Source organism: Rhipicephalus microplus, unplaced genomic scaffold (genome assembly GCF_043290135.1).
Source record: "Rhipicephalus microplus isolate Deutch F79 unplaced genomic scaffold, USDA_Rmic scaffold_16, whole genome shotgun sequence".
NCBI lineage: Eukaryota > Metazoa > Arthropoda > Arachnida > Ixodida > Ixodidae > Rhipicephalus > Rhipicephalus microplus.
Window position 1 is genome coordinate 15,183,399 of NW_027464589.1, and position 576,716 is coordinate 15,760,114.

At 52.9% G+C, this 576,716-nt stretch overlaps 1 protein-coding gene across 1 annotated transcript; it reads right to left on the bottom strand.

Moving 5' to 3' along the window:
• Nucleotides 1-422,985: 422,985 nt before the first annotated feature.
• On the bottom strand, nucleotides 422,986-424,044 carry LOC142784979 (uncharacterized). The gene is made up of 3 exons (XM_075883402.1): nucleotides 423,778-424,044; nucleotides 423,406-423,608; nucleotides 422,986-423,236 (listed from the first exon to the last, which is right to left on the bottom strand). Exons 1-3 carry the CDS (start codon nucleotides 424,017-424,019, stop codon nucleotides 423,124-423,126), a joined length of 558 nt encoding a protein of 185 aa, XP_075739517.1. The 5' UTR covers nucleotides 424,020-424,044; the 3' UTR covers nucleotides 422,986-423,123.
• Between the last annotated feature and the right edge of the window lie 152,672 nt (nucleotides 424,045-576,716).

Here is a 576,716-nt window from a genome sequence, read left to right on the forward strand (position 1 = left end):
CTTCCTCAGACATCATCTTTTGTCGTTCTGGAGGAAGAGGAGTCTGAGAAACCACTACCAACTTTCAAAGTACAGGGTAGCTGCGGTATTGACTCCATAAAGCTTGGAGATGAAATCGGGGAGCGACAGCGGGTGGAGATACGGGACATCTTAAGTACCTACGAAGACGTATTCTCGGAGATCCCAGGTAAAACAAACCTTGTGGAGTGTCGGTTACAAACGACCAGTTCAGAACCAGTTAACACCCCACAATACCCATTGCCATTCTCTATGAAGGAAGTCGTTGAAAAGGAAGTGCAAGACATGTTGCAACTTGGCATTATAGAACCCTCAGAGTCACCATATAATTCTCCTTTGGCACTAGTCAAAAAGCCAGACAATGGCTACAGGGCCTGTATAGACTTTCGCCGTATAAACAATGTTCTGGTATCTGATGCAGAACCTATACCCAGAACTGATCACTTGTTTGCCGAAGTGGGAACAAAGAAATGGTTCTCGAAGTTTGATTTAACTAAAGGATATTGGCAGGTTCCTCTCGCAAAAGACTCGCAGCAAAAGACCGCCTTTTCAAGCCAATCAGGGCATTATCATTTCCTGTATATGCCTTTTGGCATCAAGACCGCATCCGCGGTCTTCACTCGTCTGATGAGAAAGTTATTGCTTGGAATACCCAACGTCGTTCATTACATAGACGACGTACTGGTGGCTACCACTACGTGGGAAGAACATCTAACAACTTTGAAGCAATTTTTTGCCAGGATACGACAAGCCGGACTAAGGATCAAGCCACAGAAATGTGAAGTGGCTATGAGCACAGTCACCTTTTTGGGACATCGATTGGGAGATGGCAACATACGGCCAGTCGAAAGCACGATACAGAAGATCACCTGTGCTTCTAAGCCTGAAACAAAGAAGCAACTCCGGTCATTCCTTGGACTGGCTGGCTATTACCGTGACCTGATACCTCGGTACGCCGAGAAAGCACAGCCGCTCACTGAGATGACGAGGAAGATGGAGAAAAACAAGATTACGTGGACCACGGATAGAGAAGAAGCGTTTGAATCACTCAAAAAGGCTTTGTCTTCTGGGCCAATCGTCAAAGCACCCGATCTGAAAAGAGAATTCGTGCTTCGGTCTGACGCCTCTGATTCTTGTATAGGCGCTATCCTTATGCAAGAGCATGATGGCATCCTCCACCCTGTGTCATATGCCAGTCGTCAACTTCAGCCTCGCGAAAAGAGATACTCAGCAATCGAGAGGGAATGCTTAGCGTTGGTCTGGGCGATAGAAAAGTATCATGTTTTTCTGTACGGAACGTCATTTGTCGTACAGACCGATCACCAACCACTGCAGTATCTCTTAAGGGCAAAACACCTGAACAGTAGGGTATTACGGTGGAGCCTCGCGTTACAAGAATATTCATTCCGAGTCGAGCACATTAGAGGCTCTGAAAATGTCGGCGCAGATTATATGAGCCGGTTGTGAATTTTTACGTTTTCTCGAGACAAGCGACTACTTCAAGTTGTTTGTTTGTTAAGGACATCTTGTGAATGGACGACGCGTGGTGACTTCTCGCGCACTGAACTGCAGTTTATTTTTCTTCACAAAAGAAACTTTTCAAAGGGGGGACTCTTGTTGTGAGTGAAGTGCGCGAGTCAAGTGACTTTCAAATTTGGCGCGTAAGATGAACTACTGACAATGTGTGCAAGATGGCGTATTGCGCCAGTGCGGCGAACACTGGCGATTGGAAAAAGAAGAAAATTCAAGGGAATGGGAGAAAAATCCAGAGCCAGGGCATCGAAGAACGAGGAAGAGGAGATTCGGGCTCGTGCTTGGAAGAAGAAGGCTGGGGTGCGGCGTGCGACCTCGTCGGGTGCGAGTACCTCCTGGGCGTCAGGGCATCCACCTAGCGGGCGACTGTTTCCACGGGGTCCTGGTGACCATTCAACCGCAGCGGCTATTGGCGAATCCTTGGCAAGACCTTGGTCTGATGTTCGAGCGGAAGACAGCGCAGCAGATGACGTCTACCGGGAGCGGGAGCAAGCCGTCGGGCTACGGGCCCGAGCTTATGCACTCTCACCACGGCAGCTTCCCCAATGGACTATTGAAGGGCGTGAACCGCTGGTGAGCCGTATCCGTCTTCTCTCGCGTCCGGACTCAAACACGAGGACTTTAACGAAAAGGACTGTTTAGACTCTTAGAGGTTTCCGCTCGAACATCAGACCAAGGTCTTGCCAAGGATTCGCCAATAGCCGCTGCGGTTGAATGGTCACCAGGACCCCGTGGAAACAGTCGCCCGCTAGGTGGATGCCCTGACGCCCAGGAGGTACTCGCACCCGACGAGGTCGCACGCCGCACCCTAGCCTTCTTCTTCCAAGCACGAGCCCGAATCTCCTCTTCCTCGTTCTTCGATGCCCTGGCTCTGGATTTTTCTCCCATTCCCTTGAATTTTCTTCTTTTTCCAATCGCCAGTGTTCGCCGCACTGGCGCAATACGCCATCTTGCACACATTGTCAGTAGTTCATCTTACGCGCCAAATTTGAAAGTCACTTGACTCGCGCACTTCACTCACAACAAGAGTCCCCCCTTTGAAAAGTTTCTTTTGTGAAGAAAAATAAACTGCAGTTCAGTGCGCGAGAAGTCACCACGCGTCGTCCATTCACAAGATGTCCTTAACAAACAAACAACTTGAAGTAGTCGCTTGTCTCGAGAAAACGTAAAAATTCACAACCGGCTCATATAATCTGCGCCGACATTTTCAGAGCCTCTAATGTGCTCGACTCGGAATGAATATTCTTGTAACGCGAGGCTCCACCGTAATACCCTACTGTTCAGGTGTTTTGCCCTTAAGAGATACTGCAGTGGTTGGTGATCGGTCTGTACGACAAATGACGTTCCGTACAGAAAAACATGATACTTTTCTATCGCCCAGACCAACGCTAAGCATTCCCTCTCGATTGCTGAGTATCTCTTTTCGCGAGGCTGAAGTTGACGACTGGCATATGACACAGGGTGGAGGATGCCATCATGCTCTTGCATAAGGATAGCGCCTATACAAGAATCAGAGGCGTCAGACCGAAGCACGAATTCTCTTTTCAGATCGGGTGCTTTGACGATTGGCCCAGAAGACAAAGCCTTTTTGAGTGATTCAAACGCTTCTTCTCTATCCGTGGTCCACGTAATCTTGTTTTTCTCCATCTTCCTCGTCATCTCAGTGAGCGGCTGTGCTTTCTCGGCGTACCGAGGTATCAGGTCACGGTAATAGCCAGCCAGTCCAAGGAATGACCGGAGTTGCTTCTTTGTTTCAGGCTTAGAAGCACAGGTGATCTTCTGTATCGTGCTTTCGACTGGCCGTATGTTGCCATCTCCCAATCGATGTCCCAAAAAGGTGACTGTGCTCATAGCCACTTCACATTTCTGTGGCTTGATCCTTAGTCCGGCTTGTCGTATCCTGGCAAAAAATTGCTTCAAAGTTGTTAGATGTTCTTCCCACGTAGTGGTAGCCACCAGTACGTCGTCTATGTAATGAACGACGTTGGGTATTCCAAGCAATAACTTTCTCATCAGACGAGTGAAGACCGCGGATGCGGTCTTGATGCCAAAAGGCATATACAGGAAATGATAATGCCCTGATTGGCTTGAAAAGGCGGTCTTTTGCTGCGAGTCTTTTGCGAGAGGAACCTGCCAATATCCTTTAGTTAAATCAAACTTCGAGAACCATTTCTTTGTTCCCACTTCGGCAAACAAGTGATCAGTTCTGGGTATAGGTTCTGCATCAGATACCAGAACATTGTTTATACGGCGAAAGTCTATACAGGCCCTGTAGCCATTGTCTGGCTTTTTGACTAGTACCAAAGGAGAATTATATGGTGACTCTGAGGGTTCTATAATGCCAAGTTGCAACATGTCTTGCACTTCCTTTTCAACGACTTCCTTCATAGAGAATGGCAATGGGTATTGTGGGGTGTTAACTGGTTCTGAACTGGTCGTTTGTAACCGACACTCCACAAGGTTTGTTTTACCTATGTGACAGGTTCAGTAAATAAAGCCAGTCGAGCTAGCTGTGAAACGTTAATCTCTCACGAGAAAAGGAAGTGAGCGTTTGATTTGCAAAAAAAATTATACTTTCACAAACACACAAAAAAAAACCACAAAAAGGAAAATACTAAGATCAGAAAAATGTTAACTAATTAGCACTGTCAGTTTCGTTAGCGAGCGGAAACCTCTAAGAGTCTAAACAGTCCTTTTCGTTAAAGTCCTCGTGTTTGAGTCCGGACGCGAGAGAAGACGGATACGGCTCACCAGCGGTTCACGCCCTTCAATAGTCCATTGGGGAAGCTGCCGTGGTGAGAGTGCATAAGCTCGGGCCCGTAGCCCGACGGCTTGCTCCCGCTCCCGGTAGACGTCATCTGCTGCGCTGTCTTCCGCTCGAACATCAGACCAAGGTCTTGCCAAGGATTCGCCAATAGCCGCTGCGGTTGAATGGTCACCAGGACCCCGTGGAAACAGTCGCCCGCTAGGTGGATGCCCTGACGCCCAGGAGGTACTCGCACCCGACGAGGTCGCACGCCGCACCCTAGCCTTCTTCTTCCAAGCACGAGCCCGAATCTCCTCTTCCTCGTACTTCGATGCCCTGGCTCTGGATTTTTCTCCCATTCCCTTGAATTTTCTTCTTTTTCCAATCGCCAGTGTTCGCCGCACTGGCGCAATACGCCATCTTGCACACATTGTCAGTAGTTCATCTTACGCGCCAAATTTGAAAGTCACTTGACTCGCGCACTTCACTCACAACAAGAGTCCCCCCTTTGAAAAGTTTCTTTTGTGAAGAAAAATAAACTGCAGTTCAGTGCGCGAGAAGTCACCACGCGTCGTCCATTCACAAGATGTCCTTAACAAACAAACAACTTGAAGTAGTCGCTTGTCTCGAGAAAACGTAAAAATTCACAACCGGCTCATATAATCTGCGCCGACATTTTCAGAGCCTCTAATGTGCTCGACTCGGAATGAATATTCTTGTAACGCGAGGCTCCACCGTAATACCCTACTGTTCAGGTGTTTTGCCCTTAAGAGATACTGCAGTGGTTGGTGATCGGTCTGTACGACAAATGACGTTCCGTACAGAAAAACATGATACTTTTCTATCGCCCAGACCAACGCTAAGCATTCCCTCTCGATTGCTGAGTATCTCTTTTCGCGAGGCTGAAGTTGACGACTGGCATATGACACAGGGTGGAGGATGCCATCATGCTCTTGCATAAGGATAGCGCCTATACAAGAATCAGAGGCGTCAGACCGAAGCACGAATTCTCTTTTCAGATCGGGTGCTTTGACGATTGGCCCAGAAGACAAAGCCTTTTTGAGTGATTCAAACGCTTCTTCTCTATCCGTGGTCCACGTAATCTTGTTTTTCTCCATCTTCCTCGTCATCTCAGTGAGCGGCTGTGCTTTCTCGGCGTACCGAGGTATCAGGTCACGGTAATAGCCAGCCAGTCCAAGGAATGACCGGAGTTGCTTCTTTGTTTCAGGCTTAGAAGCACAGGTGATCTTCTGTATCGTGCTTTCGACTGGCCGTATGTTGCCATCTCCCAATCGATGTCCCAAAAAGGTGACTGTGCTCATAGCCACTTCACATTTCTGTGGCTTGATCCTTAGTCCGGCTTGTCGTATCCTGGCAAAAAATTGCTTCAAAGTTGTTAGATGTTCTTCCCACGTAGTGGTAGCCACCAGTACGTCGTCTATGTAATGAACGACGTTGGGTATTCCAAGCAATAACTTTCTCATCAGACGAGTGAAGACCGCGGATGCGGTCTTGATGCCAAAAGGCATATACAGGAAATGATAATGCCCTGATTGGCTTGAAAAGGCGGTCTTTTGCTGCGAGTCTTTTGCGAGAGGAACCTGCCAATATCCTTTAGTTAAATCAAACTTCGAGAACCATTTCTTTGTTCCCACTTCGGCAAACAAGTGATCAGTTCTGGGTATAGGTTCTGCATCAGATACCAGAACATTGTTTATACGGCGAAAGTCTATACAGGCCCTGTAGCCATTGTCTGGCTTTTTGACTAGTACCAAAGGAGAATTATATGGTGACTCTGAGGGTTCTATAATGCCAAGTTGCAACATGTCTTGCACTTCCTTTTCAACGACTTCCTTCATAGAGAATGGCAATGGGTATTGTGGGGTGTTAACTGGTTCTGAACTGCTCGTTTGTAACCGACACTCCACAAGGTTTGTTTTACCTGGGATCTCCGAGAATACGTCTTCGTAGGTACTTAAGATGTCCCGTATCTCCACCCGCTGTCGCTCCCCGATTTCATCTCCAAGCTTTATGGAGTCAATACCGCAGCTACCCTGTACTTTGAAAGTTGGTAGTGGTTTCTCAGACTCCTCTTCCTCCAGAACGACAAAAGATGATGTCTGAGGAAGCTGTTCTTCACGGCGTTCTTCATACTTTTTCAGCATGTTTATGTGGAAAAGTTTTTTGCTGTGTCCAAGGTCCAGCCAGTAGTCATAGTCGTTTTTCTTTTCTATGACTGGAAACGGCCCTTTCCAATGCATCAATAACTTGTTGTTGCTTGTGGGAAGCAAGATCAATGCACGGTCACCAGCTTTCAGGTCCCGTTGCTTGCTGTGGCGGTCGTAATACCTTTTCTGCGACACCTGTGCTCGGCTCAGGTTTTGTCGTACCAGCTCTAGTGTCTTCTCAATTCGCTCTCTTAAATCCAGGACATATCCGTACGTCGTCTTAAGTTCTTCGTTCTCCTGATCATGAGTCCATAGCTCTTTCAGGATGCTCAGAGGTCCTCGAATATGTCGGCCATAAATAAGTTCAAATGGTGAGAACCCGGAGCTTGCTTGTGGGGCTTCACGATAAGCAAACAAAAGAGGTGCTAGCAAGCGATCCCAACATTTAGGCTGTTCTTGAACCATTTTGCGGAGCATTTGCTTGAGTGTTCCATTAAACCTCTCTACCATCCCGTTGCACATAGGATGGTATGGAGTGCAGCTAAGATGCTTGACTGCCAGTAGTTCATTCACCTCCTTCATTAGATCTGAGGTAAAGCACGATGCCTGATCAGCCAAGACTTCTCGTGGAAAACCAATGCGAGAAAACATCTCGACAAGTCCCTCGGCCACTGTAGCTGAGTCAATTGCTGTCAAAGGCACTGCATCAGGGTAGCGAGTGGCGAAATCCACAAGAGTCAAAATATACCGATGGCCTTTTGCCGAGGCTGGAGTTATCGGTCCAATGATGTCGACCGCCACACGTTCAAAAGGGGTGTCGATCAACGGCATACGCCCTAGAGGCACCTTGCCCACCTTGCCTTTCGGTAAAGTCCTTTGACAGGCGTCACATGATCGGACATATCTGCGGATATCTTCTTGTACCCCGGGCCAGTAGAAGGCGTCCAGAACTCGATCTATTGTTTTTTTTTACACCCTGATGGCCTGACATGACATTTTCATGAGCCAAACGTAACACTTGGCCTCTCAGGGACTTCGGGACTATGGCTTGTTCAATGATCTTACCAGGGGACAGGAAGTATTGTCGGTAAAGAATACCATTCTTGGCTACGAAAGAAAAAGATGTCGAGCCCTTTCTAACAAACTTCTTACCCACTCTGGCTCTGCAGATGTCAAGCGTCTGGTCTTTTTCTTGTTCTTCGCGAAACATTTTGCGAGACATCTGGCCAGGGAGCCCAACAGAGATGGCCCTTCGCGAACTATTGAGACGTGCGGCACCAACCAGTTGAGAATTTGGGTGGTTACCTTCGTCCGCAGAATGAACTTTTTTCTCAATGAATTGATCTTGAGAAAGTTTCCGCGAAACGTCGGGGTCATTGGCGTCACGGGCCCCCGGTACGTTCCCAACTATGACGTCATACAGTGGCGACGGCATACACTTGACGATGGCCATGCCGGAAAAGTATGGAGATCTGATACGTATCTCCGCCTCAGGGGTTACGATGGTGCTGCCATCAGCCAACCACAACGTCGCGGTAGTGCCAGTTAGTGCTTCATCAGGTACTAATGACCGGCGTACTACCAACGTGTTGCTTCCGGTGTCCCTTAGGACTCGAACAATCTGTCCATTCACTTCCCCTGGTAACACTGGCATGGGACGTTTCTTACATTGCGCTTGCGTCTTCACCGTGCCCATAACATTGTCGTCTCGGTCCGAGTCGTCGCCATCAATCATGGATTGTTGTGGACCGGTCTCTTCTTTGGGTAGCATTAAACAAGATGTAGTTGATTTCGAAGTGCCAGTCATTTTCTGACAGCCCTTCACATCATGCCCCCACTTACGGCAGTTTGTACAAAATACTTGTTTAGGTTTACTTCGACAGTCAGAAGCCTTGTGCCCCTTACGGCCACAAACAAAACATTGCATCTCTGCTCTTGGGCTTGAAATCAATTTAGCCTTCCCAGTTGTGTCCTCACTCTTATTCTGAACTATTAATAAGTTCTTCAATCTCTTTGCCTCTATATATATATCAGCTGCCTCTGCCATGGCTTCCAGAGTCTTGCAGTTCTTCTCCCGTAAGAAGAGCGCCAGCTGACTACTGCAGTTCGCCATGAATTGTTCGGCTACAATCAAGTCACGGACTGAATCGAAATTCCTCTCTGTCTGAGACATTTCTATCCACCTGTCAAAGAAACTTTGGAGTCTCGTGGCATACTGTTTTCCAGTTTCGCCGTCTTCAGGCTTGCTTTTCCGGAATTTCTCACGGTAGCCATCAGCCGTGAAGCGAAAACGCTGGAGCAGTGCCAATTTGACTTCGTCGTATGACAGGGAATCGTTCGGTGACAACCGTCCAAATACCTTCAGAGCCTCTCCGCCAAGGCACAAACTAAGAGCCGTGGCCCACTTTTCCCGTGGCCAATCTTGACCTGTCGCCACTCTCTCAAACCTTTTCAGGTAGGCGTCAAGGTCGTCTCTGTCCTCGTTGAAAACGGGTATAAAGTTATGCGGGTTCACTACCATAGGCGCGTTCCTTTGGTTGCCCGTGTCAGCCACCATAGGCTGACCGACACCGGCCTCAGCTACTCTCAGGCGCAGTTGCAGCGTCCTCTCTTCTACTTCCAAGTGTCGCTGGCTTGCTTCTCGGGTTTGGTTCTCCGTTTTTGCTACTTCAAGACGTAGCTGTAAATTGCGGCCTTCCAGCTCCAACTGTTCTTTCTTCGCGTCTCTCTCCGCGGCTCGTTCATCGCGCTCACGCGCTTCTCGTGCGTCAAACCAAGCCTGCAATTCTGCTCCCTCCAACCCCATGCGTTCTGCCAGCGCCATCAACTCTCGCGAGCCCATTTTACTTTTTTAGTTAGCCTTACTCAAATCTACTTTTTAGTGGCAAACACTCACGTCCTGTCGTAGCGGACGCCAATTTGTGACAGGTTCAGTAAATAAAGCCAGTCGAGCTAGCTGTGAAACGTTAATCTCTCACGAGAAAAGGAAGTGAGCGTTTGATTTGCAAAAAAAAATTATACTTTCACAAACACACAAAAAAAAAACCACAAAAAGGAAAATACTAAGATCAGAAAAATGTTAACTAATTAGCACTGTCAGTTTCGTTAGCGAGCGGAAACCTCTAAGAGTCTAAACAGTCCTTTTCGTTAAAGTCCTCGTGTTTGAGTCCGGACGCGAGAGAAGACGGATACGGCTCACCAGCGGTTCACGCCCTTCAATAGTCCATTGGGGAAGCTGCCGTGGTGAGAGTGCATAAGCTCGGGCCCGTAGCCCGACGGCTTGCTCCCGCTCCCGGTAGACGTCATCTGCTGCGCTGTCTTCCGCTCGAACATCAGACCAAGGTCTTGCCAAGGATTCGCCAATAGCCGCTGCGGTTGAATGGTCACCAGGACCCCGTGGAAACAGTCGCCCGCTAGGTGGATGCCCTGACGCCCAGGAGGTACTCGCACCCGACGAGGTCGCACGCCGCACCCTAGCCTTCTTCTTCCAAGCACGAGCCCGAATCTCCTCTTCCTCGTTCTTCGATGCCCTGGCTCTGGATTTTTCTCCCATTCCCTTGAATTTTCTTCTTTTTCCAATCGCCAGTGTTCGCCGCACTGGCGCAATACGCCATCTTGCACACATTGTCAGTAGTTCATCTTACGCGCCAAATTTGAAAGTCACTTGACTCGCGCACTTCACTCACAACAAGAGTCCCCCCTTTGAAAAGTTTCTTTTGTGAAGAAAAATAAACTGCAGTTCAGTGCGCGAGAAGTCACCACGCGTCGTCCATTCACAAGATGTCCTTAACAAACAAACAACTTGAAGTAGTCGCTTGTCTCGAGAAAACGTAAAAATTCACAACCGGCTCATATAATCTGCGCCGACATTTTCAGAGCCTCTAATGTGCTCGACTCGGAATGAATATTCTTGTAACGCGAGGCTCCACCGTAATACCCTACTGTTCAGGTGTTTTGCCCTTAAGAGATACTGCAGTGGTTGGTGATCGGTCTGTACGACAAATGACGTTCCGTACAGAAAAACATGATACTTTTCTATCGCCCAGACCAACGCTAAGCATTCCCTCTCGATTGCTGAGTATCTCTTTTCGCGAGGCTGAAGTTGACGACTGGCATATGACACAGGGTGGAGGATGCCATCATGCTCTTGCATAAGGATAGCGCCTATACAAGAATCAGAGGCGTCAGACCGAAGCACGAATTCTCTTTTCAGATCGGGTGCTTTGACGATTGGCCCAGAAGACAAAGCCTTTTTGAGTGATTCAAACGCTTCTTCTCTATCCGTGGTCCACGTAATCTTGTTTTTCTCCATCTTCCTCGTCATCTCAGTGAGCGGCTGTGCTTTCTCGGCGTACCGAGGTATCAGGTCACGGTAATAGCCAGCCAGTCCAAGGAATGACCGGAGTTGCTTCTTTGTTTCAGGCTTAGAAGCACAGGTGATCTTCTGTATCGTGCTTTCGACTGGCCGTATGTTGCCATCTCCCAATCGATGTCCCAAAAAGGTGACTGTGCTCATAGCCACTTCACATTTCTGTGGCTTGATCCTTAGTCCGGCTTGTCGTATCCTGGCAAAAAATTGCTTCAAAGTTGTTAGATGTTCTTCCCACGTAGTGGTAGCCACCAGTACGTCGTCTATGTAATGAACGACGTTGGGTATTCCAAGCAATAACTTTCTCATCAGACGAGTGAAGACCGCGGATGCGGTCTTGATGCCAAAAGGCATATACAGGAAATGATAATGCCCTGATTGGCTTGAAAAGGCGGTCTTTTGCTGCGAGTCTTTTGCGAGAGGAACCTGCCAATATCCTTTAGTTAAATCAAACTTCGAGAACCATTTCTTTGTTCCCACTTCGGCAAACAAGTGATCAGTTCTGGGTATAGGTTCTGCATCAGATACCAGAACATTGTTTATACGGCGAAAGTCTATACAGGCCCTGTAGCCATTGTCTGGCTTTTTGACTAGTACCAAAGGAGAATTATATGGTGACTCTGAGGGTTCTATAATGCCAAGTTGCAACATGTCTTGCACTTCCTTTTCAACGACTTCCTTCATAGAGAATGGCAATGGGTATTGTGGGGTGTTAACTGGTTCTGAACTGGTCGTTTGTAACCGACACTCCACAAGGTTTGTTTTACCTGGGATCTCCGAGAATACGTCTTCGTAGGTACTTAAGATGTCCCGTATCTCCACCCGCTGTCGCTCCCCGATTTCATCTCCAAGCTTTATGGAGTCAATACCGCAGCTACCCTGTACTTTGAAAGTTGGTAGTGGTTTCTCAGACTCCTCTTCCTCCAGAACGACAAAAGATGATGTCTGAGGAAGCTGTTCTTCACGGCGTTCTTCATACTTTTTCAGCATGTTTATGTGGAAAAGTTTTTTGCTGTGTCCAAGGTCCAGCCAGTAGTCATAGTCGTTTTTCTTTTCTATGACTGGAAACGGCCCTTTCCAATGCATCAATAACTTGTTGTTGCTTGTGGGAAGCAAGATCAATGCACGGTCACCAGCTTTCAGGTCCCGTTGCTTGCTGTGGCGGTCGTAATACCTTTTCTGCGACACCTGTGCTCGGCTCAGGTTTTGTCGTACCAGCTCTAGTGTCTTCTCAATTCGCTCTCTTAAATCCAGGACATATCCGTACGTCGTCTTAAGTTCTTCGTTCTCCTGATCATGAGTCCATAGCTCTTTCAGGATGCTCAGAGGTCCTCGAATATGTCGGCCATAAATAAGTTCAAATGGTGAGAACCCGGAGCTTGCTTGTGGGGCTTCACGATAAGCAAACAAAAGAGGTGCTAGCAAGCGATCCCAACATTTAGGCTGTTCTTGAACCATTTTGCGGAGCATTTGCTTGAGTGTTCCATTAAACCTCTCTACCATCCCGTTGCACATAGGATGGTATGGAGTGCAGCTAAGATGCTTGACTGCCAGTAGTTCATTCACCTCCTTCATTAGATCTGAGGTAAAGCACGATGCCTGATCAGCCAAGACTTCTCGTGGAAAACCAATGCGAGAAAACATCTCGACAAGTCCCTCGGCCACTGTAGCTGAGTCAATTGCTGTCAAAGGCACTGCATCAGGGTAGCGAGTGGCGAAATCCACAAGAGTCAAAATATACCGATGGCCTTTTGCCGAGGCTGGAGTTATCGGTCCAATGATGTCGACCGCCACACGTTCAAAAGGGGTGTCGATCAACGGCATACGCCCTAGAGGCACCTTGCCCACCTTGCCTTTCGGTAAAGTCCTTTGACAGGCGTCACATGATCGGACATATCTGCGGATATCTTCTTGTACCCCGGGCCAGTAGAAGGCGTCCAGAACTCGATCTATTGTTTTTTTTACACCCTGATGGCCTGACATGACATTTTCATGAGCCAAACGTAACACTTGGCCTCTCAGGGACTTCGGGACTATGGCTTGTTCAATGATCTTACCAGGGGACAGGAAGTATTGTCGGTAAAGAATACCATTCTTGGCTACGAAAGAAAAAGATGTCGAGCCCTTTCTAACAAACTTCTTACCCACTCTGGCTCTGCAGATGTCAAGCGTCTGGTCTTTTTCTTGTTCTTCGCGAAACATTTTGCGAGACATCTGGCCAGGGAGCCCAACAGAGATGGCCCTTCGCGAACTATTGAGACGTGCGGCACCAACCAGTTGAGAATTTGGGTGGTTACCTTCGTCCGCAGAATGAACTTTTTTCTCAATGAATTGATCTTGAGAAAGTTTCCGCGAAACGTCGGGGTCATTGGCGTCACGGGCCCCCGGTACGTTCCCAACTATGACGTCATACAGTGGCGACGGCATACACTTGACGATGGCCATGCCGGAAAAGTATGGAGATCTGATACGTATCTCCGCCTCAGGGGTTACGATGGTGCTGCCATCAGCCAACCACAACGTCGCGGTAGTGCCAGTTAGTGCTTCATCAGGTACTAATGACCGGCGTACTACCAACGTGTTGCTTCCGGTGTCCCTTAGGACTCGAACAATCTGTCCATTCACTTCCCCTGGTAACACTGGCATGGGACGTTTCTTACATTGCGCTTGCGTCTTCACCGTGCCCATAACATTGTCGTCTCGGTCCGAGTCGTCGCCATCAATCATGGATTGTTGTGGACCGGTCTCTTCTTTGGGTAGCATTAAACAAGATGTAGTTGATTTCGAAGTGCCAGTCATTTTCTGACAGCCCTTCACATCATGCCCCCACTTACGGCAGTTTGTACAAAATACTTGTTTAGGTTTACTTCGACAGTCAGAAGCCTTGTGCCCCTTACGGCCACAAACAAAACATTGCATCTCTGCTCTTGGGCTTGAAATCAATTTAGCCTTCCCAGTTGTGTCCTCACTCTTATTCTGAACTATTAATAAGTTCTTCAATCTCTTTGCCTCTATATATATATCAGCTGCCTCTGCCATGGCTTCCAGAGTCTTGCAGTTCTTCTCCCGTAAGAAGAGCGCCAGCTGACTACTGCAGTTCGCCATGAATTGTTCGGCTACAATCAAGTCACGGACTGAATCGAAATTCCTCTCTGTCTGAGACATTTCTATCCACCTGTCAAAGAAACTTTGGAGTCTCGTGGCATACTGTTTTCCAGTTTCGCCGTCTTCAGGCTTGCTTTTCCAGAATTTCTCACGGTAGCCATCAGCCGTGAAGCGAAAACGCTGGAGCAGTGCCAATTTGACTTCGTCGTATGACAGGGAATCGTTCGGTGACAACCGTCCAAATACCTTCAGAGCCTCTCCGCCAAGGCACAAACTAAGAGCCGTGGCCCACTTTTCCCGTGGCCAATCTTGACCTGTCGCCACTCTCTCAAACCTTTTCAGGTAGGCGTCAAGGTCGTCTCTGTCCTCGTTGAAAACGGGTATAAAGTTATGCGGGTTCACTACCATAGGCGCGTTCCTTTGGTTGCCCGTGTCAGCCACCATAGGCTGACCGACACCGGCCTCAGCTACTCTCAGGCGCAGTTGCAGCGTCCTCTCTTCTACTTCCAAGTGTCGCTGGCTTGCTTCTCGGGTTTGGTTCTCCGTTTTTGCTACTTCAAGACGTAGCTGTAAATTGCGGCCTTCCAGCTCCAACTGTTCTTTCTTCGCGTCTCTCTCCGCGGCTCGTTCATCGCGCTCACGCGCTTCTCGTGCGTCAAACCAAGCCTGCAATTCTGCTCCCTCCAACCCCATGCGTTCTGCCAGCGCCATCAACTCTCGCGAGCCCATTTTACTTTTTTAGTTAGCCTTACTCAAATCTACTTTTTAGTGGCAAACACTCACGTCCTGTCGTAGCGGACGCCAATTTGTGACAGGTTCAGTAAATAAAGCCAGTCGAGCTAGCTGTGAAACGTTAATCTCTCACGAGAAAAGGAAGTGAGCGTTTGATTTGCAAAAAAAAATTATACTTTCACAAACACACAAAAAAAAAACCACAAAAAGGAAAATACTAAGATCAGAAAAATGTTAACTAATTAGCACTGTCAGTTTCGTTAGCGAGCGGAAACCTCTAAGAGTCTAAACAGTCCTTTTCGTTAAAGTCCTCGTGTTTGAGTCCGGACGCGAGAGAAGACGGATACGGCTCACCAGCGGTTCACGCCCTTCAATAGTCCATTGGGGAAGCTGCCGTGGTGAGAGTGCATAAGCTCGGGCCCGTAGCCCGACGGCTTGCTCCCGCTCCCGGTAGACGTCATCTGCTGCGCTGTCTTCCGCTCGGACATCAGACCAAGGTCTTGCCAAGGATTCGCCAATAGCCGCTGCGGTTGAATGGTCACCAGGACCCCGTGGAAACAGTCGCCCGCTAGGTGGATGCCCTGACGCCCAGGAGGTACTCGCACCCGACGAGGTCGCACGCCGCACCCTAGCCTTCTTCTTCCAAGCACGAGCCCGAATCTCCTCTTCCTCGTTCTTCGATGCCCTGGCTCTGGATTTTTCTCCCATTCCCTTGAATTTTCTTCTTTTTCCAATCGCCAGTGTTCGCCGCACTGGCGCAATACGCCATCTTGCACACATTGTCAGTAGTTCATCTTACGCGCCAAATTTGAAAGTCACTTGACTCGCGCACTTCACTCACAACAGGCACATAGCCGCTTGACGCGTCCGTCTACTAGGTCCGTCTGTCTGCCACACTGTCTGTTCGTCCATGGTCCGTCCGCGCATCTATCTAGAGAACACACTGAGTACCGCCATCTCGCGCGTCGTATACCCTGTGGTACTTACCCGCTTTACGCGTCCGTCTACCTGTCTGTCTGTCTGCCAGTCTGTCAGTCTGTTCGTCCAAGCGTCCATACGTGCGTCCACTAGAGAACACTCAAAGTACCGCCATCTCGCATACCCTGTGGCACATAGCCGCTTTACACGTCCGTCTACCTGTCCGTCTGTCTGCCAGTCTGTCTGTCTGTCCGTCTATGCGTCCGTTCGTGCGTCAATCTAGAGAACACTCAAATTACCGCCATCTCGCATACCCTGTGGCACATAGCCGCTTTACGCGTCCGTCTACCTGTCCATCTGTCTGGCAGTCGGTCTGTCTTTCCGTCCATGCGTCTGTTCGTGCTTCAATCTAGAGAACACTCAAAGTACCGCCATCTCGCATACCCTGTGGCACATAGCCACTTTACGCTTCCGTCTACCTGTCCATCTGTCTGCCAGTCTGTCTGTCTGTCCGTCCATGCGTCCGTTCGTGCGTAAATCTAGAGAACACACTGAGTACCGCCATCTTGCGCGTCGTATACCCTGTGGCATATACCCGCTTTACGCGTCCGTCTACTGTCCGTCTGTCGGCCTTTCTGTCTGTCTGTTCGTCCATGCGTACATTCGTGCGTCCATCTAGAGAACACTCAAAGTACCACTATCTCGCATACCCTTTGGCACACAGCCGCTCTACACGTCCGTCTACCTGTCCGTCTGTCTGCCACATTGTCTGTCCGTCCGTGCGTCTGTCCGTGCGTCCATCTCGAGAGCACTGAAAAGTACCGCCATCTCGCATACCCTGCGACACATAGCTACTTTACACGTCCGTATACCTGTCCGTCTGTCTGCCACTCTGTCTATCTGTCCGTCCGTGCATCTGTCCGTGCGTCCAACTAGATAACACTCAAAGTACCGTAATCTCGCATACCCTGTGGCACATAGCCGCTTTACACGTCCGTCTGCCTGTCCGTCTGTCTGCCAGTCCGCCTGTCTGTCCGTCCATGCGTCCGTCCGTGCGTCCATCTAGAGAACACTTAAAGTACCGCCATCTCGCATTTCGTAAGCCCTGTAGCAAATACCGCTTTACGCGTCCGTCTACCTGCCCGTCCGTTTGCTAATCTATCTGTCTGACTGTCCGTCCGTGCGTCGATTTGAAGAGAACCTAAAGTAACACCATCTCGCATACCCTGGGGCACATAGCCGCTTTACGCGTCCATCTACCTGTCCGTCTGTCTGCCAGTATGTCTGTCTGTCCGTCTATGCGTCCATTTGTGTGTCAATCTAGAGAACACTCAAATTACCGCCATCTCGCATACCCTGTGGCACATAGCCGTTTTACGCGTTCGTCTACCTGTCCATATGTCTGCCAGTCTGTCTGTCTGTCCGTCCATGTGTCCATTCGTGCGTAAATCTAGAGAACACTCCGAGTACCGCTCTGTCGCGCGTCGTATACCCTGTGCCACAAACCCGCTTTACGCTTCCGTCTACCTGTCCGTCTGTCTGCCAGTCTGTCAGTCTGTTCGTCCATGCGTCCATCCGTGCGTCCACTAGAGAACACTCAAAGTGCCGCCATCTCACATCCCCCGCGGCATATAGCCGCTTTACGTGTCCGTCTACCTGTCCGTCTGTCTGCCAGTCTGTCTGTCTATTCGTCCGTGCGTCCGTCCATGCGTCCATCTAGAGAACACTCAAAGTACCGCCATCTCGCATACCCTGATTCACATAGCCGCTTTACGCGTCCATCTACATGTCCGTCTGGCTGCCAGTCTGTATGTCTGTCTGTCTGTCTGTCCATGCGTCCGTTCGTGCGTCAATATAGAGAACACTCGAAGTACCGCCATCTCGCATACCCTGTGGCACATAGCCGCTTTACGCGTCCGTCTACCTGTCCATCTGTCTGGCAGTCTGTCTGTCTTTCCGTCCATGCGTCTGTTCGTGCTTCAATCTAGAGAACACTCCGACTACCGCCATCTTGCATACCCTGTGGCTTATAGCCGCTTTACGTGTCCGTCTACCTGTCCGTCTGTCTGCCAGTCTGTCTGTCTATTCGTCCGTGCGTCCGTCCATGCGTCCATCTAGAGAACACTCAAAGTACCGCCATCTCGCATACCCTGATTCACATAGCCGCTTTACGCGTCCATCTACATGTCCGTCTGGCTGCCAGTCTGTATGTCTGTCTGTCTGTCTGTCCATGCGTCCGTTCGTGCGTCAATCTAGAGAACACTCAAAGTACCGCCATCTCGCGTACCCTGTGGCACATAGCCGCTTTACGTGTCCGTCTACCTGTCCATCTGTCTGGCAGTCTGTCTGTCTTTCCGTCCATGCGTCTGTTCGTGCTTCAATCTAGAGAACACTCCGAGTACCGCCATCTTGCATACCCTGTGGCACATAGCCGCTTTACGCGTCCGTCTACCGGTCCGTCTGTCTGTCTGTCCGTTCGTCCATGCGTCCAACTAGAGAACACTCAAAGTACCGTCATCTCGCATACCCTGTGGCACATAGCCACTTTACGCTTCCGTCTACCTGTCCATCTGTCTGCCAGTCTGTCTGTCTGTCCGTCCATGCGTCCGTTCGTGCGTCAATCTAGAGAACACACTGAGTACCGCCATCTTGCGCGTCGTATACCCTGTGGCATATACCCGCTTTACGCGTCCGTCTACCTGTCCGTCTGTCGGCCTTTCTGTCTGTCTGTTCGTCCATGCGTACATTCGTGCGTCCATCTAGAGAACACTCAAAGTACCACTATCTCGCATACCCTTTGGCACATAGCCGCTCTACACGTCCGTCTACCTGTCCGTCTGTCTGCCACATTGTCTGTCCGTCCGTGCGTCTGTCCGTGCGTCCATCTCGAGAGCACTGAAAAGTACCGCCATCTCGCATACCCTGCGACACATAGCCACTTTACACGTCCGTATACCTGTCCGTCTGTCTGCCACTCTGTCTATCTGTCCGTCCGTGCATCTGTCCGTGCGTCCAACTAGATAACACTCAAAGTACCGTAATCTCGCATACCCTGTGGCACATAGCCACTTTACACGTCCGTATACCTGTCCGTCTGTCTGCCAGTATGTCTGTCTGTCCGTCTATGCGTCCATTTGTGCGTCAATCTAGAGAACACTCAAATTACCGCCATCTCGCATACCCTGTGGCACAAAGCCGTTTTACGCGTTCGTCTACCTGTCCATATGTCTGCCAGTCTGTCTGTCTGTCCGTCCATGTGTCCATTCATGCGTAAATCTAGAGAACACTCCGAGAACCGCTCTGTCGCGCGTCGTATACCCTGTGCCACAAACCCGCTTTACGCTTCCGTCTACCTGTCCGTCTGTCTGCCAGTCTGTCAGTCTGTTCGTCCATGCGTCCATCCGTGCATCCACTAGAGAACACTCAAAGTGCCGCCATCTCGCATCCCCCGCGGCATATAGCCGCTTTACGTGTCCGTCTACCTGTCCGTCTGTCTGCCAGTCTGTCTGTCTGTTCGTCCATGCGTACATTCGTGCGTCCATCTAGAGAACACTCAAAGTACCACTATCTCGCATACCCTTTGGCACATAGCCGCTCTACACGTCCGTCTACCTGTCCGTCTGTCTGCCACATTGTCTGTCCGTCCGTGCGTCTGTCCGTGCGTCCATCTCGGGAGCACTGAAAAGTACCGTCATCTCGCATACCCTGCGACACATAGCCACTTTACACGTCCGTATACCTGTCCGTCTGTCTGCCACTCTGTCTATCTGTCCGTCCGTGCATCTGTCCGTGCGTCCAACTAGATAACACTCAAAGTACCGTAATCTCGCATACCCTGTGGCACATAGCCGCTTTACACGTCCGTCTGCCTGTCCGTCTGTCTGCCAGTCCGCCTGTCTGTCCGTCCATGCGTCCATCTGGAGAACACTTAAAGTACCGCCACCTCGCATTTCGTATACCCTGTAGCAAATACCGCTTTACGCGTCCGTCTACCTGCCCGTCCGTTTGCTAATCTGTCTGTCTGACTGTCCGTCCGTGCGTCGATTTGAAGAGAACTTAAAGTAACACCATCTCGCATACCCTGCGGCACATAGCTGCTTTACGCTTCCGTCTACCTGTCCATCTGTCTGCCAGTCTGTCTGTCTGTTCGTCCATGCGTCCATTCGTGCGTCCATCTAGAGAACACTCAAAGTACCGCTATCTCGCATACCCTGTGGCACATAGCCGCTCTACACGTCCGTCTACCTGTCCGTCTGTCTGCCACATTGTCTGTCCGTCCGTGCGTCCGTCCGTGCGTCCATCTCGAGAGCACTCAAAAGTACCGCCATCTCGCATACCCTGTGGCATATACCCGCTTTACGCGTCCGTCTACCTGTCCGTCTGTCGGCCAGTCTGTCTGTCTGTTCGTCCATGCGCCCATTCGTGCGTCCATCTAGAGAACACTCAAAGTGCCACTATCTCGCATACCCTGTGGCACATAGCCGCTCTCCACGTCCGTCTACTTGTCCGTCTGTCTGCCACATTGTCTGTCCGTCCGTGCGTCTGTCCGTGCGTTCATCTCGAGAGCACTCAAAAGTACCGCCATCTCGCATACCCTGCGGCACATAGCCACTTTACACGTCCGTATACCTGTCCGTCTGTCTGCCACTCTGTCTATCTGTCCGTCCGTGCATCTGTCCGTGCGTCCAACTAGAGAACACTCAAAGTACCGCCATCTCGCATACCCTGTGGCACATAGCCGCTTTACACGTCCGTCTACCTGTCCGTCTGTCTGCCAGTTCGCCTGTCTGTCCGTCCATGCGTCCGTCCGTGCGTCCATCTAGAGAACACTTAAAGTACCGCCATCTCGCATTTCGTATACCCTGTAGCAAATACCGCTTTACGCGTCCGTCTACCTGTCCGTCCGTTTGCTAATCTGTCTGTCTGACTGTCCGTCCGTGCGTCGATTTGAAGAGAACTTAAAGTAACGCCATCTCGCATACCCTGTGGCACATAGCCGCCTTACGCGTCCATCTACCTGTCCGTCTGTCTGCCAGTCTGTATGTCTGTCTGTCTGTCCATGCGTCCGTTCGTGCGTCAATCTAGAGAACACTCAAAGTACCGCCATCTCGCATACCCTGTGGCACATAGCCGCTTTACGCGTCCGTCTACCTGTACATCTGTCTGGCAGTCTGTCTGTCTTTCCGTCCATGCGTCTGTTCGTGCTTCAATCTAGAGAACACTCAAAGTACCGCCATCTCGCATACCCTGTGGCACATAGCCGCTTTACACGTCCGTCTACCTGTCCATCTCTCTGGCAGTCTGTCTGTCTTTCCGTCCATGCGTCTGTTCGTGCTTCAATCTAGAGAACACTCCGACTACCGCCATCTTGCATACCCTGTGGCACATAGCCGCTTTGCGCGTCCGTCTACCTGTCCATCTGTCTGCCAGTCTGTCTGTCGGTCCGTCCATGCATCTGTTCGTGCGTCTATCTAAGAACACTCAAAGTACCGCCATCTCGCATACCCTGTGGCTCATAGCCGCTTTACCTGTCCGTCTACCAGTCCGTCAACCTGTTCGTCTGTCTGTCTGTCCGTCCGTCGATGCGTCCATCTAGAGAACACTCAAAGTACCGCCATCTCGCATACCCTGTGGCACATAGCCACTTTACGCTTCCATCTACCTGTCCATCTGTCTGCCAGTCTGTCTGTCTGTCCGTCCATGCGTCCATCTAGAGAACAATTAAAGTACCGCCATCTCGCATCTCGTATACCCTGTAGCAAATACCGCTTTACGCGTCCGTCTACCTGTCCGTCCGTTTGCTAATCTGTCTGTCTGTCTGTCCGTGCATCCATCCGTGCGTCGATTTAAAGAGCACTTAAACTAACGCCATCTCGCATACCCTGTGGCAAATAGCCGCTTTACGCGTCCGTCTACCTGTCCATCTGAATGCCAGTCTGTCTGTCCGTCTGTCCATGCGTCCGTTCGGGCGTCAATCTAGAGAACACTCAAAGTACCGCCATCTCGCATACCCTGTGGCACATAGCCGCTTTACGCGTCCGTCTGCCTTTCCGTCTGTCTGCCAGTCTGTCTGTCTGTTCGTCCATGCGTCCGTCCATGCGTCTATCTAGAGAACACTCTGAGTACCGCCATCTTGCGCGTCGTATACCCTGTGGCACATACGCGCTTTACGCGTCCGTCTACCTGTCCGTCTGTCGGCCAGTCTGTCTGTCTGTTCGTCCATGCGTCCATTCGTGCATCCATCTAGAGAACACTCAAAGTACCGCTATCTCGCATACCTTGTGGCACATAGCCGCTCTACACGTCCGTCTACCTGTCCGTCTATCAGCCAGTCTGTATGTCTGTCTGTCTGTTCATGCGTCCGTTCGTGCGTCAATCTAGAGAACACTCAAAGTACCGCCATCTCGCATACCCTGTGGCACATAGCCGCTTTACGCGTCCGTCTACCTGTCCGTCTGTCTGTCTGTCCGTTCGTCCATGCGTCCAACTAGAGAACACTCAAATTTCTGCCATCTCGCATACCCTGTGGCACATAGCCACTTTACGCTTCCGTCTACCTGTCCATCTATCTGCCAGTCTGTCTGTCTGTTCGTCCATGCGTCCGTTCGTGCGTCAATCTAGAGAACACACTGAGTACCGCCATCTTGCGCGTCGTATACCCTGTGGCACATACGCGCTTTACGCGTCCGTCTACCTGTCCGTCTGTCGGCCAGTCTGTCTGTCTGTTCGTCCATGCGTCCATTCGTGCATCCATCTAGAGAACACTCAAAGTACCGCTATCTCGCATACCTTGTGGCACATAGCCGCTCTACACGTCCGTCTACCTGTCCGTCTGTCTGCCACATTGTCTGTCCGTCCGTGCGTCCGTCCGTGCGTCCATCTCGAGAGCACTCAAAAGTACCGCCATCTCTCATACCCTGCGGCACATAGCCGCTTTACACGTCCGTCTACCTGTCCGTCTGTCTGCCAGTCCGCCTGTCTGTCCGTCCATGCGTCCGTCCGTGCGTCCATCTAGAAAACACTTAAAGTACCGCCATCTCGCATCTCGTATACCCTGTGGCACATAGCCGCTTTACGCGTCCGTCTACCTGTCCATGTGTCTGCCAGTCTGTCTGTCTGTCCGTCCATGCGTCCATTCATGCGTAAATCTAGAGAACACTCTGAGTACGGCCATCTCGCGCGTCGTATACCCTGTGGCACATAGCCGCTTGACGCGTCCGTCTACTATGTCCGTCTGTCTGCCACACTGTCTGTTCGTCCATGGTCCGTCCGCGCATCTATCTAGAGAACACACTGAGTACCGCCATCTCGCGCGTCGTATACCCTGTGGTACTTACCCGCTTTACGCGTCCGTCTACCTGTCTGTCTGTCTGCCAGTCTGTCAGTCTGTTCGTCCAAGCGTCCATACGTGCGTCCACTAGAGAACACTCAAAGTACCGCCATCTCGCATACCCTGTGGCACATAGCCGCTTTACACGTCCGTCTACCTGTCCGTCTGTCTGCCAGTCTGTCTGTCTGTCCGTCTATGCGTCCGTTTGTGCGTCAATCTAGAGAACACTCAAATTACCGCCATCTCGCATACCCTGTGGCACATAGCCGCTTTACGCGTCCGTCTACCTGTCCATCTGTCTGGCAGTCTGTCTGTCTTTCCGTCCATGCGTCTGTTCGTGCTTCAATCTAGAGAACACTCAAAGTACCGCCATCTCGCATACCCTGTGGCACATAGCCACTTTACGCTTCCGTCTACCTGTCCATCTGTCTGCCAGTCTGTCTGTCTGTCCGTCCATGCGTCCGTTCGTGCGTAAATCTAGAGAACACACTGAGTACCGCCATCTTGCGCGTCGTATACCCTGTGGCATATACCCGCTTTACGCGTCCGTCTACTGTCCGTCTGTCGGCCTTTCTGTCTGTCTGTTCGTCCATGCGTACATTCGTGCGTCCATCTAGAGAACACTCAAAGTACCACTATCTCGCATACCCTTTGGCACACAGCCGCTCTACACGTCCGTCTACCTGTCCGTCTGTCTGCCACATTGTCTGTCCGTCCGTGCGTCTGTCCGTGCGTCCATCTCGAGAGCACTGAAAAGTACCGCCATCTCGCATACCCTGCGACACATAGCTACTTTACACGTCCGTATACCTGTCCGTCTGTCTGCCACTCTGTCTATCTGTCCGTCCGTGCATCTGTCCGTGCGTCCAACTAGATAACACTCAAAGTACCGTAATCTCGCATACCCTGTGGCACATAGCCGCTTTACACGTCCGTCTGCCTGTCCGTCTGTCTGCCAGTCCGCCTGTCTGTCCGTCCATGCGTCCGTCCGTGCGTCCATCTAGAGAACACTTAAAGTACCGCCATCTCGCATTTCGTAAGCCCTGTAGCAAATACCGCTTTACGCGTCCGTCTACCTGCCCGTCCGTTTGCTAATCTATCTGTCTGACTGTCCGTCCGTGCGTCGATTTGAAGAGAACCTAAAGTAACACCATCTCGCATACCCTGGGGCACATAGCCGCTTTACGCGTCCATCTACCTGTCCGTCTGTCTGCCAGTATGTCTGTCTGTCCGTCTATGCGTCCATTTGTGTGTCAATCTAGAGAACACTCAAATTACCGCCATCTCGCATACCCTGTGGCACATAGCCGTTTTACGCGTTCGTCTACCTGTCCATATGTCTGCCAGTCTGTCTGTCTGTCCGTCCATGTGTCCATTCGTGCGTAAATCTAGAGAACACTCCGAGTACCGCTCTGTCGCGCGTCGTATACCCTGTGCCACAAACCCGCTTTACGCTTCCGTCTACCTGTCCGTCTGTCTGCCAGTCTGTCAGTCTGTTCGTCCATGCGTCCATCCGTGCGTCCACTAGAGAACACTCAAAGTGCCGCCATCTCACATCCCCCGCGGCATATAGCCGCTTTACGTGTCCGTCTACCTGTCCGTCTGTCTGCCAGTCTGTCTGTCTATTCGTCCGTGCGTCCGTCCATGCGTCCATCTAGAGAACACTCAAAGTACCGCCATCTCGCATACCCTGATTCACATAGCCGCTTTACGCGTCCATCTACATGTCCGTCTGGCTGCCAGTCTGTATGTCTGTCTGTCTGTCTGTCCATGCGTCCGTTCGTGCGTCAATATAGAGAACACTCGAAGTACCGCCATCTCGCATACCCTGTGGCACATAGCCGCTTTACGCGTCCGTCTACCTGTCCATCTGTCTGGCAGTCTGTCTGTCTTTCCGTCCATGCGTCTGTTCGTGCTTCAATCTAGAGAACACTCCGACTACCGCCATCTTGCATACCCTGTGGCTTATAGCCGCTTTACGCGTCCGTCTACCTGTCCATCTGTCTGCCAGTCTGTCTGTCGGTCCGTCCATGCATCTGTTCGTGCGTCTATCTAAGAACACTAAAAGTACCGCCATCTCGCATACCCTGAGGCACATAGCCGCTTTACGCGTCCATCTTCCTGTCCGTCTGTCTGCCAGTCTGTATGTCTGTCTGGCTGTCCATGCGTCCGTTCGTGCGTCAATCTAGAGAACACTCAAAGTACCGCCATCTCGCGTACCCTGTGGCACATAGCCGCTTTACGTGTCCGTCTACCTGTCCATCTGTCTGGCAGTCTGTCTGTCTTTCCGTCCATGCGTCTGTTCGTGCTTCAATCTAGAGAACACTCCGAGTACCGCCATCTTGCATACCCTGTGGCACATAGCCGCTTTACGCGTCCGTCTACCGGTCCGTCTGTCTGTCTGTCCGTTCGTCCATGCGTCCAACTAGAGAACACTCAAAGTACCGTCATCTCGCATACCCTGTGGCACATAGCCACTTTACGCTTCCGTCTACCTGTCCATCTGTCTGCCAGTCTGTCTGTCTGTCCGTCCATGCGTCCGTTCGTGCGTCAATCTAGAGAACACACTGAGTACCGCCATCTTGCGCGTCGTATACCCTGTGGCATATACCCGCTTTACGCGTCCGTCTACCTGTCCGTCTGTCGGCCTTTCTGTCTGTCTGTTCGTCCATGCGTACATTCGTGCGTCCATCTAGAGAACACTCAAAGTACCACTATCTCGCATACCCTTTGGCACATAGCCGCTCTACACGTCCGTCTACCTGTCCGTCTGTCTGCCACATTGTCTGTCCGTCCGTGCGTCTGTCCGTGCGTCCATCTCGAGAGCACTGAAAAGTACCGCCATCTCGCATACCCTGCGACACATAGCCACTTTACACGTCCGTATACCTGTCCGTCTGTCTGCCACTCTGTCTATCTGTCCGTCCGTGCATCTGTCCGTGCGTCCAACTAGATAACACTCAAAGTACCGTAATCTCGCATACCCTGTGGCACATAGCCACTTTACACGTCCGTATACCTGTCCGTCTGTCTGCCAGTATGTCTGTCTGTCCGTCTATGCGTCCATTTGTGCGTCAATCTAGAGAACACTCAAATTACCGCCATCTCGCATACCCTGTGGCACAAAGCCGTTTTACGCGTTCGTCTACCTGTCCATATGTCTGCCAGTCTGTCTGTCTGTCCGTCCATGTGTCCATTCATGCGTAAATCTAGAGAACACTCCGAGAACCGCTCTGTCGCGCGTCGTATACCCTGTGCCACAAACCCGCTTTACGCTTCCGTCTACCTGTCCGTCTGTCTGCCAGTCTGTCAGTCTGTTCGTCCATGCGTCCATCCGTGCATCCACTAGAGAACACTCAAAGTGCCGCCATCTCGCATCCCCCGCGGCATATAGCCGCTTTACGTGTCCGTCTACCTGTCCGTCTGTCTGCCAGTCTGTCTGTCTGTTCGTCCATGCGTACATTCGTGCGTCCATCTAGAGAACACTCAAAGTACCACTATCTCGCATACCCTTTGGCACATAGCCGCTCTACACGTCCGTCTACCTGTCCGTCTGTCTGCCACATTGTCTGTCCGTCCGTGCGTCTGTCCGTGCGTCCATCTCGGGAGCACTGAAAAGTACCGTCATCTCGCATACCCTGCGACACATAGCCACTTTACACGTCCGTATACCTGTTCGTCTGTCTGCCACTCTGTCTATCTGTCCGTCCGTGCATCTGTCCGTGCGTCCAACTAGATAACACTCAAAGTACCGTAATCTCGCATACCCTGTGGCACATAGCCGCTTTACACGTCCGTCTACCTGTCCGTCTGTCTGCCAGTCCGCCTGTCTGTCCGTCCATGCGTCCGTTCGTGCGTCCATCTGGAGAACACTTAAAGTACCGCCACCTCGCATTTCGTATACCCTGTAGCAAATACCGCTTTACGCGTCCGTCTACCTGCCCGTCCGTTTGCTAATCTGTCTGTCTGACTGTCCGTCCGTGCGTCGATTTGAAGAGAACTTAAAGTAACACCATCTCGCATACCCTGCGGCACATAGCTGCTTTACGCGTCCATCTACCTGTCCGTCTGTCTGCCAGTATGTCTGTCTGTCCGTCTATGCGTCCATTTGTGCGTCAATCTAGAGAACACTCAAATTACCGCCATCTCGCATACCCTGTGGCACATAGCCGTTTTACGCGTTCGTCTACCTGTCCATATGTCTGCCAGTCTGTCTGTCTGTCCGTCCATGTGACCATTCGTGCGTAAATCTAGAGAACACTCCGAGTACCGCTCTGTCGCGCGTCGTATACCCTGTGCCACAAACCCGCTTTACGCTTCCGTCTACCTGTCCGTCTGTCTGCCAGTCTGTCAGTCTGTTCGTCCATGCGTCCATCCGTGCGTCCACTAGAGAACACTCAAAGTGCCGCCATCTCGCATCCCCCGCGGCATATAGCCGCTTTACGTGTCCCTCTACCTGTCCGTCTGTCTGCCAGTCTGTCTGTCTATTCGTCCGTGCGTCCGTCCATGCGTCCATCTAGAGAACACTCAAAGTACCGCCATCTCGCATACCCTGATTCACATAGCCGCTTTACGCGTCCGTCTACCTGTCCATCTGTCTGCCAGTCTGTCTGTCGGTCCGTCCATGCATCTGTTCGTGCGTCTATCTAAGAACACTCAAAGTACCGCCATCTCGCATACCCTGTGGCTCATAGCCGCTTTACCTGTCCGTCTACCTGTCCGTCTACCTGTCTGTCTGTCTGTCTGTCCGTCCGTCCATGCGTCCATCTAGAGAACACTCAAAGTACCGCCATCTCGCTCACCCTGTGGCACATAGCCACTTTACGCTTCCATCTACCTGTCCATCTGTCTGCCAGTCTGTCTGTCTGTCCGTCCATGCGTCCGTCCGTGCGTCCATCTGGAGAACAATTAGAGTACCGCCATCTCGCCTCTCGTATACCCTGTAGCAAATACCGCTTTACGCGTCCGTCTACCTGTCCGTCCGTTTGCTAATCTGTCTGTCTGTCTGTCCATGCGTCCGTCCGTGCGTCAATTTAAAGAGCACTTAAACTAACGCCATCTCGCATACCCTGTGGCACATAGCCGCTTTACGCGTCCATCTACCTGTCCGTCTGTCTGCCAGTATGTCTGTCTGTCCGTCTACGCGTCCGTTCGTGCGTCAATCTAGAGAACACTCAAATTACCGCCATCTCGCATACCCTGTGGCACATAGCCGCTTTATGCGTCCGTCTACCTATCCGTCTGTCTGCCAGTCTGTCTGTCTGTCCGTCTGTCCATGCGTCCGTTCGTGCGTCAATCTAGAGAACACTCAAAGTACCGCCATCTCACATTCCCTGTGGCACATAGCCGCTTTAGGCGTCCGTCTACCTGTCCGTCTGTCTGCCAGTCTGTCTTCCTGTTCGTCCATGCGTCCGTCCGTGCGTCTATCTAGAGAACACTCTGAGTACCGCCATCTCGCGCGTCGTATACCCTTTGATACATATCCGCTTTACTGGTCCGTGTACCTGTCCGTCTGTCTGCCAGTCTGTCAGTCTGTTCGTCCATGCGTCCATCCATGCGTCCATCTAGAGAACACTCAAAGTACCGCCATTTCGCATACCCTGAGGCACATAGCCGCTTTACGCGTCCATCTACCTGTCCCTCTGTCTGCCAGTCTGTATGTCTGTCTGTCTGTCCATGCGTCCGTTCGTGCGTCCATCTAAGAACACTCAAAGTACCGCCATCTCGCATACCCTGTGGCACATAGCCGCTTTACACGTCCGTCTACCTGTCCGTCTACCTGTCCGTCTGTCTGCCAGTCTGTCTGTCTATTCGTCCGTGCGTCCGTCCATGCGTCCATCTAGAGAACACTCAAAGTACCGCCATCTCGCATACCCTGAGGCAAACAGCCGCTTTACGCGTCCATCTACCTGTCCCTCTGTCTGCCGGTCTGTATGTCTGTCTCTCTGTCCATGCGTCCGTTCGTGCGTCCATCTGAGAACAATCAAAGTACCGCCATCTCGCATACCCTGTGGCACATAGCCGCTTTACACGTCCGTCTACCTGTCCGTCTACCTGTCCGTCTGTCTGCCAGTCTGTCTGTCTATTCGTCCGTGCGTCCGTCCATGCGTCCATCTAGAGAACACTCAAAGTACCGCCATCTCGCATACCCTGAGGCAAATAGCCGCTTTACGCGTCCATCTACCTGTCCGTCTGTCTGCCAGTCTGTATGTCTGTCTGTCGGTCCATGCGTCCGTTCATGCGTCAATCTAGAGAACACTCAAAGTACCGCCATCTCGCATACCCTGTGGCACATAGCTGCTTTACGCGTCCGTCTACCTGTCCATCTGTCTGGCAGTCTGTCTGTCGGTCCGTCCGTCCGTGCGTCCAACTAGAGAACACTCAAAGTACCGCCATCTCGCATACCCTGTGGCACAGCGCCGCTTTACGCGTCCGTCTACCTGTCCATCTGTCTGGCAGTCTGTCTGTCTTTCCGTCCATGCGTCTGTTCGTGGTTCAATCTAGAGAACACTCCGAGTACCGCCATCTTGCATACCCTGTGGCACATAGCCGCTTTACGCGTCCGTCTACCTGTCCCCCTGTCCGCCAGTCTGTCTGTCGGTCCGTCCGTCCATGCGTCCAACTTGAGAACACTCAAAGTACTGCGATCTCGCATACCCTTTGGCAAATAGCCGCTTTACACGTCCGTCTACCTGTCCGTCCGTTTGCTAATCTCTCTGTCTGTCTGTCCGTGCGTCCGTCCGTGCGTCGATTTAAAGAGCACTTGAAGTAACGCCATCTCGCATACCCTGTGGCACATAGCCGCTTTACGCGTCCATCTACCTGTCCGTCTGTCTGCCAGTATGTCTGTCTGTCCGTCTATGCGTCCGTTCGTGCGTCAATCTAGAGAACACTCAAATTACCGCCATCTCGCATACCCTGTGGCACATAGCCGCTTTACGCGTCCGTCTACCTGTCCATCTGTCTGCCAGTCTGTCTGTCTGTCCGTCTGTCCATGCGTCCGTTCGTGCGTCAATCTAGAGAACACTCAAAGTACCGCCATCTCGCATACTCTGTGGCACATAGCCGCTTTACGCGTCCGTCTACCTGTCCGTCTGTCTGCCAGTCTGTCTGTCTCTCCGTCCATGCGTCCGTCCGTGCGTCTATCTAGAGAACACTCTGAGTACCGCCATCTCGCGCGTCGTATATCCTTTGGTACATACCCGCTTTACGGGTCCGTCTACCTGTCCGTCTGTCTGCCAGTCTGTCAGTCTGTTCGTCCATGCGTCCATCCGTGCGTCCACTAGAGAACACTCAAAGTGCCGCCATCTCGCATTCCCCGCGGTACATGGCCGCTTTACGCGTCCGTCTACCTGTCCGTCTGTCTGCCAGTCTGTCTGTCTATTCGTCCGTGCGTCCTTCCAAGCGTCCATCTTGATAACACTAAAAGTACCGCCATCTCGCATACCCTGAGGCACACAGCCACTTTACACTTCCGTCTACGTGTCCATCTGTCTGCCAGTCTGTCTGTCTGTCCGTCCATGCGTCCGTTCGTGCGTCAATTTAGAGAACACACTGAGTACCGCCATCTTGCGCGTCGTATACCCTGTGACATATACCCGCTTTACGCGTCCGTCTACCTGTCCGTCTTTCGGCCAGTCTGTCTGTCTGTTCGTCCATGCGTCCATTCGTGCGTCCATCTAGAGAACACTCAAAGTACCACTATCTTGCATACCCTGTTGCACATAGCCGCTCTACACGTCTGCCTACCTGTCCGTCTGTCTGCCACATTGTCTGTCCGTCCGTCCGTGCATCTGTCCGTGCGTCCAACTAGAGAACACTCAAAGTACCGCCATCTCGCATACCCTGTGGCACATAGCCGCTTTACACGTCCGTCTACCTCTCCGTCTGTCTGCCAGTCCGCCTGTCTGTCCGTCCATGCGTCCGTCCGTGCGTGCATCTAGAGAACACTTAAAGTACCGCCATCTCGCGTTTCGTATACCGTGTAGCAAATACCGCTTTACGCGTCCGTCTACCTGTCCGTCCGTTTGCTCATCTGCCTGTATGACTGTCCGTCCGTGCGTCAATTTGAAGAGAACTTAAAGTAACGCCATCTCGCATACCCTGTGGCACATAGCCGCTTTACGCGTCCATCTACCTGTCCGTCTGTCTGCCAGTATGTCTGTCTGTCCGTCTATGCGTCCGTTCGTGCGTCAATCTAGAGAACACTCAAATTACCGCCATCTCGCATACCCTGTGGCACATAGCCGTTTTACGCGTTCGTCTACCTGTCGATATGTTTGCCAGTCTGTCTGTCTGTCCGTCCATGTGTCCATTCGTGCGTAAATCTAGAGATCACTCCGAGTACCGCTCTGTCGCGCGTCGTATACCCTGTGCCACAAACCCGCTTTACGCTTCCGTCTACCTGTCCGTCTGTCTGCCAGTCTGTCAGTCTGTTCGTCCGTGTGTCCATCCGTGCGTCCACTACAGAACACTCAAAGTGCCGCCATCTCGCATCCCCCGCGGCATATAGCCGCTTTACGCGTCCGTCTACCTGTCCGTCTGTCTGCCAGTCTGTCTGTCTATTCGTTCGTGCATCCGTCTATGCGTCCATCTAGAGAACACTCAAAGTACCGCCATCTCGCATACCCTGATTCACATAGCCGCTTTACGCGTCCATCTACCTGTCCGTCTGGCTGCCAGTCTGTATGTCTGTCTGTCTGTCTGTCCATGCGTCCGTTCATGCGTCAATATAGAGAACACTCAAAGTACCGCCATCTCGCATACCCTGTGGCACATAGCCGCTTTACGCGTCCGTCTACCTGTCCATCTGTCTGGAAGTCTGTCTGTCTTTCCGTCCATGCGTCTGTTCGTGCTTCAATCTAGAGAACACTCCGACTACCGCCATCTTGCATACCCTGTGGCACACAGCCGCTTTACGCGTCCGTCTACCTGTCCATCTGTCTGCCAGTCTTTCTGTCGGTCCGTCCATGCATCTGTTCGTGCGTCTATCTAAGAACACTCAAAGTACCGCCATCTCGCATACCCTGTGGCTCATAGCCGCTTTACCTGTCCGTCTACCTGTCCGTCTACTTGTCCGTCTGTCTGTCCGTCCGTCCATGCGTCCATCTAGAGAACACTCAAAGTACCGCCATCTCGCATACCCTGTGGCACATAGCCACTTTACGCTTCCATCTACCTGTCCATCTGTCTGCCAGTCTGTCTGTCTGTCCGTCTATGCGTCCGTTCGTGCGTCAATCTAGAGAACACTCAAATTACCGCCATGTCGCATACCCTGTGGCACATAGCCGCTTTACGCGTCCGTCTACCTGTCCATCTGTCTGCCAGTCTGTCTGTCTGTCCGTCTGTCCATGCGTCCGTTCGGGCGTGAATCTAGAGAACACTCAAAGTACCGCCATCTCGCATACCCTGTGGCACATAGCCGCTTGACGCGTCATCTACCTGTCCGTCTGTCTGCCAGTCTGTCTTTTTGTTCGTCCATGCGTCCGTCCGTGCGTCTATCTAGAGAACACTCTGAGTACCGCCATCTCGCGCGTCGTATACCCTTTGGTACATACCCGCTTTACGGGTCCGTCTACCTGTCCATCTGTCTGCCAGTCTGTCAGTCTGTTCGTACGTGCGTCCATCCATGCGTCCATCTAGAGAACACTCAAAGTACCGCCATCTCGCATACCCTGAGGCACATAGCCGCTTTACGCGTCCATCTACCTGTCCCTCTGTCTGCCAGTCTGTATGTCTGTCTGTCTGTCCATGCGTCTGTTCGTGGTTCAATCTAGAGAACACTCCTAGTACCGCCATCTTGCATACCCTGTGGCACATAGCCGCTTTACGCGTCCGTCTACCTGTCCATCTGTCTGCCAGTCTGTCTGTCGGTCCGTCCGTCCGTGCGTCCAACTAGAGAACACTCAAAGTACCGCCATCTCGCATACCCTTTGGAACATAGCCGCTTTACACGTCCGTCTACCTGTCCGTCTGTCTGCCAGTCCGCCTGTCTGTCCATCCAAGCGTCCGTCCATGCGTCCATCTAGAGAACACTTAAAGTACCGCCATCTCGCATCTCGTATACCCTGTAGCAAATACCGCTTTACGCGTCCGTCTACCTGTCCGTCCGTTTCCTAATCTGTCTGTCTGTCTGTCCGTGCGTCCGTCCGTGCGTCAATTTAAAGAGCACCAAACGTAACGCCATCTCACATACCCTGTGGCACATAGCCGCTTTACGCGTCCATCTACCTGCCCATCTGTCTGCCAGTATGTCTGTCTGTCCGTCTATGCGTCCGTTCGTGCGTCAATCTAGAGAACACTCAAATTACCGCCATCTCGCATACCCTGTGGTACATAGCCGCTTTACGCGTCCGTCTACCTGTCCGTCTGTCTGCGAGTCTGTCTGTCTATTCGTCCGTGCGTCCTTCCAAGCGTCCATCTTGATAACACTAAAAGTACCGCCATCTCGCATACCCTAAGGCACATAGCCGCTTTACGCGTCCATCTACCTGTCCGTCTGTCTGCCAGTCTGTATGTCTGTCTGTCTGTCTGTCCATGCGTCCGTTCGTGCGTCAATCTAGAGAACACTCAAAGTACCGCCATCTCGCGTACCCTGTGGCACATAGCCGCTTTACGCGTCCGTCTACCTGTCCATCTGTCTGGCAGTCTGTCTGTCTTTCCGTCCATGCGTCTGTTCGTGCTTCAATCTAGAGAACACTCCGAGTACCGCCATCTTGCATACCCTGTGGCACATAGCCGCTTTACGCGTCCGTCTACCGGTCCGTCTGTCTGTCTGTCCGTTCGTCCATGCGGCCAACTAGAGAACACTCAATGTACCGCCATCTCGCTTACCCTGTGGCACATAGCCACTTTACGCTTCCGTCTACCTGTCCATCTGTCTGCCAGTCTGTCTGTCTGTCCGTCCATGCGTCCGTTCGTGCGTCAATCTAGAGAACACACTGAGTACCGCCATCTTGCGCGTCGTATACCCTGTGGCATATACCCGCTTTACGCGTCCGTCTACCTGTCCGTCTCTCGGCCAGTCTGTCTGTCTGTTCGTCCATGCGTCCATTCGAGCGTCCATCTAGAGAACACTCAAAGTACCACTATCTCGCATACCCTGTTGCACATAGCCGCTCTACACGTCCGTCTACCTGTCCGTCTGTCTGCCACATTGTCTGTCCGTCCGTGCGTCTGTCCGTGCGTCCATCTCGAGAGCACTGAAAAGTACCGCCATCTCGCATACCCTGCGGCACCTAGCCACTTTACACGTCCGTATACCTGTCCGTCTGTCTGCCACTCTGTCTATCTGTCCGTCCGTGCATCTGTCCGTGCGTCCAACTAGAGAACACTCAAAGTTCCGCCATCTCGCATACCCTGTGGCACATAGCCACTTTACACGTCCGTCTACCTGTCCGTCTGTCTGCCAGTCCGCCTGTCTGTCCGTCCATGCGTCCGTCCGTGCATTCATCTAGAGAACACTTAAATAATACTGATTGTTGGCCTAGTTGGTATTTACTTAATGGCCTAGTTGGTATTTACTTAATTCATTAAATTTAATGAACGATGGCTTGGCGCATTTGCCTATGCACTGTAAAGCCTGTGGGTGTGTACCACGTTTTAATGAGTTTAAGATTCTGGGTAGAAGCAGGTACAAAACTGCGCGTGAGCTGATGGAAGCCTATTACATTAAAAAGAAAGGTGAAAGGTGTATCAGCGAACCGTCGGTGACGTTGTATGCTTCGGAGACAAGATTGTTTGATTGTTGGATAGCGTAAGGCTGTATGAAGACTGCGCATGTCTATATTTTCGTACTTAAGTCTGGGTCTGCACCTAGTCTGCTTTAGTTGGAAGTGCCGCCTGTGCTTGTCGTTTGAGTGTTCCTTTTCTTGTGTGTGTCTCTTTTGCGGCCAAATCATGCCATTAAGTAAATACCAACTAGGCCAACAATCAGTATTATTACAATATATTTCTAGTGCAACTGGCCTCTCTTCGTGTGTGTCTTCTCCGGACTTCCTATCAAGCGTCGACATCATTGTCAGTTCCATTGTTGCAACTACCTGCCGTGCAAGATACATCGGTTTCTGCATACGCAAAGGACTTACGCCACCTGAAGTAAGTTCCCTCTTTGGCCATGTTGCTTCTTCTAAGGGCCATAATGCCCGGCTGTGCAAAATTCTGCGTTCAGAATTGTGGAGACAAGTACGCTTACTTCACGACTGGCTACGCATTGTGCACCTGAAGAATGATGTTTCATGGGTAGCGGAAGAGAAGTTAAGAACCTCAAGACGCATCATCCATCATATGACGGAATACTGGTGGAAACAAATCATTGGACAATGTTGTAAAATTAACAAGGACAGTAAATCAACGACGAAGTCATCAAATGTGGTAATGTTAGGAAACGTGAGCCTACCGGAGGACTCGGCAACGCTTCTTTCCAAGGGACCCAAGTATTGCATCGATGCCAGTGTTCCTGTGCATGAACTAGCGGCACTTAACAGATATGTGGCTAGTAAAGCCTCAGCAGAGGATAAGGAGAGGTGTCTGTTAGATGGTGTAGATAGCCTGAAAAAATGTGTTTCTGGTACCAGGCAGAGTCATAAAACTGAGGTTATGCGAAAGACAGTAGCGTTGTGTAGGGAAAAGAATATTGTCATATTGGAAGCTGACAAAGAAGGGTGTTTTGTAGTGCTTCCACGAGAAATGTTTAATTTGAAGGCAGCAGAGGCTATAAGAAAGAATTTTGTTCAGATTAAGAAGTCTGAATCAAAGGTTAAGAGTAAGGTTTCCAAGCTATGTAAAGACCTCAAGTTGCAAAAGTTAGCAACAGATATTAGAAAAATGAAAGCTACGGCATTAAACGTATTCTTCAGCGCAAAAACACACAAAGTTGAAGTACCCTTTAGAAGTATAGTGAGTGAACGGGACACATGGCAGCTTTTACTTAGTAAGCACTTACAGAAGGTGCTGAAGTGCGTTAAGATTAAGGACCCCTTCTTCACTAGCAGTTCAAAAGACATAGTGCAGTTCTTGAGAGATAATGAGCACTCGCTCAACAATGGCTTCTCAGTAGATGTGGAAGATCTTTTTTATTCAATTCCACATGATGAACTCTTCTTTGCGGTGAGAGCCTGCATAGAAGAAAGTGGCGCCATACCCTTTCAAAATGCGGCTGGTGTAACGATAGACGACTTTTTAACTCTGTTAGAAGCCTACCTACGTAGCACTTTTATATCTTTCGACAAGCAGCTTTTTCTGCAGAAACGCGGCATTTGCATTGGATCCTGTATTGCTCCGTTGCTGTGCAACATATTTTTATCTAGTATTGACCGGTCGCTCGATGAAGCTTTTAATCTGCATAGCGCCTTGAACGTTGCCAAAGTTTTTAGGTATATGGATGACTTTTTAATTCTTTTTAACAGACAAGGCTCCTTGACGCGCTGCGATGACATTTTAAATATTTTTAGGCTTCACGGAAAAGGACTCGTTTTTACACAAGAACTGCCGCAAAGTAACACCCTGCAATTTTTAGATCTCCGCTTAACTTTCCATGACGGGCAAACGTGTTGGCAATATTTTCCTCGCGCCAAGAAAGGTGTAATGCCGTATGACTCTTGCCAATCGAAAATAGTTAAGCGTGGTATAGCTACGCTCTGCCTGGGATCTACTCTCGAGAAATCGTGCACGCACATGACGCAGGCATCATTCGGAAACCAGATCCAGCGTCTTTTAGCTGCGAATTTCCCTGACTCGCTATTGACAGCTGTCTCCGAAGCGCTTTTGCGGAAAGCTAAGGGTGATGTTACTAGAGCTGCCACGGGGGAACAAAGAACCGAAACCGTAAGACCTGCAGTGATTCCTTATGTTCATAAGGTCTCCCACAACCTGAAAAAGGTAGCAGGCCGGTATGGGGTACCTGTCGCCTTCTCTGCGCCCATAAAGCTGGCTCAGCTGTGCCCGAGAACTGCTCGGGAGGTGGAGGCGAGCCGTCAAGGGTGCGGCAAAAAACACGCCACGATGTACGGGAGATGTGCAAAAGGCGTTGTTTATGAGATTCCCTTTTCGTGTGGCAACTCGTACATCGGGATTACCGGGCGCTGCATCAATGAACGAGTTAGGGAGCACGAATTAAATCTAATGAACGATGGCTTGGCGCATTTGCCTATGCACTGTAAAGCCTGTGGGTGTGTACCACGTTTTAATGAGTTTAAGATTCTGGGTAGAAGCAGGTACAAAACTGCGCGTGAGCTGATGGAAGCCTATTACATTAAAAAGAAAGGTGAAAGGTGTATTAGCGAACCGTCGGTGACGTTGTATGCTTCGGAGACAAGATTGTTTGATTGTTGGATAGCGTAAGGCTGTATGAAGACTGCGCATGTCTATATTTTCGTACTTAAGTCTGGGTCTGCACCTAGTCTGCTTTAGTTGGAAGTGCCGCCTGTGCTTGTCGTTTGAGTGTTCCTTTTCTTGTGTGTGTCTCTTTTGCGGCCAAATCATGCCATTAAGAACACTTAAAGTACCGCCATCTCGCGTTTCGTATACCCTGTAGCAAATACCGCTTTACGCGTCCGTCTACCTGTCCGTCCATTTGCTAATCTGTCTGTCTGACTGTCCGTCCGTGCGTCGATTTGAAGAGAACTTAAAGTAACGCCATCTCGCATACCCTGTGGCACATAGCCGCTTTACGCGTCCATCTACCTGTCCGTCTGTCTGCCAGTATGTCTGTCTGTCCGTCTATGCGTCCGTTCGTGCGTCAATCTAGAGAACACTCAAATTACCGCCATCTCGCATACCCTGTGGCACATAGCCGCTTTATGCGTCCGTCTACCTATCCATCTGTCTGCCAGTCTGTCTGTCTGTCTGTCTGTCCATGCGTCCGTTCGTGCGTCAATCTAGAGAACACTCAAAGTACCGCCATCTCGCATACCCTGTGGCACATAGCCGCTTTACGCGTCCGTCTACCTGTCCGTCTGTCTGCCAGTCTGTCTTTCTGTTCGTCCATGCGTCCGTCCGTGCGTCTATTTAGAGAACACTCAAAGTACTGCCATCTCGCATACCCTGTGGCACATAGCCGCTTTACACGTCCGTCTACCTGTCCGTCTACCTGTCCGTCTGTCTGCCAGTCTGTCTGTCTATTCGTCCGTGCGTCCGTTCGTGCGTCAATCTAGAGAACACTTAAAGTACCGCCATCTCGCATACCCTGTGGCACATAGCCGCTTTACGCGTCAGTCTACCTGTCCATCTGTCTGGCAGTCTGTCTGTCTTTCCGTCCATGCGTCTGTTCGTGGTTCAATCTAGAGAACACTCCGAGTACCGCCATCTTGCATACCCTGTGGCACATAGCCGCTTTACGCGTCCGTCTACCTGTCCATCTGTCTGCCAGTCTGTCTGTCGGTCCGTCCGTCCGTGCGTCCAACTAGAGAACACTCAAAGTACCGCCATCTCGCATACCCTTTCGCACACAGCCGCTTTACACGTCCGTCTACCTGTCCGTCTGTCTGCCAGTCCGCCTGTCTGTCCATCCATGCGTCCGTCCGTGCGTCCATCTAGAGAACACTTAAAGTACCGCCATCTCGCATCTGGTATACCCTGTAGCAAATACCGCTTTACGCGTCCGGCTACCTGTCCGTCCGTTTCCTAATCTGTCTGTCTGTCTGTCCGTGCGTCCGTCCGTGTGTCAACCTAAAGAGCACCAAAAGTAACGCCATCTCGCATACCCTGTGGCACATAGCCACTTTACGCGTCCATCTACCTGCCCATCTGTCTGCCAGTATGTCTGTCTGTCCGTCTATGCGTCTGTTCGTGCTTCAATCCAGAGAACACTCCGAGTACCGCCATCTTGCATACGCTGTGGCACGTAGCCGCTTTACGCGTCCGTCTACCTGTCCGTCTGTCCGTCTGTCTGTCCGTCCATGCGTCCAACTAGAGAACACTCAAAGTACCGCCATCTCGCATACCCTGTGGCACATAGCCACTTTACGCTTCCGTCTACCTGTCCATCTGTCTGCCAGTCTGTCTGTCTGTCTGTTCTTCCGTCCGTTCGTGCGTCAATCTAGAGAACACACTGAGTACCACCATCTTGCGCGTCGTATACCCTGTGGCACATAGCCGCTTTACGCATCCGTCTACCTGTCCGTCTGTCGGCCAGTCTGTCTGTCTGTTCGTCCATGCGTCCATTCGTGCGTCCATCTAGAGAACACTCAAAGTACCGCTATCTCGCATACCCTGTGGCACATAGCCGCTCTACACGTCCGTCTACCTGTCCGTCTGTCTGCCACTTTGTCTGTCCGTCCGTGCTTCCGTCCGTGCGTCCATCCCGAGAGCACTCAAAAGTACCGCCATCTCGCATTCCCTGCGGCACATAGCCACTTTACACGTCCGTATACCTGTCCGTCTGTCTGCCAGTCCGCCTGTCTGTCCGTCCATGCGTCCGTCCATGCGTCCATCTAGAGAACACTTAAAGTACCGCCATCACGCATCTCGTATACTGTAGCAAATACCGCTTTACGCGTCCGTCTACCTGCCCGTTCGTTTGCTAATCTTTCTGTCTGACTGTCCGTCCGTGCGTCGATTTAAAGAGCACCTAAAGTAGCGCCATCTCGCATACCCTGTGGCACGTAGCCGCTTCACGCGTCCATCTACCTGTCCGTTTGTCTGCCAGTATGTCTGTCTGTCCGTCTATGCGTCCGTTCGTGCGTCAATCTAGAGACAGACAGACAGACAAAGAACTTTATTCAGGTCCTGAGGAACTGCGTAGTAACGGCCCCGTTTAGGGGGAATCCGTAGCAGTCGCGGGCCGCTCCCACGTAGGGACCGGAAGACCGTGGCCCTCCGCCCTCTCGCAGGCCCTCTGGACTGCCCGAAGTTGAACCAGGAGGTCGCCGCTGTGAAGGGCTTCCTCCCAGTCCTCTTTTTTGTTGAACTCTGCGTCACGTAACGCAGGACATTGCCAGAGCATATGAGGTAATGAGCAGTACGCCTCACCGCAGTCTGGACAATGCGGCTCGATGTTGGGCGAAAAATGGCTGAACCGGCCACGCGAAGGGAAAGACCCCGTTTGGAGCATCCTGTAGGCCGATGATTGCGGTCGCGTAAGTTTAGAATGAGGAAGTGGAAAAGTCCTCCGAGACAGATGATAATGAGTCATGATCTCGTGGAAAGTGAGTAGCGAGTCCCTGTATCTTCCGGCGTCCCCGCCTGCGAATCCGCCGGGACCGCCGCGGTGAGCGATACCTCGCGCACGGTCATGGGCAAACTCATTGGCGTTGGGGACATCAGGATGTACGTTGGCCCCCATGTGGGCCGGGAACCATGTTATGGTGTGAAACCCGGCAGCCCCCTCACAGCCGAGGATGGCCGCTGCCTCACGCGAGATCGAGCCCGAGGCGAAAGCCCTAGCTGCGGAACGTGAATCTGTAAATACATTAGGACGTGATGGGTCCTTCATTGCTATGGCGATGGCGATTTGCTCAGCCACCATTGCCGAAACCTTTCTAACCGAGGCAGAGCATAGGAGTGTGCCACTATGATCGACCGAAACCACTGCGAAGCGATCTGAACGCTCGTACTGGGCTGCATCGACAAAGGTCGCGAGATGCGGTCTGTTTGCAACTGATTTTAATAAGGAACGGGCCTGAGCTATGCGGCGCCCTACATTGTATTGTGGGTGGACATTTCTTGGAAGTGGAGCTACCGAAAACGTGCCTCTGATCGAGGGTGGTAGTGTTACATTACGCTGGTTAGTCGCCATAGGACCGCAGCCTATGGATTCCAGGATGCGCCTACCAGCCCTCGAGGACGATAGTCGCACGACCTGAGCCATCTGCTGGGCCTCTATCACCTCCGAGAGGGAGTTATGCATGCCCAATTGTAGGAGCTTCTCGGTGCTAGTGTGGATAGGCAAGCCTAGAACTCGCTTTATGCTTTTGCGCAGTAGTGTATCAATTCTTGACTCTTCACTTTTGGACCAGCGCAATGCGGAAGCGACATAATTAATGTGGCTCATGAGAAATGCATGATAGAGCCGAAGGAGATTGCTCTCGCTCAGCCCACCCCTGCGGTTCGAGACCCTGAGTATGAGCCTAAGCATGTTCTCCGTCTTGGAGGTGATGCGGGCTATAGTTCGTGAGTTGCCCCCCTTGGACTCTAGCAGGAGTCCGAGGACCCTGATGGAGTCCACCCTGGGTATTCTCTGCCCATCCCGTGTGTATAAAGCTATGGGAATCTGTTCTAAAGGAGTGAGGTTCCTCAGTCCTTGTCGGGTGGGTCTGTATAGTAGTAACTCAGACTTTGCCGATGATAGGCTCAGGCCCGAACCGACTAGAAAGTTCTCCGTGATGTCTAATGCCTCTTGGAGCGCCTGCTCTACCCCGGCGTCGGACCCTCCCATGCACCACACGGTGATATCATCCGCGTAGAGAGCATGGTTAACCCCGCGCACCGTAGCGAGTCGCTCCGAGAGGCCCTTCATGGCAATATTGAAGAGTAGAGGAGAGATAACTGCCCCCTGTGGGGTGCCTCTCGCTCCCAAGGTAAATTCCGTGGATTGGATTTGACCGATCCTAATGGTAGCCCTGCGATCCCTGAGAAAAGACCTAACGTGTGCGTGGAACCGTTGCCCTAGACCCATAACCGAAATTGCCTCAAGCACAAACTTGTGCGAGATATTATCAAAAGCTTTAGCTAGGTCTAGAGCTAGTATGCCTCTAGTATCCCTGGTGTTGTTGTCAATGATTTGTCTTTTGATAAGGAGCATCACGTCCTGTGTGGATAGTGCAGATCTGAATCCTACCATATTGTGTGGAAATAGCTCTCTGCTTTCTATGTACTCGGATACCCGATGGTGAATCGCATGTTCGGCCACCTTGCCTACGCAGGACGTAAGCGAGATGGGTCGCATGTTCTCCAAAGCCAGAGGTTTGCCTGGCTTTGGGATAAGCGCTACCGAAGCTGTCTTCCAGGATTCGGGGACGTGCCCCGTCTCCCAGATCTTGTTGACTTCCTCGGTAAGCTTCTCGATGGATTTGCCATCCAAGTTACGTAAGAGCTTATTTGAGATTCCATCCGGGCCCGGTGCAGAGCGTTCGTTGAGCTCGTGGAGGACTTTACAGATTTCTGGTTCAGTGAAAGGTGCGTCCAGCTCCGCCACCATTCCACCCCTATAATGCGGATAGTCCGCATCGTCGGAAGGGCCCAGCGGAAGATAGCTGTCCGCTAACCTCTTCTGGAGGGCCTTCTCGGACACTCCTTTCGTTTTTTGGTTGTGAACGATTCTGTCAATAGCCAATCGCTGATTTCCCTTCGACTGTGACTCATCAAGTAATTGTTTGAGGAGGTTCCATTTGGCCCCCACTCTCATCTGTCCGTCAACCGAAGAACATACTTCATTCCACTGCTGTATGGAGAGTTCAATAGAGTAGGCTTCGATCTCGCGATTGAGTTGCGCAATTTTCTTTCAAAGTCAGCGATTGAGCCTTTGCGTCCTCCACCGGGACAGGATGGAATTCTTAGCCTCTAAGAGATGCGCGAGGTGTGCATCCATCCGATCAACCTTCAGGTTCGTTTTGACAACCTTGGTCGCAGCATTAGCATCCGCCTTGAGCCTTGCAAAGAGGCTGTCTAAGCTGTCGTATTCATCCCGGTCCTCCTTCCGCAATTTACGAAAGGCATCCCAGTCCGTTACTTTAAATTCCCTGGGGGGAGCTGCATTGACTGCTAGGGTAATAGCCACTATGAAGTGGTCACTACCTAGACTCTCTTGCAAATTTTGCCACCCTGCTCCGGCGACGTTCTTGACGAACGCCAAGTCTGGAGTTGTGTCTCGGACCACCGATGTGCCAATTCTTGTCGGGTATTGCGGGTCCGTAATCAATTCAAGAGAACAGCTAGATACGGCCTTTAGGAGGTTGTTGCCTTTGGGGGACTGCCTGGCGTATCCCCAAGCGTCGTGCGGAGCATTAAAGTCTCCCGCTACCACGATGGGGGCCCCCCTGGCCAGAGCCACCGCTTTTGCCATGATCGAAGCGAACCCCTGCCGCTTGTCCGACGGCGAGCTGTACACATTCAGGAGGAATACGCTGTTCTTGAGCCAGCTGTTGGGGATTATTTCGAGGATAATGACCTCAGCCTTGCTGTTGCCAAGCTGTAGTTTGTGTTCTTGAAAGGAGCACTTTTTTGCGACCAAGGTTGCTAAACCGCGCTTCCCTTGCTCGCGCACCGAGACGACTCGATAGCCCGGGAAAGTTAGCGCATCACCGAGAGTTTCCTGTAACATAATTACGTGCGGTTTGACCGCCTGAGAAGCAATAAAGTGCAGCAGTGGAGCCCTGCGCCTTTTGAAACTTGCACAGTTCCACTGCCACACGACCAGATCATTAGTATTGCCCGCCATAATTACTGTTCTGAGACAGCCAATCTCCTGTCGGGTTGACTGTCACCGCGCCTGCAGGCGACTGTGCCCTGTTCGGGCCTATCGGAGGCGAGCTACCCGTAGCTAGCGCTGCCTGTGTACCTTCAAGAGACGACACCCTTTTCAGTAGGGTAGTCATGCTATCAGCCAGTTGTTTAATCGATTGCTGCATGCTTTCGAGAGCCTTGCTGTTGGATTCTGTCTCCATAGCATCCCACTCCCCTTGGGGGGGTGAGGCCCTACGTTTTCCCGAGCGCGCCTGCACGTCCTCTGGTGGGGGAATCTGTTGTCTCTCACCCTGCGAGGAGTAATGTTTGCGGAACGACTCAAGGTCAGCCCTCAGCTGTTGAATCTCTGCCTTAAGGCAAGCATTCTCTTGGATCAACTTAGCTACCCTGGGGTCTTCCCTATGCTCTGGCAATGGTACCCGCGTTACCTCTGGTGGCGGCGCCGCTGGCTTCGGCTTCGCTCGATCCGCCCAGGTAGGTACTTCCTGGATTCGTGCCCGGGAGCAAGAGCGCCCTTTGGTGCGAGCGCGGCCCCTGGAGCGGTAGCGCCGGCGGCCAGCCGGCGTGACGGAACGCCCCTGCCTGGGAGCGCTTGCCACGCTGGAATCCCTTGACCGGTCCTCTTCGACCAGCTGTTGCTGAGACTTTTTGACGCGCTTTCGGCGCCGTTGTCTTCTCCGTGGCACGACGTAAGGAACTTGAAAGCGTTCTCTGCACGTTCTGTCCGCCGTCGGATGTGGGCCTCCGCAAAGGGCACATTTCGGCGAGCACTGGTGATCGTCGGGTGGAGACACGAGCCCACAGCCCCTGCACACCCTCTTGTTGGGGTTGGGGCAAACATCGGCCCTGTGACCAAGTCCTCCACATGCGTAGCACACGTCGGTTTGGCGCTTGTAGAGCGTGCAGCGCAGCATGCTGACGCCGCATATGACATAGTTTGGTACCTTCATGCCGTCGAAAAGCACTACCACAGTAGTGGTGTTCTTGATCCTTTTGGCTTCTAGGGCCTTCGGATTTCGCTGGTTGACTATCATCGTTTGGAGCTGGGCCTCGCTGATGTCAGTGTCCACTCCTCGTATGACTCCTTTACAGGTGTTATCGGGGGCCGCGACATATGCCGCCACATGGTACATTCCTTCGCTTATCCGAATCTGTTGGATCGCGGCGTAGGCGTTTGCGTTCTTCTGCTCCGGTGTGGAGACTACAAGAATGTTCTGGGCGATGTTTGGGCAAACGATGTCCCCTTCCGTCTCTGCCGGGGCAAGAGCAGCCGCCATGGCAATAGCCTGTGCGAGCCTAATTTGGCTTACTTTTCTGACGTCAAGTCCGTCCCTCGGCCTGACAATAATTCGTATGTGGTCCCTCGGCAGCCGGGGGAGCCTCGATGCAGCTGCGAGGCGCTTCATTGCACCTTGCGGGGCTGCCGTGCGGCGGCCTCCCTTCGAGCCCACATGTGATGCGTTGCCCGCGGAAACTGGCGTTTCTACACGAGCTTTCTTGTTCCTGCCCAGCGCTGTCGTCCAACCCGGGCGATTGGCTTCTTCGTGAGAGATTTCCTCTCCTTCCACCATCGCTACTTCGGGCATGTTGCCCCTTTTCTCCCGCCTCTCGCCGTCGACGCTAGGCTAAGCCCGGTAGGGTTAGCCGAGCCGCGGCGCGTTCCACAAGAAAACTTCCTCAATCTAGAGAACACTCAAATTACCGCCATCTCGCATACCCTGTGGCACATAGCCCCTTTACGCGTCCGTCTACCTGTGCATCTGTCTGCCAGTCTGTCAGTCTGTTCGTCCATGCATCTATCCGTGCGTCCACTAGAGAACACTCAAAGTGCCGCCATCTCGCATCCCCCGCGGCACATAGCCACTTTACACGTCCGTATACCTGTCCGTCTGTCTGCCAGTCCGCCTGTCTGTCCGTCCATGCGTCCGTCCGTGCGTCCATCTAGAGAACACTTAAAGTACCGCCATCTCGCATCTCGTATACTGTAGCAAATACCGCTTTACGCGTCCGTCTACCTGTCCGTTCGTTTGCTAATCTGTCTGTCTGACTGTCCGTCCATGCGTCGATTTAAAGAGCACTTAAAGTAGCGCCATCTCGCATACCCTGTGGCACATAGCCGCTTTACGCGTCCGTCTACCTGTCCGTTTGTCTGCCAGTCTGTCTGTCTATTCGTCCGTGCGTCTGTCCATGCGTCCGTCCATGCGTCCATCTAGAGAACACTGAAAGTACCGCCATCTCGCATACCCTGAGGCACATAGCCGCTTTACGCGTCCATCTACCTGTCCGTCTGTCTGCCAGTCTGTATGTCTGTCTGTTTGTCCATGCGTCCGTTCGTGCGTCAATCTAGAGAACACTCAAAGTACTGCCATCTCGCATACCCTGTGGCACATAGCCGCTTTACGCGTCCGTCTACCTGTCCATCTGTCTGGCAGTCTGTCTGTCTTTCCGTCCATGCGTCTGTTCGTGCTTCAATCCAGAGAACACTCCGAGTACCGCCATCTTGCATACCCTGTGGCACATATCCGCTTTACGCGTCCGTCTACCTGTCCGTCTGTCTGTCTGTCCGTCCGTCCATGCGTCCAACTAGAGAACACTCAAAGTACCGCCATCTCGCCTACCCTGTGGCACATAGCCGCTTTACACGTCCGTCTACCTGTCCGTCTGTCGGCCAGTCCGCCTGTCTGTCCGTCCATGCGTCCGTCCGTGCGTCCATCTAGAGAACACTTAAAGTACCGCCATCTCGCATACCCTGTAGCAAATACCGCTTTACGCGTCCGTCTACCTGTCCGTCCGTTTGCTACTCTGTCTGTCTGTCTGTCTGTCCGTGCGTCCGTCCGTGCGTCGATTTAAAGAGCACCTAAACTAACGCCATCTCGCATACCCTGTGGCACATAGCCGCTTTACGCGTCCGTCTACCAGTCCGTCTGTCTGCCAGTCTGTCTTTCTGTTCGTCCATGCGTCCGTGCGTGCGTCTATCTAGAGAACACTCTGAGTACCGCAATCTCGCGCGTTGTATACACTTTGATACATATCCGCTTTACTGGTCCGTCTACCTGTCCGTCTGTCTGCCAGTCTGTCAGTCTATTCGTCTGTGCGTCCTTCCATGCGTCCATCTAGAGAACACTCAAAGTACCGCCATCTCGCATACCCTGAGGCACATAGCCTCTTTACGCGTCCATCTACCTGTCCGTCTGTCTGCCAGTCTGTATGTCTGTCTGTCTGTCAGTCCGTCCGTCCGTGCGTCCAACTAGAGAACACTCAAAGTACCGCCATCTCGAATACCCTTTGGCAAATAGCCGCTATACACGTCCGTCTACCTGTCCGTCTGTTTGCTAATCTCTCTGTCTGTCTGTCCGTGCGTCCGTCAGTGCGTCGATTTAAAGAGCACTAGAAGTAACGCCATCTCGCATACCCTGTGGGACATAGCCGCTTTACGCGTCCATCTACCTGTCCGTCTGTCTGCCAGTATGTCTGTCTGTCCGTCTATGCGTCCGTTCGTGTGTCAATCTAGAGAACACTCAAATTACCGCCATCTTGCATACCCTGTGGCACATAGCAGCTTTACGCATTCGTCTACCTGTCCATCTGTCTGCCAGTCTGTCGGTCCGTCTGTCCATGCGTCCGTTCGTGCGTCAATCTAGAGAACACTCAAAGTACCGCCATCTCGCATACCCTGTGGCACATAGCCGCTTTACGCGTTCGTCTACCTGTCCATCTGTCTGCCAGTCTGTCTCTCTGTTCATCCATGCGTCCGTCCGTGCGTCTATCTAGAGAACACTCTGAGTACCGCCATCTCGCGCGTCGTATACCCTTTGGTACATACCCGCTTTACGGGTCCGTCTACCTGTCCGTCTGTCTGCCAGTCTGTCAGTCTGTTCGTCCATGCGTCAATCCGTGCGTCCACTAGAGAACACTCAAAGTGCCGCCATCTCGCATCCCCCGCGGCACATAGCCGCTCTACACGTCCGTCTACCTGTCCGTCTGTCTGCCACATTGTCTGTCCGTCCGTGCGTCCGTCCGTGCGTCCAGCTCGAGAGCACTCAAAAGTACCGCCATTTCGCATACCCTGCAGCACATATCCACTTTACACGTCCGTATACCTGTCCGTCTGTCTGCCACTCTGTCTATCTGTCCGTCCGTGCATCCGTCCGTGCGTCCAACTAGAGAACACTCAAAGTACCGCCATCCCGCTTACCCTGTGGCACATAGCCGCTTTAAACGTCCGTGTACCTGTCCGTTTGTCTGCCAGTCCGCCTGTCTGTCCGTCCATGCGTCCGTCCGTGCGTCCATCTAGAGAACACTTAAAGTACCGCCATCTCGCATCTCGTATACCTTGTAGCAAATACCGCTTTACGCGTCCGTCTACCTGTCCGTATGTTTGCTAATCTGTCTGTCTGACTGTCCGTCCGTGCGTCGATTTAAAGAGCACTTAAAGTAACGCCATCTCGCATACCCTGTGGCACATAGCCGCTTTACGCGTCCATCTACCTGTCCGTCTGTCTGCCAGTATGTCTTTCTGTCCGTCTATGCGTCCGTTCGTGCGTCAATCTAGAGAACACTCAAATTACCGCCATCTCGCATACCCTGTGGCACATAGCCGCTTTACGCGTCCGTCTACCTGTCCATATAACTGCCAGTCTGTCTGTCTCTCCGTCCACGCGTCCATTCGTGCGTAAATCTAGAGAACACTCCGAGTACCGCCCTGTCGCGCGTCGTATACCCAGTGCCACATACCCGCTTTACGCTTCCGTCTACCTGTCCGTCTGTCTGCCAGTCTCTCAGTCTGTTCGTCCATGCGTCCATCCGTGCGTCCACTAGAGAACACTCAAAGTGCCGCCATCTCGCATCCCCCGCGGCACATAGCCGCTTTACGCGTCCGTCTACCTGTGCGTCTGTCTGCCAGTCTGTCTGTCTATTCGTCCGTGCGTCCGTCCATGCGTTCACCTAGAGAAAACTCAAAGTACCGCCATCTCGCACACCCTGAGGCACATAGCCGCTTTACGCGACCATCTACCTGTCCGTCTGGCTGCCAGTCTGTATGTCTGTCTGTCTGTCTGTCCATGCGTCCGTTCGTGCGTCAATCTAGAGAACACTCAAAGTACCGCCATCTCGCATACCCTGTGGCACATAGCCGCTTTACGCGTCCGTCTACCTGTCCATCTGTCTGGCAGTCTGCTGTCTTTCCGTCCATGCGTCCGTTCGTGCTTCAATCTAGAGAACACTCAAAGTAACGCCATCTCGCATACCCTGTGGCACATAGCCACTTTACACGTCTGTCTACCTGTCCGTCTGTCTGCCAGTCTGTCTATCTGTTCGTCCATGCATCCGTCCGTGCGTCCATCTAGAGAACACTCAAGGTACCGCCATGTCGCATACCCCGTGGCACACCCGCTTTAGGCGTCCGTCTACCTGTCCATCTGTCTGCCAGTCTGTCTCTCTGTTCATCCATGCGTCCGTCCGTGCGTCTATCTAGAGAACACTCTGAGTACCGCCATCTCGCGCGTCGTATACCATTTGGTACATACCCGCTTTACGGGTCCGTCTACCTGTCCGTCTGTCTGCCAGTCTGTCAGTCTGTTCGTCCATGCGTCAATCCGTGCGTCCACTAGAGAACACTCAAAGTGCCGCCATCTCGCATCCCCCGCGGCACATAGCCGCTCTACACGTCCGTCTACCTGTCCGTCTGTCTGCCACATTGTCTGTCCGTCCGTGCGTCCGTCCGTGCGTCCAGCTCGAGAGCACTCAAAAGTACCGCCATTTCGCATACCCTGCAGCACATATCCACTTTACACGTCCGTATACCTGTCCGTCTGTCTGCCACTCTGTCTATCTGTCCGTCCGTGCATCCGTCCGTGCGTCCAACTAGAGAACACTCAAAGTACCGCCATCCCGCTTACCCTGTGGCACATAGCCGCTTTAAACGTCCGTGTACCTGTCCGTTTGTCTGCCAGTCCGCCTGTCTGTCCGTCCATGCGTCCGTCCGTGCGTCCATCTAGAGAACACTTAAAGTACCGCCATCTCGCATCTCGTATACCTTGTAGCAAATACCGCTTTACGCGTCCGTCTACCTGTCCGTATGTTTGCTAATCTGTCTGTCTGACTGTCCGTCCGTGCGTCGATTTAAAGAGCACTTAAAGTAACGCCATCTCGCATACCCTGTGGCACATAGCCGCTTTACGCGTCCATCTACCTGTCCGTCTGTCTGCCAGTATGTCTTTCTGTCCGTCTATGCGTCCGTTCGTGCGTCAATCTAGAGAACACTCAAATTACCGCCATCTCGCATACCCTGTGGCACATAGCCGCTTTACGCGTCCGTCTACCTGTCCATATAACTGCCAGTCTGTCTGTCTCTCCGTCCACGCGTCCATTCGTGCGTAAATCTAGAGAACACTCCGAGTACCGCCCTGTCGCGCGTCGTATACCCAGTGCCACATAACCGCTTTACGCTTCTGTCTACCTGTCCGTCTGTCTGCCAGTCTGTCAGTCTGTTCGTCCATGCGTCCATCCGTGCGTCCACTAGAGAACACTCAAAGTGCCGCCATCTCGCATCCCCCGCGGCACATAGCCGCTTTACGCGTCCGTCTACCTGTGCGTCTGTCTGCCAGTCTGTCTGTCTATTCGTCCGTGCGTCCGTCCATGCGTTCACCTAGAGAAAACTCAAAGTACCGCCATCTCGCACACCCTGAGGCACATAGCCGCTTTACGCGACCATCTACCTGTCCGTCTGGCTGCCAGTCTGTATGTCTGTCTGTCTGTCTGTCCATGCGTCCGTTCGTGCGTCAATCTAGAGAACACTCAAAGTACCGCCATCTCGCATACCCTGTGGCACATAGCCGCTTTACGCGTCCGTCTACCTGTCCATCTGTCTGGCAGTCTGCTGTCTTTCCGTCCATGCGTCCGTTCGTGCTTCAATCTAGAGAACACTCAAAGTAACGCCATCTCGCATACCCTGTGGCACATAGCCACTTTACACGTCTGTCTACCTGTCCGTCTGTCTGCCAGTCTGTCTATCTGTTCGTCCATGCATCCGTCCGTGCGTCCATCTAGAGAACACTCAAGGTACCGCCATGTCGCATACCCCGTGGCACACCCGCTTTAGGCGTCCGTCTACCTGTCCGTCTGTCTGCCAGTCTGTCTGTCTGTTCGTCCATGCGTCCGTCCGTGCGTCTATCTAGAGAACACTATGAGTACCGACATCTCGCGCGTCGTATACCCTTTGGTACATACCCGCTTTACGGGTCCGTCTACCTGTCCGTCTGTCTGCCAGTCTATCAGTCTGTTCGTCCATGCGTCCATCCGAGCGTCCACTAGAACACTCAAAGTGCCGCCATCTCGCATCCCCCGCGGCACATAGACGCTTTACGCGTCCGTCTACCTGTCCGTCTGTCTGCCAGTCTGTCTGTCTATTCGTCCGTGCGTTCGTCCATACGTCCATCTAGAGAACACTCAAAGTACCACCATCTCGCATACCCTGAGGCACAAAGCTGCTTTACGCGTCCATCTACCTGTCCGTCTGTCTGCCAGTCTGTATGTCTGTCTGTCTGTCCATGCGTCCGTTCTTGCGTCAATCTAGAGAACACTCAAAGTACCGCCATCTCGCATACCCTGTGGCACATAGCCGCTTTACGCGTCCGTCTACCTGTCCATCTGTCGGGCAGTCTGTCTGTCTTTCCGTCCATGCGTCTGTTCGTGCTTCAATCTAGAGAACACTCCGAGTACCGCCATCTCGCATACCCTGTTGCACATAGCTGCTTTACGCGTCCGTCTACCTGTTCCTCTGTCTGCCACTATCTGTCTGTTCGTCCATGCGTCCGTCCGCGCATCCATCTAGAGGACACACTGATAACCGCCATCTCGCGCGTCGTATACCCTGTGGTACATAGCAACTTTACGCGTCTGTCTACCTGTCCGTCTGTCTGCCAGTCTGTCTGTCTCTCCGTCCATGCGTCCGTGCGTTCGTCAATCTAGAGAACACTCTGAGTACCGCCATCTCGCGCGTCGTATACCCTGTGGCACATAGCCGCTTTACGCGTCCGTGTACTATGTCCGTCTGTCTGCCACTCTGTTTGTCCATGCGTCCGTCCGCGCGTCCATCTAGAGAACACACTGAGTACCACCATCTCGCGCGTCGTATACTCTGTGGTACATACCCGCTTTACGCGTCCGTCTACCTGTCTGTCTGTCTGCCAGTCTGTCAGTCTGTTCGTCCAAGCGTCCATCCGTGCGTCCACTGGAGAACACTCAAAGTACCGCCATCTCGCAAACCTTGTGGCACCTATCCACTTGACACGTCCGTTTAATTGGCCGTCTGTCTGCCAGTCTGTCTGTCCGTCCGTCCGTGCGTCCGTCCTTGCGTCCATCTAGAGAACACTCAAAGTACCGCCATATCGCATACCCTGTGGCACATAGCCGCTTAACACGTCCGTCTACCTGTCCGTCCGTCTGTCTGTCCGTCCGTCCATGCGTTCGTCTAGAGAACACTCTGAGTACCGCCATCTCGCGCGTCGTATTCCCTGTGGTACACACCCGCTTTACGGGTCCGTCTACCTGTCCGTCTGTCTGCCAATCTGTCAGTCTGTTCGTCCATGCGTCCTTCCGTGCGTCCACTAGAGAACACTCAGAATGCCGCCATCTCGCATACCCTGTGGCACATAGCCGCTTTACACATCCGTCTACCTGTCCGTCTGTCTGCCAGTCTTCCTGTCTGTCCGTCTAGGCGTCCGTCCGTGCGTTCATCTAGAGAACACTCAAAGTACCGCCATCTCGCATACCCTGAGGCACATAGCCGCTTTACGCGTCCGTCTGCCTGTCCGTCTCTCTACCAGTCTGTCTGTCTGTGCATTTGTCCATGCGTCCGTTCGTGCGTTAATCTAGAGAACACTCCGAGTACCGCCATCTCGCATTCCCTGTGGCACATAGCCGCTTTACACGTCCGTCTACCTGTCCGTCTACCTGTCCGTCTGTCTGTCTGTCCGTCCGTCCATGCGTCCATCTAGAGAACACTCAAAGTACCGCCATCTCGCATACTCTGTGGTACATAGCCACTTTACGCTTCCGTCTTCCTGTCCATCTGTCTAGCAGTCTGTCTGTGTGTCCGTCCATGCGTCAGTTCGTGCGTCAATCTAGAGAACACTCCGAGTACCGCCATCTCGCGCGTCGTATATCCTTTGGCACATAACCGGTTTGCGCGTCCGTCTACCTGTCCATCTGTCTGCCAGTCTGTCTGTCTGTTCGTCCATGCGTCCATTCGTGCGTCCATCTAGAGAACACTCAAAGTACGCTATCTCGCATGCCCTGTGGCACAGCCCCTCTACACGTCCGTCTATCTGTCCGTCTGTCTGCCACTTTGTCTGTCCGTCCGTGCGTCCGTCCGTGCGTCCATCTAGAGAACACTTAAAGTACCACCATCTCGCATACCCTGTGGCACATAGCCGCTTTACACGTCCGTCTACCTGTCCGTCTGTCTGCCAGTCCGCCTGTCTGTCCGTCCATACGTTCGTCCGTACGTCCATCTAGAGAACACTTAAAGTACCGCCATCTCCCATCTCGTATACCCTGTAGCAAATACCGCTTTACGCGTACGTCTACCTGTCCATCTGTCTGGCAATCTGTCTGTCTTTCCGTCCATGCGTCTGTTCGTGCGTCAATCTAGAGAACACACTGAGTACCGCCATCTTGCGCGTCGTATACCTTGTGGCACATACCCGCTTTACGCGTCCGTCTACCTGTCCGTCTGTCGGCCAGTCTGTCTGTCTGTTCGTCCATGCGTCCATTCGTGCGTCCATCTAGAGAACACTTAAAGTACCGCCATCTCCCATCTCGTATACCCTGTAGCAAATACCGCTTTACGCGTAGGTCTACCTGTCCGTCCGTTTGCTAATCTGTCTGTCTGTCGGTCCGTGCGTCCGTCCGTGCGTCGATCTAGAGAACACTTAAAGTACCGCCATCTCGCATACCCTGTGGCACACAGCCGCTTTACGCGTCCATCTATTTGTCTGTCTGTCTTCTAGTATGTCTGTCTGTCCGTCCATGCGTCCATTCGTGCGTAAATCTAGAGAACACTGCGAATAGCGCCTTCTCGAGCGTCGTATACCCTGTGGCACATAGCCGCTTTACGCGTCCGTCTACCTGTTCCTCTGCCTGCCACTCTGTCTGTCTGTTCGTCCATGCGTCCCTCCGTGCGTCCATCTAGAGAACACTCAAAGTACCGCCATTTCGCATACCTTGTGGCACATAGCCACTTTACACGTCCGTCTAACTGTCCGTCTGTCTGCCAGTCTGTCTGTCTGTCCGTCCATGCGTCCGTCCGTGCGTCCATCTAGAGAACACTCAAAGTACCACCATATTGCATACCCTTTGGCACATAGCCGCTTTACACGTCCGCCTACCTCTATGTCTGTGTGCCAGTCTGTCTGTCTGTTCGTCCATGCGTCCCTCCGTGCGTCCATCTAGAGAACACTCACAGTACTGCCATCTCGCATACCTTGTGGCACATAGCCACTTTGCACGTCCGTCTAACTGTCCGTCTGTCTGCCAGTCTGTCTGTGTGTTTGGCTATCTGTCCGTCCATGCGTCCGTGCGTGCATCCATCTAGAGAACACTCAAAGTACCACCATATCGCATACCCTGTGGCACATAGCCGCTTTACACGTCCGTCTACCTGTCCGTCTGTCTGTCTGTTCGTCGATGCATCCGTCCTTGCGTCCATCGAGAGAACACTCTGAGTACCGCCATCTCGCATACCCTGTGGCACATAGCCGCTTTACACGTCCGCCTACCGGTCCGTTTGTCTGCCATTCTGTCTGTCTCTCCATCCATGCATCCATTCGTGCGTCAATCTAGAGAACACTCTGAGTACCGCCATCTCACGCGTCGTATACTCTGTGGCATATATTCGCTTTCCGCGTCCGTCTACCTGTCCGTCTGTCTGCCAGTCTGTCTGTCTGTTCGTCCATGCGTCCGTCCGTGCGTCTATCTAGAGAACACTTTGAGTACCGACATCTCGCGCGTCGTATACCCTTTGGTACATACCCGCTTTACGGGTCCGTCTACCTGTCTGTCTGTCTGCCAGTCTATCAGTCTGTTCGTCCATGCGTCCATCCGAGCGTCCACTAGAACACTCAAAGTGCCGCCATCTCGCATCCCCCGCGGCACATAGACGCTTTACGCGTCCGTCTACCTGTCCGTCTGTCTGCAAGTCTGTCTGTCTATTCGTCCGTGCGTTCGTCCATGCGTCCATCTAGAGAACACTCAAAGTACCGCCATCTCGCATACCCTGAGACACAAAGCTGCTTTACGCGTCCATCTACCTGTCCGTCTGTCTGCCAGTCTGTATGTCTGTCTGTCTGTCCATGCGTCCGTTCTTGCGTCAATCTCGAGAACACTCAAAGTACCGCCATCTCGCATACCCTGTGGCACATAGCCGCTTTACGCGTCCGTCTACCTGTCCATCTGTCGGGCAGTCTGTCTGTCTTTTCGTCCATGCGTCTGTTCGTGCTTCAATCTAGAGAACACTCCGAGTACCGCCATCTCGCATACCCTGTGGCACATAGCTGCTTTACGCGTCCGTCTACCTGTTCCTCTGTCTGCCACTATCTGTGTGTTCGTCCATGCGTCCGTCCGCGCGTCCATCTAGAGGACACACTGATAACCGCCATCTCGCGCGTCGTATACCCTGTGGTACATAGCAACTTTACGCGTCTGTCTACCTGTCCGTCTGTCTGCCAGTCTGTCTGTCTCTCCGTCCATGCGTCCGTGCGTTCGTCAATCTAGAGAACACTCTGAGTACCGCCATCTCGCGCGTCGTATACCCTGTGGCACATAGCCGCTTTACGCGTCCGTGTACTATGTCCGTCTGTCTGCCACTCTGTTCGTCCATGCGTCCGTCCGCGCGTCCATCTAGAGAACATTCTGAGTGCCACCATCTCGCATACCCTTTGGCACATAGCCGCTTTACACGTACGTCTACCTGTCCGTTTGTCTGCAAGCCTGTCTATCTCTTCGTCCATGCATCCGTTCGTGCGTCAATCTAGAGAACACTGTGAGTACCGCCATCTCACGCGTCGTATACTCTGTGGCACATATTCGCTTTACGCGTCCGTCTACCTGTCCGTCTGTGTGCCAGTCTGTCTGTCTGTCCATCCATGCGTCCGTTCGTGCGTCAATCTAGAGAACACTCAAAGTACCGCCATCTCGCATACCTTGTGGCACATAGCAACTTTACACGTCTGTCTACCTGTCAATCTGTCGGCCAGTCTGTCTGTCTGTCCGTCCGTGCGTCCATCTCGAGAGCACTCAAAAGTACCGGCATCTCGCATACCCTGCGGCACATAGCCACTTTACACGTCCGTATACCTGTCCGTCTGTCTGCCAGTCCACCTGTCTGTCCGTCCATGCGTCCGTCCGTGCGTCCATCTAGAGAACACTTAAAGTACCGCCATCTCGCATCTTGTATACCCTGTAGCAAATACCGCTTTACGCGTCCGTCTACCTGTCCGCCCGTTTGCTAATCTGTCTGTCTGTCTGTCCGTGCGTCCATCCGTGCGTCGATTTAAAGAGCACTTAAAGTAACGCCATCTCGCATACCCTGTGGCACATAGCCGCTTTACGCGTCCATCCACCTGTCCGTCTGTCTGCCAGTATGTCTGTCTGTCCGTCTATGCGTCCGTTCGTGCGTCAATCTAGAGAACACTCAAAGTACCGCCATCTCGCATACCCTGTGGCACATAGCCACTTTACGCGTCCATCCACCTGTCCGTCTGTCTGCCAGTCTGTCTGTCTGTCCGTCCATGCGTCCATTCATGCGTAAATCTAGAGAACACTCTGAGTACGGCCATCTCGCGCGTCGTATACCCTGTGGCCCATAGCCGCTTGACGCGTCCGTCTACTATGTCCGTCTGTCTGCCACTCTGTCTGTTCGTCCATGCGTCCGTCCACGCATCCATCTAGAGAACACACTAAGTACCGCCATCTCGCGCGTCATATACCCTGTGGTACATACCCGCTTTACGCGTCCGTCTACCTGTCTGTCTGTCTGCCAGTCTGTCAGTCTGTTCGTCCAAGCGTTCATACGTGCGTCCACTAGACAACACTCAAGGTACGGCCATCTCGCATACCCTGTGGCACGTAGCCACTTTACGCGTCCGTCTACCTGTGCGTCTGTTGGCCAGTCTGTCTTTTCGTCCATGCGTCCATTCGTGCGTCCATCTAGAGAACACTCAAAGTACCGCCATCTCGCATACCCTGCGGCACATAGCCGCTTTACACGTCCATATACCTGTCCGTCTGTCTGCCAGTCTGTCTATCTGTCCGTCCGTGCTACCATCCGTGCGTTCAACTAGAGAACACTCAAAGTACCGCCTTCTCGCATACCCTGTGGCACATACCCGCGTTACACGTCCGTCTACCTGTCCTTCTGTCTGCCAGTCTGCCTGTCTGTCCGTCCATGCGTCCGTCCGTGCATCCATCTAGAGAACACTTAAAGTACCGCCATCTCGCATCTCGTATACCCTGTAGCAAATACCGCTTTACGCGTCCGTCTACCTGTCCGTCCGTTTTCTAATCTGTCTGTCTGTCTGTCTGTCCGTGCGTCCGTCCGTGCGTCGATTTAAAGAGCTCTTCAACTAACGCCATCTCGCATACCCTGAGGCACATACCCGCTTTACGCGTCCATCTACCTGTCTGTCTGTCTGCCAGTCTGTCAGTCTGTTCGTCCAAGCTTCCATACGTGCGTCCACTAGACAACACTCAAGGTACCGCCATCTCGCATACCCTGTGGCACATAGCCACTTTACACGTCCGTCTACCTGTCCGTCTGTCTGCCTGTCTGTCTGCCTCTCCGTCCATCCGTCCGTGCGTTCGTCAATCTAGAGAACACTCTGAGTACCGCCATCTCGCGCGTCGTATACCCTGTGGCACATGCCCGCTTTACGCGTCCGTCTAATATGTGCGTCTGTCTGCCAGTCTGTTTATCTGTCCGTCCGTGCGTCCGTCCATGCGTCCATCTAGAGAACACTCAAAGTAACGCCATCTCGCATACCCTGTGGCACATAGCCACTTTACACGTCTGTCTACCTGTCCGTCTGTCTGCCAGTCTGTCTGTCTGTTCGTCCATGCATCCGTCCGTGCGTCTATCTAGAGAACACTCAAGGTACCGCCATCTCGCACACCCCGTGGCACACCCGCTTTACGCGTCCGTCTACCTGTCCGTCTGTCTGCCAGTCTGTCTGTCTGTTCGTTCATGCGTCCGTCCGTGCGTCTATCTAGAGAACACTCTGAGTACCACCATCTCGCGCGTCGTATACCCTTTGGAACATACCCGCTTTACGGGTCCGTCTACCTGTCCGTCTGTCTGCCAGCCTGTATGTCTGTCTGTCTGTCCATGCGTCCGATCGTGCGTCAATCTAGAGAACACTCAAAGTACCGCCATCTCGCATACCCAGTGGCACATAGCCGCTTTACGCGTCCGTCTACCTGTCCTTCTGTTGGGCAGTCTGTCTGTCTTTCCGTCCATGTGTCTGTTCGTGCTTCAATCTAGAGAACACTCCGAGTACCGCCATGTCGCATACCCTGTGGCACATAGCCGCTTTACGCGTATGTCTACCTGTCCATCTGTCTGCCAGTCTGTCTGTTGGTCCGTCCATGCGTCCATCTAGAGAACACTCAAAGTACCGCCATCTCGCATACCCTGTGGCACATAGCCACTTTACGCTTCCATATACCTGTCCATGTGGCTGCCAGTCTGTCTGTGTGTCCGTCCATGCGTCCGTTCGTGCGTCAATCTAGAGAACACACTGAGTACCACCATCTTGCGCGTCGTATACCCTGTGGCACATAGCCACTTTACGCGTCCGTCTACCTGTCCGTCTGTCTGCCAGTCTGTATGTCTGTCTGTCTGTCCATGCGTCCGTTCGTGCGTCAATCTAGAGAACACTCAAAGTACCGCCATCTCGCATACCCTGTGGCACATAGCCGCTTTACGCGTCCGTCTACCTGTCCATCTCTCTGGCAGTCTGTCTGTCTTTCCGTCCATGCGTCTGTTCGTGCTTCAATCTAGAGAACACTCCGAGTACCGCCATCTTGCATACCTTGTGGCACATAGCCGCTTTACGCGTTCGTCTACCTGTCCGTCTGTCTGTCTGTCCGTTCGTCCATTCGTCCAACTAGAGAACACTCAAAGTACCGCCATATCGCATACCCTGTGGCACATAGCCACTTTACGCTTCCGTCTACCTGTCCATCTGTCTGCCAGTCTGTCTGTCTGTCCGTCCATGCGTCCGTTCGTGCGTCAATCTAGAGAACACACTGAGTACCGCCATCTTGCGCGCCGTATACCCTGTGGCACATACTCGCTTTACGCGTCCGTCTACCTGTCCGTCTGTCGGCCAGTCTGTCTGTCTGTTCGTCCATGCTCCATTCGTGCGTCCATCTAGAGAACACTCAAAGTACCGCTATCTCGCATACCCTGTGGCACATAGCCGCTCTACACGTCCGTCTACTGTCCGTCTGTCTGCCACATTGTCTGTCCGTCCGCGCGTCTGTCCGTGCGTCCATCTCGAGAGCACTCAAAAGTACCGCCATCTCGCATACCCCGTGGCACACCCGCTTTACTTGTCTGTCTACCTGTCTGTCTGTCTGCCAGTCTGTCTGTCTGTTCGTCCATGCGTCCGTCCGTGCGTCTTTCTAGAGAACGCTTTGAGTACCGCCATCTCGCACGTCGTATACCCTTTGGTACATACCCGCTTTACGGGTCCGTCTACCTGTCCGTCTGTCTGCCAGTCTGTCTGTCTGTCCGTGTATCCGTCCGTGCGTCGATTTAAAGAGCACTTAAACTAACGCCATCTCGCATACCCTGTGGCAAATAGCCGCTTTACGCGTCCAGCTACCTGTCCGTCTGTCTGCCAGTATGTCTGTCTGTCCGTCTATGCGTCCGTTCGTGCGTCAATCTAGAGAACACTCAAAGTACCGCCATCTCGCATACCCTGTGCACATAGCCGCTTTACGCGTCCGTCTACCTGTCCATCTGTCTGCCAGTCTGTCTGTCTGTCCGTCTGTCCATGCATCCGTTCGTGCGTCAATCTAGAGAACACTCAAAGTACCGCCGTCTCGCATACCCTGTGGCACATAGCCGGTTTACGCGTCCGTCTACCTGTCCGTCTGTCTGCCAGTCTGTCTTTCTGTTCGTCCATGCGTCCGTCCGTGCGTCTATCTAGAGAACACTCTGAGTACCGCCATCTCGTGCGTCGTACACCCTTTGATACATATCCGCTTTACTGGTCCGTGTACCTGTCCGTCTGTCTTCCAGTCTGTCAGTCTGTTCGTCCATGCGCCCATCCGTGCGTCCACTAGAGAACACTCAAAGTGCCGCCATCTCGCATCCCCCGCGGCACATAGCCGCTTTACGCGTCCGTCTACCTGTCCGTCTGTCTGCCAGTCTGTCTGTCTATTCGTCCGTGCGTCCGTCCATGCGTCCGTCCATGCGTCCATCTGGAGAACACTCAAAGTACCGCCATCTCGCATACCCTGAGGCACATAGCCGCTTTACGCGTCCATCTACCTGTCCGTCTGTCTGCCAGTCTGTATGTCTGTCTGTCTGTCCATGCATCCGTTCGTGCGTCAATCTAGAGAACACTCAAAGTACCGCCATCTCGCATACCCTGTGGCACATAGCCGCTTTACGCGTCCGTCTACCTGTCCATCTGTCTGGCAGTCTGTCTGTCTTTCCGTCCATGCGTCTGTTCGTGCTTCAATCTAGAGAACACTCCGAGTACCGCCATCTTGCATACCCTGTGGAACAGAGCCGCTTTACGCGTCCGTCTACCTGTCCATCTGTCTGCCAGTCTGTCTGTCGGTCCGTCCATGCGTCTCTTCGTGCGTCCATTTAAGAACACTCAAAGTACCGCCATCTCGCATACCCTGTGTCACATAGCCGCTTTACACGTCCGCCTACCTGTCCGTCTACCTGTCCGTCTGTCTGCCAGTCCGTCTGTCTATTCGTCCGTGCGTCCGTCCATGCGTCCATCTAGAGAACACTCAAAGTACCACCATCTCGCATACCCTGAGGCACATAGCCGCTTTACGCGTCCATCTACCTGTCCGTCTGTCTGCCAGTTTGTATGTCTGTCTGTCTGTCCAAGCGTCCGTTCGTGCGTCAATCTAGAGAACAATCATCATCATCATCAGCCTGACTACGTCCACTGCAGGACAAAGGCCTCTCCCATGTTCCGCCAGTTAACCCGGTCCTGTGCTTGCTGCTTCCAATTTATACCCGCAAACTTCTTAATCTCATCTGCCCACCTAACCTTCTGTCTCCCCCTAACCCGCTTCCCTTCGCTGGGAATCCAGTCAGTTACCCTTAATGACCAGCAGTTATCCTGTTTACGCGCTACATGCCCTGCCCATCTACATTTCTTCTTCTTGATTTCAGCTATGATATCCTTAACCCCCGTTTGTTCCTTAATCCACTCTGCTCTCTTCTTGTCTCTTAAGGTTACACCTACCATTTTTCTTTCCATTGCTCGCTGCGTCGTCCTCAATTTAAGCTGAACCCTCTTTGTAAGTCTCCAGGTTTCTGCTCCGTAGCTAAGTACCGGCAAGATACAGCTGTTATATACCTTCCTCTTGAGGGATAGTGGCAATCTACCTGTCATAATTTGAGAGTGCTTGCCGAATGTGCTCCACCCCATTCTTATTCTTCTAGTTACTTCAATCTAGTGGTTCGGCTCTGCGGTTATTACCTGGCCTAAGTAGACATAGTCTTTTACAACTTCAAATGCACTATTACCTATCTCGAAGCGCTGCTCTTTGCCGAGGTTGTTGTACATTACTTTCGTTTTCTGCAGATTAATTTTAAGACCCTCTTTTCTGCTCTCCTTGTCTAACTCCGTAATCATGAGTTGCAATTCGTCCCCCGAGTTACTCAGCAATGCAATGTCATCGGCGAAGCGCAGGTTACTAAGGTATTCTCCATTGACTCTTATCCCTAACTGTTCCCATTCTAGGCTTCAGTAGAAATATCAGCTGTCATGCAAACACTGCGGAATCAGGCCGTAGATGAAGTATATATAAACATTCTGGAAGAAATCTACAGGGGATCAACTGCTACCTTAGTGCTTCATAGAGAAAGCAACAGAATACCAATCAAGAAGGGTGTAAGGCAGGGGGACACAATTTCCCCAATGCTGTTTACCGCGTGCTTACAGGAGGTTTTCAGAGAACAATCAAAGTACCGCTATCTCGCATACCCTGTGGCATATATCCGCTTTATGCGTCCGTCTACCTGTCCATCTGTCTGGCAGTCTGTCTGTCTTTCTGTCCATGCGTCTGTTCGTGGTTCAATCTAGAGAACACTCCGAGTACCGCCATCTTGCATACCCTGTGGCACATAGCCGCTATACGCGTCCGTCTACCTGTCCATCTGTCTGCCAGTCTGTCTGTCAGTCCGTCCGTCCGTGCGTCCAACTAGAGAACACTCAAAGTACCGCCATCTCGCATACCCTTTGGCAAATAGCCGCTTTACACGTCCGTCTACCTGTCCGTCCGTTTGCTAATCTCTCTGTCTGTCTGTCCGTACGTCCGTCCGTGCGTCGATTTAAAGAGCACTTGAAGTAACGCCATCTCGCATACCCTGTGGCACATAGCCGGTTTACGCGTCCATCTACCTGTCCGTCTGTCTGCCATTATGTCTGTCTGTCCGTCTATGCGTCCATTCGTGCGTCAATCTAGAGAACACTCAAATTACCGCCATCTCGCATACCCTGTGGCACATAGCCGCTTTACGCGTCCGTCTACCTGTCCATCTGTCTACCAGTCTGTCTGTGCGTCTGTCCATGCGTCCGTTCGTGCGTCAATCTAGAGAACACTCAAAGTACCGCCATCTCGCATACCCTGTGGCACATAGCCGGTTTACGCGTCCGTCTACCTGTCCGTCTGTCTGCCAGTCTGTCTGTCTATTCGCCCGTGCGTCCGTCCAAGCGTCCATCTTGAGAACACTCAAAGTACCGCCATCTCGCATACCCTGAGGCACATAGCCGCTTTACGCGTCCTTCTACCTGTCCGTCTGTCTGCCAGTCTGTATGTCTGTCTGTCTGTTCATGCGTCCGTTCATGCGTCAATCTAGAGAACACTCAAAGTACCGCCTTCTCGCATACCCTGTGGCACATAGCCGCTTTACATGTCCGTCTACTTGTCCGTCTGTCTGCCACTTTGTCTGTCTGTCCATCCGTGCGTCCATCTCGAGAGCTCTCAAAAGTACCGCCATCTCGCATACCCTGCGGCACATAGCCGCTTTACACGTCCGTATACCTGTCCGTCTGTCTCCATGTTCGCCTGTCTCTCCGTCCATGCGTCCGTCCGAGCGTTCATCTAGAGAACACTTAAAGTACCGCCATCTCGCATACCCTTTGGCAAATAGCCGCTTTACACGTCCGTCTACCTGTCCCTCCGTTTGCTAATCTCTCTGTCTGTCTGTCCGTACGTCCGTCCGTGCGTCGATTTAAAGAGCACTTGAAGTAACGCCATCTCGCATACCCTGTGGCAAATAGCCGCTTTACGCGTCCAGCTACCTGTCCGTCTGTCTGCCAGTATGTCTGTCTGTCCGTCTATGCGTCCGTTCGTGCGTCAATCTAAAGAACACTCAAATTACGGCCATCTCGCATACCCTGTGCACATAGCCGCTTTACGCGTCCGTCGACCTGTCCATCTGTCTGCCAGTCTGTCTGTCTGTCCGTCTGTCCATGTGTCCGTTCATGCGTCAATCTAGAGAACAATCAAAGTACCGCCATCTCGCATACCCTGTGGCACATAGCCGGTTTACGCGTCCGTCTACCTCTCCGTCTGTCTGCCAGTCTGTCTGTCTATTCGCCCGTGCGTCCGTCCAAGCGTCCATCTTGAGAACACTCAAAGTACCGCCATCTCGCATACCCTGAGGCACATAGCCGCTTTACGCGTCCTTCTACCTGTCCGTCTGTCTGCCAGTCTGTCTGTCTTTCCGTCCATGCGTCTGTTCGTGCTTCAATCTAGAGAACACTCAAAGTACCGCCATCTCGCATACCCTGTGGCACATAGCCACTTTACGCGTCCATCTACCTGTCAATCTGTCTGGCAGTCTGTCTGTCTTTCCGTCCATGCGTCTGTTCGTGCTTCAATCTAGAGAACACTCCGAGTACCGCCATCTTGCATACCCTGTGGCACATAGCCGCTTTACACGTTCGTCTACCTGTCCATCTTTCTGTCTGTCCGTTCGTCCATGCGTCCATCTAGAGAACACTCAAAGTTCCGCCATCTCGCATACCCTGTGGCACATGGCCACTTTACGCGTTTGTCTACCTGTCCGTCTGTCGGCCAGTCTGTCTGTCTGTTCGTCCATGCGTCCATACGCGCGTCCATCTAGAGAACACTCAAAGTACCGCTATCTCGCATACCCTGTGGCACATAGCCACTCTACACGTCCGTCTACCTGTCCGTCTGTCTGCCACAATGTCTGTGCGTCCGTGCATCTGTCCGTGCGTCCAACTAGAGAACACTCAAAGTACCGCCATCTCGCATACCCTGTGGCACATAGCCGCTTTACACGTCCGTCTACCTATCCGCCTGTCTGCCAGTCCGCCTGTCTGTCCGTCCATGCGTTCGTCCGTGCGTCCATCTAGAGTACACTTAAAGTACCCCCATCTCGCATCTCGTATACCCTGTAGCAAATACCGCTTTACGCGCCCGTCTACCTGTCCGTCCGTTTGCTAATCTGTCTGTCTGACTGTCAGTCCGTGCGTCGATTTGAAGAGAACTTGAAGTAACGCCATCTCGCATACCCTGTGGCACATAGGCGCTTTACGCGTTCATCTACCTGTCCGTCTGTCTGCCAGTATGTCTGTCTGTCCGTCTATGCGTCCGTTCGTGCGTCAATCTAGAGAACACTCAAATTACCGCCATCTCGCATACCCTGTGGCACATAGCCGTTTTACGCGTCCGTCTACCTGTCCATGTCTGCCAGTCTGTCTGTCTGTCCATCCATGCGTCCATTCGTGCGTAAATCTAGAGAACACTCAGAGTGCGGCCATCTCGCGCGTCGTATACCCTGTGGCACATAGCCGCTTGACGCGTCCGTCTACTATGTCCGTCTGTCTGCCACACTGTCTGTTCGTCCATGGTCCGTCCGCGCATCTATCTAGAGAACACACTGAGTACCGCCATCTCGCGCGTCGTATACCCTGTGCTACATACCCGCTTTACGCGTCCGTCTACCTGTCTGTCTGTCTGCCAGTCTGTCAGTCTGTTCGTCCAAGTGTCCATACGTGCGTCCACTAGAGAACACTCAAAGTACCGCCATCTCGCATACCCTGTGGCACATAGCCACTTTACACGTCTGTCTACCTGTCCGTCTGTCTGCCACTTTGTCTGTCTGTCCATCCGTGCGTCCATCTCGAGAGCACTCAAAAGTACCGCCATATCGCATACCCCGTGGCACACCCGCTTTACGCGTCCGTCTACCTGTCCGTCTGTCTGCCAGTCTGTCTGTCTGTTCGTCCATGCGTCCGTCCGCGCGTCTATCTAGAGAACACTCTGAGTACCGCCATCTCGCGCGTCGTATACCCTTTGGTACATACCCGCTTTACGGGTCCGTCTACCTGTCCGTCTGTCTGCCAGTCTGTATGTCTGCCTGTCTGTCCATGCGTCCGTTCGAGCGTCAATCTAGAGATCACTCAAAGTACCGCCATCTCGCATACCCTGTGGCACATAGCCGCTTTACGCGTCCGTCTACCTGTCAATCTGTCTGGCAGTCTGTCTGTCTTTCCGTCCATGCGTCTGTTCGTGCTTTAATCTAGAGAACACTCCGAGTACCGCCATCTTGCATACCCTGTGGCACATAGCCGCTTTACACGTCCGTCTACCTGTCCATCTTTCTGTCTGTCCGTTCGTCCATGCGTCCATCTAGAGAACACTCAAAGTACCGCCATCTCGCATACCCTGCGGCACATAGCCGCTTTACACGTCCGTATACCTGTCCGTCTGTCTACCAGTCTGTCTATCTGTCCGTCCGTGCTACCGTTCGTGCGTTCAACTAGAGAACACTCAAAGTACCGCCATCTCGCATACCCTGTGGCACATAGCCGCATTACGCGTCCGTCTACCTGTCCATCTGTCTCCCAGTGTGTCTGTCTGTCCGTCTGTTCATGCGTCCGTTCGTGTGTCAATCTAGAGAACACTCCGAGTACCGCCATCTTGCATACCCTGTGGCACATAGCCGCTTTACGCGTCCGTCTACCTGTCCATCTGTCTGCCAGTCTGTCTGTCGGTCCGTCCGTCCATGCGTCCAACTAGAGAACACTCAAAGTACTGCCATCTCGCATACCCTTTATCAAATAGCCGCTTTACACGTCCGTCTACCTGTCCGTCCGTTCGCTAATCTCCCTGCCTGTCTGTCCGTGCGTCCGTCCGTGCGTCGATTTAAAGAGCACTTGAAGTAACGCCATCTCGCATACCCTGTGGCACATTGCCGCTTTACGCGTCCGTCTACCTGTCCATGTGTCTGCCAGTCTGTCTGTCTGTCCGTCCATGCGTTCATTCATGCGTAAATCTAGAGAACACTCTGAGTACGGCCATCTCGCGCGTCGTATACCCTGTGGCACACAGCCGCTTGACGCGTCCGTCTGCTATGTCCGTCTGTCTGCCACACTCTCTGTTCGTCCATGGTCCGTCCGCGCATCTATTTAGAGAACACTCATAGTACCGCCATCTCGCGCGTCGTATACCCTGTGGCACATGCCCGCTTTACGCGTCCGTCTAATATGTCCGTCTGTCTGCCAGTCTGTCTGTCTGTCCGTCCGTGCGTCCGTCCATGCGTCCATCTAGAGAACACTCGATGTAACGCCATCTCGCATACCCTGTGGCACATAGCCACTTTACACGTCTGTCTACCTGTCTGTCTGTCAGTCTGTCTGTCTGTTCGTCAATGCATCCGTCCATGCGTCCATCTAGAGAACACTCAAGGTACCGCCATCTCGCATACCCCGTGGCACACCCGCTTTACGCGTCCGTCTACCTGTCCGTCTGTCTGCCAGTCTGTCTGTCTGTTCGTCCATGCGTCCGTCCGCGCGTCTATCTAGAGAACACTCTGAGTACCGCCATCTCGCGCGTCGTATACCCTTTGGTACATACCCGCTTTACGGGTCCGTCTACCTGTCCGTCTGTCTGCCAGTCTGTATGTCTGCCTGTCTGTCCATGCGTCCGTTCGTGCGTCAATCTAGAGATCACTCAAAGTACCGCCATCTCGCATACCCTGTGGCACATAGCCGCTTTACGCGTCCGTCTACCTGTCCATCTGTCGGGCAGTCTGTCTGTCTTTCCGTCCATGCGTCTGTTCGTGCTTCAATCTAGAGAACACTCCGAGCACCGCCATCTCGCATACCCTGTGGCACATAGCCGCTTTACGCGTCCGCCTACCTGTCCATCTGTGTTCCAGTCTGTCTGTCGGTCCGTCCATGCGTCCATCTAGAGAACACTCAAAGTACCGCCATCTCGCATACCCTGCGGCACATAGCCGCTTTACACGTCCGTATACCTGTCCGTCTGTCTACCAGTCTGTCTATCTGTCCGTCCGTGCTACCGTTCGTGCGTTCAACTAGAGAACACTCAAAGTACCGCCATCTCGCATACCCTGTGGAACATAGCCGCATTACGCGTCCGTCTACCTGTCCATCTGTCTCCCAGTGTGTCTGTCTGTCCGTCTGTTCATGCGTCCGTTCGTGTGTCAATCTAGAGAACACTCCGAGTACCGCCATCTTGCATACCCTGTGGCACATAGCCGCTTTACGCGTCCGTCTACCTGTCCATCTGTCTGCCAGTCTGTCTGTCGGTCCGTCCGTCCATGCGTCCAACTAGAGAACACTCAAAGTACTGCCATCTCGCATACCCTTTATCAAATAGCCGCTTTACACGTCCGTCTACCTGTCCGTCCGTTCGCTAATCTCTCTGCCTGTCTGTCCGTGCGTCCGTCCGTGCGTCGATTTAAAGAGCACTTGAAGTAACGCCATCTCGCATACCCTGTGGCACATTGCCGCTTTACGCGTCCGTCTACCTGTCCATGTGTCTGCCAGTCTGTCTGTCTGTCCGTCCATGCGTTCATTCATGCGTAAATCTAGAGAACACTCTGAGTACGGCCATCTCGCGCGTCGTATACCCTGTGGCACACAGCCGCTTGACGCGTCCGTCTGCTATGTCCGTCTGTCTGCCACACTCTCTGTTCGTCCATGGTCCGTCCGCGCATCTATTTAGAGAACACTCATAGTACCGCCATCTCGCGCGTCGTATACCCTGTGGCACATGCCCGCTTTACGCGTCCGTCTAATATGTCCGTCTGTCTGCCAGTCTGTCTGTCTGTCCGTCCGTGCGTCCGTCCATGCGTCCATCTAGAGAACAATCGAAGTAACGCCATCTCGCATACCCTGTGGCACATAGCCACTTTACACGTCTGTCTACCTGTCTGTCTGTCAGTCTGTCTGTCTGTTCGTCAATGCATCCGTCCATGCGTCCATCTAGAGAACACTCAAGGTACCGCCATCTCGCATACCCCGTGGCACACCCGCTTTACGCGTCCGTCTACCTGTCCGTCTGTCTGCCAGTCTGTCTGTCTGTTCGTCCATGCGTCCGTCCGCGCGTCTATCTAGAGAACACTCTGAGTACCGCCATCTCGCGCGTCGTATACCCTTTGGTACATACCCGCTTTACGGGTCCGTCTACCTGTCCGTCTGTCTGCCAGTCTGTATGTCTGCCTGTCTGTCCATGCGTCCGTTCGTGCGTCAATCTAGAGATCACTCAAAGTACCGCCATCTCGCATACCCTGTGGCACATAGCCGCTTTACGCGTCCGTCTACCTGTCCATCTGTCGGGCAGTCTGTCTGTCTTTCCGTCCATGCGTCTGTTCGTGCTTCAATCTAGAGAACACTCCGAGCACCGCCATCTCGCATACCCTGTGGCACATAGCCGCTTTACGCGTCCGCCTACCTGTCCATCTGTGTTCCAGTCTGTCTGTCGGTCCGTCCATGCGTCCATCTAGAGAACACTCAAAGTACCGCCATCTCGCATACCCTGCGGCACATAGCCGCTTTACACGTCCGTATACCTGTCCGTCTGTCTACCAGTCTGTCTATCTGTCCGTCCGTGCTACCGTTCGTGCGTTCAACTAGAGAACACTCAAAGTACCGCCATCTCGCATACCCTGTGGCACATAGCCGCATTACGCGTCCGTCTACCTGTCCATCTGTCTCCCAGTGTGTCTGTCTGTCCGTCTGTTCATGCGTCCGTTCGTGTGTCAATCTAGAGAACACTCCGAGTACCGCCATCTTGCATACCCTGTGGCACATAGCCGCTTTACGCGTCCGTCTACCTGTCCATCTGTCTGCCAGTCTGTCTGTCGGTCCGTCCGTCCATGCGTCCAACTAGAGAACACTCAAAGTACTGCCATCTCGCATACCCTTTATCAAATAGCCGCTTTACACGTCCGTCTGCCTGTCCGTCCGTTCGCTAATCTCTCTGCCTGTCTGTCCGTGCGTCCGTCCGTGCGTTGATTTAAAGAGCACTTGAAGTAACGCCATCTCGCATACCCTGTGGCACATAGCCGCTTTACGCGTCCGTCTACCTGTCCGTCTGTCTGCCAGTCTGTATGTCTGTCTGTCTGTCCATGCGTCCGTTCTTGCGTCAATCTAGAGAACACTCAAAGTACCGCCATCTCGCATACCCTGTGGCACATAGCCGCATTACGCGTCCGTCTACCTGTCCATCTGTCTCCCAGTGTGTCTGTCTGTCCGTCTGTTCATGCGTCCGTTCGTGTGTCAATCTAGAGAACGCTCAAAGTACCGCCATCTCGCATACCCTGTGGCACATAGCCGCTTTACGCGTCCGTCTACCTGTCCGTCTGTCTGCCAGTCTGTCTGTCTGTTCGTTCATGCGTCCGTCCGTGCGTCTATCTAGAGAACACTCTGAGTACCGCCATCTCGCGCGTCGTATACCCTTTGGTACATACCCACTTTACGGGTCCGTCTACCTGTCCGTCTGTCTGCCAGTCTGTCAGTCTGTTCGTCCATGCGTCCGTCCATGCGTCCACTAGAGAACACTCAAAGTGCCGCCATCTCGCATCCCCCGCGGTACATAGCCGCTTTACGCGTCCGTTTATCTGTCCGTCTGTCTGCCAGTCTGTCTGTCTATTCGTCCGTGCGTCCTTCCAAGCGTCCATCTTGAGAACACTAAAAGTACCGCCATCTCGCCTACCCTGAGGCACATAGCCGCTTTACGCGTCCATCTACCTGTCCGTCTGTCTGCCAGTCTGTATGTCTGTCTGTCTGTCCATGCGTCCATTCGTGCGTCAATCTAGAGAACACTCAAAGTACCGCCATCTCGCGTACCCTGTGGCACATAGCCGCTTTACGCGTCCGTCTACCTGTCCATCTGTCTGGCAGTCTGTCTTTCCGTCCATGCGTCTGTTCGTGCTTCAATCTAGAGAACACTCCGAGTACCGCCATCTTGCATTCCCTGTGGCACATAGCCGCTTTACGCGTCCGTCTACCTGTCCGTCTGTCTGTCTGTCCGTTCGTCTATGCGTCCAACTAGAGAACACTCAAAGTACCGCCATCTCGCATACCCTGTGGCACATAGCCACTTTACGCTTCCGTCTACCTGTCCATCTGTCTGCCAGTCTGTCTATCTGTCCGTCCATGCGTCCGTTCGTGCGTCAATCTAGAGAACACACTGAGTACCGCCATCTTGCGCGTCGTATACCCTGTGGCATATACCCGCTTTACGCGTCCGTCTACCTGTCCGTCTGTCGGCCAGTCTGTCTGTCTGTTCGTCCATGTGTCCATTCGTGCGTCCATCTAGAGAACACTCAAAGTGCCACTATCTCGCATACCCTGTGGCACATAGCCGCTCTCCACGTCCGTCTACTTGTCCGTCTGTCTGCCACATTGTCTGTCCGTCCGTGCGTCTCTCCGTGCGTTCATCTCGAGAGCACTCAAAAGTACCGCCATCTCGCATACCCTGCAGCACATAGCCACTTTACACGTCCGTATACCTGTCCGTCTGTCTGCCACTCTGTCTATCTGTCCGTCCGTGCATCTGTCCGTGCGCCCAACTAGAGAATACTCAAAGTACCGCCATCTCGCATACCCTGTGGCACATAGCCGCTTTACACGTCCGTCTACCTGTCCGTCTGTCTGCCAGTCCGCCAGTCTGTCCGTCCATGCGTCCGTCCGGTCGTCCATCTAGAGAACACTTAAAGTACCGCCATCTCGCATTTCGTATACCCTGTAGCAAATACCACTTTACGCGTCCGTCTACCTGTCCGTCCGTTTGCTAATCTGTCTGTCTGACTGTCCGTTCGTGCGTCGATTTGAAGAGAACTTAAAGTAACGCCATCTCGCATACCCTGTGGCACATAGCCGCTTTACGCGTCCATCTACCTGTCCGTCTGTCTGCCAGTATGTCTGTCTGTCCGTCTATGCGTCCGTTTGTGCGTCAATCTAGAGAACACTCAAATTACCGCCATCTCGCATACCCTGTGGCACATAGCCGTTTTACGCGTCCGTCTACCTGTCCATATGTCTGCCAGTCTGTCTGTCTGTCCGTCCATGCGTCCACTCGTGCGTAAATCTAGAGAACACTCCGAGTACCGCACTGTCGCGCGTCGTATACCCTGTGCCACATACCCGCTTTACGCTTCCGTCTACCTGTCCGTCTGTCTGCCAGTCTGTCAGTCTGTTCGTTCATGCGTCCATCCGTGCGTCCACTAGAGAACACTCAAAGTGGCGCCATCTCGCATCCCCCACGGCATATAGCCGCTTTACGCGTCCGTCTACCTGTCCGTCTGTCTGCCAGTCTGTCTGTCTATTCGTCCATGCGTCCGTCCATGCGTCCATCTAGAGAACACTCAAAGTACCGCCATCTTGCATACCCTGATTCACATAACCGCTTTACGCGTCCATCTACCTGTCCGTCTGGCTGCCAGTCTGTATGTCTGTCTGTCTGTCCATGCGTCCGTTCGTGCGTCAATATAGAGAACACTCAAAGTACCGCCATCTCGCATACCCTGTGGCACATAGCCGCTTTACACGTCCGTCTACCTGTCCATCTGTCTGGCAGTCTGTCTGTCTTTCTGTCCCTGCGTCTGTTCGTGCTTCAATCTAGAGAACACTCCGACTACCGCCATCTTGCATACCCTGTGGCACATAGCCGCTTTACGCGTCCGTCTACCTGTCCATCTGTCTGCCAGTCTGTCTGTCGGTCCGTCCATGCATCTGTTCGAGCGTCTATCTAAGAACACTCAAAGTACCGCCATCTCCCATACCCTGTGGCTCATAGCCGCTTTACCTGTCCGTCTACCTGTCCGTCAACCTGTCCGTCTGTCTGTCTGTCCGTCCGTCCATGCGTCCATCTAGAGAACACTCAAAGTACCGCCATCTCGCATACCCTGTGGCACATAGCCACTTTACGCTTTCATCTACCTGTCCATCTGTCTGCCAGTCTGTCTGTCTGTCCGTCCATGCGTTCGTCCATGCGTCCATCTAGAGAACAATTAAAGTACCGCCATCTCGCATCTCGTATACCCTGTAGCAAATACCGCTTTACGCGTCCGTCTACCTGTCCGTCCGTTTGCTAATCTGTCTGTCTGTCTGTCCGTGCATCCGTCCGTGCGTCGATTTAAAGAGCACTTAAACTAACGCCATCTCGCATACCCTGTGGCAAATAGCCGCTTTACGCGTCCATCTACCTGTCCGTCTGTCTGCCAGTATGTCTGTCTGTCCGTCTATGCGTCCGTTCGTGCGTCAATCTAGAGAACACTCAAATTACCGCCATCTCGCATACCCTGCGGCACATAGCCGCTTTACGCGTCCGTCTACCTGTCCATCTGTCTGCCAGTCTGTCTGTCTGTCCGTCTGTCCATGCGTCCGTTCTTGCGTCAATCTAGAGAACACTCAAAGTACCGCCATCTCGCATACCCTGAGGCACATAGCCGCTTTACGCGTCCGTCTACCTGTCCGTCTGTCTGCCAGTCTTTATGTCTGTCTGTCTGTCCATGCGTCCGTTCGTGCGTCAATCTAGAGAACACTCAAAGTACCGCCATCTCGCATACCCTGTGGCACATAGCCGCTTTACGCGTCCGTCTACCTGTACATCTGTCTGGCAGTCTGTCTGTCTTTCCGTCCATGCGTCTGTTCGTGCTTCAATCTAGAGAACACTCCGTGTACCGCCATCTTGCATACCCTGTGAAACATAGCCGCTTTACGCGTCCGTCTACCTGTCCATCTGTCTGCCGGTCTGTCTGTCGGTCCGTCCATGCGTCTCTTCGTGCGTCCATCTAAGAACACTCAAAGTACCGCCATCTCGCATACCCTGTGGCACATAGCCGCTTTACACGTCTGTCTACCTATCCGTCTACCTCTCCGTCTGTCTGCCAGTCTGTCTGTCTATTCGTCCGTGCGTCCGTCCATGCGTCCATCTAGAGAACACTCAAAGTACCACCATCTTGCATACCCTGAGGCACATAGCCGCTTTACGCGTCCATCTACCTGTCCGTCTGTCTGCCAGTTTGTATGTCTGTCTGTCTGTCCATGCGTCCGTTCGTGCGTCAATCTAGAGAACAATCAAAGTACCGCTATCTCGCATACCCTGTGGCACATAGCCGCTTTATGCGTCCGTCTACCTGTCTATCTGTCTGGCAGTCTGTCTGTCTTTCCGTCCATGCGTCTGTTCGTGGTTCAATCTAGAGAACACTCCGAGTACCGCCATCTTGCATACCCTGTGGCACATAGCCGCTTTACGCGTCCGTCTACCTGTCCATCTGTCTGCCAGTCTGTCTGTCAGTCCGTCCGTCCGTGCGTCCAACTATAGAACACTCAAAGTACCGCCATCTCGCATACCCTTTGGCAAATAGCCGCTTTACACGTCCGTCTACCTGTCCGTCCGTTTGCTAATCTCTCTGTCTGTCTGTCCGTACGTCCGTCCGTGCGTCGATTTAAAGAGCATTTGAAGTAACGCCATCTCGCATACCCTGTGGCACATAGCCGCTTTACGCGTCCATCTACCTGTCCGTCTGTCTGCAAGTATGTCTGTCTGTCCGTCTATGCGTCAATTCGTGTGTCAATCTAGAGAACACTCAAATTACCGCCATCTCGCATACCCTGTGGCACATAGCCGCTTTACGCGTCCGTCTACCTGTCCATCTGTCTGCCAGTCTGTCTGTCCGTCTGTCCATGCGTCCGTTCGGCGTCAATCTAGAGAACATTCAAAGTACCGCCATCTCGCATACCCTGTGGCACATAGCCGCTTTACGCGTCCGTCTGCCTGTCCGTCTGTCTGCCAGTCTGTCTGTCTGTTCGTCCATGCGTCCGTCCATGCGTCCACTAGAGAACACTCAAAGTGCCACCCTCTCGCATCCCCCGCGGCACATAGTCGCTTTACGCGTCCATCTACCTGTCCGTCTGTCTGCCAGACTGTCTGTCAATTCGTCCGTGCGTCCGTCCAAGCGTCCATCTTGAGAATACTCAAAGTACCGCCATCTCGCATACCCTGAGGCACATAGCCGCTTTACGCGTCCATCTACCTGTCCGTCTGTCAGCCAGTCTGTATGTCTGTCTGTCTGTTCATGCGTCCGTTCGTGCGTCAATCTAGAGAACACTCAAAGTACCGCCATCTCGCATACCCTGTGGCACATAGCCGCTTTACGCGTCCGTCTACCTGTCCATCTGTCTGGCAGTCTGTCTGTCTTTCCGTCCATGCGTCTGTTCGTGCTTCAATCTAGAGAACACTCCGAGTACCGCCATCTTGCATACCCTGTGGCACATAGCCGCTTTACGCGTCCGTCTACCTGTCCGTCTGTCTGTCTGTCCGTTCGTCCATGCGTCCAACTAGAGAACACTCAAAGTTCCGCCATCTCGCATACCCTGTGGCACATAGCCACTTTACGCTTCCGTCTACCTGTCCATCTGTCTGCCAGTCTGTCTGTCTGTTCGTCCATGCGTCCGTTCGTGCGTCAATCTAGAGAACACACTGAGTACCGCCATCTTGCGCGTCGTATACCCTGTGGCACATACCCGCTTTACGCGTCCGTCTGCCTGTCCGTCAGTCGGCCAGTCTGTCTGTCTGTTCGTCCATGCGTCCATTCGTGCGTCCATCTAGAGAACACTCAAAGTACCGCTATCTCGCATACCCTGTGGCACATAGCCGCTCTACACGTCCGTCTACCTGTCCGTCTGTCTGCCACATTGTCTATCTGTGCGTCCGTGCATCTGTCCGTGCGTCCAACTAGAGAACACTCAAAGTACCGCCATCTCGCATACCCTGTGGCACATAGCCGCTTTACGCGTCCGTCTACCTGTCCGCCTGTCTGCCAGTCCGCCTGTCTGTCCGTCCATTGGTCCGTCCGTGCGTCCATCTAGAGAACACTTGAAGTACCGCCATCTCGCATCTCGTATACCCTGTAGCAAATACCGCTTTACGCGTCCGTCTACCTGTCCGTCCGTTTGCTAATCTGTCTGTCTGACTGTCCGTCCGTGCGTCGATTTGAAGAGAACTTGAAGTAACGCCATCTCGCATACCCTGTGGCACATAGCCGCTTTACGCGTTCATCTACCTGTCCGTCTGTCTGCCAGTATGTCTGTCTGTCCGTCTATGCGTCCGTTCGTGCGTCAATCTAGAGAACAATCAAATTACCGCCATCTCCCATACCCTGTGGCACATAGCCGTTTTACGCGTCCGTCTACCTGTCCATATGTCTGCCAGTCTGTCTGTCTGTCCATCCATGCGTCCATTCGTGCGTAAATCTAGAGAACACTCCGAGTACCGCCCTGTCGCGCGTCGTATACCCTGTGCCACATACCCGCTTTACGCTTCCGTCTACCTGTCCGTCTGTCTGCCAGTCTGTCAGTCTGTTCGTCCATGCGTTCATCCGTGCGTCCACTAGAGAACACTCAAAGTGCCGCCATCTCGCATCCCCCGCGGCACATAGCCGCTTTACGCGTCCGTCTACCTGTCCGCCTGTCTGCCAGTCCGCCTGTCTGTCCGTCCATTGGTCCGTCCGTGCGTCCATGTAGAGAACACTTAAAGTACCGCCATCTCGCATCTCGTATACCCTGTAGCAAATACCGCTTTACGCGTCCGTCTACCTGTCCGTCCGTTTGCTAATCTGTCTGTCTGACTGTCCGTCCGTGCGTCGATTTGAAGATAACCTAAAGTAACGCCATCTCGCATACCCTGTGGCACATAGCCGCTTTACGCGTCCATCTACCTGTCCGTCTGTCTGCCAGTATGTCTGTCTGTCCGTCTATGCGTCCGTTTGTGCGTCAATCTAGAGAACACTCAAATTACCGCCATCTCGCATACCCTGTGGCACATAGCCGTTTTACGCGTCCGTCTACCTGTCCATATGTCTGCCAGTCTGTCTGTCTGTCCGTCCATGCGTCCACTCGTGCGTAAATCTAGAGAACACACCGAGTACCGCACTGTCGCGCGTCGTATACCCTGTGCCACATACCCGCTTTACGCTTCCGTCTACCTGTCCGTCTGTCTGCCAGTCTGTCAGTCTGTTCGTTCATGCGTCCATCCGTGCGTCCACTGGAGAACACTCAAAGTGCCGCCATCTCGCATCCCCCACGGCGTATAGCCGCTTTACGCGTCCGTCTACCTGTCCATCTGTCTGCCAGTCTGTTTGTCTGTCCGTCCATGCGTCCGTCCATGCGTCCATCTAGAGAACAATTAAAGTACCGCCATCTCGCATCTCGTATACCCTGTAGCAAATACCGCTTTACGCGTCCGTCTACCTGTCCGTCCGTTTGCTAATCTGTCTGTCTGTCTGTCCGTGCATCCGTATGTGCGTCGATTTAAAGAGCACTTAAACTAACGCCATCTCGCATACCCTGTGGCAAATAGCCGCTTTACGCGTCCATCTACCTGTCCGTCTGTCTGCCAGTCTGTCTGTCTATTTGTCCGTGCGTCCGTCCATGCGTCCATCTAGAGAACACTCAAAGTACCGCCATCTCGCATACCCTGATTCACATAGCCGCTTTACGCGTCCATCTACCTGTCCGTCTGGCTGCCAGTCTGTCTGTCTGTCTGTCTGTCTGTCCATGCGTCCGTTCGTGCGTCAATATAGAGAACACTCAAAGTACCGCCATCTCGCATACCCTGTGGCACATAACCGCTTTACACGTCCGTCTACCTGTCCATCTGTCTGGCAGTCTGTCTGTCTTTCCGTCCATGCGTCTGTTCGTGCTTCAATCTAGAGAACACTCCGACTACCGCCATCTTGCATACCCTGTGGCACATAGCCGCTTTACGCGTCCGTCTACCTGTCCATCTGTCTGCCAGTCTGTCTGTCGGTCCGTCCATGCATCTGTTCGTGCGTCTATCTAAGAACACTCAAAGTACCGCCATCTCGCATACCCTGTGGCTCATAGCCGCTTTACCTGTCCGTCTACCAGTCCGTTAACCTGTCCGTCTGTCTGTCTGTCCGTCCGTCCATGCGTCCATCTAGAGAACACTCAAAGTACCGCCATCTCGCATACCCTGTGGCACATAGCCACTTTACGCTTCCATCTACCTGTCCATCTGTCTGCCAGTCTGTTTGTCTGTCCGTCCATGCGTCCGTCCATGCGTCCATCTAGAGAACAATTAAAGTACCGCCATCTCGCATCTCGTATACCCTGTAGCAAATACCGCTTTACGCGTCCGTCTACCTGTCCGTCCGTTTGCTAATCTGTCTGTCTGTCTCTCCGTGCATCCGTCCATGCGTCTATCTAGAGAACACTCTGAGTACCGCCATCTCGCGCGTCGTATACCCTTTGGTACATACCCGCTTTACGGGTCCGTCTACCTGTCCGTCTGTCTGCCAGTCTGTCAGTCTGTTCGTCCATGCGTCCATCCGTGCGTCCACTAGAGAACACTCAAAGTGCCACCATCTCGCATCCCCCGCGGCACATAGTCGCTTTACGCGTCCATCTACCTGTCCGTCTGTCTGCCAGTCTGTCTGTCTATTCGTCCGTGCGTCCGTCCAAGCGTCCATCTTGAGAATACTCAAAGTACTGCCATCTCGCATACCCTGAGGCACATAGCCGCTTTACGCGTCCATCTACCTGTCCATCTGTCAGCCAGTCTGTATGTCTGTCTGTCTGTTCATGCGTCCGTTCGTGCGTCAATCTAGAGAACACTCAAAGTACCGCCATCTCGCATACCCTGTGGCACATAGCCGCTTTACGCGTCCGTCTACCTGTCCATCTGTCTGGCAGTCTGTCTGTCTTTCCGTCCATGCGTCTGTTCGTGCTTCAATCTAGAGAACACTCCGAGTACCGCCATCTTGCATACCCTGTGGCACATAGCCGCTTTACGCGTCCGTCTACCTGTCCGTCTGTCTGTCTGTCCGTTCGTCCATGCGTCCAACTAGAGAACACTCAAAGTTCCGCCATCTCGCATACCCTGTGGCACATAGCCACTTTACGCTTCCGTCTACCTGTCCATCTGTCTGCCAGTCTGTCTGTCTGTTCGTCCATGCGTCCGTTCGTGCGTCAATCTAGAGAACACACTGAGTACCGCCATCTTGCGCGTCGTATACCCTGTGGCACATACCCGCTTTACGCGTCCGTCTACCTGTCCGTCAGTCGGCCAGTCTGTCTGTCTGTTCGTCCATGCGTCCATTCGTGCGTCCATCTAGAGAACACTCAAAGTACCGCTATCTCGCATACCCTGTGGCACATAGCCGCTCTACACGTCCGTCTACCTGTCCGTCTGTCTGCCACATTGTCTTTCCGTCCGTGCGTCCGTCCGTGCGTCCATCTCGAGAACACTCAAAGTACCGCCATCTCGCATACCCTGTGGCACATAGCCGCTTTACGCGTCCGTCTACCTGTCCGCCTGTCTGCCAGTCCGCCTGTCTGTCCGTCCATTGGTCCGTCCGTGCGTCCATCTAGAGAACACCTAAAGTACCGCCATCTCGCATCTCGTATACCCTGTAGCAAATACCGCTTTACGCGTCCCTCTACCTGTCCGTCCGCTTGCTAATCTGTCTGTCTGACTGTTCGTCCGTGCTTCGATTTGAAGAGAACTTGAAGTAACGCCATCTCGCATACCCTGTGGCACATAGCCGCTTTACGCGTTCATCTACCTGTCCGTCTGTCTGCCAGTATGTCTGTCTGTCCGTCTATGCGTCCGTTCGTGCGTCAATCTAGAGAACAATCAAATTACCGCTATCTCCCATACCCTGTGGAACATAGCCGTTTTACGCGTCCGTCTACCTGTCCATATGTCTGCCAGTCTGTCTGTCTGTCCATCCATGCGTCCATTCGTGCGTAAATCTAGAGAACACTCCGAGTACCGCCCTGTCGCGCGTCGTATACCCTGTGCCACATACCCGCTTTACGCTTCCGTCTACCTGTCCGTCTGTCTGCCAGTCTGTCAGTCTGTTCGTCCATGCGTTCATCCGTGCGTCCACTAGAGAACACTCAAAGTGCCGCCATCTCGCATCCCCCGCGGCACATAGCCGCTTTACGCGTTCGTCTACCTGTCCGTCTGTCTGCCAGTCTGTCTGTCTATTCGTCCGTGCGTCCGTTCATGCGTCCATCTAGAGAACACTCTGAGTACCGCCATCTCGCGCGTCGTATACCCTTTGGTACATACCCGCTTTACGGGTCCGTCTACCTGTCCGTCTGTCTGCCAGTCTGTATGTCTGCCTGTCTGTCCATGCGTCCTTTCGTGCGTCAATCTAGAGATCACTCAAAGTACCGCCATCTCGCATACCCTGTGGCACATAGCCGCTTTACGCGTCCGTCTACCTGTCCATCTGTCGGGCAGTCTGTCTGTCTTTCCGTCCATGCGTCTGTTCGTGCTTCAATCTAGAGAACACTCCGAGCACCGCCATCTCGCATACCCTGTGGCACATAGCCGCTTTACGCGTCCGCCTACCTGTCCATCTGTGTTCCAGTCTGTCTGTCGGTCCGTCCATGCGTCCATCTAGAGAACACTCAAAGTACCGCCATCTCGCATACCCTGCGGCACATAGCCGCTTTACACGTCCGTATACCTGTCCGTCTGTCTACCAGTCTGTCTATCTGTCCGTCCGTGCTACCGTTCGTGCGTTCAACTAGAGAACACTCAAAGTACCGCCATCTCGCATACCCTGTGGCACATAGCCGCATTACGCGTCCGTCTACCTGTCCATCTGTCTCCCAGTGTGTCTGCCTGTCCGTCTGTTCATGCGTCCGTTCGTGTGTCAATCTAGAGAACACTCCGAGTACCGCCATCTTGCATACCCTGTGGCACATAGCCGCTTTACGCGTCCGTCTACCTGTCCATCTGTCTGCCAGTCTGTCTGTCGGTCCGTCCGTCCATGCGTCCAACTAGAGAACACTCAAAGTACTGCCATCTCGCATACCCTTTATCAAATAGCCGCTTTACACGTCCGTCTACCTGTCCGTCCGTTCGCTAATCTCTCTGCCTGTCTGTCCGTGCGTCCGTCCGTGCGTCGATTTAAAGAGCACTTGAAGTAACGCCATCTCGCATACCCTGTGGCACATAGCCGCTTTACGCGTCCGTCTACCTGTCCGTCTGTCTGCCAGTCTGTATGTCTGTCTGTCTGTCCATGCGTCCGTTCTTGCGTCAATCTAGAGAACACTCAAAGTACCGCCATCTCGCATACCCTGTGGCACATAGCCGCATTACGCGTCCGTCTACCTGTCCATCTGTCTCCCAGTGTGTCTGTCTGTCCGTCTGTTCATGCGTCCGTTCGTGTGTCAATCTAGAGAACGCTCAAAGTACCGCCATCTCGCATACCCTGTGGCACATAGCCGCTTTACGCGTCCGTCTACCTGTCCGTCTGTCTGCCAGTCTGTCTGTCTGTTCGTTCATGCGTCCGTCCGTGCGTCTATCTAGAGAACACTCTGAGTACCGCCATCTCGCGCGTCGTATACCCTTTGGTACATACCCACTTTACGGGTCCGTCTACCTGTCCGTCTGTCTGCCAGTCTGTCAGTCTGTTCGTCCATGCGTCCATCCGTGCGTCCACTAGAGAACACTCAAAGTGCCGCCATCTCGCATCCCCCGCGGTACATAGCCGCTTTACGCGTCCGTTTACCTGTCCGTCTGTCTGCCAGTCTGTCTGTCTATTCGTCCGTGCGTCCTTCCAAGCGTCCATCTTGAGAACACTAAAAGTACCGCCATCTCGCCTACCCTGAGGCACATAGCCGCTTTACGCGTCCATCTACCTGTCCGTCTGTCTGCCAGTCTGTATGTCTGTCTGTCTGTCCATGCGTCCATTCGTGCGTCAATCTAGAGAACACTCAAAGTACCGCCATCTCGCGTACCCTGTGGCACATAGCCGCTTTACGCGTCCGTCTACCTGTCCATCTGTCTGGCAGTCTGTCTTTCCGTCCATGCGTCTGTTCGTGCTTCAATCTAGAGAACACTCCGAGTACCGCCATCTTGCATTCCCTGTGGCACATAGCCGCTTTACGCGTCCGTCTACCTGTCCGTCTGTCTGTCTGTCCGTTCGTCTATGCGTCCAACTAGAGAACACTCAAAGTACCGCCATCTCGCATACCCTGTGGCACATAGCCACTTTACGCTTCCGTCTACCTGTCCATCTGTCTGCCAGTCTGTCTATCTGTCCGTCCATGCGTCCGTTCGTGCGTCAATCTAGAGAACACACTGAGTACCGCCATCTTGCGCGTCGTATACCCTGTGGCATATACCCGCTTTACGCGTCCGTCTACCTGTCCGTCTGTCGGCCAGTCTGTCTGTCTGTTCGTCCATGCGTCCATTCGTGCGTCCATCTAGAGAACACTCAAAGTGCCACTATCTCGCATACCCTGTGGCACATAGCCGCTCTCCACGTCCGTCTACTTGTCCGTCTGTCTGCCACATTGTCTGTCCGTCCGTGCGTCTGTCCGTGCGTTCATCTCGAGAGCACTCAAAAGTACCGCCATCTCGCATACCCTGCGGCACATAGCCACTTTACACGTCCGTATACCTGTCCGTCTGTCTGCCACTCTGTCTATCTGTCCGTCCGTGCATCTGTCCGTGCGCCCAACTAGAGAATACTCAAAGTACCGCCATCTCGCATACCCTGTGGCACATAGCCGCTTTACACGTCCGTCTACCTGTCCGTCTGTCTGCCAGTCCGCCTGTCTGTCCGTCCATGCGTCCGTCCGTGCGTCCATCTAGAGAACACTTAAAGTACCGCCATCTCGCATTTCGTATACCCTGTAGCAAATACCACTTTACGCGTCCGTCTACCTGTCCGTCCGTTTGCTAATCTGTCTGTCTGACTGTCCGTTCGTGCGTCGATTTGAAGAGAACACAAAGTAACGCCATCTCGCATACCCTGTGGCACATAGCCGCTTTACGCGTCCATCTACCTGTCCGTCTGTCTGCCAGTATGTCTGTCTGTCCGTCTATGCGTCCGTTTGTGCGTCAATCTAGAGAACACTCAAATTACCGCCATCTCGCATACCCTGTGGCACATAGCCGTTTTACGCGTCCGTCTACCTGTCCATATGTCTGCCAGTCTGTCTGTCTGTCCGTCCATGCGTCCACTCGTGCGTAAATCTAGAGAACACTCCGAGTACCGCACTGTCGCGCGTCGTATACCCTGTGCCACATACCCGCTTTACGCTTCCGTCTACCTGTCCGTCTGTCTGCCAGTCTGTCAGTCTGTTCGTTCATGCGTCCATCCGTGCGTCCACTAGAGAACACTCAAAGTGGCGCCATCTCGCATCCCCCACGGCATATAGCCGCTTTACGCGTCCGTCTACCTGTCCGTCTGTCTGCCAGTCTGTCTGTCTATTCGTCCATGCGTCCGTCCATGCGTCCATCTAGAGAACACTCAAAGTACCGCCATCTTGCATACCCTGATTCACATAACCGCTTTACGCGTCCATCTACCTGTCCGTCTGGCTGCCAGTCTGTCTGTCGGTCCGTCCATGCATCTGTTCGAGCGTCTATCTAAGAACACTCAAAGTACCGCCATCTCCCATACCCTGTGGCTCATAGCCGCTTTACCTGTCCGTCTACCTGTCCGTCAACCTGTCCGTCTGTCTGTCTGTCCGTCCGTCCATGCGTCCATCTAGAGAACACTCAAAGTACCGCCATCTCGCATACCCTGTGGCACATAGCCACTTTACGCTTTCATCTACCTGTCCATCTGTCTGCCAGTCTGTCTGTCTGTCCGTCCATGCGTTCGTCCATGCGTCCATCTAGAGAACAATTAAAGTACCGCCATCTCGCATCTCGTATACCCTGTAGCAAATACCGCTTTACGCGTCCGTCTACCTGTCCGTCCGTTTGCTAATCTGTCTGTCTGTCTGTCCGTGCATCCGTCCGTGCGTCGATTTAAAGAGCACTTAAACTAACGCCATCTCGCATACCCTGTGGCAAATAGCCGCTTTACGCGTCCATCTACCTGTCCGTCTGTCTGCCAGTATGTCTGTCTGTCCGTCTATGCGTCCGTTCGTGCGTCAATCTAGAGAACACTCAAATTACCGCCATCTCGCATACCCTGTGCACATAGCCGCTTTACGCGTCCGTCTACCTGTCCATCTGTCTGCCAGTCTGTCTGTCTGTCCGTCTGTCCATGCGTCCGTTCTTGCGTCAATCTAGAGAACACTCAAAGTACCGCCATCTCGCATACCCTGTGGCACATAGCCGGTTTACGCGTCCGTCTACCTGTCCGTCTGTCTGCCAGTCTGTCTTTCTGTTCGTCCATGCGTGCGTCCGTGCATCTATCTAGAGAACACTCTGAGTACCGCCATCTCGTGCGTCGTATACCATTTGATACATATCCGCTTTACTGGTCCGTGTACCTGTCCGTCTGTCTTCCAGTCTGTCAGTCTGTTCGTCCATGCGTCCATCCGTGCGTCCACTAGAGAACACTCAAAGTGCCGCCATCTCGCATCCCCCGCGGCACATAGCCTCTTTACGCGTCCGTCTACCTGTCCGTCTGTCTGCCAGTCTGTCTGTCTATTCGTCCGAGCGTCCGTCCATGCGTCCATCTAGAGAACACTCAAAGTACCGCCATCTCGCATACCCTGAGGCACATAGCCGCTTTACGCGTCCATCTACCTGTCCGTCTGTCTGCCAGTCTTTATGTCTGTCTGTCTGTCCATGCGTCCGTTCGTGCGTCAATCTAGAGAACACTCAAAGTACCGCCATCTCGCATACCCTGTGGCACATAGCCGCTTTACGCGTCCGTCTACCTGTACATCTGTCTGGCAGTCTGTCTGTCTTTCCGTCCATGCGTCTGTTCGTGCTTCAATCTAGAGAACACTCCGTGTACCGCCATCTTGCATACCCTGTGGAACATAGCCGCTTTACGCGTCCGTCTACCTGTCCATCTGTCTGCCGGTCTGTCTGTCGGTCCGTCCATGCGTCTCTTCGTGCGTCCATCTAAGAACACTCAAAGTACCGCCATCTCGCATACTCTGTGGCACATAGCCGCTTTACACGTCTGTCTACCTATCCGTCTACCTGTCCGTCTGTCTGCCAGTCTGTCTGTCTATTCGTCCGTGCGTCCGTCCATGCGTCCATCTAGAGAACACTCAAAGTACCACCATCTTGCATACCCTGAGGCACATAGCCGCTTTACGCGTCCATCTACCTGTCCGTCTGTCTGCCAGTTTGTATGTCTGTCTGTCTGTCCATGCGTCCGTTCGTGCGTCAATCTAGAGAACAATCAAAGTACCGCTATCTCGCATACCCTGTGGCACATAGCCGCTTTATGCGTCCGTCTACCTGTCTATCTGTCTGGCAGTCTGTATGTCTTTCCGTCCATGCGTCTGTTCGTGGTTCAATCTAGAGAACACTCCGAGTACCGCCATCTTGCATACCCTGTGGCACATAGCCGCTTTACGCGTCCGTCTACCTGTCCATCTGTCTGCCAGTCTGTCTGTCAGTCCGTCCGTCCGTGCGTCCAACTATAGAACACTCAAAGTACCGCCATCTCGCATACCCTTTGGCAAATAGCCGCTTTACACGTCCGTCTACCTGTCCGTCCGTTTGCTAATCTCTCTGTCTGTCTGTCCGTACGTCCGTCCGTGCGTCGATTTAAAGAGCATTTGAAGTAACGCCATCTCGCATACCCTGTGGCACATAGCCGCTTTACGCGTCCATCTACCTGTCCGTCTGTCTGCCAGTATGTCTGTCTGTCCGTCTATGCGTCAATTCGTGTGTCAATCTAGAGAACACTCAAATTACCGCCATCTCGCATACCCTGTGGCACATAGCCGCTTTACGCGTCCGTCTACCTGTCCATCTGTCTGCCAGTCTGTCTGTCCGTCTGTCCATGCGTCCGTTCGGCGTCAATCTAGAGAACATTCAAAGTACCGCCATCTCGCATACCCTGTGGCACATAGCCGCTTTACGCGTCCGTCTGCCTGTCCGTCTGTCTGCCAGTCTGTCTGTCTGTTCGTCCATGCGTCCGTCCATGCGTCCACTAGAGAACACTCAAAGTGCCACCCTCTCGCATCCCCCGCGGCACATAGTCGCTTTACGCGTCCATCTACCTGTCCGTCTGTCTGCCAGACTGTCTGTCAATTCGTCCGTGCGTCCGTCCAAGCGTCCATCTTGAGAATACTCAAAGTACCGCCATCTCGCATACCCTGAGGCACATAGCCGCTTTACGCGTCCATCTACCTGTCCGTCTGTCAGCCAGTCTGTATGTCTGTCTGTCTGTTCATGCGTCCGTTCGTGCGTCAATCTAGAGAACACTCAAAGTACCGCCATCTCGCATACCCTGTGGCACATAGCCGCTTTACGCGTCCGTCTACCTGTCCATCTGTCTGGCAGTCTGTCTGTCTTTCCGTCCATGCGTCTGTTCGTGCTTCAATCTAGAGAACACTCCGAGTACCGCCATCTTGCATACCCTGTGGCACATAGCCGCTTTACGCGTCCGTCTACCTGTCCGTCTGTCTGTCTGTCCGTTCGTCCATGCGTCCAACTAGAGAACACTCAAAGTTCCGCCATCTCGCATACCCTGTGGCACATAGCCACTTTACGCTTCCGTCTACCTGTCCATCTGTCTGCCAGTCTGTCTGTCTGTTCGTCCATGCGTCCGTTCGTGCGTCAATCTAGAGAACACACTGAGTACCGCCATCTTGCGCGTCGTATACCCTGTGGCACATACCCGCTTTACGGGTCCGTCTACCTGTCCGTCAGTCGGCCAGTCTGTCTGTCTGTTCGTCCATGCGTCCATTCGTGCGTCCATCTAGAGAACACTCAAAGTACCGCTATCTCGCATACCCTGTGGCACATAGCCGCTCTACACGTCCGTCTACCTGTCCGTCTGTCTGCCACATTGTCTATCTGTGCGTCCGTGCATCTGTCCGTGCGTCCAACTAGAGAACACTCAAAGTACCGCCATCTCGCATACCCTGTGGCACATAGCCGCTTTACGCGTCCGTCTACCTGTCCGCCTGTCTGCCAGTCCGCCTGTCTGTCCGTCCATTGGTCCGTCCGTGCGTCCATCTAGAGAACACTTGAAGTACCGCCATCTCGCATCTCGTATACCCTGTAGCAAATACCGCTTTACGCGTCCGTCTACCTGTCCGTCCGTTTGCTAATCTGTCTGTCTGACTGTCCGTCCGTGCGTCGATTTGAAGAGAACTTGAAGTAACGCCATCTCGCATACCCTGTGGCACATAGCCGCTTTACGCGTTCATCTACCTGTCCGTCTGTCTGCCAGTATGTCTGTCTGTCCGTCTATGCGTCCGTTCGTGCGTCAATCTAGAGAACAATCAAATTACCGCCATCTCCCATACCCTGTGGCACATAGCCGTTTTACGCGTCCGTCTACCTGTCCATATGTCTGCCAGTCTGTCTGTCTGTCCATCCATGCGTCCATTCGTGCGTAAATCTAGAGAACACTCCGAGTACCGCCCTGTCGCGCGTCGTATACCCTGTGCCACATACCCGCTTTACGCTTCCGTCTACCTGTCCGTCTGTCTGCCAGTCTGTCAGTCTGTTCGTCCATGCGTTCATCCGTGCGTCCACTAGAGAACACTCAAAGTGCCGCCATCTCGCATCCCCCGCGGCACATAGCCGCTTTACGCGTCCGTCTACCTGTCCGCCTGTCTGCCAGTCCGCCTGTCTGTCCGTCCATTGGTCCGTCCGTGCGTCCATGTAGAGAACACTTAAAGTACCGCCATCTCGCATCTCGTATACCCTGTAGCAAATACCGCTTTACGCGTCCGTCTACCTGTCCGTCCGTTTGCTAATCTGTCTGTCTGACTGTCCGTCCGTGCGTCGATTTGAAGATAACCTAAAGTAACGCCATCTCGCATACCCTGTGGCACATAGCCGCTTTACGCGTCCATCTACCTGTCCGTCTGTCTGCCAGTATGTCTGTCTGTCCGTCTATGCGTCCGTTTGTGCGTCAATCTAGAGAACACTCAAATTACCGCCATCTCGCATACCCTGTGGCACATAGCCGTTTTACGCGTCCGTCTACCTGTCCATATGTCTGCCAGTCTGTCTGTCTGTCCGTCCATGCGTCCACTCGTGCGTAAATCTAGAGAACACTCCGAGTACCGCACTGTCGCGCGTCGTATACCCTGTGCCACATACCCGCTTTACGCTTCCGTCTACCTGTCCGTCTGTCTGCCAGTCTGTCAGTCTGTTCGTTCATGCGTCCATCCGTGCGTCCACTGGAGAACACTCAAAGTGCCGCCATCTCGCATCCCCCACGGCATATAGCCGCTTTACGCGTCCGTCTACCTGTCCATCTGTCTGCCAGTCTGTTTGTCTGTCCGTCCATGCGTCCGTCCATGCGTCCATCTAGAGAACAATTAAAGTACCGCCATCTCGCATCTCGTATACCCTGTAGCAAATACCGCTTTACGCGTCCGTCTACCTGTCCGTCCGTTTGCTAATCTGTCTGTCTGTCTGTCCGTGCATCCGTATGTGCGTCGATTTAAAGAGCACTTAAACTAACGCCATCTCGCATACCCTGTGGCAAATAGCCGCTTTACGCGTCCATCTACCTGTCCGTCTGTCTGCCAGTCTGTCTGTCTATTTGTCCGTGCGTCCGTCCATGCGTCCATCTAGAGAACACTCAAAGTACCGCCATCTCGCATACCCTGATTCACATAGCCGCTTTACGCGTCCATCTACCTGTCCGTCTGGCTGCCAGTCTGTATGTCTGTCTGTCTGTCTGTCCATGCGTCCGTTCGTGCGTCAATATAGAGAACACTCAAAGTACCGCCATCTCGCATACCCTGTGGCACATAACCGCTTTACACGTCCGTCTACCTGTCCGTCTGTCTGCCAGTTTGCCTGTCTGTCCGTCCATGCGTCCGTCCGTGCGTCCATCTAGAGAACACTTAAAGTACCGCCATCTCGCATTTCGTATACCCTGTAGCAAATACCGCTTTACGCGTCCGTCTACCTGTCCGTCCGTTTGCTAATCTGTCTGTCTGACTGTCCGTCCGTGCGTCGATTTGAAGAGAACTTAAAGTAACGCCATCTCGCATACCCTGTGGCACATAGCCGCTTTACGCGTCCATCTACCTGTCCGTCTGTCTGCCAGTATGTCTGTCTGTCCGTCTATGCGTCCGTTTGTGCGTCAATCTAGAGAACACTCAAATTACCGCCATCTCGCATACCCTGTGGCACATAGCCGTTTTACGCGTCCGTCTACCTGTCCATATGTCTGCCAGTCTGTCTGTCTGTCCGTCCATGCGTCCACTCGTGCGTAAATCTAGAGAACACTCCGAGTACCGCACTGTCGCGCGTCGTATACCCTGTGCCCCATACCCGCTTTACGCTTCCGTCTACCTGTCCGTCTGTCTGCCAGTCTGTCAGTCTGTTCGTTCATGCGTCCATCCGTGCGTCCACTAGAGAACACTCAAAGTGCCGCCATCTCGCATCCCCCGCGGCATATAGCCGCTTTACGCGTCCGTCTACCTGTCCGTCTGTCTGCCAGTCTGTCTGTCTATTCGTCCGTGCGTCCGTCCATGCGTCCATCTAGAGAACACTCAAAGTACCGCCATCTCGCATACCCTGATTCACATAGCCGCTTTACGCGTCCATCTACCTGTCCGTCTGGCTGCCAGTCTGTATGTCTGTCTGTCTGTCTGTCCATGCGTCCGTTCGTGCGTCAATATAGAGAACACTCAAAGTACCGCCATCTCGCATACCCTGTGGCACATAGCCGCTTTACACGTCCGTCTACCTGTCCATCTCTCTGGCAGTCTGTCTGTCTTTCCGTCCATGCGTCTGTTCGTGCTTCAATCTAGAGAACACTCCGACTACCGCCATCTTGCATACCCTGTGGCACATAGCCGCTTTACGCGTCCGTCTACCTGTCCATCTGTCTGCCAGTCTGTCTGTCGGTCCGTCCATGCATCTGTTCGTGCGTCTATCTAAGAACACTCAAAGTACCGCCATCTCGCATACCCTGTGGCTCATAGCCGCTTTACCTGTCCGTCTACCAGTCCGTCAACCTATCCGTCTGTCTGTCTGTCCGTCCGTCGATGCGTCCATCTAGAGAACACTCAAAGTACCGCCATCTCGCATACCCTGTGGCACATAGCCACTTTACGCTTCCATCTACCTGTCCATCTGTCTGCCAGTCTGTCTGTCTGTCCGTCCATGCGTCCATCTAGAGAACAATTAAAGTACCGCCATCTCGCATCTCGTATACCCTGTAGCAAATACCGCTTTACGCGTCCGTCTACCTGTCCGTCCGTTTGCTAATCTGTCTGTCTGTCTGTCCGTGCATCCATCCGTGCGTCGATTTAAAGAGCACTTAAACTAACGCCATCTCGCATACCCTGTGGCAAATAGCCGCTTTACGCGTCCGTCTACCTGTCCATCTGAATGCCAGTCTGTCTGTCCGTCTGTCCATGTGTCCGTTCGGGCGTCAATCTAGAGAACACTCAAAGTACCGCCATCTCGCATACCCTGTGGCACATAGCCGCTTTACGCGTCCGTCTGCCTGTCCGTCTGTCTGCCAGTCTGTCTGTCTGTTCGTCCATGCGTCCGTCCATGCGTCTATCTAGAGAACACTCTGAGTACCGCCATCACGCGCGTCGTATACCCTTTGGTACATACCCGCTTTACGGGTCCGTCTACCTGTCCGTCTGTCTGCCAGTCTGTCAGTCTGTTCGTCCATGCGTCCATCCGTGCGTCCACTAGAGAACACTCAAAGTGCCACCATCTCGCATCCCCCGCGGCACATAGTCGCTTTACGCGTCCATCTACCTGTCCGTCTGTCTGCCAGTCTGTCTGTCTATTCGTCCGTGCGTCCGTCCAAGCGTCCATCTTGAGAATACTCAAAGTACCGCCATCTCGCACACCCTGAGGCACATAGCCGCTTTACGCGTCCATCTAACTGTCCGTCTATCAGCCAGTCTGTATGTCTGTCTGTCTGTTCATGCGTCCGTTCGTGCGTCAATCTAGAGAACACTCAAAGTACCGCCATCTCGCATACCCTGTGGCACATAGCCGCTTTACGCGTCCGTCTACCTGTCCGTCTGTCTGTCTGTCCGTTCGTCCATGCGTCCAACTAGAGAACACTCAAATTTCCGCCATCTCGCATACCCTGTGGCACATAGCCACTTTACGCTTCCGTCTACCTGTCCATCTGTCTGCCAGTCTGTCTGTCTGTTCGTCCATGCGTCCGTTCGTGCGTCAATCTAGAGAACACACTGAGTACGGCCATCTTGCGCGTCGTATACCCTGTGGCACATACGCGCTTTACGCGTCCGTCTACCTGTCCGTCTGTCGGCCAGTCTGTCTGTCTGTTCGTCCATGCGTCCATTCGTGCATCCATCTAGAGAACACTCAAAGTACCGCTATCTCGCATACCTTGTGGCACATAGCCGCTTTACACGTCCGTCTACCTGTCCGTCTGTCTGCCACATTGTCTGTCCGTCCGTGCGTCCATCCGTGCGTCCATCTCGAGAGCACTCAAAAGTACCGCCATCTCTCATACCCTGCGGCACATAGCCACTTTACACGTCCGTATACCTGTCCGTCTGTCTGCCAGTCTGTCTGTCTAATCGTCCGTGCGTCTGTCCATGCGTCCATCTAGAGAACACTCAAAGTACCGCCATCTCGCATACCCTGAGGCAAATAGCCGCTTTACGCGTCCATCTACCTGTCCGCCTGGCTGCCAGTCTGTATGTCTGTCTGTCTGTCTGTCCATGCATCCGTTCGTGCGTCAATATAGAGAACACTCAAAGTACCGCCATCTCGCATACCCTGTGGCACATAGCCGCTTTACACGTCCGTCTACCTGTCCGTCTGTCTGCCAGTCCACCTGTCTGTCCGTCCATGCGTCCGTCCGTGCGTCCATCTAGAAAACACTTAAAGTACCGCCATCTCGCATCTCGTATACCCTGTGGCACATAGCCGCTTTACGCGTCCGTCTACCTGTCCATGTGTCTGCCAGTCTGTCTGTCTGTCCGTCCATGCGACCATTCATGCGTAAATCTAGAGAACACTCTGAGTACGGCCATCTCGCGCGTCGTATACCCTGTGGCACATAGTCGCTTGACGCGTCCGTCTACTATGTCCGTCTGTCTGCCACACTGTCTGTTCGTCCATGGTCCGTCCGCGCATCTATCTAGAGAACACACTGAGTACCGCCATCTCGCGCGTCGTATACCCTGTGGTACTTACCCGCTTTACGCGTCCGTTTACCTGTCTGTCTGTCTGCCAGTCTGTCAGTCTGTTCGTCCAAGCGTCCATACGTGCGTCCACTAGAGAACACTCAAAGTACCGCCATCTCGCATACCCTGTGGCACATAGCCACTTTACACGTCTGCCTACCTGTCCGTCTGTCTGCCAGTCTGTCTGTCTGTTCGTCCATGCTACCGTCCTTGCGTCCATCTAGAGAACACTCAAGGTACCGCCATCTCGCATACCCCGTGGCACACCCGCTTTACGCGTCCGTCTACCTGTCCATCTGTCTGCCAGTCTGTCTGTCTGTTCGTCCATGCGTCCATCTAGAGAACACTCAAAGTACCGCCATCTCGCATACCCTGTGGCACATAGCCACTTTACGCTTCCATATACCTGTCCATCTGTCTGCCAGTCTGTCTGTGTGTCCGTCCATGCGTCCGTTCGTGCGTCAATCTAGAGAACACACTGAGTACCGCCATCTTGCGCGTCGTATACCCTGTGGCACATACCCGCTTTACGCGTCCGTCTACCTGTCCGTCTGTTGGCCAGTCTGTCTGTTCGTCCATGCGTTTATTCGTGCGTCCATCTAGAGAACACTCAAAGTACCGCCATCTCGCATACCCTGCGGCACATAGCCGCTTTACACGTCCGTATACCTGTCCGTCTGTCTACCAGTCTGTCTATCTGTCCGTCCGTGCTACCGTCCGTGCGTTCAACTAGAGAACACTCAAAGGACCGCCTTCTCGCATACCCTGTGGCACATAGCCGCTTTACACGTCCGTCTGCCTGTCCGTCTGTCTGCCAGTCCGCCTGTCTGTCCGTCCATGCGTCCGTCCGTGCGTCCATCTAGAGAACACTTAAAGTACCGCCATCTCGCATTTCGTATACCCTGTAGCAAATACCGCTTTACGCGTCCGTCTACCTGCCCGTCCGTTTGCTAATCTGTCTGTCTGACTGTCCGTCCGTGCGTCGATTTGAAGAGAACCTAAAGTAACACCATCTCGCATACCCTGTGGCACATAGCCGCTTTACGCGTCCATCTACCTGTCCGTCTGTCTGCCAGTCTGTCAGTCTGTTCGTCCATGCGTCCATCCGTGCGTCCACTAGAGAACACTCAAAGTGCCGCCATCTCGCATCCCCCGCGGCATATAGCCGCTTTACGTGTCCCTCTACCTGTCCGTCTGTCTGCCAGTCTGTCTGTCTATTCGTCCGTGCGTCCGTCCATACGTCCATCTAGAGAACACTCAAAGTACCGCCATCTCGCATACCCTGATTCACATAGCCGCTTTACGCGTCCATCTACCTGTCCGTCCGGCTGCCAGTCTGTATGTCTGTCTGTCTGTCTGTCTGTCCATGCGTCCGTTCGTGCGTCTATATAGAGAACACTCAAAGTACCGCCATCTCGCATACCCTGTGGCACATAGCCGCTTTACGCGTCCGTCTACCTGTCCATCTGTCTGGCAGTCTGTCTGTCTTTCCGTCCATGCGTCTGTTCGTGCTTCAATCTAGAGAACACTCCGACTACCGCCATCTTGCATACCCTGTGGCACATAGCCGCTTTACGCGTCCGTCTACCTGTCCATCTGTCTGCCAGTCTGTCTGTCGGTCCGTCCATGCATCTGTTCGTGCGTCTATCTAAGAACACTCAAAGTACCGCCATCTCGCATACCCTGTGGCTCATAGCCGCTTTACCTGTCCGTCTACCTGTCCGTCTACCTGTCCGTCTGTCTGTCTGTCCGTCCGTCCATGCGTCCATCTAGAGAACACTCAAAGTACCGCCATCTCGCTCACCCTGTGGCACATAGCCACTTTACGCTTCCATCTACCTGTCCATCTGTCTGCCAGTCTGTCTGTCTCTCCGTCCATGCGTCCGTCCGTGCGTCTATCTAGAGAACACTCTGAGTACCGCCATCTCGCGCGTCGTATATCCTTTGGTACATACCCGCTTTACGGGTCCGTCTACCTGTCCGTCTGTCTGCCAGTCTGTCAGTCTGTTCGTCCATGCGTCCATCCGTGCGTCCACTAGAGAACACTCAAAGTGCCGCCATCTCGCATTCCCCGCGGTACATAGCCGCTTTACGCGTCCGTCTACCTGTCCGTCTATCTGCCAGTCTGTCTGTCTATTCGTCCGTGCGTCCTTCCAAGCGTCCATCTTGATAACACTAAAAGTACCGCCATCTCGCATACCCTGAGGCACATAGCCGCTTTACGCGTCAATCTACCTGTCTGTCTGTCTGCCAGTCTGTATGTCTGTCTGTCTGTCCATGCGTCCATTCGTGCGTCAATCTAGAGAACACTCAAAGTACCGCCATCTCGCGTACCCTGTGGCACATAGCCGCTTTACGCGTCCGTCTACCTGTCCATCAGTCTGGCAGTCTGTCTGTCTTTCCGTTCATGCGTCTGTTCGTGCTTCAATCTAGAGAACACTCCGAGTACTGCCATCTTGCATACCCTGTGGCACATAGCCGCTTTACGCGTCCGTCTACCGGTCCGTCTGTCTGTCTGTCCGTTCGTCCATGCGTCCAACTAGAGAACACTCAAAGTACCGCCATCTCGCTTACCCTGTGGCACACAGCCACTTTACGCTTCCGTCTACGTGTCCATCTGTCTGCCAGTCTGTCTGTCTGTCCGTCCATGCGTCCGTTCGTGCGTCAATTTAGAGAACACACTGAGTACCGCCATCTTGCGCGTCGTATACCCTGTGGCATATACCCGCTTTACGCGTCCGTCTACCTGTCCGTCTTTCGGCCAGTCTGTCTGTCTGTTCGTCCATGCGTCCATTCGTGCGTCCATCTAGAGAACACTCAAAGTACCGCTATCTCGCATACCCTGTGGCACATAGCCGCTCTACACGTCCGTCTACCTGTCCGTCTGTCTGCCACTTTGTCTGTCCGTCCGTGCGTCCGTCCGTGCGTCCATCTCGAGAGCACTCAAAAGTACCGCCATCTCGCATACCCTGCGGCACATAGCCACTTTACACGTCCGTATACCTGTCCGTCTGTCTGCCACTCTGTCTATCTGTCCGTCCGTGCATCTGTCCGTGCGTCCAACTAGAGAACACTCAAAGTACCGCCATCTCGCATACCCTGTCGCACATAGCCGCTTTACACGTCCGTCTACCTGTCCGTCTGTCTGCCAGTTTGCCTGTCTGTCCGTCCATGCGTCCGTCCGTGCGTCCATCTAGAGAACACTTAAAGTACCGCCATCTCGCATTTCGTATACCCTGTAGCAAATACCGCTTTACGCGTCCGTCTACCTGTCCGTCCGTTTGCTAATCTGTCTGTCTGACTGTCCGTCCGTGCGTCGATTTGAAGAGAACTTAAAGTAACGCCATCTCGCATACCCTGTGGCACATAGCCGCTTTACGCGTCCATCTACCTGTCCGTCTGTCTGCCAGTATGTCTGTCTGTCCGTCTATGCGTCCGTTTGTGCGTCAATCTAGAGAACACTCAAATTACCGCCATCTCGCATACCCTGTGGCACATAGCCGTTTTACGCGTCCGTCTACCTGTCCATATGTCTGCCAGTCTGTCTGTCTGTCCGTCCATGCGTCCACTCGTGCGTAAATCTAGAGAACACTCCGAGTACCGCACTGTCGCGCGTCGTATACCCTGTGCCCCATACCCGCTTTACGCTTCCGTCTACCTGTCCGTCTGTCTGCCAGTCTGTCAGTCTGTTCGTTCATGCGTCCATCCGTGCGTCCACTAGAGAACACTCAAAGTGCCGCCATCTCGCATCCCCCGCGGCATATAGCCGCTTTACGCGTCCGTCTACCTGTCCGTCTGTCTGCCAGTCTGTCTGTCTATTCGTCCGTGCGTCCGTCCATGCGTCCATCTAGAGAACACTCAAAGTACCGCCATCTCGCATACCCTGATTCACATAGCCGCTTTACGCGTCCATCTACCTGTCCGTCTGGCTGCCAGTCTGTATGTCTGTCTGTCTGTCTGTCCATGCGTCCGTTCGTGCGTCAATATAGAGAACACTCAAAGTACCGCCATCTCGCATACCCTGTGGCACATAGCCGCTTTACACGTCCGTCTACCTGTCCATCTCTCTGGCAGTCTGTCTGTCTTTCCGTCCATGCGTCTGTTCGTGCTTCAATCTAGAGAACACTCCGACTACCGCCATCTTGCATACCCTGTGGCACATAGCCGCTTTACGCGTCCGTCTACCTGTCCATCTGTCTGCCAGTCTGTCTGTCGGTCCGTCCATGCATCTGTTCGTGCGTCAATCTAAGAACACTCAAAGTACCGCCATCTCGCATACCCTGTGGCTCATAGCCGCTTTACGCGTCCGTCTGCCTGTCCGTCTGTCTGCCAGTCTGTCTGTCTGTTCGTCCTTGCGTCCGTCCATGCGTCTATCTAGAGAACACTCTGAGTACCGCCATCACGCGCGTCGTATACCCTTTGGTACATACCCGCTTTACGGGTCCGTCTACCTGTCCGTCTGTCTGCCAGTCTGTCAGTCTGTTCGTCCATGCGTCCATCCGTGCGTCCACTAGAGAACACTCAAAGTGCCACCATCTCGCATCCCCCGCGGCACATAGTCGCTTTACGCGTCCATCTACCTGTCCGTCTGTCTGCCAGTCTGTCTGTCTATTCGTCCGTGCGTCCGTCCAAGCGTCCATCTTGAGAATACTCAAAGTACCGCCATCTCGCACACCCTGAGGCACATAGCCGCTTTACGCGTCCATCTAACTGTCCGTCTATCAGCCAGTCTGTATGTCTGTCTGTCTGTTCATGCGTCCGTTCGTGCGTCAATCTAGAGAACACTCAAAGTACCGCCATCTCGCATACCCTGTGGCACATAGCCGCTTTACGCGTGCGTCTACCTGTCCGTCTGTCTGTCTGTCCGTTCGTCCATGCGTCCAACTAGAGAACACTCAAATTTCCGCCATCTCGCATACCCTGTGGCACATAGCCACTTTACGCTTCCGTCTACCTGTCCATCTGTCTGCCAGTCTGTCTGTCTGTTCGTCCATGCGTCCGTTCGTGCGTCAATCTAGAGAACACACTGAGTACGGCCATCTTGCGCGTCGTATACCCTGTGGCACATACGCGCTTTACGCGTCCGTCTACCTGTCCGTCTGTCGGCCAGTCTGTCTGTCTGTTCGTCCATGCGTCCATTCGTGCATCCATCTAGAGAACACTCAAAGTACCGCTATCTCGCATACCTTGTGGCACATAGCCGCTCTACACGTCCGTCTACCTGTCCGTCTGTCTGCCACATTGTCTGTCCGTCCGTGCGTCCATCCGTGCGTCCATCTCGAGAGCACTCAAAAGTACCGCCATCTCTCATACCCTGCGGCACATAGCCACTTTACACGTCCGTATACCTGTCCGTCTGTCTGCCAGTCTGTCTGTCTAATCGTCGGTGCGTCTGTCCATGCGTCCATCTAGAGAACACTCAAAGTACCGCCATCTCGCATACCCTGAGGCAAATAGCCGCTTTACGCGTCCATCTACCTGTCCGCCTGGCTGCCAGTCTGTATGTCTGTCTGTCTGTCTGTCCATGCATCCGTTCGTGCGTCAATATAGAGAACACTCAAAGTACCGCCATCTCGCATACCCTGTGGCACATAGCCGCTTTACACGTCCGTCTACCTGTCCGTCTGTCTGCCAGTCCGCCTGTCTGTCCGTCCATGCGTCCGTCCGTGCGTCCATCTAGAAAACACTTAAAGTACCGCCATCTCGCATCTCGTATACCCTGTGGCACATAGCCGCTTTACGCGTCCGTCTACCTGTCCATGTGTCTGCCAGTCTGTCTGTCTGTCCGTCCATGCGACCATTCATGCGTAAATCTAGAGAACACTCTGAGTACGGCCATCTCTCGCGTCGTATACCCTGTGGCACATAGTCGCTTGACGCGTCCGTCTACTATGTCCGTCTGTCTGCCACACTGTCTGTTCGTCCATGGTCCTTCCGCGCATCTATCTAGAGAACACACTGAGTACCGCCATCTCGCGCGTCGTATACCCTGTGGTACTTACCCGCTTTACGCGTCCGTCTACCTGTCTGTCTGTCTGCCAGTCTGTCAGTCTGTTCGTCCAAGCGTTCATACGTGCGTCCACTAGAGAACACTCAAAGTACCGCCATCTCGCATACCCTGTGGCACATAGCCACGTTACACGTCCGTCTACCTGTCCGTCTGTGTGCCTGTCTGTCTGCCTCTCCGTCCATCCGTCCGTATGTTCGTCAATCTAGAGAACACTCTGAGTACCGCCATCTCGCGCGTCGTATACCCTGTGGCACATGCCCGCTTTACGCGTCCGTCTACAATGTCCGTCTGTCTGCCAGTCTGTCTGTCTGTCCGTCCGTGCGTCCGTCCATGCGTCCATCTAGAGAACACTCAAAGTAACGCCATCTCGCATACCCTGTGGCACATAGCCACTTTACACGTCTGCCTACCTGTCCGTCTGTCTGCCAGTCTGTCTGTCTGTTCGTCCATGCTACCGTCCGTGCGTCCATCTAGAGAACACTCAAGGTACCGCCATCTCGCATACCCCGTGGCACACCCGCTTTACGCGTCCGTCTACCTGTCCATCTGTCTGCCAGTCTGTCTGTCTGTTCGTCCATGCGTCCATCTAGAGAACACTCAAAGTACCGCCATCTCGCATACCCTGTGGCACATAGCCACTTTACGCTTCCATATACCTGTCCATCTGTCTGCCAGTCTGTCTGTCTGTCCGTCCATGCGTCCGTTCGTGCGTCAATCTAGAGAACACACTGAGTACCGCCATCTTGCGCGTCGTATACCCTGTGGCACATACCCGCTTTACGCGTCCGTCTACCTGTCCGTCTGTTGGCCAGTCTGTCTGTTCGTCCATGCGTTTATTCGTGCGTCCATCTAGAGAACACTCAAAGTACCGCCATCTCGCATACCCTGCGGCACATAGCCGCTTTACACGTCCGTATACCTGTCCGTCTGTCTACCAGTCTGTCTATCTGTCCGTCCGTGCTACCGTCCGTGCGTTCAACTAGAGAACACTCAAAGTACCGCCTTCTCGCATACCCTGTGGCACATAGCCGCTTTACACGTCCGTCTACCTGTCCGTCTGTCTGCCAGTCCGCTGGTCTATCCGTCCATGCGTCCATTCGTGCGTCCATCTAGAGAACACTCAAAGTACCACTATCTCGCATACCCTGTTGCACATAGCCGCTTTACACGTCCGTCTATCTGTCCGTCTGTCTGCCACATTGTCTGTCCGTCCGTGCGTCTGTCCGTGCGTCCATCTCGAGAGCACTGAAAAGTACCGCCATCTCGCATACCCTGCGGCACATAGCCACTTTACACGTCCGTATACCTGTCTGTCTGTCTGCCACTCTGTCTATCTGTCCGTCCGTGCATCTGTCCGTGCGTCCAACTAGAGAACACTCAAAGTACCGCCATCTCGCATACCCTGTGGCACATAGCCGCTTTACACGTCCGTCTACCTGTCCGTTTGTCTGCCAGTCCGCCTGTCTGTCCGTCCATGCGTCCGTCCGTGCATTCATCTAGAGAACACTTAAAGTACCGCCATCTCGCGTTTCGTATACCCTGTAGCAAATACCGCTTTACGCGTCCGTCTACCTGTCCGTCCGTTCGCTAATCTGTCTGTCTGACTGTCCGTCCGTGCGTCGATTTGAAGAGAACTTAAAGTAACGCCATCTCGCATACCCTGTGGCACATAGCCGCTTTACGCGTCCATCTACCTGTCCGTCTGTCTGCCAGTATGTCTGTCTGTCCGTCTATGCGTCCGTTCGTGCGTCAATCTAGAGAACACTCAAATTACCGCCATCTCGCATACCCTGTGGCACATAGCCGCTTTATGCGTCCGTCTACCTATCCATCTGTCTGCCAGTCTGTCTGTCTGTCCGTCTGTCCATGCGTCCGTTCGTGCGTCAATCTAGAGAACACTCAAAGTACCGCCATCTCGCATACCCTGTGGCACATAGCCGCTTTACGCGTCCGTCTACCTGTCCGTCTGTCTGCCAGTCTGTCTTTCTGTTCGTCCATGCGTCCGTCCGTGCGTCTATTTCGAGAACACTCAAAGTACTGCCATCTCGCATACCCTGTGGCACATAGCCGCTTTACACGTCCGTCTACCTGTCCGTCTACCTGTCCGTTTGTCTGCCAGTCTGTCTGTCTATTCGTCCGTGCGTCCGTTCGTGCGTCAATCTAGAGAACACTTAAAGTACCGCCATCTCGCATACCCTGTGGCACATAGCCGCTTTACGCGTCCGTCTACCTGTCCATCTGTCTGGCAGTCTGTCTGTCTTTCCGTCCATGCGTCTGTTCGTGGTTTAATCTAGAGAACACTCCGAGTACCGCCATCTTGCATACCCTGTGGCACATAGCCGCTTTACGCGTCCGTCTACCTGTCCATCTGTCTGCCAGTCTGTCTGTCGGTCCGTCCGTCCGTGCGTCCAACTAGAGAACACTCAAAGTACCGCCATCTCGCATACCCTTTGGCACATAGCCGCTTTACACGTCCGTCTACCTGTCCGTCTGTCTGCCAGTCCACCTGTCTGTCCGTCCATGCGTCCGTCCGTGCGTCCATCTAGAGAACACTTAAAGTACCGCCATCTCGCATCTCGTATACCCTGTAGCAAATACCGCTTTACGTGTCCGTCTACCTGTCCGTCCGTTTGCTAATCTGTCTGTCTGTCTGTCCGTGCGTCCGTCCGTGCGTCGATTTAAAGAGCACCTAAAGTAACGCCATCTCGCATACCCTGTGGCACATAGCCGCTTTACGCGTCCATCTACCTGTCCGTCTGTCTGCAAGTATGTCTGTCTATCCGTCCATGCGTCCGTTCGTGCGTCAATCTACAGAACACTCAAATTACCGCCATCTCGCATACCCTGTGGCACATAGCCCCTTTACGCGTCCATCTACCTGTCCATCTGTCTGGCAGTCTGTCTGTCTTTCCGTCCATGCGTCTGTTCGTGCTTCAATCCAGAGAACACTCCGAGTACCGCCATCTTGCATACCCTGTGGCACATATCCGCTTTACGCGTCCGTCTACCTGTCCGTCTGTCTGTCTGTCCGTCCGTCCATGCGTCCAACTAGAGAACACTCAAAGTACCGCCATCTCGCCTACCCTGTGGCACATACCCGCTTTACGCGTCCGTCTACCTGTCCGTCTGTCGGCCAGTCTGTCTGTCTGTTCGTCCATGCGTCCATTCGTGCGTCCATCTAGAGAACACTCAAAGTACCGCTATCTCGCATACCCTGTGGCACATAGCCGCTCTACACGTCCGTCTACCTGTCCGTCTGTCTGCCACTTTGTCAGTCCGTCCGTGCTTCCGTCCGTGCGTCCATCTCGAGAGCACTCAAAAGTACCGCCATCTCGCATTCCCTGCGGCACATGGCCACTTTACACGTCCGTATACCTGTCCGTCTGTCTGCATTCTGTCTATCTGTCCGTCCGTGCATCCGTCCGTGCGTCCAACTAGAGAACACTCAAAGTACCGCCATCTCGCATACCCTGTGGCACATAGCCGCTTTACACGTCCGTCTACCTGTCCGTCTGTCTGCCAGTCCGCCTGTCTGTCCGTCTGTCTGTCCATGCATCCGTTCGTGCGTCAATATAGAGAACACTCAAAGTACCGCCATCTCGCATACCCTGTGGCACATAGCCGCTTTACACGTCCGTCTACCTGTCCGTCTGTCTGCCAGTCCGCCTGTCTGTCCGTCCATGCGTCCGTCCGTGCGTCCATCTAGAAAACACTTAAAGTACCGCCATCTCGCATCTCGTATACCCTGTGGCACATAGCCGCTTTACGCGTCCGTCTACCTGTCCATGTGTCTGCCAGTCTGTCTGTCTGTCCGTCCATGCGACCATTCATGCGTAAATCTAGAGAACACTCTGAGTACGGCCATCTCTCGCGTCGTATACCCTGTGGCACATAGTCGCTTGACGCGTCCGTCTACTATGTCCGTCTGTCTGCCACACTGTCTGTTCGTCCATGGTCCTTCCGCGCATCTATCTAGAGAACACACTGAGTACCGCCATCTCGCGCGTCGTATACCCTGTGGTACTTACCCGCTTTACGCGTCCGTCTACCTGTCTGTCTGTCTGCCAGTCTGTCAGTCTGTTCGTCCAAGCGTTCATACGTGCGTCCACTAGAGAACACTCAAAGTACCGCCATCTCGCATCCCCTATGGCACATAGCCACGTTACACGTCCGTCTACCTGTCCGTCTGTGTGCCTGTCTGTCTGCCTCTCCGTCCATCCGTCCGTATGTTCGTCAATCTAGAGAACACTCTGAGTACCGCCATCTCGCGCGTCGTATACCCTGTGGCACATGCCCGCTTTACGCGTCCGTCTACAATGTCCGTCTGTCTGCCAGTCTGTCTGTCTGTCCGTCCGTGCGTCCGTCCATGCGTCCATCTAGAGAACACTCAAAGTAACGCCATCTCGCATACCCTGTGGCACATAGCCACTTTACACGTCTGCCTACCTGTCCGTCTGTCTGCCAGTCTGTCTGTCTGTTCGTCCATGCTACCGTCCGTGCGTCCATCTAGAGAACACTCAAGGTACCGCCATCTCGCATACCCCGTGGCACACCCGCTTTACGCGTCCGTCTACCTGTCCATCTGTCTGCCAGTCTGTCTGTCTGTTCGTCCATGCGTCCATCTAGAGAACACTCAAAGTACCGCCATCTCGCATACCCTGTGGCACATAGCCACTTTACGCTTCCATATACCTGTCCATCTGTCTGCCAGTCTGTCTGTCTGTCCGTCCATGCGTCCGTTCGTGCGTCAATCTAGAGAACACACTGAGTACCGCCATCTTGCGCGTCGTATACCCTGTGGCACATACCCGCTTTACGCGTCCGTCTACCTGTCCGTCTGTTGGCCAGTCTGTCTGTTCGTCCATGCGTTTATTCGTGCGTCCATCTAGAGAACACTCAAAGTACCGCCATCTCGCATACCCTGCGGCACATAGCCGCTTTACACGTCCGTATACCTGTCCGTCTGTCTACCAGTCTGTCTATCTGTCCGTCCGTGCTACCGTCCGTGCGTTCAACTAGAGAACACTCAAAGTACCGCCTTCTCGCATACCCTGTGGCACATAGCCGCTTTACACGTCCGTCTACCTGTCCGTCTGTCTGCCAGTCCGCTGGTCTATCCGTCCATGCGTCCATTCGTGCGTCCATCTAGAGAACACTCAAAGTACCACTATCTCGCATACCCTGTTGCACATAGCCGCTTTACACGTCCGTCTATCTGTCCGTCTGTCTGCCACATTGTCTGTCCGTCCGTGCGTCTGTCCGTGCGTCCATCTCGAGAGCACTGAAAAGTACCGCCATCTCGCATACCCTGCGGCACATAGCCACTTTACACGTCCGTATACCTGTCTGTCTGTCTGCCACTCTGTCTATCTGTCCGTCCGTGCATCTGTCCGTGCGTCCAACTAGAGAACACTCAAAGTACCGCCATCTCGCATACCCTGTGGCACATAGCCGCTTTACACGTCCGTCTACCTGTCCGTCTGTCTGCCAGTCCGCCTGTCTGTCCGTCCATGCGTCCGTCCGTGCATTCATCTAGAGAACACTTAAAGTACCGCCATCTCGCGTTTCGTATACCCTGTAGCAAATACCGCTTTACGCGTCCGTCTACCTGTCCGTCCGTTCGCTAATCTGTCTGTCTGACTGTCCGTCCGTGCGTCGATTTGAAGAGAACTTAAAGTAACGCCATCTCGCATACCCTGTGGCACATAGCCGCTTTACGCGTCCATCTACCTGTCCGTCTGTCTGCCAGTATGTCTGTCTGTCCGTCTATGCGTCCGTTCGTGCGTCAATCTAGAGAACACTCAAATTACCGCCATCTCGCATACCCTGTGGCACATAGCCGCTTTATGCGTCCGTTTACCTATCCATCTGTCTGCCAGTCTGTCTGTCTGTCCGTCTGTCCATGCGTCCGTTCGTGCGTCAATCTAGAGAACACTCAAAGTACCGCCATCTCGCATACCCTGTGGCACATAGCCGCTTTACGCGTCCGTCTACCTGTCCGTCTGTCTGCCAGTCTGTCTTTCTGTTCGTCCATGCGTCCGTCCGTGCGTCTATTTCGAGAACACTCAAAGTACTGCCATCTCGCATACCCTGTGGCACATAGCCGCTTTACACGTCCGTCTACCTGTCCGTCTACCTGTCCGTTTGTCTGCCAGTCTGTCTGTCTATTCGTCCGTGCGTCCGTTCGTGCGTCAATCTAGAGAACACTTAAAGTACCGCCATCTCGCATATTCTGTGGCACATAGCCGCTTTACGCGTCCGTCTACCTGTCCATCTGTCTGGCAGTCTGTCTGTCTTTCCGTCCATGCGTCTGTTCGTGGTTTAATCTAGAGAACACTCCGAGTACCGCCATCTTGCATACCCTGTGGCACATAGCCGCTTTACGCGTCCGTCTACCTGTCCATCTGTCTGCCAGTCTGTCTGTCGGTCCGTCCGTCCGTGCGTCCAACTAGAGAACACTCAAAGTACCGCCATCTCGCATACCCTTTGGCACATAGCCGCTTTACACGTCCGTCTACCTGTCCGTCTGTCTGCCAGTCCACCTGTCTGTCCGTCCATGCGTCCGTCCGTGCGTCCATCTAGAGAACACTTAAAGTACCGCCATCTCGCATCTCGTATACCCTGTAGCAAATACCGCTTTACGTGTCCGTCTACCTGTCCGTCCGTTTGCTAATCTGTCTGTCTGTCTGTCCGTGCGTCCGTCCGTGCGTCGATTTAAAGAGCACCTAAAGTAACGCCATCTCGCATACCCTGTGGCACATAGCCGCTTTACGCGTCCATCTACCTGTCCGTCTGTCTGCAAGTATGTCTGTCTATCCGTCCATGCGTCCGTTCGTGCGTCAATCTACAGAACACTCAAATTACCGCCATCTCGCATACCCTGTGGCACATAGCCCCTTTACGCGTCCATCTACCTGTCCATCTGTCTGGCAGTCTGTCTGTCTTTCCGTCCATGCGTCTGTTCGTGCTTCAATCCAGAGAACACTCCGAGTACCGCCATCTTGCATACCCTGTGGCACATATCCGCTTTACGCGTCCGTCTACCTGTCCGTCTGTCTGTCTGTCCGTCCGTCCATGCGTCCAACTAGAGAACACTCAAAGTACCGCCATCTCGCCTACCCTGTGGCACATACCCGCTTTACGCGTCCGTCTACCTGTCCGTCTGTCGGCCAGTCTGTCTGTCTGTTCGTCCATGCGTCCATTCGTGCGTCCATCTAGAGAACACTCAAAGTACCGCTATCTCGCATACCCTGTGGCACATAGCCGCTCTACACGTCCGTCTACCTGTCCGTCTGTCTGCCACTTTGTCTGTCCGTCCGTGCTTCCGTCCGTGCGTCCATCTCGAGAGCACTCAAAAGTACCGCCATCTCGCATTCCCTGCGGCACATGGCCACTTTACACGTCCGTATACCTGTCCGTCTGTCTGCATTCTGTCTATCTGTCCGTCCGTGCATCCGTCCGTGCGTCCAACTAGAGAACACTCAAAGTACCGCCATCTCGCATACCCTGTGGCACATAGCCGCTTTACACGTCCGTCTACCTGTCCGTCTGTCTGCCAGTCCGCCTGTCTGTCCGTCCATGCGTCCGTCCGTGCGTCCATCTAGAGAACACTTAAAGTACCGCCATCTCGCATCTCGTATACCCTGTAGCAAATACCGCTCTACGCGTCCGTCTACCTGTCCGTTCGTTTGCTAATCTGTCTGTCTGACTGTCCGTCCGTGCGTCGATTTAAAGAGCACTTAAAGTAGCGCCATCTCGCATACCATGTGGCACGTAGCCGCTTTACGCGTCCATCTACCTGTCCGTTTGTCTGCCAGTATGTCTGTCTGTCCGTCTATGCGTCCGTTCGTGCGTCAATCTAGAGAACACTCAAATTACCGCCATCTCGCATACCCTGTGGCACATAGCCACTTTACGCTTCCGTCTACCTGTCCATCTGTCTGCCAGTCTGTCTATCTGTCCGTCCTTGCGTCCGTTCGTGCGCCAATTTAGAGAACACACTGAGTACCGCCATCTTGCGCGTCGTATACCCTGTGGCACATACCCGCTTTACGCGTCCGTCTACCTGTCCGTCTGTCGGCCAGTCTGTCTGGCTGTTCGTCCATGCGTCCATTCGTGCGTCCATCTAGAGAACACTCGAAGTACCGCTATCTCGCATACCCTGTGGCACATAGCCGCTCTACACGTCCGTCTACCTGTCCGTCTGTCTGCCTCTTTGTCTGTTCGTCCGTGCTTCCGTCCGTGCGTCCATCTCGAGAGCAGTCAAAAGTACCGCCACCTCGCTTTCCCTGCGGCTCATAGCCACTCTACACGTCCGTATACCTGTCCGTCTGTCTGCCAGTCTGTCTATCTGTCGGTCCGTGCATCCGTCCGTGCGTCCAACTAGAGAACACTCAAAGTACCGCCATCTCGCATACCCTGTGGCACATAGCCGCTTTACACGTCCGTCTATCTGTCCGTCTGTCTGCCAGTCCGCCTGTCTGTCTGTCCATGCGTCCGTCCGTGCGTCCATCTAGAGAACACTTGAAGTACCGCCATCTCGCATCTCGTAGACCCTGTAGCAAATACCGCTTTACGCGTCCGTCTACCTGTCCGTTCGTTTGCTAATCTGTCTGTCTGACTGTCCGTCCGTGCGTCGATTTAAAGAGCACTTAAAGTAGCGCCATCTCGCATACCCTGTGCCACATACCCGCTTTACGCTTCCGTCTACCTGTCCATCTGCCTGCCAGTATGTCTGTCTGTCCATCTATGCGTCCGTTCGTGCGTCAATCTAGAGAACACTCAAATTACCGCCATCTCGCATACCCTGTGGCACATAGCCGCTCTACACGTCCGTCTACCTGTCCGTCTGTCTGCCACTTTGTCTGTCCGTCCGTGCGTCCGTCCGTGCGTCCATCTCGAGAGCACTCAAAAGTACCGCCATGTCGCATACCCTGTGGCACATAGCCGCTTTACGCGTCCATCTACCTGTCCGTCTGTCTACCAGTATGTCTGTCTGTCCGTCATGCGTCCGTTCGTGCGTCAATCTAGAGAACACTCAAATTACCGCCATCTCGCATATCCTGTGGCACATAGCCGCTTTACGCGTCCGTCGACCTGTCCATCTGTCTGCCAGTCTGTCTGTCTGTCCGTCTGTCCATGCGTCCGTTCGTGCGTCAATCTAGAGAACACTCAAAGTACCGCCATCTCGCATGCCCTGTGGCACATAGCCGCTCTACGCGTCCGTCTACCTGTCCGTCTGTCTGCCGGTCTGTCTGTCTGTTCGACCATGCGTCCGTCCGTGCGTCTATCTAGAGAACACTCTGAGTACCGCCATCTCGCGCGTCGTATACCCTTTGTGACGACTGAAAATAGCGCTAAAAACGAGGACACAAGAAGAGGACACACAGCACAGGCGCTAACTTCCAACATAATGTTTATTACCACCGCACGCTCACCTATATCACAAAAAAAATATCACATGACATGAAATATGCGCACAAAAAATTAATTTCTTAGAAAATACAATTCTTTATCACTAAGCGTAAGAGAGGGAGTGCTGACGCACTTAGACCCCAGTGAAGCGATAGCCTCAGCCTCAATAATCTCTCTAGTAAGCTTATCGAACATTCTCTTGATAACTGTGCATGCATTGAATATCGGCACGCAGCCGCAGGATTTACAATGTATGGCCAACCAACTCCCCTGCCCGTTTTTCACATTATTACAATGTTCTCTTAATCGATCATTAAGGCAACGGCCCGTCTGTCCAATGTACTCTTTACCACAAGAAAGCGGGATGCGATAAACAACGCATATGATGCAGGGGACATAAACAGTTCGATGCTTCTTACTACACCCTTTGGGTTTTTTGTCACGGTTATGAAGGCCACAAAGGCTGACCAACTTCTTGGGAGCCGAAAAGACAACCCTAACTTCAGAGCGCTTAGCTAATTTCTTTAGGTTGTGCGATATCTTGTGAAAGTACGGTATGACGACTAGGTGCTTCGGTTTTTCGGCATCACGACTCGCTGTACATCCTGGGTTGCGAAGCGTACGAAGCATGCCTTCTGCAACTGAAGTTTGGACGTGCATAGGATAACCTGCTTTCAACAAACGGTCTGACTGATTATGAAAACTATTGGCGATTTCGTGCTCACAAGATTTGCTTAAAGCATGACGAAAACAATGACTGATGATGCCTCTTTTCACTAGTTTAGAGTGAGCTGATTGGTAAGGAAGGACCGGTTTGTTCGTACGTGGTTGGTATGCCCAACATATGCGGTTAGGATGAAAGGTGAAGAGGACATCGAGAAATTTTATGGCATTGCTCTCAGGCAGTTCGTGTGTGAGAGTCAAGGGTTTAAAACACTCCGAAAAATGTGAAATTATTTTTGCCAAACCTGCCTCGTCCGCTACCGTGTCATTAGTTAATAAAATAAGATAGTCATCGACATACCGGAACACTTTTTTTATCTTCAAATTATCAAGATGTAGGTAAATCGATCTGTAAATTCTACTTAAAAATATGTCGCTTAAAATGGGCGCAATGCAAGACCCGATACAGATTCCGTCATTTTGAATAAAAGGCTTGTCATCCCATGAAATGTAGGTCGTCTTGAGATAAAATGATAAAAGTTCTAAAAACCGACTTACAGGAACACCACACTCGGTTTGAAATCTAACAGAGCCAAACAAATCTATGCACTCTTCAACCGCAGGAAGCAACTGATCATGGGGAATAGAATAATACAAATCAGTCACGTCGACTGAAAAACCATAAACATGCTCATCAACCCAAGTTTTCGCATAATCTATGACTTGATCAGAATTTTTTACAATGAAAGGACCATCAACGTCAAGCCGGTTCAACTGTTCTTGCAAAAAAGTAGCAATCGATTTCTGCCAAGTATCACATTCTGAAACAATTACCCTAAAAGGCATATTGCTCTTGTGAGTCTTTGCATTAAAAAACACTTTTAAAAAGTCATGCTTACTATTTGTGATGCCACCGACAACTCGAGGGAGGTCAAGGTCTTTGCATAGCTTTTTTGCTTCCGATTTAACTTTTTCAATGCGGACGTCCTCGCGAGAGGAGAAAACAGAGCTTACAGCAGCGTGAGCCTTAGAACCAAACAGTCCCAGAGTCAGAATGGCGAAGCCTCCTTCCTTATCAGCGGGAAGGACGGTAAGAGAGTGCTCCTTGAGAAAAGCCTCAACTCTCCTGAGAGGAATTTTGGATCCAGCTGGTCTGTAGCGCGAAACGGTGTCGACGCCTTCCGAGACGGAGTGTGGTTGCTCTTGTTCGGGTACATGGCGCGAAACTTGTCGCACCATGGCTAGAAGTTCCGGTGGAGACGTCTTAGGTTCCACCGCAAACTTGGGCCCGAGGCTTAAAGTCCGGAGGATGTCGGGAGGCACGGTGATCTGTTCAGGCACGTGAACTGTCGGCTTTAGGTCGGTTACTTTTTTTGCGATGCCTGTGCGTAGCACCGGCAATTCTCGAGCCCAGAGGAATTCGGTGCTTTGGTCGGCGTCACAATGCACCAACAAGCCCAAATTTCGACAGTGTTGAACTTTATTTCTCGTACAACGGGCCCTTCTTTATGTTCATCGTCAAACCCATGTGCCACAGTCGCCTACATCGCTCTTGCATCCTGTCAAGCTCGATCCCTTGCTTTTTGCATTCGCCACAGGATAATGCCTCAGGAAGTCAAGCACCTTTTCGGCAACGTTGCCCCCTCAGTTGGTCATGGGCTTAGGGTGTGCAAAATCTTGAAGGCAGAATGGTATAGACAAGCACGTCTACATAAACAATACCTGTCCGCCCTTCTTTTTGATCGTCTCGAAGATACTGTGGCCGTGCAGCAGCTTCGACAATTTCAGCGCCTCGCCGACCAAAGCACCGAATTCCTCTGGGCTCGACAATTGCCGGTGCTACGCACAGGCATCGCCAAAAAAGTAACCGACCTAAAGCCGACAGTTCACGTGCCTGAACAGATCACCGTGCCTCCCGACATCCTCCGGACTTTAAGCCTCGGGCCCAAGTTTGCGGTGGAACCTAAGACGTCTCCACCGGAACTTCTATCCATGGTGCGACAAGTTTCGCGCCATGTACCCGAACAAGAGCAACCACACTCCGTCTCGGAAGGCGTCGACACCGTTTCGCGCTACAGACCAGCTGGATCCAAAATTCATCTCAGGAGAGTTCAGACTTTTCTCAAGGAGCACTCTCTTACCGTCCTTCCCGCTGATAAGGAAGGAGGCTTCGCCATCCTGACTCTGGGACTGTTTGGTTCTAAGGCTCACGCTGCTGTAAGCTCTGTTTTCTCCTCTCGCGAGGACGTCCACATTGAAAAAGTTAAATCGGAAGCAAAAAAGCTATGCAAAGACCTTGACCTCCCTCGAGTTGTCGGTGGCATCACAAATAGTAAGCATGACTTTTTAAAAGTGTTTTTTAATGCAAAGACTCACAAGAGCAATATGCCTTTTAGGGTAATTGTTTCAGAATGTGATACTTGGCAGAAATCGATTGCTACTTTTTTGCAAGAACAGTTGAACCGGCTTGACGTTGATGATCCTTTCATTGTAAAAAATTCTGATCAAGTCATAGATTATGCGAAAACTTGTGTTGATGAGCATGTTTATGGTTTTTCAGTCAACGTGACTGATTTGTATTATTCTATTCCCCATGATCAGTTGCTTCCTGCGGTTGAAGAGTGCATAGATTTTTTTGGCTCTGTTAGATTTCAAACCGAGTGTGGTGTTCCTGTAAGTCGGTTTTTAGAACTTTTATCATTTTATCTCAAGACGACCTACATTTCATGGGATGACAAGCCTTTTATTCAAAATGACGGAATCTGTATCGGGTCTTGCATTGCGCCCATTTTAAGCGACATATTTTTAAGTAGAATTGACAGATCGATTTACCTACATCTTGATAATTTGAAGATAAAAAAAAGTGTTCCGGTATGTCGATGACTATCTTATTTTATTAACTAATGACACGGTAGCGGACGAGGCAGGTTTGGCAAAAATAATTTCACATTTTTCGGAGTGTTTAAACCCTTGACTCTCACACACGAACTGCCTGAGAGCAATGCCATAAAATTCCTCGATGTCCTCTTCACCTTTCATCCTAACCGCATATGTTGGGCATACCAACCACGTACGAACAAACCGGTCCTTCCTTACCAATCAGCTCACTCTAAATTAGTGAAAAGAGGCATCATCAGTCATTGTTTTCGTCATGCTTTAAGCAAATCTCGTGAGCACGAAATCGCCAATAGTTTTCATAATCAGTCAGACCGTTTGTTGAAAGCAGGTTATCCTATGCACGTCCAAACTTCAGTTGCAGAAGGCTTGCTTCGTACGCTTCGCAAACCAGGATGTACAGTGAGTCGTGATGCCGAAAAACCGAAGCACCTAGTCGTCATACCGTACTTTCACAAGATATCGCACAACCTAAAGAAATTAGCTAAGCGCTCTGAAGTTAGGGTTGTCTTTTCGGCTCCCAAGAAGTTGGTCAGCCTTTGTGGCCTTCATAACCGTGACGAAAAACCCAAAGGGTGTAGTAAGAAGCATCGAACTGTTTATGTCCCCTGCATCATATGCGTTGTTTATCGCATCCCGCTTTCTTGTGGTAAAGAGTACATTGGACAGACGGGCCGTTGCCTTAATGATCGATTGAGAGAGCATTGTAATAATGTGAAAAACGGGCAGGGGAGTCGGTTGGCCATACATTGTAAATCCTGCGGCTGCGCGCCGATATTCAATGCATGCACAGTTATCAAGAGAATGTTCGATAAGCTTACTAGAGAGATTATTGAGGCTGAGGCTATCGCTTCACTGGGGTCTAAGTGCGTCAGCACTCCCTCTCTTACGCTTAGTGATAAAGAATTGTATTTTCTAAGAAATTAATTTTTTGTGCGCATCTTTCATGTCATGTGATATTTTTTTGTGATATAGGTGAGCGTGCGGTGGTAATAAACATTATGTTGGAAGTTAGCGCCTGTGCTGTGTGTCCTCTTCTTGTGTCCTCGTTTTTTAGCGCTATTTTCAGTCGTCACAATGCACCAACAAGCCCAAATTTCGACAGTGTATACCCTTTGGTTCACACCCGCCTTACGGGTCCGTCTACCTGTCCGTCTGTCTGCCAGTCTGTCAATCTGTTCGTTCATGCGTCCATCCGTGCGTCCACAAGAGAACACTCAAAGTGCCGCCACCTCGCATCCCGCGCGGCACATAGCCGCTTTACGCGCCCGTCTACCTGCTGTCTGTCTGCCAGTCTGTCTGTCTATTCGTCCGTGCGTCCGTCAATCTTGAGAACACTCAAAGTACCGCCATCTCGCATACCCTGAGGCACATAGCCGCTTTACGCGTCCATCTCCCTGACCGTCTGTTTGCCAGTCTGTATGTCTGTCTGTCTGTCCATGCGTCCGTACGTGCGTCAATCTAGAGAACACTCAAAGTACCGCCATCTCGCATACCCTGTGGCACATAGCTGCTTTACGCGTCCGTCTACCTGTCCGTCTGTCTGTCTGTCCGTCCGTTCATGCGTCCAACTAGAGAACACTCAAAGTACCGCCATCTCGCATACCCTGTGGCACATAGCCACTTTACACTTCCGTCTACCTGTCCATCTGTCTGCCAGTCTGTCTGTCTGTCTGTCCGTCCATGCGTCCGTTCGTGCGTCAATCTAGAGAACACACTGAGTACCGCCATCTCGCGCGTCGTATACCCTGTGGCACATACCCGCTTTACGCGACCGTCTACCTGTCCGGCCTGTTCGCCCATGCGTCCATTCGTGCGTCCATCTAGAGAACAATCAAAGTACCGCTATCTCGCATACCCTGTGGCACATAGCCGCTCTACACGTCCGTCTACCTGTCCGTCTGTCTGCCACTTTGTCTGTCCGTCCGTGTGTCCATCACCAGAGCACTCGAAAGTACCGCCATCTCGCATACCTTGTGGCACATAGCCACTTTACACATCCGTATACCTGTCCGTCTGTCTGCCAGTCTGTCTATCTGTCCGTCCGTGCATCCGTACGTGCGTCCATCTAGAGAACACTTAAAGTACCGCCATCTCGCATCTCGTATACCCTGTAGCAAATACCGCTTTACACGTCCGTCTACCTGTCCGTCTGTTTGCTAATCGGTCTGTCTGTCGGTCTGTCCGTGCGTCCGTCAGTGCGTCGATTTAAAGAGCACCTAAAAAAACGCCATCTCGCATACCCTGTGGCACATAGTCGCTTTACGCGTCCATCTACCAGTCCGTCTGTGTGCCTGTCTGTCTGTCTGTCCATCCATGCATCCATTCGTGCGTAAATCTAGAGAACACCCCGAGTACCGCCCTCTCGCGCGTCGTATACCCTGTGCCACATACCCGCTTTACGCTTCCGTCTACCTGTCCATCTCTCTGCCAGTCTGTCTGTCTGTCCGTCCATGCGTCCGTTCGTTCGTCAACTTAGAGAACACTCAAGTACCGATATCTCGCATACCCTTTGGCACATAGCCGCTCTACACGTCCGTCTACCTGTCCGTCTGTCTGCCACTTTGTCTGTCCGTCCGTGCGTCCGTCCGTGCGTCCATCTCGAGAGCACTCAAAAGTGCCGCCATGTCGCATACCCTGTGGCACATAGCCGCTTTACGCGTCCATCTACCTGTCCATCTGTCTGCCAGTCTGTCTGTCTGTATGTCCATGCGTCCATTCGTGCGTAAATCTAGAGAACACTCCGATTAGCGCCCTCTCGCGCGTCGTATACCCTGTGGCACATACCCGCTTTACAAGTCCGTCTAACTGTCCGTCTGTCTGCCAGTCTGTCTCTCTGTCCGTCCGTGCGTCCGTCCGTGCGTCCATCTAGAGAACACTCAAGGTACCGCCATATCGGATACCCTGTGGCACATACCCTCTTTACGCGTCCAGCTACCTGTCCGTCTGTCGGCCAGCCTGTGTGTCTGTTCGTCCATGCGTCCATTCGTGCGTCCATCTAGAGAACACTCTAAGTACGGCTATCTCGCATACCCTGTGGCACATAGCCACTCTACACGTCCGTCTACCTGTCCGTCTGTCTGCCACTTTGTCTTTCCGTCCATGCGTTCGTCCGTGCGTCAATCTCGAGAGCACTCATATGTACCGCCATCTCGCATACCCTGCGGCACATAGCCGCTTCACACGTCCGTATACCTGTCCGTCTGTCTGCCAGTCTGTCTATCTGTCCGTCCGTGCATCCGTCCGTGCGTACAACTAGAGAACACTCAAAGTACCGCCATCTCGCATACCCTGTGGCACATAGCCACTTTACACGTCCGTCTACCTGTCCGTCTGTCTGCCAGACCGCCTGTCTGTCCGTCCATGCGTCCGTCCGTGCGTCCTTCTAGAGAACACTTAAAGTACCACCATCTCGCATCTCGTATACCCTGTAGCAAATACCGCTTTACGCGTCCGTCTATCTGTCCGTCCGTTTGCTAATCTGTCTGTCTGACTGTCCGTGCGTCCGTCCGTGCGTCGATTTAAAGAGCACTTAAAATAATGCCATCTCGCATACCCTGTGGCACATAGCAGCTTTACGCGTCCATCTACCTGTCCGTCTGTCTGCCAGTATGTCTGTCTGTCCGTCTATGCGTCTCTTCGTGCGTCAATCTAGAGAACACTCAAATTACCGCCATCTCGCATGCCCTGTGGCACATAGCCGCTTTACGCGTCCGTCTACCTGTCCATCTGTCTGCCAGTCTGTCTGTCTGTCCGTCCATGCGTCCGTTCGTGCGTCAATCTAGAGAACACACTGAGTACCGCCATCTTGCGCGTCGTATACCCTGTGGCACATACCCGCTTTACGCGTCCGTCTATCTGTCCGTCTGTCGGCCAGTCTTTCTGTCTGTTCGGCCATGCGTCCATTCGTGCGTCCATCTAGTGAACACTCAAAATACCGCTATCTCGCATACCCTGTGGCACATAGCCGCTCTACACGTCCGTCTACCTGTCCGTCTGTCTCCCACTTTGTCTGTCCGTCCGTGCGTCCGTCCGTGCGTCCATCTCGTGAGCACTCAAAAGTACCACCATCTCGCATACCCTGCGGCACGTAGCCGCTTTACACGTCCGTATACCTGTCCGTCTGTCTGCCATTCTGCCTATTTGTCCGTCCGTGCATCCGTCCGTGCGTCCAACTAGAGAAGACTCAAAGTACCGCCATCACGCAAACCCTGTGTCACATAGCCGCGTTACACGTCCGTATACCTGTCCGTCTGTCTGCCAGTCCGCCTGTCTGTCCGTCCATGCGTCCGTCCGTGCGTCCTTCTAGAGAACACTTAAAGTACCGCCATCTCGCATCTCGTATACCCTGTAGCAAATACAGCTTTACGCGTCCGTCTACCTGTCCGTCCGTTTGCTAATCTGTCTGTGTGTCTGTCCGTGCGTCCGTCCATGCGTCGATATAAAGAGCACCTAAAGTAACGCCATCTTGCATACCCTGTGGCACATAGCCGCTTTACGTGTCCATCTAACTGTTCGTCTGTCTGCCAGTCTGTGTGTCTGTCCGTCCATGCGTCTATTCGTGCGTAAATGTAGAGAACGCTTCGAGTACCGCCCTCTCGCGCGTCGTATACCCAGTGCCACATACCCACTTTACGCTCCCGTCTACCTGTTCACCTGTCTGCCAGTCTGTCTGTCTGTCCGTCCATGCGTCCGTTCGTGCGTCAATCTAGAGAACACAATGAGTACTGCCATCTTGCGCGTCGTATACCCTGTGGCACATACCCGCTTTCCGCGTCCGTCTACCTGTCTGTCTGTCTGCCCCAGTCTGTCAGTCTGTTCGTCCAAGCGTCCATCCGTGCGTCCACTAGAGAACACTCAAAGTACCGCCATCTGGCATACCTTGTGGCACATAGCCACTTTACACGTCCGTCTAACTGTCCGTCTATCTGCCAGTCTGTCTGTCTGTCCGTCCGTGCATCCGTCCGTGCGTCCATCTAGAGAACACTCAAAGTACTGCCATATCGCATACCCTGTGGCACAAAGCCGCTTTACACGTCCGTCTACCTGTCCGTCTGTCTGCCAGTCTGTCTGTCTGTTCGTCGATGCATCCGTCCGTGCGTCCATCGAGAGAACACTCTGAGTACCGCCATCTCGCGCGTCGTATACCCTTTGGTTCATACCCGCTTTACGGGTCCGTCTACCTGTCCGTCTGTCTGCCAGTCTGTCAATCTGTTCGTCCATGCGTCCATCCGTGCGTCCACTAGAGAACACTCAAAGTGCCGCCATCTCGCATCCCCCGCGCACATAGCCGCTTTACGCTCCCGTCTACCTGCCGTCTGTCTGCCAGTCTGTCTGTCTATTCGTCCGTGCGTCCGTCCATCTTGAGAACACTCAAAGTACTGCCATCTCGCATACCCTGAGGCACATAGCCGCTTTACGCGTCCATCTACCTGTCCATCTGTCTGCCAGTCTGTATGTCTGTCTGTCTGTCCATGCGTCCGTACGTGCGTCAATCTAGAGAACAGTCAAAGTACCGCCATCTCGCATACCCTGTGGCACATAGCTGCTTTACGCGTCCGTCTACCTGTCCATCTGTCTGGCAGTCTGTCTGTCTTCCCGTCCATGCGTCTGTTCGTGCTTCAATCTAGAGAACACTCCGAGTACCGCCATCTTGCATACCTTGTGGCATATAGCCGCTTTACGCGTCCGTCTACCTGTCCGTCTGTCTGTCTGTCCGTCCGTCCATGCGTCCAACTAGAGAACACTCAAAGTACCGCCATCTCGCATACCCTGTGGCACATAGCCACTTTACGCTTCCGTCTACCTGTCCATCTGTCTGCCAGTCTGTCTGTCTGTCCGTCCATGCGTCCGTTCGTGCGTCAATCTAGAGAAGACACTGAGTACCGCCATCTCGCGCGTCGTATACCCTGTGGCACATACCCGCTTTACGCGACCGTCTACCTGTCCGGCCTGTTCGCCCATGCGTCCATTCCTGCGTCCATCTAGTGAACACTCAAAATACCGCTATCTCGCATACCCTGTGGCACATAGCCGCTCTACACGTCCGTCTACCTGTCCTTCTGTCTGCCACTTTGTCTGTCCGTCCGTTCGTCCGTCCGTGCGTCCATCTCGTGAGCACTCAAAAGTACCACCATCTCGCATACCCTGCGGCACATAGCCGCTTTACTCGTCCGTATACCTATCCGTCTGTCTGCCATTCTGTCTATTTGTTCGTCCGTGCATCCGTCCATGCGTCCAACTAGAGAAGACTCAAAGTACCGCCATCTCGCATACCCTGTGTCACATAGCCGCGTTACACGTCCGTATACCTGTCCGTCTGTCTGCCAGTCCGCCTGTCTGTCCGTCCATGCGTCCGTCCGTGCGTCCATCTAGAGAACACTTAAAGTACCGCCATCTCGCATCTCGTAAACCCTGTAGCAAATACCGCTTTACGCGTCCGTCTACCTGTCCGTCCGTTTGCTAATCTGTCTGTCTGTCTGTCTGTCTGTCCGTGCGTCCGTCCATGCTTCGATATAAAGAGCACTTAAAGTAACGCCATCTTGCATACCCTGTGGCACATAGCCGCTTTACGTGTCCATCTACCTGTCCGTCTGTCTGCCAGTCTGTCTGTCTGTCCGTCCATGCGTCCATTCGTGCGTAATTGTAAAGAACGCTTCGAGTACCGCCCTCTCGCGCGTCGTATACCCAGTGCCACATACCCACTTTACGCTCCCGTCTACCTGTTTATCTGTCTGCCAGTCTGTCTGTCTGTCCGTCCATGCGTCCGTTCGTGCGTTAATCTAGAGAAAACAATGAGTACCGCCATCTTGCGCGTCGTATACCTTGTGGCACATACCCGCTTTACGCGTCCGTCTACCTGTCTGTCTGTCTGCCCCAGTCTGTCAGTCTGTTCGTTCAAGCGTCCATCCGTGCGTCCACTAGAGAACACTCAAAGTACCGCCGTCTCGCATACCTTGTGGCACATAGCCACTTTACGCGTCCGTCTAACTGTCCGTCTATCTGCCAGTCTGTCTGTGTTCCGTCCGTGCATCCGTCCGTGCGTCCATCTAGAGAACACTCAAAGTACCGCCATATCGCATACCCTGTGGCACAAAGCCGCTTTACACGTCCGTCTACCTGTCCGTCTGTCTGCCAGTCTGTCTGTTCGTCGATGCATCCGTCCGTGCGTCCATCGAGAGAACACTCTGAGTGCCGCCATCTCGCATACCCTGTGGCACATAGCTGCTTTAGACGTCCGTCTACCTGTCCGTTTGTCTGCCAGTCTGTCTGTCTCTCCGTCCATGCGTCCGTTCGTGCGTCAATCTATAGAACACTCTGAGTACCGCCATCTCACGCGTCGTATACTCTGTGGCACATATTCGCTTTACGCGTCCATATCTGTCAGTCTGTCTGCCAGTCTGTCTGTCTGTTCGTCCATGCGTCCGTCCATGCGTCCATCTAGAGAACACTGTGAGTACCGCCATCTCTTGCGTCGTATACCCTGTGGTACACACCCACTTTACGCGTCCGTCTACCTGTTCGTCTGTGTGCCAGTCTGTCTATCTGTCCATCCATGCGTCCGTTCGTGCGTCAATCTAGAGAACACTCAAAGTACCGCCATCTCGCATACCCTGTGGCATATCCCCGCTTTGCGCGTCCGTCTACCTGTCCATCTGTCTGCCAGGCTGTCTGTTTTTCCGTCCATGCGTCTGTTCGTGCTTCAATCTAGAGAACACTCCGAGTGCCGCCATCTCGCATAGCCTGTGGCGGATAGCTGCTTTACGCGTCCGTCTACCTTTCCTTCTGTCTGCCAGTCTGTCTGTCTGTCCGTCCATGCGTCCATTCGTGCGTAAATCCAGAAAACACTCTGAGTACCGCCATCTCGCGCGTCGTATACTCTGCGGACATACCCGCTTTACAGGTTCGTCTACCTGTCCGTCTGTCTGCCAGTCCGTCTGTCTCTCCATCCATGCATCCGTCCGTTCGACCATCTAGAGAACACTCAAAGTACCACCATCTCGCATACCCTGTGGCACTTGGCTACTTTACACATCTGTCTACCAGTCCGTCTGTCTGCCAGTCTGTCTCTCCGACCATGCGTCCGTGCGTTCGTCAATCTAGAGAACACTCTGAGTACCGCCATCTCGCGCGTTGTATACCCTGTGGCACATACCCGCTTTACGCGTCCGTCTACTATGTGCGTCTGTCTGCCACTCTGTCTGTCTGTTGGTCCATGCGTCCATCCGCGCGTCCATCTAGAGAACACACTGAGTACCGCCATCCCGCGAGTCGTATACCCTGTGGCACATACCCGCTATTCCCGTCCTTCTACCTCTACCTATGTCTGCCGGCCTGTCTGTCTGTTCGTCCACGCCTCCTTCCGTGCGTCCATCCAGAGAACACTCTGACTACCGCCATCTTGCGAGTCGTATACCCTGTGGTACATACCCGCTTTACGCGTCCGTCTACCTGTCCGTCTGTCTGCCAGTCTGTCAGTCTCTTCGTCCATGCGTCCATCCGTGCGTCCACTAACCAACACTCAAAGTACCGCCATCTCGCATACCCTGTGACACATAGCCGCTTTACACGTCCGTCTACCTGTCCGTCTGTCCGTCCGTGCGTCCCTCCGTGCGTCCATCTAGAGAACACTTAAAATACCGCATCTTGCATACCTTGTGGCACATACACACTTTACACATCCGTCTATCTGTCCCTCTGTCTGCCAGTCTGTGTGTCTGTCCGTCCGTGCGTCCATCTAAAGAACACTCAAAGTACTGTCATCTCGCATACCCTGTGGCACATAGCCGCTGTACACGTCCGTCTACCTGTCCGTCTGTCTGTCTGTCCGTCCGTCCATGCGTCCATCTAGAGAACACTCAAAGTACCGCCATCTCGCATACCTTTTGGCACATAGCCACTTTATGCTTCCGTCTACCTGTCCCTCTGTCTGCCAGTCTGTCTGTCTGTTCGTCCATGCGTCCGTTCGTGCGTCAATCTAGAGAACACACTGAGTACCGCCATCTTGCACGTCGTATACCCTGTGGCACATACCCGCTTTACGCGTCCGTCTACCTGTCCGTCTGTCGGCCAGTCTGTCTGTCTGTTCGTCCATGCGTCCATTCGTGCGTCCATCTAGAGAGCACTCAAAGTACTGCTATCTCGCATACCCGATGGAACATAGCTGCTCTACACGTCCGTATACCTGTCCCTCTGTCTGCCAGTCTGTCTGTCTGTCCGTTCGTGCGTCCGTCCGTGCGTCCTTCTCGAGAGCACTCAAAAGTACCGCCATCTCGCATACCCTGCGGCACATAGCCGCTTGACACGTCCGTATACCTGTCCGTCTGTCTGCCAGTCTGTCTATCTGTCCGTCCGTGCATCCGTCCGTGCATACAACTAGAGAACACTCAAAGTACTGCCATCTCGCATAGCCTGTGGCACATAGCCGCTTTACACGTCCGTCTACCTGTCCGTCTGTCGGCCAGACCGCCTGTCTGTCCGTCCATGCGTCCGTCCGTGCGTCCTTCTAGAGAACACTTAAAGTACCGCCATCTCGCATCTCGTATACCCTGTAGCAAATACCGCTTTACGCGTCCGTCTACCTGTCCGTCCGTTTGATAATCTGTCTTTCTGACTGTCCGTTCGTCCGTCCGTGCGTCGATTTAAAGAGCACTTAAAGTAATGCAATCTCGCATACCCTGTGGCACATACCCGCTTTACGCGTCCGTCTACCCTTCCATCTGTCTGCCAGGCTGTGTGTCTGTCTGTCCATGCGTCTGTTCGTGCTTTAATCTAGAGAACACTCCGAGTACCGCCATCTCGCATACCCTGTGGCTCATAGCTGCTTTACGCGTCCGTCTACCTGTCCATCTGTCTGCCAGTCTGTCTGTCTCTCCGTCCATGCATCCGTCTGTTCGATCATCTAGAGAACACACTGAGTACCGCCTTCTCGCGCGTCGTATACCCTGTGGCCCATACCCGCATTTCCCGTCCTTCTACCTCTACCTATGTCTGCCGGCCTGTGTGTCCGTCCATGCGTCCGTCCGTGCGTCCATCTAGAGAACACTCTGAATACCGCCATCTTGCGAGTCGTATACCCTGTGGTACATACCCGCTTTACGCGTCCGTCTACCTGTCCGTCTGTCTGCCAGTCTGTTCGTCCATGCGTCCATCCGTGCGTCCACTAACGAACACTCAAAGTACCGCCATCTAGCATACCCTGTGACACATAGCCGCTTTACACGTCCGTCTACCTGTCCGTCTTTCCGTCCATGCGTCCCTCCGTGCGTCCATCTAGAGAACACTTAAAATACTGCATCTCGCATACCTTGTGGCACATCCACAGTTTACACGTCCGTCCATCTGTCCCTCTGTCTGCCAGTCTGTGTGTCTGTCAGTCCGTGCGTCCATATAAAGAACACTCAAAGTACTGCCATCTCGCATACCCTGTGGCATATAGCCGCTTTACACGTCCGTCTACCTGCCCGTCTACCTGTCCGTCTGTCTGTCTGTCTGTCCGTCCGTCCATGCGTCCATATGGAGAACACTCAAAGTACCGCCATCTCGCATACCCTTTGGCACATAGCCACTTTACGCGTCCGTCTACCTGTCCGTCTGTCGGCCAGTCTGTCTGTCTGTTCGTCCATGCGTCCATTCGTGCGTCCATCTAGAGAACACTCAAAGTACCGCTATCTCGCTTACCCGGTGGCACATAGCTGCTCTACACGTCCGTCTACCTGTCCGTCTGTCTGCAAATTTGTCTGTCTGTCCGTCCGTGCTTCCGTCCGTGCGTCCATCTCGAGAGCACTTAAAGTACCGCCATCTCGCATCTCGTATACCCTGTAGCAAATACCGCATTACTATTCCGTCTACCTGTCCGTCCGTTTGCTAATCTGTCTGTCTGACTGTCCGTCCGTGCGTCGATTTAAAGAGCACTTAAAGTAACGCCATCTCGCATACCCTGTGGCACATAGCCGCTTTACACGTCCATCTACCTGTCCGTCTGTCTGCCAGTATGTCTGTCTGTCCGTCTATGCGTCCATTCGTGCGTCAATCTAGAGAACACTCAAATTACCGCCATCTCGCATACGCTGTGGCACATACCCGCTTTACGCTTCCGTCTACCGGTCCATCTGTCTGCCAGTCTGTCTGTCTGTCCGTCCATGCGTCCGTTCGTGCGTCAATCTAGAGGACACACTGAGTACCGCCATCTTGCGCGTCGTATACCCTGTGGCACATACCCGCTTTACGCGTCCGTCTACCTGTCCGTCTGTCGGCCAGTCTGTCTGTCTGTTCGTCCATGCGTCCATTCGTGCGTCTATCTAGTGAACACTCAAAATACCGCTACTCGCATACCCTGTAGCACATAGCTGCTCTACACGTCCGTCTACCTGTCCGTATATCTGCCACTTTGTCTGTCCGTCCGTGCGTCCGTCCGTGCGTCCATCTCGTGAGCACTCAAAAGTACCGCCATCTCGCATACCCTGCGGCACATAGCCGCTTTACACGTCCATATACCTGTCCGTCTGTCTGCCAGTCTGTCTATTTCTCCGTCCGTGCATCCGTCCGTGCGTCCAACTAGAGAACACTTAAAGTACCGCCATCTCGCATCTCGTATACCCTGTAGCAAATACCGCTTTACGCGTCCGTCTACCTGTCCGTTCGTTGGCTAATCTGTCTGTCTGACTGTCCGTGCATCCGTCCGTGCGTCGATTTAAAGAGCACCTAAAGTAACGCCATCTCGCATACCCTGTGGCACATAGCCGCTTTACGCGTCCATCTAGCTGTCCGTCTGTCTGCCAGTATGTCTGTCTGTCCGTCATGCATCCGTTCGTGCGTCAATCTAGAGAACACTCAATTTACCGCCATCTCGCATACCCTGTGGCACATAGCTGCTTTACGCGTCCGTCTACCTGTCCATCTGTCTGCCAGTCTGTCTGTCTGTCCGTCCATGCGTCCATTCGTGCGTAAATCTAGAGAACACTCCGAGTACCGCCCTCTCGCGCGTCGTATACCCTGTGCCACATACCCGCTTTACGCTTCCGTCTACCTGTCCATCTATCTGCCAGTCTGTCTGTCTGTTCGTCCATGCGTCCATTCATGCGTCCATCTAGAGAACACTCAAAGTACCGCTATCTCGCATACCCTGTGGCACATAGCCGCTCTACACGTCCGTCTACCTGTCCGTCTGTCTGCCACTTTGTCTGTCCGTCCGTGCGTCCGTCCGTGCGTCCACCTCGAGAGCACTCAAAAGTACCGCCATGTCGCATACCCTGTGGCACATAGCCGCTTTACGCATCCATCTACCTGTCCATCTGTCTGCCAGTCTGTCTGTCTGTATGTCCATGCGTCCATTCGTGCGTAAATCTAGAGAACACTCCGATTAGCACCCTCTCGCGCGTCGTATACCCTGTGGCACATACCCGCTTTACAAGTCCGTCTAACTGTCCGTCTGTCTGCCAGTCTGTCTGTCTGTCCGTCCGTGCGTCCGTCCGTGCGTCCATCTAGAGAACACTCAAGGTACCGCCATATCGGATACCCTGTGGCACATACCCTCTTTACGCGTCCAACTACCTGTCCGTCTGTCGGCCAGTCTGTCTGTCTGTTCGTCCATGCGTCCATTCGTGCGTCCATGTAGAGAACACTCTAAGTACGGCTATCTCGCATACCCTGTGGCACATAGCCACTCTACACGTCCATATACCTGTCCATCTGTCTGCCAGTCTGTCTGTCTGTCCGTCCATGCATCTGTTCGTGCTTCAATCTAGAGAACACTCCGAGTACCGCCATCTCGCATACCCTGTGGCACATAGCCACTTTACACGTCCGTCTAACTGTCCGTCTGTCTGCCAGTCTGTCTGTCTGTCCGTCCGTGCGTCCATCCGTGCGTCCATCTAGAGAACACTCGAAGTACCGCCATATCGCATACCCTGCAGCACATACCCGCTTTACGCGTCCGTCTACGTGTCCGTCTGTCGGCCAGTCTGTCTGTTCGTCCATTCGTCCATTGGCGCGTCCATCTAGAGAACACTCAAAGTACCGCTATCTCGCATACCCTGTGGCACATAGCCGCTCTACACGTCCGTCTACCTGTCCGTCTGTCTGCCTTTTTGTCTGTCCGTCCGTGCGTCCGTCCGTGCGTCCATCTCGAGAGCACTCAAAAGTACCGCTATCTCGCATACCCTGCGGCACATAGCCGCTTTACACTACCGTATACCTGTCCGTCTGTCTGCCAGTCTGTCTATCTGTCCGTCCGTGCGTACAACTAGAGAACACTCAAAGTACCGCCATCTCGCATAGCCTGTGGCACATAGCGGCTTTACACGTCCGTCTACCTGTCGGTCTGTCTGCCAGACCGCCTGTCTGTCCGTCTATACGCCCGTCCGTGCGTCCATCTAGAGAACACTCAAGGTACCGCCATATCGGATACCCTGTGGCACATACCCTCTTTACGCGTCCAGCTACCTGTCCGTCTGTCGGCCAGTCTGTCTGTCTGTTCGTTCATGCGTTCATTCGTGCGTCCATCTAGAGAACACTCTAAGTACGGCTATCTCGTATACCCTGTGGCACATAGCCACTCTACACGTCCGTCTACCTGTCCGTCTGTCTGCCTGTGACAGGTTCAGTAAATAAAGCCAGTCGAGCTAGCTGTGAAACGTTAATCTCTCACGAGAAAAGGAAGTGAGCGTTTGATTTGCAAAAAAAATTATACTTTCACAAACACACAAAAAAAACCACAAAAAGGAAAATACTAAGATCAGAAAAATGTTAACTAATTAGCACTGTCAGTTTCGTTAGCGAGCGGAAACCTCTAAGAGTCTAAACAGTCCTTTTCGTTAAAGTCCTCGTGTTTGAGTCCGGACGCGAGAGAAGACGGATACGGCTCACCAGCGGTTCACGCCCTTCAATAGTCCATTGGGGAAGCTGCCGTGGTGAGAGTGCATAAGCTCGGGCCCGTAGCCCGACGGCTTGCTCCCGCTCCCGGTAGACGTCATCTGCTGCGCTGTCTTCCGCTCGAACATCAGACCAAGGTCTTGCCAAGGATTCGCCAATAGCCGCTGCGGTTGAATGGTCACCAGGACCCCGTGGAAACAGTCGCCCGCTAGGTGGATGCCCTGACGCCCAGGAGGTACTCGCACCCGACGAGGTCGCACGCCGCACCCTAGCCTTCTTCTTCCAAGCACGAGCCCGAATCTCCTCTTCCTCGTTCTTCGATGCCCTGGCTCTGGATTTTTCTCCCATTCCCTTGAATTTTCTTCTTTTTCCCATCGCCAGTGTTCGCCGCACTGGCGCAATACGCCATCTTGCACACATTGTCAGTAGTTCATCTTACGCGCCAAATTTGAAAGTCACTTGACTCGCGCACTTCACTCACAACAAGAGTCCCCCCTTTGAAAAGTTTCTTTTGCGAAGAAAAATAAACTGCAGTTCAGTGCGCGAGAAGTCACCACGCGTCGTCCATTCACAAGATGTCCTTAACAAACAAACAACTTGAAGTAGTCGCTTGTCTCGAGAAAACGTAAAAATTCACAACCGGCTCATATAATCTGCGCCGACATTTTCAGAGCCTCTAATGTGCTCGACTCGGAATGAATATTCTTGTAACGCGAGGCTCCACCGTAATACCCTACTGTTCAGGTGTTTTGCCCTTAAGAGATACTGCAGTGGTTGGTGATCGGTCTGTACGACAAATGACGTTCCGTACAGAAAAACATGATACTTTTCTATCGCCCAGACCAACGCTAAGCATTCCCTCTCGATTGCTGAGTATCTCTTTTCGCGAGGCTGAAGTTGACGACTGGCATATGACACAGGGTGGAGGATGCCATCATGCTCTTGCATAAGGATAGCGCCTATACAAGAATCAGAGGCGTCAGACCGAAGCACGAATTCTCTTTTCAGATCGGGTGCTTTGACGATTGGCCCAGAAGACAAAGCCTTTTTGAGTGATTCAAACGCTTCTTCTCTATCCGTGGTCCACGTAATCTTGTTTTTCTCCATCTTCCTCGTCATCTCAGTGAGCGGCTGTGCTTTCTCGGCGTACCGAGGTATCAGGTCACGGTAATAGCCAGCCAGTCCAAGGAATGACCGGAGTTGCTTCTTTGTTTCAGGCTTAGAAGCACAGGTGATCTTCTGTATCGTGCTTTCGACTGGCCGTATGTTGCCATCTCCCAATCGATGTCCCAAAAAGGTGACTGTGCTCATAGCCACTTCACATTTCTGTGGCTTGATCCTTAGTCCGGCTTGTCGTATCCTGGCAAAAAATTGCTTCAAAGTTGTTAGATGTTCTTCCCACGTAGTGGTAGCCACCAGTACGTCGTCTATGTAATGAACGACGTTGGGTATTCCAAGCAATAACTTTCTCATCAGACGAGTGAAGACCGCGGATGCGGTCTTGATGCCAAAAGGCATATACAGGAAATGATAATGCCCTGATTGGCTTGAAAAGGCGGTCTTTTGCTGCGAGTCTTTTGCGAGAGGAACCTGCCAATATCCTTTAGTTAAATCAAACTTCGAGAACCATTTCTTTGTTCCCACTTCGGCAAACAAGTGATCAGTTCTGGGTATAGGTTCTGCATCAGATACCAGAACATTGTTTATACGGCGAAAGTCTATACAGGCCCTGTAGCCATTGTCTGGCTTTTTGACTAGTACCAAAGGAGAATTATATGGTGACTCTGAGGGTTCTATAATGCCAAGTTGCAACATGTCTTGCACTTCCTTTTCAACGACTTCCTTCATAGAGAATGGCAATGGGTATTGTGGGGTGTTAACTGGTTCTGAACTGGTCGTTTGTAACCGACACTCCACAAGGTTTGTTTTACCTGGGATCTCCGAGAATACGTCTTCGTAGGTACTTAAGATGTCCCGTATCTCCACCCGCTGTCGCTCCCCGATTTCATCTCCAAGCTTTATGGAGTCAATACCGCAGCTACCCTGTACTTTGAAAGTTGGTAGTGGTTTCTCAGACTCCTCTTCCTCCAGAACGACAAAAGATGATGCCTGAGGAAGCTGTTCTTCACGGCGTTCTTCATACTTTTTCAGCATGTTTATGTGGAAAAGTTTTTTGCTGTGTCCAAGGTCCAGCCAGTAGTCATAGTCGTTTTTCTTTTCTATGACTGGAAACGGCCCTTTCCAATGCATCAATAACTTGTTGTTGCTTGTGGGAAGCAAGATCAATGCACGGTCACCAGCTTTCAGGTCCCGTTGCTTGCTGTGGCGGTCGTAATACCTTTTCTGCGACACCTGTGCTCGGCTCAGGTTTTGTCGTACCAGCTCTAGTGTCTTCTCAATTCGCTCTCTTAAATCCAGGACATATCCGTACGTCGTCTTAAGTTCTTCGTTCTCCTGATCATGAGTCCATAGCTCTTTCAGGATGCTCAGAGGTCCTCGAATATGTCGGCCATAAATAAGTTCAAATGGTGAGAACCCGGAGCTTGCTTGTGGGGCTTCACGATAAGCAAACAAAAGAGGTGCTAGCAAGCGATCCCAACATTTAGGCTGTTCTTGAACCATTTTGCGGAGCATTTGCTTGAGTGTTCCATTAAACCTCTCTACCATCCCGTTGCACATAGGATGGTATGGAGTGCAGCTAAGATGCTTGACTGCCAGTAGTTCATTCACCTCCTTCATTAGATCTGAGGTAAAGCACGATGCCTGATCAGCCAAGACTTCTCGTGGAAAACCAATGCGAGAAAACATCTCGACAAGTCCCTCGGCCACTGTAGCTGAGTCAATTGCTGTCAAAGGCACTGCATCAGGGTAGCGAGTGGCGAAATCCACAAGAGTCAAAATATACCGATGGCCTTTTGCCGAGGCTGGAGTTATCGGTCCAATGATGTCGACCGCCACACGTTCAAAAGGGGTGTCGATCAACGGCATACGCCCTAGAGGCACCTTGCCCACCTTGCCTTTCGGTAAAGTCCTTTGACAGGCGTCACATGATCGGACATATCTGCGGATATCTTCTTGTACCCCGGGCCAGTAGAAGGCGTCCAGAACTCGATCTATTGTTTTTTTTACACCCTGATGGCCTGACATGACATTTTCATGAGCCAAACGTAACACTTGGCCTCTCAGGGACTTCGGGACTATGGCTTGTTCAATGATCTTACCAGGGGACAGGAAGTATTGTCGGTAAAGAATACCATTCTTGGCTACGAAAGAAAAAGATGTCGAGCCCTTTCTAACAAACTTCTTACCCACTCTGGCTCTGCAGATGTCAAGCGTCTGGTCTTTTTCTTGTTCTTCGCGAAACATTTTGCGAGACATCTGGCCAGGGAGCCCAACAGAGGTGGCCCTTCGCGAACTATTGAGACGTGCGGCACCAACCAGTTGAGAATTTGGGTGGTTACCTTCGTCCGCAGAATGAACTTTTTTCTTAATGAATTGATCTTGAGAAAGTTTCCGCGAAACGTCGGGGTCATTGGCGTCACGGGCCCCCGGTACGTTCCCAACTATGACGTCATACAGTGGCGACGGCATACACTTGACGATGGCCATGCCGGAAAAGTATGGAGATCTGATACGTATCTCCGCCTCAGGGGTTACGATGGTGCTGCCATCAGCCAACCACAACGTCGCGGTAGTGCCAGTTAGTGCTTCATCAGGTACTAATGACCGACGTACTACCAACGTGTTGCTTCCGGTGTCCCTTAGGACTCGAACAATCTGTCCATTCACTTCCCCTGGTAACACTGGCATGGGACGTTTCTTACATTGCGCTTGCGTCTTCACCGTGCCCATAACATTGTCGTCTCGGTCCGAGTCGTCGCCATCAATCATGGATTGTTGTGGACCGGTCTCTTCTTTGGGTAGCATTAAACAAGATGTAGTTGATTTCGAAGTGCCAGTCATTTTCTGACAGCCCTTCACATCATGCCCCCACTTACGGCAGTTTGTACAAAATACTTGTTTAGGTTTACTTCGACAGTCAGAAGCCTTGTGCCCCTTAAGGCCACAAACAAAACATTGCATCTCTGCTCTTGGGCTTGAAATCAATTTAGCCTTCCCAGTTGTGTCCTCACTCTTATTCTGAACTATTAATAAGTTCTTCAATCTCTTTGCCTCTATATATATATCAGCTGCCTCTGCCATGGCTTCCAGAGTCTTGCAGTTCTTCTCCCGTAAGAAGAGCGCCAGCTGACTACTGCAGTTCGCCATGAATTGTTCGGCTACAATCAAGTCACGGACTGAATCGAAATTCCTCTCTGTCTGAGACATTTCTATCCACCTGTCAAAGAAACTTTGGAGTCTCGTGGCATACTGTTTTCCAGTTTCGCCGTCTTCAGGCTTGCTTTTCCGGAATTTCTCACGGTAGCCATCAGCCGTGAAGCGAAAACGCTGGAGCAGTGCCAATTTGACTTCGTCGTATGACAGGTAATCGTTCGGTGACAACCGTCCAAATACCTTCAGAGCCTCTCCGCCAAGGCACAAACTAAGAGCCGTGGCCCACTTTTCCCGTGGCCAATCTTGACCTGTCGCCACTCTCTCAAACCTTTTCAGGTAGGCGTCAAGGTCGTCTCTGTCCTCGTTGAAAACGGGTATAAAGTTATGCGGGTTCACTACCATAGGCGCGTTCCTTTGGTTGCCCGTGTCAGCCACCGTAGGCTGACCGACACCGGCCTCAGCTACTCTCAGGCGCAGTTGCAGCGTCCTCTCTTCTACTTCCAAGTGTCGCTGGCTTGCTTCTCGGGTTTGGTTCTCCGTTTTTGCTACTTCAAGACGTAGCTGTAAATTGCGGCCTTCCAGCTCCAACTGTTCTTTCTTCGCGTCTCTCTCCGCGGCTCGTTCATCGCCCTCACGCGCTTCTCGTGCGTCAAACCAAGCCTGCAATTCTGCTCCCTCCAACCCCATGCGTTCTGCCAGCGCCATCAACTCTCGTGAGCCCATTTTACTTTTTTAGTTAGCCTTACTCAAATCTACTTTTTAGTGGCAAACACTCACGTCCTGTCGTAGCGGACGCCAATTTGTGACAGGTTCAGTAAATAAAGCCAGTCGAGCTAGCTGTGAAACGTTAATCTCTCACGAGAAAAGGAAGTGAGCGTTTGATTTGCAAAAAAAAATTATACTTTCACAAACACACAAAAAAAACCACAAAAAGGAAAATACTAAGATCAGAAAAATGTTAACTAATTAGCACTGTCAGTTTCGTTAGCGAGCGGAAACCTCTAAGAGTCTAAACAGTCCTTTTCGTTAAAGTCCTCGTGTTTGAGTCCGGACGCGAGAGAAGACGGATACGGCTCACCAGCGGTTCACGCCCTTCAATAGTCCATTGGGGAAGCTGCCGTGGTGAGAGTGCATAAGCTCGGGCCCGTAGCCCGACGGCTTGCTCCCGCTCCCGGTAGACGTCATCTGCTGCGCTGTCTTCCGCTCGAACATCAGACCAAGGTCTTGCCAAGGATTCGCCAATAGCCGCTGCGGTTGAATGGTCACCAGGACCCCGTGGAAACAGTCGCCCGCTAGGTGGATGCCCTGACGCCCAGGAGGTACTCGCACCCGACGAGGTCGCACGCCGCACCCTAGCCTTCTTCTTCCAAGCACGAGCCCGAATCTCCTCTTCCTCGTTCTTCAATGCCCTGGCTCTGGATTTTTCTCCCATTCCCTTGAATTTTCTTCTTTTTCCCATCGCCAGTGTTCGCCGCACTGGCGCAATACGCCATCTTGCACACATTGTCAGTAGTTCATCTTACGCGCCAAATTTGAAAGTCACTTGACTCGCGCACTTCACTCACAACACTGCCACTTTGTCTTTCCGTCCATGCGTTGGACCGTGCGTCCATCTCGAGAGCACTCAAATGTACCGCCATCTCGCATACCCTGCGGCACATAGCCGCTTCACACGTCCGTATACCTGTCCGTCTGTCTGCCAGTCTGTCTATCTGTCCGTCCGTGCATCCGTCCGTGCGTACAACTAGAGAACACTCAAAGTACCGCCATCTCGCATACCCTGTGGCACATAGCCGCTTTACACGTCCGTCTACCTGTCCGTCTGTCTGCCAGACCGCCTGTCTGTCCGTCCATGCGTCCGTCCGTGCGTCCTTCTAGAGAACACTTAAAGTACCACCATCTCGCATCTCGTATACCCTGTAGCAAATACCGCTTTACGCGTCCGTCTATCTGTTCGTCCGTTTGCTAATCTGTCTGTCTGACTGTCCGTGCGTCCGTCCGTGCGTCGATTTAAAGAGCACTTAAAGTAATGCCATCTCGCATACCCTGTGGCACATAACAGCTTTACGCGTCCATCTACCTGTCCGTCTGTCTGCCAGTATGTCTGTCTGTCCGTCTATGCGTCTCTTCGTGCGTCAATCTAGAGAACACTCAAATTACCGCCATCTCGCATGCCCTGTGGCACATAGCCGCTTTACGCGTCCGTCTACCTGTCCATCTGTCTGCCAGTCTGTCTGTATGTCCGTCCATGCGTCCGTTCGTGCGTCAATCTAGAGAACACACTGAGTACCGCCATCTTGCGCGTCGTATACCCTGTGGCACATACCCGCTTTACGCGTCCGTCTATCTGTCCGTCTGTCGGCCAGTCTTTCTGTCTGTTCGGCCATGCGTCCATTCGTGCGTCCATCTAGTGAACACTCAAAATACCGCTATCTCGCATACCCTGTGGCACATAGCCGCTCTACACGTCCGTCTACCTGTCCATCTGTCTGCCACTTTGTCTGTCCGTCCGTGCGTCCGTCCGTGCGTCCCTCTCGTGTGCACTCAAAAGTACCACCATCTCGCATACCCTGCGGCACATAGCCGCTTTACACGTCCGTATACCTGTCCGTCTGTCTGCCATTCTGTCTATTTGTCCGTCCGTGCATCCGTCCGTGCGTCCAACTAGAGAAGGCTCAAAGTACCGCCATCACGCAAACCCTGTGTCACATAGCCGCGTTACACGTCCGTATACCTGTCCGTCTGTCTGCCAGTCCGCCTGTCTGTCCGTCCATGCGTCCGTCCGTGCGTCCATCTAGAGAACACTTAAAGTACCGCCATCTCGCATCTCGTATACTCTGTAGCAAATACCGCTTTACGCGTCCGTCTACCTGTCCGTCCGTTTGCTAATCTGTCTGACTGCCCGTGCGTCCGTCCGTGCGTCGATTTAAAGAGCACTTAAAGTAACGCCATCTCGCATACCCTTTGGCACATAGCCGCTTTACGCGTCCATCTACATGTCGACGGAGAACGACGACGAAGTGTCTCTTCATAGAACGCTTCTGCTTTCGGCTCCGAGCATTGTTATCAAGTTTTTCGCTTTCTACGGGAGACGCTGCTCCCTGCCCCAAGGCGACGGACGCGGAGTCATCCACTGGTCCGCCCAGCCAGAGGTCTGCTATGGCGAGCTCCTCGGTAAATCAGCGCGCCTGGCCCAGAACCAGTGAGGCCAACGGTGATAGTCACTGCATCATGGCTGTGGACGTGGAGCCTTCTGCGGCTATGTCCGACCATAGACCACCTTTGGCAAGCTCGTCGCGGAAACGAAGCACCTGTTCGAGCACCAGCGAGGACACGGAACTGTACTCGGCCACTGGCGACGACTCGTCGGATGACGACTTCGAGACCGTGAGAAGCAGGAAGGCCAAAAGAAGAAGTATCAAGTCGTCTTCACCAGCAGGGACATTAACGTCTCAGTCAAAAGGAGAATGCTGGCCGCACACCATCCTCTTCATGCCCGAGGACTCCACCATCAGCCTTCGAGCAGTAAACAGGCAAGCTCTCTCTATGTACTTTGAGGGGGTAGCACCAAACGACATTAAGGATATCCGGGTGAACACGCGGAAGAATATTCTAGCTGTGGACACAATGACTGCCAGCGCCATAGACAAGCTTCGCAGAGTATCAGATTTGGGAGGCATCAAAGTACGACCGGTTATTCCAATGGACGGTGCCTGCACGGCGGGAGTAATCTACGACATTGATTTGGCCATAGCAAACTCGGACCTCCCAACTCTCATAAAACCAGCGAACGAAGGAGTTCTCATCGCGAATGTACTTCGCCTCGGAAACACCCGATGTGTAAAGATAATGTTCAAAGGAGATTCCATTCCGTCGCATGTCAAAGTGGGACACTTCCGACATCCTGTTCGACCATTTGTCCCTAAACCACTCCAGTGCCATAACTGCATGAAAATTGGTCACATCAAGAGTGTATGTACAAACACCACAGTATGCCCCCGATGCGCTGAGCCGCACACTGCAGACGCATGTCGGGCAACAAGTCTGAAGTGCAGAAACTGTGATGGTCCGCATGATGCTGCATCCAAGGAATGCCCTCGGATTAAGAAGGAAATCGCCATTATCAAACAAATGGTTAGGGACAATTCAACCCACAGAGAGGCTGCTGAAAGGGTACGGCGGCGACGTAGTCGCCGACGGAGGCGTGGAGGACAGAGTGTTGCGCATAACCCATTTCCTCCGAGCACGAGTGAAGTAGTAAGCACGAAGCGAAAAGAAGTGGAGAAGCTCACAGCTGCGGATGAGTGGCCTACGCTTCCGCGTACACAGCCTGCAAAGGAGCCTCCTGCGAGGCCTCGCCGCCCTACACCTTCCACCGAGTCTACTTCCGTTGAGGATGTGTCAAGGGTCGATCGACAGATCATCCCGATGTTACGATCCCTCGTCGCTGTCATGGCAGACATACTAAGAAGCCTGGGAACTCCAACCGCTCGAAGCGGGTTACAGGTGTTGGACGCGCTGAGCCCAGTCCTCGCCTCCCTCGCGTAGAGTCATGGCAGGAGATCAACAATCGTTCCGCAAAGACGTCAGAGAAGCATCAGTCATCCAGTGGAACGCAAGAGGACTTAGATCACGGATTTCCGATTTTCGTCAGTACGTGTTTTCTAACCTTTTCCCAATCATCGTAATATGTGAACCGAAATTATCAAACCCGATCAGGCTATCTGGCTACGAATCAATCCCGTCCAAAACCCGAAACGAAAGCAGCAAGGTCATTGTGTATATTCGTCGGGAGCTTACCTACATCATTCAACCTGTGTCGCCTCACGATGAGAACCAATATGTTTGCCTGACTGTGAAGCAGAAAACCCTCACCTTCACATTAATAGGTGTCTACTTATCTCCCTCAGCCCGTTTTGATTGCCAAAGACTGGATGACATTCTTTCGAGCGTCCCGGATCCGTGGATAATTATAGGGGACTTCAACGCCCACCACCCAATCTGGGGAAGTTCAAAAGTCAATACCACGGGCCGGAGGCTGGCTTCATTTGTATCGACTCATGAACTGTCTCTACTTAATGATGGGAGCCCTACATTTCTGCGAGGATCAACGTACAGCAGCTGTTTGGACTTGACGTTCGTGTCACGTCGCTTCGCCACAAGCGTTAAGTGGTTTTTAGACATCGAGACACATGGTAGCGATCACACCCCCAGTTATCTCACCATCGAAGGCTTTGCTAGCGACCACCCGCCGAAAACCGTACGGAAGATCGATCTTTCAGCATTCACAACCAACATTGAACACGCTTGTGAAAAAGGCTTAACCTCTGGCATTGAGCAAGCGATCAAACAAGCAGCGCAGAGTGCGATGCGCACGCTGGCATATTCTTCAAGGCCCTCAGAAACGGACATGGAGTTAGAGCGACTCCGTGCGACTCGTCGGCGTGCGGAGCGTAGATATCGACGCACAAAATCCATTCAAGATCTACGGATGGCCAGGCGCATGCAAAAGAAGATCCAGCGTCGTATAGACAAACTGGAGTTTCAACGGTGGGCGAAATTTTGCGCGAGTCTAGACCCTCGCAAACCGCTTTCTCAAATATGGCGAACCGTGCGAGGCCTACGCACATTTCCCCAACAACGTTTTCCGTTTAAAGCCTTGGCCCTTTTCCAAAATAGAAGGGATATCGAGGTAGCGGAAGATTTTTGTAGGAAGATTGCGGGCCCACCAAATTGCACAGAAGCCCTTACTGCTGATTACACGCCACATTCACTTGACCCGCACCTGGACCTGCCTTTTTCAATGGAAGAACTGAATGTGGCTCTTGCTTCATGCAATCGATTGTCATCGCCTGGGCCGGATGGCATATCATACCGCCTATTATGCAATCTCGGTGATCGAGCACGAAGTGCTTTGCTGGAAGTATTCAATGAGTCTTGGAGAGATGGAACGGTCCCCAGAGAGTGGAAAACAAGCCGGTTGGTTGCACTTCTCAAACCTGGAAAATCGCCTCTAGAGCTGACATCATACCGCCCAATAGCGCAGGCTAGTTGCGTAGGGAAGCTGATGGAGCGAATGATCCTTGCCAGACTCGAGTGGTTCCTAGAACGCCATAGAATATATCCAGACGCCATGGCCGGTTTTCGTCGTCTTCGGAGCTCCATTGACAATGTCATTGACCTGGTGACCTACGTACAACACCAGAAAATGAGCAGACGGTTATCTGTCACACTATTTTTAGATGTCAAAGGAGCATATGACAATGTTTCTCACGAAGCCATACTTGACGCCCTCGAGTCAGTTGGTTTGGGTGGGCGAGTGTACCGCTGGATCCAATGCTACCTACATATGAGATCATTGTTTATGCAAACTGATGATGGGCCGACTTCTGAACATTATACACACCGTGGTGTTCCTCAAGGTGGTGTATTGAGCCCCACACTGTTCAACCTGGTTCTGATCGGTCTCGTTGAACGCCTACCAGATTCCGTGCAGATATCTCTCTATGCAGATGATATTTGTGCCTGGACATCAGGTGTAACACGTCCTCAGGTACGTGCGAGACTCCAGAAAGCAGCGAATTCAATATCGGCGTACCTTAGAGAACAAGGCCTCGAGATTTCTCCTGAGAAATCGGCGCTGGTCGCGTTCACGCGGAAGGCAATGACGTCATATCCCATCGCCATCAATGGACACAGTGTCTGCTACGCCAGGACCCACAGGTTTTTGGGGGTCACGATCGATCGAAATCTCTGCTGGAGTCCCCATGTGGCCACTCTAAAGAAGCGCCTAACGGCCATCGCACAACTTTTCAAGTTCCTCGGAGGCAAAACGTGGGGCACATCAGTGCACGCGATGTTGCATTTGTACAAAACGCTGTTTCTGGGGTACCTGCGGTATAGCTTGCCGGTTCTGACGAACGCTTGCAAAAGCAGTATACGCACAATAGAAAACGCCCAGGGCCAGGCACTCAGAGTTTGTCTTGGATTACCACGCTGTACATCAACAGCGGAAACCATCGCAATCGCCAAAGATCATCCGGCCACAGTGCACATTACTTTGGAGGTGCTTAGAGCTCATATTAGACACCTTGCTCGCGCCCCTGCCCACCACCTAGCTTCGCTTCCAGAAGATCGACCGAGTGCCTCCTTCTGTAAGAGAGTATTGACTTTCCGTGAGTGCCTTCCAACAGTCTACACACCTCCGGAACGGATACTAACACATCTACATGTCCGTCTGTCTGCCAGTATGTCTGTCTGTCCGTCTATGCGTCCATTCGTGCGTCAATCTAGAGAACACTCAAATTACCGCCATCTCGCATACGCTGTGGCACATAGCCGCTTTACGCATCCGTCTACCTGTCCATCTGTCTGCCAGTCTGTCTGTCTGTCCGTACATGCGTCCTTTCGTGCGTAAATCTAGAGAACACTCCGAGTACCGCCCTCTTGCGCGTCGTATACCCTGTGCCTTATACCCGCTTTACGCTTCCGTCTACCGGTCCATCTGTCTGCCAGTCTGTCTGTCTGTCCGTCCATGCGTCCGTTCGCGCGTCAATCTAGAGAACACACTGAGTATCGCCATCTTGCGCGTCGTATACTCTGTGGCACATACCCGCTTTACGCGTCCGTCTACCTGTCCGTCTGTCGGCCAGTCTGTCTGTCTGTTCGTCCATGCGTCCATTCGTGCGTCTATCTAGTGAACACTCAAAATACCGCTGTCTCGCATACCCTGTAGCACATAGCCGCTCTACACGTCCGTCTACCTGTCCGTCTATCTGCCACTCTGTCTGTCCGTCCGTGCGTCCGTCCGTGCGTCCATCTCGTGAGCACTCAAAAGTACCGCCATGTCGCATACCCTGCGGCACATAGCCGCTTTACACGTCCATATACCTGTCCGTCTGTCTGCCAGTCTGTCTGTCTGTATGTCCATGCGTCCATTCGTGCATAAATCTACAGAACACTCCGATTAGCGCCCTCTCGCGCGTCGTATACCATGTGGCACATACCCGCTTTACAAGTCCGTCTAACTGTCCGTCTGTCTGCCAGTCTGTCTGTCTGTCCGTCCGTGCGTCCGTCCGTGCGTCAATCTAGAGAACACTCAAGGTACCGCCATATCGGATACCCTGTGGTACATACCCTCTTTACGCGTCCAGCTACCTGTCCGTCTGTCGGCCAGTCTGTGTGTCTGTTCGTCCATGCGTCCATTCGTGCGTCCATCTAGAGAACACTCTAAGTACGGCTATCTCGCATACCCTGTGGCACATAGCCACTCTACACGTCCGTCTACCTGTCCGTCTGTCTGCCACTTTGTCTTTCCGTCTATGCGTTCGTCCGTGCGTCCATCTCGAGAGCACTCAAATGTACCGCCATCTCGCATACCCTGCGGCACATAGCCGCTTCACACGTCCGTATACCTGTCCGTCTGTCTGCCAGTCTGTCTATCTGTCCGTCCGTGCATCCGTCCGTGCGTACAACTAGAGAACACTCAAAGTACCGCCATCTCGCATACCCTGTGGCACATAGCCGCTTTACACGTCCGTCTACCTGTCCGTCTGTCTGCCAGACCGCCTGTCTGTCCGTCCGTGCGTCCTTCTAGAGAACACTTAAAGTACCACCATCTCGCATCTCGTATATCCTGTAGCAAATGCCGCTTTACGCGTCCGTCTATCTTTCCGTCCGTTTGCTAATCTGTCTGTCTGACTGTCTGTGCGTCCGTCCGTGCTTCGATTTAAAGAGCACCTAAAGTAATGCCATCTCGCATACCCTGTGGCACATAGCAGCATTACGTGTCCATCTACCTGTCCGTCTGTCGGCCAGTATGTCTGTCTGTCCGTCTATGCGTCTCTTCGTGCGTCAATCTAGAGAACACTCAAATTACCGCCATCTCGCATGCCCTGTGGCACATAGCCGCTTTACGCGTCCGTCTACCTGTCCATCTGTCTGCCAGTCTGTCTGTCTGTCCGTCAATGCGTCCGTTCGTGCGTCAATCTAGAGAACACACTGAGTACCGCCATCTTGCGCATCGTATACCCTGTGGCACATACCCGCTTTACGCGTCCGTCTATCTGTCCGTCTGTCGGCAAGTCTTTCTGTCTGTTCGTCTATGCGTCCATTCCTGCGTCCATATAGTGAACACTCAAAATACCGCTATCTCGCATACCCTGTGGCACATAGCCGCTCTACACGTCCGTCTACCTGTCCTTCTGTCTGCCACTTTGTCTGTCCGTCCGTGCGTCCGTCCGTGCGTCCATCTCGTGAGCACTCAAAAGTACCACCATCTCGCATACCCTGCGGCACATAGCAGCTTTACTCGTCCGTATACCTATCCGTCTGTCTGCCATTCTGTCTATTTGTCCGTCCGTGCATCCGTCCGTGCGTCCAACTAGAGAAGACTCAAAGTACCACCATCTCGCATACCCTGTGTCACATAGCCGCGTTACACGTCCGTATACCTGTCCGTCTGTCTGCCAGTCCGCCTGTCTGTCCGTCCATGCGTCCGTCCGTGCGTCCATCTTGAGAACACTTAAAGTACCGCCATCTCGCATCTCGTAAACCCTGTAGCAAATACCGCTTTACGCGTCCGTCTACCTGTCCGTCCGTTTGCTAATCTGTCTGTCTGTCTGTCTGTCCGTGCGTCCGTCCATGCTTCGATATAAAGAGCACTTAAAGTAACGCCATCTTGCATACCCTGTGGCACATAGCCGCTTTACGTGTCCATCTACCTGTCCGTCTGTCTGCCAGTCTGTCTGTCTGTCCGTCCATGCGTCCATTCGTGCGTAATTGTAGAGAACGCTTCGAGTACCGCCCTCTCGCACGTCGTATACCCAGTGCCACATACCCACTTTACGCTCCCGTCTACCTGTTCATCTGTCTGCCAGTCTGTCTGTCTGTCCGTCCATGCGTCCGTTCGTTCATTATTCTAGAGAACACAATGAGTACCGCCATCTTGCGCGTCGTTAACCTTGTGGCACATACCCGCTTTACGCGTCCGTCTACCTGTCTGTCTGTCTGCCCCAGTCTGTCAGTCTGTTCGTCCAAGCGTCCATCCGTGCGTCCATTAGAGAACACTCTGACTACCGCCATCTTGCGAGTCGTATACCCTGTGGTACATACCCGCTTTACGCGTCCGTCTACCTGTCCGTCTGTCTGCCAGTCTGTCAGTCTGTTCGTCCATGCGCCCATCCGTGCGTCCACTAACCAACACTCAAAGTACCGCCATCTCGCATACCCTGTGACACATAGCCGCTTTACACGTCCGTCTACCTGTCCGTCTGTCCGTCCGTGTGTCCCTCCGTGCGTCCATCTAGAGAACACTTAAAATACCGCATCTTGCATACCTTGTGGCACATACACACTTTACACGTCCGTCTATCTGTCCCTCTGTCTGCCAGTCTGTGTGTCTGTCCGTCCGTACGTCCATCCAAAGAACACTCAAAGTTCTGTCATCTCGCATACCCTGTGGCACATAGCCGCTGTACACGTCCGTCTACCTGTCCGTCTACCTGTCCGTCTCTCTGTCTGTCCGTCCGTCCATGCGTCCATCTAGAGAACACTCAAAGTACCGCCATCTCGCATACCCTTTGGCACATAGCTGCTCTACACGTCCGTATACCTGTCCCTTTGTCTGCCAGTCTATCTGTCTGTCCGTCCGTGCGTCCGTCCGTGCGTCCTTCTCGAGAGCACTCAAAAGTACCGCCATCTCGCATACCCTGCGGCACATAGCCGCTTGACACGTCCGTATACCTGTCCGTCTATCTCCCAGTCTGTCTATCTGTCCGTCCGTGCATCCGTCCGTGCGTACAACTAGAGAACACTCAAAGTACTGCCATCTCGCATACCCTGTGGCACATAGCCGCTTTACACGTCCGTCTACCTGTCCGTCTGTCGGCCAGACCGCCTGTCTGTCCGTCCATGCGTCCGTCCGTGCGTCCTTCTAGAGAACACTTAAAGTACCGCCATCTCGCATCTCGTATACCCTGTAGCAAATACCGCTTTACGCGTCCGTCTACCTGTCCGTCCGTTTGATAATCTGTCTTTCTGACTGTCCGTTCGTCCGTCCGTGCGTCGATTTAAAGAGCACTTAAAGTAATGCCATCTCGCATACCCTGTGGCACATACCCGCTTTACGCGTCCGTCTACCCTTCCACTGTCTGCCAGGCTGTGTGTCTGTCTGTCCATGCGTCTGTTCGTGCTTTAATCTAGAGAACACTCCGAGTACCGCCATCTCGCATACCCTGTGGCTCATAGCTGCTTTACGCGTCCGTCTACCTGTCCTTCTGTCTGCCAGTCTGTCTGTCTGTCCATCCATGCGTCCATTCGTGCGTAAATTCAGAGAACACTCTGAGTACCGCCATCTCGGGCGTCGTATACTCTGCGGCACATACCCGCTTTACAGGTTCGTCTACCTGTCCGTCTGTCTGCCAGTCTGTCTGTCTCTCCGTCCATGCATCCGTCTGTTCGATCATCTAGAGAACACACTGAGTACCGCCTTCTCGCGCGTCGTATACCCTGTGGCCCATACCCGCTTTTCCCGTCCTTCTACCTCTACCTATGTCTTCCGGCCTGTCTGTCCGTCCATGCGTCCGTCCGTGCGTCCATCTAGAGAACACTCTGACTACCGCCATCTTGCGAGTCGTATACCCTGTGCTACATACCCGCTTTACGCGTCCGTCTACCTGTCCGTCTGTCTGCCAGTCTGTTCGTCCATGCGTCCATCCGTGCGTCCACTAACGAACATTCAAAGTACCGCCATCTAGCATACCCTGTGACACATACCGCTTTACACGTCCGTCTACCAGTCCGTCTTTCCGTCCATGCGTCCCTCCGTGCGTCCATCTAGAGAACACCTAAAATACTGCATCTCGCATATCTTGTGGCACATACACAGTTTACACGTCCGTCCATCTGTCCCTCTGTCTGCCAGTCTGTGTGTCTGTCAGTCCGTGCGTCCATATAAAGAACACTCAAAGTACTGCCATCTCGCATACCCTGTGGCACATAGCCGCTTTACACGTCCGTCTACCTGTCCTTCTACCTGTCTGTCTGTCTGTCCGTCCGTCCATGCGTCCATCTGGAGAACACTCAAAGTACCGCCATCTCGCATACCCTTTGGCACATAGCCACTTTACGCGTCCGTCTACCTGTCCCTCTGTCGGCCAGTCTGTCTGTCTGTTCGTCCATGCGTCCATTCGTGCGTCCATCTAGAGAACACTCAAAGTACCGCTATCTCGCATACCCGGTGGCACATAGCTGCTCTACACGTCCGTCTACCTGTCCGTCTGTCGGCAAATTTGTCTGTCTGTCCGTCCGTGCGTCCGTCCGTGCGTCCATCTCGAGAGCACTCAAAAGTACCGCCATCTCGCATACCCTGCGGCACATAGCCGCTTTACACTTCTGTATACCTGTCCATCTGTCAGCCAGTCTGTCTATCTGTCCGTCCGTGCATCCGTCCGTGCGTCCACTAGAGAACACTCAAAGTACCGCTATCTCGCATACCCGGTGGCACATAGCTGCTCTACACGTCCGTCTACCTGTCCGTCTGTCGGCAAATTTGTCTGTCTGTCCGTCCGTGCGTCCGTGCGTGCGTCCATCTCGAGAGCACTCAAAAGTACCGCCATCTCGCATACCCTGCGGCACATAGCCGCTTTACACTTCTGTATACCTTTCCATCTGTCTGCCAGTCTGTCTGTCTGTTCGTCCATGCGTCCATTCATGCGTCCATCTAGAGAACACTCAAAGTACCGCTATCTCGCATACCCTGTGGCACATAGCCACTCTACACGTCCGTCTACCTGTCCGTCTGTCTGACACTTTGTCTGTCCGTCCGTGCGTCCGTCCGTGCGTTCATCTCGAGAGCACTCAAAAGTACCGCCATGTCGCATACCCTGTGGCACATAGCCGCTTTACGCGTCCATCTACCTGTCCATCTGTCTGCCAGTCTGTCTGTCTGTATGTCCATGCGTCCATTCGTGCGTAAACCTACAGAACACTCCGATTAGCGCCCTCTCGCGCGTCGTATACCATGTGGCACATACCCGCTTTACAAGTCCGTCTAACTGTCCGTCTGTCTGCCAGTCTGTCTGTCTGTCCGTCCGTGCGTCCGTCCGTGCGTCAATCTTGAGAACACTCAAGGTACCGCCATATCGGATACCCTGTGGTACATACCCTCTTTACGCGTCCAGCTACCTGTCCGTCTGTCGGCCAGTCTGTGTGTCTGTTCGTCCATGCGTCCATTCGTGCGTCCATCTAGAGAACACTCTAAGTACAGCTATCTCGCATACCCTGTGGCACATAGCCACTCTACACGTCCGTCTACCTGTCCGTCTGTCTGCCACTTTGTCTTTCCGTCTATGCGTTCGTCCGTGCGTCCATCTCGAGAGCACTCAAATGTACCGCCATCTCGCATACCCTGCGGCACATAGCCGCTTCACACGTCCGTATACCTGTCCGTCTGTCTGCCAGTCTGTCTATCTGTCCGTCCGTGCATCCGTCCGTGCGTACAACTAGAGAACACTCAAAGTACCGCCATCTCGCATACCCTGTGGCACATAGCCGCTTTACACGTCCGTCTACCTGTCCGTCTGTCTGCCAGACCGCCTGTCTGTCCGTCCGTGCGTCCTTCTAGAGAACACTTAAAGTACCACCATCTCGCATCTCGTATATCCTGTAGCAAATGCCGCTTTACGCGTCCGTCTATCTTTCCGTCCGTTTGCTAATCTGTCTGTCTGACTGTCTGTGCGTCCGTCCGTGCTTCGATTTAAAGAGCACCTAAAGTAATGCCATCTCGCATACCCTGTGGCACATAGCAGCATTACGTGTCCATCTACCTGTCCGTCTGTCGGCCAGTATGTCTGTCTGTCCGTCTATGCGTCTCTTCGTGCGTCAATCTAGAGAACACTCAAATTACCGCCATCTCGCATGCCCTGTGGCACATAGCCGCTTTACGCGTCCGTCTACCTGTCCATCTGTCTGCCAGTCTGTCTGTCTGTCCGTCAATGCGTCCGTTCGTGCGTCAATCTAGAGAACACACTGAGTACCGCCATCTTGCGCATCGTATACCCTGTGGCACATACCCGCTTTACGCGTCCGTCTATCTGTCCGTCTGTCGGCAAGTCTTTCTGTCTGTTCGTCTATGCGTCCATTCCTGCGTCCATATAGTGAACACTCAAAATACCGCTATCTCGCATACCCTGTGGCACATAGCCGCTCTACACGTCCGTCTACCTGTCCTTCTGTCTGCCACTTTGTCTGTCCGTCCGTGCGTCCGTCCGTGCGTCCATCTCGTGAGCACTCAAAAGTACCACCATCTCGCATACCCTGCGGCACATAGCAGCTTTACTCGTCCGTATACCTATCCGTCTGTCTGCCATTCTGTCTATTTGTCCGTCCGTGCATCCGTCCGTGCGTCCAACTAGAGAAGACTCAAAGTACCACCATCTCGCATACCCTGTGTCACATAGCCGCGTTACACGTCCGTATACCTGTCCGTCTGTCTGCCAGTCCGCCTGTCTGTCCGTCCATGCGTCCGTCCGTGCGTCCATCTTGAGAACACTTAAAGTACCGCCATCTCGCATCTCGTAAACCCTGTAGCAAATACCGCTTTACGCGTCCGTCTACCTGTCCGTCCGTTTGCTAATCTGTCTGTCTGTCTGTCTGTCCGTGCGTCCGTCCATGCTTCGATATAAAGAGCACTTAAAGTAACGCCATCTTGCATACCCTGTGGCACATAGCCGCTTTACGTGTCCATCTACCTGTCCGTCTGTCTGCCAGTCTGTCTGTCTGTCCGTCCATGCGTCCATTCGTGCGTAATTGTAGAGAACGCTTCGAGTACCGCCCTCTCGCACGTCGTATACCCAGTGCCACATACCCACTTTACGCTCCCGTCTACCTGTTCATCTGTCTGCCAGTCTGTCTGTCTGTCCGTCCATGCGTCCGTTCGTTCATTATTCTAGAGAACACAATGAGTACCGCCATCTTGCGCGTCGTTAACCTTGTGGCACATACCCGCTTTACGCGTCCGTCTACCTGTCTGTCTGTCTGCCCCAGTCTGTCAGTCTGTTCGTCCAAGCGTCCATCCGTGCGTCCATTAGAGAACACTCTGACTACCGCCATCTTGCGAGTCGTATACCCTGTGGTACATACCCGCTTTACGCGTCCGTCTACCTGTCCGTCTGTCTGCCAGTCTGTCAGTCTGTTCGTCCATGCGCCCATCCGTGCGTCCACTAACCAACACTCAAAGTACCGCCATCTCGCATACCCTGTGACACATAGCCGCTTTACACGTCCGTCTACCTGTCCGTCTGTCCGTCCGTGTGTCCCTCCGTGCGTCCATCTAGAGAACACTTAAAATACCGCATCTTGCATACCTTGTGGCACATACACACTTTACACGTCCGTCTATCTGTCCCTCTGTCTGCCAGTCTGTGTGTCTGTCCGTCCGTACGTCCATCCAAAGAACACTCAAAGTTCTGTCATCTCGCATACCCTGTGGCACATAGCCGCTGTACACGTCCGTCTACCTGTCCGTCTACCTGTCCGTCTCTCTGTCTGTCCGTCCGTCCATGCGTCCATCTAGAGAACACTCAAAGTACCGCCATCTCGCATACCCTTTGGCACATAGCTGCTCTACACGTCCGTATACCTGTCCCTTTGTCTGCCAGTCTATCTGTCTGTCCGTCCGTGCGTCCGTCCGTGCGTCCTTCTCGAGAGCACTCAAAAGTACCGCCATCTCGCATACCCTGCGGCACATAGCCGCTTGACACGTCCGTATACCTGTCCGTCTATCTCCCAGTCTGTCTATCTGTCCGTCCGTGCATCCGTCCGTGCGTACAACTAGAGAACACTCAAAGTACTGCCATCTCGCATACCCTGTGGCACATAGCCGCTTTACACGTCCGTCTACCTGTCCGTCTGTCGGCCAGACCGCCTGTCTGTCCGTCCATGCGTCCGTCCGTGCGTCCTTCTAGAGAACACTTAAAGTACCGCCATCTCGCATCTCGTATACCCTGTAGCAAATACCGCTTTACGCGTCCGTCTACCTGTCCGTCCGTTTGATAATCTGTCTTTCTGACTGTCCGTTCGTCCGTCCGTGCGTCGATTTAAAGAGCACTTAAAGTAATGCCATCTCGCATACCCTGTGGCACATACCCGCTTTACGCGTCCGTCTACCCTTCCACTGTCTGCCAGGCTGTGTGTCTGTCTGTCCATGCGTCTGTTCGTGCTTTAATCTAGAGAACACTCCGAGTACCGCCATCTCGCATACCCTGTGGCTCATAGCTGCTTTACGCGTCCGTCTACCTGTCCTTCTGTCTGCCAGTCTGTCTGTCTGTCCATCCATGCGTCCATTCGTGCGTAAATTCAGAGAACACTCTGAGTACCGCCATCTCGGGCGTCGTATACTCTGCGGCACATACCCGCTTTACAGGTTCGTCTACGTGTCCGTCTGTCTGCCAGTCTGTCTGTCTCTCCGTCCATGCATCCGTCTGTTCGATCATCTAGAGAACACACTGAGTACCGCCTTCTCGCGCGTCGTATACCCTGTGGCCCATACCCGCTTTTCCCGTCCTTCTACCTCTACCTATGTCTTCCGGCCTGTCTGTCCGTCCATGCGTCCGTCCGTGCGTCCATCTAGAGAACACTCTGACTACCGCCATCTTGCGAGTCGTATACCCTGTGCTACATACCCGCTTTACGCGTCCGTCTACCTGTCCGTCTGTCTGCCAGTCTGTTCGTCCATGCGTCCATCCGTGCGTCCACTAACGAACATTCAAAGTACCGCCATCTAGCATACCCTGTGACACATACCGCTTTACACGTCCGTCTACCAGTCCGTCTTTCCGTCCATGCGTCCCTCCGTGCGTCCATCTAGAGAACACCTAAAATACTGCATCTCGCATATCTTGTGGCACATACACAGTTTACACGTCCGTCCATCTGTCCCTCTGTCTGCCAGTCTGTGTGTCTGTCAGTCCGTGCGTCCATATAAAGAACACTCAAAGTACTGCCATCTCGCATACCCTGTGGCACATAGCCGCTTTACACGTCCGTCTACCTGTCCTTCTACCTGTCTGTCTGTCTGTCCGTCCGTCCATGCGTCCATCTGGAGAACACTCAAAGTACCGCCATCTCGCATACCCTTTGGCACATAGCCACTTTACGCGTCCGTCTACCTGTCCCTCTGTCGGCCAGTCTGTCTGTCTGTTCGTCCATGCGTCCATTCGTGCGTCCATCTAGAGAACACTCAAAGTACCGCTATCTCGCATACCCGGTGGCACATAGCTGCTCTACACGTCCGTCTACCTGTCCGTCTGTCGGCAAATTTGTCTGTCTGTCCGTCCGTGCGTCCGTCCGTGCGTCCATCTCGAGAGCACTCAAAAGTACCGCCATCTCGCATACCCTGCGGCACATAGCCGCTTTACACTTCTGTATACCTGTCCATCTGTCAGCCAGTCTGTCTATCTGTCCGTCCGTGCATCCGTCCGTGCGTCCACTAGAGAACACTCAAAGTACCGCTATCTCGCATACCCGGTGGCACATAGCTGCTCTACACGTCCGTCTACCTGTCCGTCTGTCGGCAAATTTGTCTGTCTGTCCGTCCGTGCGTCCGTGCGTGCGTCCATCTCGAGAGCACTCAAAAGTACCGCCATCTCGCATACCCTGCGGCACATAGCCGCTTTACACTTCTGTATACCTTTCCATCTGTCTGCCAGTCTGTCTGTCTGTTCGTCCATGCGTCCATTCATGCGTCCATCTAGAGAACACTCAAAGTACCGCTATCTCGCATACCCTGTGGCACATAGCCACTCTACACGTCCGTCTACCTGTCCGTCTGTCTGACACTTTGTCTGTCCGTCCGTGCGTCCGTCCGTGCGTTCATCTCGAGAGCACTCAAAAGTACCGCCATGTCGCATACCCTGTGGCACATAGCCGCTTTACGCGTCCATCTACCTGTCCATCTGTCTGCCAGTCTGTCTGTCTGTATGTCCATGCGTCCATTCGTGCGTAAACCTACAGAACACTCCGATTAGCGCCCTCTCGCGCGTCGTATACTATGTGGCACATACCCGCTATAAAGTCCGTCTAACTGTCCGTCTGTCTGCCAGTCTGTCTGTCTGTCCGTCCGTGCGTCCGTCCGTGCGTCAATCTAGAGAACACTCAAGGTACCGCCATATCGGATACCCTGTGGTACATACCCTCTTTACGCGTCCAGCTACCTGTCCGTCTGTCGGCCAGTCTGTCTGTCTGTTCGTCCATGCGTCCATTCGTGCGTCCATCTAGAGAACACTCTAAGTACGGCTATCTCGCATACCCTGTGGCACATAGCCACTCTACACGTCCGTCTACCTGTCCGTCTGTCTGCCACTTTGTCTTTCCGTCCATGCGTTCGTCCGTGCGTCCATCTCGAGAGCACTCAAATGTACCGCCATCTCGCATACCCTGCGGCACATAGCCGCTTCACACGTCCGTATACCTGTCCGTCTGTCTGCCAGTCTGTCTATATGTCCGTCCGTGCATCCGTCCGTGCGTACAACTAGAGAACACTCAAAGTACCGCCATCTCGCATACCCTGTGGCACATAGCCGCTTTACACGTCCGTCTACCTGTCCGTCTGTCTGCCAGACCGCCTGTCTGTCCGTCCGTGCGTCCTTCTAGAGAACACTTAAAGTACCACCATCTCGCATCTCGTATACCCTGTAGCAAATACCGCTTTACGCGTCCGTCTATCTTTCCGTCCGTTTGCTAATCTGTCTGTCTGACTGTCCGTGCGTCCGTCCGTGCTTCGATTTAAAGAGCACCTAAAGTAATGCCATCTCGCATACCCTGTGGCACATAGCAGCATTACGCGTCCATCTACCTGTCCGTCTGTCGGCCAGTATGTCTGTCTGTCCGTCGATGCGTCTCTTCGTGCGTCAATCTAGAGAACACTCAAATTACCGCCATCTCGCATGCCCTGTGGCACATAGCCGCTTTACGCGTCCGTCTACCTGTCCATCTGTCTGCCAGTCTGTCTGTCTGTCCGTCAATGCGTCCGTTCGTGCGTCAATCTAGAGAACACACTGAGTACCGCCATCTTGCGCATCGTATACCCTGTGGCACATACCCGCTTTACGCGTCCGTCTATCTGTCCGTCTGTCGGCCAGTCTTTCTGTCTGTTCGTCTATGCGTCCATTCCTGCGTCCATCTAGTGAACACTCAAAATACCGCTATCTCGCATACCCTGTGGCACATAGCCGCTCTACACGTCCGTCTACCTGTCCTTCTGTCTGCCACTTTGTCTGTCCGTCCGTGCGTCCGTCCGTGCGTCCCTCTCGTGAGCACTCAAAAGTACCACCATCTCGCATACCCTGCGGCACATAGCAGCTTTACTCGTCCGTATACCTATCCGTCTGTCTGCCATTCTGTCTATTTGTCCGTCCGTGCATCCGTCCGTGCGTCCAACTAGGGAAGACTCAAAGTACCACCATCTCGCATACCCTGTGTCACATAGCCGCGTTACACGTCCGTATACCTGTCCGTCTGTCTGCCAGTCCGCCTGTCTGTCCGTCCATGCGTCCGTCCGTGCGTCCATCTAGAGAACACTTAAAGTACCGCCATCTCGCATCTCGTATACCCTGTAGCAAATACCGCTTTACGCGTCCGTCTACCTGTCCGTCCGTTTGATAATCTGTCTTTCTGACTGTCCGATCGTCCTTCCGTGCGTCGATTTAAAGAGCACTTAAAGTAATGCCATCTCGCATACCCTGTGGCACATACCCGCTTTACGCGTCCGTCTACCCTTCCATCTGTCTGCCAGGCTGTGTGTCTGTCTGTCCATGCGTCTGTTCGTGCTTTAATCTAGAGAACACTCCGAGTACCGCCATCTCGCATACCCTGTGGCTCATAGCTGCTTTACGCGTCCGTCTACCTGTCCTTCTGTCTGCCAGTCTGTCTGTCTGTCCATCCATGCGTCCATTCGTGCGTAAATTCAGAGAACACTCTGAGTACCGCCATCTCGGGCGTCGTATACTCTGCGGCACATACCCGCTTTACAGGTTCGTCTACCTGTCCGTCTGTCTGCCAGTCTGTCTGTCTCTCCGTCCATGCATCCGTCTGTTCGATCATCTAGAGAACACACTGAGTACCGCCTTCTCGCGCGTCGTATACCCTGTGGCCCATACCCGCTTTTCCCGTCCTTCTAGCTCTACCTATGTCTTCCGGCCTGTCTGTCCGTCCATGCGTCCGTCCGTGCGTCCATCTAGAGAACACTGACTACCGCCATCTTGCGAGTCGTATACCCTGTGGTATATACCCGCTTTACGCGTCCGTCTACCTGTCCGTCTGTCTGCCAGTCTGTTCGTCCATGCGTCCATCCGTGCGTCCACTAACGAACACTCAAAGTACCGCCATCTAGCATACCCTATGACACATAGCCGCTTTACACGTCCGTCTACCTGCCCGTCTTTCCGTCCATGCGTCCCTCCGTGCGTCCATCTAGAGAACACTTAAAATACTGCATCTCGCATACCTTGTGGCACATACACAGTTTACACGTTCGTCCATCTGTCCCTATGTCTGCCAGTCTGTGTGTCTGTCAGTCCGTGCGTCCATATAAAGAACACTCAAAGTACTGCCATCTCGCATACCCTGTGGCACATAGCCGCTTTACACGTCCGTCTACCTGTCCTTCTACCTGTCTGTCTGTCTGTCTGTCTGTCTGTCCGTCCGTCCATGCGTCCATCTGGAGAATACTCAAAGTACCACCATCTCGCATACCCTTTGGCACATAGCCACTTTACGCGTCCGTCTACCTGTCCGTCTGTCGGCCAGTCTGTCTGTCTGTTCGTCCATGCGTCCATTCGTGCGTCCATCTAGAGAACACTCAAAGTACCGCTATCTCGCATACCCGGTGGCACATAGCTGCTCTACACGTCCGTCTACCTGTCCGTCTGTCGGCAAATTTGTCTGTCTGTCCGTCCGTGCGTCCGTCTGTGCGTCCATCTCGAGAGCACTCAAAAGTACCGCCATCTCGCATACCCTGTGGCACATAGCCGCTTTACACTTCTGTATACCTGTCCATCTGTCTGCCAGTCTGTCTATCTGTCCGTCTGTGCATCCGTCCGTGCGTCTACTAGAGAACACTCAAAGTACCGCCATCTCGCATACCCTGTGGCACATAGCCGCTTTACACGTCCGTCTACCTGTCCGTCTGTCTGCCAGACCGCCTGTCTGTCCGTTCATGCGTCCGTCCGTGCGTCCTTCTAGAGAACACTTAAAGTACCACCATCTCGCATCTCATATACCCTGTAGCAAATACCGCTTTACGCGTCCGTCTATCTGCTCGTCCGTTTGCTAATCTGTCTGTCTGACTGTCCGTGCGTCCGTCCGTGCGTCGATTTAGAGAGCACTTAAAGTAATGCCATCTCGCATACCCTGTGGCACATAGCAGCTTTACGCGTCCATCTACCTGTCCGTCTGTCTGCCAGTATGTCTGTCTGTCCGTCTATGCGTCTCTTCGTGCGTCAATCTAGAGAACACTCAAATTACCGCCATCTCGCATGCCCTGTGGCACATAGCCGCTTTACGCGTCCGTCTACCTGTCCATCTGTCTGCCAGTCTGTCTGTCTGTCCGTCCATGCGTCCGTTCGTGCGTCAATCTAGAGAACACACTGAGTACCGCCATCTTGCGCGTCGTATACCCTGTGGCACATACCCGCTTTACGCGTCCGTCTATCTGTCCGTCTGTCGGCCTGTCTTTCTGTCTGTTCCGCCATGCGTCCATTCGTGCGTCCATCTAGTGAACACTCAAAATACCGCTATCTCGCATACCCTGTGGCACATAGCCGCTCTACACGTCCGTCTGCCTGTCCGTCTGTCTGCCACTTTGTCTGTCCGTCCGTGCGTCCGTCCGTGCGTCCCTCTCGTGAGCACTCAAAAGTACCACCATCTCGCATACCCTGCGGCACATAGCCGCTTTACACGTCCGTATACCTGTCCGTCTGTCTGCCATTCTGTCTATTTGTCCGTCCGTGCATCCGTCCGTGCGTCCAACTAGAGAAGGCTCAAAGTACTGCCATCACGCAAACCCTGTCTCACATAGCCGCGTTACACGTCCGTATACCTGTCCGTCTGTCTGCCAGTCCGCCTGTCTGTCCGTCCATGCGTCCGTCCGTGCGTCCATCTAGAGAACACTTAAAGTACCGCCATCTCGCATCTCGTATACTCTGTAGCAAATACCGCTTTACGCGTCCGTCTACCTGTCCGTCCGTTTGCTAATCTGTCTGACTGCCCGTGCGTCCGTCCGTGCGTCGATTTAAAGAGCACCTAAAGTAACGCCATCTCGCATACCCTGTGGCACATAGCCGCTTTACGCGTCCATCTACATGTCCGTCTGTCTGCCAGTATGTCTGTCTGTCCGTCTATGCGTCCATTCGTGCGTCAATCTAGAGAACACTCAAATTACCGCCATCTCGCATACGCTGTGGCACATAGCCGCTTTACGCATCCGTCTACCTGTCCATCTGTCTGCCAGTCTGTCTGTCTGTCCGTACATGCGTCCTTTCGTGCGTAAATCTAGAGAACACTCCGAGTACCGCCCTCTTGCGCGTCGTATACCCTGTGCCTCATACCCGCTTTACGCTTCCGTCTACCGGTCCATCTGTCTGCCAGTCTGTCTGTCTGTCCATCCATGCGTCCGTTCGCGCGTCAATCTAGAGAACACACTGAGTACCGCCATCTTGCGCGTCGTATACCCTGTGGCACATACCCGCTTTACGCGTCCGTCTACCTGTCCGTCTGTCGGCCAGTCTGTCTGTCTGTTCGTCCATGCGTCCATTCGTGCGTCTATCTAGTGAACACTCAAAATACCGCTATCTCGCATACCCTGTAGCACATAGCCGCTCTACACGTCCGTCTACCTGTCCGTCTATCTGCCACTTTGTCTGTCCGTCCGTGCGTCCGTCCGTGCGTCCATCTCGTGAGCACTCAAAAGTACCGTTATCTCGCATACCCTGCGGCACATAGCCGCTTTACACGTCCATATACCTGTCCGTCTGTCTGCCAGTCTGTCTATTTGTCCGTCCGTGCATCTGTCCGTGCGTCCAACTAGAGAACACTTAAAGTACCGCCATCTCGCATCTCGTATACCCTGTAGCAAATACCGCTTTACGCGTCCGTCTACCTGTCCGTCCGTTGGCTAATCTGTCTGTCTGACTGTCCGTGCGTCCGTCCGTGCGTCGATTTAAAGAGCACCGTAAGTAACGCCATCTCGCATACCCTGAGGCACATAGCCGCTTTAACCGTCCATCTACCTGTCTGTCTGTCTGCCAGTATGTCTGTCTGTCCGTCATGCGTCCGTTCGTGCGTCAATCTAGAGAACACTCAGTTTACCGCCATCTCGCATACCCTGTGGCACATAGCCGCTTTACGCGTCCGTCTACCTGTCCATCTGTCTGCCAGTCTGTCTGTCTGTCCGTCCATGCGTCCATTCGTGCGTAAATCTAGAGAACACTCCGAGTACCACCCTCTCGCGCGTCGTATACCCTGTGCCACATACCCGCTTTACGCTTCCGTCTACCTGTCCATCTGTCTGCCAGTCTGTCTGTCTGTTCGTCCATGCGTCCATTCATGCGTCCATCTAAAGAACACTCAAAGTACCGCTATCTCGCATACCCTGTGGCACATAGCCACTCTACACGTCCGTCTACCTGTCCGTCTGTCTGACACTTTGTCTGTCCGTCCGTGCGTCCGTCCGTGCGTTCATCTCGAGAGCACTCAAAAGTACCGCCATGTCGCATACCCTGTGGCACATAGCCGCTTTACGCGTCCATCTACCTGTCCATCTGTCTGCCAGTCTGTCTGTCTGTATGTCCATGCGTCCATTCGTGCGTAAATCTACAGAACACTCCGATTAGCGCCCTCTCGCGCGTCGTATACCATGTGGCACATACCCGCTTTACAAGTCCGTCTAACTGTCCGTCTGTCTGCCAGTCTGTCTGTCTGTCCGTCCGTGCGTCCGTCCGTGCGTCAATCTAGAGAACACTCAAGGTACCGCCATATCGGATACCCTGTGGTACATACCCTCTTTACGCGTCCAGCTACCTGTCCGTCTGTCGGCCAGTCTGTCTGTCTGTTCGTCCATGCGTCCATTCGTGCGTCCATCTAGAGAACACTCTAAGTACGGCTATCTCGCATACCCTGTGGCACATAGCCGCTCTACACGTCCGTCTACTTGTCCTTCTGTCTGCCACTTTGTCTGTCCGTCCGTGCGTCCGTCCGTGCGTCCATCTCGTGAGCACTCAAAAGTACCACCATCTCGCATACCCTGCGGCACATAGCAGCTTTACTCGTCCGTATACCTATCCGTCTGTCTGCCATTCTGTCTATTTGTCCGTCCGTGCATCCGTCCATGCGTCCAACCAGAGAAGACTCAAAGTACCACCATCTCGCATACCCTGTGTCATATAGCTGCGTTACACGTCCGTATACCTGTCCGTCTGTCTGCCAGTCCGCCTGTCTGTCCATCCATGCGTCCGTCCGTGCGTCCATCTAGAGAACACTTAAAGTACCGCCATCTCGCATCTCGTAAACCCTGTAGCAAATACCGCTTTACGCGTCCGTCTACCTGTCCGTCCGTTTGCTAATCTGTCTGTCTGTCTGTCTGTCCGTGCGTCCGTCCATGCTTCGATATAAAGAGCACTTAAAGTAACGCCATCTTGCATACCCTGTGGCACATAGCCGCTTTACGTGTCCATCTACCTGTCCGTCTGTCTGCCAGTCTGTCTTTCTGTCCGTCCATGCGTCCATTTGTGCGTAATTGTAGAGAACGCTTCGAGTACCGCCCTTTCGCACGTCGTATACCCAGTGCCACATACCCACTTTACGCTCCCGTCTACCTGTTCATCTGTCTGCCAGTCTGTCTGTCTGTCCGTCCATGCGTCCGTTCGTGCGTTAATCTAGAGAACACAATGAGTACCGCCATCTTGCGCGTCGTATACCTTGTGGCACATACCCGCTTTACGCGTCCGTCTACCTGTCTGTCTGTCTGCCCCAGTCTGTCAGTCTGTTCGTCCAAGCGTCCATCCGTGCGTCCATTAGAGAACACTCAAAGTACCGCCATCTCGCATACCTTGTGGAAAATAGCCACTTTACACGTCCGTCTAACTGTCCGTCTATCTGCCAGTCTGTCTGTCTGTCCGTCCGTGCATCCGTCCGTGCGTCCATCTAGAGAACACTCAAAGTACCGCCATATCGCATACCCTGTGGCACAAAGCCGCTTTACACGTCCGTCTACCTGTCCGTCTGTCTGCCAGTCTCTCTGTCTGTTCGTCGATGCATCCGTCCGTGCGTCCATCGAGAGAACACTCTGAGTGCCGCCATCTCGCATACCCTGTGGCACATAGCTGCTTTACACGTCCGTCCACCTGTCCGTTTGTCTGCCAGTCTGTCTGTCTCTCCGTCCATGTGTACGTTCGTGCGTCAATCTATAGAACACTCTGAGTACCGCCATCTCACGCGTCGTATACTCTGTGGTACATATTCGCTTTACGCGTCCATATCTGTCAGTCTGTCTGCCAGTCTGTCTGTCTGTTCGTCCATGCGTCCGTCCATGCGTCCATCTAGAGAACACTGTGAGTACCGCCATCTCTTGCGTCGTATACCCTATGGTACACACCCGCTTTACGCGTCCGTCTACCTGTCCGTCTGTGTGCCAGTCTGTCTGTCTGTCCATCCATGCGTCCGTTCGTGCGTCAATCTAGAGAACACTCAAAGTACCGCCATCTCGCATACCCTGTGGCATATACCCGCTTTGCGCGTCCGTCTACCTGTCCATCTGTCTGCCAGGCTGTCTGTTTTTCCGTCCATGCGTCTGTTCGTGCTTCAATCTAGAGAACACTCCGAGTGCCGCCATCTCGCATACCCTGTGGCGGATAGCTGCTTTACGCGTCCGTCTACCTTTTCATCTGTCTGCCAGTCTGTCTGTCTGTCCGTCCATGCGTCCATTCGTGCGTAAATCCAGAGAACACTCTGAGTACCGCCATCTCGCGCGTCGTATACTCTGCGGACATACCCGTTTTACAGGTTCGTCTACCTGTCCGTCTGTCTGCCAGTCTGTCTGTCTCTCCGTCCATGCATCCGTCCGTTCGACCATCTAGAGAACACTCAAAGTACCACCATCTCGCATACCCTGTGGCACTTGGGTACTTTACACATCCGTCTACCAGTCCGTCTTTCTGCAAGTCTGTCTCTCCGACCTTGCGTCCGTGCGTTCGTCAATATAGAGAACACTCTGAGTACCGCCATCTCGCGCGTTGTATACCCTGGGGCACATACCCGCTTTACGCGTCCGTCTACTATGTCCGTCTGTCTGCCACTCTGTCTGTCTGTTGGTCCATGCGTCCATCCGCGCGTCCATCTAGAGAACACACTGAGTACCGCCATCTCGCGAGTCGTATACCCTGTGGCACATACCCGCTATTCCCGTCCTTCTATCTCTACCTATGTCTGCCGGCCTGTCTGTCTGTTCGTCCATGCGTCCTTCCGTGCGTCCATCTAGAGAACACTCTGACTACCGCCATCTTGCGAGTCGTATACCCTGTGGTACATACCCGCTTTACGCGTCCGTCTACCTGTCCGTCTGTCTGCCAATCTGTCAGTCTGTTCGTCCATGCGCCCATCCGTGCGTCCACTAACCAACACTCAAAGTACCGCCATCTCGCATACCCTGTGACACATAGCCGCTTTACACGTCCGTCTACCTGTCCGTCTGTCCGTCCGTGCGTCCCTCCGTGCGTCCATCTAGAGAACACTTAAAATACCACATCTTGCATACCTTGTGGCACATACACACTTTACACGTCCGTCTATCTGTCCCTCTGTCTGCCAGTCTGTGTGTCTGTCCGTCCGTACGTCCATCTAAAGAACACTCAAAGTTCTGTCATCTCGCATACCCTGTGGCACATAGCCGCTGTACACGTCCGTCTACCTGTCCGTCTACCTGTCCGTCTGTCTGTCTGTCCGTCCGTCCATGCGTCCATCTAGAGAACACTCAAAGTACCGCCATCTCGCATACCCTTTGGCACATAGCTGCTCTACACGTCCGTATACCTGTCCCTCTGTCTGCCAGTCTGTCTGTCTGTCCGTCCGTGCGTCCGTCCGTGCGTCCTTCTCGAGAGCACTCAAAAGTACCGCCATCTCGCATACCCTGCGGCACATAGCCGCTTGACACGTCCGTATACCTGTCCGTCTATCTGCCAGTCTGTCTATCTGTCCGTCCGTGCATCCGTCCGTGCGTACAACTAGAGAACACTCAAAGTACTGCCATCTCGCATACCCTGTGGCACATAGCCGCTTTACACGTCCGTCTACCTGTCCGTCTGTCGGCCAGACCGCCTGTCTGTCCGTCCATGCGTCCGTCCGTGCGTCCTTCTAGAGAACACTTAAAGTACCGCCATCTCGCATCTCGTATACCCTGTAGCAAATACCGCATTACGCGTCCGTCTACCTGTCCGTCCGTTTGATAATCTGTCTTTCTGACTGTCCGTTCGTCCGTCCGTGCGTCGATTTAAAGAGCACTTAAAGTAATGCCATCTCGCATACCCTGTGGCACATACCCGCTTTACGCGTCCGTCTACCCTTCCATCTGTCTGCCAGGCTGTGTGTCTGTCTGTCCATGCGTCTGTTCGTGCTTTAATCTAGAGAACACTCCGAGTACCGCCATCTCGCATACCCTGTGGCTCATAGCTGCTTTACGCGTCCGTCTCCCTGTCCTTCTGTCTGCCAGTCTGTCTGTCTGTCCATCCATGCGTCCATTCGTGCGTAAATTCAGAGAACACTCTGAGTACCGCCATCTCGGGCGTCGTATACTCTGCGGCACATACCCGCTTTACAAGTTCGTCTACCTGTCCGTCTGTCTGCCAGTCTGTCTGTCTCTCCGTCTATGCATCCGTCTGTTCGATCATCTAGAGAACACACTGAGTACCGCCTTCTCGCGCGTCGTATACCCTGTGGCCCATACCCGCTTTTCCCGTCCTTCTACCTCTACCTATGTCTTCCGGCCTGTCTGTCCGTCCATGCGTCCGTCCGTGCGTCCATCTAGAGAACACTCTGACTACCGCCATCTTGCGAGTCGTATACCCTGTGGTACATACCCGCTTTACGCGTCCGTCTACCTGTCCGTCTTTCCGTCCATGCGTCCCTCTGTGCGTCCATCTAGAGAACACTTAAAATACTGCATCTCGCATACCTTGTGGCACATACACAGTTCACACGTCCGTCCATCTGTCCCTCTGTCTGCCAGTCTGTGTGTCTGTCAGTCCGTGCGTCCATATAAAGAACACTCAAAGTACTGCCATCTCGCATACCCTGTGGCACATAGCCGCTTTACACGTCCGTCTACCTGTCCGTCTACCTGTCCGTCTGTCTGTCTGTCTGTTTGTCCGTCTTTCCATGCGTCCATCTGGAGAACACTCAAAGTACCGCCATCTCGCATACCCTTTGGCACATAGCCACTTTACGCGTCCGTCTACCTGTCCGTCTGTCGGCCAGTCTGTCTGTCTGTTCGTCCATGCGTCCATTCGTGCGTCCATCTAGAGAACACTCAAAGTACCGCTATCTCGCATACCCGGTGGCACATAGCTGCTCTACACGTCCGTCTACCTGTCCGTCTGTCGGCAAATTTGTCTGTCTGTCCGTCCGTGCGTCCGTCCGTGCGTCCATCTCAAGAGCACTCAAAAGTACCGCCATCTCGCATACCCTGCGGCACATAGCCGCTTTACACTTCTGTATACCTGTCCATCTGTCTGCCAGTCTGTCTATCTGTCCGTCCGTGCATCCGTCCGTGCGTCCACTAGAGAACACTCAAAGTACCGCCATCTCGCATACCCTGCGGCACATAGCCACTTTGCACGTCCGTATACCTGTCCGTCTGTCTGCCAGTCTGTCTATCTGTCCGTCCGTGCATCCGTTCGTGCGTCCAACTAGAGAACACTCAAAGTACCGCCATCTCGCATACCCTGTGGCACATAGCCGCTTTGCACGTCCGTCTACCTGTCCGTCTGTCTGCCAGTCCGCCTGTCTGTCCGTCCATGCGTCCGTCCGTGCGTCCATCTAGAGAACACTTAAAGTACCGCCATCTCGCATCTCGTATACCCTGTAGCAAATACCGCTTTACTATTCCGTCTACCTGTCCGTCCGTTTGCTAATCTGTCTGTCTGACTGTCCGTCCGTGCGTCGATTTAAAGAGCACTTAACGTAACGCCATCTCGCATACCCTGTGGCACATAGCCGCTTTACACGTCCATCTACCTGTCCGTCTGTCTGCCAGTATGTCTGTCTGTCCGTCTATGCGTCCATTCGTGCGTCAATCTAGAGAACACTCAAATTACCGCCATCTCGCATACGCTTTGGCACATAGCCGCTTTACGCATCCGTCTACCTGTCCATCTGTCTGCCAGTCTGTCTGTCTGTCCGTACATGCGTCCTTTCGTGCGTAAATCTAGAGAACACTCCGAGTACCGCCCTCTCGCGCGTCGTATACCCTGTGCCTCATACCCGCTTTACGCTTCCGTCTACCGGTCCATCTGTCTGCCAGTCTGTCTGTCTGTCCGTCCATGCGTCCGTTCGTGCGTCAATCTAGAGAACACACTGAGTACCGCCATCTTGCGCGTCGTATACCCTGTGGCACATACCCGCTTTACGCGTCCGTCTACCTGTCCGTCTGTCGGCCAGTCTGTCTGTCTGTTCGTCCATGCGTCCATTCGTGCGTCTATCTAGTGAACACTCAAAATACCGCTATCTCGCATACCCTGTAGCACATAGCCGCTCTACACGTCCGTCTACCTGTCCGTCTATCTGCCACTTTGTCTGTCCGTCCGTGCGTCCGTCCGTGCGTCCATCTCGTGAGCACTCAAAAGTACCGCCATCTCGCATACCCTGCGGCACATAGCCGCTTTACACGTCCATATACCTGTCCGTCTGTCTGCCAGTCTGTCTATTTGTCCGTCCGTGCATTCGTCCGTGCGTCCAACTAGAGAACACTTAAAGTACCGCCATCTCGCATCTCGTATACCCTGTAGCAAATACCGCTTTACGCGTCCGTCTACCTGTCCGTTTGTTGGCTAATCTGTCTGTCTGACTGTCCGTGCGTCCGTCCGTGCGTCGATTTAAAGAGCACCTAAAGTAACGCCATCTCGCATACCCTGGTGCACATAGCCGCTTTACGCGTCCATCTAGCTGTCCGTCTGTCTGCCAGTATGTCTGTCTGTCCGTCCATGCGTCCATTCGTGCGTAAATCTAGAGAACACTCCGAGTACCGCCCTCTCGCGCGTCGTATACCCTGTGCCACATACCCGCTTTACGCTTCCGTCTACCTGTCCATCTGTCTGCCAGTCTGTCTGTCTGTTCGCCCATGCGTCCATTCATGCGTTCATCTAGAGAACACTCAAAGTACCGCTATCTCGCATACCCTGTGGCACATAGCCGCTCTACACGTCCGTCTACCTGTCCGTCTGTCTGCCACTTTGTCTGTCGGTACGTGCGTCCGTCCGTGCGTCTATCTCGAGAGCACTCAAAAGTACCGCCATGTCGCATACCCTGTGGCACATAGCCGCTTTACGCGTCCATCTACCTGTCCATCTGTCTGCCAGTCTGTCTGTCTGTATGTCCATGCGTCCATTCGTGCGTAAATCTAGAGAACACTCCGATTAGCGCCCTCTCGCGCGTCGTATACCCTGTGGCACATACCCGCTTTACAAGTCCGTCTAACTGTCCGTCTGTCTGCCAGTCTGTCTGTCTGTCCGTCTATGCGTCTCTTCGTGCGTCAATCTAGAGAACACTCAAATTACCGCCATCTCGCATGCCCTGTGGCACATAGCCGCTTTACGCGTCCGTCTACCTGTCCATTTGTCTGCCAGTCTGTCTGTCTGTCCGTCCATGCGTCCGTTCGTGCGTCAATCTAGAGAACACACTGAGTACCGCCATCTTGCGCGTCGTATACCCTGTGGCACATACCCGCTTTACGCGTCCGTCTACTATGTCCGTCTGTCTGCCACTCTGTCTGTCTGTTGGTCCATGCGTCCGTCGGCGCGTCCATCTAGAGAACACACTGAGTACCGCCTTCTCGCGCGTCGTATACCCTGTGGCCCATACCCGCTTTTCCCATCCTTCTACCTCTACCTATGTCTGCCGGCCTGTCTGTCCGTCCATGCGTCCGTCCGTGCGTCCATCTAGAGAACACTCTGACTACCGCCATCTTGCGAGTCGTATACCCTGTGGTACATACCCGCTTTACGCGTCCGTCTACGTGTCCGTCTGTCTGCCAGTCTGTTCGTCCATGCGTCCATCCGTGCGTCCACTAACGAACACTCAAAGTACCGCCATCTAGCATACCCTGTGACACATAGCCGCTTTACACGTCCGTCTACCTTTCCGTCTTTCCGTCCATGCGTCCCTCCGTGCGTCCATCTAGAGAACACTTAAAATACTGCATCTCGCATACCTTGTGGCACATACAAAGTTTACACGTCCGTCCATCTGTCCCTCTGTCTGCCAGTCTGTGTGTCTGTCAGTCCGTGCGTCCATATAAAGAACACTCAAAGTACTGTCATCTCGCATACCCTGTGGCACATAGCCGCTTTACACGTCCGTCAACCTGTCCGTCTACCTGTCCGTCTGTCTGTCTGTCTGTCTGTCTGTCCGTCCGTCCATGCGTCCATCTAGAGAACACTCAAAGTACCGCCATCTCGCATACCCTTCGGCACATAGCCACTTTACGCGTCCGTCTACCTGTCCGTCTGTCGGCCAGCATGTCTGTCTGTTCGTCCATGCGTCCATTCGTGCGTCCATCTAGAGAACACTCAAAGTACCGCTATCTCGCATACCCAGTGGCACATAGCTGCTCTACACGTCCGTCTACCTGTCCGTCTGTCTGCAAATTTGTCTGTCTGTCCGTCCGTGCGTCCGTCCGTGCGTCCATCTCGAGAGCACTCAAAAGTACCGCCATCTCGCATACCCTGCGGCACATAGCCGCTCTACACGTCTGTATACCTGTCCATCTGTCTGCCAGTCTGTCTATCTGTCCGTCCGTGCATTCGTCCGTGCGTCCACTAGAGAACACTCAAAGTACCGCCATCTCGCATACCCTGTGGCACATAGCCACTTTACACATCTGCCTACCTGTCCGTCTGTCTGCCAGTCTGTCTGTCTCTCCGTCCATGCGTCCGTGCGTTCGTCAATCTAGAGAACACTCTGAGTACCGCCATCTCGCGCGTCGTATACCCTGTGGTGCATACCCGCTTTACGCGTCCGTCTACCTGTCTGTCTGCCAGTCTGTCAGTCTGTTCGTCCAAGCGTCCATCCGTGCGACCACTAGAGAACACTCAAAGTACCGCCATCTCGCATACCCTGTGGCACATAGCCGCTTTACACGTCCGTCTACCTGTCCGTCATTCTGCCAGTCTGTCTGTCTGTTCGTCCATGCATCCGTCCGTGCGTCCATCTAGAGAACACTCAAGGTACCGCCATCTGGCATACCCTGTGGCACACCCGCTTTAGGCGTCCGTCTACATGGCCGTCTGTCTGCAAGTATGTCTGTCTGTCCATCTATGCGTCCGTTCGTGCGTCAATCTAGAGAACACTCAAAGTACCGCCATATCGCATACTCTGCGGCACATACCCGCTTTACGCGTCCGTCTACGTGTCCGTCTGTCGGCCAGTCTGTCCGTCCATGCGTCCATTCGTGCGTCCATCTAGAGAACACTCAAAGTACCGCTACCTCGCATACCCTGTGGCACATAGCCGCTCTACACGTCCGTCTACCTGCCCGTCTGTCTGCCACTTTGTCTGTCCGTCCGTGCGTCCGTCCGTGCGTCCATCTCGAGAGCACTCAAAAGTACCGCCATCTCGCATACCATGCGGCACATAGCCACTTTACACGTCCGTATACCTGTCCATCTGTCTGCCAGTCTGTCTATCTGTCCGTCTGTGCAACCCTTCGTGCGTCCAACTAGAGAACACTCAAAGTACCGCCATCTCGCATACCCTGTGGCACATAGCCGCTTTACACGTCCGTCTACCTGTCCGTCTGTCTGCCAGTCCGCCTGTCTGTCCGTCCATGCGTCCGTCCGTGCGTCCATCTAGAGAACACTTAAAGTACCGCCATCTCGCATCTCGTATACCCTGTAGCAAATACCGCTTGACGCGTCCGTCTACCTGTCCGTCCGTTTGCTAATCTGTCTGTCTGACTGTCCGTCCGTGCGTCGATTTAAAGAGCACTTAAAGTAGCGCCATCTCGCATACCCTGTGGCACGTAGCCGCTTTACGCGTCCATCTACCTGTCCGTTTGTCTGCCAGTATGTCTGTCTGTCCGTCTATGCGTCCGTTCGTGCGTCAATCTAGAGAACACTCAAATTACCGCCATCTCGCATACCCTGTGGCACATAGCCGCTTTACGCGTCCGTCTACCTGTCCATCTGTCTGCCAGTCTGTCTGTCTGTCCGTCTGTCCATGCGTCCGTTCGTGCGTCAATCTAGAGAACACTCAAAGTACCGCCATCTCGCATACCCTGTGGCACATAGCCGCTCTACGCGTCCGTCTACCTGTCCGTCTGTCTGCCGGTCTGTCTGTCTGTTCGTCCATGCGTCCGTCCGTGCGTTTATCTAGAGAGTACTCTGAGTACCGCCATCTCGCGCGTCGTATACCCTTTGGTACATACCCGCTTTACGGGTTCGCCTACCTGTCCGTCTGTCTGCCAGTCTGTCAGTCTGTTCGTCCATGCGTCCATCCGTGCGTCCACTAGAGAACACTCAAAGTGCCGCCATCTCGTCCCCCGCGGCACATAGCCGCTTTACGCGCCCGTCTACCTGCCGTCTGTCTGCCAGTCTGTCTGTCTATTCGTCCGTGCGTCCGTCCATCTTGAGAACACTCAAAGTACCGCCATCTCGCATACCCTGAGGCACATAGCCGCTTTACGCGTCCATCTACCTGTCCGTCTGTCTGCCAGTCTGTATGTCTGTCTGTCTGTCCATGCGTCCGTACGTGCGTCAATCTAGAGAACACACTGAGTACCACCATCTTGCATACCTTGTGGCACATAGCCGCTTTACGCGTCCGTCTACCTGTCCGTCTGTCTGTCTGTCCGTCCGTCCATGCGTCCAATAGAGAACACTCAAAGCCCACCATCTCGCATACCCTGTGGCACATAGCCACTTTATGCTTCCGTCTACCTGTCCATCTGTCTGCCAGTCTGTCTGTCTGTCCGTCCATGCGTCCGTTCGTGCGTCAATCTAGAGAACACACTGAGTACCACCATCTCGCGCGTCGTATACCCTGTGGCACATACCCGCTTAACGCGACCGTCTACCTGTCCGGACTGTTCGCCCATGCGTCCATTCGTGCGTCCATCTAAAAAACACTCAAAGTACTGCTATCTCGCATACCCTGTGGCACATAGCCGCTCTACACGTCCGTCTACCTGTCCGTCTGTCTGCCACTTTGTCTGTCCGTCCGTGCGTCCATCTCCAGAGCACTCGAAAGTACCGCCATCTCGCATACCTTGTGGCACATAGCCACTTTACACGTCCGCATACCTGTCCGTCTGTCTGCCAGTCTGTCTATCTGTCCGTCCGTGCATCCGTCCGTGCGTCCAACTAGAGAAGACTCAAAGTACCGCCATCTCGCATACCCTGTGGCAGATAGCCGCTTTACACGTCCGTCTACCTGTCCGTCTGTCTGCCAGTCCGCCTGTCTGTCCGTCCATGCGTCCATCTAGAGAACACTTAAAGAACCGCCCTCTCGCATCTCGTATACCCTGTAGCAAATACCACTTTACACGTCCGTCTACCTGTCCGTCTGTTTGCTAATCGGTCTGTCTGTCTGTCTGTCTGTCCGTGTGTCCGTCCGTGCGTCGATTTAAAGAGCACCTAAAGTAACGCCATCTCGCATACCCTGTGGCACATAGCCGCTTTACGCGTCCATCTACCTGTCCGTCTGTCTGCCTGTCTGTCTGTCTGTCCGTCCATGCGTCCATTCGTGCGTAAATCTAGAGAACACAATGAGAACCGCCATCTTGCGCGTCGTATACCCATTGGCACATACCCGCTTTACGCGTCCGTCTACCTGTCTGTCTGTCTGCCAGTCTGTCAGTCTGTTCCTCCAAGCGTCCATCCGTGCGTCCACTAGAGAACACTCAAAGTACCGCCATCTCGCATACCCTGTGGCACATAGCCACTTTACACGTCTGTATACCTGTCCATCTGTCTGCCAGTCTGTCTGTCTGTCTGTCCGTCCGATCGTCTTTTCGTGCTTCATTCTAGAGAACACTCCGAGTACCGCCATCTCGCATACCCTGTGACAAATAGCCACTTTACACGTCTGTCTAACTGTCCGTCTGTCTGCCAGTCTGTCTGTCTGTCCGTCCGTGCGTCCATCCGTTCGTCCATCTAGAGAACACTCAAAGTACCGCCATATCGCATACCCTGCAGCACATACCCGCTTTACGCGTCCATCTACGTGTCCGTCTGTCGGCCAGTCTGTCTGTTCGTCCATGCGTCCATTGGTGGGTCCATCTAGAGAACACTCAAAGTACCGCTATCTCGCATACCCTGTGGCACATAGCCGCTCTACACGTCCGTCTACCTGTCCGTCTGTCTGCCACTTTGTCTGTCCGTCCGTGCGTCCGTCCGTGCGTCCATCTCGAGAGCACTCAAAAGTACCACTATCTCGCATACCCTGTGGCACATAGCCGCTTTACACGTCCGTATACCTGTCCGTCTGTCTGCCAGTCTGTCTATCTGTCCGTCCGTGCATCCGTCCGTGCGTACAACTAGAGAACACTCAAAGTACCGCCATCTCGCATACCCTGTGGCACATAGCTGCTTTACGCGTCCGTCTACCTGTCGGTCTGTCTGCCAGTGTGTCTGTCTGTCCGTCCGTGCGTCCCTCCGTGCGTCCATCTAGAGAACACTTAGAGTGCCGCCATCTCGCATCTCGTATACCCTGTAGCAAATACCGCTTTACGCGTCCGTCTACCTGTCCGTCCGTTGGCTAATCTGTCTGTCTGCCCGTGCGTCCGTCCGTGCGTCGATTTAAAGAGCACTTAAAGTAACGCCATATCGCATACCCTGTGGCATATAGCCGCTTTACGCGTCCATCTACCTGTCCGTCTGTCTGCCAGGATGTCTGTCTGTCCGTCTATGCGTCCGTTCGTGCGTCAATCTAGAGAACACTCAAATTACCGCCATCTCGCATACGCTGTGGCACATAGCCGCTTTACGCATCCGTCTACCTGTCCATCTGTCTGCCAGTCTGTCTGTCTGTCCGTACATGCGTCCATTCGTGCGTAAATCTAGAGAACACTCGGAGTACCGCACTCTCGCGCGTCGTATACTCTGTGCCACATACCCGCTTTACGCTTCCGTCTACCGGTCCATCTGTCTGCCAGTCTGTCTGTCTGTCCGTCCATGCGTCCGTTCGTGCGTTAATCTAGAAAACACACTGAGTACCGCCATCTTGCGCGTCGTATACCCTGTGGCACATACCCACTTTACGCGTCCGCCTACCTGTCCGTCTGTCGGCCAGTCTGTCTGTCTGTTCGTCCATGCGTCCATTCGTGCGTCCATCTAGTGAACACTCAAAATACCGCTATCTCGCATACCCTGTAGCACATAGCCACTCTACACGTCCGTCTACCTGTCCGTCTATCTGCCACTTTGTCTGTCCGTTCGTGCGTCCGTCCGTGCGTCCATCTCGTGAGCACTCAAAAGTACCGCCATCTCGCATACCCTGCGGCACATAGCCGCTTTACACGTCCATATAGCTGTCCGTCTGTTTGCCAGTCTGTCTATTTGTCCGTCCGTGCATCGGTCCGTGCGTCCAACTAGAGAACACTTAAAGTACCGCCATCTCGCATCTCGTATACCCTGTAGCAAATACCGCTTTACGCGTCCGTCTACCTGTCCGTCCGTTTGCTAATCTGTCTGTCTGACTGTCCGTGCGTCCGTCCGTGCGTCGATTTAAAGAGCACTTAAAGTAACGCCATCTCGCATACCCTGTGGCACATAGCCGCTTTACGCGTCCATCTACCTGTCCGTCTGTCTGCCAGTATATCTGTCTGTCCGTCATGCGTCCGTTCGTGCGTCAATCTAGAGAACACTCAATTTACCGCCATCTCGCATACCCTGTGGCACATAGCCGCTTTACGCGTCCGTCTACCTGTCCATCTGTCTGCCAGTCTGTCTGTCTGTCCGTCCATGCGTCCATTCGTGCGTAAATCTAGAGGACACTCCGAGTACCGCCCTCTCGCGCGTCGTATACCCTGTGCCACATACCCGCTTTACGCTTCCGTCTACCTGTCTATCTGTCTGCCAGTCTGTCTGTCTGTTCGTCCATGCGTCCATTCATGCGTCCATCTAGAGAACACTCAAAGTACCGCTATCTCGCATACCCTGTGGCACATAGCCGCTCTACACGTCCGTCTACCCTTCCGTCTGTCTGCCACTTTGTCTGTCCGTCCGTGCGTCCGTCCGTGCGTCCATCTCGAGAGCACTCAAAAGTACCGCCATGTCGCATACCCTGCGGCACATAGCCGCTTTACACGTCCGTATACCTGTCCATCTGTCTGCCAGTCGTTCTATTTGTCTGTCCGTGCATCCGTCTGTGCGTCCAACTAGAGAAGACTCAAAGTACCGCCATCTCGCATATCCTGTGGATCATAGCCGCTTTACACGTCCGTCTACCTGTCCGTCTGTCTGCCAGTCCGCCTGTCTGTCCGTCCATGCGTCCGTCCGTGCGTCCATCTAGAGAACACTCAAAGTACCGCCATCTCGCATACCCTGTGGCACAGAGCTGCTTTACGCGTCCGTCTACCTGCCCATCTTTCTGGCAGTCTGTCTGTCTTTCCGACCATGCGTCTGTTCGTGCTTCAATCTAGAGAACACTCCGAGTACCGCCATTTTGCATACCCTGTGGCACATAGCCGCTTTACGCGTCCGTCTACCTGTCCGTCTGTCTGTCTGTCCGTCCGTCCATGCATCCAACTAGAGAACACTCAAAGTAACGCCATCTCGCATACCCTGTGGCACATAGCCGCTTTACGCGTCCATCTACCTCTCCGTCTATGCGTCCGTTCGGGCGTCAATCTAGAGAACACTCAAATTACCGCCATCTCGCATACGCTGTGGCACATAGCCGCTTTACGTATCCGTCTACCTGTCCATCTGTCTGCCAGTGTGTCTGTCTGTCCGTCCATGCGTCCATTCGTGCGTAAATCTAGAGAACACTGCGAGTACCGCCCACTCGCGCGTCGTATACCCTGTGCCACATACCCGCTTTACGCTTCCGTCTACCGGTCGATCTGTCTGCCAGTCTGTCTGTCCGTCCATGCGTTCGTTCGTGCGTCAATCTAGAGAACACACTGAGTACCGCCATCTTGGGCGTCGTATACCCTGTGGCACATACCCGCTTTACGCGTCCGTCTACCTGTCCGTCTGACGGCCAGTCTGTCTGTCTGTTCGTCCATGCGTCCATTCGTGCGTCCATCTAGTGAACACTCAAAATACCGCTATCTCGCATACCCTGTGGCACTGTGATGTGTGGTGCGCGTTCAAAGTGCGCGCCTTCGAAAAGTGCGCGTCACGGAAAAAAAAAACAAAAGGAGAAATACCAGAGTGCACGTGCGGTGCTGCTTAAACAAGAATGACGACGTTAAAGAGCGTCAAGCACGAGGATGCGTGGCAGGACGTGAAGTAAACAAAAGGTAAAACATCCAATGGGCAGCGAACACGGAGATTTCAAGGCCCAATGGCTTGACACCACGAAACAGTAGTATCTCCAATGAGAACGAGACAAGTGGGCCAGAGCTGAAGCAGGAGCCTGGGGAGACCAGAGCAAGGGAAATTCGAGGCAGTAAGTGCAAGCGGAAGGTCGTCACCGGACCGGGCGCTGAAGATGGGCCGTTGGGTTCCGGACCCGAGCCTACAGGACTTCCACCGGCCGGGGCCTCCTGCTGTCGGGTTCCCGCTCCAAAGGACCGTGGCCATCCGGTCCTGAACTCCTTTCCAGAGCCTGCGGACTTCGGTTCCGGCAGGCGAGCTACAGCCGTCGGGCTCCGGGCCCGAGCTGTGCGCCCAGCTGCTTGACTAGGTCGACCCTAGTTCCCGGACGCGTCGCCACCAGCCTGCGTTCTCCCGTCTCCGACGTGTCCACGCTCCTCAAGCCGAAACCATCACGATTTGGTAGGGCTTTTCGACGTGTCGCCAGCAGCCAGCGTTCCCTCGTCCTCGTCCAGCCCACGCATTGACGCAGGAGTCACGGCGTTCCGGTTTCTCATCACCGCCGAAAACCAACTTGTGGGTGAGACTGCACCGATACTCTTGCGCTACTCCCATCACTCAGCCCCTTTCGAACGTTAGGTTTAGTTACTGACTTTGAACGTTTTTTGTTGGGTGTTTACAGATGTGTTTCGTCATGTCCAGTCAACTGTTTATTAAGTGTTTTGTTTTGTGAGGAATCTTTGCCTTTTTTTCTTTTCAATTAAACTTTTTGTGTGTTTCTTGGAAACCGAACGGCTTTGTCCTTATTAACAAAACTCTCTGAGGCTCAGCCCGGGAGAAAAACAAATCAGCAACAAGAACCTTGCATCACAAATTGGCGTCCGCGACAGGACAAAGTCGTTTGTTTTTCCAGTAGATTTTTTTGACGCGGTTAACACGATGACGAACACGTGGGAGTTAATTGAGTTGGCGGATAAAATGGGACTGACGGGAGCGGAGTTTAGAGTATGGTACGAGGAGCGGATGGAGAGGGAGCGTGAGCAACGGGCTGCAGAACGAAAGGCGGCGAAGGAAAAGCTTGAATTGGTGCTTAGAGCTAAGAAGGAGGAGCTAGAGCGCGTAACGCGTGAAAATAAAGTGTTGCTAGAGCGTCAGACACGCATACTGAAGCAGCAGCTCCAATTAGAGAGGGTGGACTTCGAGCGGCGACTCGAGCTTGCGATGGCGAAAAGGGGGCAGCTGGCGATGCAGAAGGTCGAGCAAGCGGTGAATGTTTGCTCCGATAGCAGCGTTTGCTGGAGGGAAGTCGATTCCTGCAAGGTTGGCCTCGAACCTCGCGACAGCCTTACTTCGGAGCGAGAAGCTCAGATAGAGGAAGGCAGAGAGGTGGACAGCCAAGAAGGCAGGAGTCATGAGGAGTTTGTTGAAGCGACGGAAAGCTTCTCTGGCTGGGAACATATTACTTCCGTTAGCTGCTTGGGGACCTCTGAGAGGCCAAGCACCTATGAAGAAGAGCGCCTGGATATGGGCGACCTAGAAGCTGTGGAAAATGTGGTGGAGCAAAGCTTCGATAGCAGGGAACAAAGAAGTTCCATTCAGAATGAGGTGTGTATCAGAACGTCTCAAAGGCCGAGCACATTTCGGGAAGGGGTAGGGCTACCTCTCAATAGCTCCATGGAAGGAGCGCTAGAACGTCATTGGGAAGATGGCAGCGAATGCCATGAAGGCTCTGATATAGTGGCCACTGATTGTTTTGTACCGACAGAGGTAGCAGCAGGCACCACGTCAATGGTCCTAGACCATACGTATATCTCACTCAGAGAGAGAGGGGATTCTAGTTCACAGGATAGCGTAACTGCTATTTGTCCGAGAAAACACGATGGGAGTGCTGAAGCACTCTTCAAAATAAACAGTATCGAATCGGAGGTGGGCTCGATAGTAGGTATGGAGAATGCCAGACAGGGTCTTGAACCTGAGAACGTGATTGGTTTTGAACCTATAATTAAGTCCACTCAAGATGAGCTGTATAATGACCGAGCACAACGGCATCCCTTCTCAAGAATCCAGGAACCTCACACGCTTGTCGGAGCGTTTGGGCTTGCTGAGGGCACCCCGAGCTTGTGTTCATTAGATGGTGAATTAAAAGAAAGCATTTGTGTGAGAGATTGTGGCATTTGGACATTCGTGTCTCAGTGCGTTTCGTGTCGACGCCGACGGCTCGAGACCGCGCCCTGTTCCTCTGTGACCGGTAAGCGTTCATGTGGCCGGCGGGGGCGCAGACACGCGTTTCAGCGAAAGTGCATAAAAGCATGTTTGCCACAGTTACTTTCGAAACGCGCGAGAAGGGCAGTGCGTCTGGTTTGGGACGCGATAACCTGAGTGTAGGGTTAGAAAACCGGTAGCTCTTTCTGGACTTCGACTTTTAGATGCGGACACAAGTAGCTTTGTCCATAGTCGATTTTGTAGTAAAAAGGTTTATTCCGGGTTTCAGAACTTTTAAATGCAATTGGGTGAATCTAAAGTTTAAGTGTGGACATTTGGACGATGTAGCGAACTGTAGCCCGGTGATGTGTTGAACTGCGTGGTGCAAATATGTGGTTTAATTGTGACGTAGTGCAGAACGCGCACTCATCGGCAGTTTTTTTTTCTAAAAAAAAAAAACTTGAATAAAAGGGGGGCGTATGTGATGTGTGGTGCGCGTTCAAAGTGCGCGCCTTCGAAAAGTGCGCGTCACGGAAAAAAAAAAACAAAAGGAGAAATACCAGAGTGCACGTGCGGTGCTGCTTAAACAAGAATGACGACGTTAAAGAGCGTCAAGCACGAGGATGCGTGGCAGGACGTGAAGTAAACAAAAGGTAAAACATCCAATGGGCAGCGAACACGGAGATTTCAAGGCCCAATGGCTTGACACCACGAAACAGTAGTATCTCCAATGAGAACGAGACAAGTGGGCCAGAGCTGAAGCAGGAGCCTGGGGAGACCAGAGCAAGGGAAATTCGAGGCAGTAAGTGCAAGCGGAAGGTCGTCACCGGACCGGGCGCTGAAGATGGGCCGTTGGGTTCCGGACCCGAGCCTACAGGACTTCCACCGGCCGGGGCCTCCTGCTGTCGGGTTCCCGCTCCAAAGGACCGTGGCCATCCGGTCCTGAACTCCTTTCCAGAGCCTGCGGACTTCGGTTCCGGCAGGCGAGCTACAGCCGTCGGGCTCCGGGCCCGAGCTGTGCGCCCAGCTGCTTGACTAGGTCGACCCTAGTTCCCGGACGCGTCGCCACCAGCCTGCGTTCTCCCGTCTCCGACGTGTCCACGCTCCTCAAGCCGAAACCATCACGATTTGGTAGGGCTTTTCGACGTGTCGCCAGCAGCCAGCGTTCCCTCGTCCTCGTCCAGCCCACGCATTGACGCAGGAGTCACGGCGTTCCGGTTTCTCATCACCGCCGAAAACCAACTTGTGGGTGAGACTGCACCGATACTCTTGCGCTACTCCCATCACTCAGCCCCTTTCGAACGTTAGGTTTAGTTACTGACTTTGAACGTTTTTTGTTGGGTGTTTACAGATGTGTTTCGTCATGTCCAGTCAACTGTTTATTAAGTGTTTTGTTTTGTGAGGAATCTTTGCCTTTTTTTCTTTTCAATTAAACTTTTTGTGTGTTTCTTGGAAACCGAACGGCTTTGTCCTTATTAACAAAACTCTCTGAGGCTCAGCCCGGGAGAAAAACAAATCAGCAACAAGAACCTTGCATCACAGGCACATAGCCGCTCTACACGTCCGTCTACCTGTCCGTCTATCTGCCACTTTGTGTGTCCGTCCGTGGGTCCGTCCGTGCGTCCATCTCGTGAGCACTCAAAAGTACCGCCATCTCGAATACTCTGCGGCACATAGCCGCTTTACACGTCCATATACCTGTCCGTCTGTCTGCCAGTCTGTCTATTTGTCCGTCTGTGCATCCGTCCGTGCGTCCAACTAGAGAACACTTAAAGTACCGTCATCTCGCATTTCGTATACCCTGTAGCAAATGCCGCTTTACGCGTCCGTCTACCTGTCCGTCCGTTTGCTTATCTGTCTGTCTGACTGTCCGTGCGTCCGTCCGAGCATCGATTTAAAGAGCACCTAAAGTAACGCCATCTCGCATACCCTGTGGCACATAGCCGCTTTACGCGTCCATCTACCTGTCCGTCTGTCTGCCAGCATGTCTGTCTGTCCGTCATGCGTCCGTTCGTGCGTCAATCTAGAGAACACTCAAATTACCGCCATCTCGCATATCCTGTGGCACATAGCCGCTTTACGCGTCCGTCTACCTGTCCATCTGTCTGCCGGTCTGTCTGTCTGTTCGTCCATGCGTCCGTTTGTGCGTCTATCTAAAGAACACTCTGAGTACCGCCATCTCGCGCGTCGTATACCCTTTGGTGTATACCCGCTTTGTGGGTCCGTCTACCTGTCCGTCTGTCTGCCAGTCTGTCAGTCTGTTCGTCCATGCGTCCATCCGTGCGTCCACTGGAGAACACTCAAAGTGCCGCCATCTCGCATCCCCCGAGGCACATAGCCGATTTATGCGCCCGTCTACCTGCCGTCTGTGTGCCAGTCTGTCTGTCTATTCGTCCGTGCGTCCGTCCATCTTGAGAACACTCAAAGTACTGCCATATCGCATACCCTGAGGCGCATAGCCGCTTTACGCGTCCATCTACCTGTCCGTCTGTCTGCCAGTCTGTATGTCTGTCTGTCTGTCCATGCGTCCGAACGTGCGTCAATCTAGAGAACACTCAAAGTACCGCCATCTCGCATACTCTGTCGCACATAGCTGCTTTACGCGTCCGTCTACCTGTCCATCTGTCTGGCAGTCTGTCTGTCATTCCGTCCATGCGTCTGTTCGTGCTTCAATCTAGAGAACACTCCGAGTACCGCCATCTTGCATACCCTGTGGCATATAGCCGCTTTACGCGTCCGTCTCCCTGTCCGTCTGTCTGTCTGTCCGTCCGTCCATGCGTCCAATAGAGAACACTCAAAGCACTGCCATCTCGCATACCCTGTGGCACATAGCCACTTTACGCTTCCGTCTACCTGTCCATCTGTCTGCCAGTCTGTCTGTCTGTCCGTCCATGCGTCCGTTCGTGCGTCAATCTAGAGAACACACTGAGTACCGCCATCTCGCGCGTCGTATACCCTGTGGCACATACCCGCTTTACGCGACCGTCTACCTGTCCGGCCTGTTCGCCCATGCGTCCATTCGTGCGTCCATCTAGAGAACACTCAAAGTACCGCTATCTCGCATACCCTGTGGCACATAGCCGCTCTACACGTCTGTCTACCTGTCCGTCTGTCTGCCACTTTGTCTGTCCGTCCGTGCGCCCATCTCCAGAGCACTCGAAAGTACCGCCATCTCGCATACCTTGTGGCACATAGCCACTTTACACGTCCGTATAACTGTCCGTCTGTCTGCCAGTCTGTCTATCTGTCCGTCCGTGCATCCGTCCGTGCGTCCAACTAGAGAAGACTCAAATACCGCCATCTCGCATACCCTGTGGCACATAGCCGCTTTACACGTCCGTCTACCTGTCCGTCTCTCTGCCAGTCCGCCTGTCTGTCCGTCCATGCGTCCGTCCATGCGTTCATCTAGAGAACACTTAAAGTACCGCCATCTCGCATCTGGTATACCCTGTAGCAAATACCACTTTACACGTCCGTCTACCTGTCCGTCTGTTTGCTAATCGGTCTATCTGTCTGTCTGTCCTTGCGTCCGTCCGTGCGTCGATTTAAAGAGCACCTAAAGTAACGCCATCTCGCATACCCTGTGGCACATAGCCGCTTTACGCGTCCATCTACCTGTCCGTCTGTGTGCCTGTCTGTCTGTCTGTCCGTCCATGCGTTCATTCGTGCGTAAATCTAGAGAACACTCCGAATACCGCCCTCTCGCGCGTCGTATACCCTGTGCTACATACCCGCTTTACGCTTCCGTCTACCTGTCCATCTCTCTGCCAGTCTGTCCGTCTGTCTGTCCATGCGTCCGTTCGTGCGTCAATCTAGAGAACACTCAAAGTACCGCCATCTCGCATACCCTGTGGCACATAGCCACTTTACACGTCCGTATACCTGTCCATCTGTCTGCCAGTCTGTCTGTCTGTCCGTCCATGCGTCTGTTCGTGCTTCATTCTAGAGAACACTCCGAGTACCGCCATCTCGCATACCCTGGGACAAATAGCCACTTTTACACGTCTGTCTAACTGTCCGTCTGTCTGCCAGCCTGTCTGTCTGTCCGTCCGTGCGTCCATCCGTTCGTCCATCTAGAGAACACTCAAAGTACCGCCATATCGCATACCCTGCAGTACATACCCGCTTTACGCGTCCATCTACGTGTCCGTCTGTCGGCCAGTCTGTCTGTTCGTCCATGCGCCCATTGGTGGGTCCATCTAGAGAACACTCAAAGTACCGCTATCTCGCATACCCTGTGGCACATAGCCGCTCTACACGTCCGTCTACCTGTCCGTCTGTCTGCCACTTTGTCTGTCCGTCCGTGCGTCCGTCCGTGCGTCCATCTCGAGAGCACTCAAAAGTACTGCTATCTCGCATACCCTGTGGCACATAGCCGCTTCACACGTCCGTATACCTGTCCGTCTGTCTGCCAGTCTGTCTATCTGTCCGTCCGTGCATCTGTCCGTGCGTACAACTAGAGAACACTCAAAGTACCACCATCTCGCATACCCTGTGGCACATAGCTGCTTTACGCGTCCGTCTACCTGTCGGTCTGTCTGCCAGTGTGTCTGTCTGTCCGTCCGTGCGTCCCTCCGTGCGTCCATCTAGAGAACACTTAAAGTGCCGCCATCTCGCATCTCGTATACCCTGTAGCAAATACCGCTTTACGCGTCCGTCTACCTGTCCCTCCGTTTGCTAATCTGTCTGTCTGACTGCCCGTGCGTCCGTCCGTGCGTCGATTTAAAGAGCACTTAAAGTAACGCCATCTCGCATACCCTGTGGCACATAGCCGCTTTACGCGTCCATCTACCTGTCCGTCTGTCTGCCAGGATGTCTGTCTGTCCGTCTATGCGTCCGTTCGTGCGTAAATCTAGAGAACACTCCGAGTACCGCCCTCTCGCGCGTCGTATACTCTGTGCCACATACCCGCTTTACGCTTCCGTCTACCGGTCCATCTGTCTGCCAGTCTGTCTGTCTGTCCGTCCATGCGTCCGTTCGTGCGTCAATCTAGAGAACACACTGAGTACCGCCATCTTGCGCGTCGTATACCCTGTGGCACATACCCACTTTACGCGTCCGTCTACCTGTCCGTCTGTCGGCCAGTCTGTCTGTCTGTTCGTCCATGCGTCCATTCGTGCGTCCATCTAGTGAACACTCAAAATACCGCTATCTCGCATACCCTGTAGCACATAGCCACTCTACACGTCCGTCTACCTGTCCGTCTATCTGCCACTTTGTCTGTCCGTCCGTGCGTCCGTCCGTGCGTCCATCTCGTGAGCACTCAAAAGTACCGCCATCTCGCATACCCTGCGGCACATAGCCGCTTTACACGTCCATATAGCTGTCCGTCTGTTTGCCAGTCTGTCTATTTGTCCGTCCGTGCATCTGTCCGTGCGTCCAACTAGAGAACACTTAAAGTACCGCCATCTCGCATCTCGTATACCCTGTAGCAAATACCGCTTTACGCGTCCGTCTACCTGTCCGTCCGTTTGCTAATCTGCCTGTCTGACTGTCCGTGCGTCCGTCCGTGCGTCGATTTAAAGAGCACTTAAAGTAACGCCATCTCGCATACCCTGTGGCACATAGCCGCTTTACGCGTCCATCTACCTGTCCGTCTGTCTGCCAGTATGTCTGTCTGTCCGTCATGCGTCCGTTCGTGCGTCAATCTAGAGAACACTCAATTTACCGCCATCTCGCATACCCTGTGGCACATAGCCGCTTTACGCGTCCGTCTACCTGTCCATCTGTCTGCCAGTCTGTCTGTCTGTCCGTCCATGCGTCCATTCGTGCGTAAATCTAGAGAACACTCCGAGTACCGCCCTCTCGCGCGTCGTATACCCTGTGCCACATACCCGCTTTACGCTTCCGTCTACCTGTCCATCTGTCTGCCAGTCTGTCTGTCTGTTCGTCCATGCGTCCATTCATGCGTCCATCTAGAGAACACTCAAAGTACCGCTATCTCGCATACCCTGTGGCACATAGCCGCCTTTCACGTCCGTCTACCCTTCCGTCTGTCTGCCACTTTGTCTGTCCGTCCGTGCGTCCGTCCGTGCGTCCATCTCGAGAGCACTCAAAAGTACCGCCATGTCGCATACCCTGCGGCACATAGCCGCTTTACACGTCCGTATACCTGTCCATCTGTCTGCCAGTCGTTCTATTTGTCTGTCCGTGCACCCGTCTGTGCGTCCAACTAGAGAAGACTCAAAGTACCGCCATCTCGCATATCCTGTGGATCATAGCCGCTTTACACGTCCGTCTACCTGTCCGTCTGTCTGCCAGTCCGCCTGTCTGTCCGTCCATGCGTCCGTCCGTGCATCCATCTAGAGAACACTCAAAGTACCGCCATCTCGCATACCCTGTTGCACATAGCTGCTTTACGCGTCCGTCTACCTGCCCATCTGTCTGGCAGTCTGTCTGTCTTTCCAACCATGCGTCTGTTCGTGCTTCAATCTAGAGAACACTCCGAGTACCACCACCTTGCATACCCTGTGGCACATAGCCGCTTTACGCGTCCGTCTACCTGTCCGTCTGTCTGTCTGTCCGTCCGTCCATGCGTCCAACTAGAGAACACTCAAAGTACCGCCATCTCGCATACCCTGTGGCACATAGCCACTTTACGCTTCCGTCTACCTGTCCATCTGTCTGCCAATCTGTCTGTCTGTCCGTCCATGCGTCCGTTCGTGCGTCAATCTAGAGAACACCCTGAGTACCGCCATCTCGCGCGTCGTATACCCTGTGGCACATACCCGCTTTACGCGACCGTCTACCTGTCCGGCCTGTTCGCCCATGCGTCCATTCTTGCGTCCATCTAGAAAACACTCAAAGTACCGCTATCTCGCATACCCTGTGGCACATAGCCGCTTTACACGTCCGTCTACCTGTCCGTCTGTCTGCCAGTCCTCCTGTCTGTCCGTCCATGCGTCCATCCATGCGTCCATCTAGAGAACACTTAAAGTACCGCCATCTCGCATCTCGTATACCCTGTAGCAAATACCGCTTTACACGTCCGTCTACCTGTCCGTCTGTTTGCTAATCGGTCTGTCTGTCTGTCTGTCTGTCTGTCCGTGCGTCCGTCCGTGCGTCGATTTAAAGAGCACCTAAAGTAACGCCATCTCGCATACCCTGTGGCACATAGTCGCTTTACGCGTTCATCTACCTGTCCGTCTGTCTGCCTGTCTGTCTCTCTGTCCGTCCATGCGTCCATTCGTGCGTAAATCTAGAGAACACAATGAGTACCGCCATCTTGCGCGTCGTATACCCTGTGGCACATACCCGCTTTACGCGTCCGTCTACATGTCTGTCTGTCTGCCAGTCTGTCAGTCTGTTCGTCCAAGCGTCCATCCGTGCGTCCACTAGAGAACACTCAAAGTACCGCCTTCTCGCATACCCTGTGGCACATAGCCACTTTACACGTCTGTATACCTGTCCTTCTGTCTGCCAGTCTGTCTGTCTGTCCGTCCGTGCGTCTGTTCGTGCTTCAATCTAGAGAACACTCCGAGTACCGCCATCTCGCATACCCTGTGGCACATAGCCACTTTACACGTCCGTCTAACTGCCCGTCTGTCTGCCAGTCTGTCTGTCTGTCCGTCCGTGCGTCCATCCGTGCGTCCATCTAGAGAACACTCAAGTACCGCCATATCGCATACCCTGCGGCACATACCCGCTTTACGCGTCCGTGTACGTGTCCGTCTGTCGGCCAGTCTGTCTGTTCATCCATGCGTCCATTGGTGCGTCCATCTAGAGAACACTCAAAGTACCGCTATCTCGCATACCCTGTGGCACATAGCCGCTCTACACGTCCGTCTACCTGTCCGTCTGTCTGCCACTTTGTCTGTCCGTCCGTGCGTCCGTACGTGCGTCCATCTAGAGAACACTCAAAGTACCGCCATCTCGCATCTCGTATACCCTGTAGCAAATACCGCTTTACACGTCCGTCTACCTGTCCATCTGTTTGCTAATCGGTCTGTCTGTCGGTCTGTCCGTGCGTCCGTCCGTGCGTCGATTTAAAGAGCACCTAAATTAACGCCATCTCGCATACCCTGTGGCACATAGTCGCTTTACGCGTCCATCTACCTGTCCGTCTGTGTGCCTGTCTGTCTGTCTGTCCATCCATGCATCCATTCGTGCGTAAATCTAGAGAACACTCCGAGTACCGCCCTCTCGCGCATCGTATACCCTGTGCCACATACCCGCTTTACGCTTCCGTCTACCTGTCCATCTCTCTGCCAGTCTGTCTGTCTGTCCGTCCATGCGTCCGTTCGTGTGTCAATCTAGAGAACACAATGAGTACCGCCATCTTGCGCGTCGTATACCCTGTGGCACATACCCGCTTTACGCGTCCGTCTACCTGTCTGTCTGTCTGCCAGTCTGTCAGTCTGTTCGTCCAAGCGTCCATCCGTGCGTCCACTAGAGAACACTCAAAGTACCGCCATCTCACATACCCTGTGGCACATAGCAACTTTACACGTCCGTATACCTGTCCATTTGTCTGCCAGTCTGTATGTCTGTCCGTCCATGCGTCTGTTCGTGCTTGAATCTAGAGAACACTCCGAGTACCGCCATCTTGCGAGTCGTATACCCTGTGGTACATACCCGCTTTACGCGTCCGTCTACGTGTCCGTCTGTCTGCCAGTCTGTTCGTCCATGCGTCCATCCGTGCGTCCACTAACGAACACTCAAAGTACCGCCATCTAGAATACCCTGTGACACATAGCCGCTTTACACGTCCGTCGACCTGTCCGTCTTTCCGTCCATGCGTCCCTCCATGCGTCCATCTAGAGAACACTTAAAATACTGCATCTCGCATACCTTGTGGCACATACACAGTTTACACGTCCGTCCATCTGTCCCTCTGTCTGCCAGTCTGTGTGTCTGTCAGTCCGTGCGTCCATATAAAGAACACTCAAAGTACTGCCATCTCGCATACCCTGTGGCATATAGCCGCTTTACACGTCCGTCTACCTGTCCGTCTACCTGTCCGTCTGTCTGTCTGTCCGTCCGTCCATGCGTCCATCTAGAGAACACTCAAAGTACCGCCATCTCGCATACCCTTTGGCACATAGCCACTTTACTCGTCCGTCTACCTGTCCGTCTGTCGGCCAGTCTGTCTGTCTGTTCGTTCATGCGTCCATTCGTGCGTCCATCTAGAGAACACTCAAAGTACCGCTATCTCGCATACCCGGTGGCACATAGCTGCTCTACACGTCCGTCTACCTGTCCGTCTGTCTGCAAATTTGTCTGTCTGTCCGTCCGTGCGTCCGTCCGTGCGTTCATCTCGAGAGCACTCAAAAGTACCGCCATCTCGCATACCCTGCGGCACATAGCCACTTTACACGTCCGTATACCTGTCCGTCTGTCTGCCAGTCTGTCTATCTGTCCGTCCGTGCATCCGTTCGTGCGTCCAACTAGAGAACACTCAAAGTACCGCCATCTCGCATACCCTGTGGCACATAGCCGCTTTACACGTCCGTCGACCTGTCCGCCTGTCTGCCAGTCCGCCTGTCTGTCCGTCCATGCGTCCGTCCGTGCGTCCATCTAAAGAACACTTAAAGTACCGCCATCTCGCATCTCGTATACCCTGTAGCAAATACCGCTTTACGCGTCCGTCTACCTGTCCGTCCGTTTGCTAATCTGTCTGTCTGACTGTCCGTCCGTGCGTCGATTTAAAGAGCACTTAAAGTAGCGCCATCTCGCATACCCTGTGGCACGTAGCCGCTTTACGCGTCCGTCTACCTGTCCATCTGTCTGCCAGTCTGTCTGTCTGTCCGTCCATGCGTTCATTCGTGCATAAATCTAGAGAACACTCCGAGTACCGCCCTCTCGCGCGTCGTATACCCTGTGCCACATACCCGCTTTACGCTTCCGTCTACCTGTCCATCTGTCTGCCAGTCTGTCTGTCTGTCCGTCCATGCATCCGTTCGTGCGTCAATCTAGAGAACACACTGAGTACCGCCATCTTGCGCGTCGTATACCCTGTGGCACATACCCGCTTTACGCGTCCGTCTACCTGTCCGTCTGTCGGCCAGTCTGTCTGTCTGTTCGTCCATGCGTCCATTCATGCGTCCATCTAGAGAACACTCAAAGTACCGCTATCTCGCATACCCTGTGGCACATAGCCGCTCTACCCGTCCGTCTACCTGTCCGTCCGTCTGACACTTTGTCTGTCCGTCTGTGCGTCCATCTCGAGAGCACTCAAAAGTACCGCCATCTCGCATACCCTGCGGCACATAGCCGCTTTACACGTCCGTATACCTGTCCGTCTGTCTGCTAGTCTGTCTTTTTGTCCGTCCGTGCATCCGTCCGTGAGTCCAACTAGAGAAGACTCAAAGTACCGCCATCTCGCATACCCTGTGGCACATAGCCGCTTTACACGTCCGTCTACCTGTCTGTCTGCCAGTCCGCCTGTCTGTCCGTCCATGCGTCCGTCCGTGCGTCCATCTAGAGAACAAATAAAGTGCCGCCATATCGCATCTCGTATACCCTGTAGCGAATACCGCTTTACGCGTCCGTCTACCTATCCGTCCGTTTGCTAATCTGTCTGTCTGTCTGTCTGTCCGTGCGTCCGTCCGTGCGTCGATTTAAAGAGCACCTAAAGTAACGCCATCTCGCATACCCTGTGGCACATAGCCGCTTTACGCGTCCATCTACCTGTCCATCTGTCTGCCAGTCTGTCTCTCTGTCCGCCCATGCGTCCATTCGTGCGTAAATCTAGAGAACACTCTGAGTACCGCCCTCTCGCGCGTCGTATACCCTGTGCCACATACCCGCTATACGCTTCCGTCTACCTGTCCATCTGTCTGCCAGTCTGTCTGTCTGTCCGTCCATGCGTTCGTTCGTGCGTCAATCTAGAGAACACAATGAGTACCGCCATCTTGCGCGTCGTATACCCTGTGGCACATACCCGCTTTACACGTCCGTCTACCTGTCTGTCTGTCTGCCAGTCTGTCAGTCTGTTCGTCCAAGCGTCCATCCGTGCGTCCACTAGAGAACACTCAAAGTACCGCCATCTCGCATACCCTGTGGCACATAGCCACTTTACACGTCCGTAAACCTGTCCATCTGTCTGCCAGTCTGTCTGTCTGTCTGTCCGTCAATGCGTCTCTTCGTGCTTCAATCTAGAGAACACTCCGACTACCGCCATCTCGCATACCGTGTGGCACATAGCCGCTTTACGCGTCCGTCCACCTTTCCATCTGTCTGCCAGTCTGTCTGTCTGTCCGTCCTTGCGTCCATTCGTGCGTAAATCTAGAGAACACTCCGATTAGCGCCCTCTCGCGCATCGTATACACTGTGGTACATACCCGCTTTACACGTCCGTCGACATACCCGCTTTACGCGTCCGTCGCATGGACGAACAGACAGACAGAGTGGCAGACAGAGCCACTCTGCCACTCTGTCTGTCTGTTCGTCCATGCGTCCCTCCGTGCAACCATCTAGAGAACACTCGAAGTACCGCCATCTCGCATACCTTGTGGCACATAGCCACTTTACACGTCCGTTTAACTGTCCGTCTGTCTGCCAGTATGTCTGTCTGTCCGTCCGTGCGTCCGTCCGTGCGTCCATCTAGAGAACACTCAAAGTACCACCATATCGCATACCCTGTGGCACATAGCCGCTTTACACGTCCGTCTACCTGTCCGTCTGTCTGCCAGTCTGTCTGTCTGTTCGTCGATGCATCCGTCCGTGCGTCCATCGAGAGAACACTCTGAGTGCCGCCATCTCGCATACCCTGTGGCACATAGCCGCTTTACACGTCCGTCTACCTGTCCATCTGTCTGCCAATCTGTCTGTCTGTCCGTCCATGCGTCCGTTCGTGCGTCAATCTAGAGAACACACTGAGTACCGCCATCTTGCGCGTCGTATATTCTGTGGCACATACCCGCTTTACGCGTCCGTCTACCTGTCCGTCTGTCGGCCAGTCTGTCTGTCTGTTCGTCCATGCGTCCATTCATGCGTCCATCTAGAGAACACTTAAAGTACCGCCATCTCGCTTCTCGCATACCCTGTGGCACATAGCCGCTTTATCGTCCGTCTACCTGTCCTTCTGTCTGCCAGTCTGTCTGTTCGTCCGTCTGTCCAAGCGTCCGTTCGTGCATCAATCTGAAGAACACTCAAAGTACCGCCATCTCGCATACCCTGTGGCACATACCCGCTTTACGGGTCCGTCTACCTGTCCGTCTGTCTGCCAGTTTGTCAGTCTGTTCGTCCATGCGTCCATCCGTGCGTCCACTAGAGAACACTCAAAGTGCCGCCATCTCGCATCCCCCGCGGCACATTGCCGCTTTACGCGTCCGTCTACCTGTCCTTCTGTCTGCCAGTCTGTCTGTCGGTCCATCCGTCCATGCATCCAACTTGAGAACACTCAAAGTACCGCCATCTCGCATACCCTTTGGCACATAGCCGCTTTACACGTCCGTCTACCTGTCCGTCTGTCTGCCAGTCTGCCTGTCTGTCCGTCCATGCGTCCGTCCGTGCGTCCATCTAGAGAACACTTAAAGTACCGGCATCTCGCATCTCGTACACCCTGTAGCAAATACCGCTTTACGCGTCGTCTACCTGTCCATCCGTTTGCTGATCTGTATGTATGTCTGGCCGTGCGTCCGTCCGTGCGTCGATTTAAAGAGCACCTAAACTAACGCCATCTCGAATACCCTGTGGCACATAGCCGCTTTACGCGTCCATCTACCTGTCCGTCTGTCTGCCAGTATGTCTGTCTGTCCGTCTATGCGTCCGTTCGTGCGTCAATCTAGAGAACACTCAAATTACCGCCATCTCGCATGTCCTGTGGCACATAGCCGCTTTACGCGTCCGTCTACCTGTCCATCTGTCTGCCAGTCTGTCTGTCTGTCCGTCTGTCCATGCGTCCGTTCGTGCGTCAATCTAGAGAACACTCAAAGTACCGCCATCTCGCATACCCTGTGGCACATAGCCGCTCTACGCGTCCGTCTACCTGTCCGTCTGTCTGCCGGTCTATCTGTCTGTTCGTCCATGCGTCCGTTCGTGCGTCTATCTAGAGAATACTCTGAGTACCGCCAGCTCGCGCGTCGTATACCCTTTGGTACATACCCGCTTTACGGGTTCGCCTACCTGTCCGTCTGTCTGCCAGTCTGTCAGTCTGTTCGTCCATGCGTCCATCCGTGTGTCCACTAGAGAACACTCAAAGTGCCGCCATATCGCATTCCCCGCGGCACATAGCCGCTTTACGCGCCCGTCTACCTGCCGTCTGTCTGCCAGTTTGTCTGTCTATTCGTCCGTGCGTCCGTCCATCTTGAGAACACTCAAAGTACCGCCATCTCGCATACCCTGAGGCACATAGCCGCTTTACGCGTCCATCTACCTGTCCGTCTGTCTGCCAGTCTGTATGTCTGTCTGTCTGTCCATGCGTCCGTACGTGCATCAATCTAGAGAGCACTGAAAGTACCGCCATCTCGCATACCCTGTGGCACATAGCTGCTTTACGCGTCCGTCTACCTGTCCATCTGTCTGGCAGTCTGTCTGTCTTTCCGTCCATGCGTCTGTTCGTGCTTCAATCTAGAGAACACTCCGAGTACCGCCATCTTGCATACCCTGTGGCACATAGCCGCTTTACGCGTCCGTCTACCTGTCCGTCTGTCTGTCTGTCCATCCGCCCATGCGTCCAATAGAGAACACTCAAAGCACTACCATCTCGCATACCCTGTGGCACATAGCCACTTTACGCTTCCGTCTACCTGTCCATCTGTCTGCCAGTCTGTCTGTCTGTCCGTCCATGCGTCCGTTCGTGCGTCAATCTAGAGAACACACTGAGTACCGCCATCTCGCGCGTCGTATACCCTGTGGCACATACCCGCTTAACGCGACCGTCTACCTGTCCGGCCTGTTCGCCCATGCGTCCATTCGTGCGCCCATCTAAAAAACACTCAAAGTACCGCTATCTCGCATACCCTGTGGCACATAGCCGCTCTACACGTCCGTCTACCTGTCCGTCTGTCTGCCACTTTGTGTGTCCGTCCGTGCGTCCATCTCCAGAGCACTCGAAAGTACCGCCATCTCGCATACCTTGTGGCACATAGCCACTTTACACGTCCGCATACCTGTCCGTCTGTCTGCCAGTCTGTCTATCTGTCCGTCCGTGCATCCGTCCGTGCGTCCAACTAGAGAAGACTCAAAGTACCGCCATCTCGCATACCCTGTGGCACATAGCCGCTTTACACGTCCGTCTATCTGTCCGTCTGTCTGCCAGTCCGCCTGTCTGTCCGTCCATGCGTCCATCTAGAGAACACTGAAAGAACCGCCCTTTCGCATCTCGTATACCCTCTAGCAAATACCACTTTACACGTCCGTCTACCTGTCCGTCTGTTTGCTAATCGGTCTGTCTGTCTGTCTGTCTGTCTGTCCGTGCGTCCGTCCGTGCGTCGATTTAAAGAGCACCTAAAGTAACGCCAGCTAGCATACCCTGTGGCACATAGCCGCTTTACGCGTCCATCTACCTGTCCGTCTGTCTGCCTGTCTGTCTGTCTGTCCGTCCATGCGTCCATTCGTGCGTAAATCTAGAGAACACAATGAGTACCGCCATCTTGCGCGTCGTATACCCATTGGCACATACCCGTTTTACGCGTCCGTTTTCCTGTCTGTCTGTCTGCCAGTCTGTCTGTCTGTCCGTCCGTGCGTCTTTTCGTGCTTCGATCTAGAGAACACTCCGAGTACCGCCATCTCGCATACCCTGTGGCACATAGCCACTTTACACGTCCGTCTAACTGTCCGTCTGTCTGCCAGTCTGTCTGTCTGTCCGTCCGTGCGTCCATCTAGAGAAAACTCAAAGTACCGCCATATCGCATACCCTGCGGCACATACCCGCTTTACGCGTCCGTGTACGTGTCCGTCTGTCGGCCAGTCTGTCTGTTTGTCCATGCGTCCATTGGTGCGTCCATCTAGAGAACCCTCAAAGTACCGCTATCTCGCATACCCTGTGGCACATAGCCGCTCTACACGTCCGTCTACCTGTCCGTCTGTCTGCCACTTTGTCTGTCCGTCCGTGCGTCCGTCCGTGCGTCCATCTCGAGAGCACTCAAAAGTACCGCTATCTCGCATACCCTGTGGCACATAGCCGCTTTACACGTCCGTATACCTGTCCGTCTGTCTGCCAGTATGTCTATTTGTCCGTCCGTGCATCCGTCCGTGCGTACAACTAGAGAACACTCAAAGTACCGCCATCTCGCATACCCTGTGGCACATAGCCGCTTTACACGTCCGTATACCTGTCGGTCTGTCTGCCAGACCGCCTGTCTGTCCGTCCATGCGCCCATCCGTGCGTCCATCTAGAGAACACTTTAAGTGCCGCCATCTCGCATCTCGTATACCCTGTAGCAAATACCGCTTTATGCGTCCGTCTACCTGTCCGTCCGTTTGCTAATCTGTCTGTCTGACTGCCCTTTGCGTCCGTCCGTGCGTCGATTTAAAGAGCACTTAAAGTAACGCCATCTCGCATACCCTGTGGCACATAGCCGCTTTACGCGTCCATCTACCTGTCCGTCTGTCTGCCAGGATGTCTGTCTGTCCGTCTATGCGTCCGTTCGTGCGTCAATCTAGAGAACACTCAAATTACCGCCATCTCGCATACGCTGTGGCACATAGCCGCTTTACGCATCCGTCTACCTGTCCATCTGTCTGCCAGTCTGTCAGTCTGTCCGTACATGCGTCCATTCGTGCGTAAATCTAGAGAACACTCCGAGTACCGCCCTCTCGCGCGTCGTATACTCTGTGCCACATACCCGCTTTACGCTTCCGTCTACCGGTCCATCTGTCTGCCAGTCTGTCTGTCTGTCCGTCCATGCGTCCGTTCGTGCGTCAATCTAGAAAACACACTGAGTACCGCCATCTTGCGCGTCGTATACCCTGTGGCACATACCCACTTTACGCGTCCGTCTACCTGTCCGCCTGTCGGCCAGTCTGTCTGTCTGTTCGTCCATGCGTCCATTCGTGCGTCCATCTAGTGAACACTCAAAATACCGCTGTCTCGCATACCCTGTAGCACATAGCCGCTCTACACGTCCGTCTACCTGTCCGTCTATCTGCCACTTTGTCTGTTCGTCCGTGCGTCCGTCCGTGCGTCCATCTCGTGAGCACTCAAAAGTACTGCCATCTCGCATACCCTGCGGCACATAGCCGCTTTACACGTCCATATACCTGTCCATCTGTCTGCCAGTCTGTCTATTTGTCCGTCTGTGCATCCGTCCGTGCGTCCAACTAGAGAACACTTAAAGTACCGTCATCTCGCATCTCGTATACCCTGTAGCAAATACGGCTTTACGCGTCCGTCTACCTGTCCGTCCGTTTGCTTATCTGTCTGTCTGACTGTCCGTGCATCCGTCTGTGCGTCGATTTTAAGAGCACCTAAAGTAACGCCATCTCGCATACCCTGTGGCACATAGCCGCTTTACGCGTCCATCTACCTGTCCGTCTGTCTGCCAGTATGTTTGTCTGTCCGTCATGCGTCCGTTCGTGCGTCAATCTAGAGAACACTAAAATTACCGCCATCTCGAATATCCTGTGGCACATAGCCGCTTTACGCGTCCGTCTACCTGTCCATCTGTCTGCCAGTCTGTCTGTCTGTCCGTCTGTCCATGCGTCCGTTCGTGCGCCGATCTAGAGAACACTCAAAGTACCGCCATCTCGCATGCCCTGTGGCACATAGCCGCTCTACGCGTCCGTCTACCTGTCCGTCTGTCTGCCGGTCTGTCTGTCTGTTCGTCCATGCGTCCGTCCGTGCGTCTATCTAGAGAACACTCTGAGTACCGCCATCTCGCGCGTCGTATACCCTTTGGTTCATACCCGCTTTACGGGTCCGTCTACCTGTCCGTCTGTCTGCCAGTCTGTCAATCTGTTCGTCCATGCGTCCATCCGTGCGTCCACTAGAGAACACTCAAAGTGCCGCCATCTCGCATCCCCCGCGGCACATAGCCGCTTTACGCGTCCGTCTACCTGCCGTCTGTCTGCCAGTCTGTCTGTCTATTCGTCCGTGCGTCCGTCCATCTTGAGAACACTCAAAGTACCGCATCTCGCATACCCTGAGGCACATAGCCGCTTTACGCGTCCATCTACCTGTCCGTCTGTCTGCCAGTCTGTATGTCTGTCTGTCTGTCCATGCGTCCGTACGTGCGTCAATCTAGAGAACACTCATAGTACCGCCATCTCGCATACCCTGTGGCACATAGCTGCTTTACGCGTCCATCTACCTGTCCATCTGTCTGGCAGTCTGTCTGTCTTCCCGTCCATGCGTCTGTTCGTGCTTCAATCTAGAGAACACTCCGAGTACCGCCATCTTGCATACCCTGTGGCATATAGCCGCTTTACGCGTCCGTCTACCTGTCCGTCTGTCTGTCTGTCCGTCCGTCCAAGCGTCCAACTAGAGAACACTCAAAGTACCGCCATCTCGCATACCCTGTGGCACATAGCCACTTTACGCTTCCGTCTACCTGTCCATCTGTCTGCCAGTCTGTCTGTCTGTCCGTCCATGCGTCCGTTCGTGCGTCAATCTAGAGAACACACTGAGTACCGCCATCTCGCGCGTCGTATACCCTGTGGCACATACCCGCTTTACGCGACCGTCTACCTGTCCGGCCTGTTCGCCCATGCGTCCATTCGTGCGTCCATCTAGAGAACACTCAAAGTACCGCTATCTCGCATACCCTGTGGCACGTAGCCGCTCTACACGTCCGTCTACCTGTCCATCTGTCTGCCACTTTGTCTGTCCGTCCGTGTGTCCATCTCCAGAGCACTCGAAAGTACCGCCATCTCGCATACCTTGTGGCACATAGCCACTTTACACATCCGTATACCTGTCCGTCTGTCTGCCAGTCTGTCTATCTGTCCGTCCGTGCATCCGTACGTGCGTCCATCTAGAGAACACTTAAAGTACCGCCATCTCGCATCTCGTATACCCTGTAGCAAATACCGCTTTACACGTCCGTCTACCTGTCCATCTCTTTGCTAATCGGTCTGTCTGTCGGTCTGTCCGTGCGTCCATCCGTGCGTCGATTTAAAGAGCACCTAAATTAACGCCATCTCGCATACCCTGTGGCACTTAGTCGCTTTACGCGTCCATCTACCTGTCCGTCTGTGTGCCTGTCTGTCTGTCTGTCCATCCATGCATCCATTCGTGCGTAAATCTAGAGAACACTCCGAGTACCGCCCTCTCGCACATCGTATACCCTGTGCCACATACCCGCTTTACGCTTCCGTCTACCTGTCCATCTCTCTGCCAGTCTGTCTGTCTGTCCGTCCATGCGTCCGTTCGTGCGTCAATCTAGAGAACACAATGAGTACCGCCATCTTGCGCGTCGTATACCCTGTGGCACATACCCGCTTTACGCGTCCATCTACCTGTCTGTCTGTCTGCCAGTCTGTCAGTCTGTTCGTCCAAGCGTCCATCCGTGCGTCCACTAGAGAACACTCAAAGTACCGCCATCTCGCATACCCTGTGGCGCATAGCCACTTTACACGTCCGTCTAACTGTCCGTCTGTCTGCCAGTCTGTCTGTCTGTCCGTCCGTGCGTCCATCCGTGCGTCCATCTAGAGAACACTCAAAGTACCGCCATATCGCATACCCTGCAGCACATACCCGCTTTACGCGTCCGTCTACGTGTCCGTCTGTCGGCCAGTCTGTCTGTTCGTCCATTCGTCCATTGGTGCGTCCATCTAGAGAACACTCAAAGTACCGCTATCTCGCATACCCTGTGGCACATAGCCGCTCTACACGTCCGTCTACCTGTCCGTCTGTCTGCCACTTTGTCTGTCCGTCCGTGCGTCCATCTCGAGAGCACTCAAAAGTACCGCTATCTCGCATACCCTGCGGCACATAGCCGCTTTACACTACCGTATACCTGTCCGTCTGTCTGCCAGTCTGTCTATCTGTCCGTCCGTGCATCCGTCCGTGCGTAGAACTAGAGAACACTCAAAGTACCGCCATCTCGCATACCCTGTGGCACATAGCTGCTTTACACGTCCGTCTACCTGTCGGTCTGTCTGCCAGACCGCCTGTCTGTCCGTCTATGCGCCCGTCCGTGCGTCCATCTAGAGAACACTCAAATTACCGCCATCTCGCATACGCTGTGGCACATAGCCGCTTTACGCATCCGTGTACCTGTCCATCTGTCTGCCAGTCTGTCTGTCTGTCCGTACAAGCGTCTTTTCGTGCGTAAATCTAGAGAACACTCCGAGTACCGCCCTCTCGCGCGTCGTATACCCTGTGCCACATACCCGCTTTACGCTTACGTCTACCGGTCCATCTGTCTGCCAGTCTGTCTGTCTGTCCGTCCATGCGTCCGTTCGTGCGTCTATCTAGTGAACACTCAAAATACCGCTATCTCGCATACCCTGTAGCACATAGCCGCTCTACACGTCCGTCTACCTGTCCGTCTATCTGCCACTTTGTCTGTCCGTCCGTGCGTCCATCTCGTGAGCACTCAAAAGTACCGCCATCTCGCATACCCTGCGGCACACAGCCGCTTTACACGTCCATATACCTGTCCGTCTGTCTGCCAGTCTGTCTATTTGTCCGTCCGTGCATCCGTCCGTGCGTCCAACTAGAGAACACTTAAAGTACCGCCATCTCGCATCTCGTATACCCTGTAGCAAATACCGATTTACGCGTCCGTCTACCTGTCCGTCCGTTTGCTAATCTGTCTGTCTGACTGTCCGTGCGTCCGTCCGTGCGTCGATTTAAAGAGCACTTAAAGTAACGCCATCTCGCATACCCTGTGGCACATAGCCGCTTTACGCGTCCATCTACCTGTCCGTCTTTCTGCCAGTATGTCTGTCTGTCCGTCATGCGTCCGTTCGTGCGTCAATCTAGAGAACACTCAATTTACCGCCATCTCGCATACCCTGTGGCACATAGCCGCTTTACGCGTCCGTCTACCTGTCCATCTGTCTGCCAGTCTGTCTGTCTGTCCGTCCATGCGTCCATTCGTGCGTAAATCTAGAGAACACTCCGAGTACCGCCCTCTCGCGCGTCGTATACCCTGTGCCACATACCCGCTTTACGTTTCCGTCTACCTGTTCATCTGTCTGCCAGTCTGTCTGTCTGTTCGTCCATGCGTCCATTCATGCGTCCATCTAGAGAACACTCAAAGTACCGCTATCTCGCATACCCTGTGGCACATAGCCGCTCTACACGTCCGTCGACCTGTCCGTCTGTCTGCCACTTTGTCTGTCCGTCCGTGCGTCCATCCGTGCGTCCATCTCGAGAGCACTCAAAAGTACCGCCATGTTGCATACCCTGTGGCACATAGCCGCTTTACGCGTCCATCTACCTGTCCATCTGTCTGCCAGTCTGTCTGTCTGTATGTCCATGCGTCCATTCGTGCGTAAATCTAGAGAACACTCCGATTAGCGCCCTCTCGCGCGTCGTATACCCTGTGGCACATACCCGCTTTACACGTCCGTCAAACTGTCCGTCTGTCTGCCAGTCTGTCTGTCTGTCCATCCGTGCGTCCGTCCGTGCGTCCATCTAGAGAACACTCAAGGTACCGCCATATCGGATACCCTGTGGCACATACCCTCTTTACGCGTCCAGCTACCTGTCCGTCTGTCGGCCAGTCTGTCTGTCTGTTCGTCCATGCGTCCATTCGTGCGTCCATCTAGAGAACACTCTAAGTACGGCTATCTCGCATACCCTGTGGCACATAGCCACTCTACACGTCCATCTACCTGTCCGTCTGTCTGCCACTTTGTCTTTCCGTCCATGCGTTCGTCCGTGCGTCCATCTCGAGAGCACTCAAATGTACCGCCATCTCGCATACCCTGCGGCACATAGCCGCTTCACACGTCCGTATACCTGTCCGTCTGTCTGCCAGTCTGCCTATCTGTCCGTCCGTGCATCCGTCCGTGCGTACAACTAGAGAACACTCAAAGTACCGCCATCTCGCATACCCTGTGGCACATAGCCGCTTTACACGTCCGTCTACCTGTCCGTCTGTCTGCCAGACCGCCTGTCTGTCCGTCCATGCGTCCGTCCGTGCGTCCTTCTAGAGAACACTTAAAGTACCGCCATCTCGCATCTCGTATACCCTGTAGCAAATACCGCTTTACGCGTCCGTCTACCTGTCCGTCCGTTTGCTAATCTGTCTGTCTGTCTGTCCGTGCGTCCGTCCATGCGTCGATATAAAGAGCACCTAAAGTAACGCCATCTTGCATACCCTGTGGCACATAGCCGCTTTACGTGTCCATCTACCTGTCCGTCTGTCTGCCAGTCTGTCTGTCTGTCCGTCCATGCGTCCATTCGTGCGTAAATGTAGAGAACGCTTCGAGTACCGCCCTCTCGCGCGTCGTATACCCAGTGCTTCATACCCACTTTACGCTCCCGTCTACCTGTTCATCTGTCTGCCAGTCTGTCTGTCTGTCCGTCCGTGCGTCCGTTCGTGCGTCAATCTAGAGAACACAATGAGCACCGCCATCTTGCGCGTCGTATACCCTGTGGCACATACCCGCTTTACGCGTCCGTCTACCTGTCTGTCTGTCAGCCCCAGTCTGTCTGTCTGTCCGTCCGTGCGTCCCTCCGTGCGTCAATCTAGAGAACACTCAAAGTACCACCATCTCGCATACCCTGTGGCACATAGCCATTTTACACGTCCGTCTACCTGTCCGTCTGTCTGCCAGTCTGTCTGTCTGTCCGTCCATGCGTCTGTTCGTGCTTCAATCTAGAGAACACTCCGAGTACCGCCATCTTGCATACCCTGTGACACACAGCCGCTTTACACGTCCGTCTACCTGTCCGTCTGTCCGTCCGTGCGTCCCTCCGTGCGTCCATCTAGAGAACACTTAAAATACCGCATCTCGCATACCTTGTGGCACATACACACTTTACACGTCCGTCTATCTGTCCCTCTGTCTGCCAGTCTGTGTGTCTGTCCGTTCGTGCGTCCATCTAAAGAACACTCAATGTACTGTCATCTCGCATACCCTGTGGCACATAGCCGCTTTACACGTCCGTCTACCTGTCCGTCTACCTGTCCGTCCGTCCATGCGTCCATTTAGAGAACACTCAAAGTACCGCCATCTCGCATACCCTTTGGCACATAGCCACTTTACGCTTCCGTCTACCTGTCCATCTGTCTGGCAGTCTGTCTGTCTGTTCATCCATGCGTCCGTTCGTGCGCCAATCTAGAGAACACACTGAGTACCGCCATCTTGCACGTCGTATACCCTGTGGCACATACCCGCTTTACGCGTCCGTCTACCTGTCCGTCTGTCGGCCAGTCTGTCTGTCTGTTCGTCCATGCGTCCATTCGTGCGTCCATCTAGAGAACACTCAAAGTACCGCTATCTCGCATACCCGGTGGCACATAGCTGCTATACACGTCCATTTACTTGTCCGTCTGTCTGCCAATTTTTCTGTCTGTCCGTCCGTGCGTCCGTCCGTGCGTCCATCTCGTGAGCACTCAAAAGTACCGCCATCTCGCATACCCTGTGGCACATAGCCGCTTTACACGTCCATATACCTGTCCGCCTGTCTGCCAGTCTGTCTATTTGTCCGTCCGTGCATCCGTCCGTGCGTCCAACTAGAGAAGACTCAAAGTACCGCCATCTCGCATACCCTGTGTCAAATAGCCGCGTTACACGTCCGTCTACCTGTCCGTCTGTCTGCCAGTCCGCCTGTCTGTCCGTCCATGCGTCCGTCCGTGCGTCCATCTAGAGAACACTTAAAGTACCGCCATCTCACGCGTCGTATACTCTGTGGTACACACCCGCTTTACGCGTCCGTCAACCTGTCCGTCTGTGTGCCAGTCTTTCTGTCTGTCCATCCATGCGTCCGTTCATGCGTCAATCTAGAGAACACTCAAAGTACCGCCATCTCGCATACGCTGTGGCACATACCCGCTTTACGCGTCCGTCTACCCTTCCGTCTGTCTGCCAGGCTGTCTGTCTGTCTGTCCATGCGTCTGTTCGTGCTTTAATCTGGAGAACACTCCGAGTAACGCCATCTCGCATACCCTGTGGCTCATAGCTGCTTTACGCGTCCGTCTACCTGTCCATCTGTCTGCCAGTCTGTCTGTCTCTCCATCCATGCGTCCATTCGTGCGTAAATTCAGAGAACACTCTGAGTACCGCCATCTCGGGCGTCGTATACTCTGCGGCACATACCCGCTTTCAGGTTCGACCTACCTGTCCGTCTGTCTGCCAGTCTGTCTGTCTCTCCGTCCATGCATCCGTCTGTTCGATCATCTAGAGAACACTCAAAGTACCGCCATCTCGCATACCCTGTGGCACTTGGCCACTTTACACATCCGTCTACCAGTCCATCTGTCTGCCAGTCTGTCTCTCCGTCCATGCGTCCGTGCGTTCGTCAATCTAAAGAACACTCTGAGTACCGCCATCTCGCGCGTCGTATAACCTGTGGCACATACCCGCTTTACGCGTCCGTCTACTATGTCCGTATGTCTGCCACTCTGTCTGTCTGTTGGTCCATGCGTCCGTCCGCGCGTCCATCTAGAGAACACACTGAGTACCTTCATCTCGCGCGTCGTATACCCTGTGGCCCATAACCGCTTTTCCCGTCCTTCTACCTCTACCTATGTCTGCCGGCCTGTCTGTCCGTCCATGCGTCCGTCCGTGCGTCCATCTAGAGAACACTCTGACTACCGCCATCTTGCGAGCCGTATACCATGTAATACATACCCGCTTTACGCGCCCGTCTACCTGTCCGTCTGTCTGCCAGTCTGTTCGTCCATGCGTCCATCCGTGCGTCCACTAACGAACACTCAAAGTACCGCCATCTAGCATACCCTGTGACACGTAGCCGCTGTACACGTCCGTCTACCTGTCCGTCTTTCCGTCCGTGCGTCCCTCCGTGCGTCCATCTAGAGAACACTTAAAATACTGCATCTCTCATACCTTGTGGCACATACACAGTTTACACGTCCGTCCATCTGTCCCTCTGTCTGCCAGACTGTGTGTCTGTCCGTCCGTGCGTCCATATAAAGAACACCCAAAGTACTGCCATCTCGCATACCCTGTGGCACATAGCCGCTTCACACGTCCGTCTACCTGTCCGTCTACCTGTCCGTCTGTCTGTCTGTCTGTCCGTCCGTCCATGCGTCAATCTAGAGAACACTCAAAGTACCGCTATCTCGCATACCCGGTGGCACATAGCTGCTCTACACGTCCGTCTACCTGTCCGTCTGTCTGCAAATTTGTCTGTCTGTCCGTCCGTGCGTCCGTCCGTGCGTCCATCTCTAGAGCACTCAAAAGTTCCGCCATCTCGCATACCCTGTGGCACATAGCCGCTTTACACGTCTGTATACCTGTCCATCTGTCTGCCAGTCTGTCTATCTGTCCGTCCGTGCATCCTTCCGTGCGTCCACTAGAGAACACTCAAAGTACCGCCATCTCGCATACCCTGTGGCACATAGCCACTTTACACATCTGCCTACCTGTCCGTCTGTCTGCCAGTCTGTCTGTCTCTCCGTCCATGCGTCCGTGCGTTCGTCAATCTAGAGAACACTCTGAGTGCCGCCATCTCGCGCGTCGTATACCCTGTGGCACATAGCCGTTTTACGCGTCCGTCTACTATGTCCGTCTGTCTGCCACTCTGTCTGTTCGTCCATGCGTTCGTCCGCGCGTCCCTCTAGAGAACACACTGAGTACCGCCATTTCGCGCGTCGTATACCTTGTGGTACATACCCGCTTTACGCGTCCGTCTACCTGTCGTTCTGTCTGCCAGTCTGTCAGTCTGTTCGTCCAAGCGTCCATCCGTGTGTCCACTAGAGAACACTCAAAGTACCGCCATCTCGCATACCCTGTGGCACATAGCTGCTTTACACGTCCGTCTACCTGTCCGTCTGTCTGCCAGTCTGTCTGTCTGTTCGTCCATGCATCCGTCCGTGCGTCCATCTAGAGAACACTCAAGGTACCGCCATCTCGCATACCCTGTGGCACATAACCACTTAACACGTTTGTCTACCTGTCCGTCTGTCTGCCAGTCTGTCTGTCTGTTCGTCCGTGCATCCGTCTGTGCGTCCATCTAGAGAACACTCAAGGTACCGCCATCTCGCATACCCTGTGGCACATAGCCGCTTTACGCGTCCGTCTACCTGTCCATCTGTCTGCCAGTCTGTCTACCTGTTCGTCCATGCATCCGTCCGTGCGTCCATCTAGAGAACACTCAAAGTGCCGCCATCTCGCATACCCTGTGGCACATAGCCACTTTACACGTCTGTCTACCTGTCCGTCTGTCTGCCAGTCTGTCTACCTGTTCGTCCATGCATCCATCCGTGCGTCCATCTAGAGAACACTCAAGGTACCGCCATCTCGCATACCCTGTGGCACAAAGCCGCTTTACACATCCGTCTACCTGTCCGTCTGTTCAAGTCTGTCTGTTCGTCCATGCGTGCATCCGTGCGTCTAGAGAACACTCTGAGTACCGCCATCTCGGGCGTCGTATACCCTGTGGTACAAACCCGCTTTACGGTTCCGTCTACCTGTCCGTCTGTCTGCCAGTCTGTCTGTCTGTTCATCCAAGCGTCCATCCGTGCGTCCACTAAAGAACACTCAAAGTGCCGCCATCTCGCATACCCTGTGGCACATAGCCTCTTTACACGTCTATCTACCTGTCCGTCTGTGTGCCAGTCTGCCTGTCTGTCCGTCCATGCATCCGTCCGTGCGTCCATCTAGAGAACACTTAAAGTACCGCCATCTCGCATCTCGTATACTCTGTAGCAAATACCGCTTTACGCGTCCGTCTACCTGTCCGTCCGTTTGCTAATCTGTCTGTCTGTCTGTTCGTCCATGCGTCCATTCGTGCGTCGATTTAAAGAGCACATAAAGTAATGCCATCTCGCATACCCTGTGGCACATAGCAGCTTTACGCGTCCATCTACCTGTCCGTCTTTCTGCCAGTATGTCTGTCTGTCCGCCTATGCCTCTCTTCGTGCGTCAATCTAGAGAACACTCAAATTACCGCCATCTCGCATGCCCTGTGGCACATAGCCGCTTTACGCGTCCGTCCACCTGTCCATCTGTCTGCCAGTCTGTCTGTCTGTCCATCCATGCGTCCGTTCGTGCGTCAATCTAGAGACCACACTGAGTACCGCCATCTTGCGCGTCGTATACCCTGTGGCACATACCCGCTTTATGCGTCCGTCTATCTGTCCGTCTGTCGGCCAGTCTTTCTGTCTGTTCGTCCATGCGTCCATTCGTGCGTCCATCTAGTGAACACTCAAAATACCGCTATCTCGCATACCCTTTGGCACATAGCCGCTCTACACGTCCGTCTAGCTGTCCGTCTGTCTGCCACTTTGTCTGTCCGTCCGTGCGTCCGTCCGTGCGTCCATCTCGTGAGACCTCAAATGTACCACCATCTCGCATACCCTGCGGCACATAGCCGCTTTACACGTCCGTATACCTGTCCGTTTGTCTGCCATTCTGTCTATTTGTCCGTCCGTGCATCCGTCCGTGCGTCCAACTAGAGAAGACTCAAAGTACCGCCATCTCGCATACCCTGTGTCACATAGCCGCGTTACACGTCCGTATACCTGTCCATCTGTCTGCCAGTCCGCCTGTCTGTCCGTCCATGCGTCCGTCCGTGCGTCCATCTAGAGAACACTTAAAGTACCGCCATCTCGCATCTCGTATACCCTGTAGCAAATACCGCTTTACGCGTCCGTCTACCTGTCCGTCCGTTTGCTAATCTGTCTGTCTGTCTGTCTGTCCGTGCGTCCGTCCATGCGTCGATATAAAGAAAACCTAAAGTAACGCCATCTTGCATACCCTGTGGCACATAGCCGCTTTACGTGTCCATCTACCTGTCCGTCTGTCTGCCAGTCTGTCTGTCTGTCCGTCCATGCGTCCATTCGTGCGTAAATGTAGAGAACGCTTCGAGTACCGCCCTCTCGCGCGTCGTATACCCAGTGCCACATACCCACTTTACGCTCCCGTTTACCTGTTCATCTGTCTGCCAGTCTGTCTGTCTGTCCATCCATGCGTCCGTTCGTGCGTCAATCTAGAGAACACAATGAGCACCGCCATCTTGCGCGTCGTATACCCTGTGGCACATACCCGCTTTACGCGTCCGTCTACCTGTCTGTCTGTCAGCCCCAGTCTGTCAGTCTGTTCGTCCAAGCGTCAATCCGTGCGTCCACTAGAGAACACTCTAAGTACCGCCATCTCGCATACCTTGTGGCACATAGCCACTTTACACGTCCGTCTAACTGTCCGTCTATCTGCCAGTCTGTCTGTCTGTCCGTCCATGCGTCTGTTCGTGCTTCAATCTAGAGAACACTGCGAGTACCGCCATCTTGCATACCCTGTGACACATAGCCACTTTACACGTCCGTCTACCTGTCCGTCTGTCCGTCCGTGCGTCCCTCCGTGCGTCCATCTAGAGAACACTTAAAATACCGCATCTCGCATACCTTGTGGCACATACACACTTCACACGTCCGTCTATCTGTCCCTCTGTCTGCCAGTCTGTGTGTCTGTCCGTCCGTGCGTCCATCTAAAGAACACTCAAAGTACTGTCATCTCGCATACCCTGTGGCACATAGCTGCTTTACACGTCCGTCTACCTGTCCGTCTACCTGTCCGTCTGTCTGTCTGTCCGTCCGTCCATGCGTCCATTTAGAGAACACTCAAAGTACCGCCATCTCGCATACCCTTTGGCACATAGCCACTTTACGCTTCCGTCTACCTGTCCCTCTGTCTGTCAGTCTGTCTGTCTGTTCATCCATGCGTCCGTTCGTGCGTCAATCTAGAGAACACACTGAGTACCGCCATCTTGCACGTCGTATACCCTGTGGCACATACCCGCTTTACGCGTCCGTCTACCTGTCCGTCTGTCGGCCAGTCTGTCTGTTCGTCCATGCGTCCATTCGTGCGTCCATCTAGAGAACACTCAAAGTACCGCTATCTCGCTTACCCGGTGGCACAATGCTGCTCTACACGTCCATTTACTTGTCCGTCTGTCTGCCAATTTGTCTGTCTGTCCGTCCGTGCGTCCATCCGTGCGTGTATCTGGAGAGCACTCAAAAGTACTGCCATCTCGCATAACCTGCGGCACATAGCCGCTCTACACGTCCGTCTACCTGGCCGTCTGTCTGCCACTTTGTCTGTCCGTCCGTGCGTCCGTCCGTGCGTCCATCTCGCGAGCACTCAAAAGTACCGCCATCTCGCATACCCTGTGGCACATAGCCGCTTTACACGTCCATATACCTGTCCGCCTGTCTGCCAGTCTGTCTATTTGTCCGTCCGTGCATCCGTCCGTGCGTCCAACTAGAGAAGACTCAAAGTACCGCCATCTCGCATACCCTGTGTCAAATAGCCGCGTTACACATCCGTCTACCTGTCCGTCTGTCTGCCAGTCCGCCTGTCTGTCCGTCCATGCGTCCGTCCGTGCGTCCATCTAGAGAACACTTAAAGTACCGCCATCTCACGCGTCGTATACTCTGTGGTACACACCCGCTTTACGCGTCCGTCAACCTGTCCGTCTGTGTGCCAGTCTTTCTGTCTGTCCATCCATGCGTCCGTTCATGCGTCAATCTAGAGAACACTCAAAGTACCGCCATCTCGCATACCCTGTGGCACATACCCGCTTTACGCGTCCGTCTACCCTTCCATCTGTCTGCCAGGCTGTCTGTCTGTCTGTCCATGCGTCTGTTCGTGCTTTAATGTAGAGAACACTCCGAGTACCGCCATCTCGCATACCCTGTGGCTCATAGCTGCTTTACGCGTCCGTCTACCTGTCCATCTGTCTGCCAGTCTGTCTGTCTGTCCATCCATGCGTCCATTCGTGCGTAAATTCAGAGAACACTCTGAGTACCGCCATCTCGGGCGTCGTATACTCTGCGGCACATACCCGCTTTCAGGTTCGTCTACCTGTCCGTCTGTCTGCCAGTCTGTCTGTCTCTCCGTCCATGCATCCGTCTGTTCGATCATCTAGAGATCACTCAAAGTACCGCCATCTCGCATACCCTGTGGCACTTGGCCACTTTACACATCCGTCTACCAGTCCATCTGTCTGCCAGTCTGTCTCTCCGTCCATGCGTCCGTGCGTTCGTCAATCTAAAGAACACTCTGAGTACCACCATCTCGCGCGTAGTATTACCTGTGGCACATACCCGCTTTACGCGTCCGTCTACTATGTCCGTCTGTCTGCCACTCTGTCTGTCTGTTGGTCCATGCGTCCGTCCGCGCGTCCATCTAGAGAACACACTGAGTACCGCCATCTCGCGCGTCGTATACCCTGTGGCCCATACCCGCTTTTCCCGTCCTTCTACCTCTACCTATGTCTGCCGGCCTGTCTGTCCGTCCATGCGTCCGTCCGTGCGTCCATCTAGAGAACACTCTGACTACCGCCATCTTGCGAGCCGTATACCCTGTAATACATACCCGCTTTACGCGTCCGTCTACCTGTCCGTCTGTCTGCCAGTCTGTTCGTCCATGCGTCCATCCGTGCGTCCACTAACGAACACTCAAAGTACCGCCATCTAGCATACCCTGTGACACATAGCCGCTGTACACGTCCGTCTACCTGTCCGTCTTTCCGTCCGTGCGTCCGTCCGTGCGTCCATCTAGAGAACACTTAAAATACTGCATCCCGCATACCTTGTGGCACATACAAAGTTTACACGTCCGTCCATCTGTCCCTCTGTCTGCCAGACTGTGTGTCTGTCCGTCCGTGCGTCCATATAAGGAACACCCAAAGTACTGCCATCTCGCATACCCTGTGGCACATAGCCGCTTCACACGTCCGTCTACCTGTCCGTCTACCTGTCCGTCTGTCTGTCTGTCCGTCCGTCCATGCGTCCATCTAGAGAACACTCAAAGTACCGCTATCTCGCATACCCGGTGGCACATAGCTGCTCTACACGTCCGTCTACCTGTCTGTCTGTCTGCAAATTTGTCTGTCTGTCCGTCCGTGCGTCCATCTCGAGAGCACTCAAAAGTACCGCCATCTCGCATACCCTGCGGCACATAGCCGCTTTACACGTCCGTCTACCTGTCCGTCTGTCTGCCAGTCTGTCTGTCTGTCCGTCCGTGCGTCCGTCCATGCGTCCATCTAGAGAACACTCAAAGTACCGCCATCTCGCATACCCTGTGGCACATATCCACGTTACACGTCTGTCTACCTGTCCGTCTGTCTGCCAGTCTGTCCGTCTGTCCGTCCGTCTATGCGTCCATCAAGAGTACACTCAAAGTACCGCCATGTCGCATACCCTGTGGCACACAGCCGCTTTACACGTCTGTCTACCTATCCCTCTGTCTGCCAGTCTCTCTACCTGTTCGTCCATGCATCCGTCCATGCGTCCATCTAGAGAACACTCAAGGTACCGCCATCTCGCATACCCTGTGGCACAAAGCCGCTTCACACATCCGTCTACCTGTCCGTCTGTTCCAGTCTGTCTGTTCGTCCATGCGTCCATCCGTGCGTCTAGAGAACACTCTGAGTACCGCCATCTCGCGCGTCGTATACCCTGTGGTACAAACCCGCTTTACGGGTCCGTCTACCTGTCCGTCTGCCTGCCAGTCTGTCAGTCTGTTCGTCCATGCGTCCATCCGTGCGTCCACTAGAGAACACTCAAAGTGCCGCCATCTCGCATACCCTGTGGCACATAGCCTCTTCACACGTCCATCTACCTGTCCGTCTGTATGCCAGTCTGCCTGTCTGTCCGTCCATGCATCCGTCCGTGCGTCCATCCAGAGAACACTTAAAGTACCGCCATCTCGCATCTCGTATACTCTGTGGCAAATACCGCTTTACGCCTCCGTCTACCTGTCCGTCCGTTTGCTAATCTGTCTGTCTGTCCGTGCGTCCGTCCGTGCTTCCATTTAAAGAACACTCAAAGTAACGCCATCTCGCATCTTCCGCGGCACATAGCCGCTTTACGCGTCCGTCTACTATGTCCGTCTGTCTGCCACTCTGTCTGTTCGTCCATGCGTTCGTCCGCGCGTCCATCTAGAGAACACACTGAGTACCGCCATCTCGCGCGTCGTATACCTTGTGGTACATACCCGCTTTACGCGTCCGTCTACCTGTCTGTCTGTCTGCCAGTCTGTCAGTCTGTTCGTCCAAGCGTCCATCCGTTGTCCACTAGAGAACACTCAAAGTACCGCCATCTCGCATACCCTGTGGCACATAGCCGCTTTACACGTCCGTCTACCTGTCCGTCTGTCTGCCAGTCTGTCTGTCTGTTCGTCCATGCATCCGTCCATGCGTCCATCTAGAGAACACTCAAGGTACCGCCATCTCGCATATCCTGTGGCACATAGCCACTTTACACGTCCGTCTACCTGTCCGTCTGTCTGCCAGTCTGTCTGTCTGTTCGTCCATGCATCCGTCCGTGCGTCCATCTAGAGAACACTCAAAGTGCCGCCATCTCGCATACCCTGTGGCACCAAGCCGCTTTACACATCCGTCTACCTGTCCGTCTGTCTGCCAGTCTGTCGTTTCGTCCATGCGTCCATCCGTGCGTCTAGAGAACACTCTGAGTACCGCCATCTTGCACGTCGTATACCCTGTGGCACATACCCGCTTTACGCGTCCGTCTACCTGTCCGTCTGTCGGCCAGTCTGTCTGTTCGTCCATGCGTCCATTCGTGCGTCCATCTAGAGAACACTCAAAGTACCGCTATCTCGCTTACCCGGTGGCACACAGCTGCTCTACACGTCCATTTACTTGTCCGTCTGTCTGCCAATTTGTCTGTCTGTCCGTCCGTGCGTCCATCCGTGCGTGTATCTGGAGAGCACTCAAAAGTACTGCCATCTCGCATACCCTGCGGCACATAGCCGCTCTACACGTCCGTCTACCTGGCCGTCTGTCTGCCACTTTGTCTGTCCGTCCGTGCGTCCGTCCGTGCGTCCATCTCGTGAGCACTCAAAAGTACCGCCATCTCGCATACCCTGTGGCACATAGCCGCTTTACACGTCCATATACCTGTCCGCCTGTCTGCCAGTCTGTCTATTTGTCCGTCCGTGCATCCGTCCGTGCGTCCAACTAGAGAAGACTCAAAGTACCGCCATCTCGCATACCCTGTGTCAAATAGCCGCGTTACACATCCGTCTACCTGTCCGTCTGTCTGCCAGTCCGCCTGTCTGTCCGTCCATGCGTCCGTCCGTGCGTCCATCTAGAGAACACTTAAAGTACCGCCATCTCACGCGTCGTATACTCTGTGGTACACACCCGCTTTACGCGTCCGTCAACCTGTCCGTCTGTGTGCCAGTCTTTCTGTCTGTCCATCCATGCGTCCGTTCATGCGTCAATCTAGAGAACACTCAAAGTACCGCCATCTCGCATACCCTGTGGCACATACCCGCTTTACGCGTCCGTCTACCCTTCCATCTGTCTGCCAGGCTGTCTGTCTGTCTGTCCATGCGTCTGTTCGTGCTTTAATGTAGAGAACACTCCGAGTACCGCCATCTCGCATACCCTGTGGCTCATAGCTGCTTTACGCGTCCGTCTACCTGTCCATCTGTCTGCCAGTCTGTCTGTCTGTCCATCCATGCGTCCATTCGTGCGTAAATTCAGAGAACACTCTGAGTACCGCCATCTCGGGCGTCGTATACTCTGCGGCACATACCCGCTTTCAGGTTCGTCTACCTGTCCGTCTGTCTGCCAGTCTGTCTGTCTCTCCGTCCATGCATCCGTCTGTTCGATCATCTAGAGAACACTCAAAGTACCGCCATCTCGCATACCCTGTGGCACTTGGCCACTTTACACATCCGTCTACCAGTCCATCTGTCTGCCAGTCTGTCTCTCCGTCCATGCGTCCGTGCGTTCGTCAATCTAAAGAACACTCTGAGTACCGCCATCTCGCGCGTCGTATAACCTGTGGCACATACCCGCTTTACGCGACCGTCTACTATGTCCGTCTGTCTGCCACTCTGTCTGTCTGTTGGTCCATGCGTCCGTCCGCGCGTCCATCTAGAGAACACACTGAGTACCGCCATCTCGCGCGTCGTATACCCTGTGGCCCATACCCGCTTTTCCCGTCCTTCTACCTCTACCTATGTCTGCCGGCCTGTCTGTCCGTCCATGCGTCCGTCCGTGCGTCCATCTAGAGAACACTCTGACTACCGCCATCTTGCGAGCCGTATACCCTGTAATACATACCCGCTTTACGCGTCCGTCTACCTGTCCGTCTGTCTGCCAGTCTGTTCGTCCATGCGTCCATCCGTGCGTCCACTAACGAACACTCAAAGTACCGCCATCTAGCATACCCTGTGACACATAGCCGCTGTACACGTCCGTCTACCTGTCCGTCTTTCCGTCCGTGCGTCCGTCCGTGCGTCCATCTAGAGAACACTTAAAATACTGCATCCCGCATACCTTGTGGCACATACAAAGTTTACACGTCCGTCCATCTGTCCCTCTGTCTGCCAGACTGTGTGTCTGTCCGTCCGTGCGTCCATATAAGGAACACCCAAAGTACTGCCATCTCGCATACCCTGTGGCACATAGCCGCTTCACACGTCCGTCTACCTGTCCGTCTACCTGTCCGTCTGTCTGTCTGTCCGTCCGTCCATGCGTCCATCTAGAGAACACTCAAAGTACCGCTATCTCACATACCCGGTGGCACATAGCTGCTCTACACGTCCGTCTACCTGTCCGTCTGTCTGCAAATTTGTCTGTCTGTCCGTCCGTGCGTCCATCTCGAGAGCACTCAAAAGTACCGCCATCTCGCATACCCTGCGGCACATAGCCGCTTTACACGTCCGTCTACCTGTCCGTCTGTCTGCCAGTCTGTCTGTCTGTCCGTCCGTGCGTCCGTCCATGCGTCCATCTAGAGAACACTCAAAGTACCGGCATCTCGCATACCCTGTGGCACATATCCACGTTACACGTCTGTCTACCTGTCCGTCTGTCTGCCAGTCTGTCTGTCTGTCCGTCCGTCTATGCGTCCATCAAGAGTACACTCAAAGTACCGCCATGTCGCATACCCTGTGGCACACAGCCGCTTTACACGTCTGTCTACCTGTCCCTCTGTCTGCCAGGTTCTCTACCTGTTCGTCCATGCATCCGCCCATGCGTCCATCTAGAGAACACTCAAGGTACCGCCATCTCGCATACCCTGTGGCACAAAGCCGCTTCACACATCCGTCTACCTGTCCGTCTGTTCCAGTCTGTCTGTTCGTCCATGCGTCCATCCGTGCGTCTAGAGAACACTCTGAGTACCGCCATCTCGCGCGTCGTATACCCTGTGGTACAAACCCGCTTTACGGGTCCGTCTACCTGTCCGTCTGCCTGCCAGTCTGTCAGTCTGTTCGTCCATGCGTCCATCCGTGCGTCCACTAGAGAACACTCAAAGTGCCGCCATCTCGCATACCCTGTGGCACATAGCCTCTTCACACGTCCATCTACCTGTCCGTCTGTATGCCAGTCTGCCTGTCTGTCCGTCCATGCATCCGTCCGTGCGTCCATCCAGAGAACACTTAAAGTACCGCCATCTCGCATCTCGTATACTCTGTGGCAAATACCGCTTTACGCCTCCGTCTACCTGTCCGTCCGTTTGCTAATCTGTCTGTCTGTCTGTCCGTGCGTCCGTCCGTGCTTCCATTTAAAGAACACTCAAAGTAACGCCATCTCGCATCTTCCGCGGCACATAGCCGCTTTACGCGTCCGTCTACTATGTCCGTCTGTCTGCCACTCTGTCTGTTCGTCCATGCGTTCGTCCGCGCGTCCATCTAGAGAACACACTGAGTACCGCCATCTCGCGCGTCGTATACCTTGTGGTACATACCCGCTTTACGCGTCCGTCTACCTGTCTGTCTGTCTGCCAGTCTGTCAGTCTGTTCGTCCAAGCGTCCATCCGTGTGTCCACTAGAGAACACTCAAAGTACCGCCATCTCGCATACCCTGTGGCACATAGCCGCTTTACACGTCCGTCTACCTGTCCGTCTGTCTGCCAGTCTGTCTGTCTGTTCGTCCATGCATCCGTCCGTGCGTCCATCTAGAGAACACTCAAGGTACCGCCATCTCGCATATCCTGTGGCACATAGCCACTTTACACGTCCGTCTACCTGTCCGTCTGTCTGCCAGTCTGTCTGTCTGTTCGTCCATGCATCCGTCTGTGCGTCCATCTAGAGAACACTCAAGGTACCGCCATCTCGCATACCCTGTGGCACATAGCCACTTTACGCGTCCGTCTACCTGTCCATCTGTCTGCCAGTCTGTCTGTCTGTCCGTTCGTCTATGCGTCCATCTAGAGTACACTTAAAGTACCGCCATCTCGCATACCCTGTGGCACATAGCCGCTTAACGCGTCCGTCTACCTGTCCATCTGTGTTCCAGTCGGTCTGTCTGTCCGTCCATGCGTTCGTTCGCGCTTCAATCGAGAGAACACTCCGAGTACTGCCATCTCACATACCCTGTGGCACATAGCCGCTTTACGCGTCCGTTTACCTGTCCATCTGTCTGCCAGTCTGTCTACCTGTTCGTCCATGCATCCGTCCGTGCGTCCATCTAGAGAACACTCAAAGTGCCGCCATCTCGCATACCCTGTGGCACCAAGCCGCTTTACACATCCGTCTACCTGTCCGTCTGTCTGCCAGTCTGTCGTTTCGTCCATGCGTCCATCCATGCGTCTAGAGAACACTCTGAGTACCGCCATCTCGCGCGTCGTATACCCTTTGGTACATACCCGCTTTACGTGTCCGTCTACCTGTCCAACTGTCTGCCAGTCTGTGTGCCTGTCCGTCCGTGCGTCCGTCCGTGCGTCCATCTAAAGAACACTCAAAGTACCGCCATCTCGCATACCCGGTGGCACATAGCCGCTCTACACGTCCGTCTTCCTGTCGGTGTGGCTGCCACTTTGTCTGTCTGTCTGTCCGTGCGTCCATCTCGAGAGCACTCAAAATAACCGCCATCTCGCGTACCCTGTGGCACATAGCCGCTTTACACGTCCGTATACCTGTCCGTCTGTCTGCCAGTGTGTCTATCTGTGCGTCCATGCGTCCGTTCGTGCGTCAATATAGAGAACACTCAAAGTACCGCCATCTCGCATACCCTGTGGCACATAGCCGCTTTACGCGTCCGTCTACTGGTCCATGTGTCTGCCAGTCTGTCTGTCTGTCCATCCATGCGTCCATTCATGCGTCAATCTAAAGAACACTCTGAGTACCGCCATCTCGCGCGTCGTATACCCTGTGGCACATAGCCGCTTTACGCGTCCGTCTACTATGTGCGTCTGTCTGCCACTCTGTCTGTTTGTCAATGCGTTCGTCCGCGCATCCATCTAGAGAACACACTGAGTACCGCCATCTCGCGCGTCGTATACCTTGTGGTACATACCCGCTTTACGCGTTCGTCTACCTGTCTGTCTGTCTGCCAGTCTGTCAGTCTGTTCGACCAAGCGTTCATCCGTGCGTCCACTTGAGAACACTCAAAGTACCGCCATCTCGCATACCCTGTGGCACATAGCCGCTTTACACGTCCGTCTACCTTTCCGTCTGTCTGCCAGTCTGTCTGTCTGTTCGTCCATGCATCCGTCCGTGCGTCCATCTAGAGAACACTCAAGGTACCGCCATCTCGCATACCCTGTGGCACATTGCCACTTTACACGTCCGTCTACCTGTCCGTCTGTCTGCCAGTCTGTCTGCCTCTCCGTCCATGCGTCCGTGCGTTCGTCAATCTAGAGAACACTCTGAGTGCCGCCATCTCGCGCGTCGTATACCCTGTGGCACATAGCCGCTTTACGCGTCCGTCTACTATGTCCGTCTGTCTGCCACTCTGTCTGTTCGTCCATGCGTTCGTCCGCGCGTCCATCTAGAGAACACACTGAGTACCGCCATCTCGCGCGTCGTATACCTTGTGGTACATACCCGCTTTACGCGTCCGTCTACCTGTCTGTCTGTCTGCCAGTCTGTCAGTCTGTTCGTCCAAGCGTCCATCCCTGTGTCCACTAGAGAACACTCAAAGTACCGCCATCTCGCATACCCTGTGGCACATAGCCGCTTTACACGTCCGTCTACCTGTCCGTCTGTCTGCCAGTCTGTCTGTCTGTCCGTCCATGCGTCCGTTCATGCGTCAATCTAGAGAACACTCAAAGTACCGCTATCTCGCATACCCTGTGGCACATATCCACGTTACACGTCTGTCTACCTGTCCGTCTGTCTGCCAGTCTGTCTGTCTGTCCGTCCGTCTATGCGTCCATCAAGAGTACACTCAAAGTACCGCCATGTCGCATACCCTGTGGCACACAGCCGCTTTACACGTCTGTCTACCTGTCCCTCTGTCTGCCAGTCTCTCTACCTGTTCGTCCATGCATCCGTCCGTGCGTCCATCTAGAGAACACTCAAGGTACCGCCATCTCGCATACCCTGTGCCACAAAGCCGCTTTACACTTCCGTCTACCTGTCCGTCTGTTCCAGTCTGTCTGTTCGTCCATGCGTCCATTCGTGCGTCTAGATAACACTCTGAGTACCGCCATCTCGCGCGTCGTATACCCTGTGGTACAAACCCGCTTTACGGTTCCGTCTACCTGTCCGTCTGTCTGCCAGTCTGTCTGTCTGTTCATCCATGCGTCCATCCGTGCGTCCACTAAAGAACACTCAAAGTGCCGCCATCTCGCATACCCTGTGGCACATTGCCTCTTTACACGTCTATCTACCTGTCCGTCTGTATGCCTGTCTGTCCGTCCATGCATCCGTCCGTGCGTCCATCTAGAGAACACTTAAAGTACCGCCATCTCGCATCTCGTATACTCTGTAGCAAATACCGCTTTACGCGTCCGTCTACCTGTCCGTCCATTTGCTAATCTGTCTGTCTGTCTGTCTGTCCGTGCGTCCGTCCGTGCTTCCATTTAGAGAACACTCATAGTAACGCCATCTCGCATCCTTCGCGGCACATAGCCACTTTACGCGTCCGTCTACCTGTCCGTCTGTCTGCCAGTCTGTCTTTCTGTTCGTCCGTGCGTCCATCCATGCGTCCATCTAGACAACACTCAAAGTACCGCAATCTCGCATACCCTGAGGCACATAGCCGCTTTACGCGTCAATCTACCTGTCCGTCTGTCTGCCAGTCTGTCTGTCTGTCCGTCCATGCGTCCGTTCATGCGTCAATCTAGAGAACACTCAAAATACCGCTATCTCGCATACCCTGTGGCACATAGCCGCTTTACGCGTCCGTCTACCTGTCTCTCTGTCTGCCTGTCTGTCTGTCTGTCCGTCCATGCGTCCATTCGTGCGTCCATCTAGAGAACACTAAAAGTACCACCATATCGCATACCCTGTGTTACATGGCCACTTTACACGTCCGTCTACCTGTCCGTCTGTCTGCCAGTCTGTCTGTCTGTTCGTCGATGCATCCGTCCGTGCGTCCATCGAGAGAGCACTCTGAGTGCCGCTATCTCACATACCCTGTGGCACATATTCGCTTTACGCGTCCGTATATCTGTCCGTCTGTCTGCCAGTCTGTCTGTCTGTTCGTCCATGCGTCCGTCCATGCGTCCATCTAGAGAACACTCTGAGTACCGCCATCTCGCGCGTCGTATACCTATCGTACACACCCGTTTTACGCGTCCGTCTACCTGTCCGTCTGTGTGCCAGTCTGTCAGTCTGTCCATCCATGCGTCCGTTCGTGCGTCAATCTAGAGAACACTCAAGGTACCGCCATCTCGCATACCCTGTGGCACATAGCCGCTTTACGCGTCCGTCTAGCTGTCCATCTGTTTGCCAGACTGTCTGTCTGTCCGTCCATGCGTCTGTTCGTGCTTCAATCTAGAGAACACTCCGAGTACCGCCATCTCGCATACCCTGTGGCACATAGCCGCTTTACGCGTCCGTCTAACTGTCGGTCTGTCTGTCAGTCCGCCTGTCTGTCCGTCAATGCGTCCATTCGTGCGTCCGTCTAGAGAACACTCAAAGTACCGCTATCTCGCATACCCGGTGGCACATAGCCGCTCTACACGTCCGTCTACCTGTCCGTCTGGCTGCCATTTTGTCTGTCTGTCCGTCCGTGCGTCCATCTCGAGACCACTCAAAATAACCGCCATCTCGCATACCCTGTGGCACATAGCCGCTTTACACGTCCGTATACCTGTCCGTCTGTCTGCCAGCGTGTCCATCTGTCCGCCCATGCGTCCGTTCGTGCGTCAATATAGAGAACATTCAAATTACCGCCATCTCGCATACCCTGTGGCACATAGCCGCTTTACGCGTCCGTCTAACTGTCCGTCTGTCTGTCAGTCCGCCTGTCTGTCCGTCAATGCGTCCGTCCGCGCGTCCATCTAGAGAACACTCAAACTACCGCTATCTCGCATACCCGGTGGCACATAGCCGCTTTTCACGTCTGTCTACCTGTCCGTCTGTCTGCCACTTTATCTGTCTGTCCGTCCGTGCGTCCATCACGAGAGCACTCAAAAGTACCGCCATCTCGCATACCTTGCGGCACATAGCCGCTTTACACGTCCGTATACCTGTCCGTCTACCTGTCCGTCTGTCTGTCTGTCCATCCGTCCGTGCTTCCAACTAGAGAACACTTAAAGTACCGCCATTTCGCATACCCTGCGGCACATAGCCGCTTTACACGTCCGTCTACCTGTCTGTCTGTCTGCCAGTCCGCCTGTCTGTCCGTCCATGCATCTGTCCGTGCGTCCATCTAGAGAACACTCAAGGTGCCGCCATCTCGCATACCCTGTGGCACACGCGCTTTATGCGTCCGTCTACCTGTCCGTCTGTCTGCCAGTCTGTCTGTCTCCGGTTATGTGTCGTCCGTGCGTCTATCTAGAGAACACTCTGAGTACCGCCATCTCGCGCGTCGTATACCCTTTGGTACATACCCGCTTTACGGGTCCGTCTACCTGTCCGTCTGTCTGCCAGTGTGTCAGCCTTTCTGTCCATGTGTCCGTTCGTGCGTCAATCTAGAGAACACTCAAAGTACCGCCATCTCGCATACCCTGTGGCAGATAGCCGCTTTACGTGTCCGTCTACCTGTCCATCTGTCTGCCAGTCTGTCTGCCTTTCCGTCCATGCGTCTGTTCGTGCTTCAATCTAGAGAACACACCGAGTACCGCCATCTTGCATACCCTGTGGCACATAGCCGCTTTACGCGTCCGTCCACCTGTCCATCTGTCTGCCAGTCTGTCTGTCGGTCCGTCCATGCGTCTATTCATGCGTCCATCTAAGAACACTCAAAGTACCGCCATCTCGCATACCCTGTGGCACATAGCCGCTTTACACGTCCGTCTACCTGTCCGTCTACCTGTCCGTCTGTCTGTCTGTCCGTCCGTCCATGCGTCCATCTAGAGAACAAAGTACCGCCATATCGCACACCCTGTGGCACATAGCCACTTTACGCTTCCGTCTACCATTCCATCTGTCTGCCAGTCTGTCTGTCTGTCCGTCCATGCATACGTTCGTGCGTCAATCTAGAGAACACACTGAGTACCGCCATCTTGCGCGTCGTATACCCTGTGGCACATACCCGCTTTACGCGTCCGTCTACCTGTCCGTCTGTCGGCCAGTCTGTCTGTTTGTTCGTCCATGCGTGCATTCGTGCGTCCATCTAGAGAACACTCAAACTACCGCTATCTCGCATACCCTGTGGCACATAGCCGCTCTATACGTCCGTCAACCTCTCCGTCTGTCTGCCACTCTGTCTGTCCGTCCGTGCGTCCGTCCGTGCGTCCATCTCGAGAGCACTCAAAAGTACCGCCATCTCGCATACCCTGCGGCACATAGCCGCTTTACACGTCCCTATACCTGTCCGTCTGTCTGCCAGTCTGTCTATCTGTCCGTCCGTGCATCCGTCCGTGCGTCCAACCAGAGAACACTCAAAGTACCGCCATTTCGCATACCCTGTGGCACATAGCCGCTTTACACGCCCGTCTACCTGTCCGTCTGTCTGCCAGTCCGCCTGTCTGTCCGTCCATGCGTCCGTCCGTGCGTCCATCTAGAGAACACTAAAAGTACCGCCATCTCGCATCTCGTATACCCTGTAGCAAATACCACTTTACGCGTCCGTCTACCTGTCCGTTCGTTTTCTAATCTGTCTGTCTGTCTGTCCGTGCATCCGTCCGTGCGTCGATTTAAAGAGCACCTAAAGTAACGCCATCTCGCATACCCTGTGGCACATAGCCGCTTTATGCGTCCATCTACCTGTCCGTCTGTCTGCCAGTATGTCTGTCTGTCCGTCTATGCGTCCGTGCGTGCGTCAATCTAGAGAACATTGATATTACCGCCATCTCGCATACCCTGCGGCACATAACCGCTTTACGCTTCCGTCTACCATTCCATCTGTCTGCCAGTCTGTCTGTCTGTCCGTTCATGCATACGTTCGTGCGTCAATCTAGAGAACACACTGAGTACCGCCATCTTGCGCGTCGTATACCCTGTGGCACATACCCGCTTTACGCGTCCGTCTACCTGTCCATCTGTCTGCCAGTCTGTCTGTCTGTCCGTCCATGCGTTCGTTCGTGCGTCAATCTAGAGAACACAATGAGTACTGCCATCTCGCTCGTCGTATACCCTTTGGTACATACCCGCTTTACGGCTCCGTCTACCTGTCCGTCTGTCTGCCAGTCTGTCAGTCTGTTCGTCCATGCGTCCATCCGTGCATCCATTAGAGAACACTCAAAGTGCCGCCATCTCGCATACCCTGTGGCACATAGCCGCTTTACGTGTCCGTCTACCTGTCCATCTGTCTGCCAGTCTGTCTGTCTTTCCGTCCATACGTCTGTTCGTGCTTCAATCTAGAGAACACTCCGAGTACCGCCATCTTGCATACCCTGTGGCACATAGCCGCTTTACGCGTCCGTCTACCCGTCCATCTGTCTGCCAGTCTGTCTGTTCGTCCATGCGTCCATCCGTGCGTCTAGAGAACACTCTGAGTACCGCCATCTCGCGCGTCGTATACCCATTGGTACATACCCGCTTTACGGGTCCGTCTACCTGTCCGTCTGTCTGCCAGTCTGTGTGTCGTTCCGTCCATGCGTCTGTCCGTGCGTCCATCTAGAGAACACTCAAGGTGCCGCCATCTCGCGCGTCTTATACCCCGTGGTACATACCCGCTTTACGGGTCCCTCTACCTGTCCTCTGTCTGCCAGTCTGTCAGTCTGTTCGTCCATGCGTCCGTCCGTGCGTCTATCTAGAGAACACTCTGAGTACCGCCATCTCGCGCGTCGTATACCCTGTGGTACATACCCGCTTTACGGGTCCGTCTACCTGTCCGTCTGTCTGCCAGTCTGTCAGTCTGTTCGTCCATGCGTCCATCCGTGCGTCCACTAGAGAACACTCAAAGTGCCGCCATCTCGCATACCCTGCGGCACATAGCCGCTCTACACGTCCGTCTACCTTTCCGTCTGTCTGCCAGCCTGCCTGTCTTTCCGTCCATGCGTCCGTCCGTGCATCACTCTAGAGAACACTTCAAGTACAGCCATCTCGCATCTCGTATACCCTGTAGCAACTACCGCTTTACGCGTCCGTCTACCTGTCCGTCCGTTTGCTAATCTGTCTGTCTGTCTGTCCGTGCAACCGTCCGTGCGTCCATTTAAAGAACACTCACAGTAACGCCATCTCGCATCCCCCGCGGCACATAACCGCTTTACACGTCCGTCTATCTGTCCGTCTGTCTGCCAGTCTGTCTGTCTGTTCGTCCGTGCGTCCGTCCATGCGTCCATCTAGAGAACACTCAAAGTACCACCATCTCGCATACCCTGAGGCACATAGCCGCTTTAGGCGTCCATCTACCTGTCCATCTGTCTGCCAGTCTGTCTGTCTGTCCATGCATCCGTCCGTGCGTCCATCTAGAGAACACTCAAAGTGCCGCCATCTCGCATACCCTGTGGCACCAAGCCGCTTTACACATCAGTCTACCTGTCCGTCTGTCTGCGAGTCTGTCTGTTCGTCCATGCGTCCATCCGTGCGTCTAGAGAACACTCTGAGTACCGCCATCTCGCGCGTCGTATACCCATTGGTACATACCCGCTTTACGGGTCCGTCTACCTGTCCGTCTGTCTGCCAGTCTGTGTGTCGTTCCGTCCGTGCGTCCGTCCGTGCGTCCATCTAAAGAACACTTAAAGTACCGCCATCTCGCATACCCGGTGGCACATAGCCGCTCTACACGTCCGTCTACCTGTCCGTCTGGCTGCCACTTTGTCTGTCTGTCCGTCCATGCGTCCATCTCGAGAGCACTCAAATTAACCGCCATCTCGCATACCCTGTGGCACATAGCCGCTTTACACGTCCGTATACCTGTCCGTCTGTCTGCCAGCGTGTCTATCTGTCCGTCCATGCGTCCGTTCGTGCGTCAATATAGAGAACACTCAAAGTACCGCCATCTCGCATACCCTGTGGCACATAGCCGCTTTACGCGCCCGTCTACCTGTCCGTCTGTCTGTCAGTCCGCCTGTCTGTCCGTCCATGCGTCCGTCCGTGCGTCCATCTAGAGAACACTTAAAGTACCACCATCTCGCATCTCGTATACCCTGTAGCAAATACCGCTTTTTGCGTCCGTCTACCTGTCCGTCCGTTTGCTAATCTCTCTGTCTATCTGTCCGTGCGTCCGTCCGTGCGTCGATTTAAAGAGCCTTTAAAGTAACGCCATCTCGGATACCCTGTGGCACATAGCCGCTTTACGCGTCCATCTACCCGTCCGTCTGTCTGCCAGTATGTCTGTCTGTCCGTCTATTCGTCCTTTCGTGCGTCAATCTAGAGAACACTCAAAGTACCGCCATCTCGCATACCCTGTGGCACATAGCCGCTTTACGCGTCCGTCCACCGGTCCATGTGTCTGCCAGTCTGTCTGTCTGTCCATCCATGCGTCCATTCTTGCGTCAATCTAAAGAACACTCTGAGTACCGCCATCTCGCGCGTCGTATACCCTGTGGCACATAGCCGCTTTACGCGTACGTCTACTATGTCCGTCTGTCTGCCACTCTATCTGTTTGTCCATGCGTTCGTCCGCGCATCCATCTAGAGAACACACTGAGTACCGCCATCTCGCGCGTCGTATACCTTGTGGTACATACCCGCTTTACGCGTCCGTCTACCTGTCTGTCTGTCTGCCAGTCTGTCAGTCTGTTCGACCAAGCGTTACTCCGTGCGTCCACTTGAGAACACTCAAAGTACCGCCATCTCGCATACCTTGTGGCACATAGCCGCTTTACACGTCCGTCTACCTGTCCGTCTGTCTTCCAGTCTGTCTGTCTGTTCGTCCATGCATCCGTCCGTGCGTCCATCTAGAGAACACTCAAGGTACCGCCATCTCGCATACCCTGTGGCACATAGCCACTTTATACGTCCGTCTAACTGTCCCTCTGTCTGCCAGTCTGTCTCTCCGTCCTTGCGTCCGTGCGTTCGTCAATCCAGAGAACACTCTGAGTACCGCCATCTCGCGCGTCGTATACCCTGCGGACCAAACCCGCTTTACAGGTCCGTGTACCTGTCCGTCTGTCTGCCAGTCTGTCTGTCTCTTAGTCCATGCATCCGTCCGTTCGACCATCCAGAGAACACTCAAAGCACCGCCATCTCGCATACCCTGAGGCACATAGCCACTTTACACATCCGTCTGACTGTCCGTCTGTCTGCCATTCTGTCTCTCCGTCCTTGCGTCCGTGCGTTCGTCAATCTAGAGAACACTCTGAGTACCGCCATCTCGCGCGTCGTATACCTTGTGGCACATACCCGCTTTACGCGTCCGTCTACTACGTCCGTCTGTCTGCCACTCTGTCTGTCTGTTCGTCCATGCGTCCGTCCGCGCGTCCGTCTAGAGAACACACTGAGTACCGCCATCTCGCGCGTCGTATACCCTGGGGCACATACCCGCTTTGCCCGTCCTTCTACCTCTACCTATGTCTGCCGGCCTGTCTGTCTGTTCGTCCATGCGTCCGTACGTGCGTCCATCTAGAGAACACTCTGACTACCGCCATCTTGCGAGTCGTATACCCTGTGGTACATACCCGCTTTACGAGTCCGTCTACCAGTCCGTCTGTCTGCCAGTCTGTCAGTCTGTTCGTCCATGCGTCCATCCGTGCGTCCACTAAAGAACACTCAAAGTACCGCCATCTCGCATACCCTGTGGCACATAGCCACTTTACAGGTCCGTCTAATTGTCCATCTGTCTGCCAGTGTGTCTGTCTCTCCGTCTGTGCATCCCTCCGTGCGTCCATCTAGAGAAAACTTAAAATACCGCATCTCGCATACCTTGTGGCACATAGCCACTTTACACGTCCGTCTATCTGTCTGCCAGTCTGTGTGTCTGTCTGTCCGTGCGTCCGTCCGTGCGTCCATCTAAAGAACACTCAAAGTACCGCCATCTCGCATATCCTGTGGCACATAGCCGCTTTACACGTCCGTCTACCTGTCCGTCTGTCTGTCCGTCTGTCTGTCTGTCCGTCCGTCCACGCGTCCATCTTGCGAACACTAAAATACCGCCATCTCGCATACCCTGTGGCACATAGCCACTTTACGGTTCCGTCTACCTGTCCATCTGTCTGCCAGTCTGTCTGTCTGTTCGTCCATGCGTCCGTTCGTGCGTCAGTCTAGAGAACACACTGAGTACCGCCATCCTTCGCGTCGTATACCCTGCGGCACATAGCCGCTTTACACGTCCGTCTACCTGTCCGTCTGTCTGCCAGTCTGTCTGTCTGTCCGTCCGTGCGTCCGTCCATGCGTCCATCTAGAGAACACTCAAAGTACCGCCATCTCGCATACCCTGTGGCACATATCCACGTTACACGTCTGTCTACCTGTCCGTCTGTCTGCCAGTCTGTCTGTCTGTCCGTCCGTCTATGCGTCCATCAAGAGTACACTCAAAGTACCGCCATGTCGCATACCCTGTGGCACACAGCCGCTTTACACGTCTGTCTACCTGTCCCTCTGTCTGCCAGGTTCTCTACCTGTTCGTCCATGCATCCGCCCATGCGTCCATCTAGAGAACACTCAAGGTACCGCCATCTCGCATACCCTGTGGCACAAAGCCGCTTCACACATCCGTCTACCTGTCCGTCTGTTCCAGTCTGTCTGTTCGTCCATGCGTCCATCCGTGCGTCTAGAGAACACTCTGAGTACCGCCATCTCGCGCGTCGTATACCCTGTGGTACAAACCCGCTTTACGGGTCCGTCTACCTGTCCGTCTGCCTGCCAGTCTGTCAGTCTGTTCGTCCATGCGTCCATCCGTGCGTCCACTAGAGAACACTCAAAGTGCCGCCATCTCGCATACCCTGTGGCACATAGCCTCTTCACACGTCCATCTACCTGTCCGTCTGTATGCCAGTCTGCCTGTCTGTCCGTCCATGCATCCGTCCGTGCGTCCATCCAGAGAACACTTAAAGTACCGCCATCTCGCATCTCGTATACTCTGTGGCAAATACCGCTTTACGCCTCCGTCTACCTGTCCGTCCGTTTGCTAATCTGTCTGTCTGTCTGTCCGTGCGTCCGTCCGTGCTTCCATTTAAAGAACACTCAAAGTAACGCCATCTCGCATCTTCCGCGGCACATAGCCGCTTTACGCGTCCGTCTACTATGTCCGTCTGTCTGCCACTCTGTCTGTTCGTCCATGCGTTCGTCCGCGCGTCCATCTAGAGAACACACTGAGTACCGCCATCTCGCGCGTCGTATACCTTGTGGTACATACCCGCTTTACGCGTCCGTCTACCTGTCTGTCTGTCTGCCAGTCTGTCAGTCTGTTCGTCCAAGCGTCCATCCGTGTGTCCACTAGAGAACACTCAAAGTACCGCCATCTCGCATACCCTGTGGCACATAGCCGCTTTACACGTCCGTCTACCTGTCCGTCTGTCTGCCAGTCTGTCTGTCTGTTCGTCCATGCATCCGTCCGTGCGTCCATCTAGAGAACACTCAAGGTACCGCCATCTCGCATATCCTGTGGCACATAGCCACTTTACACGTCCGTCTACCTGTCCGTCTGTCTGCCAGTCTGTCTGTCTGTTCGTCCATGCATCCGTCTGTGCGTCCATCTAGAGAACACTCAAGGTACCGCCATCTCGCATACCCTGTGGCACATAGCCACTTTACGCGTCCGTCTACCTGTCCATCTGTCTGCCAGTCTGTCTGTCTGTCCGTTCGTCTATGCGTCCATCTAGAGTACACTTAAAGTACCGCCATCTCGCATACCCTGTGGCACATAGCCGCTTAACGCGTCCGTCTACCTGTCCATCTGTGTTCCAGTCGGTCTGTCTGTCCGTCCATGCGTTCGTTCGCGCTTCAATCGAGAGAACACTCCGAGTACTGCCATCTCACATACCCTGTGGCACATAGCCGCTTTACGCGTCCGTTTACCTGTCCATCTGTCTGCCAGTCTGTCTACCTGTTCGTCCATGCATCCGTCCGTGCGTCCATCTAGAGAACACTCAAAGTGCCGCCATCTCGCATACCCTGTGGCACCAAGCCGCTTTACACATCCGTCTACCTGTCCGTCTGTCTGCCAGTCTGTCGTTTCGTCCATGCGTCCATCCATGCGTCTAGAGAACACTCTGAGTACCGCCATCTCGCGCGTCGTATACCCTTTGGTACATACCCGCTTTACGTGTCCGTCTACCTGTCCAACTGTCTGCCAGTCTGTGTGCCTGTCCGTCCGTGCGTCCGTCCGTGCGTCCATCTAAAGAACACTCAAAGTACCGCCATCTCGCATACCCGGTGGCACATAGCCGCTCTACACGTCCGTCTTCCTGTCCGTGTGGCTGCCACTTTGTCTGTCTGTCTGTCCGTGCGTCCATCTCGAGAGCACTCAAAATAACCGCCATCTCGCGTACCCTGTGGCACATAGCCGCTTTACACGTCCGTATACCTGTCCGTCTGTCTGCCAGTGTGTCTATCTGTGCGTCCATGCGTCCGTTCGTGCGTCAATATAGAGAACACTCAAAGTACCGCCATCTCGCATACCCTGTGGCACATAGCCGCTTTACGCGTCCGTCTACTGGTCCATGTGTCTGCCAGTCTGTCTGTCTGTCCATCCATGCGTCCATTCATGCGTCAATCTAAAGAACACTCTGAGTACCGCCATCTCGCGCGTCGTATACCCTGTGGCACATAGCCGCTTTACGCGTCCGTCTACTATGTGCGTCTGTCTGCCACTCTGTCTGTTTGTCAATGCGTTCGTCCGCGCATCCATCTAGAGAACACACTGAGTACCGCCATCTCGCGCGTCGTATACCTTGTGGTACATACCCGCTTTACGCGTTCGTCTACCTGTCTGTCTGTCTGCCAGTCTGTCAGTCTGTTCGACCAAGCGTTCATCCGTGCGTCCACTTGAGAACACTCAAAGTACCGCCATCTCGCATACCCTGTGGCACATAGCCGCTTTACACGTCCGTCTACCTTTCCGTCTGTCTGCCAGTCTGTCTGTCTGTTCGTCCATGCATCCGTCCGTGCGTCCATCTAGAGAACACTCAAGGTACCGCCATCTCGCATACCCTGTGGCACATTGCCACTTTACACGTCCGTCTACCTGTCCGTCTGTCTGCCAGTCTGTCTGCCTCTCCGTCCATGCGTCCGTGCGTTCGTCAATCTAGAGAACACTCTGAGTGCCGCCATCTCGCGCGTCGTATACCCTGTGGCACATAGCCGCTTTACGCGTCCGTCTACTATGTCCGTCTGTCTGCCACTCTGTCTGTTCGTCCATGCGTTCGTCCGCGCGTCCATCTAGAGAACACACTGAGTACCGCCATCTCGCGCGTCGTATACCTTGTGGTACATACCCGCTTTACGCGTCCGTCTACCTGTCTGTCTGTCTGCCAGTCTGTCAGTCTGTTCGTCCAAGCGTCCATCCCTGTGTCCACTAGAGAACACTCAAAGTACCGCCATCTCGCATACCCTGTGGCACATAGCCGCTTTACACGTCCGTCTACCTGTCCGTCTGTCTGCCAGTCTGTCTGTCTGTCCGTCCATGCGTCCGTTCATGCGTCAATCTAGAGAACACTCAAAGTACCGCTATCTCGCATACCCTGTGGCACATATCCACGTTACACGTCTGTCTACCTGTCCGTCTGTCTGCCAGTCTGTCTGTCTGTCCGTCCGTCTATGCGTCCATCAAGAGTACACTCAAAGTACCGCCATGTCGCATACCCTGTGGCACACAGCCGCTTTACACGTCTGTCTACCTGTCCCTCTGTCTGCCAGTCTCTCTACCTGTTCGTCCATGCATCCGTCCGTGCGTCCATCTAGAGAACACTCAAGGTACCGCCATCTCGCATACCCTGTGCCACAAAGCCGCTTTACACTTCCGTCTACCTGTCCGTCTGTTCCAGTCTGTCTGTTCGTCCATGCGTCCATTCGTGCGTCTAGATAACACTCTGAGTACCGCCATCTCGCGCGTCGTATACCCTGTGGTACAAACCCGCTTTACGGTTCCGTCTACCTGTCCGTCTGTCTGCCAGTCTGTCTGTCTGTTCATCCATGCGTCCATCCGTGCGTCCACTAAAGAACACTCAAAGTGCCGCCATCTCGCATACCCTGTGGCACATTGCCTCTTTACACGTCTATCTACCTGTCCGTCTGTATGCCTGTCTGTCCGTCCATGCATCCGTCCGTGCGTCCATCTAGAGAACACTTAAAGTACCGCCATCTCGCATCTCGTATACTCTGTAGAAAATACCGCTTTACGCGTCCGTCTACCTGTCCGTCCATTTGCTAATCTGTCTGTCTGTCTGTCTGTCCGTGCGTCCGTCCGTGCTTCCATTTAGAGAACACTCATAGTAACGCCATCTCGCATCCTTCGCGGCACATAGCCACTTTACGCGTCCGTCTACCTGTCCGTCTGTCTGCCAGTCTGTCTTTCTGTTCGTCCGTGCGTCCATCCATGCGTCCATCTAGACAACACTCAAAGTACCGCAATCTCGCATACCCTGAGGCACATAGCCGCTTTACGCGTCAATCTACCTGTCCGTCTGTCTGCCAGTCTGTCTGTCTGTCCGTCCATGCGTCCGTTCATGCGTCAATCTAGAGAACACTCAAAATACCGCTATCTCGCATACCCTGTGGCACATAGCCGCTTTACGCGTCCGTCTACCTGTCTCTCTGTCTGCCTGTCTGTCTGTCTGTCCGTCCATGCGTCCATTCGTGCGTCCATCTAGAGAACACTAAAAGTACCACCATATCGCATACCCTGTGTTACATGGCCACTTTACACGTCCGTCTACCTGTCCGTCTGTCTGCCAGTCTGTCTGTCTGTTCGTCGATGCATCCGTCCGTGCGTCCATCGAGAGAGCACTCTGAGTGCCGCTATCTCACATACCCTGTGGCACATATTCGCTTTACGCGTCCGTATATCTGTCCGTCTGTCTGCCAGTCTGTCTGTCTGTTCGTCCATGCGTCCGTCCATGCGTCCATCTAGAGAACACTCTGAGTACCGCCATCTCGCGCGTCGTATACCTATCGTACACACCCGTTTTACGCGTCCGTCTACCTGTCCGTCTGTGTGCCAGTCTGTCAGTCTGTCCATCCATGCGTCCGTTCGTGCGTCAATCTAGAGAACACTCAAGGTACCGCCATCTCGCATACCCTGTGGCACATAGCCGCTTTACGCGTCCGTCTAGCTGTCCATCTGTTTGCCAGACTGTCTGTCTGTCCGTCCATGCGTCTGTTCGTGCTTCAATCTAGAGAACACTCCGAGTACCGCCATCTCGCATACCCTGTGGCACATAGCCGCTTTACGCGTCCGTCTAACTGTCGGTCTGTCTGTCAGTCCGCCTGTCTGTCCGTCAATGCGTCCATTCGTGCGTCCGTCTAGAGAACACTCAAAGTACCGCTATCTCGCATACCCGGTGGCACATAGCCGCTCTACACGTCCGTCTACCTGTCCGTCTGGCTGCCATTTTGTCTGTCTGTCCGTCCGTGCGTCCATCTCGAGACCACTCAAAATAACCGCCATCTCGCATACCCTGTGGCACATAGCCGCTTTACACGTCCGTATACCTGTCCGTCTGTCTGCCAGCGTGTCCATCTGTCCGCCCATGCGTCCGTTCGTGCGTCAATATAGAGAACATTCAAATTACCGCCATCTCGCATACCCTGTGGCACATAGCCGCTTTACGCGTCCGTCTAACTGTCCGTCTGTCTGCCACTTTATCTGTCTGTCCGTCCGTGCGTCCATCACGAGAGCACTCAAAAGTACCGCCATCTCGCATACCTTGCGGCACATAGCCGCTTTACACGTCCGTATACCTGTCCGTCTGGCTGCCATTTTGTCTGTCTGTCCGTCCGTGCGTCCATCTCGAGACCACTCAAAATAACCGCCATCTCGCATACCCTGTGGCACATAGCCGCTTTACACGTCCGTATACCTGTCCGTCTGTCTGCCAGCGTGTCCATCTGTCCGTCAATGCGTCCGTCCGCGCGTCCATCTAGAGAACACTCAAACTACCGCTATCGCGCATACCCGGTGGCACATAGCCGCTTTTCACGTCTGTCTACCTGTCCGTCTGTCTGCCACTTTATCTGTCTGTCCGTCCGTGCGTCCATCACGAGAGCACTCAAAAGTACCGCCATCTCGCATACCTTGCGGCACATAGCCGCTTTACACGTCCGTATACCTGTCCGTCTACCTGTCCGTCTGTCTGTCTGTCCATCCGTCCGTGCTTCCAACTAGAGAACACTTAAAGTACCGCCATTTCGCATACCCTGCGGCACATAGCCGCTTTACACGTCCGTCTACCTGTCTGTCTGTCTGCCAGTCCGCCTGTCTGTCCGTCCATGCATCTGTCCGTGCGTCCATCTAGAGAACACTCAAGGTGCCGCCATCTCGCATACCCTGTGGCACACGCGCTTTATGCGTCCGTCTACCTGTCCGTCTGTCTGCCAGTCTGTCTGTCTCCGGTTATGTGTCGTCCGTGCGTCTATCTAGAGAACACTCTGAGTACCGCCATCTCGCGCGTCGTATACCCTTTGGTACATACCCGCTTTACGGGTCCGTCTACCTGTCCGTCTGTCTGCCAGTGTGTCAGCCTTTCTGTCCATGTGTCCGTTCGTGCGTCAATCTAGAGAACACTCAAAGTACCGCCATCTCGCATACCCTGTGGCAGATAGCCGCTTTACGTGTCCGTCTACCTGTCCATCTGTCTGCCAGTCTGTCTGCCTTTCCGTCCATGCGTCTGTTCGTGCTTCAATCTAGAGAACACACCGAGTACCGCCATCTTGCATACCCTGTGGCACATAGCCGCTTTACGCGTCCGTCCACCTGTCCATCTGTCTGCCAGTCTGTCTGTCGGTCCGTCCATGCGTCTATTCATGCGTCCATCTAAGAACACTCAAAGTACCGCCATCTCGCATACCCTGTGGCACATAGCCGCTTTACACGTCCGTCTACCTGTCCGTCTACCTGTCCGTCTGTCTGTCTGTCCGTCCGTCCATGCGTCCATCTAGAGAACAAAGTACCGCCATATCGCATACCCTGTGGCACATAGCCACTTTACGCTTCCGTCTACCATTCCATCTGTCTGCCAGTCTGTCTGTCTGTCCGTCCATGCATACGTTCGTGCGTCAATCTAGAGAACACACTGAGTACCGCCATCTTGCGCGTCGTATACCCTGTGGCACATACCCGCTTTACGCGTCCGTCTACCTGTCCGTCTGTCGGCCAGTCTGTCTGTTTGTTCGTCCATGCGTGCATTCGTGCGTCCATCTAGAGAACACTCAAACTACCGCTATCTCGCATACCCTGTGGCACATAGCCGCTCTATACGTCCGTCAACCTCTCCGTCTGTCTGCCACTCTGTCTGTCCGTCCGTGCGTCCGTCCGTGCGTCCATCTCGAGAGCACTCAAAAGTACCGCCATCTCGCATACCCTGCGGCACATAGCCGCTTTACACGTCCCTATACCTGTCCGTCTGTCTGCCAGTCTGTCTATCTGTCCGTCCGTGCATCCGTCCGTGCGTCCAACCAGAGAACACTCAAAGTACCGCCATTTCGCATACCCTGTGGCACATAGCCGCTTTACACGCCCGTCTACCTGTCCGTCTGTCTGCCAGTCCGCCTGTCTGTCCGTCCATGCGTCCGTCCGTGCGTCCATCTAGAGAACACTAAAAGTACCGCCATCTCGCATCTCGTATACCCTGTAGCAAATACCACTTTACGCGTCCGTCTACCTGTCCGTTCGTTTTCTAATCTGTCTGTCTGTCTGTCCGTGCATCCGTCCGTGCGTCGATTTAAAGAGCACCTAAAGTAACGCCATCTCGCATACCCTGTGGCACATAGCCGCTTTATGCGTCCATCTACCTGTCCGTCTGTCTGCCAGTATGTCTGTCTGTCCGTCTATGCGTCCGTTCGTGCGTCAATCTAGAGAACATTGATATTACCGCCATCTCGCATACCCTGCGGCACATAACCGCTTTACGCTTCCGTCTACCATTCCATCTGTCTGCCAGTCTGTCTGTCTGTCCGTTCATGCATACGTTCGTGCGTCAATCTAGAGAACACACTGAGTACCGCCATCTTGCGCGTCGTATACCCTGTGGCACATACCCGCTTTACGCGTCCGTCTACCTGTCCATCTGTCTGCCAGTCTGTCTGTCTGTCCGTCCATGCGTTCGTTCGTGCGTCAATCTAGAGAACACAATGAGTACTGCCATCTCGCTCGTCGTATACCCTTTGGTACATACCCGCTTTACGGCTCCGTCTACCTGTCCGTCTGTCTGCCAGTCTGTCAGTCTGTTCGTCCATGCGTCCATCCGTGCATCCATTAGAGAACACTCAAAGTGCCGCCATCTCGCATACCCTGTGGCACATAGCCGCTTTACGTGTCCGTCTACCTGTCCATCTGTCTGCCAGTCTGTCTGTCTTTCCGTCCATACGTCTGTTCGTGCTTCAATCTAGAGAACACTCCGAGTACCGCCATCTTGCATACCCTGTGGCACATAGCCGCTTTACGCGTCCGTCTACCCGTCCATCTGTCTGCCAGTCTGTCTGTTCGTCCATGCGTCCATCCGTGCGTCTAGAGAACACTCTGAGTACCGCCATCTCGCGCGTCGTATACCCATTGGTACATACCCGCTTTACGGGTCCGTCTACCTGTCCGTCTGTCTGCCAGTCTGTGTGTCGTTCCGTCCATGCGTCTGTCCGTGCGTCCATCTAGAGAACACTCAAGGTGCCGCCATCTCGCGCGTCTTATACCCCGTGGTACATACCCGCTTTACGGGTCCCTCTACCTGTCCTCTGTCTGCCAGTCTGTCAGTCTGTTCGTCCATGCGTCCGTCCGTGCGTCTATCTAGAGAACACTCTGAGTACCGCCATCTCGCGCGTCGTATACCCTGTGGTACATACCCGCTTTACGGGTCCGTCTACCTGTCCGTCTGTCTGCCAGTCTGTCAGTCTGTTCGTCCATGCGTCCATCCGTGCGTCCACTAGAGAACACTCAAAGTGCCGCCATCTCGCATACCCTGCGGCACATAGCCGCTCTACACGTCCGTCTACCTTTCCGTCTGTCTGCCAGCCTGCCTGTCTTTCCGTCCATGCGTCCGTCCGTGCATCACTCTAGAGAACACTTCAAGTACAGCCATCTCGCATCTCGTATACCCTGTAGCAACTACCGCTTTACGCGTCCGTCTACCTGTCCGTCCGTTTGCTAATCTGTCTGTCTGTCTGTCCGTGCAACCGTCCGTGCGTCCATTTAAAGAACACTCACAGTAACGCCATCTCGCATCCCCCGCGGCACATAACCGCTTTACACGTCCGTCTATCTGTCCGTCTGTCTGCCAGTCTGTCTGTCTGTTCGTCCGTGCGTCCGTCCATGCGTCCATCTAGAGAACACTCAAAGTACCACCATCTCGCATACCCTGAGGCACATAGCCGCTTTAGGCGTCCATCTACCTGTCCATCTGTCTGCCAGTCTGTCTGTCTGTCCATGCATCCGTCCGTGCGTCCATCTAGAGAACACTCAAAGTGCCGCCATCTCGCATACCCTGTGGCACCAAGCCGCTTTACACATCAGTCTACCTGTCCGTCTGTCTGCGAGTCTGTCTGTTCGTCCATGCGTCCATCCGTGCGTCTAGAGAACACTCTGAGTACCGCCATCTCGCGCGTCGTATACCCATTGGTACATACCCGCTTTACGGGTCCGTCTACCTGTCCGTCTGTCTGCCAGTCTGTGTGTCGTTCCGTCCGTGCGTCCGTCCGTGCGTCCATCTAAAGAACACTTAAAGTACCGCCATCTCGCATACCCGGTGGCACATAGCCGCTCTACACGTCCGTCTACCTGTCCGTCTGGCTGCCACTTTGTCTGTCTGTCCGTCCATGCGTCCATCTCGAGAGCACTCAAATTAACCGCCATCTCGCATACCCTGTGGCACATAGCCGCTTTACACGTCCGTATACCTGTCCGTCTGTCTGCCAGCGTGTCTATCTGTCCGTCCATGCGTCCGTTCGTGCGTCAATATAGAGAACACTCAAAGTACCGCCATCTCGCATACCCTGTGGCACATAGCCGCTTTACGCGCCCGTCTACCTGTCCGTCTGTCTGTCAGTCCGCCTGTCTGTCCGTCCATGCGTCCGTCCGTGCGTCCATCTAGAGAACACTTAAAGTACCACCATCTCGCATCTCGTATACCCTGTAGCAAATACCGCTTTTTGCGTCCGTCTACCTGTCCGTCCGTTTGCTAATCTCTCTGTCTATCTGTCCGTGCGTCCGTCCGTGCGTCGATTTAAAGAGCCTTTAAAGTAACGCCATCTCGGATACCCTGTGGCACATAGCCGCTTTACGCGTCCATCTACCCGTCCGTCTGTCTGCCAGTATGTCTGTCTGTCCGTCTATTCGTCCTTTCGTGCGTCAATCTAGAGAACACTCAAAGTACCGCCATCTCGCATACCCTGTGGCACATAGCCGCTTTACGCGTCCGTCCACCGGTCCATGTGTCTGCCAGTCTGTCTGTCTGTCCATCCATGCGTCCATTCTTGCGTCAATCTAAAGAACACTCTGAGTACCGCCATCTCGCGCGTCGTATACCCTGTGGCACATAGCCGCTTTACGCGTACGTCTACTATGTCCGTCTGTCTGCCACTCTATCTGTTTGTCCATGCGTTCGTCCGCGCATCCATCTAGAGAACACACTGAGTACCGCCATCTCGCGCGTCGTATACCTTGTGGTACATACCCGCTTTACGCGTCCGTCTACCTGTCTGTCTGTCTGCCAGTCTGTCAGTCTGTTCGACCAAGCGTTACTCCGTGCGTCCACTTGAGAACACTCAAAGTACCGCCATCTCGCATACCTTGTGGCACATAGCCGCTTTACACGTCCGTCTACCTGTCCGTCTGTCTTCCAGTCTGTCTGTCTGTTCGTCCATGCATCCGTCCGTGCGTCCATCTAGAGAACACTCAAGGTACCGCCATCTCGCATACCCTGTGGCACATAGCCACTTTATACGTCCGTCTAACTGTCCCTCTGTCTGCCAGTCTGTCTCTCCGTCCTTGCGTCCGTGCGTTCGTCAATCCAGAGAACACTCTGAGTACCGCCATCTCGCGCGTCGTATACCCTGCGGACCAAACCCGCTTTACAGGTCCGTGTACCTGTCCGTCTGTCTGCCAGTCTGTCTGTCTCTTAGTCCATGCATCCGTCCGTTCGACCATCCAGAGAACACTCAAAGCACCGCCATCTCGCATACCCTGAGGCACATAGCCACTTTACACATCCGTCTGACTGTCCGTCTGTCTGCCATTCTGTCTCTCCGTCCTTGCGTCCGTGCGTTCGTCAATCTAGAGAACACTCTGAGTACCGCCATCTCGCGCGTCGTATACCTTGTGGCACATACCCGCTTTACGCGTCCGTCTACTACGTCCGTCTGTCTGCCACTCTGTCTGTCTGTTCGTCCATGCGTCCGTCCGCGCGTCCGTCTAGAGAACACACTGAGTACCGCCATCTCGCGCGTCGTATACCCTGGGGCACATACCCGCTTTGCCCGTCCTTCTACCTCTACCTATGTCTGCCGGCCTGTCTGTCTGTTCGTCCATGCGTCCGTACGTGCGTCCATCTAGAGAACACTCTGACTACCGCCATCTTGCGAGTCGTATACCCTGTGGTACATACCCGCTTTACGAGTCCGTCTACCAGTCCGTCTGTCTGCCAGTCTGTCAGTCTGTTCGTCCATGCGTCCATCCGTGCGTCCACTAAAGAACACTCAAAGTACCGCCATCTCGCATACCCTGTGGCACATAGCCACTTTACAGGTCCGTCTAATTGTCCATCTGTCTGCCAGTGTGTCTGTCTCTCCGTCTGTGCATCCCTCCGTGCGTCCATCTAGAGAAAACTTAAAATACCGCATCTCGCATACCTTGTGGCACATAGCCACTTTACACGTCCGTCTATCTGTCTGCCAGTCTGTGTGTCTGTCTGTCCGTGCGTCCGTCCGTGCGTCCATCTAAAGAACACTCAAAGTACCGCCATCTCGCATATCCTGTGGCACATAGCCGCTTTACACGTCCGTCTACCTGTCCGTCTGTCTGTCCGTCTGTCTGTCTGTCCGTCCGTCCACGCGTCCATCTTGCGAACACTAAAATACCGCCATCTCGCATACCCTGTGGCACATAGCCACTTTACGGTTCCGTCTACCTGTCCATCTGTCTGCCAGTCTGTCTGTCTGTTCGTCCATGCGTCCGTTCGTGCGTCAGTCTAGAGAACACACTGAGTACCGCCATCCTTCGCGTCGTATACCCTGTGGCACATACCCGCTTTACGCGTCCGTCTACCTGTCCGTCTGTCGGCCAGTCTGTCTGTCTGTTCGTCCATGCGTCCATTCGTGCGTCCATCTAGAGAACACTCAAAGTACCGCTATCTCGCATACCCGGTGGCACATAGCCGCTCTATACGTCTGTCTACCTGTCCGTCTGTCTGCCACTTTGTCTGTCCGTCCGTGCGTCCATCACGAGAGCACTCAAAAGTACCGCCATCTCGCATACCTTGCGGCACATAGCCGCTTTACACGTCCGTATACCTGTCCGTCTACCTGTCCGTCTGTCTGTCTGTCCATCCGTCCGTGCTTCCAACTAGAGAACACTTAAAGTACCGCCATTTCGCATACCCTGCGGCACGTAGCCGCTTTACACGTCCGTCTACCTGTCCGTCTGTCTGCCAGTCCGCCTGTCTGTCCGTCCATGCATCTGTCCGTGCGTCCATCTAGAGAACACTCAAGGTGCCGCCATCTCGCATACCCTGTGGCACACGCGCTTTATGCGTCCGTCTACCTGTCCGTCTGTCTGCCAGTCTGTCTGTCTCCGGTTATGTGTCGTCCGTGCGTCTATCTAGAGAACACTCTGAGTACCGCCATCTCGCGCGTCGTATACCCTGTGGTACATACCCGCTTTACGGGTCCGTCTACCTGTCCGTCTGTCTGCCAGTGTGTCAGTCTGTTCGTCCATGCGTCCATCCGTGCGTCCATCTAGAAAACACTCAAAGTACCGCCATCTCGCATACCTTGTGGCACATAGCCACTTCACACGTCCGTCTAACTGTCCGTCTGTCTGCCAGTCTGTCTGTCTGTCCGTCCGTGCGTCCGTCCCTGCGTCCATCTAGAGAACACTCAAAGTACCACCATATCGCATACCCTGTGGCACATAGCCGCTTTACACGTCCGTCTACCTGTCCGTCTGTCTGCCAGTCTGTCTGTCTGTTCATCGATGCATCCGTCCGTGCGTCCATCGAGGGAACACTCTGAGTGCCGCCATCTCGCATACCCTGTGGCACATAGCCGCTTTACACGTCCGTCTACCTGTCCGTTTGTCTGTCAGTCTGTCTGTCTCTCCATCCATGCGTCCGTTCGTGCGTCAATCTAGAGAACACTCTGAGTACCGCCATCTCACGCGTCGTATACTCTGTGGCACATATTCGCTTTACGCGTCCGTATATCTGTCCGTCTGTCTGCAGTTTGTCTGTCTGTTCGTCCATGCGTCCGTCCATGCGTCCGTCTAGAGAACACTCTGAGTACCGCCGTCTCGCGCGTCGTATACCCTGTGGTACACACCCGCTTTACGCGTCCGTCTACCTGTCCGCCTGTGTGCCAGTCTGTCAGTCTGTCCATCCATGCATCCGTTCGTGCGTCAATCTAGAGAACACTCAAAGTACCGCCATCTCGCAAACCCTGTGGCACATAGCCGCTTTACGCGTCCGTCTACCTGTCCATCTGTCTGCCAGTCTGTCTGTCTTTCCGTCCAAGCGTCCATTCGTGCGTAAATCCACAGAACACTCTGAGTACTGCCATCTCGCGCGTCGTATACCCTGCGGCACATACCCGCTTTACAGGTCCGTCTACCCGTCCGTCTGTCTGCCAGTCTGTCTGTCTCTCCGTCCATGCATCCGTCCGTTCGACCATCTAGAGGACACTCAAAGTACCGCCATCTCGCATACCCTGTGGCACATAGCCACTCTACACATCCGTCTACCTGTCCGACTGTCTGCCAGTCTGTCTCTCCGTCCATGCGTCCATTTGTGCGTAAATCTAGAGAACACTATGAGTACCGCCCTCTCGCCCATCGTATACCCCGTGCCACATACCCGCTTTAAGCTTCCGTCTACCTGTTCATCTGTCTGCCAGTCTGTCTGTCTGTCCATCCATGCGTCCATTCGTGCGTCAATCTAGAGAACACACTGAGTACCGCCATCTTGCGCGTCGTATACCCTGTGGCACATACCCGCTCTACGCGTCCGTCTACCTGTCTGTCTGTCTGCCAGTCTGTCAGTCTGTTCGTCCAAGCGTCCATCCGTGCGTCCACTAGAGAACACTCAAAGTACCACCATCTCGCATACCCTGTGGCACATAGCCGCTTTACACGTCTGTCTACCTGCCGTCTGTCTGCCAGTCGGTCTGTCTGTTCGTCGATGCATCCGTCTGTGCGTCCATCGAGAGAACACTCTGCGTACCGCCATCTCGCGCGTCGTATACCCTGTTGTACACACCCGCTTCACGCGTCCGTCTACCTGTTCGTCTGTGTGCCAGTCTGTGTGTCTGTCCATTCATGCGTCCGTTCGTGCGTCAATCTAGAGAACACTCAAGATACCGCCATCTCGCATACCCTGTGGCACATAGCCACTTTACACGTCTGTCTACCTGTCCGTCTGTCTGCCAGTCAGTCTGTCTGTTCGTCCATGCATCTGTCCGTGCGTCCATCTAGAGAACACTCAAGCTGCCGCCATCTCGCATACCCTGTGGCACACGCGCTTTATGCGTCCGTCTACCTGTCCGTCTGTCTGCCAGTCTGTCTGTCTCCGGTTATGCGTCGTCCGTGCGTCTATCTAGAGAACACTCTGAGTACCGCCATCTCGCGCGTCGTATACCCTTTGGTACATACCCGCTTTACGGGTCCGTCTACCTGTCCGTCTGTCTGCCAGTGTGTCAGCCTTTCTGTCCATGTGTCCGTTCGTGCGTCAATCTAGAGAACACTCAAAGTACCGCCATCTCGCAGACCCTGTGGCACATAGCCGCTTTACGTGTCCGTCTACCTGTCCATCTGTCTGCCAGTCTGTCTGTCTTTCCGTCCATGCGTCTGTTCGTGCTTCAATCTAGAGAACACACCGAGTACCGCCATCTTGCATACCCTGTGGCACATAGCCGCTTTACGCGTCCGTCCACCTGTCCATCTGTCTGCCAGTCTGTCTGTCGGTCCGTCCATGCGTCTATTCATGCGTCCATCTAAGAACACTCAAAGTACCGCCATCTCGCATACCCTGTGGCACATAGCCGCTTTACACGTCCGTCTACCTGTCCATCTGTCTGGCAGTCTGTCTGTCTGTCCGTCCATGCATCCGTTCGTGCGTCAATCTAGAGAACACACTGAGTACCGCCATCTTGCGCGTCGTATACCCTGTGGCACATACCCGCTTTACGAGTCCGTCTACCTGTCCGTCTGTCGGCCAGTCTGTCTGTCTGTTCGTCCATGCATGCATTCGTGCGTCCATCTAGAGAACACTCAAACTACCGCTATCTCGCATACCCTGTGGCACATAGCCGCTCTACACGTCCGTCAACATCTCCGTCTGTCTGCCACTCTGTCTGTCCGTCCGTGCGTCCATCCGTGCGTCCATATCGAGAGCACTCAAAAGTACCGCCATCTCGCATACCCTGCGGCACATAGCCGCTTTACACGTCCCTATACCTGTCCGTCTGTCTGCCAGTCTGTCTATTTGTCCGTCCGTGCATCCGTCCGTGCGTCCAACCAGAGAACACTCAAAGTACCGCCATTTCGCATACCCGGTGACACATAGCCGCTTTACACATCCTTCTACCTGTCCGTCTGTCTGCCAGTCCGCCTGTCTGTCCGTCCATGCGTCCGTCCGTGCGTCCATCTAGAGAACACTTAAGGTACCGCCATCTCGCATCTCGTATACCCTGTAGCAAATACCACTTTACGCGTCCGTCTACCTGTCCGTCCGTTTTCTAATCTGTCTGTCTGTCTGTCCGTGCATCCGTCCGTGCGTCGATTTAAAGAGCACCTAAAGTAACGCCATCTCGCATACCCTGTGGCACATAGCCGCTTTATGCGTCCATCTACCTGTCCGTCTGTCTGCCAGTATGTCTGTCTGTCCGTCTATGCGTCCGTTCGTGCGTCAATCTAGAGAACATTGAAATTACCGCCATCTCGCATACCCTGTGTCACATAACCGCTTTACACGTCCGTCTACCTGTTCATCTGTCTGCCAGTCTGTCTGTCTGTCCGTCCATGCGTCCATTGGTGCGTAAATCTCGAGAACGCGCCGAGTACCGCCCTCTCGCGCGTCGTATACCCTTTCCCACATATCCGCTTTACGCTTTTGTCTGCCCGTCCATCTGTCTGCCAGTCTGTCTGTCTGTCCGTCCATGCGTTCGTTCGTGCATCAATCTAGAGAACACAATGAGTACCGCCATCTCGCGCGTCGTATACCCTTTGGTACATACCCGCTTTACGGCTCCGTCTACCTGTCCGTCTGTCTGCCAGTCTGTCAGTCTGTTCGTCCATGCGTCCATCCGTGCATCCATTAGAGAACACTCAAAGTGCCGCCATCTCGCATATCCTGAGGCACATAGCTGCTTCACGCGTCCGTCTACCTGTCCATCTGTCTGCCAGTCTGTCTGTCTTTCCGTCCATACGTCTGTTCGTGCTTCAATCTAGAGAACACTCCGAGTACCGCCATCTTGCATACCCTGTGGCACATAGCCGCTTTACGCGTCCGTCTACCCGTCCATCTGTCTGCCAGTCTGTCTGCCGGTCCGTCCATGCGTCTGTTCGTGCGTCCATCTAAGAACAGTCCTAGTACCGCCCTCTCGCGCGTCGTATACCCTGCGGCACATACCCGCTTTACGCATCCGTCCACCTGTTCCTCTGTCTGCCACTCTGTCTGTCTGTTCGTCCATGCGTCTGTCCGTGCGTCCATCTAGAGAACACTCAAAATACCGCCATATCGCATACCCTGTGGCACATAGCCACTCTACACGTCCGTCTACCTGTCCGTCTGTCTGCCAGTCTGTCTGTCTGTTCGTCCATGCGTCCGTCCGTGCGTCTATCTAGAGAACACTTTCAGCACCGCCATCTTTAGCGTCTTATACCCCGTGGTACATACCCGCTTTACGGGTCCCTCTACCTGTCCTCTGTCTGCCAGTCTGTCAGTCTGTTCGTCCATGCGTCCGTCCGTGCGTCTATCTAGAGAACACTCTGAGTACCGCCTTCTCGCGCGTCGTATACCCTGTGGTGCATACCCGCTTTACGGGTCCGTCTACCTGTCCGTCTGTCTGCCAGTCTGTCAGTCTGTTCGTCTATGCGTCCATCCGTGCGTCCACTAGAGAACACTCAAAGTGCCGCCATCTCGCATACCCTGCGGCACATAGCCGCTTTACACGTCCGTCTACCTTTCAGTCTGTCTGCCAGTCTGCCTGTCTTTCCGTCCATGCGTCCGTCCATGCGTCACTCTAGAGAACACTTCAAGTACCGCCATCTCGCATCTCGTATACCCTGTAGCAAATACCGCTTTACGCGTCCGTCTACCTGTCCGTCCGTTTGCTAATCTGTCTGTCTGTCTGTCCGTGCGTCCGTCCGTGCGTCCATTAAAAGAACACTCACAGTAACGCCATCTCGCATCCCCCGCGGCACATAACCGCTTTACACGTCCGTCTATCTGTCCGTCTGTCTGCCAGTCTGTCTGTCTGTTCGTCCGTGCGTCCGTCCATGCGTCCATTTAGAGAACACTCAAAGTACCACCATCTCGCATAACCCGAGGCACATAGCCGCTTTACGCGTCCATCTACCTTTCCGTCTGTCTGCCAGTCTGCCTGTCTTTCCGTCCATGCGTCCGTCCGTGCGTCACTATAGAGAACACTTCAAGTACCGCCATCTCGCATCTCGTATACGCTGTAGCAAATCCCGCTTTACGCGTCCGTCTACCTGTCCGTCCGTTTGCTAATCTGTCTGTCTGTCTATCCGTGCGTCCGTCCGTGCGTCCATTTAAAGAACACTCACAGTAACGCCATCTCGCATCCCCCGCGGCACATAACCGCTTTACACGTCCGTCTATCTGTCCGTCTGTCTGCCAGTCTGTCTGTCTGTTCGTCCGTGCGTCCGTCCATGCGTCCATCTAGAGAACACTCAAAGTACCACCATCTCGCATACCCCGAGGCAAATAGCCACTTTACGCGTCCATCTACCTGTCCATCTGTCTGCCAGTCTGTCTGTCTGTCCATGCGTCCGTTCGTGCGTCAATCTAGAGAACACTCAAAGTACCGCCATCTCGCATACCCTGTGGCACATAGCCGCTTTACGCGTCCGTCTACCTGTCCATCTGTCTGCCAGTCTGTCTGTCTGTTCGTCCATGCGTCTGTTCGTGCTTCAATTAGAGAACACTCCGAGTACCGCCATCTCGCATACCCTGTGGCACATAGTCGCTTTACGCGTCCGTCTACCTGTCCAACTGTCTGCCAGTCTGTCTGTCTGTTCGTCCATGCGTCTGTTCGTGCCTAAATCTAGAGAACACTCCGAGTACCGCCATCTCGCATACCCTGTGGCACATAGCCGCTTTACGCGTCCGTCTACCTGTCCATCTGTCTGCCAGTCGGTCTGTCTGTCCGTCCATGCGTTCATTCGTGCGTCCATCTGGAGAACACTCAAAGTACCGCCATATCGCATATCCTGTGGCCCATAGCCGCTTTACAAGTCCGCCTACTTGTCCGTCTGTCTGCCAGTCTGTCTGTCTGTTCGTCCATGCTTGCGTCCGTGCGTCCATCTAGAGAACACTCAAGGTACCGCAATCTCGCATACCCAGTGGCACATAGCCGCTTTACACGTCCGTCTACCTGTCCGTCTGTCTGCCAGTCTGTCTGTCTCTCCGTCCATGCGTCCGTTCGTCGGTCAATCTAGAGAACACTCTGAGTACCTCCATCTCGCGCTTCTTATACCCTGTGGCACATACCCGCTTTACGCGTCCGTCTATTATGTCCGTCTGTCTGCCAGTCTGTCTGTCTGTTCATCCATGCGTCCGTCCGTGCGTCTATCTAGAGAACACTTCAAGTAGCGCCATCTCGCATCTCGTATACCCTGTAGCAAATACCGCTTTACGCGTCCGTCTACCTGTCCGTCCGTTTGCTAATCTGTCTGTCTGTCTGTCCGTGCGTCCGTCCGTGCGTCCATTTAAAGAACACTCACAGTAACGCCATCTCGCATCCCCGCGGCACATAGCCGCTTTACACGTCCGTCTATCTGTCCCTCTGTTTGCCAGTCTGTCAGTCTGTTCGTCTATGCGTCCCTCCGTGCGTCCATCTAGAGAACACTCAAAGTACCGCCATCTCGCATACCTTGTGGCACATAGCCACTTTATACGTCCGTTTAACTGTCCGTCTGTCTGCCAGTCTGTCTGTCTGTCCGTCCATGCGTCCATCCATGCGTCCAACTAGAGAACACTCAAAGTACCGCCATATCGCATATCCTGTGGCACATGGCCGCTTTACACGTCCGTCTACCGTCTTGTGGCACATAGCCACTTTACACGTCTGTCTACCTGTCCGTCTGTCTGCCAGTCTGTCTGTCCGTCCATGCGTCCATCTAAAGAACACTCAAAGTACCGCCATCTCGCATACCCTGTGGCACATAGCCGTTTTACACGTCTGTCCATGTGTCCGTCTGTCTGCCAGTCTGTCTGTCTGTGCGTTCGTGCGTCCGTCCGTGCGTCCACTTAAAGAACACTCAAAGAACCGCCATCTCGCATACCCTGAGGCACATAGCCGCTTAACACGTCCGTCTACCTGTCCATCTGTGTTCCGGTCGGTCTGTCTGTCCGTCCATGCGTCCGTTCGTGCTTCAATCTAGAGAACACTCCGAGTACCGCCATCCCGCATACCCGGTGGCACATAGCCCCTTTACGCGTCCGTCTACCTGTCCATCTGTCTGCCAGTCTGTCTGTCTGTCCGTCCATGCTTACGTTCGTGCGTAAATCTAGAGAAAACTCCGAGTACCGCCATCTCGGGCGTCGTATACCCTATGGTATATACCCGTTTTACGCGTCCGTCTACCTGTCCGTCTGTCTGCCTGTCTGTCTGTCTGTTCGTCCACGAATCCATCCGTGCGTCCATCTAGAGAACACTCAAAGTACCACCATCTCACATACCCTGAGGCACATAGCTTTACACGTCCGTCTACCTGTACGTCTGTCTCCCAGTCTGTCTCTCGGTCCGTCCGTGCATCCGTCCGTGCGCCCATCTAGAGAACACTCAATGTACCGCCATCTCGCATACCTCTGGCACATAGCCGCTTTACATGTTTGTCTAACAGTTCCTCTGTCTGCCACTCTGTCTGTCTGTTCGTCCATGCGTCCGTCCGCGCGTTCATCTAGAGAACACTCTGAGTACCGCCATCTCGCGCGCCGTATACCCTGTGGTACAAACCCGCTTTACGGGTCCGTCTACCTGTCCGTCTGTCTGCCAATCTATCAGTCTGTTCGTCCATGCGTCCATCCGTGCGTCCACTAGAGAACACTCAAAGTACCACCATCTCGCATACCCTGTGGCATATAGCCTCTTTACACGTCCGTCTACCTGTCCGTCTGTCTGCCAGTCTGTCTGTCTGTCCGTCCGTGAGTCCCTCCGTGCGTCCATCTAGAGAACACTCAAGTACCGCCATCTCCCATACCCTGTGGCACATAGCCATTTTACACGTCCGTCTACCTGTCCGTCTGTCTGCCAGTCTGTCTGTCTGTCCGTCCGGGCGTCCGTCCGTGCGTCCATTTAGAGAACACTCAAAGTACCGCCATCTCCCTTACCCTGTGGCACATAGCCACTTTACACGTCTGTCTACCTGTCCGTCTGTCTGCCAGTCTGTCTGTCTGTTCGTCCATGCATCAGTCCGTGCGTCCATCTAGAGAACACTCAAGGTACCGCCATCTCGCATACCCTGTGGCACATAGCCACTTTACACGTCCATCTAACTATCCGTCTGTCTGGCAGTCTGTCTGTCCGTCCGTGTGTCCATTTAGAGAACACTCAAAGTACCGCCATATCGCATACCCCGTGGCACATAGCCGCTTTACACGTCCGTCTACCTGTCCGTCTGTCTGTCAGTCTGTCTGTCTGTGCGTCCGTCCATGCGTCCATCTAGAGAACACTCAAAGTACCGCCATCTCGCATATCCTGTGGCACATAGCCACTTTACACGTCTGTCTACCTGTCCGTCTGTCTGCCAGTCTGTCTGTCTGTCCGTCCGTGCGTCCGTCCGTGCGTCCATCTAGAGAACACTCAAAGTACCGCCATATCGCATACCCTGTGGCACATAGCCACTCTACACGTCCGTCTACCTGTCCGTCTGTCTGCCAGTCTGTCTGTCTGTTCGTCCATGCGTCGGTCCGTGCGTCTATCTAGAGAACACTCTGAGTACCGCCATCTCGCGCGTCTTATACCCCGTGGTACATACCCGCTTTACGGGTTCCTCTACCTCTTCTCTGTCTGCCAGTCTGTCAGTCTGTTCGTCCATGCGTCCATCCGTGCGTCCAGTAGAGAACACTCAAAGTGCCGCCATCTCGCATACCCTGTGGCACATAGCAGCTTTACACGTCCGTCTACCTGTCCGTCTGTCTGCCAGTCTGCCTGTCTGTCTGTCCATGCATCCGTCCATGCTTCCATCTAGAGAACACTTAAAGTACCGCCATTTCGCATCTCGTATACCCTGTGGTACATACCCGCTTTACGGGTGCGTCTACCTGTCCGTCTGTCTGCCAGTCTGTCTGTCTGTTCATCCGTGCGTCTGTCCGTGCGTCCATCTAGAGAACACTCAAAGTGCCGCCATCCCGCATACCCTGTGGCACATAGCCGCTTTACACGTCCATCTACCTGTCCGTCTGTATGCCAGTCTGCCTGTCTGTCCGTCCATGCATCCGTCCGTGCGTCCATCTAGAGAACACTTAAAGTACCGCCATCTCGCATCTCGTATACTCTGTAGCTAATACCGCTTTACGCGTCCGTCTACCTGTCCGTCCGTTTGCTAATCTGTCTGTCTGCCTGTCCGTGCGTCCGTCCGTGCGTCCATTTGAAGAACACCCAAAGTAACGCCATCTCGCATCCTCCGCGGCACATAGCCGCTTTACGCGTCCGTCTACCTGTCCGTCTGTTTGCCAGTCTGTCTGTCTGTCCGTTCGTGCGTCCATCCATGCGTCCATCTAGAGAACACTCAAAGTACTGCCATCTCGCATACCCTGTGGCACATAACCACTTTGCACGTCTGTCTACCTGTCCGTCTGCCTGCCAGTCTGTCTCTCTTGCTGTCCGTGCGTCCATGTAGAGAACACTCAAAGTACCGCCATCTTGCATACCCTGTGGCACACAGCCGCTTAACGCGTCCGTCTACCTGTCCATCTGTGTTCAAGTTGGTCTGTCTGTTCGTCGACGCATCCATCCGTGCGTCCATCTAGAGAATACTCAAAGTACCGTAATCTTGCATATCCTGTGGCACATAGCCACTTTACACGTCTGTCTACCTGTCCGTCTGTCTGCCAGTCTGTCTGTCTGTCCGTCCGTGCGTCCCTCCGTGCGTCCATCTAGAGAACACTCAATTACCGCCATCTCGCATACTCTGTGGCACATAGCCATTTTACACGTCCGTCTACCTGTCCGTCTGTCTGCCAGTCTGTCTGTCTGTCCGTCCGTGCGTCCGTCCGTGCGTCCATTTAGAGAACACTCAAAGTACCGCCATCTCGCATACCCTGTGGAACATAGCCACTTTACACGTCTGTCTACCTGTCCGTCAGTCTGCCAGTCTGTCTGCCTGTTCGTCCATGCATCAGTCCGTGCGTCCATCTAGAGAACACTCAAGGTACTGCCATCTCGCATACCCTGTGGCACATAGCCGCTTTACACGTCCGTCTACCAGTCCGTCTGTCTGCCAGTCTGTCTCTCTCTCCGTCCATGCGTCCGTTCGTTCGAAAATCTAGAGAACACTCTGAGTACCGCCATCTCGCGCGTCGTATACCCTGTGGCACATACCCGCTTTATGCGTCCGTCTACCTCTCCGTCTGTCTGCCAGTCTGTCTGTCTGTTCGTCCATGCGTCCGTCCGTGCGTCTATCTAGAGAACACTCTGAGTACCACCATCTCGCGCATCGTATACCCTGTGGTACATACCCGCTTTACGGGTCCGTCTACCTGTCCGTCTGTCTGCCAGTCTATCAGTCTGTTCGTCCATGCGTCCATCCGTGCGTCCACCAGAGAACACTCAAAGTACCGCCATCTCGCATACCTTGTGGCACATAGCCACTTTACACGTCCGTCTAACTGTCTCTCTGTCTGGCAATCTGTCTGTCTGTCCGTTCGTGCGTCCATCTAGAGAACACTCAAAGTACCGCCATATCGCATACCCTGTGGCACATAGCCGCTTTACACGTCCGTCTACCTGTCCGTCTGTCTGTCAGTCTGTCTGTCTGTCCGTCCGTCCATGCGTGCATCTAGAGAACACTCAATGTACCGCCATCCCGCATATCCTGTGGCACATAGCCGCTTTACACGTATGTCTACCTGTCCGTCTGTCTGCCAGTCTGTCTATCTGTCCGTTCGTGCATCCGTTCGTGCGTCCACCTAAAGAACACTCAAAATACCACCATCTCGCATACCCTGTGGCACATAGCAGCTTTACACGCCCGTCTACCTGTCCGTTTGTCTACCAGTCTGTCTCTCTGTCTGTCCGTGCGTCCATCTAGAGAACACTCATAGTACCGCATCTCGCATACCCTCTGGCATATAGCCGCATTACACGTCCGTCTACCTGTCCGTCTGTCTTCCAGTCTGTCCGTCTGTTCGTCCATGGATCCCTCCATGCATCCATCTAGAGAACACTCAAGGTACCGCCATCTCGCATAGCCAGTGGCACATAGCCACTTTACACGTCTGTCTACCTGTCCGTCTGTCTGCAAGTCTGCCTGTCTGTCTGTCCGTCCTTGCGTCCATCTAGAGAACGCTCAAAGTACCGCCATCTCGCATACCCTGTGGCACATAGCTGCTTTACTCGTCCGCCTATCTGTCCATCTGTCTGCCAGTCTGTTTGTCTGTCCGTTCGTGCGTCCGTCCATGCGTTTATCTAGAGAACACTCAAAGTACCGCCATCTCGCATACCCTGTGGCACATAGCCGTTTTACACGTCTGTCTACCTGTTCGTCTGTCTGCCAGTCTGTCTGTCTGTCCGTTCGTGCGTCCGTCCGTGCGTCAACCTAAAGAACACTCAAAGTACCGCCATCTCGCATACCCTGTGGCACATAGCAGCTTTACACGGCCGTCTACCTGTCCGTCTGTCTGCCAGTCTGTCTCTCTTGCCGTCCATGCGTCCATCTAGAGAACACTCAAAGTACCGCCATCATGCATACCCTGTGGCACATAGCCGCTTAACGCGTCCGTCTACCTGTCCATCTGTGTTCCAGTCGGTCTGTCTGTCCGTCCATGCGTCCATTCGTGATTCAATCTAAAGAACACTCCGAGTACCGCCATCTCGCATACCCTGTAGCACATAGCCGCTTTACGCGTCCGGCTACCTGTCCATATGTCTGCCAGTCTGTCTGTCTGTCCGTCCATGCGTCCGTTCGTGCGTAAATCTAGAGAACACTACGAGTACCACCATCTGGGGCGTCGTATACCCTATGGTATATACCCGCTTTACGCGTCCGTCTACCTGTCCGTCTGTCTGCCAGTCTGTCTGTCTGTTCGTCCATGCGTCCATCAGTGCGACCATATAGAGAACACTCAAAATACCGTAATCTCGCATACCCTGTGGCACATAGCCACTTTACATGTCTGTCTACCTGTCCGTCTGTCTGCAGTCTGTCTGTCTATCCGTCCAAGCGTCCGTCCGTGCGTCAATCTAGAGAACACTCAAAGTACCGCCATCTCGCATACCCTGTGGCACATAGCCGCTTCACGCGTCTGTCTACCTGTCCATTTGTCTGCCAGTCTGTCCGTCTGTCCGTCTGAACATGCGTCCGTTCGTGCGTAAATCTAGAGAACACTCTGAGTACCACCACCTCACGCGTCGTATACCCTGTGGCACATACCCGCTGAACGCGTCCGTCTACTTGTCTGTCTGTCTGTCTGTTCGTCCATGCGTCCATCCGTGCGTCCATCTAGAGAACACTCAAAGTACCGCCATCTCGCATACCCTGTGGCACATAGCCACTTTACACATCCGTCTACCTGTCTGTCTGCCTGCCTGCCTGCCTGCCTGTCTGCCTGTCTGCCTGTCTGTCTGCCTGTCTGTCTGTCCATGCGTCCGTTCGTGCATAAATCTAGAGAACACAACTAGTACCGCCATCTCGCGCGTCGTATACCCTGTGGCACATACCCGCGTTACGCGTCCGTCAACCTGTCCGTCTGTCTGCCAGTCTGTCTGTCTGTCCGCCCATGCGTCCATCTGTGCGTCCATCTAGAGAACACTCGAAGTACCACCATCTCGCATACCCTGTGGCACATAGCCACTTTACACGTTCGTCTACCTGTCCGTCTGTCTGCCAGTCTGTCTGTCTCTCCGTCCATGCGTCCGTTCGTTCGTCATTCTAGAGAACACTCAAAGTACCGCCATCTCGCATACCCTGTGGCACTTAGCTGCTTCACGCGTCCATCTACCTGTCCATCTGTCTGCCAGTCTGTCCGTCTGTCCGTCCATGCGTCCATTCGTGCGTAAATCTAGAGAACACTCCGAGTACCGCCATCTCGCGCGTCGTATACCCTGTGGCACATACCCGCTTAACGCATCCGTCTACTTGTCTGTCTGTCTGTTCGTCCATGCGTCCATCCGTGCGTCCATCTAGAGAACACTCAAAGTACTGCCAACTCGCATACCCTGTGGCACACGTCCGTCTACCTGTCCGTTTGTCTGCCAGTCGTCTGTCTGTCCGTCCGTGCGTCCCTCCGTGCGTCCATCTAGAGAACACTCAAAGTACCGCCATCTCGCTTACGCTGTGGCACACAGCCATTTTACACGTCCGTCTGTTTGCCAGTCTGCCTGTCTGTCCGTTCGTGCGTCCATCCATGCGTCCATCTAGAGAACACTCAAAGTACTGCCATCTCGCATACCCTGTGGCACATAACCACTTTGCACGTCTGTCTACCTGTCCGTCTGCCTGCCAGTCTGTCTCTCTTGCTGTTCGTGCGTCCATGTAGAGAACACTCAAAGTACCGCCATCTTGCATACCCTGTGGCACACAGCCGCTTAACGCGTCCGTCTACCTGTCCATCTGTGTTCAAGTTGGTCTGTCTGTTCGTCCACGCATCCATCCGTGCGTCCATCTAGAGAATACTCAAAGTACCGTAATCTCGCATACCCTGTGGCACATAGCCACTTTACACGTCTGTCTACCTGTCCGTCTGTCTGCCAGTCTGTCTGTCTGTCCGTCCGTGCGTCCCTCCGTGCGTCCATCTAGAGAACACTCAATTACCGCCATCTCGCATACTCTGTGGCACATAGCCATTTTACACGTCCGTCTACCTGTCCGTCTGTCTGCCAGTCTGTCTGTCTGTCCGTCCGTGCGTCCGTCCGTGCGTCTATTTAGAGAACACTCAAAGTACCGCCATCTCGCATACCCTGTGGAACATAGCCACTTTACACGTCTGTCTACCTGTCCGTCAGTCTGCCAGTCTGTCTGCCTGTTCGTCCATGCATCAGTCCGTGCGTCCATCTAGAGAACACTCAAGGTACTGCCATCTCGCATACCCTGTGGCACATAGCCGCTTTACACGTCCGTCTACCAGTCCGTCTGTCTGCCAGTCTGTCTCTCTCTCCGTCCATGCGTCCGTTCGTTCGTCAATCTAGAGAACACTCTGAGTACCGCCATCTCGCGCGTCGTATAGCCTGTGGCACATACCCGCTTTATGCGTCCGTCTACCTCTCCGTCTGTCTGCCAGTCTTTCTGTCTGTTCGTCCATGCGTCCGTCCGTGCGTCTATCTAGAGAACACTCTGAGTACCGCCATCTCGCGCTTCGTATACCCTGTGGTACATACCCGCTTTACGGGTCCGTCTACCTGTCCGTCTGTCTCCCAGTCTATCAGTCTGTTCGTCCATGCGTCCATCCGTGCGTCCACTAGAGAACACTCAAAGTACCGCCATCTCGCATACCTTGTGGCACATTGCCACTTTACACGTCCGTCTAACTGTCCGTCTGTCTGGCAATCTGTCTGTCTGTCCGTCCGTGCGTCCATCTAGAGAACACTCAAAGTACCGCCATATCGCATACCCTGTGGCACAAAGCCGCTTTACACGTCCGTCTACCTGTCCGTCCGTCCATGCGTCCATCTAGAGAACACTCGAAGTACCGCCATCTCGCATATCCTGTGGCACATAGCCGCTTTACACGTATGTCTACCTGTCCGTCTGTCTGCAGGTCTGTCTCTCTGTCTGTCCGTGCGTCCATCTAGAGAACACTCAAAGTACCGCATCTCGCATACCCTCTGGCATATAGCCGCTTTACACGTTTGGCTACCTGTCCATCTCTCTGCCAGTCTGTCTGTCTTTCCGTCCGTGCGTCCTTCTAGAGAACACTCAAGTACCGCCATATCGCATACCCTGTGGCACATAGCCGCTTTACACGTCCGTCTACCTGTCCGTCTGTCTTCCAGTCTGTCTGTCTGTTCGTCCATGGATCCGTCCATGCATCCATCTAGAGAACACTCAAAGTACCGCCAACTCGCATACCCTGTGGCACATAGCCGCTTTACTCGTCCGCCTACCTGTCCAACTGTCTGCCAGTCTGTCTGTCTGTCCGTTCGTGCGTCCATCCGTGCGTCAATCTAAAGAACACTCCGAGTACCGCCATCTCGCATACCCTGTAGCACATAGCCGCTTTACGCGTCAGTCTACCTGTCCATCTGTCTGCCAGTCTGTCTGTCTGTCTGTCCATGCGTCCGTTCGTGCGTAAATCTGGAGAACACTCCGAGTACCACCATCTGGGGCGTCGTATACACTATGGTATATACCCGCTTTACGCGTCCGTCTACCTGTCCGTCTGTCTGCCAGTCTGTCTGTCTGTTCGTCCATGCGTCCATCCGTGCGACCATCTAGAGAACACTCAAAATACCGTAATCTCGCATACCCTGTGGCACATAGCCACTTTACATGTCTGTCTACCTGTCCGTCTGTCTGCAGTCTGTCTGTCTATCCGTCCAAGCATCCGTTCGTGCGTCCATCTAGAGAACACTCAAAGTACCGCCATCTCACATATCTGTGGCACATAGCTTTACACGTCCGTCTACATGTCCGTCTGTCTGGCAGTGTCTCTCTGTCCGTCCGTGCGTCCGTCCATGCGCCCATCTAGAGAACACTCAAAGTACCGCCATCTCGCTAACCCTCTGGCACATAGCCGCTTTACACGTTTGTCTAAAATTCCTCTGTCTGCCACTCTGTCTGTCTGTTCGTCCATGCATCCGTCCACGCGTCCATCTAAAGAACACACTAAGTACCGCCATCTCGCGCGTCGTATACCCTGTGGTACATACCCCGCTTTACGCGTCCGTCTACCTGTCCGTCTGTCTGCCAGTCTGTCTCTCTCTCCGTCCATGCGTCCATTCGTTCGTCAATCTAGAGAACACTCTAAGTACCGCCTTCTCGCGCGTCGTATACCCTGTCGTACATACGCGCTTTACGGGTCCGTCTACCTGTCCGTCTGTCTGCCAGTCTGTCAGTCTGTTCGTCCATGCGTCCATCCTTGCATCCACTAGAGAACACTCAAAGTACCGCCAACTCGCATACCCTGTGGCACACCACCGTCTACCTGTCCGTCTGGCTGCCAGTCTGTCTGTCTGTCCGTCCGTGCGTCCGTCCGTGCGTCCATCTAGAGAACACTCAAAGTACCGCCATCTTGCATACCCTGTGGCACATAGCCACTTTACACGTCTGTCTACCTGTCCGTCTGTCTGCCAGTCTTTCTGTCCGTCTGTTCATGCGTCCATCTAAAGAACACTCATAGTACCACCATCTCGCATACCCTGTGGCACATAGCCGTTTTACACGTCTGTCTACCTGTCCATCTGTCTGGCAGTCAGTCTGTCTGTCTGTTCGTGCGCCCGTCAATGCGTCCACCTAAAGAACACCCAAAGTACCGCCATCTCGCATACATTGTGGCACATAGCAGCTTTACACGTCCGTCTACCTGTCCGTCTGTCTGCCAGTCTGTCTCTCTGTCCATCCATGCGTCCGTCCGTGCGCCCATCTTGAGAACAGTAAAAGTACCGCCATCTCGCATACCTTCTGGCACATAGCCGCTTTACACGTTTGTCTAACAGTTTCTCTGTCTGCCACTCTGTCTGTTCGTCCATGCGTCCGTCCATGCGTCCATCTAGAGAACACTCATAGTACCGCCATATTGCATACCCTGTGGCACATAGCCTTTTTACACGTCCGTCTACCTGTCGGTCTGTCTGTCAGTCTGTCTGTCTGTCCGTCCGTCCATGCGTCCATCTAGAGAACACTCAAAGTACCGCCATCTCGCATATCCTGTGGCACATAGCCGCTTTACACGTCTGTCTACCTGTCCGTCTGTCTGCCAGTCTGTCTGTCTGTCCATTCGTGCGTCCACCTAAAGAACACCTAAAGTACCACCATCTCGCATACCCTGTGGCACATAGCAGCTTTACACGTCCGTCTACGTGTCCGTCTGTCTGCCAGTCCGTCTCTCTGTCCGTCCATGCGTCCATCTAGAGAACACTCAAAGTACCACATCTCGCATACCCTCTGGCATATAGCCGCTTTACACGTTTGGCTACCTGTCTGTCTCTCAGCCAGTCTGTCTGTCTTTCCGTCCGTGCGTCTTTCTAGAGAACACTCAAGGTACCGCCCTCTCGCATAGCCAGTGGCACATAGCTGCTTTACACGTCCGTCTACCTGTCCGTCTGTCTGCCAGTCTGTCTGTCTCTCCGTCCATGCACCCATTCGTTCGTCAATCTAGAGAACATTCCGAGTACCGTCCTTTCGCGCGTCGTATACCCTGTGGGACATACCCGCTTTACGGGTCCCTCTACCTGTCCTCTGTCTGCCAGTCTGTCAGTCTGTTCGTCTATGCATCCATCCGTGCGTCCACTAGAGAACACTCAAAGTGCTGCCATCTCGCATACCCTATGGCACATAGCCGCTTTACACGTCCGTCTACCTGTCCGTCTGTTTGCCAGTCTGCCTGTCTGTCCGTCCATGCATCCGTCCGTGCGTCCATCTAGAGAACTCTTAAAGTACCGCCACCTCGCATCTCGTATCCCTGTGGTACATACCCACTTTACGGGTCCGTCTACCTGTCCGTCTGTCTGCCTGTCTGCTCGTCCATGCTCCTTCCGTGCGTCCATCTAGAGAACACCCAAAGTACCGCCATCTCGCATACCGTATGGCACATAGCCGCTTTACACGTCTGTCTACCTGTCCGTCTGTCGGCCAGTTTTTCTGTCTGTCCGTCCATGCATCCGTTCGTGCGTCAATCTAGAGAACACTCGAAGTACCGCCATATCACATACCCTGTGGAACATAGACGCTTTACACGTTCATCTACCAGTCCGCTGTCTGCCAGTCTGTCTTTCTCTCCATCCATGCGTCCGTTCGATCGTCAATCTAGAGAACACTCTGAGTACCGCCACCTCGCGCGTCGTATACCCTGTGGCACACACCCGCTTTACGCGTCCGTCTACCTGTCCGTCTGTCGGCCAGTCTTTCTGTCTGCTCGTCCATGCTCCATCCGTGCGTCCCTCTAGGGAACACCCAAAGTACCGCTATCTCGCATACCTTGTGGCGCATAGCCGCTTTACACGTCTGTCTACCTGTCCGTCTGTCGGCCAGTCAGTTTGTCTGTCCGTCTATGCGTCCGTTCGTGCGTCAATCTAGAGAACACTCAAAGTACCGCCATCTCGCATACCCTATGGCACATAGCCGCTTCACGCGTCCGTCTACCTGTCCATTTGTCTGCCAGTCTGTCCGTCTGTCCGTCTGTCCGTCTGTCCATGCGTCCGTTCGTGCGTAAATCCAGAGAACACTCTGAGTACCACCACCTCGCGCGTCGTATACCCTGTGGCACATACCCGCTTAACGCGTCCGTGTACTTGGCTGTCTGTCTGTCTGTTCGTCCATGCGTCCATCCGTGCGTCCATCTAGAGAACACTCAAAGTACCGCCATCTCGCATACCCTGTGGCACATAGCCGCTTTACACATCCGTCTACCTGTCCGTCTGTCTGCCTGCCTGCCTGCCTGTCTGTCTGTCTGTCGGTCTGTCTGTCTGTCTGTCCATGCGTCCATTCGTGCATAAATCTAGAGAACACAACTAGTACCGCCATCTCGCGCGTCGTATACCCTGTGGCACATACCCGCGTTACGCGTCCGTCAACCTGTCCGTCTGTCTGCCAGTCTGTCTGTCTGTCCGTCCATGCGTCCATCTGTGCGTCCATCTAGAGAACACTCGAAGTACCACCATCTCGCATACCCTGTGGCACATAGCCGCTTTACACGTTCGTCTACCTGTCCGTCTGTCTGCCAGTCTGTCTGTCTCTTCGTCCATGCGTCCGTTCGTTTGTCATTCTAGAGAACACTCAAAGTACCGCCATCTCGCATACCCTGTGGCACTTAGCCGCTTCACGCGTCCATCTACCTGTCCATCTGTCTGCCAGTCTGTCCGTCTGTCCGTCCATGCGTCCATTCGGGCGTAAATCTAGTGAACACTCCGAGTACCGCCATCTCGCGCCTCGTATACCCTGTGGCACATACCCGCTTCAAGCGTCCGTCTACCTGTCTGTCTGTCTGCCAGTCTGTCTCTCTGTCCGTCCATGCGTCCATCCGTGCGTCCATCTAGACAACACTCAAAGTACCATCATCTCGCATACCCTGTGGCACATAGCCGCTTTACACGTCCGTCTACCTGTCCGTCTGTCGGCCAGTCAGTCTGTCTCTCCGTCCATGCGTCCGTCTGTGCGTCCATCTAGAGAACACTCAAAGTACTGCCATCTCGCATACCCTGTGGCACAAAGCCGCTTTACACGTCCGTCTACGTGTCCGTCTGTCTGCCAGTCTGTCTGTATGTCCGTCCGTGCATCCGTCCATGCGTCCATCTAGAGAACACTCAATGAACCGCCATCTCTTATACCCTGTGGCACATAGCCGCTTTACGCGTCCATCTACCTCTCTTCTGTCTGCCAGTCTGTCTGTCTGTCCGTCGATGCGTCCGTTTGTGCGTCAATCTAGAGAACACTCGAAGTACCGCCATCTCACATACCCTGTGGAACATAGCCGCTTTACACATTCGTCTACCAGTCCGCTCTCTGCCAGTCTGTCTGTCTCTCCATCCATGCATCCGTTCGTTCGTCAATCTAGAGAACACTCTGAGTACCGCCATCTCGCGCGTCGTATAGGCTGTGAAACATACCCGCTTTACCCCTCCGTCTTTGGCAGTGGTGACGACGGCAGTGCAATTGGCCTAATCGCTGTTGGTTCTCGGTGCAGGTCCCCGTTTGTTCAGCTGCAATACGCCCTTCCGTTTCTACGCATCACCAGCTGCGCATCACTACTTGCTGCCTCAGCGACGTGTGAAGATAACGTCCGGACGGAAGTTGAACGGTCAGCGGAGCTTGGGGCCTGCGACGACTAGCGGCGGCGATTTTTCAACCTGAAGAAACCGCATAAAAGGACTGCAAAACTGTTACCCGCCTCATTTTGGCAGTGGTGACGACGGCAGTGCAATTGGCCTAATCGCTGTTGGTTCTCGGTGCAGGTCCCCGTTTGTTCAGCTGCAATACGCCCTTCCGTTTCTACGCATCACCAGCTGCGCATCACTACTTGCTGCCTCAGCGACGTGTGAAGATAACGTCCGGACGGAAGTTGAACGGTCAGCGGAGCTTGGGGCCTGCGACGACTAGCGGCGGCGATTTTTCAACCTGAAGAAACCGCATAAAAGGACTGCAAAACTGTTACCCGCCTCATTTTGGCAGTGGTGACGACGGCAGTGCAATTGGCCTAATCGCTGTTGGTTCTCGGTGCAGGTTAGTGCTCAGAAAACTTACGATATCGTCTATCGTGTTTTTTTTTTTTTTTTTTTTTTTTTTTTTTTTTTTTTTTTTTTTTTTTTTGACATTTCCGTTGTTGCCACTGCCATAGTCTGCTGTATTTTTTGCAAAATACCTTTTTTTTTTTTTTTGTACTTGTTGCTTGGCTGCGAAAGTGTTGTGTGAAATGGCAAAGGATGTTGCAAAGGTAAAAGAGGAGCTAAAAGCGGAAATTCATAAACTGAGAGATGAATTCAAGACATCCAGAGAGTCATTGGAGAGAGACTTAAGAATTGAAATTCGTGAGCTCCGTACTGAGCAAAGAAACATGACCCAAAGCCTTGAATTCTCTCACGGTGTTATAGAGGAACTAAAGAAGAGTCTGGAAGCAGAAATTGCCAAGAACGCTAACTTGAAGAGCGAGAATGAGGCTATGCAAATGAGATGTAACTCACTTGAAAAGCGCACGTGTGAACTTGAAAAACGCATCACCAATCAAGAGCAGTATTCAAGAAACCACAACATTGAAATTAAGGGCGTTGAAAAGCGCGAAAATGAACGGGTCAGTGATATTGTTTCGCAGATAGGTGCTGCTATCGGTGAGCCGATTGCGTTTTCCGATATCGAGTCTTGCCATCGTGTGTCCACAAGAAATCCAGAGAAATCAAACATCATCGTGCAGTTCAAATCTCGTGCAAAACGTGATGTGACCCTAAAGAAAGCGAAGAAGACGCGGCTCACTAACTTGCAGATTGGGCTTAACAGCCCAAATGCCATTTTCGTTAATGAGCATTTGTGCCCTGCGCTAAAATCGCTTCTTGGCAGGGCTATCAGACGCAAGCATGAACACAAGTGGAAGTCTGTGTGGACATTCGGTGGCAGGATATTTGCGAGGCAGTCTGACGACGCTGCAGTGTTTCAGATCGCGGACGAGGCTGACCTTGATAAAATTCACTAGTTTGAGGGTTACATATGTTCGTTGCTATTCAATAACCAAAAACTTGTCAAGATGGATTACCACGAATTTGCCCTGCCACGTCATATTACTCCAGTCAGCAAAAATCTTTTTTCTGTTCTGCACATAAATACATGCTCGGCTGCTTCTAAGCACGAAGAAATATGTGATTTTGTCACTGAATTTAGTTTGAAATTTTCTGCCATACTGCTCACAGAAACATGGTACAATGATGGATGTACCACTCTAAGCTTACCCGGTTACAATAATTTCTTTCTGAATAGGCCTCAACAACGAGGTGGTGGCGTCGCTATCTATGTTAAAGAAGGTCCAAGATATGTGTTGGTACCAGATTTTTGCAAAGTTACTGAGGACTATGAAATACTGACACTGCGGGAAAACACAAAATTTATAACCGTTGTATACCGTCCACCCCATGGTAACACATACAATTTTTTTTCCTTTTTTGAAAATCTTCTAGATTATATCTCAGTAAACAACCTTCATCTAGTTTGTGGCGGTGACTTCAACATCAACATTTTGGAGAGCACACGCGAGGCGGCCGATTTTCAAAAGATTCTTAGCTCTACTGGTTTCACTAATTTAATTAGTACTGCGTCACGCGTGACACTTAATACTGCCTCAGCACTTGACTTAATTATCACGAACGTTGAAAACACAGTACTGCACGCGGGAACATTAGCATCAGGTATAAGTGACCACTGCCCTGTATTTGCTGCATTTGATTGCATTGTTACTGACAAAAAGCGCAAGTTCGAGCCTCTCGTTATTCAGCACTTATCTCAAGCAGCCTTGCAGTCGTTCGGGCATGAAATCAGTAAGTGCGATTGGTCACATGTCACGCGAACGAAAGACGTAAACGAGGCTTATTGCAGATTTGTTGAAACTTTTCTGCGCATCTACGTTAAGCATTTTCCCTTCAAAACCTGTAAACAATCTAAAAAGATAAGAAAACCATGGGTAACGCGTGCGCACTTGGATATGATAAAAAATAAAAATAAACTTTATCATCTATTTCTGCGCACACGTTGCCCGTCACAGCTGACAGAATTCAAGTCACTACGAAATAAGCTGAACAGCGAGCTTAAGCGTGCTAAAATTACTTATTATCATTCCATTTTTTCTGATATCTCGAAGAAACGCCCAGACGCTGCATGGAAGGTAATGAACTCCGTTTTGGGTCGTGACAAGAAGCATGTAACTCCGGAAAGTATTCTTGTTGACGGTCAACGTGTTACTGGCACCGTGTTGGCTGAACACTTTAATGCATACTTTGTGAACGCTGCCATGCCTGATTATAAGAGGAAATCTGGCAGCATGTCACATACTCAATTTTTGGAATACAGCGTTAGTGACAGTTTGTTTTTAACTCCAACCGATGAAGATGAAATCGTTAGAATGTTCATGAGTCTCACAAACAGCAGGGCCCTAGATGTAAACAATATGCAGATAAAACCCGTAAAATACGTCATTGCCTGTATCTCCTCTGTGCTAAAGCATATTTTCAACCTTGCAATGGTTACTGCTACCTTTCCCGAAGAAATGAAGAAAGCGAAAGTTTCTGTAATATACAAAGGAGGTGACCAACAGTGCATGAAAAACTACAGACCAATATCTGTCCTCCCAGTCTTTTCCAAAGGTTTAGAAAAAATTATCTGTAATCGCATAACAAGTTTTTTTTCTAGCAAACATATCCTATCAGACTCGCAATTCGGGTTTCGAAAAGGAAGGTCAACTGAAACAGCCCTACTAACAATGAAAGAATTTATAGTACACAACATCGAAAAGAGACTTTACACGCTAGGCCTGTTCATTGACTTTTCCAAGGCGTTCGATTCGCTCAGTCATCAGATTCTTGCGGACAAGTTGTTCGCATGTGGTATTCGCGGGAAACCATTAGATTTATTGAAATCTTACTTGCAAAACCGCCAGCAATACGTGTGCTTGCAGGGCTCTAAATCGCCATTTCTTTCTATTTCAAGAGGCGTGCCACAAGGAAGCATTTTAGGACCCCTATTATTCAATTTATATATAAATGACCTCGTAAATATTGATAAGTCAGCAAAATTTGTCATATATGCCGACGACAGCACCATACTATTTTCGGGGCCTAATGTGGGTGATCTTGTCTCTGAATGCAACAACACACTGTCAACGCTGTCAACATGGTCCAGCCTAAACGAACTAAAGATAAACCCAACAAAAACTAAAATTGTTATATTTCATGCAAGAAGCAAAACAGTTCAACTATTAAACCCAATTTCATATGAAGGTCAAAACATTGCTGTGGTAGACGAACACAAGATACTCGGAGTTACTTTTTCCTCTCACCTTAGTTGGAACTCGCATGTAGAAGAGCTATGTAGGAGACTGTCATCAACTACTGGAGCATTATCACGATGTCAACGCTTGCTCCCGACAAAGGTAAAGCTTCAAATATACTACGCGCTCTTCGCATCCCACCTCAACTACTGCAACCTGGTTTGGATCACCACAACTAAACAGAACCTAAATAAAATCTTGCTTCTGCAAAAGAAGATTCTCCGACATATTGCAGATATTCCCTACCTGGCCTCAACTAGAACAGTCTTTCAAGAATACACTGTCATGCGGGTTCAGCACTTATACAAATTTCGGGTCTTACAAGCTTTCTACTTTTCCGACACTTATAAAAAATTCCTGGAAACTATATCCCACCTAAAACTTAATGACACTACCATAAGTACGAGACATACTTTAGCGTGGTTTGTTCCTCATTACCGAACAACATACAACTTACAAGCATTGCACTATAATTTGCCATCTATCCTAAATGAATATACCGAACTTACTACTGCTACACACCGGCAGTTGCGTGAATTTTTTACGTCTATGTTGTAGCCCTCGCATTGATATGTCTTGACTATGCAAACTTTAGCTTATCTTGTCATACCGCATTCTTCTATTTTCAATATTCTGTGTTTGATCATTACGCGATATTGCTATTCCGTAAAATTTCTGTACTTTCTGTACCTTTCTGTATTACAAAGTTGTTTATGCTGTACTAAACGTTTAAATGCATAATCTCATTTTGACTCTCTGTATGCTATTGTTATTGCTTGATGTAATTCAAACTGCAATTTTTACAATATTACTCATGTATATTTACGTATGATCTTACAAGCCCATTTTGTACTGTTAACGTCGTATGCTGCCAATTGTAAAGGGTCTTCAGGGACCAAGTCAAGCTGCCTCGAGCAGCTTTTATCCCTGAAGCCCATCCAGAATTTCTCTGGTGAAATAAACTTTGACTTTGACTTTGACTTTGACTTTGTCTACTTGTCCGTCTGTCTGCCTGTCTGCTCGTCCATGCTCCATCTGTGCGTCCATCTAGAGAACACCCAAAGTACCGCCATCTCGCATACCCTATGGCACACAGCTGCTTTACACGTATGTCTACCTGTCCGTCTGTCGGCCAGTCTTTCTGTCTGACCGTCCATGCGTCCATTCATGCGTTAATCTGGAGAACACTCGAAGTACCGCCATCTCACATACCCTGTGGCACATACCCGCTTTACGCGTCCGTCTACCTGATTGATATGTGGGGTTTAACGTCCCAAAACCACCATATGCTTATGAGAGACGCCGTAGTGGAGGGCTCCGGAAATTTCTACCACCTGGGGTTCTTTAACGTGCACCCAAATCTGAGCACACGGGCCTACAGCATTTCCGCCTCCATCGGCGTCCGTCTACCTGTCCGTCTGTCTGCCAGTCTGCCTGTCTGGTCGTCCATGCGTCCATCCGTGCGTCCATCTAGACAACACTCAAAGTACCACCATCTCGCATACCCTGTGGCACATAGCCGCTTTACCCGTCCGTCTACCTGTCCGTCTGTCGGCCAGTCAGTCTGTCTGTCCGTCCGTGCGTCCGTCTGTGCGTTCATCTAGAGAACACTCAAAGTACCGCCATCTCGTATCTCTGTGGCGCAAAGGCGCTTTACACGTCCGTCTACGTGTCCGTCTGTCTGCCAGTCTGTCTGTCTGTCCGTCCGTGCGTCCGTCCATGCGTCCATCTAGAGAACACTCAATAAACAGCCATCTCTTATACCTCTGGCACATAGCCGCTTTACGCGTCCATCTACCTGTCCGTCTGCCAGTCTGTCTGTCTGTCCGTCGATGCGTCCGTTTGTGCGTCAATCTAGAGAACACTCGAAGTACCGCCATCTCACATACCCTGTGGAACATAGCCGCTTTACACGTTCGTCTGCCAGTACGCTGTGTGCCAGTCTGTCTGTCTCTCCGTCCATGCGTCCGTTCGTTCGTCAATCTAGAGAACACTCTGAGTACCGCCATCTCGCGCGTCGTATACCCTATGGTATATACCCGCTTTACGCGTCCGTCTACTTGTCCGTCTGTCTGCCAGTCTGTCTGTCTGTTCATCCATGCATCCATCCGTGTGACCATCTAGAGAACACTCAAAATACAGTAATCTCGCATACCCTGTGGCACATAGCCACTTTACATGTCTGTCTACCTGTTCGTCGGTCTGCAGTCTGTCTGTCTATCCGTCCAGCGTCCGTCCGTGCGTCCATCTAGAGAACACTCAAAGTACCGCCATCTCACATATCTGTGGCACATAGCTTTACACGTCCGTCTACATGTCCGTCTGTCTGGCAGTGTCTCTCTGTCCGTCCGTGCGTCCGTCCATGCGCCCATCTAGAGAACACTCAAAGTACCGCCATCTCGCAAACCCTCTGGCACATAGCCGCTTTACACGTTTGTGTAACAGTTCCTCTGTCTGCCACTCTGTCTGTCTGTTCGTCCATGCATCCATCCGCGCGTCCATCTAGAGAACACACTAAGTACTGCCATCTCGCGCGTCGTATACCCTGTGGTACATACCCCGCTTTACGCGTCCGTCTACCTGTCCGTCTGTCTGCCAGTCTGTCTCTCTCTCCGTCCATGCGTCCATTCGTTCGTCAATCTAGAGAACACTCTAAGTACCGCCTTCTCGCGCGTCGTATACCCTGTCGTACATACCCGCTTTACGGGTCCGTCTACCTGTCCGTCTGTCTGCCAGTCTGTCTGTCTGTTCATCCGAGCGTCCGTCCGTGCGTTCATCTAGAGAACACTCAAAGTACCGCCATCTTGCATACCCTGTGGCACATAGCCATTTTACACGTCCGTCTGTTTGCCATTCTGTCTGTCTGTCGTTCGTGCGTCCGTCCATGCGTCCATATAGAGAACACTCAAAATACTGGCATCTCGCATACCCTTTGGCACATAGCCACTTTACACGTCTGTCTACCTGTCCGTCTGTCTGCCAGTCTTTCTGTCCGTCTGTTCATGCGTCTATCTAAAGAACACTCATAGTACCGCCATCTTGCCGGGAAGTGTACCGGGATTTGGAGCCGGCACACTTGCCGACATGTCGCTGATGCAACTGTTGCTGGTGCAGGTACCTCTGCTGCTGGTTTCTGCGATCCACTTCGATGCGGCGGAGCGCCGGACACAGCCCTTTTTGTCTGATCCTTGGTCGGCATCTACAGTATCTCGACTATCACCCACACGTGTGCATGGGTCATCATCTGTCGTCAGAGGCACGTGTGGCCCGAGCCACGGATGGATCAGCAAGGATCAACCAATGAATTCGGGTCAACAGAACACACGTGGTGCCGATCAGGCGTATATAGGCACTCAGCACGATGGCTTCGTGGGATTTGGAGCCGGCACACTTGCCGACATGTCGCTGATGCAACTGTTGCTGGTGCAGGTTAGTCATTACTACCCATCTCAATCGCGGAGACTTGTATATGCATTGCCGGCTCCTCCCACGTTGCTAGCTGTTCGTAACAAAAACCACGGACGCACGATGCATACGTCGCGTCTGAAGAGATTGCGATTATTTTCTAACAGAGTTCTGTATTTGATTTTGTTGTTAATACTCGCGGGGGATGTTGAACTGAACCCAGGTCCTGCTAAGACACCGGAGATAGAAGTGCTGAAATGTTTGAAGAGTGGGCAGGAAACTTTAATTTCAAAATAAACGGCATTGAATCCAGGTTCGAAAAAAATGAGAACATACTGATGGAAGTAAAAGATAATCTTAGCCAAACTCAGAACCAGATAAGGGACCTCAGCAAGATTGTAACTGAGCAGGCAGCTATAATACGGCAACTCATGCAACAGGTGAAAGATCTGCAAAAGAAAACAAATGACCTCGAAAACAGAAGTCGCTGGAAAAATCTTGTTTTCTATGGCGTTGATGATAAAACCTCAGAATCGTGGGATGAATCCGAAGCTATAATAAAGAATATTTGCAAAACTAGCCCTGGAATGGAACTCGAGTCTGTGGAAAGGGCACATCGCTTAGGACGCTATAATGAGAATAAGAAGAGGCCAATTATTGTTAAATTCTCAATGTACAAAGAGCGTCAGGCAGTGCTTCTCAATGCCAAAAGATTCAAGAATTCCCAATACAGCGTTAGTGAAGATTACTCACATGAGACAAGAAGTATCAGGAATAAGCTGTGGGAATATGCCAAGACAAAAAGACAGGATAAGAGCAATAAAGTGAAGCTGAATTTTGACAAACTGATTATTAACGGGAGGGCTTTCAGGTGGGATAACGAAAAAGAACAGGTCGTCCCAGTAAGCAGGCGATGACAAACTAGAAAAAAGGAGAAATACCGATGTCAAGAACTTGTTGCCGTCATCGTGAACTGCCGCAGCGTAGTTAATAAAGTTGCTGTGCTCTTGGGCCTAATTGAGAGTGTTAACGCAGATATAGTCCTTGGTACAGAATCTTGGCTAAAGCCCTCGATTGCTGATAGTGAGGTGTTTCCGCAAAATTACGTCGTCTATCGTAAAGATAGGCTCACAGCAGGTGGTGGCGTTTTTTTACTTGTTCGTTCTTGCTTACAGTCATTTGAAGTGGATTATAAGTGCGACGCACTGGAGTCTGTATGGTGCAAGATAACGCTGCCTGATAACTTCGCGTTTTTGGTCGGAGTGGTTTATCGCTTGCCGAGCTCAGATAGTAGCGTAATGCAAACATTAGATGAAATTCTTTCCGAAGCATCAGCCCAGACAATACTCCTAGGGGGGGATTTTAATCTGCCTGGCTTATCCTGGGGTAATGGTTCCTGTATAAGTATAAGCGGGCGCATGAAGCGTGCGATGAAAAATATCGTTGACAGGTTTGGTCTGACGCAGTACGTTACCACCCCTACTCGCAATGACGCTGTGTTAGACTTGTTGTTTTGTAACTCACCAAATTTCGTAAATGGCGTGACTGTGATTCCAGGAATTAGTGATCATCTTGCTGTTGTGTCTTGTATCCAAAAGAAAAAAGTGTGTGCGAAGTTACCTACGAGTAGAAGGATCTACTTTTATGACAAGGGTGACTACGATGCAATTTTTAAAAAACTTCGTCATTCGTTCCCTGTTTTCGAATGTCTTTTTGAGGAGGGCAATGTGTATGATATGTGGGACAAATTTAAGAATATAATTTCCGAGTTAACAAATAGACATATCCCCAGTGTTCATTTATCACGGCTAAAAACACAAACAACCATGGGTAACAGCACATATAATAAAACTTATCAACAAAAGAAAGAGGGCATTAGGCGCATTCAAGAAAAGCAAATCAGTTGCTCACTTTGAAAAACTGAAGTCGATTACCCACGAATATAAGCTAAAGATAAAAAAAGCTAAAGATGATTACTTCACTGAGCTGAGCAACAAAATGAAATCAAATCCTAAAATGTTTTGGAAGTACCTAAAACAGTGTGGCTCAGATTCCATTGGAATACAGGAGTTAAATTATAACGGCACGGTAATTACGAAGACGAGGATAAGGCTGCATGCCTAAACAACTTTTTCCACTCGGTATTGTTACCTAAACACAGCTGTAATTTTCATCAAACTATTATGAGCATTTCGCCTATGCTTCCTGTCGAGCTTAGTGTTAATGGAATTGAAAAACTATTGAAGGACGTTGATGAGAGTAAATCTAGTGGTCCAGATGGAATTTCTCCGCGTGTACTCAAGCGTTGTGCAGAGCCAATCTCTATGTATCTTTATACAATTTTTGAAAGATCTTTAGCGACAGGCACCTTACCACATGACTGGAAAATCGCGCACGTGGTACCGATAAATAAAGGTGGGTCCAAAAAAGACGTTGGTAATTATAGACCAATATCGCTTACGTCTATCCCGTGTAAAATCCTCGAACATATTTTATACAAAGAAATATTAACTCATTTAAACAAGCATAAGGTACTAATCAACGAGCAGCATGGATTTCGCAGAGGGCTGTCTTGCACAACACAATTAGTCGAATTTTATCATGACGTAATATCGGGCGTAGATACTGTGGGACAGGTTGACGGTGTGTTCTTGGATTTTCGGAAAGCGTTTGACACGGTGTCACATTCACTCTTACTGTTTAAACTTACCCCCCTGAACATTGATAAGACTGTCTTTAAATGGATCGAATGTTACCTTTCCCAAAGAACACAAACCGTAGTACTTAATGGAAAATGCTCCGAGTACACCGATGTTACCTCAGGGGTCCCACAGGGCTCCGTCCTGGGTCCGCTATTGTTTTTAATTTATGTTAATGATATCTCTGCAGTAATTTCATCTTCTATACGGTTGTTTGCGGATGACTGTGTTGTGTACAGAAAAATTTTTGATCACAATGATGTATTAGAACTTCAGAAAGACTTATCGCTCATTTATAACTGGTGTACTAAATGGAAAATGAATTTGAATATAACAAAGCGTGTACATAATTCATTTACCAAAAAGATGAAACCATTTCAGTCACAGTACCATCTGAACAATGTACAGTTGCAACAAGAGAGTACATATAAGTACCTAGGTATAATACTATCATCTGAATGTTCATGAAGGCCTCAGGTTGACACTCTCATAGCCAAAGCTGGTAAGGCTTTAAATTTCATTCAAAGAAACCTGCGATGTTCGCATGTGAATTTAAAACGTATGGCATACACTACTTGTATCAGGCCTATCTTAGAATACGGTTGTGTCGTGTGGGACCCCGCCGAGGTAACCTTCATTGCTGCTCTGGAACAATTACAAAATCGTGCTGCCAGGTTCGTCTTGGGACGGTACGGAAGGGGGGAGAGCTGCACTGCAATGAAGGCTGAGCTAGGATGGGAGTGTCTTTCTGACCGCCGCCAGAAGCAGAGATTAAAATTTCTTTACTGCATTTACTACAATAAAACTGGAATTAATAGAGAAATATACCTACAGAACCCTCATTACACTTCAAAACGTTTTGATCATAGTTGCAAAATTCGGGAATACCCAGCTAAAACGAACATGTATGCCAATTCATTTTTTCCTAGAACGATTAAACAGTGGAACAGGCTAACTGAAATGCAAGTACATAGTGGGAACGAAGATATATTTTATTCACTGCTGTAAACCCATGCTGTACCCTAACGAAGATATATTATGTGTGAACAAAATTCTGCTATGTGTGTGAACGAAAATGTATTTCAGTTATTTATGTGTGAACAAAGTTGTATTGTGTCGGTGAACGGAGATGTACGTCATTTATTGATGTAACCCCCCTACTATAACGCCTTTGGGTGCTGCGGGGTATCTGATGAATAAAGAATAAAGAATAAATCTCGCATACCCTGTGGCACATAGCCGTTTTACACGTCATTCTACCTGTCCATCTGTCTGGCAGTCTGTCTGTCTGTCTGTTCGTGCGCCCGTCCATGCGTCCACCTAAAGAACACCCAAAGTACCGCCATCTCGCATACATTGTGGCACATAGCAGCTTTACACGTCCGTCTACCTGGCCGTCTGTCTGCCAGTCTGTCTCTCTGTCCGTCCGTGCGTCCGTCCGTGCGCCCATCTTGAGAACAGTAAAAGTACCGCCATCTCGCATACCCCCTGGCACATAGCCGCTTTACACGTTTGTCTAACAGTTTCTCTGTCTGCCACTCTGTGTGTCTGTTCGTCCATGCGTCCGTCCGCGCGTCCATCTAGAGAACACACTGAGTACCGCCATCTCGCGCGTCGTATATCCTGTGGTACAAACCCGCTTTACTTGTCCGTCTACCTGTCTGCCAGTCTGTCAGTCTGTTCGTCCAAACGTCCATCCGTGCGTCCACTAGAAAACACTCAAAGTACCGGCTTCTCGCATACCCTGTGGCACTTAGCCGCTTTACACGTCCGTCTAGCTGTCCGTCTGTCTGCCAGTCTGTCTGTCTCTCCGTCCATGCGTCCATCTAGAGAACACTCATAGTACCGCCATATCGCATACCCTGTGGCACATAGCCTCTTTACACGTCCGTATACCTGTCGGTCCGTCTGTCAGTCTGTCTGTCTGTCTGTCCGTCCGTCCATGCGTCCATCTAGAGAACACTCAAAGTACCGCCATCTCGCATATCCTGTGGCACATAGCCGCTTTACACGTCTGTCTACCTGTCCGTCTGTCTGCCAGTCTGTCTGTCTGTCCATTCGTGCGTCCACCTAAAGAACACTCAAAGTACCACCATCTCGCATACCCTGTGGCACATAGCAGCTTTACACGTCCGTCTACGTGTCCGTCTGTCTGCCAGTCTGTCTCTCTGTCCGTCCATGCGTCCATCTAGAGAACACTCAAAGTACCGCATCTCGCATACCCTCTGGCATATAGCCGCTTTACACGTTTGGCTACCTGTCCGTCTCTCTGCCAGTCTGTCTGTCTTTCCGTCCGTGCGTCTTTCTAGAGAACACTCAAGGTACCGCCCTCTCGCATAGCCAGTGGCACATAGCTGCTTTACACGTCCGTCTACCTGTCCGTCTGTCTGCCAGTCTGTCTGTCTCTCCGTCCATGCATCCGTTCGTTCGTCAATCTAGAGTACACTCCGAGTACCGTCCTTTCTCGCGTCGTATACCCTGTGGCACATACCCGCTTTACGCGTCCGTCTACCTGTTCCTCTGTCTGCCACTCTGTCTGTCTGTTCGTCCATGCGTCCCTGCGTGCGTCCATCTAGAGAACCCTCAAAGTACCGCCATCTCGCATACCTTGTGGCACATAGCCACTTTATACGTCCGTCTAACTGTCCGTCTGTCTGCCAGTCTGTCTGTCTGTCTGTCCGTGCGTCTGTCCGTGCGTCCATCTAGAGAACACTCTGAGTACCGCCATCTCGCGCGTCGTATACCCTGTGGGACATACCCGCTTTACGGGTCCCTCTACCTGTCCTCTGTCTGCCAGTCTGTCAGTCTGTTCGTCTATGCATCCATCCGTGCGTCCACTAGAGAACACTCAAAGTGCCGCCATCTCGCATACCCTATGGCACATAGCCGCTTTACACGTCCGTCTACCTGTCCGTCTGTCTGCCAGTCTGCCTGTCTGTCCGTCCATGCATCCGTCCGTGCGTCCATCTAGAGAACTCTTAAAGTACCGCCACCTCGCATCTCGTATACCCTGTGGTACATACCCACTTTACGGGTCCGTCTACCTGTCCGTCTGTCTGCCTGTCTGCTCGTCCATGCTCCTTCCGTGCGTCCATCTAGAGAACACCCAAAGTACCGCCATCTCGCATACCGTATGGCACATAGCCGCTTTACACGTCTGCCTACCTGTCCGTCTGTCGGCCAGTTTTTCTGTCTGTCCGTCCATGCATCCGTTCGTGCGTCAATCTAGAGAACACTCGAAGTACCGCCATATCACATACCCTGTGGAACATAGACGCTTTACACGTTCATCTACCAGTCCGCTGTCTGCCAGTCTGTCTTTCTCTTCGTCCATGCGTCCGTTCGTTCGTCAATCTAGAGAACACTCTGAGTACCGCCACCTCGCGCGTCGTATACCCTGTGGCACATACCCGCTTTACGCGTCCGTCTACTTGTCTGTCTGTCGGTCTGTTCGTCCATGCGTCCATCCGTGCGTCCATCTAGAGAACACTCAAAGTACTGCCATCTCGCATACCCTGTGGCACATAGCCGCTTTACACGTCCGTCTACCTGTCCGTCTGTCTGCCTGCCTTTCTGTCTGTCTGTCTGTCCATGCGTCTGTTCGTGCGTAAATCTAGAGAACACTCTGAGTACCACCACCTCGCGCGTCGTATACCCTGTGGCACATACCCGCTTAACGCGTCCGTCTACTTGTCTGTCTGTCTGTCTGTCTGTTCGTCCATGCGTCCATCCGTGCGTCCATCTAGAGAACACTCAAAGTACCGCCATCTCGCATACCCTGTGGCACAAAGCCACTTTACACATCCGTCTACCTGTCCGTCTGTCTGCCTGCCTGCCTGCCTGCCTGCCTGTCTGTCTGTCTGTCTGTCCATGCGTCCGTTCGTGCATAAATCTAGAGAACACAACTAGTACCGCCATCTCGCGCGTCGAATACCCTGTGGCACATACCCGCGTTACGCGTCCGTCAACCTGTCCGTCTGTCTGCCAGTCTGTCTGTCTGTCCGTCCATGCGTCCATCTGTGCGTCCATCTAGAGAACACTCGAAGTGCCACCATCTCGCATACCCTGTGGCACATAGCCGCTTTACACGTTCGTCTACCTGTCCGTCTGTCTGCCGTCTGTCTGTCTCTCCGTCCATGCGTCCGTTCGTTCGTCATTCTAGAGAACACTCAAAGTACCGCCATCTCGCATACCCTGTGGCACTTAGCCGCTTCACGCGTCCATCTACCTGTCCATCTGTCTGGCAGTCTGTCCGTCTGTCCGTCCATGCGTCCATTCGTGCGTAAATCTAGAGAACACTCCGAGTACCGCAATCTCGCGCGTGGTATACCCTGTGGCACATACCCGCTTAACGCGTCCGTCTACTTGTCTGTCTGTCTGTTCGTCCATGCGTCCATCCGTGCGTCCATCTAGAGAACACTCAAAGTACTGCCAACTCGCATACCCTGTGGCACACGTTCGTCCACCTGTCCGTCTGTCTGCCAGTCGTCTGTCTGTCCGTCCGTGCGTCCCTCCGTGCGTCCATCTAGAGAACACTCAAAGTACCGCCATCTCGCATACGCTGTGGCACACAGCCATTTTACACGTCCGTCTGTTTGCCAGTCTGCCTGTCTGTCCGTTCGTGCGTCCATCCATGCGTCCATCTAGAGAACACTCAAAGTACTGCCATCTCGCATACCCTGTGGCACATAACCACTTTGCACGTCTGTCTACCTGTCCGTCTGCCTGCCAGTCTGTCTCTCTTGCTGTTCGTGCGTCCATGTAGAGAACACTCAAAGTACCGCCATCTTGCATACCCTGTGGCACACAGCCGCTTAACGCGTCCGTCTACCTGTCCATCTGTGTTCAAGTTGGTCTGTCTGTTCGTCCACGCATCCATCCGTGCGTCCATCTAGAGAATACTCAAAGTACCGTAATCTCGCATACCCTGTGGCACATAGCCACTTTACACGTCTGTCTACCTGTCCGTCTGTCTGCCAGTCTGTCTGTCTGTCCGTCCGTGCCTCCCTCCGTGCGTCTATCTAGAGAACACTCAATTACCGCCATCTCGCATACTCTGTGGCACATAGCCATTTTACACGTCCGTCTACCTGTCCGTCTGTCTGCCAGTCTTTCTGTCTTTCCGTCCGTGCGTCCGTCCGTGCGTCCATTTAGAGAACACTCAAAGTACCGCCATCTCGCATACCCTGTGGAACATAGCCACTCTACACGTCTGTCTACCTGTCCGTCAGTCTGCCAGTCTGTCTGCCTGTTCGTCCATGCATCAGTCCGTGCGTCCATCTAGAGAACACTCAAGGTACTGCCATCTCGCATACCCTGTGGCACATAGCCGCTTTAAACGTCCGTCTACCAGTCCATCTGTCTGCCAGTCTGTCTCTCTCTCCGTCCATGCGTCCGTTCGTTCGTCAATCTAGAGAACACTCTGAGTACCGCCATCTCGCGCGTCGTATACCCTGTGGCACATACCCGCTTTATGCGTCCGTCTACCTCTCCGTCTGTCTGCCAGTCTGTCTATCTGTTCGTCCTTGCGTCCGTCCGTGCGTCTATCTAGAGAACACTCTGAGTACCGCCATCTCGCGCTTCGTATACCCTGTGGTACATACCCGCTTTACGGGTCCGTCTACCTGTCCGTCTGTCTGCCAGTCTATCAGTCTGTTCGTCCATGCGTCCATCCGTGCGTCCACTAGAGAACACTCAAAGTACCGCCATCTCGCATACCTTGTGGCACATAGCCACTTTACACGTCCGTCTAACTGTCCGTCTGTCTGGCAATCTGTCTGTCTGTCCGTCCGTGCGTCCATCTAGAGAACACTCAAAGTACCGCCATATTGCATACCCTGTGGCACAAAGCCGCTTTAAACGTCCGTCTACCTGTCCGTCTGTCTGTCAGTCTGTCTGTCTGTCCGTCCGTCCATGCGTCCATCTAGAGAACACTCAAAGTACCGCCATCTCGCATATCCTGTGGCACATAGCCGCTTTACAGGTATGTCTACCTGTCCGTCTGTCTGCAGTCTGTCTGTCTATCCGTCCAAGCGTCCGTCCGTGCGTCCATCTAGAGAACACTCAAAGTACCGCCATCTCACATATCTGTGGCACATAGCTTTACACGTCCGTCTACATGTCCGTCTGTCTGGCAGTGTCTCTCTGTCCTTCCGTGCGTCCGTCCATGCGCCCATCTAGAGAACACTCAAAGTACCGCCATCTCGCAAACCCTCTGGCACATAGCCGCTTTACACGTTTGTCTAACAGTTCCTCTGTCTGCCACTCTGTCTGTCTGTTCGTCAATGCATCCGTCCACGCGTCCATCTAAAGAACACACTAAGTACCGCCATCTCGCGCGTCGTATACCCTGTGGTACATACCCCGCTTTACGCGTCCGTCTACCTGTCTGTCTGTCTGCCAGTCTGTCAGTCTGTTCGTCCATGCGTCCATCCTTTCGTCCACTAGAGAACACTCAAAGTACCGCCAACTCGCATACCCTGTGGCACACCACCATCTACCTGTCCGTCTGGCTGCCAGTCTGTCTGTCTGTCCGTCCGTGCGTCCGTCCGTGCGTCCATCTAGAGAACACTCAAAGTACCGCCATCTTGCATACCCTGTGGCACATAGCGATTTTACACGTCCGTCTGTTTGCCAGTCTGTCTGTCTGTCGTTCGTGCGTCCGTCCATGCGTCCATCTAGAGAACACTCAAAATACTGGCATCTCGCATACCCTTTGGCACATAGCCACTTTACCCGTTTGTCTACCTGTCCGTCTGTCTGCCAGTCTTTCTGTCCGTCTGTTCATGCGTCCATCTAAAGAACACTCATAGTACCGCCATCTCGCATACCCTGTGGCACATAGCCGTTTTACACATCTGTCTACCTGTCCATCTGTCTGGCAGTCTGTCTGTCTGTCTGTTCGTGCGCCCGTCCATGCGTCCACCTAAAGAACACCCAAAGTACCGCCATCTCGCATACATTGTGGCACATAGCAGCTTTACACGTCCGTCTACCTGTCCGTCTGTCTGCCAGTCTGTCTCTCTGTCCATCCGTGCGTCCGTCCGTGCGCCCATCTTGAGAACAGTAAAAGTACCGCCATCTCGCATACCCTCTGGCACATAGCCGCTTTACACGTTTGTCTAACAGTTTCTCTGTCTGCCACTCTGTCTGTCTGTTCGTCCATGCGTCCGTCCATGCGTCCATCTAGAGAACACTCATAGTACCGCCATATCGCATACCCTGTGGCACATAGCCTCTTTACACGTCCGTCTACCTGTCGGTCTGTCTGTCAGTCTGTCTGTCTGTCTGTCCGTCCGTCCATGCGTCCATCTAGAGAACACTCAAAGTACCGCCATCTCGCATATCCTGTGGCACACAGCCGCTTTACACGTCTGTCTACCTGTCCGTCTGTCTGCCAGTCTGTCTGTCTGTCCATTCGTGCGTCCACCTAAAGAACACCTAAAGTACCACCATCTCGCATACCCTGTGGCACATAGCAGCTTTACACGTCCGTCTACGTGTCCGTCTGTCTGCCAGTCTGTCTCTCTGTCCGTCCATGCGTCCATCTAGAGAACACTCAAAGTACCGCATCTCGCATACCCTCTGGCATATAGCCGCTTTACACGTTTGGCTACCTGTCCGTCTCTCTGCCAGTCTGTCTGTCTTTCCGTCCGTGCGTCTTTCTAGAGAACACTCAAGGTACCGCCCTCTCGCATAGCCAGTGGCACATAGCTGCTTTACACGTCCGTCTACCTGTCCGTCTGTCTGCCAGTCTATCTGTGTCTCCGTCCATGCATCCGTTCGTTCGTCAATCTAGAGAACACTCCGAGCACCGTCCTTTCGCGCGTCGTATACCCTGTGGCACATACCCGCTTTACGCGTCCGTCTACCTGTTCCTCTGTCTGCCAGTCTGTCATTCTGTTCGTCTATGCATCCATCCGTGCGTCCACTAGAGAACACTCAAAGTGCCGCCATCTCGCATACCCTATGGCACATAGCCGCTTTACACGTCTGTCTACCTGTCCGTCTGTCGGCCAGTTTTTCTGTCTGTCCGTCCATGCATCCGTTCGTGCGTCAATCTAGAGAACACTCGAAGTACCGCCATATCACATACCCTGTGGAACATAGACGCTTTACACGTTCATCTACCAGTCCGCTGTCTGCCAGTCTGTCTTTCTCTCCGTCCATGCGTCCGTTCGTTCGTCAATCTAGAGAACACTGAGTACCGCCACCTCGCGCGTCGTATACCCTGTGGCACATACCCGCTTTACGCGTCCGTCTACTTGTCTGTCTGTCTGTCTGTTCGTCCATGCGTCCATCCGTGCGTCCATCTAGAGAACACTCAAAGTACCGCCATCTCGCATACCCTGTGGCACATAGCCGCTTTACACGTCCGTCTACCTGTCCGTCTGTCTGCCTGCCTTTCTGTCTGTCTGTCTGTCCATGCGTCAGTTCGTGCGTAAATCTAGAGAACACACCGAGTACCGCCATCTCGCGCGTCGTATACCCTGTGGCACACACCCGCTTTACGCGTCCGTCTACCTGTCCGTCTGTCGGCCAGTCTTTCTGTCTGCTCGTCCATGCTCCATCCGTGCGTCCATCTAGAGAACACCCAAAGTACCGCTATCTCGCATACCCTGTTGCGCATAGCCGCTTTACACGTTCGTCTACCTGTCCGTCTGTCTGCCAGTCTGTCTGTCTCTTCGTCCATGCGTCCGTTCGTTCGTCATTCTAGAGAACACTCAAAGTACCGCCATCTCGCATACCCTGTGGCACTTAGCTGCTTCACGCGTCCATCTACCTGTCCATCTGTCTGCCAGTCTGTCCGTCTGTCCGTCCATGCGTCCATTCGTGCGTAAATCTAGTGAACACTCCGAGTACCGCCATCTCGCGCGTCGTATACCCTGTGGCACACACCCGCTTCTCGCGTCCGTCTACCTGTCTGTCTGTCTGCCAGTCTGTCTCTCTGTCCGTCCATGCGTCCATCCGTGCGTCCATCTAGACAACACTCAAATTACCATCATCTCGCACACCCTGTGGCACATAGCCGCTTTACACGTCCGTCTACCTGTCCGTCTGTCGGCCAGTCAGTCTGTCTGTCCGTCCGTGCGTCCGTCTGTGCGTCCATCTAGAGAACACTCAAAGTACTGCCCTCTCGCATACCCTGTGGCACAAAGCCGCTTTACACGTCCGTCTACGTGTCCGTCTGTCTGCCAGTCTGTCTGTATGTCCGTCCGTGCATCCGTCCATGCGTCCATCTAGAGAACACTCAATGAACCGCCATCTCTTATACCCTGTGGCACATAGCCGCTTTACGCGTCCATCTACCTCTCTTCTGTCTGCCAGTTTGTCTGTCTGTCCGTCAATGCGTCCGTTTGTGCGTCAATCTAGAGAACACTCGAAGTACCGCCATCTCACATACCCTGTGGAACATAGCCGCTTTACACATTCGTCTACCAGTCCGCTCTCTGCCAGTCTGTCTGTCTCTCCATCCATGCATCCGTTCGTTCGTCAATCTAGAGAACACTCTGAGTACCGCCATCTCGCGCGTCGTATAGCCTGTGGAACATACCCGCTTTACGCGTCCGTCTACTTGTCCGTCTGTCTGCCTGTCTGCTCGTCCATGCTCCATCTGTGCGTCCATCTAGAGAACACCCAAAGTACCGCCATCTCGCATACCCTATGGCACACAGCTGCTTTACACGTCTGTCTACCTGTCCGTCTGTCGGCCAGTCTTTCTGTCTGACCGTCCATGCGTCCATTCATGCGTTAATCTGGAGAACACTCGAAGTACCGACATCTCACATACCCTGTGGAACATAGCAGCTTTACACGTTCATCTACCAGTCCGCTGTCTGCCAGTCTGTCTGTCTCTCCGTCCATGCGTCCGTTCGTTCGTCAATCTAGAGAACACTCTGAGTACCACCACCTCGCGCATCGTATACCCTGTGGCACATACCCGCTTTACGCGTCCGTCTACTTGTCTGTCTGTCTGTCTGTTCGTCCATGCGTCCATCCGTGCGTCAATCTAGAGAACACTCGAAGTACCGCCATCTCACATACCCTGTGGCACATAGCCGCTTTACACGTCTGTCTACCTGTCCGTCTGTCGGCCGGTCAGTCTGTCTGTCCGTCCGTGCGTCTATCTAGAGAAATCTCAAAGTACCACCATCTCGCATACCCTGTGGCACATAGCCGCTTTACGCGTTCGTCTACGTGTCTGTCTGTCTGCCGGTCTGTCTGTCTGTCCGTCCGTGCGTTCGTTCATGCGTCCATCTAGAGAACACTCAAAGAACCGCCATCTCTTATACCCTGTGGCACATAGCCGCTTTACGCGTCCATCTACCTGTTCATCTGTCTGCCAGTCTGTCTGTCTGTCTGTCCGTCCATGCGTCCGTTCGTGCGTCCATCTAAGAACACTCAAAGTACCACCATCTCGCACACCCTGTGGCACAAAGCTGCTTTACACGTCCGTCTACCTGTCCGTCTGTCTGCCAGTCTGTCTGTCTGTACGGCCATGCGTCCGTCCGTGCGTCCATCTAGAGAACACTCAAAGTACCGCCATCTCGCATACCCTGTGGCACATAGCCGCTTTACGCGTCCGTCTTCCTGTCCATCTGTCTGCCAGTCTGTCTGTCTGTCCGTCCATGCATCCGTTCGTGCGTCAATCTAGAGAACACTCTGAGTACCGCCATCTCGCGCGTCGTATACCCTGCGGCACATACCCGCTTTACGCGTCCGTCTACCTGCCCGTCTGTCTGCCAGTCTGTCAGTCTGTTCGTCCATGCGTTCATCCGTGCATCCATCTAGAGAACACTCAAAGTACCGTAATCTCGCATACTATGTGGCACATAGCCACTTTACACGTGTGTCTACCTGTCCGTCTGTCTGCTGTCTGTCTGTTTGTCCGTCCATGCGTCCGTCCGTGCGTCCATCTAGAAAACACTCAAAGTACCGCCATCTCGCATACCCTGTGGTACATAGCAGCTTTACACGTCCGTCTACTTGTCCGTCTGTCTGCCAGTCTGTCTCTCTGTCCGTCCATGCATCCGTTCGTGCGTCAATCTAGAGAACACTCTGAGTACCGCCATCTCGCGCGTCGTATACCCTGTGGCACATACCCGCTTTACGCGTTCGTCTACCTGTCTGTCTGTCTGCAAGTCTGTCCGTTTGTTCGTCCATGCGTCCGTCCGTGCGTCTATCTAGAGAACACTCTGAGTACCGCCATCTCGCACATCGTATACCCTGCGGTACATACTCTCTTTACGCGTCCGTCTACCTGTCCGTCTGTCGCCCAGTCTGTCAGTCTGTTTGTCCATGCGTCCATCCGTGCGTCCATCTAGAGAACACTCAAAGTACCGTAATCTCGAATACTATGTGGCACATAGCCACTTTACACGTCTGTCTACCTGTCCGTCTGTCTGCTGTCTGTCTGTTCGTCCGTCCATGCGTCCGTCCGTACGTCCAACTAGAGAACCCTCAAAATACCGCCATCTCGCATACCCTGTGGCACATAGCCGCTTTACACGTTCGTCTACCTGTTCCTCTGTCTGCCAGTCTGTCTCTCCATCCATGCGTCCGTTCGTTCGTCAATGTAGAGAACACTCTGAGTACCGCCATCTCGCGCGTCGTATACCCTGTGGCACATAGCCACTTTACACGTCTGTCTATATGTTCGTCTGTCTGCAGTCTGTCTGTTCATCCGTCCATGCGTCCGTCCGTGCGTTCATCTAAAGAACACTCAAAGAACCGCCATCTCGCATACCCTGTGGCACATAGCAGCTTTACACGTTCGTCTACCTGTCCGTCTGTCTGCCAATCTGTCTCTCTGTCTGTCCGTGCGTCCATCTAGAGAACACTCAAAGTACCGCTATCTCGCATACCCTCTGGCATATAGCCGCTTTACACGTTCGTCTACCTGTCCGTCTGTCTGCCAGTCTGTCTGTCTGTTCGTCCGTGCGTCCGTCCGTGCATCCATCTAGAGAACACTCAAAATACCGCCAACTCACGTACCCTGTGGCACATACCCGCTTTACGCGTCCGTCTACCTGATTGATATGTGGGGTTTAACGTCCCAAAACCACCATATGCTTATGAGAGACGCCGTAGTGGAGGGCTCCGGAAATTTCGACCACCTGGGGTTCTTTAACGTGCACCCAAATCTGAGCACACGGGCCTACAGCATTTCCGCCTCCATCGGCGTCCGTCTACCTGTCCGTCTGTCTGCCAGTCTGCCTGTCTGGTCGTCCATGCGTCCATCCGTGCGTCCATCTAGACAACACTCAAAGTACCACCATCTCGCATACCCTGTGGCACATAGCCGCTTTACGCGTCCATCTACCTGTCCGTCTGCCATTCTGTCTGTCTGTCCGTCGATGCGTCCGTTTGTGCGTCAATCTAGAGAACACTCGAAGTACCGCCATCTCACATACCCTGTGGAACATAGCCGCTTTACCCGTTCGTCTGCCAGTCCGCTGTCTGCCAGTCTGTCTGTCTCTCCGTCCATGCGTCCGTTCGTTCGTCAATCTAGAGAACACTCTGAGTACCGCCATCTCGCGCGTCGTATACCCTGTGGCACATACCCGCTTTACCCGTCCGTCTACCTGTCCGTCTGTCTGCCTGTCTGCTTGTCCATGTTCCATCCGTGCGTCCATCTAGAGAACACCCAAAGTACCGCCATCTCGCATACCCTGTGGCACATAGCCGCTTTACACGTCCGTCTACCTGTCCGTCTGTCGGCCAGTCAGTCTGTCTGTCCGTCCGTGCATACGTCTGTGCGTTCATCTAGAGAACACTCAAAGTACCGCCATCTCGCATACCCTGTGGCACAAAGCCGCTTTACACGTCCGTCTACGTGTCCGTCTGTCTGCCAGTCTGTCTGTCTGTCCGTCCGTGCGTCCGTCCATGCGTCCATCTAGAGAACACTCAATGAACCGCCATCTCTTATACCCTGTGGCACATAGCCGCTTTACGCGTCCATCTACCTGTCCGTCTGCCAGTCTGTCTGTCGGTCCGTCGATGCGTCCGTTTGTGCGTCAATCTAGAGAACACTCGAAGTACCGCCATCTCACATACCCTGTGGAACATAGCCGCTTTACACGTTCGTCTGCCAGTCCGCTGTCTGCCAGTCTGTCTGTCTCTCCGTCCATGCGTCCGTTCGTTCGTCAATCTAGAGAACACTCTGAGTACCGCCATCTCGCGCGTCGTATACCCTGTGGCACATACCCGCTTTACCCCTCCGTCTACCTGTCCGTCTGTCTGCCTGTCTGCTCGTCCATGTTCCATCCGTGCGTCCATCTAGAGAACACCCAAAGTACCGCCATCTCGCATACCCTGTGGCACATAGCCGCTTTACACGTCTGTCTACCTGTCCGTCTGTCGGCCGGTCAGTCTGTCTGTCTGTCCGTGCGTCCGTCCGTGCGTCCATCCAGAGAACACTCAAAGTACCGCCATCTCGTAAACCCTGTGGCACATAGCCGCTTTACGCGTAGTGAAGCGTTCTGATGGGCTTCGTGCAATGTCTCACGTTCACTCGTGGTCGCACGGTTAAGCTGGGCTCGCAGGCTGCTCAGCTCAGCGCAAAGCCTCGCGTTGTCGGCGGACAGTGTTTCCAGGTTCGCCTGCCTGTCGTCGTCGTAGGCAGCCTGGTCCTTCGTTGACGAGTCCGTCGGCTCTAGGGCTTGGCGAGTGATGTTGTCGCGGATGATTCTTGCGATGAGCTCGTCCTTTCGTCCGGAGCACCGTAGACCTCGTGCTCTCAGCTCGTCGACGAGTTGCTTTTTCGTTGCACTTGCCATCGTGCTGTGGTCGAGGGTCGTGAACACGCTTTCGACGATGGTCGTTTCGGAGTCCCGAGACGATGGACGGCATGGCGTCGCTAATTCTCGTGGCGTCGTTTCCTCCTCCGCATGCAGCTCGGTCGTTTCACATCCTGTCGGCTGCGCCATGTCAGCGATGTCCGAATGAATGTAGTCAAGGCAAGGTTCAAATTTTAGGAAAAACTGTATTGTGCCAAGTTACAGGTGAATCGGCAGTGGTTACATGTATAAGGAAACTGGACTCGGTGCAGGAGCTCGATCGGACACGTCCGACACCACTCGCGTCTCGGCTCGCTCTGCGGTGCGTTTCTCTGCGGTCCCGGCTCGAATCTCGGCTCGTTCTCCTCTCTCTGGCGATGCGTCGCTATGCGGTCCCGGCTCGAAGGCTCACTTTTGTTTTTTGAATGTTCGTTGAACCAATGGGCAACCGCGTCGAGTGGACGCGCTCAGGGCTCGAAGTCCACGTTTACGCAGTGCAGCGTTTCCCGAGCAAGCACGGAGACGCTACCGGAGAAGGAGGCGCTGCCGGAGGATGAGACGCTGCCGGAGAATTCAGCTGTGCGAACTCGAGTGCCGCTGACACGTCAATCCGTGCGCCCATCTGGAACACTCAAAGTACCGCCATCTCGCATACCCTATGGAAAATCGCCGCTTTACGCGTCCGTCTACTAGTACGTCTGTCTGCCAGCTGTCTTTCTGTTCGTCCATGCGTCCGTTCGTGCGTAAATCTAGAGAACACTCTGTGTACTGCCATCCCGCGCGTTGTATACCCTGTGGTACATACCTGCTTTACGCGTCCGTCTACCTGTCCGTCTGTCTGCCAGTCTGTCTGGCCGTTCATGCGTCCATCCGTACGTCCATCTAGAGAACACTGAAAGTACCGCCAATTCGCATACCCCGTGGCACAAAGCCGCTTTATGCGTCCGTCTACCTGTCCGTCTGTCTGCCAGTCTGCCTGTCTGTCCATCCATGCATCCGTTCGTGCGTCAATCTACAGGTTTTCCCGCTCAATTTAATCCAAGCGCCAGGCAAATTAATCTAGGCGCCAGTCACTTTAATCTAGCCGCCACTGAAATTAATACAGGTGCCATTCATTTTAATCCAAGTGCCACTGAAATTAATCCAACCGCCAGCCGATTTAATCCAGACGCCAGCGAATTTATTCCTGATGACATTGTGACTTCAAAACGACCCAGAATTTTCGGGAATGCGTGGAGTGAATAGCTTTGGAGTGAATTTAACAGGGAAAAACCATGAATGAGTCACTCGTGACACAATGTGACTCGCGTGACATTATCTCGCCTATCACCCGCGTAAGCACTATTCACACCTTCGACATGCATATCAAAGGAAAAGCCGTCCACACAGTAATACCTTGATAATTAATAACCAGGCCAATGATCTCATCACGTGTGACCTCACGCATCACGAGTGACCTCACGCATGACGTCCTCACGCATATCACCCACGCACGCACTGTCTTGACCTTCCGTCATGCATATCAAATGAAACGTCTTTGAAAGGGCGGGATCTTGATACCTGAAACTCGGCCAAGTCACCTGGTAACCAGTTCCTCAGGGGACATCATCACAAATATCACCCACGCACGTTATTTACTCGCCTGCCGACATGCATGCCAAACGAAACGTCTTTGAGAGAGCAATAACGTGGTACCTATGACTCGGCCAACTGACTTGATCACTTGTGTTTTAGGTGACGTCCTCACGCCTATCACCCACGCACGCAATGTCTCACCTGCCATAATGTATACCAAACGAAACGTCTTCGAGAGGCTAATAAATTGAACACTGTCAATAGGCAGAGTGACGTGATCACTAGTGACTCGTGTGACGTCATCGCGTTGGACACCCACGCACGCAGCGTCTAACCTGAGTTCATACATATCAAATGAAACGTGTTTGAGAGAGTAATAACTTGAACGCTGTCACAAGGCCCAGTGACGTAAGCACTAGTGACTGGCGTGACGTCATCTCACCTAAGACTCACGCAAGCACTCTATAATGTGCCTTCATGCATATCAAACTAAACGTCTTTGAGAGAGTAATAACTTGAACGCTGTCACAAGGCCCAGTGACCTCATCACTAGTGACTGGCGTGACGTCATCATGCCTATCACACACGCACGCGCTGTCCTAACCTGTTTTCATGCATATCGAACGAAACGTCTGTGAGAGAGCAATATTGTTATACCAATCACTCGGCCAACCGACTTGATCACTATTGACTCACGTGACGTCATCACGACTAACAGTCATGCAAGCACTCTCTAACGTGCTTTCATGAATATCAAACGAAACGTCATTGAGAGAACATTAACTTGAAGGCCGTTGCAGGCAGCGTCTGCTAGTAAAAAACTAACTTTTCGCGCTACACTGCCGTTCACCAGCTAACCGGTATACGTAAGCACCAGATCGCGCGTTTCGAATTCAGTCAAGGGCGTCTTTACATGGCTTTTGTTTGACGCGACGATTTTCTTGACTCCTGTAGATGCAATGGAAGCAACAGTACCTTCAAGCAGCAGTGTGGTACAACCCAACAACAGTGTCACATCGCTCGTTGAGGGCAGCGCTTCTCCTTCATTCAATAAATAGAAATAATGAAGTCGAAATGACAATTAAGCATTTTACAAACCATACTCAATTACGCACCATTCAACCGATACCCTCACCTCCCTGCGACACGTTTACTCCAGCTCGTCGTGTGGGTAGATGTACGCGTCTTTTTTGTTGCTTCTCGTGTTTCGTAGAATGCCTTGAAAATGCGGGCAGCCAGGCCGCAATACTGTGAACGGACAGGTGTTCTACACTAATCAGGCACGCTTATTCCAAGCACACTAACCTATAAGAAACGGCGTGGCGTAGAATCTAGAAAGGAAGGCACGAGTCAGCCACAGCATTGAATGGTGCATCAGCAAATGGCCAGTTGCAAATAGCAATAGTATGTATCTCAAGTATGGGGACTGCCCTCTATTACAACGGATTTGTTTCACAGGATAACCAGATGAAATAATTGTTGAGCCGAAGGAGTGGTAGACAAATCTTTTTGTAGCAAGCTTTGGAGCAGTCAGACCGTGCGTCTTATGCTTGATTAAGGATATACAGTGTTATGACTATAGCCGAATTATATGCAAACGCCTGTTTCGTTTCTTGTGCTCATATCGTGTCATTTTGACACGTGAGCACAAATTAGAGGGCGAGGAGAGCTTTTATAGTGCTTTTATAGTGCCTATATATACCTGTGCCGTATGAAGTGATGATTGGTAGAAGCCGAGAAGGAAGAAGTGCAGAACAGAATAAACATGGCGTATGAGCCAGGCCACGTCTCCCAGTCATCGTAGCGTCACACAAGTCGACAGGATGGAGATCTGCCTGCCCCTTCATCAGTCACTCATCATCGACACAGTTCCCCAGAAGACGCCCTTACCGTACATTGACTACCGAATCATCGCCTAGGAGGACAACGACCAGCACCATGACAGAACCATCGGCTGACCTCGACATCCCCAAGTACACCGGATCAGCGGACGACGTACCTGTGCAGGACTGGTTCAACCTGTTCGAACTCCACGCTACCGCTGCATCGTGGTCGAAACAGGAGATGGTTATGAACTTCAGCGACTATGTCACCGGTGAGGCATTTAAGTTTTACCTCACCCACATATTCGACAACGACGAGTCTTGGCAAAAGATAAAAGAAGGAATGATCATCTGGTTTCAAGACTCTAATGAAAATTCGATTAGCACACGCAGTCTCAGTGTATTCAAACTCAGTCATCGCAGTCATAAGCAGCCTTCACGCACTCGAGTACAGAGCATGAATTTACAATTCCCGTCAGATGAAGCTAGCCACATGCTCACGGAAAGACCACGTGGTCGTGTTCCCAACCTTCCATCTGGTTCCTCATCCGCGGATATATCACCAATGCTCAACTCACCGCTGCATAAAAGAATTGAACCCGCTATTAATGACCGAGATGCATTTAATACTTCATGCCGTATGCGTACTTTGCAAACTGACTTGGCATTCAGCTAAGCAGTGCCACAAAGACAGAAGCATTCACAATCAGCATCTTGTGAAGCAGTCTTCTGCAGAAGCGTCTAGTGTTAATCAATTACAAGACCGTAGTGACGTGAATCCAGTATACAACCTCACTGTCAACAATGAAAACAAAAGCAGAGGTGTGACTTCTGATGACACAAGTAATCTTCAGGCAACCACCAACAATGAACGATTTATGAATACAGAAGATTCAAGTGCACGAAACACCGCACATTGTATTGTACCGGAAACATCTGCATTGGTTCACATCGTAGAAGCCTGCGAAGGATTTGCTAAGAATCCTGACACAGCACGATCGCTGTCACACCACAAGCAAGTCGACGAAACCAAGAAACTACAACGTCAACGTATACTTCAACATTCTCAACGACGAAAGGAAACCTCATCGAAGCCACTTTTAAGGTTCAAAGAACATTGCAAAAAGGCCCATCGTCGTGGATACATTCTCGACCAAAGATCAAGAATGTGCTTTCTATCAAACCATCTGCGACATCGCCATAGAAAAATCTCCAAAAGCCACAAAAGCACCCCTTGTACTAGGCAGAAACACAGGCAGCGCCCAATCAACCTCGATCAACGTGCACGCAAGCTGCCTGCACGACCTGTGCCACGACGAAGAATTCCATGCCTACGACATCCGAACTGTCCATTCTGCAAGGTGTTGGAACCTCGTTTGTTCTTCACAAGAATGCCGGCTTCAATTTCCACTATCTCCACGTCCAAAGCATTCTTCTGTTATCCAGGACGCAACCATCAGGCTCGCCCTCCAGAACTCCTGCGTTAACCGGACTGCTTCACTCTTTCCTGAAGTTTTGCGAGTTTACGGAACACCACGGGGCCATGTGCATTTTGAAATTTGTGACTTTTCAACCTCTCCTTGTGTACTTTTCCTTGTCGTAATCCATGCCTTCTTTCGGGGGGAGGGGGAATCTGTGTGACGTATGAAGTGATGATTGGTAGAAGCCGAGAAGGAAGAAGTGCAGAACAGAATAAACATGGTGTATGAGCCAAGCCACGTCTCCCAGTCATCGTAGCGTCACATACCCAATTCGGGCGTTGTAGCCTCAATTCGTATAGGTGCCTGTAAATGTCTGTTTTTCAAAATTGATGCCTATATAAACGCTATTTAACCTGAAATTTTGCTTTCAAGTACTACTCAGCCCGGTATTCATGTTACCGGGCAAAATATAGGTTTCGGGACACTGTGTGGTGCAAACAACTCTTTATTTCGCGAGTTACGTTTATAACTGTCAAACTCAGAAGGCATTTTAGCCAAGAGGGAGGTAGACTAGCCTCTACACATGTATACCATCCATGTCGCGTCGTCTGCTCAGCCTCTTTCCAGTGTGCGCTCAGATGCGTAGGGAGCAGGAGGTGCCTCTGTGCAGCGGCAGGAAGATGAAGAATGAATGCGAAACTGTGGAGAGTCATCAGGGGAAGTAAGGAAGTAGAGTGCAGATAAAAAAAGCAATATCTATGTAGTTTTTGTTTTTTGTTTGTCGTTTACATGTGGTGCTTCACTGGGTCACCTGAATATATTTATTTAGGCAGTGGAAAATGTTTCCTGCCCATTGAAAAGGTTTCTGTCTCTAGGAATTTTAAAATGATCACTAGAAGCGGCGAAAGCGTAATCTCAGGAGGTGAGCTTGAAACCTTCACCGTTAACTCTAAGAAGACTTCGTAAGTCCAATTCCTTCCCCGCTATTGGTATGAAATTCACTCGGAGCTGGAGCATCACACGACGTGCATGAGCACGTCATGCGCGCGTAACCTACACTCGCATGAGCTGCCCATGTCAGCCCGTGCGTGCAAGCGGTGTTCTGCCGTCTCGATGTTCTTTTGTATTGTACTGCGAGTTTTTGTGGGATGGATCCCTATCTGCGCGCACGTTTGGAGAGGCTGGCTTGGATAACGTATCCTTACCCCGATACACAGCGTCACACCGCTGTATCTTCTGCTATGGACGATACACCAAAACCACGCCCAGCGTTGTGAATGCTGGCCCCGACACAATGCGTAAACTGCGAGAAAACCAACGCAAACAAAATGGAGGCACCGTAGTCTTGCGTCTCTCTCGATATGAAATTAAATAAATAAGGCGAATAGATTTCGTTTGTGTGTTCTAACAATTCTGAAAACTTTCATGCTTCTATTTAGGCAACAGTTTGTACAAATTACACACGTTGTCTCAAATAGTTCTCGCAGTGTCACGTACTACTTTGACATAGGCAGGACCATCCTATCACCTTCACGATGTTGGGGCGCACGCCCATGAGATGAAGGTGAAGCCGTGTTCAGTTTGGCCTATCACCTCTTTATGCCACGCGTAGTACTGGAAATCTTGGTAAATGAGATCTTGAGCGCTCAGTGCATTCATTCCTTTACGCTTCTCAAAACTGTTAAGTTTGTGTAACGACCCTTAAAGTGTTCACAGACAGAAGAAAAATTGAGCCTGTGTGGTTAGGCCAAGTTAATACGCCGCAAAAAAAATCCTTCTGGCGCCTGGCACTCTGAGTATTTGCGCATGTATAGCCCTTCTTAGCTATGGCACACAGAAAGAGACCCAGTAGCATATTTCTACGATGGTGCACACTTAACTGACCATGCTGAACTAGAAATGGAGAGACCGTATTCTGCGAACCCCGCGGAAAAACGGATGTTTATGCTAAATCATTACCCGTTTGTACAATTAAAAACTAGAACATTTTTGCTTGCTTTCATGTCGTAGAGACAGATACCACACCTGTTTATTGGAAAATTTGAGTTTTGTCAAAGATTATTCTGCCTATATTCACAATTTTGGAAGCCTGAAAGAATGTTTTGGCCACCTAATATTGGTGCCTAAATCCCGGTTTTTCAGTGCCTATAGAGCTGGCCTCTATAGTTACGACCTACCTGACATGTTTTCGCAACGCCGAAGCAAAGATGATGCCCGTTTAAAACATCTACTGTACCTCAAGAAAAAAATTGTTGTTCTGATAACGTCGAGCTCGTCAAATTGGTTATGAAATGGGTGATGAAAGAGAACTGGGGCAAGTCCGTGAGAAACAAAATTTATTGTTATACAGGCAAAGCAATTTTCATAAACACGCACCTATAGATGTGCTGCTGAGCAGTGTCCTACATATCAAGGCAGTCGAGGGCAGCTTGTACAAAAGTGTAATTGTGCCTATCATAAGCGGCACAGTCCACACGCTGGATGTGCTGCATAGAGCGCCCCGCGGCCTCAACCAGAGGAGCACGGCGATGTTCTTTCTTGGAGATCCCTTCTGGTGTCGTGAGGAGATCATCCCTCCGCTCGCTTAGGAATCCCTTTACACCTGCCTTGAACTTTGAGAAGAGCTCCTCATTCGAATTGAAGAAAGGGCTGTATGGCGGTAGCCACTTGACTGTGTGGTCGCTTGCCGCGAGGACAGCCTGTTCGGCGCGGCGGTGCGCTGGTGCGTTGTCAAACAGTAAAGCTGCCTGTATTCCTGGTTCCTGCTGTGAAACTTTACTCGACACTTCTGCAAGAAAGTCGTTGAAAACAGCCCAGTGGACCTTGTCGGCAATTGTCCAGTGAAGAAGGCCATTTGCTGACATGCAGGCTATAACAATTACATTCGCCCCTTTCGCACTAGTTGACAAACGGCATGCTGGAGCACCTAGTTTCGCCCTACCGAAACTGCGCGAGCACCATACGTTGAAGTTGGTCTCGTCGATGTAGTATCGTGTTAGCGTAGTTCCCTCGCTCTGAAGCCACTGGGCATATCGGCACCGCAGCTGTTTCACGTCGGCGCGATTTCTATCTACCGGGCTCGGGGTCAGCAGCTTCACCGAATAACCATGGCCATCGAGAAGCCGATCAATCGTCGACGTGCTCACTTCAATGTTAGACATCTCATCTTTGAGAGCTCTCTTTATTTGTTCCAGTGTGAAGGATGGGTTTCCCTGTACGATTTGTTGCAGGGCGTCCACCACGTCCGGTCCAAATTTGCTCGACGAATCACCACGTGTTTTAGTTGTGTCACGATCACTAGCGGCAATAGAACGCACGGTCTTTATATTTTTATTTATTTTATTTGTTTATTCGAGTACCTACAGCGCCCAATTTGGGCATTACAGTAGGGGGGAGGAGACATAAAACTTGAACTTGATACAGGGTATGAATACCGATAACAAAACAAGTAAGCATGCTCAGCTTATACAGTGTGTACACATTCTCGGGAACACGAGGCAATCAAGGAAAAGTAAAACACAAACAGAAATGCAGACGGAAATTGGCATCTTTCATTTCAACAAAAATTGTGACAGAGCATTTTGAAATGAGGGTGGCGGGGTGGATACAATATATTTTGGTAGGTTGTTCCTTCGTGTGTGGTTTTGGGGAAGAAGGAGTTTTTGTAAGTATTTATGCGACATCGGTATCCGCGAACTTTGCGGGAGTGATCTAGGCGAGAGGATACATAAGTGGGATCTTTAATGTACACGTCTTTATTTAAACCAGTGCTACCAATATAAATATTATGAAATAGGTTTAATCTTAAGAATTTGCGCCTGTCCTGCAGAAGAGGCCAACCCAAATGTTTACGAATGCACGAAGAGCGGTTAGTGAAATCATAGTTACCAGACACAAAACGCGCTGCTCGTTTCTGAACCCTTTCTAGCGCATTAGTACATATTTTAGTGTCTGGATCCAAAGCCACACAACCGTACTCTAAATTTGAGCGAACGTTGGAAAGATAGAGCGTTTCCTTTAGTTTAGGTGGGGCCTGTTTAAAGTTTCGCTTCAGGAAGTTCAATACACGGCTCGCTTTAGCACCGACGTATTCAATGTGGTCGTTCCAGGATAGGTTGCTCGTAAATAAAACGGCTAGGTAGTTATATTTGGACAACTTCCAAACGATTGTCTCCAAGAAAGTAATTCGTATTTAGAATGTTCTTTTTGTTTGTGAAGTGAACGGTATTACATTTTGAAAAGTTAAGTGTCATGTTCCATGTGGTGCACCATGATAACACAGCATTTAGATCACTTTGTAGTTGAGGAGAATCTTGAGCAGACGTGACGTCACGATATATGCAGCAGTCATCTGCATACATGCGCATGTGGCTGGATACTTGTTGGGTTATATCATTTATAAATATCAAAAAAAGAAGGGGTCCCAGAACAGATCCCTGGGGGACCCCTGATAAGACATCGACTTCAGATGAATTCACTCCCTCGAGAACAACCCGCTGTTTTCTACCAACAAGATACGCTTCAAGCCACTTCAACAAAGAGGGAGGGATATTTAGAGCAGGCAGTTTAAGTAATAATAAATTGTGTGATACAGAATCAAAGGCTTTTTGAAAATCTAAAAATACACAGTCCACTTGGCATCCATTGTCGATCGAGGCAGCTGTATCATGACTAAATTCAATTAGTTGAGTATCGCAGGACAACTCTTTTCTGAAACCGTGTTGCGTAGTGCAGAAAAAGTTATTATCTTGAAGATGGGAAATTAAATTGGTATAGATAATGTGTTCCATCAATTTACATATTACACAAGTTAGCGAGATCAGTCTGTAATTTTTTGTTCGCGTTTTGTCTCCTGCTTTGAAGATGGGGGCAAAGTTGGCACTTTTCCAGTCGTCAGGTAAACAGCCAAGCTGCATTGATCTTTCGAAGAGCAAGACTAGGAATGGTACAAGTGAGGCAGCACAGTTTTTTAAAACATAATTAGGAATAGCATCAGGACCTGGTGCCGCATTTACCTTAATTTTTTGTAGCAGAGCTAAGACTCCACGTTCAGTAAAACATATTTCAATCATTTCTGAATTTTTTCTGACTAACTGAGGCCGCTGGGTAGGCAAACTGATTGGGTGAAAACAGACTGAAAATAAAAATTGAATCTCTCAGCTTTGCCCTTTAAGTCTGCGCTGAAGTTGAGGTCATCTATAACATCTGGAATTGTTTCCTTCACAGCCTGCTTGCTTTTAACGTACTTCCATACTTCTTTCGGGTGTTTTTTGATCCTATCAGTTAGGCGACCCCGATGCTCAAGTTCAGCACAGCGCATCTGTTTAGCAACACTCTTGTTTAGTTCTTTTAACGTTTCATGTAGCTCGCGTTGTGGTGTCTGGCGGTACTTTCGATACACGCGGTGCCTGCGATTAATCAAAGCCTTGAGGCTGCTGTTCATCCAGGGCTTACCAGTTCTACGCTTTGAGAATTGATTGATTTTGAGTGTTTCGGAGAGCACTTTTAAATCACCTCCGCGCCTGTGAACATCTATTATACGGCAACAATCTACAGGAGAAACGCGAGCGTACTTTTTCTTCGGTTCATCAGGCGCCTTCCGTGGCCTTCCGGGCCGCCGAGAGTCTCGGTCTTCCATAGCACCAGTGGTCGAAGCGCAAACTTTCACTTATTCTCAGGACTGCAAAAGCGCTCACCTAACGATGACTTGGCCGGAAACTTGAAACTACGCCGGCTCATGTTTTGTGCTCATGTGTTAAAATAACACGATAGGAGCACAATAAACGAAACAGGCATTTGCATATAATCCGGCTATAGTCATAACACTGTATATCCTTATTCAAGCATAAGACGCACGGTCTGCCTGCTCCAAAGCTTGCTACAAAAAGATTTGTCCACCACTCCTTCGGCTCAACTAATATTTCATCTGGTTATACTGTGAAACAAATCCATTGTAATACAGGGCAGTCCCCATATTTGAGATACATACTATTGCTATTTGCATTTGCTGATGCGCCATTCAATGCTGTGCCTGACTCATGCCTTCCTTTCTACAGTCTACGCCGCGCCGTTTCTTATACATTAATGTGCTTGGAATAAGCGTACCTGTTTAGTGTAGAACACCTGTCCGTTTACAGTATTGCGGCCTGGCTGCCCGCATTTTCAAGGCATTCTACGAAACACGAGAAGCAACAAAAAAGACGCCTTCATCTACCCACACGACGAGCTGGAGTAAACGTATCGCAGGAAGGTGAGGGTATCGGTTGATTGTTGCGTAATTGAGTATGGTTTGTAAAATGCTTAATTGTCATTTCGACTTCATTATTTCTATTTATTGAATGAAGGAGAAGCGCTGCCCTCAACGAGCGATGTGACACTGTTGTTGGGTTGTACCACACTGCTGCTTGAAGGTACTGTTGCTTCCATCGCATCTACACGAGTAAAGAAAAGCGTCACGTCAAACAAAAGCCATGTAAAGACGCCTTTGACTGAATTCGAAACGCGCGATCTGGTGCCTACGTATACCGGTTAGCTGGTGAATGGCTGTGCAGTGCGAGAAGTTAGTTTTTTACTAGCAGACGCTGCCTGCAACGGCCTTCAAGTTAATGTTCTCTCAATGACGTTTCGTTTGATATTCATGAAAGCACGCTAAAGAGTGCTTGCATGACTGTTAGTCGTGATGACGTCACGTGAGTCAATAGTGATCAAGTTGGTTGGCCGAGTCGTAAGTATAACATTATTGCTCTCTCACAGACGTTTCGTTCGATATGCATGAAAACAGGTTAGGACAGCGCGTGCGTGTGTGATAGGCGTGATGACGTCACGCCAGTCACTAGTGATGACGTCACTGGGCCTTGTGACAGCGTTGAAGTTATTACTCTCTCAAAGACGTTTCGTTTGATATGCATGAAGACAGGTTAGGACACAGCGTGCGTGGGTGTCAGGCGTGATGAAGTCACGCCAGTCACTAGTGATGACGTCACTGGGCCTTGTGACAGCGTTCAAGTTATTACTCTCTCAAATACATTTCGTTTGATATGCATGAAGACAGGTTAGGACACCGCGTGCGTGGGTGTCAGGCATGATGACGTCACGCCAGTCACTAGCGATGACGTCACTGGGCCTTGTGACAGCATTCAAGTTATTACTCTCTCAAAGACATTTCGTTTGATATGCATGAAGACAAGTTAGGACACCACGTGCGTGTGTGATAGGCATGATGACGTCACGCCAGTCACTAGTGATGACGTCACTGGGCCTTGTGACAGCGTTCAAGTTATTACTCTCTCAAAGACATTTCGTTTGATATGCATGAAGACAAGTTAGGACACCACGTGCGTGTGTGATAGGCATGATGACGTCACGCCAGTCACTAGTGATGACGTCACTGGGCCTTGTGACAGCGTTCAAGTTATTACTCTCTCAAAGACATTTCGTTTGATATGCATGAAGACAGGTTAGGACACCGCGTGCGTGTGTGATAGGCATGATGACGTCCCGCCAGTCACTAGTGATGACGTCACTGGGCCTTGTGACAGCGTTCAAGTTATTACTCTCTCAAAGACATTTCGTTTGATATGCATGAAGACAGGTTTGGACACTGCGTGCGTGTGTGATAGGCGTGATGACGTCACGCCAGTCACTAGTGATGAGGTCACTGGGCCTTGTGACAGCGTTCAGGTTATTACTCTCTCAAAGACATTTTGTTTGATATGCATGAAGACAGGTTAGGACACTGCGTGCGTGGGTGTCAGGCGTGATGACGTCACGCCAGTCACTAGTGATGACGTCAATGGGCCTTGTGACAGCATTCAAGGTACTACTCTCTCAAAGACATTTCGTTTGATATGCATGAAGACAAGTTACGACACCGCGTACGTGTGTGATAGGCGTGATGACGTCACGCTAGTCACTAGTGATCACGTCACTGGGCCTTGCGACAGCGTTCAAGTTATTACTCTCTCAAAGACGTTTCGTTTGATATGCATGAATGCACATTATAGAGTGCTTGCGTGTGTGATAGGCGTGATGACGTCACTGGGCCTTGTGACAGCGTTCAAGTTATTACTCTCTCAAACACGTTTCATTTGATATGTATGAAATATGGTTAGACGCTGCTTGCGTGGGTGTCAAACGCGATGACGTCACACGAGTCACTAGTGATCACGTCACTCTGCCGATTGACAGCGTTCAGTTTATTAGCCTCTCGAAGACGTTTCGTTTGGTATACATGATGGCAGGTTAGACATTGCGTGCGTGGGTGATAGGCGTGATGACGTCACCTAAAACACAAGTGATCAAGTCAGTTGGCCGAGTCATAGGTACCACGTTATTGCTCTCTCAAAGACGTTTCGTTTGGCATGCATGTCGGCAGGATAGTAAATAACGTGCGCGGGTGATATTTGTGATGACGTCCCCTGAGGAACTGGTTATCAGGTGACTTCGCCGAGTTTTAGGTATCAAGATCCCGCCCTTTCAAAGACGTTTCATTTGATATGCATGACGGAAGGTTAAGACGGTGCGTGCGTGGGTGATATGCGTGAGGACGTCACCTAAGTCACTCGTGATGAGATCATTGGCCTGGTTAATAAATGTCAAGTTATTACTGCGTGGACGGCTTTTCCTTTGATATGAATGTCGAAGGTGTGAATAGTGCTTACGCGGGTGATAGGCGAGATAATGTCGCGCGAGTCACATTGTGTCACGAGTGACTCATTGTTGGTTTTTCCATGTTAAATTCACTCCAAAGCTATTCACTCCACGCATTCCCGAAAATTCTGGTTCGTTTTGAAGTCACAATGTCATCAGGATTAAATTCGCTGGCGTCCGGATTAAATCGGCTGGTGGTTGGATTAATTTCAGCGGCACTTGGATTAAAATGAATGGCACCTGGATTAATTTCAGTGGCGGCTGGATTAAATTGACTGGCGCCTAGATTAATTTGGCTGGCGCTTGGATTAAATTGAGCGGGAAAACCTGTAGAGAACACTCAAAGTACCGCCATCTCGCATACCCTGTGGCACATAGCTGCTTTACACGTCCGTCTACCTGTCCGTCTGTCTGCCAGAATGTCTGTCTGTCCGTCCGTGCGCCCGTCCGTGCATCCATCTAGAGAAGACTCAAAGTACCGCCATCTCGCACACCCTCGGTACATAGCCGCTTCACACGTCCATCTACTTGTCCAGCTGTCTGCCAGTCTGTCTGTCTGTCCCTTCGTGCGTCCTTCCGTGCGTCCATCTAGAGAACACTCAAAGTACCGCCATTTCGCATACCCTGTGTCACATAGCCGCTTTACATGTGCACCTGTCTGTCTGTCTGCCAGCCTGTCTGTCTCTTCGTCCATGCGTCCATTCGTGCGCCAATCTAGAACACTCAAAGTACAGCCATCTCGCATACCCTATGGAAAATAGCCGCTTTGCGCGTCCGTCTACGTGTGCGCTTGTCTGCCAGTCTGTCTTTCTGTTCGTCCATGCGTCCGTTCGTGCGTAAATCTAGAGAACACTCTGAGTACCACCATCTCGCGCGTTGTATACCCTGTGGTACATACCCGCTTTACGCGTCCGTCTACCTGTCCGTCTGTCTGCCAGTCTGTCTGACTGTTCGTCCATGCGTCCATCCGTGCGTCCATTTAGAGAACACTCAAAGTACCGCCATCTCGCATACCCTGTGGTACATAGACGCTTTACGCGTCCATCAACCTGTTCGTCTGTCTGCCAGTCTGTCTGTCAGTCCGTCCGCGCGTCCGTCCGTGCGTCCATCTAGAGAAAACTCAAAGTACCGCCATCTCGCATACCCTGTGTCACATAGCCGCTTTACACGTCCGTTTAACTGTCCGTCTGTCTGCCAGTCTGTCTGTCTGTCCATCCGTGAGTCTGTCCGTGCGTTCACCTAGAGGACACTCAAAGTACCCCCATCTCGCATACCCTCTGGCACATACCCGCTTTACACGTCCGTCTACCTGTCCGCCTGTCTGCCAGTCTGTCTCTCTGTCCGTCCGTGCGTCCTTCCGTGCGTCCTTCTAGAGAACACTCCAAGTACCGCCATCTCACATACCCGGTCGCACATAGCCTTTTTACGCGTCCGTCTACACTGTCCGTCTGTCTGCAGTCTGTCTGTCTGTCCGTCCGTGCGTCCATCCGTGCGTCCACCTAGAGAACACTTAAAGTACCGCCATCTCGCATCTCCTATACCCTGGGGCAAATACCGCTTTACGCGTCCGTCTACCTGTCCGTCCGTCTGCAAATCTGTCTGTCTGTCGGTCCGTGCGTTCGTCCGTGCGTCCATTAGGGGAACACTCAAAATAACGCCATCTCGCATACCATGTGGCACATAGCCGCTTTACACGTTCGTCTACCTGGTCGTTTGTCTGCCAGTCTGTCTCTCCGTCCATGCGTCTGTTCGTGCGTCAATCTGGAGAACACTCTGAGTACCGCCATTTCGCGCGTCGTATACCCTGTGGCACATACGCGCTTTACGCGTCCGTCTACCTGTCCGTCTGTCTGCCAGTCTGTCTGTCTCTCCTAATTGCGTCCGTTCATGCGTCAATCTAGAGAACACTCTGAGTACCGCCATCTCGCGCGTCGTATACCCTGTGGTACATACCCACTTAACACGTCCGTCTACCTATCCGTGTGTTTGTCCGTCCGTGCATCCGTCCGTGCGTCCGTCTAGAGAACACTCAAAGTACCGCCATCTCGTATACCCTGTGGCGCATACCCGCTTTACGCGTCCGTCTACCTGTCCGTCTGTCTGCCAGTCTGTCTGTCTGTTCGTCCATGCATCCATCCGTACGTCCATCTAGAGAACACTGAAAGTACCGCCATCTCGCATACCCTATGGCAAATGGCCGCTTTACGCGTCCGTCTACGTGTCCGTCTGTCTGCTAGTCTGTCTTTTTGTTCGTCCATGCGTCCATTCGTGCGTAAATCTAGAGAACACTCAGAGTACCGCCATCTCGCGCGTCGTATACCATGTGGTACATACCCGCTTTACGCGTCTGTCTACCTGTCCGTCTGTCTGCCAGTCTGTCCGTCTGTCCGCCCGTGCATCAATCTGGAGAACACTCAAAGTGCCGCCATCTCGTATACCCTGTGGCAAATACATATTTACTCGTCTGTCTACCTGTCCGTCTGTCTGCTAATCTGTCTGTCTTTCTGTCCATGCGTCCGTCCGTGCGTCCATTTAGAGTACACTCAAAGAAACGCCATCTCGCATTTCCTGTGGAATATAGCCGCTTTACGCGTCCGTATACCTGTCCGTCTGTCTGCCAGTCTGTCTGTCTGTTCGTCCATGCGTCCGTCCGTGCGTCCATCTAAAGAACACTCTGAGTATCGCTATCTTCGCGTCGTATAACCTGTGGTACATTCCCGCTTTACGCGTCCGTCTACCTGTCCGTCTGTCTGTCCGTCTGGCTGTCTGTTTGGCCGTGCGTCCATCCGTGCGTCCATCTAGAGAACACTCAAAGTATCATCATTTCGCATACCCTGTGGCACATAGCCGCTTTACGCGTCCGTCCACCTGTCCGTCTGTCTGCCAGTCTCTCCGTCCATGCGTCCGTTCGTGCGTCAATCTAGAGAACACTCTGAGTACCGCCTTCTCGCACGTCGTATACCCTGTGGCACATACCCGCTTTGCGCGTCCATCAGCTGTCCGTCTGTCTGCCAGTCTGTCTGTCTGTTCGTGCATGCATCCATCCGTACGTCCATCTAGAGAACACTCAAAGTACCCCCAAGTCGCATACCCTGTCGCACATAGCCGCTTTACACGTGCACCTGCCTCTCTGTCTGCCAGTCTGTCTGTCTGTTCGTCCATGCGTCCATGCGTGCGCCCATCTAGAGAACACTCAAAGTACCGCCATCTCGCACACCCTCTGGTACATAGCCGCTTTACGCGTCCATATACTTGTCCGGCTGTCTGCCAGTCTGTCTGTCTTTCCGTTCGTGCGTCCGTCCGTGCGTCCAACTAGAGAACACTCAAAGTACCGCCATTTCGCATACCCTGTGGCACATAGCCGCTTTACACGTGCACCTGTCTGTCTGTCTGCCAGCTTGTCTGTCTGTTCGTACATGCGTCCATTCGTGCGCCAATCTAGAACACTCAAAGTAGAGCCATCTCGCATACCCTGTGGCACATAGCTGCTTCACACGTCCGTCTACCTGTCCGTCTGTCTGCCAGTCTGTCTGTCTGTCCGTCCGTGCGCCCGTCCGTGCATCCATCTAGAGAACACTCAAAGTACCGCCATCTCGCACACCCTCTGGTACATAGCCGCTTTACGCGTCCATCTACTTGTCCGGCTGTCTGCCAGTTTGCCGTCTGTATGTCCGTCCGTGTGTCCGTCCGGGCGTCCATCTAGAGAACACTCAAAGTACCGCCATTTCGCATACCCTGTGGCACATAGCATCTTTACTCATGCACCTGTCTGTCTGCCAGCCTGTCTGTCTGTTCGTCCATGCGTCCATCCGTGCGCCAATGTAGAACACTCAAAGTACAGCCATCTCGCGTACCCTATGGAAAATAGCCGCTTTGCGCGTCCGTCTACGTGTCCGTCTGTCTGCCAGTCTATCTTTCTGTTCGTTCATGCATCCGTTCGTGCATAAATCTAGAGAACACTCTGAGTATCTCCATCTCGCGCGTTGTATACCCTGTGGTACATACCCGCTTTACGCGTCCGTCTAACTGTCCGCCTGTCTGCCAGTCTGTCTGTCTGTCTGTCTGTCCGTCCGTGCGTCCTTCCGTGCGTCCTTCTAGAGAACACTCAAAGTACCGCCATCTCGCATACCCTGTGGCACATAACCGCTTTACAGGTCCGTCTACCTGTACGTCTGTCTGCCAGTCTGTCTGTCTGTCCGTCCGTGCGTACGTCCGTGCGTCCATCTGGAGAACACTCAAAGTGCTGCCATCTCGTATACCCTGTGGCAAATACATATTTACTCGTCCGTCTACCTGTCCGTCTGTCTGCTAATCTGTCTGTCTGTCTGTCCATGCGTCCATCCGTGCGTCCATTTAGAGTACACTCAAAGAAATGCCATCTCGCATACCCTGTGGCATATAGCCGCTTTACGCGTCCGTCTACCTGTCCATCTGTCTGTCCGTCTGTCTGTCTGTTCGTCCATCTAGAGAACACTCAAAGTATCATCATCTCGCATACCCTGTGGCACATAGCCGCTTTACGCGTCCGTCTACCTGTCCGCCTGTCTGCAAGTCTCTCCGTCCATGCGTCCGTTCGTGCGTCAATCTAGAGAACACTCTGAGTACCGCCATCTCACGCGTCGTATACCCTGTGGCACATAAACGCTTTACGCGTCCGTCTACCTGTCCGTCTGTCTGCCAGTCTGTCTGTCTGTTCGTCCATGCATCCATCCGTACGTCCATCTAGAGAACACTCAAAGTACCGCCATTTCGCAAACCCTCTGGCACATAGCCGCTTTACACGTGCACCTGTCTGTCTGTCTGCCAGCCTGTCTGTCTGTTCGTCAATGCGTCAATCCGTGCGCCAATCTAGAACACTCAAAGTAGAGCCATCTCGCATACCCTGTGGCACATAGCTGCTTTACACGTCCGTCTACCTGTCCGTCTGTCTGCCAGTCTGTCTGTCTGTCCGTCCGTGTGCCCGTCCGTGCATCCATCTAGAGAACACTCAAAGTACCGCCATCTCGCACACCCTCTGGTACATAGCCGCTTTACGCGTCCATCTACTTGTCCGGCTGTCTGCCAGTCTGTCTGTCTGTCCGTTCGTGTGTCCGTCCGGGCGTCCATCTAGAGAACACTCAAAGTACCGCCATTTCGCATACCCTGTGGCACATAGCAGCTTTACTCGTGCACCTGTCTGTCTGCCAGCCTGTCTGTCTCTTCGTCCATGCGTCCTTCCGTGCGCCAATCTAGAACACTCAAACTACAGCCATCTCGAACCCTATGGAAAATAGCCGCTTTGCGCGTCCGTCTACGTGTCCGTCTGTCTGCCAGTCTGTCTTTTTGTTCGTCTAGCGTCCGTTCTTGCGTAAATCTAGAGAACACTCTGAGTACCGCCATCTCGAGCGTCGTATACCTTGTGGTACATACCCGCTTTACGCGTCCGACTACCTGGCCGTCTGTCTGCAAGTATGTCTGTCTGTTCGTCCATGCGTCCATCTAGAGAACACTCAAAATACTGACATCTCGTATACCCTGTGGCACAAAGCCGCTTTACAGGTCCGTCTACCTATCCGTCTGTCTGCCAGTATGCCTGTCTGTCCGTCCATGCGTCCGTTCGTGCGTCAATCTAGAGAACACTAAAAGTACCGCCATCTCGCATACCCTGTCGCACATAGCCGCTTTACGCGTGCGTCTACCTATCCGTCTGTCTGCCAGTCTGTCTGTCTGTCCGTCCATGCATCCGTCCGTGCGTCCATCTAGAGAACACTCATAGTACCACGATCTCGTATTCCCTGTGGCAAATACATATTTACGCGTCCGTCTACCTGTCCGTCTGTCTGCTAATCTGTCTGTCTGTCTGTGCAAGCGTCCGTCCGTGCGTCCATTTAAAGTACACTCAAAGAAACGCCATCTCGCATACCCTGTGGCATATAGCCGCTTTACGCGTCCGTATACCTGTCCGTCTGTCTGCCAGTCTGTGTCTGTTCGTCCATGCGTCCGTCCGTGCGTCTATCTAGAGAACACTCCAAGTATCGCCATCTCGCGCGTCGTATACCCTGTGGTACATTCCCGCTTTACGCGTCCGTATACCTGTCCGTCTGTCTGTCCGTCTGTCTGTCTGTCCATCCATGCGTCCATCCGTGCGTCCATGTAGAGAACACTCAAATTATCATCATCTCGCATACCCTGTGGCACATAGCCGCTTTAAGCGTCCGTCTACCTGTCCGTCTGTCTGCCAGTCTCTCCGTCCATGCGTCCGTTCGTGCGTCAATCTAGAGAACACTCTGAGTACCGCCTTCTCGCACGTCGTATACCCTGTGGCACATACCCGCTTTGCGCGTCCGTCAGCTGTCCGTCTGTCTGCCAGTCTGTCTGTCTGTTCGTCCATGCATCTATCCGTACGTCCATGTAGAGAACACTCAAAGTACCCCCATGTCGCATACCCTGCGGCACATAGCCGCTTTACACGTGCACCTGTCTCTCTGTCTGCCAGTCTGTCTGTCTGTCCGTCCGTGCACCCGTCCGTGCATCCATCTAGAGAACACTCAAAGTACCGCCATCTCGCACACCCTCTGGTACATAGCCGCTTTACGCGTCCATCTACTTGTCCGGCTGTCTGCCAGTTTGTCGTCTGTATCTCCGTCCGTGTGTCCGTCCGGGCGTCCATCTAGAGAACACTCAAAGTACCGCCATTTCGCATACCCTGTGGCACATAGCATCTTTACTCGTGCACCTGTCTGTCTGCCAGCCTGTCTGTCTGTTCGTCCATGCGTCCATCCGTGCGCCAATGTAGAACACTCAAAGTACAGCCATCTCGCGTACCCTATGGAAAATAGCCGCTTTGCGCGTCCGTCTACGTGTCCGTCTGTCTGCCAGTCTATCTTTCTGTTCGTTCATGCATCCGTTCGTGCATAAATCTAGAGAACACTCTGAGTATCTCCATCTCACGCGTTGTATACCCTGTGGTACATACCCGCTTTACGCCTCCGTCTACCTGTCCGCCTTTCTGCCAGTCTGTCTGTCTGTCCGTCCGTGCGTCCTTCCGTGCGTCCTTCTAGAGAACACTCAAAGTACCGCCATCTCGCATACCCTGTGGCACATAACCGCTTTACAGGTACGTCTACCTGTCCGACTGTCTGCCAGTCTGTCTGTCTGTCCGTCCGTGCGTACGTCAGTGCGTCCATCTGGAGAACACTCAAAGTGCCGCCATCTCGCATACCATGTGACACATACCCCCTGTACGCGTCCGTCTACCTGGCCGTCTGTCTGCCAGTCTGTCTCTCCGTCCATGCGTCCGTTCGCGCGTCATTCTGGAGAACACTCTGAGTACCGCCATTTCGCGCGTCGTATACCCTGAGGCACATACCCGCTTTTCGCGTCCGTCTACCTTTCCGTCTGTCTGCCAATTTGCCTGTCTCTCCGTCCATGCAACCGTTCGTGCGTCAATCTAGAGAACACTCTGAGTACCGCCATCCCGCGCGTCGTATAACCTGTGGCACATACCCGCTTTACGCGTCCGTCTACCTGTCCTTCTGTCTGCCAGTCTGTCTGTCTGTTCGTTCATGCATCCATCCGTACGTCCATCTTGAGAACACTGAAAGTACCGCCATCTCGCATACGCTATGGCAAATAGCCGCTTTACGCGTCCGTCTACGTGTACGTCTGTCTGCCAGTCTGTCTTTTTGTTCATCCATTCGTCCGTTCGTGCGTAAATCTAGAGAACACTCTGAGTACTGCCATCTCGCGCGTCGTATACCCTGTGGCACATAGCCGCTTTACACGTCCACCTGTCTGTCTGTCTGCCAGTCTGTCTGTCTGTTCGACCATGCGTCTATCCGTGCGCCAATCTAGAACACTCAAAGTACCGCCATCTCGCATACCCTATGGCAAATAGTCGCTTTACGCGTCCGTCTACGTGTACGTCTGTCAGCCAGTCTGTCTTTCTGTTCGTCCATGCATCCGTCCGTGCGTAAATCTAGAGAACACTCTGAGTGCCGCCATCTCGCGCGTCGTATACCTTGTGGTACATACCCGCTTTACGCGCCCGACTACCTGGCTGTCTGTCTGCAAGTCAGTCTGTCGGTTCGTCCATGCGTCCATCTAGAGAACACTCAAAGTACTGCCATCTCGTATACCCTGTGGCATAAAGCCGCTTTACACGTCCGTCTACCTGTCCATCTGTCTGCCAGTATGCCTGTCTGTCCGTCCATGCGTCCGTTCGTGCGTCAAACTAGAGAACACTCAAAGTAGCGCCATCTCGCATACCCTGTGGCACCTAGCTGCTTTACACGTCCGTCTGCCTGTCCGTCTGTCTGCCAGTCTGTCTGTCTGTCCGTCCGTGCATCAATCTGGAGAACACTCAAAGTACCGCCATCTCGCATACCCTGTCGCACATAGCCGCTTTACGCGTCCATCTACCTATCCGTCTGTCTGCCAGTCTGTCTGTCTGTCCATGCGTCCGTCCGTGCGTCCATCTAAAAAACACTAAAAGTACCGCCATCTCGCATACCCTGTGACACATACCCGCTTTACAGGTCCGTCTACCTGTCCATCTGTCTGCCAGTCTGTCTGTCTGTCCGTCCATGCGTCCGTCCGTGCATCCATCTAGAGAACACTCATAGTACCGCCATCTCGTATACCCTGTGGCAAATACATATTTACGCGTCCGTCTACCTGTCCGTCTGTCTGCTAATCTGTCTGTCTGTCTGTGCATGCGTCCGTCCGTCCGTCCATTTAAAGTACACTCAAAGAAACGCCATCTCGCATACCCTGTGGCATATAGCCGCTTTTCGCGTCCGTATACCTGTCCGTCTGTCTGCCAGTCTGTCTGTCTGTTTGTCCATGCGTCCGTCCGTGCGTCCATCTAGAGAACACTCTGAGTATCGCCATCTCGCGCGTCGTATACTCTGTGGTACATTCCAGCTTTACGCGTCCGTATACCTGTCTGTCTGTCTGTTCGTCTGTCTGTCTGTTCCTCCATGCGTCCATGCGTGCGTCCATCTAGAGAACACTCAAAGTATCATCATCTCGGATACCTTGTGGCACATAGCCGCTTTACGCGTCCGTCTACCTGTCCGCCTGTCTGCAAGTCTCTCCGTCCATGCGTCCGTTCGTGCGTCAATCTAGAGAACACTCTGAGTACCGCCATCTCACGCGTCGTATACCCTGTGGCACATAAACGCTTAACGCGTCCGTCTACCTGTCCGTCTGTCTGCCAGTCTGTCTGTCTGTTCGTCCATGCATCCATCCGTACGTCCATCTAGAGAACACTCAAAGTACCGCCATTTCGCATACCCTCTGGCACATAGCCGCTTTACACGTGCACCTGTCTGTCTGTCTGCCAGCCTGTCTGTCTGTTCGTCAATGCGTCAATCCGTGCGCCAATCTAGAACACTCAAAGTAGAGCCATCTCGCATACCCTGTGGCACATAGCGGCTTTACACGTCCGTCTACCTGTCCGTCTGTCTGCCTGTCTGTCTGTCTGTCCGTCCGTGCGCCCGTCCGTGCATCCATCTAGAGAACACTCAAAGTACCGCCATCTCGCACACCCTCTGGTACATGGCCGCTTTACGCGTCCATCTACTTGTTCGGCTGTCTGCCAGTCTGTCTGTCTGTCCGTTCGTGTGTCCGTCCGGGCGTCCATCTAGAGAACACTCAAAGTACCGCCATTTCGCATACCCTGTGGCACATAGCAGCTTTACTCGTGCACCTGTCAGTCTGCCAGCCTGTCTGTCTGTTCGTCCATGCGTCTTTCCGTGCGCCAATCTAGAACACTCAAACTACAGCCATCTCGAACCCTATGAAAAATAGCCGCTTTGCGCGTCCGTCTACGTGTCCGTCTGTCTGCCAGTCTGTCTTTTTCTTCGTCTAGCGTCCGTTCTTGCGTAAATCTAGAGAACACTCTGAGTACCGTCATCTCGCGCGTCGTATACCTTGTGGTACATACCCGCTTTACGCGTCCGACTACCTGGCCGTCTGTCTGCAAGTCTGTCTGTCTGTTCGTCCATGCGTCCATCTAGAGAACACTCAAAGTACTGACATCTCGTATACCCTGTGGCACAAAGCCGCTTTACAGGTCCGTCTACCTGTCCATCTGTCTGCCAGTATGCCTGTCTGTCCGTCCATGCGTCCGTTCGTGCGTCAATCTAGAGAACACTCAAAGTACCGCCATCTCGCATACCCTGTGGCACATGGCTGCTTTACACGTCCGTCTACCTGTCCGTCTGTCTGCCAGTCTGTCTGTCTGTTCGTCCGTGCATCAATCTGGACAACACTCAAATACCGCCATCTCGCATACCCTGTGGCACATACCCGCTTTACACGTCCGTCTACCTGTCCGCCTGTCCGCCAGTCTGTCTGTCTTTCGTCCGTGCATCCTTCCGTGCGTCCTTTTAGAGAACACTCAAAGTACCGCCATCTCGCATACCCTGTCGCACATAGCCGCTTTACGCGTCCGTCTACCTATCCGTCTGTCTGCCAGTCTGTCTGTCTGTCCGTCCATGCATCCGTCCGTGCGTCCATCTAGAGAACACTCATAGTACCACGATCTCGTATTCCCTGTGGCAAATACATATTTACGCGTCCGTCTACCTGTCCGTCTGTCTGCTAATCTGTCTGTCTGTCTGTGCATGCGTCCGTCCGTGCGTCCATTTAAAGTACACTCAAAGAAACGCCATCTCGCATACCCTGTGGCATATAGCCGCTTTACGCGTCCGTATACCTGTCCGTCTGTCTGCCAGTCTGTGTGTCTGTTCGTCCACGCGTCCGTCCGTGCGTCTATCTAGAGAACACTCCAAGTATCGCCATCTCGCGCGTCGTAAACCCTGTGGTACATTCCCGCTTTACGCGTCCGTATACCTGTCCGTCTGTCTGTCCGTCTGTCTGTCTGTTCGTCCATGCGCCCATCCGTGCGTCCATCTAGACAACACTCTAAGTATCATCATCTCGCATACCCTGTGGCACATAGCCGCTTTACGCGTCCGTCTATCTGTCCGCCTGTCTGACACTCTCTCCGTCTATCCGTCCGTGCGCCCGTCCGTGCATCCATCTAGAGAACACTCAAAGTACCGCCATCTCGCACACCCTCTGGTACATAGCCGCTTTACGCGTCCATCTACTTGTCCGGCTGTCTGCAATTCTGTCTGACTGTCCGTACATGCGTCCATCCGTGCGCCAATCTAGAACACTCAAAGTACAGCCATCTCGCATACTATGTAGAATATAGCAGCTTTGCGCGTCCGTCTACGTGTCCGTCTGTCTGCAGTCTATCTTTCTGTTCGTCCATGCATCCGTTCGTGCGTAAATCTAGAGAACACTCTGAGTATCTCCATCTTGCGCGTTGTATACCCTGTGGTACATACCCGCTTTACGCGTCCGTCTACCTGTCCGCCTGTCTGCCAGTCTGTCTGCCTGTCCGTCCATGCGTCCTTCCGTGTGTCCATCTAGAGAACACTTAAAGTACCGCCATCTCGCATCTCCTATACCCTGTGGCAAATACCGCTTTACGCGTCCATCTACCTGTCCGTCCGTCTGCTAGTCTCTCTGTCTGTCTGTCCGTGCGTTCGTCCGTGCGTCCATCTAGAGAACACTGAAAGTACCGCCATCTCACATACCCTATGGCAAATAGCCGCTTTACGCGTCCGTCTACGTGTCCGTCTGTCTGCCAGTCTGTCTTTTTGTTCGTCCATGCTTCCGTTCGTGCGTAAATCTAGAGAACACTCTGAGTACTGCCATCTCGCTCGTCGTATACCCTGTGGCACATACCCGCTTTACGCGTCCGACTACCTGGCCGTCTGTCTGCAAGTCTGTCTGTCTGTTCGTCCATGCGTCCATCTAGAGAACACTCAAAGTACTGCCATCTCGTATACCCTGTGGCACAAAGCCGCTTTACACGTCCGTCTACCTGTCCATCTGTCTGCCAGTATACCTGTCTGTCCGTCCATGCGCCTGTTCGTGCGTCAATCTAGAGAACACTCAAAGTACCGCCATCTCGCATACCCTGTGGCACATCGCTGCTTTACACGTCCGTCTACCTGTCCGTCTGTCTGCCAGTCTGTCTGTCTGTCCGTCCGTGCTTCAATCTGGAGAGCACTCAAAGTACCCCCATCTCGCATACCCTGTGGCACATACCCGCTTTACACGTCCGTCTACCTGTCCGCCTGTCTGCCACTCTGTCTGTCTGTCCGTCCGTCGGTCCTTCCGTGCATCCTTTTAGAGAACACTCAAAGTACCGCCATCTCGCACACCCTGTCGCACATAGCCGCTTTACGCGTCCGTCTACCTATCCGTCTGTTTGCCAGTCGTTCTGTCCTCCATGCGTCCGTCCGTGCGTCCATCTAGAGAACACTCAAAGTACCGCCATCTCGCATACCCTGTGGCACATACCCGCTTTACAGGTCCGTCTGTCTGCCAGTCTGTCTGTCTGTTCGTATATGCGTCCGTCCGTGCGTCCATCTAGAGAACACTCATAGTACCGCCATCTCGTATACCCTGTGGCAAATACATATTTACGCGTCCGTATACCTGTCCGTCTGTCTGCTAATCTGTCTGTCTGTCTGTGCATGCGTCCGTCCGTGCGTCCATTTAGAGTAAACTGAGAGAAATGCCATCTCGCATACCCTGTGGCATATAGCCGCTTTACGCGTCCGTATACCTGTCCGTCTGTCTGCCAGTCTGTCTGTCTGTTCGTCCATGTGTCCGTCCGTGCGTCCATCTAGAGAACACTCTGTGTATCGCCATCTCGCGCGTCGTATACCCTGTGGTACATTCCCGCTTTACGAGTCCGTATACCGGTCCGTCTGTCTGTTCGTCTGTCTGTCTCTTCGTCCATGCGTCCATCTAGAGAACACTCAAAGTATCATCATCTCGCATACCGTGTGGCACATAGCCGCTTTACGCGTCCGTCTACCTGTCCGCCTATCTGCAAGTCTGTCCGCCTATCTGCAAGTCTGTCCGTTTGTGCGTCAATCTAGAGAACACTCTGAGTACCGCCATCTCACGCGTCGTATACCCTGTGGCACATAACCGCTTTACGCGTCCGTCTACCTGTCCGTCTGTCTGCCAGTTTGTCTGTCGGTTCGTCCATGCATCCATCCGTGCATCCATCTAGAGAACACTCAAAGTACCGCCATCTCGCATACCCTATGGAAAATAGCCGCTTTACGCTTCCCTCTACGTGTCCATCCGTCTGCCAGTCTGTCTTTCTGTTCGTCCATGCGTCCGTTCGTGCGTAAATCTAGAGAACACTCTGAGTACCGCCATCCCGTGCGTCGTATACCCTGCGGTACTTACCCGCTTTACGCGTCCGTCTACCTGTACGTCTGTCTGCCAGTCTGCCTGTCTGTCCGTCCATGCGTCCGTTCGTGCGTCAATCTAGAGAACACTCAAAGTACCGCCATCTCGCATACCCTGTGGCACATAGCTGCTTTACACGTCCGTCTACCTGTCCGTCTGTCTGCCATTTTGTCTGTCTGTCCGTCCGTGTGCCCGTCCGTGCATCCATCTAGAGAACACTCAAAGTACCGCCATCTCGCATACCCTGTGGCACATAGCCGCATTACACGTCCGTCTACTAGTCCGTCTGACTGCCAGTCTGTCTGTCTGTCTGTCCGTCCGTGCGTCTGTCCGTGCGTTCACCTAGAGAACACTCAAAGTACCACCATCTCGCATACCCTGTGGCACATAGCTGCTTTACACGTGCACCGGTCTGTCTGTCTGCCAGCCTGTCTGTCTGTCTGTTCGTCCATGCGTCCATCCGTGCGCCAATCTAGAACATTCAAAGTACAGCCAGCTCGCATACCCTATGGAAAATAGCCGCTTTGCGCGTCCGTCTATGTGTCCGTCTGTCTGCCAGTCTGTCTTTCTGTTCGTCCATGCGTCTGTTCGTGCGTAAATCTAGAGAACACTCTGAGTACCGCCATCTCAACCGTTGTATACCCTGTGGTACATACCCGCTTTACGGTCCGTCTACCTGTCCGCCCTTCGGCCAGTCTGTCTGTCTGTTCGTCCATGCGTCCATCCGTGCGTCCAGAGAACACTCAAAGTACCGCCGTCTCGCATACGCTGTGGCACATAGCTGCTTTACACGTCCGTCTACCTGTCCGTCTGTCTGCCAGTCTGTCTGTCTGTCCGTCCGTGCATCAATCTGGAGAACACTCAAAGTACCGCCATCTCGCATACCCTGTGGCACATGCCCGCTTTACAGGTCCGTCTACTTGTCCGTCTGTCTGTCAGTCTCTCTGTCTGTCCGTCCGTGCGTCCGTTCGTGCGTCCATCTAGAGAACACTCAAAGCACCGCCATCTCGTATACCCTGTGGCAAATACGTATTTACGCGTCCGTTTACCTGTCCGTCTGTCTGCTAATCTGTCTGTCTCTCTTTCCATGCGTCCGTCCGTACGTCCAATTAGAGTATGCTCAAAGAAACGCCATCTCGCATACCCTGTGGCATCTAGCCGCTTTACGCGTCCGTATACCTGTCCGTCTGTCTGCCAGTCTGTCTGTCAGTTCGTCCATGCGTCCGTCCATGCGTCCATCTAGAGGAGACTCTGAGTGTTGCCATCTTGCGCGTCGTATACCCTGTGGTACATTCCCGCTTTACGCGTCCGTCTACCTGTCCGTCTGTCTGTCCGTCTGTCTGTCTGTTCGTTCATGCATCCATCCGTACGTCCATCTTGAGAACACTGAAAGTACCGCCATCTCGCATACGCTATGGCAAATAGCCGCTTTACGCGTCCGTCTACGTGTACGTCTGTCTGCCAGTCTGTCTTTTTGTTCATCCATTCGTCCGTTCGTGCGTAAATCTAGAGAACACTCTGAGTACTGCCATCTCGCGCGTCGTATACCCTGAGGCACATACCCGCTTTTCGCGTCCGTCTACCTTTCCGTCTGTCTGCCAATTTGCCTGTCTCTCCGTCCATGCAACCGTTCGTGCGTCAATCTAGAGAACACTCTGAGTACCGCCATCCCGCGCGTCGTATAACCTGTGGCACATACCCGCTTTACGCGTCCGTCTACCTGTCCTTCTGTCTGCCAGTCTGTCTGTCTGTTCGTTCATGCATCCATCCGTACGTCCATCTTGAGAACACTGAAAGTACCGCCATCTCGCATACGCTATGGCAAATAGCCGCTTTACGCGTCCGTCTACGTGTACGTCTGTCTGCCAGTCTGTCTTTTTGTTCATCCATTCGTCCGTTCGTGCGTAAATCTAGAGAACACTCTGAGTACTGCCATCTCGCGCGTCGTATACCCTGTGGCACATAGCCGCTTTACACGTCCACCTGTCTGTCTGTCTGCCAGTCTGTCTGTCTGTTCGACCATGCGTCTATCCGTGCGCCAATCTAGAACACTCAAAGTACCGCCATCTCGCATACCCTATGGCAAATAGTCGCTTTACGCGTCCGTCTACGTGTACGTCTGTCAGCCAGTCTGTCTTTCTGTTCGTCCATGCATCCGTCCGTGCGTAAATCTAGAGAACACTCTGAGTGCCGCCATCTCGCGCGTCGTATACCTTGTGGTACATACCCGCTTTACGCGCCCGACTACCTGGCTGTCTGTCTGCAAGTCAGTCTGTCGGTTCGTCCATGCGTCCATCTAGAGAACACTCAAAGTACTGCCATCTCGTATACCCTGTGGCATAAAGCCGCTTTACACGTCCGTCTACCTGTCCATCTGTCTGCCAGTATGCCTGTCTGTCCGTCCATGCGTCCGTTCGTGCGTCAAACTAGAGAACACTCAAAGTAGCGCCATCTCGCATACCCTGTGGCACCTAGCTGCTTTACACGTCCGTCTGCCTGTCCGTCTGTCTGCCAGTCTGTCTGTCTGTCCGTCCGTGCATCAATCTGGAGAACACTCAAAGTACCGCCATCTCGCATACCCTGTCGCACATAGCCGCTTTACGCGTCCATCTACCTATCCGTCTGTCTGCCAGTCTGTCTGTCTGTCCATGCGTCCGTCCGTGCGTCCATCTAAAAAACACTAAAAGTACCGCCATCTCGCATACCCTGTGACACATACCCGCTTTACAGGTCCGTCTACCTGTCCATCTGTCTGCCAGTCTGTCTGTCTGTCCGTCCATGCGTCCGTCCGTGCATCCATCTAGAGAACACTCATAGTACCGCCATCTCGTATACCCTGTGGCAAATACATATTTACGCGTCCGTCTACCTGTCCGTCTGTCTGCTAATCTGTCTGTCTGTCTGTGCATGCGTCCGTCCGTCCGTCCATTTAAAGTACACTCAAAGAAACGCCATCTCGCATACCCTGTGGCATATAGCCGCTTTTCGCGTCCGTATACCTGTCCGTCTGTCTGCCAGTCTGTCTGTCTGTTTGTCCATGCGTCCGTCCGTGCGTCCATCTAGAGAACACTCTGAGTATCGCCATCTCGCGCGTCGTATACTCTGTGGTACATTCCAGCTTTACGCGTCCGTATACCTGTCTGTCTGTCTGTTCGTCTGTCTGTCTGTTCCTCCATGCGTCCATGCGTGCGTCCATCTAGAGAACACTCAAAGTATCATCATCTCGGATACCTTGTGGCACATAGCCGCTTTACGCGTCCGTCTACCTGTCCGCCTGTCTGCAAGTCTCTCCGTCCATGCGTCCGTTCGTGCGTCAATCTAGAGAACACTCTGAGTACCGCCATCTCACGCGTCGTATACCCTGTGGCACATAAACGCTTAACGCGTCCGTCTACCTGTCCGTCTGTCTGCCAGTCTGTCTGTCTGTTCGTCCATGCATCCATCCGTACGTCCATCTAGAGAACACTCAAAGTACCGCCATTTCGCATACCCTCTGGCACATAGCCGCTTTACACGTGCACCTGTCTGTCTGTCTGCCAGCCTGTCTGTCTGTTCGTCAATGCGTCAATCCGTGCGCCAATCTAGAACACTCAAAGTAGAGCCATCTCGCATACCCTGTGGCACATAGCGGCTTTACACGTCCGTCTACCTGTCCGTCTGTCTGCCTGTCTGTCTGTCTGTCCGTCCGTGCGCCCGTCCGTGCATCCATCTAGAGAACACTCAAAGTACCGCCATCTCGCACACCCTCTGGTACATGGCCGCTTTACGCGTCCATCTACTTGTTCGGCTGTCTGCCAGTCTGTCTGTCTGTCCGTTCGTGTGTCCGTCCGGGCGTCCATCTAGAGAACACTCAAAGTACCGCCATTTCGCATACCCTGTGGCACATAGCAGCTTTACTCGTGCACCTGTCAGTCTGCCAGCCTGTCTGTCTGTTCGTCCATGCGTCTTTCCGTGCGCCAATCTAGAACACTCAAACTACAGCCATCTCGAACCCTATGAAAAATAGCCGCTTTGCGCGTCCGTCTACGTGTCCGTCTGTCTGCCAGTCTGTCTTTTTCTTCGTCTAGCGTCCGTTCTTGCGTAAATCTAGAGAACACTCTGAGTACCGTCATCTCGCGCGTCGTATACCTTGTGGTACATACCCGCTTTACGCGTCCGACTACCTGGCCGTCTGTCTGCAAGTCTGTCTGTCTGTTCGTCCATGCGTCCATCTAGAGAACACTCAAAGTACTGACATCTCGTATACCCTGTGGCACAAAGCCGCTTTACAGGTCCGTCTACCTGTCCATCTGTCTGCCAGTATGCCTGTCTGTCCGTCCATGCGTCCGTTCGTGCGTCAATCTAGAGAACACTCAAAGTACCGCCATCTCGCATACCCTGTGGCACATGGCTGCTTTACACGTCCGTCTACCTGTCCGTCTGTCTGCCAGTCTGTCTGTCTGTTCGTCCGTGCATCAATCTGGACAACACTCAAATACCGCCATCTCGCATACCCTGTGGCACATACCCGCTTTACACGTCCGTCTACCTGTCCGCCTGTCCGCCAGTCTGTCTGTCTTTCGTCCGTGCATCCTTCCGTGCGTCCTTTTAGAGAACACTCAAAGTACCGCCATCTCGCATACCCTGTCGCACATAGCCGCTTTACGCGTCCGTCTACCTATCCGTCTGTCTGCCAGTCTGTCTGTCTGTCCGTCCATGCATCCGTCCGTGCGTCCATCTAGAGAACACTCATAGTACCACGATCTCGTATTCCCTGTGGCAAATACATATTTACGCGTCCGTCTACCTGTCCGTCTGTCTGCTAATCTGTCTGTCTGTCTGTGCATGCGTCCGTCCGTGCGTCCATTTAAAGTACACTCAAAGAAACGCCATCTCGCATACCCTGTGGCATATAGCCGCTTTACGCGTCCGTATACCTGTCCGTCTGTCTGCCAGTCTGTGTGTCTGTTCGTCCACGCGTCCGTCCGTGCGTCTATCTAGAGAACACTCCAAGTATCGCCATCTCGCGCGTCGTAAACCCTGTGGTACATTCCCGCTTTACGCGTCCGTATACCTGTCCGTCTGTCTGTCCGTCTGTCTGTCTGTTCGTCCATGCGCCCATCCGTGCGTCCATCTAGACAACACTCTAAGTATCATCATCTCGCATACCCTGTGGCACATAGCCGCTTTACGCGTCCGTCTATCTGTCCGCCTGTCTGACACTCTCTCCGTCTATCCGTCCGTGCGCCCGTCCGTGCATCCATCTAGAGAACACTCAAAGTACCGCCATCTCGCACACCCTCTGGTACATAGCCGCTTTACGCGTCCATCTACTTGTCCGGCTGTCTGCAATTCTGTCTGACTGTCCGTACATGCGTCCATCCGTGCGCCAATCTAGAACACTCAAAGTACAGCCATCTCGCATACTATGTAGAATATAGCAGCTTTGCGCGTCCGTCTACGTGTCCGTCTGTCTGCAGTCTATCTTTCTGTTCGTCCATGCATCCGTTCGTGCGTAAATCTAGAGAACACTCTGAGTATCTCCATCTTGCGCGTTGTATACCCTGTGGTACATACCCGCTTTACGCGTCCGTCTACCTGTCCGCCTGTCTGCCAGTCTGTCTGCCTGTCCGTCCATGCGTCCTTCCGTGTGTCCATCTAGAGAACACTTAAAGTACCGCCATCTCGCATCTCCTATACCCTGTGGCAAATACCGCTTTACGCGTCCATCTACCTGTCCGTCCGTCTGCTAGTCTCTCTGTCTGTCTGTCCGTGCGTTCGTCCGTGCGTCCATCTAGAGAACACTGAAAGTACCGCCATCTCACATACCCTATGGCAAATAGCCGCTTTACGCGTCCGTCTACGTGTCCGTCTGTCTGCCAGTCTGTCTTTTTGTTCGTCCATGCTTCCGTTCGTGCGTAAATCTAGAGAACACTCTGAGTACTGCCATCTCGCTCGTCGTATACCCTGTGGCACATACCCGCTTTACGCGTCCGACTACCTGGCCGTCTGTCTGCAAGTCTGTCTGTCTGTTCGTCCATGCGTCCATCTAGAGAACACTCAAAGTACTGCCATCTCGTATACCCTGTGGCACAAAGCCGCTTTACACGTCCGTCTACCTGTCCATCTGTCTGCCAGTATACCTGTCTGTCCGTCCATGCGCCTGTTCGTGCGTCAATCTAGAGAACACTCAAAGTACCGCCATCTCGCATACCCTGTGGCACATCGCTGCTTTACACGTCCGTCTACCTGTCCGTCTGTCTGCCAGTCTGTCTGTCTGTCCGTCCGTGCTTCAATCTGGAGAGCACTCAAAGTACCCCCATCTCGCATACCCTGTGGCACATACCCGCTTTACACGTCCGTCTACCTGTCCGCCTGTCTGCCACTCTGTCTGTCTGTCCGTCCGTCGGTCCTTCCGTGCATCCTTTTAGAGAACACTCAAAGTACCGCCATCTCGCACACCCTGTCGCACATAGCCGCTTTACGCGTCCGTCTACCTATCCGTCTGTTTGCCAGTCGTTCTGTCCTCCATGCGTCCGTCCGTGCGTCCATCTAGAGAACACTCAAAGTACCGCCATCTCGCATACCCTGTGGCACATACCCGCTTTACAGGTCCGTCTGTCTGCCAGTCTGTCTGTCTGTTCGTATATGCGTCCGTCCGTGCGTCCATCTAGAGAACACTCATAGTACCGCCATCTCGTATACCCTGTGGCAAATACATATTTACGCGTCCGTATACCTGTCCGTCTGTCTGCTAATCTGTCTGTCTGTCTGTGCATGCGTCCGTCCGTGCGTCCATTTAGAGTAAACTGAGAGAAATGCCATCTCGCATACCCTGTGGCATATAGCCGCTTTACGCGTCCGTATACCTGTCCGTCTGTCTGCCAGTCTGTCTGTCTGTTCGTCCATGTGTCCGTCCGTGCGTCCATCTAGAGAACACTCTGTGTATCGCCATCTCGCGCGTCGTATACCCTGTGGTACATTCCCGCTTTACGAGTCCGTATACCGGTCCGTCTGTCTGTTCGTCTGTCTGTCTCTTCGTCCATGCGTCCATCTAGAGAACACTCAAAGTATCATCATCTCGCATACCGTGTGGCACATAGCCGCTTTACGCGTCCGTCTACCTGTCCGCCTATCTGCAAGTCTGTCCGCCTATCTGCAAGTCTGTCCGTTTGTGCGTCAATCTAGAGAACACTCTGAGTACCGCCATCTCACGCGTCGTATACCCTGTGGCACATAACCGCTTTACGCGTCCGTCTACCTGTCCGTCTGTCTGCCAGTTTGTCTGTCGGTTCGTCCATGCATCCATCCGTGCATCCATCTAGAGAACACTCAAAGTACCGCCATCTCGCATACCCTATGGAAAATAGCCGCTTTACGCTTCCCTCTACGTGTCCATCCGTCTGCCAGTCTGTCTTTCTGTTCGTCCATGCGTCCGTTCGTGCGTAAATCTAGAGAACACTCTGAGTACCGCCATCCCGTGCGTCGTATACCCTGCGGTACTTACCCGCTTTACGCGTCCGTCTACCTGTACGTCTGTCTGCCAGTCTGCCTGTCTGTCCGTCCATGCGTCCGTTCGTGCGTCAATCTAGAGAACACTCAAAGTACCGCCATCTCGCATACCCTGTGGCACATAGCTGCTTTACACGTCCGTCTACCTGTCCGTCTGTCTGCCATTTTGTCTGTCTGTCCGTCCGTGTGCCCGTCCGTGCATCCATCTAGAGAACACTCAAAGTACCGCCATCTCGCATACCCTGTGGCACATAGCCGCATTACACGTCCGTCTACTAGTCCGTCTGACTGCCAGTCTGTCTGTCTGTCTGTCCGTCCGTGCGTCTGTCCGTGCGTTCACCTAGAGAACACTCAAAGTACCACCATCTCGCATACCCTGTGGCACATAGCTGCTTTACACGTGCACCGGTCTGTCTGTCTGCCAGCCTGTCTGTCTGTCTGTTCGTCCATGCGTCCATCCGTGCGCCAATCTAGAACATTCAAAGTACAGCCAGCTCGCATACCCTATGGAAAATAGCCGCTTTGCGCGTCCGTCTATGTGTCCGTCTGTCTGCCAGTCTGTCTTTCTGTTCGTCCATGCGTCTGTTCGTGCGTAAATCTAGAGAACACTCTGAGTACCGCCATCTCAACCGTTGTATACCCTGTGGTACATACCCGCTTTACGGTCCGTCTACCTGTCCGCCCTTCGGCCAGTCTGTCTGTCTGTTCGTCCATGCGTCCATCCGTGCGTCCAGAGAACACTCAAAGTACCGCCGTCTCGCATACGCTGTGGCACATAGCTGCTTTACACGTCCGTCTACCTGTCCGTCTGTCTGCCAGTCTGTCTGTCTGTCCGTCCGTGCATCAATCTGGAGAACACTCAAAGTACCGCCATCTCGCATACCCTGTGGCACATGCCCGCTTTACAGGTCCGTCTACTTGTCCGTCTGTCTGTCAGTCTCTCTGTCTGTCCGTCCGTGCGTCCGTTCGTGCGTCCATCTAGAGAACACTCAAAGCACCGCCATCTCGTATACCCTGTGGCAAATACGTATTTACGCGTCCGTTTACCTGTCCGTCTGTCTGCTAATCTGTCTGTCTCTCTTTCCATGCGTCCGTCCGTACGTCCAATTAGAGTATGCTCAAAGAAACGCCATCTCGCATACCCTGTGGCATCTAGCCGCTTTACGCGTCCGTATACCTGTCCGTCTGTCTGCCAGTCTGTCTGTCAGTTCGTCCATGCGTCCGTCCATGCGTCCATCTAGAGGAGACTCTGAGTGTTGCCATCTTGCGCGTCGTATACCCTGTGGTACATTCCCGCTTTACGCGTCCGTCTACCTGTCCGTCTGTCTGTCCGTCTGTCTGTCTGTTCGTTCATGCGTCCATTCGTGCGTCCATCTAGAGGACACTCAAAGCATTATCAACTCGCATACCCTGTGGCACATAGCCGCTTTACGCGTCCGTCTACCTGTCCGTCTGTCTACCAGTCTGTTTGTCTGTTCGTCCATGCATCCATCCATGCGTCCATCTAGAGAACACTCAAAGTACCGCCATCTCGCATACCGTGTGGCACAAAGCCGCTTTACACGTCCGCCTACCTGTCTGTCTGACTGCCAGTCTGTCTGTCTGTCCGTCCGTGCGTCTGCCCGTGCGTTCACCTAGAGAACACTCAAAGTACCGCCATCTCGCATACCCTGTGGCACATACCCGCTTTACACGTCCGTCTACCTGTCCGCCAGTCTGCCAGTCTGTCTGTCTGTCCGTCCGTGCGTCGTTCCGTGCGTCCTTCTAGAGAACACTCAAAGTACCGCCATCTCGCATACCCTGTCGCACATAGCCGCTTTACGCGTCCGTCTACCTGTCCGTCTGTCTGTCCGTCCGTGCGTCCGTCCGTGCGTCCATCTTGAGAACACTTAAAGTACCACCATCTCGCATCTCCTATAGCCTGTGTCAAATACCGCTTTACGCGTCCGTCTACCTGTCCGTCCGTCTGCTAGTCTGTCTGTCTGTCTGTCCGTGCATCCGTCCGTGCGTCCGTTAAGGGAACACTCAAAATAACGCCATCTCGCATACCATGTGGCACATAGCCGCTTTACGCGCCCCTCTACCTGGCCGTCTGTCTGCCAGTCTGTTTCTCCATTCATGCGTCTGTTCGTGCGTCAATCTGCAGAACACTCAAAGTACCGCCATTTCGCATACCCTGTGGCACATAGCCACTTTACACGTCCTCCTGTCTGTTTGCCTGCCAGTCTGTCTGTCTGTTCGTCCATGCGTCCATCCGTGCGCCCAGGTAGAACTCTCAAAGTACCGCCGTCTCGCATACCCTATGGCAAATAGCCGCTTTACGCGTCCGTCTACGTGTCCGTCTGTCTGCCAGTCTGTCTTTCTGTTCGTCCTTGCGTCCGTTCGTGCGTAAATCTAGAGAACACTTTGAGTACCTCCATCTCGCGCGTCGTATACCCTGTGGTACATACCCGCCTTACGCGTCCGTCTACCTGGCCGTCAGTCTGCCAGTCTGTCTGTCTGTTCTTGCATGCGTCCATCCGTGCGTTCATCTAGCGAACACTCAAATTACCGCCATCTCATATACCCTGTGGCTACCTGTCCGTCTGTCTGCCAGTCTGCCTGTCTGGCCGTCCGCGCATCCATCTAGAGAACACTCTGTAGCGCCCTCGTTCGGGCGGCGCGCAAACCGGAGAGCGCGCGATGGCGACAAAAGAAAAAAAAGAAGGCGCTAGGCGGTGGCACGTGAAGCCACGGCTCGCGTTCCTGGCTGGCATCGGTTATCGTTCAGGCGGGTCTTTCTTTCGCTCCTGTGGCATAAGCCTACAAGTGGTGACCTCGGACGAAGACAATGAGTGACTCGAATGCACCCTCAAGCGAACAAGCCTCACGTCCGCAGGACGTCTCGGCCGTGCAACTGCGTCTCCAATCTTTCTGGCCACAGGACCCGCAGGTTTGGTTTCATCAGGTCGAGGCGCAATTCTCCCTGTACCGCATCGCCTCGGAAACGACACGCTACTACCACGTAGCCTCCATCCTTCCTCCTGACGTTGCCAGCGAGCTCTCCGACGTCCTCTCCAACCCCTCGGACACTACGCCATATCAGCACCTTAAAACCAAGGTGCTGGAACGATTCATGCCTTCGGAACGCGTCCGCCTACAGCAGCTCCTTGCAGAGGGGGACCTTGGCGACAGGCGCCCCTCCCAACTACTGCGCCGAATGCGACAGCTTCTTGGGAAACACGACGTCTCTGCCCACTCGACGTTGCTTCGCGAGCTCTTCCTCCAACGCCTTTCTCAGCCAATCCGCCTCGTCCTCGCGGCGGCCGGCGACGTCATTCTCGACCGCCTGGCGGAGCTCGCCGATCAGGTTCATGAAGCGACCTCCCCATATGTCAACGCTGTCTTACCACCAGCAGACACAGCGATTTCGCGCCTTGAGGCCCGCATCGACGAACTCGCCGCCTCCATTGCCGCACTCCGGAGCCCCCTGCAGGAGACTCGTTCGCCTCGTTCCGGTCGTCGAGCTCTTCCACGCACACGAGATGCTCGGAGTCCCAGCCCTCCACCCCTCTGCTGGTACCATCGGCGTTTCCGACACCGAGCCACGAAGTGTACGCCCCCATGTTCGTGGCAGGGAAACGCCTGCCGGGATCACTGACGGCGGCGTGTGATCTCCCTTCTCGTCCCAGCCGCCTTTTCATGGTCACGGACCAGCTATCGGGCGCCAGGTTCCTTATAGATACGGGCGCGGAAATTAGCGTTGTGCCCCCGACTAAGGCTGATCGTTCGAAGTCACAGGGGCAAGTGCTTCGTGCTGCCAACGCCTCGTCTATAGCAACGTATGGGCTCCGATCTCTCACCCTCGACTTCGGCCTTCGCTGCATTTTCCGGTGGGTTTTCGTCATCGCAGACGTGGTTCAACCGATCTTCGGCTCGGACTTCCTCTCAAACTTCGATTTGGACGTCAGCGTGCGGCGGCGCCGCCTCATAGATGGTAAGACTCGTCTCTCCATCTCGGGAGTCCTGTCCGACATCGCTCCAATGGCCATCCGCATGCTGATACCTTCCTCACCGTTCGAAAAAATCTTGGCGAGTTTCCCGGAGTTAACTAATCCGTGCAACCTCACTCAGCCGCCTAAACATACGGTGACACACCACATCGTCACCCGGGGTCTACCGGCAGCCGCTCGACCACGCCGCCTGTGCGGAGACCGCCTAGCTATTGCTAAACGGGAGTTTGACTACATGCTGCAGCTCGGCATTATCCGCCCGTCGTCAAGCGCTTGGGCTTCCCCGCTGCATTTGGTGCCAAAGCGTGATCCTGGTGACTGGCGTCCTTGTGGGGACTATCGAGCGTTGAACGCCAAGACTGTCTACGACAGCTATCCTCTACCTCACATCCAGGATTTTACATCGCGTATCGACGGCTGCACAATTTTCAGCAAAGTGGACCTTGTTAAGGCGTACCACCAGATTCCTGTCGAGCCCGCCGACATACCTAAGACCGCCATCACGACGCCCTTTGGGTTGTTTGAATACGTGCGGATGCCTTTTGGACTCCGCAATTCGGCTCAAACTTTCTAGCGGTTCATTTCTGAGGTCACACGGGGTCTTCCTACTGTGTTTGCGTACCTTGACGATGTCCTCATCGCCAGCCGCACACCTGAAGATCATGAGCACCATCTACGCGCTCTGTTCCAACGTCTTCAGCAGTACGGCCACGTTGTGAACGCCTCTAAGTGTACTTTCGGCGCATCTGAGCTCGAGTTCTTGGGCCATCACATATCATCCAAAGGAATACGCCCTCTCCGGTCCCACGTTAAAGCAATTCAGGATTATCCTCAGCCTACAACACTGCGCCAATTACGCCAATTCCTGGGGCTTGTGAATTTTTCCAGGCGCTTCATACCACACTGTGCCGAACTGCTACGACCGCTCACCGACCTCCTTCGGTCGACCGCCGGCCCGTCCTCTGCCATTCCTTGGTCGTCAGAGGCCCAGGCCGCCTTCGCTGCTGCTAAGCAAGCGGTCGCTAACGCCGTGCTTCTTATTCATCCACGCAGCAACGCCCCTACTCAGTTGATGGTGGACGCATCAGCGTGGCCGTCGGAGCCGTCTTACAGCAGTGCATTAACTCCGAGTGGAGACCCTTGTCGTTTTACTCTCGGAAGCTACTTCCTGCTGAGACCCGCTACAGCGTCTTTGGCCGGGAACTACTAGCCATCTACGCTGCAATACAGCACTTTCGGCATTTCCTGGAAGGATGCTCGTTTTACGTACTGACTGACCATAAGCCACTGGCGTATGTTTTCCGCACTAACTCATCCAAGTACGTGCCCCGTGAACTCCGCCATCTGGCTTATATATAGGAGTTCACGACAGACATCCGCCACGTGAAAGGAGCTGACAACACCGCCGCAGATGCCCTTTCTCGTATAGCCGCGGTTGACTCTCCACCGCCAACCATCGACTGGGCCTCATTCTCCTCGGCACAGCAGAATGATAGAGAGCTTGCCGCTTTTCGGGAGAACCCCCGTTCTCTCCGACTACGCCTGGTGCCTCATCCATTATCATCTGAGCGCTTGTGGTGCGATGTCTCAGCTGACCTTCCCCGCCCTTTCGTTCCCGCTTCATTACGACGCACCGTTTTCCACTCCTTACACGACATATGTCACCCTGGCATTCGGGCTACTCAGCGTCTTCTCACCCAGCGCTATGTCTGGCCCGGAATCAACGGTGATGTGCGCGCTTGGACGCGCCTGTGCCTGCCCTGCCAGATGACAAAGGTCTCCCGTCATACTAAGACGCCGCCCCAACCTTTCCTTCCACCCGGCCGTCGTTTCGACCATGTTCATCTAGACATTGTGGGCCTTCTACCAGTGTCTCAGAGGTACCGTTATATATTGACCATGGTCGATCGCTTCACACGCTGGCCAGAGGCTGTTCCAATTCAAGATATCACAGCCGAGACAGTTGCCCGCGTTTTCATTTCTACGTGGGTATCCCGTTTTGGCTGTCCTGGCACCGTTACAACAGACCGTGGACGTCAGTTTGAGTCCTCGCTGTTTACTTGCCTTAATCGCATCCTCGGAGCCAGACATTGCCGTACCACGGCTTATCATCCCTGCGCCAACGGCATGGTGGAACGCCTTCACCGGCAACTGAAGACCGCCTTGACTACCCGCCTCAATAGAGCCACCTGGGTTGATGCCTTGCCACTGGTGCTCTTAGGTTTACGAACTGTCATCCGGGCAGACCTGCAGTGCTCAACAGCAGAGCTGGTGTATGGCACTTCTCTACGGCTTCCGGGAGACTTCTTCACGTCAACGAAGCTACCAGACCAGCCACAGCAATTCCTACAACGCCTCCTCGACTGCGTTCAAGACCTCCGGCCCACTCCACCCAGACCTTCCGAACACAAGACCATATTCGTCCACCCTGATCTGGCCACTGCAACACATGTTTTCGTGCGCCACGACGCGGTCAGACCACCTTTGACACCAGCCTACGACGGACCATTCCGCGTCCTTCACCACACCCCCAAAACTGCCACTCTACTTCAGAACGGCCGTGAAGAGACAGTCAGCTTGGACCGACTCAAGCCGGCGTACCTGGAGACCGCCCTAGAAAGCCTCTCATCTACGACTGATCTTCCGTTGGAACACCACAAACGGCATGTCACATTCCGACTTCCAGTCTACACGGGGGGCCCTGTAGCGCCCTCGTTCGGGCGGCGCGCAAACCGGAGAGCGCGCGATGGCGACAAAAGAAAAAAAAGAAGCTCCTAGGCGGTGGCACGTTAAGCCACGGCTCGCGTTCCTGGCTGGCATCGGTTATCGTTCAGGCGTGTCTTTCTTTCGCTCCTGTGGCATAAGCCTAACACTCAAAGTACCGCCATCTCGCATACCCTGTGGATCAGCCACTTTACACGTCCGTCTACCTCTCCGTCTGTCTGCCAATCTGCCTGTCTGTCCGTCCGTTCGTCCGTTCGTGAGTCAATCTAGAGAACACTCAAAGTACCGCCATCTCGCATACCCTGTGGCACATTGCTGCTTTACACGTCCGTCTACCTGTCCGTCTGTTTGCCAGTCTGTCTGTCTGTCCGTCCGTGCATCCATCTAGAGAACACTCAAAGTACCGCCATCTCGCATACCCTGTGGTACATAGCCGCTTTACGCGTCCATCTACTTGTCCGTTTGTCTGCCACTCTGTCTGTCTGTCCGTCCGTGCGTCCGTCCGTGCGTCCATCTAGAGAACACTCAAAGTACCGCCATCTCCTTTACCCTGTCGCACATAGCCGCTTTAAGCGTCCGTCTACCTGTCCGTCTGTCTTCAGTCTGTCTGTCTGTCCGTCCGTGCGTCCGTCCGTGCGTCCCTCTAGAGAACACTTAAAGTACCACCATCTCGCATCTCCTATACCCTGTGGCAAATACCGCTTTACGCGTCCATCTACCTGTCCGTCCATCTGCTAGTCTGTCTCTCCATCCATGCGTCTGTTCGTGCGTCAATCTGCCGAACACTCAAAGTACCGCCATTTCGCATACCCTGTGGCACATAGCCGCTTTACACGTCCTCCTGTCTGTCTGCCTGCCAGTCTGTCTGTCTGTTCGTCCATGCGTCCATTCGTGCGCCCAGGTAGAACACTCAAAGTACCGCCATCTCGCATACCCTATGGCAAATAGCCGCTTTCAGCGTCGGTCTACGTGTCCGTCTGTCTGCCAGTCTGTCTTTCTGTCCGTTCATGCGTCAATCTAGAGAACACTCAAAGTACCGCCATCTCGCATACCCTGTGGCACATAGCTGCTTTACACGTCCGTCTACCTGTCCGTCTGTCTGCCAGTCTGTCCGTCTGTCCGTCCGTGCATCCATCTAGAGACCACTCAAAGTACCGCCATCTCGCATACCCTGTGGCACATAGCTGCTTTACACGTCCGTCTACCTGTCCGTCTGTCTGCCAGTCTGTCCGTCTGTCCGTCCGTGCATCCATCTAGAGACCACTCAAAGTACCGCCATCTCGCATACCCTGTGGCACAGCCACTTTACACGTCCGTCTACCTGTCCGTCGGTCTGCTAGTCTGCCTGTCTGCCCGTCCGTGCGTCCGTTCGTGCGTCAATCTAGAGAACAGTGAAAGTACCACCATCTCGCATACCCTGTGGCACATAGCTGCTTCACACGTCCGTGTACCTGTCCGACTGTCTGCCAGTCTGTCTGTGTCTGTTCGTGCTTCAATCTAGAGAACACTCAAAGTACTGCCATCTCACATACCCTGTGGTACATAGCCGCTTTACGCGTTCATCTACTTGTCTGGCTGTCCGCCAGTCTGTCTGTCTTGCGTCCGTGCGTCCGTCCGTGCGTCCATCCTGAGAACACTCAAAGTACCGCCATTTCGCATACCCTGTGGCAAATACATATTTACGCGTCCGTCTACCTGTCCGTCCGTCTGCTAATCTGTCTGTCTCTCTGTCCATGCGTCCGTCCGTGCGTCCATTTAAAGTACACTCAAAGAAACGCCATCTCGCATACCCTGTGGCATATAGCCGCTTTACGCGTCCGTATACCTGTCCGTCTGTCTGCCAGTCTGTCTGTCTGTTCGTCCATGCGTCCGTCCGTGCGTCCATCTAGAGAACACTCTGAGTATCGCCATCTCGCGCGTCGTATACCCTGTGGTACATTCCCGCTTCACGCGTCCGTCTACCTGTCCGTCTAGCTGTCTGTCTGTCTGTTCGTCCATGCGTCCATCCGTGCGTCCATCTAGAGGACCCTCAAAGTATCATCATCTCGCATACCCTGTGGCACATAGCCATTTTACGCGTCCGTCTACCTGTTCGTGTGTCTGCCAGTCTCTCCGTCCATGCGTCCGTTCGTGCGTCAATCTAGAGAACACTCTGAGTACCGCCATCACGCGCGTCGTATACCCTGTGGCACATACCCGCTTTACGCGTCCGTCTACCTGTCCATCTGTCTGCCAGTCTGTCTGTCTGTTCGTCCATGCATCCATCTGTACGTCCATCTAAAGAACACTTAAAGTACCGCCATTTCGCATACTCTGTGGCACATAGCCGCTTTACACGTGCACCTGTCTGTCTGTCTGTCTGTCTGCCAGTCTGTTTGTCTGTTCGTCCATGCGTTCATCCGTGCGCCCATCTAGAACACCTAAAGTACCGCAATCTCGCATAACCTATGGAAAATAGCTGCTTTACGCGTCCGTCTACGTGTCCGTCTGTCTGCCAGCTGTCTTTCTGTTCGTCCAAGCGTCCGTTCGTGCGTAAATCTAGAGAACACTCTGAGTACCACCATCCCGCGCGTTGTATAACCTGTGGTACATACCCGCTTTACGCGTCCGTCTACCTGTCCGTCTGTCTGCCAGTTTGTCTGTCTGTTCTTCCATGCGTCCATCCGTGCGTTCATCTAGAGAACACTCAAAGTACCGCCATCTCGCATACCCTGTGGCACAAAGCCGCTTCACACGTCCGTCTACCTGTCCGTCTGCCTGCCAGTCTGCCTGTCCGTCCGTCCATGCGTCCGTTCGTGCGTCAATCTAGAGAACACTCAAAGTACCGCCATCTCGCATACCCTGTGGCACATAGCTGCTTAACACGTCCGTCTACCTGTCCGTCTGTCTGCCAGTCTGTCTGTCCGTCCATGCGCCCGTCCGTGCATCCATCTAGAGAACACTCAAAGTACAGCCATCTCGTACACCCTCTGGTACATAGCCACTTTACGCGTCCATCTACTTGTCCGGCTGTCTGCCAGTCTGTCTGTCTGTCTATTCGTGTGTCCGTCCGTGCGTTCCCCTAGAGAACACTCAAAGTACCGCCATCTCGCATACCCTGTGGCACATACCCGCTTTACACGTCCGTCAACCTGTCCGCCTGTCTGCCAGTCTGTCAGTCTGTCCGTCCGTGCATCCTTTTGTGTGTCCTTCTAGAGAACACTCAAAGTACCGCCATCTCGCATACCCTGTCGCACATAGCCGCTTTAGGCGTCCGTCTACCTGTCCGTCTGTCTGCAGTCTGTCTGTCTGTCCGTCCATGCGTCAGTCCGTGCGTCCATCTAGAGAACACTTAAACTACCACCATCTCGCATCTCCTATACCCTGTGGCAAATACCGCTTTACGCGTCCGTCTAACTGTCCGTCCGTCTGCTAGTCTGTCTGTCTGTCTTTCCGTGCGTCTGTCCGTGCGTCCATTAAGGGAACACTCAAAATAACGCCATCTCGCATACCATGTGGCACATAGCCGCTTTACGTATCCATCTACCTGGCCGTCTGTCTGGCAGTCTGTCTGTTCGTCCATGCGTCCATCCGTGCGTCCATCTAGAGAACACTCAATTTACCACCATCTCCTATACCCTGTGGCAAAAAGCCGCTTTACACGTCCGTCTACCTGTCCGTCTGTCTGCCAGTCTGTCTGTCTGTCCGTCCACGCGTCCGTTCGTGCGTCCATCTAGAGAACACTCAAAGTACCGCCATCTCGCATACCCTGTGGCACATAGCTGCTTTACACCTCCGTCTACCTGTCCGTCTGTCTGCCAGTCTGTCCGTCTGTCCGTCCGTGCATCCATCTAGAGAACACACAAAGTACCACCATCTCGCATACCCTGTGGCACAGCTACTTTACACGTCCGTCTACCTGTCCGTCTGTCTGCAAGTCTGCATGTCTGTCCGTCCGTGCGTCCGTTCGTGCGTCAATCTAGAGAACACTCAAAGTACTTGAAAAATTGAATTGCTGCACAAACTTGAAGAAAAAAACAAGAGAGACAGGAAATAGTGCAGTTCCACTCTTTCTGCACTCTTTCTGCACTCTTTCCTGTCTCTCTTGTTTTTTTCTTCAAGTTTGTGCAGCAATTCAATTTTTCAAGTATGAACCAACTAGTCTGCAAAAAAGTATTGACTCAAAGTACCGCCATCTCGCATACCCTTTGGCACATAGCTGCTTTACACGTCCGTCTACCTGTCCGTCTGTTTGCCAGTCTGTCTGTCTGTCCGTCCGTGCAACCATCTAGAGACCACTCAAAGTACCGCCATCTCGCATACCCTGTGGCACATAGCTGCTTTACACGTCCGTCTACCTGTCCGACTGTCTGCCAGTATGTCTGTCTGTCTGTTCGTGCTTCAATCTAGAGAACACTCAAAGTACCGCCATCTCGCATACCCTGTCGCATATAGCCGCTTTACGCGTCCGTCTACCTGTCCGTCTGTCTGCAGTCTGTCTGTCAGTCCGTCCGTGCGTCCGTCCGTGCGTCCATCTAGTGAACACTTAAAGTGTCGCCATCTCGCATCTCCTATACCCTGTGGCAAATACCGCTTTACGCGTCCGTCTACCTGTCCATCCGTCTGCTAGTCTGTCTGTCTGTCTGTGCGTTCGTACATGCGTCCATTAAGGGAACACTCAAAATAACGCCATCTCGCATACCATGTGGCACATAGCCGCTTTACGCGTCCGTCTATCTGGCCGTCTGTCTGCCAATCTGTCTCTCCATCCTTGCGTCTGTTCGTGCATCAATCTGGAGAATACTCTGAGTACCGCCATTCAGCGCGTCGTATACCCTGTAGCACATACCCGCTTTACGCGTCCGTCTACCTGTCCATCTGTCTTCCAGTATGCCTGTCTGTCCGTCCATGCGTCCGTTCGTACGACAATCTAGAGAACACTCAAAGTACCGCCGTCTCGCATACGCTGTGGCACATAGCTGCTTTACACGTCCGTCTACCTGTCCGTCTGCCTGCCAGTCTCTCTGTCTGTCCGTCCGTGCGTCCGTCCGTGCGTCCATCTAGAGAACAGTCAAAGTACCACCATCTCGCATACCCTGTGGCACATAGCTGCTTCACACGTCCGTGTACCTGTCCGACTGTCTGCCAGTCTGTCTGTGTCTGTTCGTGCTTCAATCTAGAGAACACTCAAAGTACTGCCATCTCACATACCCTGTGGTACATAGCCGCTTTACGCGTTCATCTACGTCTCCGGCTGTCCGCCAGTCTGTCTGTCTTGCCGTCCGTGCGTCCGTCCATACGTCCATCCAGAGAACACTCAAAGTACCGCCATTTCGCATACCCTGTGGCAAATACATATTTACGCGTCCGTCTACCTGTCCGTCCGTCTGCCAGTCTGTCTGTCTGTTCGTCCATGCGTCCGTCCGTGCGTCAATCTAGAGAACACTCTGAGTATCGCCATCTCGCGCGTCGTATACCCTGTGGTACATTCCCGCTTCACGCGTCCGTCTACCTGTCCGTCTACCTGTCCGTCTGTCTGTCTGTTCGTCCATGCGTCCATCCGTGCGTCCATCTAGAGGACCCTCAAAGTATCATCATCTCGCATACCCTGTGGCACATAGCCACTTTACGCGTCCGTCTACCTGTTCGTTTGTCTGCCAGTCTCTCCGTCCATGCGTCCGTTCGTGCGTCAATCTAGAGAACACTCTGAGTACCGCCATCTCGCGCGTCGTATACCCTGTGGCACATACCCGCTTTACGCGTCCGTCTACCTGTCCATCTGTCTGCCAGTCTGTCTGTCTGTTCGTCCATGCATCCATCTGTACGTCCATCACAAGAACACTTAAAGTACCGCCATTTCGCATACTCTGTGGCACATAGCTGCTTTACACGTGCACCTGTCTGTCTGTCTGCCTGCCAGTCTGTTTGTCTGTTCGTCCATGCGTCCATCCGTGCGCCCATCTAGAACACTTAAAGTACCGCAATCTCGCATACCCTATGGAAAATAGCTGCTTTACGCGTCCGTCTACGTGTCCGTCTGTCTGCCAGCTGTCTTTCTGTTCGTCCAAGCGTCCGTTCATGCGTAAATCTAGAGAACACTCTGAGTACCACCATCCCGCGCGTTGTATACCCTGTGGTACATACCCGCTTTACGCGTCCGTCTACCTGTCCGTCTGTCTGCCAGTCTGTCTGTCTGTTCTTCCATGCGTCCATCCGTGCGTTCATCTAGAGAACACTCAAAGTACCGCCATCTCGCATACCCTGTGGCACCAAGCCGCTTCACACGTCCGTCTACCTGTCCGTCTGCCTGCCAGTCTGCCTGTCCATCCGTCCATGCGTCCGTTCGTGCGTCAATCTAGAGAACACTCATAGTACCGCCATCTTGCATACCCTGTGGCACATAGCTGCTTAACACGTCCGTCTACCTGTCCGTCTGTCTGCCAGTCTGTCTGTCCGTCCATGCGCCCGTCCGTGCATCCATCTAGAGAACACTCAAAGTACCGCCATCTCGTACACCCTCTGGTACATAGCCACTTTACGCGTCCATCTACTTGTCCGGCTGTCTGCTAGTCTGTCTGTCTGTCCGTTCGTGTGTCCGTCCGTGCGTTCACCTAGAGAACACTCAAAGTACCGCCCTCTCGCATACCCTGTGGCACATACCCGCTTTACACGTCCGTCTACCTGTCCGCCAGTCTGCCAGTCTGTCTGTCTGTCCGTCCGTGCGTCGTTCCGTGCGTCCTTCTAGAGAACACTCAAAGTACCGCCATCTCGCATACCCTGTCGCACATAGCCGCTTTACGCGTCCGTCTACCTGTCCGTCTGTCTGCAGTCCATCTGTCTGTCCGTCCGTGCGTCCGTCCGTGCGTCCATCTAGAGAACACTTAAAGTACCACCTTTTCGCATCTAATATGGCCTGTGTCAAATACCGCTTTACGCGTCCGTCTACCTGTCCGTCCGTCTGCTAGTCTGTCTGTCTGTCTGTCCGTGTGTGTGTCCGTGCGTCCATTAAGGGAACACTCAAAATAACGCCATCTCGCATACCATGTGGCACATAGCCGCTTTACGTATCCATCTACCTGGCCGTCCGTCTGGCAGTCTGTCTTTCCGTCCATGCGTCTGTTCGTGCGTCAATCTGGAGAACACTCAAAGTACCGCCATTTCGCATACCCTGTGGCACATAGCCGCTTTACACGTCCTCCTGTCTGTTCGCATGCCAGTCTGTCTGTCTGTTCGTCCATGCGTCCATCAGTGCGCCCAGGTAGAACACTCAAAGTACCGCCATCTCGCATACCCTATGGCAAATAGCCGCTTTACGCGTCCGTCTACGTGTCCGTCTGTCTGCCAGTCTGTCTTCCTGTTCGTCCATGCGTCCATTCGTGCGTAAATCTAGAGAACACTTTGAGTACCTCCATCTCGCGCGTCGTATACCCTGTGGTACATACCCGCTTTACGCGTCCGTCTACCTGGCCGTCTGTCTGCCAGTCTGTCTGTCTGTTCGTCCATGCGTCCATCCGTGCGTCCATCTAGAGAACACTCAAATTACCGCCATCTCGTATACCCTGTGGCAAAAAGCCGCTTTACACGTCCGTCTACCTGTCCGTCTGTCTGCCAGTCTGCCTGTCTGTCCGTCCACGCGTCCGTTCGTGCGTCAATCTTGAGAACACTCAAAGTACCGCCATCTCGCATACCCTGTGGCACATAGCTGCTTTACACGTCCGTCTACATGTCCGTCTGTCTGCCAGTCTGTCCGTCTGTCCGTCCGTGCATCCATCTAGAGAACACACAAAGTACCGCCATCTCGCATATCCTGTGGCACAGCCACTTTACACGTCCGTCTACCTGTCCGTCTGTCTGCAAGTCTGCCTGTCTGTCCGTCCGTGCGTCCGTTCGTGCGTCAATCTAGAGAACACTCAAAGTACCGCCATCTCGCATACCCTTTGGCACATAGCTGCTTTACACGTCCGTCTACCTGTCCGTCTGTTTGCCAGTCTGTCTGTCTGTCCGTCCGTGCATCCATCTAGAGAACACTCGAAGTACCGCCATCTCGTATACCCTGTGGCACAGAGCCGCTTTACACGTCCGTCTACCTGTCCCTCTGTCTGTCAGTCTGTCTGTCTGTCCGTCCACGCGTCCGTTCGTGCGTCAATCTAGAGAACACTCAAAGTACCGCCATCTCGCATACCCTGTGGCACATAGCTGCTTTACACCTCCGTCTACCTGTCCGTCTGTCTGCCAGTCTGTCCGCCTGTCCGTCCGTGCATCCATCTAGAGACCACTCAAAGTACCGCCATCTCGCATACCCTGTGGCACATAGTTGCTTTATACGTCCGTCTAGCTGTCCGACTGTCTGCCAGTCTGTCTGTCTGTCTGTTCGTGCTTCAATCTAGAGAACACTCAAAGTACCGCCATCTCGCATACCCTGTGGTACATAGCCGCTTTACGCGTCCATCTACTTGTCCGGCTGTCTGCTAGTCTGTCTGTCTGTCCGTCCGTGCGTCCTTTTGTGCGTCCTTCTAGAGAACACTCAAGGTACCGCCATCTGGCATACCCTGTCGCACATAGCCGCTTTACTCGTCCGTCTACCTGTCCGCCTGTCTGCAGTCTGTGTGTCTGTCCGTCCGTGCGTCCATCTAGAGAACACCTAAAGTACCACCATCTCGCATCTCCTGCACCCTGTGGCAAATACTGCTTTACGCGTCTGTCCACCTGTCCATCCGTCTGCTAGTCTGTCTGTCTCTCTGTCCGTGCGTCCTAAAGGGAACACTCAAAATAACGCCATCTCGCATACCATGTGGCACATAGCCGCTTCACGCGTCCATCTACCTGGCCGTCTGTCTGCCAGTCTGTCTCTCCGTCCATGCGTCTGTTCGTGCGTCAATCTGGAGAACACTCAAAGTACCGCCATTTCGCATACCCTGTGGCACCTAGCCGCTTTACACGTCCACCTGTCTGTCTGTCTGACAGTTTGTTTGTCTGTTCGTCCATGCGTCCAACCGTGCGCCCATGTAGAACACTCATAGTACCGCCATCTCACATACCCTATGGCAAATAGCCGCTTTACGCGTCCGTCTACGTGTCCGTCTGTCTGCCAGTCTGTCTTTCTGTTCGTCCAGGCGTCCGTTCGTGCGTAAATCTAGAGAACACTCTGAGTACCGCCATCTCGCGTGTCGTATACCCTGTGGTACATACCCGCTTTACGCGTCCGTCTACCTGGCCGTCTGTCTGCCAGTCTGTCTGTCTGATCGTCCATGCGTCCATCCGTGCGTCCATCAAGAGAACACTCATATTACCGCCATCTCGTACACCCTGTGGCACAAAGCCGCTTTACACGTCCGTCTACCTGTCCGTCTGTATGCCAGTCTGTCCGTCTGTCCGTCCGTGCATCCACCTAGAGAACACTCAAAGTACCGCCATTTCGCATACCCTGTGGCACATAGCCGCTTTACACGTCCACCTGTCTGTCTGTTTGCCAGTTTGTCTGTCTGTTCGTCCATGCGTCCATCCGTGCGCCACACTAGAACACTCAAAGTACAGCCATCTCGCATACCCTATGGAAAATAGCCGCTTTGCGCGTCCGTTTACGTGTCCGTCTGTCTGCCAGTCTGTCTTTGTGTTCGTCCATGCATCCGTTCGTGCGTAAATCTAGAGAACACTCTGACTACCGCCATCTCGCGCGTTGTATACCCTGTGCTACATAGCCGCTTTACGCGTCCATCTACTTGTCCGGCTGTCTGCCAGTCTGTCTGTCTGTCTGGTCGTGCGTCCGTCCGTGCGTTCACCTAGAGAACACTCAAAGTACCGCCATCTCGCACACCCTGTGGCACATACCCGCTTTACACGTCCGTCAATCTGTCCGCCTGTCTGCCAGTCTGTCTGTCTGACCGTCCGTGCGTCCTTTTGTGCGTCCTTCTAGAGAACACTCAAAGTACCACCATCTCGCATACCCTGTCGCACATAGCCGCTTTAGGCGTCCGTATACCTGTCCGTCTGTCTGCAGTCTGTCTGTCTGTCCGTTCGTGCGTCCGTCCGTGCGTCCATCTAGAGAACACTTAGAGTACCATCATCTCGCATCTTCTATACCCTGTGGCAAATACCGCTTTACGCGTCCGTCTACCTGTCCGTCCGTCTGCTAGTCTGTCTGTCTGTCTGTCCGTGCGTCTGTCCGTGCGTCCATTAAGGGAACACTCAAAATAACGCCATCTCGCATACCATGTGGCACATAGCTGCTTTACGCGTCCATCTACCTGGCCGTCTGTCTGCCAGTCTGTCTCTCCATCCATGCGTCTGTTCGTGCGACAATCTGGAGAACACTCAAAGTACCGCCATTTCGCATACCCTGTGGCACATAGCCGCTTTACACGTCCACCTGTCTGTCTGTCTGTCAGTTTGTCTGTCTGTTCGTCCATGCGTCCATCCGTGCGCCCATGTAGAACACTCATAGTACCGCCATCTCACATAACCCATGGCAAATAGCCGCTTTACGCGTCCGTCTACGTGTCCGTCTGTCTTCCAGTCTGTCTTTCTGTTCGTCCATGCGTCCGTTCGTGCGTCAATCTAGAGAACACTCTGAGTACCGCAATCTAGCGCGTCGTATACCCTGTGGTACATACCCGCTTTACGCGTCCGTCTACCTGTCCGTCTGCTGCCAGTCTGTCTCTCTGTTCGTCCATGCGTCCATTCGTGCGTCCATCTCGAGAACACGCAAAGTACCGCCATCTCGCATACCCTGTGGCACATAGCTGCTTTACACGTCCGTCTACCTGTCCGACTGTCTGCCAGTCTGTCTGTCTGTCCGTTCGTGCTTCAATCTAGAGAACACTCAAAGTACCGCCATCTCGCATACCCTGTGGTACATAGCCGCTTTACGCGTCCATCTACTTGTCCGGCTGTCTGCCAGTCGGTCCGTCTTGCCGTCCGTGCGTCCGTCCGTGCGTCCATCTAGAGAACACTCAAATTACCGCCATCTCGTACACCCTGTGGCACAAAGCCGCTTTACACGTCCGTCTACCTGTCCGTCTGTATGCCAGTATGTCCGTCTGTCCGTCCGTGCATCCACCTAAAGAACACTCAAAGTACCGCCATTTCGCATACACTGTGGCACATAGCCGCTTTACACGTCCACCTGTCTGTCTGTCTGCCAGCCTGTCTGTCTGTTCGTCCATGCGTCCATCCGTGCGCCAAACTAGAACACTCAAAGTACAGCCATCTCGCATACCCTATGGAAAATAGCCGCTTTGCGCGTCCGTCTACGTGTCCGTCTGTCTGCCAGTCTGTCTTTGTGTTCGTCCATGCATCCGTTCGTGCGTAAATCTAGAGAACACTCTGACTACCGCCATCTCGCGCGTTGTATACCCTGTGCTACATAGCCGCTTTACGCGTCCGTCTACCTGTCCGTCTGTCTGCCAGTCTGTCTGTCTGTTCGTCCATGCGTCCATCAGTGCGTCCATCTAGAGAACCCGCAAAGTACCGCCATCTCGCATACCCTGTGGCACATAGCTGCTTTACACGTCCGTCTAGCTGTCCGACTGTCTGCCAGTCTGTCTGTCTGTCTGTTCGTGCTTCAATCTAGAGAACACTCAAAGTACCGCCATCTCGCACACCCTGTGGTACATAGCCGCTTTACGCGTCCATCTACTTGGTCGGCTGTCTGCTAGTCTGTCTGTCTGTCCGTCCGTGCGTCCTTTTGTGCGTCCTTCTAGAGAACACTCAAAGTACCGCCATCTCGCATACCCTGTCGCACATAGCCGCTTTACGCGTCCGTCTACCTGTCCGTCTGTCTGCAGTCTGTCTGTCTGTCCGTCCGTGCGTCCGTCTGTGCGTCCATCTAGAGAACACCTAAAGTATCACCATCTCTATCTCCTGCACCCTGTGGCAAATACCGCTTTACGCGTCTGTCCACCTGTCCGTCCGTCTGCTAGTCTGTCTGTCTGTCTGTCCGTGCGTCCGTTCGTGCGTCCTTAAGGGAAAACTCAAAATAACGCCATCTCGCATACCATGTGGCACATAGCCGCTTCACGCGTCCATCTACCTGGCCGTCTGTCTGCCAGTCTGTCTCTCCGTCCATGCGTCTGTTAGTGCGTCAATCTGGAGAACACTCAAAGTACCGCCATTTCGCATACCCTGTGGCACTTAGCCGCTTTACACGTCCACCTGTCTGTCTGTCTGCCAGTTTGTTTGTCTGTTCGTCCATGCGTCCATCCGTGCGCCCATGTAGAACACTCATAGTACCGCCATCTCACATACCCTAAGGCAAATAGCCGCTTTACGCGTCCGTCTACGTGTCCGTCTGTCTGCCAGTCTGTCTTTCTGTTCGTCCATGCGTCCGTTCTTGCGTAAATCTAGAGAACACTCTGAGTACCGCCATCTCGCGTGTCGTATACCCTGTCGTACATACCCGCTTTACGCGTCCGTCTACCTGGCCGTCTGTCTGCCAGTCTGTCTGTCTGATCGTCCATCCGTGCGTCCATCTAGAGAACACGCAAATTACCGCCATCTCGTACACCCTGTGGCACAAAGCCGCTTTACACGTCCGTCTACCTGTCCGTCTGTATGCCAGTCTGTCCGTCTGTCCGTCCGTGCACCCACCTAGAGAACACTCAAAGTACCGTCATTTCGCATACCCTGTGGCACATAGCCGCTTTACACGTCCACCTGTCTGTCTGTTTGCCAGTTTGTCTGTCTGTTCGTCCATGCGTCCATCCGTGCCTCCATCTAGAGAACACTCAAAGTACCGCCATCTCGCACACCCTGTGGCACAAAGCCGGTTTACACGTCCGCCTACCTGTCCGTCTGTCTGCCAGTCTGCCTGTCCATCCGTCCATGCGTCCGTTTGTGCGTCAATCTAGAGAACACTCAAAGTACCGCCATCTCGCATACCCTTTGGCACAAAGCCACTTTACACGTCCGTCTACCTGTCCCTCTGTCTGCCAGTCTGTCTGTCTGTCCGTCCACGCGTCCGTTCGTGCGTCAATCTAGAGAACACTCAAAGTACCGCCATCTCGCATACCCTGTGGCACATAGCTGCTTTACACCTACGTCTACCTGTCCGTCTGTTCGTCTGTCTGCCAGTCTGTCCGTCTGTCTGTCCGTGCATCCATCTAGAGACCACTGAAAGTACCGCCATCTCGCATACCCTGTGGTACATAGCCGCTTTACGCGTCCATCTACTAGTCCGGCTGTCTGCCAGTCTGTCTGTCTTGCCGTCCGTGCGTCCGTCCATGCGTCCAACCAGAGAACACTCAAAGTACCGCCATTTCGCATACCCTGAGGCAAATACATATTTACGCGTCCGTCTACATGTCTGTCCGTCTGCTAATCTGTCTGTCTGTCTGTCCATGCGTCCGTCCGTGCGTCCATTTAGAGTACACTCAAAGAAACGCCATCTCGCATACCCTGTGGCATATAGCCGCTTTACGCGTCCATATACCTGTCCGTCTGTCTGCCAGTCTGTCTGTCTGTTCGTGCATGCGTCCGTCCGTGCGTCCATCTAGAGAACACTCTGAGTATCGCCATCTCGCGCGTCGTATACCCTGTGGTACATTCCCACTTTAGGCGTCCGTCTACCTGTCCGTCTGTCTGTCCATCTGTCTGTCTGTTCGTCCATGCGTCCATCCGTGCGTCCATCTAGAGAACACTCAAAGTATCATCATCTCGCATACCCTGCGTCACATAACCGCTTTACGCGTCCGTCTACCTGTTCGTGTGTCTGCCAGTCTCTCCGTCCACGCGTCCGTTCGTGCGTCAATCCAGAGAACACTCTGAGTACCGCCATCTCGCGCGTCGTATACCCTGTGGCACATACCCACTTTACGCGTCCGTCTACCTGTCCATCTGTCTGCCAGTCTGTCTGTCTGTTCGTCCATGCATCCATACGTACGTCCATCTAGAGAACACTTAAAGTACCACCATTTCGCATACCCTGTGGCACAAAGCCGCTTTACACGTCCGTCTACTTGTCCGTCTGTCTGCCAGTCTGCCTGTCCGTCCGTCCATGCGTCCGTTCGTGCGTCAATCTAAAGAACACTCAAAGTACCGCCATCTCGCATACCCTGTGGCACATAGCTGCTTTACACGTCCGTATACCTTTCCGTCTGTCTTCCAGTCTGTCTGTCTGTCCGTCCGTGCGCCCGTCCGTGCATCCATCTAGAGAACACTCAAAGTACCGCCATCTCGTACACCCTCTGGTACATAGCCGCTTTACGCGTCCATCTACTTGTCCGGCTGTCTGAGAGTCTGTCTGTTTGTCCGTTCGTGCGTCCGTCGATGCGTCCATCTAGAGAACACACAAAGTACCGCCATTTCGCATACCTTGTGGCACATAGCCGCTCTGCACGTGCACCTGTCTGTCTGCGTGCCAGCCTGTCTGTCTGTTCGTCCATGCGTCCATCCGTGCGCCAATCTAGAACACTCAAAGTACAGCCATCTCGCATACCCTGAGGAAAATAGCCGCTTTGCGCGTCCGTCTACGTATCCGTCTGTCTGCCAGTCTGTCTTTCTGTTCGTCCATGCATCCGTTCGTGCGTAAATCTAGAGAACACTCTGTGTACCGCCATTTCGCGCGTTGTATTCCCTGTGGTACATACCCGCTTTACGCATCCGTCTACCTGTCCGTCTGTCTGCCAGTCTCTTCGTCCATGCGTCCATCCGTGCGTCCATCTAGAGAACACTCAAAGTACCGCCATCTCGCATACCCTGTGGTACATAGCCGCTTTACGCGTCCATCTACCTGTTCGTCTCTCTGCCAGTCTGTCTTTCCGTCCGCGCGTCCGTCCGTACGCCCATCTAGAGAACACTCAAAGTACCGCCATCTCGCATACCCTGTGGCACATAGCCGCTTTACACGTCCGTATACCTGTCCATCCATGCGTCTGTCCGTGCGTTCACCTAGAGAACACTCAAAGTACCGCCATCTCACATACCCTGTGGCAAATAGCCGCTTTACGCGTCCGTCTACGTGTGCGTCTGTCTGCCAGTCTGTCCTTCTGTTCGTCCATGCGTCCGTTCGTGCGTAAATCTAGAGAACACTCAAAGTACCGCCATCTCGCGCGTCGTATACCCTGTGGTACATACCCGCTTTGCGCGGCCATCTACCTGTTCGTCTCTCTGCCAGTCTGTCTTTCCGTCCTATGTCTGTGCGTGCGTTCACCTAGAGAACACTCAAAGTACCGCCATCTCGCATACCCTGTGGCATTGTGATGCAGGTTCTTTGTTGCTGATTTGTTCCTCCTGGTTGAGCCCCGGAGAGTTTTTCTAATAAGGACAAAGCCGTTCGGTTTCCAAGAAACACACAAAAAGTTTAATTGAAAAGAAAAAAAGGCAAAGATTCCTCACAAAACAAAACACTTAATAAACAGTTGACTGGACATGACGAAACACATCTGTAAACACCCAACAAAAACGTTCAAAGTCAGTAACCAAACCTAACGTTCGAAAGGGGCTGAGTGATGGGAGTAGCGCAAGATATCTGTTCGGTCTCACCCACACGCTGAATTCCGCCGACGATGAGCAAACCGGAACGCGGTGATTCCGGCTTCAGGACGCGGGCAGGACGGGGATGAAGGAACGCTGGCTGCTGACGACACGTCGAGAAACCAGGCCGGAACGTGGTGGCTCTGGCTTTAGGAGTGTGGACCCGTCTGTGACGAGAGAACGCAGGCTGGTGGTGACGCGTCAGAGAACCAGGGTCGACCTAGTCAAGCAGCTGGGCGCACAGCTCGGGCCCGGAGCCCGACGGCTGTAGCTCGCCTGCCGGAACCAAAGTCCGCAGGCCCTGGAAAGGAGTTCAGGACCGGATGGCCACGGTCCTTTGGAGCGGGAACACGACGGCAGGAGGCCCCGGCCGGTTGAAGACCTGCAGGCTCGGGTCCTACGCCCGACGGCCCATCTTCAGCGCCCGGTCTGGTGACGACCTTCCGCTTGCCCCGTCTTCTTCGAACTCTCCTTGCTCTGGTCTGCTCAGGCTCCTGCTTCAGCTCTGGCCCACTTGTCTCGTTCTCATTGGAGATACTGCTGTCTCGTGGTGTCAAGCCATTGGGCCTTGAAATCTCCGTGTTCGCTGCCCATTGGATGTTTTACCTTTTGTTTACTTCACGTCCTGCCACGCATCCTCGTGCTTGACGCTCTTTAACGTCGTCATTCTTGTTTAAGCAGCACCGCACGTGCACTCTGGTATTTCTCCTTTTGTTTTTTTTTTTTTCGTGACGCGCACTTTTCGAAGGCGCGCACTTTGAACGCGCACCACACATCACATACGCCCCCCTTTCATTCAAGTTTTTTTTTTTTTAGAAAAAAAAAACTGCCGATGAGTGCGCGTTCTGCACTACGTCACAATTACACCACATATTTGCACCACGCAGTTCAACACATCACACCGATGGCACCACACTGCTTCTTCGTTGACATGTCTCACGTCGAAACACTGAGTCCACAGAACGTAACATTCAACCAACAACAATAAGAAAAGTTTTTTTTTTTTTTCGAGAAGAAAAAAAAAACTGCCGTTGAGTGCACGTTTCGCACTGCACCACAATTTACCCACATATGTCCGCCACACAGTTCACTGCATTGCCCAAAGGTCCACATTCACTAACCTCAAAATACGCAAGAAGTGAGAAAAAGTATGGACCCATCTAGCGGATTGTGAAAATCCCCAAATTAGTAGTACACCACCCCTTTTTTTTTTTATCATATATACCCTATCATCTCAAAAACTATACATCATGTTAATGTTACATTGCATGTAACTTCTTCAAATATTTACAAGCAACACCCTTCCATGGTCCGCAAGCAAGATCCAAAAGAAACCAGCGGGAAATCGAATTTGACGCTTAAGTTATAGCGTCCCATACAAGACGTTTAACTGCTCTAACCATTTGACAAGAGTAAGGAATCGGAAGCCAGTGGAAGAATTCTCGACCGTAAGCTCGTATGAACCTAAAGCTGTGTATCACCAGGTTCCCAACCTTGAAATCACAAGCATACACGCTGGAATGTCTGTATGCCAGTCGGAGGCGTTGCCTCCAGGCGCACCAGTACAACCACGCCTGAATCATTTCATCCTTCCCACGAACGCCTTGCTTGAGCTCGTAAGCCGCTAATCGTTGAGACATCTTAACAGAAGCGACCTCTTCAACCGAAGATGCCAAAGAGCACCAGTCGGCGTCCTTCCTCGTACAATAACCTGCTGGACCATTACTGCCTTCTGGTTCACTTTCCATCCCTTCAGCTTCCTGTATTGCTTGTTCATCAATACTTTCAACCCTTCTGCCTGGGTCATCGTGATTACCCTCATTGTCACATATAGCTGACCTACATTGCAACTCTACTCTCTGTTCTTCAACAAGTGCTTTTGCATTTTGCTCCAATATTCTTCTAAAAGCATCATCTACAATTTCCCGAGAACACAAGCCATCTCTCTGTATGGGCAAGTTATAATCATGGTGAAAAACCATGTCCGTAGCGTCTGTTGCTATCTCCAGTGGCCCAAAACAATAGGTAGCTGCTACATCAGAGCTTTCATTATGGCATTCGCCGGCATTACCTAGGAGACCTTTTATTGCTCCTTCAGCGGAGCTATTCAGAGGCAATCCTACCTCTGAATAAAGTGCGCTTGACCTCTCACAGGTTTCAAAATACCCTTTACTCTGAATGGAACGTTCTTGTTCCATGCTCACGAAGCATTCCTGCGCTTCAATAAGCTTATCGAGTCTCCTAGTCTTTTGACTGTTTACCTCCCTGTCATACTCTTTCAGAGTTTCTTTCTCTAGCGAAAGGTCATGACGAGGTACAGGGTCAGTCTCACGTAAATTCAAATCGCTCCCGATGTAACTGCTTTCAGAGCACACCTCATCCACTGGTTGACTACTCTGGCTCTCAGACCACGTATATTCAGCGTTTTCCCTCTCAAGCCACTGCTGCAAATCCTCATATTCTAGTTCCAACAGTCTCTTCTTTTCGCGCATCTCTATCTCGAGCAGCCTTTTCTTTTCACGCATTTCTAGCTCAAGCTGCTCCTTCTTAGCGCGTGTCTCTCGCTCGAGCTTCTCTCTCCTAGCCCGTGTTTCTCGCTCGAACTCCTCTCTCTTAGCGTGTGTTTGCAATGCAATCTGCTGCTTTTTAGCGTCACATATCGCAGCCCGTTCCTCACGCTCCCTCTCCATCCGCTCCTCGTACCATACTCTAAACTCCGCTCCCGTCAGTCCCATTTTATCCGCCAACTCAATTAACTCCCACGTGTTCGTCATCGTGTTAACCGCGTCAAAAAATCTACTGGAAAAACAAACGACTTTGTCCTGTCGCTGACGCCAATTTGTGATGCAGGTTCTTTGTTGCTGATTTGTTCCTCCTGGTTGAGCCCCGGAGAGTTTTTCTAATAAGGACAAAGCCGTTCGGTTTCCAAGAAACACACAAAAAGTTTAATTGAAAAGAAAAAAAGGCAAAGATTCCTCACAAAACAAAACACTTAATAAACAGTTGACTGGACATGACGAAACACATCTGTAAACACCCAACAAAAACGTTCAAAGTCAGTAACCAAACCTAACGTTCGAAAGGGGCTGAGTGATGGGAGTAGCGCAAGATATCTGTTCGGTCTCACCCACACGCTGAATTCCGCCGACGATGAGCAAACCGGAACGCGGTGATTCCGGCTTCAGGACGCGGGCAGGACGGGGATGAAGGAACGCTGGCTGCTGACGACACGTCGAGAAACCAGGCCGGAACGTGGTGGCTCTGGCTTTAGGAGTGTGGACCCGTCTGTGACGAGAGAACGCAGGCTGGTGGTGACGCGTCAGAGAACCAGGGTCGACCTAGTCAAGCAGCTGGGCGCACAGCTCGGGCCCGGAGCCCGACGGCTGTAGCTCGCCTGCCGGAACCAAAGTCCGCAGGCCCTGGAAAGGAGTTCAGGACCGGATGGCCACGGTCCTTTGGAGCGGGAACACGACGGCAGGAGGCCCCGGCCGGTTGAAGACCTGCAGGCTCGGGTCCTACGCCCGACGGCCCATCTTCAGCGCCCGGTCTGGTGACGACCTTCCGCTTGCCCCGTCTTCTTCGAACTCTCCTTGCTCTGGTCTGCTCAGGCTCCTGCTTCAGCTCTGGCCCACTTGTCTCGTTCTCATTGGAGATACTGCTGTCTCGTGGTGTCAAGCCATTGGGCCTTGAAATCTCCGTGTTCGCTGCCCATTGGATGTTTTACCTTTTGTTTACTTCACGTCCTGCCACGCATCCTCGTGCTTGACGCTCTTTAACGTCGTCATTCTTGTTTAAGCAGCACCGCACGTGCACTCTGGTATTTCTCCTTTTGTTTTTTTTTTTTTCGTGACGCGCACTTTTCGAAGGCGCGCACTTTGAACGCGCACCACACATCACAGGCATATAGCCGCTTTACGCGTCCGTATACCTGTCCGTCTGTCTGCCAGTGTGTCTGTCTGTTCGTCTATGCGTCCGTCCGTGCGTCTATCTAGAGAACACTCTTAGTATCGCCATCTCGCTCGTCGTATACACTATGGTACATTCCCGCTTTACGCGTCCGGCTGTCTGACCGTCTGTCTGTCTGTCTGTTCGTCCATGCGTCCATCCGTGCGTCCATCTAGAGAACACTCAAAGCATCATCATCTCGCATACCCTGTGGCACATAGCCGCTTCACGCGTCCGTCTACCTGTTCGTCTGCCTGCCAGTCTCTCCGTCCATGCGTCCGTTCGTGCGTCAATCTAGAGAACACTCTGAGTACCGCCATCTCGCGCGTCGTATACCCTGTGGCACATACCCGCTTTACGCGTCCGTCTACCTGTCCTTCTGTCTGCCAGTCTGTCTGTCTGTTCCTCCATGCATCCATCCGTACGTCCATCTAGAGAACACTTAAAGTACCGCCATCTCGGACACCCTCTGGTACATAGCCGCTTTACGCGTGCACCTGTCTGTCTGTCTGCCAGCCTGTCTGTCTGTTCGTCCTTGCGTCCATCCTTGCGCCAATCTAGAACACTCAAAGTACAGCCATCTCGCATACCCTATGGAAAATAGCCACTTTGTGCGTCCGTCTACGTGTCCGTCTGTGTTCCAGTCTGTCTTTCTGTTCGTCCAAGCGTCCGTTCGTGCGTAAATCTAGAGAACACTCTAAATACCGCCATTCCGCGCGTTGTATACCCTTTGGTTCATAATCACTTTACGCGTCCGTCTACCTGTCCGTCTGTCTGCCAGTCTGTCTGTCTGTTCGTCCATGCGTCCATCTAGAGAACACTCAAAGTACCGCCATCTCGCATACCCTGTGGTACATAGCCGCTTTACGCGTCCATCTACCTGTTCGTCTCTCTGCCAGTCTGTCTTTCCGTCCGCGCGTCCGTCCGTGCGTCCATCTAGAGAACACTCAAAGTACCGCCATCTCGCATACCCTGTGGAACATAGCCGCTTTACATGTTTATATACCTGTCCGTCCGTGCGTCTATCCGTGCGTTCACCTAGAGAACACTCAAAGTACCGCCATCTCGCATACCCTCTGGCAAATTGCCGTTTTACGCGTCCGTCTACGTGTCCGTCTGTCTGCCAGTCCGTCTTTCTGTTCATCCATGCGTCCGTTCGTGCGTAAATCTAGAGAACACTCAAAGTACCGCCATGTCGCGCGTCGTATACCCTGTGGTACATGCCCGATTTACGCGTCCGTCTTCCTGGCCGTCTGTCTGCCAGTCTGTCTGTCTCAAATTACCAGACGGACGAGTAAAGCGGCTATGTGCCACAGGGTATGTGAGATAGCGGTACTTTGAGTGTTCTCTGGATTGACGCACGAACGGATGCATAGACGGACAGACAGACAGACTGGCAGACAGATGGACAGGTAGATGGACGCGTAAAGTGGCTATGTGCCACAGGGTATGCGAGATGGCGGTACTTCGAGTGTTGTCTAGATTGACGCACGGGCGGACGCACGACCGGACATACAGACAGACTGGCAAACAGACGGACAGATAGACGGACGTGTAAAGAGGCTCTGTGCCACAGGGTGTGCGAGATGGCGGTACTTTGAGTGTTCTCTAGAGGGACGCATGCACGGACGCACGGAAGGACAGACAGACTGACTGGCAGACAGACGGACAGGTAGATGTGATAAGTGAATTGCGCGTTTCGTGAAGTGCGCGAGTGCAACCAGTGTTGGGTTTAAAATGTGCGCGAGCGCACCGGCATAGGAAAGAAGACGACGACGACCGTTGGTGTGTACGCGCGCTTTCGCGATGTATTCGGTGACGAAGACGATGGGCAGACGAGGCGCGAGAAGTTCGGACCAATGGGAGGCCCCCACGCTGGTTTGGAAGAAGACCGAACGAAGAACGGGGCAGACGTGGCCGGGACGCGACGGAGGCAAGCAGGCTACCAGGGCGCGTGGGTGGCGGCCGAGTTCCTGAAGCAAGGCTGCTGCGGGCTCCCACCTGGTCGTGTACACGAGCATCATCTATCGTCTTGCGTTGGCCAGCCCGTTGTCGTCTGGCGTTGGCCAGGCTCGTCCCGTTTCCAGGGCTACGTCCCAGCGTCGGAAGACGAACGCTGAGAGGTCACTGACCTTGGTGCGGCCGGAGCTACCTTCAACCACGAGCAACGCTTGGACCTCTGATCTACCTTGTCTGAACCCCATCGCATCAACCCTCGCCGTCTACAAGAGTGCCGCGACCGAACAGTGACAGTCGCTTTTGCTATTGCGGAACTTACGCATCCTTAGCATTTCGCGGTCATTAGGTTGATTTCTCCTCGAATTTGTGTGCTTTGTTTGTTTTTCCTCTTAATCCTTTCTCTTTATCTAGTTTATTGAAAATATATTTAGTTGTTTTTCTTGTGTGCATAAACGGTCTCGTGTTCTCTTTACCGATGTGGGTTTTCTCATCGGTTTGTATGCACAAGAACCTACACGAGAGCTTGTGGGTTGACTAGCCTCGTGACAATTGGCGTCCGCTACGACAGGACGAGATTGTTTATGCAATTAAGGTTTTTACAGAAGGAGAGAAAATGACTACTTCTGATTTAACGGCGTTAGCGATACGCATGGGGCTAGAGGGTGATGAGTTGAAGGCATGGCTTGATGAGCGTGAGTCACGAGCTCGCGAAGAAAGGGCAGCTGAGCGAGAGGCAAAAAAGGAGAGGACGGAACAGGCGGAGTTGGAACGAAAACTTGAGGCCGAATGCCAGAAGACGATTCAACTGCGTCTTCAACTTGCTCAGGTGGAAGGGGCCAGGGGATCCGCGGCGTCGGACAATGGTCGACAGGTGCGAGAACCGTGTAACGTTAACCCGCACAATTTCATACCCGGATTTAATGAAAACCGGGATGACCTTGATGCTTATCTCAAGAGATTTGAGAATGTGGCCACCGGTCAGGAATGGCCTAAGGATAAGTGGGCCACGGCACTGAGTCTGTGTCTGAGCGGAGAAGCTCTCAAAATATTTGGTCGCTTGTCTCCAGAAGAGGCACTTGACTACGAGAAAGCCAAATTAGCATTACTGCAGCGTTTTCGTTTCACGGCGGAGGGCTACCGGGAGAAGTTCCGGCATAGCAGACCTCAAGATGGAGAAACAGGCAAGCAGTATGCAACCAGGTTGGCAAGTTTTTTCGACAGATGGTTGGAGATGTCCAAGACAGCAAAAGAATATTCGTCTGTTCGAGATCTCAAAGTAGCTGAACAGTTTATCAATCAATGCCATAACCGCGTGGCGCTTTTCCTACGTGAGAAAAAATGTCGTAAGCTAGATGAAATGGCCGAGGCTGCGGACAATTTTTAGAGGCCCAACGACAGTCAAATTTGTTGGTTTTTCGCGACAAAACGGAGAACGGCGCCACAGGAAAATGCGGAAGTACAGCGGGGAAGTCTCCCACTCGATGTTTTGTCTGTGATAAAACAGGTCACAGGGCAGGAGAATGTCGTGCTCGGACAAGACCATACTGTGACTACTGTCGCAAAACGGGGCATGATATTAACGTATCTACCAGAAAGCAGAACGTCACGAAGAGGACTTCTTGTATCTTGTCGCCAGAGAAAAAGGCAGAAGTAGTGAATGATATACCTGCGGACAAGCAAGAGGAGAATATGATCAGTGCGGTAAATACGCAGCCAAAGTCAGAAAAACATCCGATGCCAGTGCTGCAGGGCATTACATTCGGCCAAGCTGCTTCCGTCCTACGGGATACAGGAAGTAATACAATGGTGGTTCGGCGTTCTTTGGTGCCAGATGAAGCACTGACAGGAACCACGACGGCCTTGTTCTTAGCAGACAGGAGCCGGATCACGGTACCAGAGGCGAAGGCGGAGATTTTTTCGCCATATTTTTCAGGCACGTGTATCGTGAAATGCATGTCCTCCGCGCTATATGACATCATCGTTGGCAATGTGCCAGGATCTCGTGCTGCTGATGACCCTGACACGAAATGGAAAGAAAAACTGGCTGAAGGGAACTTCACTCCGAACGGCGTAACCGAGACCTTGTATAAGAAGAAAGAAGACCATCGTTTAAAAGCACCACTTGGCCAATTGCCGTTGATTGAGACCCCATTCGAGTGGCGCCTACGGACGTCATGCTCTCAAAGCCGTCGAAGGAAGCAGCAGCAAGTCTTCCCCCTGAGGGCCCCGGCGCCGCTGTGGACCCCGAGACCACTGCCACTAAACAGGTCCGGAGGCGGTCCAGAGAGCACCAAGCAGTTCGCTGCGGTGGCTGTCGCCACGGGCACCAGCTGTGGCGGATCGGTACCGTACCGGCCTCGTGAACCAAACCCAAGGATCCCGCGCAAGGAGAGCAAGACACCGGCGAGCCACATGCATCTACCGCCGTTTCTGGCAGCAGTGTCGAGCAAGTCACCCATTAAGTCACCGTCGCCGAACACCGCGACGCGCGAGCAGGAACCTCCGAGGGCCGCTGCCTTCAAGACCAAGGACTTCGCGTCGACAGTACCACTTCCGTTTCCGCTGAGAGCAGCTTTCGCAGCCAACGAATGCTGTGCCTCCCCAGCCCTTCCAAAAAAATGAGACATCCGGTTCGAACTCCAGAACCGGCCAAGGTTCCAGTGGCGGCGGCGGAAATTCCAAGGCAGCCGGAGGTGGAAATATGACTGCGCGTCGATCTAACAACGGCGGTGGCGTTCGCGAGTCTGACATGCTAGGGGCCAAGCCAAAGAAGCCGCCTCGCCTGAATAACATGACCTTCACAAAGTCATGAGAACGGTCAAGTGGAAACTCGTCGTACAACAGCGGCAACAAGGCGTTCAGCCGAACGCCGCCATTTAGGAACAGCCCGAGGGTGTACAGTTCCACAGTTCTCAAAGATTTTAACTCTCCTAGCAAGCAGGACAACGGCCGCGGTGCGGCGACTGATTACAAGCCTATGCTTTCAGTGCCCAGGGAGGCTCCGCCGAAGGAGCAACGAAGCGCACGACAGGAGAGAAGAGTCAAGTACAAGGCTGAGAATGCTTAGCGCTAGTATGGGCGGTAGAAAAATTGCATATTTTTTGTACGTAGTACAGTTTATCGTACAGACAGATCATCAACCGCTACAATACTTAACGAAGGCAAAACACCTGAACAGTAGGTTGCTAAGGTGGAGTCTAGTACTACAAGAGTACACTTTTCATATTCAACATATCAAAGGTTCTGAAAACGCAGGTGCCGACTTCATGAGCAGGTTACGGCCATAGATACGAATTCAGAATTCAGGTGTTGCTAAAGATGGGAGGCAAAGCATTTCAACGAACCATCGGAATATTGTCTACCATATGTGGATTTTTTTTTCTCCTGTAAGTGTGCTCCTTAAGACTTGTTGCAGTGATACCAGTGTGCATGTGTTCATGCTGTAAAGGGGGTTTATTGAAGGACTGAGCAAGCAGGTGGTAGCTCTAAAGGAACGCAGGCAAACCCAGATGATGGTGCTTGATCGCCGATCTCGTGCCTTCTTCTTGTGCTGATGATAGCTGACCTGATGGTATCAACGTCTTTCTTATTCACTACAATTACCCCCGGCGAAAAAGTTGAAGCCATCCTGGCGATCTAACACGTGGGGACAAGCGGGTCAAAGTACGGCTTCAGACGGTTTACGTGAACAATATCACGTCCACGCCGATGACGGTCGCTCGGTGGCGTGAGGGGTTCAATGGCGTAGTTTACGGGTGAAGTACGCTCGACCACGTGGTAGGGACCATGATAATTGGAGAGTAGCTTGGGTGATACACCAGGGGCGCAGGGCGGTACATGAAGCCATACAAGTGCTCCAGGAACGAACGTTGGTGCAGATTGATGGTTGTCGTCACGGATCTCCTTCTGGCGCTGTTGGTCGGATGTAGTAAGCCGCTTAGCTAGCTTGCGGCACTCTTCTGCGTAACGAGCGGCTTCCGAGACAGGCTTGTATTCGGAGGGATATGGCGAGTGTGGGAGTAAAGTGTCGATGGTGTGTGATGGTTCGCGACCGTACAGGAGAAAAAATTGGAAAACCCTGTAGTGACTTGCGTAGCTGTGTTATACGCGTATGTCACAAATGGGAGAACGAGGTCCCAGTTTGTTTGATCAGAAGCGACATGCGTAGCGAGCATGTCCCCTAGAGTACGATTAAACCGCTCAGTCAAGCCGTTCGTCTGTGGGTGGTAGGCTGTACTCTTCCGGTGAACCATATGGCACTGTTGAAGAAGTGCTTGTATTACATCGGAGAGGAAAACACGCCCTCGGTCACTGAGGGGTTCTCGAGGAGGACCATGACGAAGCACAAAACGATTGAGTATGAAAGTTGCGACGTCTTGTGCTGCAGCTGTGGGGAGAGCAGCAGTTTCAGCGTACCGTGTTAGATGATCCACTGCCACGATAGCCCATCGGTTGCCTGCTGTTGTTAATGGTAGTGGTCCGTAGAGGTCAATTCCTACACGGTCGAATGGGTGGTCTGGGCATGGAAGTGGCTGTAATGAACCTGTTGCAGGATGTGGCGGGCTTTTCCGCCGCTGACATTTGTGGCAGCCGCGAATGAACTGGCGGACGAAGGTAAACATTCCGCGCCAGTGATACCTTTTTCGTAGGTGCTCGTAGGTCTTGAGAACACCGGCGTGAGCACATTGCGGGTCGGAATGAAACGACGCGCAGATGGTAGAGCGCAGCATTCGGGGAATGACTAGTAGCCATTTCCTACCATCTGCTGAATAGTTGCGCCGGTACAAAAGGCCATCCCGAATACTGAAGTGCGGAGCCTGGCGGCGCAGGGTTCGAGTGGTTGGAAGTGTCGGTGCCTCGGATAACGCGTCAAGAAGCGAAGCGATCCATGGGTCATTACGTTGTGCAGAAGAGATGGTGTCCTCGTCAAGCGCTGAAAACGTGTTGTCCGAGGAAATAGATGCGATGTCCGGGGATAGGGGAGATCGTGACAGTGCATCAGCATCGGCATGCTTGTGGCCGGAACGATATACCACGCGAATGTCATATTCTTGAAGCCGAAGAGCCCAACGGGAGAACGACTTGATGGGTCCTTAAGCGACGATAACCAGCATAATGCGTGGTGGTCCGTTACTACATCAAAAGCATGGCCATAAAGGTATGGGCGGAACTTGACAAGCGCCCAAACGATTGCCAAGCATTCCTACTGGGTGACGCTGTAGTTTTATTCAGCCTTGGTAAGAGTTCTGCTGGCGTAGGCGACGACATAATCGGCGAATCCAGGCTTCCTTTGCGCGAGAACCGCACCGAGGCCGACACCACTGGCGTCGGTGTGGACCTCAGTTGCTGCCGTAGGATCGTAGTGACGCAGTATTGGTGGCGAAGTGAGGAGACGACGAAGGGTACAGAAGGCTTGGTCACACTCAGAAGACCATGCCGAAATATCAGTGGTGCTGCCTATAAGTTCGGTCAAAGGCGCAATGATAGAGGCGAAGTTGCGCATGAACCGGCGAAAGTAGGAGCATAACCCCACGAAGCTCCGTAACTGCTTCATAGTCGTTGGTTTGGGGAAGTCGGCGACAGCACGTAACTTAGCCGGGTCTGGAAGTATACCGTCCTTTGATACGACGTGCCCGAGAATCGTAAGTTGACGAGCAGCGAAGTGACACTTCTTGTGGGTAAGTTGGAGCTGAGCATTCTTCAGGCACGTGAGGACGTGTTTGAGGCGTTCGAGATGTGTTCCAATGTCTGGCGCAAAGACGACTATATCGTCGAGATAGCAGAGAGAGATTTGCCATTTCAAACCCCGAAGAACCGAGTCCATCATGCGCTCGAAGGTGGCAGGCGCATTGCAGAGGCCGAAGGGCATGACATTAAACTCATACAGACCGTCCGGTGTCACGAAGGCTGTTTTTGGTCGATCGGCATCGGCAAGGGGGACCTGCCAGTACCCTGAGCGCAAATCTAATGATGAAAAAAACTCGGCACCTTTTAAAGTATCAAGGGCATCCTCAATCCTGGGTAAAGGATACACGTCTCTTCGATTGATCTTATTTAGGCGCCGGTAATCCACGCAGAAGCGAACGGAACCATCCTTTTGTAGGCATTCATTAAGCACATCATCTATATTTACAAATATTCATCATCATGAGTGGTCGTCATCTTCTTCTGCTGTGGGGACTTGGCTTGTCTGAGTTCTGTGCCTTGGGCGTGGTCGCTTCATCGTGTCTTCTGGGCCTAATAAAGGTTGCCTTTACTGTTACATCACAAGTGGTGGAGCGTTCTCTACGATCTTCCGTCCTCTCCCAGCCCGATCTGCCTCCTGGAGCTGCGCTCAGGTCGTCGTTTGTACCAGGTGTCCGGTAACATGCCTCAGGACGAGCCAACCGGCGCTTCTGCGTCTACCTCCACGGCCCCGGCTACCACGGCCTATCCATCGTGGATTATCACCGTGCACCAGCGTGAGCCGCCCACGTTCGCCGGACTTCGAGGTGAAGATGTGGAAGATTGGTTGGACCAGTTCAATCGAGCGAGTTCCACTAACAACTGGGATGATCCTACCAAGCTTCGCCGTGTTTCTTTCTACCTCACGGGCGTAGCGAAAACATGGTTTTTCAATCATGAAACGGACATTACGGACTGGACGCGTTTCAAGCAACAGCTTCGCCAAATTTTCGGCACCCCGGCGGTTCGTTCAGCTCTCGCGAAGAAGACACTGGATTCTCGCAAGCAACAATGCGGTGAGTCCTACACATCGTACATAGAGGATGTGCTTGCTCTCTGTCACCGTTTCAGCACGTCCATGTCTGAATCAGAGAGAGTTCGTCATCTACTAAAAGGGATAGGCACGGTCGCGTTCAATGCCTTGGTCATTCAGAACCCGACTACGGTCGCTGACGTTGTTGCCACGTGCCAACGCCTGGAAGAACTTGAATCCCAACGGTTACCGCCGGACAGCTCTGAAACCACTACCACGACTGATGCCTCATTGCGTGCCATGATCCGGGCGCTTATACGGGAAGAGCTACAATCTTTCGGCCTCTCAATGACACCGAGTCCACCTCCCCCCTCCAACAATGTTTTGCGGGATGTTATCAAAGAGGAGTTGGCGTCTATGACCAGGCCAGCGTTTGTAGACACTCCAGTACCTCGACTCCAACCGACGTACGCACAAGTCCTCGCTGGCTCACCACCCGCGGTACAAGCGATGCCCGCACACTCGACGCCTGTCCCGCTGGCTTCGTTAACTCCGAGTGTGACTAGCCAGCCCTTTCACCCACCGTGTCGGCCGCATCGTCCGATCTGTTATTACTGTGGCTATCGGGGCCATATTGCACGCGTCTGTCGGAAGCGTCAGCAGGACGAGCGTGGTGGACTCGACACCTACGGACGGGATGATGGGACAAGCTGGTACGCTTTCCAACGTCGTCCTTATGATCCGCCGCTACGCCGCTCACCGTCTCCAACTGCGACATCTGAGCCAACAAGTTCCTACCGCTCTACTAGATGCCGCTCACCCTCACCCCTCCACCGTTCCACGTCTCCATTGCGACCTGTCTCGCAATTCACCAACCAACGCCCGGAAAACTAACCTCTGCAGCTTTTGGAGGAAAAGCTGCATCGAACGAAAAGACAGAAATTCCTCCAGTGCGTCCATATAATACGATAGCTGTTTTAATAGAAGGTGTGTACGTGGACGCTTTAATAGACACTGGTGCCTCTTTGTCTGTGATTGATCGTTCTTTGTGCTCACGTCTACGAAAAGTCACCACCCCTTATGATGGACCTACACTGCACGCTGCTCAAGGGGACGCCATTAGACCTGCCGCTATGTGCACCGCTCGTGTTTTCATCGCTGGTATTCTTCATTTTGTACAATTTGCTGTGCTGAATTCCTGTGCCCACCAGATTATATTAGGCTGGGATTTTCTGTCTACGGCGAACGCTTCCATCTGCTGTAAAGAAAATGTTGTTCATGTGATGGAAACTGACTATGCCCTGTATGCGGATGACAAGCCCGTTCGCTTGCTCGCTGCTGAAAAGACCGAGCTACCACCTGGTCATCAGCGGATAGTTGCCATCACTTCTAATGTGATCGACTCTGGTGACGTTTTTGTCCAACCATCTGCACGCTGGCTCGCAAGAGGTATAGCCTTTGCTTCAGGTCTAGCGCGATTCCACAATGGCTCCGGACTTCTCTACGCTACAAACCAGACTTCTGAGAAAATTCTCATTCCTAAAGGCACCACAATGGCTTGCGTTTCTGAATCTCAACCTGTCTCTGTTGTCTCTCTTATGCCAGCGTGTTCTGACCTTCCTTCTATTGGACGTTCATCAAGCGTTTCTGTTCTTGCTGCGACTATTAGTCCAGAACTGACCTCTTCACAGACAGATGAGTTGCTTGCCTTGCTACAAAAGCATAGGAGATTGTTTGATGCCCATTCCTCATCTCTGGGACAGACGTCCATTATTAGGCATCGTATCCAGACCGATGGCACTTCCATCGTACGCCGTCGACCATATCGCGTCTCTTCATCCGAGCGTGAAATCATTGAACAAAATGTAGCCGATATGCTGCAACGGAACATTATACGTCCCTCCGCGAGTCCTTGGTCATCCCCTGTTGTTTTAGTAAGGAAAAAAGATGGCTCCGTGCGGTTTTGCGTGGACTACAGAGCACTTAATAAGATTACCCACAAGGATGTTTACCCCATGCCGCGCATAGACGATGCTTTGGATTCACTGCAAGGTGCCGAGTACTTTTCAAGCCTAGACCTGCGTTCAGGTTACTGGCAAATACCCATGCACGAGGATGACAAAGAAAAGACAGCGTTTTCAACACCAGATGGGCTGTACGAATTCAACGTCATGCCATTCGGCCTTTGCAATGCTCCAGCAACATTCGAGCGGATGATCGACACAGTTTTACGAGGCTTGAAGTGGAAGACTTGCTTGTGCTATTTAGACGATATCGTTATTTTCTCGTCAACCTTCCCTCAGCACTTGCAACGACTGGACGAAGTTCTTACGTGCCTTGCAAACGCAGGCCTTCAGTTGAACACCAAGAAGTGCCATTTTGCGAGCAAGACGATTAAAGTGTTAGGCCACATCGTAAGCAAGGACGGTATTCGTCCCGATCCTGACAAGATTTCCGCTGTCCAACACTTCCCGCGTCCTGAAAAAGCCAAAGATTTGCGCAGTTTCCTCGGCCTCGCTTCTTATTTTCGCCGATTCATTCGAGACTTCGCCTCATAGCTTCACCATTGCACAAGTTGCTCGGATCAGGCGTCGCCTTTGTGTGGTCTCCTGAATGTGAAGCGGCGTTTGCCCAACTGAAGTGTGCACTCACATCCGAACCAGTCCTCTGCCAATTCGACGAAACCGCGCCTACCCTCCTGCATACAGACGCTAGTGGTCGAGGCATTGGTGGAATTCTTCTACAGCGAGACAAATCTTCACGTGAGAAAGTCGTCGCATACGCGAGCCGTGCACTGACCCCTGCTGAAAAGAATTATACCATCACCGAACAGGAGTGCCTAGCGGTCGTATGGTCGATACAAAAGTTTCGACCTTATCTCCACGGCCGCCACTTTACTGTGGTTACGCACCATCACGCCTTGTGCTGGCTCTCGACAATCAAGAACTTGTCCGGCCGCCTTGGTCGCTGGATTCTTCGCTTACAAGAATACGACTTCACTATCACATACAAGTCGGGAAACAAGCATCAAGACGCCGACGCCCTTTCGCGTTGCCCGCTCTCTTCGGAGCCGCTTAACAAACCCGCCACTGCTGCACACGAGAAGCTTTCGGCCGTCTCTTCCCTACATGTTTCGTCATTAACTACTTTGGACCCAACTTCTCCAAGCGAGTGTGGTTTGTTCTTATCTCACCAACGTGCTGACCCTTACTGTCGCCGCATCATGGACCGTCTTGACGGGACTTGCCGGCCCCCTAACGCCCGCCTTCGCCGACAGCTGACGCAATTCAAGCTCAACAACCACGTCCTGTACCGTCATATCTACCACCTTGATGGTCAACGCTGGGTGCCCGTTCTACCTCGCTCTCTTCGGGCTCATGTCCTCAAGACATATCACGACGACATGTCGGCTGGACCCATGGGCTTCCAGAAAACGTGTGACCGCATAAGATGTCACTACTACTGGCCGGGCTTGTCCACCTGTGTCGCGAAGTACGTTGCCTCATGCGCCCTTTGTCAGCGTCGCAAGCTACCTACATCAACTCGAAGTGGACAATTACAACCGCTCCCGTGTCCCCTTCAACCATTCGAGGTAGTTGGCATTGACCTGTATGGTCCGCTTCCTATGACTGTCACGGGCAATCGTTGGATAGTTACAGCTGTCGACCACCTGACCCGCTACGCCGAAACAGCTCCCGTGCCTTCTGCATCAGCTTCGGAAGTGGCCGACTTCATCCTTCGAGCAATAATCCTTCGACACGGAGCTCCTCGTGTAATCCTGAGCGACCGTGGAAGAGTATTTCTTTCAGCACTCGTCGAAGAAGTGCTCAAGGCAGCCGGCACTACACACAAAACAAGCTCCAGTTACCATCCTCAGACGAACGGCCTGACTGAGCGCTTCCATCGTACACTGTCAGACATGATTGCGATGTATATCGAACCCGACCACAGAAACTGGGACACCATTTTGCCATTCCTCACTTTTGCGTATAATACCTCTGTACAGCGCACAACCGGTTACTCGCCGTTCTACCTCGTCCACGGTCGCTTCCCCTCTTCTTTCCTCGATGTTTCGTTCTTCTCTGCGCCTGTCAAACCATGTTCATCTTCAAGTGAAGAATACGTGTCTCGTCTACTTCATTGCCGCCAGCTGGCTCGCGTCAACACTGAAGCCAAGCAACAGGATCGCAAGCTTGAATATGATGCCTCCCATCGTGCCGTGTCTTTCAGCCCTGGCGACGAAGTCCTCCTTCTTACACCCATTCGCACTCCCGGACTGTGCGAGAAGTTTCAATTACGTTTTATTGGCCCCTACACTGTCTTGGAGCAAACGTCTCCTGTGAATTATCGCGTGGCACCCGTTCTTCTTCCGACGGACCGCCGCTACAGGGCAGCAGAAATAGTCCACGTATCCCGCATGAAGCCTTTCATACGGCGTTCATCTTCGCTTTAAAATGCGGCCAAGAACTGCGGTCAGGATGACCGCTTTCACGTGGGGGGAAAGTTAGTGTAGGCATTCATTAAGCACATCATCTATCTTTACAAATATTCATCATCATGAGTGGTCGTCATCTTCTTCTGCTGTGGGGACTTGGCTTGTCTGAGTTCTGTGCCTTGGGCGTGGTCGCTTCATCGTGTCTTCCGGGCCTAATAAAGGTTGCCTTTACTGTTACATCACACTTTATTTAACGAGCTCTACAGGTGAGGCACATGGACTTTGTGAAGGTTGAATGACGCCACGTTGCAGCATATCGTTCACCTGTTCGGTAATAACTTGGCGTTCCGTCACAGAAACACGATATGGTCGCTGTCGTAGTGGCACACGGGAGCCGGCATCGATGTGATGTAGAGTGGTAGAGGTGCGGCCAAGTGAAGGTTGAACAACATCGAAAGATTCGCGGTACTGGTACAGCAGTTGGAGGAGTTCAGATCGTTCAGATGGTGACAGTCCGTCTGCGATCGCCGAATCGAACACTTTTGAAGCCTGTAGATGAGAGTGGTTAAGAGCACTGACGGCGGCGAGGTCACTTTGGGATGACTCTTGCGGCACGGTAAAAATTTGTCCGTTATCAATGGGCTGTACGCATCCAAGAGACTCGCCTTTAAACAGTTTGATGGTATGCGGAAAGGGATTGGTAAGGCAGAGAGCACTGGCTCCATTAGAAATTGAGAGGGCTGAATAAGGGAGCAGAAGAGTTTTCCGACTTGAAAAGAGGCGTGATGCCTCGAAAAATGCTACTTCATCACGCATGCCGTCGGAGACCACAGGGAGCAAAACAGCTGTTGTCGGTGGAATGTCAGTGTCTTCTTGGACAACTAGCTTGTGCGCGGCTTGATTTGTGTGGTCGTAGGGCTGCTCGAAGAACGGAAGCAGTTCAAGTTCGGAACGGGCACAACCTATAACGGCACGATTACGCGATAGGAAATCCAAGCCAAGGATGACGTCATGAGAGCACGAGGAAAGGACGATAAACTGAACAATGTAGTGGTCCTCCGCAATTTTGAGTCGGGCAGTGCAGGCGGCTATAGGTCGAACAGGTTCTCAATTTGCTGCACGTAAGAACATATCAAGCGGCGTGGTCACCTTTCGGAGCTTGCGGCAAAGTTTGGCGTCTATAACAGACACAGCGGCACCGGTATCCACAAGAGCGTATGCATGGGCGCCGTCTACAAAAACTTCGACGATATTTGACGGCAAGGTGCGAGCACTTGAAAATTTCGATAGCGCAGTTCTTGCCCCTTGAACTGCGACGGCTAGTTTCCCTCATTTTGAGGGGCCGGTCGTGGACGCATGGGTGACAAGGAGCGTCGATTGGGTGAAGGTGAGCGACGAGGCGAAGTTGCCGGGTAGTCACGGGAAGACGTGTTCGACTGACGATCCGAACTTTCATAACCAAAAGGTGGTCGGTCCATGTAATTGCTTCGTGGTCGGACGTCTGTGTAGGCGGGCACGCGACGACGGCAGTATCGGGAGATATGGCCAGGTCCGCCGCACGCAAAACAAATCGGCCGGTTATCGCGCGTTCGCCAGGCATTTGTAGCAAGGGGCGCCACCCACGCGGCATACGGCTGAGTCGAGGGTGTGGTAGCGAGGGGAGGAGCCCATGCGACGGAAGACTGAGTAGGAGCGGTGACATGCGGCAGTTCATTGAGCGGCGAGGGCTGGTGTGGCTGCTGCCTCTTTACTGCGTCAGCATAAGTAAGAGGCGCGGCGACAACTTGCTGCTGAAAGGCCACTGGCATAGCCTCGGCAATCTGGTCCTGAAGTGCATGTCGGAGCATGGGAGCTAACGGTGTCGGTGGTTGCTCTTGCTGCTGCTGCGGGAGCTCTTGGCGCTGACAAAACGGCAAGAGGGAAAGGTGACGTGCGACCTCCTCACGCACAAAGTCTTTCATTTGTGCTATAAGGCGGGAGTGGTCAGGTACGACGTCCAGTGCAGCGAGTGGTTGGTTAGGCTGAAATGGACGACGGGTGAGAGCTCGTTGCCGTCGCAATTCGTCGTAGTTCTGGCACAGAGTTACCACTTCAGACACCGCTCCAGGAGACTTCGCCAGGAGCATTTGAAAAACGTCGTCATCAACACCTTTCATAATGTGCTGGATCTTGGCACTTTCGCTCATTGCGGCATCGACGCGCTTGCAGAGATCGAGTATGTCTTCGATGTAGGCGGTAAACGTTTCGCCAGGTTCTTGTGCCCGTGAGCGCAGGCGTTGTTCGGCGCGCTACTTCCGCACGGCAGGGCGACCGAAAATCGAGGATATTGCCTGCTTGAAAGTAGCCCAGTTCTCGAACTCGGATTCGTGGTTTGTATACCACAGTTTCGCCACATTAGCCAAGTAAAAGTTCACGGTGCTCAAGTTAGCAGCGTCATCCCACCTGTTTGGTCCACTGACTTTTTCGTAGGACGACAGCCAGCCCTCGACGTCCTGGTCTTCGGCGCCCGAAAAGATCGGGGGGTCTCGCTGGGGAACCGGGCCGGGGCAAGTAGGAGCCGCGAGAGGTGCTGTCTGTTGGGCAGCGTCAACTTGCATGGTCGACGGCAGCGTGCGGGATCGGAGTTCCAGGGTGTAGGTGAGGCAGTTACCCAGCACGATCCACCAAATGTAAAGGGGGTTTATTGAAGGACTGAGCAAGCGGGTGGTAGCTCTAAAGGAACGCAGGCGAACCCAGATGACGGTGCTTGATCGCCGATCTCCTGCCTTCTTCTTGTGCTGATGATAGCTGACCTGATGGTATCAACGTCTTTCTTATTCACTACAATGCGAACTCCAAGAACGTATCCTGTGTGATGAAACACGCATGCGGCAGTTTTTTACGTTGGGAAAAAACTTCGCAAAAAGGGGCATGTTGTGATAAGTGAAGTGCGCGTTTCGTGAAGTGCGCGAGTGCAACCAGTGTTCGGTTTAAAATGTGCGTGAGCGCACCGGCGTAGGAAAGAAGACGACGACGACCGATGGTGTGGACGCGCGTTTTCGCGATGTATTCGGTGAGGAAGACGATGGGCAGACTAGGCGCGTGAAGTTCGGACCAATGAGAGGCCCCCACGCTGGTTTGGAAGAAGACCGAACGAAGAACGGGGCAGACGTGGCCGGGACGCGACGGAGGCAAGCAGGCTACAAGGGCGCGGGGGTGGCGGCCGAGTTCCTGAAGCAAGGCTGCTGCGGGCTCCCACCTGGTCGGGTACACGAGCATCATCTATCGTCTGGCGTTGGCCAGCCCGTTGTCGTCTGGCGTTGGCCAGGCTCGTACCGTTTCCAGGGCTACGTCCCAGCGTCGGAGGACGAACGCTGAGAGGTCACTGACCTTGGTGCGCCCGGAGCAACCTTCAACCACGAGCAACGCTTGGACCTCTGATCTACCTTGTCTGCACCCCATCGCATCAACCCTCGCCATCTACAAGAGTGCCGCGACCGAACGGTGACAGTCGCTTTTGCTATTGCGGAACTTACGCATCCTTAGCATTTCGCGGTCATTAGGTTAATTTCTCCTCGAATTTGTGTGCTTTGTTTGTTTTTCCTCTTATTCCTTTCTCTTTATCTAGTTTATTGAAAATATATTTAGTTGTTTTTCTTGTGTACATAAACGGTCTCGTGTTCTCTTTACCGATGTGGGTTTTCTCATCGGTTTGTATGCACAAGAACCTACACGAGAGCTTGTGGGTTGACTAGCCTCGTGAGAGTAGACGATCGTGTAAAGCGGCTTGTGCCACAGGGTATGCGAGATGGTGGTACTTTGAGTGTTCTCTAGGTGGACGCACTGACGGACAGACAGACAGACAGACTGGCAGACAGACGGCCAGGTAGACGGACGTGTAAAGTGGCTATGTGCCACAGATATGCGAGATGGCGGTACTTTGAGTGTTCTCTAGATGGATGCACGGATGGACGCATGGACGAACAGACAGACAGACTGGCAGACAGATGGAAAGGTAGACGGACGTGTAAAGCGGGTATGTGCCACAGCGTATACGACGCGCGAGTTGGCGGTACTCGGAGTGTTTTCTGGATTTACGCACGAACGGATGGATGGACGGACAGACAGAAAGACATGCAGACAGAAGGACAGGTAGACGGACGTGTAAAGCGGCTATGTGCCACAGGGTATGCGAGATGGCGGTACTTTGAGTGTTCTCTAGAGGGACGCATGGGCGGACGCACGGAAGGACAGACAGACAGACTGGCAGACAGACGGACATGTAGACGGACGGGTAAAGTGGCTATGAGCCACAGGGTATGCGAGATGGTGTTACTTTGAGTGTTCTCTAGGTGGACGCATGGACGCACGCACGGACACGCAGACAGACAGACTGGCAGACAGACGGCCAGGTAGACGGACGTGTAATGTGGCTATGTGCCACAGGGTATGCGAGATGGCGGTACTTTGAGTGTTTTCAAGATAGACGCACAGACGGACGCATGGATGGACAGAGAGACAGACTGGCAGACAGGCGGACAGGTAGACGGACGTGTAAAGCTGCTATGTGCCACAGGGTATGCGAGATAGCGGTTCTTTGAGTGTTCTCTAGACGGACGCACGGACGGACAGATAGACAGACTGGCAGACAGACTGGCAGACAGACTGGCAGACAGATGGACAGGTAGACGGACGCGTGAAGCGGCTATGTGCCACAGGGTATGCGAGATGGCGGTACTTCGAGTGTTCTCTAGATTGACGCGCGGACGGACGCACGGCCGGACAGACAGACAGACTGGCAGACAGACGGACAGGTAGACGGACGCGTAAAGCGGCTATGTGCCACAGGGTGTGCGAGATGGCGGTACTTTGAGTGTTCTCTAGATGGACGCACGGATGGATGCATGGACAAACAGACTGACAGACTGGCATACAGACGGACAGGTAGACGTACGTGTAAAGCGGCTATTTGCCACAGGGTATGCGAGATGGTGGTACATTTAGCGTTCTCTAGATGGACGCACGGACGGACGCACAAACGGACAGACAGACAGACAGACAGACTGGCAGACAGACGGACAGGTAGACGGACGCGTGAAGCGGGTTTGTGCCACAGGGTATGCGAGATGGCGGTACTTTGAGTGTTATCTAGTTGGACGCACGGACGGACGCATGGACGAACAGACAGAAAGACTGGCAGACAGACGGACAGGTAAACGGACGCGCAATGCGGGTATGTGCCACAGGGTATACGATGCGCGAAAATGGCGGTACTCAGAGTGTTTCCTAGATTGACGAACAAACGGACGCATAGACAGACAGACAGACTGGGAGACAGACGGACAGGTAGACGGACGTATAAAGCGGCTATGTGCCACAGGGTATGCGAGATAGCGGTTGTTTGAGTGTACTCTAGATGGACGCACGGACGGATGCATGGACGAGCAGAAAGACAGAGTGATAGACAGACGGACAGGTAGACGGACGCGCAAAGCGGGTAGGTGCAACATGGAATACGAGATGCGAGATGGCGGTACTTCAGGTGTTCTCTAGATGGACGCAGGGATGGACGCATGGACGAACAGACTGACAGACTGGCATACAGATGGACAGGTAGACGGACGCGTAAAGTGGATATGTGCCACAGGGTATACGAGATGCGAGATGGCGGTACTTTAGGTGTTCTCTAGATGGACGCACAGACGGATGCACGGACGCACAGACAGACTGGCAGACAGACGGAAGTGTAGACGGACGTGTGAAGCGGCTATGTGCCACAGGGTATGCGAGATGGCGGTACTTTGAGTGTTCTCTAGATAGACGCAGGGACGCACGCATTGACGAACAGACAGACAGACTGGCACACAGACGGACAGGTAGACGGACGCGTAAAGCGGGTATGTGACACAGGGTGTATGACGCGCGAGATGGCGGTACTCGGAGTGTTCTCTAGATTTACACACGAACGGACGCATGGGCGGACAGACAGACAGACTGGCAGACAGACGGATAGGTAGACGGACGTGTAAAGCGGCTATGTGCCACACTGTATGCGAGATGGCGGTACTTTTGAGTGTTCTCTAGATGGACGCACGGACGGACCGACAGACAGAGTGGCAGACAGACGGACAGGTAGACGTACGTGTAAAGCGGCTATTTGCCACAGGGTATGCGAGATGGTGGTACATTGAGCGTTCTCTAGATGGACGCACGGACGGACGCACAAACGGACAGACAGACAGACAGACTGGCAGACAGACGGACAGGTAGACGGACGCGTGAAGCGGGTATGTGCCACAGGGTATGCGAGATGGCGGTACTTTGAGTGTTCTCTAGATGGACGCACGGACGGACGCACGGACTGACAGAAAGGCAGACTGGCAGACAGACGGACAGGTAGACGGACGCGTGAAGCGGGTATGTGCCACAGGGTATACGACGCGCGAGATGGCGGTACTCAGAGTGTTCTCTAGATTGACGATCGAACGGACGCATGGACGGAGAGACAGACTGGCAGACAGACGGACAGGTAGACGGACGTGTAAAGCGGCTATGTGCCACAGGGTATGCGAGATGTCGAAACTTCGTTCTCTAGATGGACGCACGGATGGACGCAAACACACACAGACAAACAGACTGGCAGACAGACGGACAGGTAGCCGGGCGTGTAGAGCAGCAATGAGCCACAGGGTATGCGAGATGGTGGTACATTGAGTGTCTTCTAGATTGACGCACGGATGGACGCATGGACGAACAGACGGACAGACTGGCAGACAAACAGACAGGTAGACGGACGCGTAAAGTGGGTATGTGCCACAGGGTATACGACGCGCGAGATGGCGGTAGTCACAGTGTTCTCTAGATTGACGAACAAATGGACGCATGGACAGACAGACAGACTGGCAGACAGACGTACAGGTAGACGGACGTGTAGAGCGGCTATGTGCCACAGGGTATGCGAGATGGCGGTTCTTTGAGTGTTCTCTAGATGGACGCACGGACGGATACATGGACGAACAGAAAGACAGAGTGGTAGACAGACGGACAGGTAGACGGACGCGCAAAGCGGGTAGGTGCCACATGGTATACGAGAAGCGAGATGGCGGTACTTTAGGTGTTCTTTAGATGAACGCACGGACGGATGCACGGACGCACAGACAGACAGACTGGCAGACAGACGGAAGTGTAGACGGACGTGTAAAGCGGCTGTGCCACAGGGTATGCGAGATAGCGGAACTTTGAGTGTTCTCTAGATGGACGCACGAATGGATGCATGGACGAACAGCCAGACAGACTGGCAGACAGACGGACAGGTAGACGGACGCGTAAAGCGTGTATGTACCACAAGGTATACGAGGCGCGAGATGGCGGTACTCAGAGTGTTCTCCAGAAGGACGCACGGACGGACGCATGGATGAACAGACAGACAGACTGGCAGACAGACGCACTGGTAGACGGACGCGTAAAGCGGGTATGTGACACAGGGTGTACGACGCGCTAGATGGCGGTACTCAGAGTGTCCTCTAGATTTACGCACGAACGGACGCACGGACGGACAGACAGACAGACTGGCAGAAACGGACAGGTAGACGGACGTGTAAAGCGGCTATGTGCCACACGGTATGCGAGATGGCGGTACTTTGAGTGTTTTCTAGATGGACGCACGAATGGACGCATGGACGAACAGACAGACAAACTGGCAGACAGACGGACAGGTAGATAGACGCGTAAAGCGGGTAATTTACACAAGGTGTACGACGCGCGAGATGGCGGTACTCAGAGTGTTCTCTAGATTTACGCACGAACGGACGCACGGACGGACAGACAGACAGACTGGCAGAAACGGACAGGTAGACGGACGTGTAAAGCGGCTGTGTGCCACACGGTATGCGAGATGGCACAAATTTGAGTGTTCTCTAGATGGACGCACGTATGGACGCATGGACAAACAGACAGACAGACGGACAGGTAGATGGACGCGCAAAGCGGGTAGGTGCCACATGGTATGCGAGATGCGAGATGGCGGTACTTTAGGTGTTCTTTAGATGGACGCACGGACGGATACACGGACGCACAGACAGACAGACTGGCAGACAGACGGAAGTGTAGACGGACGTGTAAAGCGGCTGTGCCACAGGGTATGCGAGATGGCGGAACTTTGAGTGTTCTCTAGAGATGGACGCACGAATGGATGCATGGACAAACAGACAGACTGGCAGACAGACGGACAGGTAGACGGACGCGTAAAGCGTGTATGTACCACAGGGTATACGACGCGCGAGATGGTGGTACTCAGAGTGTTCTCTAGATTTACGCACGAACGGACGCACGGACAAACAGACAGACAGACTGGCAGAAATGGACAGGTAGAGGGACGTTTAAAGCGGCTATGTGCCACACGGTATGCGAGATGGCGGTACTTTGAGTGTTCTCTAGATGGACGCACGGACGGATGCATGGACGAACAGAAAGACAGACTGCACACAGACGGACAGGTAGACAGGCGTGTAATGTGGCTATGTGCCACAAGGTATGCGAGATGGCAGTACTTTGAGTGTCCTCTAGATGGACGTACGGATGGACGCATAGACAAACAGACAGACAGACTGGCAGACAGACGGACAGGTAGACAGACGCATAAAGCGGGTATGTGCCACAGGGTATGCGAGATGGCGGTTCTTTGAGTGTTCTCTAGATGGACGCACGGACGGACGCACGGACGGACAGACAGACTGACTGGCAGACAGACGGACAGGTAGACGGACATGTAAAGCAGCTATGTGCCACAGGGTATGCGAGATTGCGGTACTTTGAGTGTTCTCTAGATGGACGCACGGATGGACGCATGGACGAAGAGACTGAAAGACTGGCATACAGATGGACAGGTAGACGGACGCGTAAAGCGGGTATGTGCCACAGGGTATACGAGATGCGAGATGGCGGTACTCAAAGTGTTCTCTAGATCGACGAACACACGGACGCATGGACGGAGAGACAGACAGACTGGCAGACAGACGGACAGGTACAAGGACGTGTAAAGCGGCTATGTGCCACAGGGTATGCGAGATGGCGGTACTTTGAGTGTTCTCTAGATGGACGCATGGACGGATGCATGGACAGACAGAAAGACAGAGTGGTAGGCAGACGGACAGGTAGACGGACGCGCAAAGTGGGTGGGTGCACCATGGTATACGAGATGCGAGATGGCGGTACTTTAGGTGTTCTCTAGACGGACGCACGGACGGATGCCCGGACGGATGCACGGACGCACAGACAGACAGACTGGCAGACAGATGGAAGTGTAGAAGGACGTGTAAAGCGGCTATGTGCCACAGGGTATGCGAGATGGCGGTACTTTGAGTGTTCTCTAGATGGACGCACGAATGGACGCATGTACGAACAGACAGACATACTGGCAGACAGACGGATAGGTGGACGGACGCGTAAAGCGGGTATGTGACATAGGGTGTACGACGCGCGAGATGGCGGTACTCAGAGTGTTCTCTAGATTTACGCACGAACGGACGCACGGATGGACAGACAGACAGACTGGCAGAAACCGACAAGTAGACGGACGTGTAAAGCGTCTATGTGCCACACGGTATGCGAGATGGCGCAACTTTGAGTGTTCTCTAGATGGACGCACGTATGGACGCATGGACAAACAGACAGACAGACTGGCAGATATACGGACAGGTATACGGACGTGTAAAGCGGCTATGTGCCAAAGGGTATGCGAAATGGCGGTACTTTTGAGTGTTCTCTAGATGGACGCACGGATGGACGCACCGACGGACAGACAGACAGAGTGGCAGGCAGGTAGACGGACGTGTAAAGCGGCTATGTGCCACAGGGTATGCGAGATAGCGGTACTTCGAGTGTTCTCTAGATTGACGCATGCGCGGACGCACGGACGGACAGACAGACAGACTGGCAGACAGACGGATACGTAGACGGACGCGTAAAGCGGGTATGTGCCACAGGGTATGCGAGATGGCGGTTCTTTGAGTGTTCTCTAGATGGACGCACGGACGGACAGACAGACTGACTGACAGACAGACGGACAGGTAGACGGACATGTAAAGCGGCTATGTGCCACAGGGTATGCGAGATTGCGGTACTTTGAGTGTTCTCTAGATGGACGCACGGATGGACGCACGGACGGACCGACAGACAGAGTGGCAGACAGACGGACAGATAGACGGACTTGTAAAGCGGCTATGTGCCACAGGGTATGCGAGATAGCGGTACTTTGAGTGTTCTCTAGAAGGACGCATGGACGGACGCATGGACGGACAGACAGACAGACTGGCAGACAGACGGACAGGTATACGTACGTGTAAAGCGGCTATGTGCCACACGGTATGCGAGATGGCGGTACTTGAGTGTTCTCTAGATGGACGCACGGACGGACCGACAGACAGGGTGGCAGACAGACGGACAGGTAGACGGACTTGTAAAGCGGCTATATGCCATAGGGTATGCGAGATGGCGGTACTTTGAGCGTTCTCTAGATGGACGCACGGATGGACGCACGGACAGACAGACAGACAGACAGACTGGCAGACAGACGGACAGGTAGACGGACGCCTGAAGTGGGTATGTGCCACAGGGTATACGACGCGTCAGATGGCGGTACTCGGATTTTTCTCTAGATTTACGCACGAACGGACGCATGGACGGACAGACAGAACGACTGGCAGACAGATGGATAGGTAGACGGACGCGTAAAGCGGCTATATGCCACAGGGTATGCGAGATGGCGGTACTCGGAGTGTTTTCTAGATTTTCTTGTCGCTTAAGTCTGCTTCCTTGCCTGTATTTGTCCCTTGTTTTTCACGGATTTTTAATGTACATGAATTTTATTTCTGCAGTGAATGTATACTGCAGCGGAAGTGTATGTATGTTGAAGAATTTTGAACTGTATTGCCCTCTCCTGCATGGACCATACTTGGTCCGCAGTATGTGATAAATAAAATAAATAAATAATTCAAGCACGAATGGACGCATGGACGGACAGACAGACAGACTGGCAGACAGATGGACAGGTAGACGGACGCGTGAAGTGGCTATGTGCGACAGGCCATGCGAGATGGCGGTACTTCTAGTGTTCTCTAGATTGACGTACGAACGGACGCATGGAAGGACAGACAGACAGACTGGCAGACAGGCGGAAAGGTAGATGGACGCGTAAAGCGGCTATGTGCCGCAGGGTATGCGAGATGGCGGTACTTTGAGTGTTCTCTAGACGGACGCACGGACTGACAGAAAGGCAGACTGGAAGAAAGACGGACAGGTAGACGGACGTTTAAAGCGGCTATGTGCCACAGGGTATGCGAGATGGCGGTACTTTGAATGTTATCTAGTTGGATGAACGGACGGACGCACGGACGAACTGAGAGACAGAGTGGTAGGCAGACGGACAGGTAGACGGACGCTCAAAGCGGGTATGTGCCACATGGTATACGAAATGGCAGTTCTTTGAGTGTTTCTAGACGGACGCATGGACGGACACACGGTTGGACAGACAGACAGACTGGCAGACAGACGGACACGTAGACGGACGCGTAAAGTGGGTATGTGCCACAGGGTATACGAGATGGCGGTTCTTTGAGTGTCCTCTAGATGGACGCACGGACGGACGCACGAACGAACAGACAGACAGACTGGAAGACAGACGGACAGGTAGACGGACGTGTAAAGCTTCTTTGTGCCACAGGGTATGCGAAATAGCGGTACTTTGAGTGTTATCTAGTTGGATGCACGGACGGACGCACGGACGAACAGACAGACAGACTGGCAGACAGACGAACAGGTAGACAAACGTGTAAAGCGGCTATGTGCCAGAAGGTATGCGAGATGGCGGTACTTTGAGTGTTGTCTAGATGGATGCACGGACGGACGCACGGACAGACAGAGAGACAGACTGGCAGACAGACGGACAGGTAGACGGATGTGTAAAGCTTCTTTGTGCCACAGGGTATGCGAGATAGCGGTACTTTGAGTGTTCTCTAGAGGGACGCATGGACGGACGCACGGACGGACAGACGGACAGACTGGCAGACAGACGGTCAGGTAGACGGACGTGTACAGCGGGTATGTGCCACAGGGTATGCGAGATGGCGGTACTTTGAGAGTTCTCTAGATGGACGCACGGATGGACGCATGGACGGAGAGACAGGCTGGCAGACAGACGGACAGGTAGACGGACGTGTAAAGCGGCTATGTGCCACACGGTACGCGAGATGGTGGTACTTTGAGTGTTCTCTAGATGGACGCACGAATGGACGCATGGACGAACAGACAGACAGACTGGCAGACAGACGGACAGGTAGACGGACGCGTGAAGCGTGTATGTACCACAGGGTATACGACGCGCGAGATTGCGGTACTCAGAGTGTTCTCCAGATGGACGCAGGGACGGACGCATGGATGAACAGACAAACAGACTGGCAGACAGACGGACAGGTAGGCGGACGCGTAAAGCGGGTATTGGACACAGGTTGTACGACGCGTGAAATGGCGGTACTCACAGTGTTCTCTAGATTTACGCACGAACGGACGCACGGACAGACAGACAGACAGACTGGCAGAAACGGACAGGTAGACGGACGTGTAAAGCGGCTATGTGCCACAGGGTATGTGATATGGCGGTACTTTCGAGTGTTCTCTAGATGGACGCATGGACGGACGCATGGAAGGACAGACAGACAGACTGGCAGACAGACGGACACGTAGACGGACGCGTAAAGCGGGTATGTGCCACAGGGTATACGACGCGCGAGATGGTGGTACTCAGAGTGTTCTCTAGATGGACGCACGGACGGACGCACGAACGAACAGACAGACAGACTGGAAGACAGACGGACAGGTAGACGGACGTGTAAAGCTTCTTTGTGCCACAGGGTATGCGAGATAGCGGTACTTTGAGTGTTATCTAGTTGGATGCACGGACGGACGCACGGACGAACACACAGACAGACTGACAGACAGACGAACAGGTATACGTACGTGTAAAGCGGCTATGTGCCACACGGTATGCGAGATGGCGGTACTTATGAGTGTTCTCTAGATGGACGCACGGACGGACCGACAGACAGAGTGGCAGACAGACGGACAGGTAGACGGACTTCTAAAGCGGCTATATGCCATAGGGTATGCGAGATGGCGGTACTTTGAGCGTTCTCTAGATGGACGCACGGATGGACGCATGGACGGAGAGACAGGCTGGCAGACAGGCGGACAGGTAGACGGACGTGTAAAGCGGCTATGTGCCACAGGGTATTCAAGATGGCGAAACTTTGACTGTTCTCTAGATGGACACACGGATGGACGCATGGACAAACAGACAGACAGACTGGCAGACAGACGGAAGTGTAGACGGACGTGTAAAGCAGCTATGTGCCACAGGGTATGCGAGATGGTGGTACTTTGAGTGTTCTCTAGATGGACGCACGAATGGACGCATGGACGAACAGACAGACAGACTGGCAGACAGACGGACAGGTAGACGGACGCGTGAAGCGTGTATGTACCACAGGGTATACGACGCGCGAGATTGCGGTACTCAGAGTGTTCTCCAGATGGACGCAGGGACGGACGCATGGATGAACAGACAAACAGACTGGCAGACAGACGGACAGGTAGGCGGACGCGTAAAGCGGGTATGTGACACAGGTTGTACGACGCGTGAAATGGCGGTACTCACAGTGTTCTCTAGATTTACGCACGAACGGACGCACGGACAGACAGACTGGCAGAAACGGACAGGTAGACGGACGTGTAAAGCGGCTATGTGCCACAGGGTATGTGATATGGCGGTACTTTCGAGTGTTCTCTAGATGGACGCATGGACGGACGCATGGACGGACAGACAGACAGACTGGCAGACAGACGGACAGGTAGACGGACGCGTGAAGCGGGTATGTGCCACAGGGTATGCGAGATGGCGGTACTTTGAGTGTTCTCTAGATGGACGCACGGATGGACGCATTGACGATCAGACAGACAGACTGGCAGACAGACGGGCAGGTAGACAGACGCGTAAAGCGGGTATGTGCCACAGGGTATACGACGCGCGAGATGGCGGTACTCAAAGTGTTCTCTAGATTGACGAACTAACGGACGCATGAACGGAGAGACAGACAGACTGGCAGACAGACGGCAGGTAGGCGAAGCTGTAAAGCGGCTATGTGCCACAGAGTATGCGAGATGGCGGTATTTTGAGTGTTCTCTAGATGGGCGCACGGATGGACGCATGGGCGAACAGACAGACAGACTGGCAGACAGACGGACAGGTAGACGGACGCGTAAAGTGGGTATGTGCCACAGGGTATACGACGCGCGAGATGGCGGTACTCAGATTTTTCTCTAGATTTACACACGAACGGACGCATGGATGGACAGACAGACAGACTGGCAGACAGATGGATAGGTAGACGGATGCTTAAAGCGGCTATGTGCCACAGGGTATGCGAGATGGCGGTACTCGGAGTGTTCTCTAGATTGAAGCACGAACGGACGCATGGACGGACAGACAGACAGACTGGCAGACAGATGGACAGGTAGACGGACGCGTAAAGCGGCTATGTGCGACAGGCCATGCGAGATGGCGGTACTTCTAGTGTTCTCTAGATTGACGTACGAACGGACGCATGGACGGACAGACAGACAGACTGGCAGACAGGCGGACAGGTAGATGGACGCGTAAAGCGGCTATGTGCCACAGGGTATGCGAGATGGCGGTACTTTGAGTGTTCTCTAGACGGACGCACGGACTGACAGAAAGGCAGACTGGAAGAAAGACGGACAGGTAGACGGACGTTTAAAGCGGCTATGTGCCACAGGGTATGCGAGATGGCGGTACTTTGAGTGTTATCTAGTTGGATGAACGGACGGACGCACGGACGAACTGAGAGACAGAGTGGTAGACAGACGGACAGGTAGACGGACGCTCAAAGCGGGTATGTGCCACATGGTATACGAGATGGCAGTTCTTTGAGTGTTTCTAGATGGACGCATGGACGGACACACGGTTGGACAGACAGACAGACTGGCAGACAGACGGACACGTAGACGGACGTGTAAAGCGAGCATGTGCCACAGGGTATACGAGATGGCGGTTCTTTGAGTGTCCTCTAGATGGACGCACGGACGGACGCACGAACGAACAGACAGACAGACTGGAAGACAGACGGACAGGTAGACGGACGTGTAAAGCTTCTTTGTGCCACAGGGTATGCGAGATAGCGGTACTTTGAGTGTTATCTAGTTGGATGCACGGACGGACGCACGGACGAACAGACAGACAGACTGGCAGACAGACGAACAGGTAGACAAACGTGTAAAGCGGCTATGTGCCAGAGGGTATGCGAGATGGCGGTACTTTGAGTGTTCTCTAGATGGATGCACGGACGGACGCACGGACAGACAGAGAGACAGACTGGCAGACAGACGGACAGGTAGACGGACGTGTAAAGCTTCTTTGTGCCACAGGGTATGCGAGATAGCGGTACTTTGAGTGTTCTCTAGAGGGACGCATGGACGGACGCACGGACGGACAGACGGACAGACTGGCAGACAGACGGTCAGGTAGACGGACGTGTACAGCGGGTATGTGCCACAGGGTATGCGAGATGGCGGTACTTTGAGAGTTCTCTAGATGGACGCACGGATGGACGCATGGACGGAGAGACAGACTGGCAGACAGACGGACAGGTAGACGGACGTGTAAAGAGGCTATGTGCCACAGGGTATACGACGCGCGAAATGGAGGTACTCGGAGTGTTCTTTAGTTTACGCACGATCGGACGCATGGACGGACAGACAGACACACTGGCAGACAGACAGACAGGTAGACGGACGTGTAAAGAGGCTATGTGCCACAGGGTATGCGAGATGGCGGTACTTTGAGTGTTCTCTAGATGTACGCACGGATGGACGCATGGACGAACAGAAGACAGACTAGCAGACAGACAGACAGGTAGACGGACGTGTGAAGCGGGTATGTGCCACAGGGTATACGACGCGCGAGATGGTGGTACTCAGAGTGTTCTCTAGATTGACGCACGGACGGACGCACGAACGAACAGACAGACAGACTGGAAGACAGACGGACAGGTAGACGGACGTGTAAAGCTTCTTTGTGCCACAGGGTATGCGAGATAGTGGTACTTTGAGTGTTATCTAGTTGGATGCACGGACGGACGCACGGACGAACAGACAGACAGACTGGCAGACAGACGAACAGGTAGACAAACGTGTAAAGCGGCTATGTGCCAGAGGGTATGAAAATGGCGGTACTTTGAGTGTTCTCTAGATGGTTGTACGGACGGACGCACGTACAGACAGAGAGGCAGACTGGCAGACAGACGGACAGGTAGACGGACGTGATTGATTGATTGATTTGTGGGGTTTAACGTCCCAAAACCACCATTTGATTATGAGAGACGCCGTAGTGGAGGGCTCCGGAAATTTTGACCACCTGGGGTTCTTTAACGTGCACCCAAATCTGAGTACACGGGCCTACAACATTTCCGCCTCCATCGGAAATGCAGCCGCCGCCGCCGGGAATCGAACCCGCGACCTGCGGGTCAGCAGCCGAGTACCTTAGCCACTAGACCACCGCGGCGGGGCAAGGTAGACGGACGTGTAAAGCTTCCTTGTGCCACAGGGTATGCGAGATAGCGGTACTTTGAGTGTTCTCTAGAGGGACGCATGGACGGACGCACGGATGGACAGACGGACGGACTGGCAGACAGACGGTCAGGTAGACGGACGTGTAAAGCGGGTATGTGCCACAGGGTATGCGAGATAGCGGTACTTTGATAGTTCTCTAGACGGACGCACGGATGGACGCCTGGACGGAGAGACAGACTGGCAGGCAGACGAACAGGTAGACGGACGCGTGAAGCGGGTATGTACCACAGGCTATACGACGCGCGAGATGGCGGTACTCAGAGTGTTTTCTAGATTTACGCACGAACGGACGCATGGACGAACAGAAAGACAGACTGGCAGACAGACGGACACGTAGACGGATGCGTAAAGCGGCTATTTGCCACAGGGTATGCGAGATGGCAGTACTTTGAGTGTTCTTAGATGGACGTACGGATGGATGCATGGACGAACAGACAGACAGACAGACTGGCAGACAGACGGACAGGTAGACGGACGCGTAAAGCGGGTATGTGCCACAAGGTATACGACGCGCGATATGGCGGTACTCAGAGTGTTCTCTAGATTGACGCACGAACGGATGCATGGACGGAGAGACAGACAGACTGGCAGACAGACGGCCAGGTAGACGGACGCGTAAAGCGGCTATGTGCCACATGGTATGCGAGGTGGCGTTATTTTGTGTGTTCCCTAAATGAACGCACGGATGGACGCACGGACAGACAGACAGACAGACTAGCAGACGGACGGACAGGTAGACGGACGCGCCACAGGGTATAGGAGATGCGAAATGACAGTACTTTTAGTGTTCTATAGATAGACGCACGGACGTACAGGCAGACAGACTGGCAGACAGACGGACAGGTAATAGACGCGTAAAGCGGCTATGAGCCACAGGGTGTGCGAGATGGCGGTACTCAGAGTATTCTCTAGAAGGACGCGCGGAAGGACGCACGGCCGGACAGACAGACAGACTGGCAGACAGGCGGACAGGTAGACGAACGTGTAAAGCCGCTTTACACGTTTGTCTACCTGTCCGTCTGTCTGCAGTCTGTCTGTCTTTCCGTCCATGCGTACGTTCGTTCGTCAATCTAGAGAACACTCAAAAGTACCGCCATCTCGCATACCCTGTGGCACATAGCCGCTTTACACGTCCGTATACCTGTCCGTCTGTCTGCCAGTCTGTCTGTCTGTCCTGCCATGCGTCCGCCCGTGCATCAATCTAGAGAACACTCGAAGTACCGCCATCTCGCTTACCCTGACATAGCCGCTTTACGCGTCCGTCTACCTGTCCATCTGTCTGCCAGTCTGTCTGTCTGTCCGTCCATGCATCCGTTCGTGCGTCCATCTAGAGAACACTAATGTACCACCATCTCGCATACCCTGTGGCCCATAGCCACTTTACCCGTCCATCTACACTTCCGTCTGTCTGCCAGTCTGTCTGTCTGTGCGTCCGTGCATCCGTCCGTGCGTCCATCTAGAGAACACCTAAAGTACCGCCATCTCGCATCTCGTATACCATGTGGCACATAGCCGCTTTACACGTCCGTCTACCTGTCCGTCTGTCTGCCACTCTGTCTGTCCGTCGGTCCGTGCGTCCATCTAGAGAACACTCAAAAGTACCGCCATCTCGCATACCTTGTGGCACATAGCCGCTTTACACGTCCGTCTACCTGTCCTTCTGTCTGCCAATCTGTCTGTCTGTCCGTCCATGCGTCCATTCGTTCGCCAATTCAGAGAACACTCTGAGTACCGCCATCCCGCGCGTCGTATACCCTGTCGCACATAGCCCCTTAACGCGTCCGTCTACCTGTCCGTCTGTTCGTCCATGCGTCCATCCGTGCGTCCATCTAGAGTACACTCAAAGTACCGCAATCTCGCATACCCTGTGGCACATAGCCGCTTTACACGTCCGTCTACCTGTCCGTCTGTCTGCCAGGCTGTCTGTCTGTTCGTACGTGCGTCCGTCCGTGCGTCCATCTAGAGGACACTCAAAGAACCGCCATCTCGCATACCCTGTGGCTCATAGCCGCTTTACACGTCCGTCTACCTGACCGTCTGTCTGCCAGTCTGTCTGTCTGGTTGTCCATGCGGCCATCCGTGCGTCCATCTAGAGAACACTCAAAGTACCGCCATCTCGCATACCCTCTGGCTCATAGCCGCTTTACACATTTGTCTACCTGTCCGTCTGTATGCCAATCTGTCTGTCTGTTCGTCCGTGCGTCCATCTGGAGAACACTCAAAGCACTGCCATCTCGCATAACCTGTGGCATATAGCCACTTTACACATCCGTCTACCTGTCTGTCTGTCTGCCAGTCTGTCTGTCTGACCGTCCGTGCATCCATCTAGAGAACACTCAAAGTAGCACCATCTCGCATACCCTGTGGCACATAGCCGCTTTACACGTCCATCTACCTGTCCGTCTGTCTGCCAGTCTGTCTCTCTGTTCGTACGTGCGTCCGTCCGTGCGTCCATCTAGAGGACACTCAAAGAACCGCCATCTCGCATACCCTGTGGCTCATAGCCGCTTTACACGTCCGTCTACCTGACCGTCTGTCTGCCAGTCTGTCTGTCTGGTTGTCCATGCGGCCATCCGTGCGTCCATCTAGAGAACACTCAAAGTACCGCCATCTCGCATACCCTCTGGCTCATAGCCGCTTTACACATTTGTCTACCTGTCCGTCTGTATGCCAATCTGTCTGTCTGTTCGTCCGTGCGTCCATCTGGAGAACACTCAAAGCACCGCCATCTCGCATAACCTGTGGCATATAGCCACTTTACACATCCGTCTACCTGTCTGTCTGTCTGCCAGTCTGTCTGTCTGACCGTCCGTGCATCCATCTAGAGAACACTCAAAGTAGCACCATCTCGCATACCCTGTGGCACATAGCCGCTTTACACGTCCATCTACCTGTCCGTCTGTCTGCCAGTCTGTCTCTCTGTCCGTCTGTGCGTTCGTCCGTGCGTCCATCTAGAGAACACTCAAAGTACCGCCATCTCGCATACTCTCTGGCTCATAGCCGCTTTACACGTTTGTCTACCTGTCCGTCTGTATGCCAAGCTGTCTGTCTGTTCGTCCGTGCGTCCATCTAGAGAACACTCAATGTACCGCCATCTCGCATACCCTGTGGCACATAGCCGCTTTACACGTCCGTCTACCTGTCCGTCTGTCTGCCAGTCTGCCTGTCTGCCCGTCCGTGCATCCGTCTGTGCGTCCATCTAGAGAACACTCAAAGTACCGCAATCTCGCATACCCTGTGGCACATTGCCGCTTTACGCGTCCATCTACCTGTCCGTCTGTCTGCCAGTCGTTCTGTTTCTCCGTCCATGCGTCCGTTCGTTCGTCAATCTAGAGAACAATCTTGAGTACCGCCATCTCGCGCGTCGTATACCCTGTGGCACATACCCGCTTTACGCGTCTGTCTACCTGTCCGTCTGTCTGCCAGTCTGTCTGTCTGTTCGTCCATGCGTCCGTTCGTGCGTAAATACAGAGGACACTCCGAGTACCGCCATCACGCGCGTCGTATACCGTGTGGCACATACCAGCTTTACGCGTCCGTCTACCTGTCCGTCTGTCTGCCAGTCTGTCTGTCTGTCCGTCCATGCGTCCGTCCATGCGTCCCTCTAGAGAACTCTCAAAGTACCGCCATCTCGCATACCCTGTGGCACATAGCCGCTTTACACGTCCGTCTACCTGTCCTTCTGTCTGCCAATCTGTCTGTCTGTCCGTCCATGCGTCCATTCGTTCGCCAATTCAGAGAACACTCTGAGTACCGCCATCCCGCGCGTCGTATACCCTGTGGCACATAGCCCCTTTACGCGTCCGTCTACCTGTCCGTCTGTTCGTCCATGCGTCCATCCGTGCGTCCATCTAGAGAACACTCAAAGTACCGCAATCTCGCATACCCTGTGGCACATAGCCGCTTTACACGTCCGTCTACCTGTCTGTCTGTCTGCCAGTCAGTCTTTCTGTCCGTCTGTGCGTCCGTCCGTGCGTCCATCTAGAGGACACTCAAAGAACCGCCATCTCGCATACCCTGTGGCACATACCCGCTTTACGCGTCTGTCTACGTGTCCGTCTGTCTGCCAGTCTGTCTGTCTGTCCGTCCGTACGTCCGTCCATGCGTCCATCTAGAAACACTCAAAGAACTGCCATCTCTTATACCCTGTGGCACATAGCCGCTTTCCGCGTCCATCTACCTGTCCATCAGTCTGGCAGTCTGTCTTTCTGTCCTTTCATGCGTCCGTTCGTGCGTCTATCTAGAGAACACTCAAAGTACCGCACTCTCGCACACCCTGTGGCACATAGCCACTGTCACACTGTCCCGTCAATTAGGGAGGCGATCGCCGGGCTAATTCCAAGGGCCGAAGTATGGGCCCCCCGAACCGCACCACGAAAGCGTGGACAATTTAGAAGTGGTCCTTTTTGGCGCCCCAGCGGACGCCGGCTGTGGCCCAAAGAACAAGTCAGAGCCGAGAGTTGATAAACAAAATAAATAATATATTCTCAAAATTGGCAGATCGAAAACAATACACAAGAATGCACACTCCACAATAGTTACATACAATACGTCACCAGTCAAACAACGTACTACACAGTACAATCAGCCACACTCGAAACAACGGACACAGACAACAATACGCACTACAATGCAGTCGCCAGCATTGAACAACCAAGACACTTAAAGACTAAAGAGATAGAAAACCTATTCAGTCCAAAGTTCTCGGAACAAAAGTCTAGGTGATACTCTTCCGAGAACACTTACTCAAAGTCCAGCGTTGTTGTCGCTCCGCAGCCCTCGAAGTTTCTCTTCCAGGAAACCTCGCCGAAGTTTCTCTTCCAGGAAACCTCACGTCTTCAATAGGCCACTCTCCAAGCTTCAAACTTCTTCGCCGGAAACACGTCGCCTTCACACACGCAGCTGTGGCCACGCGTCTTCGCTCGATAGCGGTAAACACACACTCTTGCCTGTAGCTCGAGTCGTCACCCCTCAGGTGAAAATCTTCTCCTGCTTTGTCTCCACAGACAAAACCTTCGCCGACTCCATGGCGGAATCCCTACGCGCTCCGGCGCTAACTTTTGTCTTCTCCTGATCTCTCATCTCCGCTGCTCGGTTAAATACCTTCCGCGCCACATTCCAGAAAGTTCTCGTCATTTCGTCGGCGCGATACGCAGCGAAAGCTGGGGAGAGGCGCGAGACTGTACGAGGGCCGTCCCCGACCGATGACTCAACCCGGCAGAACACGCCCCTTTCCCTATAGAACTTTCCAGTGCTTGCCCGGCCGCCGCTGTGGGGTGAGGAGGTTCATCGGCGAAGCCACGCTTCCGAGGGGAGAGCGTCGCGCGCCCGGGGAGCCTTTAGATGTTTGTTTTTTCTTTTAGATGCGGAGCATCTAATACTCGAGGCTTGTAGTGTGGCGCCGTCCGCAAGCTTCCTCCTCCTTCTTCCACCATCTGTGCATCCCTTCCTCCTCTACACACCGCGCGCGCTTCACTCCTCCACCATCTGTGCACCCTTCCTCCTCTACACACCGCGTGCGCTTCTCCTCTTCCCGAACATTCGCTAGCTGTATAATGTAGCGCGCATGCGCCGTCACGCTTCGCGAACATCGGCAGCTGACGCGCGCGCATGCGCCGTCGCGCTTCGAGAACATCGGCAGCTGACGCGCGCACATGCGCCGTTGCGCTTCTCTCCCTTCTCGAACATTCGACAGCTGACAGTGCATGCGCCGTCGCGCTGTATATATACTCAAGGTCGGCGCTCGCTCGCTCAGTTGCCGCTCGTCGGTTGGTTTGTACGGCGCGTCGACGTCCAAGGTCGCGGTGAAATGAATTCCAACGAATCCACAAACACAATGATCGACGTCCCTTCGACCAGCGCCGCCCTTTCGCATACGTGTGTACGTGTTCACTCATTTAACACCCCCTCCTACAACCACGTTAACCAATTTAGCCATCGACCCAAGTAAGTCGCAATTTCACACCCCATTTCACAACCACGTTAACGAATTTAGCCATCGACCCATGTAAGTCGCACTTTAACACCCCGTTAACCAATTATATGCTCCGCATCCTCCTCAGTGTTCCCCCGAGGGAAGCTGCGGGCAATTTTTTTTCCTTTTGACCTCCCGGCGTCTCTCCTGCGCGTTATCGCAAGAATTTGGCGGCGCGCCCATTTCTTAGCGCCCGTTCTGTGACAGCCGCTTTACACGTCCGTCTACCTGTCCGTCTGTCTTCCAGTCTGTCTGTCTCTCCGGTCGTGCGTCCGCCCGTGCGTCAATCTAGAGAACACTCGAAGTACCGTCATCTCGCATACCCTGTGGCACATAGCCACTTACTCGTCCGTCTACCTGTCCATCGGTCTGCCAGTCTGTCTGTCTGTCCGTCCATGCATCCGTTCGTGCGTCAATCTAGAGAACACTCAAAGTACTGCTATCTCGCATACCCTGTGGCAAATAGCCGCTTTACACATCCGTCTACCTGTCCGTCTGTCTGCCACTCTGTCTGTCTGTCCGTCCGCGCGTCCGTCCGTGCGTCCATCTAGAGAACACTCAAAAGTATTGCCATCTAGCATACCCTGTGGCAATAGCCGCTTTAGACGTCCGTCTACCTATCCGTCTGTCTGCCAGTCTGTCTGTCTGTCCATCCATGCGTCCGTTCGTGCGTCAATCTAGAGAACACTCTGAGTACCGCCATCTCGCGCGTCGTATACCCTGTGGCACATACCCGCTTTACGCGTTCGTATACCTGTCCGTCTGTCTGCCAGTCTGTCTGTCTGTTCGTCCATGCGTCCGTCTGTGCGTCCATCTAGAGAACACTCACAGTACCGCCATCTCGCATACCCTGTGGCAGATAGCCTTTTTACACGTCCCTCTACCTGGCCGTCTGTCTGCCAGTCTGACTGTCTGTCCGTCTGTGCGTCCGTTCGTGCGTCCACCTAGAGAACACTCAAAGTACCACCATCTCGCATACCCTGTGGAACATAGCCGCTTAACACGTCCGTCTACCTGTCCATCTGTCTGCCAGTCTGTCTGTCTGTTCGTCCATGCGTCCATCCGTGCATCAATCTAGAGAATACTCAAAGTACCGCCATCTCGCATTCCCTGTGGCACATAGCCACTTTACAGGTCCCTCTACCTGGCCGTCTGTCTGCCAGTCTGACTGTCTGTCCGCCTGTGCGTCCGTTCGTGCGTCCACCTAGAGAACACTCAAAGTACCACCATCTCGCATATCCTGTGGAACATAGCCGCTTAACACGTCCGTCTACCTGTCCGTCTGTCTGCCAGTCTGTCTGTCTGTCCTTCCGTGCGTCCGTCCATGCGTCCCTCTAGAGAACAATCAAAGTACCGCCATCTCGCATGCCCTGTGGCACATAGCTGCTTTACACGTCCGTCTACCTGTCCTTCTGTCTACCAATCTGTCTGTCTGTCCGTCCATGCGTCCGTTCGTTCGTCAATCTATAGAACACTCTGAGTACCGCCATCCCGCGCGACGTATACCCTGTGGCACATACCCACCTTACGCGTCCGTCTACCTGTCCGTCTGTACGCCAGCTTTTCAGTCTGTTCGTCCATGCGCCCATCCGTGCGTCCATCTAGAGAACACTCAAAGTACCGCAATCTCGCGTACCCTGTGGCACATAGCCGCTTTACACGTCCGTCTACCTGTCCGTCTGTCTGCCAGTCTGTCTGTCTGTCCTTCCGTGCGTCCATTCGTCCATGCGTCCATCCGTGCGTCCATCTAGATAACACTCAAAGTACCGCCATCTCGCGTACCTTGTGGCACATAACTGCTTTACGCATCCATCTACCTGTCCATTTGTCTTCCAGTCTGTCTGTCTTTCCGTCCATGCGTCCGTTCGTGCGTCATTCTAGAGAACACTCAAAGTACCGCCATCTCGCATACCCTGTGGCACATAGCCGTTTTACGCGTCCGTCTACCTGTCCATCTATCTGGCAGTCTGTCTGTCTGTCTGTCCGTCCATGCGTCCGTTCGTGCTTCAATCTAGAGAACACTCCGAGTTGCGCCATCTCTCATACCCTGTAGCACATAGCCACTTTACGCTTCCCTCTACCTGTCCATCTGTCTGCCAGTCTGTCTGTCCGTCCATGCGTCCATTTGTGCTTAAATCTAGAGAACACTCCGAGTACCGCCAACCCGCGCGTCGTTCAACCTGTGGCAAAGACCCGCTTTACGCGTCCGTCTACCTGTCCGTCTGTCTGCCAGTCTGTCTGTCTGTTCGTCTATGCGTCCATCCGTGCGTCCATTTAGAGAACAGTCAAATACCGCCATGTCGCATACCCTGTGGCACATAGCCACTTTACACGTCCGTCTACCTGTCCGCCTGTCTGCCAATCTGTCGGTCTGTCTGTGCGTGCGTGTGTCCCTGCGTCCTTCTAGAGAACACTCAAAATACCGCCATCTCGCATACCCTGTGACACATAGCCGCTTTGCGCGTCCGTTTACATTTCCGTCTCTCTGCCAGTCTGTCTGTCTGTCCTTCCGTGTGTCCGTCCGTGCGTCCATCAAGAGAACACTCTGAGTACCGCCATCTCGCGAGTCGTATACCCTGTGGCACATACCCGCTTTACAGGTCCGTCTACCTCTCCGTCTGTCTGCCAGTCTGTCTGTCTGTCCATGCGTCTGTCCGTGCGTCCATCTGGAAAACACCCAAAGTACCGCCATCTCGCATCTCCTATACCCTGTGGCAAATACCGCTTCAAGCGTCCGTCTACCTGTCCGTCTGTCTGTCAGTCTGTCTGTCTGTCCGTCCGTACGCCCGTCCGTGCATCCATCTAGAGAACACTCAAAGTACCACCATCTCGCCTACCCTGTGGTACATAGCTGCTTTACGCGTCCGTCTACCTGTCCGCCTGTCTGTCCGTCCATGCCTCAGTTCGTGCGTCAATCTAGAGAACACTCTGAGTACCACCATCTCGCGCGTCGTATACCCTGTGGCGCATACCCGCTTTACACGTCCGTCTACCTGACCGTCTGTCTGCCAGTCTGTCTGTCTGTTCGTCCATGCGTCCATCCGTGCGTACATCTAGAGAACACTCAAAGTACCGCCATCTCGCATACCCTGTGGCACATAGCCGCTTCACACGTCCGTCTACCTGCCCGTCTCTCTGCCAGTGTGTCTGTCTGTCCATCCATGCGTCCGATCGTGCGTAAATCTAAAGAACACTCCGAGTACCGCCACTTCGCGCGTCGTATACCCTTTGGCACATACCCGCTGTCCGTGTCCGTCTACCTGTCCGTCTGTCTGCCAGTGTGTCTGTCTGTTCGTCCATGCGTCAATCCGTGCGTCCATCTAGAGAACACTAAAAGTACCACCATCTCACATACCCTGTGGCACATAGCTGCTTTACACGTTCGTCTACCTGTCCGTCTGTCTGCCAGTCCGTCTGTCTGTCCGTCCGTGCGCTCGTCCGTTCGTCAATCTAGAGAACACTCTGAGTACCGCCATCTTGCATACCCTGTGGTACATAGCCACTTTATGCGTCCATCTACTTGTCCGTCTGTCTGCCAGTCTGTCTGTCTCTCCGTCCGCGCGTCCGTCCGTGCGTCCACCTAGAGAACTTTCAAAGTACCACCATCTCGCATACCCTGTGGCACATAGCCGCTTTACACGTCCGTCTACCTGTCCGTCTGTCTGCCAGTCTGCCTGTCTGCCCGTCCGTGCATCCGTCTGTGCGTCCATCTAGAGAACACTCAAAGTACCGCAATCTCGCATACCCTGTGGCACATTGCCGCTTTACGCGTCCATCTACCTGTCCGTCTGTCTGCCAGTCGTTCTGTTTCTCCGTCCATGCGTCCGTTCGTTCGTCAATATAGAGAACAATCTTGAGTACCGCCATCTCGCGCGTCGTATACCCTGTGGCACATACCCGCTTTACGCGTCTGTCTACCTGTCCGTCTGTCTGCCAGTCTGTCTGTCTGTTCGTCCATGCGTCCGTTCGTGCGTAAATACAGAGGACACTCCGAGTACCGCCATCAATCGCGTCGTATACTCTGTGGCACATACCCGCTTTACGCGTCCGTCTACCTGTCCGTCTGTCTGCCAGTCTGTCTGTCTGTCCGTCCGTGCGTCCGTCCGTGCGTCCACCTAGAGAACACTCAAAATACCACCATCTCGCATACCCTGTGGCACATAGCCGCTTCACACGTCCGTCTACCTGTCCGTCTGCCTCCCAGTCTGTCTGTCTGTCCTTCCATGCGCCCGTCCATGCGTCCCTCTAGAGAACACTCAAAGTACCGCCATCTCGCATACCCTGTGGCACATAGCCGCTTTACACGTCCGTCTACCTGTCCTTCTGTCTGCCAATCTGTCTGTCTCTCCGTCCATGCGTCCATTCGTTCGCCAATTCAGAGAACACTCTGAGTACCGCCATCCCGCGCGTCGTATACCCTGTGGCACATAGCCCCTTTACGCGTCCGTCTACCTGTCCGTCTGTTCGTCCATGCGTCCATCCGTGCGTCCATCTAGAGAACACTCAAAGTACCGCAATCTCGCATACCCTGTGGCACATAGCCGCTTTACACGTCCGTCTACCTGTCCGTCTGTCTGCCAGTCAGTCTTTCTGTCCGTCTGTGCGTCCGTCCGTGCGTCCATCTAGAGGATACTCAAAGAACCGCCATCTCGCATACCCTGTGGCACATACCCGCTTTACGCGTCTGTCTACGTGTCCGTCTGTCTGCCAGTCTGTCTTTCTGTCCGTCCGTACGTCCGTCCATGCGTCCATCTAGAAACACTCAAAGAACTGCCATCTCTTATACCCTGTGGCACATAGCCGCTTTCCGCGTCCATCTACCTGTCCATCAGTCTGGCAGTCTGTCTTTCTGTCCTTTCATGCGTCCGTTCGTGCGTCTATCTAGAGAACACTCAAAGTACCGCACTCTCTGACACCCTGTGGCACATAGCCACTGTCACACTGTCCCGTTAATTAGGGAGGCGATCGCCGGGCTAATTCCAAGGCCGAAGTATGGGCCCCCCGAACCGCACCACGAAAGCGTGGACAATTTAGAAGTGGTCCTTTTTGGCGCGCCAGCGGACGCCGGCTGTGGCCCAAAGAACAAGTCAGAGCCGAGAGTTGATAAACAAAACAAATAATATATTCTCAAAATTGGCAGATCGAAAACAATACACAAGAATGCACACTCCACAATAGTTACATACAATACGTCACCAGTCAAACAACGTACTACACAGTACAATCAGCCACACTCGAAACAACGGACGCAGACAACAATACGCACTACAATGCAGTCGCCAGCATTGAACAACCAAGACACTTAAAGACTAAAGAGATAGAAAACCTATTCAGTCCAAAGTTCTCGGAACAAAAGTCTAGGTGATACTCTTCCGAGAACATTTACTCAAAGTCCAGTGTTGTTGTCGCTCCGCAGCCCTCGAAGTTTCTCTTCCAGGAAACCTCGCCGAAGTTTCTCTTCCAGGAAACCTCACGTCTTCAATAGGCCACTCTCCAAGCTTCAAACTTCTTCGCCGGAAACACGTCGCCTTCACACACGCAGCTGTGGCCACGCGTCTTCGCTCGATAGCGGTAAACACACACTCTTGCCTGTAGCTCGAGTCGTCACCCCTCAGGTGAAAATCTTCTTCTCCTGCTTTGTCTCCACAGACAAAACCTTCGCCGACTCCATGGCGGAATCCCTACGCGCTCCGGCGCTAACTTCCGTCTTCTCCTGATCTCTCATCTCCGCTGCTCGGTTAAATACCTTCCGCGCCACATTCCAGAAAGTTCTCGTCATTTCGTCGGCGCGATACGCAGCGAAAGCTGGGGAGAGGCGCGAGACTGTACGAGGGCCGTCCCCGACCGATGACTCAACCCGGCAGAACACGCCCCTTTCCCTCTAGAACTTTCCAGTGCTTGCCCGGCCGCCGCTGTGGGGTGAGGAGGTTCATCGGCGAAGCCACGCTTCCGAGGGGAGAGCGTCGCGCGCCCGGGGAGCCTTTAGATGTTTGTTTTTTCTTTTAGATGCGGAGCATCTAATACTCGAGGCTTGTAGTGTGGCGCCGTCCGCAAGCTTCCTCCTCCTTCTTCCACCATCTGTGCATCCCTTCCTCCTCTACACACCGCGCGCGCTTCACTCCTCCACCATCTGTGCACCCTTCCTCCTCTACACACCGCGTGCGCTTCTCCTCTTCCCGAACATTCGCTAGCTGTATAATGTAGCGCGCATGCGCCGTCACGCTTCGCGAACATCGGCAGCTGACGCGCGCGCATGCGCCGTCGCGCTTCGAGAACATCGGCAGCTGACGCGCGCACATGCGCCGTTGCGCTTCTCTCCCTTCTCGAACATTCGACAGCCGACAGTGCATGCGCCGTCGCGCTGTATATATACTCAAGGTCGGCGCTCGCTCGCTAAGTTGCCGCTCGTCGGTTGGTTTGTACGGCGCGTCAACGTCCAAGGTCGCGGTGAAATGAATTCCAACGAATCCACAAACACAATGATCGACGTCCCTTCGAACAGCGCCGCCCTTTCGCATACGTGTGTACGTGTTCACTCATTTAACACCCCCTCCTACAACCACGTTAACCAATTTAGCCATCGACCCAAGTAAGTCGCAATTTCACACCCCATTTCACAACCACGTTAACCAATTTAGCCATCGACCCAAGTAAGTCGCACTTTAACACCCCGTTAACCAATTATATGCTCCGCATCCTCCTCAGTGTTCCCCCGAGGGAAGCTGCGGGCAATTTTTTTCCTTTTGACCTCCCGGCGTCTCTCCTGCGCGTTATCGCAAGAATTTGGCGGCGCGCCCATTTCTTAGCGCCCGTTCTGTGACAGCCGCTTTACACGTCCGTCTACCTGTCCGTCTGTCTTCCAGTCTGTCTGTCTCTCCGGCCGTGCGTCCGCCCGTGCGTCAATCTAGAGAACACTCGAAGTACCGTCATCTCGCATACCCTGTGGCACATAGCCGCTTACTCGTCCGTCTACCTGTCCATCGGTCTGCCAGTCTGTCTGTCTGTCCGTCCATGCATCCGTCCGTGCGTCAATCTAGAGAACACTCAAAGTACTGCTATCTCGCATACCCTGTGGCAAATAGCCACTTTACACATCCGTCTACCTGTCCGTCTGTCTGCCACTCTGTCTGTCTGTCCGTCCGTGCGTCCGTCCGTGCGTCCATCTAGAGAACACTCAAAAGTATTGCCATCTAGCATACCCTGTGGCACATAGCCGCATTACGCGTCCGTATACCTGTCCATCTGTCTGCCAGTCTGTCTGTCTGTTTGTCCATGCGTCCATCCGTGCGTCCATGTAGCGAACACTCGAAGTTTCGCCATCTCGCGTACCGTGTGGCAATAGCCGCTTTACACGTCCGTCTACCTATCCGTCTGTCTGCCAGTCTGTCTGTCTGTCCATCCATGCGTCCGTTCGTGCGTCAATCTAGAGAACACTCTGAGTACCGCCATCTCGCGCGTCGTATACCCTGTGGCACATACCCGCTTTACGCGTTCGTATACCTGTCCGTCTGTCTGCCAGTCTGTCTGTTCGTCCATGCGTCCGTCCGTTCGTCCATCTGGAGGACACTCTGAGTACCGCCATCTCGCGCGTCGTATACCCTGTGGTACATACCCGCTTTACGTGTCCGTCTACCTGTCCGTCTGTCTGCCAATCTGTCTGTCTGTTCGTCCGTGCGTCCATCCGTGCGTCCATCTAGAGGACACTCAAAGAACCGCCATCTCGCATACCCTGTGGCTCATAGCCGCTTTACACGTCCGTCTACCTGTCCGTCTGTCTGCCAGTCTGTCTGTCTGGTTGTCCATGCGTCCATCCGTGCGTCCATCTAGAGAACACTCAAAGTACTGCCATCTCACATACCCTCTGGCTCATAGCTGCTTTACACGTTTGTCTACCTGTCCGTCTGTATGCCAATCTGTCTGTCTGTCCGTCCATGCGTCCATTCGTTCGCCAATTCAGAGAACACTCTGAGTACCGCCATCCTGCGCGTCGTATACCCTGTGGCACATAGCCACTTTACACGTCCGTCTACCTGTCCGTCTGTCTGCCAGTCTGCCTGTCTGCCCGTCCGTGCATCCGTCTGTGCGTCCATCTAGAGAACACTCACAGTACCGCCATCTCGCATACCCTGTGGCAGATAGCCTTTTTACACGTCCCTCTACCTGGCCGTCTGTCTGCCAGTCTTACTGTCTGTCCGTCTGTGCGTCCGTTCGTGCGTCCACCTAGAGAACACTCAAAGTACCACCATCTCGCATACCCTGTGGAACATAGCCGCTTAACACGTCCGTCTACCTGTCCATCTGCCTGCCAGTCTGTCTGTCTGTTCGTCCATGCGTCCATCCGTGCATCAATCTAGGGAATACTCAAAGTACCGCCATCTCGCATTCCCTGTGGCACATAGCCACTTTACACGTCCCTCTACCTGGCCGTCTGTCTGCCAGTCTGACTGTCTGTCCGTCTGTGCGTCCGTTCGTGCGTCCACCTAGAGAACACTCAAAGTACCACCATCTCGCATACCCTGTGGAACATAGCCGCTTAACACGTCCGTCTACCTGTCCGTCTGTCTGCCAGTCTGTCTGTCTGTCCTTCCGTGCGTCCGTCCATGCGTCCCTCTAGAGAACAATCAAAGTACCGCCATCTCGCATACCCTGTGGCACATAGCTGCTTTACACGTCCGTCTACCTGTCCTTCTGTCTACCAATCTGTCTGTCTGTCCGTCCATGCGTCCGTTCGTTCGTCAATCTATAGAACACTCTGAGTACCGCCATCCCGCGCGACGTATACCCTGTGGCACATACCCACCTTTCGCGTCCATCTACCTGTCCGTCTGTACGCCAGCTTTTCAGTCTGTTCGTCCATGCGCCCATCCGTGCGTCCATCTAGAGAACACTCAAAGTACCGCCATCTCGCATACCCTGTGGCACATAGCCGCTTTACACGTCCGTCTACCTGTCCGTCTGTCTGCCAGTCTGTCTGTCTGTCCTTCCGTGCGTCCATTCGTCCATGCGTCCATCCGTGCGTCCATCTAGATAACACTCAAAGTACCGCCATCTCGCGTACCTTGTGGCACATAACTGCTTTACGCATCCATCTACCTGTCCATTTGTCTTCCAGTCTGTCTGTCTTTCCGTCCATGCGTCCGTTCGTGCGTCATTCTAGAGAACACTCAAAGTACCGCCATCTCGCATACCCTGTGGCACATAGCCGTTTTACGCGTCCGTCTACCTGTCCATCTATCTGGCAGTCTGTCTGTCTGTCTGTCCGTCCATGCGTCCGTTCGTGCTTCAATCTAGAGAACACTCCGAGTTCCACCATCTCTCATACCCTGTAGCACATAGCCACTTTACGCTTCCCTCTACCTGTCCATCTGTCTGCCAGTCTGTCTGTCCGTCCATGCGTCCATTTGTGCTTAAATCTAGAGAACACTCCGAGTACCGCCAACCCGCGCGTCGTTCAACCTGTGGCAAAGACCCGCTTTACGCGTCCGTCTACCTGTCCGTCTGTCTGCCAGTCTGTCTGTCTGTTCGTCCATGCGTCCATCCGTGCGTCCATTTAGAGAACAGTCAAATACCGCCATGTCGCATACCCTGTGGCACGTAGCCGCTTTACACGTCCGTCTACCTGTCCGCCTGTCTGCCAATCTGTCGGTCTGTCTGTGCGTGCGTGTGTCCCTGCGTCCTTCTAGAGAACACTCAAAATACCGCCATCTCGCATACCCTGTGACACATAGCCGCTTTGCGCGTCCGTTTACATTTCCGTCTCTCTGCCAGTCTGTCTGTCTGTCCTTCCGTGTGTCCGTCCGTGCGTCCATCAAGAGAACACTCTGAGTACCGCCATCTCGCGAGTCGTATACCCTGTGGCACATACCCGCTTTACAGGTCCGTCTACCTCTCCGTCTGTCTGCCAGTCTGTCTGTCTGTCCATGCGTCTGTCCGTGCGTACATCTAGAGAACACTCAAAGTACCGCCATCTCGCATACCCTGTGGCACATAGCCGCTTTACACGTCCGTCTACCTGCCCGTCTCTCTGCCAGTGTGTCTGTCTGTCCATCCATGCGTCCGATCGTGCGTAAATCTAAAGAACACTCCGAGTACCGCCATTTCGCGCGTCGTATACCCTTTGGCACATACCCGCTGTCCGTGTCCGTCTACCTGTCCGTCTGTCTGCCAGTGTGTCTGTCTGTTCGTCCATGCGTCAATCCGTGCGTCCATCTAGAGAACACTAAAAGTACCACCATCTCACATACCCTGTGGCACATAGCTGCTTTACACGTTCGTCTACCTGTCCGTCTGTCTGCCAGTCCGTCTGTCTGTCCGTCCGTGCGCTCGTCCGTTCGTCAATCTAGAGAACACTCTGAGTACCGCCATCTTGCATACCCTGTGGTACATAGCCACTTTACGCGTCCATCTACTTGTCCGTCTGTCTGCCAGTCTGTCTGTCTCTCCGTCCGCGCGTCCGTCCGTGCGTCCACCTAGAGAACTTTCAAAGTACCACCATCTCGCATACCCTGTGGCACATGGCCGCTTTACACGTCCGTCTACCTCTCCGGCTGTCTGCCAGTCTGTCTGTCTGTCCGTCCGTGCGTCCGTCCGTGGGTCCATCTAGAAAACACTCGAAGTACCGCCATATCGCATCTCCTATACCCTGTGGCAAATACCGCTTTACGCGTCCGTCTACCTTTCCGTCTGTCTGCCAGTCTGTCTGTCTGCCAGTCTGTCTGTCTGTCCGTCCGTGCGCTCGTCCGTGCATCTATCTAGAGAACACTGAAAGTACCGCCATCTCGCATACCCTGTGGTACATAGCCGCTTCACGCGTCCATATACCTGTCCGTCCGCGCGTCCGTCCGTGCGTCCATCTAGAGAACACTCAAAGTACCGCCATCTCGCATACCCTGTGGCACATAGCCGCTTTACACGTCCGTCTACCTGTCCGTCTCTCTGCCAGTCTGTCTGTCTGTCCGTCCGCGCGTCTGTCCCTGCGTTCACCTAGAGAACACTTAAAGTACCGCCATCTCGCATAACCTGTGGCACATGCCGGCTTTACGCATCCGTCTACGTGTCCGTCTGGTTGCCAGTCTGTCTTTCTGTTCGTCCATGCGTCCGTTCGTGCGTAAATCCTGAGAACACTATGAGTACCGCCATCTTGCGCGTCGTATACCCTGTGGCACATACCCGCTTAACGCGTCCATCTACTTGTCCGTCTCTCTGCAAGTCTGTCTGTCTGTTCGTCAATGTGTCCATCCGTGCGTCCATCTAGAGAACACCTAAAGCACCGCCATCTCGCATACCCTGTGGCACATAGCCGCATTACGCGTCCGTCTACCTGTTCGTCTGTCTGTCAGTCTGTCTGTCTGTTCGTCCATGCATCCATCTGTGCGTCCATCTAGAGAACACTCTAAGTACCAACATCTCGCATACCCTGTGGCACAAAGCCGCTTTACACGTCCATCTACCCGTCCGTCTGTCTGCCAGTGTGTCTGTCTGTTCGTCCATGCGTCCATCTAGAGAACACTCAAAGTACCGCCATCTCGCATACCCTGTGGCACACAGCCGCTTTACACGTCCCTCTACCTGTCCGTCTGTCTGCTAGTCTGTCTGTCTGTCCATCCATGCGTCCGATCGTGCATAATTCTAAAGAACACTCCGAGTAGCGCCATTTCGCGTGTCGTATACCCTGTGGCACATACCGCCATCTCGAATACCCTGCGGCACATAGCCACTTAACACGTTCGTCCACCTGTCCGTTTGTCTGTCCGTCCAAGCGTCCGTTCGTGCGTCAATCTAGAGAACATCTGAGTACCACCATCTTGCGCGTCGCATACCCTGTGGCGCATACCCGCTTTACACGTCCGTCTACCTGTCCGTCTGTCTGCCAGTCTGTCTGTCTGTTCTTCATGCGTCTGTCCGCGCGTCCATCTAGAGAACACTCAAAGTACCGCCATCTCGCATACCCTCTGTCTCATACCCGCTTTACACGTTTGTCTACCTTTCCGTCTGTATGCCAATCTGTCTGTCTGTTCGTCCGTGCGTCCATCTAGAGAGCACTCAATGTACCGCCATCTCGCATACTCTGTGGCACATAGCCGGTTTACACGTCCGTTTACCTGTTCGTCTGTCTGCCAGTCTGCCTGTCTGCCCGTCCGTGCATCCGTCTGTGCGTCCATCTAGAGAACACTCAAAGTACCGCAATCTCGCATACCCTGTGGCACATAGCCGTTTTACGCGTCCATCTACCTGTCCGTCTGTCTGCCAGTCGTTCTTTCTCTCCGTCCCTGCGTCCATCCGTGCGTACATCTAGAGAACACTCAAAGTACCGCCATCTCGCATACCCTGTGGCAGATAGCTGCTTTACACGTCCGTCTACCTGCCCGTCTCTCTGCCAGTGTGTCTGTCTGTCCATCCATGCGTCCGATCGTGCGTAAATCTAAAGAACACTCCGAGTACCGCCATTTCGCGCGTCGTATACCCTTTGGCACATACCCGCTGTCCGTGTCCGTCTACCTGTCCGTCTGTCTGCCAGTGTGTCTGTCTGTTCGTCCATGCGTCAATCCGTGCGTCCATCTAGAGAACACTAAAAGTACCACCATCTCACATACCCTGTGGCACATAGCTGCTTTACACGTTCGTCTACCTGTCCGTCTGTCTGCCAGTCTGCATGTCTGTCCGTCCGTGCGCTCGTCCGTTCGTCAATCTAGAGAACACTCTGAGTACCGCCATCTTGCATACCCTGTGGTACATAGCCACTTTACGCGTCCATCTACTTGTCCGTCTGTCTGCCAGTCTGTCTGTCTGTCCGTCCGCGCGTCCGTCCGTGCGTCCACCTAGAGAACACTCAACGTACCACCATCTCGCATACCCTGTGGCACATGGCCGCTTTACACGTCCGTCTACCTATCCGTCTGTCTGCCAGTCTGACTGTCTGTCCGTCCTTGCGTCCGTCCATGCGTAAATCTACAGAACACTCAAAGTACTGCCATCTCGCATACCCTGTGGCACATACCCGCTTTACAGGTCCGTCTACCTCTCCGACTGTCTGCCAGTCTGTCTGTCTGTCCGTCCGTGCATCCGTCCGTGGGTCCATCTAGAGAACACTCGAAGTACCGCCATATCGCATCTCCTATACCCTGTGGCAAATACCGCTTTACGCGTCCGTCTACCTTTCCGTCTGTCTGCCAGTCTGTCTGTCTGTCCGTCCGTGCGCTCGTCCGTGCATCCATCTAGAGAACACTCAAAGTACCGCCATCTCGCATACCCTGTGGTACATAGCCACTTCACGCGTCCATATACCTGTCCGTCCGCGCGTCCGTCCGTGCGTCCATCTAGAGAACACTCAAAGTACCGCCATCTCGCATACCCTGTGGCACATAGCCGCTCTACACGTCCGTCTACCTGTCCGTCTCTCTGCCAGTCTGTCTGTCTGTCCGTCCGCGCGTCTGTCCCTGCGTTCACCTAGAGAACACTTAAAGTACCGCCATCTCGCATAACCTGTGGCACATGCCGGCTTTACGCATCCGTCTACGTGTCCGTCTGGTTGCCAGTCTGTCTTTCTGTTCGTCCATGCGTCCGTTCGTGCGTAAATCCTGAGAACACTCTGAGTACCGCCATCTTGCGCGTCGTATACCCTGTGGCACATACCCGCTTTACGCGTCCGTCTACTTGTCCGTCTCTCTGCAAGTCTGTCTGTGTGTTCGTCAATGTGTCCATCCGTGCGTCCATCTAGAGAACACCTAAAGCACCGCCATCTCGCATACCCTGTGGCACATAGCCGCATTACGCGTCCGTCTACCTGTTCGTCTGTCTGTCAGTCTGTCTGTCTGTTCGTCCATGCATCCATCTGTGCGTCCATCTAGAGAACACTCAAAGTACCAACATCTCGCATACCCTGTGGCACAAAGCCGCTTTACACGTCCGTCTAGTTGTCCGTCTGTCTGCCAGTCTGTCTGTCTGTCCGTCCTTGCGTCCGTTCATGCGTCAATCTAGAGAACACTCTGAGTACCGCCATCTCGCGCGTCGTATACCCTGTGGCACAAACCCGCTTTACACGTCCGTCTACCCGTCCGTCTGTCTGCCAGTGTGTCTGTCTGTTCGTCCATGCGTCCATCCGTGCGTCCATCTAGAGAACACTCAAAGTACCGCCATCTCGCATACCCTGTGGCACACAGCCGCTTTACACGTCCGTCTACCTGTCCGTCTGTCTGCCAGTCTGTCTGTCTGTCCGTCCATGCGTCCGATCGTGCATAATTCTAAAGAACACTCCGAGTAGCGCCATTTCGCGTGTCGTATACCCTGTGGCACATACCGCCATCTCGAATACCCTGCGGCACATAGCCACTTAACACGTTCGTCCACCTGTCCGTTTGTCTGTCCGTCCAAGCGTCCGTTCGTGCGTCAATCTAGAGAACATCTGAGTACCACCATCTTGCGCGTCGCATACCCTGTGGCGCATACCCGCTTTACACGTCCGTCTACCTGTCCGTCTGTCTGCCAGTCTGTCTGTTCTTCATGCGTCTGTCCGTGCGTCCATCTAGAGAACACTCAAAGTACCGCCATCTCGCATACCCTCTGTCTCATACCCGCTTTACACGTTTGTCTACCTTTCCGTCTGTATGCCAATCTGTCTGTCTGTTCGTCCGTGCGTCCATCTAGAGAAAACTCAATGTACCGCCATCTCGCATACTCTGTGGCACATAGCCGGTTTACACGTCCGTTTACCTGTCCGTCTGTCTGCCAGTCTGCCTGTCTGCCCGTCCGTGCATCCGTCTGTGCGTCCATCTAGAGAACACTCAAAGTACCGCAATCTCGCATACCCTGTGGCACATAGCCGCTTTACGCGTCCGTCTACCTGTCCGTCTGTCTGCCAGTCTGTCTGTCTGTCCTTCCGTGCGTCCGTCCATGCGTCCCTCTAGAGAACACTCAAAGTACTGCCATCTCGCATACCCTGTGGCACATAGCTGCTTTACACGTCCGTCTACCTGTCCTTCTGTCTACCAATCTGTCTGTCTGTCCGTCCATGCGTCCGTTCGTTCGTCAATCTAGAGAACACTCTGAATACCGCCATCCCGCGCGACGTATACCCTGTGGCACATACCCGCTTTACGCGTCCGTCTGCCGGTCCGTCTGTACGCCAGCTTTTCAGTCTGTTCGTTCATGCGCCCATCCGTGCGTCCATCTAGAGAACACTCAAAGTACCGCAATCTCGCGTACCCTGTGGCACATAGCCGCTTTACACGTCCGTCTACCTGTCCGCCTGTCTGTCTGTCCATGCCTCAGTTCGTGCGTCAATCTAGAGAACACTCTGAGTACCACCATCTCGCGCGTCGTATACCCTGTGGCGCATACCCGCTTTACACGTCCGTCTACCTGTCCGTCTGTCTGCCAGTCTGTCTGTCTGTTCGTCCATGCGTCAATCCGTGCGTCCATCTAGAGAACACTAAAAGTACCACCATCTCACATACCCTGTGGCACATAGCTGCTTTACACGTTCGTCTACCTGTCCGTCTGTCGGCCAGTCTGTCTGTCTGTCTGTCCGTGCGCTCGTCCGTTCGTCAATCTAGAGAACACTCTGGGTACCGCCATCTTGCATACTCTGTGGTACCTAGCCACTTTACGCGTCCATCTACTTGTCCATCTGTCTGCCAGTCTGTCTGTCTGTCCATCCGCGCGTCCGTCCGTGCGTACACCTAGAGAACACTCAAAGTACCACCATCTCGCATACCCTGTGGCACATGGCCGCTTTACACGTCCGTCTACCTATCCGTCTGTCTGCCAGTCTCACTGTCTGTCCGTCCTTGCGTCCGTCCATGCGTCAATCTACAGAACACTCATAGTACTGCCATCTCGCATACCCTGTGGCACATACCCGCTTTACAGGTCCGTCTAACTCTCCGCCTGTCTGCCAGTCTGTCTGTCTGTCCGTCCGTGCGTCCGTCCGTGGGTCCATCTAGAGAACACTCGAAGTACCGCCATATCGCATCTCCTATACCCTGTGGCAAATACCGCTTTACGCGTCCGTCTACCTTTCCGTCTGTCTGCCAGTCTGTCTGTCTGTCCGTCCGTGCGCTCGTCCGTGCATCCATCTAGAGAACACTCAAAGTACCGCCATCTCGCATACCCTGTGGTACATAGCCACTTCACGCGTCCATATACCTGTCCGTCCGCGCGTCCGTCCGTGCGTCCATCTAGAGAACACTCAAAGTACCGCCATCTCGCATACCCTGTGGCACATAGCCGCTCTACACGTCCGTCTACCTGTCCGTCTCTCTGCCAGTCTGTCTGTCTGTCCGTCCGCGCGTCTGTCCCTGCGTTCACCTAGAGAACACTTAAAGTACCGCCATCTCGCATAACCTGTGGCACATGCCGGCTTTACGCATCCGTCTACGTGTCCGTCTGGTTGCCAGTCTGTCTTTCTGTTCGTCCATGCGTCCGTTCGTGCGTAAATCCTGAGAACACTCTGAGTACCGCCATCTTGCGCGTCGTATACCCTGTGGCACATACCCGCTTTACGCGTCCGTCTACTTGTCCGTCTCTCTGCAAGTCTGTCTGTGTGTTCGTCAATGTGTCCATTCGTGCGTCCATCTAGAGAACACCTAAAGCACCGCCATCTCGCATACCCTGTGGCACATAGCCGCATTACGCGTCCGTCTACCTGTTCGTCTGTCTGTCAGTCTGTCTGTCTGTTCGTCCATGCATCCATCTGTGCGTCCATCTAGAGAACACTCAAAGTACCAACATCTCGCATACCCTGTGGCACAAAGCCGCTTTACACGTCCGTCTAGTTGTCCGTCTGTCTGCCAGTCTGTCTGTCTGTCCGTCCTTGCGTCCGTTCATGCGTCAATCTAGAGAACACTCTGAGTACAGCCATCTCGCGCGTCGTATACCCTGTGGCACAAACCCGCTTTACACGTCCGTCTACCCGTCCGTCTGTCTGCCAGTGTGTCTGTCTGTTCGTCCATGCGTCCATCCGTGCGTCCATCTAGAGAACACTCAAAGTACCGCCATCTCGCATACCCTGTGGCACACAGCCGCTTTACACGTCCGTCTACCTGTCCGTCTGTCTGCCAGTCTGTCTGTCTGTCCGTCCATGCGTCCGATCGTGCATAATTCTAAAGAACACTCCGAGTAGCGCCATTTCGCGTGTCGTATACCCTGTGGCACATACCGCCATCTCGAATACCCTGCGGCACATAGCCACTTAACACGTTCGTCCACCTGTCCGTTTGTCTGTCCGTCCAAGCGTCCGTTCGTGCGTCAATCTAGAGAACATCTGAGTACCACCATCTTGCGCGTCGCATACCCTGTGGCGCATACCCGCTTTACACGTCCGTCTACCTGTCCGTCTGTCTGCCAGTCTGTCTGTTCTTCATGCGTCTGTCCGTGCGTCCATCTAGAGAACACTCAAAGTACCGCCATCTCGCATACCCTCTGTCTCATACCCGCTTTACACGTTTGTCTACCTTTCCGTCTGTATGCCAATCTGTCTGTCTGTTCGTCCGTGCGTCCATCTAGAGAAAACTCAATGTACCGCCATCTCGCATACTCTGTGGCACATAGCCGGTTTACACGTCCGTTTACCTGTCCGTCTGTCTGCCAGTCTGCCTGTCTGCCCGTCCGTGCATCCGTCTGTGCGTCCATCTAGAGAACACTCAAAGTACCGCAATCTCGCATACCCTGTGGCACATAGCCGCTTTACGCGTCCGTCTACCTGTCCGTCTGTCTGCCAGTGTGTCTGTCTGTTCGTCCATGCGTCAATCCGTGCGTCCATCTAGAGAACACTAAAAGTACCACCATCTCACATAACCCTGTGGCACATAGCTGCTTTACACGTCCGTCTACCTGTCCGTCTGTCTGCCAGTCTGACTGTCTGTCCGTCCTCGCGTCCGTCCATGCGTAAATCTACAGAACACTCAAAGTACTGCCATCTCGCATACCCTGTGGCACATACCCGCTTTACAGGTCCGTCTACCTCTCCGACTGTCTGCCAGTCTGTCTGTCTGGCCGTCCGTGCGTCCGTCCGTGGGTCCATCTAGAGAACACTCGAAGTACCGCCATATCGCATCTCCTATACCCTGTGGCAAATACCGCTTTACGCGTCCGTCTACCTGTCCGTCTGTCTGCCAGTCTGTCTGTCTGTCCGTCCGTGCGCTCGTCCGTGCATCCATCTAGAGAACACTCAAAGTACCGCCATCTCGCATACCCTGTGGTACATAGCCGCTTCACGCGTCCATATACCTGTCCGTCTGTCTGCCAGTCTTTCGGTCGGTCCGTCCGCGCGTCCGTCCGTGCGTCCATCTAGAGAACACTCAAAGTACCGCCATCTCGCATACCCTGTGGCACATAACCGCTTTACACGTCCGTCTACCTGTCCGTCTCTCTGCCAGTCTGTCTGTCTCTCCGTCCGCGCGTCTGTCCCTGCGTTCACCTAGAGAACACTTAAAGTACCGCCTTCTCGCATAACCTGTGGCACATGCCGGCTTTACGCATCCGTCTACGTGTACGTCTGGTTGCCAGTCTGTCTTTCTGTTCGTCCATGCGTCCGTTCGTGCGTAAATCCTGAAAACACTCTGAGTACCGCCATCTTGCGCGTCGTATACCCTGTGGCACATACCCGCTTTACGCGTCCGTCTACTTGTCCGTCTCTCTGCAAGTCTGTCTGTCTGTTCGTCAATGTGTCCATCCGTGCGTCCATCTAGAGAACACCTAAAGCACCGCCATCTCGCATACCCTGTGGCACATAGCCGCTTTACACGTCCGTCTACCTGTCCGCCTGTCTGCCAGTCTGTCTGTCTGTCCGTCCGTGCGTCCTTCCGGGCGTCCTTCTAGAGAACACTCAAAGTACCACCATCTCGCATACCCTGTGGAACATAGCCGCTTTATACGTCCGTCTACCTGTCCGTCTGTCTGCCAGTCTGTCTGTCTGTCCTTCCGTGCGTCCGTCCATGCGTCCCTCTAGAGAACACTCAAAGTACTGCCATCTCGCATACCCTGTGGCACATAGCTGCTTTACACGTCCGTCTACCTGTCCTTCTGTCTACCAATCTGTCTGTCTGTCCGTCCATGCGTTCGTTCGTTCGTCAATCTAGAGAACACTCTGAATACCGCCATCCCGCGCGACTTATACCCTGTGGCACATACCCGCTTTACGCGTCCGTCTGCCGGTCCGTCTGTACGCCAGCTTTTCAGTCTGTTCGTTCATGCGCCCATCCGTGCGTCCATCTAGAGAACACTCAAAGTACCGCAATCTCGCGTACCCTGTGGCACATAGCCGCTTTACACGTCCGTCTACCTGTCCGCCTGTCTGTCTGTCCATGCCTCAGTTCGTGCGTCAATCTAGAGAACACTCTGAGTACCACCATCTCGCGCGTCGTATACCCTGTGGCGCATACCCGCTTTACACGTCCGTCTACCTGTCCGTCTGTCTGCCAGTCTGTCTGTCTGTTCGTCCATGCGTCAATCCGTGCGTCCATCTAGAGAACACTAAAAGTACCACCATCTCACATACCCTGTGGCACATAGCTGCTTTACACGTTCGTCTACCTGTCCGTCTGTCTGCCAGTCTGTCTGTCTGTCCGTCCGTGCGCTCGTCCGTTCGTCAATCTAGAGAACACTCTGGGTACCGCCATCTTGCATACTCTGTGGTACCTAGCCACTTTACGCGTCCATCTACTTGTCCATCTGTCTGCCAGTCTGTCTGTCTGTCCATCCGCGCGTCCGTCCGTGCGTACACCTAGAGAACACTCAAAGTACCACCATCTCGCATACCCTGTGGCACATGGCCGCTTTACACGTCCGTCTACCTATCCGTCTGTCTGCCAGTCTCACTGTCTGTCCGTCCTTGCGTCCGTCCATGCGTCAATCTACAGAACACTCATAGTACTGCCATCTCGCATACCCTGTGGCACATACCCGCTTTACAGGTCCGTCTAACTCTCCGCCTGTCTGCCAGTCTGTCTGTCTGTCCGTCCGTGCGTCCGTCCGTGGGTCCATCTAGAGAACACTCGAAGTACCGCCATATCGCATCTCCTATACCCTGTGGCAAATACCGCTTTACGCGTCCGTCTACCTTTCCGTCTGTCTGCCAGTCTGTCTGTCTGTCCGTCCGTGCGCTCGTCCGTGCATCCATCTAGAGAACACTCAAAGTACCGCCATCTCGCATACCCTGTGGTACATAGCCACTTCACGCGTCCATATACCTGTCCGTCCGCGCGTCCGTCCGTGCGTCCATCTAGAGAACACTCAAAGTACCGCCATCTCGCATACCCTGTGGCACATAGCCGCTCTACACGTCCTTCTACCTGTCCGTCTCTCTGCCAGTCTGTCTGTCTGTCCGTCCGCGCGTCTGTCCCTGCGTTCACCTAGAGAACACTTAAAGTACCGCCATCTCGCATAACCTGTGGCACATGCCGGCTTTACGCATCCGTCTACGTGTCCGTCTGGTTGCCAGTCTGTCTTTCTGTTCGTCCATGCGTCCGTTCGTGCGTAAATACTGAGAACACTCTGAGTACCGCCATCTTGCGCGTCTTATACCCTGTGGCACATACCCGCTTTACGCGTCCGTCTACTTGTCCGTCTCTCTGCAAGTCTGTCTGTGTGTTCGTCAATGTGTCCATCCGTGCGTCCATCTAGAGAACACCTAAAGCACCGCCATCTCGCATACCCTGTGGCACATAGCCGCATTACGCGTCCGTCTACCTGTTCGTCTGTCTGTCAGTCTGTCTGTCTGTTCGTCCATGCATCCATCTGTGCGTCCATCTAGAGAACACTCAAAGTACCAACATCTCGCATACCCTGTGGCACAAAGCCGCTTTACACGTCCGTCTAGTTGTCCGTCTGTCTGCCAGTCTGTCTGTCTGTCCGTCCTTGCGTCCGTTCATGCGTCAATCTAGAGAACACTCTGAGTACCGCCATCTCGCGCGTCGTATACCCTGTGGCACAAACCCGCTTTACACGTCCGTCTACCCGTCCGTCTGTCTGCCAGCGTGTCTGTCTGTTCGTCCATGCGTCCATCCGTGCGTCCATCTAGAGAACACTCAAAGTACCGCCATCTCGCATACCCTGTGGCACACAGCCGCTTTACACGTCCGTCTACCTGTCCGTCTGTCTGCCAGTCTGTCTGTCTGTCCGTCCATGCGTCCGATCGTGCATAATTCTAAAGAACACTCCGAGTAGCGCCATTTCGCGTGTCGTATACCCTGTGGCACATACCGCCATCTCGAATACCCTGCGGCACATAGCCACTTAACACGTTCGTCCACCTGTCCGTTTGTCTGTCCGTCCAAGCGTCCGTTCGTGCGTCAATCTAGAGAACATCTGAGTACCACCATCTTGCGCGTCGCATACCCTGTGGCGCATACCCGCTTTACACGTCCGTCTACCTGTCCGTCTGTCTGCCAGTCTGTCTGTTCTTCATGCGTCTGTCCGTGCGTCCATCTAGAGAACACTCAAAGTACCGCCATCTCGCATACCCTCTGTCTCATACCCGCTTTACACGTTTGTCTACCTTTCCGTCTGTATGCCAATCTGTCTGTCTGTTCGTCCATGCGTCCATCTAGAGAAAACTCAATGTACCGCCATCTCGCATACTCTGTGGCACATAGCCGGTTTACACGTCCGTTTACCTGTCCGTCTGTCTGCCAGTCTGCCTGTCTGCCCGTCCGTGCATCCGTCTGTGCGTCCATCTAGAGAACACTCAAAGTACCGCAATCTCGCATACCCTGTGGCACATAGCCGCTTTACGCGTCCATCTACCTGTCCGTCTGTCTGCCAGTCGTTCTTTCTCTCCGTCCCTGCGTCCATCCGTGCGTACATCTAGAGAACACTCAAAGTACCGCCATCTCGCATACCCTGTGGCACATAGCCGCTTTACACGTCCGTCTACCTGCCCGTCTCTCTGCCAGTGTGTCTGTCTGTCCATCCATGCGTCCGATCGTGCGTAAATCTAAAGAACACTCCGAGTACCGCCATTTCGCGCGTCGTATACCCTTTGGCACATACCCGCTGTCCGTGTCCGTCTACCTGTCCGTCTGTCTGCCAGTGTGTCTGTCTGTTCGTCCATGCGTCAATCCGTGCGTCCATCTAGAGAACACTAAAAGTACCACCATCTCACATACCCTGTGGCACATAGCTGCTTTACACGTTCGTCTACCTGTCCGTCTGTCTGCCAGTCTGTCTGTCTGTCCGTCCGTGTGCTCGTCCGTTCGTCAATCTAGAGAACACTCTGGGTACCGCCATCTTGCATACTCTGTGGTACCTAGCCACTTTACGCGTCCATCTACTTGTCCATCTGTCTGCCAGTCTGTCTGTCTGTCCATCCGCGCGTCCGTCCGTGCGTACACCTAGAGAACACTCAAAGTACCACCATCTCGCATACCCTGTGGCACATGGCCGCTTTACACGTCCGTCTACCTATCCGTCTGTCTGCCAGTCTCACTGTCTGTCCGTCCTTGCGTCCGTCCATGCGTCAATCTACAGAACACTCATAGTACTGCCATCTCGCATACCCTGTGGCACATACCCGCTTTACAGGTCCGTCTAACTCTCCGCCTGTCTGCCAGTCTGTCTGTCTGTCCGTCCGTGCGTCCGTCCGTGGGTCCATCTAGAGAACACTCGAAGTACCGCCATATCGCATCTCCTATACCCTGTGGCAAATACCGCTTTACGCGTCCGTCTACCTTTCCGTCTGTCTGCCAGTCTGTCTGTCTGTCCGTCCGTGCGCTCGTCCGTGCATCCATCTAGAGAACACTCAAAGTACCGCCATCTCGCATACCCTGTGGTACATAGCCACTTCACGCGTCCATATACCTGTCCGTCCGCGCGTCCGTCCGTGCGTCCATCTAGAGAACACTCAAAGTACCGCCATCTCGCATACCCTGTGGCACATAGCCGCTCTACACGTCCTTCTACCTGTCCGTCTCTCTGCCAGTCTGTCTGTCTGTCCGTCCGCGCGTCTGTCCCTGCGTTCACCTAGAGAACACTTAAAGTACCGCCATCTCGCATAACCTGTGGCACATGCCGGCTTTACGCATCCGTCTACGTGTCCGTCTGGTTGCCAGTCTGTCTTTCTGTTCGTCCATGCGTCCGTTCGTGCGTAAATACTGAGAACACTCTGAGTACCGCCATCTTGCGCGTCGTATACCCTGTGGCACATACCCGCTTTACGCGTCCGTCTACTTGTCCGTCTCTCTGCAAGTCTGTCTGTGTGTTCGTCAATGTGTCCATCCGTGCGTCCATCTAGAGAACACCTAAAGCACCGCCATCTCGCATACCCTGTGGCACATAGCCGCATTACGCGTCCGTCTACCTGTTCGTCTGTCTGTCAGTCTGTCTGTCTGTTCGTCCATGCATCCATCTGTGCGTCCATCTAGAGAACACTCAAAGTACCAACATCTCGCATACCCTGTGGCACAAAGCCGCTTTACACGTCCGTCTAGTTGTCCGTCTGTCTGCCAGTCTGTCTGTCTGTCCGTCCTTGCGTCCGTTCATGCGTCAATCTAGAGAACACTCTGAGTACCGCCATCTCGCGCGTCGTATACCCTGTGGCACAAACCCGCTTTACACGTCCGTCTACCCGTCCGTCTGTCTGCCAGTGTGTCTGTCTGTTCGTCCATGCGTCCATCCGTGCGTCCATCTAGAGAACACTCAAAGTACCGCCATCTCGCATACCCTGTGGCACACAGCCGCTTTACACGTCCGTCTACCTGTCCGTCTGTCTGCCAGTCTGTCTGTCTGTCCGTCCATGCGTCCGATCGTGCATAATTCTAAAGAACACTCCGAGTAGCGCCATTTCGCGTGTCGTATACCCTGTGGCACATACCGCCATCTCGAATACCCTGCGGCACATAGCCACTTAACACGTTCGTCCACCTGTCCGTTTGTCTGTCCGTCCAAGCGTCCGTTCGTGCGTCAATCTAGAGAACATCTGAGTACCACCATCTTGCGCGTCGCATACCCTGTGGCGCATACCCGCTTTACACGTCCGTCTACCTGTCCGTCTGTCTGCCAGTCTGTCTGTTCTTCATGCGTCTGTCCGTGCGTCCATCTAGAGAACACTCAAAGTACCGCCATCTCGCATACCCTCTGTCTCATACCCGCTTTACACGTTTGTCTACCTTTCCGTCTGTATGCCAATCTGTCTGTCTGTTCGTCCGTGCGTCCATCTAGAGAAAACTCAATGTACCGCCATCTCGCATACTCTGTGGCACATAGCTGGTTTACACGTCCGTTTACCTGTCCGTCTGTCTGCCAGTCTGCCTGTCTGCCCGTCCGTGCATCCGTCTGTGCGTCCATCTAGAGAACACTCAAAGTACCGCAATCTCGCATACCCTGTGGCACATAGCCGCTTTACGCGTCCATCTACCTGTCCGTCTGTCTGCCAGTCGTTCTTTCTCTCCGTCCCTGCGTCCATCCGTGCGTACATCTAGAGAACACTCAAAGTACCGCCATCTCGCATACCCTGTGGCACATAGCCGCTTTACACGTCCGTCTACCTGCCCGTCTCTCTGCCAGTGTGTCTGTCTGTCCATCCATGCGTCCGATCGTGCGTAAATCTAAAGAACACTCCGAGTACCGCCATTTCGCGCGTCGTATACCCTTTGGCACATACCCGCTGTCCGTGTCCGTCTACCTGTCCGTCTGTCTGCCAGTGTGTCTGTCTGTTCGTCCATGCGTCAATCCGTGCGTCCATCTAGAGAACACTAAAAGTACCACCATCTCACATACCCTGTGGCACATAGCTGCTTTACACGTTCGTCTACCTGTCCGTCTGTCTGCCAGTCTGCATGTCTGTCCGTCCGTGCGCTCGTCCGTTCGTCAATCTAGAGAACACTCTGAGTACCGCCATCTTGCATACCCTGTGGTACATAGCCACTTTACGCGTCCATCTACTTGTCCGTCTGTCTGCCAGTCTGTCTGTCTGTCCGTCCGCGCGTCCGTCCGTGCGTCCACCTAGAGAACACTCAACGTACCACCATCTCGCATACCCTGTGGCACATGGCCGCTTTACACGTCCGTCTACCTATCCGTCTGTCTGCCAGTCTGACTGTCTGTCCGTCCTTGCGTCCGTCCATGCGTAAATCTACAGAACACTCAAAGTACTGGCATCTCGCATACCCTGTGGCACATACCCGCTTTACAGGTCCGTCTACCTCTCCGACTGTCTGCCAGTCTGTGTGTCTGTCCGTCCGTGCGTCCGTCCGTGGGTCCATCTAGAGAACACTCAAAGTACCGCCATATCGCATCTCCTATACCCTGTGGCAAATACCGCTTTACGCGTCCGTCTACCTGTCCGTCTGTCTGCCAGTCTGTCAGTCTGTCCGTCCGTGCGCTCGTCCGTGCATCCATCTAGAGAACACTCAAAGTACCGCCATCTCGCATACCCTGTGGTACATAGCCGCTTCACGCGTCCATATACCTGTACGTCTGTCTGCGAGTCTTTCGGTCGGTCCGTGCGCGCGTCCGTCCGTGCGTCCATCTAGAGAACACTCAAAGTACCGCCATCTCGCATACCCTGTGGCACATAACCGCTTTACACGTCCGTCTACCTGTCTGTCTCTCTGCCAGTCTGTCTGTCTGTCCGTCCGCGCGTCTGTCCCTGCGTTCACCTAGAGAACACTTAAAGTACCGCCTTCTCGCATAACCTGTGGCACATGCCGGCTTTACGCATCCGTCTACGTGTACGTCTGGTTGCCAGTCTGTCTTTCTGTTCGTCCATGCGTCCGTTCGTGCGTAAATCCTGAGAACACTCTGAGTACCGCCATCTTGCGCGTCGTATACCCTGTGGCACATACCCGCTTTACGCGTCCGTCTACTTGTCCGTCTCTCTGCAAGTCTGTCTGTCTGTTCGTCAATGTGTCCATCCGTGCGTCCATCTAGAGAACACCTAAAGCACCGCCATCTCGCATACCCTGTGGCACATAGCCGCTTTACACGTCCGTCTACCTGTCCTCCTGTCTGCCAGTCTGTCTGTCTGTCCGTCCGTGCGTCCTTCCGGGCGTCCTTCTAGAGAACACTCAAAGTACCGCCATCTCGCATACCCTGTGGCACTTAGCCACATTACGCGTCCGTCTACCTGTTCGTCTGTCTGTCAGTCTGTCTGTCTGTTCGTCCATGCATCCATCTGTGCGTCCATCTAGAGAACACTCAAAGTACCAACATCTCGCATACCCTGTGGCACAAAGCCGCTTTACACGTCCGTCTAACTGTCCGTCTGTCTGCCAGTCTGTCTGTCTGTCCGTCCTTGCGTCCGTTCATGCGTCAATCTAGAGAACACTCTGAGTACCACCATCTCGCGCGTCGTATACCCTGTGGCACAAACCCGCTTAACACGTCCGTCTGTCTGCCAGTCTGTCTGTCTGTTCGTCCATGCGTCCATCCGTGCGTCCATCTAGAGAACACTCAAGGTACCGCCATCTCGCATACCCTATGGCACACAGCCGCTTTACACGTCCGTCTACCTGTCCGTCTGTCTGCCAGTCTGTCTGTCTGTCCGTCCATGCGTCCGATCGTGCATAATTGTTAAGAACACTCCGAGTAGCGCCATTTCGCGTGTCGTATACCCTGTGGCACATACCGCCATCTCAAATACCCTGCGGCACATAGCCACTTAACACGTTCGTCTACCTGTCCGTTTGTCTGTCCGTCCAAGCGTCCGTTCGTGCGTCAATCTAGAGAACACTCTGAGTACCACCATCTCGCGCGTCGCATACCCTGTGGCGCATACCCGCCTTACACGTCCGTCTACCTGTCCGTCTGTCTGCCAGTCTGTCTGTCTGTTCTCCATGCGTCCATCCGTGCGTACATCTAGAGAACACTCAAAGTACCGCCATCTCGCATACCGTGTGGCATATAGCCACTTTACACATCCGTCTACCTGTCTGTCTGTCTGCCAGTCTGTCTGTCTGTCCGTCCATGCATCCATCTAGGGAATACTCAAAGTACCACCATCTCGCATACCCTGTGGCACATAGCCGCTTTATACGTCAATCTACCTGTCCGTCTGTCTGCCAGTCTGTCTCTCTGTCCGTCTGTGCGTCCGTCCGTGCGTCCATCTAGAGAACACTCAAAGTACCGCCATCTCGCATACCCTCTGTCTCATAGCCGCTTTACACGTTTGTCTACCTGTCCGTCTGTATGCCAATCTGTCTGTCTGTTCGTCCATGCGTCCATCTAGAGAACACTCAATGTACCTTCATCTCGCATACTCTGTGGCACATAGCCGGTTTACACGTCCGTTTACCTGTCCATCTGTCTGCCAGTCTGCCTGTCTGCCCGTCCGTGCATCCGTCTGTGCGTCCATCTAGAGAACACTCAAAGTACCGCAATCTCGCATACCCTGTGGCACATAGCCGCTTTACGCGTCCATCTACCTGTCCGTCTGTCTGCCAGTCGTTCTTTCTCTCCGTCCCTGCGTCCGTTCGTTCGTCAATCTAGAGAACAATCTTTTGTAGCTCCATCTCGCGCGTCGTATACCCTGTGGCACATACCCGCTTTACGCGTCCGTCTACCTGTCCGTCTGTCTGCCAGTCTGTCTGTCTGTTCATTCATGCGTCCATCCGTGCATCAATCTAGAGAACACTCAAAGTACCGCCATCTCGCATTCCCTGTGGCACATAGCCACTTTACACGTCCCTCTACCTGGCCGTCTGTCTGCGAGTCTGTCTGGCTGTCCGTCTGTGCGTCCGTTCGTGCGTCCACCTAGAGAACACTCAAAGTACCACCATCTCGCATACCCTGTGGAACATAGCCGCTTTATACGTCCGTCTACCTGTCCGTCTGTCTGCCAGTCTGTCTGTCTGTCCTTCCGTGCGTCCGTCCATGCGTCCCTCTAAGAACACTCAAAGTACTGCCATCTCGCATACCCTGTGGCACATAGCTGCTTTACACGTCCGTCTACCTGTCCTTCTGTCTACCAATCTGTCTGTCTGTCCGTCCATGCGTCCGTTCGTTCGTCAATCTAGAGAACACTCCGAATACCGCCATCCCGCGCGACGTATACCCTGTGGCACATACCCGCTTTACGCGTCCGTCTACCTGTCCGTCTGTCTGCCAGTGTGTCTGTCTGTCCGTCCATGCGTCCGTTCGTTCGTCAATCTAGAGAACACTCTGAATACCGCCATCCCGCGCGACGTATACCCTGTGGCACATACCCGCTTTACGCGTCCGTCTACCTGTCCGTCTGTACGCCAGCTTTTCAGTCTGTTCGTCCATCTAGAGAACACTCAAAGTACCGCAATCTCGCGTACCCTGTGGCACATAGCCGCTTTACACGTCCGTCTACCTGTCCGCCTGTCTGTCTGTCCATGCCTCAGTTCGTGCGTCAATCTAGAGAACACTCTGAGTACCACCATCTCGCGCGTCGTATACCCAGTGGCACATACCCGCTTTACAGGTCCGTCTACCTCTCCACCTGTCTGCCAGTCTGTCTGTCTGTCCGTCCGTGCGGCCGTCCGTGGGTCCATCTAGAGAACACTCGAAGTACCGCCATATCGCATCTCCTATAGCCTGTGGCAAATACCGCTTTACGCGTCCGTCTACCTTTCCGTCTGTCTGCCAGTCTGTCTGTCTGTCCGTCCGTGCGCTCGTCCGTGCATCCATCTAGAGAACACTCAAAGTACCGCCATCTCGCATACCCTGTGGTACATAGCCGCTTCACGCGTCCATATACCTGTCCGTCCGCGCGTCCGTCCGTGCGTCCATCTAGAGAACACTCAAAGTACCGCCATCTCGCATACCCTGTGGCACATAGCCGCTCTACACGTCCGTCTACCTGTCCGTCTCTCTGCCAGTCTGTCTGTCTGTCCGTCCGCGCGTCTGTCCCTGCGTTCACCTAGAGAACACTTAAAGTACCGCCATCTCGCATAACCTGTGGCACATGCCGGCTTTACGCATCCGTCTACGTGTCCGTCTGGTTGCCAGTCTGTCTTTCTGTTCGTCCATGCGTCTGTTCGTGCGTAAATCCTGAGAACACTCTGAGTACCGCCATCTTGCGCGTCGTATACCCTGTGGCACATACCCGCTTTACGCGTCCGTCTACTTGTCCGTCTCTCTGCAAGTCTGTCTGTGTGTTCGTCAATGTGTCCATCCGTGCGTCCATCTAGAGAACACCTAAAGCACCGCCATCTCGCATACCCTGTGGCACATAGCCGCATTACGCGTCCGTCTACCTGTTCGTCTGTCTGTCAGTCTGTCTGTCTGTTCGTCCATGCATCCATCTGTGCGTCCATCTAGAGAACACTCAAAGTACCAACATCTCGCATACCCTGTGGCACAAAGCCGCTTTACACGTCCGTCTAGTTGTCCGTCTGTCTGCCAGTCTGTCTGTCTGTCCGTCCTTGCGTCCGTTCATGCGTCAATCTAGAGAACACTCTGAGTACCGCCATCTCGCGCGTCGTATACCCTGTGGCACAAACCCGCTTTACACGTCCGTCTACCCGTCCGTCTGTCTGCCAGTGTGTCTGTCTGTTCGTCCATGCGTCCATCCGTGCGTCCATCTAGAGAACACTCAAAGTACCGCCATCTCGCATACCCTGTGGCACACAGCCGCTTTACACGTCCGTCTACCTGTCCGTCTGTCTGCCAGTCTGTCTGTCTGTCCGTCCATGCGTCCGATCGTGCATAATTCTAAAGAACACTCTGAGTAGCGCCATTTCGCGTGTCGTATACCCTGTGGCACATACCGCCATCTCGAATACCCTGCGGCACATAGCCCCTTAACACGTTCGTCCACCTGTCCGTTTGTCTGTCCGTCCAAGCGTCCGTTCGTGCGTCAATCTAGAGAACATCTGAGTACCACCATCTTGCGCGTCGCATACCCTGTGGCGCATACCCGCTTTACACGTCCGTCTACCTGTCCGTCTGTCTGCCAGTCTGTCTGTCTGTTCTTCATGCGTCTGTCCGTGCGTCCATCTAGAGAATACTCAAAGTACCGCCATCTCGCATACCCTCTGTCTCATACCCGCTTTACACGTTTGTCTACCTTTCCGTCTGTATGCCAATCTGTCTGTCTGTTCGTCCGTGCGTCCATCTAGAGAAAACTCAATGTACCGCCATCTCGCATACTCTGTGGCACATAGCCGGTTTACACGTCCGTTTACCTGTCCGTCTGTCTGCCAGTCTGCCTGTCTGCCCGTTCGTGCATCCGTCTGTGCGTCCATCTAGAGAACACTCAAAGTACCGCAATCTCGCATACCCTGTGGCACATAGCCGCTTTACGCGTCCATCTACCTGTCCGTCTGTCTGCCAGTCGTTCTTTCTCTCCGTCCCTGCGTCCATCCGTGCGTACATCTAGAGAACACTCAAAGTACCGCCATCTCGCATACCCTGTGGCACATAGCCGCTTTACACGTCCATCTACCTGCCCGTCTCTCTGCCAGTGTGTCTGTCTGTCCATCCATGCGTCCGATCGTGCGTAAATCTAAAGAACACTCCGAGTACCGCCATTTCGCGCGTAGTATACCCTTTGGCACATACCCGCTGTCCGTGTCCGTCTACCTGTCCGTCTGTCTGCCAGTGTGTCTGTCTGTTCGTCCATGCGTCAATCCGTGCGTCCATCTAGAGAACACTAAAAGTACCACAATCTCACATACCCTGTGGCACATAGCTGCTTTACACGTTCGTCTACCTGTCCGTCTGTCTGCCAGTCTGTCTGTCTGTCCGTCCGTGCGCTCGTCCGTTCGTCAATCTAGAGAACACTCTGAGTACCGCCATCTTGCATACCCTGTGGTACATAGCCACTTTACGCGTCCATCTACTTGTCCGTCTGTCTGCCAGTCTGTCTGTCTGTCCTTCCGCGCGTCCGTCCGTGCGTCCACTTAGAGAACACTCAAAGTACCACCATCTCGCATACCCTGTGGCACATGACCGCTTTACACGTCCGTCTACCTATCCGTCTGTCTGCCAGTCTGACTGTCTGTCCGTCCTTGCGTCCGTCCGTGCGTAAATCTACAGAACACTCAAAGTACTGCCATCTCGCATACCCTGTGGCACATACCCGCTTTACAGGTCCGTCTACCTGTCCGTCTCTCTGCCAGTCTGTCTGTCCGTCCGCGCGCCTGTCCCTGCGTTCACCTAGAGAACACTTAAAGTACCGCCATCTCGCATAACCTGTGGCACATGCCGGCTTTACGCATCCGTCTACGTGTACGTCTGGTTGCCAGTCTGTCTTTCTGTTCGTCCATGCGTCCGTTCGTGCGTAAATCCTGAGAACACTCTGAGTACCGCCATCTTGCGCGTCGTATACCCTGTGGCACATACCCGCTTTACGCGTCCGTCTACTTGTCCGTCTCTCTGCAAGTCTGTCTGTCTGTTCGTCAATGTGTCCATCCGTGCATCCATCTAGAGAACACCTAAAGCACCGCCATCTCGCATACCCTGTGGCACATAGCCGCTTTACACGACCGTCTACCTGTCCGCCTGTCTGCCAGTCTGTCTGTCTGTCCGTCCGTGCGTCCTTCCGGGCGTCCTTCTAGAGAACACTCAAAGTACCGCCATCTCGCATACCCTGTGGCACTTAGCCGCATTACGCGTCCGTCTACCTGTTCGTCTGTCTGTCAGTCTGTCTGTCTGTTCGTCCATGCATCCATCTGTGCGTCCATCTAGAGAACACTCAAAGTACCAACATCTCGCATACCCTGGGGCACAAAGCCGCTTTACACGTCCGTCTAACTGTCCGTCTGTCTGCCAGTCTGTCTGTCTGTCCGTCCTTGCGTCCGTTCATGCGTCAATCTAGAGAACACTCTGAGTACCGCCATCTCGCGCGTCGTATACCCTGTGGCACAAACCCGCTTTACACGTTCGTCTGTCTGCCAGTCTGTCTGTCTGTTCGTCCATGCGTCCATCCGTGCGTCCATCTAGAGAACACTCAAGGTACCGCCATCTCGCATACCCTGTGGCACACAGCCGCTTTACACGTCCGTCTACCTGTCCGTCTGTCTGCCAGTCTGTCTGTCTGTCCGTCCATGCGTCCGATCGTGCATAATTGTTAAGAACACTCCGAGTAGCGCCATTTCGCGTGTCGTATACCCTGTGGCACATACCGCCATCTCGAATACCCTGCGGCACATAGCCACTTAACACGTTCGTCTACCTGTCCGTTTGTCTGTCCGTCCAAGCGTCCGTTCGTGCGTCAATCTAGAGAACACTCTGAGTACCACCATCTCGCGCGTCGCATACCCTGTGGCGCATACCCGCTTTACACGTCCGTCTACCTGTCCGTCTGTCTGCCAGTCTGTCTGTCTGTTCTCCATGCGTCCATCCGTGCGTACATCTAGAGAACACTCAAAGTACCGCCATCTCGCATACCGTGTGGCATATAGCCACTTTAACACATCCGTCTACCTGTCTGTCTGTCTGCCAGTCTGTCTGTCTGTCCGTCCATGCATTCATCTAGAGAATACTCAAAGTACAACCACCTCGCATACCCTGTGGCACATAGCCGCTTTATACGTCAATCTACCTGTCCGTCTGTCTGCCAGTCTGTCTCTCTGTCCGTCTGTGCGTCCGTCCGTGCGTCCATCTAGAGAACACTCAAAGTACCGCCATCTCGCATACCCTCTGTCTCATAGCCGCTTTACACGTTTGTCTACCTGTCCGTCTGTATGCCAATCTGTCTGTCTGTTCGTCCGTGCGTCCATCTAGAGAACACTCAATGTACCGCCATCTCGCATACTCTGTGGCACATAGCCGGTTTACACGTCCGTTTACCTGTCCGTCTGTCTGCCAGTCTGCCTGTCTGCCCGTCCGTGCATCTGTCTGTGCGTCCATCTAGAGAACACTCAAAGTACCGCAATCTCGCATACCCTGTGGCACCTAGCCGCTTTACGCGTCCATCTTCCTGTCCGTCTGTCTGCCAGTCGTTCTTTCTCTCCGTCCCTGCGTCCGTTCGTTCGTCAATCTAGAGAACAATCTTGAGTACCTCCATCTCGCGCGTCGTATACCCTGTGGCGCATACCCACTTTACACGTCCCTCTACCTGGCCGTCTGTCTGCGAGTCTGTCTGTCTGTCCGTCTGTGCGTCCGTTCGTGCGTCCACCTAGAGAACACTCAAAGTACCACCATCTCGCATACCCTGTGGAACATAGCCGCTTTATACGTCCGTCTACCTGTCCGTCTGTCTGCCAGTCTGTCTGTCTGTCCTTCCGTGCGTCCGTCCATGCGTCCTTCTAGAGAAGACTCAAAGTACTGCCATCTCGCATACCCTGTGGCACATAGCTGCTTTACACGTCCGTCTACCTGTCCTTCTGTCTACCAATCTGTCTGTCTGTCCGTCCATGCGTCCGTTCGTTCGTCAATCTACAGAACACTCTGAATTCCGCCATCCCGCGCGACGTATACTCTGTGGCACATACCCGCTTTACGCGTCCGTCTACCTGTCCGTCTGTCTGCCAGTCTGTCTGTCTGTCCATCCGCGCGTCCGTCCGTGCGTACACCTAGAGAACACTCAAAGTACCACCATCTCGCATACCCTGTGGCACATGGCCGCTTTACACGTCCGTCTACCTATCCGTCTGTCTGCCAGTCTGACTGTCTGTCCGTCCTTGCGTCCGTCCATGCGTCAATCTACAGAACACTCATAGTACTGCCATCTCGCATACCCTGTGGCACATACCCGCTTTACAGGTCCGTCTACCTCTCCGCCTGTCTGCCAGTCTGTCTGTCTGTCCGTCCGTGCGTCCATCCGTGGGTCCATCTAGAGAACACTCGAAGTACCGCCATATCGCATCTCCTATACCCTGTGGCAAATACCGCTTTACGCGTCCGTCTACCTTTCCGTCTGTCTGCCAGTCTGTCTGTCTGTCCGTCCGTGCGCTCGTCCGTGCATCCATCTAGAGAACACTCAAAGTACCGCCATCTCGCATACCCTGTGGTACATAGCCGCTTCAGGCGTCCATATACCTGTCCGTCCGCGCGTCCGTCCGTGCGTCCATCTAGAGAACACTCAAAGTACCGCCATCTCGCATACCCTGTGGCACATAGCCGCTTTACACGTCCGTCCACCTGTCCGTCTCTCTGCCAGTCTGTCTGTCTGTCCGTCCGCGCGTCTGTCCCTGCGTTCACCTAGAGAACACTTAAAGTACCGCCATCTCGCATAACCTGTGGCACATGCCGGCTTTACGCATCCGTCTACGTGTCCGTCTGGTTGCCAGTCTGTCTTTCTGTTCGTCCATGCGTCCGTTCGTGCGTAAATCCTGAGAACACTCTGAGTACCGCCATCTTGCGCGTCGTATACCCTGTGGCACATACCCGCTTTACGCGTCCGTCTACTTGTCCGTCTCTCTGCAAGTCTGTCTGTCTGTTCGTCAATGTGTCCATCCGTGCGTCCATCTAGAGAACACCTAAAGCACCGCCATCTCACATACCCTGTGGCACATAGCCGCATTACGCGTCCGTCTACCTGTTCGTCTGTCTGTCAGTCTGTCTGTCTGTTCGTCCATGCATCCATCTGTGCGTCCATCTAGAGAACACTCAAAGTACCAACATCTCGCATACCCTGTGGCACAAAGCCGCTTTACACGTCCGTCTAGTTGTCCGTCTGTCTGCCAGTCTGTCTGTCTGTCCGTCCTTGCGTCCGTTCATGCGTCAATCTAGAGAACACTCTGAGTACCGCCATCTCGCGCGTCGTATACCCTGTGGCACAAACCCGCTTTACACGTCCGTCTACCCGTCCGTCTGTCTGCCAGTGTGTCTGTCTGTTCGTCCATGCGTCCATCCGTGCGTCCATCTAGAGAACACTCAAAGTACCGCCATCTCGCATACCCTGTGGCACACAGCCGCTTTACACGTCCGTCTACCTGTCCGTCTGTCTGCCAGTCAGTCTGTCTTTCCGTCCATGCGTCCGATCGTGCATAATTCTAAAGAACACTCCGAGTAGCGCCATTTCGCGTGTCGTATACCCTGTGGCACATACCGCCATCTCGAATACCCTGCGGCACATAGCCACTTAACACGTTCGTCCACCTGTCCGTTTGTCTGTCCGTCCAAGCGTCCGTTCGTGCGTCAATCTAGAGAACATCTGAGTACCACCATCTTGCGCGTCGCATACCCTGTGGCGCATACCCGCTTTACACGTCCGTCTACCTGTCCGTCTGTCTGCCAGTCTGTCTGTCTGTTCTTCATGCGTCCATCCGTGCGTACATCTAGAGAACACTCAAAGTACCGCCATCTCGCATACCCTGTGGCATATAGCCACTTTACACATCCGTCTACCTGTCTGTCTGTCTGCCAGTCTGTCTGTCTGTCCGTCCGTGCATCCATCTAGAGAATACTCAAAGTACCACCATCTCGCATACCCTGTGGCACATAGCTGCTTTACACGTCAATCTACCTGTCCGTCTGTCTGCCAGTCTGTCTGTCTGTTCGTCCATGCGTCCATCCGTGCATCAATCTAGAGAACACTCAAAGTACCGCCATCTCGCATTCCCTGTGGCATATAGCCACTTTACACATCCGTCTACCTGTCTGTCTGTCTGCCAGTCTGTCTGTCTGTCCGTCCGTGCATCCATCTAGAGAATACTCAAAGTACCACCATCTCGCATACCCTGTGGCACATAGCTGCTTTACACGTCCGTCTACCTGTCCATCTGTCTGCCAGTCTGTCTGTCTGTTCGTCCATGCGTCCATCCGTGCATCAATCTAGAGAACACTCAAAGTACCGCCATCTCGCATTCCCTGTGGCACATAGCCACTTTACACGTCCCTCTACCTGGCCGTCTGTCTGCGAGTCTGTCTGTCTGTCCGTCTGTGCGTCCGTTCGTGCGTCCACCTAGAGAACACTCAAAGTACCACCATCTCGCATACCCTGTGGAACATAGCCGCTTTATACGTCCGTCTACCTGTCCGTCTGTCTGCCAGTCTGTCTGTCTGTCCTTCCGTGCGTCCGTCCATGCGTCCCTCTAGAGAACACTCAAAGTACTGCCATCTCGCATACCCTGTGGCACATAGCTGCTTTACACGTCCGTCTACCTGTCCTTCTGTCTACCAATCTGTCTGTCTGTCTGTCCATGCGTCCGTTCGTGCGTCAATCTAGAGAACACTCTGAGTACCACCATCTCGCGCGTCGTATACCCTGTGGCGCATACCCGCTTTACACGTCCGTCTACCTGTCCGTCTGTCTGCCAGTCTGTCTGTCTGTTCGTCCATGCGTCAATCCGTGCGTCCATCTAGAGAACACTAAAAGTACCACCATCTCACATACCCTGTGGCACATAGCTGCTTTACACGTTCGTCTACCTGTCCGTCTGTCTGCCAGTCTGTCTGTCTGTCCGTCCGTGCGCTCGTCCGTTCGTCAATCTAGAGAACACTCTGGGTACCGCCATCTTGCATACTCTGTGGTACATAGCCACTTTACGCGTCCATCTACTTGTCCATCTGTCTGCCAGTCTGTCTGTCTGTCCATCCGCGCGTCCGTCCGTGCGTACACCTAGAGAACACTCAAAATACCACCATCTCGCATACCCTGTGGCACATGGCCGCTTTACACGTCCGTCTACCTATCCGTCTGTCTGCCAGTCTGACTGTCTGTCCATCCTTGCGTCCGTCCATGCGTCAATCTACAGAACACTCATAGTACTGCCATCTCGCATACCCTGTGGCACATACCCGCTTTACAGGTCCGTCTACCTCTCCGCCTGTCTGCCAGTCTGTCTGTCTGTCTGTCTGTCCGTCCGTGCGTCCGTCCGTGGGTCCATCTAGAGAACACTCGAAGTACCGCCATATCGCATCTCCTATACCCTGTGGCAAATACCGCTTTACGCGTCCGTCTACCTTTCTGTCTGTCTGCCAGTCTGTCTGTCTGTCCGTCCGTGCGCTCGTCCGTGCATCCATCTAGAGAACACTCAAAGTACCGCCATCTCGCATACCCTGTGGTACATAGCCGCTTCAGGCGTCCATATACCTGTCCGTCCGCGCGTCCGTCCGTGCGTTCATCTAGAGAACACTCAAAGTACCGCCATCTCGCATACCCTGTGGCACATAGCCGCTTTACACGTCCGTCTACCTGTCCATCTCTCTGCCAGTCTGTCTGTCTGTCCGTCCGCGCGTCTGTCCCTGCGTTCACCTAGAGAACTCTTAAAGTACCGCCATCTCGCATAACCTGTGGCACATGCCGGCTTTACGCATCCGTCTACGTGTCCGTCTGGTTGCCAGTCTGTCTTTCTGTTCGTCCATGCGTCCGTTCGTGCGTAATTCCTGAGAACACTCTGAGTACCGCCATCTTGCGCGTCGTATACCCTGTGGCACATACCCGCTTTACGCGTCCGTCTACCTGTCCGTCTGTCTGCCAGTCTGCCTGTCTGCCCGTTCGTGCATCCGTCTGTGCGTCCATCTAGAGAACACTCAAAGTACCGCAATCTCGCATACCCTGTGGCACATAGCCGCTTTACGCGTCCATCTACCTGTCCGTCTGTCTGCCAGTCGTTCTTTCTCTCCGTCCCTGCGTCCATCCGTGCGTACATCTAGAGAACACTCAAAGTACCGCCATCTCGCATACCCTGTGGCACATAGCCGCTTTACACGTCCATCTACCTGCCCGTCTCTCTGCCAGTGTGTCTGTCTGTCCATCCATGCGTCCGATCGTGCGTAAATCTAAAGAACACTCCGAGTACCGCCATTTTGCGCGTCGTATACCCTTTGGCACATACCCGCTGTCCGTGTCCGTCTACCTGTCCGTCTGTCTGCCAGTGTGTCTGTCTGTTCGTCCATGCGTCAATCCGTGCGTCCATCTAGAGAACACTAAAAGTACCACAATCTCACATACCCTGTGGCACATAGCTGCTTTACACGTTCGTCTACCTGTCCGTCTGTCTGCCAGTCTGTCTGTCTGTCCGTCCGTGCGCTCGTCCGTTCGTCAATCTAGAGAACACTCTGAGTACCGCCATCTTGCATACCCTGTGGTACATAGCCACTTTACGCGTCCATCTACTTGTCCGTCTGTCTGCCAGTCTGTCTGTCTGTCCTTCCGCGCGTCCGTCCGTGCGTCCACTTAGAGAACACTCAAAGTACCACCATCTCGCATACCCTGTGGCACATGACCGCTTTACACGTCCGTCTACCTATCCGTCTGTCTGCCAGTCTGACTGTCTGTCCGTCCTTGCGTCCGTCCATGCGTAAATCTACAGAACACTCAAAGTACTGCCATCTCGCATACCCTGTGGCACATACCCGCTTTACAGGTCCGTCTACCTGTCCGTCTCTCTGCCAGTCTGTCTGTCCGTCCGCGCGTCTGTCCCTGCGTACACCTAGAGAACACTTAAAGTACCGCCATCTCGCATAACCTGTGGCACATGCCGGCTTTACGCATCCGTCTACGTGTACGTCTGGTTGCCAGTCTGTCTTTCTGTTCGTCCATGCGTCCGTTCGTGCGTAAATCCTGAGAACACTCTGAGTACCGCCATCTTGCGCGTCGTATACCCTGTGGCACATACCCGCTTTACGCGTCCGTCTACTTGTCCGTCTCTCTGCAAGTCTGTCTGTCTGTTCGTCAATGTGTCCATCCGTGCATCCATCTAGAGAACACCTAAAGCACCGCCATCTCGCATACCCTGTGGCACATAGCCGCTTTACACGACCGTCTACCTGTCCGCCTGTCTGCCAGTCTGTCTGTCTGTCCGTCCGTGCGTCCTTCCGGGCGTCCTTCTAGAGAACACTCAAAGTACCGCCATCTCGCATACCCTGTGGCACTTAGCCGCATTACGCGTCCGTCTACCTGTTCGTCTGTCTGTCAGTCTGTCTGTCTGTTCGTCCATGCATCCATCTGTGCGTCCATCTAGAGAACACTCAAAGTACCAACATCTCGCATACCCTGGGGCACAAAGCCGCTTTACACGTCCGTCTAACTGTCCGTCTGTCTGCCAGTCTGTCTGTCTGTCCGTCCTTGCGTCCGTTCATGCGTCAATCTAGAGAACACTCTGAGTACCGCCATCTCGCGCGTCGTATACCCTGTGGCACAAACCCGCTTTACACGTTCGTCTGTCTGCCAGTCTGTCTGTCTGTTCGTCCATGCGTCCATCCGTGCGTCCATCTAGAGAACACTCAAGGTACCGCCATCTCGCATACCCTGTGGCACACAGCCGCTTTACACGTCCGTCTACCTGTCCGTCTGTCTGCCAGTCTGTCTGTCTGTCCGTCCATGCGTCCGATCGTGCATAATTGTTAAGAACACTCCGAGTAGCGCCATTTCGCGTGTCGTATACCCTGTGGCACATACCGCCATCTCGAATACCCTGCGGCACATAGCCACTTAACACGTTCGTCTACCTGTCCGTTTGTCTGTCCGTCCAAGCGTCCGTTCGTGCGTCAATCTAGAGAACACTCTGAGTACCACCATCTCGCGCGTCGCATACCCTGTGGCGCATACCCGCTTTACACGTCCGTCTACCTGTCCGTCTGTCTGCCAGTCTGTCTGTCTGTTCTCCATGCGTCCATCCGTGCGTACATCTAGAGAACACTCAAAGTACCGCCATCTCGCATACCGTGTGGCATATAGCCACTTTAACACATCCGTCTACCTGTCTGTCTGTCTGCCAGTCTGTCTGTCTGTCCGTCCATGCATTCATCTAGAGAATACTCAAAGTACAACCACCTCGCATACCCTGTGGCAGATAGCCGCTTTATACGTCAATCTAACTGTCCGTCTGTCTGCCAGTCTGTCTCTCTGTCCGTCTGTGCGTCCGTCCGTGCGTCCATCTAGAGAACACTCAAAGTACCGCCATCTCGCATACCCTCTGTCTCATAGCCGCTTTACACGTTTGTCTACCTGTCCGTCTGTATGCCAATCTGTCTGTCTGTTCGTCCGTGCGTCCATCTAGAGAACACTCAATGTACCGCCATCTCGCATACTCTGTGGCACATAGCCGGTTTACACGTCCGTTTACCTGTCCGTCTGTCTGCCAGTCTGCCTGTCTGCCCGTCCGTGCATCTGTCTGTGCGTCCATCTAGAGAACACTCAAAGTACCGCAATCTCGCATACCCTGTGGCACATAGCCGCTTTACGCGTCCATCTTCCTGTCCGTCTGTCTGCCAGTCGTTCTTTCTCTCCGTCCCTGCGTCCGTTCGTTCGTCAATCTAGAGAACAATCTTGAGTACCTCCATCTCGCGCGTCGTATACCCTGTGGCGCATACCCACTTTACACGTCCCTCTACCTGGCCGTCTGTCTGCGAGTCTGTCTGTCTGTCCGTCTGTGCGTCCGTTCGTGCGTCCACCTAGAGAACACTCAAAGTACCACCATCTCGCATACCCTGTGGAACATAGCCGCTTTATACGTCCGTCTACCTGTCCGTCTGTCTGCCAGTCTGTCTGTCTGTCCTTCCGTGCGTCCGTCCATGCGTCCTTCTAGAGAAGACTCAAAGTACTGCCATCTCGCATACCCTGTGGCACATAGCTGCTTTACACGTCCGTCTACCTGTCCTTCTGTCTACCAATCTGTCTGTCTGTCCGTCCATGCGTCCGTTCGTTCGTCAATCTAGAGAACACTCTGAATTCCGCCATCCCGCGCGACGTATACCCTGTGGCACATACCCGCTTTACGCGTCCGTCTACCTGTCCGTCTGTCTGCCAGTCTGTCTGTCTGTCCATCCGCGCGTCCGTCCGTGCGTACACCTAGAGAACACTCAAAGTACCACCATCTCGCATACCCTGTGGCACATGGCCGCTTTACACGTCCGTCTACCTATCCGTCTGTCTGCCAGTCTGACTGTCTGTCCGTCCTTGCGTCCGTCCATGCGTCAATCTACAGAACACTCATAGTACTGCCATCTCGCATACCCTGTGGCACATACCCGCTTTACAGGTCCGTCTACCTCTCCGCCTGTCTGCCAGTCTGTCTGTCTGTCCGTCCGTGCGTCCATCCGTGGGTCCATCTAGAGAACACTCGAAGTACCGCCATATCGCATCTCCTATACCCTGTGGCAAATACCGCTTTACGCGTCCGTCTACCTTTCCGTCTGTCTGCCAGTCTGTCTGTCTGTCCGTCCGTGCGCTCGTCCGTGCATCCATCTAGAGAACACTCAAAGTACCGCCATCTCGCATACCCTGTGGTACATAGCCGCTTCAGGCGTCCATATACCTGCCCGTCCGCGCGTCCGTCCGTGCGTCCATCTAGAGAACACTCAAAGTACCGCCATCTCGCATACCCTGTGGCACATAGCCGCTTTACACGTCCGTCCACCTGTCCGTCTCTCTGCCAGTCTGTCTGTCTGTCCGTCCGCGCGTCTGTCCCTGCGTTCACCTAGAGAACACTTAAAGTACCGCCATCTCGCATAACCTGTGGCACATGCCGGCTTTACGCATCCGTCTACGTGTCCGTCTGGTTGCCAGTCTGTCTTTCTGTTCGTCCATGCGTCCGTTCGTGCGTAAATCCTGAGAACACTCTGAGTACCGCCATCTTGCGCGTCGTATACCCTGTGGCACATACCCGCTTTACGCGTCCGTCTACTTGTCCGTCTCTCTGCAAGTCTGTCTGTCTGTTCGTCAATGTGTCCATCCGTGCGTCCATCTAGAGAACACCTAAAGCACCGCCATCTCACATACCCTGTGGCACATAGCCGCATTACGCGTCCGTCTACCTGTTCGTCTGTCTGTCAGTCTGTCTGTCTGTTTGTCCATGCATCCATCTGTGCGTCCATCTAGAGAACACTCAAAGTACCAACATCTCGCATACCCTGTGGCACAAAGCCGCTTTACACGTCCGTCTAGTTGTCCGTCTGTCTGCCAGTCTGTCTGTCTGTCCGTCCTTGCGTCCGTTCATGCGTCAATCTAGAGAACACTCTGAGTACCGCCATCTCGCGCGTCGTATACCCTGTGGCACAAACCCGCTTTACACGTCCGTCTACCCGTCCGTCTGTCTGCCAGTGTGTCTGTCTGTTCGTCCATGCGTCCATCCGTGCGTCCATCTAGAGAACACTCAAAGTACCGCCATCTCGCATACCCTGTGGCACACAGCCGCTTTACACGTCCGTCTACCTGTCCGTCTGTCTGCCAGTCAGTCTGTCTTTCCGTCCATGCATCCGGTCGTGCATAATTCTAAAGAACACTCCGAGTAGCGCCATTTCGCGTGTCGTATACCCTGTGGCACATACCGCCATCTCGAATACCCTGCGGCACATAGCCACTTAACACGTTCGTCCACCTGTCCGTTTGTCTGTCCGTCCAAGCGTCCGTTCGTGCGTCAATCTAGAGAACATCTGAGTACCACCATCTTGCGCGTCGCATACCCTGTGGCGCATACCCGCTTTACACGTCCGTCTACCTGTCCGTCTGTCTGCCAGTCTGTCTGTCTGTTCTTCATGCGTCCATCCGTGCGTACATCTAGAGAACACTCAAAGTACCGCCATCTCGCATACCCTGTGGCATATAGCCACTTTACACATCCGTCTACCTGTCTGTCTGTCTGCCAGTCTGTCTGTCTGTCCGTCCGTGCATCCATCTAGAGAATACTCAAAGTACCACCATCTCGCATACCGTGTGGCACATAGCTGCTTTACACGTCAATCTACCTGTCCGTCTGTCTGCCAGTCTGTCTGTCTGTTCGTCCATGCGTCCATCCGTGCATCAATCTAGAGAACACTCAAAGTACCGCCATCTCGCAATCCCTGTGGCATATAGCCACTTTACACATCCGTCTACCTGTCTGTCTGTCTGCCAGTCTGTCTGTCTGTCCGTCCGTGCATCCATCTAGAGAATACTCAAAGTACCACCATCTCGCATACCCTGTGGCACATAGCTGCTTTACACGTCCGTCTACCTGTCCATCTGTCTGCCAGTCTGTCTGTCTGTTCGTCCATGCGTCCATCCGTGCATCAATCTAGAGAACACTCAAAGTACCGCCATCTCGCATTCCCTGTGGCACATAGCCACTTTACACGTCCCTCTACCTGGCCGTCTGTCTGCGAGTCTGTCTGTCTGTCCGTCTGTGCGTCCGTTCGTGCGTCCACCTAGAGAACACTCAAAGTACCACCATCTCGCATACCCTGTGGAACATAGCCGCTTTATACGTCCGTCTACCTGTCCGTCTGTCTGCCAGTCTGTCTGTCTGTCCTTCCGTGCGTCCGTCCATGCGTCCCTCTAGAGAACACTCAAAGTACTGCCATCTCGCATACCCTGTGGCACATAGCTGCTTTACACGTCCGTCTACCTGTCCTTCTGTCTACCAATCTGTCTGTCTGTCTGTCCATGCGTCCGTTCGTGCGTCAATCTAGAGAACACTCTGAGTACCACCATCTCGCGCGTCGTATACCCTGTGGCGCATACCCGCTTTACACGTCCGTCTACCTGTCCGTCTGTCTGCCAGTCTGTCTGTCTGTTCGTCCATGCGTCAATCCGTGCGTCCATCTAGAGAACACTAAAAGTACCACCATCTCACATACCCTGTGGCACATAGCTGCTTTACACGTTCGTCTACCTGTCCGTCTGTCTGCCAGTCTGTCTGTCTGTCCGTCCGTGCGCTCGTCCGTTCGTCAATCTAGAGAACACTCTGGGTACCGCCATCTTGCATACTCTGTGGTACATAGCCACTTTACGCGTCCATCTACTTGTCCATCTGTCTGCCAGTCTGTCTGTCTGTCCATCCGCGCGTCCGTCCGTGCGTACACCTAGAGAACACTCAAAATACCACCATCTCGCATACCCTGTGGCACATGGCCGCTTTACACGTCCGTCTACCTATCCGTCTGTCTGCCAGTCTGACTGTCTGTCCGTCCTTGCGTCCGTCCATGCGTCAATCTACAGAACACTCATAGTACTGCCATCTCGCATACCCTGTGGCACATACCCGCTTTACAGGTCCGTCTACCTCTCCGCCTGTCTGCCAGTCTGTCTGTCTGTCTGTCCGTCCGTGGGTCCATCTAGAGAACACTCGAAGTACCGCCATATCGCATCTCCTATACCCTGTGGCAAATACCGCTTTACGCGTCCGTCTACCTTTCTGTCTGTCTGCCAGTCTGTCTGTCTGTCCGTCCGTGCGCTCGTCCGTGCATCCATCTAGAGAACACTCAAAGTACCGCCATCTCGCATACCCTGTGGTACATAGCCGCTTCAGGCGTCCATATACCTGTCCGTCCGCGCGTCCGTCCGTGCGTCCATCTAGAGAACACTCAAAGTACCGCCATCTCGCATACCCTGTGGCACATAGCCGCTTTACACGTCCGTCTACCTGTCCATCTCTCTGCCAGTCTGTCTGTCTGTCCGTCCGCGCGTCTGTCCCTGCGTTCACCTAGAGAACTCTTAAAGTACCGCCATCTCGCATAACCTGTGGCACATGCCGGCTTTACGCATCCGTCTACGTGTCCGTCTGGTTGCCAGTCTGTCTTTCTGTTCGTCCATGCGTCCGTTCGTGCGTAATTCCTGAGAACACTCTGAGTACCGCCATCTTGCGCGTCGTATACCCTGTGGCACATACCCGCTTTACGCGTCCGTCTACTTGTACGTCTCTCTGCAAGTCTGTCTGTCTGTTCGTCAATGTGTCCATCCGTGCGTCCATCTAGAGAACACCTAAAGCACTGCCATCTCGCATACCCTGTGGCACATAGCCGCATTACGCGTCCGTCTACCTGTTCGTCTGTCTGTCAGTCTGTCTGTCTGTTCGTCCATGCATCCATCTGTGCGTCCATCTAGAGAACACTCAAAGTACCAACATCTCGCATACCCTGTGGCACAAAGCCGCTTTACACGTCCGTCTAGTTGTCCGTCTGTCTGCCAGTCTGTCTGTCTGTCCGTCCTTGCGTCCGTTCATGCGTCAATCTAGAGAACACTCTGAGTACCGCCATCTCGCCCGTCGTATACCCTGTGGCACAAACCCGCTTTACACGTCCGTCTACCCGTCCGTCTGTCTGCCAGTGTGTCTGTCTGTTCGTCCATGCGTCCATCCGTGCGTCCATCTAGAGAACACTCAAAGTACCGCCATCTCGCATACCCTGTGGCACACAGCCGCTTTACACGTCCGTCTACCTGTCCGTCTGTCTGCCAGTCAGTCTGTCTTTCCGTCCATGCGTCCGATCGTGCATAATTCTAAAGAACACTCCGAGTAGCGCCATTTCGCGTGTCGTATACCCTGTGGCACATACCGCCATCTCTAATACCCTGCGGCACATAGCCACTTAACACGTTCGTCCACCTGTCCGTTTGTCTGTCCGTCCAAGCGTCCGTTCGTGCGTCAATCTAGAGAACATCTGAGTACCACCATCTTGCGCGTCGCATACCCTGTGGCGCATACCCGCTTTACACGTCCGTCTACCTGTCCGCCTGTCTGCCAGTCTGTCTGTCTGTTCTTCATGCGTCCATCCGTGCGTACATCTAGAGAACACTCAAAGTACCGCCATCTCGCATACCCTGTGGCATATAGCCACTTTACACATCCGTCTACCTGTCTGTCTGTCTGCCAGTCTGTCTGTCCGTCCGTGTATCCATCTAGAGAATACTCAAAGTACCACCATCTCGCATACCCTGTGGCACATAGCCGCTTTACACGTCAATCTACCTGTCCGTCTGTCTGCCAATCTGTCTCTCTGTCCGTCTGTGCGTCCGTCCGTGCGTCCATCTAGAGAACACTCAAAGTACCGCCATCTCGCATACCCTGTGGCAGATAGCCTTTTTACACGTCCGTCTACCTGTCCTTCTGTCTGTCAGTCTTCTGTCTGTTCGTCCATGCGTCCGTTCGTGCGTAAATACAGAGAACACTCCGAGTACCGCCTTCACGCGCGTCGTATACCCTGTGGCACATACCCGCTTTACACGTCCGTCTACCTGTCCATCTGTCTGCTAGTCTGTCTGTCTGTTCGTCCATGCGTCCATCCGTGCATCAATTTAGAGAACACTCAAAGTACCGCCATCTCGCATTCCCTGTGGCACATAGCCACTTTACACGTCCGTCTACCTGGCCGTCTGTCTGCGAGTCTGTCTGTCTCTCCGTCTGTGCGTCCGTTCGTGCGTCCACCTAGAGAACACTCAAAGTACCACCATCTCGCATACCCTGTGGAACATAGCTGCTTTACATGTCCGTCTACCTGTCCTTCTGTCTACCAATCTGTCTGTCTGTCTGTCCATGCGTCCGTTCGTTCGTCAATCTAGAGAACACTCTGAATACCGCCATCCCGCGCGACGTATACCCTGTGGCACATACCCGCTTTACGCGTCCGTCTACCTGTCCGTCTGTACGCCAGCTTTTCAGTCTGTTCGTCCATGCGCCCATCCGTGCGTCCATCTAGAGAACACTCAAAGTACCGCAATCTCGCGTACCCTGTGGCACATAGCCGCTTTACACGTCCGTCTACCTGTCCGCCTGTCTGTCTGTCCATGCCTCAGTTCGTGCATCAATCTAGAGAACACTCTGAGTACCACCATCTCGCGCGTCGTATACCCTGTGGCGCATACCCGCTTTACACGTCCGTCTACCTGTCCGTCTGTCTGCCAGTCTGTCTGTTCGTCCATGCGTCAATCCGTGCGTCCATCTAGAGAACACTAAAAGTACCACCATCTCACATACCCTGTGGCACATAGCTGCTTTACACGTTCGTCTACCTGTCCGTCTGTCTGCCAGTCTGTCTGTCTGTCCGTCCGTGCGCTCGTCCGTTCGTCAATCTAGAGAACACTCTGGGTACCGCCATCTTGCATACTCTGTGGTACATAGCCACTTTACGCGTCCATCTACTTGTCCATCTGTCTGCCAGTCTGTCTGTCTGTCCATCCGCGCGTCCGTCCGTGCGTACACCTAGAGAACACTCAAAGTACCACCATCTCGCATACCCTGTGGCACATGGCCGCTTTACACGTCCGTCTACCTATCCGTCTGTCTGCCAGTCTGACTGTCTGTCCGTCCTTGCGTCCGTCCACGCGTCAATCTACAGAACACTCATAGTACTGCCATCTCGCATACCCTGTGGCACATACCCGCTTTACAGGTCCGTCTACCTGTCCATCTCTCTGCCAGTCTGTCTGTCTGTCCGTCCGCGCGTCTGTCCCTGCGTTCACCTAGAGAACTCTTAAAGTACCGCCATCTCGCATAACCTGTGGCACATGCCGGCTTTACGCATCCGTCTACGTGTCCGTCTGGTTGCCAGTCTGTCTTTCTGTTCGTCCATGCGTCCGTTCGTGCGTAATTCCTGAGAACACTCTGAGTACCGCCATCTTGCGCGTCGTATACCCTGTGGCACATACCCGCTTTACGCGTCCGTCTACCTGTCCGTCTGTCTGCCAGTCTGCCTGTCTGCCCGTTCGTGCATCCGTCTGTGCGTCCATCTAGAGAACACTCAAAGTACCGCAATCTCGCATACCCTGTGGCACATAGCCGCTTTACGCGTCCATCTACCTGTCCGTCTGTCTGCCAGTCGTTCTTTCTCTCCGTCCCTGCGTCCATCCGTGCGTACATCTAGAGAACACTCAAAGTACCGCCATCTCGCATACCCTGTGGCACATAGCCGCTTTACACGTCCATCTACCTGCCCGTCTCTCTGCCAGTGTGTCTGTCTGTCCATCCATGCGTCCGATCGTGCGTAAATCTAAAGAACACTCCGAGTACCGCCATTTTGCGCGTCGTATACCCTTTGGCACATACCCGCTGTCCGTGTCCGTCTACCTGTCCGTCTGTCTGCCAGTGTGTCTGTCTGTTCGTCCATGCGTCAATCCGTGCGTCCATCTAGAGAACACTAAAAGTACCACAATCTCACATACCCTGTGGCACATAGCTGCTTTACACGTTCGTCTACCTGTCCGTCTGTCTGCCAGTCTGTCTGTCTGTCCGTCCGTGCGCTCGTCCGTTCGTCAATCTAGAGAACACTCTGAGTACCGCCATCTTGCATACCCTGTGGTACATAGCCACTTTACGCGTCCATCTACTTGTCCGTCTGTCTGCCAGTCTGTCTGTCTGTCCTTCCGCGCGTCCGTCCGTGCGTCCACTTAGAGAACACTCAAAGTACCACCATCTCGCATACCCTGTGGCACATGGCCGCTTTACACGTCCGTCTACCTATCCGTCTGTCTGCCAGTCTGACTGTCTGTCCGTCCTTGCGTCCGTCCATGCGTCAATCTACAGAACACTCATAGTACTGCCATCTCGCATACCCTGTGGCACATACCCGCTTTACAGGTCCGTCTACCTCTCCGCCTGTCTGCCAGTCTGTCTGTCTGTCCGTCCGTGCGTCCATCCGTGGGTCCATCTAGAGAACACTCGAAGTACCGCCATATCGCATCTCCTATACCCTGTGGCAAATACCGCTTTACGCGTCCGTCTACCTTTCCGTCTGTCTGCCAGTCTGTCTGTCTGTCCGTCCGTGCGCTCGTCCGTGCATCCATCTAGAGAACACTCAAAGTACCGCCATCTCGCATACCCTGTGGTACATAGCCGCTTCAGGCGTCCATATACCTGTCCGTCCGCGCGTCCGTCCGTGCGTCCATCTAGAGAACACTAAAAGTACCGCCATCTCGCATACCCTGTGGCACATAGCCGCTTTACACGTCCGTCCACCTGTCCGTCTCTCTGCCAGTCTGTCTGTCTGTCCGTCCGCGCGTCTGTCCCTGCGTTCACCTAGAGAACACTTAAAGTACCGCCATCTCGCATAACCTGTGGCACATGCCGGCTTTACGCATCCGTCTACGTGTCCGTCTGGTTGCCAGTCTGTCTTTCTGTTCGTCCATGCGTCCGTTCGTGCGTAAATCCTGAGAACACTCTGAGTACCGCCATCTTGCGCGTCGTATACCCTGTGGCACATACCCGCTTTACGCGTCCGTCTACTTGTCCGTCTCTCTGCAAGTCTGTCTGTCTGTTCGTCAATGTGTCCATCCGTGCGTCCATCTAGAGAACACCTAAAGCACCGCCATCTCACATACCCTGTGGCACATAGCCGCATTACGCGTCCGTCTACCTGTTCGTCTGTCTGTCAGTCTGTCTGTCTGTTCGTCCATGCATCCATCTGTGCGTCCATCTAGAGAACACTCAAAGTACCAACATCTCGCATACCCTGTGGCACAAAGCCGCTTTACACGTCCGTCTAGTTGTCCGTCTGTCTGCCAGTCTGTCTGTCTGTCCGTCCTTGCGTCCGTTCATGCGTCAATCTAGAGAACACTCTGAGTACCGCCATCTCGCGCGTCGTATACCCTGTGGCACAAACCCGCTTTACACGTCCGTCTACCCGTCTGTCTGTCTGCCAGTGTGTCTGTCTGTTCGTCCATGCGTCCATCCGTGCGTCCATCTAGAGAACACTCAAAGTACCGCCATCTCGCATACCCTGTGGCACACAGCCGCTTTACACGTCCGTCTACCTGTCCGTCTGTCTGCCAGTCAGTCTGTCTTTCCGTCCATGCGTCCGATCGTGCATAATTCTAAAGAACACTCCGAGTAGCGCCATTTCGCGTGTCGTATACCCTGTGGCACATACCGCCATCTCGAATACCCTGCGGCACATAGCCACTTAACACGTTCGTCCACCTGTCCGTTTGTCTGTCCGTCCAAGCGTCCGTTCGTGCGTCAATCTAGAGAACATCTGAGTACCACCATCTTGCGCGTCGCATACCCTGTGGCGCATACCCGCTTTACACGTCCGTCTACCTGTCCGTCTGTCTGCCAGTCTGTCTGTCTGTTCTTCATGCGTCCATCCGTGCGTACATCTAGAGAACACTCAAAGTACCGCCATCTCGCATACCCTGTGGCATATAGCCACTTTACACATCCGTCTACCTGTCTGTCTGTCTGCCAGTCTGTCTGTCTGTCCGCTGTGCATCCATCTAGAGAATACTCAAAGTACCACCATCTCGCATACCCTGTGGCACATAGCTGCTTTACACGTCAATCTACCTGTCCGTCTGTCTGCCAGTCTGTCTGTCTGTTCGTCCATGCGTCCATCCGTGCATCAATCTAGAGAACACTCAAAGTACCGCCATCTCGCATTCCCTGTGGCATATAGCCACTTTACACATCCGTCTACCTGTCTGTCTGTCTGCCAGTCTGTCTGTCTGTCCGTCCGTGCATCCATCTAGAGAATACTCAAAGTACCACCATCTCGCATACCCTGTGGCGCATACCCGCTTTACACGTCCGTCTACCTGTCCGTCTGTCTGCCAGTCTGTCTGTCTGTCCTTCCGTGCGTCCGTCCATGCGTCCCTCTAGAGAACACTCAAAGTACTGCCATCTCGCATACCCTGTGGCACATAGCTGCTTTACACGTCCGTCTACCTGTCCTTCTGTCTACCAATCTGTCTGTCTGTCTGTCCATGCGTCCGTTCGTGCGTCAATCTAGAGAACACTCTGAGTACCACCATCTCGCGCGTCGTATACCCTGTGGCGCATACCCGCTTTACACGTCCGTCTACCTGTCCGTCTGTCTGCCAGTCTGTCTGTCTGTTCGTCCATGCGTCAATCCGTGCGTCCATCTAGAGAACACTAAAAGTACCACCATCTCACATACCCTGTGGCACATAGCTGCTTTACACGTTCGTCTACCTGTCCGTCTGTCTGCCAGTCTGTCTGTCTGTCCGTCCGTGCGCTCGTCCGTTCGTCAATCTAGAGAACACTCTGGGTACCGCCATCTTGCATACTCTGTGGTACATAGCCACTTTACGCGTCCATCTACTTGTCCATCTGTCTGCCAGTCTGTCTGTCTGTCCATCCGCGCGTCCGTCCGTGCGTACACCTAGAGAACACTCAAAATACCACCATCTCGCATACCCTGTGGCACATGGCCGCTTTACACGTCCGTCTACCTATCCGTCTGTCTGCCAGTCTGACTGTCTGTCCGTCCTTGCGTCCGTCCATGCGTCAATCTACAGAACACTCATAGTACTGCCATCTCGCATACCCTGTGGCACATACCCGCTTTACAGGTCCGTCTACCTCTCCGCCTGTCTGCCAGTCTGTCTGTCTGTCTGTCCGTCCGTGCGTCCGTCCGTGGGTCCATCTAGAGAACACTCGAAGTACCGCCATATCGCATCTCCTATACCCTGTGGCAAATACCGCTTTACGCGTCCGTCTACCTTTCTGTCTGTCTGCCAGTCTGTCTGTCTGTCCGTCCGTGCGCTCGTCCGTGCATCCATCTAGAGAACACTCAAAGTACCGCCATCTCGCATACCCTGTGGTACATAGCCGCTTCAGGCGTCCATATACCTGTCCGTCCGCGCGTCCGTCCGTGCGTCCATCTAGAGAACACTCAAAGTACCGCCATCTCGCATACCCTGTGGCACATAGCCGCTTTACACGTCCGTCTACCTGTCCATCTCTCTGCCAGTCTGTCTGTCTGTCCGTCCGCGCGTCTGTCCCTGCGTTCACCTAGAGAACTCTTAAAGTACCGCCATCTCGCATAACCTGTGGCACATGCCGGCTTTACGCATCCGTCTACGTGTCCGTCTGGTTGCCAGTCTGTTTTTCTGTTCGTCCATGCGTCCGTTCGTGCGTAATTCCTGAGAACACTCTGAGTACCGCCATCTTGCGCGTCGTATACCCTGTGGCACATACCCGCTTTACGCGTCCGTCTACTTGTACGTCTCTCTGCAAGTCTGTCTGTCTGTTCGTCAATGTGTCCATCCGTGCGTCCATCTAGAGAACACCTAAAGCACTGCCATCTCGCATACCCTGTGGCACATAGCCGCATTACGCGTCCGTCTACCTGTTCGTCTGTCTGTCAGTCTGTCTGTCTGTTCGTCCATGCATCCATCTGTGCGTCCATCTAGAGAACACTCAAAGTACCAACATCTCGCCTACCCTGTGGCACAAAGCCGCTTTACACGTCCGTCTAGTTGTCCGTCTGTCTGCCAGTCTGTCTGTCTGTCCGTCCTTGCGTCCGTTCATGCGTCAATCTAGAGAACACTCTGAGTACCGCCATCTCGCCCGTCGTATACCCTGTGGCACAAACCCGCTTTACACGTCCGTCTACCCGTCCGTCTGTCTGCCAGTGTGTCTGTCTGTTCGTCCATGCGTCCATCCGTGCGTCCATCTAGAGAACACTCAAAGTACCGCCATCTCGCATACCCTGTGGCACACAGCCGCTTTACACGTCCGTCTACCTGTCCGTCTGTCTGCCAGTCAGTCTGTCTTTCCGTCCATGCGTCCGATCGTGCATAATTCTAAAGAACACTCCGAGTAGCGCCATTTCGCGTGTCGTATACCCTGTGGCACATACCGCCATCTCTAATACCCTGCGGCACATAGCCACTTAACACGTTCGTCCACCTGTCCGTTTGTCTGTCCGTCCAAGCGTCCGTTCGTGCGTCAATCTAGAGAACATCTGAGTACCACCATCTTGCGCGTCGCATACCCTGTGGCGCATACCCGCTTTACACGTCCGTCTACCTGTCCGCCTGTCTGCCAGTCTGTCTGTCTGTTCTTCATGCGTCCATCCGTGCGTACATCTAGAGAACACTCAAAGTACCGCCATCTCGCATACCCTGTGGCATATAGCCACTTTACACATCCGTCTACCTGTCTGTCTGTCTGCCAGTCTGTCTGTCCGTCCGTGTATCCATCTAGAGAATACTCAAAGTACCACCATCTCGCATACCCTGTGGCACATAGCCGCTTTATTTTTTATTTATTTTTTATTTATTTATTATATCCTCAAAGGTTCCGTATGGAACTTTACATGAGGGGTGGGCGATGAAAGGCGGTATCAAAAGTAAAGGTTAAGATGCAGTTGAGTCTGCTGCTTGTATGGCATTCCTGAAGCGCGCAGAATCCCGGATGACAGCCGCCTCTTCCGGAAGGTCATTCCAGTCTCGGGCGGTGCGCAAAAAGAATGACTGTTGAAATGATGTGGTGTGAGCACGTGGCGGAATTACAGCGTTTGGATGACTTCTGCGATGGCCTCGATGGACTGGTTGGATGAGCTGGTTGTCACGTGTGGCTGAATGAAAGAATTTGTGAAAAAGGCACAAACGTGCAATATGACGACGAAAAGCGAGGGTAGGAAGCTTTAACTGGTTTTTTAGGTTGGAGATGCTGGAGTAACGGGAGTAATCTGAAGCAATGAATCTGGCTGCTCGGTTCTGGACAGATTCCAGAATTTTAATATGATTTGTTTGGTGGGGGTCAAAGACGGCAGATGCATATTCAAGTTTAGGTCTGACAATGGTGATATAAGCGAGTAGTTTAACGGAAGGTGGTGCCATGAAAATGTTGCGGCGTACGTAACCAAGGGCACGGTTAGCGGAGTAAGCTATGTGATCTATGTGGTCACCCCATGATAGGTCGCTCGTAAGATGGACACCTAGATATTTGATTGAGTTAGTAGCAGCTATAGGACAGTTGTTGATGGTGTAAGTAGCCGGCGCGTAGTTTCTGCGACGATGGAAAGAAATGAGCAATGTTTTATTCGTATTCAGAGACATCAGCCAAGTGTTACACCACTGTTGAATGCGTAAGAGGTCATGCTGTAGGGAAGAAACATCGGTAGAGTTATGTATTGGACGGTAAAGGACACAATCGTCGGCAAAAAGACGAATATTAGATTGAACAGAAAGTGGAATGTCGTTAATATATATCAAGAATAGGAGAGGCCCGAGGACGGTACCTTGGGGCACGCCAGACAGAACTGGGGAGAGGTTGGAAGAAAGGTTATTAACATGCACAAATTGTTTGCGGTTTGTTAAGAATGCTTTGATCCAGTTGAGAACATACTGGTGAAGGCTTAGACGCGAGACTTTTAGTAGGAGACGAGAGTGAGGCACCTTGTCAAATGCTTTTTCGAAATCAAGAAACAGTGTATCAACTGGGATGTTACGATCTATGTGGAGATGGATGTCATGCAGGAATAATGTTAGTTGGGTCTCACAGGAGTGACCTTTACGAAAGCCATGCTGGTTTGGGTGAAAAAAACTTGCAGATGATAAAAAGCTGGCAACATGAGAGAAGATGACATGCTCCATGATCTTAGAACAAACACTAGTGAGCGAGATGGGGCGGTAGTTACCTGCAGATAAACGATCGCCCTTCTTGAAGACCGGAATGACCTTCCCAATTCTCCAGTCCAATGGGACTTCACCTGTATCGAGCGACTGTTGGAAAATGATTGATAGTATGGAACCAGAGATATGCTTAGTATTTTTAAGAATTTTGGCATTGATGCCATCTATACCACATGATGAAGAATTTTTTAATTGATTGATTACATTAACGATTCCCTCTGAGCTGAACTCAATCTTCGGCATTTGCGGAAAAGCAAAATGCGGATATTCAGGAAGTTCTCCACTAGCTTCGTTAGTAAAAACGGAACAAAATGCAGAGTTCAAGACAGATGGAACGTCACAATCGGCAATAGGGGATCCAGAATTGTCACAAAGAGAAAGTGTAGTTTTATCATCCGGTTTCATTATTTTCCAAAAGCGGCGTGGGTTGTCCCGAAGCATGTTGGGTAGTGTGGTTGAAAAAAAGTTTCTCTTTGCCAATGCCAATAATGCCATGTATTCTTTGGCTGTACTTTTATACTTGTCCCAGGCTAGTTGAGAGTTCGATTGCCTGGCAGAACGAAACTGTCGTTTCTTCTTATTTTTCATACGTTTTATATTGACATTAAACCAGGGAGAACGAGATCTTTCACATATAGTGATTGTTGGAATGTAAAGTTTGATCAAGTCCTGCATCTTGGATTTAAATAAAGCCCAATTAGATTCAGTGGATTGTTGATCGTAAGTTGAGGAAAATTCACTATAAAAGGCTGCTAAGTCGTTGTTCATAGCGACATAGTCGGCTTTGTCGTAAAGAGTCAGTAATTTCTTCGATTTGACGCTTTTTTTTATCATGTTACCGGGAAACGTAGTGTGGATCGCGGTGTGGTCACTGAGACCGCTAATATAAGAAAGAGAAGAAAAGTTATCAGGATGTGACGTAAGCAGAAGGTCAAGAACGTTGCTTGAATGATCGGTTGTGCGCGTAGGAGAAGTGACAAGCTGTGATAGACCAAACGTTAAGCACGTGTGTAAGAATTCATTGGAGACATTATCTGTGTTTTGGCAGGTGGATAGCTTGGACCAGTCAATGAAAGGAAAATTGAAATCGCCAAAAAGCAAGATGGGAGTACTAGGATTAGTAAGCGTTATCTCATGTAATACGTCATGAAAATCAGATGCAAACGAACTTTCAGAATTGGGTGAACGGTAACAGACGCCAATGAGCATATGCGGCGTGGTTGCGTGGCTGCGGACCCACAACATTTCTAAAGGCGTTTGCACGCTTACAAGGGAACATTGCAATTGACGATTAGTGGCTATTAGTACACCGCCACCGCGAGAGCTGTCCCTATCCTTGCGGAAGATATCGAACTCAGGCAGGTTGGGAAAGAGCTCAGGACTTGAGACCAGAGAATTGAGCCAAGTTTCGGTGATTAGTACGACGTTACTAGAAGAGGATGAAATGAGGCTGCTTATGGCGTCACGTTTCGGTATGAGGCTACGAATATTACTGTAAAGAATTGATACATCATGTTTAGAAGGCTTATCTGGGTTGCCGACTTTCTTTGCTAGTTGCTAACGTTTGTACTCGACAACAGTCTGAGTAGGATGATCAAATACGTATGTTTTGTTACCACAGATAAGTTTATCGTAGCGCAGTTTGATGGGCATGTTTTGAGCCTTGCCGAATTCAACCAAGCGTCTACGGGCCAAGCGCGTATGCGGAGGAAAATCTTCACTTATACCGTAGACAGTGCCTTTCAGCTTGCCGCCCCTAGAAAGAATGTGGTCTTTGTCCTTGAAATGGGCAAACTTGACAATTATTGGTCGATTCTTTCTGTCTTTAAAAGCGCCAAGCCTGTGAGCCCTTTCAATGTTGCGTGCTTGAATTGTTATATCAAGATTTTTTTCGCAATGCTGGATGATTAATTCCTCTGAATCGCGCCACGTCTCCGTTTGTTTGTCTGCGAGGCCATAGAACACTAGGTTGCATCGGCGAGATCTACATTCCATATCTTCAACGCGAGCAGTCAGCTGAGATACCTGAACACCGCAGTTGTTCGTGACTGTTTCTATATTTTCAAGCTTGAGATTGATGCTTTGAATTGACTTAAGGTCGGATTCAATCTTGTAGAGTCTGTTATTGATGTCATTAAACTTTTTTTCGTTTTCGGACAGCGTCTCCTTAATGGAAGTTAATTGTTCGATCATAGCTGACTGCCCATTTTGTAACACTTTGAGCATTTCAAGTAAGTCGCCCGACGCTTTGGTAGCGGGGCCGGGATTAGTTTCGACATCACCTGCTAACAGAAGTACTCTCATCAGCATGCATGTACAGTCATATATTATCACGAGCGTTCGCCGTGGGCCCGGCAGCACAAACAATGCACGAGAGCTAGTACGCTTAGCATAGAGGCAATGCTGATTCGTTACCTGCGTTACGAAGAAACGAAGCCAGTTAGGGCGATGCATCCTTAACGTGCCGCCGGGCCCACTAGTCGCGGCGATGGTTTCACCAGGCTTTATAGACTTTTCCAAGGGGGAGGGAAATATGCTGGTCGCAGATAGCACGTAGTAAGTCCGATCCATGCGCGGGCCGTACCACCAAAGATGAGCCTGCCGCGCAGATGATTCTGCGCAGACTGTTTGTGCAGGCATGCAGCCATCACGGCCATCCTCGTGGAAACTGTAGTCACTGTTGAGCGTATCTGCAGGTCCGGGGTGCGGAACGCCGGCATCCTGTAGAACACCGACGGGCTGCCTCTCGATCCGAACCGGGAAAGGCTGCCAGGAAAGCACGACGAGCTGCGTTACGAAGAAACGAAGCCAGTTAGGGCGATGCATCCTTAACGTGCCGCCGGGCCCACTAGTCGCGGCGATGGTTTCACCAGGCTTTATAGACTTTTCCAAGGGGGAGGGTAATATGCTGGTCGCAGATAGCACGTAGTAAGTCCGATCCATGCGCGGGCCGTACCACCAAAGATGAGCCTGCCGCGCAGATGATTCTGCGCAGACTGTTTGTGCAGGCATGCAGCCATCACGGCCATCCTCGTGGAAACTGTAGTCACTGTTGAGCGTATCTGCAGGTCCGGGGTGCGGAACGCCGGCATCCTGTAGAACACCGACGGGCTGCCTCTCGATCCGAACCGGGAAAGGCTGCCAGGAAAGCACGACGAGCTGCGTTACGAAGAAACGAAGCCAGTTAGGGCGATGCATCCTTAACGTGCCGCCGGGCCCACTAGTCGCGGCGATGGTTTCACCAGGCTTTATAGACTTTTCCAAGGGGGAGGGTAATATGCTGGTCGCAGATAGCACGTAGTAAGTCCGATCCATGCGCGGGCCGTACCACCAAAGATGAGCCTGCCGCGCAGATGATTCTGCGCAGACTGTTTGTGCAGGCATGCAGCCATCACGGCCATCCTCGTGGAAACTGTAGTCACTGTTGAGCGTATCTGCAGGTCCGGGGTGCGGAACGCCGGCATCCTGTAGAACACCGACGGGCTGCCTCTCGATCCGAACCGGGAAAGGCTGCCAGGAAAGCACGACGAGCTGCGTTACGAAGAAACGAAGCCAGTTAGGGCGATGCATCCTTAACGTGCCGCCGGGCCCACTCACGTCAATCTACCTGTCCGTCTGTGTTTACACGTCAATCTACCTGTCCGTCTGTCTGCCAATCTGTCTCTCTGTCCGTCTGTGCGTCCGTCCGTGCGTCCATCTAGAGAACACTCAAAGTACCGCCATCTCGCATACCCTGTGGCAGATAGCCTTTTTACACGTCCGTCTACCTGTCCTTCTGTCTGTCAGTCTTCTGTCTGTTCGTCCATGCGTCCGTTCGTGCGTAAATACAGAGAACACTCCGAGTACCGCCTTCACGCGCGTCGTATACCCTGTGGCACATACCCGCTTTACACGTCCGTCTACCTGTCCATCTGTCTGCTAGTCTGTCTGTCTGTTCGTCCATGCGTCCATCCGTGCATCAATTTAGAGAACACTCAAAGTACCGCCATCTCGCATTCCCTGTGGCACATAGCCACTTTACACGTCCGTCTACCTGGCCGTCTGTCTGCGAGTCTGTCTGTCTCTCCGTCTGTGCGTCCGTTCGTGCGTCCACCTAGAGAACACTCAAAGTACCACCATCTCGCATACCCTGTGGAACATAGCTGCTTTACATGTCCGTCTACCTGTCCTTCTGTCTACCAATCTGTCTGTCTGTCTGTCCATGCGTCCGTTCGTTCGTCAATCTAGAGAACACTCTGAATACCGCCATCCCGCGCGACGTATACCCTGTGGCACATACCCGCTTTACGCGTCCGTCTACCTGTCCGTCTGTACGCCAGCTTTTCAGTCTGTTCGTCCATGCGCCCATCCGTGCGTCCATCTAGAGAACACTCAAAGTACCGCAATCTCGCGTACCCTGTGGCACATAGCCGCTTTACACGTCCGTCTACCTGTCCGCCTGTCTGTCTGTCCATGCCTCAGTTCGTGCGTCAATCTAGAGAACACTCTGAGTACCACCATCTCGCGCGTCGTATACCCTGTGGCGCATACCCGCTTTACACGTCCGTCTACCTGTCCGTCTGTCTGCCAGTCTGTCTGTTCGTCCATGCGTCAATCCGTGCGTCCATCTAGAGAACACTAAAAGTACCACCATCTCACATACCCTGTGGCACATAGCTGCTTTACACGTTCGTCTACCTGTCCGTCTGTCTGCCAGTCTGTCTGTCTGTCCGTCCGTGCGCTCGTCCGTTCGTCAATCTAGAGAACACTCTGGGTACCGCCATCTTGCATACTCTGTGGTACATAGCCACTTTACGCGTCCATCTACTTGTCCATCTGTCTGCCAGTCTGTCTGTCTGTCCATCCGCGCGTCCGTCCGTGCGTACACCTAGAGAACACTCAAAGTACCACCATCTCGCATACCCTGTGGCACATGGCCGCTTTACACGTCCGTCTACCTATCCGTCTGTCTGCCAGTCTGACTGTCTGTCCGTCCTTGCGTCCGTCCACGCGTCAATCTACAGAACACTCATAGTACTGCCATCTCGCATACCCTGTGGCACATACCCGCTTTACAGGTCCGTCTACCTCTCCGCCTGTCTGCCAGTCTGTCTGTCTGTCCGTCCGAGCGTCCGTTCGTGGGTCCATCTAGAGAACACTCGAAGTACCGCCATATCGCATCTCCTATACCCTGTGGCAAATACCGCTTTACGCGTCCGTCTACCTGTCCGTCTGTCTGCCAGTCTGTCTGTCTGTCCGTCCGTGGTTCGTCCGTGCATCCATCTAGAGAACACTCAAAGTACCGCCATCTCGCATACCCTGTGGTACATAGCCGCTTTACGCGTCCATATACCTGTTCGTCTGTCTGTCAGTCTGTCTGTCTGTTCGTCCATGCATCCATCTGTGCGTCCGTCGAGAGAACACTCAAAGTACCACCATCTCGCATACCCTGTGGCACAAGCCGCTTTACACGTCCGTCTAACTGTCCGTCTGTCTGCCAGTATGTCTGTCTGTCCGTCCTTGCGTCCGTTCGTGCGTCAATCTAGAGAACACTCTGAGTACCACCATCTCGCGCGTCGCATACCCTGTGGCGCATACCCCCTTTACACGTCCGTCTACCTGTCCGTCTGTCTGCCAGTCTGTCTGTCTGTTCTCCATGCGTCCATCCGTGCGTACATCTAGAGAACACTCAAAATACCGCCATCTCGCATACGCTGTGGCATATAGCCACTTTACACATCCGTCTACCTGTCTGTCTGTTTGCCAGTCTGTCTGTCCGTCCGTGCATCCATCTAGATTATACTCAAAGTACCACCATCTCACATACCCTGTGGCACATAGCCGCTTTACACGTCAATCTACCTGTCCGTCTGTCTGCCAGTCTGTCTCTCTGTCCGTCTGTGCGTCCGTCCGTGCGTCCATCTAGAGAACACTCAAAGTACCGCCATCTCGCATACCCTCTGTCTCATAGCCGCTTTACACGTTTGTCTACCTGTCCGTCTGTATGCCAATCTGTCTGTCGTTCGTCCGTGCGTCCATCTAGAGAACACTCAATGTACCGCCATCTCGCATACTCTGTGGCACATAGCCAGTTTACACGTCCGTTTACCTGTCCGTCTGTCTGCCAGTCTGCCTGTCTGCCCGTCCGTGCATCCGTCTGTGCGTCCATCTAGAGAACACTCAAAGTACCGCAATCTCGCATACCCTGTGGCACATACCCGCTTTACGCGTCCGTCTACCTGTCCGTCTGTCTGCCAGTCTGTCCGTCTGTTCGTCTATGCGTCCATCCGTGCGTCCATCTAGAGAACACTCACAGTACCGCCATCTCGCATACCCTGTGGCAGATAGCCTTTTTACACGTCCGTTTACCTGTCCTTCTGTCTGTCAGTCTTCTGTCTGTTCGTCCATGCGTCCGTTCGTGCGTAAATACAGAGAACACTCCGAGTACCGCCTTCACGCGCGTCGTATACCCTGTGGCACATACCCGCTTTACACGTCCGTCTACCTGTCCATCTGTCTGCCAGTCTGTCTGTCTGTTCGTCCATGCGTCCATCCGTGCATCAATCTAGAGAACACTCAAAGTACCGCCATCTCGCATTCCCTGTGGCACATAGCCACTTTACACGTCCCTCTACCTGGCCGTCTGTGTGCGAGTCTGTCTGTCTGTCCGTCCGTGCGTCCGTTCGTGCGTCCACCTAGAGAACACTCAAAGTACCACCATCTCGCATACCCTGTGGAACATAGCCGCTTTACACGTCCGTCTACCTGTCCGTCTGTCTGCCAGTCTGTCTGTCTGTCCTTCCGTGCGTCCGTCCATGCGTCCCTCTAGAGAACACTCAAACTACTGCCATCTCGCATACCCTGTGGCACATAGCTGCTTTACACGTCCGTCTACCTGTCCTTCTGTCTACCAATCTGTCTGTCTGTCCGTCCATGCGTCCGTTTGTTCGTCAATCTAGAGAACACTCTGAATACCGCCATCCCGCGCGACGTATACCCTGTGGCACATACCCGCTTTACGCGTCCGTCTACCTGTCCTTCTGTACGCCAGCTTTTCAGTCTGTTCGTCCATGCGCCCATCCGTGCGTCCATCTAGAGAACACTCAAAGTACCGCAATCTCGCGTACCCTGTGACACATAGCCGCTTTACACGTCCGTCTACCTGTCCGTCTGTCTGCCAGTCTGTCTGTCTATCCTTCCGTGCGTCCATTCGTCCATGCGTCCATCTAGATAACAATCAAAGTACCACCATCTCGCGTACCTTGTGGCACATAACTGCTTTACGCATCCATCTACCTGTCCATCCGTCTTCCAGTCTGTCTGTCTCTCCGTCCATGCGTCCGTTCGTGCGTCATTCTAGAGAACACTCAAAGTACCGCCATCTCGCATACCCTCTGTCTCATACCCGCTTTACACGTTTGTCTACCTGTCCGTCTGTATGCCAATCTGTCTGTCTGTTCGTCCGTGCGTCCATCTAGAGAACACTCAATGTACCGCCATCTCGCATACTCTGTGGCACATAGCCGGTTTACACGTCCGTTTACCTGTCCGTCTGTCTGCCAGTCTGCCTGTCTGCCCGTCCGTGCATCCGTCTGTGCGTCCATCTAAAGAACACTCAAAGTACCGCAATCTCGCATACCCTGTGGCACATAGCCGCTTTACGCGTCCATCTACCTGTCCATCTGTCTGGCAGTCGTTCTTTCTCTCCGTCCCTGCGTCCGTTCATGCGTCAATCTAGAGAACACTGAGTACCGCCATCTCGCGCGTCGTATACCCTGTGGCACAAACCCGCTTTACACGTCCGTCTACCCGTCCGTCTGTCTGCCAGTCTGTCTGTCTGTTCGTCCATGCGTCCATCCGTGCGTCCATCTAGAGAACACTCAAAGTACCGCCATCTCGCATACCCTGTGGCACACAGCCACTTTACACGTCCGTCTACCTGTCCGTCTGTCTGCCAGTCTGTCTGTCTGTCCGTCCATGCGTCCGATCGTGAAAATTCTAAAGAACACTCCGAGTAGCGCCATTTCGCGTGTCGTATACCCTGTGGCACATACCGCCATCTCGAATACCCTGCGGCACATAGCCACTTAACACGTTCGTCTACCTGTCCGTTTGTCTGTCCGTCCAAGCGTCTGTTCGTGCGTCAATCTACAGAACACAGTGAGTACCACCATCTCGCGCGTCGCATACCCTGTGGCGCATACCAGCTTTACACGTTCGCCTACCTGTCCGTCTGTCTGCCAGTCTGTCTGTCTGTTCTCCATGCGTCCATCCGTGCGTACATCTAGAGAACACTCAAAGTACCGCCATCTCGCATACCCTGTGGCATATAGCCACTTTACACATCCGTCTACCTGTCTGTCTGTCTGCCAGTCTGTCTGTCTGTCCGTCCGTGCATCCATCTAGAGAATACTCAAAGTACCACCATCTCGCATACCCTGTGGCACATAGCCGCTTTACACGTCAATCTACCTGTCCGTCTGTCTGCCAGTCTGTCTCTCTGTCCGTCTGTGCGTCCGTCCGTGCGTCCATCTAGAGAACACTCAAAGTACCGCCATCTCGCATACCCTCTGTCTCATAGCCACTTTACACGTTTGTCTACCTGTCCGTCTGTCTGCCAGTCTGCCTGTCTGCCCGTTCGTGCATCCGTCTGTGCGTCCATCTAGAGAACACTCAAAGTACCGCAGCATACCCTGTGGCACATAGCCTCTTTACGCGTCCATCTACCTGTCCGTCTGTCTGCCAGTCGTTTTTTCTCTCCGTCCCTGCGTCCGTTCGTTCGTCAATCTAGAGAACAATCTTGAGTACCGCCATCTCGCGCGTCGTATACCCTGTGGCACATACCCGCTTTACGCGTCCGTCTACCTGCCCGTCTGTCTGCCAGTCTGTCTGTCTGTTCGTCTATGCGTCCATCCGTGCGTCCATCTAGAGAACACTCACAGTACCACCATCTCGCATACCCTGTGGCAGATAGCCTTTTTACACGTCCGTCTACCTGTCCTTCTGTCTGTCAGTCTTCTGTCTGTTCGTCCATGCGTCCGTTCGTGCGTAAATACAGAGAACACTCTGAGTACCGCCTTCACGCGCGTCGTATACCCTGTGGCACATACCCGCTTTACACGTCCGTCTACCTGTCCATCTGTCTGCCAGTCTGTCTCTATGTTCGTCCATGCGTCCATCCGTGCATCAATCTAGAGAACACTTAAAGTACCGCCATCTCGCATTCCCTGTGGCACATAGCCACTTTACACGTCCCTCTACCTGGCCGTCTGTCTGCGAGTCTGTCTGTCTGTCCGTCTGTGCGTCCGTTCGTGCGTCCACCTAGAGAACACTCAAAGTACCACCATCTCGCATACCCTGTGGAACATAGCCGCTTTATACGTCCGTCTACCTGTCCGTCTGTCTGCCAGTCTGTCTGTCTGTCCTTCCGTGCGTCCGTCCATGCGTCCCTCTAGAGAACACTCAAAGTACCGCCATCTCGCATACCCTGTGGCACATAGCTGCTTTACACGTCCGTCTACCTGGCCTTCTGTCTACCAATCTGTCTGTCTGTCCGTCCATGCGTCCGTTCGTTGGTCAATCTAGAGAACGCTCTGAATACCGCCCTCCCGCTCGACGTATGCCCTGTGGCACATACCCGCTTTACGCGTCCGTCTACCTGTCCGTCTGTACGCCAGCTTTTCAGTCTGTTCGTCCATGCGTCCATCCGTGCGTACATCTAGAGAACACTCAAAGTACCGCCATCTCGCATACCCTGTGGCACATAGCCGCTTTACACGTCCGTCTACTTGCCCGTCTCTCTTCCAGTGTGTCTGTTTGTCCATCCATGCGTCCGATCGTTTGTAAATCTAAAGAACACTCCGAGTACCGCCATTTCGCGCGTCGTATACCCTTTGGCACATACCCGCTGTCCGTGTCCGTCTACCTGTCCGTCTGTCTGCCAGTGTGTCTGTCTGTTCGTCCATGCGTCAATCCGTGCGTCCATCTAGAGAACACTAAAAGTACCACCATCTCACATACCCTGTGGCACATAGCTGCTTTACACGTTCGTCTACCTGTCCGTCTGTCTGCCAGTCTGTCTGTCTTTCCGTCCGTGCGCTCGTCCGTTCGTCAATCTAGAGAACACTCTGGGTACCGCCATCTTGCATACTCTGTGGTACATAGCCACTTTACGCGTCCATCTATTTGTCCATCTGTCTGCCAGTCTGTCTGTCTGTCCATCCGCGCGTCCGTCCGTGCGTACACCTAGAGAACACTCAAAGTACCACCATCTCGCATACCCTGTAGCACATGGCCGCTTTACACGTCCGTCTACCTATCCGCCTGTCTGCCAGTCTGACTGTCTGTCCGTCCTTGCGTCCGTCCATGCGTCAATCTACAGAACACTCATAGTACTGCCATCTCGCATACCCTGTGGCACATACCCGCTTTACAGGTCCGTCTACCTCTCCGCCTGTCTGCCAGTCTGTCTGTCTGTCCGTCCGTGCGTCCGTCCGTGGGTCCATCTAGAGAACACTCGAAGTACCGCCATATCGCATCTCCTATACCCTGTGGCAAATACCGCTTTACGCGCCCGTCTACCTGTCCGTCTGTCTACCAGTCTGTCTGTCTTTCCGTCCGTGCGCTCGTCCGTGCATCCATCTAGAGAACACTCAAAGTACCGCCATCTCGCTTACCCTGTGGTACATAGCCGCTTTACGCGTCCATATACCTGTCCGTCTGTCTGCCAGTCTTTCTGTCGGTCCGTCCGCGCGTCCGTCCGTGCGTCCATCTAGAGAACACTCAAAGTACCGCCATCTCGCATACCCTGTGGCACATAGCCGCTTTACACGTCCGTCTACCTGTCCGTCTCTCTGCCAGTCTGTCTGTCTGTCCAACCGTGCGTCTGTCCCTGCGTTCACCTAGAGAACACTTAAAGTACCGCCATCTCGCATAACCTGTGGCACATGCCGGCTTTACGCATCCGTCTACCTGTCCGCCTGTCTGCCAGTCTGTCCGTCTGTCCGTCCGTGCGTTCTTCCGGGCGTCCTTCTAGAGAACACTCAAAGTACCGCCATCTCGCATACCCTGTGGCACATAGCCACATTACGCGTCCGTCTACCTGTTCGTCCATGCATCCATCTGTGCGTCCATCTAGAGAACACTCAAAGTACCACTATCTCGCATACCCTGTGACACAAAGCCGCTTTACACGTCCGTCTAACTGTCCGTCTGTCTGTCAGTCTGTCTGTCTGTCCGTCCTTGCGTCCGTTCATGCGTCAATCTAGAGAACACTCTGAGTACCGCCATCTCGCGCGTCGTATACCCTGTGGCACAAACCCGCTTTACACGTCCGTCTACCCGTCCGTCTGTCTGCCAGTCTGTCTGTCTGTTCGTCCATGCGTCCATCCGTGCATCAATCTAGAGAACACTCAAAGTACCGCCATCTCGCATACCCTGTGGCACACAGCCGCTTTACACGTCCGTCTACCTGTCCGTCTGTCTGCCAGTCTCTTTGTCTGTCCGTCCATGCGTCCGATCGTGCATAATTCTAAAGAACACTCCGAGTAGCGCCATTTCGCGTGTCGTATACCCTGTGGCACATACCTCCATCTCGAATACCCTGCGGCACATAGCCACTTAACACGTTCGTCTACCTGTCTGTTTGTCTGTCCGTCCAAGCGTCCGTTCGTGCGTCAATCTAGAGAACACTCTGAGTACCACCATCTCGCGCGTCGCATACCCTGTGGCGCATACCCGCTTTACACGTCCGTCTACCTGTCCGTCTGTCTGCCAGTCTGTCTGTCTGTTCTCCATGCGTCCATCCGTGCGTACATCTAGAGAACACTCAAAGTACCGCCATCTCGCATACCCTGTGGCATATAGCCACTTTACACATCCGTCTACCTGTCTGTCTGTTTGCCAGTCTGTCTGTCTGTCCGTCCGTGCATCCATCTAAAGAATACTCAAAGTACCACCATCTCGCATACCCTGTGGCACATAGCCGCTTTACACGTCAATCTACCTGTCCGTCTGTCTGCCAATCTGTCTCTCTGTCCGTCTGTGCGTCCGTCCGTGCGTCCATCTAGAGAACACTCAAAGTACCGCCATCTCGCATACCCTCTGTCTCATAGCCGCTTTACACGTTTGTCTACCTGTCCGTCTGTATGCCAATCTGTCTGTCTGTTCGTCCGTGCGTCCATCTAGAGAACACTCAATGTACCGCCATCTCACATACTCTGTGGCACATAGCCGGTTTACATGTCCATCTACCTGTCCGTCTGTCTGCCAGTCGTTCTTTCTCTCCGTCCCTGCGTCCGCTCGTTCGTCAATCTAGAGAACAATCTTGAGTACCGCCATCTCGCGCGTCGTATACCCTGTGGCACATACCCGCTTTACGCGTCCGTCTACCTGTCCGTCTGTCTGCCAGTCTGTCTGTCTGTTCGTCTATGCGTCCATCCGTGCGTCCATCTAGAGAACACTCACAGTACCGCCATCTCGCATACCCTGTGGCAGATAGCCTTTTTACACGTCCGTCTACCTGTCCTTCTGTCTGTCAGTCTTCTGTCTGTTCGCCCATTCGTCCGTTCGTGCGTAAATACAGAGAACACTCCGAGTACTGCCTTCACGCGCGTCGTATACCCTGTGGCACATACCCGCTTTACACGTCCGTCTACCTGTCCATCTGACTGCCAGTCTGTCTGTCTGTTCGTCCATGCGTCCATCCGTGCATCAATCTAGAGAACACTCAAAGTACCGCCATCTCGCATTCCCTGTGGCACATAGCCACTTTACACGTCCCTCTACCTGGCCGTCTGTCTGCGAGTCTGTCTGTCTGTCCGTCCGTGCGTCCGTTCGTGCGTCCACCTAGAGAACACTCAAAGTACCACCATCTCGCATACCCTGTGGAACATAGCCGCTTTACACGTCCGTCTACCTGTCCGTCTGTCTGCCAGTCTGTCTGTTCTTCCGTGCGTCCGTCCATGCGTCCCTCTAGAGAACACTCAAAGTACCGCCATCTCGCATACCCTGTGGCACATAGCTGCTTTACACGTCCGTCTACCTGTCCTTCTGTCTACCAATCTGTCTGTCTGTCCGTCCATGCGTCCGTTTGTTCGTCAATCTAGAGAACACTCTGAATACCGCCATCCCGCGCGACGTATACCCTGTGGCATATACCCGCTTTACGCGTCCGTCCACCTGTCCTTCTGTACGCCAGCTTTTCAGTCTGTTCGTCCATGCGCACATCCGTGCGTCCATCTAGAGAACACTCAAAGTACCGCAATCTCGCGTACCCTGTGGCACATAGCCGCTTTACACGTCCGTCTACCTGTCCGTCTGTCTGCCAGTCTGTCTGTCTGTCCCTCCGTGCGTCCATTCGTCCATGCGTCCATCCGTGCGTCCATCTAGATAACACTCAAAGTACCACCATCTCGCGTACCTTGTGGCACATAACTGCTTTACGCATCCATCTACCTGTCCATCTGTCTTCCAGTCTGTCTGTCTCTCCGTCCATGCGTCCGTTCGTGCGTCATTCTAGAGAACACTCAAAGTACCGCCATCTCGCATACCCTGTGGAACATAGCCGCTTTACACGTCCGTCTACCTGTCCATCTGTCTGCCAGTCTGTCTGTCTGTCCATGCGTCCCTCTAGAGAACACTCAAAGTACCGCCATCTCGCATACCCTGTGGCACATAGCTGCTTTACACGTCCGTCTACCTGTCCTTCTGTCTACCAATCTGTCTGTCTGTCCGTCCATGCGTCCGTTCGTTCGTCAATGTAGAGAACACTCTGAATACCGCCATCCCGCGCGACGTATACCCTGTGGCACATACCCGCTTTACGCGTCCGTCTACCTGTCCGTCTGTACGCCAGCTTTTCAGTCTGTTCGTCCATGCGCCCATACGTGCATCCATCTAGAGAACACTCAGTACCGCAATCTTGCGTACCCTGTGGCACATAGCCGCTTTACACATCCGTCTACCTGTCCGCCTGTCTGTCCGTCCATGCCTCAGTTCATGCGTCAATCTAGAGAACACTCTGAGTACCACCATCTCGCGCGTCGTATACCCTGTGGCACATACCCGCTTTTCCGTCCATCTACCTGTCCGTCTGTCTGCCAGTCTGTCTGTCTGTTCGTCCATGCGTCCATCCGTGCGTACATCTAGAGAACACTCAAAGTACCGCCATCTCGCATACCCTGTGGCACATAGCCGCTTTACATGTCCGTCTACCTGCCCGTCTCTCTGCCAGTGTGTCTGTCTGTCCATCCATGCGTCCGATCGTGCGTAAATCTAAAGAACACTCCGAGTACCGCCATTTCGCGCGTCGTATACCCTTTGGCACATACCCGCTGTCCGTGTCCGTCTACCTGTCCGTCTGTCTGCCAGTGTGTCTGTCTGTTCGTCCATGCGTCAATCCGTGCGTCCATCTAGAGAACACTAAAAGTACCACCATCTCACATACCCTGTGGCACATAGCTGCTTTACACGTTCGTCTACCTGTCCGTCTGTCTGCCAGTCTGTCTGTCTGTCCGTCCGTGCGCTCGTCCGTTCGTCAATCTAGAGAACACTCTGAGTACCGCCATCTTGCATACCCTGTGGTACATAGCCACTTTACGCGTCCATCTACTTGTCCGTCTGTCTGCCAGTCTGTCTGTCTGTCCATCCGCGCATCCGTCCGTGCGTCCACCTAGAGAACACTCAAAGTACCACCATCTCGCATACCCTGTGGCACATTGCCGCTTTACACGTCCGTCTACCTATCCGTCTGTCTGCCAGTCTGACTGTCTGTCCGTCCTTGCGTCCGTCCATGCGTCAATCTACAGAACACTCATAGTACTGCCATCTCGCATACCCTGTGGCACATACCCGCTTTACAGGTCCGTCTACCTCTCCGCCTGTCTGCCAGTCTGTCTGTCTGTCCGTCCGTGCGTCCGTCCGTGGGTCCATCTAGAGAACACTCGAAGTACCGCCATATCGCATCTCCTATACCCTGTGGCAAATACCGCTTTACGCGTCCGTCTACCTGTCCGTCTGTCTGCCAGTCTGTCTGTCTGTCCGTCCGTGCGCTCGTCCGTGCATCCATCTAGAGAACACTCAAAGTACCGCCATCTCGCATACCCTGTGGTACATAGCCGCTTTACGCGTCCATATACCTGTCCGTCTGTCTGCCAGTCTTTCTGTCGGTCGTCCGCGCGTCCGTCCGTGCGTCCATCTAGAGAACACTCAAAGTACCGCAATCTCGCGTACCCTGTGGCACATAGCCGCTTTACACGTCCGTCTACCTGTCCGTCTGTCTGCCAGTCTGTCTGTCTGTCCTTCCGTGCGTCCATTCGTCCATGCGTCCATCCGTGCGTCCATCTAGATAACACTCAAAGTACCACCATCTCGCGTACCTTGTGGCACATAACTGCTTTACGCATCCATCTACCTGTCCATCTGTCTTCCAGTCTGTCTGTCTCTCCGTCCATGCGTCCGTTCGTGCGTCATTCTAGAGAACACTCAAAGTACCGCCATCTCGCATACCCTGTGGCACATACCCGCTTTACGCGTCCGTCCACCTGTCCTTCTGTACGCCAGCTTTTCAGCCTGTTCGTCCATGCGCCCATCCGTGCGTCCATCTAGAGAACACTCAAAGTACCGCAATCTCGCGTACCCTGTGGCACATAGCCGCTTTACACGTCCGTCTACCTGTCCATCTGTCTGCCAGTCTGTCTGTCTGTCCTTCCGTGCGTCCATTCGTCCATGCGTCCATCCGTGCGTCCATCTAGATAACACTCAAAGTACCACCATCTCGCGTACCTTGTGGCACACAACTGCTTTACGCATCCATCTACCTGTCCATCTGTCTTCCAGTCTGTCTGTCTCTCCGTCCATGCGTCCGTTCGTGCGTCATTCTAGAGAACACTCAAAGTACCGCCATCTCGCATACCCTGTGGAACATAGCCGCTTTACACGTCCGTCTACCTGTCCATCTGTCTGCCAGTCTGTCTGTCTGTCCATGCGTCCCTCTAGAGAACACTCAAAGTACCGCCATCTCGCATACCCTGTGGCACATAGCTGCTTTACACGTCCGTCTACCTGTCCTTCTGTCTACCAATCTGTCTGTCTGTCCGTCCATGCGTCCGTTCGTTCGTCAATCTAGAGAACACTCTGAATACCGCCATCCCGCGCGACGTATACCCTGTGGCACATACCCGCTTTACGCGTCCGTCTACCTGTCCGTCTGTACGCCAGCTTTACAGTCTGTTCGTCCATGCGCCCATACGTGCATCCATCTAGAGAACACTCAGTACCGCAATCTTGCGTACCCTGTGGCACATAGCCGCTTTACACGTCCGTCTACCTGTCCGTCTGTCTGCCAGTCTGTCTGTCTGTCCTTCCGTGCGTCCATTCGTCCATGCGTCCATCCGTGCGTCCATCTAGATAACACTCAAAGTACCACCATCTCGCGTACCTTGTGGCACATAACTGCTTTACGCATCCATCTACCTGTCCATCTGTCTTCCAGTCTGTCTGTCTCTCCGTCCATGCGTCCGTTCGTGCGTCATTCTAGAGAACACTCAAAGTACCGCCATCTCGCATACCCTGTGGCACATACCCGCTTTACGCGTCCGTCCACCTGTCCTTCTGTACGCCAGCTTTTCAGCCTGTTCGTCCATGCGCCCATCCGTGCGTCCATCTAGAGAACACTCAAAGTACCGCAATCTCGCGTACCCTGTGGCACATAGCCGCTTTACACGTCCGTCTACCTGTCCGTCTGTCTGCCAGTCTGTCTGCCTGTCCTTCCGTGCGTCCATTCGTCCATGCGTCCATCCGTGCGTCCATCTAGATAACACTCAAAGTACCACCATCTCGCGTACCTTGTGGCACATAACTGCTTTACGCATCCATCTACCTGTCCATCTGTCTTCCAGTCTGTCTGTCTCTCCGTCCATGCGTCCGTTCGTGCGTCATTCTAGAGAACACTCAAAGTACCGCCATCTCGCATACCCTGTGGAACATAGCCGCTTTACACGTCCGTCTAGCTGTCCATCTGTCTGCCAGTCTGTCTGTCTGTCCATGCGTCCCTCTAGAGAACACTCAAAGTACCGCCATCTCGCATACCCTGTGGCACATAGCTGCTTTACACGTCCGTCTACCTGTCCTTCTGTCTACCAATCTGTCTGTCTGTCCGTCCATGCGTCCGTTCGTTCGTCAATCTAGAGAACACTCTGAATACCGCCATCCCGCGCGACGTATACCCTGTGGCACATACCCGCTTAACGCGTCCGTCTACCTGTCCGTCTGTACGCCAGCTTTACAGTCTGTTCGTCCATGCGCCCATACGTGCATCCATCTAGAGAACACTCAGTACCGCAATCTTGCGTACCCTGTGGCACATAGCCGCTTTACACGTCCGTCTACCTGTCCGCCTGTCTGTCCGTCCATGCCTCAGTTCGTGCGTCAATCTAGAGAACACTCTGAGTACCACCATCTCGCGCGTCGTATACCCTGTGGCACATACCCGCTTTTCCGTCCGTCTACCTGTCCGTCTGTCTGCCAGTCTGTCTGTCTGTTCGTCCATGCGTCCATCCGTGCGTACATCTAGAGAACACTCAAAGTACCGCCATCTCGCATACCCTGTGGCACATAGCCGCTTTACATGTCCGTCTACCTGCCCGTCTCTCCGCCAGTGTGTCTGTCTGTCCATCCATGCGTCCGATCGTGCGTAAATCTAAAGAACACTCCGAGTACCGCCATTTCGCGCGTCGTATACCCTTTGGCACATACCCGCTGTCCGTGTCCGTCTACCTGTCCGTCTGTCTGCCAGTGTGTCTGTCTGTTCGTCCATGCGTCAATCCGTGCGTCCATCTAGAGAACACTAAAAGTACCACCATCTCACCCTGTGGCACATAGCTGCTTTACACGTTCGTCAACCTGTCCGTCTGTCTGCCAGTCTGTCTGTCTGTCCGTCCGTGCGCTCGTCCGTTCGTCAATCTAGAGAACGCTCTGAGTACCGCCATCTTGCATACCCTGTGGTACATAGCCACTTTACGCGTCCATCTACTTGTCCGTCTGTCTGCCAGTCTGTCTGTCTGTCCATCCGCGCATCCGTCCTTGCGTCCACCTAGAGAACACTCAAAGTACCACCATCTCGCATACCCTGTGGCACATTGCCGCTTTACACGTCCTTCTACCTATCCGTCTGTCTGCCAGTCTGACTGTCTGTCCGTCCTTGCGTCCGTCCATGCGTCAATCTACAGAACACTCATAGTACTGCCATCTCGCATACCCTGTGGCACATACCCGCTTTACAGGTCCGTCTACCTCTCCGCCTGTCTGCCAGTCTGTCTGTCTCTCCGTCCGTGCGTCCGTCCGTGGGTCCATCTAGAGAACACTCGAAGTACCGCCATATCGCATCTCCTATACCCTGTGGCAAATACCGCTTTACGCGTCCGTCTACCTGTCCGTCTGTCTGCCAGTCTGTCTGTCTGTCCGTCCGTGCGCTCGTCCGTGCATCCATCTAGAGAACACTCAAAGTACCGCCATCTCGCATACCCTGTGGTACATAGCCTCTTTACGCGTCCTTATACCTGTCCGTCTGTCTGCCAGTCTTTCTGTCGGTCCGTCCGCGCGTCCGTCCGTGCGTCCATCTAGAGAACACTCAAAGTACTGCCATCTCGCATACCCTGTGGCACATAGCCGCTTTACACGCCCGTCTACCTGTCCGTCTCTCTGCCAGTCTGTCTGTCTGTCTGTCCGTGCGTCTGTCCCTGCGTTCACCTAGAGAACACTTAAAGTACCGCCATCTCGCATAACCTGTGGCACATGCCGGCTTTACGCATCCGTCTACATGTCCGTCTGCTTGCCAGTCTGTCTTTCTGTTCGTCCATGCGTCCGTTCGTGTGTAAATCCTGAGAACACTCTGAGTACCGCCATCTTGCGCGTCGTATACCCTGTGGCACATACCCGCTTTACGCGTCCGTCTACTTGTCCGTCTCTCTGCAAGTCTGTCTGTCTGTTCGTCAATGTGTCCATCCGTGCGTCCATCTAGAGAACACCTAAAGCACCGCCATCTCGCATACCCTGTGGCACATAGCCGCTTTACACGTCCGTCTACCTGTCCGCCTGTCTGCCAGTCTGTCTGTCTGTCCGTCCGTGCGTCCTTCCGGGCGTCCTTCTAGAGAACACTCAAAGTACCGCCATCTCGCATACCCTGTGGCACATAGCCGCATTACGCGTCCGTCTACCTGTTCGTCTGTCTGTCAGTCTGTCTGTCTGTTCGTCCATGCATCCATCTGTGCGTCCATCTAGAGAACACTCAAAGTACCACCATCTCGCATAGCCTGTGGCAGATAGCCTTTTTACACGTCCGTCTACCTGTCCTTCTGTCTGTCAGTCTTCTGTTCGTCCATGCGTCCGTTCGTGCGTAAATACAGAGAACACTCCGAGAACCGCCTTCACGCGCGTCGTATACCCTGTGCCACATACCCGCTTTACACGTCCGTCTACCTGTCCATCTGTCTGCCAGTCTGTCTGTCTGTTCGTCCATGCGTCCATCCGTGCATCAATCTAGAGAACACTCAAAGTACCGCCATCTCGCATTCCCTGTGTCACATAGCCACTTTACACGTCCCTCTACCTGGCCGTCTGTCTGCGAGTCTGTGTGTCTGTCCGTCCGTGCGTCCGTTCGTGCGTCCACCTAGAGAACACTCAAAGTACCACCATCTCGCATACCCTCTGGAACATAGCCGCTTTACACGTCCGTCTACCTGTCCGTCTGTCTGCCAGTCTGTCTGTCTGTCCTTCCGTGCGTCCGTCCATGCGTCCCTCTAGAGAACACTCAAAGTACCGCCATCTCGCATACCCTGTGGCACATAGCTGCTTTACATGTCCGTCTACCTGTCCTTCTGTCTACCAATCTGTCTGTCTGTCCGTCCATGCGTCCGTTCGTCCATGCGTCCATCCGTGCGTCCATCTAGATAACACTCAAAGTACCGCCATCTCGCGTACCTTGTGGCACATAACTGCTTTACGCATCCATCTACCTGTCCATCTGTCTTCCAGTCTGTCTGTCTCTCCGTCCATGCATCCGTTCGTGCGTCATTCTAGAGAACACTCAAAGTACCGCCATCTCGCATACCCTGTGGCACATAGCCGTTTTACGCGTTCGTCTACCTGTCCATCTATCTGCCAGTCTGTCTGTCTGTCTGTCCGTCCATGCGTCCGTTCATGCTTCAATCTAGAGAACACTCCGAGTTCCGCCATCTCTCATACCCTGTGGCACATAGCCACTTTACGCTTCCGTCTACCTGTCCATCTGTCTGCCAGTCTGTCTGTCCGTCCATGCGTCCATTTGTGCGTAAATCTAGAGAACACTCCGAGTACCGCCAAACCGCGCGTCGTTCACCCTGTGGCAAAGACCCGCTTTACGCGTCCGTCTACCTGTCCGTCTGTCTGCGAGTCTGTCTGTCTGTTCGTCCATGCGTCCATCCGTGCGTCCATCTAGAGAACAGTCAAATACCGCCATGTCGCATACCCTGTGGCACATAGCCGCTTTACACGTCCGTCTACCTGTCCGCCTGTCTGCCAATTTGTCGGTCTGTCTGTGCGTGCGTGTGTCTCTGCGTCCTTCTAGAGAACACTCAAAGTACCGCCATCTCGCATACCCTGTGACACATAGCCGCTTTGCGCGTCCGTCTACATTTCCGTCTCTCTGCCAGTCTGTCTGTCTGTCCTTCCGTGTGTCCGTCCGTGCGTCCATCAAGAGAACACTCTGAGTACCGCCATCTCGCATCTCCTATACCCTGTGGCAAATACCGCTTCAAGCTTCCGTCTACCTGTCCGTCTGTCATCCAGTCTGTCTGTCTGTCCGTCCGTACGCCCGTCCGTGCATCCATCTAGAGAACACTCAAAGTACCACCATCTCGCCTACCCTGTGGTACATAGCTCCTTTAGGCGTCCGTCTACCTGTCCGCCTGTCTGTCCGTCCATGCGTCAGTTCGTGCGTCAATCTAGAGAACACTCTGAGTACCACCATCTCGCGCGTCGTATACCCTGTGGCGCATACCCGCTTTACACGTCCGTCTACCTGTCCATCTGTCTGCCAGTCTGTCTGTCCGTCCATGCGTCCATTTGTGCGTCAATCTAGAGAACACTCTGAGTACCACCATCTCGCGCGTCGTATACCCTGTGGCGCATACCCGCTTTACACGTCCGTCTACCTGTCCGTCTGTCTGCCAGTCTGTCTGTCTGTTCGTCCATGCGTCCATCCGTGCGTACATCTAGAGAACACTCAAAGTACCGCCATCTCGCATACCCTGTGGCACATAGCCGCTTTACATGTCCGTCTACCTGTGCATCTGTCTGCCAGTCTGTCTGTCTGTCCGTCCATGCACTCGTCCGTTCGTCAATCTAGAGAACCCTCTGAGTACCGCCATCTTGCATACCCTGTGGTACATAGCCACTTTACGCGTCCATCTACTTGTCCGTCTGTCTGCCAGTATGTCTGTCTCTCCGTCCGCGCGTCCGTCCGTGCGTCCACCTAGAGAACACTCAAAGTACCACCATCTCGCATACCCTGTGGCACATGGCCGCTTTACACGTCCGTCTACCTATCCGTCTGTCTGCCAGTCTGACTGTCTGTCCGTCCTTGCGTCCGTCCATGCGTCAATCTACAGAACACTCAAAGTGCTGCCATCTCGCATACCCTGTGGCACATACCCGCTTTACAGGTCCGTCTACCTCTCCGCCTGTCTGCCAGTCTGTCTGTCTGTCCGTCCGTGCGTCCGTCCGTGGGTCCATCTAGAGAACACTCGAAGTACCGCCATATCGCATCTCCTATACCCTGTGGCAAATACCGCTTTACGCGTTCGTCTACCTGTCCGTCTGTCTGTCTGCCAGTCTGTCTGTCTGTACGTCCGTGCGCTCGTCCGTGCATCCATCTAGAGAACACTCAAAGTACCGCCATCTCGCATACCCTGTAGTACATAGCCGCTTTACGCGTCCATATACCTGTCCGTCTGTCTGCCAGTCTTTCTGTCTGTCCGTCCATGCGTCCGATCGTGCATAATTCTAAAGAACACTCCGAGTGGCGCAATTTCGCGTGTCGTATACCCTGTGGCACATACCGCCATCTAGAATACCCTGCGGCACATAGCCACTTAACACGTTCGTCTACCTGTCCATTTGTCTGTCCGTCCAAGCGTCCGTTCGTGCGTCAATCTAGAGAACACTCTGAGTACCACCATCGTGCGCGTCGCATAACCTGTGGCGCATACCCGCTTTACACGTCCGTCTACCTGTCCGTCTGTCTGCCAGTCTGTCTGTCTGTTCTCCATGCGTCCATCCGTGCGTACATCTAGAGAACACTCAAAGTACCGCCATCTCGCATACCCTGTGGCACATAGCCGCTTTACACGTCCGTCTACCTGTCCGTCTGTCTGCCAGTGTGTCTGTCTGTCCGTCCATGCGTCCGATCGTGCGAAAATCTAAAGAACACTCCGAGTACCGCCATTTCGCTCGTCGTATACCCTTTGGCACGTACCCGCTTTCCGTGTCCGTCTACCTGTCCGTCTGTCTGCCAGTCTGTCTGTGTGTTCGTCCATGCGTCCATCTGTGCGTCTATCTAGAGAACACTAAAAATACCGCCATCTCGCATACCCTGTGGCACATAGCCGCTTTACACGTTCGTCTACCTGTCCGTCTGTCTGCCAGTCTTTCTGTCTGTCCGTCCGTGCGCTCGTCCGTTCGTCAATCTAGAGAACACTCTGAGTACCGCCATCTTGCATACCCTGTGGTACAAAGCCACTTTACGCGTCCATCTACTTGTCCGTCTGTCTGCCAGTCTGTCTGTCTGTCCGGCCGCGCGTCCGTCCGTGCGTACACCTAGAGAACACTCAAAGTACCACCATCTCGCATACCCTGTGGCACATAGCCACTTTACACGTCCGTCTACCTATCCGTCTGTCTGCCAGTCTGACTGTCTGTCCGTCCGTGCGTCCGTCCATGCGTCCATCTAGAGAACACTCAAAGTACCGCCATCTCGCATACCCTGTGGCAAATACCCGCTTTACAGGTCCGTCTACCTGGCCGTCTGTCTGCCAGCCTGTCTCTCTGTCCATGCGTCCATTCGTGCGTCAATCTAGAGAACACTCGGAGTACCGCCATTTTGCGCGTCATATACCCTGTGGCACATACCAACTTTAAGGATCTGTCTACCTGTCCGTCTGTCTACCTGTCAGTCTGTCTTTCTGTCCCTGCGTCCATCTAGAGAACACTCAAAGTACCACCATCTCGCATACCCTGTGGCACATAGCTGCTTTACACGTCCGTCTACCTGTCCGTCTGTCTGCCAGTCTGTCTGTCTGTCCGTCCATGTGCCCGCCCGTGCATCCTTCTAGAGAACACTCAAAGAACTGCCACCTCGCATACCCTGTGGTACATAGCCGCTTTACGCGTCCATATACCTGTCCATCTGTCTGCCAGTCTTTCTGTCAGTCCGTCCGCACGTCCGTCCGTGCGTCCATTTAGAGAACACTCAAAGTACCGCCATCTCGCATACCCTGTGGCACATAGCCGCTTTACACGTCCGTCTACCTGTCCGTCTCTCTGCCAGTCTGTCTGTCTGTCCGTCCGTGCGTCTGTCCGTGCGTTCACCTAGAGAACACTCAAACTACCGCCATCTCGCATACCCTGTGGCACATAGCCGCTTTACACGTCCGTCTACTTGTCCGTCTGTCTGCCAGTCTGTCTGTCTGTCCGTCTATGCGTCCGATCGTGCATAAATCTGAAGAACACTCCGAGTACCGCCATTTCACGCGTCGTATACCCTGTGGCACATACCGCCATCTCGAATACCCTGCGGCACATAGCCACTTAACACGTTCGTCTACTTGTCCGTCTGTCTGCCAGTCTGTCTGTCTGTCCGTCCATGCGTCCGATCGCGCGTAAATCTAAAGAACACTCCGAGTACCACCACTTCGCGCGTCGTACACCCTTTGGCACATACCCGCTTTCTGTGTCCGTTTACCTGTCTGTCTGTCTGCCAGTCTGTCTGTCTGTCCGTCCGTGCGCTCGTCCGTTCGTCAATCTAGAGAACTCTCTGAGTACCGCCATCTTGCATACCCTGTGGTACATAGCCACTTTACGTGTCCATCTACTTGTCCGTCTGTCTGCCAGTCTGTCTGTCCGTCCGCGCTTCCGTCCGTGCGTCCACCTAGAGAACACTCAAAGTACCACTATCTCGCATACCCTGTGGCACATAGCCGCTTTACACGTCCGTCTACCTATCCGTCTGTCTGCCAGTCTGACTGTCTGTCCGTCCGTGCGTCCGTCCATGCGTCCATCTAGACAACACTCAAAGTACCGCCATCTCGCATACCCTGCGGCAAATACCCGCTTTACAGGTCCGTCTACCTCTCCGTCTGTCTGCCACTCTGTCTGTCTGTCCGTCCGTGCGTCCGTCCGTGGGTCCGTCCGTGGGTCCATCTAGAGAACACTCAAAGTACCGCCATCTCGCATCTCCTATACCCTGTGGCAAATACCGCTTTACGCGTCCGTCTACCTGTCTGCCTGTCTGCCAGTCTGTCTGTCTGTCCGTCCGTGCGCCCGTCCGTGCATCCACCTAGAGAACACTCAAAGTACCACCATCTCGCATACCCTGTGGTACATAGCTGCTTTACGCTTCCGTCTACCTGTCCGCCTGTCTGCCAGTCTGTCTGTCTGTCAGTCCGTGCGTCCTTCCGTGCGTCCTTCTAGAGAACACTCAAAGTACTGCCATCTCGCATACCCTGTGGCACATAGCTGCTTTACACGTCCGTCTACCTGTCCGTCTGTCTGCCAGTCTGTCTGTCTGTCCCTCCGTGCATGCGTCCGTGCGTCCATCTAGAGAACACTTAAAGTACCACCATCTCGCGCGTCGTATATCCTGTGGTACATACCCGCTTTACACATCCGTCCACCTGTCCGTCTGGGTGCCAGTCTGTCTGTCTGTCGGTGCGTCCGTCCGTGCACCCGATTAGAGAACACTCAAAATAACGCCATCTCGCATACATTGTGGCACATAGCCGCTTTACGCGGCCGTCTACCTGGCCGTCTGTCTGCCAGTCTGTCTCTCTGTCCATGCGTCCATTCGTGCGTCAATCTAAAGAACACTCTGAGTACCGCCATTTTGCGCGTCATATACACTGTGGCACATAGCAACTTTACGGATCCGTCTACCTGTCCGTCTGTCTGCCAGTCTGTCTGTCTGTCCGTCCGTGCATGCGTCCGTGCGTCCATCTAGAGAACACTCAAAGTACCGCCATCTCGCATACCCTGTGGTACATAGCCGCTTTACGCGTCCATGTACCTGTCCGTCTGTCTGCCAATCTTTCTGTCGGTCCGTCCGCGCGTCCGTCCGTGCGTCCATCTAGAGAACACTCAAAGTACCGCCATCTCGCATACACTGTGGCACATAGCCGCTTTACACGTCCGTCTACCTGTCCGTCTCTCTGCCTGTCTGTCCGTCCGTGCGTCTGTCCGTGCGTTCACCTTTAGAACACTCAAAGTACCGCCATCTCGCATACCCTGTGGCACATAGCTGCTTTACACGTCCGTCTACCTGTCCTTCTGTCTACCAATCTGTCTGTCTGTCCGTCCATGCGTCCGTTCGTTCGTCAATCTAGAGAACACTCTGAATACCGCCATCCCGCGCGACGTATACCCAGTGGCACATACCCGCTTTACGCGTCCGTCTACCTGTCCGTCTGTACGCCAGCTTTTCAGTCTGTTCGTCCATGCGCCCATCCGTGCATCCATCTAGAGAACACTCAGTACCGCAATCTTGCGTACCCTGTGGCACATAGCCGCTTTACACGTCCGTCTACCTGTCCGCCTGTCTGTCCGTCCATGCCTCAGTTCGTGCGTCAATCTAGAGAACACTCTGAGTACCACCATCTCGCGCGTCGTATACCCTGTGGCACATACCCGCTTTTCCGTCCGTCTACCTGTCCGTCTGTCTGCCAGTCTGTCTGTCTGTTCGTCCATGCGTCCATCCGTGCGTACATTTAGAGAACACTCAAAGTACCGCCATCTCGCATACCCTGTGGCACAAAACCGCTTTACATGTCCGTCTACCTGCCCGTCTCTCTGCCAGTGTGTCTGTCTGTCCATCCATGCGTCCGATCGTGCGTAAATCTAAAGAACACTCCGAGTACCGCCATTTCGCGCGTCGTATACCCTTTGGCACATACCCGCTGTCCGTGTCCGTCTACCTGTCCGTCTGTCTGCCAGTGTGTATGTCTGTTCGTCCATGCGTCAATCCGTGCGTCCATCTAGAGAACACTAAAAGTACCACCATCTCACATACCCTGTGGCACATAGCTGCTTTACACGTTCGTCTACCTGTCCGTCTGTCTGCCAGTCTGTCTGTCTGTCCGTCCGTGCGCTCGTCCGTTCGTCAATCTAGAGAACACTCTGAGTACCGCCATCTTGCATACCCTGTGGTACATAGCCACTTTACGCGTCCATCTACTTGTCCGTCTGTCTGCCAGTCTGTCTGTCTGTCCATCCGCGCATCCGTCCGTGCGTCCACCTAGAGAACACTCAAAGTACCACCATCTCGCATACCCTGTGGCACATGGCCGCTTTACACGTCCGTCTACCTATCCGTCTGTCTGCCAGTCTGACTGTCTGTAAGTCCTTGCGTCCGTCCATGCGTCAATCTACAGAACACTCATAGTACTGCCATCTCGCATACCCTGTGGCACATACCCGCTTTACAGGTCCGTCTACCTCTCGGCCTGTCTGCCAGTCTGTCTGTCTGTCCGGCCGTGCGTCCGTCCGTGGGTCCATCTAGAGAACACTCGAAGTACCGCCATATCGCATCTCCTATACCCTGTGGCAAATACCGCTTTACGCGTCCGTCTACCTGTCCATCTGTCTGCCAGTCTGTCTGTCTGTCCGTCCGTGCGCTCGTCCGTGCATCCATCTAGAGAACACTCAAAGTACCGCCATCTCGCATACCCTGTGGTACATAGCCGCTTTACGCGTCCATATACCTGTCCGTCTGTCTGCCAGTCTTTCTGTCGGTCCGTCCGCGCGTCCGTCCGTGCGTCCATCTAGAGAACACTCAAAGTACTGCCATCTCGCATACCCTGTGGCACATAGCCGCTTTACACGTCCGTCTACCTGTCCGTCTCTCTGTCAGTCTGTCTGTCTGTCCGTCCGTGCGTCTGTCCCTGCGTTCACCTAAAGAACACTTAAAGTACCGCCATCTCGCATAACCTGTGGCACATGCCGGCTTTACACATCCGTCTACATGTCCGTCTGGTTGCCAGTCTGTCTTTCTGTTCGTCCATGCGTCCGTTCGTGTGTAAATCCTGAGAACACTCTGAGTACCGCCATCTTGCGCGTTGTATACCCTGTGGCACATACCCGCTTTACGCGTCCGTCTACTTGTCCGTCTCTCTGCAAGTCTGTCTGTCTGTTCGTCAATGTGTCCATCCGTGCGTCCATCTAGAGAACACCTAAAGCACCGCCATCTCGCATACCCTGTGGCACTGTGATGTGTGGTGCGCGTTCAAAGTGCGCGCCTTCGAAAAGTGCGCGTCACGAAAAAAAAAAAACAAAAGGAGAAATACCAGAGTGCACGTGCGGTGCTGCTTAAACAAGAATGACGACGTTAAAGAGCGTCAAGCACGAGGATGCGTGGCAGGACGTGAAGTAAACAAAAGGTAAAACATCCAATGGGCAGCGAACACGGAGATTTCAAGGCCCAATGGCTTGACACCACGAAACAGTAGTATCTCCAATGAGAACGAGACAAGTGGGCCAGAGCTGAAGCAGGAGCCTGGGGAGACCAGAGCAAGGGGAATTCGAGGCAGGCAGTGCAAGCGGAAGGTCGTCACCGGACCGGGCGCTGAAGATGGGCCGTTGGGTTCCGGACCCGAGCCTACAGGACTTCCACCGGCCGGGGCCTCCTGCTGTCGGGTTCCCGCTCCAAAGGACCGTGGCCATCCGGTCCTGAACTCCTTTCCAGAGCCTGCGGACTTCGGTTCCGGCAGGCGAGCTACAGCCGTCGGGCTCCGGGCCCGAGCTGTGCGCCCAGCTGCTTGACTAGGTCGACCCTAGTTCCCGGACGCGTCGCCACCAGCCTGCGTTCTCCCGTCTCCGACGTGTCCACGCTCCTCAAGCCGAAACCATCACGATTTGGTAGGGCTTTTCGACGTGTCGCCAGCAGCCAGCGTTCCCTCGTCCTCGTCCAGCCCACGCACTGACGCAGGAGTCACGGCGTTCCGGTTTCTCATCACCGCCGAAAACCAACTTGTGGGTGAGACTGCACCGATACTCTTGCGCTACTCCCATCACTCAGCCCCTTTCGAACGTTAGGTTTAGTTACTGACTTTGAACGTTTTTGTTGGGTGTTTACAGATGTGTTTCGTCATGTCCAGTCAACTGTTTATTAAGTGTTTTGTTTTGTGAGGAATCTTTGCCTTTTTTTCTTTTCAATTAAACTTTTTGTGTGTTTCTTGGAAACCGAACGGCTTTGTCCTTATTAACAAAACTCTCTGAGGCTCAGCCCGGGAGAAAAACAAATCAGCAACAAGAACCCTGCATCACAAATTGGCGTCCGCGACAGGACAAAGTCGTTTGTTTTTCCAGTAGATTTTTTGACGCGGTTAACACGATGACGAACACGTGGGAGTTAATTGAGTTGGCGGATAAAATGGGACTGACGGGAGCGGAGTTTAGAGTATGGTACGAGGAGCGGATGGAGAGGGAGCGTGAGCAACGGGCTGCAGAACGAAAGGCGGCGAAGGAAAAGCTTGAATTGGAGCTTAGAGCTAAGAAGGAGGAGCTAGAGCGCGTAACGCGTGAAAATAAAGTGTTGCTAGAGCGTCAGACACGCATACTGAAGCAGCAGCTCCAATTAGAGAGGGTGGACTTCGAGCGGCGACTCGAGCTTGCGATGGCGAAAAGGGGGCAGCTGGCGATGCAGAAGGTCGAGCAAGCGGTGAATGTTTGCTCCGATAGCAGCGTTTGCTGGAGGGAAGTCGATTCCTGCAAGGTTGGCCTCGAACCTCGCGACAGCCTTACTTCGGAGCGAGAAGCTCAGATAGAGGAAGGCAGAGAGGTGGACAGCCAAGAAGGCAGGAGTCATGAGGAGTTTGTTGAAGCGACGGAAAGCTTCTCTGGCTGGGAACATATTACTTCCGTTAGCTGCTTGGGGACCTCTGAGAGGCCAAGCACCTATGAAGAAGAGCGCCTGGATATGGGCGACCTAGAAGCTGTGGAAAATGTGGTGGAGCAAAGCTTCGATAGCAGGGAACAAAGAAGTTCCATTCAGAATGAGGTGTGTATCAGAACGTCTCAAAGGCCGAGCACATTTCGGGAAGGGGTAGGGCTACCTCTCAATAGCTCCATGGAAGGAGCGCTAGAACGTCATTGGGAAGATGGCAGCGAATGCCATGAAGGCTCTGATATAGTGGCCACTGATTGTTTTGTACCGACAGAGGTAGCAGCAGGCACCACGTCAATGGTCCTAGACCATACGTATATCTCACTCAGAGAGAGAGGGGATTCTAGTTCACAGGATAGCGTAACTGCTATTTGTCCGAGAAAACACGATGGGAGTGCTGAAGCGCTCTTCAAAATAAACAGTATCGAATCGGAGGTGGGCTCGATAGTAGGTATGGAGAATGCCAGACAGGGTCTTGAACCTGAGAACGTGATTGGTTTTGAACCTATAATTAAGTCCACTCAAGATGAGCTGTATAATGACCGAGCACAACGGCATCCCCTCTCAAGAATCCAGGAACCTCACACGCTTGTCGGAGCGTTTGGGCTTGCTGAGGGCACCCCGAGCTTGTGTTCATTAGATGGTGAACTAAAAGAAAGCATTTGTGTGAGAGATTGTGGCATTTGGACATTCGTGTCTCAGTGCGTTTCGTGTCGACGCCGACGGCTCGAGACCGCGCCCTGTTCCTCTGTGACCGGTAAGCGTTCATGTGGCCGGCGGGGGCGCAGACACGCGTTTCAGCGAAAGTGCATAAAAGCATGTTTGCCACAGTTACTTTCGAAACGTGCGAGAAGGGCAGTGCGTCTGGTTTGGGACGCGATAACCTGAGTGTAGGGTTAGAAAACCGGTAGCTCTTTCTGGACTTCGACTTTTAGATGCGGACACAAGTAGCTTTGTCCATAGTCGATTTTGTAGTAAAAAGGTTTATTCCGGGTTTCAGAACTTTTAAATGTAATTGGGTGAATCTAAAGTTTAAGTGTGGACATTTGGACGATGTAGCGAACTGTAGCCCGGTGATGTGTTGAACTGCGTGGTGCAAATATGTGGTTTAATTGTGACGTAGTGCAGAACGCGCACTCATCGGCAGTTTTTTTTTTCTAAAAAAAAAACTTGAATAAAAGGGGGGCGTATGTGATGTGTGGTGCGCGTTCAAAGTGCGCGCCTTCGAAAAGTGCGCGTCACGGAAAAAAAAAAAAACAAAAGGAGAAATACCAGAGTGCACGTGCGGTGCTGCTTAAACAAGAATGACGACGTTAAAGAGCGTCAAGCACGAGGATGCGTGGCAGGACGTGAAGTAAACAAAAGGTAAAACATCCAATGGGCAGCGAACACGGAGATTTCAAGGCCCAATGGCTTGACACCACGAAACAGTAGTATCTCCAATGAGAACGAGACAAGTGGGCCAGAGCTGAAGCAGGAGCCTGGGGAGACCAGAGCAAGGGGAATTCGAGGCAGGCAGTGCAAGCGGAAGGTCGTCACCGGACCGGGCGCTGAAGATGGGCCGTTGGGTTCCGGACCCGAGCCTACAGGACTTCCACCGGCCGGGGCCTCCTGCTGTCGGGTTCCCGCTCCAAAGGACCGTGGCCATCCGGTCCTGAACTCCTTTCCAGAGCCTGCGGACTTCGGTTCCGGCAGGCGAGCTACAGCCGTCGGGCTCCGGGCCCGAGCTGTGCGCCCAGCTGCTTGACTAGGTCGACCCTAGTTCCCGGACGCGTCGCCACCAGCCTGCGTTCTCCCGTCTCCGACGTGTCCACGCTCCTCAAGCCGAAACCATCACGATTTGGTAGGGCTTTTCGACGTGTCGCCAGCAGCCAGCGTTCCCTCGTCCTCGTCCAGCCCACGCACTGACGCAGGAGTCACGGCGTTCCGGTTTCTCATCACCGCCGAAAACCAACTTGTGGGTGAGACTGCACCGATACTCTTGCGCTACTCCCATCACTCAGCCCCTTTCGAACGTTAGGTTTAGTTACTGACTTTGAACGTTTTTGTTGGGTGTTTACAGATGTGTTTCGTCATGTCCAGTCAACTGTTTATTAAGTGTTTTGTTTTGTGAGGAATCTTTGCCTTTTTTTCTTTTCAATTAAACTTTTTGTGTGTTTCTTGGAAACCGAACGGCTTTGTCCTTATTAACAAAACTCTCTGAGGCTCAGCCCGGGAGAAAAACAAATCAGCAACAAGAACCCTGCATCACAGGCACATAGCCGCTTTACACGTCCGTCTACCTGTCCGCCTGTCTGCCAGTCTGTCTGTCTGTCCGTCCGTGCGTCCTTCCGGGCGTCCTTCTAGAGAACACTCAAAGTACCGCCATCTCGCATACCCTGTGGCACATAGCCGCATTACGCGTCCGTCTACCTGTTCGTCTGTCTGTCAGTCTGTCTGTCTGTCTGTTCGTCCATGCATCCATCTGTGCGTCCATCTAGAGAACACTCAAAGTACCACCATCTCGCATACCCTGTGGCAGATAGCCTTTTTACACGTCCGTCTACCTGTCCTTCTGTCTGTCAGTCTTCTGTTCGTCCATGCGTCCGTTCGTGCGTAAATACAGAGAACACTCCGAGTACCGCCTTCACGCGCGTCGTATACCCTGTGCCACACACCCGCTTTACACGTCTGTCTACCTGTCCTTCTGTCTACCAATCTGTCTGTCTGTCCGTCCATGCGTCCGTTCGTCCATGCGTCCATCCGTGCGTCCATCTAGATAACACTCAAAGTACCGCCATCTCGCGTACCTTGTGGCACATAACTGCTTTACGCATCCATCTACCTGTCCATCTGTCTTCCAGTTTGTCTGTCTCTCCGTCCATGCGTCCGTTCGTGCGTCCCTCTAGAGAACACTCAAAGTACCGCCATCTCGCATACCCTGTGGCACATAGCTGCTTTACATGTCCGTCTACCTGTCCTTCTGTCTACCAATCTGTCTGTCTGTCCGTCCATGCGTCCGTTCGTCCATGCGTCCATCCGTGCGTCCATCTAGATAACACTCAAAGTACCGCCATCTCGCGTACCTTGTGGCACATAACTGCTTTACGCATCCATCTACCTGTCCATCTGTCTTCCAGTTTGTCTGTCTCTCCGTCCATGCGTCCGTTCGTGCGTCATTCTAGAGAACACTCAAAGTACCGCCATCTCGCATACCCTGTGGCACATAGCCGTTTTACGCGTTCGTCTACCTGTCCATCTATCTGCCAGTCTGTCTGTCTGTCTGTCCGTCCATGCATCCGTTCGTGCTTCAATCTAGAGAACACTCCGAGTTCCGCCATCTCTCATACCCTGTGGCACATAGCCACTTTACGCTTCCGTCTACCTGTCCATCTGTCTGCCAGTCTGTCTGCCCGTCCATGCGTCCATTTGTGCGTAAATCTAGAGAACACTCCGAGTACCGCCAAACCGCGCGTCGTTCACCCTGTGGCAAAGACCCGCTTTACGCGTCCGTCTACCTGTCCGTCTGTCTGCCAGTCTGTCTGTCTGTTCGTCCATGCGTCTATCCGTGCGTCCATCTAGAGAACAGTCAAATACCGCCATGTCGCATACCCTGTGGCACATAGCCGCTTTACACGTCCGTCTACCGGTCCCCCTGTCTGCCAATTTGTCGGTCTGTCTGTGCGTGCGTGTGTCCCTGCGTCCTTCTAGAGAACACTCAAAGTACCGCCATCTCGCATACCCTGTGACACATAGCCGCTTTGCGCGTCCGTCTACATTTCCGTCTCTCTGCCAGTCTGTCTGTCTGTCCTTCCGTGTGTCCGTCCGTGCGTCCATCAAGAGAACACTCTGAGTACCGCCATCTCGCATCTCCTATACCCCGCTTCAAGCTTCCGTCTACCTGTCCGTCTGTCTGCCAGTCTGTCTGTCTGTCCGTCCATACGCCCGTCCGTGCATCCATCTAGAGAACACTCAAAGTACCACCATCTCGCCTACCCTGTGGTACATAGCTCCTTTAGGCGTCCGTCTACCTGTCCGCCTGTCTGTCCGTCCATGCGTCAGTTCGTGCGTCAATCTAGAGAACACTCTGAGTACCACCATCTCGCGCGTCGTATACCCTGTGGCGCATACCCGCTTTACACGTCCGTCTACCTGTCCGTCTGTCTGCCAGTCTGTCTGTCTGTTCGTCCATGCGTCCATCCGTGCGTACATCTAGAGAACACTCAAAGTACCGCCATCTCGCATACCCTGTGGCAAATACCGCTTTACGCGTTCGTCTACCTGTCCGTCTGTCTGCCACTCTGTCTGTCTGTACGTCCGTGCGCTCGTCCGTGCATCCATCTAGAGAACACTCAAAGTACCGCCATCTCGCATACCCTGTAGTACATGGCCGCTTTACACGTCCATATACCTGTCCGTCTGTCTGCCAGTCTTTCTGTCTGTCCGTCCATGCGTCCGATCGTGCATAATTCTAAAGAACATTCCGAGTGGCGCAATTTCGCGTGTCGTATACCCTGTGGCACATACCGCCATCTCGAATACCCTGCGGCACATAGCCACTTAACACGTTCGTCTACCTGTCCATTTGTCTGTCCGTCCAAGCGTCCGTTCGTGCGTCAATCTAGAGAACACTCTGAGTACCACCATCGTGCGCGTCGCATAACCTGTGGCGCATACCCGCTTTACACGTCCGTCTACCTGTCCGTCTGTCTGCCAGTCTGTCTGTCTGTTCTCCATGCGTCCATCCGTGCGTACATCAAGAGAACACTCAAAGTACCGCCATCTCGCATACCCTGTGGCACATAGCCGCTTTACACGTCCGTCTACCTGTCCGTCTGTCTGCCAGTGTGTCTGTCTGTCCGTCCATGCGTCCGATCGTGCGAAAATCTAAAGAACACTCCGAGTACCGCCATTTCGCTCGTCGTATACCCTTTGGCACGTACCCGCTTTCCGTGTCCGTCTACCTGTCCGTCTGTCTGCCAGGCTGTCTGTGTGTTCGTCCATGCGTCCATCTGTGCGTCTATCTAGAGAACACTAAAAGTACCGCCATCTCGCATACCCTGTGGCACATAGCCGCTTTACACGTTCGTCTACCTGTCCGTCTGTCTGCCAGTCTTTCTGTCTGTCCGTCCGTGCGCTCGTCCGTTCGTCAATCTAGAGAACACTCTGAGTACCGCCATCTTGCATACCCTGTGGTACAAAGCCACTTTACGCGTCCATCTACTCTTCCGTCTGTCTGCCAGTCTGTCTGTCTGTCCGTCCGCGCGTCCGTCCGTGCGTACACCTAGAGAACACTCAAAGTACCACCATCTCGCATACCCTGTGGCACATAGCTACTTTACACGTCCGTCTACCTATCCGTCTGTCTGCCAGTCTGACTGTCTGTCCGTCCGTGCGTCCGTCCATGCGTCCATCTAGAGAACACTCAAAGTACCGCCATCTCGCATACCCTGTGGCACATAGCCGGTTTACACGTCCGTCTACCTGTCCGTCTGTCTGCCAGTCTGTCTGTCTGTCCGTCCGTGCGTGCATCCGTGCGTCCATCTAGAGAACACTTAAAGTACTGCCATCTCGCGCGTCGTATACCCTGTGGTACATACCCGCTTTACACGTCCGTCTGCCTGTCCGTCTGTGTGCCAGTCTGTCTGTCTGTCTGTCGGTGCGTCCGTCCGTGCACCCGATTAGAGAACACTCAAAATAACGCCATCTCGCATACCCTGTGGCACATAGACGCTTTACGCGGCCGTCTACCTGGCCGTCTGTCTGCCAGCCTGTCTCTCTGTCCATGCGTCCATTCGTGCGTCAATCTAGAGAACACTCTGAGTACCGCCATTTTGCGCGTCATATACCCTGTGGCACATACCAACTTTACGGATCTGTCTACCTGTCCGTCTGTCTACCTGTCAGTCTGTCTTTCTGTCCTTGCGTCCATCTAGAGAACATTCAAAGTACCACCATCTCGCATACCCTGTGGCACATAGCTGCTTTACACGTCCTTCTACCTGTCCGTCTGTCTGCCAGTCTGTCTGTCTGTCCGTCCATGTGCCCGCCCGTGCATCCTTCTAGAGAACACTCAAAGTACTGCCACCTCGCATACCCTGTGGTACATAGCCGCTTTACGCGTCCATATACCTGTCCGTCTGTCTGCCAGTCTTTCTGTCAGTCCGTCCGCGCGTCCGTCCGTGAGTCCATTTAGAGAACACTCAAAGTACCGCCATCTCGCATACCCTGTGGCACATAGCCGCTTTACACGTCCGTCTACCTGTCCGTCTCTCTGCCAGTCTGTCTGTCTGTCCGTCCGTGCGTCTGTCCGTGCGTTCACCTAGAGAACACTCAAAGTACCGCCATCTCGCATACCCTGTGGCACATAGCCGCTTTACACGTCCGTCTACTTGTCCGTCTGTCTGCCAGTCTGTCTGTCTGTCCGTCCATGCGTCCGATCCTGCGTAAATCTAAAGAACACTCCGAGTACCGCCACTTCGCGCGTCGTACACCCTTTGGCACGTACCCGCTTTCTGTGTCCGTCTACCTGTCTGTCTGTCTGCCAGTCTGTCTGTCTGTCCGTCCGTGCGCTCGTCCGTTCGTCAATCTAGAGAACTCTCTGAGTACCGCCATCTTGCATACCCTGTGGTACATAGCCACTTTACGTGTCCATCTACTTGTCCGTCTGTCTGCCAGTCTGTCTGTCTGTCCGTCCATGCGTCCGATCCTGCGTAAATCTAAAGAACACTCCGAGTACCGCCACTTCGCGCGTCGTACACCCTTTGGCACGTACCCGCTTTCTGTGTCCGTCTACCTGTCTGTCTGTCTGCCAGTCTGTCTGTCTGTCCGTCCGTGCGCTCGTCCGTTCGTCAATCTAGAGAACTCTCTGAGTACCGCCATCTTGCATACCCTGTGGTACATAGCCACTTTACGTGTCCATCTACTTGTCCGTCTGTCTGCCAGTCTGTCTGTCTGTCCGTCCGCGCTTCCGTCCGTGCGTCCACCTAGAGAACACTCAAAGTACCACTATCTCGCATACCCTGTGGCACATAGCCGCTTTACACGTCCGTCTACCTCTCCGTCTGTCTGCCAGTCTGTCTGTCTGTCTGTCCGTCCGTGCGTCCGTCCGTGGGTCCGTCCGTGGGTCCATCTAGAGAACACTCAAAGTACCGCCATCTCGCATCTCCTATACCCTGTGGCAAATACCGCTTTACGCGTCCGTCTACCTGTCCGCCTGTCTGCCAGTCTGTCTGTCTGTCCGTCCGTGCGCCCGTCCGTGCATCCATCTAGAGAACACTCAAAGTACCGCCATCTCGCATACCCTGTGGTACATAGCTGCTTTACGCTTCCGTCTACCTGTCCGCCTGTCTGCCAGTCTGTCTGTCTGTCAGTCCGTGCGTCCTTCCGTGCGTCCATCTAGACAACACTCAAAGTACTGCCATCTCGCATACCCTGTGGCACATAGCTGCTTTACACGTCCGTCTACCTGTCCGTCTGTCTGCCAGTCTGTCTGTCTGTCCCTCCGTGCATGCGTCCGTGCGACCATCTAGAGAACACTTAAAGTAGCCCCATCTCGCGCGTCGTATACCCTGTGGTACATACCCGCTTTACACATCCGTCCACCTGTCCGTCTGGGTGCCAGTCTGTCTGTCTGTCGGTGCGTCCGTCCGTGCACCCGATTAGAGAACACTCAAAATAACGCCATCTCGCATACATTGTGGCACATAGCCGCTTTACGCGGCCGTCTACCTGGCCGTCTGTCTGCCAGTCTGTCTCTCTGTCCATGCGTCCATTCGTGCGTCAATCTAAAGAACACTCTGAGTACCGCCATTTTGCGCGTCATATACACTGTGGCACATACCAACTTTACGGATCCGTCTACCTGTTCGTCTGTCTGCCAGTCTGTCTGTCTGTCCGTCCGTGCATGCGTCCGTGCGTCCATCTAGAGAACACTTAAAGTACCGCCATCTCGCGCGTCGTATACCCTGTGGTACATACCCGCTTTACACGTCCGTCTACCTGTCCGTCTGGGTGCCAGTCTGTCTGTCTGTCAGTCTGTCTGTCCGTCTGTGCGTCCATCTAGAGAACACTCAAAATACCACCATCTCGCATACCCTGTGGCACATAGCTGCTTTACACGTCCGTCTACCTGTCCATCTGTCTTCCAGTCTGTCTGTCTGTCCGTCCATGTGCCCGTCCGTGCATCCATCTAGAGAACACTCAAAGTACCGCCATCTCGCATACCCTGTGGTACATAGCCGCTTTACGCGTCCATGTACCTGTCCGTCTGTCTGCCAGTCTTTCTGTCGGTCCGTCCGCGCGTCCGTCCGTGCGTCCATCTAGAGAACACTCAAAGTACCGCCATCTCGCATACACTGTGGCACATAGCCGCTTTACACGTCCGTCTACCTGTCCGTCTCTCTGCCAGTCTGCCTGTCTGTCCGTCCGTGCGTCTGTCCGTGCGTTCACCTTTAGAACACTCAAAGTACCGCCATCTCGCATAACCTGTGGCACATACCGGCTTTACGCATCCGTCTACGTGTCCGTCTGGTTGCCAGTCTGTCTTTCTGTTCGTCCATGCGTCCGTTCGTGCGTAAATCTTGAGAACACTTTGAGTACCACCATCTCGCGCGTCGTATACCCTGTGGCACATACCCGCTTTACGCGTCCGTCTACTTGTCCGTCTGTCTGAAAGTCTGTCTGTCTGTTCGTCAATGTGTCCATCCGTGCGTCCATCTAGAGAACACCTAAAGTACCGCCATCTCGCATACCATGTGGCACATAGCCGCTTTACACGTCCGTCTACCTGTCCGCCTGTCTGCCAGTCTGTCTGTCTGTCTGTCTGTCTGTCCGTCCGTGCGTCCTTCCGGGCGTCCTTCTAGAGAACACTCAAAGTACCGCCATCTCGCATACCCTGTGGCACATAGCCGCATAACGCGTCCGTCTACCTGTTCGTCTGTCTGTCAGTCTGTCTGTCTGTTCGTCCATGCATCCATCTGTGCGTCCATCTAGAGAACACTCAAAGTACCACCATATCGCATACCCTGTGGCACAAAGCCGCTTTACACGTCCGTCTAACTGTCCGTCTGTCTGCCAGTCTGTCTGTCTATCCGTCCATGCGTCCGTTCATGCGTCAATCTAGAGAACACTCTGAGTACCGCCATCTCGCGCGTCGTATACCCTGAGGCACATACTCGCTTTACACGTCCGTCTACCTCTCCCTCTGTCGCCAGTCTGTCTGTCTGTTCGTCCATGCATCCATCTGTGCGTCCATCTAGAGAACACTCAAAGTACCACCATATCGCATACCCTGTGGCACAAAGCCGCTTTACACGTCCGTCTAACTGTCCGTCTGTCTGCCAGTCTGTCTGTCTATCCGTCCATGCGTCCGTTCATGCGTCAATCTAGAGAACACTCTATATTGCCACGTTCCATTTCCCAAGTTTTTGTTATCGTCCCAAAACACCACACGATTCTCAGCGCAAACCGCGCCTGCAGTTTTCTAGAGGGTTCCGGACTGTAGTAGATCATTTCGATAAGATCACGCCCACTGTGCGAATGGTACAGATTGTTCTGGAACGCACGCCGCCGCCAGCGATAGCACTAGAACATTCGACGACGGGAGTATAAATGCCGACGCGCTTCGCCGCTTGTCAGTTGTTGATCGAAGGCCGACGCTCCGTTCGCCGCTATCAGTTTGAGACTGCTATCTGTGCGAGACTGCTGCTGTAATTGGACTTTCTGTTTACCGGGCACAGGTTCGCCCAAATAAACAGTTAAATTCCAACAAGAAGTCTCCTGTCTTCGGCCACGTCACGACCCCGTGACATTTGGTGGAGGTGCTGGGTAAAGGCCGAAGGGCATCACCTTAAACTCGAAGAGGCCGTCCGGTGTTATAAACGCCGTCTTCTCTCGGTCTCTTTCGTCGTCTTCGATTTGCCAATAGCCAGTCTTGAGGTCCATTGACGAAAAGTACTTGGCGTTATGGAGCCGATCAAGTGCGTCGTCTATTCGTGGGAGAGGATACACGTCCTTTCTTGTGATTTTGTTCAGGCGGCGATAATCGACGCAGAAACGTAGGGTCCCATCCTTTTTCTTCACTAACACCACGGGGGATGCACATGGGCTCTTGGACGGCTGGATAATATCATCCCGCAGCATTTCATCAACTTGTCTCTTGATGGCCTCACGTTCTCGCGTCGAAACCCTGTACGGACTCTGACGGAGTGGTCTGGCATTTTCTTCGGTTATGATGCGATGTTTCGTGATTGGGGTCTGCCGAATTTTCGATGACGACGAAAAGCAATCTTCGTATTGCAGGAGCAGGGCCTTGAGCTGTTCTTGCTTATCGTTCGGAAGTCTGGGATTGACGTCGAAAGCTATGGGAGGGGCTTGGTTCCTCTGAGCAGGTTCCGCAGAATCGGCGAGGGTGAAAGCGCTGGTGGCTTCGACAATTTCTTCGATGTATGCGACCGTTGTTCCTTTGTTCACATCTTTGTACTCATTGCTGAAATTTGTGAGCATAACCGTTGCTTTGCCTCCCCGTAACTCTGCAATTCCTCTTGCGACGCAAATATTTCGGGTGACCAACAGATGCTGACTGCCTTCAACGACGCCTTCGAAGTCAGGTGATTCAGGAGCGCCGACTGAAATAATGACGCTTGAGCGAGGCGGAATGGTGACTTGTTCTTCCAGCACATTCAAGGCATGGTGTCCAGACGGCGTGCGCGGCGGTAGTGCTTCTTCTGTGGATAACGTTATCGACTTTGTTTTTAGGTTGATGACAGCACCATGGAGGCATAAGAAGTCCATGCCAAGGATGACATCTCTCGAGCAACGCTGTAGGACTACGAAGTCTGTAGGATAAATACGGCCGTTAATGGTGACTCTCGCTGTGCAGATTCCTGCAGGCGTTACGAGATGACCTCCGGCTGTGCGGATTTCAGGGCCTTTCCAAGCTGTCCTAACTTTCTTTAACTTCGCGGCGAACGACCCACTGATGACAGAATAGTCGGCTCCAGTATCGACGAGAGCGGTCACACTGTGGCCGTCGATAAGAACGTCGAGGTCGCTAATTCGCCGTCTCGCATTACAGTTAGGGCGTGGCGTCGGGTCACGGCTGCGTCGGCTTGTTCCGCTGCTTCCCTGTTGCGTCGTCAGGCCACCTTCGGTAAGTGAGCTTTCGCCATCAGGGCTTTGCCTGTTTGGCGTTGTGTTCGGAAAGCTCCGTCGCGGCGTCGTCGTCGGAGGAGGATCTTCGGTAGTTCGTCGCACAGCAACCGCACCTCCACCGGTTGCTGCCCTTAGTTTCCCGGATACGGGCTAGGAGACCGGCCCCGCTTCGAGCCAAGTACCTCCTTGTGGTGCCTTCAGCTCTGCGACCAGAACTCCTGCAGGCCCTGCACGACGATCCGACGGCAGGGCACCTCGGTGTTTCTCGCACGCTCGCGAGGATACAAGAAAGGTACTACTGGCCACGTCTTACAACCGACGTCACTCGTTATGTGAGGACATGCCGGGACTGTCAGCGACGCAAGACACCGCCGACAAGGCCAGTGGGACTTCTGCAGCCAATTGATCCACCTTGCCGACCTTTCCAGCAGATTGGTATGGACTTATTGGGGCCGTTCCCGACGTCGGCTTTCGGAAACAAGTGGATCGTGGTAGCCACCGACTACCTCACCCGCTACGCCGAGACAAAAGCCCTGCCAAAAGGCAGTGCATGCGAGGTAGCTAAGTTCTTCGTCGAAAATATCGTCCTACGTCACGGCGCCCCGGAGGTCCTTATCACCGACAGAGGAACGGCATTCACTGCCGACTTAACTGAAGCGATCTTGGCATACAGCCAAACAAACCACCGCCGGACGACAGCGTACCACCCACAGACCAACGGCCTCACCGAGCGGCTTAACAAGACGATCGCCGACATGCTGTCAATGTACGTCGACGTCGAACACAAGACGTGGGATGCCATTCTTCCGTATGTGACCTTCGCATACAACACGGCGGTGCAGGAGACGACGCAGATATCTCCATACAAATTGGTCTACGGAAGGAGCCCGGCAACGACGCTCGATGCCATGTTACCCAACGTCACCGACGAAGAAAACCTCGATGTGAGCGAGTACCTTCATCGCGCCGAAGAAGCCCGACAACTTGCGCGGCTCCGTATCAAGAATCAACAGACGACCGACAGCCACCGTTACAACCTTCGACGACGCTTCGTGGAATACCAGCCCGGTGAACGTGTTTGGGTGTGGATGCCGATACGCCGACGTGGACTAAGTGAAAAGCTTCTGCGACGGTACTTCGGACCGTACAGGGTGGTTCGACGTCTCGGCCCACTTGATTACGAGGTTGTCCCCGACGGCATCACGAACTCTCAACGACGCCGATCGCGACCTGACGTCGTCCATGTCGCACGCCTCAAGCCGTTTCATGCGCGTTAACAACTGAAACAGTGTTTTTTTTGTATTATTGTTGTATCGTGGTTTTTTCATTGTACTTTCTTGCATTATTGTTGTGCCTTCGTCCTTAGTTAGAGCATCGAGACGATGCCTTTTTCAGAGGGGGGCAATGCCACGTTCCATTTCCCAAGTTTTTGTTATCGTCCCAAAACACCACACGATTCTCAGCGCAAACCGCGCCTGCAGTTTTCTAGAGGGTTCCGGACTGTAGTAGATCATTTCGATAAGATCACGCCCACTGTGCGAATGGTACAGAATGTTCTGGAACGCACGCCGCCGCCAGCGATAGCACTAGAACATTCGACGGCGGGAGTATAAATGCCGACGCGCTTCGCCGCTTGTCAGTTGTTGATCGAAGGCCGACGCTCCGTTCGCCGCTATCAGTTTGAGACTGCTATCTGTGCGAGACTGCTGCTGTAATTGGACTTTCTGTTTACCGGGCACAGGTTCGCCCAAATAAACAGTTAAATTCCAACAAGAAGTCTCCTGTCTTCGGCCACGTCACGACCCCGTGACAATATACCGCCATCTCGCGCGTCGTGCACCCTGTAGCACATACACGCTTTACGCGTCCGTCTACCTATCCATCTGTCTGCCAGTCTGTCTGTCTGTTCGTCCATGCGTCCATCCGTGCATCCATCTAGTGAACACTCAAAGTACCGCCATCTCGCATACTCTGTGGCACATAGCCGCTTTACACGTCCGTCTACCTGTCCGTCTGTCTGCCACTCTGTCTGTCTCTGCATCCGAGCGTCCGTCCGTGCGTCCATCTAGAGAACACTCAAAGTACCGCCATCTCGCATACCCTGTGGCACATAGCCAATTTACACGTCCGTCTACCTGGCCGTCTGTCTGCCAGTCTGCGTGTCTGTCCGTCCGTGGGTCTGTCCTGTGTGTCGCCTAGAGAACACTCAAAGTACCGCCATCTCGCATAACCTGTGGCACATACCGGCTTTACGCATCCGTCTACGCGTCCGTCTGTTTGCCAGTCTGTCTTTCTGTTCGTCAATGCGTCCGTTCGTGCGTAAATCTTGGGAAACACTCTGAGTACCGCCATCTCACGCGTCGTATACCCTGTGGCACATACCCGCTTTACGCGTCCGTCTACTTGTCCGTCTGTCTGCAAGTCTGTCTGTCTGTTCGTCAATGTGTCCGTCCGTGCGTCCATCTAGAGAATACTCAATGTACCGCCATCTCGCATACCCTGTGGCACATAGCCGCATTACGCGTCCGTCTACCTGTCCGTCTGTCTGCCAGTCTGTCTGTCTGTCAGTCCGTGCGCCCGTCCGTGCATCCATCTAGAGAACACTCAAAGTACCGCCATCTCGCATACCCTGTGGCAAATAGCCGCTTTACGCGTCAGTCTACGTGTCCGTTTGTCTGCCAGGCTGTCTTTCTGTTCGTCCATGCGTCCGTTCGTGCGTAAATGTAGAGAACACTCTGAGTACCGCCATCTCGCGCGTCGTATACCCTGTGGTACATACCCTCTTTACGCGTCCGTCTACCTGTTCGTCTGTCTGCCAGTCTGTCTGTCTGTTCGTCCATGCGTCCGTTCGTGCGTAAATGTAGAGAACACTCTGAGTACCGCCATCTCGCGCGTCGTATACCCTGTGGTACATACCCGCTTTACACGTCCGTCTACCTGTCCGTCTGTCTGCCAGTCTGTCTGTCTGTTCGTCCATGCGTCCATCCGTGCGTACATCTAGAGAACACTCAAAGTATCGCCATCTCGCATACCCTGTGGCACATAGCCACTTTACACGTCCGTCTACCTGTCCGTCTGTCTGCCAGTCTGTCTGTCTGTCCGTCCGTGCACTCGTCCGTTCGTCAATCTAGAGAACACTCTGAGTACCGCCATCTTGCATACCCTGTGGTACATAGCCACTTTACGCGTCCATCTACTTGTCCGTCTGTCTGCCAGTCTGTCTGTCTGTCCGTCCGCGCGTCCATCCGTGCGTCCACCTAGAGAACACTCAAAGTACCACCATCTCGCATACCCTGTGGCACATGGCCGCTTTACACGTCCGTCTACCTATCCGTCTGTCTGCCAGTCTGACTGTCTGTCCGTCCTTGCGTCCGTCCATGCGTCAATCTACAGAACACTCAAAGTACTGCCATCTCGCATACCCTGTGGCACATACCCGCTTTACAGGTCCGTCTACCTCTCCGCCTGTCTGCCAGTCTGTCTGTCTGTCCGTCCGTGCGTCCATCCGTGGGTCCATCTAGAGAACACTCGAAGTACCGCCATATCGCATCTCCTATACCCTGTGGCAAATACCGCTTTACGCGTTCGTCTACCTGTCCGTCTGTCTGCCACTCTGTCTGTCTGTACGTCCGTGCGCTCGTCCGTGCATCCATCTAGAGAACACTCAAAGTACCGCCATCTCGCATACCCTGTAATACATAGCCGCTTTACGCGTCCGTATACCTGTCCGTCTGTCTGCCAGTCTTTCTGTCTGTCCGTCCATGCGTCCGATCGTGCATGATTCTAAAGAACACTCCGAGTGGCGCAATTTCGCGTGTCGTATACCCTGTGGCACATACCACCATCTCGAATACCCTGCGGCACATAGCCACTTAACACGTTCGTCTACCTGTCCATTTGTCTGACCGTCCAAGCGTCCGTTCGTGCGTCAATCTAGAGAACACTCTGAGTACCACCATCGTGCGCGTCGCATAACCTGTGGCACATACCCGCTTTACACGTCCGTCTACCTGTCCGTCTGTCTGCCAGTGTGTCTGTCTGTCCGTCCATGCGTCCGATCGTGCGAAAATCTAAAGAACACTCCGAGTACCGCCATTTCGCTCGTCGTATACCCTTTGGCACGTACCCGCTTTCCGTGTCCGTCTACCTGTCCGTCTGTCTGCCAGTCTGTCTATGTGTTCGTCCGTGCGCTCGTCCGTTCGTCAATCTAGAGAACACTCTGAGTACCGCCATCTTGCATACCCTGTGGTACAAAGCCACTTTACGCGTCCATCTACTTGTCCGTCTGTCTGCCAGTCTGTCTGTCTGTCCATCCGCGCGTCCGTCCGTGCGTACACCTAGAGAACACTCAAAGTACCACCATCTCGCATACTTTGTGGCACATAGCCACTTTACACGTCCGTCTACCTATCCGTCTGTCTGCCAGTCTGACTGTCTGTCCGTCCGTGCGTCCGTCCATGCGTCCATCTAGAGAACACTCAAAGTACCGCCATCTCGCATACCCTGTGGCAAATACCCGCTTTACAGGTCCGTCTACCTCTCCGTCTGTCTGCCAGTCTGTCTGTCTGTCCGTCCGTGCGTCCGTCCGTGGGTCCATCTAGAGAACACTCAAAGTACCGCCATCTCGCATCTCCTATACCCTGTGGCAAATACCGCTTTACGCGTCCGTCTACCTGTCCGTCTGTCTGCCAGTCTGTCTGTCTGTCCGTCCGTGCGCCCGTCCGTGCATCCATCTAGAGAACACTTAAAGTACTGCCATCTCGCATACCCTGTGGTACATAGCTGCTTTATGCTTCCGTCTACCTGTCCGCCTGTCTGCCAGTCTGTCTGTCTGTCCGTCCGTGCGTCCTTCCGTGCGTCCTTCAAGAGAACACTCAAAATACCACCATCTCGCGTACCCTGTGGCACATAGCCGGTTTACACGTCCGTCTACCTGTCCGTCTGTCTGCCAGTCTGTCTGTCTGTCCGTCCGTGCGTGCGTCCGTGCGTCCATCTAGAGAACACTTAAAGTACCGCCATCTCGCGCGTCGTATACCCTGTGGTACATACCCGCTTTACACGTCTGTCTACCTGTCCGTCTGTGTGCCAGTCTGTCTGTCTGTCTGTCGGTGCGTCCGTCCGTGCACCCGATTAGAGAACACTCAAAATAACGCCATCTCGCATACCCTGTGGCACATAGACGTTTTACGCGGCCGTCTACCTGGCCGTCTGTCTGCCAGCCTGTCTCTCTGTCCATGCGTCCATTCGTGCGTCAATCTAGAGAACACTCTGAGTACCGCCATTTTGCGCGTCATATACCCTGTGGCACATACCAACTTTACGGATCTGTCTACCTGTCCGTCTGTCTACCTGTCAGTCTGTCTTTCTGTCCCTGCGTCCATCTAGAGAACACTCAAAGTACCACCATCTCGCATACCCTGTGGCACATAGCTGCTTTACACGTCCGTCTACCTGTCCGTCTGTCTGCCAGTCTGTCTGTGTGTCCGTCCATGTGCCCGCCCGTGCATCCTTCTAGAGAACACTCAAAGTACTGCCACCTCGCATACCCTGTGGTACATAGCCGCTTTACGCGTCCATATACCTGTCCGTCTGTCTGCCAGTCTTTCTGTCAGTGCGTCCGCGCGTCCGTCCGTGCGTCCATTTAGAGAACACTCAAAGTACCGCCATCTCGCATACCCTGTGGCACATAGCCGCTTTACACGTCCGTCTACCTGTCAGTCTCTCTGCCAGTCTGTCTGTCTGTCCGTCCGTGCGTCTGTCCGTGCGTTCACCTAGAGAACACTCAAAGTACCGCCATCTCGCATACCCTGTGGCACATAGCCGCTTTACACGTCCGTCTACTTGTCCGTCTGTCTGCCAGTCTGTCTGTCTGTCCGTCTATGCGTCCGATCGTGCATAAATCTGAAGAACACTCCGAGTACCGCCATTTCACGCGTCGTATACCCTGTGGCACATACCGCCATCTCGAATACCCTGCGGCACATAGCCACTTAACACGTTCGTCTACTTGTTCGTCTGTCTGCCACTCTGTCTGTCTGTCCGTCCATGCGTCTGATCGTGCGTAAATCTAAAGAACACTCCGAGTACCGCCACTTCGCGCGTCGTACACCCTTTGGCACATACCCGCTTTCTGTGTCCGTCTACCTGTCTGTCTGTCTGCCAGTCTGTCTGTCTGTCCGTCCGTGCGCTCGTCCGTTCGTCAATCTAGAGAACTCTCTGAGTACCGCCATCTTGCATACCCTGTGGTACATAGCCACTTTACGTGTCCATCTACTTGTCCGTCTGTCTGCCAGTCTGTCTGTCTGTCCGTCCGCGCTTCCGTCCGTGCGTCCACCTAGAGAACACTCAAAGTACCACTATCTCGCATACCCTGTGGCACATAGCCGCTTTACACGTCCGTCTACCTATCCGTCTGTCTGCCAGTCTGACTGTCTGTCCGTCCGTGCGTCCGTCCATGCGTCCATCTAGACAACACTCAAAGTACCGCCATCTCGCATACCCTGTGGCAAATACCCGCTTTACAGGTCCGTCTACCTCTCCGTCTGTCTGCCAGTCTGTCTGTCTGTCCGTCAGTGCGTCCGTCCGTGGGTCCGTCCGTGGGTCCTTCTAGAGAACACTCAAAGTACCGCCATCTCGCATCTCCTATACCCTGTGGCAAATACCGCTTTACGCGTCCGTCTACCTATCCGCCTGTCTGCCAGTCTGTCTGTCTGTCCGTCCGTGCGCCCGTCCGTGCATCCATCTAGAGAACACTCAAAGTACCGCCATCTCGCATACCCTGTGGTACATAGCTGCTTTACGCTTCCGTCTACCTGTCCGCCTGTCTGCCAGTCTGTCTGTCTGTCAGTCCGTGCGTCCTTCCGTGCGTCCTTCTAGAGAACACTCAAAGTACCGCCATCTCGCATACCCTGTGGTACATAGCTGCTTTACGCTTCCGTCTACCTGTCCGCCTGTCTGCCAGTCTGTCTGTCTGTCAGTCCGTGCGTCCTTCCGTGCGTCCTTCTAGAGAACACTCAAAGTACTGCCATCTCGCATACCCTGTGGCACATAGCTGCTTTACACGTCCGTCTACCTGTCCGTCTGTCTGCCAGTCTGTCTGTCTGTCCCTCCGTGCATGCGTCCGTGCGTCCATCTAGAGAACACTTAAAGTACCACCATCTCGCGCGTCGTATACCCTGTGGTACATACCCGCTTTACACATCCGTCCACCTGTCCGTCTGGGTGCCAGTCTGTCTGTCTGTCGGTGCGTCCGTCCGTGCACCCGATTAGAGAACACTCAAAATAACGCCATCTCGCATACATTGTGGCACATAGCCGCTTTACGCGGCCGTCTACCTGGCCGTCTGTCTGCCAGTCTGTCTCTCTGTCCATGCGTCCATTCGTGCATCAATCTAAAGAACACTCTGAGTACCGCCATTTTGCGCGTCATATACACTGTGGCACATACCAACTTTACGGATCCGTCTACCTGTCCGTCTGTCTGCCAGTCTGTCTGTCTGTCCGTCCGTGCATGCGTCCGTGCGTCCATCTAGAGAACACTTAAAGTACCGCCATCTCGCGCATCGTATACCCTGTGGTACATACCCGCTTTACACGTCCGTCTACCTGTCCGTCTGGGTGCCAGTCTGTCTGTCTGTCAGTCTGTCTGTCCGTCCGTGCGTCCATCTAGAGAACACTATAAATACCACCATCTCGCATACCCTGTGGCACATAGCTGCTTTACACGTCCGTCTACCTGTCCATCTGTCTTCCAGTCTGTCTGTCTGTCCGTCCATGTGCCCGTCCGTGCGTCCATCTAGAGAACACTCAAAGTACCGCCATCTCGCATACACTGTGGCACATAGCCGCTTTACACGTCCGTCTACCTTTCCGTCTCTCTGCCAGTCTGCCTGTCTGCCCGTCCGTGCGTCTGTCCGTGCGTTCACCTTTAGAACACTCAAAGTACCGCCATCTCGCATAACCTGTGGCACATACCGGCTTTACGCATCCGTCTACGTGTCCGTCTGGTTGCCAGTCTGTCTTTCTGTTCGTCCATGCGTCCGTTCGTGCGTAAATCTTGAGAACACTTTGAGTACCACCATCTCGCGCGTCGTATACCCTGTGGCACATACCCGCTTTACGCGTCCGTCTACTTGTCTGTCTGTCTGTTCGTCAATGTGTCCATCCGTGCGTCCATCTAGAGAACACCTAAAGTACCGCCATCTCGCATACCATGTGGCACATAGCCGCTTTACACGTCCGTCTACCTGTCCGCCTGTCTGCCAGTCTGTCTGTCTGTCTGTCTGTCTGTCTGTCCGTCCGTGCGTCCTTCAGGGCGTCCTTCTAGAGAACACTCAAAGTACCGCCATCTCGCATACCCTGTGGCACATAGCCGCATAACGCGTCCGTCTACCTGTTCGTCTGTCTGTCAGTCTGTCTGTCTGTTCGTCCATGCATCCATCTGTGCGTCCATCTAGAGAACACTCAAAGTACCACCATATCGCATACCCTGTGGCACAAAGCCGCTTTACACGTCCGTCTAACTGTCCGTCTGTCTGCCAGTCTGTCTGTCTATCCGTCCATGCGTCCGTTCATGCGTCAATCTAGAGAACACTCTATATACCGCCATCTCGCGCGTCGTGCACCCTGTAGCACATACACGCTTTACGCGTCCGTCTACCTGTCCGTCTGTCTGCCAGTCTGTCTGTCTGTTCGTCCATGCGTCCATCCGTGCATCCATCTAGTGAACACTCAAAGTACCGCCATCTCGCATACTCTGTGGCACATAGCCGCTTTACACGTCCGTCTACCTGTCCCTCTGTCTGCCACTCTGTCTGTCTGTCCATCCGTGCGTCCGTCCGTGCGTCCATCTAGAGAACACTCAAAGTACCGCCATCTCGCATACCTTGTGGCACATAGCCACTTCACACGTCCGTCTAACTGTCCGTCTGTCTGCCACTCTGTCTGTCTGTCTATCCGTGCGTCCGTCCGTGCGTCCATCTAGAGAACACTCAAAGTACCGCAATACCGCATACCCTGTGGCACATAGCCACTGTACACGTCCGTCTACCTGTCCGTCTGTCTGCCAGTCTGTCTGTCTTTCTGTCCATGCGTCCATTCGTTCGTCAATCTAGTGAACACTCTGAGTACCGCCATCTCGCGCGTCGTATACCCTGTGGCACATACATGCTTTACGCGTCCGTCTCCCTGTCCGTTTGTCTGCCAGTCTGTGTGTCTGTTCGTCCATGCGTCCATCGGTGCGTCCATCTAGAGAACACTCAAAGTACCGCCATCTCGCGTGCCCTGTGGCACATAACCGCTTTACGCGTCTATCTACCTGTCCATCTGTCTTCCAGTCTGTCTGTATTTTTTATTTTATTTTTTTTATTTACAGATACTGCAATCACCATTTGGTGATTTTAGCAGGGTGGTACATGAAGTTAGTCATGAACAAATGGCAAGTACAATGACATATAATATATACAGGTTATACAATGTGTATAGGGCAAAGACAAACTTGAACTGGCAATAACATACAATCCAAAATAGGAGACTACAATTATACAAGCATGTACAGTGGTATGTAATGCTATTTAACAATTCAACTGGTTAGTGCACTTTCTAATTCCGAAGAAAACAATGCCAATGAGGGTGCTGAAACAATTGCATTAGTAAGTTTGTTCCAATCGACTATGGTGCGAGGAAAAAATGAATACTTAAAGCAATTATTGCGTGTGGAAAAGGGGGTTATGGTGAGGTCATGTCTCTGCCTGGTAGAGTAGCCAGAAGAAAAAGAAAAAATATCGGCTATGTCTACTTGATATTGGCCGTTAATTAGTTGGTACAAAAACTTAAGCCTTGAGTTACGGTATCTTAATGATAAAGGTGAAAGTTGAGCTCTGCTTGATAGGTCAGTAACAGAAGTCCTCGAAACATTATTGTAGACAAAACGAACTGCTCTTTTTTGCACTTTTTCTAATTTGTTAATGTTAGTCTTAGTAAAAGGATCCCATATAATAGCGGCGTAATCTAATATTGGTAAAACAATTGGTTTGTACGCTAAAAGGCGGACAGAAGGAGTGGATAGTTTGAGAGCACGACATAGAAAAAACAGTTTGTAAGTTGCATTGGCCGTTACATGTGTAATGTGTTTGTTCAAGCAGAGATCATTTGATATGTAAAGCCCCAAGTACTTATAATTAATGACTTCAGTCAAAAAGGTGTTGTTAGCATTATATCTGAAATGCAAAGGTTTTTTCATGTGTGTAATTCGCATAAAAACAGTTTTATCAAAGTTAATGACCATCTGCAATTCCTCGCACCAGGAGGCTACTTTTTGAAATGCCTGATTTAACAGAAGTTGGTCGGATGTGCTATGAACCTCAGAGTACAAAACACCGTCATCTGCGTAAAGTTTCACTTTAACAGGAATTTGTTCTACAATATCAATTATGAACAAAAGAAACAGTAGAGGCCCTAGAACTGAGCCCTGGGGAACGCCAGAACCAACCATTACATATTTTGAGTTGCAATCGCGAAAATAAACAAGTTGTTGTCGTTTAGTTAGGTAGAAAGAGAGCCAGCCCATTAGATTTTTGTTTTTAAGTATTTTCTCTAATTTAAAAAGTAATTTTTTGTGGGCAACCTTATCGAAGGCTTTGGCGAAGTCCATAAAAATAGCATCTAATTGTTTGCCGTGGTTAATACTTTTCGCAAAGTCATGTACGGTTTCAACTAGCTGAGTGCAGGTTGAAAAACCTTTTCTAAATCCGTGCTGATGTGTAGTTAAGAAATAGTGTTTGTTGAGAAACTCTACGATATGATTGTGTATTATATGTTCTAATATTTTGCAACATGTTGAAGTTAATGAAATTGGTCTATAGTTACCGACCTGGTTTTTGTTTCCCTTTTTGTGTAATGGTTTAATTCGGGCAGTTATCCAATCATGCGGTAGTTCACGATCGAGTAATGATTTACAGAACAGCACGTACAAATACTTTGATGTCCATTCTGCATACCTTTTTAAAAAGTCATTGGGTATGCAATCAGGGCCAGGTGATTTTTTCGTGTCTAGTTTCGGTAACATGTTTAAGATACCCCTTTCCGAGATAACAACATCAGACATGGGAGGTAAGGAGACATCAAAAGTTGGCAAGGTACCATTGTCTTCAGTGTAAACAGATCTGACGTGTTCATTAAAAAGGTTCGCGATTGATTCATGATCCCTTATCTCTCTGCCATTGTCATCAAATATTTCGCATTCATTTGACTTAGGAGAAATTGTTCTCCAAAACTTCTCTGGCGATGAAGTAATGAAGCTAGGTAAGGACTCACCAAAGTAATGCTTTTTATCTGAAATAACCTTAAGTTTAATTTGAGATGTCAATTCTGCAATTCTTTCTTGACAACTGAAATCAGCACAATAAGTTTTACTTTTCTTTTTTAATCGCTTTACCTTCCTTTTCAATTACCATGTCTCCCTAGTTATCCACGGGTTCTTGGTCCTGGGCTTTTTACACGTGGTTGGGACATAACGCTCAATGCTTTTGCTTACAATGCCCGTAAACTTAATCCAAAGATCATTTACACTATCATCACTATCGGCAAAATCATCAAAATGAAAAGAAAGGATATCGAGTATCGACTCATCAACGGCTTTACGAAAGTTATAGAAGGTAGTCACCTTGGGTTTTTCACAGGCAAAAAGATTTGACACGGTTAGCACTACAGCAAGGTGATCGGAAATACCGGGGACAATGTCACAAACGCAATCATGTGTTATATTTCCAGAAACAAAGAAAAGGTCTAGAATTGATTTCGAGCTGCCTTGAATCCTTGTGTAACTTTCAACTACCTGTGATAAATCATGTTGAAAGGCAATGTCTATCATGGTATCTGCGGAAGAATCGCAGTGACTAATGTGTGTCATTGTTGGCCAATCAACACCTGGCAGATTAAAGTCACCTGCCAAGATTATTCGGTCACCCGGCTTTACATACTTTTCGATATATTTTTTTAGCTCATCGATAATATTGACTGAAGAACCAGGGGATCTGTAAAAAGCACCCAATACATATCTAGTGTTACCATGATTGACCTTACAAAAGATACATTCGGCATTAGGCACATCTGGCATTTTAATTAATTTTAACTACTTTTTAAACAGAATACATACACCTCCACCTTTCGAGCTGTGATCCTTTTTATATGCACTGAAACCCGGTGGAAACACTTCGCTGTCATAGATCGAATCTGTTAACCATGTTTCAGTTAGGAAAGCTATGTCAGGATTCTGTGAGAGCAGAACCCCTTCTAACTCAACAGCCTTGTTTATACACTTCGGCAATTAATATTCTGAATTTTAAGCGAGGTGTCATGTGGGATGCTTTGTCAGTTTCTAATTTTGTTCCTAATGCGGTAACGGGATTTTTTAATGTCGTCCCACCCATATGTTACCCCATCAAGAATTAGTTTGTCGTACGAGAGCTTGACTTTCGCGCCTTTGGCCCTTTCGGTAGTTGATGTTTGCCATAATTGCCTCCTGATATCTCTAACTCGCCTAGAAAAGTCTTCAGATATGGATAGGTCACTGTTCTTTAATTTATAGGCTGCCTTCAGGATAGACACCTTTTCGCGATGATCCAGGAAATTTATTATAACTGGTCGTGCTTTGTTCTCAGCCTTTTGACCTAGTCTGTGGATTCTCTCAATACCATTGACTGATACGCCAAGTTTGAGTTGGAAAACTTCGTTACTTACGGCCTTTGTGAGTGTTTCCGTAGTCTCGGTGCGTATCTCAGTTAGACCGTATATTATCAGGTTATTCCTGCGTCCTCTGTTTTCAAGCTCATCTATTTTTGCTTCAAGTGTTGTAAGCTGCTTTGACAGTTTCACATTATTTGCCTCAAGTTCTTTTACTGTTCCTGACAATGCGTTCATTGTCGACAGCTGTTTTTCTATGCCATCAACTCGGTCTGCCAGAGCAGACATTTTTCGCTCAATGTCTGCCTGGGAAACCGTGATGGCATCAATCAAAGACTGCATTTTACCCTGGCCGGCTAACAAATCACGCAGCATTTCTTTTTCTGTAGGGCCAGGATTTGATTCGATATCGCCGCAATCTAGTAGATCTTTCGTTAAAACACTCACGCAACCAAAAAAACATTTCAGGCACAGTGGGCAAGGCAGCAACAGCAAAAAGCGATCATCGCTACGATAACACCCGTCAGGGAGATAAACGCCAACCTGAAGTATAAAGTGAAACGGGTTTCTGAGCATGTTGTTGCCGCTGCTGCTGCAAGGCCCACTGTCGAAGCATAGTCCAGGCGCTGCTTTTATGGAGTCGCTCTCAGTCACGTGGAATGATGTCACCGACGTCGGCCGATATGTCAGTGCAGTGACGAAGGGATCAGCATAAGCGTCGACGCGAGGGAACATTCCACGTGCGGCGATGTACGGCTGAAGACTGCGCAGCACCATCACGCTAAACGATCCCCCTCCAACGCAGCACCAGCTGGTATCGATGCAGCCCAGTAGGATGGTTGCCACCTGAAGTATAAAGTGGAACGGGTTTCTGAGCATGTTGTTGCCGCTGCTGCTGCAAGGCCCACTGTCGAAGCATAGTCCAGGCGCTGCTTTTATAGGGACGCTCTCAGTCACGTGGAAAGATGTCACCGACGTCGGCCGATATGTCAGTGCACTGACGAAGGGATCAGCATAAGCGTCGACGCGAGGGAACATTCCACGTGCGGCGATGTACGGCTGAAGACTGCACAGCACCATCACGCTAGACGATCCCCCTCCAACGCAGCACCAGCTGGTATCGATGCAGCCCAGTAGGATGGTTGCCACCTGAAGTATAAAGTGGAACGGGTTTCTGAGCATGTTGTTGCCGCTGCTGCTGCAAGGCCCACTGTCTCTCCGTTCATGCGCCCGTTCGTGCGTCAATCTAGAGAACACTCAAAGTACCACCATCTCGCATACCCTGTGGCACATAGCCGTTTTACGCGTCCGTCTACCTGTCCATCTATCTGCCAGTCTGTCTGTCCGTCCATGCGTTCGTACGTGCTTCAATCCAGAGAACACTCCAAGTTCCGCCATCTCTCATACCCTGTGGCACATAGCCACTTTACGCGTCCGTCTACCTGTCCATCTGTCTGCCAGTCTGTCTGTCCGTCCATGCGTCCATTCGTGCGTAAATCGAGAGAACAATCCGAGTACCGCCATCTCGCGCATCGTACACCCTGTGGCACATACCCGCTTTACGCGTCCGCCAACCGGTCCGTCTGTCTGCCAGTCTGTCTGTCTGTTCTTCCATGCGTCCATCCGTGCGTCCATCTAGAGAACACTCAAATACCGCCATGTCGCATACCCTGTGGCACATAACCGCTTTACACGTCCGTCTACCTGTCCGCCTGTCTGCCAATCTGTCTGTCTGTCCGTCCGTGCGTGTGTCCCTGCGTCCTTCTAGAGAACACTCAAAATACCGCCGTCTTGCGTACCCTGTGACACATAGCCGCTTTACGCGTCCGTCTACCTGTCCGTCTCTCTGCCAGTCTGTCTGTCTGTCCGTCCGTGCGTCCATTTGTGTGTCCATCTAGAGAACACTCAAAGTACCGCCATCTCGCATCTCCTATACCCTGTGGCAAATACCGCTTTACGCGTCTGTCTACCTGTCCGTCCATCTGCTAGCCTGTCTGTCTGTGTGTTCGTGCGTCCGAGCGTGCGTCCATTTAGAAAACACTCAAAGTAACGCCATCTCTTATACCCTGTGGCACATAGCCGCTTTACGCGTCCGTCTACCTGTTCGTCTGTCTGCGAGTCTGTCTGTCTCTCCGTCCATGCGTCCGTTCGTGCGTAAATCTAGAGAACACTCTGAGTACCGCCATTTCGCGCGTCGTATACCCTGTGGCACATACCGGCTTTACGCGTCCGTCTACCTGTCCGTCACTCTGCCATTCTGTCTGTCTGTCCGTCCATGCGTCCACTTGTGCGTAAATCTAGAGAACACTCCGAGTACCGCCATCTCGCGCATCGTATACCCTGTGACACATGCCCGCTTTACGCGTCCGTCTACCTGTCCGTCTGTCTGCCAGTCTGTCTGTCATTTCGTTCATGCGTCCATCCGTGCGTCCATCTAGAGAACACTCAAAGTACCGCCATCTCTCATACCCTGTGGCACACAGCTGCTTTACACGTCCGTCTACCTGTCCGTCTGTCTGCCAGTCTGTCTGTCTGTCCGTGCGTGCATCCATCTAGAGAACACACAAAGTACCGCCATCTCGCACACCCTCTGGTACATAGCCGCTTTACGCCTTCATCTACTTGTCCGGCTGTCTGCCAGTCTGTCTGTTTGTTCGTGCGTCCGTCCGTGCGTCCATCCAAAAAAACTCAAAGTACCGCCATTTCGCATACCCTGTGGCACATAGCCGCTTTACACGTGCACCTGTCTGTCTGCCTGCCGGCTGTTAACCGAACGGTTGGAAGTTCGAGCCGACCCGGTGGTGGTGCGGCGCTTTTTTTTCTTTGGGCTGATAGCTTTGAAGATATGTTCTGGTGGTGGTGAGAGTGGAGCAAGACTGTCTCCGTAGCACAATCGGCTAGCACGATCGGCTGTTAACCAAAAGGTTGGAGTTTTGAGCCCTCCCGGGAGTGGTGTTTTGCTTTTTTTCTTTGCGCTGATAGCTTTGAAGATATGTTCTGATGGTGGTGAGAGTGGAGCAGGACTGTCTCCGTGGCGCATTTGCCTAGCGCGATTTGCTGTTAACCGAAAATTTGGAAGTTCGAGCCCTCCCGGGAGTGGTGTGTTGCTTTTTTTCTTTGCGCTGATAGCTTTGAAGATATGTTCTGATGGTGGTGAGAGTGGAGCAGGACTGTCTCCGTGGCGCAATTGGCTAGCGTGATCGGCTGTTAACCGAAAGGTTGGAGTTTCGAGCCCACCCGGTGGTGGTGCGGCGCGTTTTTTTCTTTGGGCTGATAGCTTTGAAGATATTGTTGCGAATGTATTTACTACTTTAGAGTAGAAAAGTACTCCAGCAGTCAAGATGGCAGCCGTTGTGTATATCGAACAGCCCAAAAACGTCGTCGTCTTCTTCTTCGCACCGCCCGCATAGCTGCATAGCCGCGAACCCGCAACATCGACCTCCGGCGGCGAAAAGCGCCGACCCGGCGCTTGTTAGCAGGTGTTGGACGAGATGTACGGCTTGAGGCGAGCGACGTGGACGATGTCGGAAGATGTGGAAGGTATCGAAGGGTTTAGAGGTGCTATTTCATAGGTAACATCAGTTACCTGCCGTAGCACACGATAAGGTCCGGAATACTTGGGTAGAAGCTTTTCAGCCAGACCAACATGTCGCGACGGAGTCCACAGAAGAACGAGGTCACCTGGACTAAAGTGGACGTCCCGATGGTGGCTGTCATAGCTACGTTTCTGACGGAGCTGCGAGTCCGAAAGGCGCTGGTGGGCTATCTGACGGGCTTTCTCCGCGGTGCTAATAGCGCGGCGAGCATATGCTGTGGACAGGTCGGTAGGGTTGGGTACAAGCGTGTCGAACGGCAATGTCGGGTCTCTTCCATACAAAAGGTAAAAGGGAGAATATCCAGCAGTGTCGTGGCGTGAGCTATTGTAAGCGAAAGTGACAAAGGGTAGCGCAATGTCCCAGTCACGATGATCCGTCGACACGTACATGGCGAGCATGTCAGTGAGTGTGCGATTCAGACGTTCTGTGAGGCCGTTTGTTTGAGGATGGTAGGCCGTCGTAAGCTTGTGCTTGGTTGCACAAGAACGAAGTAGATCGTCAATTACCTTAGATAAAAAGTAGCGACCGCGATCGGTGACCAGTTGACGAGGAGCACCATGATGTAAGATGACGTCTTGAATCAAAAAGTCGGCGACATCTGTAGCGCAGCTGCTTGGAAGAGGTCTCGTAATTGCGAAACGGGTCGAGTAATCTATGGCGACGGCGACCCACCTGTTACCGTCGGTAGAAAGAGGGAAAGGGCCCAGCAGGTCGAGGCCGACACGATAGAAAGGCTCGGCAGGTACGTCGATCGGTTGAAGGAGCCCGGCGGGGTGTACCGCTGGCCTTTTGCGGCGTTGGCACGACTCACAAGACCTAACATAACGTTGTACAGAACGGTAGAGGCCGGGCCAGAAAAAGCGTCGGCGGACACGGTCGTACGTTCTGGCAACACCAAGGTGGCCAGCCGTTGGTACATCATGTAGTTGCTGAAGTACGGTCGAGTGCAAATGAGTGGGTATTACGAGTAGTAGTTCGTTTCCCACATGGTGCATATTGCGGCGGTATAAAATGCCGTCTATGACAACGAACATGCGAAGCGAACTGTCTGTACAGCCTGTGTTCAGGCGGTCGATTAGCTCGCGTAGGGACGCGTCACGCCGTTGCTCACATCCCATGTTGCCGAAAGCAGAGAGCGAGGAAATACAGATGGACGCGTCGTCGGTTACTAGATCTGGAGCGTCAACGGGGTACCGAGAGAGGCAGTCGGCGTCTTGGTGTAAACGGCCAGACTTGTAAACCACTGTGTATGTGAATTCCTGGAGGCGCAGAGCCCAACGAGCAAGGCGCCCCGTTGGATCTTTGAGGGCTGAAAGCCAGCATAGAGCGTGATGGTCAGTGGTAACTGTGAAAGGCCGGCCATATAAATAGGGGCGGAATTTACCAACTGCCCATACAAGCGCCAGGCACTCGCGTTCCGTAATAGAGTAATTGCGTTCGGCAGGAGAAAGGAGCCGGCTGGCATACGCAAGAACTCGATCGTGACCGGATTGACGCTGGGCTAAAACCGCGCCAATACCGTAGCCACTAGCATCAGTGCGGACCTCGGTTGGAGCAGACGGGTCGAAGTGGGCGAGAATCGGTGGCGTGGTCAGAAGTGTTATGAGCTGGGAAAAGGCCGTGCCTTGATCAGGACCCCACTCAAATGGTACATCTTTCTTCAAAAGATCAGTGAGGGGGCGTGCGACCTCTGCGAAGTTTCTGACAAATCGTCGGAAATATGAGCATAGGCCCACAAAACTTCGAACGTCCTTGACACAAGTCGGTACAGGAAAATCCAGGACAGCTCGGACTTTGTCGGGATCGGGGCGGATGCCGGAGGAGTCAACGAGATGCCCTAGAATAGTAACTTGGCGATGCCCAAAATGGCATTTCGAGGAATTAAGTTGGAGCCCAGCCTCTCGAAATACTGAAAGAATTGAGGAAAGGCGCTCGAGGTGAGACTTAAAGGTTGGGGCAAACACAATCACGTCGTCCAGATAACACAGGCAGATAGACCATTTAAAGCTGCGCAAAAGCGTGTCCATCATCCGCTCGAACGTTGCCGGCGCATTGCACAAGCCAAACGGCATTACCTTGAATTGGTAGAGACCGTCAGGCGTTACAAAGGCGGTCTTCTCCCGGTCGAGGTCGTCCACGGCGATCTGCCAGTAACCGGAGCGTAAGTCTATCGAAGAAAAATAGGTTGCGCCATGAAGGCAGTCCAGGGCATCATCAATACGAGGAAGCGGGTAGACATCCCTTTTGGTGACCTTGTTTAAATGCCGATAGTCCACGCAGAAACGCCAGGTATTGTCCTTCTTTTTAACTAAGACTACAGGGGACGCCCACGGACTCGATGAGGGCTCTATGATGCCTTTTGTGAGCATCTTATTCACCTCCTGTTGGATAACTTGGCGTTCTGATGGTGACACTCGATAGGGACGCCTGTGAATTGGAGCTGCATCACCGGTATTAATGCGATGTTTGACTTGCGATGTTTGACTTATGGGCCTACCGTCAAAGTCAAATATGTCCGAATAGCTCGTGAGAAGATCAGTGAGGTCTTTGACCTGAGACGGCAAGAGGTCTGAGGCAATCATCTTAGTTACATTGTTGAGCCGTGTAGATTTGGCTGCGTCGGTGCTATGCGGGTTCGGCGAGGCGACTGTGGCCAGTTCACGTGACACTGATGAGATCTGGCACTCGTGTGACGGTGAAAGAGTGGCGAGAACAATGCCTTGTGGTAGGATTTGAGGGCTGAGTCCGAAGTTCAGAAGAGGAAGGCACGTCTTGTTCGCTGTGACAGTTAATATGGTGTACGGGGAGGAAACGTTGCGGGCCAATAAAACACCGGGAGAGGGAAAGACCACGTAATCCCCATCCGGAACACTGGGATACGGTTCAACTGTGACACAAGTTAGGGCTTGGGGTGGGAGGCGAACAAACTCAGCGCACGAAAGCTTGTTCTGTACCATCTTCGACTCTTCAGTGGCCGCAGGCAAGTCAAGTTGCACGACGCCGGCTGAGCAGTCAATTACAGCGGAGTGGTCGGACAAAAAATCGAGTCCAAGGATGACGTCATGTGGACAGTGAGCGAGAACATGGAATAGAACGGACGTCTGGCGGTCGGCGAATCTCACACGCGCGGTGCACATTCCGAGCACAGCCGGGGTCGCTCCACTAGCGACACGTACAAATAGGGACTCTGGCGGCGTAAGGACCTTGTTTAATCGTGCACGGAGGTCAGAGCTCAGAATTGAAATATGTGCGCCGGTGTCAATAAGGGCAGTAACAGGAAGGCCATCCACTTCTACATCAAGCAGGTTCTTGTCCGTAGTCAAGGTCAGCAGAGGGTTTTCAGGTCGGGAGTCCAATGCAGCGTCACCTCCGGGAGCTGCATTGCTCAGTTTTCCGAAGAAGGGCGTCCACTAGGGTGGGGCGACGAATAGCGGCGGTGCTGAGGTGACCTGGAGCGACGGTCATGCGGGGACGGCGAACGGCTGGACCGGCGGACTGGTGTCGCAGGAGTGCCATTGTACGGTCCATCGTCACGAGCGCTGTACTGCAGGGGCCGGTGGTTGTCGTCACGTCGATAGCCAGGAAACGACCGAGGTGGATACGTGCGGAAACGACAGTAGCGGGAGATGTGTCCTACACCATGACAATGAAAACATATAGGCTTGTCGTCCTGTGTCCTCCACTGAGCAGGATCACGATAGCGGCGGAATCTTTCTGGTGCAGGAGAAGGCGCTATGGTACTGACCCGAGGTTCCGTCAACGAACACACAGGCTGCAGCCCAACGTTTGCCAGCTCCTCTCTCACGACCTGTTGGATCAACGAGATCGTTGGTCGATCATCAGATGGGCGGGTCAGAAAAGACGGAGACGCGGCCTCGATTTCTCTACGAACGATGCGAACCACACTTTCGTTGTTATGTGGTTGACTGCATGGCGGCTGAAGGTCCTCGCAAGATGACGTAGCGGCCGTGTTCGGAAGTCGCAAGAAATTCTTGGCGACCCGGCGACTCTTCAGTTCTTCGAATCGGCGGCACTCTTTGATGATGTCATCAATGGTGGAACAGTCTTTGGAAACCAGTATGTTAAAAGCATCATCTGCAATGCCTTTAAGTAAATGGCTTACTTTGTCTTCCTCGGACATGTTGGGGTCGGCACGATGGCAAAGGGCGAGAACGTCAAGGATGTAGGTGACATATGATTCGGTCGTAGTTTGTGCCCGACCAGAGAGTTCTTTAGAAGCGGCCCGCTGGCGTCCGACGGCCTTACCAAACAGGTCACGAAGCTTCTGTTTGCAAGTATCCCAGCTGGTTATGTCCGCTTCATGAGCCTCGAACCACGCGCCAGCTGTTCCGCAGAGATAGAAGCCAACGTTGGCGAGCATCATCGTAGGGTCCCACCGGTACACTGCTGCAAACCGCTCGAACTTCGGAATCCAGTCGTCAACGTCAACATGGTCGGTGCCGCAGAAGTTGCCAGGGTCGCGCGGTTGCGTCAATACGACCGGCTGTACAGGCTGCGCCGGAGTCGCGGCTGAAACAGGAGCGGCAGAATTGGTTTCTGTTGCCATGGTCGGGCAGTCGAGAACACGTCCGCTTCGAAGTTCCGTCTTGCGTCGTACCCAGCACCTCCACCAAAATGTTGCGAATGTATTTACTACTTTAGAGTAGAAAAGTACTCCAGCAGTCAAGATGGCAGCCGTTGTGTATATCGAACAGCCCAAAAACGTCGTCGTCTTCTTCTTCGCACCGCCCGCATAGCTGCATAGCCGCGAACCCGCAACAATATGTTCTGATGGTGGTGAGAGTAGAGCAGGACTGTCTCCGTGGCGCAATAGGCTAGCGCGATCGTCTGTTAACCGAAAGGTTAGAGTTTCGAGCCCTCCCGGGAGTGGTGTGTTGCTTGCGCTGATAGCTTTGAAGATATGTTCTAATGGTGGTGAGAGTGGAGCAGGACTGTCTCCGTGGCCCAATAGGCTAGAGCGATCGGCTGTTAACCGAAAGGTTGGAGTTTCGAGCCCACCCGGTGGTGGTGCGGCGCTTATTTTCTCTTTGGGGTGATAGCTTTGAAGATATGTTCTGATGGTGGTGAGAGAGGAGCAGGACTGTCTCCGTGGCGCAATTGGCTAGCGCGATCGGCTGTTAACCGAAAAGATGGAGTTTCGAGCCAACCCGGTGGTGGTGCGGCGCTTTTTTTTCTTTAGGCTGATAGCTTTGAAGATATGTTTTGATGGTGGAGAGAGTGGAGCAGGACTGTCTCCGTGGCGCAATTTTCTAGCGCGATCAGCTGTTAACGGGAAGGTTGGAGTTTCGAGCCCTCCCGGGAGTGGTGCGTTGCTTTTTTTTTGGCGCTGATAGCTTTGAAGATATGTTCTGATGGTGGTGAGAGTGAAGCACGACTGTCTTCGTGGCGCAATTGGCTAGCGCGATCGGCTGTTAACCGAAAGGTTGGAGGTCAATAGCAAGGTTGGAGGTCAATCAATAGCTGGGCTGGGCTGAAGCCATCGACTCCTGTGGTGTCCCGGTAGCTGAGCAAGGCCAGATGAGGGTCTGTTGCTTTGCGAAACAACTCTTTGATGGTCCTGACCATTCTCTCCGCCTCACCGTTCGATTGCGCATAGTGCGGGCTGCTGGTGACGTGGTCAAAGCCCTGAGATGCCGCCAATGCTGCAAACTAGCGTGAAGAGAACGGTGGATCGTTGTCTGATCTGACCTCTCGCGGAATCACATGCGAGGCAAAGATGCTTTTGGAACGTCAATGACTGCCTGAGCCGTTGTGCTACTCAAGGTTACAACTTCAGGGTACCTGGAGTGGTAGTCCACCACCAAGATGAATGTCTGGCTTCGGAGGTGGAACAGGTCCATGCCGACAAGTTCCCAGGGACGTCCAGGTAGGACCGTGGAGACCAGGGCCTCTGCTATGTTCACCCGAGTGGAAGCACATTGCTCGCAGTTAGTTACCAGAGAGGTAATGTCTGCCGAAATGCCAAGCCAAAAAATGTAGTCTCGAGCGAGAGCTTTTGTCCTGTTGATGCCTTGGTGTCCTTCGTGCAACAGCGTCAAAACAGCCGGCCGAAGAGAATGCGGGATGACCATCCTGGCGCCTTTCAGTAGAACACTGTCGCAAACAGAGAGCTCGTCTGCTGCTGAGGCATACTGGGAGAGGTGCAGTGGCAGTTTGGACTTCTGTGGCCAACCATTCTGACAGAAGAAGGTGAGGACTCTGCATTCGCCATCGGACTCTTGTGCTTGTCGCACGTCCTCTAGGCTTAGTGGCAAGGCTTCTGACATGCCGCTGACCACTTGAGCTACAAATAATTCCACGGTGTCCTGGGGGAGGGACGCCTTTTGGGTGATGCGTGACAAGGTATCTGCCGTAGCTAACAGCTTTCCTGGCACGTGGAGCATTCGGAACTGGTATCGCATGGTCTTTACCCTGAGCCTCTGTATCCGAGGCAGCATTATGTCCAGCTCCATCTTGCCGAAGAGAGAAACGAGTGGTAGGTGATCTGTCTCAACATCAAAGGTGATGCCGCGGACGAATTCGTCAAACCGTTGGATGGCCCATGTTGTTGCCAACGCTTCCTTTTCTGTCTGACTGTAACTCTGCTCTGTCTCGGTCATTGATCTTGAAGCAAACGCAACTGGGCGGCGCTCTCCAGAGGGTTGTGTCTGCAGCAAGACTGCGCCCAGTCCGAATGAGCTTGCGTCAGCCGAAACTGTGGTGGCGTATGATAGATGGTACTTGGCCATGCAACGGTCTGATGTCAGGAGTTCCTTGATTTTCTCGTATGCAGCATTTTGTTCATGCTGCCACACCCAAGTCGCAGACTTGTTTAGAAGTGCTCTGATGGGAGCTGTGACCTCTGAGATGCAAGACAAAAACCGGGCAAGATGGTGCACCATTCCGTGCAGTCGCCGGAAATCTGCGATGTTGGTTGGAGCTTCCATGGCTTTGATTCCTTCGACCTTGTCTGTACTTGGCCTGATGCCTTGTGCTTAAACGGTGACTCCTGGGAAGGAGACTTCGGAGACACTAAAACGACACTTGTCTTGGTTCAACGTGATGCCTGCTTTTGCAAGGAGAGACAGCACCTGGCTTAGTCTGGCAGCGTGCTCCTCGCGGATGCGCTCAAAGACCAGAATGTCGTCTATCATATTGGCGACGCCTTCCTGGCCCTCCAGGATCCTGGCCATCTGTTTAAGGAAGTACTCCGGTGCGGAGGTGATGCCAAAGGGGAGCCGGCAGAAGCAGTATCGGCCAAATGGGGTGATGAACGTTGTGAGCTCTTAGGAGTCTGCAGATAGTTTAACCTGATGAAAACTGGCTGTTACATCCAGCTTGGGGAAAACTGTTGCGTCGCCAAGGAGGCCAAGGACTTGCTCTACAGTTGGTAGGATGTGGCGTTCCCGAAGGACAACCTTGTTCAGCTGAGTCAAGTCAACGCACAGCTGGTAGGAACCATCGGCTTTCCTACTACAACGAGACCAGAGCACCACGGGGTTGGGTTGTCGACCCTGCGGATCACGCCTCCTTCCTCCAGTTTGTCAAGCTCATGACGGACGACCCCGCGTAGCGGGATGGGAATCCTGCGAGGCACACTTAGGCAGAAGGGTACGGCGCCAGGTCTCAGAAGTATAGTGTACTCGTCCTTGAGGGTGCCCAATTCCTAGAAGAGCTCAGCACGCAATGTTGCTTTCGGAGTCTGAAGTTCGTCGAGAAACTTTACAACTTCCAGAGCTTGAAGCGCCGGCAGTCCAAGAAGAGGTACGGTGAGAGACTGGATCACGTACAAGCGCTGAGAGCTCATTTTCCAGTGCCACCGAAGTCTCGCCATGTACGAACCCAGCACGCGCAGCGGCTGACCGCCAGGTCCGGTGAGCAAGCTGTTGACGGGGTCGAGCTTGGCCGGCAATGCAGGGAAGTCGCTCGGAACGGCGGACACCTCGGCTCCGGAATCGACCTTGAACTGCGCTGTGTAGTTGTCATAGGTGATGTCGACGACCTTTGCCGTAGCGAGCGTCCCGACAGCGTGTAGCTGAATGGAGCCAAGCATCTGTTTTGCCTGCCGCGCGCGGCACACTTCCGCAAAGTGTCCTTTCTTTTTGCAGAAGTTGCAGACGGAGTTTCAAGCAGGGCAGTTAGAACGCGGATGTGGAACGTGGCCGCAGAATTCACATGTTGACGGCTGGCAGGAGCGCTCTGCTGATCTCACACTCACCAAAAACATCAAACACGCAGATTGGCTCAATACCTAGAAAACCCTCGGTAGTGACCACTGCATTGTCATTACCACAATCCGGACACACCCCCTTACTCGTCCCCACCACCAAGCGAAACTTCAAGACTGGACCAAATTTCGCTTAATATACTCCAATCCGACCCCCATAGCTCACCAAGGATACTACACTCGGTCCCAACATCTCGTAAACTCACTGCACAAAATCGAGCAGACGGTTCAACTTTCAGAGGCCACGCCGGCGATGGACAACCACCTCCTGCATCTCTGGGAGGCTCGGCACAGCCTAGTGCGCCGATGGCGCCGACAGAAACACAACCGACAGCTCAAAATCCGCATGGCGGCTCTCACCCTAGAGGCTGACGAGTACGCGGCCCAGCTCGCCGACTCAAACTGGGTAGACCGCTGCAACGCTGCCGCCACACAGATGTCAAGCCGCAACACCTGGCGTCTCTTTAGGGCTCTCATCGACCCTAGCCAAACACGCACAAAAACACAGAAACACCTTCAGCGCGCGCTTCACGCCTATGCGGGTGACGCGGAAAAATTGGCACAGGCTCTCAGAGACAAATATCTCTGTAGCCAAAAGGACCCCATCGGACCGGCGTATTCATATGCAGGCACGGAAAACGCCGAGTTGGATCGTTGCTTTCAGCTCCACCATCTGAAGGCGGCCCTGTCCAAAATGAAACGAGGCACAGCGCCAGGTCGGGATCGAGTGATGGTTCGGCTCCTAGCCTACCTCCCTGACTCAGCGTACATTCACCTCCTCGACTACTTCAATCAGATCTGGGAGGGGCGCGAACCCCTACCGCTCGATTGGAAAACGGCCTTAGTAACTTTCATCCCTAAATCAATCAAATCTGTAAACATCGACAATCTCAGACCAATTTCCCTAACCTCATGCGTAGGGAAACTTATGGAAGCCATGGTCCGGGACAGGGTTTCTGAATACTTAGAGGCCCGACACACTTTTGCAGACACTATGTACGGCTTCCGCCCACATCGCTCTGCTCAGGACATCCTCCTGCAACTTCATCGTGACGTTGTCGAAGCGGTCAACATCCCAGTGACGACAAGGTAGTCCTCGTCTTAGATCTCAAGGGAGCTTTCGATAACGTTACGCATGACATCATCCTTAGCGACCTATCACAAACAAACTGTGGGCATAATGCTTTTAGGTACGTCCGCCAATTCCTCATAGAACGGCAGACATACCTGCGTATTCAAGACAAGGAGCATGGACCGTACCCCCTCGGTACGCGCGGAACACCACAGGGAGCAGTCCTCTCTCCTCTTCTGTTCAATCTTGCCTCATTCCCTCATTGCTAAACGATGTCCCAGGCGGGCAGCACGCTCTGTACGCCGACGACATCACGCTATGGGCAACTCAGGGTTCCCTTGGTAGCATCGAGACATGCCTGCAACATGCCGCGTCGATAGTTGACAGCTACGCCCGCGGCTGCAGTCTCGAATGCTCACCCACCAAATCGGAATACGTGCATCTTCGCCCCAAACCGAACGACACGACACAAATTGAACTCACCTTGTGTAACAGGGCCATTCCGGAACGCGACGAAATCAGAGTCCTGGGACTCTTCATACACAAACACCGCAAAATTGACACCACTCTGCGCAAACTACGCACTGTGGGGGATCAGGTGGGCCGCATGATCCGCCGGGTTTCGAAAAAGTGAGGAGGTCTCAAGAGCCGTGCTGCTCTGCGCCTCGCCAACGTTTTCGTGACCAGCCGGATCCTTTATTCGACACCTTACCTTCGTCTGCGTAAATGCGACGAGAATACACTAGACTGTATACTCCGCAAAATTTAAAAACGTGCCCTAGACCTCCCCATCTCAATGTCGAACCAACGTCTCGCAGATCTGGGCATGACAAACACGTACGGGCAACTTGAAGAGGCTCATCTCAATAACCGGTACCTGCGCCTTAGTAGGTCTCAGGATGGGAACAACCTCCTACACCGCCTCCACATTTCCAACACCCACAAGGTGGAAGAGCGTACCGCAATCCCCGATGATTGGCGTGGTGCACTGATCATTCCGCCTCTGCCCCAAAACATGACAAATGGGACTCACGATGGACGCGTACAGCGCGGGCTACAGCCCTACAGCAAAGGTATGGCTCACGCCCGGGAGTCTTCCACACGGATGCATCCGGCCCCCACCACGGCGGGTGGTACACGGCCGCTGTGGTTCACCAAAACGTACCTATTCAAGGGCTCACCTTTCGAGCACCGGACATCACACACGCGGAGAAGGTCGCCTTAGCCCTCACCGCAGCGGACCCCGCCTCTCGGATAATTATTACCGATTCGCGGAGGGCGTGCCAAAATCTCACACGGGGTTGCAACAATGATCGCGCCGCCGAAATCCTTAAGCGATGCTATTATCTAGATCGCCCAAATCCACGCACCGTCATCTGGACTCCTGCTCATACGGGGCTAGTTGGAAACGAGGCTGCAGATGCCTCGGCCCGCGCGCTTAATTACCGGGACCTGCCTCACCCTCCATCGCCTGATGTTCCAGAACCCAATCCGGCTACCTCTTTCAGAGAAATCACCGCTATGTACAATTCGAACAGGCTCCGCTTCCCACCCCCAGCATCGGGCCTGCCCAAGTAAGACAAGCGCGGGCTCCTCCGTCTCTATACCAATACAGTATTGTGCCCGGAGATACTCAAACATTTCAATCCGGCATTCTCTGGGGAATGCCCGCACTGTGACCATCCGTTCGCGGATCCTTTCCCTATGTTGTGGGCATGGCCCTCAAATCCGGCGGTCCCGCCACTTCCTTACCCTTCCCTCCTTACCCGAGAGAGCTGGGAGGCTGCCCTGCTCGGTTGCTCGACCCTAGTGGACCAGCGTGCCCTAGTGGCCCGAGCGCGTGCTGCAGCAGAAGCCACAGGGGTCCCGGACTAGGGACTCCTCCTAGATTTTGTAAGGGGCCGGTCCTTAAACCCGTCCCCAACTCTCTCCTGTCAACTGAGTGAATGAAGTTTACTACCTACCTACCTACTCCTTTCCGCGGGGGCGAAGGCCGCTTATCGTAGTTGCGGCGGCGAGAGGCGAACTTCTTATTTCGTAAGGCGTCGAGGTGTAGCTTGCGGAAGTGCTCTGCGCAGTTTTGAGGCAACGTTTTTTCTTTGTCGCCGTCTTCTGATTGACGGGCCTGCATCCATGCTTCTTTGAGCGTCAACTTCGCGTTCCGGCAAAGCTGGTCCGAAAGGCGCGAGTCGTGGAGGCCGACGCCGAATCTATCTCGTACAAGCCTTTGCTCCACCTCAGCTGACGAATAGTTGCACCGCTTCACCATTCTACACAGTTCGGCGTAGTAGGCATCGACGCTCTCGTCGGGTAACTGAACACGCCGGTCAAAACGCGACGACTCGTACAGTTCATTCGCCGGATGCACGAAGTGGTCGGTGAAGCATGCGGCAACCGCTTGAAATGAGGCGAGTGATGCGGTGTCGAGCGTGCTCCACTCTCACCACCATTAGAAAATATCTTGAAATCTATCAGCCTAAAGAAGAAAAAGCGCCGCACCACCACCGGGTGGGCTAGAACCTCCAACCTTTCGGTTAACAGCCGATCGCGCTAGCCAATTGCGCCACGGAGACAGTCCTGCTCCCCTCTCACTGCCATCAGAACATATCTTCAAAGCTATCAGCGCAAAGAAAAGAGCAACACACTACTCCCGGCTATGTGCCACATGGTATGCGAGATGGCGGTACTTTGAGTGTTCTCTAGATGGACGCACGGACGGACGCACGGACAGACTCACGCACGGCCAGACAGACAGACCGGCAGACAGACGGACAGGTACACGGACGTGTAAAGCGGCTATGTGCCACAGAGTATGGGAGATGGCGGTGCTTTGAGTGTTCTCTAGAAGGACGCACGGACGGACGCAAGAACGGACAGACAGACAGACTGGCAGACAGACGGACAGGTAGACGGACGTGTAAAGCGGCTATGTGCCACAGGGTATGCGAGATGGCGGTACTTTGAGTGTTCTCTAGATGGACGCACGGACGGACAGACAGACAGACTGGCAGACAGACGGACAGGTAGATGGACGTGTAAAGCGGCTATATGCCACAGGGTATGCGAGATGGCGGTACTTTGAGTGTTCTTTAGATGGACGCATGGATGGACGCACGGACGGACAGACAGACAGACTCTGCTCTACTCTCACCACCATCAGAACATATCTTCAAAGCTATCAGCCCAACGAAAAAAAAGCGCCGCACCACCACCGGGTGGGCACGAAACTCCAACCTTTCGGTTAACAGCCGATCGCGCTAGCCAATTGCGCCATGGAGACAGTGCTGCTCCACTCTCACTACCATCGGAACATCACCTTCAAAGCTATCAGCCCAAATAAAAAAAAGCGCCGCCCCACCACCGGGTGGGCTCGAACCTCCAATTTTTCGGTTAACAGCCGATCGCGCTAGCCATTCGCGCCACGGACACAGTCCTGCTCCACTCTCACCACCATCAGAACACATGTTCAAACCTATCAGCCCAAAGAAAAAAAAAACGCCACACCACCACCGTGTGGGCTCGAACCTCCAACCTTTCGGTTAAGAGCCGATAGCGCTAGCCAATTGTGCCACGGAGACAGTCGTGCTCCACTCTCACCACCATCAGAACATATCTTCAAAGCTATCAGCGCAAAGAAAAAAGCAACACACCACTCCCGGGAGGGCAGAGAGACGGACAGGTAGACGGACGCGTAAAGCGGCTATGTGCCACAAGGTATGCGAGGTGGCGGTACATTCAGTGTTCTCTAGATGGACGCACGGACGGACGCAGGGACGGACAGACAGACTAGCAGACGGAGGGACAGGTGGACGAACGTGTAAAGCGGGTATGTGGCACAGGGTATACGACGCGCGAGATGACGGTACTAAGAGTGTTCTCTAGATTGACAAACGAACGGACGCATTGGCGGACAGACAGACAGACTTGCAGAGAGACGGACAGGTAGACGGACGTGTAAAGCGGCTATGTGTTACAGGGTATGCGAGATGGCGGTACTTTGAGTGTTCTCTAGATGGACGCACGGATGGACGCATGGACGAACAGACAGACAGACGGACAGGTAGACGGACGCGTAAATCGGGTATGTGCCACAGGGTATACGAGATGCGAGATGGCGGTACTTTAAGTGTTCTCTAGCTGGACGCAAGGACGGACAAACAGACAGACTGGCAGACAGACAGACAGGAAAACGGATGTGTAAAGCGGCTATGTGCCACAGGGTATGCGAGATGGCGGTACTTTGAGTGTTCTCTATATAGACGCACGGACCGACGCATGGACGCACAGACAGACAGACTAGCAGACGGACAGGCAGGTAGACGGACGCGTAAAGCGGTATTTGCCACAGGGTATACGAGATGCGAGATGGCGGTACTTTAAGTGTTCTCATAATGGACGGACGGACAGACGCACGGACGGACAGACAGACAGACTAGCAGACAGACGGACAGGTAGACGGAAGTGTAAAGCGGCTATGTGCCACAGGGTATGCGAGATGGCGGTACTTTGAGTGTTCTCTAGATGGACACACGGATGGACAGACAGGCAGACTAGCAGACGGACGGACAGGTACACGGACACGTAAAGCGGTATTTGCCACAGGGTATACAACGCGCGAGATGGCGGTACTAAGAGTGTTCTGTAGATTGACGCACGAACGGACGCATGGACGGACAGACTGACAGACTGGCAGAGAGACGTACAGGTAGATGGATCTGTAAAGTGGCTATGTGCCACAGGGTATGCGAGATGGTGGTACTTTGAGTGTTCTCTAGATGGACGCAGGGATGGACGCATGGACGAAGAGACAGACAGACTGGCAGAGAGACGGACAGGTAGATGGATGTGTAAAGTAGCTATGTGCCACAGGGTATGCGAGATGGCGGTACTTTGAGTGTTCTCTTGATGGACGCACGGACGGACGCACGGACGGACAGACAGACAGACTAGCAGACGGACAGACAGGTAGACGGACGCGTAAAGGGGTATTCGCCACAGGGTATACGAGATGCGAGATGGCGGTACTTTAAGTGTTCTCAAGATAGACGCACGGACGGGCGCTCGGACGGACAGACACACCGACTAGCAGACGGACGGACAGGTACACGGACGCGTAAAGCGGTATTTGCCACAGGGTATACGAGAAGCGAGATGGCGGTACTTTAGGTGTTCTCTAGATGGACGCACGGACGGAAAGACAGACTATCTGGCGGTCAGACGGACAGGTAGACGGACGTGTAAAGCGGCTATGTGCCACAAGGTATGCGAGATGGCGGTACCTTGAGTGTTCTCTAGATGTACGCACGGATGGACCCATGGACGAACAGACAGACAGAGTGACAGACAGACGGACAGGTAGACGAACGTGTAAAGCGAATATGTGCCACAGGGTATACGACGCGTGAGAGAGCGGTACTAAGAGTGTTCTCTTCATTGACACACGAACGGACGCATGGACGGACAGACAGACAGACTTGCAGAAAGACGTACAGGTAGACAGACAGGTAGACGGACGTTTAAAGTGGCTATGTGTTACAGGGTATGCGAGATGGCGGTACTTCGAGTGTTCTCTAGGTGGACGCACGGATGGACGCATGGACGAACAGACAGACAGATTGGCAGACAGACGGAGAGGTAGACAGACGCGTAAAGCGGTATTTGCCACAGGGTATACGAGAAGCGAGATGGCGATACTTAAGGTGTTCTCTAGATGGACGCACGAACAGACGCACGGACGGACAGACAGACAGACTGGCAGACAGACGGACAGGTAGACGGACGTGTAAAGCGGGTACGTTGCAGAGGGTATACGACGCGCGAAATGGCGGTATCAAGAGTGTTCTCTAGATTGACACACGAATGGACGCATGGACGGATAGACAGACAGACTGGCAAAGAGACGGACAGGTAGACGGATGTGTAAAGCGGCTATGTGCTACAGGGTATGCGAGATGGCGGTACTTTAGGTTTTCTCTAGATGGACGCACAGATGGGTGCATGGACGAACAGACAGAAAGACTGACAGACAGACAGACGGACAGGAAGACGGACGCGTAAAGCGCGAATGTGCCACAGGGTATACGAGATGTGAGATGGCGGTACTTTAGGTGTTCTGTAGATGGATGCACGGACGGAGAGACAGACAGACTGGCAGACAGACGGTCAGGTAGACGGACGTGTAAAGTGGCAATTTTCCGCAGGGTATGTGAGATGGCGGTACTTTGAGTGTTCTCTAGACGGACGCATGGACGAACAGACGGACTGGCAGACAGACGGACAGTTAGATGGACGCGTAAATCGGGTATGTTCTACAGGGCATACGACGCGCGAGATGGCTGTACGCGGAGTGTTCTCAAGATTGACGCACGAATGGACACATGGACGGACAGACAGGCAGACTGGCAGACAGGCAGACAGTTAGACGGACGTGCAAAGCGGCTATGTGCCACAGGGTATGCGAGATGGCGGTACTTTGAGTGTTCTTTAGATGGACGCATGGATGGACGCACGGACGGACAGACAGACAGACTCTGCTCTACTCTCACCACCATCAGAACACCACCATCAGAACATATCTTCAAAGCTGTCAGCCCAACGAAAAAAAAGCGCCGCACCACCACCGGGTGGGCTCGAAACTCCAACCTTTCGGTTAACAGCCGATCGCGCTAGCCAATTGCGCCACGGAGACAGTCGTGCTCCACTCTCACCACCATCAGAACATATCTTCAAAGCTATCAGCGCAAAGAAAAAAGCAACACACCACTCCCGGGAGGGCAGAGAGACGGACAGGTAGACGGACGCATAAAGCGGCTATGTGCCACAAGGTATGCGAGATGGCGGTACTTTGAGTGTTCTGTAGATGGACGCACGGATGGACGCATGGACGAACAGACAGACAGACTGGCAGACAGACGGACAGGTAGACGGACGTGTTAAGCGGGTATGTGCCACAGGGTATACGACCTGCGAAATGGCGGTACACAGAGTGTTCTCTAGATTGACGCACGAATGGACGCATGGACGGACAGACAGACAGACTGGCAGAAAGACCGACAAGTAGACGGACGCGTGAAGCGGCTATGTGCCACAGGGTATCGAGATGGCGGTACCTTGAGTGTTCTCTAGATGGACGCACGGACGGACGCAGGGACGGACAGACAGACTAGCAGACGGAGGGACAGGTAGACGGACGCGTAAAGCGGTATTTGCCACAGGGTATACGAGATGCGAGATGGCGGTACTTCAAGTGTTCTCTAGACGGACGCACGGACGGAAAGACAAACTAATGGGCAGACAGACGGACAGTTAGACGGACGTGTAAAGCAGCTATGTGCCACAGGGTATGCGAGATGGCGGTACTTAGAGTGTTCTCTAGATATACGCACGGATGGACGCATGGACGAGCAGACAGACAGACTGGCAGACAGACGGACAGGTGGACGAACGTGTAAAACGGGTATGTGCCACAGGGTATACGACGCGCGAGCTGGCGGTACTAAGAGTGTTCTCTAGATTGGCACACGAACGGACGCATGGACGGACAGACAGGCAGACAGACTTGCAGAGAGACGGACAGGTAGACGGACGTGTAAAGCGGCTATGTGTTACAGGGTATGCGAGATGGCGGTACTTTGAGTGTTCTCTAGATGGACGCGCGGATGGACGCATGGACGAACAGACAGACAGACAGACGGACAGGTAGACGGACGCGTAAAGCGGGTATGTGCCACAGGGTATACGAGATTCGAGATGGCGGTACTTTAAGTGTTCTCTAGATGGACGCAAAGACAGACAAACAGACAGACTGGCAGACAGACGGACAGGTAGACGGACGTGTAAAGCGGCTATGTGCCACAGGGTATGCGAGATGCGTGATGGCGGTAATTTAAGTGTTCTCAAGATGGACAGATGGACAGACGCACGGACGGACAGACAGAAAGACTAGCAGACAGACGGACAGGTAGACGGACGTGTAAAGTGGCCATGTGCCACAGGGTATGCGAGATGGCGGTACTTTGAGTGTTCTTTAGATGGACACACGGATGGACAGACAGGCAGACTAGCAGACGGACGGACAGGTACACGGACGCGTAAAGCGGTATTTGCCACAGGGTATACGAAATGCGAGATGGCGGTACTTTAAGTGTTCTCATGATGGAGGGACGGACAGACGCACGGACGGACAGACGGACAGACTAGCAGACAGACGGACAGGTAGACGGACGTGTCAAGCAACTATGTGCCACAGGGTACGCGACGCGCGAGATGGCGGTACACAGAGTGTTCTCTAGATTGATGCATGAATGGACGCATGGACGGACAGACAGACAGACTGGCAGAGAGACCGACAGGTAGACGGTCGCGGAAAGCGCCAATGTGCCACAGGGTATGCGAGATGGCGGTACCTTGAGTGTTCCTAGATAGACGCACGGACGGACAGACTGGCAGACAGACGGACAGGTAGACGGACGTGTAAAGCGGCTATGTGCCACAGGGTGTGCGACATGGCGGTACTTTGAGTGTTCTCTAAATGGACGCACGAACGGACGCACGGACGGACAGACAGACAGACTGGCATACAGACGGACAGGTACACGGACGCGTAAAGCGGGTATGTGCCACAGGGTATAAGACGCGCAAGATGGCGGTGCTCAGAGTGTTGTCTAGAGAGACGCACGAATCGACGCATGGACGGACAGACAGACAGACTATCAGACAGACGGACAGGTAGATGGACGCGTAAAACGGCTATGTGCCACAGGGTATGCGAGATGGCGGTACTTTGAGTGTTCTCTAGACGGACGCACGGATGGACGCATGGACGAACAGACAGACTGGCAGACAGACGGACATGTAGACGGACGTGTAAAGCGGGTACGTTGCAGAGGGTATACGACGCGCGAAATGGCGGTATCAAGAGTGTTCTCTAGATTGACACACGAATGGACGCATGGACGGATAGACAGACAGACTGGCAAAGAGACGGACAGGTAGACGGATGTGTAAAGCGGCTATGTGCTACAGGGTATGCGAGATGGCGGTACTTTAGGTTTTCTCTAGATGGACGCACAGATGGGTGCATGGAAGAACAGACAGAAAGACTGACAGACAGACAGACGGACAGGAAGACGGACGTGTAAAGCGGCTATGTGCCACAGGGTATGCGAGATGCGAGATGGCGGTAATTTAAGTGTTCTCAAGATGGACAGATGGACAGACGCACGGACGGACAGACAGAAAGGCTAGCAGACAGACGGACAGGTAGACGGACGTGTAAAGTGGCTATGTGCCACAGGGTATGCGAGATGGCGGTACTTTGAGTGTTCTTTAGATGGACACACGGATGGACAGACAGGCAGACTAGCAGACGGACGGACAGGTACACGAACGCGTAAAGCGGTATTTGCCACAGGGTATACGAAATGCGAGATGGCGGTACTTTAGGTGTTCTCATGATGGACGGACGGACAGACGCACGGACGGACAGACGGACAGACTAGCAGACAGAAGGACAGGTAGACGGACGTGTCAAGCAACTATGTGCCACAGGGTACGCGACGCGCGAGATGGCGGTACACAGAGTGTTCTCTAGATTGATGCATGAATGGACGCATGGACGGACAGACAGAAAGACTGGCAGAGAGACCGACAGGTAGACGGTCGCGGAAAGCGCCTATGTGCCACAGGGTATGCGAGATGGCGGTACCTTGAGTGTTCCTAGATAGACGCACGGACGGACAGACTGGCAGACAGACGGACAGGTAGACGGACGTGTAAAGCGGCTATGTGCCACAGGGTGTGCGACATGGCGGTACTTTGAGTGTTCTCTAAATGGACGCACGAACGGACGCACGGACGGACAGACAGACAGACTGGCATACAGACGGACAGGTACACGGACGCGTAAAGCGGGTATGTGCCACAGGGTATAAGACGCGCAAGATGGCGGTGCTCAGAGTGTTGTCTAGATAGACGCACGAATCGACGCATGGACGGACAGACAGACAGACTATCAGACAGACGGACAGGTAGACGGACGCGTAAAACGGTTATGTGCCACAGGGTATGCGAGATGGCAGTACTTTGAGTGTTCTCTAGACGGACGCAAGAACGGACGCACGGACGGACAGACAGACTAGCAGACGGACGGACAGGTAGACGGACGCGTGAAGCGGTATTTGCCACAGGGTTTACGAGATGCGAGATGGCGGTACTTTAGGTGTTTTCTAGATATACGCAACGACGGGCGCTCGGACGGACAGACACACAGACTAGCAGACGGACGGACAGGTACACGGATGCGTAAAGCGGTATTTGCCACAGGGTATACGAGAAGCGAGATGGCGGTACTTTAAGTGTTCTCTAGACGGACGCACGGACGGAAAGACAGACTAACTGGCAGACTGACGGACAGGTAGACGGACGCGTAAAGCGGCTATGTGCCACAGGGTGTGCGAGGTCGCGGTACTTTGAGTGTTCTCTAGATGGACGCACAGACGGACGGACAGACAGACTAGCAGACGGACGGACAGGTAGACGGACGCGTAAAGCGGTATTTGCCACAGGGTATACGAGATGCGAGATGGCGGTACTTTAAGTGTTCTCTAGATGGACGCACGGACGGAAAGACAGACTATCTGGCGGACAGACGGACAGGTAGACGGACGTGTAAAGCGGCTATGTGCCACAAGGTATGCGAGATGGCGGTACCTTGACTGTTCTCTAGATGTACGCACGGATGGACCCATGGACGAACAGACAGACAGACTGACAGACAGACGGACAGGAAGACGAACGTGTAAAGCGGCTATGTGCCACAGGGTATACGACGTGCGAGATGGCGGTACTAAGAGTGTTCTCTTGATTGACACACGAATGGACGCATGGACGGACAGACAGACAGACTTGCAGAAAGACGTACAGGTAGACAGACAGGTAGACGGACGTGTAAAGTGGCTATGTGTTACAGGGTATGCGAGATGGCGGTATTTGAGTGTTCTCTAGGTAGATGCACGGATGGACGCATGGACGAACAGACAGACAGATTGGCAGACAGACGGACAGGTAGACAGACGCGTAAAGCGGTATTTGTCACAGGGTATACGAGAAGCGAGATGGCGGTACTTAAGGTATTTTTAGATGGACGCACGGACAGACGCACCTACGGACAGAAAGACAGACTGGCAGACAGGCGGACAGTTAGACGGACGTGCAAAGCGGCTATGTGCCACAGGGTATGCGAGATGGTGGTACTTTGAGTGTTCTTTAGATGGACGCATGGATGGACGCATGGACGAACAGACAGACTGGCAGACAGACGGACAGGTAGACGGACGTGTAAAGCGGGTATGTGCCAGAGGGTATACGAGTTGCGAGATGGCGGTACTTTAAGTGTTCTCAAGATGGACGGACGGACATACGCACGGACGGACAGACAGAAAGACTAGCAGACAGACGGACAGGTAGACGGACGTGTAAAGTGGCTATGTGCCACAGGGTATGCGAGATGGCGGTACTTTGAGTGTTCTTTAGATGGACACACGGATGGACAGACAGGTAGACTAGCAGACGGACGGACAGGTACACGGACGCATAAAGCGGTATTTGCCACAGGGTATACATTGCTCGAGATGGCGGTACTAAGAGTGTTCTCTAGATTGACGCACGAACGGACGCATGGACGGACAGACAGGCAGACTGGCAGAGAGACGGACAGGTAGACGGATCTGTAGAGTGGCTATGTGCCACAGGGTATGCGAGATGGCGGTACTTTGAGTGTTCTCTAGATGGACGCACGGATGGACGCATGGACGATCAGACAGACAGACTGGTAAAGAGACGGACAAGTTGACGGACGCGTAAAGTGGCTATGTGGCACAGGGTATGCGAGATGGCGCTACTTTGAGTGTTCTCTAGATGGACGCACGGACGGACAGACAGACAGACTAGCAGACGGACAGACAGGCAGACGGACGCGTAAAGGGGCATTTGCCACATGGTATACGAGATGCGAGATGGCGGTACTTTAAGTGTTCTCTAGACGGACGCACGGACAGAAAGACAGACTAATGGGCAGACAGACGGACAGGTAGACGGACGTGTAAAGCGACTATGTGCCACAGGGTGTGCGAAATGGCGGTACTTTGAGTGTTCTCTAGATGGACGCGCGAACGGACACACGGACGGACAGACAGACAGACTGGCAGACTGACGGACAGGTACACGGACGCGTAAAGCGGATATGTGCAACAGGGTATACGACGCGCGAGATGGCAGTACACAGAGTGTTCTCTAGATTAACGCATGAATGAAGGCATGGAAGGACAGACTGGCAGACTCGCAGAGACACGGACAGGTTGGCGGACGCGTAAAGCGGCTATGTGCCACAGGGTATGCGAGATGGCGGTACTTTGAGTGTTCTCTAGACGGACGCACGGACGGACGTACGCACGGACAGACAGACAAGCAGGCGGACGAACAGTTAGACGGACGCGTAAAGCGGTATTTGTCACAGGGTATACGAGATGCGAGATGGCGGTACTTTGTGTTCTCTAGATGGACGCACGGACGGACAGACAGACAGACTGGCAGACAGACGGACAGGTAGACGGACGGTAAAGCGGCTATGTGACACAGGGTGTGCGAGATGGCGGTACTTTGAGTGTTCTCTAGATGGACGCACGAACAGACGCATGGACGGACAGACAGACAGACAGACTGGCAGACAGACGGACAGGCCCACGGACGCGTAAAGCGGGTATGCGCCACAGGGTATACGACGCGCGAGATGGCAGTACACAGAGTGTTCTCTAGATTGACGCACGAATGGACGCATGGACGGACAGACAGACAGACTGGCAGAGAGACGGACATGTAGACGGACGCGTAAAGCGGCTATGTGCCACAGGGTATGCGAGAGGGTATGCGGGATGGCGGTATTTGAGTGTTATTCGATGGACGCACGGACGGACGGACGGACCGACAGAGAGACAGACCGGCAAACAGACGGACAGGTAGACGGACGTGTAAAGCGGGTATGTGCCAGAGGGTATACGACGCGCGAGATGGCGGTACACAGAGTGTTCTCTAGATTAACGCATGAATGAAGGCATGGAAGGACAGACTGGCAGACTCGCAGAGAGACGGACAGGTTGGCGGACGCGTAAAGCCGCTATGTGCCACAGGGTATGCGAGATGGCAGTACTTTAAGTGTTCTCTAGATGGACGCATAGACGGACAGACAGACAGACTAGCAGGTGGACGGACAGGTAGACGGACGCGTAAAGCGGTATTTGCCACAGGTTATACGAGTTGCGAGATGGCGGTACTTTAAGTGTTCTCAAGATGGACGGACGGACAGACGCACGAACGGACAGACAGAAAGACTAGCAGACAGACGGACAGGTAGACGGACGTGTAAATTGGCTATGTGCCACAGGGTATGCGAGATGGCGGTACTTTGAGTGTTCTTTAGATGGACACACGGATGGACAGACAGGCAGACTAGCAGACGGACGGACAGGTACACGGACGCATAAAGCGGTATTTGCCACAGGGTATACATTGCTCGAGATGGCGGTACTAAGAGTGTTCTCTAGATTGACGCACGAACGGACGCATGGACGGACAGACAGGCAGACTGGCAGAGAGACGGACAGGTAGACGGATCTGTAGAGTGGCTATGTGGCACAGGGTATCCGAGATGGCGCTACTTTGAGTGTTCTCTATATGGACGCACGGACGGACGCACGGACGGACAGACAGACAGACTAGCAGACGGACAGACAGGCAGACGGACGCGTAAAGGGGTATTTGCCACATGGTATACGAGATGCGAGATGGCGGTACTTTAAGTGTTCTCTAGACGGACGCACGGACAGAAAGACAGACTAATGGGCAGACAGACGGACAGGTAGACGGACGTGTAAAGCGACTATGTGCCACAGGGTGTGCGAGATGGCGGTACTTTGAGTGTTCTCTAGATGGACGCGCGAACGGACACATGGACGGACAGACAGACAGACTGGCAGACAGACGGACAGGTACACGGACGCGTAAAGCGGGTATGTGCAACAGGGTATACGACGCGCGAGATGGCGGTACACAGGTGGTGGTGGTGGTAAAAAACATTTATTTCAGAAAAAGTTTACTAGAGAGTGCCGACGTGGCCCATCGGCGTGCTAGACTGGCAAGACCCTATTCCGGGACGCCAGTGGAGCTGGAAGCTGCCCGTGCGCGCTCCACCAAGGAGCGTTGTGCAGCCAAGGTAGAGCAGCCGAGCAGGTGCTCCTCCCAAGCCCCTCTAGTTGGGATAGGAAAAGGGGATGAGAAAGGGACGGGATTAACTGGGCACGATGCTACGACGTGATATGTGTCGGCGAGCACATGACAGGTCGAGCAGGTGCCATTTATTTCCGGCAAAAAGTGCCTGGCGACCGCCGGACTGATAAAGGTGTTCGTCTGCAGGCGGCGTAGCAGTCGTTCGTCCGCTTTCTCCAAACCGCGTGCGGGGTCCGGGTAGAGGCGGCGCGAAGCCCGGTAATAAGCCAAAATTTCGCGAAAGCGCGTCAGGTTGGTATTGCCAGATTCCGTCTCGGGACATGGAGGGGCAACGGCCCGGACAGGAGAAGCGCGGGCAGCGGCATTTGCCGCCTCGTTGCCGGGCAGGCCCGAGTGGCCTGGGGTCCACGCTATACGAATGGGATGAGGGTTAAAGCGCCAAGAGGCTGCCTGTAGTGGGCTAGCCGCCAGCGGAGCAATGGAACCCTGAAGGTACTGAGAACAGGCCGAGCGCGAGTCCGTCAGGATGGTGCGTGAGGCAGGGTGAGAGGCGGCCAAAGCTATGGCAACCTCTTCAGCGTGCGTTACTGTGTCTGCTCGAAAGGAGAGGCCATCTATGTGTTTGCCCTCTGTAATCACGGCAGCCGTGAAGTTACCCGAGGGGGAGGGACCCGAGACGTCCACGTAGAAAACACCAGGACGATCGGAGTGTCGCGTATGAAGGGCCGCGGCGCGTGCTAGTCTACGGCCAGGATGGAGGTCAGGGTTCATATTACGGGGTAGAGGTTCCACCCATAGCTTTTGACGCCAGAGCTCTGGTACCGGCTGCAGAGGGTCTTGGTCAGATATCGGGTTAAGGCCAAGTCTGTGTAGAAGACGGCGCCCTGAAGGCGTCTGCGACAGTCGATTGATTTGGTTAACGCGATGAGCTTCGCGCATCTCTGCAAAGGTGTTGTGTACCCCCAGAGCCGTGAATCGGCTGTTGGAAGTTGCAATCGGTAGGTCCAGAGCGCGTTTGTATACTGAACGAAGAAGGACGTCCAGCTGGTGCTCGTGTCGACGACGCAGGCGAAGGTAAGGCAAGGCGTAGAGGACGCGACTGGTCACAAACGCGTGGGCCAATCGGAGGGACTGAGACCCGTGGAGGCCGCCGCGCTTAGTAGAAACTCGCCGTATCATGCGGCTCACCTGTTCGGTGGTGCGTCTGAGGCCTGCTATTGTGCCCTTTGGATCCAAGGACGATGTGAGGTGAAGGCCAAGAACCCGAATATTTTGCACCGACGGGACAGGCCCGGACGGAAGAAAAATTTGAGGCGGCGGTAGCGGAGAGACTGAAAGAAGAGCCGATTTAGCTGGAGAGCACTCCAGGCCGCATGAACCTGCGTAGGTGTCCACTAGAAGGGCAGCCTTTTGCAGGCGTTCTTCGATTTGCGCTAAGGAGCCGGTGTTGGTCCAGATTGTGATATTGCCCGCATATAGTGCGTGTTGTATTCCCTCGACCTCGCTTAGAAGAGAGGGGAGGTTCATCATCGCCAGGTTAAAAAGCAGAGGAGACAGGACTGCCCCTTGAGGTGTACCCCGCGTGCCTAATAAGTACGGGCCGTGTTCGGTAGAATTAAGGCGAATGAAGGCGGTGCGATGTGATAGAAAGGCGTGAATGTAGTTGAAAGTCTTGTGCCCGCAGTTTGTGGTAGACAGGTTAGTGAGTATAGTGCTGTGTTTGACGTTGTCGAACGCCCCGCGGAGATCGAGAGCGAGCACGGCTTTATCGTTATGGCGCATAGTAGTCGGCTCTATGATATCGTGTTGAAGCTGGAGCAGGACGTCCTGCGCCGACAGATGCGGGCGAAAGCCAAACATCGTGTCGGCAAAGGTGCTCCTGGCCTCCAAGTAGGCCGAAAGGCGTTCGCGAACCATGGTTTCCATGAGTTTGCCTGCGCAAGACATAAGTGAGATGGGTCTCAGTGCCTCAATACTAACGGATTTTGCGGATTTGGGAATGAATGTCACGACCGATGTGGTCCATTCCGTTGGAAGCGGAGAACCGTCCCATATCGAATTTATAAGCTGGAGTAGCGAGAGGTGTGCTTGGTCGGGAAGATTTGCCAGGAGCGATACTGTGATTCCGTCGCGTCCAGGGGCCGTGCCCCGTCGCATTTTCGTGAGTGCAAATCGTAAATCAGAAAGCATGTATGGGGCGTCGAGGTCGGTGTTAGGGGCGCCGGAATACGTATATGCTGGGCCTGTGGGATCAATTGTGCGGCAGATGTAGCGGTCACAAAGTTCTCGCGCGAGTTCATCCGTAGTGCCCTGAAATGCATGCAGAACACGGTGGAGCTGGCGTTGCGTTTCTCCCCTGGTGGTGGAGGGATCGAGAAGGCTTCGAAAGAGTCGCCACGCACTCTTAGAGCTCATCTGGTTTGCAGCCTTCGAACAGGTGTCTGCCCAGTTAGCATCGGAAAGTTGTGCGGAGTATGCGGCCGCCTCTGCAGTGAGCGCCTCAATGCGAGCGCGAAGTTTCCGATTAAGTTTGTTGCGTTTCCAGCGCCTTATGAGCCCGCGGCGAGCGTGCCAAAGATGTAGGAGGTATGGGTCGATCAAAGTTTCAAAGTTTCAAAGTTTCAAAGTTTATTTGCAGGAAAGAAAAAAAAATACAAAAACTTCCCTGCGGGAGGCAAAGACTAAAGGCTAAATAGCCTGACGAGGTCTTGACCTCCTGATACAGTCTGCATCAGTGCCATATTACACATATTCACACATCAGTAACATACATATACAAATAAGTGACATTATACATATCTTGTTTAGTTACATAGCTTATTTCTACATGATATACATTCAGAATATGTTTTACATAAACAGGAAACAATTTTGGTATCAAACGATTCTGTTTAAGTATCATTGTTCACAGTAAGAAAAAAATCAACTCAGTATACAAGTATTCCTAAATATAAAAGCCTATGGATCTACTATGTCTTTAGTCAAAAGAAGAAAGGATTTATGATGACATTTAAATTGTTTAGTTTTCAGAGTAAAGTCTATATTCAATTCGTGAAGGTTTAGCAATTGTATGATCTTATAATCAATAGCCTGCTTGCCATAGTTCAATAAAACTTGTAGCTGGGCGAGTTGGTTCATAATACTGGGTAAACTGGTGTGCGCACAAAAAAACAGACAAACGACAGCAGAGAAGAGACAGGGACAAGCGCAGTATCTGTCTCTTCTCTGCTGTCGTTTGTCTGTTTTTTTGTGCGCACACCAGTTTACCCAGTTGCCATAGTTCGTGCGTGTTTTCTTAGTTTTGCGGGTAGAATTTCTGAAGCCATATGTTGTTGATACAGTGCGTGGAAAGGAATCCTGTAGTTTATGTTTGTGGATGTGTTGCATCAGTTTAAGATTATATACTTTCCTAGCAGATAGAATTCCATGTTTAAGAAAAAGCGGCTGAGTGTCTAAGTCCTTGGGGTGACCTTTATATTTTTCTATTACACGGAGCGCGCGCTTTTGCAAGATTAATATTCGATCGTAATTGGTCTTAGTTGTTGTTCCCCATACAAGCATTCCGTATAGAAGCTTGGAGTAAAACATGCTATAATATAATGATTTACATAACCATGAAGGGAGGAGGAAAGCAATTTTACTCAAGCACCCTACAGAACGAGCTAGATCTACCAAGAGACTATTTACGTGCGGTGTCCATGTTAAGTGCTCATGAAACCAGACTCCAAGGAATTTTTGTGTGCTGACTTGTTCGAGTCGCTGATTGTCAAACAAGATTACTATATTATCACTGATGTGCTTGTTAATGGGCCTGAACATAATAAATTTTGTTTTTTGTGTGTTTAATTTTAGTTTGTTTTTTGTTAGCCAGCCTGAAAGTTTCGAGAGATATACATTTGTCGAAGCTTCTACTTCCTGAATGGTGGAGCCTGTGAAGAATATACTTGTGTCGTCAGCGAACATTTTAATTTCGGGTGTATACTGAACCTCTGTAATATCATTTATATATAAAAGGAAAAGCACGGGGCCTAAAATGGACCCCTGCGGAACTCCTTTCTTTACGCTTAAATAGTCTGACTTTTTACTGTCTATGCTAACAAATTGTTGTCTGGATGATAAATAGCTTTTAAATAAATCAGAGACTATTCCACGAATTCCATAGCGGCTTAATTTCAACAGTAAGATTTTATGGTCAACAGAATCGAACGCTTTACGCAAGTCAAGGAAGACACCTAACGTGAACATTTTATTTTCAATATTTTCTATTATGCGGCTTTTTACATCAATTAGTGCCTCTTCCGTAGTTTTATTTTTGCGAAAACCATATTGATGCGGTGATAAGATATTGTACTTCTCAAGATATTTCATAAGGCGCGTATTTATACATTTTTCATAAATTTTTGAGAATACAGGTAATACGGATATCGGACGATAGTTTGTTAATTCAGTAGTGTTGCCACCTTTATGAATGGGTGTAACTTTGGCCACCTTAAGTTTTGTTGGAAAGATTCCAATAAGAAAGGAATAATTTACCAGATATGCTAATACGGGGCTAAGTATAGATGCGACAGCCTTAACTGGAGCCACCCTTACGTCATCATAACCACTCGCAACGTTTGTCTTTAGTTCTTTTATATATCGGTAGACTTCCTCGGGTAATACTTCGTGTAGTACGAGAGAGTTCATGCAACTACTTGTTTCATCTTCATATTGTGTTGAGTCTTCATCATAAACAGCCACATTTACAAAGTATTGGTTAATTGTGTTTGCCAGTTCCTTACCCTCCAGAATGATATTGTTGACTTTTACTTGTTTAGGTGTATTTGACGTTGCTGTTCTCCCAGTTAAGGAAATAACTTGTTTCCATATTTTTGCCGGTTCTGATTTTATACGTGAGAAGGTGGCTTCATAATAGGCAAGTTTAGCCTTCCTAGTGTCACTATTTAGTTTGTTGCGGAATCGCTTGAATTCACGCAATATTGCAATATCTCTAGTAGCAAGAAACCTGTGAAAAAGCGCGTTTTTCTGCTTGATTCGTTTCAGGAGGTCACTGTTTATCCATGGTTTTCTGTTCTTACCCTTTCGTGTTCTGATCTGTTGTATCGGGAAAGCAATATCGTAGCACTCAAGGAAAATAGCTAGGAAAGTATTATATGCGCTATCTGGGTTGCATTGCACATACACAGGTGACCAGTCAGCACGTTCAATTAATTCGGTAAACTTAAGCAGTGATTTGGCATCAATATATCTATACCGCGCGATATTTGGACATTTAATTTTGTGCTGCAGGTTTTGTGTAGAAATGTAGATATGTAGGTGGTCACTTAGGTCTGAGCACAGTATGCCCGAGGTGTAATCGCAACTATTTAGGCTTGTTATACAGACGTCAAGTGACGTGGAACTATTGTGAGTAATACGGGTTGGATATATAATGGCATTCCGACATCCATATGATGCTACAAGGTTTTTCAAGTCAAGCGCGTACAGCTCTTCACTCATCATATTAATATTTACATCACCCATGATAAAATATGGTTTTTTTATCTCATTAAAACAATGCATGAGGTTTTCCATATGACTGAGAAAATGCCTCTTATATCCAGTTGGGGGTCTATACACCACGGCAAGTACAAAAGAATTTGTTTCTATTGCTAGGCACTCTATGTCACCATTACTCACAGAAAGATCATCAAGCATTTGAAAACAATATCGCTGCCGCAAGTATATAGCCAACCCTCCACCTCTTCCTGCGCGATCCAAGCGTGCTATATTATAGTTAGTGAACTGAGGAGACATGTCAGTATTACACAGCCATGTCTCTGTAAACAATATTGCATCGATGTCCACGTGAAGAGAACTCATAAAGACCTCAAATGCTTCATGTTTGTTCCTAATACTTCTTATATTTTGATGTAGTATGGTAAAGGAGGCATCATTAATTATTGGTATTGTTGTTTCTATAGTAGACATGGTGAAAAAAAAATCCGCCTTCTCTTCTCCTTCCCTTCCCCTTTCTTTACTTAATGAGACCTAAATCAATTGGGCTTGTTATCCGGATTACATCTGACGTTTCATCTTTGCGCGCAAGAATTTTTCCTCCACTAGACCATACGAATTTCCATTTTGCAGATTTCTTTTTTGCTATGGCTGCGCCAAGAAGCTGCTTGTTCTGTCGCGTCAGGTGCTCGTTAACATAAATAACGCTTTCCGCTCCCTCGTAATCGAGGTGACTAGAAAGGATCCTTTGTTTCTTTGCTTTTGCGAGCACCGCATTACGTTTGTTGCGCGAGATGAGCCGGACAACGATGTTCCGTTCATTCCTTTTTGCCGTCGACACCCTGTGACAGATGTCGATGTCACTGTCAGATATTGGCTCGCCCACAAGCTCACCTATCTTTTTCACGACGATAGTTGAGTCAAGTTCCTCTGGTGCACCCTTTATCTCAAGATTGTTACTTCTTTGATATTGCTCAAGTTCTTCAACTTTCTTTTCAAGCCGATGATTCTCGGCTTTTAGTTTTTCGTTCTGAGAAACCAGTTCTTTTACTTCCGCTCTTAGTGCCCTGATATCGGTTCCTATTTTCTTTACTTCATCGCATGTATCGCAGCAAAATTTCAGGCTTTCTTTTAGTGACCTTATCTCGGCACGTATTTCCCGTTGAAAATCAGAGATTAACGTTGCGATTTCTTTCTTGTCACCCTTACTCATGATAGGAACTTCACTTGACAAGTACAAAAAAAAGAAAAAAAATGTTTGTCCGGCAGCAGTGCAAAAAGCAAGGAAAGTAGTCGAGGGATACCTCTTTCTTACCTGCAAAGAATTGCAGATGTATTTTTGCCGTCTGATCGCTTTGTGCACCGCTGCCGGACTGTGTGGGAGACGAGAATCTCAGCGCTTATAAAGCCAGCCGAGGATCAGCTGACAGCCTGCTGCGCCGACTCCGTGTTATCTTGTTCCAGCAATCAGGCCAGCAGCGTCACGATGCCGGTTCTCGATGCGTTGCGGGCCATACGTCGATGAAGGGTAGTTTTGCCGTAGCGTCCAACCGAAGCGTACACGTGGAAATTTCCTGCAAAGAATTGCAGATGTATTTTTGCCGTCTGATCGCTTTGTGCACCGCTGCCGGACTGTCGCAGGAGTCAAATTAGAGGTTGCAAGGGTGCGAGTGTTCGCTTGTTTCATATGAAGAGCGTATGATGCCCACGCTGCATATTCGGTCGAGGAGAGGCCGGCGGGGAATGGTTGCATTCTGAACTGAGTCCAATCGGTGAGACGGGCTTGGCCCCAGTGTTGGCGCATTTTCTGCCGCGGTGTGAACGAAATGCGGAGTAAAAAGTGATCGCTGCCTAGGTTTTCGCCTAAATTTTCCTATGTAGCATCGCGGATGTGACGGGTGAGGGAGAGGTCGGGGCATGTGTCTCGCGTGACCGAGTTGCCGGAACGTGTGGGTTGTGCCGGATCGGTAAGAAGCGTCAGGCTCAGCGAGGAAATGAGCTCCTTAAGCTCTCCGCCCCGGGCCTTCTCGTAGTGGTAACCCCAGTGAGGGCTGGGGGCATTAAAGTCCCCGACAATCACCAGTGGTTGTCGGGCCGCTATACGCAGTGCCCGATGGAAGAGATGCGCAAACGAAGCCCTCGCAAGGCGAGGGGGACAGTACACGTTTAAGATATGTATTGATGGTTGGCCCCTCCGCTGAGACAGCACTGATATCATGCAGTAGTCGTAAGGAAGATCCAGATCGAGGTCGATCTGTATCGCCGTGTAAGCTTTATGCACGAGGAGGCATGTGGTGGTGCCGCCTACATAGGAGCAGTATCCAGAAAGGGATGGAGCAGGGCCAGATTCTTGGAGCGCCAAGACGGCCGGCTGAGAGCCAAGTGAGCTGAGGAAAAGGGAAAGATGTGAACGCTTTCGCCTGTTCCCGAAGCCTCCAGGGTTCCACTGTATGATCTCGAATTTAGACGCAATGTTTGAACGGGACGTACGATTGGTAGCCATCGTGACTGTCCTAGGTTTTATATTTGGTCCTCCATGTCCCGCTCGGAATCTTCAGAGGCAGGGAGGGGCACGGAGGCCAGATTGTCCGACGGCGGGGTGGTGGTAGCCACCTTACGACGACGCCGTGGAGCTGTACCCTCACTGCTCACCGAGCAGGAGCGGGAACGCGATGCCTTGGGTTGAAACTGGGTGATTGCCCAGGCTTGAATTGCCTGGGTAACCTCTACTACTATGCGTTGGACCGAGAAGCTGGTGAGAAGGTGATTAATCGAAGCTTCGACGCGCGTGAGGCGTTCCTCTACGCGTGGGGTGTGCTCTTCGCTAGGGAGAGTTTGGTAAGCGGGCAAGAGAACCTGAGGTGCCCCAGGAGCCTCAAGAGCTTCTGGAGTAGATGTGGCACCGGTTCCGAGTGCTGGAGTACACATGGCTGCTTGAACCGGCGGTTTAATGGGAGTGGGCTTAGCGCGAGGACTAAGCTTGGACGTAGCTGGCGTAGCCGCCTGGACAGAGGAGGCAATACCGGATGGCCTTGCAGTACACTGTTGTTGGGGTTGAAGTCGCTTATTTAAGAGTTCGAGTTGTTTAGTTAAAAGAGAATTTTGCTTTTGAAGTGCCGCAACTTGCTGGCGAAGGGCCGCAAGTTCGGGAGAAGGAGGATCGACAGAAGGGGGTGAGAGAGGCTTAGAAGCAGCTTTCCCTGCCCAACTGCTCACCTGAGGTACCGCCGCTGGTGCTTCGAGCGGTGGGAATGCTTGAGAGTCGGCGTGGAGTGGTGGAGCCGAATGATGCAGGTTTGTGCTGCTCTCTGGCTGTGACGAGCATGAGGTGGTCCCTCGAGGAGATGTTGAGGGCTGGCGGTACACAGAGTGTTCTCTAGATTAACGCATGAATGAAGGCATGGAAGGACAGACTGGCAGACTCGCAGAGAGACGGACAGGTTGGCGGACGCGTAAAGCCGCTACGTGCCACAGGGTATGCGAGATGGCGGTACTTTGAGTGTTCTCTAGACGGACGCACGGACGGACGGACGTACGCACGGACAGACAGAGAAGCAGACGGACGAACAGTTAGACGGACGCGCAAAGCGGTATTTGTCACAGGGTATACGAGATGCGAGATGGCGGTACTTTGTGTTCTCTAGATGGACGCACGGACGGACAGACAGACAGACTGGCAGACAGACGGACAGGTAGACGGACGGTAAAGCGGCTATGTGACACAGGGTGTGCGAGATGGCGGTACTTTGAGTGTTCTCTAGATGGACGCACGAACAGACGCATGGACGGACAGACAGACAGACTGGCAGACAGACGGACAGGCACACGGACGCGTAAAGCGGGTATGCGCCACAGGGTATACGACGCGCGAGATGGCAGTTCACAGAGTGTTCTCTAGATTGACGCACGAATGGACGCATGGACGGACAGACAGACAGACTGGCAGAGAGACGGACATGTAGAAGGACGCGTAAAGCGGCTATGTGCCACAGGGCATGCGAGAGGGTATGCGGGATGGCGGTATTTGAGTGTTATTCGATGGACGCACGGACGGACGGACGGACCGGCAGAGAGACAGACCGGCAAACAGACGGACAGGTAGACGGACGTGTAAAGCTGCTATGTGCCACAGGATATGCGAGATGGCGGTACTTTGAGTGTTCTCTAGATGGACGCACGGACAGATGCATGGACGAACAGGCAGACAGACTGCAGACAGATGGACAGGTAGACAGACGTGTAAAGTGGCTGTGTGCCACAGGGTATACGAGATGCGAGATGACGGTATTTTAAGTGTTCTCTAGATTGACGCACGGGCGGATGCACGGAATGCACAGACACACAGACTGGCAGACAGACGGAATCGTAGACGGATGTGTAAAGCAGCTATGTGCCATAGATAGGTATGCGAGATGGCGGTACTTTGAGTGTTCTCTAGATGGACGCACGGACGGACAGACAGACTGACTGGCAGACAGACGCACTGGTAGACGGACGTGTAGAGCGGCTATGTGCCACAGGGTATGCGAGATGGCGGTACATTGAGTGTTCTCTAGATGGACGCACGGATGGACGCATGGACGAACAGACAGACAGACTAGCAGACGGACGGACAGATAGACGGACGCGTAAAGCGGGTATGTGCCACAGGGTATACGATGCGCGAAATGGCAGTACTCGGAGTGTTCTCTAGATTTACGCAAGAATGGACGCATGGCCGGACAGACAGACTGGCAGACAGATGGACAGGTAGACGGACGGGTAAAGCGGCTATGTGCCACAGGGTATGAGAGACGGTGGTACTCGGAGTGTTCTCTAGATTGAAGCACGAACGGACGCATGGACAGACAGACAGACTGGCAGACAGATGGACAGGTAGACGGACGCGTAAGGCGGCTATGTGCCACAAGGTATGCAAGATGGCGGTACATTGAGTGTTCTCTAGATTGACGCACGAACGGACGCGTGGACGGACAGACAGACAGACTGGAAGACAGACGGACAGGTAGATGGACGCGTAAAGCGGTTATGTGCGACAGGGTACTTGAGATGGCGGTACTTTGAGTGTTCTCTAGATGGACGCACGGACAGACGCACGGACGGATGGACAGACGGCAGACTCGAAGACAGACGGACCGGTAGACAGACGTGTAAAGCGGCTATAAGCCACAGGGTATGCGAGATGGCGGTACTTTAAGTGTTCTCTAGATGAACGCACGGACGGACGCACGGATGGACAGACGAAGAGACTGGCAGACAGAGGGACAGGTAGACAAACGTGTAAAGCAGCTATGTGCCAGAGGGTATGCGAGATGGCAGTACTTTGAGTGTTATCTAGATGGACGCACTGACGGACGCACTTACGGACAGAGAGACAGACTGGCTGACAGACGGACAGGTAGACGGACGTGTAAAGCTGCTATGTGCCACAGGATATGCGAGATGGCGGTACTTTGTTCTCTAGATGGACGCATGGACGGACGCATGGACGAACAGGCAGACAGGCTGCAGACAGACGGACAGGTTGACAGACGTGTAAAGTGGCTATGTGCCACAGAGTATACGAGATGCGAGATGACGGTACTTTAAGTGTACTCTAGATGGACGCACGGACGGATGCACGGACGCACAGACAGACAGACTGGCAGACAGACGGAAGTGTAGACGGATGTGTAAAGCGGCTATGTGCCACAGGGTATGCGAGATGGCGGTACTTTAGGTGTTCTCTAAGTGGACTCACGGACGGATGCACGGATGGAAAGACTAGCAGACAGACGGACAGGTAGACGGACGTGTAGAGCGGCTTCGTGCCACATGAAATGCGAAATGGCAGTACTTTGAGTGTTCACTAGATGGACGCACGGATGGACGCATGGACGAACAGACAGACAGACTGGCAGACAGAGGGACAGGTAGACAGATGCGTAAAGCGGTATTTGCCACAGGGCATAGGAGATGCGAGATGGCGGTACTTTAAGTGTTCTCTAGATGGACGCAGGGACGGACGCACGGACGGACAGACCGACAGACTGGCAGAGAGACGGACCGGTAGACGGACGCGTAAAACGGCTATGTGTCACAGGGTATGCGAGATTGCAGTACTTTTAGTAATCTCTAGAAGGACGCAGGGACACACGCACGAACGGACAACCAGACAGATATGTAGACAGGCGGACAGGTAGACGGACGTGTAAAGCGGCTATGTTCCACAGGGTATACAACGCGCGAGATGACGGTACTCGGAGTGTTCTCTAGATTTACGCACGAATGGATGCATGGCTGGACAGACAGACTTGCAGACAGATGGACAGGTAGACGGACGCGTAAACCGGCTATGTGCCACAGGATATGAGAGATGGCGGTACTCAGAGTGTCTGTCCGTCCGTGCATCTATCTAGAGAACACTCAAAGTACCACCATCTCGCATACCCTGTGGCACATAGCCGCTTTGCACGTCCATCTACCTGTCCGTCTGTCTGCCAGTCTGTCTCTCTGTCCGTCTGTGCGTCCGTCCGTGCGTCCATCAAGAGAACACTCAAAGTACCGCCATCTCGCATACTCTCTGGCTCATGGCCGCTTTACACGTTTGTCTACCTGTCCGTCTGTATGCCAATCTGTCTGTCTGTTCGTCCGTGCGTCCATTTAGAGAACACTCAATGTACCGCCATCTCGCATACCCTGCGGCACATAGCCGCTTTACACGTCCATCTACCTGTCCGTCTGTCTGCCAGTCTGCCTGTCTGCCCGTCCGTGCATCCGTCTGTGCGTCCATCTAGAGAACACTCAAAGTAGCACAATCTCGCATACCCTGTGGCACATAGCCGCTTTACGCCTCCATCTAACTGTCCGTCTGTCTGCAGTATGTCTGTCTTTCCGTCAATGCGTCCGTTCCTTCGTCAATCTAGAGAACACTCTTGAGTACTGCCATCTCGCGCGTCGTATATACCCTGTGGCACATACCCGCTTTACGCGTCCGTCTACCTGTCCGTCTGTCTGCAAGTCTGTCTGTCTGTTCGTCCATGTGTCCATCCGTGCGTCCATCTAGAGAACACCTAATGTACCGCCATCTCGCATACCCTGTGGCACATAGCCGCTTTACACGTCCGTCTACCTGTCCGCCTGTCTGCCAGTCTGTCTGTCTGTCCGTCGGTGCGTCCTTCCGGGCGTCCTTCTAGAGAACACTCAAAGTACCGCCATCTCGCTTACCCTGTCGCACATAGCCGCATTGCGCGTCCGTCTACCTGTTCGTCTGTCTGTCAGTCTGTCTGTCTGTTCGTCCATGCATCCATCTGTGCGTCCATCTAGAGAACACTCAAAGTACCACCATCTCACATACCCTGTGGCACGAAGCCGCTTTACACGTCCGTCTAACTGTCCGTCTGTCTGCCAGTCTGTCTGTCTGTCCGTCCATGCGTCCGTTCATGCGTCAATCTAGAGAACACTCTGAGTACCGCCATCTTGCGCGTCGTATACCCTGTGGCACAAACCCGCTTTACACGTCCGTCTACCTGTCCGTCTGTCTGCCAGTCTGTCTGTCTGTTCGTCCATGCGTCCATCCATGCGTCCATCTAGAGAACACTCAAAGTACCGCCATCTCGCATACCCTGTGGCACATAGCCGCTTTACACGTCCGTCTGTCTGTCCGTCTGTCTGCCAGTCTGTCTGTCTGTCCGTCCATGCGTCCGATCGTGCATAAATTTAAAGAACACTCAGAGTACCGCCATTTCGCGCGTCGTATACGCTGTGGCACATACCGCCATCTCGAATTCCCTGCGGCACATAGCCAGTTAACACGTTCGTCTACCTGTCCGTCTTTCTGCCAGTCTGTCTGTCTCTCCGTCCATGCGTCCGTTCGTTCGTCAATCTAGAGAATACTCTGAGTACCGCCATCTCGCGCGTCATGTACCCTGTGGCACATACACGCTTTACGCGTCCGTCTACCTGTCCGTTTGTCTGCCAGTCTGTCTGTCTGTTCGTCCATGAGTCCATCCCTGCGTTCATCTAGTGAACACTCAAAGTACCGCCATCTCGCATACTCTGTGGCACATAGCTGCTTTACACGTCCGTCTACCTGGCCGCCTGTCTGCCACTCTGCGTGTCTGTCCGTCCGTGCGTCTGTCCGTGCGTTCACCTAGAGAACACTCAAAGTACCGCCATCTCGCATAACGTGTGGCACATACCGGCTTTACGCATCCGTCTACCTGTCCGCCTGTCTGTCCGTCCATGCGTCCGTTCGTGCGTCAATCTAGAGAACACTGAGTGCCACCATCTCGCGCGTCGCATACCCTGTGGCGTCTCCCGCTTTACACGTCCGTCTACCTGTCCGTCTGTCTGCCAGTCTGCCTGTCTGTTCGTCCATGCGTCAATCCGTGCGTCTATCTAGAGAACACTAAAAGTACCACCATCTCGCATACCCTGTGGCACATAGCCGCTTTACACGTCCGTCTACCTGTCCGCCCGTCTGCCAATCTGTCTGTCTGTCCGTCCGTGCATCCTTCCGGGCGTCCTTCTAGAGAACACTCAATGTACCGCCATCTCGCATACCCTGTGGCACATAGCCGCATTACGCGTCCGTCTACCTGTCCGTCTGACTGCCCGTCTGTCTGTCTGTCAGTCCGTGCGCCCGTCCGTGCATCCATCTAGAGAACACTTAAATTACCGCCATCTCGCATACCCTGTGGCAAATAGCCGCTTTACGCGTCAGTCTACGTGTCCGTCTGTCTGCCAGGCTGTCTTTCTGTTCGTCCATGCGTCTGTTCGTGCGTAAATGTAGAGAACACTCTGAGTACCACCATCTCGCGCGTGGTATACCCTGTGGCTTATACCCGCTTTACACGTCCGTCTACCTGTCCGTCTGTCTGCCAGTCTGTCTGTCTGTCCGTCAATGCGTCCGATCGTGCGTAAATCTAAAGAACACTCCGAGTACCGCCATTTCGCGCGTCGTATACCCTGTGGCACATACTGCCATCTCGCATACCCTGTGGCACATAGCCACTTTACACGTTCGTGTACCTGTCCGTCTGTCTGCCAGTCTGTCTGTCTTTCCGTCCATGCGTCCAACCGTGCGTCTATCTAGAGAACACTCAAATACCGCCATGTCGCATACCCTGTGGCACATAGCCGCTTTACACTTCCGTCTACCTGTCCGTCTGTCTGCCAGTCTGTCTGTCTGTCCGTCCGTGCGCTCGTCCGTTCGTCAATCTAGAGAACACTCTGAGTACCGCCATCTTGCATACCCTGTGGTAGATAGCCAGTTTACGCGTTCGTCTACCTGTCCGTCTGTCTGCCAGTCTGTCTGTCTGTCCGTCCGTGCGCTCGTCCGTTCGTCAATCTAGAGAACACTCTGAGTACCGCCATCTTGCATACCTTGTGGTACATAGCCACTTTACGCGTCCATCTACTTGTCCGTCTGTCTGCCAGTCTGTGTCTGTCCGTACGCGCGTCCGTCCGTGCGTCCACCTAGAGAACACTCAAAGTACCATCATCTCGCATACCCTGTGGCACATACCCGCTTTACAGGTCCGTCTACCTCTCCGTCTGTCTGCCAGTATGTCTGTCTGTCCGTCCGTGCGTCCGTCCGTTGGTCCATCTAGAGAACACTCAAAGTACCGCCATCTCGCATCTCCTATACCCTGTGGCAAATACCGCTTTACGCGTCCGTCTACCTGTCCGTCTGTCTGCCAGTCTGTCTCTCCGTACGTGCGCCCGTCCGTGCATCCATCTAGAGAACACTCAAAGTACCGCCATCTCGCATACCCTGTGGTACATAGCTGCTTTACACTTCCGTCTACCTGTCCGCCTGTCTGCCAGTCTGTCTGTCTGTCCGTCCGTGCGTCCTTCCGTGCGTCATTCTAGAGAACACTCAAAGTACCGCCATCTCGCATACCCTGTGGCACATAGCCGGTTTACACGTCCGTCTACCTGTCCGTCTGTCTGCCAGTCTGTCTGTCTGTCCGTCCGTGCGTGCGTCCGTGCGTCCATCTAGAGAACACTTAAAGTACCGCCATCTCGCGCGTCGTATACCCTGTGGTACATACCCGCTTTACACGTCCGTCTACCTGTCCGTCTGTCTACCTGTCAGTCTGTCTGTCCGTCCGTGCGTCCATCTAGAGAACACTCAAAGTACCACCATCTCGCATACCCTGTGGCACATAGCTGCTTTACACGTCCGTCTACCTGTCCGTCTGTCTGCTAGTCTGTCTGTCTGTCCGTCCATGTGCCCGTCCGTGCATCCATCTAGAGAACACACAAAGTACCGCCATCTCGCATAACCTGTGGCACATACCGGCTTTACGCATCCGTCTACGTGTCCGTCTGGTTGCCAGTCTGTCTTTCTGTTCGTCCATGCGTCCGTTCGTGCGTAAATCTTGAGAACACTCTGAGTATTGCCATCTCGCGCGTCGTATACCCTGTGGCACATACCCGCTTTACGCGTCCGTCTGCTTGTCCGTCTGTCTGCAAGTCTGTCTGTCTGTTCGTCAATGTGTCCATCCGTGCGTCCATCTAGAGAACACCTAAAGTACCGCCATCTCGCATACCCTGTGGCACATAGCCGCTTTACACGTCCGTCTACCTGTCCGCCTGTCTGCCAGTCTGTCTGTCTGTCCGTCCGTGCGTCCTTCCGGGCGTCCTTCTAGATAACACTCAAAGTACCGCCATCTCGCATACCCTGTGGCACATAGCCGGTTTACACGTCCGTCTACCTGTCCGTCTGTCTGCCAGTCTGTCTGTCTGTCCGTCCGTGCGTGCGTCCGTGCGTCCATCTAGAGAACACTTAAAGTACCGCCATCTCGCGCGTCGTATACCCTGTGGTACATACCCGCTTTACACGTCCGTCTACCTGTCCGTCTGTCTACCTGTCAGTCTGTCTGTCCGTCCGTGCGTCCATCTAGAGAACACTCAAAGTACCACCATCTCGCATACCCTGTGGCACATACCCGCTTTACGCGTCCGTCTGCTTGTCCGTCTGTCTGCAAGTCTGTCTGTCTGTTCGTCAATGTGTCCATCCGTGCGTCCATCTAGAGAACACCTAGAGTACCGCCATCTCGCATACCCTGTGGCACATAGCCGCTTTACACGTCCGTCTACCTGTCCGCCTGTCTGCCAGTCTGTCTGTCTGTCCGTCCGTGCGTCCTTCCGGGCGTCCTTCTAGATAACACTCAAAGTACCGCCATCTCGCATACCCTGTGGCACATAGCCGCGTTACGCGTCCGTCTACCTATTCGTCTGTCTGTCAGTCTGTCTGTCTGTTCGTCCATGCATCCATCTGTGCGTCCATCTAGAGAACACTCAAAGTACCACCATATCGCATACCCTGGGGCACAAAGCCGCTATACACGTCCGTCTAACTGTCCGTCTGTCTGCCAGTCTGTCTGTCTGTCCGTCCATGCGTCCGTATTTGCGTCCATCTAGAGAACACTCAAAGTACCGCCATCTCGCATACCCTGTGGCACATAGCCGCTTTACACGTCCGTCTACCTGTCCCTCTATCTGCCAGTCTGTTTGTCTGTCCGTCCATGCGTCCGATCGTGCATAAATCTAAAGAACACTCCGAGTACCGCCATTTCGCGCGTCGTATACCCTGTGGCACATACCGCCATCTCGAATATTCTGCGGCACATAGCCACTTAACACGTTCGTCTACCTGTCCGTCTGTCTGCCAGTCTGTCTGTCTCTCCGTCCATGCGTCCGTTCGTTCGTCAATCTAGAGTATACTCTGAGTACCGCCATCTCGCGCGTCGTGTACCCTGTGGCACATACACGCTTTACGCGTCCGTCTACCTGTGCGTCTGTCTGCCAATCTGTCTGTCTGTTCGTCCATGCGTCCATCCGTGCGTCCATCTAGTGAACACTCAAAGTACCGCCATCTCGCATACTCTGTGGCACATAGCCGCTTTACACGTCCATCTACCTGTCCGCCTGTCTGCCACTCTGTTTTTCTGTCCATCCGCGCGTCCGTCCGTGCGTACGTCTAGAGAACACTCAAAGTACCGCCATCTCGCATACCCTGTGGCACATAGCCACTTTACACGTCCGTCTACCTGGCCGTCTGTCTGCCAGTCTACGTGTCTGTCCGTCCGTGCGTCTGTCTGTGCGTTCACCTAGAGAACACTCAAAGTACCGCCATCTCGCATAACCTGTGGCGCACACCGGCTTTACGCATCCGTCTACCTGTCCGCCTGTCTGTCCATCCATGCGTCCGTTCGTGCGTCAATCTAGAGAACACTCTGAGTACCACCATCTCGCATACCCTGTGGCACATAGCCGCTTTACACGTCCGTCTATTTGTCCGCCTGTCTGCCAATCTGTCTGTCTGTCCGTCCGTGCGTCCTTCTGGGCGTCCTTCTAAAGAACACTCAATGTAGCGCCATCTCGCATACCCTGTGGCACATAGCCGCTTTACGCGTCAGTTTACGTGTGCGTCTGTCTGCCAGGCTGTCTTTCTGTTCGTCCATGCATCCGTTCGTGCGTAAATGTAGAGAACACTCTGAGTACCGCCATCTCGCGCGTCGTACACCCTGTGGTACATACCCGCTTTACGCGTCCGTCTACCTGTTCGTCTGTCTGCCAGTCTGTCTGTCTGTTCGTCCATGCATCCATCTGTGCGTCCATCTAGAGAACACCCAAAGTACCGCCATCTCGCATACGCTGTGGCACAAAGCCGCTTTACACGTCCGTCTAACTTTCCGTCTGTCTGCCAGTCTGTCTGTCTGTCCGTCCATGCGTCCGATCGTGCGTAAATATAAAGAACACTCCGAGTGCCGCCATTTCGCGCGTCGTATACCCTGTGGCACATACAGCCATCTCGCATACCCTGTGGCACATAGCCACTTTACACGTTCGTGTTCCTGTCCGTCTGTCTGCCAGTCTGTCTGTCTCTCCGTCCATGTGTCCATCCGTGCGTTCATCTAGAGAACACTCAAATACCGCCATGTCGCATACCCGGTGGCACATAGCCGCTTTACACGTCCGTCTACCTGTCCGTCTGTCTGCCAGTCTGTCTGTCTCTCCGTCCAAGCGTCCATTCTTTCGTCAATCTGGAGAACACTCTGAGTACCGCCATCTCGCGCGTCGTATACCCTGTGGCACATACTTGCTTTACGCGTCCGTCTACCTGTCCGTCTGTCTTTCAGTCTGTGTGTCTGTTCGTCCATGCGTCCATCCGTGCGTCCATCTAGAAAACACTCAAAGTACCGCCATCTCGCGTACCCTGTGGCACATAATCGCTTTACGTGTCCATCTACCTCTCCATCTGTCTTCCAGTCTGTCTGTCTCTCCGTTCATGCGTCCGTTCGTGCGTCAATCTAGAGAACACTCAAAGTACCACCATCTCTCATACCCTGTGGCACATTGCCACTTTACGCGTCCGTCTACCTGACTATCTGTCTGCCAGTCTGTCTGTCCGTCCATGCGTCCATTCGTGCGTAATTCGAGAAAACACTCCGAGTACCGCCATCTCGCGCATCGTACACCCTGTGGCACATACCCGCTTTACGCGTCCCTCTACCGGTCCGTCTGTCTGCCAGTCTGTCTGTCTGTTCGTCCATGCGTCCATCCGTGCGTCCATCTAGAGAACACTCAAATACCGCCATGTCGCATACCCTGTGGCACATAACCGCTTTACACGTCCGTTTACCTGTCCGCCTGTCTGCCAATCTGTCTGTCTGTCCGTCTGTGCGTGTGTCCCTGCGTCCTTCTAGAGAACACTCAAAATACCGCCGTCTCGCGTACCCTGTGACACATAGCCGCTTTACGCGTCCGTCTACCTGTCTGTCTCTCTGCCAGTCTGTCTGTCTGTCCGTCCGTGCGTCCTTTCGTGCGTCCATCTAGAGAACACTCAAAGTACCGCCATCTCGCATCTCCTATACTCTGTGGCATATACCGCTTTACGCGTCTGTCTACCTGTCCGTTCGTCTGCTAGCCTGTCTGTCTGTCTGTTCGTGCGTCCGTGCGTGCGTCCATTTAGAGAACACTCAAAGTAACGCCATCTCTCATACCATGTGGCACATAGCCGCTTTACGCGTCCATCTACCTGGTCGTCTGTCTGCGAGTCTGTCTGTCTCTCCGTCCATGCGTCCGTTCGTGCGTAAATCTAGAGAACACTCTGAGTACCACCATCTCGCGCGTCGTATACCCTGTAGTACATACCCGCTTTACGCGTCCGTCTACCTGTCCCTCTGTCTGCCAGTCTGCCTGTATGTTCGTCCGTGCGTCCATCCGTGCGTCCATCTAGTGAACACTCAAAGTACCGCCATTTCGCATACCCTGTGGCACAAAGCCGCTTTACACGTCCGTCTACCTGTCCGTCTGTCTGCTAGTCTGTCTGTCTGTCTGTCCGTCCGTGCGTCCAATTAGAGAACACTTAAAGTACCGCCATCTCGCATCTCGTATACCCTGTGGCAAATACCACTTTACGCGTCCGTCTACCTGTCCGTCCGTCTGCTAGTCTGTCTGTCTGTCTGTCTGTCCGTGCGTCCGTCCGTGCGCCCAATTAGAGAACACTCGAAATAACGCCATCTCGCATACCCTGTGGAACATAACCGCTTTACGCGTCCGTGTACCTGGCCGTCTGTCTGCCAGCCTGTCTCTGCGTCCATGCGTCCGTGCGTGCGTCAATCTGGAGAACACTCTGAGTACCGCCATTTCGCGCGTTGTATACCCTGTAGCACATACCCGCTTTACGCGTCCGTCAACCTGTGCGTCTCTCTGCCAGTCTGTCTGTCTGTTTGTCCATGCGTCCGTCCGTGCGTCCGTCTAGAGAACACTCTGAGTACCGCCATCTCGCGTGTCGTATACCCTGTGGTACATACCCACTTTACGCGTCCGTCTACCTGTCCGTCTGTCTGCCAGTCTGTCTGTCTGTTCGTCCATGCGTTCATCCGTGCGTCCATCTAGAGAACACTAAAAGTACCGCCATCTCGCATACCCTGTGGCACACAGCTGCTTTACACGTCCGTCTACCTGTCCGTCTCTCTGCCAGTCTGTCTGTCCGTCCGTGCGCCCGTCCATGCATCCATCTAGAGAACACTCAAAGTCCCGCCATCTCGCAAACCCTCTGGTACATAGCCGCTTTACGCCTCCATCTACTTGTCCGGCTGTCTGCCAGTCTGTCTGTCTGTTCGTGCTTCCGTCCGTGCGTCCATCTAGAGAACACTCAGAGTACCACCATTTCGCATACCCTGTGGCACATAGCCGCTTTACACGTGCACTTGTCTGTCTGTCTGCCGGCTGTTAACCGAATTGTTGGAAGTTCGAGCCCACCCGGTGGTGGTGCGGCGCTTTTTTTCTTTGGGCTGATAGCTTTGAAGATATGTTCTGAAGGTGGTGAGAGTGGAGCAAGACTGTCTCCGTGGTACAATCGGCTAGCACGATCGGCTGTTAACCGAAAGGTTGGAGTTTTGAGCCCTCCCGGGAGTGGTGTGTTGCTTTTTTCTTTTGCGCTGATAGCTTTGAAGAAATGTTCTGATGGTGGTGAGAGTGTAACTCGACTGTCTTCGTGGCGCAATATGCTAGCGCGATCGGCTGTTAATCAAAAGGATGGAGGTTTGAGCCCACCCGGTGGTGGTGCGGCGCTTCTTTTTCTTTGAGCTGATAGCTTTGAAGATATGTTCTAATGGTGGTGAAAATGGAGCAGGACTATCTCCGTGGCGCATTTGCCTAGCGCGATTTGCTCTTAACCGACAATTTGGAGGTTCGAGCCCTCCCGGGAGTGGTGCGGCGCTTTTTTTTCTTTGGGCTCATAGCTTTGAAGATATGTTCTGATGGTGGTGAGAGTGGAGCATGACTGTCTCCGTGGCGAAATTGGCTAGCGCGATCGGCTGTTAACCGAAAGGTTGGAGGTTCGGGCCCACCCGGTGGTGGTGCGATGCTTTTTTTTTCTTTCCGCTGATAGCTTTGAATATATGTTCTGATGGTGGTGAGAGTGGAGCAGGGCTGTCTCCGTGGCGCAATTGGCTAGCGCGATGGGCTGTTAACCGAAAGGTTGAAGTTTCGAGCCCACCCGGTGGTGGTGGGCCGCTTTTTTTTTCTTTGGGCTGATAGCTTTGAAGATATGTTCTGATGGTGGGGAGAGTAGAGCAGGACTGTCTCCGTGGCGCAATAGGCTAGCGCGATCGTCTGTTAACCAGAAAGTTGGAAGTTCGAGCCCTCTCGGGAGTGGTGTTTGCTTTTTTCTTTGCGCTGATAGCTTTGAAGATATGTTCTGATGGTGGTGAGAGTGGAGCAGGACTGTCTCCGTGGCGCAATTGGCTAGCGCGATTGGCTGTTAACCGAAAGTTTGGAGGTTCGAGCCCTTCCGGTGGTGGTGCGGCGCTTTTTTTTGTTTGGGCTGATAGCTTTGAAGATATGTTCTGATGGTGGGGAGAGTAGAGCAGGACTGTCTCCGTGGCACAATAGGCTAGCGCGATCGTCTGTTAACCGAAAGGTTGGAGTTTCGAGCCCTCAAGGGAGTGGTGTGTTGCTTTTTTCTTTGCGCTGATAGCTTTGAAGATATGTTCTGATAGTGGTGAGAGTGGAGCAGGACTGTCTCCGTGGCGCAATAGGCTAGCGCGATCGGCTGTTAACCGAAAGGTTGGAGTTTCGAGCCCACCCGGTGGTGGTGCGGCGCTTTTTTTTCTTTGGGCTGATAGCTTTGAAGATATGTTCTGATGGTGGTGAGAGTAGAGCAGGACTGTCTCCGTGGCGCAATTTGCTAGCGCGATCGGCTGTTAACCGAAAGGTTAGAGGTACGAGCCCACCCGGTGGTGGTGCGGCACTTTTTTTTCTTTGGGGTGATAGCTCTGAAGAAATGTTCTGACGGAGGTGAGAGTGGAGCACGTCCGTCTACGTGACGCAATTGGCTAGCGCGATCGGCTGTTAACCGAAAGGTTGGAGGTTCGAGATCACCCAGTTTTGGAGCGGCGCCTTTTTTTCTTTGGGCTGATAGCTCTGAAAAAATGTTCTGACGGTGGTGAGAGTGGAGCAGGACTGTCTCCGTGGCACAATTGGCTAGCGCGATCGGCTGTTAACCGAAAAGTTCGAAGTTCGAGCCCTCCCGGGAGTGGTGTTTGCTTTTTTCTTTGCGATGAATGCTTTGAAGATATGTTCTGATGGTGGTGAGAGTGGAGCAGGACTGTCTCCGTGGCGCAATTGGCTAGCGTGATCGGCTGTTAACCGAAAGGTTGGAGTTTCGAGCCCACCCGGTGGTGGTGCGGCGCTTTTTTTTCTTTGGGCTGATAGCTTTTGAAGATATGTTCTGATGGTGGTGAGAGTAGAGCAGGACTGTCTCCGTGGCGCAATTGTCTAGCGAGATCAGCTGTTAACCGAAAGGTTGGAGTTTCGAGCCCACCCGGTGGTGGTGCGGCGCTTTTTTTCTTTGGGCTGATAGCGTTAAAGATATGTTCTGATGGTGGTGAGAGTAGAGCAGGACTGTCTCCGTGGCGCAATACGCTAGCGCGATCGTCGGTTAACCGAAAGGTTGGAGTTTCGAGCCCTCCCGGGAGTGGTATGTTGCTTTTTTCTTTGCGCTGATAGCTTTCAAGATATGTTCTGATGGTGGTGAAAGTGGAGCAGGACAGTCTCCGTGGCGCAATAGGCTAGCGCGATCGGCTGTTAACCGAAAAGTTGGAGTTTCGAGCCCACCCGGTGGTGGTGCGGCGCTTTTTTTCTTTGGGCTGATAGCTTTGAAGATATGTTCTGATGGTGGCGAGAGTAGAGCAGGACTGTCTCCGTGGCGCAATAGGCTAGCGCGATTGTCTGTTAACCGAAAGGTTGGAGTTTCGAGCCCTCCCGGGAGTGGTGTGTTGCTTTTTTCTTTGCGCTGATAGCTTTGAAGATATGTTCTGATGGTGGTGAGAGTGGAGCACGACTGTCTTCGTGGCGCAATTGGCTAGCGCGATCGGCTGTTAACCGAAAGGTTGGAGGTTCGAGCCCACCCGGTGGTGGTGCGATGCTTTTTTTTCTTGGCGCTGATAGCTTTGAATATATGTTCTGATGGTGGTGAGAGTGGAGCAGGACTGTCTCCGAGGCGCAATTGGCTAGCGTGATCGGCTGTTAACCGAAAGGTTGAAGTTTCGAGCCCACCCGGTGGTGGTGCGGCGCTTTTTTTTCTTTGGGCTGATAGCTTTAAAGATATGTTCTGATGGTGGTGAAAGTGGAGCAGGACTGTCTCCGTGGCGCAATTGGCTAGCGCGATCGGCTGTTAACCGAAAAGTTAGAGTTTCGAGCCCACCAGGTGGTGGTGCGTCGCTTTTTTTCTTTGGGCTGATAGCTTCGAAGATATGTTCCAATGGTGGTGAGAGTGGAGCTCGACTGTCTTCGTGGCGCATTATGCTAGCGCGATGGGCTGTTAACCGAAAGGTTGGAGGTTCAAGCCCTCCCGGTGGCGGAGCGGCGCTTTTTTTTCTTTGGGCTGATAGCTTTGAAGAGTTGGAGTTTCGAGCCCTCCCGGGAGTGGTGTGTTGCTTTTTTCTTTGCGCTGATAGCTTTCAAGATATGTTCTGATGGTGGTGAGAGTGGAGCAGGACTGTCTCCGTGGCGCAATAGGCTAGCGCGATCGGCTGTTAACCGAAAAGTTGGAGTTTCGAGCCCACCCGGTGGTAATGTGGCGCTTTTTTTCTTTGGGCTGATAGCTTTGAAGATATGTTCTGATGGTGGTGAGAGTAGAGCACGACTGTCTTCGTGGCGCAATTGGCTAGCGCGATCGGCTGTTAACCGAAAGGTTGGAGGTTCGAGCCCACCCGGTGGTGGTGCGATGCTTTTTTTTCTTGGCACTGATAGCTTTGAATATATGTTCTGATGGTGGTGAGAGTGGAGCAGGACTGTCTCCGAGGCGCAATGGGCTAGCGTGATCGGCTGTTAACCGAAAGGTTGAAGTTTCGAGCCCACCCAGTGGTGGTGCGGCGCTTTTTTTTCTTTGGGCTGATAGCTTTGAAGATATGTTCTGATGGTGGTGAGAGTGGATCACGACTGTCTCCGTGGCGCAATTGACTAGCGAGATCAGCTGTTAACCGAAAGGTCAGAGGTTCGAGCCCTTCCGGTGGTGGTGCGGCGCTTTTTTTTGGGCTAATAGCTTTAAAGATATGTTCTGATGGTGGTGAGAGTGGAGCAGGACTGTCTCCGTGGCGCAATTGGCTAGCGCGATCGGCTGTTAACCGAAAAGTTAGAGTTTCGAGCCCACCAGGTGGTGGTGCGTCGCTTTTTTTCTTTGGGCTGATAGCTTCGAAGATATGTTCCAATGGTGTTGAGAGTAGAGCAGGACTGTCTCTGTGGCGCAATTGGCTAGCGCGATCGGCTGTTACCGAAAAGTTGGAGGTTCGAGCCCTCCCGGGAGTGGTGTGTTGCTTTTTTCTTTGCGCTGATAGCTTTCAAGATATGTTCTGATGGTGGTGAGAGTGGAGCAGGACTGTCTCCGTGGCGCAATTGGCTAGCGTGATCGGCTGTTAACCGAAAGGTTGGAGTTTCGAGCCCACCCGGTGGTGGTGCGGTGCTTTTTTTTCTTTGGGCTGATAGCTTTGAAGATATGTTCTGATGGTGGTGAGAGTAGAGCAGGACTGTCTCCGTGGCGCAATTGACTAGCGAGATCAGCTGTTAACCGAAAGGTTGGAGTTTCGAGCCCACCCGGTAGTGGTGCGGCGCTTTTTTTCTTTGGGCTGATAGCTTTAAAGATATGTTCTGATGGTGGTGAGAGTAGAGCAGGACTGTCTCCGTGGCGCAATACGCTAGCGCGATCGTCTGTTAACCGAAAGGTTGGAGTTTCGAGCCCTCCCGGGAGTGGTGTGTTGCTTTTTTCTTTGCGCTGATAGCTTTCAAGATATGTTCTGATGGTGGTGAGAGTGGAGCAGGACTGTCTCCGTGGCGCAATAGGCTAGCGCGATCGGCTGTTAACCGAAAAGTTGGAGTTTCGAGCCCACCCGGTGGTGGTGTGGCGCTTTTTTTCTTTGGGCTGATAGCTTTGAAGATATGTTCTGATGGTGGTGAGAGTAGAGCACGACTGTCTTCGTGGCGCAATTGGCTAGCGCGATCGGCTGTTAACCGAAAGGTTGGAGGTTCGAGCCCACCCGGTGGTGGTGCGATGCTTTTTTTTCTTGGCACTGATAGCTTTGAATATATGTTCTGATGGTGGTGAGAGTGGAGCAAGACTGTCTCCGAGGCGCAATTGGCTAGCGTGATCGGCTGTTGACCGAAAGGTTGAAGTTTCGAGCCCACCCGGTGGTGGTGCGGCGCTTTTTTTTCTTTGGGCTGATAGCTTTGAAGATATGTTCTGATGGTGGTGAGAGTGGATCACGACTGTCTCCGTGGCGCAATTGACTAGCGAGATCAGCTGTTAACCGAAAGGTCAGAGGTTCGAGCCCTTCCGGTGGTGGTGCGGCGCTTTTTTTTGGGCTAATAGCTTTAAAGATATGTTCTGATGGTGGTGAGAGTGGAGCAGGACTGTCTCCGTGGCGCAATTGGCTAGCGCGATCGGCTGTTAACCGAAAAGTTAGAGTTTCGAGCCCACCAGGTGGTGGTGCGTCGCTTTTTTTCTTTGGGCTGATAGCTTCGAAGATATGTTCCAATGGTGTTGAGAGTAGAGCAGGACTGTCTCTGTGGCGCAATTGGCTAGCGCGATCGGCTGTTACCGAAAAGTTGGAGGTTCGAGCCCTAACGGGAGTGGTGTGTTGCTTTTTTTTGCGCTGATAGCTTTCAAGATATGTTCTGATGGTGGTGAGAGTGGAGCAGGACTGTCTCCGTGGCGCAATTGGCTAGCGTGATCGGCTGTTAACCGAAAGGTTGGAGTTTCGAGCCCACCCGGTGGTGGTGCGGCGCTTTTTTTTCTTTGGGCTGATAGCTTTGAAGATATGTTCTGATGGTGGTGAGAGTAGAGCAGGACTGTCTCCGTGGCGCAATTGACTAGCGAGATCAGCTGTTAACCGAAAGGTTGGAGTTTCGAGCCCACCCGGTAGTGGTGCGGCGCTTTTTTTCTTTGGGCTGATAGCTTTAAAGATATGTTCTGATGGTGGTGAGAGTAGAGCAGGACTGTCTCCGTGGCGCAATACGCTAGCGCGATCGTCTGTTAACCGAAAGGTTGGAGTTTCGAGCCCTCCCGGGAGTGGTGTGTTGCTTTTTTCTTTGCGCTGATAGCTTTCAAGATATGTTCTGATGGTGGTGAGAGTGGAGCAGGACTGTCTCCGTGGCGCAATAGGCTAGCGCGATCGGCTGTTAACCGAAAAGTTGGAGTTTCGAGCCCACCCGGTGGTGGTGTGGCGCTTTTTTTCTTGGGCTGATAGCTTTGAAGATATGTTCTGATGATGGTGAGAGTAGAGCAGGACTGTCTCCGTGGTGCAATAGGCTAGCGCGATCGTCTGTTAACCGAAAGGTTGGAGTTTCGAGCACTCCCGGGAGTGGTGTGTTGCTTTTTTCTTTGCGCTGATAGCTTTGAAGATGTGTTCTGATGGTGGCGAAAGTGGAGCACGACTGTCTCCGTGGCGCAATTGACTAGCGAGATCAGCTGTTAACCGAAAGGTTGGAGTTTCGAGCCCACCCGGTGGTGGTGCGGCGCTTTTTTTTCTTTGGGCTGATAGCTTTGAAGATATGTTCTGATGGTGGTGAGAGTAGAGCAGGACTGTCTCCGTGGCGCAATTGGCTAGCGCGATCGGCTGTTAACCGAAAGTTTGGAGGTTCGAGCCCACCCGGTGGTGGTGCGGCGCTTTTTTTTCTTTGGGCTGATAGCTTTGAAGATATGTTCTGATGGTGGTGAGAGTAGAGCAGGACTGTCTCCGTGGCGCAATAGGCTAGCGCGATCGTCTGTTAACCGAAAGGTTGGAGTTTCGAGCCCTCAAGGGAGTGGTGTGTTGCTTTTTTCTTTGCGCTGATAGCGTTAAAGATATGTTCTGATGGTGGTGAGAATGGAGCAGGACTGTATCCGTGGCGCAATAGGCTAGCGCGATCGGCTGTTAACCGAAAGGTTGGAGTTTCAAGCCCACCCGGTGGTGGTGCGGCGCTTTTTTTTCTTTGGGCTGATAGCTTTGAAGATGTGTTCTGATGGTGGTGAGAGTAGAGCAGGACTGTCTCCGTGGCGCAATTGGCTAGCGCGATCGGCTGTTAACCGAAAGGTTAGAGGTACGAGCCCACCCGGTGGTGGTGCGGCACTTTTTTTTCTTTGGGGTGATAGCTCTGAAGAAATGTTCTGACGGAGGTGAGAGTGGAGCACGTCCGTCTACGTGACGCAATGGGCTAGCGCGATCGGCTGTTAACTGAAAGGTTGGAGGTTCGAGCCCACCCAGTTTTGGAGCGGCGCCTTTTTTTCTTTGGGCTGATAGCTCTGAAAAAATGTTCTGACGGTGGTGAGAGTGGAGCAGGACTGTCTCCGTGGCACAATTGGCTAGCGCGATCGGCTGTTAACCGAAAAGTTCGAAGTTCGAGCCCTCCCGGGAGTGGTGTTTGCTTTTTTTCTTTGCGCTGATAGCTTTGAAGATATGTTCTGATGGTGGTGAGAGTGGAGCAGGACTGTCTCCGTGGCGCAATTGGCTAGCGTGATCGGCTGTTAACCGAAAGGTTGGAGTTTCGAGCCCACCCGGTGGTGGTGCGGCGCTTTTTTTCTTTGGGCTGATAGCTTTGAAGATATGTTCTGATGGTGGTGAGAGTAGAGCAGGACTGTCTCCGTGGCGCAATTCTCTAGCGAGATCAGCTGTTAACCGAAAGGTTGGAGTTTCGAGCCCACCCGGTGGTGGTGCGGCGCTTTTTTTCTTTGGGCTGATAGCTTTAAAGATATGTTCTGATGGTGGTGAGAGTAGAGCAGGACTGTCTCCGTGGCGCAATACGCTAGCGCGATCGTCGGTTAACCGAAAGGTTGGAGTTTCGAGCCCTCCCGGGAGTGGTATGTTGCTTTTTTCTTTGCGCTGATAGCTTTCAAGATATGTTCTGATGGTGGTGAGAGTGGAGCAGGACTGTCCTTGTGGCGCAATAGGCTAGCGCGATCGGCTGTTAACCGAAAAGTTGGAGTTTCGAGCCCACCCGGTGGTGGTGCGGCGCTTTTTTTCTTTGCGCTGATAGCTTTGAAGATATGTTCTGATGGTGGTGAGAGTGGAGCACGACTGTCTTCGTGGCGCAATTGGCTAGCGCGATCGGCTGTTAACCGAAAGGTTGGAGGTTCGAGCCCACCCGGTGGTGGTGCGATGCTTTTTTTTCTTGGCGCTGATAGCTTTGAATATATGTTCTGATGGTGGTGAGAGTGGAGCAGGACAGTCTCCGTGGCGCAATTGGCTAGCGTGATCGGCTGTTAACCGAAAGGTTGAAGTTTCGAGCCCACCCGGTGGTGGTGCGGCGCTTTTTTTTCTTTGGGCTGATAGCTTTGAAGATATGTTCTGATGGTGGTGAGAGTGGATCACGACTGTCTCCGTGGCGCAATTGACTAGCGAGATCAGCTCTTAACCGAAAGGTCAGAGGTTCGAGCCCTTCCGGTGGTGGTGCGGCGCTTTTTTTTTGGGCTAATAGCTTTAAAGATATGTTCTGATGGTGGTGAGAGTGGAGCAGGACTGTCTCCGTGGCGCAATTGGCTAGCGCGATCGGCTGTTAACCGAAAAGTTAGAGTTTCGAGCCCACCAGGTGGTGGTGCGTCGCTTTTTTTCTTTGGGCTGATAGCTTCGAAGATATGTTCCAATGGTGTTGAGAGCAGAGCAAGACTGTCTCTGTGGCGCAATTGGCTAGCGCGATCGGCTGTTACCGAAAAGTTGGAGGTTCGAGCCCTCCCGGGAGTGGTGTGTTGCTTTTTTCTTTGCGCTGATAGCTTTCAAGATATGTTCTGATGGTGGTGAGAGTGGAGCAGGACTGTCTCCGTGGCGCAATTGGCTAGCGTGATCGGCTGTTAACCGAAAGGTTGGAGTTTCGAGCCCACCCGGTGGTGGTGCGGCGCTTTTTTTCTTTGGGCTGATAGCTTTAAAGATATGTTCTGATGGTGGTGAGAGTAGAGCAGGACTGTCTCCGTGGCGCAATACGCTAGCGCGATCGTCTGTTAACCGAAAGGTTGGAGTTTCGAGCCCTCCCGGGAGTGGTGTGTTGCTTTTTTCTTTGCGCTGATAGCTTTCAAGATATGTTCTGATGGTGGTGAGAGTGGAGCAGGACTGTCTCCGAGGCGCAATTGGCTAGCGTGATCGGCTGTTAACCGAAAGGTTGAAGTTTCGAGCCCACCCGGTGGTGGTGCGGCGCTTTTATTTCTTTGGGCTGATAGCTTTGAAGATATGTTCTGATGGTGGTGAGAGTGGATCACGACTGTCTCCGTGGCGCAATTGACTAGCGAGATCAGCTGTTAACCGAAAGGTCAGAGGTTCGAGCCCTTCCGGTGGTGCTGCGGCGCTTTTTTTTGGGCTAATAGCTTTAAAGATATGTTCTGATGGTGGTGAGAGTGGAGCAGGACTGTCTCCGTGGCGCAATTGGCTAGCGCGATCGGCTGTTAACCGAAAAGTTAGAGTTTCGAGCCCACCAGGTGGTGGTGCGTCGCTTTTTTTCTTTGGGCTGATAGCTTCGAAGATATGTTCCAATGGTGTTGAGAGTAGAGCAGGACTGTCTCTGTGGCGCAATTGGCTAGCGCGATCGGTTGTTACCGAAAAGTTGGAGGTTCGAGCCCTCCCGGGAGTGGTGTGTTGCTTTTTTCTTTGCGCTGATAGCTTTCAAGATATGTTCTGATGGTGGTGAGAGTGAAGCAGGACTGTCTCCGTGGCGCAATTGGCTAGCGTGATCGGCTGTTAACCGAAAGGTTGGAGTTTCGAGCCCACCCGGTGGTGGTGCGGCGCTTTTTTTTCTTTGGGCTGATAGCTTTGAAGATATGTTCTGATGGTGGTGAGAGTAGAGCAGGACTGTCTCCGTGGCGCAATTGACTAGCGAGATCAGCTGTTAACCGAAAGGTTGGAGTTTCGAGCCCACCCGGTAGTGGTGCGGCGCTTTTTTTCTTTGCGCTGATAGCTTTAAAGATATGTTCTGATGGTGGTGAGAGTAGAGCAGGACTGTCTCCGTGGCGCAATACGCTAGCGCGATCGTCTGTTAACCGAAAGGTTGGAGTTTCGAGCCCTCCCGGGAGTGGTGTGTTGCTTTTTTCTTTGCGCTGATAGCTTTCAAGATATGTTCTGATGGTGGTGAGAGTGGAGCAGGACTGTCTCCGTGGCGCAATAGGCTAGCGCGATCGGCTGTTAACCGAAAAGTTGGAGTTTCGAGCCCACCCGGTGGTGGTGTGGCGCTTTTTTTCTTTGGGCTGATAGCTTTGAAGATATGTTCTGATGGTGGTGAGAGTAGAGCACGACTGTCTTCGTGGCGCAATTGGCTAGCGCGATCGGCTGTTAACCGAAAGGTTGGAGGTTCGAGCCCACCCGGTGGTGGTGCGATGCTTTTTTTTCTTGGCACTGATAGCTTTGAATATATGTTCTGATGGTGGTGAGAGTGGAGCAGGACTGTCTCCGAGGCGCAATTGGCTAGCGTGATCGGCTGTTAACCGAAAGGTTTAAGTTTCGAGCCCACCCGGTGGTGGTGCGGCGCTTTTTTTTCTTTGGGCTGATAGCTTTGAAGATATGTTCTGATGGTGGTGAGAGTGGATCACGACTGTCTACGTGGCGCAATTGACTAGCGAGATCAGCTGTTAACCGAAAGGTCAGAGGTTCGAGCCCTTCCGGTGGTGGTGCGGCGCTTTTTTTTGGGCTAATAGCTTTAAAGATATGTTCTGATGGTGGTGAGAGTGGAGCAGGACTGTCTCCGTGGCGCAATTGGCTAGCGCGATCGGCTGTTAACCGAAAAGTTAGAGTTTCGAGCCCACCAGGTGGTGGTGCGTCGCTTTTTTTCTTTGGGCTGATAGCTTCGAGGATATGTTCCAATGATGTTGAGAGTAGAGCAGGACTGTCTCTGTGGCGCAATTGGCTAGCGCGATCGGCTGTTACCGAAAAGTTGGAGGTTCGAGCCCTAACGGGAGTGGTGTGTTGCTTTTTTCTTTGCGCTGATAGCTTTCAAGATATGTTCTGATGGTGGTGAGAGTGGAGCAGGACTGTCTCCGTGGCGCAATTGGCTAGCGTGATCGGCTGTTAACCGAAAGGTTGGAGTTTCGAGCCCACCCGGTGGTGGTGCGGCGCTTTTTTTTCTTTGGGCTGATAGCTTTGAAGATATGTTCTGATGGTGGTGAGAGTAGAGCAGGACTGTCTCCGTGGCGCATTTGACTAGCGAGATCAGCTGTTAACCGAAAGGTTGGAGTTTCGAGCCCACCCGGTAGTGGTGCGGCGCTTTTTTTCTTTGGGCTGATAGCTTTAAAGATATGTTCTGATGGTGGTGAGAGTAGAGCAGGACTGTCTCCGTGGCGCAATACGCTAGCGCGATCGTCTGTTAACCGAAAGGTTGGAGTTTCGAGCCCTCCCGGGAGTGGTGTGTTGCTTTTTTCTTTGCGCTGATAGCGTTAAAGATATGTTCTGATGGTGGTGAGAGTGGAGCAGGACTGTATCCGTGGCGCAATAGGCTAGCGCGATCGGCTCTTAACCGAAAGGTTGGAGTTTCGAGCCCACCCGGTGGTGGTGCGGCGCTTTTTTTTCTTTGGGCTGATAGCTTTGAAGATATGTTCTGATGGTGGTGAGAGTAGAGCAGGACTGTCTCCGTGGCGCAATTGGCTAGCGCGATCGGCTGTTAACCGAAAGGTTAGAGGTACGAGCCCACCCGGTGGTGGTGCGGCACTTTTTTTTCTTTGGGGTGATAGCTCTGAAGAAATTTTCTGACGGAGGTGAGAGTGGAGCACGTCCGTCGACGTGACGCCTTGGGCTAGCGCGATCGGCTGTTAACTGAAAGGTTGGAGGTTCGAGCCCACCCAGTTTTGGAGCGGCGCCTTTTTTTCTTTGGGCTGATAGCTCTGAAAAAATGTTCTGACGGTGGTGAGAGTGGAGCAGGACTGTCTCCGTGGCACAATTGGCTAGCGCGATCGGCTGTTAACCGAAAAGTTCGAAGTTCGAGCCCTCCCGGGAGTGGTGTTTGCTTTTTTTCTTTGCGCTGATAGCTTTGAAGATATGTTCTGATGGTGGTGAGAGTGGATCACGACTGTCTCCGTGGCGCAATTGACTAGCGAGATCAGCTGTTAACCGAAAGGTCAGAGGTTCGAGCCCTTCCGGTGGTGGTGCGGCGCTTTTTTTTGGGCTAATAGCTTTAAAGATATGTTCTGATGGTGGTGAGAGTGGAGCAGGACTGTCTCCGTGGCGCAATTGGCTAGCGCGATCGGCTGTTAACCGAAAAGTTAGAGTTTCGAGCCCACCAGGTGGTGGTGCGTCGCTTTTTTTCTTTGGGCTGATAGCTTCGAAGATATGTTCCAATGGTGTTGAGAGTAGAGCAGGACTGTCTCTGTGGCGCAATTGGCTAGCGCGATCGGCTGTTACCGAAAAGTTGGAGGTTCGAGCCCTCCCGGGAGTGGTGTGTTGCTTTTTTCTTTGCGCTGATAGCTTTCAAGATATGTTCTGATGGTGGTGAGAGTGGAGCAGGACTGTCTCCGTGGCGCAATTGGCTAGCGTGATCGGCTGTTAACCGAAAGGTTGGAGTTTCGAGCCCACCCGGTGGTGGTGCGGTGCTTTTTTTTCTTTGGGCTGATAGCTTTGAAGATATGTTCTGATGGTGGTGAGAGTAGAGCAGGACTGTCTCCGTGGCGCAATTGACTAGCGAGATCAGCTGTTAACCGAAAGGTTGGAGTATCGAGCCCACCCGGTAGTGGTGCGGCGCTTTTTTTCTTTGGGCTGATAGCTTTAAAGATATGTTCTGATGGTGGTGAGAGTAGAGCAGGACTGTCTCCGTGGCGCAATACGCTAGCGCGATCGTCTGTTAACCGAAAGGTTGGAGTTTCGAGCCCTCCCGGGAGTGGTGTGTTGCTTTTTTCTTTGCGCTGATAGCTTTCAAGATATGTTCTGATGGTGGTGAGAGTGGAGCAGGACTGTCTCCGTGGCGCAATAGGCTAGCGCGATCGGCTGTTAACCGAAAAGTTGGAGTTTCGAGCCCACCCGGTGGTGGTGTGGCGCTTTTTTTCTTTGGGCTGATAGCTTTGAAGATATGTTCTGATGGTGGTGAGAGTAGAGCACGACTGTCTTCGTGGCGCAATTGGCTAGCGCGATCGGCTGTTAACCGAAAGGTTGGAGGTTCGAGCCCACCCGGTGGTGGTGCGATGCTTTTTTTTCTTGGCACTGATAGCTTTGAATATATGTTCTGATGGTGGTGAGAGTGGAGCAGGACTGTCTCCGAGGCGCAATTGGCTAGCGTGATCGGCTGTTGACCGAAAGGTTGAAGTTTCGAGCCCACCCGGTGGTGGTGCGGCGCTTTTTTTTCTTTGGGCTGATAGCTTTGAAGATATGTTCTGATGGTGGTGAGAGTGGATCACGACTGTCTCCGTGGCGCAATTGACTAGCGAGATCAGCTGTTAACCGAAAGGTCAGAGGTTCGAGCCCTTCCGGTGGTGGTGCGGCGCTTTTTTTGGGCTAATAGCTTTAAAGATATGTTCTGATGGTGGTGAGAGTGGAGCAGGACTGTCTCCGTGGCGCAATTGGCTAGCGCGATCGGCTGTTAACCGAAAAGTTAGAGTTTCGAGCCCACCAGGTGGTGGTGCGTCGCTTTTTTTCTTTGCGCTGATAGCTTCGAAGATATGTTCCAATGGTGTTGAGAGTAGAGCAGGACTGTCTCTGTGGCGCAATTGGCTAGCGCGATCGGCTGTTACCGAAAAGTTGGAGGTTCGAGCCCTAACGGGAGTGGTGTGTTGCTTTTTTTTTGCGCTGATAGCTTTCAAGATATGTTCTGATGGTGGTGAGAGTGGAGCAGGACTGTCTCCGTGGCGCAATTGGCTAGCGTGATCGGCTGTTAACCGAAAGGTTGGAGTTTCGAGCCCACCCGGTGGTGGTGCGGCGCTTTTTTTTCTTTGGGCTGATAGCTTTGAAGATATGTTCTGATGGTGGTGAGAGTAGAGCAGGACTGTCTCCGTGGCGCAATTGACTAGCGAGATCAGCTGTTAACCGAAAGGTTGGAGTTTCGAGCCCACCCGGTAGTGGTGCGGCGCTTTTTTTCTTTGGGCTGATAGCTTTAAAGATATGTTCTGATGGTGGTGAGAGTAGAGCAGGACTGTCTCCGTGGCGCAATACGCTAGCGCGATCGTCTGTTAACCGAAAGGTTGGAGTTTCGAGCCCTCCCGGGAGTGGTGTGTTGCTTTTTTCTTTGCGCTGATAGCTTTCAAGATATGTTCTGATGGTGGTGAGAGTGGAGCAGGACTGTCTCCGTGGCGCAATAGGCTAGCGCGATCGGCTGTTAACCGAAAAGTTGGAGTTTCGAGCCCACCCGGTGGTGGTGTGGCGCTTTTTTTCTTGGGCTGATAGCTTTGAAGATATGTTCTGATGATGGTGAGAGTAGAGCAGGACTGTCTCCGTGGTGCAATAGGCTAGCGCGATCGTCTGTTAACCGAAAGGTTGGAGTTTCGAGCACTCCCGGGAGTGGTGTGTTGCTTTTTTCTTTGCGCTGATAGCTTTGAAGATGTGTTCTGATGGTGGTGAAAGTGGAGCACGACTGTCTCCGTGGCGCAATTGACTAGCGAGATCAGCTGTTAACCGAAAGGTTGGAGTTTCGAGCCCACCCGGTGGTGGTGCGGCGCTTTTTTTCTTTGGGCTGATAGCTTTGAAGATATGTTCTGATGGTGGTGAGAGTAGAGCAGGACTGTCTCCGTGGCGCAATTGGCTAGCGCGATCGGCTGTTAACCGAAAGTTTGGAGGTTCGAGCCCACCCGGTGGTGGTGCGGCGCTTTTTTTTCTTTGGGCTGATAGCTTTGAAGATATGTTCTGATGGTGGTGAGAGTAGAGCAGGACTGTCTCCGTGGCGCAATAGGCTAGCGCGATCGTCTGTTAACCGAAAGGTTGGAGTTTCGAGCCCTCAAGGGAGTGGTGTGTTGCTTTTTTCTTTGCGCTGATAGCGTTAAAGATATGTTCTGATGGTGGTGAGAATGGAGCAGGACTGTATCCGTGGCGCAATAGGCTAGCGCGATCGGCTGTTAACCGAAAGTTTGGAGTTTCGAGCCCACCCGGTGGTGGTGCGGCGCTTTTTTTTCTTTGGGCTGATAGCTTTGAAGATATGTTCTGATGGTGGTGAGAGTAGAGCAGGACTGTCTCCGTGGCGCAATTGGCTAGCGCGATCGGCTGTTAACCGAAAGGTTAGAGGTACGAGCCCACCCGGTGGTGGTGCGGCACTTTTTTTTCTTTGGGGTGATAGCTCTGAAGAAATGTTCTGACGGAGGTGAGAGTGGAGCACGTCCGTCTACGTGACGCAATGGGCTAGCGCGATCGGCTGTTAACTGAAAGGTTGGAGGTTCGAGCCCACCCAGTTTTGGAGCGGCGCCTTTTTTTCTTTGGGCTGATAGCTCTGAAAAAATGTTCTGACGGTGGTGAGAGTGGAGCAGGACTGTCTCCGTGGCACAATTGGCTAGCGCGATTGGCTGTTAACCGAAAAGTTCGAAGTTCGAGCCCTCCCGGGAGTGGTGTTTGCTTTTTTTCTTTGCGCTGATAGCTTTGAAGATATGTTCTGATGGTGGTGAGAGTGGAGCAGGACTGTCTCCGTGGCGCAATTGGCTAGCGTGATCGGCTGTTAACCGAAAGGTTGGAGTTTCGAGCCCACCCGGTGGTGGTGCGGCGCTTTTTTTTCTTTGGGCTGATAGCTTTGAAGATATGTTCTGATGGTGGTGAGAGTAGAGCAGGACTGTCTCCGTGGCGCAATTCTCTAGCGAGATCAGCTGTTAACCGAAAGGTTGGAGTTTCGAGCCCACCCGGTGGTGGTGCGGCGCTTTTTTTCTTTGGGCTGATAGCTTTAAAGATATGTTCTGATGGTGGTGAGAGTAGAGCCGGACTGTCTCCGTGGCGCAATACGCTAGCGCGATCGTCGGTTAACCGAGAGGTTGGAGTTTCGAGCCCTCCCGGGAGTGGTATGTTGCTTTTTTCTTTGCGCTGATAGCTTTCAAGATATGTTCTGATGGTGGTGAGAGTGGAGCAGGACTGTCCTTGAGGCGCAATAGGCTAGCGCGATCGGCTGTTAACCGAAAAGTTGGAGTTTCGAGCCCACCCGGTGGTGGTGCGGCGCTTTTTTTCTTTGCGCTGATAGCTTTGAAGATATGTTCTGATGTTGGTGAGAGTGGAGCACGACTGTCTTCGTGGCGCAATTGGCTAGCGCGATCGGCTGTTAACCGAAAGGTTGGAGGTTCGAGCCCACCCGGTGGTGGTGCGATGCTTTTTTTTCTTGGCGCTGATAGCTTTGAATATATGTTCTGATGGTGGTGAGAGTGGAGCAGGACTGTCTCCGTGGCGCAATTGGCTAGCGTGATCGGCTGTTAACCGAAAGGTTGAAGTTTCGAGCCCACCCGGTGGTGGTGCGGCGCTTTTTTTTCTTTGGGCTGATAGCTTTGAAGATATGTTCTGATGGTGGTGAGAGTGGATCACGACTGTCTCCGTGGCGCAATTGACTAGCGAGATCAGCTCTTAACCGAAAGGTCAGAGGTTCGAGCCCTTCCGGTGGTGGTGCGGCGCTTTTTTTTGGGCTAATAGCTTTAAAGATATGTTCTGATGGTGGTGAGAGTGGAGCAGGACTGTCTCCGTGGCGCAATTGGCTAGCGCGATCGGCTGTTAACCAAAAAGTTAGAGTTTCGAGCCCACCAGGTGGTGGTGCGTCGCTTTTTTTCTTTGGGCTGATAGCTTCGAAGATATGTTCCACTGGTGTTGAGAGCAGAGCAAGACTGTCTCTGTGGCGCAATTGGCTAGCGCGATCGGCTGTTATCGAAAAGTTGGAGGTTCGAGCCCTCCCGGGAGTGGTGTGTTGCTTTTTTCTTTGCGCTGATAGCTTTCAAGATATGTTCTGATGGTGGTGAGAGTGGAGCAGGACTGTCTCCGTGGCGCAATTGGCTAGCGTGATCGGCTGTTAACCGAAAGGTTGGAGTTTCGAGCCCACCCGGTGGTGGTGCGGCGCTTTTTTTCTTTGGGCTGATAGCTTTAAAGATATGTTCTGATGGTGGTGAGAGTAGAGCAGGACTGTCTCCGTGGCGCAATACGCTAGCGCGATCGTCTGTTAACCGAAAGGTTGGAGTTTCGAGCCCTCCCGGGAGTGGTGTGTTGCTTTTTTCTTTGCGCTGATAGCTTTCAAGATATGTTCTGATGGTGGTGAGAGTGGAGCAGGACTGTCTCCGAGGCGCAACTGGCTAGCGTGATCGGCTGTTAACCGAAAGGTTGAAGTTTCGAGCCCACCCGGTGGTGGTGCGGCGCTTTTATTTCTTTGGGCTGATAGCTTTGAAGATATGTTCTGATGGTGGTGAGAGTGGATCACGACTGTCTCCGTGGCGCAATTGACTAGCGAGATCAGCTGTTAACCGAAAGGTCAGAGGTTCGAGCCCTTCCGGTGGTGCTGCGGCGCTTTTTTTTTGGGCTAATAGCTTTAAAGATATGTTCTGATGGTGGTGAGAGTGGAGCAGGACTGTCTCCGTGGCGCAATTGGCTAGCGCGATCGGCTGTTAACCGAAAAGTTAGAGTTTCGAGCCCACCAGGTGGTGGTGCGTCGCTTTTTTTCTTTGGACTGATAGCTTCGAAGATATGTTCCAATGGTGTTGAGAGCAGAGCAGGACTGTCTCTGTGGCGCAATTGGCTAGCGCGATCGGCTGTTACCGAAAAGTTGGAGGTTCGAGCCCTCCCGGGAGTGGTGTGTTGCTTTTTTCTTTGCGCTGATAGCTTTCAAGATATGTTCTGATGGTGGTGAGAGTGGAGCAGGACTGTCTCCGTGGCGCAATTGGCTAGCGTGATCGGCTGTTAACCGAAAGGTTGGAGTTTCGAGCCCACCCGGTGGTGGTGCGGCGCTTTTTTTTCTTTGGGCTGATAGCTTTGAAGATATGTTCTGATAGTGGTGAGAGTAGAGCAGGACTGTCTCCGTGGCGCATTGACTAGCGAGATCAGCTGTTAACCGAAAGGTTGGAGTTTCGAGCCCACCCGGTGGTGGTGCGGCGCTTTTTTTCTTTGGGCTGATAGCTTTAAAGATATGTTCTGATGGTGGTGAGAGTGGAGCAGGACTGTCTCCGTGGCGCAATAGGCTAGCGCGATCGGCTGTTAACCGAAAAGTTGGAGTTTCGAGCCCACCCGGTGGTGGTGCGGCGCTTTTTTTCTTTGGGCTGATAGCTTTGAAGATATGTTCTGATGGTGGTGAGAGTAGAGCAGGACTGTCTCCGTGGCGCAATAGGCTAGCGCGATTGTCTGTTAACCGAAAGGTTGGAGTTTCGAGCCCTCCCGGGAGTGGTGTGTTGCTTTTTTCTTTGCGCTAATAGCTTTGAAGATATGTTCTGATGGTGGTGAGAGTGGAGCACGACTGTCGTCGTGGCGCAATTGGCTAGCGCGATCGGCTGTTAACCGAAAGGTTGGAGGTTCGAGCCCACCCGGTGGTGGTGCGATGCTTTTTTTTCTTGGCGCTGATAGCTTTGAATATATGTTCTGATGGTGGTGAGAGTGGAGCAGGACTGTCTCCGAGGCGCAATTGGCTAGCGTGATCGGCTGTTAACCGAAAGGTTGAAGTTTCGAGCCCACCCGGTGGTGGTGCGGCGCTTTTTTTTCTTTGGGCTGATAGCTTTGAAGATATGTTCTGATGGTGGTGAGAGTGGATCACGACTGTCTCCGTGGCGCAATTGACTAGCGAGATCAGCTGTTAACCGAAAGGTCAGAGGTTCGAGCCCTTCCGGTGGTGGTGCGGCGCTTTTTTTTGGGCTAATAGCTTTAAAGATATGTTCTGATGGTGGTGAGAGTGGAGCAGGACTGTCTCCGTGGCGCAATTGGCTAGCGCGATTGGCTGTTAACCGAAAAGTTAGAGTTTCGAGCCCACCAGGTGGTGGTGCGTCGCTTTTTTTCTTTGGGCTGATAGCTTCGAAGATATGTTCCAATGGTGTTGAGAGTAGAGCAGGACTGTCTCTGTGGCGCTATTGGCTAGCGCGATCGGCTGTTACCGAAAAGTTGGAGGTTCGAGCCCTCCCGGGAGTGGTGTGTTGCTTTTTTCTTTGCGCTGATAGCTTTCAAGATATGTTCTGATGGTGGTGAGAGTGGAGCAGGACTGTCTCCGTGGCGCAATTGGCTAGCGTGATCGGCTGTTAACCGAAAGGTTGGAGTTTCGAGCCCACCCGGTAGTGGTGCGGCGCTTTTTTTCTTTGGGCTGATAGCTTTAAAGATATGTTCTGATGGTGGTGAGAGTAGAGCAGGACTGTCTCCGTGGCGCAATACGCTAGCGCGATCGTCTGTTAACCGAAAGGTTGGAGTTTCGAGCCCTCCCGGGAGTGGTGTTTGCTTTTTTCTTTGCGCGGATAGCTTTGAAGATATGTTCTGATGGTGGTGAGAGTGGAGCAGGACTGTCTCCGTGGCGCAATTGGCTAGCGCGATCGGCTGTTAACCGAAAGGTTGGAGTTTCGAGCCCACCCGGTGGTGGTGCGGCGCTTTTTTTTTCTTTGGGCTGATAGCTTTGAAGATATGTTCTGATGGTGGTGAGAGTAGAGCAGGACTGTCTCCGTGGCGCAATTGGCTAGCGCGATCGGCTGTTAACCGAAAGGTTAGAGGTACGAGCCCACCCGGTGGTGGTGCGGCACTTTTTTTTCTTTGGGGTGATAGCTCTGAAGAAATGTTCTGACGGAGGTGAGAGTGGAGCACGTCCGTCTACGTGACGCAATTGGCTAGCGCGATCAGCTGTTAACCGAAAGGTTGGAGGTTCGAGCCCACCCAGTTTTGGAGCGGTGCCTTTTTTTCTTTGGGCTGATAGCTCTGAAAAAATGTTCTGACGGTGGTGAGAGTGGAGCAGTACTGTCTCCGTGGCACAATTGGCTAGCGCGATCGGCTGTTAACCGAAAAGTTCGAAGTTCGAGCCCTCCCGGGAGTGGTGTTTGCTTTTTTCTTTGCGCTGATAGCTTTGAAGATATGTTCTGATGGTGGTGAGAGTGGAGCAGGACTGTCTCCGTGGCGCAATTGGCTAGCGTGATCGGCTGTTAACCGAAAGGTTGGAGTTTCGAGCCCACCCGGTGGTGGTGCGGCGCTTTTTTTTTCTTTGGGCTGATAGCTTTGAAGATATGTTCTGATGGTGGTGAGAGTAGAGCAGGACTGTCTCCGTGGCGCAATTGTCTAGCGAGATCAGCTGTTAACCGAAAGGTTGGAGTTTCGAGCCCACCCGGTGGTGGTGCGGCGCTTTTTTTCTTTGGGCTGATAGCTTTAAAGATATGTTCTGATGGTGGTGAGAGTAGAGCAGGACTGTCTCCGTGGCGCAATACGCTAGCGCGATCGTCGGTTAACCGAAAGGTTGGAGTTTCGAGCCCTCCCGGGAGTGGTATGTTGCTTTTTTCTTTGCGCTGATAGCTTTCAAGATATGTTCTGATGGTGGTGAGAGTGGAGCAGGACTGTCTCCGTGGCGCAATTGGCTAGCGTGATCGGCTGTTAACCGAAAGGTTGAAGTTTCGAGCCCACCCGGTGGTGGTGCGGCGCTTTTTTTTCTTTGGGCTGATAGCTTTGAAGATATTTTCTGATGGTGGTGAGAGTGGATCACGATTGTCTCCGTGGCGCAATTGACTAGCGAGATCAGCTGTTAACCGAAAGGTCAGAGGTTCGAGCCCTTCCGGTGGTGGTGCGGCGCTTTTTTTTGGGGCTAATAGCTTTAAAGATATGTTTTGATGGTGGTGAGAGTGGAGCAGGACTGTCTCCGTGGCGCAATTGGCTAGCGCGATCGGCTGTTAACCGAAAAGTTAGAGTTTCGAGCCCACCAGGTGGTGGTGCGTCGCTTTTTTTCTTTGGACTGATAGCTTCGAAGATATGTTCCAATGGTGTTGAGAGCAGAGCAGGACTGTCTCTGTGGCGCAATTGGCTAGCGCGTTCGGCTGTTACCGAAAAGTTGGAGGTTCGAGCCCTCCCGGGAGTGGTGTGTTGCTTTTTTCTTTGCGCTGATAGCTTTCAAGATATGTTCTGATGGTGGTGAGAGTGGAGCAGGACTGTCTCCGTGGCGCAATTGGCTAGCGTGATCGGCTGTTAACCGAAAGGTTGGAGTTTCGAGCCCACCCGGTGGTGGTGCGGCGCTTTTTTTTTCTTTGGGTTGATAGCTTTGAAGATATGTTCTGATGGTGGTGAGAGTAGAGCAGGACTGTCTCCGTGGCGCAATTGACTAGCGAGATCAGCTGTTAACCGAAAGGTTGGAGTTTCGAGCCCACCCGGTGGTGGTGCGGCGCTTTTTTTCTTTGGGCTGATAGCTTTAAAGATATGTTCTGATGGTGGTGAGAGTGGAGCAGGACTGTCTCCGTGGCGCAATAGGCTAGCGCGATCGGCTGTTAACCGAAAAGTTGGAGTTTCGAGCCCACCCGGTGGTGGTGCGGCGCTTTTTTTCTTTGGGCTGATAGCTTTGAAGATATGTTCTGATGGTGGTGAGAGTAGAGCAGGACTGTCTCCGTGGCGATAGGCTAGCGCGATCGTCTGTTAACCGAAAGGTTGGAGTTTCGAGCACTCCCGGGAGTGGTGTGTTGCTTTTTTCTTTGCGCTGATAGCTTTGAAGATATGTTCTGATGGTGGTGAGAGTGGAGCACGACTGTCTTCGTGGCGCAATTGCCTAGCGCGATCGGCTGTTAACGGAAAGGTTGGAGGTTCGAGCCCACCCGGTGGTGGTGCGATGCTTTTTTTTCTTGGCGCTGATAGCTTTGAATATATGTTCTGATGTGGTGAGAGTGGAGCAGGACTGTCTCCGTGGCGCAATTGGCTAGCGTGATCGGCTGTTAACCGAAAGGTTGAAGTTTCAAGCCCACCCGGTGGTGGTGCGGCGCTTTTTTTTTCTTTGGGCTGATAGCTTTGAAGATATGTTCTGATGGTGGTGAGAGTGGATCACGACTGTCTCCGTGGCGCAATTGACTAGCGAGATCAGCTGTTAACCGAAAGGTCAGAGGTTCGAGCCCTTCCGGTGGTGGTGCGGCGCTTTTTTTTCTTTGGGCTAATAGCTTTAAAGATATGTTCTGATGGTGGTGAGAGTGGAGCAGGACTGTCTCCGTGGCGCAATTGGCTAGCGCGATCGGCTGTTAACCAAAACGTTAGAGTTTCGAGCCCACCAGGTGGTGGTGCGTCGCTTTTTTTCTTTGGGCTGATAGCTTCGAAGATATGTTCTAATGGTGTTGAGAGTAGAGCAGGACTGTCTCTGTGGCGCAATTGGCTAGCGCGATCGGCTGTTAACGAAATGTTGGAGGTTCGAGCCCTCTCGGGAGTGGTGTGTTGCTTTTTTCTTTGCGCTGCTAGTTTCGAAGATATGTTCTGATGGTGGTGAGAGTGGAGCACGACTGTCTCCGTGGCGCAATTGGCTAGCGCAATCGGCTGTTAACCGAAAGGTTGGAGGTACGAGCCCACCCGGTGGTGGTGCGGCGCTTTTTTTTCTTTGGGGTGATAGCTCTGAAGATATGTTCTGACGGTGGTGAGAGTGGAGCACGTCCGTCTACGTGACGCAATTGGCTAGCGCGATCGGCTGTTAACCGAAAGGTTGGAGGTTCGAGCCCACCCGGTGGTGGAGCGGCGCCTTTTTTAGGGGCGAAGCTCCTTAGGGCGTGGGCTGTGCGTCCCCTGTAGCCTGTATGTAGCCACCTCTAGTTTAGTTCTTGCAGTGTTCACTAGATGGCGGTACCGTCCCCTGTATGTATGCTGTAGGCGCCTTCGTCGAGGTCGGACGTGTTTTTGGAGAGCTCCGGAATGACAGCTACAGATAAGTGTTTTTGCATGTTTCCAGCTTGCCTCTGTATGTAGCGTTATGAGAACGTAAGGCGCTAGCGTAAAGCTTGATTAGGTCTAGTACGGTGTACGTTTTTTTTAGTATTCTGTACTGTGTCTTTGTTTTATCCAGCCACCACGTGGCTGAGGCCTGCGCGTAGACCGACCACGTGCATACGCAGGTGCTGTGAAGTGTAGCGTATTTATTTATTATTGTGGTTCTTTTTGGCTTAGACCAGTGTATTTTAGTACAGTTTTCTAACACGTGGGCATCGGTAAACTGAGCTAGCCATGGTCAAAAAGCCCGTAAAGTGTTCAGAGTGCGGGATAGGGAGGAAGGTGGAAATTAGTGCGGAAGAGAAAGCAGAAGATGACGCCAAGTGTAGACAGTGCGAGTTCGAGGAGAAAATGAAAAATATGATGGCGGTCCAGAGTTGGCTCATGGAGAAAATCGCAGAGCTGGAGAATGCATTGGCGAAGGAGCGAGAGAAAACGTCAGCCATGGAGGAAAGGCTCCGGGCAGCCGAGAAAAGCCTATCGAAGGTCGTGAAGGGGAACGAAGACGCAGGTGACGGCGGAAGCATTATGGCGACGACCCCCCGTGCGGGAGAGATGAGGGAAACAGGCATGACAAAGGCAGATACATTGGCCACAGGGCCCAGCTACCGGGAAGTAGTTTTGAGGGAGGGAGGGAGCAAACCAGCAGCCGTGACTCACGCTAGTCACCTAGTCGGCAGCCAGGTGCAGGTTTCAGAAGGAATGTCTGAACAGGTCATCATCGCCGGTGACTCAAATTTAGTCCGATGCGCAGCGGCAATCAAAGAAAGGGTGAAAGGCGACAAGAGAGTTGCGATAGGGACGTTCCCAGGACAAACGCTGGGGACAGTAATGAGTCAAGCGGGTGAACAACTCGCAGCTAAAGCTAACAATCGTAACCTCGTTGTAATTGCGGGAGGGTTAAATGACGTCCTGAAAAAAGAATCGTCAGGACTAGCGACGACCTTGGCGAAAGGGGTGGATGACATGCGCACCGTGTCCCCCCAGGTGCAAATTGTAGTATGCACAGTACCGGAAGTACCAGTACGCAACGTCAACCTGCAAAGAGCGGTAGTCGACGCAAACAAAGAGATATGGCGAATTAGTCGAGAGAAGGGTTTCGAGGTAGTGGATTTAAACAGGGAAGTGCACAGGTGGGGTGGATTCCAAAGAGACAAGATTCATTTCGATAAGAGGCTTGGACACGAGGTGGGCTGGCGACTGGCAGGACGCGCAGTAGCTTTTTTGGGGGGCTCATGGGCCCTTCGGAGTCCGGGGTAGCTCGTAACAGGGAAAACAACCAGAAAAAAGGTAAAAGAAAAAGGAAAAAGGCGCGTGTTGCAATTAGTTACATAAACATGCAGGGTGGCAGAAAGAAGGCAAAATGGTTAGAGATTGAGGAGCAGTTAAACAAAGAACAGATAGGCGTGTATGCGGTTACAGAAACACACCTTAGAGACTTGGAAGAGCCACCACATATTAAAAATTATGTTTGGGAAGGGTGTAACAGGACCATATCGGAAAGGAAAGGTGGGGATGTAGGAATGCTAATTCACCGCGGAGCCAAATGGGTTAGAGTGAAACAGACGTGTTCAGAGCACCTCTGGGTTCTGGGCACAGTAGGTGGAAAGGAAACGTGGCTAGGGGTAGCCTACTTGTGGACGGGGAATAACTGCCGAGAAAAGAATCAGGAGATAGTGGATTGCATGAGTGCGGATAATAAGGAATTTGGTAATGGGGCCGAAATCATCCTTCTAGGGGACATGAATGCCCACATACATGACCTTGACGGATATTCAGACACCAATGGGAAGTTATTACTAGATCTTTGCGAGCAACATAGTCTGGAGATAGTTAACACGGGGCCTAAATGTGACGGCCAGATCACATGGGAAGTCGGAAACAAGCAATCAAGTATTGATTATTGTCTCATGACTGAAGGAATTTACCACAAACTGACAGAAATGAGGATAGACGAGGAAGGCATTAACAGCTTGGGTAGTGATCATAAACGAATAACATTACAAATGGGATACGAAACTAAAAATATGAGCATGGAATCAAAGTCTGGCAGCTCGTATTTAAATGACAAACAAATAATAAATATAGCCGCAAGAGTCGAGGAAGAAGTAGGCGAAATACCAGGCAAGGACTGGGAGTATAGGGAGCTGTTACATCTAATGACGAAGGAGATAGGAAAAGAGAAGAATACCGTTTGCTGGAAAGGAAAAAGGAAGCCAAAAAGTTGGTGGAACAAGGAAATCCGGGAGGCGATCGAGAAGCGACGCGAAGCATCACGGGAGCATAGAAAGGCAAAAAAGGAGAAGCGGCCGCAGGACGAAGTCAAAAAAATATGGGAAATATATTTGGAGAAAAATCCCTTGTACAGAAATTGGTAGAGGCAAAAATAAAGGTGAAAGTGAACGCTGGATGACAGAGATACACGAAAAAAAGGAGGCCGCGCCTAGGATTTTTTGGAGCCACATAAAGGCGCTAGGTAGGAAGTCTGTCACAACGCAACAACATATTCTAGATGAAGGAGGAAATCAATTGGAAGGGTACGAAGCGCTAGGTTACATCCAAAAGATAACAGCCGATTCGTTTCAAAAGAGCGTCCAGGGGATCTCCCCGGTGAGTAAAAGTGTGGCGGAGAAAGCAACAGAGGAAGAGCTAGTACTAGATAATTTCAACTGGAAAAAGGCCGAAGGAAAAATTCCAAAGCGCACTGCCGCGGGTTTAGATGGGATTCCCGTTAGCCTCATTAACGAACTAGGACACAACACTAAAGAAGCATTGTTAAAAGCAGTAGAAAAAAGCTTAAAGGACGGACAAATACCGGACAGTTGGCGACAAAGTAGAAGGAACTTAATCTATAAAGGCAAGGGAGAAAAGGACAAGATTCGCTCGTATAGACCACTAACCATTACAGCGGTACTATACAGGTTGGCGATGCAAGCAGTAAAAATGAAAATAGAAACATGGGCCGAACATAACGATATTTTGGGAGAACTTCAGAATGGATTTCGAGTCGACAGGCGGTTAGACGATAACCTGTTTGTTCTCACCCAGTGTATAGAAATATCTAAAATAGAGAATAGGCCCTTGTACGTGGCTTTTCTAGACATCACTGGGGCATACGACAACGTTAATCAGGAAATTTTGTGGGATATATTGAAAGGAATGGGCATGGGCGACGACTGTATACAGCTTTTGAGGGAGATATACCGAGAAAATACAGTTTGCATAGAGTGGGAAGGAATGCGTAGCAAAGAGAACGTTGAGGTTAGCAGGGGTCTGAGACAGGGATGTCCTTTGTCCCCACTGTTATTCATGCTGTACATGGTGAGTATGGAAAAAGCGCTAGAAGGTAGTAACATTGGTTTTAATCTGTCACACAAACAGGGCGGCATGATGATTGAGCAGAAGCTTCCAGGTTTATTTTATGCGGACGATATCGTCTTATTTGCGGACAGTCGAGATGATATACAGCAGCTGGCGAATATATGCGGAAGGGAAGGTGAAGCTCTTGGACTAGGATTCAGTGTAACGAAGTGTGGTTTGATGGTATTCAATGATCCCTGTGATCAGACGGTGTCCATACAAGGCCAAGAAATACCGAGGGTAAGTGAATACAAGTACCTTGGAGTATGGGTAAATGAGAGTGATAGATACATGGAGGTACAGGAAAAAGCCTCGGCAGCAAAAGGAAAGAGGAATGCGGCAATAATGAAGCACAGAGCGTTGTGGGGATACAATAGGTATGAGGTGCTTCGAGGTCTGTGGAAGGGTGTAATGGTTCCAGGGCTTACTTTTGGGAACTCAGTGGTGTGCATGAGGGCAGAGGTGCAATCGGGAATGGATGTAAATCAAAGGACTGTGGGACGCCTCGCGTTGGGTGCTCACGGGAAGACGACAAACGAGGCTGTAAAGGGCGATATGGGGTGGGCAGGTTTTGAGGCGAGGGAAGCGCAGAGCAAAATAAGGTTCGAAGAAAGGCTAAGAAATATGAAGGAGAGTATATGGGCAGAGAAGGTGTTCCGTTATTTGTATAGGAAGAGCGTGGACACACAGTGGAGAAAAAGAACTAGAAGACTCACTAGTAAATATACGGCTGGTATTGTGAGCCATATGTCAACAAAGAGCGTTAAGGGGAAAGTCAGGGAGGTGGAGAGGATTTACTGGATGGCAGCTATGGAGAAAAAACCGGCTTTGAGTAACTACCGAAAGGGCAAAAATGAAATAAGGAGGGAGGCATTTTACGATAATTCAAGGGGAAGCGCTTTACTGTTTGAAGCGAGATCGGGTTGCCTTAGAACGCGTAGTTATAAAGCAAGATTCAGTAAAGAAGAAGCACAATGCACATGCTGCGGGAAAGATAAGGAAACGGCGGAGCATGTTCTGATTGAATGTGGAGATATCCACCCAGGTGTACGTTTGGGCACGAGCCTACAGGAAGCCTTGGGTTTTAGGGACAACAATGGAAAGCTGAACACACCCGCGATTGAAATAAGTAAGAGACGGTTAGAGTATTGGTGGCAGAAAATTAGAGAGAAAGGACAAAAATAAATATTGGAAAAATAAAATATGGACAGTGTGCCGTAAATGGCAGAGAACTTAAGCTGAAAATTTACCTGTTTTCCATTAAGATAGAATTTATCGAAGTAGAGGCATTAGGCCAACATAAAAAAAAGAAAAAAGGTTTTTTTTTTGTCGAGCCTGGCGGCATACTTGTCACCACCCCGTTATAAAGGGGACGCTCATAGCATCCATCCATCCATGTAGCCACCTCTAGTTTAGTTCTTGCAGTGTTCACTAGATGGCGGTACCGTCTCCTGTATGTAGGGGACATGAATTCTAGGGGACATGAATGCCCACATACATGACCTTGACGGATATTCAGACAACAATGGGAAGTTATTACTAGATCTTTGCGAGCAACATAGTCTGGAGATAGTTAACACGGGGCCTAAATGTGACGGCCAGATCACATGGGAAGTCGGAAACAAGCAATCAAGTATTGATTATTGTCTCATGACTGAAGGAATTTACCACAAACTGACAGAAATGAGGATAGACGAGGAAGGCATTAACAGCTTGGGTAGTGATCATAAACGAATAACATTACAAATGGGATACGAAACTAAAAATATGAGCATGGAATCAAAGTCTGGTAGCTCGTATTTAAATGACAAACAATTAATAAATATAGCCGCAAGAGTCGAGGAAGAAGTAGGCGAAATACCAGGCAAGGACTGGGAGTATAGTGAGCTGTTACATCTAATGACGAAGGAGATAGGGAAAGAGAAGAAAACTGTTTGCTGGAAAGGAAAAAGGAAGCCAAAAAGTTGGTGGAACAAGGAAATCCGGGAGGCGATCGAGAAGCGACGCGAAGCATCACGGGAGCATAGAAAGGCAAAAAAGGAGAAGCGGCCGCAGGACGAAGTCAAAAAAATATGGGAAATATATTTGGAGAAAAAATCCCTTGTACAGAAATTGGTAGAGGCAAAAATTAAAGGTGAAAGTGAACGCTGGATGACAGAGATACACGAAAAAAAGGAGGCCGCGCCTAGGATTTTTTGGAGCCACATAAAGGCGCTAGGTAGGAAGTCTGTCACAACGCAACAACATATTCTAGATGAAGGAGGAAATCAATTGGAAGGGTACGAAGCGCTAGGTTACATCCAAAAGGTAACAGCCGATTCGTTTCAAAAGAGCGTCCAGGGGATCTCCCCGGTGAGTAAAAGTGTGGCGGAGAAAGCAACAGAGGAAGAGCTAGTACTTGATAATTTCAACTGGAAAAAGGCCGAAGGAAAAATTCCAAAGCGCACTGCCGCGGGTTTAGATGGGATTCCCGTTAGCCTCATTAACGAACTAGGACATAACACTAAAGAAGCATTGTTAAAAGCAGTAGAAAAAAGCTTAAAGGACGGACAAATACCGGACAGTTGGCGACAAAGTAGAATGAACCTAATCTATAAAGGCAAGGGAGAAAAGGACAAGATTCGCTCGTATAGACCACTAACCATTACATCGGTGCTATACAGGTTGGCGATGCAAGCAGTAAAAATGAAAATAGAAACATGGGCCGAACATAACGATATTTTGGGAGAACTTCAGAACGGATTTCGAGTCGACAGGCGGTTAGACGATAACCTGTTTGTTCTCACTCAGTGTATAGAAATATCTAAAATAGAGAATAGGCCCTTGTACGTGGCTTTTCTAGACATCACTGGGGCATACGACAACGTTAATCAGGAAATTTTGTGGGATATATTGAAAGGAATGGGCATGGGCGACGACTGTATACAGCTTTTGAGGGAGATATACCGAGAAAATACAGTTTGCATAGAGTGGGAAGGAATGCGTAGCAAAGAAAACGTTGAGGTTAGCAGGGTTCTGAGACAGGGATGTCCTTTGTCCCCACTGTTATTCATGCTGTACATGGTGAATATGGAAAAAGCGCTAGAAGGTAGCAACATTGGTTTTAATCTGTCACACAAACAGGGCGGCATGATGATTGAGCAGAAGCTTCCAGGTTTATTTTATGCGGACGATATCGTCTTATTTGCGGACAGTCGAGATGATATACAGCAGCTGGCGAATATATGCGGAAGGGAAGGTGAAGCTCTTGGACTAGGATTCAGTGTAACGAAGTGTGGATTGATGGTATTCAATGATCCCTGTGATCAGACGGTGTCCATACAAGGCCAAGAAATACCGAGGGTAAGTGAATACAAGTACCTTGGAGTATGGGTATATGAGAGTGATAGATACATGGAGGTACAGGAAAAAGCCTCGGCAGCAAAAGGAAAGAGGAATGCGGCAATAATGAAGCACAGAGCGTTGTGGGGATACAATAGGTATGAGGTGCTTCGAGGTCTGTGGAAGGGTGTAATGGTTCCAGGGCTTACTTTTGGGAACTCAGTGGTGTGCATGAGGGCAGAGGTGCAATCGGGAATGGATGTAAATCAAAGGACTGTGGGACGCCTCGCGTTGGGTGCTCACGGGAAGACGACAAACGAGGCTGTGAAGGGCGATATGGGGTGGGCAGGTTTTGAGGCGAGGGAAGCGCAGAGCAAAATAAGGTTCGAAGAAAGGCTAAGAAATATGAAGGAGAGTAGATGGGCAGAGAAGGTGTTCCGTTATTTGTATAGGAAGAGCGTGGACACACAGTGGAGAAAAAGAACTAGAAGACTCACTGGTAAATATACGGCTGGTATTGTGAGCCATATGTCAACAAAGAGCGTTAAGGGAAAAGTCAGGGAGGCGGAGAGGATTTACTGGATGGCAGCTATGGAGAAAAAACCGGCTCTGAGTAACTACCGAAAGGGCAAAAATGAAATAAGGAGGGAGGCATTTTACGATAATTCAAGGGGAAGCGCTTTACTGTTTGAAGCGAGATCGGGTTGCCTTAGAACGCGTAGTTATAAAGCAAGATTCAGTAAAGAAGAAGAACAATGCTCATGCTGCGGGAAAGATAAGGAAACGGCGGAGCATGTTCTGATTGAATGTGGAGATATCCACCCAGGTGTACGTTTGGGCACGAGCCTACAGGAAGCCTTGGGTTTTAGAGACAACAATGGAAAGCTGAACACACCCGCGATTGAAATAAGTAAGAGACGGTTAGAGTATTGGTGGCAGAAAATTAGAGAGAAAGGACAGAAATAAATATTGGAAAAATAAAATATGGACAGTGTGCCGTAAATGGCAGAGAACTTAAGCTGAAAATTTACCTTTTTTTCCATTAAGATAGAATTTATCGAAGTAGAGGCATTAGGCCAACATAAAAAAAAGGAAAAAAAAGGTTTTTTTTTTGTCGAGCCTGGTGGCATACTTGTCACCACCCCGTTATAAAGGGGACGCTCATAGCATCCATCCATGTAGCCACCTCTCGTTCAGTTCTTGTAGTGTTTACTAGATGGTGGTACTTGTAGCTGATGATGAAAAGATGCAAGATGTTATAAACTAGAAAGCGGTACTTGTAGTTGATGAAAGACGCGAGATCTTATAAAATAGGAATGATGTCACATATGGCGCGTGTCATTGGTTGAAGGCAATCGTTCGATTTAGTGCGGAGAATATGCAGCCATCAAACTCTTTGACTCTGGAATCGTCCTCATGACCATGTACCTCGCACCCAACCTGTCGACCGGGAACATCAAGACATTCATAGACACTGCGTTACGAAATTATGAGAACAAATACAAGAATGGACCATTTGTACTACTTGGAGACTTTAACGTGGCTATCATAGACAATAATTGGCTTATCCAACATATGGCTTCTAGATATGCACTCAGACGTATATCGTTTGACCATATGAAACCTACCACGATCCGAGGAACATGTATAGACCTAGTATTTGCAAATTGCCCACTGCAACCCATACAGGAACCGCTCTCCCTTCATTTCACAGACCACAAAGCCGTCATAATGAAGGGACATCGCAAGCCATCCATCGTCTAAGAACAAATAAAAGTTGATTTGTGTATATACACACACAGCGTTTCTCACGTCTTTACATGATGATCGACTGGGCGAATTACACGGAAGATTCACAGTTTACCGATGAATCCCTCCGGAGCATCGCCCATTCATCATCATTCACCCCGTCAATATGCCGTAATTTTTTTTTCTTTGGGCTGATAGCTTTGAAAAAATGTTCTGACGGTGGTGAGAGTGGACCAGGACTGTCTCCGTGGCACAATTGGCTAGCGCGATCGGCTGTTAACCGAAAAGTTGGAAGTTCGAGCCCTCCCGGGAGTGGTGTTTGCTTTTTTCTTTCCGCTGATAGCTTTGAAGATATGTTCTGATGGTGGTGAGAGTGGAGCAGGACTGTCTCCGTGGCGCAATTGGCTAGCGTGATCGGCTGTTAACCGAAAGGTTGGAGTTTCGAGCCCACCCGGTGGTGGTGCGGCACGTTTTTTCTTTGGGCTGATAGCTTTGAAGAGATGTTTTGATGGTGGTGAGAGTAGAGCTGGACTGTCTCCGTGGCGCAGTAGGCTAGCGCGATCGGCTGTTAACCAAAAAGTTGGAAGTTCTAGCCCTCCCGGAAGTGGTGTTTGCTTTTTTCTTTGCGCTGATAGCTTTGAAGATATGTTGTGATGGTGGTGAGAGTGGAGCAGGACTGTCTCCGTGACGCAATTGGCTAGCGCGATCGGCTGTTAACAGAAAGTTTGGAGGTTCGAGCCCACCCGGTGGTGGTGCGGCGCTTTTTTTTCTTTGGGCTGATAGCTTTGAAGGTATGGTCTGATGGTGGTGAGAGTAGAGCAGGACTGTCTCCTTGGCGCAATAGGCTAGCGCGATCGTCTGTTAACCGAAATGTTGGAGTTTCGAGCCCTCAAGGGAGTGGTGTGTTGCTTTTTTCTTTGGGCTGATAGCTTTGAAGATATGTTCTGATGGTGGTGAGAGTAGAGCAGGACTGTCTCCGTGGCACAATTGGCTAGCGCGATCGGCTGTTAACCGAAAGGTTAGAGGTACGAGCCCACCCGGTGGTGGTGCGGCACTTTTTTTCTTTGGGGTGATAGCTCTGAAGAAATGTTCTGACGGTGGTGAGAGTGGAGCACGTCCGTCTACGTGACGCAATTGGCTAGCGCGATCGGCTGTTAACCGAAAGGTTGGAGGTTCGAGCCCACCCAGTTTTGGAGCGGCGCCTTTTTTTCTTTGGGCTGATAGCTCTGAAAAAATGTTCTGACGGTGGTGAGAGTGGAGCAGGACTGTCTCCGTGGCACAATTGGCTAGCGCGATCGGCTGTTAACCGAAAAGTTGTAAGTTCGAGCCCTCCCGGGAGTGGTGTTTGCTTTTTTCTTTGCGCTGATAGCTTTGAAGATATGTTCTGATGGTGGTGAGAGTGGAGCAGGACTGTCTCCGTGGCGCAATTGGCTAGCGTGATCGGCTGTTAACCGAAAGGTTGGAGTTTCGAGCCCACCCGGTGGTGGTGCGGCGCTTTTTTTTCTTTGGGCTGATAGCTTTGAAGATATGTTCTGACGGTGGTGAGAGTAGAGCAGGACTGTCTCCGTGGCGCAATTGACTAGCGAGATCAGCTGTTAACCGAAAGGTTGGAGTTTCGAGCCCACCCGGTGGTGGTGCGGCGCTTTTCTTCTTTGGGCTGATAGCTTTAAAGATGTGTTCTGATGGTGGTGAGAGTAGAGCAGGACTGTCTCCGTGGCGCAATTGACTAGCGAGATCAGCTGTTAACCGAAAGGTTGGAGTTTCGAGCCCACCCGGTGGTGGTGCGGCGCTTTTTTTCTTTGGGCTGATAGCTTTAAAGATATGTTCTGATGGTGGTGAGAGTAGAGCAGGACTGTCTCCGTGGCGCAGTACGCTAGCGCGATCGTCTGTTAACCGAAAGGTTGGAGTTTCGAGCCCTCCCGGGAGTGGTGTGTTGCTTTTTTCTTTGCGCTGATAGCTTTCAAGATATGTTCTGATGGTGGTGAGAGTGGAGCAGGACTGTCTCCGTGGCGCAATAGGCTAGCGCGATCGGCTGTTAACCGAAAAGTTGGAGTTTCGAGCCCACCCGGTGGTGGTGCGGCGCTTTTTTTCTTTGGGCTGATAGCTTTGAAGATATGTTCTGATGGTGGTGAGAGTAGAGCAGGACTGTCTACGTGGCGATAGGCTAGCGCGATCGTCTGTTAACCGAAAGGTTGGAGTTTCGAGCACTACCGGGAGTGGTGTGTTGCTTTTTTCTTTGCGCTGATAGCTTTGAAGATATGTTCTGATGGTGGTGAGAGTGGAGCACGACTGTCTTCGTGGCGCAATTGCCTAGCGCGATCGGCTGTTAACCGAAAGGTTGGAGGTTCGAGCCCACCCGGTGGTGGTGCGATGCTTTTTTTTCTTGGCGCTGATAGCTTTGAATATATGTTCTGATGTGGTGAGAGTGGAGCAGGACTGTCTCCGTGGCGCAATGGCTAGCGTGATCGGCTGTTAACCGAAAGGTTGAAGTTTCAAGCCCACCCGGTGGTGGTGCGGCGCTTTTTTTTCTTTGGGCTGATAGCTTTGAAGATATGTTCTGATGGTGGTGAGAGTGGATCACGACTGTCTCCGTGGCGCAATTGACTAGCGAGATCAGCTGTTAACCGAAAGGTCAGAGGTTCGAGCCCTTCCGGTGGTGGTGCGGCGCTTTTTTTTCTTTGGGCTAATAGCTTTAAAGATATGTTCTGATGGTGGTGAGAGTGGAGCAGGACTGTCTCCGTGGCGCAATTGGCTAGCGCGATCGGCTGTTAACCAAAAAGATAGAGTTTCGAGCCCACCAGGTGGTGGTGCGTCACTTTTTTTCTTTTGGCTGATAGCTTCGAAGATATGTTCTAATAGTGTTGAGAGTAGAGCAGGACTGTCTCTGTGGCGCAATTGGCTAGCGCGATCGGCTGTTAACGAAATGTTGGAGGTTCGAGCCCTCTCGGGAGTGGTGTGTTGCTTTTTTCTTTGCGCTGCTAGTTTCAAAGATATGTTCTGATGGTGGTGAGAGTGGAGCACGACTGTCTCCGTGGCGCAATTAGCTAGCGCAATCGGCTGTTAACCGAAAGGTTGGAGGTACGAGCCCACCCGGTGGTGGTGCGGCGCTTTTTTTTCTTTGGGGTGATAGCTCTGAAGAAATGTTCTGACGGTGGTGAGACGGGAGCACGTCCGTCTACGTGACGCAATTGGCTAGCGCGATCGGCTGTTAACCGAAAGGTTGGAGGTTCGAGCCCACCCGGTGGTGGAGCGGCGCCTTTTTTAGGGGCGAAGCTCCTTAGGGCGTGGGCTGTGCGTCCCCTGTAGCCTGTATGTAGCCACCTCTAGTTTAGTTCTTGCAGTGTTCACTAGATGGCGGTACCGTCCCCTGTATGTAGCCACCTTTAGTTTAGTTCTTGCAGTGTTCACTAGATGGCGGTACCATCTCCTGTATGTAGCCACCTCTCGTTCAGTTCTTGTAGTGTTTACTAGATGGTGATACTTGTAGCTGATGATGAAAAGATGCAAGATGTTATAAACTAGAAAGCGGTACTTGTAGTTGATGAAAGACGCGAGATCTTATAAAATAGGAATGATGTCACATATGGCGCGTGTCATTGGTTGAAGGCAATCGTTCGATTTAGTGCGGAGAATATGCAGCCATCAAACTCTTTGACTCTGGAATCGTCCTCATGACCATGAACCTCGCACCCAACCTGTCGACCGCGAACATCAAGGCATTCATAGACACTGCGTTACGAAATTATGAGAACAAATACAAGAATGGACCATTTGTACTACTTGGAGACTTTAACGTGGCTATCATAGACAATAATTGGCTTATCCAACATATGGCTTCTAGATATGCACTCAGACGTATATCGTTTGACCATATGAAACCTACCACGATCCGAGGAACATGTATAGACCTAGTATTTGCAAATTGCCCACTGCAACCCATACAGGAACCGCTCTTCCTTCATTTCACAGACCACAAAGCCGTCATAATGAAGGGACATCGCAAGCCATCCATCGTCTAAGAACAAATAAAAGTTGAATTGTGTATATACACACACAGCGTTTCTCACGTCTTTACATGATGATCGACTGGGCGAATTACACGGAAGATTCACAGTTTACGGATGAATCCCTCCGGAGCATCGCCCATTCATCATCATTCACCCCGTCAATATGCCGTAATTTTTTTTCTTTGGGCTGATAGCTTTGAAAAAATGTTCTGACGGTGGTGAGAGTGGACCAGGACTGTCTCCGTGGCACAATTGGCTAGCGCGATCGGCTGTTAACCGAAAAGTTGGAAGTTCGAGCCCTCCCGGGAGTGGTGTTTGCTTTTTTCTTTCCGCTGATAGCTTTGAAGATATGTTCTGATGGTGGTGAGAGTGGAGCAGGACTGTCTCCGTGGCGCAATTGGCTAGCGTGATCGGCTGTTAACCGAAAGGTTGGAGTTTCGAGCCCACCCGGTGGTGGTGCGGCACGTTTTTTCTTTGGGCTGATAGCTTTGAAGAGATGTTTTGATGGTGGTGAGAGTAGAGCTGGACTGTCTCCGTGGCGCAGTAGGCTAGCGCGATCGGCTGTTAACCAAAAAGTTGGAAGTTCTAGCCCTCCCGGAAGTGGTGTTTGCTTTTTTCTTTGCGCTGATAGCTTTGAAGATATGTTGTGATGGTGGTGAGAGTGGAGCAGGACTGTCTCCGTGGCGCAATTGGCTAGCGCGATCGGCTGTTAACAGAAAGTTTGGAGGTTCGAGCCCACCCGGTGGTGGTGCGGCGCTTTTTTTTCTTTGGGCTGATAGCTTTGAAGGTATGGTCTGATGGTGGTGAGAGTAGAGCAGGACTGTCTCCTTGGCGCAATAGGCTAGCGCGATCGTCTGTTAACCGAAATGTTGGAGTTTCGAGCCCTCAAGGGAGTGGTGTGTTGCTTTTTTCTTTGGGCTGATAGCTTTGAAGATATGTTCTGATGGTGGTGAGAGTAGAGCAGGACTGTCTCCGTGGCACAATTGGCTAGCGCGATCGGCTGTTAACCGAAAGGTTAGAGGTACGAGCCCACCCGGTGGTGGTGCGGCACTTTTTTTCTTTGGGGTGATAGCTCTGAAGAAATGTTCTGACGGTGGTGAGAGTGGAGCACGTCCGTCTACGTGACGCAATTGGCTAGCGCGATCGGCTGTTAACCGAAAGGTTGGAGGTTCGAGCCCACCCAGTTTTGGAGCGGCGCCTTTTTTTCTTTGGGCTGATAGCTCTGAAAAAATGTTCTGACGGTGGTGAGAGTGGAGCAGGACTGTCTCCGTGGCACAATTGGCTAGCGCGATCGGCTGTTAACCGAAAAGTTGTAAGTTCGAGCCCTCCCGGGAGTGGTGTTTGCTTTTTTCTTTGCGCTGATAGCTTTGAAGATATGTTCTGATGGTGGTGAGAGTGGAGCAGGACTGTCTCCGTGGCGCAATTGGCTAGCGTGATCGGCTGTTAACCGAAAGGTTGGAGTTTCGAGCCCACCCGGTGGTGGTGCGGCGCTTTTTTTTCTTTGGGCTGATAGCTTTGAAGATATGTTCTGACGGTGGTGAGAGTAGAGCAGGACTGTCTCCGTGGCGCAATTGACTAGCGAGATCAGCTGTTAACCGAAAGGTTGGAGTTTCGAGCCCACCCGGTGGTGGTGCGGCGCTTTTCTTCTTTGGGCTGATAGCTTTAAAGATGTGTTCTGATGGTGGTGAGAGTAGAGCAGGACTGTCTCCGTGGCGCAATTGACTAGCGAGATCAGCTGTTAACCGAAAGGTTGGAGTTTCGAGCCCACCCGGTGGTGGTGCGGCGCTTTTTTTCTTTGGGCTGATAGCTTTAAAGATATGTTCTGATGGTGGTGAGAGTAGAGCAGGACTGTCTCCGTGGCGCAGTACGCTAGCGCGATCGTCTGTTAACCGAAAGGTTGGAGTTTCGAGCCCTCCCGGGAGTGGTGTGTTGCTTTTTTCTTTGCGCTGATAGCTTTCAAGATATGTTCTGATGGTGGTGAGAGTGGAGCAGGACTGTCTCCGTGGCGCAATAGGCTAGCGCGATCGGCTGTTAACCGAAAAGTTGGAGTTTCGAGCCCACCCGGTGGTGGTGCGGCGCTTTTTTTCTTTGGGCTGATAGCTTTGAAGATATGTTCTGATGGTGGTGAGAGTAGATCAGGACTGTCTACGTGGCGATAGGCTAGCGCGATCGTCTGTTAACCGAAAGGTTGGAGTTTCGAGCACTACCGGGAGTGGTGTGTTGCTTTTTTCTTTGCGCTGATAGCTTTGAAGATATGTTCTGATGGTGGTGAGAGTGGAGCACGACTGTCTTCGTGGCGCAATTGCCTAGCGCGATCGGCTGTTAACCGAAAGGTTGGAGGTTCGAGCCCACCCGGTGGTGGTGCGATGCTTTTTTTTCTTGGCGCTGATAGCTTTGAATATATGTTCTGATGTGGTGAGAGTGGAGCAGGACTGTCTCCGTGGCGCAATGGCTAGCGTGATCGGCTGTTAACCGAAAGGTTGAAGTTTCAAGCCCACCCGGTGGTGGTGCGGCGCTTTTTTTTCTTTGGGCTGATAGCTTTGAAGATATGTTCTGATGGTGGTGAGAGTGGATCACGACTGTCTCCGTGGCGCAATTGACTAGCGAGATCAGCTGTTAACCGAAAGGTCAGAGGTTCGAGCCCTTCCGGTGGTGGTGCGGCGCTTTTTTTTCTTTGGGCTAATAGCTTTAAAGATATGTTCTGATGGTGGTGAGAGTGGAGCAGGACTGTCTCCGTGGCGCAATTGGCTAGCGCGATCGGCTGTTAACCAAAAAGATAGAGTTTCGAGCCCACCAGGTGGTGGTGCGTCACTTTTTTTCTTTTGGCTGATAGCTTCGAAGATATGTTCTAATAGTGTTGAGAGTAGAGCAGGACTGTCTCTGTGGCGCAATTGGCTAGCGCGATCGGCTGTTAACGAAATGTTGGAGGTTCGAGCCCTCTCGGGAGTGGTGTGTTGCTTTTTTCTTTGCGCTGCTAGTTTCAAAGATATGTTCTGATGGTGGTGAGAGTGGAGCACGACTGTCTCCGTGGCGCAATTAGCTAGCGCAATCGGCTGTTAACCGAAAGGTTGGAGGTACGAGCCCACCCGGTGGTGGTGCGGCGCTTTTTTTTCTTTGGGGTGATAGCTCTGAAGAAATGTTCTGACGGTGGTGAGACGGGAGCACGTCCGTCTACGTGACGCAATTGGCTAGCGCGATCGGCTGTTAACCGAAAGGTTGGAGGTTCGAGCCCACCCGGTGGTGGAGCGGCGCCTTTTTTAGGGGCGAAGCTCCTTAGGGCGTGGGCTGTGCGTCCCCTGTAGCCTGTATGTAGCCACCTCTAGTTTAGTTCTTGCAGTGTTCACTAGATGGCGGTACCGTCCCCTGTATGTAGCCACCTTTAGTTTAGTTCTTGCAGTGTTCACTAGATGGCGGTACCGTCTCCTGTATGTAGCCACCTCTCGTTCAGTTCTTGTAGTGTTTACTAGATGGTGATACTTGTAGCTGATGATGAAAAGATGCAAGATGTTATAAACTAGAAAGCGGTACTTGTAGTTGATGAAAGACGCGAGATCTTATAAAATAGGAATGATGTCACATATGGCGCGTGTCATTGGTTGAAGGCAATCGTTCGATTTAGTGCGGAGAATATGCAGCCATCAAACTCTTTGACTCTGGAATCGTCCTCATGACCATGAACCTCGCACCCAACCTGTCGACCGCGAACATCAAGGCATTCATAGACACTGCGTTACGAAATTATGAGAACAAATACAAGAATGGACCATTTGTACTACTTGGAGACTTTAACGTGGCTATCATAGACAATAATTGGCTTATCCAACATATGGCTTCTAGATATGCACTCAGACGTATATCGTTTGACCATATGAAACCTACCACGATCCGAGGAACATGTATAGACCTAGTATTTGCAAATTGCCCACTGCAACCCATACAGGAACCGCTCTTCCTTCATTTCACAGACCACAAAGCCGTCATAATGAAGGGACATCGCAAGCCATCCATCGTCTAAGAACAAATAAAAGTTGAATTGTGTATATACACACACAGCGTTTCTCACGTCTTTACATGATGATCGACTGGGCGAATTACACGGAAGATTCACAGTTTACGGATGAATCCCTCCGGAGCATCGCCCATTCATCATCATTCACCCCGTCAATATGCCGTAATTTTTTTTCTTTGGGCTGATAGCTTTGAAAAAATGTTCTGACGGTGGTGAGAGTGGACCAGGACTGTCTCCGTGGCACAATTGGCTAGCGCGATCGGCTGTTAACCGAAAAGTTGGAAGTTCGAGCCCTCCCGGGAGTGGTGTTTGCTTTTTTCTTTCCGCTGATAGCTTTGAAGATATGTTCTGATGGTGGTGAGAGTGGAGCAGGACTGTCTCCGTGGCGCAATTGGCTAGCGTGATCGGCTGTTAACCGAAAGGTTGGAGTTTCGAGCCCACCCGGTGGTGGTGCGGCACGTTTTTTCTTTGGGCTGATAGCTTTGAAGAGATGTTTTGATGGTGGTGAGAGTAGAGCTGGACTGTCTCCGTGGCGCAGTAGGCTAGCGCGATCGGCTGTTAACCAAAAAGTTGGAAGTTCTAGCCCTCCCGGAAGTGGTGTTTGCTTTTTTCTTTGCGCTGATAGCTTTGAAGATATGTTCTGATGGTGGTGAGAGTGGAGCAGGACTGTCTCCGTGGCGCAATTGGCTAGCGCGATCGGCTGTTAACAGAAAGTTTGGAGGTTCGAGCCCACCCGGTGGTGGTGCGGCGCTTTTTTTCTTTGGGCTGATAGCTTTGAAGATATGTTCTGATGGTGGTGAGAGTAGAGCAGGACTGTCTCCGTGGCGATAGGCTAGCGCGATCGGCTGTTAACCGAAAGGTTGGAGGTTCGCGCCCAACCGGTGGTGGTGCGGCGCTTTTTTTTCTTTGGGGTGATAGCTCTGAAGAAATGTTCTGATGGTGGTGAGAGTAGAGCAGGACTGTCTCCGTGGCGCAATTGGCTAGCGCGATCGGCTGTTAACCGAAAGTTTGGAGGTTCGAGCCCACCCGGTGGTGGTGCGGCGCTTTTTTTTTCTTTGGGCTGATAGCTTTGAAGATATGTTCTGATGGTGGTGAGAGTAGAGCAGGACTGTCTCCGTAGCGCAATTGGCTAGCGCGATCGGCTGTTAACCGAAAGGTTGGAGGTACGAGCCCACCCGGTGGTGGTGCGGCGCTTTTTTTTCTTTGGGGTGACAGCTCTGAAGAAATGTTCTGACGGTGGTGAGAGTGGAGCAGGACTGTCTCCGTGGCACAATTGGCTAGCGCGATCGGCTGTTAACCGAAAAGTTGGAAGTTCGAGCCCTCCCGGGAGTGGTGTTTGCTTTTTTCTTTGCGCTGATAGCTTTGAAGATATGTTCTGATGGTGGTGAGAGTGGAGCAGGACTGTCTCCGTGGCGCAATTGGCTGGCGAGATCAGCTGTTAACCGAAAGGTTGGAGTTTCGAGCCCACCCGGTGGTGGTGCGGCGCTTTTTTTCTTTGGGCTGATAGCTTTAAAGATATGTTCTGATGGTGGTGAGAGCAGAGCAGGACTGTCTCCGTGGCGCAGTACGCTAGCGCGATCGTCTGTTAACCGAAAGGTTGGAGTTTCGAGCCCTCCCGGGAGTGGTGTGTTGCTTTTTTCTTTGCGCTGATAGCTTTGAAGATATGTTCTGATGGTGGTGAGAGTAGAGCAGGACTGTCTCCGTGGCGATAGGCTAGCGCGATCGTCTGTTAACCGAAAGGTTGGAGTTTCGAGCACTACCGGGAGTGGTGTGTTGCTTTTTTCTTTGCGCTGATAGCTTTGAAGATATGTTCTGATGGTGGTGAGAGTGGAGCACGACTGTCTTCGTGGCGCAATTGCCTAGCGCGATCGGCTGTTAACCGAAAGGTTGGAGGTTCGAGCCCACCCGGTGGTGGTGCGATGCTTTTTTTTCTTGGCGCTGATAGCTTTGAATATATGTTCTGATGTGGTGAGAGTGGAGCAGGACTGTCTCCGTGGCGCAATTGGCTAGCGTGATCGGCTGTTAACCGAAAGGTTGAAGTTTCAAGCCCACCCGGTGGTGGTGCGGCGCTTTTTTTTCTTTGGGCTGATAGCTTTGAAGATATGTTCTGATGGTGGTGAGAGTGGATCACGACTGTCTCCGTGGCGCAATTGACTAGCGAGATCAGCTGTTAACCGAAAGGTCAGAGGTTCGAGCCCTTCCGGTGGTGGTGCGGCGCTTTTTTTTCTTTGGGCTAATAGCTTTAAAGATATGTTCTGATGGTGGTGAGAGTGGAGCAGGACTGTCTCCGTGGCGCAATTGGCTAGCGCGATCGGCTGTTAACCAAAAAGATAGAGTTTCGAGCCCACCAGGTGGTGGTGCGTCGCTTTTTTTCTTTTGGCTGATAGCTTCGAAGATATGTTCTAATGGTGTTGAGAGTAGAGCAGGACTGTCTCTGTGGCGCAATCGGCTAGCGCGATCGGCTGTTAACGAAATGTTGGAGGTTCGAGCCCTCTCGGGAGTGGTGTGTTGCTTTTTTCTTTGCGCTGCTAGTTTCAAAGAAATGTTCTGACGGTGGTGAGAGTGGAGCACGTCCGTCTACGTGACGCAATTGGCTAGCGCGATCGGCTGTTAACCCAAAGGTTGGAGGTTCGAGCCCACCCGGTGGTGGAGCGGCGCCTTATTTAGGGGCGAAGCTCCTTAGGGCGTGGGCTGTGCGTCCCCTGTAGCCTGTATGTAGCCACCTCTAGTTTAGTTCTTGCAGTGTTCACTAGATGGCGGTACCGTCCCCTGTATGTAGCCACCTCTAGTTTAGTTCTTGCAGTGTTCACTAGATGGCGGTACCGTCTCCTGTATGTAGCCACCTCTCGTTCAGTTCTTGTAGTGTTTACTAGATGGTGATACTTGTAGCTGATGATGAAAAGATGCAAGATGTTATACACTAGAAAGCGGTTCTTGTAGTTGATGAAAGACGCGAGATCTTATAAAATAGGAATGATGTCACATATGGCGCGTGTCATTGGTTGAAGGCAATCGTTCGATTTAGTGCGGAGAATATGCAGCCATCAAACTCTTTGACTCTGGAATCGTCCTCATGACCATGAACCTCGCACCCAACCTGTCGACCGCGAACATCAAGGCATTCATAGACACTGCGTTACGAAATTATGAGAACAAATACAAGAATGGACCATTTGTACTACTTGGAGACTTTAACGTGGCTATCATAGACAATAATTGGCTTATCCAACATATGGCTTCTAGATATGCACTCAGACGTATATCGTTTGACCATATGAAACCTACCACGATCCGAGGAACAAGTATAGACCTAGTATTTGCAAATTGCCCACTGCAACCCATACAGGAACCGCTCTTCCTTCATTTCACAGACCACAAAGCCGTCATAATGAAGGGACATCGCAAGCCATCCATCGTCTAAGAACAAATAAAAGTTGAATTGTGTATATACACACACAGCGTTTCTCACGTCTTTACATGATGATCGACTGGGCGAATTACACGGAAGATTCACAGTTTACGGATGAATCCCTCCGGAGCATCGCCCATTCATCATCATTCACCCCGTCAATATGCCGTAATTTTTTTTCTTTTGGCTGATAGCTCTGAAAAAATGTTCTGACGGTGGTGAGAGTGGAGCAGGACTGTCTCCGTGGCACAATTGGCTAGCGCGATTGGCTGTTAACCGAAAAGTTGGAAGTTCGAGCCCTCCCGGGAGTGGTGTTTGCTTTTTTCTTTCCGCTGATAGCTTTGAAGATATGTTCTGATGGTGGTGAGAGTGGAGCAGGACTGTCTCCGTGGCGCAATTGGCTAGCGTGATCGGCTGTTAACCGAAAGGTTGGAGTTTCGAGCCCACTCGGTGGTGGTGCGGCGCTTTTTTTTCTTTGCGCTGATAGCTTTGAAGATATGGTCTGATGGTGGTGAGAGTGGAGCAGGACTGTCTCCGTGGCGCAATTGGCTAGCGCGATCGGCTGTTAACCGAAAGTTTGGGGGTTCGAGCCCACCCGGTGGTGGTGCGGCGCTTTTTTTTCTTTGGGCTGATAGCTTTGAAGATATGTTCTGATGGTGGTGAGAGTAGAGCAGGACTGTCTCCGTGGCGCAATAGGCTAGCGCGATCGTCTGTTAACCGAAAGGTTGGAGTTTCGAGCCCTCAAGGGAGTGGTGTGTTGCTTTTTTCTTTGCGCTGATAGCTTTGAAGATATGTTCTGATGGTGGTGAGAGTGGAGAAGGACTGTCTCCGTGGCACAATAGGCTAGCGCGATCGGCTGTTAACCGAAAGGTTGGAGTTTCGAGCCCTCCCGGGAGTGGTGTGTTGCTTTTTTCTTTGCGCTGAAAGCTTTGAAGAGATGTTCTGATGGTGGTGAGAGTGGAGCTCGACTGTCTTCGTGGCGCATTATGCTAGCGCGATCGGCTGTTAACCGAAAGGTTGGAGGTTCAAGCCCGCCCGGTGGTGGAGCGGCGCTTCTTTTCTTTGGGCCGAGAGCTTTGAAGATATGTTCTGCTGGTGGTGAGAGTGGAGCAAGATTGTCACCGCGGCGCAATTGGCTAGCGCGATCGGCTGTTAATCGAAAGGTTGGAGTTTCGAGCCCACCCGGTGGTGGTGCGGCGCTTTTTTTTCTTTGGGCTGATAGCTTTGAAGATATGTTCTGATGGTGGTGAGAGTAGAGCAGGACTGTCTCCGTAGCGCAATTGGCTAGCGCGATCGGCTGTTAACCGAAAGGTTGGAGGTACGAGCCCACCCGGTGGTGGTGCGGCACTTTTTTTTCTTTGGGTTGATAGCTCTGAAGAAATGTTCTGAAGGTGGTGAGAGTGGAGCAGGTCCGTCTACGTGACGCAATTGGCTACCGCGATCGGCTGTTAACCTAAAGGTTGTAGGTTCGAGCCCACCCGGTGGTGGAGCGGCGCCTTTTTTTCTTTGGGCTGATAGCTCTGAAAAAATGTTCTGACGGTGGTGAGAGTGGAGCAGGACTGTCTCCGTGGCAAAATTGGCTAGCGCGATCGGCTGTTAACCGAAAAGTTGGAAGTTCGAGCCGTCCCGGGAGTGGTGTTTGCTTTTTTCTTTGCGCTAATAGCTTTGAAAATATGTTCTGATGGTGGTGAGAGTGGAGCAGGACTGTCTCCGTGGCGCAATTGGCTAGCGTGATCGGCTGTTAACCGAAAGGTGGGAGGTTCGAGCCCACTCGGTGGTGGTGCGGCGCTTTTTTTTCCTTGGACTGATAGCTTTGAAGATATGTTCTGATGATGGTAAGAGTGGAGCAGGGTTGTCTTCGTTGCGCAATTGGCTAGCGCGATCGGCTGTTAACCGGAAGGTTGGAGGTTCGAGCCCACCCGGGAGTGGTGTTTGCTTTTTTCTTTCCGCTGATAGCTTTGAAGATATGTTCTGATGGTGGTGAGAGTGGAGCAGGACTGTCTCCGTGGCGCAATTGGCTAGCGTGATCGGCTGTTAACCGAAAGGTTGGAGTTTCGAGCCCACTCGGTGGTGGTGCGGCGCTTTTTTTCTTTGGGCTGATAGCTTTGAAGATATGTTCTGATGGTGGTGAGAGTAGAGCAGGACTGTCTCCGTGGCGCAATTGGCTAGCGTGATCGGCTGTTAACCGAAAGGTTGAGTTTCGAGCCCACCCGGTGGTGGTGCGGCACTTTTTTTCTTTGGGCTGATAGCTTTGAAGATATGTTCTGATGGTGGTGAGAGTAGAGCAGGACTATCTCCGTGGCGCAGTAGGCTAGCGCGATCGTCTGTTAACCAAAAGGTTGGAGTTTCGAGCCCTCCCGGGAGTGGTGTTTGCTTTTTTCTTTGCGCTGATAGCTTTGAAGATATGTTCTGATGGTGGTGAGAGTGGAGCAGGACTGTCTCCGTGGCGCAATTGGCTGGCGCGATCGGCTGTTAACCGAAAGTTTGGAGGTTCGAGCCCACCCGGTGGTGGTGCGGCGCTTTTTTTTCTTTGGGCTGATAGCTTTGAAGATATGTTCTGATGGTGGTGAGAGTAGAGCAGGACTGTCTCCGTGGCGCAATAGGCTAGCGTGATCGTCTGTTAACCGAAAGGTTGGAGTTTCGAGCCCTCAAGGGAGTGGTCTGTTGCTTTTTTCTTTGCGCTGATAGCTTTGAAGATATGTTCTGATAGTGGTGAGAGTGGAGCAGGACTGTCTCCGTGGCGCAATAGGCTAGCGCGATCGGCTGTTAACCGAAAGGTTGGAGTTTCGAGCCCTCCCGGGAGTGGTGTGTTGCTTTTTTCTTTGCGATGAAAGCTTTGAAGAGATGTTCTGATGGTGGTGAGAGTGGAGCTCGATTGTCTTCGTGGCGCATTATGCTAGCGCGATCGGCTGTTAACCGAAAGGTTGGAGGTTCAAGCCCACCCGGTGGTGGAGCAGCGCTTTTTTTTCTTTGGGCTGATAGCTTTGAAGATATGTTCTGATGGTGGTGAGAGTGGAGCAAGACTGTCACCGCGGCGCAAGTGGCTAGCGCGATCGGCTGTTAACCGAATGGTTGGAGTTTCGAGCCCTCCCGGGAGTGGTGTGTTGCTTTTTTCTTTGCGCTGATAGCTTTGAAGATATGTTCTGATGGTGGTGAGAGTGGAGCACGACTGTCTCCGTGGCACAATTGGCTAGCGCGATCGGCTGTTAACCGAAAAGTTGGAAGTTCGAGCTCTCCCGGGAGTGGTGCTTGCTTTTTTCTTTGCGCTGATAGCTTTGAAGATATGGTCTGATGGTGGTAAGAGTGGAGCAGGACTGTCTCCGTGGCGCAATTGGCTAGCGCGATCGGCTGTTAACCGAAAGTTTGGGGGTTCGAGCCCACCCGGTGGTGGTGCGGCGCTTTTTTTTCTTTGGGCTGATAGCTTTGAAGATATGTTCTGATGGTGGTGAGAGTAGAGCAGGACTGTCTCCGTGGCGCAATAGGCTAGCGCGATCGTCTGTTAACCGAAAAGTTGGTGTTTCGAGCCCTCAAGGGAGTGGTGTGTTGCTTTTTTCTTTGCGCTGATAGCTTTGAAGATATGTTCTGATGGTGGTGAGAGTGGAGCTCGACTGTCTTCGTGGCGCATTATGCTAGCGCGATCGGCTGTCAACCGAAAGGTTGGAGGTTCAAGCCCACCCGGTGGTGGAGCGGCGCTTTTTTTCTTTAGGCCGAGAGCTTTGAAGATATGTTCTGATGGTGGTGAGAGTGGAGAGAGATTGTCACCGCGGCGCAATTGGCTAGCGCGATCGGCTGTTAATCGAAAGGTTGGAGTTTCGAGCCCACCCGGTGGTGGTGCGGCGCTTTTTTTTCTTTGGGCTGATAGCTTTGAAGATATGTTCTGATGGTGGTGAGAGTAGAGCAGGACTGTCTCCGTAGCGCAATTGGCTAGCGCGATCGGCTGTTAACCGAAAGGTTGGAGGTACGAGCCCACCCGGTGGTGGTGCGGCACTTTTTTTTCTTTGGGTTGATAGCTCTGAAGAAATGTTCTGACGGTGGTGAGAGTGGAGCAGGTCCGTCTACGTGACGCAATTGGCTAGCGCGATCGGCTGTTAACCTAAAGGTTGTAGGTTCGAGCCCACCCGGTGGTGGAGCGGCGCCTTTTTTTCTTTGGGCTGATAGCTCTGAAAAAATGTTCTGACGGTGTTGAGAGTGGAGCAGGACTGTCTCCGTGGCAAAATTGGCTAGCGCGATCGGCTGTTAACCGAAAAGTTGGAAGTTCGAGCCGTCCCGGGAGTGGTGTTTGCTTTTTTCTTTGCGCTGATAGCTTTGAAAATATGTTCTGATGGTGGTGAGAGTGGAGCAGGACTGTCTCCGTGGCGCAATTGGCTAGCGTGATCGGCTGTTAACCGAAAGGTGGGAGGTTCGAGCCCACTCGGTGGTGGTGCGGCGCTTTTTTTTCCTTGGACTGATAGCTTTGAAGATATGTTCTGATGATGGTAAGAGTGGAGCAGGGTTGTCTTCGTTGCGCAATTGGCTAGCGCGATCGGCTGTTAACCGGAAGGTTGGAGGTTCGAGCCCACCCGGTGGTGGTGCGGGGCCTTTTTTTCTTTGGGCTGAGAGCTTTGAAGATATGTTCTGATGGTGGTGAGAGTGGAGCAGGACTGTCTCCGTGGCGCAATTGGCTAGCATGATCGGCTGTTAACCGAAAGGTTGGAGGTTCGAGCCCAACCTGTGGTGGTGCGGCGCCTTTTTTTCTTTGGGCTGAGAGCTTTGAAGATATGTTCTGATGGTGGTGAGAGTGGAGCAGGACTGTCTCCGTGGCGCAATTGGCTAGCGTGATCGGCTGTTAACCGAAGGGTTGGAGTTTCGAGCCCACCCGGTGGTGGTGCGGTGCTTTTTTTTGGGCTGATAGCTTTGAAGATATGTTCTGATGGTGGTGAGAGTAAAGCACGACTGTCTCCGTGGCGCAATTGGCTAGCGCGATCGGCTGTTAACCGAAAGGTTGGAGGTACGAGCCCACCCGGTGGTGGTGCGGCGCTTTTTTGTCTTTAGGGTGATAGCTCTGAAGAAATGTTCTGACGGTGGTGAGAGTGGAGCACGTCCGTCTACGTGACGCAATTGGCTAGCGCGATCGGCTGTTAACCGAAAGGTTGTAGGTTCGAGCCCACCCGGTGGTGGAGCGGCGCCTTTTTTTGGGGGGCTGATAGCTCTCAAAAATGTTCTGACGGTGGTGAGAGTGGAGCAGGACTGTCTCCGTGGCACAATTGGCTGGCGCGATTGGCTCTCAGCCCAAAGAAAAAAAGGCCCCGCACCACCACCGGGTGGGCTCGAACCTCCAACCTTCCGGTTAACAGCCGATCGCGCTAGCCAATTGCGCAACGAAGACAACCCTGCTCCACTCTTACCATCATCAGAACATATCTTCAAAGCTATCAGTCCAAGGAAAAAAAAGCGCCGCACCACCACCGAGTGGGCTCGTACCTCCAACCTTTCGGTTAACAGCCGATCGCGCTAGCCAATTGCGCCACGGAGACAGATATGTTCTGATGGTGGTGAGAGTGGAGCAGGACTGTCTCCGTGGCGCAATTGGCTAGCGTGATCGGCTGTTAACCGAAGGGTTGGAGGTTCGAGCCCAACCTGTGGTGGTGCGGCGCCTTTTTTTCTTTGGGCTGAGAGCTTTGAAGATATGTTCTGATGGTGGTGAGAGTGGAGCAGGACTGTCTCCGTGGCGCAATTGGCTAGCGTGATCGGCTAACCGAAAGGTTGGAGGTACGAGCCCACTCGGTGGTGGTGCGGCGGTTTTTTTTCCTTGGACTGATAGCTTTGAAGATATGTTCTGATGATGGTAAGAGTGGAGCAGGTTGTCTTCGAAAGGTTGGAGGTTCGAGCCTACCCGGTGGTGGTGCGGCGCCTTTTTTCTTTGGGCTGATAGCTTTGAAGATATGTTCTGATGGTGGTGAGAGTGGAGCAGGACTGTCTCCGTGGCGCAATTGGCTAGCACAATCGGATGTTAACCGAAAGGTTGGAGTTTCGAGTCCACCCGGTGGTGAAGCGGCGCTTTTTTTCTTTGGGCTGATAGCTTTGAAGAGATGTTCTGATGGTGGTGAGAGTGGAGCTCGACTGTCTCCGTGGCAAAATTGGCTAGCGCGATCGGCTGTTAACCAAAAAGTTGGAAGTTCGAGCCCTCCCGTGAGTGGTGTTTGCTTTTTTCTTTGCGCTGATAGCTTTGAAGATATGTTCTGATGGTGGTGAGAGTGGAGCAGGACTGTCTCCGTGGCGCAATTGGCTAGCGTGATCGGCGGTTAACCGAAAGGTTGGAGTTTCGAGCCCACCCGGTGGTGGTGCGGTGCTTTTTTTTGGGCTATAGCTTTGAAGATATGTTCTGATGGTGGTGAGAGTAAAGCACGACTGTCTCCGTGGCGCAATTGGCTAGCGCGATCGGCTGTTAACCGAAAGGTTGGAGGTACGAGCCCACTCGGTGGTGGTGCGGCGCTTTTTTTTCCTTGGACTGATAGCTTTGAAGATATGTTCTGATGATGGTAAGAGTGGAGCAGGGTTGTCTTCGTTGCGCAATTGGCTAGCGCGATCGGCTGTTAACCGGAAGGTTGGAGGTTCGAGCCCACCCGGTGGTGGTGCGGGGCCTTTTTTTCTTTGGGCTGAGAGCTTTGAAGATATGTTCTGATGGTGGTGAGAGTGGAGCAGGACTGTCTCCGTGGCGCAATTGGCTAGCATGATCGGCTGTTAACCGAAAGGTTGGAGGTTCGAGCCCAACCTGTGGTGGTGCGGCGCTTTTTTTTTCTTTGGGCTGATAGCTTTGAAGATATGTTCTGATGGTGGTGAGGGTAGAGCAGGACTGTCTCCGTGGCGCAATTGGCTGGCGCGATCGGCTGTTAACCGAAAGTTTGGAGGTTCGAGCCCACCCGGTGGTGGTGCTTGCTTTTTTCTTTGCGCTGATAGCTTTGAAGATATGGTCTGATGGTGGTAAGAGTGGAGCAGGACTGTCTCCGTGGCGCAATTGGCTAGCGCGATCGGCTGTTAACCGAAAGTTTGGGGGTTCGAGCCCACCCGGTGGTGGTGCGGCGCTTTTTTTTCTTTGGGCTGATAGCTTTGAAGATATGTTCTGATGGTGGTGAGAGTAGAGCAGGACTGTCTCCGTGGCGCAATAGGCTAGCGCGATCGTCTGTTAACCGAAAAGTTGGTGTTTCGAGCCCTCAAGGGAGTGGTGTGTTGCTTTTTTCTTTGCGCTGATAGCTTTGAAGATATGTTCTGATGGTGGTGAGAGTGGAGCTCGACTGTCTTCGTGGCGCATTATGCTAGCGCGATCGGCTGTCAACCGAAAGGTTGGAGGTTCAAGCCCACCCGGTGGTGGAGCGGCGCTTTTTTTCTTTAGGCCGAGAGCTTTGAAGATATGTTCTGATGGTGGTGAGAGTGGAGAGAGATTGTCACCGCGGCGCAATTGGCTAGCGCGATCGGCTGTTAATCGAAAGGTTGGAGTTTCGAGCCCACCCGGTGGTGGTGCGGCGCTTTTTTTTCTTTGGGCTGATAGCTTTGAAGATATGTTCTGATGGTGGTGAGAGTAGAGCAGGACTGTCTCCGTAGCGCAATTGGCTAGCGCGATCGGCTGTTAACCGAAAGGTTGGAGGTACGAGCCCACCCGGTGGTGGTGCGGCACTTTTTTTTCTTTGGGTTGATAGCTCTGAAGAAATGTTCTGACGGTGGTGAGAGTGGAGCAGGTCCGTCTACGTGACGCAATTGGCTAGCGCGATCGGCTGTTAACCTAAAGGTTGTAGGTTCGAGCCCACCCGGTGGTGGAGCGGCGCCTTTTTTTCTTTGGGCTGATAGCTCTGAAAAAATGTTCTGACGGTGTTGAGAGTGGAGCAGGACTGTCTCCGTGGCAAAATTGGCTAGCGCGATCGGCTGTTAACCGAAAAGTTGGAAGTTCGAGCCGTCCCGGGAGTGGTGTTTGCTTTTTTCTTTGCGCTGATAGCTTTGAAAATATGTTCTGATGGTGGTGAGAGTGGAGCAGGACTGTCTCCGTGGCGCAATTGGCTAGCGTGATCGGCTGTTAACCGAAAGGTGGGAGGTTCGAGCCCACTCGGTGGTGGTGCGGCGCTTTTTTTTCCTTGGACTGATAGCTTTGAAGATATGTTCTGATGATGGTAAGAGTGGAGCAGGGTTGTCTTCGTTGCGCAATTGGCTAGCGCGATCGGCTGTTAACCGGAAGGTTGGAGGTTCGAGCCCACCCGGTGGTGGTGCGGGGCCTTTTTTTCTTTGGGCTGAGAGCTTTGAAGATATGTTCTGATGGTGGTGAGAGTGGAGCAGGACTGTCTCCGTGGCGCAATTGGCTAGCATGATCGGCTGTTAACCGAAAGGTTGGAGGTTCGAGCCCAACCTGTGGTGGTGCGGCGCCTTTTTTTCTTTGGGTTGAGAGCTTTGAAGATATGTTCTGATGGTGGTGAGAGTGGAGCAGGACTGTCTCCGTGGCGCAATTGGCTAGCGTGATCGGCTGTTAACCGAAGGGTTGGAGTTTCGAGCCCACCCGGTGGTGGTGCGGTGCTTTTTTTTGGGCTGATAGCTTTGAAGATATGTTCTGATGGTGGTGAGAGTAAAGCACGACTGTCTCCGTGGCGCAATTGGCTAGCGCGATCGGCTGTTAACCGAAAGGTTGGAGGTACGAGCCCACCCGGTGGTGGTGCGGCGCTTTTTTGTCTTTAGGGTGATAGCTCTGAAGAAATGTTCTGACGGTGGTGAGAGTGGAGCACGTCCGTCTACGTGACGCAATTGGCTAGCGCGATCGGCTGTTAACCGAAAGGTTGTAGGTTCGAGCCCACCCGGTGGTGGAGCGGCGCCTTTTTTTGGGGGGCTGATAGCTCTCAAAAATGTTCTGACGGTGGTGAGAGTGGAGCAGGACTGTCTCCGTGGCACAATTGGCTGGCGCGATTGGCTCTCAGCCCAAAGAAAAAAAGGCCCCGCACCACCACCGGGTGGGCTCGAACCTCCAACCTTCCGGTTAACAGCCGATCGCGCTAGCCAATTGCGCAACGAAGACAACCCTGCTCCACTCTTACCATCATCAGAACATATCTTCAAAGCTATCAGTCCAAGGAAAAAAAAGCGCCGCACCACCACCGAGTGGGCTCGTACCTCCAACCTTTCGGTTAACAGCCGATCGCGCTAGCCAATTGCGCCACGGAGACAGATATGTTCTGATGGTGGTGAGAGTGGAGCAGGACTGTCTCCGTGGCGCAATTGGCTAGCGTGATCGGCTGTTAACCGAAGGGTTGGAGGTTCGAGCCCAACCTGTGGTGGTGCGGCGCCTTTTTTTCTTTGGGCTGAGAGCTTTGAAGATATGTTCTGATGGTGGTGAGAGTGGAGCAGGACTGTCTCCGTGGCGCAATTGGCTAGCGTGATCGGCTAACCGAAAGGTTGGAGGTACGAGCCCACTCGGTGGTGGTGCGGCGGTTTTTTTTCCTTGGACTGATAGCTTTGAAGATATGTTCTGATGATGGTAAGAGTGGAGCAGGTTGTCTTCGAAAGGTTGGAGGTTCGAGCCTACCCGGTGGTGGTGCGGCGCCTTTTTTCTTTGGGCTGATAGCTTTGAAGATATGTTCTGATGGTGGTGAGAGTGGAGCAGGACTGTCTCCGTGGCGCAATTGGCTAGCACAATCGGATGTTAACCGAAAGGTTGGAGTTTCGAGTCCACCCGGTGGTGAAGCGGCGCTTTTTTTCTTTGGGCTGATAGCTTTGAAGAGATGTTCTGATGGTGGTGAGAGTGGAGCTCGACTGTCTCCGTGGCAAAATTGGCTAGCGCGATCGGCTGTTAACCAAAAAGTTGGAAGTTCGAGCCCTCCCGGGAGTGGTGTTTGCTTTTTTCTTTGCGCTGATAGCTTTGAAGATATGTTCTGATGGTGGTGAGAGTGGAGCAGGACTGTCTCCGTGGCGCAATTGGCTAGCGTGATCGGCGGTTAACCGAAAGGTTGGAGTTTCGAGCCCACCCGGTGGTGGTGCGGTGCTTTTTTTTGGGCTATAGCTTTGAAGATATGTTCTGATGGTGGTGAGAGTAAAGCACGACTGTCTCCGTGGCGCAATTGGCTAGCGCGATCGGCTGTTAACCGAAAGGTTGGAGGTACGAGCCCACTCGGTGGTGGTGCGGCGCTTTTTTTTCCTTGGACTGATAGCTTTGAAGATATGTTCTGATGATGGTAAGAGTGGAGCAGGGTTGTCTTCGTTGCGCAATTGGCTAGCGCGATCGGCTGTTAACCGGAAGGTTGGAGGTTCGAGCCCACCCGGTGGTGGTGCGGGGCCTTTTTTTCTTTGGGCTGAGAGCTTTGAAGATATGTTCTGATGGTGGTGAGAGTGGAGCAGGACTGTCTCCGTGGCGCAATTGGCTAGCATGATCGGCTGTTAACCGAAAGGTTGGAGGTTCGAGCCCAACCTGTGGTGGTGCGGCGCCTTTTTTTCTTTGGGCTGAGAGCTTTGAAGATATGTTCTGATGGTGGTGAGAGTGGAGCAGGACTGTCTCCGTGGCGCAATTGGCTAGCGTGATCGGCTGTTAACCGAAGGGTTGGAGTTTCGAGCCCACCCGGTGGTGGTGCGGCGCTTTTTTTTTCTTTGGGCTGATAGCTTTGAAGATATGTTCTGATGGTGGTGAGGGTAGAGCAGGACTGTCTCCGTGGCGCAATTGGCTAGCGTGATCAGCGGTTAACCGAAAGGTTGGAGTTTCGAGCCCACCCGGTGGTGGTGCGGTGCTTTTTTTTCTTTGGGCTGATAGCTTTGAAGATATGTTCTGATGGTGGTGAGAGTGGAGCAAGACTGTCACCGCGGCGCAATTGGCTAGCGCGATCGGCTGTTAACCGAAAGGTTGGAGTTTCCAGCCCTCCTGGGAGTGGTGTGTTGTTTTTTTCTTTGCGCTGATAGCTTTGAAGATATGTTCTGATGGTGGTGAGAGAGGAGCACGACTGTCTCCGTGGCGCAATTGGCTAGCGCGATCGGCTGTTAACCGAAAGATGGGAAGTTCGAGCCCACCCGGAGGTGGTGTGGCTCTTTTTTTTCTTTGGGCTGATAGCTATGAAGATATGTTCTGATGATGGTAAGAGTGGAGCAGGGTTGTCTTCGTTGCGCAATTGGCTAGCGCGATCGGCTGTTAACCGAAAGGTTGGAGGTTCGAGCCCACCCGGTGGTGGTGCGGCGCCTTTTTTTTGGGCTGAGAGCTTTGAAGATATGTTCTGATGGTGGTGAAAGTGGAGCAGGACTGTCTCCGCGGCGCAATTGGCTAGCATGATCGGCTGTTAACCGAAAGGTTGGAGGTTCAAGCCCACCCGGTGGTGGAGCGGCGCTTTTTTTCTTTGGGCTGATAGCTTTGAAGATATGTTCTGATGGTGGTGAGAGTGGAGCAAGATCCACCGCGGCGCAATTGGCTAGCGCGATCGGCTGTTAACCGAAAGGTTGGAGGTACGAGCCCACCCGGTGGTGGTGCGGCGCTTTTTTTTCTTTGGGCTCATAGCTTTGAAGATATGTTCTGATGATGGTCAGAGTGGAGCAGGGTTGTCTCCGTTGCGCAATTGGCTAGCGCGATCAGCTGTTAACCGAAAGGTTGGAGGTTCGAGCCTACCCGGTGGTGGTGCGGCGCCTTTTTTCTTTGGGCTGATAGCTTTGAAGATATGTTCTGATGGTGGTGAGAGTGGAGCAGGACTGTCTCCGTGGCGCAATTGGCTAGCACAATCGGATGTTAACCGAAAGGTTGGAGTTTCGAGTCCACCCGGTGGTGAAGCGGCGCTTTTTTTCTTTGGGCTGATAGCTTTGAAGACATGTTCTGATGGTGGTGAGAGTAGAGCAGGACCTACTCCGTGGCGCAATAGGCTAGCGCGATCGTCTGTTAACCGAAAGGTTGGAGTTTCGAGCCCTCGCGAGAGTGGTGTGTTGCTTTTTTCTTTGCGCTGATAGCTTTGAAGATATGTTCTGATGGTGGTGAGAGTGGAGCAGGACTGTCTCCGTGGCGTATTAGGCTAGCGCGATCGGCTGTTAACAGAAAGGTTGGAGTTTCGAGCCCTCCCGGGAGTGGTGTGTTGCTTTTTTCTTTGCGCTGAAAGCTTTGAAGAGATGTTCTGATGGTGGTGAGAGTGGAGCTCGACTGTCTCCGTGGCAAAATTGGCTAGCGCGATCGGCTGTTAACCAAAAAGTTGGAAGTTCGAGCCCTCCCGGGAGTGGTGTTTGCTTTTTTCTTTGCGCTGATAGCTTTGAAGATATGTTCTGATGGTGGTGAGAGTGGAGCAGGACTGTCTCCGTGGCGCAATTGGCTAGCGTGATCGGCGGTTAACCGAAAGGTTGGAGTTTCGAGCCCACCCGGTGGTGGTGCGGTGCTTTTTTTTTTGGGCTGATAGCTTTGAAGATATGTTCTGATGGTGGTGAGAGTAAAGCACGACTGTCTCCGTGGCGCAATTGGCTAGCGCGATCGGCTGTTAACCGAAAGGTTGGAGGTACGAGCCCACCCGGTGGTGGTGCGGCGCTTTTTTGTCTTTGGGGTGATAGCTCTGAAGAAATGTTCTGACGGTGGTGAGAGTGGAGCACGTCCGTCTACGTGACGCAATTGGCTAGCGCGATCGGCTGTTAACCGAAAGGTTGTAGGTTCGAGCCCACCCGGTGGTGGAGCGGCGCCTTTTTTTCTTTGGGCTGATAGCTCTCAAAAATGTTCTGACGGTGGTGAGAGTGGAGCAGGACTGTCTCCGTGGCAAAATTGGCTAGCGCGATCGGCTGTTAACCGAAAAGTTGGAAGTTCGAGCCGTCCCGGGAGTGGTGTTTGCTTTTTTCTTTGCGCTGATAGCTTTGAAAATATGTTCTGATGGTGGTGAGAGTGGAGCAGGACTGTCTCCGTGGCGCAATTGGCTGGCGCGATCGGCTGTTAACCGAAAGTTTGGAGGTTCGAGCCCACCCGGTGGTGGTGCGGCGCTTTTTTTTCTTTGGGCTGATAGCTTTGAAGATATGTTCTGATGGTGGTGAGAGTAGAGCAGGACTGTCTCCGTGGCGCAAT

Coding starts and splice junctions, on each gene's coding strand:
- LOC142784979 (XM_075883402.1), bottom strand. CDS start 424,019: ATGCATCGCCCTAACTGGCTTCGTTTCTTCGTAACGCAGCTCGTCGTG. Junction 423,609..423,777: donor CGGCAGGCTCATCTTTGGTG/GTACGGCCCGCG, acceptor TTCGTAACGCAG/CTCGTCGTGCTTTCCTGGCA. Junction 423,237..423,405: donor CGGCAGGCTCATCTTTGGTG/GTACGGCCCGCG, acceptor TTCGTAACGCAG/CTCGTCGTGCTTTCCTGGCA.